The 430,113-nt window shown below is 41.8% G+C and overlaps 4 protein-coding genes, 4 long non-coding RNA genes and 1 other non-coding gene across 19 annotated transcripts; 5 read left to right on the top strand and 4 right to left on the bottom strand.

The window, feature by feature from the left end:
- The first annotated feature begins 12,264 nt into the window (after positions 1–12,264).
- On the top strand, positions 12,265–70,819 carry LOC411175 (protein groucho). Of its 2 annotated transcripts, none has more exons than XM_394649.6 (12): positions 12,265–12,808; positions 35,714–35,811; positions 38,075–38,138; positions 44,853–44,897; positions 47,298–47,435; positions 53,763–54,039; positions 56,083–56,108; positions 63,673–63,816; positions 64,847–65,391; positions 67,095–67,370; positions 68,970–69,573; positions 69,875–70,819. In XM_394649.6, exons 1-12 carry the CDS (start codon positions 12,743–12,745, stop codon positions 69,980–69,982), a joined length of 2,391 nt encoding a protein of 796 aa, XP_394649.3. In that variant the 5' UTR covers positions 12,265–12,742; the 3' UTR covers positions 69,983–70,819. The 2 variants fall into 2 exon arrangements, with proteins under 2 accessions (XP_394649.3, XP_016768041.1); XM_016912552.2 differs by lacking the exon at positions 12,265–12,808 and adding an exon at positions 29,723–29,746.
- A 13,772-nt stretch (positions 70,820–84,591) lies between these two features.
- Positions 84,592–171,155, bottom strand: LOC100578777. Of its 4 annotated transcripts, none has more exons than XR_003304812.1 (5): positions 169,655–171,155; positions 169,390–169,465; positions 101,894–103,065; positions 86,864–87,014; positions 84,592–86,274 (listed from the first exon to the last, which is right to left on the bottom strand). It is a non-coding gene; the product is annotated as an uncharacterized LOC100578777 (long non-coding RNA). The 4 variants fall into 4 exon arrangements; XR_003304811.1 differs by lacking the exon at positions 101,894–103,065 and having other exon boundaries at positions 169,655–169,979; positions 170,911–171,135; XR_120251.4 differs by lacking the exon at positions 101,894–103,065 and having other exon boundaries at positions 84,592–86,066; positions 86,132–86,274; positions 169,655–170,616.
- Positions 171,156–181,352: 10,197 nt separating this feature from the next.
- Positions 181,353–197,580, bottom strand: LOC100578830. Its single transcript, XR_001703257.2, has 5 exons — positions 197,492–197,580; positions 188,660–191,377; positions 182,373–183,628; positions 181,595–182,034; positions 181,353–181,366 (listed from the first exon to the last, which is right to left on the bottom strand). It is a non-coding gene; the product is annotated as an uncharacterized LOC100578830 (long non-coding RNA).
- Positions 197,581–208,858: 11,278 nt separating this feature from the next.
- LOC113218826 lies at positions 208,859–214,591 on the bottom strand. Its single transcript, XR_003304813.1, has 2 exons — positions 211,662–214,591; positions 208,859–211,358 (listed from the first exon to the last, which is right to left on the bottom strand). It is a non-coding gene; the product is annotated as an uncharacterized LOC113218826 (long non-coding RNA).
- Positions 214,592–214,787: 196 nt separating this feature from the next.
- Positions 214,788–336,171, top strand: LOC408890 (protein groucho). 3 transcript variants are annotated; one of them, XM_006565410.3, is made up of 13 exons: positions 214,788–215,685; positions 247,077–247,174; positions 254,693–254,756; positions 265,755–265,799; positions 293,440–293,577; positions 299,554–299,830; positions 308,466–308,491; positions 329,697–329,819; positions 329,918–330,182; positions 330,641–330,896; positions 331,152–331,427; positions 332,312–332,915; positions 333,131–336,171. In XM_006565410.3, the coding sequence occupies exons 1-13, from the start codon at positions 215,623–215,625 to the stop codon at positions 333,236–333,238; spliced, it is 2,343 nt and encodes a 780-aa protein (XP_006565473.1). In that variant the 5' UTR covers positions 214,788–215,622; the 3' UTR covers positions 333,239–336,171. The 3 variants fall into 3 exon arrangements, with proteins under 3 accessions (XP_006565473.1, XP_392421.3, XP_006565474.1); XM_392421.7 differs by having other exon boundaries at positions 329,900–330,182; XM_006565411.3 differs by lacking the exons at positions 214,788–215,685; positions 247,077–247,174 and adding an exon at positions 251,071–251,265 and having other exon boundaries at positions 329,900–330,182.
- Positions 336,172–337,639: 1,468 nt separating this feature from the next.
- On the top strand, positions 337,640–339,948 carry LOC408891 (methyl-CpG-binding domain protein 2). Of its 4 annotated transcripts, none has more exons than XM_006565412.3 (5): positions 337,640–338,030; positions 338,226–338,367; positions 338,720–338,773; positions 339,252–339,464; positions 339,734–339,948. In XM_006565412.3, the coding sequence occupies exons 1-5, from the start codon at positions 337,900–337,902 to the stop codon at positions 339,830–339,832; spliced, it is 639 nt and encodes a 212-aa protein (XP_006565475.1). In that variant the 5' UTR covers positions 337,640–337,899; the 3' UTR covers positions 339,833–339,948. The 4 variants fall into 4 exon arrangements, with proteins under 4 accessions (XP_006565475.1, XP_392422.2, XP_003250634.1 ...); XM_392422.7 differs by having other exon boundaries at positions 339,252–339,497; XM_003250586.4 differs by lacking the exon at positions 338,720–338,773.
- A 13,692-nt stretch (positions 339,949–353,640) lies between these two features.
- Mir9884 (microRNA 9884) lies at positions 353,641–353,725 on the top strand. Its single transcript, NR_127365.1, has one exon. It is a non-coding gene; the product is annotated as a microRNA 9884 (primary transcript).
- A 37,765-nt stretch (positions 353,726–391,490) lies between these two features.
- On the bottom strand, positions 391,491–395,098 carry LOC102654122. 2 transcript variants are annotated; one of them, XR_003304908.1, is made up of 3 exons: positions 393,143–395,098; positions 392,200–392,431; positions 391,491–391,790 (listed from the first exon to the last, which is right to left on the bottom strand). XR_003304908.1 is itself a non-coding variant. In XM_006565413.3 (3 exons), the coding sequence occupies exons 1-3, from the start codon at positions 393,241–393,243 to the stop codon at positions 391,779–391,781; spliced, it is 345 nt and encodes a 114-aa protein (XP_006565476.1). In that variant the 5' UTR covers positions 393,244–393,430; the 3' UTR covers positions 391,491–391,778. The 2 variants fall into 2 exon arrangements, 1 of the variants encoding a protein (XP_006565476.1); XM_006565413.3 differs by having other exon boundaries at positions 393,143–393,430.
- On the top strand, positions 394,965–395,775 carry LOC102654088. Its single transcript, XR_410274.3, has 2 exons — positions 394,965–395,100; positions 395,453–395,775. It is a non-coding gene; the product is annotated as an uncharacterized LOC102654088 (long non-coding RNA).
- The last annotated feature ends 34,338 nt before the right edge of the window (positions 395,776–430,113 follow it).

The following is a 430,113-nucleotide window of genomic DNA, read 5'->3' as shown; positions in this document are numbered from 1 at the left end:
TAAAAAAGAATCATTAATTACAAATAGATTTACATAAAAAAATAACTGACAATTTTTACAAAAAATAATTTATTATTTTATAACAATTGAAAATCCTAATAAAATTTTTCCTCATAAATGAAATTTCATAATAAAAGCCTTTTATCATCTTGATAGTGTCATCTATGATATCCTAATTTATATTGTAAATTCAGTTTTATGATTTAACAATTTTTCAATTGTTTGAAATCCAACTATATGTATTTATATATATATTTTTCTAGTTACTTTTGCACATTCTCATTTTTTAGAATATTTACAAAATAATGTATGAACCAACCATAAACTTGGTTTTTATTTTATTTTATTTTATTTTATTTTATTTTATTTTATTTTATTTTATTTTATTTTATTTTATTTTATTCGATCATATACGTAAAAACATTAACAAAATAAGTTTTTCGTATTTAGTGAGTAAAGAACAAGATCATGTTGATTGGTTAAAATACATTTGAAAACATTACTTGACGGCCAATAAATTGCTGTGACTGATTTCATGCAAACGGATTTTTTAATATACGTCACGTGTGTTATTTTGATAAAGTCGTAAAAATAGTTTTTACTACTTAATAACAAAATGATTTTAATCACTTTTATTTTCTAAATTTCATAGACGAATGCATCATCGGTATGTATAGAGCAAATATTCAATACTATCGCGTTATCATCAATGTACAAAATGTTTGTATGGAATTTATGTAAAACGCTCTGAAAATATTTTTCAAACAAATCAACCATAAATTTGATTGAACACAATAAGGCAATTGCTAATTTCCAGAATTTCTAAACATGAAGATAATCCAATCGAGTTTCAACTGAGCATTCGAAACATTATGTCGAACTTTATCAACGATTTAAAACGTTTATTGCCGAAACAACGGTTTAAATTGTTTGGCGATAATTATTGTTTATTCATGATAATTGCCTCAATGTAAACGTTCAATGCATTAAGACGCGATAAATTACTTATCGTCTATAGATAAATGAAGATAACAAACTGTAAGCTTCCTCGTTATATTATGAAATTGAAGAAACTAGAATTTTTCTTTTCTTGTTCAATAACATGAATTTGAATAATTTTAATTATATTAAAATTCATATTTTATTAAATAAAATATAGTATAATATAATAATAAAAAAATAAATTGTGAAGAGAATAAATTTGAAAATGTTCTTGTAAAAAGAAATGTAAAAGAGGTTAAATGATCTAACGAAAGTGTGTGATTTATATCAATCTTTTTATATTTAAGGAAACAAAAAGTAATAGAAGAAAAAAATGAATTTCTTTTCCATTATCATTCATTAATAAGTGCTCGTTAATATTGTGAGTATCAATGTTTGAATATTGAGAAAAGGTTTTTACTTTCCTTTCTTTTTTTTTAATATTTCACGATCCTAACCCCATCTTGTACTTCCATGATTCTTGTTCGGTCTCGTTTTCGTGAACGCGGCGGATAGTTTCTTTTTTTCGTTTACCGTAATGCGAATATTCGTCGGATTAAGGCATAATGAAATTATGAGAATCACGTCATCATTTTATAAAACGATCGTTAAACATCGAGAGTGTTCGTTTATCGTAGCTCTTGTCGAAATGACACCGCATTGAAAACGATCGATCGAAATCTCTGGCGAAAGAACTTGGAACGATGGAATGACAGACTGAAGAGGAAAAAAGGGAACGAAAGAGGAAAAGAAACGAAAAGTGAAGAGAGAATTTCTGTAGAGAAAATGAAGAGAGAGAGAAAAAGAGTGGGATAAGTAGAATTTTATGTACAACAGAAGCACACTAATAAATCAGACCCGATTGTAAAATCGATTATTAATTTAATCTGAACATTTTGACGAAATACATTGGAATTCCCTAAAATATCAGGGCCGAAACAATGTGCATTGACATAGGTTGTTATGGACGCTTCGTCATAAGCGCACACGGAATTTTATGAACACACGCGCCTGTTAACATTCCATGTGCCAAAATTCATTATAATTTATTGATACGTCAAATATATCCGCCACTCTCGACCGTTCGTTGCTCTTCATAATAACGAGAGAGCCACCGCGTATTATATATGTATATGTTGGCGAGTGTGTTTCAGTTTTTCCTTTCGTTTTATTTTCAATCGTTCATATATGTATATGCCATTTTGCGCATCGTGGCCGACTGTGTCGATTTTTCGCGATTCTGTCAATGAGCGTGAGAGGTCGCCAAAATAGGACGTCCGCATGTCGCCGCATTCGTAAATACACTCATAACGATATAATTGGCGTCGGTAACATGTATTTATTACATGTATCTGTATGTACGTATTTGACGGCATCGGAATTATTCTCAAAGCTTTATGAATATTATTTTTTAATATTATCGAAAAAATATCCAAAATAAGCTTTTATATTTATATTTTTTTCTACTTTCTTAGATAATTTCAACTTTCATTATAAATAAAAATATATATAATAAAATTATTATTTATCTTTCATTATAAATTGAGATAATTTATTTTTTCTTCTTTCAAAAAAATAATATATTCTAATTAGTTTATCAATATATAAATGAATTGTCTAATATTTTTATTTTTTAAGATCGTAAATATATATATTATGTCGAAGTCTATGATGTTAATGAAAATAAATTTTAATCTTTAATTTTAGACGTCAATTCATATCAAAGTAATATTATTATATAATTTATATCTTTAAATACAGTTTAATATTTGCTGGAATATATATGTGTACTTATATGTAAAGAATTTTGAAAAAATATTTTTTATATTATTCAAGTAAAATATTTAAATAGCATATTTCACACGAAAGGCAATTATATATCCTATATAAAATGTTTGACTAGAATTAACCAATAGATTTTGTAGTTTTTTAATATACAATTTCATGAAATACATATAATTTTATATATATATATCTACAATTTAAAAATAATTTTAATAAATTTTTTCATTTACTTTTCTTTGTATATCTAATTATATTTAGAAAAAAGTTATAAACATACTATGCAATATATTTTTATAATATAATAAGATCGATAACTACGATTACTATCGACTTAAATAAATCTGTGGTATTTTAACAGAAAGCAATCCAGAGATATATATATATATATACATATACATATGTAGAGCAGTGACGTCCAGTAATTCGACGAAACTTTTTCACGGAGGGATAACACCTTCGTTGCACTTGTCAACGAAACGGTTGGGCTACCAGGAACGATATCGTCGAATGGACCTCCGGCTGCTCGTTGTCGCGGCTAGGAACAAGAGGATTTTTCGGAGTCTGGGAGCGAAAGGCGTTGGTATTAATTGGCTGGACTAGTCCGTGTGGAGTGAGCCGACTATGCGAATGGCACACCACTACTAGTATCGCAACTATCACTACTACCACTACCTCTATCGCCGAGCAACGCTATTCTCTGCATTCGAACGTTTTTCGTGGTCCGTGCCACGGAAATGTTCGTTCATTTGGTGACCGTCCTGCCTCCTCTTTCTTCTTTCTTCCACGACCCCTGGGGTTGTACCCTCTTCCTTCTTCGACCCCTACCCATAGTGCGGAACTCGAGGAGACCAGCGAGAGTATAGGGTGTGCTCGGTGTAGCCGTGTCTATACACACGTAGACTAGCGCGTAGAAAGGCATAATAAAGGTCGGGGAAACAGTCCGCGCGGACTTAACGAACGGCTGTCAACGCGTTCCATATGGAAGCCAGTTGGTTGGAGTTACTGCGCTCTTCCGGCAGGATTGGCCTTTTTCGTTCTCGATTACGCCTCTTTATTCGCCCACTGGGCGTCGCCTCGGATTTTTCTGCACACAGGTTGGCTGCCATGATGGGCTCGCGTCTCTTATAGGCCGACGCGGTACTTTTTCATCGGGCAAACGTAGAGAATCCGCGCGGACGAGCCGAGGCCGAGGTTAAGACGCCTTGGCAATCAAGTAGAACCTCGGGCAAGCAGGGGCGGTTATGGGTGGTTATCGGAAGGGGGTGCACCAAGCCGCACCGGTATAGAGAAAGAGAGGATGTACGAAGGCAGCCATATTTAGAGAAGGAAATCAGTGAAGAGCATTTCGCGCCGTGTACCATGTTCGGCCGTCTATCCCTGTTTCGCAGACAGTACGCTCATCCTCTTTTCCTTCTCTTTCGTTCTCATCGCTCGACTATCCATGTCCCTCGTTCCTTCTTTACGCGTCTCAACATACCGCTGTATCTGCGTCCGTTGAATTTTGACGGATGAAAAGTAACCGAAGTCGTTAGAAGCGGCCGAGGTTTCTTCTCGCCAATGGGGAATTATGGTTTTGCGGCAGCGAAGGCGTCTCGACGATCATCGGCACGCTAAAAGACGAATCGAAACGTTGTTCCTTGCCGCGAGAGAAGCTGCGCACTCTCAATCTCACTCTTTCTTTCTCTTTTTCTCTTTCTCTTTCATCGAGACGTCCTTTTAGCACGCGCGTTACCCTTGATACTTTACGCACTCCAAAGAACTCATCGCTTCGTATCTCTCGTCTCAACGATCAGTTTTTATGGAAGAGAGAGAGAATAATTCAAGGTGTTTGTTATTAACCAGTGTATAGAAACATAGTAAGAATGAAAGAACTTATCGTTTTAAATAGAGCGATGCATCAGAAAATTAGTGTCATCTATTTGATTCAATAGTGAGACAGAAGCATACTTCGTGATTTTCGATAGATTATAGATATATTTCAATGATTTTCCAATAATATTGTTACGTGTTTAACTTTATATGTAGACACACACATATATATATATATATTCATACAAAACTTGGAAAGATTATTTTAACGTATTTTAAAATATATGTATATACAGCAAGTATTCAACGGCGTAAAAAAAATTGGCCATGATATTTCGTCAAATTAAAGGTAACGGCTACATTAGAATTGTATTTATCAAGACTCGCTCGATTAACTTTATACGAATTTGTATCTTTAATTCGATAGAAAACATTCGATCGTATCGTATCAAATTTCGTATCGAATTTTCTCGTATAAAATCTTACCCATATATAAATAAATTTTATCGCAATAGATCTTCAACGATCATTATTAATATACAAATAATCATATTACAATTGACGATATTGCCAATATGATAAATATTAATTCCGCACTATTGTCTTTTAAGTTCGCGTAGTTAGTAGAAAAGAAACGAGCCACTTCTAAACGCGTAAACGCTCGCTGCACGCGTCAATGGTACGCGTATAATCGCGTACCTCGGATCCGGGCGATCATTCGAGCTAGGCAGTCGGAGCTTTTCAAGCAGTTTTTTGCAGTCGTCGACGACGGCGTTGCTATGTAGTCGGCAGTTGGTGTCGTCGACGGGCGCGAAGCGTTGCTCGAAGCTCAAGAGCTTTTTCTGCATCGCGCCTTCACGGTATGTAATGTCATTTCTCCTCGCCTCGGTGCCGTGACGAAAACACTCCTCCTGATTTCTCCCGCCGCGTTCCATTCCCCTTCTCTACCTTTTTTTTTTCTTTTTTTTTTTTTAATATCGTACCAGGCCTTTTTTATTTTGCACTTACCGCAATGTCGGAGCGACTCTCTGTTAAGAGGTTATACCTTGTGAAAGAACGCGGTTTTTTCGATTTTACCGCGTACCATCTGACCGTGTGCGTATCGTATATATGAAACACGGTTTCGCGATTATCGTTGTCGCAGCGATGCGACAAAGGATATATAATTAAAACATAATATAAAAAAACGTACGATAATATATTAAAAAGTTATATGTATATTCCTCGTTCTTGTTGCCGCATCCACTTTTTCCACTTTTCGTTTTCCTTTGTCCTGTTCACAGGAACGAGAACGTGGAAGGTGAAGCGTGCGCGATAAAAAGCATTTTCTACGAATCAAAGGAACATTCTTTTTCCTCTCTTTTCTCTCTCTCTCTCTCTCTCTCTCCTCGCTTTCCCGCACTATGTATATACACGTTATCGACTCGCGGCAGAATTATTTTTTGCCCCGGTTTTATCGACCGAGTTTTGTTCCGTATGAACGACTTCAGATAGGATTCTAATGACTTTTCATATATCAAATCGGCCAAGCCGAGTCCAAAGATCCCGGGATGATCGTGAAACTTTTCCGTTTAACAGTGGCGTGCTCGGTCTAACCCGTGCGGTTGCGCCGGGTGATAAAACTTTCCGCTTGATCTATTGCCGCTTCGGCAATTAATTCTCGCGCTCGCGGCCAGCTGATATCAGTATGCCCGTGTGTCGGTTATCAGAAAGCGTGGAAATAGTGACGGCCACTGGAAACATCGGATCGCGGCCGTTATAGGTGTTTTCGCGGAAAATCATTTTTTGATCGTTTTCCAAACACACGCCGCACCTATTCCCAATGTATACGTATAAATTCCAAAACTGACCGATCTTCGTTAAAGTTTTTATCCGAACCGCGTATATATACGCGAGCTTTCAAAACAGATGAAAAAAAAAAAAAAGACTATAGATTAATATAATAAAACTGTGAATCAACATTTGAAATCAGGATCTTATTATAAAATTCGATCCCTTCGCTATTTATGGACGAGATATTTTTTCATTATTGTTCATGGATTTATATTATTAACTTGATTGTTAAGTATTCGTTCTTAAAATTAAAAAATTAACATTTCCTTCTATCCTATCATTCCTCTAACTTTTTAGAATATAAATTTATATAGAAACGTACCACAAAACAATAGTAATATAAAAAAGTTTAAATTTTATCTTAGATGCAGCAATATCCTAATTAAAAAAAAGAAAAGTCTTCTTTGCTCTTCAAATAGACATAAAAAATCGAAATCTCTATTTCTCGATTTCACGTTTTTTAAAATTTATTCTTGAAAAGTCTTTATTATTTTATTATCTTTAATATCTCTTCCAAGATGCAAATATCATTTCTTCGATCTCTCGTCATTCAAAACAATATCCAGTTGGCCGCTAATCAAATTTATTTAACCGTCCAAATTACACCGTCCGATCACTCGGCGTCGTCAATTAGTCAAATTGGTCGAATAAATATCATTTCGATTAAAGTTTACCGTGGAGGCCGGGGCCGATGCCAAAATTGGCCCGTTTCATAAACCGACGCTGACAATGATCGGTTTATTCGTCCGCTGATAATTATCCGAGCAACAAAACAGCATCGATTACGAGAGATCGGCCCATCTCTTATCCGCGTTTACTTCGAAAAAGAAGATGATTCGTTAAGAATATTCCATCGATCAACATATATATATATATACGTATATATACGGTTACATATACGATGCAGAGTGACGTAGAACGAAATGCTTTCGGCCGGATATCGAGCGGACATGTAGCGGGCGCGTAGCGATTGATGGTCGAGCCAATTGGCAGTCGGGCACTTGGCAAGAATGATGCAATTAACCAATAAACACGTTTTCCAACCGGCCAACTGCACGTACAAGCGTACCTACATAGCAGGACAACTCTGGCCAGGACACAAGCGTAGCAGCCGTCGTGGACGTAGCCGTAGCAGCCGTCGTCGTCGTCGTCGTCGTCGTTGTCAAGAGTCACGTTCCGTGTCTCTACGTCAGACATTCCGCTATTATCTGCCTTCCGTGATCGCATTCCCGCTTTGTCTTCGATCCTGTCGCGATAATTCGACCGAAGTACGATTCCCTGAAATCGAACGCTGCGCCTTCCGAATCTAAATAAACCGGTTTGCGTTCACTACTTCCCGTATGTAAGTATCGTGGGTAAGCGTGCTAAGAGAGTTGATCGAAGCGAGACTTTTTATCCTGTTTTTTTTTTTAAATTCAGAAGTTAAAATCCTCTAAGCTGAATATAATATAATATTGAACGTTGTGATATCGTAGATAATAATGAAAATTCTGACAGGGAAAAATAAATACTCTTTTACGATTGTTGAAAATTTTTTGGATTCTTCGAAATAATTTTTTATCGATTTATAAAATTCATCGAGAGAGTAAATATGTAAAATATATATATGTGTGTGTGTGTTTTTCTTTTTTCTTTCAACGAATCGATAGATTCGCATGCACGTTGCTGCGTGTTGCGCCGGTAATCGCGTAATCTTTCGATCGTGTTAGAAATTATTACGTATGTACCGTGTAATCGATTCGACGTAACGCCGATCAATTTCGCCCCCGACGAACCGACGGAACAATAGACCGATGTAAATAAATACACCGCGTGAACGGAGGAATTCTGTCGGCATTAATAAACCATGCGTTGACAAACATTCGCGTTAAACAAACTATAAACATCGATGATCCTAAATATTCGTCATTCTCATTGATAAACGCGAATCGGCTGCGTGACTGTTTAAATAGGGGCGCACGACGAACGAAATACGGAAATCGATTGGTTTCGAGATCGGCAGCCGTAGCTGAAAAAGGCGAGTTTTGAATTTTACAATGTAAATTGATCGTGATCACGACTTGAAATAATAATGTTAATAATTGCAGACGATATTGGTTGTTGGAATACAAAGATGAAAGAGTACTTTTTAGGATATTTTTCGACGATATAAAAAAATTACGCCGAATGAAATAATATTTACAGTTATTTCTTTAAAAGGAAAGAAAAGGGTATTCTGAATTGACCTGATCTTTTGAATGAAAAATTTATGACAGTGAGCCTCTCATAGAAAAATTTTCTTGCACAGTGGAAATTTGTTCAGGGAGAGAATTAATTGTAAGAAGTTTAACAATAAATATTCTAACAATGAAATTTTTACCTCGAATTACACTAATAAATTGATAATGTATAATAATAAATAATTGATAAATTGATTATACAATAAATATATTAATTTACAAATTGATTGATGGTTAGGAAATTTTGTGAAATATAATAAATGTTTGATTTCAATAAAATTTCTTGCAATTTAAATATATATATACTTATCCATTAAAATTTTTTGTAAATTTTATTATACCTTAAAATTAATACTGTAATCAATCGTTCTTTGGAAATATATTTCGATTTTTGAAGTTTAGATATAAAATTTAATCCTTCGATATATTTTCAAATATCTAGTTTCGAGTTATATAATTAAAAATTCGAAAAATATTCTGTTGAGAATATAATAAAAGATTTAAATGAACTGTCACAAAGTTAATATTGAATAATTTTTTTTTTCTATATTTTAAATCTAAATTTAAATTTTAACTATAAATTAAACACATTGTATATAAAAATTTTTAATTCGTCGTTTTATATTACTTTTATAAAACGTGAGTTACAAAATACGACATTTATTTTCAAAGTGTTAATATATCTTAATTATTAAAACGGACAAAAATGTGTATTAAACGAAATACGTTCTAACAGATTTCTAAGGAAGATGGAGGGAAAGAAGGATCAAGAGAAAAAACAAATCAGATAGAAGAAGAAATAGAATAGAAATTCGTATATCGTAACTATGAGTGTTCATCGCGTAGATTCTAGGAAATAAATGCAAGAATGGAAGGAAAAAAAGGAATGAAAAAAGTGGTAGTCGTTAAAATGTTTGGTAAATACGATGAAATGGGAAATGTTTGAGAAAACGTCATCCATTCGTCAAAACCGACATCGTAAAATGCAGCGTTAACTCGGTTTTGTTTGCGAGAGGAGGCAACCGGTTTTTACTTGCAATCTGTCACGGGCCGTGTTACGTTCGAACATTGAAAACAAGAAAGCGAATAAGAGGTTGAGGAAAAGTGGGAAAAAAAGTGGATCTGCCGGTAATGCAAGGGTGTGATATTCGGACGAAAATATTTTTATCTCAGACTTATCTATTTAAATAACGTCGTCGATACGTCGAAGAAGATACGGCGGAGCTAAAGGAATTTTTCGTATCGAGCGCTCCACTTCGATGACAGGCGATGACAAATATCTCTTTCTCACTGATTCCATTCTGATTTTTAATTGATTACTTTTATTTCCTTTTAGAAATTCTTTTATATCATAATTTGAATCATTGAATCAACCAATCGTCGTGTAACAGAATTTTTAAGAAGAATTCGTCCGATTAACACTATTGCTATTTCTCGATGATCAATCGAGAATTGGCGCTTTGAGGACGAAAGAAAAAGGATAAAAAAAAACAAAAAATTTTAAAGAAAAACGATTCTGCGATTTTTAACATCGAATCGTGAGATACAAATTTTTGTATCTCGCACAGACGAACAATCACGATGCTTTACATATGCGATTTCGCGATCATGAATATTAACGAATTAAAGCAAGATGCGGTTAAATTAATTCCGTAATTACACATTTATTTAATGCGCGTTTTTATAATTTTTCATTATGGAAATCGACGTTTAAAGAAATTCTTTTTTTTGCACCGATTGCGAGAAAAGATTGATGAAATTTGATAGAAATATATATAATTACAATATCCATAATATCGATTAATTCGTTCTAATTTTACCGATTTTTAATTCATTAGCTATGAAATGCCGAAATAAAAAAAAAAATTCTGTAACGTTAATAAAGAATTTCACGTATCGAATGTAAAAAAAAAAAAAGAAAAAAGTAAAATATGAAGAACGAAGGAGATCTTGTTCGGTCGATCTTTTCAAACCCCCGTATATATTCGAAGCAACGAACAGTAATATATTTTACGATTAAAACCGTTGAACGATATTCAATGCGACGAGGCAGCATTCTCGCGCGAAACATTGGCACAGAAACGGTGTACAAAAAAACGGCACCCCCTTGCCCGCACGCCCGTCGCGTAACGATTAGCTCGAATTACAGTCGCTAAAGCACGTTGCTCGGCGCACATTATCCGGCCACGGTGTCATTAGCGGGCCCCGGTAATTTCTTCTTCCATTTGCTCTGGTGTACGTGAAATTTTCGTGACGAACGCGGCTCGCGTGTCACCGCTCGTTAAAAGTATTCGCTCTTCTCGTCTTCCAGCCGAGAAGTCTCCTTTTCTCCCCCTCTCCCCCCTTGTATTTCTTTCTCCTGTTAAATAACGATAAGATTAAGCGTCACCAGGCTGAGTGCAGAAAGGGTAAAGTGATAATAATTGTTTGTAGGGAGTTGAAGCGGAAAGGTCGTCGATGGTTACCACCCTATCCAAAAGGGATGAACGTTGAAGCTTGTAACGGAGTGTGCACGAATGTATACACACACACACGCACACACGTATATACGCGTTGACTGTAGACACATACTCGAGATGGAGTCACTGGGACGAAAAGAGGCTGGAAGGATGGGAAAGGGCATCGTCGTGGTTGAGGGGTAGGATGCGAGGAAGACAAGGTGCACAATAAGTAAGAGGTTGAGAATGAAAGGGTCTGGTGGTGGTGAGATAGCGAGGACGAAAATGAGAGAAACTAAACGAGCGTGACGAGGATGACGGATGAAGCAAGAGCAGGCTAAACTTCAATCCGAGAGATCCGCTGCAGAATGTAAACTAACCGAAAACTGCGGGTCCAAATGGTTGAAGATTTTTAACGATTATAAACGAAACAAGATCGAAGACAAAGGATTCTAAGAGCAAAATAACGTTTATGTTTTTTAACGATGATCTCTTGTTATTTAACTTTTCGTTTATGTTATTGGAGTCGGTAAGAAGTAGAGAAATCATTACGATCGCGTAATTTGATCGCGATCACACTCCAATTTAATTCCTTTCCGATAATTTCACATTAAATTGAGAATTTTCACGCGCGTCCAGACAGAAGGATAATTGTTTGAAAATGATTCGAAGCTTGCAGGTAATTTAATTTAATAAATGCATCGAAGGAATCGTAGTAGCGGCATTCGTTATGAAGCGATCAAATTTGCATGTAATAAAGAGGAAGGTTAACATGGGTTTTCCGGCGCGCGTTAGCGATGTTCATCGTGTCTGGAGTAATAATTTAATACTCGCTCGGCGTAATGCAGCTACAAACTCACCGCAAGATTCACCGCGTGCAAATCTCGTTTTTGTGTAAGTAAAAATGCAAAGCGGATCGCGACGAACGGATTCCCCGTCTAGCTGAAACGTAGCAGAGAGCCGTTCGTGCCGCGCGCGCAACCGACCAGACCGGACGGAAAAGAGACGAACGAGCTAAGAGGCTGATTGTCGGAGGCACAAGTGTGGGAAAGAGAGGAAACAAACGCGTAGTCGGGCGAGAACGAGTGAGACGGAAAAGACGAGCAAAGGGGAGACCACGTGGTGTCGCGGTAAGCAGTGGGAGGGCGTAGCGGGCGACGGTGCGGGAGAAGGAGAGGGAAGAGCTTCCCCTCGACTCTGCGGTTGATTAGTTGATACCCGTCCGTCGTCGAGGGTAGATCGTTCGAAAGTACAAGTCTTACGTGTGCGTGCTATCGTGCTATTCGTATCGTACACGTTAAACGTATATCGTCCATACATATTTTCTATTTTAATCGTACGTGTATATTGTACGTCACTTTTTCTTTCGGTGTATATTTATTGTGAAACAGAAATATCAAGTGAGTGGCTACTACGGAAAAAGAACTCGAAGAAAAAGTGACAGTGCTTAGTGTGTGTTCTCGCTTCGACTCTATTTTTTTTTTTATCTTGTGCCTTTTCCCAGTTTCGTTGTTTCTTTTTTCGTTACTGACCAGTGAATAATAGTGCATACTGGCTATGACCTGGGATACCGCCGGATATACCTGAGGATAACGGAGACATATCCATTACTCCTGACAGGACTTCGTCGTGACGGGAGGAAGCAACATAACCTCTTCGAGGGCCTCTGACGATAAGATGTACCCTAGTGCCAGTATAAACGCTGCGGCAGCTGTGGCTGTGGCAGCTGCGGCACGGCACCCGGTAAGTGGTTTTATTCCTTTTTCTTGCTTGTCGACCTTTTTTTTTTTTTTTTCCCTTCTTCTCCTCTTACGTACACGCTCGATAGGAATGACTGGCACGACCATCGCGATAAAAATAAAACGGTAAAGGATTTGAAGTATCGAGACATCTCGTATCGAGCTCACGAGTCGATCGTTTGGATTTTCGTGTTTAGTCGCGCTGAATCGTGTGATTCGATCCGACGCTACCGACACAACGACGAATTTGACGTACACGTGTGAAATCGTATTTCTTATGTGAAAAACTAAGTTCAAACAAAATTAATATGTAAATATAAACCAAGTTTACGTGTCGTTTACATAATGATTAATTCTCGCATTTCTAATTGCTACTTGTGCATATATTGAACGATCGTTTTTCCGCGAATCGTCAACGTAGCTATATTTTTTTTTTTTTTTTTTTCTTCACTCCAATCGTTTATCGTATACATCTACGTTTCTATTTATCATAGTTTCTATTTATCGGGAAATTATACATAGAGTGACCGGAGGCGATTAACTTGAAACAGTGACCTCGTTACATCTCGCTGTCGATAGTTGGTGATTACTAGCATAAAATAACCGTAAAAATATTTAGATCTATAATCAAATACGATTAACATTCTACCATGTAGTCGTATTTCCGTCGACATTATCACCTATGCACTGTGGATGTATCATTGACATCTCAGACATTTTTAATGAAAATAATGGAATTAAATTTAATTTTCTTAATTAGAATAAAAATTTAGCAATTTAAATGTCGCAAAGAATAAAATTATGAAAATTTTAGTAGATCCATTGTTTTTTCCATTTTTTTTTCTTTTTTTTGATTTTATCAGTTCTTTACGTTATCCCTCTCACAATTCATCGTCTTCTGTTTCGCCGCAGATATCGAACAATCATCGCGTGCCGTATTCTTGCCCATTTGAAAATCCTTTCAATTGTATACGCGCACTTTCGATAAGTATCGAGCTTCTACCTATGCTAATTCGAGATACCGATATATCGACCGGTATATGGATACACCGGGGCCATAGACTTTCTCTACTGTCAGATGGATTCATAGTCCACGGCCCTACCCCACACTATTCCTCTCTGCACTAGCGTTACTCAAACGGAATAAAAAAGGCAGACCTGGAAAGTACTGTCAGGACGTTTTTTTTTTTTCTTTTTTTCTTTTTTTTTTTACAGCCGGACGAACGGTTGCGACGGCAGGCGACTCGCGCGCGCGCGAATACCCGCTCCGCCAGACGGACTCTTTCGGATCGTTAGTCGAATGAATCCGGTCCCGTATTTATTTTCTCTCGATAGTTTACCCACGTTCTGCACCCATCACCCTCTCCACTCTCGCTCCATCCCTCCATCCGCTACCTCCATCACTCTCTTCCTGCAAAGTACACACGCAGCAGAAACTCCGACGCGCGCGCGAGACAGAGTTTGCTCACGCGTCTGTGCGCTAAATACCTGTACGCTCTCTTGTGTATAAATACGTGTCCGATGAAATTGACACGGACCTAATTTTTTTTCCTTCCCCTCTCCCCGCCCCCAGTTTTTTCGGAGTTTTAGTCGGGCTCGCTCCGAATTTACCGTGTGTGCAGGGGCGTGCGCGCTCGTTCACTCGTTCACGAGGCTTCGTGCCTTTGCGTGTGTTTGCGTTTCGCAGCATGGACGCGCGAGCGTACAGACGGACAGTGGCGCAGAAACGGTCGAAAAACGAACGAACGAACGAACGAGCGGAATAGTGGGGGAAAAGAGATCGTGAACGAGAGGGGTCGCCGACGGAATAATATTTGGCCGGCGTGCAAATTTCCATTCGGCCGTAAACAGGCCGCGAGCCGAGGCGGAAAAGCTCGTCGGGGGAACACGACGAAAATAAATGTGTGTATCGTGACCGCCGCCGGCCAATATCCGCAATTACATTATGCTTGCTATATACCGTGCTACCGACGTATCGACAATTACCGACCGAGTAAACGGCGGGAGAGAAAGAAAGAGAGAAAGAGAAAAAGGAAGGAAGTAAATCCCGGATAAGAAGGGACGCCTGTGTCGCGCGGAATCATTTGAAATTGCTGGAACATTTCCAATATGGTATATCGAAAGTAGAGCAGATTTGCTCGCTTTAAAAGGCTGGTTTAGACGATCCATTTTTATTCGATGTCGTGTAGTGCACACAATCGATGTTTCATTGTTCCGAACGTGTTTTCCTCCATCGTTTCTATTAATGATAAATGACACGTTCGATGTAGTCATTTTGAATTAAATAAAAATAATCGAATTCTATGTATATATAATTCTATATAGTTAATAATAAGAAGCAGAGTAATATTAGAAACAGATAAGGAATTTTTTTTGTACATTTCGTTTTTAAAAATCATAATTCCTGTATGAAATTCACGACAAACAGTATATAAATATTACATAGTGAAATAGTATATGATAAATAATGGATCGGATTATATCGCAAATTATACGGCGGTGCGAATGATCTGCGGATGTGGTGTTGATGACTAGTGCTCGAGGGCGAAAGCATCGGATGTTTCTGTTAGGATATCGGTTGCGATTGAGAAACGATTCTAAGAATTCATGTGGAAATTGGAATGCATGAAGCCATGTGAAGATTGAATGCACGATGAGTCGTGATGTCGTGTGTCGTGCATGAAATCTTTAAGAAAGCGATATGATTGAAGAGAGAGAGACGGAAAGAGAGAATCATCGATTAGAATCGTAGAATCGTTTCGAGTATTGAACGTCACAAGAATCTAATAAAAAAAATATATATATAATCATTTTTAAATTTAAAAAGATTTAAAATTTGAAATATTCAACGTATTTTTCTCTTAATTCTTACAATTAAAATTTATACAACAACATATATATATATACTATCACATAAATAACGTTACACGAATGCCAAATAATTTGTGTATCACCCCGTGTACACCGTAAAAACCTGTTCCCTATTATCCGATCGTAAACGATTCTGCGTTTAACCGTACTTACCTACGATCGGTAAGTCGATGGAAAATCGGTTATTCCCGTTTTATCGCCGTTTCCGTAATCGATACCGAGTCCCTTTTTACAAAGATCTGCCTCGAGGTAAGCGCCAATGTACATTATTACATTCCGTATCCCGAAGACGTTTCATTGTCCGTTTCGCCGTGTCGATCGACCGTGTCTTAGCATTTCACATTTTAATCCGGTAATCCTATTAACATCGTAGGATCGTAAAATTTCACCTCCGTTCCCCCGCCACACGGCGGGGGTTATAATTTACAAAGAGGACGGGTTGATTGTTGACAAGTGCCTGCAATGTAAACACAGGTGCAGATCTTGAAAGAGAAGAAGAGAGCTTCGGGGGGGGAGAAAGGGGCGGAGAGAAGAGAGGGGAAAAAAAAAATGGTTACCTGAGTCGCGATCGGCATCGACACGGGCGATGTTTGCCTACCATTGTCGGCTTCGATTGTTTGACTGATTCGTTATCGGAGTTCCTTCTACTTTTATCGATCATTCACAGTTTCGAAAAATATTTTCTTTCTTTCTTTCTTTTTTTTTTTTTCTCGATAAATGCGATTCGTTTTAGCGTTTCGCAAAATTCATTCCTTTTCGAAAGAAAAATTTGAATCTAGGAGATGATTGATTTGAAACGTAAAATTTGGTTGCAATCGATTTTCGAATGATCAATAATTTTGTTATTTGCGATTCTTCTAGAGGAATTACAGAATAGAGAAATTCTTCTTCAATAAGATATTAAGTTGAAATTGAACTTATCAAATTTATTCAAATTCTAAATTGTATTATACATCCGGATCTCATTCCACGCTAATCTTCACTTAAACGAAGATCCAAATTCCATATTTTTTTTCTTATTCTCCCCGGAACACGTCCGCTCAAATTGCTTCGTAATCTCGCATCGATGAATTTAGCAAAGCTCGAAATTGCTCCGTCCATTCGTCGATCCCCGCCGCGTGAAAACCTATCGCCTTATCAACCGATTAAAAAAAAAAGAAAAAAAAGAAAGAAAGAGAATACGCGAAAGAACAAGTTTCTCGTTTCGATCGAAACTACATTTAAAAAACGCGGATCAAATTAAATCCCGCGCGATAATGGAATCGCGGAAGCTTTCCCTTTTCTTATAATTATTATATGGCGATATACGTGAGAACAATTGGTCGCGTCGCGTAATTGTCGTCTGGCGTCGTGTGGAGAGAGAGAAAAAAAAGAAAGAAAAAGGAAAAAGGAAAAAGAAAAAAAAAGGGGGAAAAGCACGCGCGGATGTGTAAGCGCGGAAGCGGGGGGAGGGGAGAGGCGCGAAGAGGGCAGAGGAGAGCGAGGGCGGGAAGGGAAGGGGATATATATTCAGCGGGATCAGGGCGAAATTGAAATCGAGACGAGCGGAACGACGATGGCGGTGGAGATACGCTGGAGAGGGGAGGCGAGGCGGGGAATGAAGGGATTCGAAGTTGCGATTGCACGAAATTCGCGGTTCGCACGGTTGCGAGCTTCCGCAGAGACCGCAATATGCATTGGTAATTACACGGGATGAATTACACCGCGGAATGAGCGAAGCGTGTTACGTGTAATTGGCGCGCATTATAAATCTCGCGACGAGCGAGAATAGCTCGCCACCTTCATTTCGTGCGGGGATCCACGACGGGGTGATATCGCGTTGTCACGTTGTTTTTTTTTTTTTGATAGGGGAGGGCGGTGTCGATTTTTGCCCGCGAGAATCCTTTCGACGATAATTTATCGTCACGTTAGTCGCGTTATATTGCAGCGGATATGGGAGCGAGGAGGGAGGTGGATTTAATAATTTAGGGCCACGCTCAGAGGCCGGTGTTCGGACGATTTCTCACACGATTTTCGAATGTTGGCGAAGAAAATTAGACAGGATGATTTGTTTCGTAAAATTGATCACGATCCCCCTCCCTCGAGTGGCCCGGTATATAAGTGTAATTTAATTTGTTTTAAATCACGGGAACGATTTAATCCTCGATAATGGATTTGAAGCGTTGACGTACGATTCGAGCGTTATCGTTATAAATGTTTCGATTAGCGTCGAAAAGTGTTTAAGAAAGAGATAAAAGGACCGTAAGTGCCGTTTCCTTTTGATGGTTTTATATATATATATATATATATATATATATATATAAAGATACACGGTTCGAGAGAATCGTCGTAGACGTGCTAACTAACGTCTTTTCGGGAATTTATGTAAATACGCGTAAATATTTTTTCAATTTATCTTCTAGCTAGAATGAAGCGTGTAAACGTAACTATTAACACGATTCATGAACTATCATTCATACCACGTAATGCGGCGTTGCGGAATAATTTAGCAAATTAACGATTTCCCGGATATTCGAATATTTCTATTCATCCGTATACACCAGATAAAATCTACCTACAAATCTCCTATTTATTAAATTATTCGCATTCCCCGATATTTTTTTCTCTACCCTTTATCCCAAAATTCGCGAGAATTTTATTATATTTTCGTCGAACCGTCGAGATTTCCGTTCCTTCAGGATCCTCCAAGGGTGAATCCTCCTCATCCCCCGGTTTCCCCGATACTTAAACGCGACGTATTCAAACAAGCTCGGCGGGCTCGAAGGCGCTAAAAGCCTTTCGTGAATTACTAATTTGCATGGAACGTAAACGACCGAACGGAATCTCGCGTCGTTAGTCAACGTAGCGAGTTTATCGCGGTCGTGAAAGCAAAGGCTGAAACATAGGGCGGTAGAGAGAGAGAGAGAGAGGGAGATATACCGTATATATACCGTTGGCCTGCTCTTTGGACACTGCCCTGACTCTTTCTCGAAGCCGAAGAGTTACACCTTTCTTCTGGCACTCGCATCGTGACTCATTTGAGCGGCCTGGTACTTGACCGAGTTGACACAGGCGGTGTTATTGGCACTCTGGAGGGCCGCCAGGGTTGTTTACGTACAAGCTGTACAAATATTATTTCCGGACAAACTGGCTCGCCGATCATTACGAAACTCCAGGCGGAAAGTTTTAACAGCCGAGCGTACCTCCCTCCCTCCACCTCCTCCTCCTTCGTCTCCGCACCCCTCCCTCTCTGCGCACCGCCGTCGTTCCGTTCTCCAGACGATACTTTAAACTTCTAGACGGGGATCGATCGTTAAGATCCTGCCCCCCTCCTCCTTCCCTTCCTTCCCCTCCTTAGTGTTTCCGGGACGACTAATACTTGAACCCTTGCCACTCGAGAATTTCGAGCCGCGGCGACGGCCGAGAAAACGTTTGCGGTTGGCCAATCGGCGGGGACCACGGATTTCTCTATTTTTTTCCGCCTTCGATCGTGTAAAATTGAGGAGGGAGAACGAGTCCATTTGTAATTTGCAACTTGTAGAGAGAATTTGGGAAAAAAGAAGAAAGGAAAGAAAAGTAAAATCGTTGCTTTGATTCGAAGAGAGAGAGAGAAATATTAATTCTATAATTGGCTTCTATTATTTTTGTCGAAATTGCCTTCGATATATTCGTAAGAGGGACAGATGGGGATCAGATGTTTTTATCGCACGTATTCGTATCTGTACGTAATGAACAAAGATGAAAATAAATAGATGATATTGTGCCCGAGAAGAAGTAAGAAGGAATAATTTGAGACGCGTTAAAATCGAACGATCAGAGTAAATAAATAATAAATGTGTTGCACGCGAAACAATTAGATAATCCCTGTACAAACAATTTTATCTATTTAACGAGAAATTCTTTAATTACCCCGCAAGACAAATAATTAATATAAATATTATTACGTTAAACAAGATAAATCTTTCGTCCTTGACACTTGGCTAAATATTAGAAGCTTAAATTTTTGAACCGAGACTCCTATCCTGTTGTATCGTTTTTATCGCGAACCGTATCTTATTTGATTGCAGATAACAAATTAACACGAATCAAGAATACCCTTATTAAACCTTTCTGGCCGAGGCAAACGATCGATCGACGTATTATAGAATTTCAATTCGAAAAAAGGGAAGAAAAAAATATCACGTGTCGTCAAAAATCTCGAAACCAATTTTTCTTTCAAATATTCAAAACTAAAACCTCTCCCCCATTTTTCAACTTACAGTCGCTCGCGTCTTACGTAAGTCACCGAGTTTCCACGTAACCGAAAAGAGAGAGAGAGAGAGAGATGATATTTCGGTTGAAATATCACCGAGAATCTGTGTGTCGTTCTCTCCCGATATTGTCCCGAATAAATCAAATCCGGGCCGGAAATGTCTTTATCGAAGCGATGCGTCGTAAACGCGAAGGAACACATATATACACGAAAATATATCGTATATACACACACACACACATGCGATATCTGGTGCGGATTTGTCTAAAAATTTCCAGAGAAATGACGCAGATCCTCGGTGAAACTCGGCCACGGAAATATCTTAAAGGAGGGGGAAGGGAGTTGAAAAGGCGCGTCTCGAATCGTGAATCGCGGGAACAGTGAGTTCGAATATTCGATGGGGAGGGGAAAAAATCGAGCGAGAGCAATTGCGCGTTTATCACGCGATATCTCGACGCGAATTCGTTCCTCGAATAACTCGTGTCGCGCGCCTGTTTTAAGATTCCGTGTGGACGGACGGTTTATTACATATCCGCGAATATCTCGAGTAGGCAAACACTTTTCGTAAGTTTTCTCGGGGAGGGGGAGGAGAAAGTATATCGATTACGAATTATCGCGTTACTTGCTCGATATACGTATGTGATATCATCATTTCTTACGATCTTTAAATGTAAATGAACTTGAATAAAATATCGAGATTCTTTCTTTCTTCTTTCCTGATTTTAACCTATCGATCCGCAATATTTTTTAAAATATTATGCGGCGAGTCTTTGGTAAAAAAAAAATAATATTTGTTCACCGTGATAGAATAAATATTAATATTATCCGGATAAATAAATGTTAATATTATTCGGCGAAAAAATATTAATAATCGAATTTGAGCTTCTCCCAATTTATTTAATTTCTATAGAAAAAAAAAACTTCTGAATTACTTAAATTTTTTTTAAAGATATCTAATAAAATTATTCATTAGATAGTTTAAAAAAATCTTCTAGATTTCCGGAATTTGGGAATTAAATGCGAGCACGGATATTATTATATCCGATTGCTTCGTTAAAGAAAAGAAATATTGATCTTTGGTCTCGATGAATCATCGTAAAAAAAAAAAAAGAAAAAAAGAAAAGAAAAGAATGATTCATCGTTATGATAAATGTTTGACTTGGACTTATATCGCGCCTCTTCTTCCCCTCTAATTAAATTCGTTAGCGAGTTTTAATTAAATTTATTTTGCGCTAAGCGTAATGCGACGGGCTGAACCGGCGGCGGCGGCGGCACGATTCAAAAATTCATTGTTAATCGGTGGTTGCGGTGCCACGTTCACGGTAGACAGGTCCACCGAGAAATCGGGCAGCGTGCAAATCCCTTGGCTGTAATTGTTGCAAAATATACAAACAGGCCGCGTTATCCCGTTGCAGAATGGTTGCATTATCATACCAATTCCGCACGGTAGCATCCGTATCCCGATAAAAAAGGGGCAACGTTTTATCTCTCCATTGTCCACGATACGAATTTAATCGATTAAGGGGATATATTCCGGCCTGGTAACCAGAACTAATTTTAGTTTTTCGAAAATTTTCAAAAAGAAAGATAAATAAGAAGATAAATATTTGTACACATTATTTAATTTTCTCTCCGTGTTATCTTCTCTGTTGAAAAATTTGAATAATTATTGGAATAAGATTTTAAAATTCCTTTTTCCAAACTCTAAATAATATTGTAGAGCATCTACGTAATCTTGAAAGTTTTTTTCTTCGAAGGATACACAGTGCATATACATAGTGTAGACGATACACGTGTCCCCCCTTAATGCGTTCAATAACAGCCCTGTTGAAAAGCGAGACCGATGTGCAGTTCTTTTTTTCTTTTCTTTTTTTTTTCTTTTTTTTTTACGCCAATTAATCGTATCGTTGGAACAGCCATTCGCAACGCAATCGTCGGCCGAAGCTGCTTCGCGCAAATCGGTATATTAAGAGCGTGAATCGGAAAATAACGTAACCGAGTCACGGTAAATTACGCCGTGGCGCGCAATCTTAGGGTCAGTCATTAGTTTATTGCGGTGCACGTTCGCTGAGGTTACCGCGATTAAGGCGACGATTTAATCAATTCCCCTCGACGACCCCTCGACCCGGTTCGCTCCGTCGAAGAAATCGTTGTCGGAGCGATGTTTCCACGGGTTGGGAAAAATTATGCAACTATGTGTGCAATGCCTCTGTAATTTTTCATCGTCACGATAGAATGAAATGAAATTTCCATTGCGCGAAAAGAAATTAAAGAAAACCTCTTTCGTATCACTGTATCTATTAAAAAAAATTGTTTAAACAAAATATTTCTCTTCAAATTATTATTTCAAATTTCGACGAATCGGGTATCTATTTTTTCCATCAATTTTGGTGAAAAATATTTACAAGATCTCGTGAGATCCCCGTTCTTTATTTTCTTCCATTCGAATCGAAGATGTTTTGCTACACTTTCGAACATCGTCCACGGTCTGTGCTGTGCCAGAAAACGGAGAAGAAACCGCATTGTTGGCGCGATAATACGGGCTAATTTGTAAGGGGCAGCGAAACGTTGGAAATCAAGGAGGACCATTGTCACCGGAGTCCTTGGTCGAACATGTCGAACAAAGCCTCCTCCGACCGGAGGAGTCCTTAAGATCGCCTCATTGTTCATAGACCGTGAGTCCTCTTCCACGCTTCCATGGAAGCGGCCGTTTAGTTAGAAATTGCCGATATTATGCGCCCGACACTTCTTCCTTTTGCGAGGTCGCCAACAAGGGTTGGCAAAAAGGGAAAAAAAAAAAAAAAAAAGAAAAGATGTTGGCTCGTTGTTTGCCGGCCACTGTATCAAATATTTGTCAAGCTTTATGGAACGATCGACGAACGAACCTCGATCGAATTAATTGCCGGCTAACCGAACCGGCTCGCCTCGAAATTGGGTGTCGCCGATAATTTCTTTAATTATCTTATCTCCCCGTTTCGTTCGAGGCGCATACGTGCGATCTCCTATTTTAAGGAATCTCTTGTAAGGAACCTCTTTTAGAAGAGAGTATCGAGTTTTAAGTATTTATAATTGGGGGATTACATAAGGCGATAATTGAGAAATTTGAGTAAAAAATTGTGTATGTAATATAAGTGTTCGTTTTTTTTTTTTTTTTTTAGAGAGATAAAAGATAGAAGTAGATGCGTGTTTATACACTTTTTATTGAGCCGATATCAATGATTATACGACAAATATATACGTGTAATAGGCTAATGCGTTTACATAGTTTGATCTTATTTTAAGATACGATTTCTTTGTTTTAATTTACACGTATCGTATCGTTCTCACGCATAGTCGATATATTAATTGCTCGAGTATGTACAGATATTTAATTGGAATTTAATAGGAATGCACGTTTGAACCACGTGATGTGTATAACGTTCCTCTAAAAATTTTCCTCGGCGAAATAAGAATTCGTATATATAGTTAAATTCGTGGAAATAGTAATAATCTCGGGAGATAAATTTTTTTTTAATTCCATGAATTTGTTGAATACGCGTTGAACAACTATCTCTTGTTATTATAATCGATTCTAGAAAAATATGAAATTATTTCGTTCTTATTATCGTCGTAAAGTGACACAAATATGTGTATATATTGTGAAACTTACTTCAATGAAACGAATATTATCTTTTTATCAATATTTTTTATTTTTTTAAAATGCTCGAAAAATTGAGATAAAAATATTTTAAGAGAAATTTATTCACATTCGTATCGGGGGGGAAAAAAATAAATAAATAAATAAATAAAATAGATAAGATACATTTGTAAGTTTTCTATTATGTTATTTGCAATACATGTCAAAGATTCTGTTTCCGATAATTTCTCATCTCGGAACATTGTTGTTTCGCTTTCATGCCTTGTCACGCAACCGTTTTTACATTTTGTGGCTAACTGTGTATAATCGTTCCACAATTATCGCTGTTCACACTCATCCTCTCATTTATCATTTGCGTATCCCACGCGCGCCCATTCGCGATGTTTATTTTAAACTCTAACACGCGTAGAAAGAAAGATATATAAATTCATTGATTTTTCAAACTTGGATTTCTTCACTTCGAAAACTTGTATTTCGAAATTTGAATTTTTTACCTCTTAGATAATTTCTAATTTTTCTATTTCAAAAACCTCCTCTCATCTTATTTTAATCCGAATAAGAATAATGGAAAAGGAAAATTAAAAAGGAAACAACTGAGCTGAAATTTCGAGAAACGATTTTTTTCATGTTACTTTTATACGTAATCTCATCAAGGAAAATTATTCTAATCAAATATAGTTTATATAAACTATAATTTATCCGTGTAATTGGTGCCTCGATACAAACTATAAATTATATCAATAAAAAAATAATCGTCGTGAATTAGTCACGTGTAAAATGTAGTCATAATCAACGTAATTGTCATTCATATCATCAACCGATTGCTATTATCCCCTCTACTCTACATTTTTGTTAAGCAAAAAAATACTCATTCCCACGATAAAAAAAATATAAAAGAAAAAAATACAAAATATACACAACCAGTTCTGTAATCGCGTGTAAAAATAACGATGAAATTCCCTTCGTCGTGGTCTATCGAATCAGAAATCGAGACCCGGGTTCTGTTCATGGTATAATTAAGGAAGAAACTGGAAGTTTTAAGCAAGCCGGTGAGTAGGTGAGAACAACAGGGTTGCTCCGTGAATAACTGCTCTCCCCTCCCCCGTCGAATTTCCTGCACCAGCCGGTGTGGATTATTGCGAGGGGACGGAATCGACTACGAAATTGAAGGGCTCCGGGCAATTTGGGACGGTCCGCCCTAAAACTGCCGTCAATTTCCGCGTTAATGGCCGAATTCGGGAAATGGTACTTGGACCCTCGTCATCATTAAAATGCCTTCATACGGGTTTCATGCTCGGCCCCTGCGCACTCTTGGACGTGGCCAGGCCGGAAAGACAGCCGCGGGTCTGTTACAAGACTACGGCCTCGGCTCTCTTCGAACGCGTATCGATTATTTATTTCGAACCTCGAGTCCTGATTACAAATTAAAATCGTGGCTGGCATTTAACACGAGGACCGTGCGGCAAATACTTCGTAAAGCGTGGCCTTTCTAAACGGCACTCCGCGACGATACGTGTTCGAACTTTTAAAAAGTCGAGAAGTGGTTAATCGTGAATACATTGCTATACGCGATCGTCATACGCCGTCGTTATACGTTATTTTTCATCCGATTGTTCGCTTCTATTAAAAACGTGTACGCGTACGTGTGTATGTACATGAGAGAGAACGTGTATACGCGTGGAAAAAAAATCGACGCAAATCGATGATCGCGTTTCACGCGTCGTCGAATCCTTTTTCTTAATGCAATTCTCATACTACTCTGGTGCGCGTTGATTCGCGGTTTTATGCTCTCGCTGGGCTAAACGAGCGCAATCGAAGCCAACGAGAACACTCGAGCCTCTGTGTGCAATCAGCAGTACGAGGGGGTGGAGGAACGTTTTCACTGGGTCGCGAAAAAAATTCGATTGCGCCTCGATGTATATATATATATATGTACATGTACACACCGATTTGCGTTGCTTGTCACGTGTAACGTTTCATGCTCGCGTATATATATACGTATATACGTATATGATACACATTTATATATAAAGATAGATAATATATATATATACTTACGTATTATGTACATATACATATATGTGCACATATAGGGAAACGCAATCGTGAGACAATTTTAGTCACATGGGCTGTATGCGCGCGCATACGTTGGCATACGCGAGAGCGCGGAAACGCACGCACGCACGCGCTATGCCCTGTGTACATTGTTCGCAATAATGAGGAGTTTGCACAGACCGGGATCCCGACGTTCTTCAAACAAGGAGAGCAAGAACAAACAGCCCTATATGGACGGATGGACAAACACACTCAGCCACGAATCACACACCGCGCCAGCAGGCTGGGCGACATGCGTATTGCGTGCTTATGTACGAGAGCTAAGCCTGTGAGCCGCGTCGCGTATATACACGCGCGCACCCGTTCACGGAACGCTCACGAACGAAGCCTCTTCACCGCTCCCACCACGGAAACTATCGACCATCACCCTCGCTCAACAAGCACCATAAGCGATATGGTGGCTAATATTTGCCGGGCTAAGCACACAAATACAATACAGTACTGTTTACCTACTGCCAGTGGTGCTCAACCGTTTTGATCGATGCTGCGATACCGACAGGTCCCGTTTGTAATTGCGGCTCTCTCCGTTTCACGCTCGCCAGTTCGAATTCTCACTTTGCCGTGGACGTGTGTAATGTTGCACCATGCTGATGGTACGTCGGTTTCAAATGGGAAGCGCGCGTTTCATTGTGAATCGATCGAACCTCTACACCACGTAGGTTGGTACGACTGGTTTGTCACGTTTCGTCACGCCGAATCATCTTGATTTTGAAAGATAAAGATTACGTTCAATATTGGTTCTTTTATGTTTTTTATTTGATATTAAAGATAGGACAAAGTTTGAAGTATGATTAATATATAGATTCGATTTTGAGAAGATAAATTAAAACATCGTTGAAATTGTGTACATGTTTAGTGAGGTTAGGAGTGCATCGTGTAATTTAGAATTTTGTTACATTTGTGTAAAATAAACTAAATTTAGTGATTTTGATTAATAGATATTTGTGAATTATTACATTTATATGAAAAAGTTTTTAATCAGATTCATTAATTACATCAATAATTACATTTTCATGGTTTTTTAGATACAAGCAGTGGCATTAAATTTACATGAAATAAAAGATTTTGTTTATTACAAATATTTAATATTTTTAATTTTTTTTATACTTTTTTTACTCTTAAAGTTATCAGAGTGATTGTGAAATACTAAATCATGTAATAATCATAATTTGTATTACCTATTTCTTCTAAGTGTACGGTTAAAAATTGTTCTTCTCTTATCGATACAGTAATCCAAAGGATGTACTCGAGATAAGCGTTAAACGATCAAGATCGATTTGTGGTGTTTGTAGAACAATTTTTATCGCAATATCGATTACTGGATAAAATATTTTCCGGATATGATTTTCGATGCTTTGATAACGCAGTGATACTTTCGATAACTCGATAAATTTAATACGTGCCGATAATGTTGAACATGGTTTATCGATAACGTTAAATTTATATTGAATCTCAAGTAAGATTTGTGATTTCTAATATTTGTTTATAAAAAAGTGTAAAAACAATTGATTCTTACTGTTTATAATTCGTGATTAATATTTTATTTCGATATTGTAATCTGTAAAATAATCAATTATTACGTTACATTGACGTTATTTTCTCAAGCCAACAATCAAAAACAATTATCGTACCATATATTTCCTACCTATTCTTCGTTACGAAGAAATATTTGCAATAATAGCACAAGAACCGATTCCTCGAATACTTTTTACCGAGATGTTTTTTTCCTATCGACGACTTGGTAACGTAAGCAAGCCTAGCTGGTCGATTCGTTTCGAAGAAATGTTTCTGCAAATGACTGATTTTACGCGATCCGTTGGTAAATTTTTTTTCTATTCCATGGACCGCAGGCAGCTCGCTATCGAAACGAGCTTCTCGCATTTACCGCTTCCTTTTGAACTGCGAAATTCTCCCAGGAGTCGCGGGCCCGCCAGCATCCTGGCGTGACGGTTAGGTCAGCTGGTCGGTGGTTTGCGAACTATCTCAATTTGCCTAAGCCGCAACCGCGGCGACCACGGTAACCGCAACTTCCCTCATCCGTGGCCACCTTTGCCCCTCTTTCTCCACAATTTCAGCCGTACTCTATCCCACCCACACGATCCTCTTTCTCTGTCCATCTTTTGCCGCTCTCGCCGAATATTTCCCTCCTGCTTCTCTTTCTCTCTCTCTCGTGGCTTTGCCATCTCGAGAATTTAGCAACTACCGTAGTCTCCATTGGCGTAACCTCTGACCGCAGACCCTCGCGTCGAGAGGGCGACACCATCGTGTACTTTGCTACGTAGAAGCTCGAGCAATTTTAATGATACTACGACGAGGGAAAGAGGAGGAGAGGGAACGAGAGATACGAAGAGGATGAAGATGAGAATACCGGAGATTCCACGGCCAGGATTACGCGATTTCGAAGCGAGAAAGGAAAAGTCTCGATCCGTGCTCCTTTGGTCTTTGCATGTCGCTGCTAGACAAGAGATTGAATTCTTCTGCGATTGCTCGGTGTATCGAGCGTCGAGACCTGCGGTTTTCTCGTGTCTTGATGGCTAATTTCGAAGTACGATGGAGAAATGATTAACGTATGTCGTAATGTGCGTGAGGTGTATTGTGTTAAAAGATGTTATTTTAGATTGGATTGTATTGTGTGAAGTGATGAGTAACTGGGACAGGTTATGTCTCTTGTTCTATCATGGAGAGAAAATATGGCGGATGAGAAAGTTGAACGTGACAGGTTCGATGATGCGTCTACAAATATGTAAGTAAATTCTTCCTCTGTTCTTCCTCGAAAATGGATTTTTGAGTTTATTTGTTTATTTTACGTTTAAAAAATGTTAAGACAACTGAAAATATAGTAATTTATATATTTATTTAACTATACTTTATTCAGATTTTGTAGATTAATTTTATCAATGTTTCTTTTAACATTGTTTTATATGATTTATAAAGGTATTAATTATTATCTGGAAAAATATCCATTTCTTAATTACTCAGACATATTTATCTGAAAAAGAAAAAAAATAATAAAATTTTATGAAACATACCTTTCAGGTGTATATTATTAGAAAGATAAATCTTATTATAACATTTACTTTTATCAAGTTAGAGATATGACTTATTTCTATTGTATATTACTGATTTCCTTTATCGTGGAAAAGTTTTAAATATTTCGATCTCAAGTTTTATAAACATATCTAATTTTGTATATTTTTCCATATCATAGATTTTAACAGAAAATATCTTGAACATTTATAAATATAAACATCGGATATTTGATAGCAAATGAACATTAAAATGTTGCTACTATGTACTTTGAAACAAAATATTTACGTAATATATATATCCGTAAAATAGGAAAATTTCCTTTTATACTCGTAACTTTTATTTATTAAATATATGTATCATCGTGAAAGATATTTGGATTAAAGTGATATTAGACAATTACAATAGACATGTAATTTTAATTAATTACGTATTTTTAAGATAGAAAAAAAAAGTGAATGTATTGTACATAACAGAATTGTGACGAAAATTTAAATTCTTGATTCGTCAAGATCTCGTCAGAGGTCCTCACGATCAGCATTGTCGTCCATGTTTGTATCGTGTCTTAAGATTGACAATATCGAAGTTTCTTTAAAACCAGTGTTTTGTGTCTTGTCAGTGTTGATCAGGTTATTCGGTTTCATCCAGTTTCACGCGATAAAACGATTCGATAAAATCATCTCTCGCGTGTCATTGGAAGTAGTTTGGACTAAAATGTGGAAAGATTTACCGTTCCTTTCAACAAGATCGGAATCTGTGAAAATAAATAGGCTGTGACATCATTATTATTCGCGTCAAACACTATTTATCGCGTTTTATCTAGCGCGATAAGTTTCATGCGCTTGACAGTTGAGTATACCGGGGAAAAATATGATTCGTGGCGTCCTTGCGCGGCATGTTTCACATTTTACGCGATATATTTCATCCGGGCAGACATAGATAGGATAGGATAAAGAGTTACATCTTTTAAAATTTCTACGATAGCCACTCGGGGGAACTCGTGGTATAAGAGATACGTTTTCGTCGCCGATGATTTCACGAAGAACGAAAGAACGTAGATGGTAAGTAAGATTTACGACGTATCGATCGAGCACGACAAACGCTATTTTATACAATTGAAATATACGAATTAGAAAAAAATGAATTAACGAAGGAATTTTTTTAAATTGTTACAAGAAATGACGAAATAAAACAAATATAAGAGAAATTTATTGAGAATTCTGAAAAATAAAATTAAATATAATATTGATATTGTTTCTCGTGTATAATAAAAGTATACCAGATAGATTTATTGAATGAGATTATACGTAGAAAAATTTTTATCCCATTAGAGAACTTTGGTTAAGTGTTTAACTCTCTCGTTTATTGTTGATCCAGCTATTGTGCTTCTAGGATTAAATCTTTTATAGTGAGTTTATTAACATATTCCAGTAGATTGACGAATAATTTGACATTTCTGTTTACTTATAAGTATAAAAAAAAAATGAAAAGTGAAATTTTCAATCAAGTAAATATTTTACTTACCTAATATAATATTCAGAATCGAATTAAAAATCGAAAAGACAAATAAAGTTAAAATAAAAAAATTTATCGAATCATTTTTTGCAAGTATCTCGACAGTTATATGTACGGAAAAAGTTGCATAAAAGAAAAAAATTTACAAAAGAATTCCATTCGCAAAAATAATTTCGCTACCTTTTTCTTAATTTTACTCGCGTGTAATTTTACTCTATCTATTCGCGGTGAGATAATTTTCACGCGTTGTAAGCTTATACCGCAATGCTTGCCTTGGAAATTCCGACGACAAATTTGCTTCCGAATAGCGAAAATCTCCGGCGTCGGTAACTATACGTTATTTCCACTAGAGCGGGTGTGGAGTGAATGCACGGTGCTGGCCCGTTTGCATTGCGGTGCACAGCGTAACGAAGTGCATTTTAGCGCATTAGCCGAAACGCTCTAAAAGCCGCAAAGTGCCCGCTTGCGTTAAGAACCGTTTAAACTGCTGCAACAAGCTGCGTAGACGTGTATACGGCGTAGATATACGTGTGTGTGTGTAGATATATGCACTTGGTATCGGAGATGTAAGTGTTTGACAAAGACAAATCAAGAAGAGAATTTTCTGCGAATTAATTAAACACCGCATCGTTTGCAAGATCGGCATAATTATGATCTAAGGATTCACAAAAATAAAACGAACGAAATGCATAAAGGAATTCAATGAAGTTTTTTGTCGGAATGGGTTAGTGATGGTTCTTGAATTGCGTTAAGTATTATGCAGCTCGAACTTGTGAATTTGTTCAATATCTATAAATTTAATATCGTTCGCGGATAATATGGGATATTTGAAACTTTCTGTCAGATTAAATCTGTCTTTTGGAATGTTCATTTTCTATTATCTTTCTCTTAAATCTAATAAATAATATAATATATTCACGATTCCATGCCCGTATTATTATTATATTTTTCGTTAAGAAAATCCAATTCGAGAAAGATTTAAGTTCTATTTTCATCCCTTCTTTTATACATAATTTCTATAAACGGTTTCACGATTTCGGAAGAGAGAGAGAGAGAGAGAAATTTGCTTTCTCCCCTCGTTTATCACTTCCCTATTCTTACAACCTTGATTTCACGGTTCGAATTCGATATTTCACCGAAAGTAGACGATCGAGTTTCTTTTCCGAGGGGAATAAAAGGAGCGGACGGGGAGGAAGCGGCGGAGAGGTTAGGTACCGCAAGAATCTTACTTAGCACAAAGAGAGACTCGACGGATTCCGCGATCGATTCAGTTGGTCGACAGCTGAACCGAACAAGGAGAGAGGGACCATGCTCCTCTCGGTTCATTCGATTACAACGGCTCGATTGTGATCGAGGTCAGGAGGTACCCGATGCACTTCTAGCTTAACCCGAGATAACTCCTCCTCGGGTAAGGCTAGCCTTCTTCCTCCTCCTCCTTCTCTCTTCTTGTTCCATCGATGATGCTCCTTGAACGGTTCACGGAGCATCTCGAGAATACGTGCTTCAGTTGAAGAACTTACGCGGTGCCGTGATGCAGACGCTGATTAATCAGCAACCTTTTTGTTTTTCTTCTCTTTCGAGGGAGAAGTAATCGACCGGGGGAGGGAGAAGGAAGGAAGGAGGAGGAGGAGGAGGAGGAGGGTTTCGCAAATTATCAGGCAAATGCGAACGATCGCTCGATTCAAGACTGGAACGTTCCGCAAAGATTGATGAATCGTACGATGCTGTATACGTGGAATAATTGATGCGATTAAGGAGAGAGTTCGTTTCGCGTTTTGCTTTTCAAAGGGGGAGCGGCGACCGCTCTCGCGGTAATCTGATTCGCGTTTGTTACGCACGTTAACCGATGGAAACGAAAGGTGGAGGTAACATGGAGGTATTTTCTTGAACGTCGGATAATGGGTTGTTATCTTTGTTACGGGTGAATTGAAATTATTTCAGGATGTTTTCTTTAAGCGTGCTCGCTTTGATCAGGGAATGTATTCATAATTTATTCTGGTCGTTGTAATGCACGATTTTTTTTTTCTCTCTTTCTCTCTCAATATGTTAGTCGATCGAATAGCGAAACGAAGGCACGAAGTAAGTACTTATTGCCGAGTATAGATGCATTATTTGCTATATTAATGACATAAAGAAAATTTATATTTTTTTTATCACATTTCAAGTATCTATTTTTATTTTTCAATCAGATATTCGAATATTTATCCATCGAATGATATACATTTTCATCGGAGAATTAAGAATCAACTTTATATATATAATCTCACACTATTTAATCTAAAATCAATCCATCGTTAAAACACAGTATTAAAAACATACCTTCATAAATTCTTCTTCCTTTTTTAAATATAAATTTCTCCAAATATTTTTCATACGATTTATACGATTCTCAATAAACATATTCGCGAAACCTATTTTCCCATTTTTCTTTCCCTTTTCACCTAATTTTAATATCTTCCATAATATATTTCTACGTATATAATCATCCACATCTATGACTCTCAATCCGAATGCGTGTTCATTGGTGGAAGCCGTCTTTCGAACGAAGCGGTGTCGCCGATTCGATCGATTTTCACGAGTTCAACAGAGACAGTGTTCGCCGGTTAACGTGATTCTGGTTGTAGGGGAGCGTATCCGACACGATCTACAGGTCGGTCGAAGGACGACGCTTGCGTAGGCAGGGCGGGATACGCGAATGTATTTAACAGGGCACCCTCACTCTTGGCCTCCACACGTGCACTCGGATGGGCGCCTCCCACGTGCACTTGCACGCACACGTACACACGTGTGCCGGTGCTCGCAAGTTCATAGTTTCGGTTGTAGCGTGTAATCCTCGTGGACACCGCAAACATGTAATTAACACTTGCTCTCTCTCTACGAGCCGCTGCAGTCAGTCGAGATCGTGTTGACTGTGCGCCCGTGTAATCGTGTGCGCATGCAAACCGATGTAACGAATAAGACTCTAACGTTATACAGGGTGTCCTCGAAGGAAGCGCAAATGTTTTCGCGCTTTAATTTCGATTCGTGCAGGAACAAGGATTTTTTTCAATTTTAGTTTAACTTCTCTCTCTCTCTCTTTCTTTTTTTGTTTTGTAATAGTTATAGTTTTAATTAGAGTTGCATTTTTAAATTTATTAGAACGAAAGATTTTAGGGTATATTTAAGATCGAAAAGGATCAAATAAAATTATATTTCAAGCTTTTAGTGATGCATTAAAATTATTATCTAAAGTAAGAGTAATATAAGTAGAAAGGTTTTTTTTTATCATTGTCTATCGAAGATCATCGAGGAATATGTATTGCTTTGTACATTTTCTTCGATTTTCATATATTAATTAGTTAATTAATAACCGTGTTTAACAATATCCTTTGTTAAAATTGAGTTAAGAAAATTTTGTGAACGGAAATAAAATTCTTTGACTAAATTCTAAAGTTACAATAAAATTACACATTAATCTTCCTGTAGAACAAAGTATTCCTATAGAGTTTCATCGTGAATTTTATAATAACGTTCAAGAAAGAACGTGCTACGCATACACCAAGATCGGGACGAAACTTAAAACCTATGATTTGCAGTATCCATCGATGCATGAAACAGGTACGAGCCATCTATCCAACTTCGATCGATCGAGCCGGCCAACTTTACATATTGCTCTCGTATGAAACACATTTCTCCTTTCATATTATCCGAAACATATCTTTTGCCATCCTCAATAACGTCCCGAAATCACGTCCGCAGAGCACCCGTGTCAACCGTATCTCCGGAGAATCCGTACCAAAACTTTCCATATTTTTCCCTGCCTCCCTGCCTCGAATAAAACTCGAATTAGTCGCCTTTTACAGAATTGAGATCATTAAACAATCTCAAATTCAAACTCTAACCAAATATGATATGATATTTTCGTTTCTCTGTATCGACTCTTAGGAGACACGCGGTACATAAACACGCGTGGAAAGGGACGGCGGTCTTTCGAAACGCGCTCGGAATTCGCCCGAGCGAATCGTTTTGGAATCGCCATATCATTCCCGAGAGAGAGATCTATCCGCCGCCGGTGGAATCTTGTTATCGGGTTGCATTAACGTTACAACGTTGCGGGGGCCGTCGACGCGCGTGCGCGATTGCCGATGGCGTTTAGATGTCTCTCGGTGTTTACGGCAAACCGGTGCGCGCCATCGCCTTCGCCTCTTCGCTACGCCTGTCTGATTCTCCCCCTTTCCTTCGCGGGGCCGCGAATCGGCTAACGCATTACTTCCTGCATCCATTCCGCTCCTTCACGGTGAACAGCTGTGCGAAATTAATTATTCACCGCCGGCATTGACGCTTATTCACGTCGCGCGCACCGCTCGGCTTCCGTCGCCTTCTCCCCCTCTCTCTCATTTTTATTATCCCTGTTATTCCTCTCTCTCTCTTCTTTTTTCTCTTTGCCCGTTTTCTTCTTTTTTTTTTATTTCGAGCGTATCGAATTCTTTTCTCTCGGGAAGAAACTCGGAGAAGAATCGGAGTCTTGATGAATGTTGATGGGATTTAACGAGTGGAGGAGGAGAGGGAGTATTGGAGAGGTGGAAACGTGGTTCTCTCGGAGAGATTTTCGAGTGGAAAAAGGAATTTTTATTTTGACACGAATTTTTTAAGAGAGCGTTTGATATTGCGATCAATTGGGATTAATTTATTTCTTAGAAGAAAGCAAAGTTATATAGGATTGTAAAATATGGTTAAACTTTTTGATCGTTTGATATACAAGTTATTTTTTTAATTCGTAATATTCATCTGTTGCAATAATACGAAAGTGTGTTAAAAATTATGCGAAGAAGAATTTGAAAGTAAATCGTTGGATTGTGTAATGAATGTAGTTGTTACAGTGATATTTTATTATTGTTTTTTTTTTTTTATCGATGTAACGTATCACGACAATAAAGGTTTTAAATTAAGAAACGAAACTTGTACGAATAGCATCCAGAACGGATAGAACAGTTTTTAATTTTCGATACACGATTCTCGTGTATCGAGTAAAAAGATAATGATATGCAATCTTGATTTTCGCGTAACATGTACGCCACGAATAGAAGCAAACTTTAGACTGCAAAGTTTGTTCGTGTTTTACATGTTGTTGCGTTATAATGCAGTAGTATCATACACGATGTTTAGTTTAGATATTCTAACCGCTATATTTCCCAGCTTTCGCGAATTAAACCATAGTTTATTACCGCGAAATCCGATATTTTTTGGCGTATCGTTAAGAACGAAACGATGATATTTTGTTTCGTTATGAAATTAAATTTTATATTTTTTTTAAATTCGCAAAACTATTGCGAATTTTAAACATTTATCCGTGGAAAATATTTGAAAAAGATAATTATTGAGAATTATCAAGTAAGGGAGAAAACGATCGTTCGTTGTCGATTCAATAACTCGAGAAACATCTGTTAACCGGCTTAAGAAATCGAGCAAAGAAATAACAAGATCGTTAATTTAATTGCTGGATTATTAACGTTTTCTTTATACATTTATTGCAGGGTCCGCCGCAACCCGGCCAACAAATTAAATTCACAGTCGGAGAATCCTGTGATAGGATCAAAGAGGAATTTAACTTTTTGCAGAATCAATGTCATGCGTAAGTAAGAAAGATCTTGTATATCATAATCGCCCTGCATTATCTCCCCTGTTTTTAACACGTTATCGTCATAACACGAGAAAAGTTATATTTACATCATATATTGTAATTATTTATAATATTTATTGTAATATATAATACATAATCTACAAACGTTACAAATATAAAATATCACGTGCACAATTACTTATATGATGTATCGTATAACTTTACATAGACACAATTCTTGCACACAATTTCAAAAATATAAAAGATACAATAATTCCATTGCCAAAATAAAATACTCGACACTTAAGGATCGAATCACAATTGAAAAAAAAATCTCGCCGAGAATTAAAAAATTAATTTTTCGAGCGGCGAGAGAGAAAAAAAAAAAGCAAAAACGAACTTCAATTATAAACGAGCTTAACCGGAATACAAAAAACGATCATCGGAAGAAATTCGGCTCCGGAGATCTTTATATCATTTGCAAGTCACCTTATTAAACTTCCCTCCCCCTTTCTTCTTTTTTCTCCTCCACTCATTCACGGAGACCGGAGGGGAATTAATATTAAAAAAGACCGGGCGGCCAGAGAGAGTTAATCCGAAAAAGGTCTTCCGGCCCGAATAAGTTTATTAAATCTTGTATAACCAAAAAAAAAAAAATAAAAAAAGAGAGGGATGAAAAGGGGGTGAAAAAAGAAGAGGAGGAAAAAAAAGAAAAAAAGTACGGTTAAGCGGTACGGTAAAACGATTGAAATTGAAGAGTGGCACCTGCTCATCAGCCCTTTCAGCCTCTCTCCTCCTCGGTTCTCCTCTTTTGTCTCGAAGTTGCATACGTAGCCACCGCGCGCCTCTCACCTAACCCAACCTCCGCCGACCATCGTTGCGGATCGTGGAAAGAGCCTGGGAATTCGCGCAGCTGCTTCCTTGGCTTTGCACGCGATATACACAAAAGCCATAAGTGATTTACGACAACGTGGCTATTGGCAGACACGTAATGACACCCGTAGCCACCGCGAATACGAAATTAAGGAAGCATCGGTCGCGTCCCGCTGCCGATGCATTTTTCAACGTTTCGCGGATCGAAACTTTCATTGTTCGTTGTACAACCTGCGCAACTTCCCAGCCCAGGAAGTTTTTCGAGTTCTTCTCTTCGTCTTCTTTCTTTCTTTTTTTTTTTTTTTTTTTATATTCGCTTTGAAGTTGCGCGCATACACACACGTTGTTGGCATTGTTCGATCCGATCCGATGATGCGGGTCGTAAGAAAAAGAGATGATAAGGCTGGAACGATATTTCAAACGTCGTCGTCTCGAACATACGCGTGCACGCGAGAACATTGGACGGTATAACGGTAGAGCGATTCTGTGATCAAAGATGAAAAGGTGAAAATTTGTCGATCACGAGAAAGTTCGAGTTTGGAGATTTCTGAAATCCGAGGCTTCGAATTATTCGAAATTTTTTCCAACGAACGAAAGTATATCATTTAATATTTTTCAATCTAAGAAAAATGCAATCGGTATTAAATGTTATCTTTCTTTTTCTTTTTTTTTCTATCCATGTACGATTAACGGTTTATTGAAAATTTTATAGAATTCATATAGATTTGCACCTGTGCAAAGAACCTTTAAGCTTAATTTTTTCCAAATACGAAACTTGTATCATCGCATTATCTTATCTATATCTTTTATTCCTTTTTTTTCTTTTTTTCGTGTAGACTCGCTTATATTCTCGGTTCTACTTATTATTTATTCGAGGACGCATTGGTGATTCTTGAAAAAAAGAAGTTGATTAGGGTAGAGAATGGGGCGCGTGTACGTTACGTATGCATAATCGACGACAATTAATATCAACGTTAATATTAATGTCATGCAAACCTGATGGGCATTAAGATCACAAGGTTGCTCGAATTTAACCCTTTGATCTATAACCATGAGCAGGTGTGAAACGTAAAACGTGCTCGCGTAAAATATTTATATTATAAATACTTGGAATTTTAAAATTTATAATTGATATTATCATTGTTTATTTGATTCTTCGAAATTCAACGAATATTGCAACAATATGCATGATATTTATAGTTTGTTGTTGTCAAATCTCAAAACAGAATCGAGCATTAAAGGCTTAACGTGATTTGACCGCCACTCGACACACAATACACCCTCGCACACTAACACACTCCATCCTTCGTAGTATAAGATAAGAGGAACATACGATCGTACTAAAATCATTTAATCTCTTCTCTCCACTCTCTTCACTCTCTCTCTCTCTGTCTGTTCACAGCTTGAAGCTCGAGTGCGAGAAATTGGCCACGGAGAAGATCGAGATTCAGCGACATTACGTGATGGTAAGGAATTACCATTCCGTAGCACTAATTCCGGTTAAGTCTGTGCTTCCTTTCCACCTATCTCTCTCTCTGTCTGTCTCTATCTCTCCACACCTATACCCCTGGTAAAGTTTCTCTCGGATATCTGTCTCCCTCTTACTCCCGATATCACAGTCTCTCTCTCTCTCACGCTCCCCCATTTTCCGTATCCAGGATAATCATGCTTGCTCGACCGCTAAACCACCTCGGCTTCTTAGCATTAATTGCATCCTCGCCGCACCGACTTTACATTGGCCTGTTACACCGCGCGCATCTCCCCTGTTCAGGTATATACACAGAGACATGGACGGGCAAAGACGGGCCACGTGTTCGCTCGTGTATCTGTATATTTATCTTGCGCACCTACTGTGCATAGCTAATGATCGTAAGAGAGCAGAGGTTCTCATCGATTTCTCAACGAGACGGAAGGAATATCATCACCTGGAAGGGAACAGAAATTGTTGAAAAAATGAAAAAATAACCGAGTTGAAAATTTGAGAATGTTTAAATAATATTTATTCGTTATTATAATATCGATTATGATCTTACGATTATTCGATCGACGTTCGTGTATATATCATTTCTTTCGTTTCTTCTATGAAAATAATTTTTCCGATCATTCTTATCGATTTGTAAACAACCGTGATATTTTCAACGTTTCTGAAAAATTAAAAACAAAGTTAAAAAGAATTTTTACCATCCTCGCGGTTTCATCGATTTTCTTTTCTCGAATGCTTGCTTTTCTATTGATCCCTCTTCATCGACGATTCAATATAAAAACCACGTAAAAGCGCGATATATACTTAAAGGACAGTATATATATATATATATATACCGGTTATACCGACGAGAGGCATACAACGACCCGTCTTCGGACACCTAATGACAAAGTAATACGAGAGCGGTATAACGGCGCGCGAGCAATGCTGAAGGATAATGTAGTTGCCCTGGTTGGCTTGTATAACCGAATGCTTTCCAACGATCGACCGCCGTAAACCAGTCTAATTATACCGATCCGCGTGTCCCGCGAGGAAATCCGAGCCGCGCTCGCCCGCCGCACGCAAGATGGGATTTATTGCCGGGCGTTTTCATGGTAAATGCCCCGCAGTTAACCCTCGCAAAATTGGACTGCGTGCGTGTATAGGGAGGGAGCTGGTTTACGGAGTGGTGGGAGTTTATCGTTGTCCCGGTGACATAATTAATCGACGTTGATATCGTATCGCTTATTTCGGACGTTTTGGGAAAGAATCGGTCGTGTTAATTCGAGATATTTCGCTTCTCGAAAGTTAGAAAATAGCTTTTGCATAGTGTCGGCAAGAGTTTTTTTCCTATATCCTTTTTTTTATGAGATCTTCCATTTTTTTATAACGTTGTAAATTAATTCACGTTGGGTTGTTCGCGGAAAAATATTCGGTTTCGATTATTTTTGCCGCGTTCGAAATGTTTCGAAGTGTTTCGTCCCTTCGGAAGTAAGAAGGATAAGAAGTCGATGTTAGAAAATTTTGGAAACGCGTTTTGAATGAGTTTTTAAAAATTTTTTTACGTCCTAAATTAATTTATTTTAAGTTATTTGGAACGTTGGAGGGAAAAATTCGATTTCGATATTTCTTTCCGCGTTAATTCGAAATATTTCGGTACTCGGAAGTAAGAAGGATAAGAAGTCGATGTTAGAAAATTTTGGAAACGCGTTTTGAATGAGTTTTTAAAAATTTTTTTACGTCGTAAATTAATTTATTTTAGGTTATTTGGAACGTTGGAGGGGAAAAATTGATTTCGATTATTTTTGCCGCGTCAATATTCGAAATGTTTCGTCTCGTCGGAAGTAAGAAGGATAAGAAATGAATGTTAAGTTTTGGAAACGTGTTTTATAATTTTTTTTATATTATAAACTAATTTATTTTAGATTATGTGGAACGTTGGTTGAAAAATTCGATTTTGATATTTTTTCCGTGTTAATTCGATATATTTCGGTTCTCGGAAATAAAAAGAATAAGAAGTCGATATTAAACAATTTTGGAAACGCGTTTTGAATGAGTTTTTAAAAATTTTTTTACATCGCAAACTAATTTATTTTAAATTATTTGGAACGTTGGAGGGAAAAATTCGATTTCGATATTTCTTTCCGTGTTAATTCGAAATATTTCGATACTCGAAAGTAAAAAAGATAAATAGTCGATGTTAGAAAATTTTGGAAACGCGTTTTGAATGAGTTTTTAAAAATTTTTTTACGTCGCAAACTAATTTATTTTAGGTTATTTGGAACGTTGGGGGAGAAAAATCTATTTCGATTATTTTTGCCGCGTCAATATTCGAAATGTTTCGTCTCGTCGGAAGTGAGAAAAGATGGTTGAAAGGTTTCTACAAGGTTTCCTTTTAATAGATCGTATGCTTTGGTCAAGTTTCCTTTCTTTCTAATTTTTTTTTTTTTTCCCCCACATTGTAAACCAATTTATTTCAGTTTGTACTTTAGATAGAAACTTTAGATTTAGAACATTTACATGCAGCCGGAGTTCATGTTGGCAAGTTTACGAGTAAGAAAACAACTATAACGCGTTCCTCTATTAATTCCGTGGTATTATACGTGTACGTGTATAATATAGACAAACCGCATGCCTCTCGCGTTTTTTTTATTCCATCCATTTCCAAGAGATTGTTACGTTTTGTTATTTATGTTTCCTCGTAATTTTCTGCTGCATGTTAAGATCAAGACTATTCGGTAGCAAGTTCGAACTTGTTTCAAATCGTTTCTCTCGGCTAATAAAATTATGTTTTTCCGTCCATCTCGATTAGTTTTAGTACAGTAGATTCTTCCATATAATATTAATCATCGATATAAAGGCGCACGTATCTTACAATACTTTCAATCTTCCTCCAAAAAATTCCTCTCCTTCGTATTCATAAAAATTCACTTCCTTATTCGCTTTCTAACGATATTTTCACTCGTGTCCAGCCTTTAAACGTCACATATATATATATATATATATATACTCGACGAATTACAAGAATATAATACTCGTCTTGTTCGAGATAGGTGTATATTGGCCCTATATACTAATTTATCGTAGTCCCTTGCTCTTGGCCCGATATGGTGTTCCTCCTCGGGTCCTGTTTTTCCCTCGGACACTCGGATAAGAGGGAGTGTCTCCCCTTTCTTGCCTCTGTTGCACGGCCCGTTGTACAGACTTAATTGGCGCGGAGGCGACTAGTTTAAACACGATTAATCAAGCGAACGAGCCAACACGGGCGTGGAGGAAAGAGGGAGAGGGAGAGGGAGAGAGAGAGAACTCCACGGAGATTTATCGACACGAGCCAGCCACGTTTGTTCCTCGGCGAGGTATACCAAGACACGTTCTGCCTCATAATTTCTGTTACCGTGGAATGTAGATTTCGTTGCCCCCGGGACGTTATTATTGCGTGTAACATGCGCTAAACGCATTGTTCCACGCTAACGAATACCGGCTTCTATGAACGTCCTCGTAAATATTTCCAGCCAAGTGTTGGTTTCATCGTCGTCGCGCTGCACGATAACTGTACAGGTATTAGCACCGTGAAATTTCTCTTTTTATCGCCCGTTTCATTTCGTTTCGCCGTAACGGAGAACGTTTTCTGAATTTCGAGGTTTATGTTTGACGGTTTTATAGTCGATGTTATTATATTGACCTCTTTAGTTAAAATTTCCTGTCTAGCGTTTCGAAACGCAAGTGAAAACTGACGCTTTTATCGTTATGTTTTTGCGCCGTCCTTGCGTGTTGCGAGAGAAAAACAAAAAGGGGGAAAAAATGAAATGGACGCGGTGAGCACGTCCACAGTTTCGCTTAAAAGAAAAAAAAAAAAAGAAAAATTAGAAATAAATAATCATTCATAAATTTTTCCATCTATGATAATATATCATAGATTCTCGTGTAATTTTCACGATTTGTTGAACGCTTCATCTCTCGAGGATCGTTCGATTTCCATTTCCGACTTCGATGAAAAAAATCTGTCGATCCGAATCTCACCTCCCTCTTAGACCCTCTCCTCAACAAGATCACTCTCTCTCTCTCTCTCTCTTGCTCACAGAGGAGCGATAATACCGGAGGCAGTGAAGAAAAGAAAGAAAAATAAAAAGAAGGGCCAGGCCTCCGACAAAAGATCGCTTGTTAACTCGCTTAAACGACAGTGTACAGTCTCGGTGGGGTGTCGGTGGTGGCAAGGCGGAGCCACCGACGACAGAGATGGGGAGGAAGAGATTAGAAAGAGAGGAGGACTGGAGGAGGAGAAGATAAGGAAAGAAGGGAGGGGGTCGAATCGGGGGAGAGATCGCGTGCTTTTTTCTCGTTCTCTTTGTCGAGTTCATTAACAAGCGCCACGTTAAGGACGGCTGGTGTACGCCAGGGGTCGAGGCCCGTCACGTTAATTTGTTGTGCAAGCCATAATGAGTCGCGGAAGTTGGTCCAGAGAGCGCGCTACCACTCCAAGGGCTGGGATGGCTGGTGTGCTGATCGTCGTCGCTGCCGGTTCCCGCTGCAGTTGATCTTAACAACCTCTGCCGCTCCTCCTCCTTCTCTCCGCGTGTCCTCTCTTCCTCTCTCTCTCCGCCTCTTCTCAACCCTCTATTACCCGTTCCTTCCTTTCCATCGGTGGCTCGCTTCAACCCCCTTCTCCCTCGGGTGGAATAACTTACTTACGACGCAATTAATTCGCCCGTGTAATTACGAGGCTAATGGCCCGTAAAATTAAGAACCTGTACCTGGCTCTCGAGCGTGTTGTACGCGTTCTGCCACCCCCTTCGTTCCTCCTCCTTCTCTTGTCTCTCCCTTTCTCTCCTGTCTTATTCTAACTAACTCTCTCTCTCTCACACTCCAATTCGCTCCCTCGCGCAAAATCGCATATACACACAACCGGTCCTCCCTCTCTCTGGAGTGTACTCGGCTAGACTCGATTAAGTTTATCGCGATTAACGATAATTAATAACGCGTTACCGCGGAAAGTGCAGAGCCGCAGCATACCGGTGAGGAGAGGAGTGGAGGGAGATGTAGTTCAACGTAGCCGTGCTCGTTCTCGAGATTAATGGTAGCCGGGGATGTTAATGACGCAAGGAGGGAAGAGGAGGAGGCGCGGTGGTGATGAGGGACAGGTGGTGGCCAACCGTGATGCTTCTCTCTCTTCGATCGGGAGGAAGAGGAGAGAAAGAAAAATAGGAGGGAAAAGAAGTAACAACGAAAGGACGAATCTGGCAAATGATGTTAAATTGCCGGCACTGAAGAGACGATGCGGCCACCGTATGGGCACGATGCTAAATGACCGCGCGCCGGTGAGAGAGACTTGGGAGAGTTGACTGTTAAGTAATGACGCTACAAAACGGTCTCTTCGGTAAAATGCTCGTTTACCGTAATTATGACCGCCGCCTCATCGCGGATCCGCTAACGACCGGCGTTGATAGCCGATGAAAGACACCTCGGCATCGCCGATTCTACGAGTTCTTCTTCCCCCTCGATGTGTCGTAACGGAGACTACGCGATATTATTATTTTTTTCGTCGAGCCTTCGTTTCCGAGTTTTAAAGAACGAAACATCGGGGGGGGGAGAAAAAGGGGAGAGGAAGCTCGTGAATTTCTTTCATTCTCTCTTTTTTTTTATCTTCTCGAGACTAAAGGGGAGATCAATTTTTATTATTCAAATTTTTGAATATCCATTGTTCTCGATTCCTGTTTCTAATTGTCTATTGAACTTTTAGTTTTCTTTTTCCTTTTTTTTTTCTTTTTGGCAGTAATTTTGACGATGTAGTAGAAAACTTAACGTTTTGCAATTCTGTGAAAGATTCTTGTATATTCTTTCTTATTTCAGTAATATCACAATTGTGTGTATATAATCGTGGATATTATGTGAAAGTTAATTATTGTCATCGCTTCGAAAAAGTAATTATAAACGAAGAAAATGAGAGAATATTATGCGGACGTTAAAGCGGTTGAATATTTTTTTTTTCTTTCTTTTTTTTTTTTTTCTTTTTTTTTTTTTTTTCTTTTTTTTTTTTTATCTTCCTTCTTTCGTGTTTTGATGCGTTTCTGCAATATTATGAATTTTCCTTTATCATCGGGAAAACATCGGCGGGGACGTTATGCAACCTATTACCGCCTGTTATTTCTACTAAAAGCATCAAAATGACGAAACGACTGTATAATGACATTGTACGTAATGAAAGTGCATATTTTTGAAATAACGGACCCCCGTCTAACACATGACGCTTAATTTACATTAAATCCATCTCGTAACTGTCGGAAATAAATCTTGAAAAACTCTTTTTTTCTTCACTTTATCTCCATTACCTTACCACTTTTCTCCTCAAACCCATTCTCGAGACAGATTTCGAGAGAGATCGTTAGAAAATAATTAATTAATCCTGCAAGATTTAGGTTATTAAATTTTACCATATTTTCAAAATACACGCATTGTGCGCGTATCTAAATTTGGATTATCGTAATTACCAATTTGACATAATCTTATGGACAGAAAAATTCGAAGAGATATAATAATACGTTATCTAAAAAGCTGGAATTTTAAAAAATTAAAACCAAATTTCCTCTAATTTATTCAACTCACTTTTCTTCTCGTTTCCTCTTCCACCCTCATGGTTAAAAAATGTTGCACGACTTTTCCTACTTTCCCTATTTTTATTCATTTACGCCGATCAACTGACTCGCATTTCTCTCTGTTGCAGTACTACGAGATGTCGTACGGGCTGAACGTGGAGATGCACAAACAGGTAAATTTCTGCTCTCTTTTTGCAAACTTTCGTAGCCGCCGTCTCTCTGTCAACGCGCGACAACATTGTCTCGCCACGGGAGATTAACGCGCGAACCGTTCGCGTATTCTTTTTCCTTCTCTGTTTGGCGATAAGCCTTTGCCATCCGTTCGAGGCTCCGCGTCGGTTAACGTCGCGTGTTTGCCCGAGTCATTAAAGAGGGATATAAGTTTGTCCCACGTCGAATAAACATTTGCCTCGCGACGATACCAGTGCACTCGCCATTTTCGATTCGCTTCGTCAATGATCGTTTCAGGAGAGGAGGGGACATTTTCGATTCATCCAACTTGAGTGTTTTTCTTTTTTTTGTATATAAATTTTTTCCATTTGAATATGAAAGCGAATTTTTAACGCTTCGAACGTGATTATAAGCTCGATCGTGATGGGCTGAACGAAGAGGAGAAGGAGAGACTTCTTGGATGAGAAATTTTTAATTGGAGGGAAAATACGTTTTTGTTAATTAAGTAACGAATCGTTTAACTGGATCGAGATTTATTAGAAATATGTGTATATGAAAAATATTTGTGTCGCACAAGAGATTAAGATACAAGGTTTGATAATTAACGAGGCTTACGAGAGATCTATCTATGCAAGCAGATAAATTATTTTTTCCTTTACACTTCTTAATAACCTTAATTTAATTCGTTATCGTTAATATTATCGGCTTATGCGAATTTATCATTTTACTCAAGTTATCGAGTCAAGTTCGAAAGTCTTAAGATACATTGTATCAAAATTCGAGATACGAAATCTGATGATCGAGATTCAAAATAAATAAGACAGATGGATTTAACGATAAAAACTCTTTGGAAAAAGATAACACGTATTTTATTAATCACACAATTATACCTCAATAATGACGATCAATCTTCTAAAAATAGAAACTTTTCTATCCTCGACACGTATTAACAAGATTATACATCATTAATATTACAATATTAATCTTATTAATATTAGAAGTTCGTTCGAAAAAAATTCGTTCCTCGACTTTTGCAAATTTATAAATATAACCAAAAAAAAAAAAAAATCTACAACGCCATTCATCCAACATTTCGCCTTAAGATTGGCCCTTTCCTATGCAAAAAGTGGAGGAGGAGCGGAAATCGCGTCGAGACGCGAACCTTTTACACGCGTCTCGTCGTTAATCATCCACCTTGTCTGGTCGCTTATTTCCGCGGTAGCCTTTTTGCGAGCTTCCCTCGACGAAAATAGAGGCAGGCCCTCTTTCGCGCTCTAGAAATACGAGCGCGAGTTCGACGGGTAATCGCAAGTACGCATTCCGCGCCGGTTGACACGTTCGAGGGGAAAGGGTGGAAGGGAGACGGTTGACGTTGACGGTTTTGAAAATATCGCTTTTCGGAATCGTCGTTGACGCGTCGACGAGAAACGGATTCCGATGGATTCGAATTTTCGTGAACAACACGCGGCGGGGGACGATGCACACTTTCGTCTCTCGACAAATTTATTACGCGCACGCAATGGAATATTGAAAGACGCGAGAATCGAGGAGAGAGACGCGTTGAAGGAATGAAACGAGCGGCACGGGTAATAACAATATAATAATAATAATAATATAATAATAATAATAATATACGTTGGAAATTTTTGACGAATCGTTTCGCTCTTTCTTTTTTCCTTTTTTTCTTTCTTTCTTTTTTTTTTTTTTTTCAGTCGAGGAAAAAACGCTATCGGCGAAACGCATCGTTAATAGAAATAAATGAAATTTATTCGGGACTAAAATTAATAGGAATTAATTTAAATTCAAATAAATAGAAATTAATTACGTACGTAGGAATAAACGATCGGTCACGAAAATATGAAAATACATTCAAATTATAGGCAGCTTTCGAAAGTAGCTTATCGAGTATCAACCAGTCGATATAAAATATCCAGTATTGCTTAACCGCAAGGATTAATGACCCAGCCGACTAAATAAAACTATTCATATAAATCTCGGACGTGATTTTACCTGGGAATTAACCAAGTATTTATCAAACTTTCCACGCGCAACTTCGATACTCGCTCCTTCTAATACTCTTCTCTTCCTTCTTCATTCCAAGTTTCCCAAGAAGTCTCCCCTTCTCCCCTTCGTTCAGCCTGGAAAAAAAAGTTTAAAAAAAGAAGAAATCCTTTCAGGAGCAAATCGAAAAAATTCTCAAAATTTCCCTCCGTTGAATAAAATAAATTGTCCACCATTGGATGATTTAAAAGTGGTCGAATAGACTTGGTTCATCATCGTCAAACATTTTTCTTCCTTCGTGCATTTCGTTACGTTTTCGATCCATTGCGCCAAGTAAAAAAAAGAAACGTTGGAAATTTAGATGTCCATCGTTCATTCAAAACTAACTTTCTGTTGTGCAGGCCGAAATATCGAAGAGACTGAACGCGATCATCGGACAGATCCTGCCCTTTCTGTCTCAGGAGCATCAGCAGCAAGTGGCGACCGCTGTTGATAGGGCGAAACAGGTCACGATGACGGAGCTGAACTCCATAATTGGGGTAAGTGCGCATCATGCCCCGTAATTGACTAATTTTCCGGAGGAACGAGAGCTGGTTGCTCGATTGCTGCGTTACACGTCGGAATATTCGCAACAGGTGCATCGTGAAATTACGCGTCTCCGCCGTGGAAAAGGTTATGGGAATCGTTCGAAACCGCCATTTCTGGAATGTAAAACTATAGAAGAATTTTATCAACGTGGCGCTCGATTTTTTTTTACCTGTAAAATCATCGGGAAAAATCACTTTCCTTTCGCGGGGATGAAGATTTTTTTTCGAATATAATTTGAATAAAATTTTGAATAATATCCTTCGTTATTGCGAAGGAAATTATTCAAAATTTCAATTTTATTCATATTATTCAATTGTTCTAAATAATTGTTATCTCGTCATATTTATACGGATAAATTATTAGAAAATTTTAATTCTAATTAGGATTCTATTCTTTTTCCATTTATTACGCGTGAAATTCCAATCGATCGGTGTTGATCACAAGGGTGAAGCTCCTCTCTTCGAATTACATGCACTTTACCCGAAATGACACATTTTACTTCGTTCAACACACGGTTGATTATATACATTATGTATCTGCAGGATCGTTGGCCCGGTAAAAAAGCGGTATTAAACTGATATAAATTCACCTGTTCGCCGCACATCTTCATCCCAACGACGGAGTTAATAACCTTTAATCTATGCATACGAAATATGGCCATTTCAACCGGACCTCTCCTTTTTTTTTCTTTTTTCCCACCCTTCCTCCACTTATGTGTACTTTCCTCACCTTCGAGGCGAGGTATCGCATGTTCCACACTTAGAATTTCCGTTATACGTTTCGGTGGCTGGGGAGGGGAAGGGGAAGGGGTGTGCGCACGCAAAAACCTAATACAAAATACAGGACACGCGACCGGCCGTTTATTCGGCGAGCAGGTAATTTAAGGTCGTTAAGTCGGGTGAATCATTTTTATGTGTCCATTATCTTGGGGCCAGCTTTTACTTAAAAAAAAAAAAAAGGAAAACTTTTTCTCCTCGACATCAGCATCCCTTCTTTGATCTCGATTTAATTTACATAATAATCTAAAATCGGGCGCGTGTAATGTTACTTATAATCGGTCAGAAAAATCTTTATACACGTTTTTACGTATCGAGTGAATATCGAGTGTAAAGTTGCGTTATTAAATTCAATAACAATTCTGTTTTATTACATATATATATAAAACTTTCTTGATTGTATCGTTTTGAAGAAGCGGATGGAAAAGAGATACATAAAATAACAAGAAGCATGGAAAAACAATATCGAGATCCGTGAAATCAAATTTTGACACGAAGAAATAATAGAACCGAGATAATACATTGATCGAGATGAATTACAAATTGTTCACAATCTTAACTCAGTCAAAAACTTTTTTCTTCTCCTCATAATTTACAAAATTGACGAGAAACGATCTTCTCCGAACGCAGCAATTAATTTTATTATTCGAAAAGCCTATCGTGTTTATCCGACCAATTAAGATTAAGATTACACCACTTGTATCTAAGATTAGTGGTTCTAAAAAAAGAAAATTAAAATTCCCCAAGTACATCCCTTATAAAACACACCGAGTATACGCAAGTATGCAGGAGGAGGGAGTGGCCGCGTCCTTTAATCGCGGGGAGCGACTCGTGTACGACAGACTTCCGGTGGGAAACGTTTTTCTCATACACGGCGGCGCGTACACGATGATAGCGAGCGGGGTCGACGAATGCGAAATTGGCATTCGGCCGCCGCGGCACGTATAATTGAGTTCCGACTCGGTTCTCGCGTGCACGACTAGAATAATTCCGATGGCCTAAACGAATGCACGGCCCTCGTCGCCGTCACCTCCCCTCCTCTCCTCTGGCCACGCTTGAATTATTCTTTCCGCACGCGCGCCGCGTGTTGAAAAGCACGGGAGTCGAAAATTCTGAAACGCGTGGTAATTTATGCGCGATGGCTTGCATTAGACAAATTTGAAAACGGGGGGGATTGTGGTTGTGATTTCTCTTTTTTTTTCTCTTCGTTCCGTGAATTATATCGGATGAAACGAGTTAATTGAACTTTGTCGTTCTGTAGATTCGTCTCGAAATAATCGACAAAGTTGTTTGTTCTACTTGTTTCTCGTGTTACGAATCGGTGGATCGTAAAATTTTTATCATTTACAAGGCAAAAAATTACAACGAATTTGATGTTTGAATATTTCATTTCGGCCTGTTCTGAAATTCGATCGAAAAGAAGAGAAAAAGAATATATATATATATATAAAAAAAAAAAGAAAAATCGGTTCGAATCGTTGGGAACACAAAATCAGTGTTCTGGCCCGTCCTCGATTTAACGAGCGCACATGCCCGACCGCTACAAATCGTCTGATCGAGGTCATGACACAAACCGCAATCTGCAGTTGCGTAATACGCGTCACTGGCATGCGGGGACGTAATCAGCGCGTGCACTGAGCGCCGGCTAGTGGCTAGTACAAGGTGAAGCCGGCAGCGTTTACACGTGCGCATGCACTCCTCGTTCGAAACATACGTTTGGTGCATGCTGATACGTACGAAGGAAGGAAGGAAAGCAGGGGGAGGGGGGCGCGTTTCTCGAGATTCTCCTCGTAGGATTGAAACGAAGAAGAAGGGGGAAACGAAGTGGTGATGGACGAAGAGAGAGAGAGAAACCGCGATATAAATCGAGGAGAGGAAGAAGAAGAAGGGAGAAAGAGAGAGAGGAAAGCGATGAACGCAGTTGGTAGGGCAGGAGGGGTACGTAGATAGTATGGATGAGACGGCAGCAGTAGGGGCTAAAGGCTGAAGGGACGACAGAGGCAAATAGACATAAGCGCCAACCCCCATGAATATGTATTACTCGGTAAACAGGGGTTGAATCAATATTTCGTTTAATAACACTGCACGTTGGAACGCAATTCTCCTCTCTCTCCCTCTCTCTCCATCCTCCCGATTGGGCCTCTCTCTTTCGCCCTATCGCGTCCTATCTGTCCCTTCCTCCTCCTCCTCCTCTTCTTTCCACCACACGCTTTCGTGCACGCACGAAGAGAGAGGGAGATAGCCTCTATCCTCCACCCTAGCCGCCAGACCAAGGGGTGCATTTGTACAGGCGCACAGGATATTCCCTGACACGTATTTAAACGCACAGGTATGGACGAGTCGCACCTCGGGCAACGCGCTATGGTGCCGATCCACCCCTCGGCCCAGCCAACCCCTGCGGCCCACCCTCCCTTTCCGCGTATTATTCACGCCGCGTTAAACCTCGTTTAGGACTATTACGTTTCGTTTGCCGCCGACCTGCTCCTCCTCCTCCTCCTCCGTTGCTTATACCGAATACCGAATTGAATACCGTCGATGGGAGGGGAGGGGCACGATTTTCTCTGTGTATCCGCGTATTTATCGCGGACAAGCTATGCTTTTTTTTTTCCTCTCTTCTTTTTTCGTTATTCTGCATGCAACGAAGGTACGGAATAATTGCTTCGGCGAAAATGCGATTTCCGATGGAAATAACCTTCGATGCGTTTTTCGACCCACCCTTCGCACCGCTTTCAACATCGCCCGATTATTGCTCGTTCGATGACCACGACTACGCTTTTCTCTCTCTCTCTCTTTCTCGCCCGTTTTTCATTCTTTTCCCGTGGAGAAGGGGAGGGAGAGAGTGGCACAAATGGCGTTTTATTCGTGTTTGGCGGGTGACACGGTGTTGTGTCACGATCGTCGATCGATGAGGTGTCGAAATGTAATCGATACGTTTTGTCATGTATGAAGCGGAGGAATGATTATATATACGATGCGGCGCGTAATGGTGATGGTGCGATGCACCAGGCGTTGCTATAGGCGTTTGAGGTAAAAAAAAAAAAAAATGGTAATTTATGCAAATCGTATTCTTGGATCGGGCGAGCGTTATATTACGTGGACAAGTTGTACGGTGATTCAGTGGCTGTGAATCCTCTCCGCCAATACGCGGCAAATGAGCGAGTTAATGAAAACCAGTCGATTATTCGCGACCAACCGCGTCATCGTTACGCTATATTTTTGATAGATTATATATATGTATATATGTATATAATATAAGTAATGTGTAAGTGTATTTCTGTTTTTCGAATTCCCCTTCCCCGAATTAAATTTAGATAAAGCGAGAGGTTATCTTTGAAACCTTTCGATAATATTATTTAGCGATCTTTCTTTCAAAAAATAACGTTCCTTGTTTCTCCTCCTCCTCGTTAAAAATATTGGTTTAAATATTGGTGTCGAGAAACGCGTTTGTGAGATATTTCGTAATTGACTCTTGATTAACATAATTCTAAAACGAGATTGGAAAAATTAGAAAAATTCGATATTTCATTATTTTGTTCTTGCACTTTATTTGTTACAGAGATACTTTTTAATTTTGTAATTCGAGAAACACGATAAATGATGCGCGGTATGAAAGAAGATGCACGAAAATGTACGATGGTTTATTAAAAAAATTGATAGGAAAGATGTGAAACAACGGACGGATTTTCGATAATATTCACATTAATTTCGTTTCCGAGTGTATTTGTCATAAATACAGAATTTGCATTTACGAAAAAATTAAATTTGCTTAATCTATACGATTTTTGTATCAATTCCTATTTCGTGATAATATTTTTCCTCTTACATTTTCACCGAAGAAACAAATATTTTTTTTTTTTTTTTTTTATGATTTGTATATAGCAACACTCGTTGAACTCGTTCAAACTTTCCATCGAATCAAAAATTAATCCATTGTTATTTCGTATTTTCGTAAATACGATCGTATTATTCGTTTGGAAAGAAACTTTTTCAATCTCTGTTCAACTCGCGCAAAATTAATTCATCCTGAAACATGTTTACACACACACATATATATATATTTAAACTAAAAAAAAAAAAAAAAAAAAAAAAAAAGAGAAAAACCAAATTTCTATTCAACCCCATATTTTTACATATTCAAACGTATTAAATATTTTAACATTTCTATCACAGATATTTTTATCCCCCTTCATATTAAAAATACGAGAAGGAAACAAACCTAACCAGCTTATTTATCCAAAAATTCTCCAAAAATCCTATTTCAAAAAGGAAGAAAAGTATCGAGATCGTTCCCCATTTCCCCATCGCCTCGATGAAAACTCGACCGCGAAAAGAGTTCCGTTCCGTTCCCCTCCAAAAAATCGATACGTCCCTGAAAAATGAACGTCGACGAGTAGCGATGGTTCCCCCCTCTCTCCCTCCTCCTCCTTTCAACCATCTCGCGCGATCCCTCCATCGCCCCCTTTTCGTTCGTCGAACGGGCCTCGGCCATAGAGAAAGTATAGTAGGGGTAGGGAAGAGAAGGAGGGAAAAAAAAAAAGTTGTTGCGCGCGTCAAAAGCCCCTCGCCGGAAGTCGAGTGGCCGCAAGGCAAATTGCGAGCTACATCCGTGGAGTAGGTACACGTGCACAGGGCGGCGCAAATACGTCCCCGGGGGGTAAACCGTGGTGCGGGAAGAGGCCGTACACGAGCTGTATACACACGGCAAAGCCGCGACCCCTCGTCTCCCTCCCTCTCTCTCTCTCTTGGCCCATTCAGCGACAGTCCAGGAAAATAACTATCGTACACAATCGGCGCGTAGCCCGAGAGGGGTTATTTCGCATAATCCACCCTCGTCGGCGCGGCCACGACCCCACGTTCCACCGTGTGTTATTTCCCCTCCCCTTTCACCGTCTCTCTCGCTCGCTCTACCGATCCTAAATACCTAAGTGAAATCCACGATAAGCATGATTCGCGCACGTAACGAGTTTACCGGCCTCTGTTATCCCCTCTTGATCTTACCCTGGATTTCTCTCCCCTTGCACAGCCTCTGTCCTGCTTTCGTTGGATTCTATCCTCCGTCTCCTTCGCGCTACTTTGTCCGTCCCTCGCGTCGATTCTCTCTGTTTCTCGTTCGCTTCTTATGGAGTAGCTCTTGGGACCCCTCCGATCGCCGCCACTGGTCGGCCCGCAAGGGCACTCGAGCACGGATTCGTTTTCACCCTTGCTACGTATGACGTCAGGATGGGGATGACATTTCATCCTGATTAGGTGGAAACCGCGCGAGGAAATATATATATAGGAGATAAAGATTGACATAAATTCGAGCTTGCCTTATTATATTATTTTTATTCGAATTTGTTTGTTACGTTCGAAGAATGCAATTTGAACAAAGCTTTGTATATAGCGATCGTAAAAATGATAATTTTGATCGTAATCTGCGTGCAATTGTCGACTCGATAATCAACAACGATTGGATTGGAAGGATAAAAAAAGGTAGAATTACGGTTTTCTCGTGGGTTACAGCAACAGAGACCCGATATATCAAGATTACTGCAACAAATGCATGCTCAACAACTGCCACCGGGGACGGCGCTAGGCGCTCATCCGGGGCTACCCGGACTTCCGGGACTAGGACCAGCTGCTGGACTTCCGGTGCCAACTTCCGCCTCCGCCGCGCTTCTTAGCCTTGGCTTGACGCCGGGGGCCGCCACTGCACCCGGCACAACAGCGGCTCACCCGCTATCGATGTTGAGTAAACCGGAATTGCATCGTCAGCCCGACGATTTAAAGAGCAACGGTGGTGAGTATATTTTGGATTTTTCTTTTTTCTTTTTTTTTTTTTCTGTGCCTTAATTTTCCCACTCCGAAAAAAATCGTAGATTTCGATTAACCGTGAACGATTAATTAATAATCTTATCGTTTCATTTTTAACCCTTTGACCCTTTTAGAAAATAATTTTTCTTTTCTTTTTTTCTTTTCTTTTCTCCTTTTATTTTTATTCGTCACGATATCTGGTTTTGTAGTTTCATTCAGTGAAATTCAAGATCGAGAGCGTTACAACGAGCCTCGTTTATATATTCCTTTAACGAGATATACATTTTTTTTATATAAATGTTGTTATAATATCTCATCGAGACGGAAATCGGGATAATGAAGACAGCGGGACGAGATCTACTCGATATTTGCACAAAGGCTCGTTCATTTTGCTAGAAAAGTCAACAAAGACGATAATAAAGATGATGATATTGTTTGACTGTAGTACGTTACCGCGTTAAAATATGCTTCCGATGAAACGGAATCGTTAAACAAACCACACCGCCTATTTCCAACAAGCGCGAACACCGCACGCGAGTGAATCATACCAACTTTCAACGCACAAACAAGTCGAAGGGTTAATTATGACGTAAAACGGACGCTCTCAGAATCGTGCTCGATCAAAATCAAACACCTGGTCTTCCACGCGAAATTACGCGAAAATTTCTTCATCCCTGATCTCAAGATTCCAAACATCTACGACTCCTTCGAGAATCGATCCTTTTCCTCCTCCTCTTCCATTCAAGAATTAACGCCAGTTAATTCCCACCTTCCACGGCGCATTATCCCTCCCTCTCTCCCCAATTCCAAAAAACCGCAGAAGACCACCGCGTGACACGCCACCCCCTTTCGCCCCGATCGAATTCCTCCTTCCCTCTCCCCCCCACAGGAGAATCGTAAAACCCCGGGATACTCGTTATACGCATACCTTCCGCCCTTTCACACGATTTTAATTGCCACCTCTGCGGGCAGCGCGGCGGGAAAAGAAATTAACGAAATTCCGGCCTTTGGTCACGTTCGAGTGGCGTTGCGATATAACACGCATACACACACATATACGCATACATACACACACACAACGAATCGCGTCTGCGCTCGCGCCAACGCTCGCTTCGAGTTCAACGCTGTGCAAATCGTCCAGACTCGTCGTCGACGAGCGAGCGAGGGGGGAGGAGAGAGGATAGAATTTTTCTCTTTTTGTCACCATCATCCGTTTGATCCCGCTTTTGCCGATATCCTCTCCCTCCCTCCCTCTGGAGAAAAAAGAGAGAGCGCGCCAGTCGATCGGCCGGTCTCGCCATCGAAAGGGATGGATGCGCCACTCTGGACGGGCAGCGAGGGAAGAGGGTGGAATGTGGAGAGAGAGAGGGGAAAAAAAAAAAATATGTAGCCGACGTGACGCGAGCGTGCGGCTCGGCTCGGCTCGGCTCCGCTCGGCTCGCTCGACTGGAAATTTTCAAAGCGCTTTTCGGGTATCCGCTTTCGAGGAAGGGGGACGAGGGAGGGAGGGAGGGAGGGATGAGCGTGTTTGCGTCACCCTGTTAGCGGACACCGGCGGTTTTGAGCGAAAAGCGCATAAATATGCATGAAGATCATTTATACGGGCGCCGCTCGCGCTTCCACGCCACACGCCTGTGCCACACGCGCCCTATACAGTCGCGTGCGCGCATACACACATATGTACATACACACACACGCACACGTAGAACGTTGCAGCCTATCCCTTCGTCCTCCCATCCCCCCCTACTGTCTCTCTTTTATGGGCACGTTATTAACATTTTATCGACGCGCGGTGGCCAGAATTTCGACAGTTTTTTTTTCTTCTTTTCTGTTTCGTTCTCTCTGTCTCTCTTTCTCTGTCCATCGGTTCATCCACCCTTCCATCATTCGCCCGTTAAACATCCTCCCGTCTCGCCTGTCCCGAAGTCATGCATGAAAATGATTTTTTTTTTTCCCCTACCCTCCTACGTTTAGAAACGTTTCGCACGGCTTTTTTGACTGACGACTGTTTGCATTTGTCTCGTTACAGGTCTCAGCTCGACCGAGGAGAGACACGTGAGTAGAAAATATTTCGTTCTATTTTTTTTTTTTTTTTGTTTTTTATTCTCTAGCTCTCTTGCGTTTCATCTTTGCGTCCCATCTCTCTTTCTCTTTCTCATTCCCTTTTTCGCAATTATTATTATTATTATTATTATTATTATTTCTTTTTGTTTTTGAAATAACGCCACAACGAATCAACCGCGGAATTTTTTCCTTTTTTTTTTTTAAGTTACGAAACGAACTGGGGAGGAATTAAAGGATTCGCATTTTTGGAGACACTCGTAGTTTAACAGTTTACCTCCCTTTCTCCCCATTTATGTATGTATGTATGTTTTCATTTTTTGCACCCCCTGTTTTCCCCTCCCTCTCTCTCTCTCTCTCTCTCTCTTCCTCCCCTCCCCCGTTATGCTATATTTAGCTTCCTTCTCGCCGCTTTTAACGAGTAATTTACGGAACGGTTGACACGCTTAGCGACGCAAAAAATCACGCGCAACAATAACGTCGGTCGTTCCGAATTAAATTATTAATGGACGTTGAAGTGGCGGCGACGTGGCGCTCTTTGTTAAAATTTTCGAGCATCGGAGAGATCGGGAGAGCGAGAGGGAGAGGGATGGACACGTGGTCGACGGACAGAGATATCGCACGGGGCGGAGAGAAAGGGACGAGGTCTCGCGCGCGCGGACGGGCGGGCGAGCTTTATTTTTCACGTGTCGTAATTAAGGTTTACTACGCAAATGAAATTATGTCAGCGCCGCTGTTTTATCGCGGATGAAACAATAATATGCGCCGAGATTTACGGGCCCATATTTTCGCCCCGGTAAATATTTCTCCGCTGAAAACGCAGACAAATCATTTATCGAAATGTCGAGTTAACAATCGGATTATCCATCCAACTTCTACCTACCTGATCTATCGCATAAATAAATAAATACGCGAGCGGATGGGGCATATTTTTTACCGCTTATCCGTCCCTCTCTCCCTCCCCCTCCATCCCGTCCCCGTTTCCGCCTGAAATTTTCGAAAGGATTTAATGACGTGGATAAATAAATCCAATTGGAGCGAATCGAACGGAACGGAGAGACAAAAGTCGTCTCTGGTATTTTCACCAGATTAAAATCGCTTCGCGATATCCGCGTTGTTTTTCTTTCTTTCTTTTTTTTTGGATTTATCGTATACGTATGTCGTATATGCACGACGTAGGAGAAGGAAAGAAATTTCCTCGAAAAATACGATGATAAATATGATACGATGAAACGTTACGAAATAGGAGAGAGTGAGAGAGAGAGATCATAAACATGGCGTTTAATAACGTTTAGGTTGTTCGGATATACGAATTATGATAAATCATAGTTTCGAGAAGCTTTAACAAGTTTGAGAAGCTTTGCACGGCCGGCAAATATTGAATTCTTGGCCTGTCTATGCATTATACATTATATTTTAAAATAGTTATATTATGAATAGTGATATTATTGCGCGAATTGTTATTTAATTTAGCCTAGAGAAGAATATGATGAATGAGAATGAACTTGTGCGAGTTTTTTTTTTTTTTTTATTATTATTTAATCTTTGGAATCGAAGTTATTCATATAACGTTATACATTGTATGCATTTAGTATAAAATATCGCGTTTCGATTGCGCGAGGAAAAAAAATAACTATGAATATTTTTAAATATGTATATATATATATATATTTTCGATGTATTTTCGTATTCTTCGTGCATATTGATAGAAAATTATTATTATTTTTCTTTTTTTTGTTTTATTACAAATAATAAATTCTCTTTACCGTGTTAATTACTATGATAATGCGATGAAAAAAAAGAAAGAAATCATAAATACACGCATTTGATAAACATTTGGAAAATTTTTTTTTTTTTTCCTCCGTTCCAAATATTCTGTAGCTAAACTACAGAATTGATGATAACTGCTATTTCATCATTACTCTTTATCTCAAAAATTAAATTTTTTAACTAATCCTTCCTTAGATACAATTTCTATCTCGCAGGTGGTAAATTAAATCTGATAAAGACGCAGAATGATAAAAATTAAATAATCGTTAATGATTTATTGACTGGCGCGAAAAAATGTATTCATTTCTTTTTTTTTTTTTATATATATCGATATATGCAACATGCTATTACGTATTAAATCACATTCATTATCATTATTTGTAATTCATACATATCGTACAACGTAAAAATAAGATAAACATTTTTTTACGATCATTTGCGTCACGTTACTTAATAAAACGATTATTTTACTTTATTTTTCACCCGTGCGATACACTTTCGAAATCAAAAAAAATTATAAAACACGAACTTTTTCTCACATATTACAAACGAAACGATTAGTAATAACGCATACTATTTTTCAATATACCAACAATAATATAAACGAATCGCAATGAAATACCAAGCGTATCTCTATCCATAATTTCTTTCTTTTTTTTTTTTTTTTTTTAAATCATATTTCAAATATTTACGTTTAAACATACCTAATATTACCAAATATAATAACAATAACAACCGATGCAACAACAACAAACCGCAATAAAATACGAAATATTACCATATAACTTCTCTCTCTCTCTATTTCCTTTCTTTCATATTTCAAAATATTTAACACACGTTTAAAAAAAAAATAACGCAATTTGCTCGCGCTTCGCAGCCTTCATCATCTTCATTCCCATTCAACGCCACCATCAAGATCCATCAATCACGGATGGATCGTTAATGATTCTGCACAACCTTCGATTTCCGTCGAAGAAAATTACGTAGAAAAAAAAAGAAAAATTCTTCTTCGAGTCGAAAATTTTCCTTCCTCGATTCTTTGCGACGCGTTGCAAAACGTATACGCGCTCGCAGAGCACACAGAGACAACACGCATCACTGCACACTGCATAATTCCTAATCCCCGATTGCAGCGTGAACACGAGGCGCGTATAAGCGCGCGTACAACGTACTCGAGCGACGTGACCTCTCCTCTCCCTCTCTCTCTCTCTCGCCCTCCTCCCCTTCGCCGCCCAACGTGTATTACAGCTACATTACACGCGTGTAACTTTTCGTGCGCGTGAAGGGTACAACGAGTGGTTCGGCGTACTTCGCTCACGAGCACCCACTGCACGCGCAATTATGTTTTCGACGAACGCGCGAGTGGTATAAAGTGGCGGGTAGGAAAAGAGGCCGACACGAAAAATACGGCGGCTACCGCCGTAAGGAACGAGAGCCGTGGCTCTCTTTGCCTTTCGACTTCTCGTTTCCCTGGTTTTTTTTCTTTTTTTTTCTTCTTTTCGTTGCACTTCGGTTTCCGGGTTCAACGAGGCGAATTTAAGTCTCTCTTTTTTTTACTTGGCGCGTACGAAGTTTTCGTATATTTGTCTATACGTATATCTTTCTTCCTTTCATTCTTTTCTTTCCTTGAGAATTCAAAATAATGTATCGGTTGTAGCATTGTTTCGGATCCCTTTTCTGTGCATGGTTTACTTTTTCTTTTTTCCAGTTCTCCGTGTTTTAAAATTCCTTTTATAAAATTTAGACACCGATTGTAAATTAGAGACGTCAAATTCTTTACGATACGATTTTTGCAGAAAGGCTTTAAAGTTGCTTCTCGATATCTGTAATGGGAAATTATAGAAAGGATTTTGACAAAAGGTTTAATAATAACGGAGAAAAAAAATCTACTTCTTCTAAATTTCAAGTTACGAACGTGTTACGTTACTGTTGTAATCATTATACACGCCATATTACCATATATCTCACTGTAAATAAGTATGGCACACATTTATGTTTACGTATGCAGATATCATCTAACACTTAAATGACTTCTTTCGACGGGTTCGCTTTTAGCCTAACGCTAGCGTCGATAACGCTCTTCAAATGCTCTTTCAAGCACTTTCGTTCAAGATAATTTTAAATAATATTATTCAAACAGTACATCGGTATATGTATTCAACCTTTTCAACTCGGTTTAGAATATATACATATATACATTGAATATATTTTGACACAAATAGGCGGACTTAGCACTTGGAACTAATGTGTTCACTGTCGAGTCAGATGTCCATCGATAGATCTCTCGATTCCTTCCCGATTTATTGCAAATGGAAATGGAAGAATTTCTAATAATGAAATTCTAATGAAATATATGCAGCTGATCCAAGCATTATTTTGACGGCGCAATAAATATTACTTAATCCATTCACTGTGAAGCGTACATTCTCAAATATTGAATAATCATTTGTTAAACTTACCTATATAACCTAAACTTACGCGTATATCGTTAGAATTAATTTTATTTCAATCCATATACACTTACGTTTACATTACTCATAAAATGAAGACAAATTTTAAATTTAAGATACATCTCAAATAATTGTACTTGTCGAATGCGTCTAACTATGCATCTCAGATCGATTTTTTTAAAAAAAAAGAAAAAATTAAATTCTTCTTCCCTCCAACTTTTATTCTTCTAAAGATATAGACAAACTTCAGCAAAACGATTAACAGGATACGAAACTTGTCCAATCTTCCATCTTTAAAAATCCGCCATTTTATATGCCCCTAACCTAAAAAATCGAAACGATGTAATATTGCAATATCGAAGAGAGAAAAAAGAACGAAGGATATCACGATGTTTTAAAGAAGAATCCGTCGAAACAAAAGAGCGGGCCGGATGTAAATCGATGGAGGAGCGGATCCATGCGCGGGAACGCAGCGAAAGATAAGCAGGCGGCCGAGCCGGCATTAAACTTACAAAAGTAATTACAGACGGAATACTAGTTCTCTCGATTGTATCGAGCTTAGGGGATAAAGTCCGCGTGTGGCAGGCCTGCCCACGATCTCTCTCTCTCTTTTTCTTCTAGAAACTTTTCTTTCTCCGACCAATGGGCGTAGCCTTAGAGGAAGGAAGGCACGGTTCGTCCGTAGAAAATGCAAGTAACGATCTTCTTCTTGCGAACGGTCCCGAATCAGGCCCAACGCTGTTGGCTTAGAGAGAGAAGGAACGAAGATGGACTAAGGGAGAGAGATAGAGAGAGAGTGACGCGTCGAAGAAAAGGAGGGCGGAGAGAGAAAAAAGGGAGATAAAAAAGAAATGATGGAAAGAGCGGAGCGCCCATAAAGAAGGGGAGGGGGAGGAGGGAGATAGCGAGCGTGTAGTATAGGTTTGCCGAGCCTGTAATCATCGCGGGACCGCGAAACGCCCATCGACGCCCTCTCATTCTGCCTCTCTCGCCATTCTATTTTCCTCTCTCCTTATTCGACCCATCCTCTCGGCCACTTTTCTCCGCTTCTCTTCTCGACCGTCCTTGCCCAACACGCTCTCTAATATATGTGTGTGTGTGCGTGTCTCCTTCCCTCCACGGATCGTGCCGACTCTATAATCATTATCAACCTCTTCCCAAACCATTTTCTTCTTTCCCCTCCCTTCCCCTTTTCTTTTTCTTTTTTGCTCTCTTGTAGCCATCGCGCTTCCTTTATAAATCCTCCTCCTCCTTCTTCCCTCGCGCGCGTGATTCTTCGCGACTGGTCTCTTCTCCTGTCCCCTATCGTGTCTCTCCTGTTCCTTTTTTTGGAGGGGGGAGGTTGGTAGATTCTTCGTTGGCTTTGAATATTCTATACGAGTTTGTCTCATGAAACGTTGATACGTTCGGGGTACGTAATCTGGTGGACGACCCGTCGCGTGCCGGGAAGCGTTGGATATTTCTGTGAGAAAAAAAAGAGAAGAAGAAGAAATTCTTAAGTGAGGGAATCTCTTAGGATTAATTAATAATCGGGGCGAAGATTTGAATGAAAAATTGTTGGGGCGTGATTGGAGGCGAAGTTTCTCAAATTTCGATTCGAAAGGAAAAAAATGAAGATTTACGAATTGGTATTATTTTAAGAATAGCTATTAATAGAGCTTTTTATCGAAAATAATCGATAAATTTCTTTTTTTCAATACAAATCAACAAGAATATATGATATCGCGATGGAGGGATTTAATGGAGACGTGTCCTTCTATAGTTCAATTCGAAAAGAAAAAATAAAGATTTACAAATATGAAGCTTCTTATCGAGAATAATTGACAAATTTCTTTTTTTCAATACAAATCAACAAGAATATATGATATCGCGATAGAGGAAGGAAGAAAAAGACGAAGAAAAAGACGTGTCCTTCTATAATTCAATTCGAAAAGAAAAAAATAAAGATTTACAAATATGGAGCTTCTTATCGAGAATAATCGACAAATTTCTTTTTTTTAATACAAATCAACAAGAGTATATCCCTTGATGGAGGGATTTAATGGAGGAAGAAAGAGACGAAGAAAAAGACGTGTCCTTCTATAATTCAATTCGAAAAGAAAAAAATAAAGATTTACAAATATGGAGCTTCTTATCGAGAATAATTGACAAATTTCTTTTTTTCAATACAAATCAACAAGAATATATGATATCGCGATGGAGGAAGGAAGAAAGAGACGAAGAAAAAGACGTGTCTTTCTACAATTCAATTCGAAAAGAAAAAATAAAGATTTACAAATTGGTATTATTTTAAGAATAGCTATTTCGTATGGAGCTTCTTATCGAGAATAATCGGCAAATTTCTTTTTTTTAATACAAATCAACAAGAATATGTGATATCGCGATGGAGGGATTTAATGGAAGAAAGAGACGAAGAAAGAGACGTGTCCTACCGTTCGACAAATTGACGGAGAGAAACTGATGAAACTCGCGTGGATAGAATCGGGACGATCATTAAATTATATTGCGCGTATCAAAATCATGGAAAATCTCTGGGACGTAATTCCGTATCGCGGATATATATAGAGAGATTTTATTCACCGTAACGTAAACCCGGGCCCGAAATCTACGTATCGAAACTCGCCGTTCGGCTGTCACGGATGGAAAGTCGAAATCGATTATCGCGAACGGTCGCGTGACAATTGATAATAACCGTCGACGCGGGTAATTACGGTTTTGTCACGTTGATCGAACCGCAGGAAACACGTGGGTAATCCGTTGTTTCAGTCTATGCCGATTGTCTGTTATTTAACCAGAGATTAACGGCTCTGTAAACGTATACTTGTGTTCGTCATAGAGAAAATGGTATTCCTCGTGTATTCTTCGTGTAATTCTGTGGTTAAGTAGCCAATTTTTCGTCGCTTGTACACAAACCTGTCCCTATAAAATAAATCGAAGTTTTATATATGAGAGGGGAAAAATAAAAAGTATTTATTACGATACAATGAACTTCTTCTAAACTTTTGTCTTAGGAGTTTTAATAAAATTGTTGTTTTTGATCGTCTCGAATTTTTTCTTCTTATTTATCGTCTGTTAATAAAAGTGTAAAGATGAATGGATGGCGTTCGATGCATTCGAAATTTTCCAAATATCTTTCGTATTGTAAAATTCTTATCTACCTAAAATTTTTTTTATTTATTGTATCGTATAACACGTTGCGTGTGTTCGATTCTTTTGAAAACATTGAAATTTTTATCCGAGAAATTTCTGTTTTTCATACCTAATCGGTTAATAATATCGTTTCTTAAACGTGGATACACGGATCGGGAAAATCGTAATTTTCGTCGTTTCCGTTGCAGAGGAGCTCGATATCGCCCGGTGATAAATATAGTCGCCCGCGTACACCGCAGGAGACGCATCATTCCCATCATTCTCAGAATCACCATGACCATCCCATGCACATCAAGAAGATGAAGAAAGAGCAGGACAAGGACATCGGTCATGTAAGTGTTTGCACTCGATTATTATCTGGGGATTTTGTTGATTTTATTAATCTTTGATTTTATCTAGATCTTTGTGCGTTTCGACCTAATTTCTCATTCTCTTTTTTCAATCGTGTATTTTTACCAAATTATATCTAGGAACGTGCAATTATTAGTTTAATTAAAGTTTGAGACAAGTTTTTATCCGATACTTACGTGAGATTTTTATCTATTTCGATCAAGTTGCATTGTCATCCGATAATTCGATTGAATTTAAAAAAGTTTTTTTTGGACAGAAAGGAAGGAATCTTTTATGTTTTTATTTTAAAAAGGATATTTTGAATCTTGATACGAAGAGATCGTGAAAAATTCGCGAAAAATACACGTCGAGGATAATGTTCAAAATTTTTTATATTTTTTTTTGTAAGAAAAACCGGTTGTATTTTTATTTCGATTCATCGAGTTATTAAATAATCGTAAGAATCTAATTATTAATTATTAACTCGAAATTGAGATGCCTTTAACAAGGCACAAAGGAAACCGTGATTGAAACTTCAAATAAGATAAGACTGATTGGGCTCGCCAATATGTAACTTAGATAGGCAGAGACCGTGCAACTTCAAACAACAGTACACTTCAGGATAAGCAACAAACTTTTAACGAATTCTTCGTTGGATGAAATGAAGAAACAGCTTCGTCAACTTCCTGCCAGATGTCACGCATATCACCGAAAATTTTGAATCGTATCAAAATTTCTATTTCTGAAAAGAAAGAAAAAAAAGTACAAACAGAAACAAATTCATCAACTCTTTTTCTCTCGTGAATAATAATTTTTTATAAGAATCGCTTGAAATACTTGAACTTTTTTTCACAATGACAAAAATTATTATACACAGGAAATACAGAAATAAATTGTATAATTATCATCGCATAAAAATTAAAATAAAAGTACTTTTTAAATTTTGACCAAAACCAACGAAAACTCGAGGATTCTATTCAACGCGTTAAAAAATCATCGGCTTACAAAACAACTTTCATTTCCTTTCCGCAGAGTGACGGGGAGAAGAGCGACCAGGACCTCGTTGTGGACGACGCGAGCGAGGGTCCGACGAGTCCCGTGGTGAACGGCACAACGTCGCCAAGAGAGAACGGGCTGGACAAGGTGGCGCCGATAGGCGCCGGGGTGCAGACGAAGAAGGACGTGCCGCCCCATTCGCCGCGAAGCGGGACGAGCAGCAACGCGAGCACACCCTCGGCCAAGAAGATGGAGGAACGGGAGAAACCGACCACGCCGATCTCGAAACCCCTGACCCCGACCTCCGGCTCCGCGATCGGTGGCGGTTTGAAGCCGTCCGGCTCGGCCAAGCTGCTCCAGGGACCACCGCCCCCCGGCGTGCCCAGCGCTTATCCGCCGCACTACGCCCCGGGTCCACCCCCTCACCATCTGGCACCAGCTGGCCAGCATCCTCACGTCGACATGATGGGTTACAACGGCTACGTGGCGCCCAGGGCGCCACCTTCCCTCCAACAGCTCTACGACCCCCACGTGGCCATGAGGGCCCCCATGGGATCCGTAGGAGTGCCCGGAGGCAAACCGTAAGTGGATGAGCAGCGCGACTCGACTCGTCGCATCCTAAAATTGAATCGAATCAGATTTGAATTAGATATTCCGTCGATTCAAAGATTATCCCTCCTTTTTTCTTTTTATAATAGAAATAGATTGGACGGGGATTAATAATAATTATAATTAATTGGCACTGCCTGTAGGTGAAAAATTTGGAATTCTCGATCGATCTTTCGATTAGGAATTAAGAAAAACAAAATTTCTTTAACTTTTAACTCGTCAACTCCCTTTGCAAAATTGCAAGAATTACAATAGGTTTAGTAGTAGGGGAAAAGAAAGATTTGTGTTTAAGGAAGGAATATTTGTTATAGGGTAGGATTTGTAAGTTTAAGAATTTTTTTTTTTTTTGGAATAATTTTTGTTTAAAAAAGTCTGAATTGTGAATTGGTTAGATAGAGAGAGAGTTAGTGAAAATATTAAATGATCGATCAATCACGTTTATCTCCTCGTTGATTACATTGTACAAGATGATAAGTAATAAATTTATTGATACAGGATGATGTAACAAGCTTAAACATATTTTTTTCTTTTTTTTGGAAACGAATCTAAAGTGGATGAAGGCTAAGCGAAATACTGTTTCACGTATATTGTTGAAAACTAGGTGTTTCGCGATAAGATAATCGAATTACATTGTTCTCGAGTATTTGATCGGGGATATTAAAGGGAGAAAAAAGTATACATTTGACGCAATTATGCCTTGTTCCAATGGTATATATTAACCGTTTGAGCGGCAAATTTAATTTTTATATAGTTTCCATTTGATATCTCTAAGTAACTTAAGCTTTCAAACGCTTAATTTTTCGTACGTTTAAATTTTCACCATATCGAACGTATCAAATATATCTTGGTCCGATAATTTTAAGACCAATTCAACGCATGATTTGATACAACATTTGTACAGAAAGAGAGAGAGAGAGAGGTATCAGCGATTTACTGGAAAGCAATAAAAATATACTATATTTCATATTTTAACGAAAGATCGAACCCCCCGATATAATATGCTTTTTGTTTTAACATTGTTTGATATTCGGTCTGCTTGCCGGGGCTCGTTATCTACGGTTTTGTTTACTATGAAAATTCACCCAATCCCCTTGTTTATCGTAGCCGCGAACGGTTAAAATACGTTATCGATATTTTTATTTGAGAACAGATCTCGGTTACCGGCAGATTAAACGCTCAAGATAGAGACTAATGGGGAATATTAAGATAATAAATCGTGTCTTCCCCGTGATATTCACAACATTTCCCTTGGAAAAGAAAAATCTACTCCGCGTATCAATAACGTATCGATAAAAATCGTCTCCCTTAAAAATTATTTCATTTTCTTCCCATTTTTCGAATCCCTCCAAAAATCCTTTTTCCAATTTATCTCTTCAAAATTTCTTCCCAACCTCGAGATCGCACACCTTTTGAAAATCGATCGCACCGGTTTTAATTCCACTCGGCGGAAAGATATCGATTTTCCGCGAGAGAGAAAAAAAGAAAGAAAGAAAGAGACGAAAAGTGAAAGCCACCAAAAATCGCCTGTCCCTCGGTTTAACTTTTTCCAGTTTCGTTCGGGCGTGTCGTTGCGGGTCGATGGAACGGGAGACACCGGGAGACATATACAACACCGGATCGGATAGTTGGCAGACGCGTGTTCACCACACGGGGCGAATTTTTCTCTATGTTTCAGCGCGTACAGTTTCCACGTGTCGAGCGAGGGCCAGATGCAGCCGGTGCCCTTCCCACCGGATGCGCTCAGCGGACAAGGGATACCGCGCCATGCGCGGCAAATTAATACCCTCAGCCACGGGGAGGTCGTGTGCGCTGTCACGATCTCGAATCCGACCAAATATGTGTACACCGGCGGCAAGGGATGCGTCAAGGTTTGGGATATAGGGCAAGGTGGCACGGGCAGCACCAAGTCCGTGTCCCAGCTCGACTGCCTCCAACCTGACAATTACATCAGGTCAGTGCTCTTTTATTCTATACCCTTCCAGCTGCTTTATCTTCAATTAAATTTTATCATACGATTTTCTTTTCCACGATGTTCGAATTAAAAAATCGAAAAAGACACTTTGAATCTTAGATTAGAATCTGAAAATTTTCTAAAATTTAAACTTTACACTTTCTCTTTATTAGATTATTATAGAATTATTTTTTTAATTTTGACGATCTATATCTATATTTATCAAATAATCTAAACCAGAGTCCATAAACAAACGGTGAAACAAATACTGTCCAAATTGTATTACTATTTTCTGGAAGGAAAAAAAGGGAAAAAAAACAATTACGATATTCCACCATCGCGTGGGGGAATACAATTAATTTTACCAGAGAGAACACACCTCTGGAAACATTCTTACAATAACACGAAGCGATCGTTGAAACGATATTATGTAAACCCCTCCCTCCCCCCCTCCAATAGGATTTTATTTCACAAACGGGTCACCAGCAATCGAGCCGATCGAACCGAAACAAAAACCTACCGTTTTGCACCGTTAAAAACGAAAGAGCGAGAGAAAGGATCCGCCGTGGGGCGAAACGGAGGAGGAGGACGCATCGTATAATGAGATTCAATGTATTCCATGCACGCTCGAAAAATCGCGGCAATGTGTCGGCCGTGTAGAACAAACGGGGGGGGCCGGGCGGGGTGTTCGACGTTTTCACGATACATTTCGCGCTGGATGTGCACGTTTTAACGATATGCCCCCCGGTATAATATCCCCTCCACGTATGACTGTTAATGCCAGCGATACGCGGCGGTAATTGAAGCCGGTCGCACTTTTTCTCTTTCTTCCTTTTTTTTTCCCCTCCCTGTTTTTTTTTTCGAAAGCGCTCTCTCCGCACCGAGCGAGCAAATTTAATAAAATTCCACTCCTGGTAATGCATACGCGGGTCACACGCGTACGTGCCCATCCTCTGCATTAAAGGGTACTTTATGATCAATCGGTCACAGTTGCTAATCACGGCACCGCTGCTCCGATTTCGCCACGCTTGACCGCGTAAAAATGATTACCACTTTTAAAACCCGCTGTCAAACCGGGCGAAACGGGTTGGCGGCCCCCGAGAACAAATGAGAGGAGCCAATGAGAGAACCGTTTTCATTTATCGAGAGAGCGTACGGTGTTTCGCCGATCGACCGAAACCGGGTTACCACGGGTTTTTACCACTTGTGTGCATCGATGCTTCATTGTGCTCGAGATATCGTGTTGGTATTTTTTTTTTCCTTTTTTCGATGTTTTTTCCCCCTGCCTGTTTTTCGAGTTGCGGTCACCAGTTTTGTAATATTCGAAAAAAAAAATAAAAAAATAAAAACGTATAACTTACGATCGACGAGCGCGTTGTCGAATTCTCTTTTCGCCTTTTCGGAAAAACCGCTTTCATACTTCTCCAAATATATTCCATAAAATCCGAAGAATCTACTATAACAATAATAATAATAATAATAATTGTTTCTCAATTACATTTCACGCGTATATACAAAGTAAATAGCGAAAGGATCGATTCAAGCTTAAAAGAAAGTTGGTTTCGCTAAAACGAAACGAATTGTGGATCCATTGTCCAGGTCGGTGAAGCTGTTGCCGGACGGCAGAACGCTGATAGTCGGGGGCGAGGCCAGCCGACTTAGTATCTGGGATCTGGCGAGTCCAACGCCGAGGATCAAGGCCGAATTAATCTCGGCCGCCCCCGCCTGTTACGCCCTGGCCATCTCCCCGGACTCGAAGGTTTGCTTCAGCTGCTGCAGCGATGGCAGCATCGCCGTCTGGGATCTTCAGAATCAGTCCCTGGTGAGACAGTTCCAAGGCCACACGGACGGCGCCTCGTGCATCGACATATCGGCGGACGGGTCGAAATTGTGGACCGGCGGATTGGACAACACGGTCCGCTCGTGGGATCTGAGGGAGGGTAGACAGCTGAAACAGCACGACTTCACGTCCCAGATATTCTCGCTCGGCTACTGTCCAACGGGGGAATGGTTGGCCGTGGGCATGGAGAACTCGAACGTCGAGGTGTTGCACGCCTCGAACCCGGACAAGTATCAGCTACACCTGCACGAGTCTTGCGTGTTATCGTTGAGATTCGCCTCCTGCGGCAAGTGGTTCGTCTCGACCGGCAAGGATAATTTGCTGAACGCGTGGCGCACGCCTTACGGGGCCTCGATATTCCAGGTAAGAGAATAAATTTCAACATTAGATTATGTATAACAACGGTTTCTAGTAGGATCGTTTAACTTTTAATTTTTCGAATCTCTATTTCTTTTATCTCTTACACTTTTGCTTCGTACAAATTATGAAGCGTATATATTGTGAAATTATATGAATTCCAATTAAATCGAATCGTATATTTTATATTTGTTGTTGGGAGAAAAAAAAATAAGAAAGAATAATCGAGACATAAATCTTCATTCTTGCACGATTTCTTCGGCCTCGCCAGTTGCCTCACGAACGACACGTCTTGTGCTGTTTTCAGTCCAAGGAATCGTCATCCGTGCTCAGCTGCGATATATCAGCCGACGACAGGTACATCGTTACCGGTTCAGGTGACAAGAAAGCGACCGTCTACGAGGTCATGTATTGAAACCGCAACGAAACCGAACCGTACCAACCAGCCAAACGTATTCATCAGACCCCGAGCAACTCTCCACAGCGTGGGTGTACATAATTCTTATACGATATTAACACGAGAGACGTTTGTTGCCCTTGTTCTTGTTATTGTTGTTATTGTTACTCTCGGTGAAGAAGAAAGGGTCCGTGCAAGAAAGAGAACGAGCCGAACGAACCGGAGTAAAAAAAAAAGAAAAGAAAAGAAAAGAAAAAAAAAAGGATTAAGATCGAATCGAGCGCGGTAACTCGTTCGAGAGATTTCTTTTTGTAAAACATCGACGTCGAGTTTTTAAGATTTTTCGGATATAGAGAGAGAGAGATTTAAAATATTATTCATGACATAGGCGGCGAATAGATTGATAATTTCGTTTCAATGCCCGGATCGTTCTTCTTATTTCGATCGATAATCGCTCGTTAAATGGAAATGAACGTTTTTCATCGAAATCGGACAGTTCGTTCCGCTCGTTGCGCGTACGACCGCCATTTTGGGCTGGGTCGCGCTTAAATTTGAATAACGCTGACATTAACGCGTTTTTTCCTGTATATTTTGTATATACATATACATAATATTATATATATATATACATACGTCAGTCTTTAAGCATACCATGATATTTTTCTACGTCCCCTAAAAGTGAGACGGAAAGCGAGTAATGAAAAAAAAAAAGCACACACGTACACACGCAACACTCATACACACACACATACACGTATGGAGAACTAAAAATTTGTAAATATTGTCTGGCTTAGAGAATATAACAGAATCGTGATGAGAGAAACGATTAAATAAAAAGTGATACTCGATAACGAACTCGGTGATCCGATTCATTCTACCCTCCCCCCTAGCTTTGCAACCCTATGAACCGTCATCGAAAAACGAAAAGCAAAAAAAAAGAGAGGGGGGAAAAAACCAGAATATTTACAGGAAAAAAAGTTCTAAAAAAAAAAAGGGAGACAGAGAGAGGCAAGAATCAACGAGGAGAAATAGAGTTTCAACTGGGGTGGGAAAAAAAAAAATAACCTCATATCCGGGGCGAGTGGGGTTATCGCCCCGGTGTAGGAGGGTAGGTATGAAATAAAAATCGCGGGCAAATATTATCTCGCCACGCTTGTAATATAAAAACCGATGAACGCGTGGGTGAGACCACTTCGCGCCGCAAACATTCGAAAGCGGTCGAACGGACTAACGAACGCGTGCCGGCACCCGTCACCGAAAATATAAAACAAGAGCCGTCACGCGGCCGGCAGCCCCGGTCCCCCCGGAGCTTCCGCGCCCATAAACGTGTCAACGTTGGCCAGCGTGGAATCGCTACGACACGCGATAGAGAGGTGCGCGCAAACGGGGGGGAAAGAGAGCGCACGTTGGCGTCAACAATATTTAGTCACAACAGTGGCGTATCGTGTCGCGAAAATTACGATACCGTTTCGTCGATGCAAAAAAAAAAAGAAAAAGAGAGAGAGAGGAAAAAATAAAAATAAAAAAAAAAAAAAAACCGGAACCGCATACGTGTCGGACGCCGCGCTGTTTCGTTTCTCGCGTTTCACGCGATTTCCACGGGAAACGAATTGCGGCGTATATCCGCGAAACGAATATGAAAAAAAAAAAGAGAGAGGATCATCGATGATCACCGATGACGCGAAGGAAGAACGAGGGGGGAGGAAAGGGCGCGTGGCAAAATCGTGATCGGTCGAGCCCCGTGCGAATCACGCCACCCGGTAGATAATTAGCGATGCAATCCTCCGATCGCGGAGCGCATATTCAATGGAAGGTTCATCGGCGTAATGTTATTATAATAGTGGCACGTTTTGCATATGTGACTGGGTAGCTGGTGCAAAGTGGGAACCGGAGTGGACGCTGCGTGGGAGGAGGGACGAGTGGGAGAGAGGGTGACGCCGTACGAGGGACGAGGGACGGATAGTGGGATGGATGAAGCGAAGCGCGAGGAAAAGGGGTTGAGCGATTTTACACGGGCTTTGCCGCACGCCAAGCGTATTTGCATGGTAATGATATGCGGCGCGGCAGGACGGATGGAGTTCCGCCGGTGGCGCTGTTAAAAGTGGTGGGGGAGGGCCAGTCGAGCCCCGCGTGGAGGGGATGTAGCGGCGTTGGAGTGGGGGTAGCCGATGGTATTTCGCGCACAAGTTTTGAATGTCGCGGCTAAATGCATCGGTTATTACGGTTAATTCGGTAAACGGGGAAGCGAACAGCCGGTCGCAGCTTTATTTATTCCCGCGCGCGCGCCCGCTCTCTCTCTCGTTCCTGGCCGTTTTATTAGGAAATATAGGAAGGCTGTTGTGGCGCTACTCAACGCCTCTGACTGGTTTCCTCTCCTTTGCGTCATCGCTTTAATCGTTTACAGAGTTTGTTCTGCGGTAAGAGGATTAACGAGTGCGGAGAGTCTGTGCCCGTTCGATCGTGTCAAACGCGGCGTAACGACTTAATCGACCGGCGCCCGTTCGATCGGTCCGTGAGAGGAGGGCCTACCTACGATCGTTTTATTTCGTTAGAGACGCCATTTTCCGCGTGGAACGGCAACCGTCCACTGCTAACCGTCCGCGTGCCCGTCAAGCGGACCGTATTGCATCGCGTGTTACCAGAAACGGATACACAGCGGCGCGACGACTTGATCGATCGTGATCGTGCCTGGACACCGTGTAATCTCCATTTTACGCGTAAAAACGGATGGGCAACGGCGTAATAAGCGGACCGCTATCATTCGGGATCGTTAGCGGTAACTTGAGCTTATCCGTGCCGCGAGCCACTGCTCTGTTACGCTGCCACGTCGATGTTCAATTTCGCGGAAACCCGTCTACCTTTTACGCTCGTGTACCGTGTCGTCACGCCTTCCATCACTCGATTCCCCGCCTCGGTCTCGAATCAGGCGGCCGACCGTCACCGTAAAATCGAGGGAAACTCGTTTCCAGGTTTTTCACGTTCCACGGTTCAGGTATCTTCACGCTTTGTCGAACGTTTCTCGTTTCGAGACCACCGGCAACGTTTCGAAAATTTTTCCACGCTTAGGAACCAGTTTTGCGAAGCGAGGATTCGGTGGAGATTCACGGTTTGTTCGATTACGTTAGGAACGCGATACAAAATCTTTATCCACGAGTAAAATTCTAAGGAATTCCGTTGTTGTTTTTTATTCGAGATTTTTTTAACGTTTATTCAAAGTCAATTTTATACATTCAAAGAGATTTTTATCGTTATTTTATTCATCGCTCCATATAATGTGATACCATATGAATAACACGTATGAATATTCATGTTGTGCTGTAAAGTGCAATGTACGAGTTGCGCGTTTACTTTTATCAGAATTTTAAAATTGTAAATTTAAAAAAAAAAAAAAAACAAGCTATTCCTTGCTCGTGCACAAATACAATAAAAATACGATAAAAAAAAATCGATATTTACCGAAGGTTTTCTCTACGATACGAAAAAAAAATAAACGATCAAGACGGATAGAAATTTCGTACGTTCTCGAGAAACCTCGTTAAGTTAAATATATTACAGAAGAAGAGACAGCTCCAAAAAAAAAAAAAAAGTTGGAAAACACTAGCTTAGCGGCGTTTTCGTCGTTGGTAGCTCACAAAAAAAAAATAAATGCAAGAAATAAAAGGAGGGGGAAAAAAAAAATAGCAGGCGTCGAATGTCGGCCGATTTTTATCCAACGTATACCGCAGGGGACCACCCAAGCGTTGTGGTACCTATACGCGAGCCGACGCGCACGTACACCAGCCGCGACACGGGGAAGCCCCAATGTCCGAGCTGGCAGGCGGTCAGGCACCCACACTCAAAGCGCTAATTTTCTCTCTGTCCATCGGCGTGGCTCGGCTGTGCGTGCCGCGGCACGGCATGGTGCTCACACAAACGTGGCAAATTAACAGGCACGCAAATGAGCGAGTTCACGCGCTCGCTTTCGTGTTACCCTCTCTCCCTCTCTCTCTCTCTCTCTCTCTCTCTCCTTTCACAATTGGACACTAATAAACGCGCCAACGTGTCTCTTCCTCCTTCCATCTCTCCACAACCCTCTTCGTCCCGCGCACCGTTCATCCCTTATACCTTCGCTATTCCATCCACCTCTCTCATCGCTTTGTATATCCATCCCTCTCCCTCGACCGCTAACGAACTAGCACTAGTCCCCCCCCCCTAGTTCCGCCGCTTTTCTCCTTTCCCACCACCCACTTCATAACCCACTCGAGCTTTATCCTACTCCTCCTTTTGCATGCCACTCCTCCTCCCCTTGTTACACTCTCGTTGTTACTCTCTCGCGTTACTTGTTTCACCTACAACGACGCACCCTTTTCGACGGTGTTTCTCTGTCCAACTCTGTTTGTTACCATCTTCCTTCTTCCTCGTCCCCCTTGACGGCCGCAATCTCACCAGGACAGGGGCTCTGTGATATCTGCAAACACGAGAGAGAGAGAGAGTGGCGGGAATATGCGCGCGCCTCCGCGTGAAAAGCTTGATGCGGGAGAAAATTACCGGTCTCCGGTGTTGCGGAATCGAGACACGCGTCGAAACATCAAGTGAATTCTCCCGTTCGAAGTCCGTGGAAATTTTGTCTATCTCGGTGTGATTACGTGTATATGTGTGTATATATACGTGTGTACGTATACGTTCGCTTCGTTTCCAATCTTTTCATCTCCTTTTTTCTCGCGCTCTTTCAGTTCTTCTTCTCTCTCCTTTTTCCCCTCCCTCCTTCTTTCCTTCCTGTTTTATAGCACTTGGTCGAACCGATTGGCGAGGAAAATCGTTTCTTGGAAAATGCCGCGCGAAGAGGCGAGTGATATGTAATCTCGCGCGGCGCCAGAGAAAGCTCGAAGATCTTGGGATTCACGGTGATTTGCATGCATTAGAGATCGTCGGGGATTCGAGCCGAGCCGAGTCGAGTCGAGTCGAGTCGAGAGGTCGAGCGGAGGAAAAAAGAGAGAAAGAAACGGTTTTCTACGAACCGATCACGAAGCGGTCCCGAGGAAGTCAAAGACACTGCCTCTTTCTCTCCCTCTCTTTTTTTTTCTTTTTCGTACGATCTGAGCGAGTTGACCTTTTAAGGATCGCCTTCCATCGTGGAATCGATTAACCCGCTGCACCGCCAGGATTTCTTTTCAACTTTCGTTTCCAATCTTTGTTTCGTGCGTGATAAATTATTTCCGAATCGGATTTAATTCTTACCTTCTTAATTCTACGCCTTCAGGGCGTATTATGCACCTTGGGATAATTATATAACGTTTTGATTAAATTCATTATTGAAGAATAATCGATCGTTATTTTTTTAAATTTCCCTTTTTTACATATTTCTAGCTTTTGTATTCTAACCGATATCAAATACACTTTGTATCTAGATACATAGGTAACGGGATGTAAAAGACATATTGGCTCATCGTACTCAAACGTGTGTCTAAAAGTAAAAACTTATCGCGTCAAATTTATCCACGTATACGAACGCGTCCTTTTTGTCCGTTATACGCGTAAAATACAAATGACAAAGAAAGGGAAACGGGTGTACACACACGTATCTATGCGCCGAATCGTTAGAAAAAGAGTCGCAACATGAAAAAAACAGAGATTACACAATCCATACCCGTGGATCTACACGCGTATACCGGTGTTTCAGCGGTTTTCTAGCTTGCGTCAGTTTAAAAGTTTCCAAGTAATCTCTCGATTTTTCGGTTACAGAAATCAAATATCGCCGGTTGATCGAGCCCGTTCACACGCGTGTTGAACGACGCGTGCACAAACACGCGCGCGCGCGCGCGCACTTGCCCAGAGCAGCGTGTAAACCGCGAAAAGCTGAGGTGACACACACGCCCATGGAAACGTAGCCGAGCCCGTCGATGGCGGTTGTTTTTCCACCGTGTTAATGCAACGACAAAAATTGCTGCACCCACGAAACCGTGCGCGCGCGCGCGCGCGTGTCGGAACAACGCGCACGAGCACACCCCGATATTGCGATCCTTGCGTGTCCATAACGCTGAAATTTCGTTTCCCTTCGTTTACCACCCGCCAGGGCACAATGGATTTTCGACTTCCGCTTTTTTACGTTTTCAATACCAACGACGACGAATCGTTTAACGAGCAATGCACACGGCGCACACACGAAACGAGATAATTTTCTACGCGCCATTTTACATTTCGTGCAACTCGTTTCCAACTTTGTTTCTCGATTCTTGGATCGTTTTCGAAAATAAAATGTAACGAATTATATTTTCGATGCAATTACGGCGCGAGTAATAATTACACAACACGTCATCGTATAAATCGTAAATTATATATATATATATTGTAGTTATTTTATTGCTCAATTACATCTAATAATATCTTGTGAATATTGTAAAATAATAGCCATTATATCGACGTTGAAACGCCCAATATTCATCGTCATTATACAGTCGGTGTTTTTTTTATCATTAACTCGTTTCCATTTTATAAATAAAAGATAAAGAAATAATTGCACAAAAGTCATACCTACAACGAACAACAACAATGATATATACTCGAGCAAAATCTAAAATGAGCAGTCCTCTTGACTGTATCAATTAGAGGTTAGGTTCGGAGATTAAAATCGGCAAAGGAAAGCAGTTTTACTTACAGCTCGCAAACACGCGCTCGAAAAGACGAGGAAACGATCTGGGGATTCACGTAAAACGGCAGCTGGCTCGAAGAATCGTAAACGCAACTAAACATGTGTACCGACATAAAACGTCGCTACACTCTCCCTCTGTGCGCCGCATAAATATACAGGCGCCCCTTTAGCCGATGAGCCGTAGTGCGCTTAAATTTCTCGGTAGCCGGGCCGTAAACGAAACGAGACAGAGAAAAAAGAAATAAGAACGGAGAAAGAGAGAGAGAGAGAGAGAGAGAGCACAGAAAGAAAGGCGAAGAAGGAGGAATTTATCGTGCAGGTTTGCCGCGGTGCAGCTGAGTGAATCGGTGCAATTACATGCCAAGGTAATTGCACACGGCGACCGGAGATTTTTATCCTCGCGCCTTACACAAAGAAACCACCTCCCCACCCGGGACTATTCAATTTATTCGTTCTCTTCTCGTGTCTACGATCGCCGCCCAGCCGCAAAAAACTCGCCAACCACTGCCGCTGCTGCTGCCACCACGCTGCTTTTTTCGTTCCAGTTGAAAAATTGCGACACCGTCGCGTACACCGCGGTTTCCCAAAGGCGTTCTCTCGCGTGAAATCAAAAGCAGCCTTAAAGCGAATACGAAGGATGACTTGTGGAACGCTACGGAGTCGTGGTGTGTATATGTAATGTAGGTATCTGGAACTCGCCGGATGGTGGCGTTTTAAGGATAGGATGTGGACTGTCGATAAGGATCGATGATTAACTCTGGTCAATTAAGGTGTATATCGAGCTCTTCTTGTCGGGTTAAACAGAATCGTGATTTACGTAATAGATCGAAGTGAGAATTGTGTAACGATTTCTTGTTCGACGACACGCTTCGTTGTCGCGGATTATTTTTGTGACGCTCGATAGATCGAGCGACAGAGTTTGAGATTGGAGGTTATGTTCGTTGTTGTTTTAATTAAAGTGAAACGAAGGTTATTTTTTTTCTGTTTGGTTCCTGATTTTAAAAATTATCACAGTTTTTTCAACGAGATTAATATAAATATAATTTAAAAGTGTTTTATTATTTTTATAAATTATTTTTCTATCGTTCTATTGTGCACGGTTTCAATGTAATTTCAATGTGAATAATACTTCGTTCTAATTGAATTAAGTGCAGAAAAGATTCTACGAAAAATAAATATTCGCTGAATAATAAAATTATCTTCGTGTGTTATTAAACCATTCACTATTAACACCTATATTTTTCTAAAAAAGAAACAATCCATTTTCGAATGTGTGTATAATGATCATCTCTCTTGTACGTACTATATCGTCAACAAATATAAAATAACATTGCGATACAAAACGAATCCCTTTCGTTCTCACTTTCGTCACATCTTTAAAAAGCTTTTCAATTCTCGAAAGCTTCGGCACGAAGTAATTACCGCGCCACCCAAGAAGATCGTTAACGCTCCACGTATCAACTCCTCGAACATCCCGTTCACACGGACACGAGTGAATATTTTCTTGTCTCGCGCGACCAAAGCTACCTCTTTTCTCTACCCTGTTCCAACAACGAAATACATCCAAAAGAAAAAGGAGAAGAAACAAAACAAAAACCACTCGGTGCACACGCGCAGCGGTAAAAAACAGAGGGAAAGAAAAAGAGAAAATGAAAAAGAGGATGAAAGAAGCGGGGGGAGAGGAAAAAGGAAGAGGAGACTAAAGCACAGGCGCGACAGCTCGTTAACGCGTTCTTACGAGCGTTTCGATGATCGATCGGCACGAAATTAGCGAGATAAGCGAGTATAACGTCGACGAGTATCGTCGATTCGACGATGAGGGTCCAGTGGTGCAACGGGAAGGGGGAGGATTGTCTTTGTCTCTTTCGCTCGCTCTCCTCTCTCTATCTCTCTCTCATTTCGGAGGTGTGCACGAGGCGAACGCGGAGGCGGAGGGCATCGGCGGCGGCGGTGGTTATCCAGATAGCAGATAGCCAGGACGGTGGTCTCGTTTGCGGTTTGACCACCCTTGTGGTGCACTGCCCTAACCGCCCCTAACCACCATACCGCACCATCCGCAGCCGCGCGGTGTGTGCAACCGGCGATAATGTCGCCCTTGCTGCGGCCGATGCATGTCGTTGCACTGGCCACGCTCGAGGCACAAAGTATCCTATACTCCATCTTTCTCGTTCTTTCCCACACCTTCCTCCTTTCCTTTACTTTTTTATTCGATTCACCGTAGGCTACTTGCTCCTACGTCTCCCCTCTCCCTTTTTTCCCCACTCTCGTTTCGTTCCAGAGTCTTTTATTAATTTGTTCGCTTTTTACTCTGAAGATGTCTGTATTGATTATTTCCTTTTTCTGTACGATGGTAAAGAAGAATATATATGGCGGATCATAGAAATAGAATTTCAAGAGATTTGAATTTATGAAATGATTCGTTGTCGTACGAGCTAGAAATCAAAATAGTTACAACGAGTGGTTTTTAAAAATTTATTTCTGTTTTATAAATTTAAAATCGGTTAAAATAATTGAAAAATTATTTTAGATAGAGGACTGTGTTAGAAAGAAATAATGATACAATTGGTTCAAAAAATTTTCCAATTAATATATTTAATCTCGATATCTCACGTATCGCAATCACATGTTTCTTCTCATAAAAATGACGAAAAAAAAAATATGAGTTCGCGATACAGGATGATACCGATTAAAAGTGACCAACATACCGACTAACCGTCTTACCGGATTATCTGGCCAGTACGACACAAGACAGGTTCATTGGCGGCCATGTTTGACAGGCAGTTTTACGCGAACGGTGATACGGACCGATCGGATAAATAAGAGACGAGTTAATTATACCGGTCGTCGTGATTCGATATTAATGCGATTCCAGTGGACCATTTACTCGGTGAGTCTAAATACCATTGGTGATCTTAACGAGGTCCTTCCACGAGGCTTGTGCGGTTACGACAACCTAACCTATAAGAGGCAACATAACGTATAACAGGCTCCACGATAAATGAAAGTGTATCGGTCACTTGTAATGTGAGAAAATATCAAGAGGCAGAAGGGTTCCACGTAACGAGCTATTCGTGTTTTAAGATCCATTTTTCGAGATTACTCGCCACTGGAATTGAGTTTCGAGCGTGCATGCGGGTACGTATTATAAATCGTTTTTATCGACTTATATTTTAACCGAAGAATTTGATGGTTTTAATAATTTATTACTTATTAATTAATAGCTTAAATTATTTGAAAAATTTTGTTCGTGCAATTTCTTAAACATTAAAAATTATTTTACGTTTGATCGTTTTACGACTTAACCTCAATTTTTTAAGAATATCTAATCTAAATTGTTTAGATGAAATTGATCAAAAGTTTTGATTTGAAAATATCTTATTAAATAAGATTTAAATAAAAATTTTTGTTTAAAATTAACGCATTCCTTTGTATGAATTCAATATATATTCTAAGAGAATCGTGTTTGGATGAAGTATTAATTTCGTGATAAAACAGTACGAAGATTCTCGATTTATTTCGTCAAGATTTAAAGACGAAGTTGGTCAGACGATTTCAAATTTTCAATGTTTAAAAGTTGTACCTTTTTTTTCTTTTTTCTCTCTCTCTTTTTTTTATATATATATATATATAAAAGAAAAGGAATCGACGTAATTGTGGCTAGTACTCTACTGCTTTTTAAGCTCAGTTTCTTCTGAAAGCGCTGAATTCGCTCTTGATTATCCTTTGTCAGCGCTCCTTTTCTTAACTTGTTAACTAGGTCGTCTTTTAGACAGAAACTCTTTTTAACACGGAATGAAAAATTAACAAAGACGGATTAATTTTAGTTAAATCGACCCCTTATTCTTTGCAAAAAAAAAAAGAGATATGAAAAAAGTATAAATGTAAATATAAAAATTATTTTCAGTTAAGTAATTTCTTCAATTTTTGCAAAGATAAGTATAGAAATAAATATAAATATAATATACCGCGTAATATACATATATCCAGTGAAAATATAACGATGCATTAAAAACAAAGAATCCCTGGAAAATAAATTATTAAGTTTAAAATAATAGCAAGTCGAGTAAGGAGTTAACTTGCCTTTAACAGTTAACAGGTTAAGTTTGTGTACCAGTCGAACAACTTTATACTTACGTTCGAGATTTCCGTTATACAAGGAAGGAAAGGATGGTACAAGCCACAACCACATAACGTGATTCTTTGTACAGAAATATATATTATAAAAAAATATATTATTATTGAATAAATTGTATCATTAAAAATTTTAAATAATTTAAAAAAGAAATAAATCAGTAAATGTCATCGTTACAATTGTTGTGACTTATTGTGAGTTATGTATTATTTCAAGAAAAGTATTTTCCTTACCTTATGGCATTCCTTCGGATTTCTATCCATAAATACAAAATGGTTTTATTTCTAATGCTTATATTTGTCGTGAATTTTTTTCGATAACGAATGTTACAGATTTATTCATGAATAATTTCCTGAATAAAATTCACGATTCATTACGTACGAATGAATTTTAAAACTTTATTCGAAATAAATTTGACTAACTTTGTCTCACAATCAAAAAGTAATCCTTTTTTGAACGAACATGATGACAGACCAAATCCCAAGATCTTCCGCATTTATAGTGATATTAGGTGAAGTTGGGATGAGTAGGTAATTTAAATTCAACTTGTTTTTCTAGATGAAATGAATCCTCTTATAAAATATATCAATCTCCACTTGTATAATAATTTATATACTGATAAATAACATTGATCATAATTTACAAGTTTCAAATTGTAGATAGACTATATACATATTTACAATAGATATTCAAAACTAAAATATTAATTATCAACCCAAATTTTGATACTTACTAGAGAGGATCGTGAAAATATTTCCAAGATTTATGTAATAAAGAAAAATGGAAAATAAGAAATAAATACGCAATAATTCACGGGCATATTCAGTAAACGTGTTAAGAATACCTACAGCAATAAACATGAATGCATGGTAACCATGTGCCAACTAACTATGCGAGATTTCCGTTTCCCTTCGATTCACTTAGATATACAGTCCAAAAAGAAGTGGGGATTCATCCAAGAAAGGAAAACAAGTGGGAACTTGATTCAGGCTTACGGGCTCGATTCACTATTTCCGTTCGAATGATCGGCCGGTCGTTTACGAGGTGGCTAGCCAACGAGAGGAAATGCTTCTACGATGCGAATCATCGGCAACCGATGGCCAGATCTCTGTGTGAATTCGCACGTGTGCGTATATATGCTCATGATATATATACATATATATATACATACACACATACATACATATATCCATACGAGTATACATATACACACGATTGAATACGTGTATACGCACAGACGGAGAGCGAGGCGTAGTGTAACCGCACGTGTGTACACTTTACATATGTATATCTTGCACACGACGTATGTACACTGCGTAACGCCTATACGACAGCGGGCCGCGCCTAACGAACCGAAATGAATACCTACCAGTAGTCGTTGCGTGTGTGTATACGTACATATACATATCTATCTGTGTAGACACGCGGCGAAGACAGTAGTATCGCACGTTTACATGCGAACACGTGTCTCCGTAGAGAATGAGAAGAGAGCAGCTCGCTTAATGCACAGGCATTAACGCTAATTGATGGATTGTTTTTAATATTTAACGCTTCGTTTCTCCTCCTTTTCCCTCTTCCTTCTGCTGACGTTTTTTATTTGCTATTTCTTTTTCTTCATATTTTACTATCTCTCTCTTGCTTACGTCACATATGGAGCAAACAGTTCAGTCCCACTCCGTATCTTCTCCATTGACCACGTCCTACGCGTAGCTTCGAATATCATGTACAATGCACACACATTGCGCCGGTCCAAACGTATATATATATTCGTAGTAGATATATACGCGTGTATTGCACAAAGCAGCACGTCGGCGACCGAAGAGAGCTTGACGACGATGACGACGACGACGCCGACGACGATAGCAGCGGCGGCGAAGACAACGGAGACGACGACGACGACGACGACGACTACGACGGAGACGAGTACGACGACGTCGGAACAACACGATCATTCGCGTATATAGCGAGAGAAGATCGAAGGAGAGTGAGAAAGAGAGGGGGGAGGGGAAAAAAGGAGAAAGATGGAAGAGAAGCCTGTGAGATAGCCGTGCAGCCGACACATACGGTAGTCGCAGATCGGCGAGGCAGACAAGGGACTCGAGCAAGCAAAATGGAGGGCAGGCGAGCGTGGAATATAAAAGGAGGAACGTGAATTCATATCTCGTCCGGGGGATCTCGCTGCTTTGCTGCTGAGAGACTGTTTTCGTGGGACGGAGAGAGAGAAATCAGCGAGCGCGAGCGATGAAGGGAGACGGGATGGGAGAGAAAGGGTGAGAAGGATGAAAGAGAAAGAAGGATTGAAGAGCCGAGAGGCAAGGAAAGACTGCGAGAAGGAGAATGAGAGACTCGAGAACAGCCGGCCGTGGTTGCTATCGTATCTGTCACGAGTGCGACGATGACGTTCAAATATCTCAACGATAGAGAAACAAGGAAGGAATAAGGTTGCGGTATAAGCGGAACGGAAACGGCAATCTGTTCGTGATAAGTAGGACGAGGACAGACGATTCAGTCCGCGTGGAGTTGGTGTCGAAAGGGCGCAAGAACGGACCAATCGGCGTGCTCCACCGACCAATCAAATCGCGAGTTACGAATCCACGTTTGACTACTATATACGTAGTCTCATCTCTCACCCGGGCCAGTCGTTCCCGAACCACGCAAGGAGGTAGTCTCTTTTGTCTCGCGGAGCTGTGAATACACGATGCGTATACACAATGGTCCCTGCTAAGGGTACCGCCGTGTACTCTGCCGTGTAGGCAGGTGAGAAAGTACGGAGAAAGAGGAAGGGAGGGAGAGGAGGGATAGTAAGAGAGCCGGGTACAAAATTCCCCGAGTATTCACCGGTATTACCATATAACGTGTGGTTTTTCGACTAGGTTTTTAGAGAGCGTTCCACGCCACGATGATAAAACCGTGCACAGATTAGTTCCGATTCTCTGGCATAGCGCGGCTGTTTGTAGCGAGTGTAAAATTATTCGTTGACCACTCCATCCGGAGTTGCCTTTTATTTTTCGAAACACTTCGTTAATATTTTATTTCTAATTTAAATTTTTCGATTTTTAATTTATTCATTTTTTCCTTTTTTCTTTCTTTCTTTCTTTCTTTCTTTTTTTTTTTAATCTAAGATTAAACGGGATTATTTTTTCGATCGATAGATTTCTTGTAAAACAAGCATTTATAATAATCGACATTCATATTCTATAGTAATGCATGTTTATAATTGATCCAACAATGGTGAATTGTAATTTTATCGGTCTTATACGATTGCTCTTTGTGTTAACAACCATATTCTCGAATGACGAATGTAGTATCCATTAGTGCAGTTGCGTTCTAAAAATGTAAAACTGGTGAAAAAAAAATTTATTCACAGTTTATTGAGGTTACCGTTAATTGAAACACATGTCTTTTTTTTTCTTTTTTTTTTTTTTTCGTCAACGTATATTTCGGAACATGATATTTGGCTAGTCCATGTTGTTCCCACAAATGATCGTTTTGTTACATATTGCGGATATCTTTGGGAAACATACGATATAACGTGAAATCACGTACCTGTTTGAACATTAAAGATTAAATTCTTTAACTTATTAGTCATTATTTAACGAGCACTTTTCTCGTCATGCCAACAAAAATTAACAATTCTTTATTACACATTTTTGTTTATTTTATCACATTGTTGTTGCCAAGTTTTGCTAATGATAATGCACTCTTCTGCAAATAAATGTTTCGCATTTCTTCCTCGCATGCTCGATAAATCCGATTAATTACAACCTATTTCCATTATCTTACGTTCATTTCCTTATCTTCGAATCAATTTCCCGAACGAATTTTCCCTTCCACGTAAAATTATTTTCAAAAAAAAAAACAAGATAATTACACACACGCGCAAGATTTATTTACCATTCAAAAGAGAAGATCTCTCTGCAAATTATCAAGGTTACAACTACACGTCGATCGTGACGATAACGTGTATCCAACGCTTCCCGTATATTAAACACGTACGACGGCTCTTAAATACACTACTCCCAAACCATATCCTGCCCCAAAACCGACCATAACGAGCCCCTTCCCTCCCTCCTAATATCACCCCTCTGATGCAGTACACACATATATATACCTGCAGACACACAAACGCGAAATCCTTCGTCCCTACGATATCATTAGCCGCAGTTGGACCTGCAGTGATGCCAGTAATAGCAGTAGTGGTATTCACGCGAGGCCGATTGATACGGACGATCCGATTAAACACACGCGAGCGAGCGGCCGATTCGTCCCGTTCGTTCCCTTAACGACGAAACCGCCGCGTTTCTATCCGCGTTGCGTTGTCGAAACGGAAGACGCTCGTGTTAAACGCGGCTATAATCGGGTATTAGAATCGCGCGTTCGAACCGCCGCTTCCCCCACCACCACCGCCGCCAGCACTGTGCTCGCGCAAACGTTACGCGCATCACCCGGTTTGAAACGGTCCGTTTTTCTTTCCGATACTTTCGATTCTCACGTGTTCTCGCGGGATATCTCGAGGTGAAACACGGCACGCAGGTATACCGGCCGCTTACAAGGCAAGCCTAACGAGCGTTTCCTCCTAAGAGGCTTGGTCTGGGGAGATGTTTTCCCGAGGTGGAGGAGAATTAGCGTAGTTTAAACCGTTTACGGGCAGATTACAGGTGACTACCGGGCGACTACGTTCCAGGGCGAAAGCCTTTCCCTTCGCTTTACGATCGAATCGTGGGTATTAGCCACGGTTTTCTTCTCCGTCTTGTTTACCGTTTTCGCTCGAAAGTTTCTCCGCTACCTGACTTATTCCACCTATTTATTCCTCGTACTTAAAATTTTACATTATTTATCGAGTATTATACAAGAGTTATTCGAGTACGGGAGGTACAAGGATTTAGAAATAGTTATAGATAGAATTAGTTTCTGGAAAATTGACAAGGTGGTAAATTTTTTCCGAAATTTCACTTACCTTCTACTCTTTCGATAATTCTTTATTCGTTTCGTAGAATTATCGTGTCTTCTTTCCAAAGCCAAATTATCATACCCTTCATTCATTTCGTGGAATTATGGATATTCGTATATACAATATTCGTAAAGATTCGTATTTACTTAAGTTTAAGAAACGCCAAGGGATTATGATAAATTTCGTTTCGCAAGGAACGGGAGAAATCTACTTATGTACAAAGGGTTAAAAGAATCCTCTTTGAAGATTAAAAGCAGTTTCTTCTTCTTCTTCTTCTTGTTCGAAAGATGGGGGGAGGAGTAAGCGCAGTGTGGTAAGCTTGATGGCTGCAATGTTATCACCGTAATGGACGGCCGCTGGCCCACAAAAGTTTAACATCACCGGAACGCCACTAAGAGAAAAGACTTTCGTTTGTAATCTACAAAGATCACGGCTGCATAATATGAGCGTACTGACCGCAAACTGCAACTTGAGTACTCCATTTGCGAATATTCTTCTTCGGCCTCTTTAAAAGTTTCCCAGGCGGAGGAGGACCCCGACCTAAGTATAGTGGCAGGCGGTGGCAAAGCTTATCGTTAAAAATGTTTCTTCTTCTCGTCCTAAATTCGGATTTAAAAGATTAGAAGAAGAGCACGGGAAGGGAAACGATTAAATATATAATAGAGAAGATTTATGGATTCGTGGTATAGATACACAGGTCTGTGCAGATCCTTTTGGGCTAATTTCCAAATTAGCGCATTTATTTTTTTTAATTTCGAACAATTATTTTTTATCGTCGCTACTACCTCAATTTTTAAATAAAAATCGCGCGCGATTTTTTTTTTTTCTTGTAAACCGATACGAAATAAAAGAAAAGTTTATTTGTTTTAATTTCTAATTATTTTTATTGTTTATTTTATTTTTTTAATGAAAACTGCGCAATTTTTGTAAATCGATATCTATGAAATAAAATAAAACGAATTTATTTATTCCAATCTCCAATTATCTTTATTATTGCTATTTTATTTTTTTTTTTTTTTTAAATAAAAATCGTACAATTTTTTTTTTTTTTTTTTTTTTTTTAATTTTTTTATTTTATTTTTACAACCTCTAGTAAAGAACGAAAGGTAACAAATTTAATAACCCATTCATTCATTACAGCCTGTCTGGAAAAAAAAAATTGTTTGTAATAGCAATTTAAATGCAAACCTTTTTCCCATGTCTCGTTTCGTAACTGTGAAATCAACTTAATTGACGTGTTTGCGTCTTCGAGCACATTATTTTGGAGGCTGGTATTGTTACAAGTTGTCTAGCTCTTCCTTATGACTCCTCTAAACGCGTCATCGATGACTACGAGAAACTGAAACAGCGAAAGAGAAAACGATCTTGAGCAACGTATGTGAAATCGTCGAATTTATTTAAACTCACGAATCTCCTCAAATCTCTCCGTTATTCTCATTCTCATCTCCTTGTGAATGTGACAAATTGCAAATATGCTCTTGGATCGGAGCCACCGCGTTAAAAGTACATCCACGCTTCTTGCAAAACGCGTGTTCCTCGTCACGATCGATGATACGTACGTTATACAACAACAACAACAAATTCGGATCGAATCGAAGCAAGATCGAGAGAAAGCTGCTCTTTTTTATTTTTTTTTTTCGCACTTGATCCATTTCGTTTTCAGTTTCGATTTTCAATCGAGCGTAAAAAGAAATATTGATTATAATTTTTACGTGAGAATTATTTTTGTTTAAAACAGGAGGAAAAATATATATTTGGTATTTTAATATAAATCCATATCTGGATTAAATCCGTTGGAAAATAAAAACATTTATACTGCGTGTGTTTTAAAAAATTTTTCGGGGGGGGAAAAAAAAAAAAAAAAAAAGGAAAAAAAGAGATTGGTATTAATGGGTTAATCAAATTGTATCGTGAAATATTTAAATTGAACGATATTTACATCATGTTTCTTTAATGTATAATTTTAGAGAAATTTTACTGGATTTATATTATTTATATTAAACTCGTCTGGAAATAAATTATAATACAATCACAGGTTTTGAATTATTAATAGTCTGAAATTTATTTACGCCGCGTTGTTACAAAATTTCACTTCATTGTTTCACGTGTCGTTTTAAATCGTGGATGTATATAATATTCAGTAGTTCGGAATCGGGCAAATCGAGCTCTTGCTTTCCACCAAGAAAAGGAAAGGACGTTTATAAGATATTTTCGTACGAATTTAAATAACCAAGAGCAAATAACAAATAACATTTATAGGGAGGGATATTTGCAATTATCGATGTACGATTCTAATAAATTTCAACCTCTTTTTACGATATAAATTTTAATATTAAAAAAAAAAAAAACATTAGAAATATTACAACGCGCTATCAATCGCATTAATTGCACGCACCAGCGGATAATTTGACAGAAGAGTTATTCCCGAGTACTTGGACTCGATTCAAAATTACAAAACTCGAATATACTGTTTAACCAAGATACTATGAATATCATTGACCAAAGCGTTTATCAAGAACCGGCGAACCAATGACTCATCCTCTAATGGTAGCCAATAAATTTCCTCTTCCGTTCTCGTTCTTCACGTTACTTGTTAAATATAATTATTTACGCTCTCGCGCTTCGCCAATTCGCTTCGCCGCGATGCATCACTATTTCCACGATTATAAAATTTTATAAAACAAAAAATAGAATTTATATTTATACATTCATCCTTACTTTTATATTATAATCTAAGAAGAAAATTTCAAAATATTCTACTCCGAAATTCTCGTCGAAAAGGATCAAATATTCCTTTCAACTCGTTCGTCAAATTTTTCCTCTTCCCTGCACGGACAAACTTCCCGCCTAAACTCTCTCTCTCTCTTCCCTGCGCGCGTGCGCTCGTGCTTGTAAATTATCAGCGCGCGGGTATCGCGGCAACAAGCGCGTATTATCTCGAGGCGGACACTGGTCCGGAGGCTCCTCTCTCCGGCCCCGCGTTTCCATCGACGCGGTCCGGTTTTATCAATCGTGCCGACCACGACCACGACGACATCAAATTATTCTGTTTATCGAGCGAAAACGCTCTCTCAACAGGCGTGCTCGATACGCCGTTTATCTGCTGCTCCGCCTCGTCGTATTTCTACCCCCCTCCTATCCCTCTCCATTCCTCTTCCAAACTTCTACCGCTTTTACAACACGTTCCTTTCTCTCTCTGTCTCCTTTCTTCTCTTCTCTCGGAACCGATTCTCGGTCGCGATTTTCGGCGTTGACAAAATGCCGGGACGGGTAAGCAACCGATTGGCTCGAGAGAAGGGTACGTGGATGGAAGGGGAGGAGGGGACGTGACAGAATGACACGAGCCGTCCTCCTCCTCTCAGATACGTCCGAGCGATCGCGCGACCCGCCCCGGACAAATTATTAATCCCCGAGTCTTGACCCCTTTCGCCTCTTAATCCGGATAAAGAGAGATATCTCGCGCCTTCGGGGACAAAAGGAGCGGTTCCAAGTGGTCTCGACGACGACGGCGGCGGCGGCGGCGACCGGCCCCCTTCTTCTCCCCTCGCTATTCTCGTTTTCTTTTTACCTTCCTGTCTCTACTCCCTCCTACCTGGTCACCAACTCGACTTTTCGTCTTTCTTTTTTCTCCTTGTCGCTGGTGTCCTCCTCTTAGACACGGAAAAAAAAAAGATTTCTCTCGTTCTTTTTTTTCCTTTCCTTTTCTTTTCTTTTTTTTTCTCCCTTCGACCGTGACGACGAGATAGCGTTTATCCACCGCGACTTATATTAGCTTTTTAGATATCTCCTCCCTGGAATCCGAAATACGAGGGAATTCTTGTTTCGCCGTTCCCAGATTTTTCTGTTTTTCCCCGTCGTTGTTCGTCGTCGGGAAGAAGGAACGCTGCGAAATTGCGGTCGGAAACGAAAATCCGGCAAGACGCGCTTCTCAACGGTGATCTAAAAATCTATAAATTCTCGGGAGTATTGTAGGTTTACGCGGCGGCGTAAGAAAATTTATTCTCGAGCAATTACTCTTCGCGCGGCGTGTCCATTATACCGGAAAAAAGAGAAGAAAAGAGAGAGAAGCGAAAGAGAGCTTTCGAGTTGATCGAATCGATTATTGGAATATTTCCACGGGACGAAAAACGTGTAACGTTTCTCTTTTTAAATTGTATTTGCAAAAAAATTTCTTTTCACCTTGCAGAGAAAATATTCGAATTTATATTATAAAATTTTTTATTCAAATTTCCTCCCTTGCAAACAATTTCAAACAATATTAGAAACTAATCGCATCACGCGTCGAAACTCCCCTCCTGTCGGAAAGATAAACCGCACGTCTCATCATCTAAATGAAACAACTCGCCGAACAATCAAAACGACCGAGCAAACTTCCCTCTCTCTTTCTATCGATCGATCCCCGAGTCCATCAAATCTGCCGCAAACAGCTCGCAACATCTGCAAACGCGAGACACCGAATCAACTGAAACTATCTGGCGCAAAAAGGGATGGGGGAGACACAAGATTGTAAGGAAACAGCTGGCGAGAGTAAACACGGTAAACGGAGGAAATCGGGGCAAAAATCGAGCGAAAAGACTCTCTATATATATATATACACGTACAAACACACACATATATAAAAGAAAAATACAGAAAGGAGAGAGAAAGAATAGCGAGAGACTCGGCTCTTAATTAAGGCTTTCCTCTCGGTTTCCACGAGTCCAGTTGCGAGTCGCCTTTATCCGGTACAAACTCGAACCGGCTACTACTACCTGGATTCGCCGCCTGAATCTAATCGTCAAGATACATCGGGAAGCTACGTGTAGTGGCTTGTTCACAGATTGTTTCGTTCCACGGCTCTCCCCGTGGGATAGAGGATAGACGCGTCGCCGCGCCTGTATACACGGGGAATTCCCCGTGAACGAAACGAAGGCGGAGCGGCGTTCGTTTGTTTGGTTGGGAAACATCTCGTGGAAGGGGAGGGGCGAAGGGGAAGGGAAGAGACACGATCCGCTGATTAGAGGGGAGCATCGGGCGATTAGAACGAGCGGAGAGAGGAGAGATAGAAAAATCTTCCTTTAATTAAGCTCGTTTCTTAAGCTCCTTTCTCCTCGCTGCTTTTGCGGCGTATGTAGCCGTGTAAACCTTCCCTCTGATCGATGAATAATTATTAATCGAGCGTATATCTTCGAATCGATATCGAGAAATCTAAAATGTGATTCGATTATATATGAATTTGTAGATATTCGTACGTGTAATTGGTCGCGCGAATAAATAATAATTGAGAACGCCGCGAGACGTCAATTCCCGCGTATACGCACACACACACACACCGCGCACTTTGTCCGTGGTGTTCGCTCCACCACGACTCGTGGATCGGGCTCGTGTTAATTGCTGAAACGCCAACCGATCGTTAATCGCCTCGTCTCCTCGCGCGCCATCCCCATTCCATCCCGCCGAGAGAGATAATTGAGCGTTTTGAGGAACGAACGAGCCGATCCGAAGATCCGGAACGAGGCGAGAATCGAGTTATATCGAAGCGCGTGCATTGGAAACCGGCTGCCGCTCGTTTAAACCATTCCTTCCCCCTCCTTTCTTCTTTTTAATACTTTTTTTTAAACATCAAGAAATCAGTCAGCGAACGACGACGACGACGAAGAGCAGCGGCAGGTCGATGAACGACAACGCGACGAGCAATTTCGATCTTCTTTCTTCACAAACCTGCTCCTCTCTCTCTCCCTCTCCCTCCCCGTGTTATAAAACAGCGTCCTCGAAACGAGAGAAGTCTGATGGCCGCCCGATTAAACTCGTAAGCGTCGCGGAATTAATCGAGCGCGCGTCAATTTTCGAGCCACCTTGAATCCCCCCCTTCTTATTATTACTCCTCCCTTTTATCGGTGTGTAAAACACTCTCTTTTCCACGGCGATCGAACGCCGGCCAACCTCGAACGACGACTCGGATAAGATCCGACGCGTTTCGGTGATTAACTACACCGAGTTCATCGTGTTAATACCCACGATCGTACGAGGATCATTACACGGTGAGAGGTCCGAGCGACGCGTACAGGCCGATCTACTACCACCACTACTATCACCACCACCACCACTATTAGATTCTTGGCGCACGAGTATGGGTGTAGGAGAGAGCGCCATTCCTCCGCACTTGACACGCGGAACGACGTCATTATATTAGCCGATCCCGCCGTCGTTTCAAAGAGCCGCGTTGCACGGGACGATCTCGTGCGATGACTGTCGGATTCATAAATCGGACGTGAACCCGATCTTGGCCTTTCTATGCCGGTTTCCCCTTCTCCGTTCCCCCGCTTCGTTTCGTTAAGATTCATTTTACACCGCCTCTTTTTTCCCCTTCCCTTTTTTTTTTTATAGAGTTACGCCTCTTCTAATCTTTTTTGCATTGCGATTTTCTCGCGTCGATCATCCTCTTCGATTCTCATCGTTGGTTTTTTTTTTTTTAAAAGAAAGTTTCACGAGAGATGGAACGGTGAGAGGAATATTAGGCCTTCGATAATGAAAATTTTTGTTTTTTGATTGATCGAGCGAAGGAGATGTTACAATTGATATTACTTGGAGAAAGGATTTTTTTTTAAAGTCGCCCCTTGAGCTTTTAAAAAAATCGAATTTGAATATCCATCTAGCACTTGGCTAGCTTCCAATCGAATAAACATGGAAGATTATTCTACAAACAAAAATAAGTAAAAAATGTAGAATAAAATTTTTTCATTCGAGACTTCGAAAAAAAAGAAATCGAATTTGAAACGAAAGACCTCTGCAGCCACTTTGAAACGCGTTTGATCGAGAATTGGTTGAGTGCACGAGTTTCCCAGGCCAAATTTTCAAAACTCGATTTTCTTCGGAAACGAAAAAAATTGTATTCCTTTTCTCCTCCCTTATTTTTCTTTTCTTGCTCGGCGCAAAATCGCGTAAATCGTTTATTATCGCATCTACGGTTAGATTTAGAAAACGAGAAAATGAGAAAGAAAAGGAAAGAAAAAAAAAGGATAGAAACGATAACGCGTGGAAAATTATTATTTTTTTTTAAAAGAAATATTTCATAAATAATTCGCGTATGTACTTTTAACAATCATCGAACCATTAAATATTCTTTCAATAATTATTTGACAACTGTTTATAAAATTTTCAATTGGAAGACACTAACCTTTATACGTATAAAATTTAATGTTAATCGATCAATATATATTATTTTCTGAACAGGTTTCTTGGCCGGTAAGTGGTACTTAGATAAGTAAAAGTTTCGTACCGAGTAATCGTATTCGATACGCATTTCTCCGTATGACTTTTCTATTCAAATAATTCTCGTTCCTACGAGTTTCATGGTTATTATCGTATATTGCCTCGTTCAATTTTTAAGAAATATTTTTACATACGCTTACATCATACTCGCTAATATTTCCATGTCCTAAAAACGGAATAGGCGAAACGAATCGACTGTTGAAGCTAATTGTGAGAGGCATTCTTCTCGATATATTGAAATTTTCATTGAAGGAGTTTGCATTTTTTAGTTTCACTTCGTGAGAATCGAATGTTTGAGCTTATATATATATATATATATAAAATATATAAAATATATATACATATATATATACATAAAATATATGTATATATATATAAAATATATATTTTCATATATATTATATATATATATGTATGAATAATGAACTGACAAGTTGTTAGACGAGACTGAAATAGAGACGTGAACTTTGAAATACGTTCCTTAAAATTAATCTTAAAATACTTTTACAATAGCGTATCAAATGCATTACGTATTTATAATTAAACATAATTTATTACCCACTTATTCTTTAGTCAGTGAAAATTTAATTAACCAATGAGAATTTAAGCAATTACACCGTTGACGACGCAACACGTCACATTTTCTCTCCTCTTCGAATATATTTTTATTTCAACCAATTTGATTCGACGAACAGTCGCATAATTTATCACAGGCACGTTCGATACGCGTGTCAAAATATTTTCACATTCTTTAAAATGTCCATAAACGAAGCGAAATAATTCTTCTCTTCTACCTCGAACGACTCGAGGAAACGAAAAGAGAGAGGAGGGGAAAAAAAAAAAAAAAAAAAATTAACGCATTCAAAAAATTCAAGCAACACACCCTCCTCCTCCCTCCTCCCAACGAGCTTTCACTTCCATTCGATCGCTCTCGAAATTAGATCACCTTCAAAAGCAAACCACCCATTCAATCGTTCAATCGCCCCAACAACGACAAACCCTCCCAAATTTCGCCCAAAATCCACGCACCAACAACGCGTCCGTACCTTTCCAAGGAAGATTACAATTATTTAACGGTACCGTTTAAACATATCACCGATCCCCAACAATCTGTTCATAATCCGGCCATTTTCCCTAGGCTTCTTCGATTAGCAGAAACCCTCCCTCCTCTTCCTCCTCCCCTTTGTATACCATCGGGATCCAAACCAATCCGAGCGACACAGAGCGTGTTGCCGAGCCAGCTTCCCGAGAGACGATTTCAATATCGGCGCTAATAGCGGCCAGATACGATAATCTCGGCCCAGTGGCCGTACTTAACGCTGACTTAACGCTAATCCCGGGTCCCATCCCGATCCCGCAAACCTACGTATACCTGGCGTTATGTACGCGTGTATCACGCCGAATAAGTGGATACCGAACGCGCGCAACAGAGAGAAACAGAGTGAAACGAAGGGAGGAAAACGCTCGTGCTATATATATATACACAGGGCGTATTTATACATTTTAATCTGTCCGGGAGAAAATGTCAAACGATAGACGCGAAAGGACGAAACGATCGTTTTCGTTCTCTTTCTGAATACGACAACAAATGTTGCCTTCCTTTTCTCTCGCAAGAGGAAAAAAAAACGAATAAAAAAGGTACTTATATCCTCAACTAAAGATACCAAGATATAACAAGAGAGGAGCGGGGAAAGGGACGGGACGCAACATCGAGTCGAGCACGTGGGATAGGGAGGAGGAGGGAAGAGGACGAAGAAGGAACGAGCCATTTGGCCGTTTCGAGTTTAGCGACTGTTGCTAGCAGTAACGGTGGCGGTTGTACATCGTTGCAGCCAGAAGCACGGAGAGCAATACGTGTGTATATATATATATATATAGCAGCGGCGTAGCAACGGTACCCGTGTTGTTGCTGGTCGCGTAGCTGGCGCGCAATCGAGACGATCTCGACGGTCAGCTAACTTTCCGTCGGTCGCTAATAAACGCCACCTTCGTGGCTTCGGTTACTATGAATCTAGGCTTTCTCCCTCCCCCTCACTTACACGCAGGGGCGTATCAAGCGTCGTTTCGGTCCCCGGTCGAGCAAGGGGAGACTGGAATCTGGGAATTTATGACGGGGCTCGAGGCGAAAACGATTAGAAAAGGGAATTGGACGTCGATGCGACGAACGGGCAATCTCTTAAAGAGTGAGAGAGATTAAAGAGGCATTAAAAGGGGGATCTTGGCGGATCTTGCTTGTTTGAGCGAGCTGCGATTCTTGTTTTATGGAATTTGTTTTGGAATTAAGGATATTAGATAAAGGTTTACGGTCGCGTCTTCGCGATCTCGCCCGATAACCATTAACCCGGTTTATACTTGGAATAATAAGAAGTATATCCGTTCCATTTAGATCGAAATTATACGAGAGAGAGAGAGAGAGATCCACTCCCTTTAAACACGGTTTAATCAGCTCGTAACATTGTTGTGCCGCGATTCGGAACAATGTTGAATTTAGAAATATCCTCGTATTTGACCGGCGAATCGTTACGACTCGAACGAATTAATAATCCGTTACGCATCGCGTGAAATAAATGGCGCCCAAGCGTATTATGTAAAGCGCGACACGGTTTCCGGTGAGACTTCTGTTTGCACTTTATTACATCCATTCCTAATGTGATGTAACGATGATACGCGGAACGGAGCGTAAAGCACGGCTCGTGTCGTTTCGAGCGCTCCTATTCCGCTAGTTGGTCCCGCTAGATATACACACACGCACACACGTGCGCACGCACGTACACGCGCACTTACGTACGGTATCCTGTCCCGCACGAAAAGTCGTATATATATATATATCTTAACCGCGACAAACGATCGGTCGACGTCCGTGTCGCGGTCGTGTCTCTACAATTCGCACGGAACACCGAGGGGATTTATCGTATCACGAGAGCGACTTTCGCCCGGCTCTCTCGCGATCTCTCGTGATCTCGCGTTCGTTTCATTCAGGGCCGTGCTGCAACCACGAGTAACAAAAAAAAAAAAAAAGGAAAAGAAAAGAAGAAAAAAAAATTCCTCGGGCTCTCGACCTCGTGTTACCAGCCTCCTGCCTGGTGGGGAACCTGGGGTTAACGCGTGAAATTGATATTGCATAGTGGCGAGGAGAAGGAATGGAAAGGAGGGGGAAGAGAGAAGGGAGAGGAAGTTTCGGTGGAAATCGGAGCGGGGTCTGGAAGTTGGGCTAATTTTTTCTTGGCTGATCGAAGGGGACGAGCACACCCCCCGGCGTGGCGATGATTTAGGGCCACTCCTCTGTCCTCTGAAAAGAAGGAAGCCCAGGAGGGAAACGGCGGTGGCGGCCCCCCTTCGCTCGCCTTATTTACGACCGGCTCTCGACAGACGTTTCCAGCCAGGACCCAGGACGGAGAGTCTCACGGCGGAGGTCGGAAAGCCGAGCAACAGACGGCGGCTCCTCCTCGACGGAGGAGGACCTTGGCGCATCTCCCCTCCCTCCCCTCACACGGCTCCCGATGGAAACGCAAACACTTTCCTTCGGTACCACCCGACTAATTTTAGTTTCATGATCGTCGTTTCTCGAACGGCGCGCTCCGTTCCGCTCGACACCGCTCGTAAATCTTCCCCCGTTGAGTGTGACCGTTAAACGCCACCTCCGACGTAATCTGTGGAAAGATGTAATTTGTCGCGGGGAGGAGGGGGATGCTCCGGTAAACGTAGTCCGGGCGAATTCCGGAGAAAATAGAAATTTGTAAAAGGATCCGGGAGAGGGGACGTGCGTCAGAATTTTCGCACAGACAGGAGAGCGTAATAAATTCTAATCGCGCTCCCCTCACCCATCCTCCTCTTCCTTCTTTTTCTTTCCAGTACCCAACTTGGAATATATCGGCTCGTGGACTGAAATTCTAAGGGATCAATCAAGGGTTGAGCGGCCAACTGACGCTCGATCCTTTCGAGAGAGAGAAAAAGAAAGAAAGAAAGAAAGAATCCGCTCGATATAAACGCGTAGGAATATCTAATACGTCGGTTGACGACGATCGACTGAAAGAGATATATATATATTCCCTTTGGAAGGAAAAGATGTCTCGAAAAGGTACGGGGCTTTCGTACGATAGCTACGGCCCTGGCTATAAGCCATTACCGCGAGGCACAGACACTCGCCGCCTCTCCTTCCTCGACCTCGTCTCCGTTCCACCGCAGTCTCGCTCACTCCCTGCCTCTCTCTGTCTCTCAACCTCTCCTCCTTCTCATCAGGCGGGGTGGCAGATAACATTGCTGCATGACACCATCGGCTCTTGGTAGAACTACTCGAGAGTGGTAGATACCTACAGGCGGCGGGCACACAACGAAGCTTCTCTCGTCTCGCATGCCGTCCTCTCTCACACGGGCTATCTCTCTCTCTCTCTGCTTCTCTACTTTGTGTGCGTACGTATACGTGTAGGAGCGTGTCCGTGTCGCAGCGGAGCGGCACAGACGCGCGAGGGCTCGCTTGGAACAACTCCGCAACGGGGAACGTCCATAACCGTGCGGTGTGGAGCAGCGCGCGGCGGCGGTGCACAGTGCATTAGGACTGGGTTACGACAGTAAATTTTCACTACCGTGCGGAGTTCTAATGGCCGGGAATGCAGCTGGTTTCAGTGGCCTCCAGTTGCCGTCTTCGTCTTCCATCTTCCCCACCTCTGATTCCTCCTCTTGCTCTCGCATCTCTCGCTCTATCACGGATGGCCCTGCGTGTGTACATATATATATATATATACACACACACGCTTATATACGTATTCGCCGCATTGGTTTCTACGGTGAAACGCGGAAACGGGGGGAGAGGAGATGGAAGGAGTAAGAGGGTGAAAAGGTGGAAAGAGAGGAAGGGAGGGAGAAGCGTTGGGGGGAAAGGGATGGAAAGACGGCGAGGAGTAAGTTGTTCGCGGTTCCTCCGTGCAGGAAATGTTCGGCGAGATCCCTTTAATATCGTCGAAACAGCTCGCGACGTGTGCATCCAGAGCAAAGGGTGAGCGTGGTACACACACGTTCGTGCGCGTTCGTGCATAGGTGCACCACGGCGAAAGGGAAGAGCAATCAGACTGTCCGTTCTCTCGTCTTCCACAACCACCCCTCGTTCTCCTTTCGGTGAGCATCACGTGTCTCCCTCACGTTTTTTTCCCCCCGTTTCTTTGTTTCTTTCTTTCTTTTTTTTTTATTCCTCGCTCACCGTGGTTCCAGCGAATCAAGTTTAAACGCGACAACAAGTAGTATCGCCATTCCGACGATTAATTTGCCAGAGCCTCGTTTGGGTCCCTTTGTGGAAAATTCCCTCTTGCGAGCTCACGAATGGGAAGCATAAAGCATATTCTGTTTTAAGGAGATTAATTTTTGAATCTGTTCAATGAGTAGAGATATTTTCGAAAAACATTTGTTTACCAAATATTTTGTTGGAAATTGGAAAAATTTATTCTATTTCCGTGGAAAGCTTTGATTATTTTTTTTTTTCTCGTTGTTATTATAAAGCAACAATTTCTTTGATTAACGTAATTCGTTTAACGTAATGTTTCCCCCCCGTGAAATTTTTATATCGATATTTTTCTACGATTCCCCTACTCCTTTTTAACACAAGTGAAATATAATTTGACTCGTACGTTTCAAATGATTTAAACTCGTGATACGAGATTATCGTTCGAGAAAAATCTTCCGACAAACAATAACATTTCTCGATATATAAACGACAAATATATACACTATCAATAATAATTTTTTTTAATAATTCGGGTCATCGTTTATAATAAATATTATTCACGACAGAAGGTTTGAATGGCCAAAAAATATCAAAGTCACTCGACCGATCGATTTCGAAATAATATTTTCTGATAATAAAATTCTAAATTTAGAGCACAAGTCAGATAACAAATGCGCTAAATAACAAGGTCCGATCCACTCGGACTTGCCTGTCTGAACGAAAATTTTTAAACTTCGTCCGCGGGGGGGAATAATTTATCGGGAATAGTATTTGCATAGATTTTCTTTCAAATTTTTGTCCCTGAATAAAAAAAAAAAAAAAAAATGAAACGGTCGTAAATAATATATATCCCCTCTCGAAGGAGACACCGATAGTTTAATGCTTCTGGTTAACAGTTAATACTTGGCATGCGTGCGCGTTTGACTGGCGACCTTGTTTACTAATCGAATCTGCGCGGCGGTGTATCGCGAAACCCGTTTACCGGTAAATTAACGAAGAGCGCGTTTTAGTGTGACATGTCGCATCGGTGGAAAGTCGTTAAGCGACATTAAGCCTCGAAACTAGCATGCGAAATGAAATGCTTAGGGGGAGAGTCTTGCGTTATATGTACGCGTTTCGTCTCTCGCGATGTGGAACGCGCGTCGCAGTTTGTCAGCAACATTTCGCGAAGCGACATTTAACTCAAAGTCGTAACGATGAAAACGACTTTTCGTTTTTTTCCCTCTCCTTCCTTCTTCCTCTCTCTCTTTTTCTCCCTCCCCCCCCTTTTTTTTTTGTTCCAACACGACTGTTCGCTTCCAATTCCACTTACACGCTGGCGCGAGAAAAAAACGACGATTATCCGCGGTCGGTTAGACGCGAAAATATCGTCCACCACCGGCCGATGTGGATCGCGCGCACCATGTATATTTTCATTATATCGCTTGTCGAGAAATCGATCGGCAATGATATTTGCGATAGCCGAGGCTTCGTGGAGTGCCTCTCTTTCTCTACAAGTAGTTTCTTGCCGCGAGATTGAAACGCGGTCCTTGAAAGTTTGCGCGGAAAATCCGGTTGTTCGAAAGGCGATCGTTATCGTCGCGATATCCCCCCATCGTTGACCGGTATATCCTTGTCCCGTCGTCTCTTAACATGGCACGATACGTGATGACTGTGATCACGACGACGATGAATTTTAAGAACGCGCCGAATAATGAGTTTCTCGCCGAAAAAGGGGGAGAGGAGGAGGAGGAGAAAAAAAGGTGGAATAATTACGGGTTAATGCGCGTCGTCAACGGTGATTAATGACTTCATAAACCGTGCGGCGCATGAAGTTAGGTTATACGTGGCGCATGGTGTTTCCCGTAATTACCGGATCGTTCCAACGTCGACACGGGTCACCGTAGAAAACGATTAGAGGAGATGTAATCGGCCCGAGCATCGTCAAGGAGAAATCTGAAATTCGCGAAATCAGGGTCGATAGTCGTGTGAGCGTGTCTTACGTTGTCTGCATCACCCTCGTGACACGACCCAAATTCGCCGAGGGTCGCTCCTACCACTCCGACACCAGTCTCCCCCACCAGTTATCCACTCATCCGCTGTCCTCGATAAGTTTTGACAGCGTTCCTCTAATCGGTTCGTACGGAAAGAACGACGTACATGTACATACATATATATATATAAATATAAAAATATGTATATATATGTGTATATATGTATACATATGTATATATATGTAGGTATGTATGGTACGCCAACTCCCCTTGTTAAAAAAGTGGCTGGAGAACAATGGCGACGCACCTTGCCTCCCCCGTTATGCTAGCGCACGACTTCTAACGTATCACAGACGCACTCGATTTCAGCGCAGAAGAGGCCGATTGTGCGCAGGATAGGAGGGAAGGAAGGAAGGGGGGAGGCGAAAGGCTGCTGGTTCGGCGGTATATTGACGTACGATCCGATATACGCGACACGACCGGACTTTGTTATGCCGTAATAGCGCACCCCTAGGGAGGACAGAAGTCTGGAAGGACTCTCCGTTTGTCCATCCGCCCCTGTCGAGCGAAAAAAGCTCAGCGAAGAGAGCCTGACGAGTGGGGCCCCTCTCCGCGCTCGCTCCCTTTCCTTCTCCCCCTCTTCCCCTCTATCCATCTCTGTCTCCCTTAAACCCTGTTTTTCTCTCCCTCGAGGTACCAGAGACAGGATAAGAGAGCGCGAGAGAGAGAGCGAACGAGCGAGCGAGCGAGCAAGGCAGGCGTGGGTGGCCAATAGTTTTGCCCCCTACTCGACCGCCGCAGAGCGGCCTACCACCACCTTTTCACAGTGCTCCGACTACTCCGCGTGGATTCAACGAGCGGACGTCAATTGCGACGTACGGAAGGTACGAAGCGCGCGGGCCTTGGCGCGCGGCGCTGATTGGTCCGAGCCGCCGTCTCATTGGCTGTTTTTAAAAGCTGGCTAGCGGCGTGTAGAAAGAGGGGTTCTTTGCTTAAGAACAAGCAGCGGCTATTGGATAAGTCGGGGCGAGGTGTGTCGGGATTGGCCGACGGATCCGCGCGGACTGCAAGCAGGAGATGCAAGGGGGACTTATAGTCGGGCCACCCCGATGGTAAGGTCGTCCGGGTGGAAAACGCTCAAATGGGGTGGTTTAACGCGAACCTCGGTGCCAGAAGGACCCGCCACCGTGAGGGCTCTACGCCCCTCTCCAGACCCGGGGGGCTCCGGCTCGTCGAAACAACGTAACGACCAGCGAAATTAGGTAATTCGGCCTCGTAATAATGCGCCGCCACCGTCCTACCCCCCCTCTCATTCTCTTCTCGCTCCTACCGTCTCTCGTCCCACCACCGCCGCCGCCACCACCTCCTCCTCCTCCTCCTCCTCCTGCTCGGTTCTCTTTCTCCACCTCGTCACCCTCCTCCCCCGCGTAGTCGGTAATGAATCGGGTACGATGGAAATTAGGGGCTCACTGGACGCCACCCATCCTCTTCTCTCATCTTCGCCCAACACCGTGTTGCCTTCTTCTATACGATGCTTACCGATCCGCGATGTTTGTTAAACGTATCGTCCGTGGTTAATTCCAACCGTGAAATCGTGGTGGCAGAAAGAATTTGTATTTAGACTCGTAACCGATCGATCCCGCTTTTTCGTTCTACGTACGTATATACATCATGGACGCGCTCGGTATCGAATCGGTTCCGGTACCGGTCGGTTATTCCCCGCTCGCTAACTATTCTAATCACGGGCCATTCAAAATACGAAATAACCGTTCCACTTACTTGGCGATCGGTGATTCAATGGATTCGCTCGGTTACCCCAAAAGTGACTATTATCGGAGCTGAAAATCCCAATCTCTCCCCCTCTGCCTGCTTTCCTGGTAACGGAGAACAACGTTTTGTAAAATGTTTTCCCCCTTTTTTTTTTTTCGCCCCGCTGTTCTTTTTTCCACCATAAGGGCCTTTGGTGGCCCTTACTCGCGAAAAACGCACTACGGTAAGTAAAAAGACGCAACGTTAGCGCGAAATCTGATATTTCAGTTTCGTTGTCATGCATCTGGTCAGCGACTGGTCCCTCCTCCACCCACCGTCCTTCGCCAGGACACTTCTGAAAATGTGTAATGAACCGAGGACAATAGACTTTCAAGCCCAGGGGCTAACCGGCGGCGAGCAGCACCGCAACATTTTTTTTTTTACACTACGTTTCTTTCTCTCGATTTGCAGCACTTGCGTGTCTTGTTTCTTTCACGCGTCTTTTATTCCGACCTCTTACACCGTATCCTTTTTTTTTCTTTTTCTTTTGCCTCAGTCGTATAGGTGAAAAACAACTATCGTGCTCGTAAGTTTTTACGCCCTTTTTTACTCCGTGTCGTCAAAGCCTTCTCCAAACGCTTCTTGTACTTCTCTCTTTCTTTCTTTCTTTTTTTCCCTTTCTTCTCTCTTCCTTTTTCCTTCTTTTTTTTCTTTTTTCTTTTTTTTATTTTTATCCACGTCGATGCACAGGCTATATTATATACACTCGGGCTTCTCGAAACGATCGAATTACATGAATGGAAGTTAAACCGCAACGCGCGACGTCGCTCATAAAGGGACATCCGCAGATAACGTCGAATTACTGGTTCCATGAAAAGGGGCAGTATCTCGGGGAAAGCTCGCGTCACAACGCTCTGCCCCGCCATTATTTACACTCTAAGGCGACTGATCCTGTTTGCGCGCAAAATTCAATTCAGTTCTTTACGCCGTTGGCTTTATCGTCAACGTTGGGAATATCGTGGCGGTGGCTCGCGCTGCGAGCGTGTAAATATTAGAAGCCCAAGGACGTTAGCCGGGAACGGCCGATTCACGGAACGGAGGCAACGTTGACGTTAGTAAGGTGCTGTTCACCGGTCGCGGTACCATACTTTTTGTACTTCGTGTAAGGGCCGTTCGGGGAGCAACGAAGGAACAGTCTGGAACTATAAAAGCAGAAACGGTATGCGTTACACGGTGACGATAAAGAAACATGTGGTGTATAAGTATATATATGTATACGGTGTATCCTTCTAAAATGATATTCTCTCTCACCCGTGTTTTTACCCTGACGCTTTACTCGAGAGATCGTAGATTTTAATTTGACACGGACGCAATTTTAACGATTGTTCATCCCTCGACCGATATTTTCAATCACGATAATAAAACGATAATTTCCTTTACCCGGTTATCTAATTTCGTTCTCGCGCACGGAACGCGTTTAGGAACGTGATTTCCTAATTGTTCCGTGCCCCATAATTCATCCACGCGATTTATCCGTAAACTTACTACAACGAAATATTTCCCTTAAATTAAATTAGCTTAACAAATGCGCCCCTTCCCGAAGATCAGATCTTACCATTACGCGATCGCTGCGAAAGTGGCTCGTTAATATTCATTTCCGTCCAAGGAACAGAGGGAACAACGGTCGCGCGTAAGAGGATGAGTGGCGCGAGTAGTAGCGCTCGTGAAAAGGAAATAAACTCGAGGAAGGGGAAGGAGGGGTGGGGAAGAAGAAAAAAAAAGAAGAAGAAGAAACGTATATACACACGCGGGAGGAGCGTAGAAGGAGAAACAAGAAAGAATCGAGGCGAGCCGCCGTCGTATCGATAATTACCCAGCGCGGTTTATTAAAAAACACGATATACAAGCGGAAAGGTGCACGCACGATTGAGCGCCACTGGGAGAACCCTCGGCGAAAGATTAATTGTTCACCCTCTCCTTATCCTCTCTTTTTCTCTCCATTTCCACGCCCACCCTCCGTCTGTTCCGCCGTGCTCAACGAAAACTCCCGTCCGCGGGTTCCGCAGGCGTAGAATATCGCGACTCCCCTTTTTTCGAGACCGTGTCCAAACTTTTCCACCGTGTGCGTGCACGTACGCGCGCGCGTGGTTTGCCGTGGCGGCAGCGGCGGCGGCGGCGGCGCGGACCAGCCGAAAAAAAGTTTATCGCAAAATGGCTGCCGGTATTTACGCGATTCGGGGGCGGAGGCTTTTTCCAACCCTCCTTCACCTAGCTGTATCCCGCCGCCGCCGCCACCACCGCCGCCGCCTCCGACTCGATGCTGGTGCAACGGCGCGGAGCCAGAACGACCCAACTGCCGAGAAAGCTTTTGCATAATAAAACAGCCTGTACTTCCTCTACCCCTGCCTCCACCCCTCCAAACTCTCACTTGCCGCCTCCCCACCACCCCGTCCCATCCCGTCGCAACCGCAGCCATACCTTCCTACTTCCGCCTCGCTTTTTTCCACCTTTTCTTTCTCCCTTCCACCCTCGCCTCCTCTCACCGCCCGCCGCCGCCGCCTCCTCCTCTTTTTCGCCTCTTCCCCCATCTTCGTCGGTTTTCTGGTCGTACCCTTTAACCATCCACCGCCACCTCCCCTACCCACCTCCTCCTCCTCCTCCCTTTTCATCCCGCTTTTCCTCTCTTTTTCCGACATCGGCGGGAGAGAAAGAGTATTGGGTACGGTGGTGTACACCTGTGTGCACGGGTGACGGGATCGTAAAAAAGAAGGGTGGAAACGTCGATTCGCGGTGTGGAGAGACGCGGTGGCTGAAAGTCGAAAAAGAGAGGAGAGAGAGAGAAAAAAGAAAAAGAAGGGGAAAAAAGAAAAAACGCCGCCATCTTGGAACACGCTCGTCGTTGCCTGCACACTTTTGTGCACAATGAAAGAGGGTGGATGGAAGAACGTTTTCTCAACGTGACCCCGTTTTGCGTGTTGTTTGCGATTAGAATGTGGTGATGTGGTGTGGTTGAGTTTCAAGAATTGTAGGGTAGCGGAATGAAGTGGTTACACCTCGATGTACTTTTAGCCAATCTCCAAGTTGCGTTGGTTGGGTTACGACGGCCTTTTGAGAGGCCGGTTGTAGTTGTGCGCGTTACAATTACTGCCATTCAATTTGGAGTAGCAGATATGTATACAGAAGTTTGTTAACAATGTGATCGAATACGTGGAATTTTCTTGGAATATTCGAAAGTGTTTGCCAAAAAGAATGCCACGCGTTAAAAACCGTATATAATAAATCCGTATTAGCGAAATAATATCGTTTGTCGCAAGATTATTCCGTTATAGGACGACGCTTGTATCAATCCTTTCCTTCAAAACTTTTTATCGAGTAATTTAAAATTTTTCGAAATCAATTAAAATTTTATCCACAATAACGAACTAACTATAGTTTTAAACAATTTCCAAATGACATCGTAATAAACGATGCAATTAGTATTAAAGTAATGGCAGTGTAATGCTTGAAAACTGCAATATATGATTAAATGTTCTCTCGACTACGTAGTTAATGCTTTTTTAATGATTTAACCTCGCACCCTAATAGAGAGTTAATCACGAAGCGAGGACAAAATTTTTCTACCGCTCTCAAACACATTTTCGCTGAAATTTTATCATATTTTTATTACTATAAATTCCATCAAGTATTTTTATTTCACGCGCGAGGCAACAAGAAGTAAAAAAAAGATCTTTAATCCAAAGATACACACGCGTGATACGCAACACTTTGAAAAATATTAAACAGAGATCTATATATCTCTGGTATAGCGTATCTATGAAATCGTTGAAATTTAGAACAGATATAATACCGATATCGCATCTGCGTCTGGTAATCTGCATCGAGCAATTCGAATCGGTAATCCGAATAAACTAATCCGCGTGATCGAGTTCACACGTGTCTCACTTTCTCACTTTAAAACTCTTCAATCATCCTTTGCGCGGTTCTTCGTATTCTTCCGTCGTATCAAAACCCTTTCTTTTTTTTAATCTAACGATTTTCTTTACACTAAAATTCTCCACGCTATTCCAAAATGTATATTTCTTCTCCAAATTCTTCATCCCCATCTCCTTTCGATGCAAACAAAACGTAATATACGTATGGTAAATTTCTTTAAACGTTCGTTGATCTCGATTCCTCCTCCTCCTTTTTTTTTCTTCCCTCACGAATTCTCTTAAATAAAATAAAGCGAGAAAAATTTCGCCTTCCTGGCAATTACACGCTCGCGGCCAATCCCAAACTTGTAACGAATAAATATGCACAGCAAGAAGGCTTCTTGTATCCACGGTGTATCGTGTTACGCGCGGAGGAAACGGTTGCTCCGCGCCAGATAGCCCTCGCTCGCGAATTATTCGTCGGTAACCGGGTGAAACGAGTCGATTGCTCGTTTACATTTACGCCTCGTTTCGCGCGCCGGAAACTCCTCGCCGTTCGTCCATTCGTTTTCCACCAAGTCGTTGGAGCGATCGCAAGCCGAGCGGAGAACTACGGCGTAAAACTTGGCTAAAACTCGCCGACGAACTTCGACCAGGCCAATAAAAATCTCGAATCGTTTCCTTCGGGGCAGGGGTAAAACGCGTCTGCGAATTCTTTTCTTTTCCCCTCTTTTTCTCTTTTCTTTTCCTTTTTTTTACATTCCTTCTTCTCCCCTTCCTTCCAACCGGTCCGCTTAGAAATCGCGCCCGAGTTCCTCTTTTCCCTCCAACGATCTACTTTTATCATTTCATTTTCCCGCGTTTAGAGGGAAACGCGTCGCTCGATGAAGAGATTATAATGCGGATAATTTCGGTTTCCGGGTGATTCGATCGGTCAAGCAAGTGAGCTAGCTTCGATCAGATACTTTTTCGACTAAGAAGTCCAGGCTTGTTCTTCTCCTCCTCTCGTAGCGGATGTTGCTTTTTCTTTTTTTTGTAACTCGCATCGCTGGAAATTCTAATTTTATCGTATCGATTCTCGGAACCAATACGAGATTCTTTCTTTCCTCTTATTTTTCAGGCATATCTAACAAGGTTATCCTGATGATTACAGCTTAATAATCCTTTATTACTAATACAGCAATTTCGCGACCGAGAATCGAACAACATCGAACAAACCGCACATTTGAAATATTAAACACCATTTACCTATGCGTGGTATTACGTGTATCTTCCTTCCTTGTCGTTCATAACCTCGAATAAACATAACCTCAAATTTCTTCGATCGACTCTGTCGATTAAGAACAATCTCACTGCGCAAAAAGCAGCTTACATATACATCGATATATATATATATATATATATATATATATATGTTGCATCATTGCAATCTTTATAACGTTCCCCTGCAATTTCTTGTCCAAGGAATGAAACGATGATTTGAAAAGAAAAAAAAAATAAATAATAAATAAACGAACGAAGAATATAAAACGAGAAAGAAACGACGATACAAAGTTTCGACTAATAGGCAACCGATCGGAGCATCTTTTTTCCACTCGATCGATGCTCCCCAAGGAGAGGAACACCGATCCTTAAAACGATGGCGGCCGATCGAGAAAAACGGTATACCTTTGTCAACGGAGAGGAGGATTCGGTCGATGAAAATTACTTTCCGATAATCCCCCAGTTTTTGATCCCGGTAAATATGGATTAACCCAATTCGATTATTCATTCGAACCGTGGACTCCACCTCCTCCTCCTCCTCCCTCCGCGAAGGACGGCGCCGCGGAAATAGAGCAATAATCCTGATTAAAAGCGCGGCGATCGGAGCGCGTTTTTGTCGCGATAAAAGGTCGAAAACGGCGCGCGTTAATACGCGCGTCATTATATCGGGATTAAAAAGCTTTTTGTTACCCCTCCCGATAACATTATTATTAATTTCAAAGCGCCGCGCGTCTGTCCATCTCACTACCCCCCCTCTCTCTCTCTTTCTCTTTCTCTCTCTCTCGCCATTTCATTATTATACCGTGTAACTCACCGCTACACCCGGGGCTGAGTTATCGTTCCGTTCCGCGTTCGACCGTTTTATTTACCTTTCCCATTTAACCGCGCGCTCTCCTCGATCCCTCGCGTATCGAAATTATCGTCGCCGCGTATCGACCGGCCGACGTGTCCGATCGTGCGCCGTCGAAACAACGGACGAAATCTGTAAGCGGTGCGTGGCGAAATGTTGAGATTGCCAACGAATTGACAATTCTCCCGTGTTTTTTCAAGTAAATTAAATTCTTAGAAGGATAGATTTTTCGGATTAAAGATATTTCTAGAGTAGAGTAGAGTCCATATGTATTCCAAATAAGGAATTAATCGTTGTTTGAAAAGTTTTCAAACAACGGTGATCCACTCGACGAGAGGGAGGCTCGCATTAAAATTTATTATTCTTCTTCCCTCTTTTTCAATTTATCTTTGCACATGCTTGAACTATATATATACATACGCATAATTGAATATTTATGCGCTCGCCCGATCTATTCTTACAAGAGCGCTCTCGCTAATATTGCACTTTGGCCAACAATTTCTTCGTCATTTTCGCGATTCTTCTCTCTCGATTTTAATACACCGGAAGAACCAGCAGTCGAATATATACTTGGACGATTCCTTTCCAATTACGAATCTTCGAATTTTATACATATATATATACACACAAATACAGTCGAACGATAAGACTAGTTATCGAAGAACGTTGGATATCGAGCGGATCGATCGGTCGCGACGACTGGCCAACGACTGGTTGCTTCCACCACGGTTGACGGATTTTTGCCCGGAGACGTCTTATTACCGCGAATCGAATCCAGATATCGCGGCAATCTCGGCCCCGCTCGATCGACTCGCTTCGTCTCGCAGATAATTCGCCGTGTCTCCGATCGGATTAGCCGCCAGACTTGCGTCCGGTAAGTCGAGAGTGAGTTGTAAAGTTTTCGACCGAGATAGGAGGCTGCTGGATTTTCGATCCATCGAAAACGACTTCCCTCGGTTACACGCAAGTGTGAACTAGCTGGCCATTTTTAATAAACGATCGACAATTTCTTTCGACATTTTCTTCCCTCCACTCCAGAATCGAATATTTCTATCGTGTAGATTTCGTTGTGTATTTATTTAGACTTGATATTTGTAAAAGAGAATTTTGTCAATTGGATAATAATTACATCGTTGCAGGCTATGTAGTATAACAATATTAAATTAATTTGATTGATATCCCTTAAATAATTCAAGGCTATGTTTTGCATTTAAAAGAAGCTGCTGGATTTTCGATCCATCGAAAACGACTTCCCTCGGTTACACGCAAGTGTGAACTAGCTGGCCATTTTTAATAAACGATCGACAATTTCTTTCGACATTTTCTTCCCTCCATTCCAGAATCGAATATTTCTATCGTGTAGATTTCGTTGTGTATTTATTTAAATACTTAATATTTGTAAAAGAGAATTTTGTTAATTGGATAATAATTACATCGTTGCAGGCTATGTAGTATAACAATATTAAATTAATTTGATTGATATCCCTTAAATAATTCAAGGCTATGTTTTGCATTTAAAAGAAAACAAGACGATACAACGATACAAAGAGGGTTAGGAGAAATCGGTTATCTTCGATCAAGATGTTTCACTCTTTGATTTCGATTTTTCGCCACGGGTTACATAGATCTTTCCCCGTGTGATGTATTCGACGATTGTCGAAGCGAACGACATCGGGGCGAGGTTTTGCGTTCACGCCTACGCGTGAAATCTTTTGGCCGGCTCGTATTTCAATAATGCACGGCGCCGCTCAAACTGCACGATAAACCGCCTATCGATCGCGCGCCACTATTACTGTCGTTTCAACAACTGTTGCTGCCGGATTAGCGGTGGCGTGCCGGGCCACGCAATCCGCGGTAAATAACGATAATTACGTAGCTTCAACGTGTGCACGTCATTTTTGCACTGCTCGCTCGCTCGCTTTCGTTATAACTTCCATGCGATTCGATTAATCCTTCTTTTTTTTCCCCTCCTTCCCACGAATGAATTAAGGTAACAACGTGGTTTCACGTTTTGCTCTTTCTTCTTTTTTTCTTTGTTCGTTAATGGAGAGAAAGTTTCTCTTTCTCTCTTTCCTGAGAATTTATTTTATTTTCGTACACGTGTTTCGTTAATGGCCAAGAACGATTAGCACGGAAAATTGATCGTTCTTATTATTTAGTTCTTACAATAGAAATGTTACACGTATTAACTGTCGTTTTGTTCCACATCTTGATTCGTTTCGCTCGAATATCAATATCGACGAAATATATATAATTTTTTCTTTTTTCTTAAAAGAAATACCGTTTCACTTTCTTCACACTAATTCACTTGAAGGCATGTGTTAAAAAGTTAACGTTCTCTTAAATTACTTATTAAGCAAACTTAAATCCAATCTGTAAGTAATTCTTAAAAGAAAGAAAGAAAAAGAAAAAAGAACTCATTACCTTTCTACCGGCAAGAAAACCGTAATACCGTAATAAAAATTAAGTATTGTCGACTCGAGACAGACACGTTTCTACGATTCAATCGGTCCGACCGCTAAATACACAAGAACGTACAAGAAATAGATTCAGAATATCCGTTTAACGTATCCCGACACGTAATACAAATTAATTTCACCGCATCGTGACGCGGCGTAAGAACCGTGGAGGGGCGGCGCACACACCGATCATTTACGCCGAACGGTGGAAACAAAACAGCCGGGGTGTGCAGAAACGCCAATGAGCCCGAAAGAGGCGGCGTAACGTAACGCGGAAACGAAAGAGAAAGAGAAAGAGAGAGAGAGAGAGGGAGAGACAATGACCGGCAGGAGAAGCGCGGGGGAGGGGAGGCAGCGTGATGATATACGTATACACGAGCGAGGTGTAACGCTAACTCATCGTTATCACGAAACGGTTGGCCATTATTTTCCCCCGATGATGGGCCGCGACTCTCGTAATATCTTGTACGTGCGGACCGTGGCGCGGTTCGGCGTTGTTTGGCGGCGCGCGCATGCGCGTCGCGGGCTCGCGTCGCGATCGAAGGGTGGGGGAAGCCGGCGCGCACAAACACACGCGCGACCGGATACGTATGTACGCGCGCCACTTCCGAGAGACCGGGAGCGACGTGTGCGCGTACACCACGGTGGTTAATTTCCAGTCAAATTTCATTACTTGACTGCGGCGCGGCTAGATGGTCCATGCCAGCCACCCCGTCCCCCCACCCCTTTCTTCCGTCCCTCTCTGTCACCCTCCCCTCCCCTGCCGCCGATTCGAGCAGCTTTCTCTCTCGCCAATTCATCGCCTCTCCTCTGTCGCGCTCGTTTCGATAGATTCGTCGCGTCTCTGTCGCGCCTGGCCTCTCTGGAACGGAACGATGCGGCCGCCCGCGCCGCCACCGCACGCCGACGTCCCTCGTGGTCATACACGGGGAGCCCGGAACATTATTGTTACACAGTTGTCCATTGTCAGCGGCGTAAAATGGAGACGCGAGCCACGGATATTATTAATGATCGTCGTCCCCGCCCTCCGAAATCTAAACCGTACCGGCCTTGATTCCTCTCTGACCCTTTGTTTCTCCGTCTTCTTCTTTTTCGTCTTTTCTCTCTCTCTCTCGATATTTTGTATTTTTTTTTTTTTTTCTTTTTTTCGTTTTTATGGCGGCAAACGAGAATGGAAATTAGTCGAGCAAGAATCTTGTAACTTGAATATCAGACGAAGATTAACTTGTTAGGAAAGTTGAATTTTAGTAGGATGGAATGTGTAAATATATAGCTTGAAATTCGACGAAGATACGACGAAAGTTGGCTTGGGTCGAGTCGTAGAGAAATATTCGTCGAATTGCTTAATTGACGTTTAAATTTAGATATCTTACTTAGTAACTTGGTAACTAATTAAGTTGTCTATACTCATTAAAAACATCCTTCGGTAATCCTTTTGTAAATTCGATAAATTAATCGTAAATATTTGAAATTAATGCTTAGAAGGGAAACAGATTTTGTAAATGCTAATTTTTGCGTGTTTACCAATAAAATATAAATGGAATTAGCATAAAAATTTCAATCATATCGTACGAGAAAGAGATACGAGTACAAGATACCACCTATAGAATGAATGAAAGATTAAATATTTTCTAAAATATTTCTTAAATACGATTCGAATAAATTTACGATACGATCGAAAAAAAGTACAAGCACAATTATTCGACATAAAAACAAATTAGAAATGTAATTCGTCATTGAATTAATTTTTTTTTTCTTTTTTTTATATTTATCAAAAAAAATAGAATTCAGAAAGATCGTAGAAACATGTGAAATAAAGAAACGACTTCCAACAGTTGTTTGCTCAAAGTCAAAGTCATTTCTTCGAGAATCTTCGAAATTATCTTTAAATTTTCGATCCGAGTTGTAGCCGCCTCGCTCAAACATGTTACATTGGACGGAATTTTTACTGTTGGCTACCTGAAAAGAAAATCCTCTTTGTAAATTTTAAAGTAAAGAATTGTATTCGCCGGTCGTAAATGATGGTCGATGGGTCATTGTAATCATCCGTACCGCACGAACGACCGCACATAATAAAAGTAATCGACTACTTTGCCTGAATGGTGGTAAGGTTTACCTGAACGCGAGAGAAGGAAAAATTTTCTTGGAAAATACCTCAAGGGGCAAAACATTGACTTAAGATTCGTTTTTATGCCACTAAAATATAACTGCATCGAATATCTACATTAAAGGAAAGAGAATTTCCTTTTTATTACATCTTCTTTCTTTCTTTCTTTCTTTTTTTCTTTTTTTTTTCTTTTTACGCGATATTTACAAGCTAAAAGCTATGTAATCTGTTACGAGATAAAACGCGTTACGAATCGTAATTTTTAAAAATAAAATAAAACTTGTTGAAACAAAAAAGAAAAAAGAAAGAGAAACTCGTCAGAGCTCGTTTTATCAATTTGTATTATTATTAATTTGATAAAAAGAGCCCCGATAATATTTCGGGATAATATTTGAAAAGGAGATTAATCCTTTTTTAAAATGAAAATTTCCGACTTACTTTTAATATTTTCTTGAAAAATATATTACGCAATCGACAAAGTCTCTAAGCCTTGTAGATAATTGCAATAATATCTACTGGCAATATCGTCGGAGTGCATTCGTTTAATTGTCGGTGTGTATTTAACTATTCAATGCCGATAACAGAAATTATCAAGCAATTATGATTACTCGATAACTTCCAACAAGATATAAGAAAATGAATATTTCATATTCGTTTCAGGAAACGGCAATTACAACGGCGATATGTAGTAAGGCCGGCCAAGGCTAGCCCCCTCCCCCCTCCCTCAACATTCCCGCAAAATTATCCATTCTCGCATCACGATAAATTTATTAAAATATATATCTCTCTCAGTTTAATTTAAATATATCGCCCAACACGGAATATATATATATATATATAAATAAATTATGCGATAAATTTAAAAAAATTCGTTCGATTAAAATTTAAAATAACATCGTAGATATTGCGCAGTTTTTAAATATATATAACGCGTGTATACACAAAATGCAATAGAAGAACAAGAAATATCGAAAGATTGATAAGGAACGAACACGAATTTTTCAATACGTTCGCGGCGTCGTTATATCGAATATCACATTCGAGCGACGAACTTCGCAGTGTATTCCAAAAAAAAAAAGAAAGAAAATAAAAAAAAAGAGAGAGACAGCTCAATTCACGGGAGATTTCGACGTAAACTAATTTCGTGTTTGAGAACAATAACACGAAACGCGTTCATGTGTATGTTCTCACCGGAGGACTTGGCAAACTGGTGCAATATTTTTAATGGAACACAGACACAGAGAGGACGGCGGTGGGGGTGGTCCTCCTCCTGCTACAGAGAGAGCCCTGCACGCTAATGACTTTTAAATATAGTTTTCCCTATAGAAGTCCCGGACAAATTGCTCCTGTAAAACTGTTTCGAGCGGTGCTCGTTCATTCGGTCAACTGGCGTTTCCGGTTTTTTCTTCCCTGCGATTTGTACACACGTTTCGCGGATTAAATCCGCGGTGGCGAACATGCGAACCGGGCCGAGGAGGGAGAGGGCCGAGCGAGAGGGAGATATGCGCGAAATTTCCAATTACCAGCACACACGTTCGAACCGAACGTGTTAAAAGAGCGAGCCAACTCTGCTCTCATAGCTAGAGAGAGAGAACGAGAGAGAGAGAGAGAGAGCTTTCGAAATGGAAATGAAAGGAAAACACGAAGAGAGAGAGAGAGAGAAAAAAGGGAGATGGACAAGAACTGACGAGTAATTGGCCGATCCATTTCGGAAAGCGCGCAGTGTTTCCCCTTTAGTTCGCCCATTCCTGATGCCAATTATTATCTCTTGACGTTTCCATACGATCGTGAACGTTATTAACGCGCACCCGATATCCCTCGATAAATGGAAGAAAAATATTAGAAGCACAAATGAGGCGTGGTTATTCGCCACGTAGATTGAAATTGTAAATTCATCACACTTGATTTTAATATATGTATATTTCTTCACGAGATGGGCGAGAAAAAACGATTCTTACATTTCATGTACGATGTAACAAATCTCGTTACGACGTTTGCAATAACACGGTATTTCGAATATTTTACAAAACACGTCTCTTTGAGAGATGCGATAATATTCGATTGTTTGAACAGGATTCGAAGGAACACGAATTTATAGAATCTTAAATATTCACGTTATATACCTACCCTTTATATTGCATTAAAATTCTACGAATTCTACGAATTTTGCCGGTGTGAAAACTCGAGCCGAGAATTTTAAAACCGTTCGATAATCGTTCCTTCCTCCTTTTTAAATACTTGGAATTTTATAAAACTTCATTGGCAACGTATCAATCAATCAATCAATCAATCGATCAATCGAAAAACGACGTGTTCGCGATTGAAAAAGTCGAGGAACGATCGTGGAGCAACGTGGAGTTACCGACCGCGAAATGTCGGCCGTCCTGCAATAATTTAAACCGTTAGTCGAATTAGAAGCGGGGATGGTAGCAACGGACGAGCCGACGAGTCCACAAATATCCGTATAAACTGAACTGCGTTGTTGTACACGAGGCCATTCCGATCTTTCGCTACGTTCCGCAGCCCGTTTGTATCCCGTTCATTACGATTGTAATCGATCGGGCGCGCAACCGCGCTGCGGCGGGGCCCGCGATTCCGTTTAATAAATGTCAGTTTCGTTTTAAAGGCCATTCCGTAAGTGAGCCCCGACAGTAATTATCGATAATGCACGGCAATAATATTTCCTTCCCGTATGAAACCGTTTTGTTGGCCGCGCGATAAGCGAAAAGCACCACGTTCGTTCGGCCGGATCGTATTTCGCGAATTCGTTTCTCCTCGCTTTTATTCGGGGAGAATATCCCGGCCGATTTTCGCCGATAAATGCTGTGACCGATCGATAATGTCGGCGCTTTCAAAAAAGGCGCTCTTTTTTTTTATCGACGGAGAGAAAGTCGCGAGGAAGGAACGAGAGAGAAAAAAGAAAAAGATGGTTGTATAATTGTATACAGGTGTATAGAAACTTATTTGGAGTAGTAGGCCGTGTAAGGGAATTTTTATGGGACGAGACATCGAATAAATATGGAAAGTATTTGTGTGTTCCGTTACGGCAATAACAAATTAATCTCCTCCTCCTCTTTCTTTACCTAAAAGGTAAACATCCGTGAACGCACAATTACTGAAAAAAAAAAAAAAAAGACAAGTATTATTCGCATAAAAGTTTCAAGTTACAATAATTCCTTTTTCGCCGATTCCCGATAAGTGAATTATCGATTCGCTATCCGAATACGAATTAATCAAATTAAAAGGTATTTATATTAAACGAGTGTAATGCTCGATAAAAAATTCTATAATATAAAATAAATTCACGGATATTTGATTTATTCCGCAAACTCTACTCTTCCAATCTTTTAATGTGATTATTTTATTATTATTAAATTTCCATCCCCTCCCCTTCCTCCACGTAGAAAATTTCTCGTTAAAACGATACGATTCTTTTTTTATTTATCGTAATCTTTTCGAAAAATTTTCCTTTTTTTTTTCGACCAACCCTTCTCCTCTTGTATTACGTTCATAGACAATCGAATTCCTGCGAGAAGGCCAGCCCTTAATAAGTCAATAAGCTCCTTCTTAGGGGAGGGGAGATGATCACGCCGCAAGCATTGACCGACGTCACCAAGTTAATTGATTCGAAACACGACCACCAGTCTGCCCGCTTTCCTATCCCAAAAGGAAGAAGGGCGTAGTAACAATAGGGGAGAGATAAATCATTGCTCGGAAGCGACGAGAATAATTGGAGCGTGCGACGATAATGGAATTCGAAAAGAATTCGTTATAACGCCACCCTTCGAATCCCTTTTTCTTCTCCGCCCTTATCCTTCTCCTCCTCGACAAATCCTTACACCCTCCTCCTTCCATCCCTTTCCACGAACGGATCCCCCCCACTCGAAATCGGTAATGCGTGCTCGTCCAACATTTGTGGGAAATGGGTGTTTAAAGCAAGGGAATATATGTATGTGTGTGTGTGTGTATATGCGCGCGCGAAAAATGAATCCGCAGGTATGTGTTGTATATTTAATATCACTTTGAATGGGAGGTTTGAGGGGAAGATTCATATCTGGAAAGAAATTTAAGCGTAAAGTATTGTGAACGTGGAGGGAGAATTTGGGGGAAATAGGGATGTATTGAGACGTGGAAACGGTATATACGGATCAGTCAAATATATATATCTCTGATTGTTGGAAATATTTCGAGCTAGATTGATGAAATATTACAGCAGGGATTCGTAAAGGAGAATATTTTTTTAAAAATAATCCGTCCATTTAATCAAAGTTATCGAAAGATATTGGTTATATATATTGTGATTGTTGGAGAATAAAATGAAATAAAAAAGTGTTGATTTTGAGCGTAACAAAAAAAAGGAAAAGAAAGATAGAGAAATGAGGAACGATAATTTGCAATCATCATAATTCCGCTGATCTGTTCAATTAAAATCTCATTTTCATCATCCTTTTTTTCTTCTTTTCGCAACGTATGCGTGCAATGCAACGATCAAATGTAATGCGAAACAAAATTGCAAAGAGACGCAACAAACCGAGGAATAATTTTCCCCTCCTTCTCTCTCTCTCTTTCATAATCAAGATACTTGTCTAATTACATCCAAACAATACAGAAAAAAAAAAAAAGAAGAAAGACTCGTCTCGTACAGGGAACACAACAAAGGATACGAATTCTCGGAATCGAAATCTTAATCGGTGCCTTAACCTCTTATTCCCCGAAATAAATTCCGACAAACGTAAAATCCTCCGTCGCCGAGATTTCACACGGGTAGCTCTCGAAATCCGGCACGCGGGAAAGAATTCATTTACGCGATTAGCGACGTAATTATGTCCCGAGTGCCGTCTCCAGGTAAACGTCGACGAGCGAGATTCTAAGGTCTCTCTCTCTCCTTCTTTTTTTCCTTTCCTTTTTCTTCTCCGCCTCTCCCTTTCCGCGAAACTCCTTTCGTGAACACTCCTCTCGAATTAAGTGAAATCGGCCTGCAGGAAGAATGGTCGTTTCGAGTTCTAAGTCGCGGAGGAGGGGAGGGAAGGAAGGAAGGAAAAGAGAGGGACAAGATGTTTGCGAGAAGGAGGAAGCGAGTAAAGAAAGAAAGAGGGAAGGAGACGGAGGAAGGTAACTTTTCGACGTTTCCGATCGACTTCATTCTCCACTCTCCCCCCGACCCGTTCCGCGTCTCTTTACCAACCCTCCAGCATTTTCTCACGCGAAAACGTTTCATCCTAGTTGTACAGGACGATTCATAAGTGAATTCTTCCATACCTTGAAGAAACAATATAAAGTAAGCGAAATTGCTATGATAATAATTAAATCCTTTTTAAATTCTGAATAATTAAATTCTTTATTAGGAATAATATGGTCGTCACCATGGTGAAATCTCTTGGATTTTTATTTCTTTTTGTTTCTATAAATTTCGTGTCTTTTACATTTTTTTTACAAAATATAATGTATCGATGAAAAACGAGTCTATCCTATCTTCACACTGGATGCAATGTATTAAAAAATGTATTAGGAAACAATTAAATTATTCCTTGCGTGATTACTCATCGTTGCATCGTCGACATTTTAAATGGAATATTTTTTTTTTAAATAAATTCGTTTCCTTTGGAAAAAAACATATTCATGAATCGTCCTGTATACAACGGATAAGAGAGTAAGGGGGAAGGAGGAGAAGGAAAAACAGTTGGAACGTGTGCAACATGGCATCGGGAGGTAAAAAAAAAAAAAGACATGGTGCGGTTTGCTTGCTTCTTATTTACCGGGGCGCGCACAGCTTGTTCCGATATTACGGGCTTTCCACTTCATTTTCCACGTGTACCGACTGTGACTTACACTCCTCCTCCTCCTCCTCCCCGGCTAACCAGTTTAACGATTTCGCAAGACCGCCCTCCCCGTCTCGAACACGGAATTTCGAAATCTCAAAGGAAAGCGCGAACGATCGTGAAAACGTAAGAATGAGGAAAGGAAGAATTATTTTCTATCCCAATATTTCGTTGCGCGAATGTAACTGCTTTCTTCCTTCCAAACTAAAAATATTAATCGTATTCGTTAGATAAAATATTTACGTATGTTGATACGAAACATCTTTATTCATCGAAATAACAAATTACCAAGAAGAGACGAGACACGGATTCTTCCAAGATCTGCGCTCTATTCGACAAGCAAATTTTTAAAAAACATTATTCCTGAAACGATTAGCAATTTTTTTTCTCCAATACAGAAAAAAGGATCAAATACCTTCCAACCCCCCTAATTCTCCCTTCTTCCTCGAAACCAAACCCCTCCTCCAATCCCTGTACCATATATATACATATAAAACCTATACCATACTCATTTTCTCACAGGTTTACCAAAGTTCCCGGTAAAACGCACGGGTTGAAAAAAAAAGAGCCCATCTCGCGGCCTCCGATAAAACCGATCTTCGGGGGCCTCGAAAATGTATTCCCTGTACGCGTTGCGTGCGGGAACCCGTGGAATTCGAACAGGGAATCGCTGTTAAAGGTAGTCGGCCCGATTCCCTCCCTTCCCCCCGGGAATCGTCACGAGAAGTCGTATTAATTAAAGAGTCCCGTCGTCGTCCTCCTTACATAATTCACCAGAGGCGGCCATCGACAGCCGAGCTTTTGCATAACCCCCCTCCGGCTGTTCGGGCCGACTACCATTCCTCCTCCTCCTCCTCAGGCCAGCACCGTTTTTCGCACGCACGTTACTCACGCCACGCATCGCACGCGATTACTCGTGCACGCGAGCCTCCTCTTCGTGTCCTCGTTCCATCGATTGTTGAGCGCGATCGAGACGGGCCACCGAACAACGCTTGGAGTCGAAATAAATAAAAGCTCTTTGTGAACTTAATCTAAAGAAGAGATTTTGAAAGGAGATTTTTCACGCGACGAGGATCGAATAAATAAATTGTTGAATAATTAACACGTGAATAGATTAATTAATGCATCAGAGGAAATTAATCTAGAATAAATGGAGAATTTTTGGATTCTTCTATATTCCAGTTTCGAAGTGTTGGTCCTTTTGGAATTCGTCAGATTCGATTCCATTTCCCAACTCTATTTACCACTTTTTGACTATTTTTTTCTCGAGAAGCGCTCGTAGAAAGTGGAATCTATCACGTTCTTGGATTATATAATCCAAGTTGGATCATCCTCCTCAAAGAAAAGAAGGATTCTGGAAGAGCGTTTTGCGACGAGTTCTCTTCTCTTCTTTTTATTACGAGCTTATACGGGATTGACGATGGCCGTGTAACGAAACGTATGCGGCCGGGCTCGATAATGGCGATGCTCGGTGTAATGAAATGTATGCGCGTTTCGGGCTGATAATTGTGATGGTGGAACGATGAATTATGGCGCATGGAAATGTGGAATTATGGAAAATTGTGTTATTACCGGATTGCGATGCGTAATCTTGGTACGCGATACGCACGTAGTAATTTCAACGATAGAGCTTGATTTCTGGGATTTAAGGGATTCTCGTTTGTCGTGATGCTCGAATTTGAACATTTCCGAGGGAAAAGTATATCATTCTTCTAACGTTATCACGTACAGGAGGAAACTAAATTCTCATTCGTTTATAGCGACCATTTTTTCACCCGACTCGAGCAATGACTTTTCGCAATGATCCTCGTATGTGACGAGGGATACTTGGAGGATGACACGATTTTCCTGATATAATAATAATAATAATAACGATAAAGAGGAATCTTATCGATTGGAGATCTCGAACGAAAAGAGGAATACTTTCCCTTACATCTTTCTACGTAATTCTCCAATTACCCTGATCCTCTAAAGCAATCGGTTGGAAAAACAAGATTTACCAATCACCGTTGTTACCCCTCGAAATACGATTATCCAGAGAGAGAGAGTTTCGTTAACCCTCCTTTCATCCTGTAAGATATATTTTTTTATACCCGAAAGGTAGGTGACAGGTGAAGCGAGCGTGGCAATTCATCAACCGGTTGATTCGCGCGTCGAGGCGTCTTATAAATAATCTCGCGAGCCAATTCCAGGGATTAATCTTAATTCGATCGTGAAGGAAACGAGAAAGGGAGGGAGAACACCCTTCTCCCTCCTCCTTCCCCCTCGGTATTCGTGCCACGTAAACCGGGGCCGCATTATCGAAGAACAAGCAACCCCTCTTGGGATATCTCCGATCTTGGCCTTCGACTTGGCCGAGTTGGCCGCCTATTCCCTCGCGCTGCGGTGTAATCAACGTCAACGGGGACGACGTTTCACTCGGAACGTGGTGGTTCGTGGCCAGGAATGGAGGGGAGAAATAATTATCGGTAATTTCTGCCAGATAAATCACCTTAGTCGCCCGTGATCCGTGATACCGAGAGGAGAGAGGCCCGGTGTCGGTGGAAACAGCTGCGCGTTTAAAAGCCTGTCCTCTTCTTTTTCTTCTTTTCCTCTCACACACGGGATTAGAAGCGTGTCCAATTATTTCTAGCTTCTGTTCTGCTCGCCTTACGCGTACAAACTTGCGAATCCTCGATTTAAATAAATATTTAAATTGATCTTTTCCTGAATATCCTTCATACGTAATTCTCCAATTATCCTGATCCTCTAAAGAAAGAAGCAATCCGAGAGAGAGTTATTTTAATTGATAACGAGAGAATAATTCTGATTCTTCTTCTCACGTTTCACATTTTAAAAATTCTTCTCGTCGATCCTCCCCCTTCAAATTCACGCAATAAAATAATGTGTCCAATCCAACCAACCGACTAGAAGCTCGTCCAATTATTTCTAGCTTCTGTCCAATCGAATAACTCGAAGTATACGGAGTTAAGAGCAGCCTGTTCGTCGAACAGGAAAGAAAGAAAGAGAGAGAAGAAAAAAGGGAAGCGTTTTACGTAGCATTAACGCAACAACGCCCACGCGTTGCGAGCCCCTCCGAGCGAGGAATAACGCGAGCGAGCGAGCGAGCGAGAGCCGGCTACGGTATTGTCTGTCACCCCGCATTGCCGAGATAATCGATGAATGATTATCCAATCGCGGCTAATGCGGAAACTATCCGTTTAATTACGTTTAGTGCCTCGAACCGAGGAGGAGGCCTCGACGAGGTAGCGCTCGCTCGCTGTTCCAACCCGAATGGACCGATTACCGACTCGTGTCAGAGCTACTGACCGGCGTTGTACCGATCGTGCGCCATTATGTATTACCGCTGGATATAACCTCCTCACAGGTGGAATACATCACGCTTGTGTGCGCGCACGAGGTGTTGATACGTTCCCCGCACCGATCTTTGAACCTCGATCCTCTCTGAAAGATATTCGTAATCTCCTTTCTCGATAATTTATCCTTTTCATCGCACAATTTTTACAATCCTGTCGTTGACATTGCAACAGTAGAGCAGAGGAACAATTGAACAAATTCTTTTCAGGGAATTATTATTATTATCTCCTCTTCTTCTTTTTTCCTTTTTATCTTCGTCCCGGTGGAAAGATCAAGCTGCTTCAACACGGTGTACACAGCGTGGGACAGGAAACAACGGGGGTGTCACGTTGGCTTTGGAGGAGTGGTGTGGTGGGGAGGGAACAGAGACGGTCACGGACAAAGGGTGTGGGCCGGGTAGTTTCGGAAAGGGGGTTGGTTAGCTCGTAGCCGGAATTGAGCCGCGACCGCTTAACTGACGTAATCAAGTGTTGGACAGTGACGCTCAAACCTGTGACCACCACCTGTCTTTTGGCCGTGTATTTGTCCCTCCCTCCTCCACCAATTTACCCTATTTCGATTTGTCGTTCTCGAGGAAGAGAGAGGAGTAATCCGTAGATTGGCCGCGCGTGAAATCGGCAGCCTAGCCGGATCGGTCGATTTTGCCACGAGAGGTTTTCGAATTTTGAAAAGAGGGGGATTGCTTCGATTGTAATTGGCCTGGAGCATTTGTGTATTTGCAAGCAAACGGCGCGAAAGAACGATCGAAACTGGGTTCGTTTGTTTTCGAAAACGGAATTGATCGAAGTCGAGGCATGGAAGTCTTGGCTTGAATGGATCTGATTTTTCTTTTTTATTCCAATTCGTGGATTTTACGTGAGTCGAATAAAAGTGTATCGATATCTGGTGTTGGTTGATTAAGGGGTCGTTGAGTTTTGAAAACAAAACGAGGCGTTGAATTCTTAAATGATTTCACCGGTTTCCCCCTCCCCCTTTGTTTATCAGCGAATCGATACGATTTCCCGCTGATTTTATACAGATTGATATCGGGAAATCGGGCGAGCGAATTAACGGATTGCAAAGATTTTATCGAAATATAAGTTGGAATATAATTATATCTTGTAAAGAAACGTAATCAAATAAAATTCAAATTAAATATATCGCGTAATATAATTGAATTATAAACGGAAACTTTGCGCGATAGAGGGATTTTGGATGTAATGCAATTTATCTCGAAATTTATACGTTTGTATATATATATATATTTTGAATTTAATTTTATTCGATCGTTCTATCTCCATCTCCGTTCCAATTGCAGACAGTTATTATTCGTTTCTCGAGAAAGGAAAAAAAAAAAGAATTTGCATCACCTTTCGAACACGTTTCCAACAATCGTGTCAACGAATAAATTAGACGCGGTCTAATCGTCTCAAGTCGATTACACGGAACTCGCAAACTCGATAGGCTGTTTGCGAAAAGCAAATCGAGGGATCGGATGTATAAGTCAGAGACAAAAGTTTAGATAAAACGAGTTAACGGACGTTAGATCAGCACGGTTGTTCGCGGTAGCCATTCCATTACCGAGAATTCATCGAGCTTCTGGATTCGGATCTTGTTTTCGGACGCGATTGCACGCGGCGTGCATGCGCAAAAGAAGGATTCGCTCGGCGAGTAGAGCGGCCTTGATTCGTCTGCGATTCAGAAATTAACTTTATTGATAAAAAAAAAGAAAAATATATATAAACGTAATGTAAATGTAAATTAATCAAGAGATTTGATCGTTCGATGATCGAATCCGTATTTTCGTTGTCAATTAAACGCGAGCGTGTTAATTAATAATAGCAGAAATCGTAATAATATCTTTTCTAATTATACGTGCTAAAAAAAGGGAAGAAAAACGCGCCTGGCAATGATGCCTATCTAATATAATATATATATATTATAAGAAATTCATTAAAATAATCCGCTTCTTTTTTTTTTCCTGCAGATATATTTTTAAATACATGATATCATTTCCTTTTTTCCTTCTTCCTCCTTTAATTTAAACTCAATTAGACGAACGTCTTCTCCTTTTTTTTTTTTCGTAAATAATTTTTTTCTCCTCGGCTTAACACATTCGATCGTAAAACGTGTTACGAGAGATGTAATTAAATCGAAATTGAAAGAACGATTTATCTTCGATAAGAGATAAATTCACGCGAAGGAAGAGAAGAAATAATTGGACGGTTGCATAAGCGGTTAATTTTTTTCTCCTTCTTCTTTTTTTCACCTATTCATCCTTTCAACATCGTTTAATACTCAGGAGGAGGAAGAGGAGCAAATTTCATGGATATCCTTTTCCAATCTTCCTAAGATTTCTAAAAAAAAAACCGTTCTCTTAAGATATGCGTCGAAATGGAGAGAGAGAGAGAGAAAAAAAAAAAGGAGGACAAATGATTTACGACAACGATGTTCATGATTCGAAGAAACGACGATGTCCAATCGTTATCCTACATCGTTTCGGGCTGAAACGCGATTAAAAAAAAAGAGAGAGAGAGAAGAAAACAAAATTCCCCTATCGCGAGAAAAAAAAAAAGGAGGGTAAAAGCAAATCTCATTAATTTCACCTGCGAGCAACATCAGCGTGTACCCATGCCGGCTTGTTCGACCGCAAACAGCATTAATTTCGCGCGCGACCGCAAAATGCTTTTACCGTCGGGGAGCCTCCTCCTCCTCCTCCACCCCTCTAAAATCGACGATCCTTACGCAACAGCCGGCTTATTCCGATAATTCCGCGCGCCGATCGTATCGGAAGCGGCTCTTACGTTGCGAAAGTCGATAGATGGCGCAAAAACGAATCGACAAGGTAATTAACGAGATTGCATACCCGTCGATCGAACGGTATATATCCGTGTGCCCGTGCGTGTATGTACGACGGTCCTGCTTTGTTGCGGCCGCTTGTGTGTCGATACGTATCTACAGTCGGTCGCAAAAGTCTTGGTGCAACACACCTTACCTACGATTTTAATTCAATTAGTCGACCGTTTCTTAATTATTATATCAAGCAAATCGAGTAAATATCTCGAAATAAATAGACGAAGGTGCTTAACTCGGCCTAGATTCATCGAACAAAAGATTGGACGTGTTATTGTTAATCTTTTTTAACAAAAATATTTATTCGAATTGTTCATAAATAATTAAGTCAACCTGATTGACCTGATGTTCCTTCGAGATCACAATTACAATAATTTCCAGTACTTCCAGTTTCTTAAAAATGTTTCAAGATGTCCACCATTCCGTAATTTTTTCTTTTTTTTTCCCTTTCTCCAAAAAAAAAGAGATCCCTCGATGCTCCAAGTTTGGTTAAAATTAAAATTAATTTGAGAACATCCCTCGTTAAGAAGGTCGGGTTTCGCAAACACTTTTGCGTCCGACTGTATAGGTGATTGTACGTTGTGTACAGGGACGAGCCGCGATCCGTTACGTGGACGTTGAGGTTGGGGTCGGGGGGTGAACGGATTAGCAGTTATTAATTAAGCTTAATTGTTTCTGTTGGGTCGACGCCGACCGGGTTTACAAGGTGTACGCGTGTCTACCATCGCCGACAACGTGCCGAGGAACACGTGCGTCCGCGGACAGGCTGTCTGCCACGCCACGTGGACCACGCTATTACGGCGTGTAGTAGTGGCGCACCTACCACGCGGCGTCGTTGCTGCATCGTCCCCCCATCGTGCGCGCGTGGTGTTCGGAAGGTGTATCGACGCCCACGCGCGTGCACACACACGCGTCCCCCGTGTTAACGCGTAGGGTCACTCGATCGCGGCTCTCGCTCGCGTGTAAACGATTATTCGATGCCCCGGTGTCGGGCGCAACGTGTACGGGCCTATGAGGAGACGTGTTCATTCTCACCTGACAATCACCTTGCGGTTTCTCCATTGCGCTCGCTTTACACTTACCACGTGTCCAGATATAGCGCGTGGTTCAGCTAGTTTTCCTCTTTTATTTCTCTTTCGTCGATAAATCTTGGAAATATTGGGATCGAATCGTTCTCGTTAGGCGAAACGATATTTCGAAGAAAGATTTCGACTGGTGAAATATAATCGAGTATTAATCGTTATTATCGAAGAAAAAAATTTGTATCGGCCTCGTTTAAAAGGATATAAATTGCGCGTAATAAGTACAGATCGACAAACTCGGACAGCGTATAATTCAATTTATGCAAGAATAATTAACAAGAAATTGCACGTGTGTATATATATATCCTTTCCTAATTCGGTTCGTTTAATCGGTCAGAAATGTCCGGGACACGCGAAAACGAGACCTTTATCGCCTTTCCGCGAGGGAAACGGCCGTTTAACGCCGCACGAATGACATTCCCCTCGCGCGTCGCGTGCACATTATGGTTTATGGAGGTGAAAGAGGGCCGCGGTTGGCGCAGCTCAGATCGGGAGATAGGAATTTTTAGGGCGAGGCGCGCGGCAAGAAAGCGGCGGCGATACGCGAGGCTCGGAAAAGGGGCAACGTTCATTACCGTTATTATACGAACGTTGGCGGTGGTCGTAAAGAGTCGCATGCGCGATCCTCGTCGCGACCTTTCTCGTTCCAAAGCCTCGAGAAACATCCGCTACAACGGAATAAATCGTTCGGGTAATAAGATGGTTATCGCGATAGTTGTAACCGGCTATTTAGCGAGTGCGGCTGAATATTATTACCGTTACGTACGGGGAAAACGTGTAAAGCGGGGAAGAGGAAAAAAAAAGGAGGAGGAAAGAGAGAAAAAGGCGGGAAGAAGGTAAAAAGGCGACGATCGTGATCGCGTAATGGCTCGTGCACGAAACCTAACCTAAGCCAACACGCGTGGCGCGTTCACGTAACGCGAATTTCATTGAAATTCTGCCGCTTCTCAGCTTTCGCGGCGATAATGATATTCGCGGCGCGCGAATTATGCAACGATATCCCAAGCGGAAGATTGCGGTGTCGATAAACGCGGTGACGCAGCGCGGTGAGGCAACCGATTATACCGACCGTTATACAACGGTTGGAGAAGAAACTCCAAGAGGGGGAGGAGCGAAAAAAAGAAAAGGAGCATCGCATCGCGGTCGGTTAACAACAATAACAATAACAACAGCCCTTCCCGCAGCGCGGTGGAACAAGTTTATACTGTTTTTAATGGCGCGAATTACCGCTTAAATTGCGGGTTCCGTTTAACGGAAAACAAGAATCTCCTACCGAGAAGGAGGAGAGGAAGAAATTGGCCAACGTTTTAATTATTTCGCACGCTTTATCAACCGCGCTGTTAGATTCGAAGATTGGCGTGTCATCGAGGAATAAAATTGCAGCTTTTTCGTGATCCGGTTCGTGTTTGCTTCTACAATTATACGAGAGAGTTTTGTTGAATTAATTCTTGGGAGGAAATTATCGACTACTTATCAAGAAACATTAATATATATACAAATAGAAAATCTTTTAGATTAGAATTTTTGCAAAATCATTTCACGAATAATCTTGCGTTAATCCTTTCAGAGAATTTCGCACAAGTAAAAGAAAGAAAAAGAAAAAAAAAACCAACTCGTATCGTGTTCGAATCGATATCCTTCGTTCGTGATAACGATATCCGATCGATGCGTCGTTGTACCGCAGAATATCAAATCTAGAGCTTCTTCTCGCTTTTTGCGGTGTGCACCGTTATTCCCAAAAGAAAAAGGTACGATTCCCGGGATTCGCGGGAACCAACACCGCCGCCGTATCGTCGAAAGAACGACAGAGACTGAGAGAGTTGTCCCGATGCTTATCGATGTTGTCGTCGTGGTCTGGACGGTTCTCAAGAAAGCCTCGAGAGTGGATATATCACTTGGATATAAATGGACTCGGTATGTGGACACCGTGCAACGCGTTTCTTTCCCTCGGACCGAGGCGTTTCTATACACGCCATCCAGATATACCAAGTTATCTCTACCTCTAACCGTGTGCATCCGCATGTGATACACGCAAAACGTGCAATCCAAACGGTCAATATATACACGCCGTATATACAGTCAGTCGCAAAAATTCGCATACACGTATATCCATCCATCAAAAATTTCAAATTTTTCAACCCCTTCCTTTTAACATAGCTTCGCCTGAGAATATTTATCAACAAATTAACACCGCGTATATTTAAATATTTGCCCATCATCCTCTCCTTTAACTTTCCCCGAAAAAGAAATATTCTTCCTTTTGAAACATACATATATATTTAATTCGATCAATTCTTGATAAATACCTAAAAAAAAAAAAAAAACCAATCATTCCTGCGATAAAACGCGCGCAGCAAGATTTTTGCGACCGACTGTATATACCCGTCCTGTTCTATTCCCGTGCACAAAAACATAGAGAAGACCGTGTGCAGACCGCGAAAGCGTGTATGTGCGCCCGTCTCTCCCTTCACCTTGTGCACACAGCGAACCCCTCCCTCCCCCCTCCCCCTGTCAAGCCCATCGGTCATGGGTATTGAAATAAACAAACAGGCATCGGGAGCAATATCCCGCTCGGTCAATATTTACCTGACGGTTAGTCGACTCGAGTTCCCCGCCAGTGGCGTCGTGATCCGCCACCTCCGCCTCAACCTTCGCTCCTGACTCCATCGCCGTACCTTCGTTTCTCCTCCCGCGGCCGCCGTCCCTACGCGCCACCTTCTCTTCTCTTCGCGCTTCGTCTCCGCCGTTGCTGTATATTCGACACGGAGGGAGGGAGGGAGGGGAGGGAGGTCGAGTCGTCTCCGCTCTTCCTTCCTTTGGGCCTCTTCTTCTCCTCCTCCGCCATCCCCTCGTTCCGTCTATCCTAGGAAACCGTGGTGCGGTTGTCGTCGAGGAGGTTCCTCGGCCCGAGGAGGAGGGGAGGGAAGCAGAGGGGGTGAAAAGTAAACGAGAATGTAAACGCGGCGTTTACATTTACGTGTTTGCCAAGCAACTCAAATATTTCGTGCTGTGCCCGGCCGGGAGAGAGTGTCCGCGTCTGTGCGAGACCACGTCACTCTCTGCGGCGGTGTGTGCAAGCACGTAAACCGCACGTGTGTGCTTTGCGTCACTGGATTCGATTGTGTGCCTTTCTCTCCTATGTGCGAATATGTCCGTGTATGTGTGTATATATGTATATACGTAGGTTCATACGAACAGGGCATCGCGGCGACGACAGTTCAAGCTACACGCAATGTTTATCGAGCTCGAAACCCTTCTTTCTTTATTTTCTTTCCACCACGTTCCTTCTTCTTCTTCTTCTTTTTCTTCTTTTTCTTCTTCGTGGTTGTTGCTTCTCGTTGCTTCTCGCTTCCGACGATACCAAAGGAAATTCTTTCCGGACCACCCCCGTACAAGCTTCCTGTCTTTGGAGCAGGTACAGGGGATGGAGAATCGTTGTATCGGTTTTTCGAGAAAAGGTTCCGTTTGCAATATTCAATTCGACGATCGCGAGAGCGCGGAACGCCGCCTCTACACGCCTCGATACCAGACGATACTGTTTGCGGAAACCTTCACCCCCCGCTGCCACTTTTATTCCGAGGATAGTGGCGAACCTTCTTCGAGGAAATTTAATAAACGAACTACGTTTGTTCGTTCGTCGATTCCCTCGCTCTCGAGTCGGGATTCCGAAATGATCCTCTAGTGCATTTTTTATAATGTACGTGAAAGAAGAAAGAAAGAATACAAATTATCTTACCGATCCTCCGACAAGTGACAGTTCTGATACAATTCGTGTATCAAAAATTTCCATATTAGATTCTTCCCTCCCAATTATTAGCGAACCGTTATCAGTTTCCTCTTTCTCGAGCGTATTAACACCGAAGGCAACGGCGGAATTCCGAATCAGGCCATTATATATACGACACCGGCTGTAAAACGAAAGCGGCCCTCGATCGTCGGACAAACTCGGCATTGTAACGGCGGACGCGCGTCGTTCGCCATGAAAATCGGGCTCTAATCTCGACAACACCTCTCTCCCTTCCCTCTGTTACCCGGCCAGCCACACGAAATTGAAATTCACCTCGCGCCCCACGCGTATGGAGTCATCGGAAACCGAAGAGGTTGAGGGAGGGGAGAGGGTTCACACAGGAGAATCCTAATTTGTTCCTAACTATCCTCCGCTTCTAGATCTACAAGGAGAGAGAGAGGGGTGACTGTGAAAATAATCCTGTATAGCCGTGGAGAGTACAGCCGTGCAAAAGAGATGAGAGGAGGGAGTCGTTTCGTCGACACGGCACCGGGCGCAAAAAGAAAGGGACGAAGGTTAGCTAAACGAGAGAGGGAGAGAGAGAGCCGTAATTCCTTCATGGAAAATTCAAGGTTTTTCATTAGCGTCCCTCGTTTCCTCCCCTACGGGTGGGTAGCTCGCCACTCGAGCCTCGGCTTCACACCCCTTGTACCTCGGCCAAGGGAGGGAGAGGGAAGAAAGTTTGGGACGTACGGCGGAAAAGCTCGACGCGGCGCATATTTCATATATTATTTTGCGCGACGTCGAGCTTGGAGAACGCTTGGCGGAATGGGGGAGGAAGGAAGGAGGAAGATAGGGTCGAGCCAACAGGGTGGTTTGCCAACAGAGCTGAACGTCACTGCTCCAGGCTGTTTGCGCGGCCCTCTTTCACGCTACACACACACACATACAACACACACACCCTCTCTCCTTCTGTCGAGACCCTCCATCGCCGTGGAACAAAGAACCCCTGCACCCCTAGCTCGCGCGGACCGCCCCCGGCGTTAATATTTTAAGCACACTTTTCTACCACCGCCGAGGAGAGATCCACGCGGCCTTTTTTTCCCTCCTCTTCCTCCTCCTTCTCTTACGTCGAAACCTTTTCTCCGCTCTCCTGCTCGCCCCTTTCGCCGTCCCGTCCTTTCGTCCCCCTTCTTCAGAACGCGCTTCTTCGTTCCCTGCCACCCCACCTGCCATCTTTTCCGACGAGTCGGAAAACAGAGACGGAGGGAAGAAGGGAAGAGGAGATCGAGAAGAGAGATCGTGGAAGAATCGGAGAACGGGGGACGAGGATGGAGGGGAAGGGGAAAAAGAGGGACTGAATTTTGCAAGGCAAATTAAGTGTGCGGTTTCACGACAGTGGCTTTCACACCGTCCCAAGAATCTCGACGGGGGTTCTGAAAGGGGGATGTTTTTTAAGGACACCCAGCCCTACCTCCTCGAGGAAGATCCTACCCCTTCTCTCTCTCTCTCTCTCGAGCTACGTGTAACGTGTCTCGAGATACTTTCTATCCCTTCTTAATCTTGCCGAGGATCTCCCCCTTTTCCCCTGGTGCGCGGAATTTTTCGGGGAAAAATACGATTTGAATATCGGAACCCGATAAAAGGGGAGGCACGGAACCGGTAAACAAAGGGGGGACCAGGATTGGTCGTTCGTAGATCAAAGGCGTATTTTTTCTTTCTTTCTTTCTTTCTTTCTTTTTTCACGGGTAAACAAGAATATTACACTCGACGAATTTCGAAAGGATAAATCTCGGATTATCGATGATTATCCGATCTTGTCGAGTTATTATATCGTCTTGCCCCGTTATACATATTTCATCATCACGGATCGACCAGAAAACGAAACGTACGGCCGAATTTCAGAGGCAGATCCCAGACACGTCATCCTCAAGTTTCCAAAGATGATATAACTTTTTAATCTGGCCCGCGGTTAAATCGGTCGAACCAAACGGTCCCCCCACCCCCCTTTGTCCTCGAATCCGGTATTAATGGCGCGACAAAAATGTCTGGACGATCGATAAGGAAAGGAAGAAAAAAACTATCCCTTCCCCTTCCACATTACCATCAAATATTTCGCAGCAAAGTTTTCGCATGGACTCGTCGTCGTGAGGGAGGAGGAACCCCGGTATATGCACCTCCGCTTACACGTCTGCGCCGCGGCCATGCCTATGAATAAATCGCGACCGTTGTTAAGAAGTCATGGAGAACCGGAGTCACTTTTCATTCAAACTTTTATGACTTTTCCACACGACAGGATCTCGCCCTCGCCCTCCCCCTCGGCCGTCCATTTATTCCACCAACGTGTCTTCCCCGCTTCTTCTCTCACCCCCCTTCCCCCTATTTCGCTCCTTTATCGAACGATTCGCCCGGCTCTATCCACTCTATCCATCCCTCTCCCTATATCGTTCCGTTCGAAGAATCTTCCGAGCTTTATCGAGCGATCACGTGCTCGAGAGTGTACTCGAGTTACCTCGTCGCGAGGGAGAGGGAGAAAAAAGTATAACGCAGTTGCAGAGTGTTGCGTTAAGGGCGCTCCAGGGCGATGACAAAGCGGGGTTGGAAATGCGGTATCGCGTTCTACGCCCTACTGTTGCTCGTTAACGGTTTACACCCGCAAGCAAATTGCTAATTTTCGCGGGTAACAGTAGCCGGGATGGATATATAAAAGGACGACGAGATAAAAAGAAGAAAAAAAGAAGAAATCCGTGTAAGACGATATCGCGTTTCGACGGCGTGCCACAAACATCCTCGCTTGAGGTATCTTGAGGTAGAGGGGAGTAAGGGACGAGGTAGAAGGGAGTCGCTTGACCTTATCGTCGGTGGGCCAAGGTCGTTCCAAGTTAAGCTCTCGAGCTTACCAAACTTTCTATCCCCGTAGTGTCTTCGTTATCGTGCTATATATATATATACACAGCAATGCTGGCTAATCCCGCGTTCTACGAGGTGAATATCATTCCTTCCTCCTCTTCTGTTTCACATAATTTCGTTATTTTTTTAGGAACAAGAGAAGAAGAATTACCTTATACGGAGGAGATTAATGCGAGAGATTGTATTTGAAAAAAAAAAAAAGAAGATGCAAGCTATATATAAGCGCATTGAGAAATATCAAGATCTAAAAATCTAGCAATAATTTCCAACTCTATTAATGAATTCGTAACAGAGCGTCAAACGAGAGGTGAAACAACTGCAAGGTTCACGCAGCTGTTTTCTTCTCCGATCTACACACCGCAGGTGTGTATATATATATATATATGTATACACACGCACGCGCCTGTTATGCATTATCCATAATAGCCCCGGAGGGTTGTTGAACCTGCACAACCCTGGTGGCAGCCAGGGATTCGAGTTCGAGCCTAAGCCCTGGTGTCTGTTGCCGGCCGCCGGGTATATAACGTTGCTCGGCCGTTTAAAAGTTTTCCGACGTGGCTCATTAAACTATCAGAAGTTCTGTCTGAAAGCGCAGCTGCGCCGCGCTATAATTGCCGACACGGCACGGGGTCGGCCGCGACCCGTGACATTCCCGCCCCGAATCGGCCGCCAGCGTTCGCGTTCACGGGTTAAGTGATAAACTTTTCTTCCCTCCCCCCACTTTTTTTCCACCGGCCACCGCTTTTTACGAGGCTACGCCAACTCTCTACGCCGGAATTACGTTGCTTTCCTGCAACCCTCTCGCGTAATAATTCCAACGAGTGTAATAATAATATCAGGGAATCGCAAATTCAAAGTCTTTCTTCTTACATTTTCTTTTTCACGGTCCTTCGTTAATTAAATAATTATCGTTAAATTCTTATGAATGATTAGTTATGAGTATTTTAACGTAGTAAAAATTGTTACTAACAATTTTAAATTTTCGACGATATAAAAACCATTCTTTCTTCACTTTCTGCATTCATTCAATGGTGGAACGTTAATGATTACACAAATCTGTTAAGCATGCATTACCAATAATTGTAACGAGCAGCTTGTTTTAACTCTCCATATCGATACCTTCTTATCTTCATCGCTCCTCCTTTTCGCAAACCTTTTTCGTTTAAAGAGTTACATTTCCGTCGATTAAAAGAAAAAAATCTCCTTCCCCCCGTGGTTGCCAAATTCACACGCATTCGAATCCAGATGTCTGTCTCTCTTTTCGAAGTCGTGCACGCTCGGTTTCAGACGGGATCGCGTGCAATCGAGGCGTGACTCATTCCGTTGATTCGCGATGGCAATGCGAACGACGCCTCGCGCCACATTTCGCCTCGGGGAACAATGGAAACGTAAGAGCCGGAGGAAATTATTTCACGCTATATTACGCGTGACACGCACCAATTCGCCGTTTATTCGCGCAATCGTTCGGACGCACGCGCCACGCATTTCTCTGTGAATGGATAGATTCGCAAGTGATAAGTGTCACGTTCCGATGATTCTCTGTGCGCTGCACAATTTTTCCTGGTATTCTCTTTTTCCTTTTTTCTCTTTAAAATATTGTATATATATATATCTTTACATCGGTCAGGTAATCTTTCCATCTTGTTCGAAGAAAAATAGTTGGAATATTTCGTAGCTCGAATAAGAGAGAGGTAATGAGAAGTATTTGAAGAATATTTCTTGATTTTCAACTCGTGGAATTCGATGTTTGGACTTTGAATAAATTTATTTCCTTTCGAGCGCGATGTTAAGTGTTGATAGTGAACGATTGCCGATTCACGATCCCTACTCGTTCCGTGTCAAGTGAAATTTGACAACCGCAGGCTAATGCTCGACAAGGTTCAACATCCAAGGATTGATGTCGGTTCGAGTCCCATAATCCGAATACATGTTAGCCCATGATCCTACGATTTCGATATGTGTCCAATGTCGGATATCGCGTTGCGCCCACAGACAAACAAAATTGTCATGTACTTCTTGCACACACGTGTCCACGAATACGTACGAAGAAATCGAATAAATATATAAAAAGAAGATACAAGAAAGAATCTCTCCATCCATTTTCTCTCAATCTGTCTTATTAAAAATAAAAATTTTAATGGACAATTTGTATTTCCTTTCACTATCCACCCCTCGATGCGTATCCTCCCCTGCACTCCATCAAGTCCCCGCGATGATTCCAGATCGAGAAACAAGGTCGTTACGCAGATTGATGCCCTCGATATCGTTGAAAAAGGTTTTGTCATCGATCGAACCGGAACAACCGTTTGTCCCATAGCGCGTCCCCTCTGTTTCAATTTTCACGGAAATTTCTGCGGCTTCTGCCACGATCCAATCGCCCCCGTTAATCGATGTCGTTACATAAAAAACACGTCGCTCGTTTCCACCGTCCCCCCATACTCATCAGAGGAGGGAGGAAGGGGGGGTTATAAAACAGTATTCAAATTCCGTTTGCGTAATACGCCATCAACGAGGCGCGCGCGTAACAACGCTTAAAATCGTCGTATCCGAAAACAATTTTCGAATAACGAGCCGCGCCTCGCCCACGCCACGATTACAACTATCTTCGTCGTGGCCGGCCTTCGTCAGTCGCCCGATAGACATAATTGCCGACCAATTACCGCCAATCGCAACGTTTTCGCGTCTGGTATCGCGTTTCGACGAATCGAGGGGAAGAAGAGGAGGAGGAGAAGGAAGAGGAAAGGCAGGCGTTAACCATTTGTCGATTCTTTCTAGCATTATGTACGATTGTTTGGTCGAAATTGTATGTAATAAATATATATTTATACGTGGATAGAATAATCGTAGTGTTTTGAATAAATGATTTTTCTTCGTATCGCGATTTACTGCGTTTAAGATTTATTCGTGTATTTTAATAACATCTGTGGAAATTGAAATCGGTATTATATCGGAGAGATTGGAACGAGTATTACGTTCTTATTATGGATGTATATACTACCAGAGACGTGACGGTACGACGTTTTGTCGTATTAAATGGTATCAATTTTTCATAATTCTATCTAAAACGGTAAATAAGATGTATTGGCCGATATCCATCACTCGACGTATTAGCGAAACTCTCTCTCTTTCTCGAGTTATTTTTCGCATTAAAGCGAGGATCGAGAGTAATAAATTTCACTCTCGTATCGAATGGTTTAAACACGAGTCTCTGACAATAAATTTCGCTCTAAAGGACAGGTTAGTTCACGAATCTCGGATAGATCTCGGGAAAAATTAGGAAACCAATTGCAAAAATAAACTGTCCAACGAAACGATGAATTTTGATTCGAGTTGACGAAAGAAGGAGATCATTTTTCACGAGATCGAATAATAATTTTCGATACAGTGTTTCTCGCTCTTCTAAAAAAAAATCGGGACACGTTTAACGCCGGCTTATTCGTCGCTTGCTCTTTCGCCGCTTTGGGTGTCGTATCGCCTTCCCCATTGTCCGTAAAAAGAGAAGTCTCGCGTGAGCCGAGAACGAAGTTCCTTTCAAAGGAGTAGACACCGGTAATATTTCACCCGTGTATTTCTGCCGTGGAAAAAGGACGACCGGAGAGAAAGAGAGAGATTTGTAGCCCGGGCAAAAAGATGCGCATTAGGTGTGTATTCCGTGACTCTTATGTATATATATATATATATATATATACTACGCGTCAAAGGAAACGAAAACGAGTCGCTACTGATTTTTTTCTTTTCTTCTCTTTTTTGCGCAGGACTTAAACGGGATCCCAGAGAACGACAAGTGGATATTCGTTATTAACCCGTTCTCAACCCCGTTAACTCCGTTCCTCTGTTAAAATCGAAGAGGGGAAAAAGTGGCTTACTTACAATTAACGCGAGATAAATAAAACAACATTTTCTTTAAACGATTCGATCATGTAATAAAAAACTTTCCATTTTCATCGATATCCACAATCATTTTGAATGTTTCTGCCTGATGCTTTGAAAACATAATTCAAGATACTCGTACTTTCCTAATCCTCTAACGATTTCCTCCCTTTTCTTTAATAAACGCGTCCGTTTGAACGAAACGGCGCAATTCGATCGGAATTTTTTTCCAATTTTTTTCCGATTCAGTGGCTCGAATTGCCGCCGATTAGCCCGTAGCTGGCCCTCCCCTTTTTCTTCCTTTCTTTCTTTCTTTCTTTTTTTTTTTCCCATCGTACACACGGAGAGCTTTTGTGCCAGCCGTTCGGAAGCGGCGCTTCATTTGCACGCGCGCTTCTGCGCACACGTCGCGCGCGTCCGCACATCCACGTCAACCGGATGTCTGCCGTATTGAAGTCATTTCCATCGGGGGAAACGGACGTTATCTAACGCACCTCGTGGCCGATAGACGAGAAAGATAAATGCGCCCAATGCCAAACGGGTTTTTTTTGCGCTCCCTCTTTTTCAATTTCGCGTCACGCTCGAGTTGCGAGAGAGAGAGAGAGAGAAAAAGCCATTTTTGCTTTTTCGATTCTCCAAGAACATTGATTAGTTTCTCTCTCGTACTTTGCTTTGAATCTAGTTCGCCCATCTCTTTCATTCGAGTAATTATTTATTTCGAGTAATGTCGCAAGCATCGATCCCTTTTCTTTTTGGTCTTTGTTCTTCAACAGTCGCGTTTATATCGATTGATTCACCAGAACGGTGATTCACGGTAATATTCCACGTATTGGGATATCGTGTTCCGTCTTTTGATTTCTCGTTACTGTTTCAAATCCGAATTATTGTAATTATTTCTCGAGATTATTGTCGAATATACGATAACTATTTGAAAATTCGACTTGAGATTATTCTACAAATATTATTTCTATCAGTAAAAGTAATAAGAATAAGATAGAAATTTTATGTATCGGTGCGTTAAAAGCGATACGCAATAATTAAAAACTAAGAAATTAATGGCCCGATATGGAAAATCCCTCCTTTCGAAATTTCGTTAACATCTCGTGCCGATCGTCGTGCACAATTAGAGACGAATTAAATATTCATGGGGAATAGTGTAAATCGCAAGCTCGTTTGTGCGCTCTCTCCGAGCACAAACTTCTCATTAATTCTCGTAAGTAAATAAATCGTACGTGTTTGCAGTTATCGAGTGTTTTGCAATTACCGAGTTCGTTCCGATGAAAATTCTCATCATCAATTTTCTATTGAAAGCATTTTAAAACAAACAACTGTATATACATATATACATATACACGCTGTACGTCCGTTTTTCATTACCCTGATTACAATCGGTTCGTTGTATCGATATTTAAAAATTCACGAATCTTGACCCCTCCCCACGGGGTCGTCATAAATTAATTTTAACCATCGGTCCCTACACGCGTTATTAATTAATAATGCGTCATAATTATAAATAGAACGAAATTTAATTTCGAAAAATAATAACGATAATAATAATAATATCAATTATTTTAATTAAATTGCAACTGTTTGCAAATTTTTTGAATTTATTCTACGAAAAAGATAAATTTATTTTTGCGCGCGTATTTCATTTTTCCCCTATAGATATGTATATACACATATATATTAATGATAAAATTTATTTATTCATCTTTTTTTTTTTCATTCCACGTAAAATATTTTCATTCGTCATACGAAATCAATTTCTCCTTACTCGCACAATCGCCCACCTATTTTTTTTACAACGCACGAATAAATTTTCCATTAGAATTCGTGAAAAGAAAAAAAAAAAAAACAACAACACGCAATCATCGTTACACAACCCGCATAAAGGAGGGTTGATAAGAAACACCAGCCATGCGCGCTCTCTTATTCCACGTGTACATATATCTATATACATATATATATACGCAACTGCAACACGTTAATAACTGTATTTTACTCTGCCAGCCCGCTATACTTTTTCTCCTTCAAAGTTGCCCGCGGAATAAAAGTTAGACCCGTACAAAAGGCCTATCATCCACGATTGCACCGGGTCGTTCGTGCCACGTCCACCGCGAATATTATACAGATAGAAATAGCGCAGAGGATGGAGGGGAGGGGGGAGGGGGAATAGGCGGCAGACGGCTATCTCCCCGCGCGCATTCCCCGCTATAGAACCGCAAACCGTTTTAACACGTGCGCCTTGCAACATTTAACCGATAATACAACTCGAAATTACTCCACCTTTATCTTCCTCCGTGTCGCGTATTAAACATTCACGCGGCTATGAACCCGCCTTCTCTCCTCCCTTTAAATTTTTCATAGGGGCACACCGATAGACTCGGCGTCGGCTCTATCGAGCTCTTCGTTCTTCGTGGTATGCGCGCGAAAAAAAGGGAAACGCGACAACTCTTCCTCGCCTCCAACTTTTAATTATATATCGCGTGTAATAATAAAGACGTTTAATTCGTGGTCGAACCGTGTGTTTTCTTCCACTCTTTTTCCTTTAACAGGGCGAGAAAAGGAAAAAATCTTCCTTCTTCGAAACCTCTCTGCTTTCTCGTAAAGGAAATGGGGCACAAAGTTGTACACGCGACGCAATCAATTAATAAATCCAATAATCCATTCTATTTACCTCGTCCGTTGAATTTTCGTTAATTTCACGATCGTTTTCCATTAATCGCCACCCCCCTCTCCGAATCTATCCAACAGGCATCCTCGAGAGGAGGGTGGCAGGAGTCGAGCTAACCACAGTTTTGACAGGGCGCAGAACTTTTTGTCCAGCTCTCCTTTACTTCGAAACCCCTTTCTCGAATGGGGACGCGCATCTCGCAACTTTGTTCCTCTCCACGGTTTACAAAAAAGAAAGAAAGAAAGGAAAAATCAACTATTCACCCACCGCTCGTTTGATCTTCCGAACGAAGGACGGATTTTAGGACCTCCTCTTTCTCTCTCCATCCAATTATCTATTCTTCGCATCCCCCGTACACACGAAACGTGCGTATCCACAACCATCATCGTCCTCGTCGCTGGTATCAGGGCGTTGGAGCTCGCTTCTCCTCCGCCACGGGTCGTCGGTGTACACACCGAGGTGTGTACCTTGCGGAGAGCGTCGGAGCTGTGACACTTTCGTGACACTTTACGCCCCGAGGAGCCCTCGAGAGAGCGCTCGTCGGGACTTTCGGGATTAATGTAATGGCACCCTCTCGGCCCTCGCCCCTCTTTACCTCGCCACTATGCCCCATCTCCACACGCTCCGTCAACCCTTGGCTAACGCCAGTCATCGGCCTCGTTCTCGTTGTTGTCGCGCAGAGAAGAGAGAGAGAGAGAGGGGAAGGGAAGAGGAGATGAATTTGCGACACGGCGCCCGAAGAGGCTTTTTCGCACTCGGAACGAATGTGGAGGCGCGTTAGAGAGCCTGGAATCGCGTCGTTAACGGTTAAGAGGCGAAGGTCTAAGAAAAATTGGAGCATTTTTCGAAAAGATTTCGAAGTTGGATTAATAATAATATCACATCCATCCAACGAACTTATTAAAGCTGTTAATCGACTCGAGGGATCAAAGTTGGAAAAAAGAAAAAAACTCGTCGATATCCGATGGAATTAAAAGGTTAAAGGGTGTTTTTTTTTTTCCCTTCCCGAGTTTTTGGAAACTCGCGCGATCTCGTGATGTTGTTTCTGGGGAGATTTATCGAGCGTCGGGTTGTTATCCGTTTGTTGGTTTTTGTTAACAATTCAACGTGCATGTCGTTCGGTCGTTAAGCGAGCCGCGCTTTCACTGTATTTAATCGGTACGCCCGCGCGCTATACGTTAACGTTATCTGTAATTGAAAGTAATTATGGTGAAAAATGGGTGGCGAGCATTGAGCGTGGTTATCGTGTGACGAAAATGGTGAAATTGATGAGGGAAGGGCTGCAAGGATCGATGCATCGACCGAGGGGGAGGGGGAAAAAAAAAAAAAGGGGCGAGAGGGTGCATGACGTTTCAATGGAAAGTAAGTAGGTTAATTCGGTTCGTGTGAATAATAACGGTTTTTACGAGTTAGCTTGATTACGATTAATGATTATTGTTATACCGTTATTTGCATATACAAGTTCATTGTTTTTGTATAATTTATTCTCTCTCTCTCTCTCTCTTTTTTTTTACACGTGAACGCAACGAAATTTATTTTTCCAAGACATTATTTTTTTCCGCGGGATTATTTCCACTCGATTACCACGGAAAATCGGTGTTCATTGGAATACTCTCTGACAGGCTTCATGTACAATTTAATAAAAAAAATATATATATATATTTTTTTTAGCGTAATAAATGATGCGCGAAGGATAGAAGGATAGAAAACAAATTATATTATTGAACGTCATCTAGAATAAATATGTGTATACCGATATTCGGATTGCATTTATGTCATGTTGATATTATAAATATGATATAATATATTCGTTTTATCACAATTTAATCGAATCAATTCTACGTATCAATATCATTCTTTTTGTTTCTTAATTTATCATTATCAGTAATAGGTGAATAAACAAGTTGCGAATTTTATTAAACTCCTCCATTGATAATTTCGATAATTCCTTCTTCCTTGAAACCCTCCCTTGAACTCGTCCAAAAATCACACATTACGAGATTTATCGTGTCTAAATTACGAATCACGATTGAAATCGACCAAGCACCTTCTCGTTGCGCCCTTCGATCCTTCCAAAGATACAACACCATTGCACATTTCGTTCCCCTCGTCTCCCTTCGATCCACTCCCAATAATACCACGGCATTTGACTACTTTTTCTTAATTCAACGCCACAACGATAGCGAAATCCTCCTCCCAAAATTTATTTTATGCACTCGAAACGCTTTTAAAATCCTAAAATCGGCCGTTTTCATCGTCATCATCATCATCATCATCCTCGTCGTCGACGTGTGGGGTGGGGCGGCGGCGGTCAAGGGGGCCGAGCGTAATGAACGCGCGGCCGAAATCAACAGCTATGCCATTCAGATAAAAATGTCAATATTCAGGCGCGGCTAATTTGCTTTACACCGTTGCCGCGCCGCCCCGTGTTGATTGTACAAAGTAATTTGGTTGGTTTAACCGAACGCGTAAATCAACAGTGTTTTTTTTTTCCCCTCCCTCCTCTCCTTTTCTTTCTCCCCCTTTTCAAACTCACTCCCTCCCTCGACTCCCTCTGCCAACTCTCTTGGAGCGTGGACAAACGGGCGACGGGACCGCGGCGCGGTATCAGATTGCGCCATTACGATTCAACCGCCACCAGAGAGCTCGACGGGTTGGCTAATTAATTGTCGACGATCAATACCGCTTTAATATTAAGAGCGGCGCGATTTGTACGTGGCGCGCGCGACCGTTTCAATTCCACAGGCCGGAAACTACCACGCAATCGAAAGATTAATCCTTGCCGCGGCGATCGAGCATCTCCTCACTCTATGTACACAACACGGCGTGTTAACGCTATATTTGCGGACGCTCGTATCATCTCTCCAATGATACGTGTACAGGGGGGAGTTAATATATCCGTGGGATATCTTTAGCGAAAATTCGAAAGTGAATCGATTGATTTAATTGTTGCTCTCCGAGGTGTCGTCGATTTATCGCTTTCGACGAAGATAAATATGGTTTCCTTTAATATGGAAAGAGAATTTTGTTAGATTTGTCGAAATGAATATTAATATTTGAAATTGTACTCTCGTTTCTTGGAAAATTCTCTTTTTAACAGCAGACAATTTGTCGTTATTGTATTGCCACGATTTTAAAAACGTTGAAATGAGGATTTGAGATATAGATTGAGTACACTAGTTAAGCAAATTAAAACAATTTAAGTTTGAAGAACATTAGATGAAATATCTAGATATTGCTTTAGTCTATGTAATCTAGATCCTTTAAAGGTATGCCACGAATATTAATTATACAAAGATTTTTTGTTTGAACATCAAAGGTTTAAACCTAAATAATACTTTTCAGAGAATCAGAGAAAGATTTGAGTCTGATGAATTTGAGATTGATCGAATACAAGTCGCTTACCATTCAGAAGATGAAAGTAAGAAACAGTTGTGGAGATGATAAATCTCGTTTCGATTATATAATTTTCGCGTTAGTATCAATGATAAATTGGTTGTACGTGATAATTGTTAAAATGGATGGATATTAATCTCTTACATTATTATATTTTTTTAATATCTTTTTATGCTTTCAAGCCAATTTACGATACAACAAATAGTGCAGGAGAAATAAAAAATAAAAATTTAAAATTCCTGTATCGCGAATAATATTCGAGATTTGTACATTTCCAAGCAACAAATAAAACTTACAATTGAACAACAATATTGGATACTAGTCGTTTAATCTCGAAAATTTTTACCAAGATTAACCCACTTCTTCTCAAGCATACACATCTGTACCACCACATTTCCGAAAGCGCACTCCCCACTTCCCCCCGTTTATACAAATCGGGCCGCACAAAAGCGTATCATTAGCACCATTACCGCGAAAGGAGGCGTCCTTCGGCCAAATGCGCACCCTCCACGCGGTCCGTGGAGGAACGTCGAATCAATTTAAACCTTCGACCCCTACACTCCCCTCCCCCTGGCAGGGTCGCCACGGCCGCCCACTTGTCGAAGGGCGCAAAATATTTAGTCCCGATTGTAAGTGCCGACCCTCTTACCCCTCTTCTCCCATTTACCCAGGAGAGGGCACGGCCCTAACAACCCTTGTTTACGTTTATGGCTTTGGGTTTGACGATCGCGTGCGCACGTGTAATATCGCGCACGTTCGTACGTCGAAAAACCAGTATGTGTAGCGATGGTGATGGTGGTAGTTGTGGTGGTGAGTTGCGTCCCCCAAAACACTCGGAAAAACCGAGCACACGCATATGGTGTGCTATACTGGATGAATAGGGGACGGATGACAGGGGGGAATGATACGTTCCATCGTGGGTGTACCATAGATACCAATCTCTGTTGAGCAGGGGTTGAAATCGGCTACGGTAACCTAACCCCATAAACTCTCCACGAAACCCTCCTCCCTCCTCCAACTTAATTCGTCGAGAGTTGACACGCCGGAGTGGGAAGAGCGAGGGGGATAAAGGAAAAGGGGAGAAATAAAAAAGAAAGGAAGAATATATATATAGAGCCTCGAACGAGGATAGCACGAAACGAGATACGAAAGGATAAGCGAAGAAGAATGGGAGGTGAAGAAAGACGGAGATAGGGAGAAACGAGAGAGAGAGACAGGATATCGAGGGTGAAAAAGGAAGAAAGATGGGGTAGGATCGCGTTTATAGGGTGAGCTCCGCGCGATGGCCATCGCCATTTATTGCCAATTTGCTAAATGAAACGTGCCGCGCGTACATCGTACGATTATTAGTGCCCTATCCCCTATCGGGATATCCTCCCCTTCGAAACCGGGTCCCACCCTCCTCCCTCCATCCTCTCCCCTCCCCTCCTTCTTCTCCCGTTCCACAGCGTGTTGCGTTGGAGCGACGGCCGGTCAAGCAGCGTGGCAAGTGCGAGGCCGATGGAACACGGGGTTTAATGGTATTAAAACGATGATCGTGACGCCACCGTCGCCCCATACATCGTCGCCCCGTCGTGGTTCCGGAGGAAAGCGGAGGAGGAGGGTGGCTTCCTGGAATTCGCCGCCAGCGACCGCGTCTCCGACCGTTCAATTTCAATTATTATAATATATTACAAATATATATATATATATTTATATATTTATATAACGATGGCGCGGGAATGATTCGCGAATATCTGAAAATAATTTTCAGAGACGGTCATAATGATCTCGCCGCCCGTTTTATATAGCTGGAACGGCTCGTTACGGAATAATTTAGTTAGGAAAGAGCAACCGTTGGAGAGCAACTTCATGAATTTATATTTTCGACCCTCGCTTCGTTTTTCACCATACCTTCCACCGTACCTACACTTTCCAACGCACTTTCTCCCCTCCCCCCTCCTCTCGACCCTTGAACGATTTCGCCTAGAACGAAGCAATTTGAACCAGGCAACGTTGTGTTTATTTATTTGCGTTTGTTTCATTTGTTGTTGTTGTTGTGTTGTTGTTGTTATTGTTTCTATTTTTTCCTTTCCTCTTTTTTTTTTCCCCGTTACTCCTCCCTCCCTCTCTCCCTCCTCGCTTGTTTTATTTTAAATAAAACGCGCGCGGTGTTTCCGCGCCACTCGTAATTAAACGGAGAATTATTTCCGGGGGAGTGCATTGTTCCCTCGCTCTTAAAGCCGCGATTGAAAAATAAATTGATTTGAAACGCAACAGATTTAAATTGTGAATTATTAAAAAAAAAAAAAAAAAAAAAAAAAAAAAAAAGAGGAGGAGAGAAATAGGAAAAAATAATAAATATTTATTTATTATAGAACGGAGGGGGAGGAAGAATATCGAGGCAAGGAGTGGAGAGGGGATGGAAAAACCCCTCGTTCGTTTCATCGTTCGAGCTCGAATACGACGAAGGCAGAGAGAGAGAGAGAGAGAGAAAGAGAGAGAGAGAGAGAGAGAGAGAGAGAGAGAGAGAGAGAGAGAGAGAGAGAGTGTATTATATATCGCGGAAAGAGTTCAATTTGATGTTTCTTTTCAAAGCCGCAATCGCGTTTCCATACCGTCTCTATCGGTATTTTCGTGTCGCCTCGCATTTAGAACTTCTCCACCCCTCCGCCGATCCAACCCCGATCCCTAAATCCAAATCTCCAACGATTGAATTTCCTTCCGAGGTATTTCTCCTCTTCGCGTGCCGCTCGCTTTCGAAACTTTTCCCGGGGATATTTTCGGGGGAGGGAAGAACGAATTCTCGGTCGAACGCGTAAACTTGCGACGCGAGCGATTCAGGATCGTGTCATTTTTTTTCTCTTCTTTCCTTTCTTTCTAATATTTGAAATCGACACGCGTATCTTGGCGCGAATGTGATATTTCGAAAGCGGGAGGAGCTCGGAAATGTGCGGTTACGTAAGGTACATCGGATAAAAATCGATTTTTCGCTTCGTTTTTTCCCGTGTTTTTATATTTAACGTCAATTTGAAAAGCAACATATGTATATTTTATGGAATACGCGGAATTTATTTTTAATATTGAAGTACGTTTTATTTGTTCCTGTATATCCGACACAGTGGTGTAATTTTCGCAAAAAAAAAAAAAAAAAAAAAAAAAGGAAAAAAATGGGGAAAAAAAAAAAATTCAATTTTATTATACGATCAGTTTTAATCGATGAAATGTGTTCTGAAAATATCCGGTGGGGATAGTTTTTCATCCCGGGATACATTTGCGTTGGCAAATATCGCTTGATTTTCTCAGGTTTAATTCCAACAATTTTTCCGCATAAATTCACGATTCGTACCGTTTGAAGGCGGTGTGAAAAATGTTTTTCAATTGACGAAAGAGCAATGTTTTTATCGATCAAGACTCGATTAGAACGGGAATAAGATTGTTAAAAACAGAAGTCGAAAGTTAATTCGAAATATTTTCATACGATGCAAATTCAGAATTAAAAAAGGATCGACAAGATGAGGCGATAAACTCCGGAATAAATCGAGCTTGGAAGATATTCTAATTCCAATTTTAACGCGATACTTTATCCATTTTCGAAGCGTTTGTATCGAATAAAATTTATTTCTTTTATTCGATTAAACTTGATCGAATGGGATTGATTCTTTTCGTTCCTCCTATTAAAAAATAAAAAAAAAAAAAATGACTCTTTCGAAATCGCGATGAAACAAAAATGAAATAAATATTAGCACGAAAATTGGACCATTAAAAATGATCGAATGAAACGTATTGTATGCGTATCGATGATTTATAGAAATAAATATTTATTCCACTCGACGTGTGATCAAATATTTCTGACCGAATATTATAAATAGGAAGAACGGCGGATAAATTAATCCGGAAAATTCATTTGACAAACACGCGTCTCTCTCATTATTTGCACCCCCGACTCTTTTTTTTTTCTTTTCTTCCTTTTTCAACGTTTTCATTCAAACAACAAGATCATTATCTTTCCATTAACCAAATTTCACGCGTTCACAAGATGTTGAACGATATCATATAGGTATCATTCGCACGGAAATAAGCGCATAATCATTACGGCAAAGGTGTAACAGCATTTCATATTGGACAGTGCCCACCAAATATCCATGTACACAGCGTTGTGCACGCGTGTGTGCTCGCGCTACTATGCGAATATTAACGCCGTTGGATATTCATAATATGGTTACCCGCGTATCGGCAAATATCCGAATTGGCGGATGTCCATGTCATCGCAGATATTCGTATTACCTAAATACGATTTACGATTTATCGCGTCATCCGATATATATATGTATATATGTATGTACATATATATATATATATATATATATATATATATATATATATATATATATATATATCGGAGCAATGATAAATCAAAAATATAAGTCTTCGAATAATCTCGCCATTCTACGTTCATTCTCGAGCTGAAAATGAAAATTAACCCCAATGCAATGTCCAAGTTACAATATTGGCCAATCTCGAGTACAAAATCTATTCGATATCGGTTTACAATATCCTCGTCCATCCTTCGATGAACCTTCGACGACAAGTGGAAAACAAAAATGGAATAAAAATTCGGCTCTTTCCTAACGACGTGTTCTTCTCGTTAGCCGGATTCAGAGGAACGAGAGCGAGAAAGTCGAGGAGTATTTCTTGCGGTCGCTCGAGGGTTGGCGCGAAGAGGAAAGGACAACGGGGCGTGCAAAATGCGCGAGACAACGAGAAAGAGGAAGAGGAGGAAGAGGAAAGGGAGAAAGAAGGGAGAGGAGGAGGAGGTTATCGTTGAAGGGAGCATGAAAGGAGCAAGACAAGCCGAGAGGAGGGGGTGGGAGAGGGTAACGCGCGAGAGAAAAGGGGAACGAGAGACGTGTGAACGAGCCTTAGGCGGAATGGTTGGGTTAGGCTCGAACAGACACGGGTACGGGGCATAATAAGAAGATTTATTCGCCTTTTATCCCGGAGTTATTCAGCTCTTTTTATCCGGCCCGGTGAGCCCGCGTTTTTTCTTCCTCCTAGGTACCTACTCTACCCGCCTCTCCCTCTCTCTCCCTCTTCACGAGCGAAGAGCAATTCGACAAAGGGAGATGAGATGGAGATAAAGAAAAGAGAAAGAGAGAGAGAGAGAGTTTAGGGGATGGTGTGGAGCCAGAGGGTCCTGATTAAAATATACGAGCGAGCCTCGCGGATTTCTTCTTATATCCCCTCCATCCTTACGTCTCTCCCCCCAATACCACTCTCTCTCTCTCTCTGCCCTTTTCAATCTCCCTCCCATTTCTGTGGAGGAGGAGTAGCAGGCAACCACCTCTCACCACGCGAGAACTTCTCCTTTCTTTCGTTCCCCCTTTTCGAATGCCACCGTGCGCGTATTCGGGGAATTCGGAATGAGCTGGCATCACGTGAATTCACGCGGCACGGAATTGGACCGAGCGTATATTTTACGCTCGGATCCTCCGCGCTGCCGCCAATATTAGGGGGCTGCGGTTTCAACCGTCGATCGCGTTAAATCCGATTCCCTAAAACTTATATACCTCGTAACGTATATCTCGATCGCTGGCATACGCGTCAACCCACACCCGTTCTTTCATCGTTTCGACGCGTTAACGTGGAAATGGATATGTGTGTGTGTGTATTTTTTTTCGGTATTGTTCTTATCGGACTGTGTTCGATGAAATTTAAAGATTGGAGTGTTATGCAAGCGCGTGTGATATGGGATGTGATAGGCGAATTATGGAAAAGTATTTACGTAGAAATTTGGATAAAGTATTTCAATGAGAGAATTCTTACTTTTTAAAGGGATTTTCATCATCTTCCTAGCAAAAAGAAAGAAGGGTTGAAAATTTCAACCCTAAGTTACACATACAATTTTTTATCTCCAGTGAATTCTTTCGTCTCGATACTTCGAATATATATATATATATTTATTTTAATTTTACTGATCTGTATGTATATATATATATATATATATATCGTGGCTGGAATTGTACCGTGCTCGGCTCTCCGGTCAGAATGGCGCACGTTTGACAGGATCGGACGTTAGGGCGTAGTTTCGCGAAACTGGTTTGCCGATACTTTTTCAAAGGACGTTTCAACGTTGATGAGAAGCGGCGAGAGAGCAACCCGAGTGAAAAGTTTTGTCTCTATATAAAAAAAAAAAAAAAAGAAAAAATCTGAAAGCAGTCCCGGCTAGGGTGGGACGGTGTTACAGTTTCGATGTTCCGTTGATAGAGCAAAGCGACTCGTTCCTTCAAAGCATTGTGCCTGATCGCGCTTTGATTCTTGTTTGTTGAAATTTGTCGAAATTTGATCCGGGAAAGAAAAACGGATTATGGGATTTTAACCGGGAAGAAATTAATCCGCGAGTCATTTTTCGATCTTCTTTCTTCAACGCGAACATCTCGTTAACATTTGATATTATTTAGAGTCGAAAGAAAAATTTGCGAAACAACGCGGCAAAGAATTTATCGCGATTTAATAAAGCAGAGAATTAAAAAAGATTTATCGCGATGCAATTTTTCCGCGTTCGAGGATAAATGTGTGGAGAAAGAAACGGGCAATGATTGACGGCAAAAAATAAAAAGAATGATAAAAAAATAAAAATTCAACAAAAATAACATGGAAACAATTCCTTTGATTTTGTTCATTCGTTTTGCTAGAGAGATTTATGCTTGTATCTGTTTAAATATTAACTAGAATTATCATCCCGTATGTAAAGCGATAAAATTATTACGATAAACGATAAATCTTTAACAATCGTAATAAAATTTTTAACATTAAAAAACTATCCTATTATCGAATCGTTTCCGTCCTCTATTTTTTTTTTTACCTCCTCTTTCTCCGTTTTGCACAAATCTTTACTTCATAAAGAATAGAGGGGAGGGGGGAAAAATAGTGAATTTAATTAAAACGTAGAAACAAAAAAATGCACATGAAAAATCCATTATTCCAGAATGAAATTCCATGAATCTCTTAATGAGTTCCATAATTCATTCGAGAGAAATGAAAAAAAAAAAAAGCAACCCCCTTCAAAATTTCGATGCGCGTTTAAACGAAAGATAACCACGTTACGTTTCTTTAGAATTTCCTCCCCCTCTCTCTCTCCATGGGGGGATAGATACGCGAAAAATTTTCAATTCCTCCCCCTCGCTTCGAATTAAACCGCGCTAATTCGCTAATTCGCACACCAACGTGAGCTCTCGAAGTCTAAATTCAAACGAAATTGTCCAATTATTAAATCCTGCCTGTTATTTCGCGCGCGATAATGAAACCGAGTGAAAGTAATGAAAAAAAGCGCGCGAAAATTGGTATGCCGCGTTTCGATCATTTCCAAGATTTTCTAAACTTTTCACAAATTTTTCCCTCGCTTGCAAACGAGGATAGATTGAAGAAAAATAAGGGAAAGAGAAGAGAGGAGGGAATGAATAGTTTGCATAATCGCGGATTTTCAAATTTTGTCGTTCGAAATTATCTTTTCTATCCATTGCTTGAGAAAAAAAAAGAAGATTAAAAGAAAAATATAAGAAAATTTCCTACTATCAACCATCCTTTCAGAGAATTAAAAGAGTACAATTGGAACAACATTGATATGATAACAGTTAAATTGCATCGATGCGAATTTTCGAGCTTTCTTCAAACTTTCCTTTAAAAAGGAGGAAAGAAAAAAAAGGAAAGAACGATCAAACAAGAGCAGACTTTCGAATCTTTGAAAAGAAAAAGAAAAAAGAAAAACGAAGCATTATCTCTCGAATAATCGCGAATTCTCAAACTCGCCCCAACACTTTCCCTTTTCCAAAGAAAATAAAAACGAAAGAAGAAACGAGCACGATCCTATCCTATCCTCCCCAACATTCGGATCCAAGGATCCAACACGAGCGTAAACAAGCGCGTAGCTTGCTCGAAACACAAATTTCCAGAAAGCGATCCTCCCTCCCGCGAGGGTGGAGGAGGGATGGATGGAAGAGGAACGCCGGATGGAAATAACCTCGAAGCCGTTTCAACGCTCAAAGGCTCGCATCGCGACAAATTCTACCTTGGTGCAACCTTTCATCCTCGGTGGCGGCGCCTCCCTTTCTCAGAGCAGAGCCAGCCAGCCCAGCCAGCCAGCCTTGTTTATCACCGGCGTCATATCGCTGGGGGACGGGTGGTTGGCGAGACTCTCTCTCTCTCGAAAGAGAAAGAGGAAGAGAGAGAGAGACTCCTCGGCGTCGCGGCCGTAACGCAATTACGGCCGCACTTAATTTGTTTGAAGTACACTGCGCCACCGGCGGAGGTGTTAATGGCAACGCGACCTCATCCACTTCTCTCTCTCTCTCCTCCCTTCTCGTTCTTCTTCCCGCCGCTCTTCCCCCTTTCGCGCGCCCCCTTCGAGCCGAGGACCGCCACAATGCCACGGGGGAGGGAATGAGGGGCTGGCTCGAGAATAATCGACGCGCGGATCTTTTTCCTCTTTTTTTTCTTTCCACGGAAGAGGGGAGGAGAAAGAGCGCTGATTGCGGCGAATAGTCGGCGGTAATTTGGTAATTACCGGGGTTGCACGGATTTTTCGGAAGGGAGTGATTAAATTAGGCAAGGAAATATATATCTGGCCGACAGTTTCTCGATAATATGTGTAAGCGTGGGTTGGTTAATAATTGGAAGGCGAATGTGTAAAAATTACACAGAGAATTGCACGTTAAAAGTCTCGTTGAAAGATGTTGGTCAGTCGGTCGGTTATGTCGTTATCATTACACGAATATGTATCGCTCCGTTGAAAAGCGAATCGATACGTGAGTTATATCGAACATTTGCTTTGATGCGAAACAGTGTTCGGAACACGCATGATCCGGGAACAATAAAAATTGATACGCGTGTATTCCTTTCATAACGGAACTGACGATTATTCCATCACCTCTCGCCGCTTGTAGTAGCCGGTTACAGTTTGCAAACTTTTGTTCGGCCGTCGCCACGTGGTGCAAAAAATATTTCGAATTCTGCTAATGGAAATTTTATATTTGCACGGAACGATGGTGATCGAATAATTTTGCGCGGAAAAAAGGGAGAGAGAGAAAAGAAGTTTCGCTTTCGATCGTTCAACTCGAACAAACGTTTCCGTCGAAGCGAGAGGATTAATCGCGGGTGTTAATTTTCCAAGCGATCGTTTCGATATTTACGGTTTTAATAAGGATTGTAATCCGTGTCTGGTCGCGCGGCGCGGATTATCGCGTAGACGATCATTGAAATTTAATATCGGGGATGAAATCGATCTCGGCAGTAACGCGAGATAGTTGGCCGCGAAATTGCAAAATCGCGAGGACGTTTTCCGGCCGCGCGAAAAAAAAACGGACGAACGTTCATTTTCAACGCGTGGCGGTTGAAAAGTCGATGCGCTCTATCGAGGCGGAACGAGCTCGTCGAAGCGAAAAATCGTCGTTCCATCGATCGCCGTTTCATCGACGATCATCTCTCTATCTCCCCCTCGAATGCGTTGTATGCATTGTAACCAGTGATCTATATCTACAAAGTTTAGATCAACGAAAGGATCAGTCTCGATTTACCGTTGATAAAATTCAAAAGAAAAATTAATCGATAAAATTCGATAAATTCGAAAGAATAATCCGCTACATGCACTGTAAAATAATAGACGAAAACGATCCTCGATCTCGAATCGTTCGAGATCGTGTAAGACGTTAATAATCGAAGAACTCTCTCCACTTTCTTGTAAAATATCCTTTACATGTATCGTATATACATATACGCACAGGATATTTATATATATAGGTTGGTTAAATTTATGCGATCGTAATTGCGATCAAATATATAGACGCGCGAGACCGTGGTCGGATAATTGCGACCGCTATATCGCTAAAATTGTTAGATAATTGCATTATCACTTACGTAATTCCATCGGGGTTAAAATCGTCAAAGACTTCCGCGGTAATAACTGTTTGCAACAGTGTTTTGCATTTCAATGGGAACAATTTAATTAACAACGCGAAACTGTACGCAATTACGTTATTTACAGTGATAACACTATTACATCGACGACCGCACGTCGCGTTACATATTTATAGCGTTATCGCGGGCCAAAGCGTGTAGCCGACATGGCGGGTAATCGATCCATCGCTCCTCTCGAAACCAGCGATTCGGAAACTGGCCACGGAATTTCGCGGTGGGAACGAACGATCGCGTGCCGTGTCCACTTCTCGATCTTGTAAGGATTCGTAAGCGAAACTCGGGGAGCATTGCCCCCTCTTCTCTGACCACGATGTAAAGATACTCATCGTGATGATATATCAAAATTAAGATTAAACAACATTTCGTTGATTAATTTTCACGAGAGAACCAAATATTAAATCCCTTCGAAATCAAAAAAATCCAAATATAAATCTAAATCTTGTTCGAATCTAAATCGGATTCGAATTAAAATCGTGGCGTCGAGCACACATCATCCCGTGAAAATCGCTTAGTTGCACTTTACCCTCCCCCCTAAACAACTCGCTGTCACCCGACTCGCTCGAGAACGCGGAGAGCAACGCGTTCTGTATACACGGTGCTGTACATCGAGGGTAGTTGTAGCGTACGAGCATCGTTGGCGAATCCGCTGGTTGGATTACGAGTGGCCCGAGTCACTCGAGCCAACGTTGTTGCGTTAACGCGCGCAAAGTCGAAGGGTCGAAGAGCGAGCGAGCCAGAGAGAGAGAGAGAGAGAGAGAACCAGTGGGACAAAGAGGAGAGGAGACCGAGAATCGCGACGGATGTACAACGGAGGGAGGGGGGATGGTTGATGGTAACGCGTTCAAACGTGTACACACGGTTACACAGACGGCGCAGAGGGAGAAAGAGAGACGGAAACAGAAGAGGGAGAGAGAGAGAGTATCGCATAGCAGTAATAGCGTGGGGCGGTTGCTCGAAAGCCGCATCGTCGGGCAAACACGAGGGCGAGAGAGGGGTGGTTAGGTCGGTTGGTTGGTTGGTTGGTTGGTTGGTTGTCGTTCACGCGGCTCCGTAGTATGGAATAGTAGGCGAGGAAGATATGAGGGAAAGGTGGGGTCAAAGAGAGCCGGAGGGGCCGCCGCCCGAGCGAGTCTGTTAATTGGACTAATTACAGTAATTACTGAAAGTTTCAGCAGGGCTGGGAGCGAGTAAGACGGGGGACAGGGTGGTGTGTGCGGCGTAATACGGCGCACGACCACACCGCAGCCACCCCCGATGTCGATGGTCTCGCAGTTTGCATCGTCGCCACCAACACCCGGCCCACGACACCGACACCTCCTCCTCCTCCGCGTCCGCGCCTCTCTCGCGGCGCCCATCCAAGCGCGCCTCGTGACACCGAGCTGGGTATTAACGATCTCGCATGCGCTTACGTACGTACGCGCGCGTCGAGGAGCACCCTCGACGCGCTCTTGTTTTCGTATATTCGTATCTCCCTGTCTTCGTACCGATTTAGGGGAGAGGAGGAGGTGGAGGAGGAGGATGAACCGCGACGCGACGTTGGGGGATCGGTTCTCGATCGAATTAGCGATTATGAGGGATTATTTTAAGGAGGAGGGTGGTGTTGATCAATTTTTGGTTTCATATTGTATTTGAGAGGGGACAATTTGATTTCGTTCTTCTTGGAAAGATCTCTCGATTCATCTTGCAAGTACCAAAATAAAACTCGAGAATCTTAGCTTGGGTAATTCTCTTTCCGAGAATCTGAAACATCGTCAACAACATTTCGGATATTTCTAACTTGGGATTTCTCGGTAGAGATAAAGGTGAGAGCGATTCCTTTTCCAGTTCCACGAAAGGTATTAATCATAAGAGGGAATTATTTCGATGGTAATTGATGACGAGCTCTCGATGGAATAATAAATCTGACAATAAATCTATTTATACGAGGAGAAATATTATCGTCACAAGGAAAAATAATCGATGACTATTTACGCAAAATAATCGTAAGAAAGAAGAACCTGAATAAATTGTATCTTGAATCGATGTATTCAAAAATTAAATAGATCTCCTCTGAAAAATTAAATAGATCCCAATATCTCTCTATCAGAATTTCTCCTTTCCAAACGTCTCGTTACGCTTGAAAAGAAAAACTTGCAAAAGATCAATTTCATCCATATATATATATATATATATATATATATATATATATATATATATATATACACTATATCCGCTCCATTAATCCATCCACTTCTACGAAAGAAAAAAAGAAACCATCCCTCCAAGGGGATTTCACGCCTTGTCAAAGGAAATCTACCGAGATCTACGAAAATACAACAACCCTCCTTTCCCTTCATTGCTCCGTCCACGGACAATAACATTCATCTTCGAATCAAATCGAATCGTGCGTAGCCCGGCGTGGCATCCCCGATTACAACAAGAAAAAAACGAACCGTGCCGATACAAAGGGAGAAACAGGGGAAAGCAGACGTGCTACAAACAAACCCTCTATCCGTCGAAAAAATACGAGCCTAGGAGAAAGAGGAGGAGGAGAGCGTTCCTCCATCCTCCCGGAATTTCGATAAGCGCGTCGATTCGACGTTTGTAACACTCCCCCCTCGATACCTCCCCCCAACAATTTCATCCTGTAATATACACGGGAGGGCTGGCTACGCTTGTTATATTTCTCTCTCTGGAGGAGGATCTCCTGGAGAGAGAAAGAAAAAGAAAGAAAGAGGGGAAGGGAAGAGATGTCGCGAAAGAAGCACGCGACGCAATCTCGTAATATTCTCGCGGCGGGGGAGGAGGCGCGATCTCTGAAATCCCGGGAGATTTCAGGGAAATAAAGGTCAGCTCGGCAAAGGGACGGGCGGAATGGTGATGAAGCCGAGGAACAACGCACGGTTATACATATATATACATATATATACATATATATATATATTCGCGGCTGCTGCGCGTATACGCGCGACGACCGCTGTTTCGACACGATTATACGCACGAGAGTACAACACGCTACACACGTTTGAAGAGAGGAGCGAAAAAGAGAGAGAGAGAGGACACAGTGTGTGCCTGCGAAAGTTGTCGGAGCGGGATCAGAAGGTACACCGGAATCGGGAGGGGGGAAGGAGCGACGAAATGGTGTGAGATTAAAAAAAGAAGAAAAAAGAGAGAAGAAGAAAAGAGCAAGCGAGATGAAAAAAAGAAGGTGGAAAGAAAGAAAGAAGGAAGGAAGGAGAGAGAGAGAACGAGAAGGGAGAAAAGAAAATAAAGAAACGGAGGAGGAGGGAAGAGGTTGGTTTGGAGAGGAGCGAAAGAGCGAGCAAACGAGGCCGGTTGGAGGGGATTTGCGGAATGGCCGAGGTTGCTGGTGCCGTCGTGATAAAAAGTAAATGAGGAACAAAGGTCCCGCCTTTAGCGGGGCCGGGGGAGGAGGAGGGGTTGGAAAAATATATAGGGGCGGGAGAAGGGGAGAAGGAAAGTGGCGGTGAGAAGGAAGATTGAAGAGGGAGGGAGAAAGGGGACGGGAGGGTGGAGGAGGAAGAAGGAAACGGGAGTGGTCCCCCTCCCCCGCCCCCAGCCCCGACCGTCGGCAGACGTGCCGGGAATAATGCCGACGGAATTACACGGGTGGTGGCAGAGGGTGGGTAGAGAGGCGTGGGGGGAGGGAGGGGCGGTAGCTGCGTTAGCGGATCGACGAGGGCGGAAGAAGGGCAGGAAAATCGAGGAAAATTAATTGATAGAGCCTACACAGGTAATTAAGTTTTCAGAACGCCTTGCCTGCTGCCTCTTTTACTCGCCGCGCCACGTTTCTACTTTCGAATCGAACGCGCGCCACTCGTCATCCTCTTTTCTCGATCGTTTCTCACCCTCCCCTTCTCTCTCTCTCATCGTCTCCAGACGTTTCTCGTTCGACTCTTTACTCTCCAGCCCGGATACTTTCCCCATACTCCTCCTCTCTTCTTTTTCTCCCCTCTTTTCTTTCCTTTCCTCTCTTTCTTTCCCTCCCTCCTCTTCGTCGCCTAGCGATAAATCACGGGGCCGTTCATGAACGGTGCTCTCGATCGAACCGCTCTCTCTCTCTCTCTCTCTTTCACTCCCCTCGATTTTTATTGCTTCCCGTAGTCGCGATTTATTTCACTTCGTTACGCCGATATCGAAAGTTGTTTGCCGCCCTCGCCTCGACCGGCGGACATCCGAGGGGGATAGGGTCGGCGGATCATCCGAGAGGGGAGAGAGAGATAGGGAGAGAGAGATAGGGAGAGTAAAAATTTCGCGCGTTCCACGCCCACGCGACTATGGTATCTCCGGCCCGATGGTAATCTACGGCCCACGTAGGGAAGGGAGAAAGAAACGCTACTCGAACGAGCACGCGAGCTCCAACCGATACATCTTATCTTCATCTTCCTCCTCGGCCTTCTCTCCTCGTGCCCGCCTTTCGACCTCTGCCCACGGATCGGGGGCCGACCCAGCCACCCTGTCGATAACACTTTCCCCCCGACCGCTCGTCGACGATGTTCCATTTCCGCTTCGCGTGGTGCGCGAGTTTGCGCGCGCCCCCCTGCGTTCTGCCCGCGTCGGCATAATCGTTTGCGGCCAACCCCCTGTGCGCGAGTTGTGTACAGGTCGCGTCAAAAGTCGGGGACGGAAGGAAGGGTAACGAAGGATCCAGTTTCCGAATTTCGTATTATCGATGGACGCGACGGGATACTCTCAAATGGAAATAATCGTCGCTGTTCACATACAGATACAGATTTGTCGGATAGCTATATAAAACACATGATTTTAAATTGGCTATATATACTACCGGTTTTATGATTTTTAATTTTAGGAGCTTCCTTAATTTTATCGCCCCTGTTATCTTGAAAACTCGAATGATATCGTAAACTTGATTTTCAAATTTTTAAACGATTACTAGTATGATCCAGGTGGCGAGCTTCTCTTAAAATTATCATTATCGTCGCTCGAGAAGAGATATTAAACTCAGATTTCCAAATTTCCTTATCAAAGATCATATTAAAAAAAAAGATGTATCCTAAATAAATCTAAATAAATCCTAGAACGAATAGTAACATTTAATATCTTTCTTCCTTATCAAAACCCAAGCGTTAAAATCGGATCAAAAATCGACTTACCCCATCTTCGTTCTGATCATCGCGTCTGAAACGCGTTGTACGTGACGCGGACGGGCCGAAGAGGCGCGCATACGTTGCACGGTCCGCAAACGAGTTATACCAATTTGCCAATAATTGTTGCAGTTATGTTAATTCTCAATCAGTGGCGCCGCTCGCTTCGCATTCTCGCGTGCGTGTCATGCAAATTCGCCCTATACAATCTCGATTCTCTACGAGCGAGAAAAGCTAGGGAGGGAACGAGAGAAAATCATCGCGCTGTTGAAACGAGACGGGGATGTAGGCAAGAGAGAGAGAGAGACGAGAACAGAAGGGGAAAGAGAGAGACGAGAATATCGAACAATCGTGTATCAACGATTAAAGCAAACCCACCGGCGACGTTGATTATGGTCTGCCGGATTGATTTATCGCGTTCGCCGGCCCAGACCGCGCGTCCCAATGCCATCCTACCCGTTTCCGCTCCGAGCTTCGAGGCGAGCATCATCCTCCGCGAGAATTGATACCCGTGAAAAGCCTTGTACGGAGGAGGAGGAGGAGGAGGCTTTACAGCCGTTTTACGGCCCCGATTTCGCCTCTCGCGCCAAACACGTGCTACCTCGAGGCCGATAATATTCGACGTGGTGGAAAATTCGAGCGGGGAAAGGAAGGGTGAAGTTTACGAGGGGATAGTCGAAACGTCCCACGCGTTTTCTCGGCGATTCTCGTTCACGGAATTGGGGATTAAGAAAGGGTTCGATGGTATTTAAAATTTTAATGCCACGTGATTCTTTGTATTATTCGAGAGAAAGGAATTTTGTATTAATGAAAAAAAATTTTCCCAGATTTTTGGATTGAAGATCCGTTGTGGATGGGAGATCGGTTTGCTCTTCGAAGACAAAAGTATCTCGGCCCTATCTTCAACGTTTTCACGAAATTTCGTTCGTCTTCGGTCGATTGATCGCGGCCACAGGGAATCGTCCGACTCGTTTCACGATGGAATCCGGGTTATATTCCCCAAGCCGTATCGGGGAAAATCGGATTGCTGCGAAGGCAAGATTCGGGGAAGATGGTTGTTGGTCGTGTGTCGGCAATATCGAGAGACGTTTTGTAATCGCCAAGTTTGTTTTCTTGTCGGTGTGTAATGGGGATTGCGTGAGGATAGAACGATGTAGCGGGAACACGAAACCGATGATAAACCGATTGCTTTTGTTTCTTAGTTTCTTAGTATTATTGGCGTGTAATTTGTAAGAAAAATTCGTAGAAGAATAATTTTATTGCGAAAGATTAAATGAGCTATAAAAATCTATTAGAATTAGAAAAGTGGTATATTTTTTTTCCAGAAATAAACCTTAAGAAAAGACTCGTATTTATTATTAAAATATTTTGTTACAAATTTTCAAATTTTTTATAAATATGTATATACATAGAAACGAATTTTAATGTTTCGCAATATATTGAAATAAAAAAATTTTGTCGCGCGATACACTTTTCCTCTTTGATACAGTCATTGGAAAAAAAAAAAAAAGAAATATGAGCATTTTTGAACAAATTTAAAAATTAAAACGAATTAGTGACGAATTAAAAAAAATAAATAAACGAAAGCTTCCTTTTACGAAGAGATCTTCTAAATCGAATTTATCGTAGAAAGGGGAACGAATTGAATTGAAATGGAAATAGAAAAAATTGAACGCCTCGTTTATATGCGACAAGAATCAAAATAATGACACGATTGTGAAAACAGAGATTATTATTGACGCGATCGTATGCATATAAAGCATTTATCGTCTCGTCAAAAATTCACGTTTGACGGAGGAATTTGCCCATAAAATCCTATTGCTCTCTATTGAACGAAATCTTTTATAGCAATTATTACAATTAACGTATAATTTACGGATATCGATCAACCCGAATAATTCCTTTGAGATTAACTTAATTTTAATCGTAGCAGCTAGACTCTAAATTCCATCCATCTAATCACAATGATAATTGATATTAATCTTCTCGTTATATCATTTATCCATCGTTTCGTATGCTTTCGAACGCGTCAATTCAATTTTTTTCAACGGCATTTCCACTAATCTTTCACGAGTTCGCGACGAGCCATGCAGAAAACCTGCATGATTACATGCGACGGTAACCATATCTGTTCAGCAGCCGCAAGGGGAGCAAGTACAAATAACCTAACCCCTATTGAATTTACCCTCTTCGTTTGCTCCACCTGATTGCGATCTGCAACGATGACAAATCACTCCATGGTAAACATGATATTCGAAATTTTGACGCTTCGAGCATTGTCCATGGTATTTTCTAATTTTTTTTACAGGAGGGAGATGTCAATTCGTTGACCGATTCGATGAAAGATTAATTATCAATTAATATGCAACAACGATAGATAGAAAACAAGTACGGGTGAATTTTTTTGAAATTTTTGCACAATCGTATGGAATTGAAAAGAAAATCCCATTTTAACAATCCAAAAAAAAAAAGAAACAAAATATACAATCACAGGATTAAAATTATCATCTCCTTCTTATTCCATATTTTCCCCTCTCTTTCTATACTTTCTATTTCCAATTCATATCATCCCCCTTTACCTATTATCCAACTATTGACAGATATAATAAAAAAAATAACGAATAAAAATCGATTTATCGATTATTCTTCCTAATTTCCATTATTACGAAACGAAAAACGTGCGAAAAAAAGAAAAGGAGAGGACAAATCTCGAAAAAATTCTTACAACCGCATTAACGATAAAGAATTCTCAGGGAAGATCGATAAGACGAACCCCTTGTTTCTCGAAGGTCGCATCAATTCCCCGAGATATCGTGACAGAACAGAGAGAGAAGGAGGGTGAAGGAAGAAGGAGAAGGAGAAGAAAAAGACTTGGAAACGAGAAGTCTCGCGATGCTCGTTGCTTTCGCGATTTCCCATCTCACCCCAACCTAGTCGACGATCCGCACGGCACGAGGGATAGAGAAAGAGAAAGAGAGAGAGAGAGAAAGCTTCGAATATCCAGGTTTACTCCCCCATAAAAGTTTCATAGCCCCGTTGGCATATTCCACGTCCACACGTCGTTAATTTTAGAGAGCGCGGGGCGACACGCTTTATTTTTATCGACTGACCTCAACACGATCGTTAACCCCTCCCTCGCCCTCCGAGCGAGCCCGTTTTTCCAACTTCTATCGCTTTCGTGACGAGGGGGGACACGAGCGTCGTTCGACGATGACTATGACGGAACGTGACCGGGATGGGCTTCATTCTCTCCCTCTCTTTCCGCTCGACGCGTCGAAAATGCCAGCCCCGGATCTCCGACTGTTTCCGCTTTGACGGCCTCGTTAATGCGAGGATATTATCTCGCAAATTAAATTACTCGCGATCGGGTGGTCGCATTATTTAACGAGAATTTATCAAACGCGGACGCGGAGGGGCGCACGCGCCGCTAAAAGACGCGCTTCTCTCTCTCTTTCTCTCTTTCTCTCTCTGTTTCTCTCCGCGGCGAGAAGCGAAATAAATTATTAAACCCGGGTGTGTTCTCCACCGGCTTATTCGAGGCGGCTCCCCCTCCCCCCTGCTCGAATCAGACGAAACAATCGCGCGCGGCCGTTCCGTTCGTCTATTTGCATAATTATTGCGCGCCGCCCGTAGGAACGAACCGTAGGCTCGAATCCCGCGCCCAAATTAATGGCCGTGCACAACAGCCAACACACCGTCCGGAAATTCATTTTCGAAGAAGCTCGGCGCCGCGATAAACAGAGGACCTCGGATCACGATAATTACCGAAGCGACCCACCACCACCGCCAACTATCCGCGTTCCATCGTGTGGCGTACACGTATTTATTTGTCGCGCGGGATCGAGCAATTAAACGTTAAAATGATAACCGAGCAGCCCGCTCGTCGCTTGTAATTACGACCATTTGCATAGGGACAGGAGGGGGAGGGGAGGGACTTATCGTCGCATCGCGCGGTGTCGTTAACGATCCTATCTTCCCTTCCACCTGTGAAATCCTCTCCTCCTCCTCCTCCTCTGCTTGGTTCCGCTTGGCCGGGAAAAAAAACGATAGCCCGAAGACGGTACGATAAAAAAAGAGAGAAAGGAAATACGCGCGTACGTTTTTTTAAAATATATATTTTCCGGGAAGGGGAATAAAAAAATGACGAAAAAGCGGAGGGGGAAGGGGATGGGGGAAAGGAAAATAAAAAAGAGGAATGAAAATAGCAAACGACACGGGATAAGGGGGAAGGGGGAGGGGGAATTTTTGTTTACCGTTCGAAAGCTCATAACACGACAGCGGAAACCGCCGCTGTAACCGACGGACACGATCAAAGGGCGGACGGGCGCGGACGGGCAATGACGACGACGAGGTCGACGACAACAACAACGAGCAGGACAACGAGGACGACGACGAGCAGGATGGATCGCCGACAGGGGATGATCGCGATTCACTCGGTTGACGTGGACGTCGATGGTGGGCGTGTCGGCCGTGGGATGGCAACGTGTCAATTTCGAGGAAACAGGTGCTCGACGCCTCTGTGACAGCATGTTCGAGTTCTACGCGCGCGGAAGGGGGGAGGGGAGGGCAGGCGGGTGATCCAGTATCTCGCGCGCGCGAAAGAGAGAGGGAGAGAGAAAGTACCGACGCGGCCTGCCACTGTATACCACACCACTCACTCACTCACCCCCACTGTGCATTTCCGTCTGTGCCTCGTCTGTTATCCCATTCCACGTGTATATACATCTCTCTCTCCCTCTCTCTTTCTCTTTCCTCCATCGCTCTTCCTCCTTCACGCGTGTACGTCCATGCTGCGACGCTTGTATATCTATATATGTGTGTATGTGTATACGTGTGTAAGTCCAGGGATGGGAGTAGGGAGTGACACGAGATCGCGTGTTGAACATACACACAGTTAACGCCGCGCTCAGGCGCGGGCTTGGACGGAGAGGGGGGGTAATGTCGGCTTGCCGGATGTTGGCAAGGGTTGGTAATAGGCCACCGCGCCAACCCTACTCGGCTTCCACGCTTACGGTTTCTCGTTGCTACGAGAGGAGAGGAGAGTAGAGCAACTCTATCTATCTCTATCTATCTCTCTTCTCTCTTATTCTCTCCCCGGCTGCGCCCGCGTGATTGTATCAACAGCCTCATCAGGCTCATCCCCTCCCTCTCCAGAACCCCTTGTTCTAACCCCTACCCCGCTAGTCCAACTCGTGCTACACCCGCTCTCTCTCTCTCTCTCTTTCTCTTTCTCTGTCTGCGCAACTAGCGCGACTCTCGACCGCCACCTTACCTTCTCCGCCTCACCCTCTAACCCCCGGAATTTAACCTCGGTGAACACCGACAGTCAGCCAACCAGCAAACCAACCACGTCGCGCGACGATTATTAATTACTGTCAAGCTGGCCGCCTTCGTGGCAAGGATCACTGGTTCTCTCCACTCCCTCCCCTCCCTCAGTGACAGTGGATAATGAACTTCGCCCTCGTTTCCAAGATCCACCCTCGAACGGGACCGGGCGAGAAGAAGATGGGTTATCCGTATCCGAGATGCTTTTCGCGCGTGCGAGCTTCTTTTAAATCTTTAGCATTTTTTGTTCTTCTGTTTCTCACGTGTATTTTGTATCTTTTTCTTTCTCTCTCTCTCTCTCTCTCTCTGTCTCTCGATCGATAGACATTCGTTTCTCGAAATCGATGTGTTTGTTTTTTAAATCGAACAATACAATTATAAAGATCGATACGACAAAGAAATCGAATTTTGTTCAAAAAAACTGATCCGAAAAATAAAATCAATTCTTCCTAAAGAAAAAAAGGCCAAGAAAAATCACTTTTTTTTCTGGAAGGGAAAAAATTTACGATAAGCCCGTTGCAAATCCCGAGAACAACGAGATCCAAAGTCGCGAGGCGGATCACCGCCTCGAGGAGGGAGAGAAAAAAAAAAAAAAAGAATTCAAACTGCCTGGGCTCTGGATATATACACGAGGGGCTCAAGGATGATGATCCACGATAGGCGGCCGATAGCCCCTCTCTCTCTCTCTCTCTTTCTCTCATTCTCTAAAGCCGATCCGCCGATAAAGGTCGGAATTAAAAATTCATTGGAACACGCGAGGCGCGATTTCGATCGCGGAAAGTGCACGGCGAGTATGGTGTGCGCCTACGGCTTTACGTGGCGTCACTATGGAATTAAGAAAACATGACTCGACGACCACCCCTCTCGTTCCGTTTAATGCGATTGGCCGCCGAGGGGAGAGCGCGCATCGAGGGTGTGCACACGGGGAGTGGAAAAGGGCCACGTGTTTGCGGATGCGGCAAACTGGGGAGGGAGGGGCCGAGGAAGGTAATGGATACGTGAACTGGTCGCGCTATACATTTGATTTTCAAGGGGTTTCCTCCTCCTCCCTCTGGCTGGCAGGGGACGTCCAAGGGATGGAGATTCACTTTCTATTTTGTCACGGTGACTTCTCTCCCGGAAACTGCACCCTCGTAGCGTTTGCTCTTTCCTATCCTTTTCCTTCGAAGAGAGGAGCAATTGGACACAAGTGTTTCTCGAGGGTGATCCATGAGTATAGATGTATTTATGTATAGTGGTGGATCCCGAAAAAGTGTTACGTAAAATCGAAACATTCGACACGTAAGTAATCGAAACACTTGTGTATCGTAAAATTACTTTATAAGATAACTTAATAATACACAATTGCAATTTCCCCGATAAGGATATATGTTTGAAATTTTAAAAATCTCTACCGATTATTGTAACGTTTGTGTTCTAATCCAAACATCTCTTCGTTTGTTGTTTCGTTTCGTTAAAATTCTATCATATCCACACAAACTAACTATATATGTATATATATATATACATACGCACGAATTTAATCTAATTCCAACGAATCCACGTTCGACCCGATATCAGCAGATTTACGAAAAATCAATTTAAAAGAATCCCCGGGCGCAAAAACTGATACCTGTTATATAACACGGCACCGCGTGGCCCCTCATTAACGGCGCGATCCATTAAAATAATTAATTAAAATAACGCAACGAATCGGGCGTTTCGAACGATTCGGCAAACATCGGGCAAATTAATATCAAATGTAAACATTACAACGCGAGCCGGGGTCGATGCGCACCCTCGAGCACGTACACCACTCTCGAGTCGTAGCAGCACCCCACCACCCACAATCGCAACGCGATCCCCTGAATTTTATCGCACCCTCCTCCCCCTACACGCTCCTTCTCTCCGCGCCCAGATATGTATCCGACCGAACCGCGACCATGCACGAGGGGATGGGAGGGAGAACCTCTCCCCTCCCCATCTGAAAAGCGGAAATGGCCGCAGCGCGACAAATTGCCCGACGATTGGCGCCCCCCTCCCTCTCCCCCGCCTCTCTCCGTCGAACGAGCGAGGGTTCGAGAGCGGGACAAGCTTTCGAGCTTCCGTTCGTGCCTCGACTCATTAATTTCCACGCCAGGCATAACCGAAGAGGCCTCCCTCCTCCTTCTCCTCCCTCGAAAGCGAAAGAAAATACGTGGCTATGCGAAAAGGAAGGGAAGGAAAGGAGAGGGAGGAAGGAGCGAGAATCGCCCCCTCGGAAAACGGCACGAGCGCGAATGATAATTAACGGTAAATTACTTTCCTGAACAGGGAAGGAAGGGAGGGAGAGGAAGGGGTACATTAGGCAACGGGTCGTTGTTGATCCGTGCCGGCGTCGATGGTGGGTGGGTCTGGTTATAATAATAAACCGAAGAGACGCGAACTTTAATTAAAAAGTAAACTGGGAACTGGCTGGCTGCGGGGAGAGGGGTGTATCGCGATAATTCCTTTCGATCCCGATCTTTTGAGCGCGATTTTCCACAACGCGACGATGTTGGAAAATTTTAAGATTATTCTCGATTCTTTCAAGAAAGATGCGGTAAGATGATCTGGGATAATTAATCGACGTGCGATATTGTGAAGGGATATTTATCTAAGTTACGAAATATATTTTCGTGTATAATTTTACTCGATTGGAAAAATTTATCCGTAGCATGGTATTATTCATTCGATTCGAAAGGAAACGATTGGACGTACGGTGGATTGGATCGAAACGAAGGAAAAATCGAAGGGAAATTCTGGGGGATTATTCCGTTTCGACGGGATAGAGATCGAGCTTTTTAGACAATAATTTACCTCGTTGATTCGGTGGATATCGGGAGGAGGGGTCGCGGCTCGTAGCACCGTGAAAAAAAAAAAAAAAAAAAAAGGAAAAATACGAAAGGATACGAGAGGAAATCGAGTATATATATAGGGCGGAACTCGATAAACCTGGCCAATGGATCGCCTCGAACGACGATTTAACGACGTCTCTCGGTTCGTGCACGTGTGTCTACGCGTACATATTTTCCCTAACGCTCCCCCTCCCTTCTTTTTATTACTCGAATCCGCGTTTATCGGCGCGTATACCCGGCTCGAGAGTGTATTATTGCACCGCCTCTTCCGATAGGAACGATCCATACCCGACAATATTGACTAATTCACCCGTTTCGAGTCGTGTCCTTAAATTTTACGAGATCGCGCGCCCGCGTTCGCATTAAATTGAAATCGGCCGACTGAATTAATTCGATCGATTCGAGTGGATTCCGGCCAACGCTTGTCGCGTCGATAACGGCGGAAAAACGAGCTCGTCGAACGTAAAAGGCTCTCGTTAATGAACGTTCACGGGGGACGCAATAAAACGCGGGGATATTTGATGAAAAGGAACGAGAGAGAAAAAGAGAAATAGAGAGAGAGAGAGAGAGAAAAAGGAATAAGGAAGAAAAGAGAGAGATGATTTTTGGAAGAAGAGATTAAAGTGTTATATCGCGGCAAAGGATGGAATTTTTTTCGTCATGTTGTTTTCGCGAGAAGAAAATCGGGAAAACAACCGCAATCCAGAGGCGATATTTCGCCACGAAATTCCGAAATGCGCTCGGTCGTTGCATGCAACTTCCGCCCGCCTCGTTCGTCCGTTTCCTATTTACTTTTACAATAGCTGGCGGCTAGCTAGCGCGTGTTTTATCGCGGAGGGTATCCGTCGCCGTGCGCGACATTCCGATCGGCCGATATATATACCATATCGAACGAAAATTCTTCTGAATAATTCACCGTCCGTATCAGGATTCCTCGCCCTCGCCGCGTCGCTCGATTGTCTCCCCGTAAATGCATCGAATCGAAGCAGAATTCCGTGAAGAACGAAAAGAAAAAGAACGAGGGAAGAGAAGAGCGTAGAAAGAGAGAGAGAAAGGAGAGGAGGGGAAGGAAAGAGAAGAAAGCCGAGATTCAGTCGCGGTCGATGCGATTTATTTTCCACCTAGACTGTACCTCTCCCTCGTCCTCCCAGCCCTCACTTTGCCACTATGGTGCACGAGGTAATGAAGTGGCAACACGGCGTTTCCAGGGATCGAGAACGGGGGTGAGATTGATACCTCCAGTCACGTCGAGCGGCGAGGAGGGGATGAGGTGTCGAGAAACCGGATCGACGACGTAGGGGAGCGAAGTGGAAGGAGGGAGGAACTGGAAGAGGTAGAGCCGTCGGGGGCGAGAGAGAGAGAGAGAGAGAGACGCGAGAAAGGAGGGGTGAGGGTGATATGAACGTCGAGGCGAGGGTGGGGCTAGAGATGGATCGCAAGAAAGGCTCGAGAGTGGCTTTGCTCTCGTCTCGAGGGTTGAAAACGTTTCGCTCGGTTAGATACGCCGTATCTTAGCGTGGCTGCCACGACTTCCGCGCACTAATTAAAGAAATTAGGGAAGGAGGGATAAATTTTTGCACCCCTTTCGGATCTCGGCCCGCGCCGTGGAGACACCGTGGAAAGAGAGACGGCTTCTTTCTTTTATTACCGTTAACCTAATTGAAACGAGTGGCGCCGCGAGAAACGAGTGGAGCCGAATCGGTTCCAAGATCCAATCGCGACCGGAATGCACGAAGAGGTCTCCGTGTTTTTATCCGTTTTATCTTATTTCTCGCTTTTTTTCAACATTTTTCTCCCCCCTTCTCTTCCTATTTCCTCTCTTTTCTTTTCTCTCCCCTCCCCTTTGCCCATCTTCTTTTCATTTCGACGACGATCTCGCTCGATCTCCAATTATGACGAACGACGTCGAGGATATAATTAGTCGTAATGACCCGGTTTTCGTGCTAATTGCCCCGTGTTATCTATCCTTGGGAAAGGGTCGTGAAAGAGCGTAAAGAGACGATAAAGAAAGAAACGTCTGGATCGGAGCCGTGATCACGAGAGAAAGATCGGGATATATCTTTCTGTTCCGCGCGAAACCGTGCCTCGATGTCTGGTCGGACTGTACACGGATCTGCACAGATTTAAGATACCTAATTAGTTTATCTGGGAATAATCTTGTACAGTTAACGCGGCGCCAACAGAGACGCCAAGAGAGGGGAAAGATAGGGGCGAGAGTGGAACGAGAACCACCCTCTCGTCTAACTAAATTCTAATTAAGCGAACCTCCTCTGGAGAAACTGCTCGCCCCTTTCCCCCTTGTACACGCCTTTGCTTACGTGTTATGTCTGCCAAGTGTATCCGCTATCTACAGTCTACGATGTAATCCATGCGCCGGGTATAAACTGAATAACAGATGAACGAACTTGTACCTAATCGTTGGGGGAGGAAAAGTTTCTCAATTATAGGAAACGACGAGATTTATTCTACCTTGGCCGGGGCCAGGGGAGGGGGGGGGGTTCAAATATGCATGCCGGCAAGCAAACTATTAGGCGTTTTAACTCTCTTTGAAAACTTCTTTTTGAGAACGCTTATAAGCCTTTGGGGGATGCTACGCTCGATAAGATCTTCTTTTCGAACGAATATTTTTCCCTACGTACAAACTGCACCAAACTTTTCCGCCCAACTTTCACGTAGTTACGTATTTTTCAAACAATTTCTTCTCTTCGGGGAAGAAGTAAAAATATTCTTAATAAAAAAACCCGTGATTATTTTTCATTTACAAAAATTTCGGTTGAAAAAAACGTTACTACGTTATCCGTTTTATAACAACAATTTTATTTTCGCGAATAAGAGGAGAACGAAGATCGTGATTTTATCGATTATTCCTTTTTACATTTCGCAAACAAAAACGTGTAATAAAAAAAAAAAATCCTAAGCCGAGGGAAGCGAGAGGGGAGAAGAGAAATTTTTGCAAAAACACGAAGCCTAAAATTAACGTCGAATGGAAAAGCCTACGAATAATAAAACGAATCAACCGTTTATTTTAAAAACGATTAAAGAATCATTCCCTGGGAAGGCAAGACGTATTTTCGCGGCGAATTCCGTTGTTCGTTACTTTGTCTTTCTCTCTCTATCTCTATCTCTTTTTTTTTTTATTAATATTTCAAGCACATCAGCCGACGTCGCTGAGCCGCATTTAGGCGGGAGTGCTCGAACTTGACGAGTTCGAAGCTTGAAAACTTGTGGAGGGTTGGGAGTCGAGGGCGGAAGCGCGGACGAGAGGGGGGGGCCACGGCCGCAAATGAATTTTTTCCGAGCAAACGAATCCTCGAGTGCACTCGACGCGGCTGCCTACACATAATGCCAAGCACCCTTCCGCTCTGAAGAGGATGTTAAAGGACTCTAGAACGTGACAATGGCAGCCGCGGTGATTCGCAGTAGCGGCAATCATTGCTTCCTAACGTGTATCGCATCGAGTGGCTGCGATCCGCTCGAAACCGTATCGGTTCTGCGTTTCCTTCCTACGCTTCCCCCCTCCCTTCCCTTTAATTCTCATTCCCGATTTTTGATTTGTAACGAACGAGGGAACTTATTCACGTTTATTAAAAAAAATATATATATATCAACAACAAGAGTAAATAATTGAAATATTGCAAAATGATCATTAGGAGGTTTGATCGTTAAAGAATGTTTTTGAAAAAATAAAAAAAAATAGTATTCAAGATTTATTTGAGACTATTTGATTCTGAAATTTGCCTCTTTTCTTGCACATAATATTTAATACCATTTTACTATCTTTATATTTCAAATTATTAATTTACTGTAAAATAAGAAGTGAGATATGAAAGGGATTTTTGTTAATATTTAATCAGAAATTTTATGTGCAAGAAAAGATTTAATAAAAATATTCATAGGTATAAGAAACGTCTATCTTCACATTCTTTAAGAATCATTATGTTCTACATGTTACAACCAGTCATCTAAATCGATTCGGATTTTCCATCTTATATGATTGAATGACTGGAAGAATAAAAATATATGTGTGACTCACCATTAGATGCGAAGGACATCGTCATGCTGCTAGAAGAAATCAAGATGTAAACACAGGTGAAGAGATTGGGAAATATCTGTAACAAAACATGAAACATTATAATTTAACAATATTAATTTAAAAATTTTTATTTAAGAATTTGAAATTCTATTAATAATGATAATAATTATAACTCGAATATAAAAATTTAAATATAAAAGATTGAAAATCTAATCATTTTGACGTAAGAATAACTAAAAACTAGCATAACGCAAAAGATAATTACCTTTTCGAGCAGACGATCGCTTCATTTTCTTGAAACACTGATTCTAATATGTATCGAAAACGAATATTTAAGAAAAAATAAAAAACTATCGACACAATTGTTCAAGTTATATCTAATCGACGAACACTGACTCGAATTTTACAAAAAACGTATAATTAATTTTAATTATAGAACAATTATACATTAAAAACGTTTTAAAAAATACTGTTACGAAGCAAACACTGACTCTACTAATCGCATTGCACGCGATCACAAAAATTTTTAAAAGTAAATTATCTGATTGACCGTTGTGGCGTCCATATTGATAAGTTATTTCATTAATTAGCTATTAATTTTCGCGAAAAATAATGAAATAAATATATAGAATATATTTAAACATAAAATTAGAACCGAATGTGTTAAAGCGAAAAAATAATTACGCAAAAATTTCAGTTTAGAAACTCATGATACGAACTACGAACAATTCTAACCTAAAAAAACGTAAAATAAATCGATGAAGAAAAAATTAAATATTCCACAAAATATATTCGATAAAATTATTCAATAAACGCGTATTAATTAAATAATAATATATTTAGAAAAAGTAAAAAATATCTATAGATTAAAATAATACGTAATACGCAATAGATTACTCATGTATCGAAAGTAGTCCGAACGCTACGAGTTTCAACGATAAAGTGACGCCTCGTACAACGATTTCACCTTAGCGATTACAAATTCAAAACAAAATTTGTCGACGGCTTAATCGTCGTATGTCGAATGTATACAAACGAATTTCTAATTTCTTAGTAAGAATTATTCTAAGAAATATTATCGACTCGAGTGTGTCATCAAAACAAATACGGAATATATTGAACATTCGAATAAAACAGACGCAATAGAGAACACGTGTAAGTATATATATTTAAAATAAAATATTATAAAAATCTATTCTTTATTATAATTATCACTGATTTTATAATTATATTTTTTGTTAAAATAAATAAAATCTTACGATATTTTTAACAAAATTATGGATTATTTCGCAATTATCATGCATAATCATGCATAATCATGCATAACCATACATAACCATGCATAACCATGCATAACCTATTACGTCTTGGAAGTCATTCGAATGATCAAACGATAATTTACACAAATAAAAATTAAAACTGTGAAAGAAATGTATAAAATTAAAAGAATATTAAAATAAAACAACAATTGAATTAAATTTGGACACACAATTTGTATATAAATTATCTATAGCTACGTACATCAAATTGAAGAGCAACGTGAAACGATAAAAGAGTTCAAAAACTATTCAATTTTGATATATTTCTACTTAATAAATGATTAAACACACGCACATTAATCGAATAATTGCACTCGAAATAGATAAAGTATAAATTTTAATATTAATTTCACGTAATTATGCACAGATTTCGGTGTAACGCGTATTTCACCGCGATTTTCGACAATAGACTGACGCCATATTTTCCGATTCGTTTTCGCTAGACTCTAGCGACGTTCTAATTGGTTGAAACAATATGGTTCCTTATTGACTTAAACCGCGCGAAAATTAAAGTGTTATATAATACTTCAATTAGAATCCTGAATAATATTGAAATATTAATAAATAATTATTAAATAATTATTATTCAATTTTATTATTAAATAATTATTATTCAATAAATAATTATTAAATAATTATTTATTGAATAATTTGCATAATATATAATTATATATATATAATTTTATTATATATAATTATATATAATGTATAATTAATCGTAAAAAAAAAATCGTAAAAAATACGTGTTTTTTCTTTACAGCAATTGGCTTTTTATAAAATTATAAATTATTTACTATGAAGGATAAATCATTCAATCGAAATTGAAAAAAGTTTACAGCAATTCTTAATGCTGTAGGAGTCATTTTGAAGATACATTACAGATTTGAGATTAAACGCAATGGAGGAACGGAACTTCCTTTCCTCTCTTGATCTTTCTTTCCAACGTTCCGTCGAATTTGCGGTTTTTGCCAAGAATTTACCCAAGAACCGTCTCGAAATTTCTTTCCCCGTTTATTTCCTTATTCCGTAACGTTTCGTTTCATTTTCCTTGTGATTTTAATCGACACGGGATTCGATGTAACGAACCGGTAAGACGCGATAAAATGCATCGGCAAATTTCTCGTAGAAATCGTGCGGCGCGACGGCAACTCACGTATTTGAGGAGGAAAATTAAAAACAAACAACGTAGGCAACACGGGTTTGTGTGTACTTGCACATCAATTTCGAGCTGATTCGGCCGCGCACTGCGCAATAACTCTCTGGGTAGATACAAATTGCTATCGAACGCGTATCAGTTCGCCGCCCTCGATCATTTGACTAACAATAAACCACCGGCACGAAGTGTCCGCGATATTTGATCTTTTTCTCGCGCGCCGTTCAAACCAACGCGAAATAAATAACAGCTGTTTTGTTGCCAGACCGATGCAATATTCCGATCTTATCAAAAATTATCGAATTTAAACAAAAAATAAATATAAAAAAAAAATATCAAGAAATAAACGATATTTGGTGGGGAAAAACAGGGTTTCTTTATTTATAAACTTTATTTATAGATTATTTTATAGTATATATGTAATTATAATATGTACATAAAATATGAAAGAAATTGTAAAAATTATTATTTCCTGATTCATAATCGAATTTTGTTTTTTTTTGTATAATATAATTATGAAATTCGAAAATAATTTAATAATGAAGAAAATGTTTTCTTTGTGATATATGAATACATTTTTAAAATATAAATTTAATAAATTCTTAATGAATTTTTTTAATAAACATTATTAATACTAAATTATAATATTGAAAATATTAAATGTTTTAAAAATTTAATTTGAAGTAAGGATAATAGGAAAATATAAGGTAAAATCTCTTTTCAACCTATTCCAACCGTTCATGCATTAATTATCCTATATCTACTGTAACATCATTATCTATCCATATTAGAATTAACATCTCCAAATTAAAATTATTTTTTTTGATAGAGAAGAAAGTGATAATATAGATATCTAGAATCTTATTCTGTTTTTAAAACAATTTTTACAATAAAATATTTAAATCAAGGCAAGATTTATATATAAAGATACAAAAACCTTTTATATATCAAAAATATTTATAATATTTTATAAATCATACTATTATTAATTAAATTGCACTGCATAACAATAAGAACTTTGCTAATAAAATAAAATATTTTACAAGAAAATTTACAAAACATTAAGTAATGTGATCATAAAATTATCAAGAAGAAATCTACCTAACCTATACCTCGTTAATTCACAAATATCGTTCACAAATATTAATTGGTAAATTATTATGCAACAGGGATTCAATATTATCACTATTTCCTCTAATATTCTGACCACAGCAACGCGTACATAACCTATATTACAATTCTACCGCAAAACGCATATAAGCTTTGTCCCTTTCTCACCTAAAAGATTGTTAAACGTCAACGAATCGGAAATGCGCGAGAATTATCGCCTCTTCGTCGGTCTCGGGATGTCTTTACGAATTCCGTGGATTCTGACGCGCGCAACGCGTGCCGCGTAGCTCAACGATTTTCGCATATTACTCGTCGCTCGAAATCCATCGAGTTTCGACGAACCGCAAAAATCCCGAGCTCCCCAAGTCGAATCTAACCCCGTCCCGAGGATAGATTCCCCACATCGTTCATTCGTATACACAATACTCTCATGTCAACCGGTGATCTGACGAGCGACAAAAACGATTTCATCGAGTGTTACAAACATGAAAAGATCGATAAGCTTGAAAACTTCCATAACCTCTCCGGAGATCGATTTCACGCCATACCACACGAATCTTTGCCTCGATCGCTTTTCATTCTCTCTCTTCTCTGTCTTCTTTTTGTCTATCAATCTCCTCTTTGTTTGCGGTACATTGCACTACAGTTTCAAGGTTCACTGAATTTCACGGGGAATTGAAATATTCATACACATGGGTTTGAAACTCGCGATTCTTCGACGAAGATTCGTCAAGAGGTACGAGCGCCCTCTAATACGGTCGACCATGCGCATACACGTGTGCGCAGCTACGAGATAAAGGCGAATGCATATGCAACCCCGGTCTATAACCACGGTTATACGTGTCGGTCGGATTTGCATATTATTTCGAAATCCGTGAATACGGGACATGGCAGTGATTTTCATTCCCGTATGGCCCTCTCGCGGATTCGTTGCTTGTGCAGATACCATATACGAGGATCCTGACTCGAGGAAACTGTTAATGAGAACGGAACCGAACGTGGAGATTCCATACCTTCGCTGAATCTTTGAGAGATGCCAGAAAAGGATGCCGCGTTCTACGAAGCCGTTGGATGACATAAATAATTCGACGGTTACTTAACACTTTATTAGCGAAAGTTGCGTATGCGTACAACGTATTATACAACGTGCATTTTTTGTAAAATATGGTTGATGTAGAAATTTATATATATATATATATATATATATATATATATATATTAATAAGATAGCATTCCTTTTTTTATACTGTATTGATGATATATACAATAATAATTTGTGACATTAATAGCTTTATTTTTAAAAAATCGAATTTTATGATATATTGTAAGTATATTGTAAGTACTTATAAGATAAAACAAGAAAAATATTTTGAAGTTTTTACAACAACAAATAATTATAATAACAAATTGTTATTGTTATTAATCAATTTTTAATAAAAAATAGTGAATAGAAATGTTGCTAAAAATTTTATATTTGGAATAGTATTATACGTATAATTTATTCAAATTTATTAATTTTACAATGCTAAAAGTATCCAAAAATTATAATAATAAAAGTGTAATTATATTTTTAACCTGTCCTTTTTATTAATTTTGTTGGTACAAACAATTTTAACTTAAAATATATCTATCATTATTTCAAAAGGATGATTGCAATTTTAGTTCGAAATTTCTGGCAACATTGTTTATCATACATCGTATTGTTCAAATTGAAAACACTGTTTATAATATTTTGAAAGTTGTTAATTATTCGAAACATCGTATATTGTATAATACTTTGTACAGCTGCTGTAAAAAACTTTTATTCGTTGTAAAACAACGAAGTTATAAACATTATAATTAAGGAAGCGTGAATTATTTAACATAAATTTTTTATTTTTACATCCTTTTACAAACTTTTATATATTTCGAAGAGTTGACACTATATGCCGTGTATGCAGTATCCACCTCCTTAAATTACCGTGCTAGGTAGCGCATTACGCAAGCAAGACCGAGCAAATAACGAGCCTTACGATCAAGCGATCGGATAAGGGGCGAGAGAGAATTCGAGGCGGGCATTTTAATCATCGCTATAAACGATGTAACGCCTGCGAATTACACGTTTCGCTTTGCAATACGGGGAAACGCGTTTCGCGCTCAAAATTACGGACACGCTTGGACGAAAATGAATTCACCCGCGTTACGTAACGATCGACGATTGAATGAGTACCTTGTACTTTCACGCGCGCGCTTGTCATTATCGTTCCCGCAAATATTAACCTCTGTCTCTCTCTCTCTCTGCTTTTCCCTTTTTCTTTTCGTTTTGTCCCGATAACGTTTACCAGCCACGTATTACGGTCTTAAATAAGCAAGATTAGAGGCGAACACTCCTAGCTATTCCCATTTGGAAAAGTATCGTAAAAAGAATGGAAAAGAGAAAGAAAGGAAATATCGGTAAAGATCGTGTTGGTTTACGATCTGGATACACGGAATTTCGCCTGTCCGCGGTTCTAATAAACAGACTTGATTGCGTGTAAGCGATAAAAATCGTACAACGGGGAACGAGATGATTTTTCTTTTTTTTTTTCGTGTGAAAAAATAAATTGGAAATGCGGAGAACTCTTTTATACAATTATTTATTTTCGCGAAAATTGATTAAGAAATTTGCGGTGTTGGTGTGCAGTTCTAACTATTAACTGGATTTCATGCTGTTCCATGTATGTACACAAATATGAATTGGTGTGTTCCTATTTGATTTACGATTTATAAACATTGCGTCGGTGGTATTAATGGCAAGGTATGTAGAAACGCATAGCATGTTCAAACGCTTTGTTGTTTGTTGATTCTATTACTAACTGCGTAGAAGAAATATTTTTCTGCTTTTGATACTTCCCCGTGAAAAATCATCTCAATTCGCGAACTCGACGAACAGAGTTAATCTAACTCGCTCATTTTTAGATGAACACGTCATAATTACAAACGCGAACGTTGCAACGTCATCTCTTCCCAAGGATTCGAAGCGTATATACACGTTCCGGTAAATTTGGATTAATGCGCGTGGTGAACTCGAGTTTGTCAGCACCGTGATGTACACCTATGGAAAAGATTTTCCGCGACCTGTAACGCATTGGCCGCGAACACGGACGAAGACCATAACGGTACAGCGATAATGAGTCATTAATGTGCGAGATACTTGCACACGGCCGGGAGGCTTCGTCCTGTGGAATGCAAGCGCGCGGATTGATTATCTCGAGCTGTTACAGTCACCTGCAGGCGTACACGATGTTTATAACTTGTACGTGACTGGCATACGTGTAAGCATTACGCCAAAGGTAATTAGGGATGTCGGAATGAGGAATTATCCAAGACAAATATTTATGTCGTCGATAAAATTCGCGGGATCACGTTCATCTAACGATTGACGCGCGATTCGCTAACTGATGATAAATAGAGAGAACGGAAAAATATTCACCATATTCTATCAAGTCAAGTTTAGATATTTTTGCCCGATTCATTTCTAGTTACGCATTTTTTAAAATTATACACATTGCACAAGTTTAAAGTTTCTCACTTTACCGCATTTCTCGCGAAACATCGCAACACGCCATATTGCCGTAATTCGATTTTAACCAAACATAACCTTCTTGATCATTAACCTCTCGGTTTTTCTTACATTCCAATACATCAACAGTTGTACACGGTATTTTATACCTTCTTTAGCTTTATATATTTCCACAATCTTCCATCGTATCTTCCACCTACGCGATCATCTCACAAACTCGCAATTACACGTACACACACACATCAACTCTCAGCATGCAATCAGTAAATTCATTGCACAGATATTCCCATTCCGTCTAACAATCCAGAAACTAATGCGCGTTTTCTCGCTTCGAGACTAACGATCCCGCGATCGTGCAAAAACCACTTCAAGCCTCTTTTACCTCGTACCACCTCGCCTAACCTCCATACTAGTGTTCGTTAATTTCGATCGACTGGCGAGAAGTTGGTTCACGGTCGATAAAGTACATCGAAAGGAAAGAAACATGGCGGAGGCAGCTCAAACGGGCGGGAAAAACGAAAAAGAAAAGTAAGTAAAGTTAGCTTTCGAAATTTATGCGATGCGTTGACTCATTATCGGCATGTGAACAAATGAAAATCATCGCCATTTATCGTAATGCGAAGGTGGGATTTCCTATAAGCGTATCCAATATATTTATATCGATAAATACAATGCAAAAATATATACGTATACTATATATACTGTTTCGATACTATATTCTCATTACATTATTTTCTTTTATTTCCATACTATTTAATCTTCGCAATTTTTAGGTTAAGATGAAATCTTAAAAAAAAAAAAAAACATTTTAACGCGATTTATTTTTAAAAAATTTTTGCAAAAATATTCACTTTCACGTTTATATTATTCATTTTTCATTCTTTGTCGAATCGAATACCCATTGTTTTTCACGCGTTAGAAAAATCTTTAACAAAGAAAACATTTCCATTAACGGAAGTGGCGGTGAAGAAGCCGAATCCTCTCGTGGTGGAAGGGCGCGAACACGCGTCACGATTTCAAACAGCGCAAAATTACAAAGCGGCCACGTCCGTGACGGGCGAAATTAAAAATTGAATTCCTGAGTCGGAGCAGGGGGAGGACGCTTTAACACGAGAACGCGTCCCGACGGCCGCGTTTCCGGTGCGGTGCGGTGTGCTTCCTCTGAGCGAGAGACCACGTCGCTTGCGCGGTTTTAATTAACCAAATTTTCCCCTACGTTTTTGCGACCGCGACTGTAGGCAATAAACATGTGGAAGTCGCGTAACATCGCGCAACAGGAAGCCCGGCCGTGCGCGCTTCGCGAATTTATGCGCGCGCCGCTGCAAAGGAAATGCGGTCTAATTCGTCGTTAACGAGCGCGAATTTCAAAAAGAGAAAGTTCAAGTTCATTCTAACGCGATACGCTAAATGTCGTAAAAATATTATCTCCTCAACGGATAATAAATTATTTATCTTATATCAGGAAATTTTTAAAAGAAATAATTTTGAAAATGTATTCAATTACGAAAGAATCCAATATTCAATATTATAATATATGTTAATAACATGTAAATTTATATATATTTTTATGTACAGAAGAAAATTATTTCTTGAACGTAAAGTAAAATAATGGATGGAAGGAACAAAAAATCCAAGAATAAACATGGAATATCATAATCAGTCTGCGTTAGCAAAAAAATTGCCTAGAATCCAGTTCGATCGTGTTGCGGAAATTTCATCGTTCTGCTCGAATTGCTCGCTGTATTAAAACATCGGCAAAAACGTTATCACGCTGCATTGCTATATACAATATTCTCCCCATTATAATTCCCTCAACTGTATAACTACTCGTTTTTATCAATGTTGTAAAGAAAAAAAAAAAAGAAACGAAAGGAAAAAAAATAAAGAAGAAAAAGAAATTGCAACGACGAGTAAGAGGCTAGCGTTAGATCAAGATCCCTCGGATTCGACGGATCGAGAGGATTACAATCTCGAGTACGTGGTTAAAGTATTTTTTTTATAGGCACACAGGCTCGTTACGGGCGTGTTGGTAATTCGACGGGTAAATTGTCCCGGCGAAACAGACTTAAACTGCGTCTAATAGAGAGTCGCCATTACGAACGAATTGCGAGTCCGTCGTTACGGTTAAGAGTGCAAGAGAGCAGTTTCGGTGGCCGAGGGGCGATAATTCGCAAATAGCCCGGTCACAATGAAACGTGCTCGTCCATCCATGAACCAAACCACTCGTACGCCACTCTAGAATCGAGTGCGGTCAATTCGAAGACGAGCTCGAGCGTTTCGACCGGTGACCCGGAGCGATCGCGCACATTTTCCTTCCACGTGTATTTTATTACACTTAAGTGCATACGCATTTCGAAAATCCTCTAAAAAAATCTAAAAAAAAAAAAATTTGTAGACACGTCAAACACCACATTTTAAGAAAATATACGTAATTGTCTTGTAAATATCGCGTATAAAATAAAACTTACGTATATCGAAATTTCATTTTCGATCTAATACACGTAATAATTCGAGTTCATAACTATGCTACGAACAATGACTCGTATCTTTTAAGCCGCGAGATTAAATTCCTTTGACAGGGCACAAATTCCCCACCCATAAAACGCAATTAACATACCAAACAATCAGCCACCATTAACGAACCTAAGCCAACCGATTAAAACGATCCGTTACTCGAGCTCATTGCTCGAGAAACGAGAGAGACTGATCGCAGCGGATCGAAAAGTGCGCTAGGCAAACAACTTCTCCGCGAGTCGAATTCCTCGAAACTTTCCACCTTCAATTTGAAAATAATTACCGGCCAATTACGTTCGCGCCTGCGTCTGCCTGTAACCCTTAAAACGCTTTCGCGCTTTGTCCAAGCGTTAAATGGCAACTACCCGTGGCAAGGATGACATACAGGATCGGTTCGGAATAAAGACACCTGCCCTCGATCCCGTTTAAAACGACGACGAGGGGGGTATAAAAGCGGCCGGGGGGACGCGTATATACGCGTCGTCATTGTAACGGGGCGCGTAGCCGTGCACAAGCCTCGAGGAGGCAGGGAATTATTTTCACAAGTTCCGGGCAGCCCTTTGTGGGCCCCTCGCGCAGGTGCTCGATCGGTCGTGGATGAATTCTCTTTACGGGCTACCAACCTTCCATTACAGAAAAACGTCTCTATTCAAGAGGCGCGTTTAATCCAGACGCCGGTTTTTTATCGCGGCTGGAAGCGGCGGATCATTTGTTTTTGCGCGGCGTACCGCTCTTCGGGGACGGGGCGGAAGGGGAGGGCGAGGGGGTAGGTATTCGCGTCGAAAAGCACCGGGCAAAAGTCGATTTCAACAATTTTTACCGTAAGCCGTGAAATCTAGGTTATCTTTAAATAGCACGGTTCGTTCTAAAGAAAAAAAAAAGAAAAAGATTCCTATTCTAAAAATTTGGAAAATGAAATAGATTAACGATCGAGTGAAATATTATAATCGTTGTGTGTTAACAAATACGGGATTCAATTTGAGATTTAATTACCAACCCCGATTAGATCAATGTGAGAACAAAATTATTCTTTTTCCGCGACCAGAGATAGAGATACTTTCCCGAGATAATAATGAAATTACGATAATTTTAAACCCACTTCTCCGCGAGAGAGTTCTAGTTGGCTCTATTGGAAAACAGGTCGACACGATCGGCGAGATCCGTTAATCGGCGCGATTAAAGCACATTAGACGAGAGAAACACACATAACTCGTGTCTATTAAACATTTTTACCTCTGGCCGGCCGAGTGAAATCGTTCGTTCCGCACGATCGATACACACAACGGGCCATTCCCCGCTAATAGCACAGCCAGAGCGAAAGGCCGGCGTTAATAAAATTATCTTAATCTCCGAACTTCTCGACAGCTACCAGTATTTCTGGCGGAACGATCTCCGGTGAAAATGTAGTCCCGCCGCATTTGCCGTCCATTTACGCCGCTAATTTGTTTCATTTAGGAAACTGATCTTCCAGCAATTCCTCGCTGTTTCGTAATTGTGAAACTGATATACACCAGTTTACTGGAAAGCAGACCGATTTGCATACGTGTGCGCGTGTATAACCGTGTATCCGCACGCTTATATAGCATGAATTGAACCGTAACCTTGTTTAACGCGTTTCAACTTCGCTTGGATCATCGATGGCCAAAGACGTTTATCGAATTGATAATTTTCATTACATAGAACGTTCCTTTAATTTTGCCGTGAAGTCGAAGAAAACGGAAAGAAAAATAAAAGAAATTGATACATCGGTGTTGTACATCTTGATAATAATTTACAAGTAAATTTAAAATAGAATGAAATTGATAATAAAAATTTTAACGAATCTCCAATCTATTTCTATTTTTATGAACACAAAGTCAATATTTATATTATGCTGATCAAAAAACAAGATGAAGCGATCAGTTTGATGTAGATTGAGAAAAGAATTTTTTAAAGAATATTTATATATTTGAATACAAACATATGTAACTGAAAGCACGCATGTTTTTTTTCTTTTTTTTTTTGTTTCTATAATCTTAAGAACACGTATCTCAGAAACGGGAAGTGCTTTCAAGTGTTCACACTTTCGTATACCAGGAATAGACGATCTGTCAAGACCCTATCGTTTACGCATAAACTCCACTTCACAGAGTGAAACCATGGAAGGGATCTAAACATTCCCCAGACTAAACACCTACACCACCCACGCGACAACCATGTGTAACTAGTAACAAATGTTTTGAATTATCTTGTAACGTAATCTTCAACAAAAAACGATATTCCATAGATTTTTGATGAGGAAAAAGAAACGACCTCGTATCTCTTCGCTATTTCTTCCCATTCTTTCTGGATTTTGATAACCTGCAAATCAAACAAGAACCTGTTAACACCTTTCAAGTAAGAGAATAAAAAAAAGTAAAAATGATTTATAATAAAGAATTATCTTTCCTTTTTACAATCCAATATCTTGTTATTGTTATAATAATTGAAAATTACATACATTGAAATGATAGGAAAGCTCCAGAGCTTCCAAATCACAGAGAAAATCGGACGTTAGATATAATACTTTAATACTTTTTCTTTACGTACCGCGTTTCCTTCCCCTGTTTTCGACCATCTAAGATCTCGAAGCGCTCGAGCACGCCACGATACGCTTATAAAGCATATTCCCGTCGACGCTGGGCGGGCGCGAGCTTAATACAAATCTAACCGAGCGTAGCCTCGGCTGAGCCAACATAATCAAACTTCTTAGGTTGGCAACTGTCGCGATTTATCTTCTTTTCCACCAGTTCCTCTCTCTCCTCTGGCTCTCTCCAGTTTCCGCCGTGTTTCCCGTTCCTTCCCTCCACCCGTTCCACCACCGCTCACGCTCCCGGCCTGATCCCGGCTCCCTCACTCCCCTTATTCACCGGGAATAAAAAACAGCGGCTAAGCAGAACGGTGCCCGAGGTGGAACGGTCGGATAATAAATCGCTCGACGATGTGGCGGCAGGCGATGCCGACAGATGGAGGGGGCGGAAGAGAGATAGCTGGAAAACAGAAGAAAAGGACGTTAAAGCGTGACAAAGAGAAAGGACCGTGCTGGCTACCCGGGTAAGGAAGGTTGGAAAGGGGAGAGGGAAACGATAGGACGGAGAGCGATGTATACGGGAGATCGCGTAAGAAACGAGCGGAGAAAAAAGGATGCTCGAGGAAGGTGGAAGAGAACAGCTCGGTCTCGGAGGAGCGACAAAGATCGGCGACACGGGAGTAAGTCAGAACGGGGGAGAAAAAAAGGGAGAAGAGGCGAGAGAAGAGGAAGAAAAATCGTGCGCGATAGGATGGAGAAGAAAGAGAGAGAGAGAGAGCAAAAAAAAATCCGAAGTACCTGTATCCTGTTTGTTACAAGGCTCCCAGAGGCACGAAACGAAGGGGACTCCTCCGGCGAGGAAGGAGCAACGGAGGTAGGTTTAGGCAGCTTTCACACTAAAGCCCGAATTTACGACAAAGGAGACCCATTAACCCCGTGGCATCTCGCCTCGAAATTGACTTTGCTCCCTACCCGAGTCCTGCGACGACGCGTGTTCCCGTCCCCCTGGCGGACGGGGATAAAACTACGATGGGAAGGGGAGGGGATACGGACTCTAGGGGCCAGGAAGGGTGAGGGAAGAAGGGTCCCGTCGAGTCGGCGACAAGCGCGATGTAAGCGTAAAACGAGACGATTAGCGACGTTCAACGAGAGCGAGTGGATTCTTCGATTTCGAAAAGGGAACAAAAGAGTCGAACGCGTGTCAACCTATCGTCCTAGCGTAATTTATTCGCAGGGAAGAGGAAACGCGCGAAAGGTTTATCGCGGCCGAGAGCAAATCACGCATAATACTTGCGTATCTCGATCTTGGTTGTATCGAGAGCCTCTCGATGTGTACCCTCGATGTGTATACGGCCGCGTGCGTGGATTATATACACGCAGCGGTGTACGACGAACGAGAAGCGTTTCTAATTGCCCCCGTGCGCCGTGTTTGTTGGGACATAGGTATAGAGTCGTTCAGATTATGCTAACAGCTCTTTAATCCACGACGGGCCGTCGTATACAAATTCTATGCCCGGCTTATCGTATTTCATTATTGGCGTTTCTATATTATCGCGGTTATCTGGCGAACGCGCGTCTACGAGTCACGCCGCGCGTAAATACACGGCTCGATAAACGGATCGACACGCTCGCCGCGCCGCTATCTGCTCTGCCCTGTCCTTACACGTGCAGATACCGGTCGGGAAACGCGAAAAAGGGACCGGAGCCGGATCGTTCGATGCATTCCCTTTCGCCGACGACGGACGAAACCCTGGACCTCGAGGAACTCGAGGTCTTCTATCTCTCGGACGGTACACGATGTGTACCGACGATAAACGAGGCGCCGGGATTGCAAAACAAATTCGACGATCGACTCGCGAGACGAAGAGATAGCCGCGAGTGTCTTGCCCACCGGAAATGACGAACGGCTTCGAATCGTGGAACGATGAAGACGTCCCGACGACTTGCCTCTCGCGACACCAGTTCTTGCCTTCTTCCTTTTTCCCTCCTCCTTCATTGTACCCTTTATTTTGGTTCGTTCTCCTCTCCTCTTCGGCTCTCTGCGTTTATCTTTTCTGAAATTCAGTTAGAGATTACGTTGACGATTAAATTGTCGCTCCACAAGTTGTTTAATTCGCGTCCTTCCTCAATCAGAAACGTTTTTTTTAGGAATGTAAAAAATTGATATATTAATTGGATCTGCTAATCTGTATCTGATGATGTATTCTGAATAAACATATAGATAATGATTTATGAATAATAATAACGTTGACAAAAATAAGTTAATTGGTCTTTTCCTCGTGAATAATAATTAGTTATAATAATTACGCGCGAAGATTAAATATATAATAGTTTGATTCTCATAATTATCCAGATCTATCCACGTGATTTAATATTAATCGAAATACGTTTAAAATTACTCGCGGTTGCGCAATTTTAAAAATATCGGACATATCGAAATTATCGAAGATAACCGTACACCGCATCCTAGTTTTCCTTTCATCCGGCGCGGATATTTTCGAAAAACTCGTTTAAATATAGAAATACGAGGTGTCGATTTCAATGCATAATACATAAAAGTATACCATTATTTCCGCGGGCTTCGAAATTGGAAACGGGGTTAACGAGTTATTCTTACTTTATCTTTCCATTCTGCGTGAAATATCGTATATCTTACGATATTGCATTTTTATCCGCTGATCGGGCGAAAAAAGCTGCGCGCCCGAAAAAAATTTGTTCCTCCTCCTCCCCCTTCCCTTCCCTTCCATCGGGGAAACAGCGATCTTAATTTAGGTGCTTTAAGTAAATTGGCGGATCCCGATATTGCGCTGTGCCACCGAGGGAAATGTCAATTATCGTCCAATTGAAAATGGACGAAACACGATATCGTACTATCGCCATTTCCCCCTTCACGGAGCCCTATACTTTCCCGGATAAATTACGAGGTTTCGGCCAGATTGGCCTTGCGGTCGGATTCCATCGTGAAATAAAAAGGGTCGCGCAGATCGTTCCTACGTGATTCCCTCCTCCGCAAAACCTCATCCACTGTAACCCCTCCCTCCCTCCCTCCCTCCATGCGCTCCGTCGTATTTTCCTTTATTCGTTCCGACGGATCGTTCGACGCGTCGATGTATTAATATCGATTCGACGACTAGTTTTCAACCGAGTCAGCCATTTCGGGGACGCGCGAGGACACATTATTTCCAATCTTTCTTTCCCTTCCTCTTTCTCGCGTTAATCACCGCTCGTCCAATTTCAACGAATGCCGGGTAAACCGATATCCTTCCTCTCCATGACGAAATTGGGGAAGGAGGAGGGAGAAAAAAAAGAGAAAGCTTACAAAAATGAAGCGAAGCGAAGAGGAGGGAGGGAATGAGGTTGATGAAGAAAGGCTGGCTGATTTTCCGCGAAAATACCAAGTCAGCCGACTTGAGTATCGCGGCGCAAGAGGAAGCAGGAAGAGGGGGATAAAAAGTCCCTGACAAGGGCGTACATTGAAAAGCGTACAACGGCTCTTGGAATTGGCGATTTATGCGATTCGCGAGAAAAACAAAAGGATATACTTTTTTCGCGATACGAGACGAGACGAGACGAGAGCTCGTCGCCTGGACAACGAGGGCGGAGGAGGGAGGGGGATTCGCGGGGGGAGCTATAATCGGAACGAAGCAGCGGGGATTACGGATAAAAGACGCCACTGTCAGCAATAAAGAAGCAGCTGTATAATCCCGCGCGGACCGAAGGTATAATGTACTTACAATTAGGTATCCCGTCCCGTTGTATTTGCCCCGGGTCTCTTCATCGCCCCGCACGGCCCATCCCCCTCGGCCGAACAAATTTCTTTTCCCCTCACTTTTGCCAGGGGCTCGCCCGCCACTGTATATATACGTATATGTATATATACACACACATATATATATATATATACATATATATCCCTCCGCCTTTTATGCCTTTTATGCCTTAATCAGCAGCGGAGGCCCGGGGTTGAAGGGTCCTCCCCGGCGCAATGGGCTGCCCACGAGGAACTTCCATCGCTTCCCTTATATACATACGACAAAGGAGCAGGACGCGAGCTGAAAGTAGACGAGGGAGAAGAGAGAGAGAAAGAGAGAGAGAAAAGAAGTGCGGGTGGCGGAGGGGGCTCTTCTCGGCCCAAGATGGGGGAAGGATATCGTCGGGTAAGAAGAAGTTTCTTGCCTCTCGTTAGGAAGCAACTCGACAGAGTAAGTTGAGAGAGAGAGAGAGGAAAAAAAGCAGAAAGGCCTAGAAGATGGTAGAAAGACGAGCGTGGAATGAGAGAAGATAGAGGAAGAGGGTGGAAAAGAATTCCTTCTTCTTCTTCTCTCTCCTCTCTCACCGGTGGTGCAGAGTCTACGTGGCAAGGGGGTTTCGAACGAGGCGCGTCTGGGAAATCTGTTATTTTCTTCCCTCTTTACCACCGCCGCCCCTCTCGCTCTCCAAACACGCCGATTCTCTCTACCGTCTATATGAGGGTGCCATCCCGAGCCGCAGGGGGTGAACGAACGAGGGGCGAAAGCCCTTTCGATTTAGGAACTCATTGAGAAGTCTGCCGCTGTTGCCACCCCGAAACGTCAACGTAACTTCCCTCCCCGACGCTATCCCCATTTAACCGGCTTGTTCCGCGCCCGCGTCCTTTTATAGGGACCGGCACGCACGCCTCCCGCCCCTCCCCACCGACACCCACATTTTCGTTCTTTGCTAATAATACGCCGACATCGGATTCGAACGACGCTGACGCATCGGTCCGCCGGTATAAACCGTTTTTCGACGCTTCGTTAACGCGATTCCGTCGGGGAAAAGGCGCACCGACCGGAAGCGAAAGCCTCGTTCGATGCGGCGGCGGTGACGACTTCGTTGACCTCCTCCTCCTCCCCCTCTGTCACGATGGACAAACGTTGGAATAAAATGTGGGGGAAGAGGAGGAGGAGGATCGATGACAGCGCGGCCAAAAACAGCGCGTGCTCGCCCGACCGGACGCTTGTTGCACGTTCGAATCGAAATCACGGTGTGTGTAGTCAAGTGGCCAAGAGGATTTGTCGTGGGAAAATGTATAAATTAATCGTACATTGGAATACAATTCGTATTATCTTCGATTTCTTCTCGTTTGTATTATCGTTTTTCCTTTTTGCCTACCTCTATACTCTCGTATAAATCTCCGTTAAAATTAATATCGATAACGACACGTTGCCCCGCGGCAACAAACTATTGTCTACAATAGAGACATCTAATAAAACAATCGTGTCATTTATCTATCTAAAAAAAGATAACCAAATTTTCTCTTGAGAACGGACGCTGACAGGAGTACGGTGGAAAAGCAATTGGTCGAGCGATCTATTTAACATCGTGGCCAATTATACGTGCAGCGGAGCGGATCGGGTCGGGTCGATCTCTCGAGGATCGGCCGTGTAAATACGATCCCGAACGAGGCCGTATAAAAAGCGGACCACGAGCGATGCGCATCTGGCCCTTACCGACACGTCGGCCTCGCCTCTATCTGAAAGGATGGATTACGATCGCGTGATTGCTGGTGCGCCGAGTGGCGCCCATATAATTACCCCCTTTTCTATGCTCCATCGGTCTTGGTCCCCTCTCCCCGCCCGTCCCTATTCACCCGTGGTGTTCCAATAAAATAAACAATGAGGGCTCTCCTTGGGGGAGGGGATAGGTTCATATTCTTCTCGGTGCCGATTCACCGTGTCTACAATGCGCTCACCGCAGGTCACGCTCCGTTCGGTTCCTCTCGACGGTGCACGCTCGACGGCATAATAAATCATTTCGCGGAACCGCTCGACCGGAAACGGATTTTGTACGCTCCGTTCGTCCCCTGTCATCGGCGGCAACGATCGCGGGAGACGTCGATGAACGGGTTCGATTGCGTGACTGAATGGCGTGGGCTCTAAACTCGAGTTTTGGCCAGAGTTCGAAAACGTATATTAGCGATAAAGTTTGTACGTGTGTTGCGTGCCAGATAAGGTTCTCGAACGTGTATATATAAGTGTAATCTCTCTAATGAGTGTATAATTGGAATCGTTAAAAAAGAAAAGATATCGTATATTTTTGAAAATTTTGTTCGAATTTTTTAAAAAATTTGATATTATATAGAAAGTTCGTAGAAACGAGCATTGCGCGATTTCATTCTTCGTAATTGTGATAATAATAAAGAAATAAAATCAATCTATCTGTGATCTAATCTAACGATCTCGTGAGTTTTCATGATCTTTAAATATGTTACAGAGGATACGATTTTAAACAAATTTTTCCCGACGATGATTTATATTCGCCGAAAATCGATTTGAAATTATAATTATTCGTAAATACTTCTATATATAAATATGGTATATATTTAAAAAAAAAAAAAAAAGAAAGAAAAGTAACATATTTATCGATGTTTTTCGAAAGAACGTGTTAAATTTAGCTTTTCGTGCTAATTGTTGATTTAGGACTATTTAATCACTAATTAACGATAAACGATACTTTGTTAAGGTAATTAGTGAAATACTAAGAGGTTAGATATTAGAGCTTCAACTTTAGAAGTTTGATATTGAAGAATTAGAAATGGTATTATCCAAGATAGATAAATAGCATTAGTCAAATGACGCTAAAATGTAAGTATCTCGCGATACAATGCTAATCACGAAATGCGAGTATTCCGTATACAGAAACGTTTATGCAATTCGCGAGTTTACTTCGCATAGGAAAAACAACTGTGTTACGTGACCGAAACAATTATTCTTGAAATACATAACGAGTCATTGATGTTGGTTTACGTCGATCGTAATATAAACTTTATAATATTTGTTTAAAAATATAATTTAATGTACTTCGTAACGATATTTTTATATTTTCGATACTATGATGCTTCTAATTCTTTCTAAATATTTTCTTTTTAAACATTTTATAAAATTTCACAAAGCACAATTTATTATCAAAAATAACGCTCGATCTTTTAATAATAAAAATATTTATAACATATTTTTAACGTAAAAATTAATTCTGATTTTGATTAACTTTCATTTCAAAGATTATACCATTTGTTGTATCGAATACTATATATTTGCAACATAACCTAAATATATATTACATACCTGGTACGTAAAGAAAAGCAATTTTAATCAAATTTTCTTCAAAATCTTCACTTTTCACAAATTTTCTTCGCTTAGTATCCATCCAACAAGTATTGAACAATGCAAAGCAATCGGAAATTCTGTTTTCGATAACACAACAGTTGAAAATCTCATGATTCTTTCGAACAGACTCGTAGAACTTTCCGGAAAGATCGAGTTTCCGCAGCGACCTCTTTAGTGGTACAAAACGGTTGGTAGCGCATACACGAACTCTGTGATGCGTCGTCGTTAAATTCGTCTAGGAAATACCGTGAGTGAACTTGGACGATTTCACGGAGTCGACGAGACCGTGTGTGGATTACGTGATGCTTTTCGAATGAAAATCTCGACCTCTCCTTCTCTTTGAAACCACTCTTCTCAGATTAGGAAGACTCGTTTCGAAATAGGACAAGCTCTATGAACATGGAGGAACTATCGTTGGCGTCGCTCGCAGCGCCCTCACGCTCGAGATTCACAGCTGACGCATTCGAAAAGCTGAGATATTCGAAAGTCATTTACCCCTTTGTCGTGGCAACTTTCTTCCCGATAAATCTTACTCACAGAGAAGAAGGTGCGAAAGTTTATTCTCAGTGTATGTGCACGCGTTTTGTGTATATGTGTACGTGTGTATGTGTGTGTGGTAAGCGCTATGTGTATGCGTATATGTGAATTTGCACGAACGTGGCCAACCAACCGAAGAAGGATCTTACGGAGCATCTTTTATCCAGCGTGGAAAAGATACGGTGAACGAGAGAGGAGAATAAAATATTCGAGACGGTGGCAGCCAAAAGTAGCGAGGAAGCTAAACTGAAGAACCCCTCGCCACGAAAGCGGGGCGTTCGATCGTAAAACTCTTCGACGATGCTTTGATTTCCCTTTTGTCGTGTCCGCGCCATTGGAGGCCTTTTGGAAAGGTTTTAGAGGCCGCGATTCTATCCATCGGAAGGCAATTGCCTGTTGGATAACGTGATGCAGTCAAAAAACGGTCAGATGAATTTTTGACGGGAAAATAGTGCATACGAATTCACGAGTCGACGTGTACGCTCAGAGAGGACCAGAACACAACATTTTCTAATAATAATAGCGTGCGTTCCCATGTTTCGTTTCGACGTGTGCCGCGCAGATACCGAAAAGAAAGGAAAAAAGCAAAATATTCTTGTCATCGAGGAAAGAAAAAAGAAAGTGGGAAAAGATAAAATCGTGTAGGTAAATATACTCTATACTGTTGCAAGTATACACGTATATACGCATACATATGCATCAAAGACACCTTGACACAAGACGTCTGGCAGCGAAGAAAACGAGAACAAGGGTTGCCTTTAATGACCGATGCCGATCGATGGTTTAGTTTTACAAATATAACGCGGTTTCGTTATGAGTAGGGATAGATTGAACAGACGGCGGTGGTGGTGGCGGTGGCGGAGGCGGTGTCGTCGTCCATGGTAAAACCGACCGAGCGATTAAAACAGCGATGGATACCGGCGGTCCGAGAGCGTCCCGAGGGTTAATTAAAACCTCTCTAATTATTTATAAACAGTCATTTCTTTTTCCCGCGTGATAATAAACGTGTAATGCTCGCAGCGCCAACGGATTGGTCGGCTGGCCAGAACGCTGGTCCCTGATTGGTCGAGTCACCGGCACCCGTTCGAGTCCGCGCGGACTCGATAGCTCCGTTTTCGTCGCACTCATCGCGCCGAATGGTCCTTGACTCCCTCTCCGTGTCATTCCTTTATACCATCCTTCTCGCTCGTGCCGATTCTCGCGTTCTCTCCCTTGCTCGTTCGCGCGTCGCCACTCTCGATAGGTTTCTCTCTCGGTCGCACTCAGGAGCTCGGTCTACCAGCGCGTAATCTGTAAATCCTCGACCGTGGAGAGAACGTAGAAGTCCGGTAAGTTGCTCGAACGGAATCCTCGTCCTCTTACTTCTCCCTTTCTCCGCCGAGTTCCTCCTTCCATGGGCTCTTCAGTTCTCCTCATACCCTTCGTGCTTATCCTTCGTCTCCATCGTCGCTCCCCTCTTCATCTTTCGTGTCTCTTTCCGTCACTCTCCATTCTGTCTCTTTTTTCCATCTCCGTCCCCCGAACTACTCTGCTATATACGCGTATCTCTCTATCCATACTCTCGTTCCGTCTCCTTCGTTTTTCCTTGCCCGGTTCTCTACCACTGGTTTCCATTCCAAGTCGGTGCCCACTCGAAGAAGGAAGCGAGGGGATTTCTTTCAGCGCCGATAAAAGCCTCGCCTCGCTGCCCAATATTGATTCGCGCTCTAATCTGCGGAGAGATCCTTCGCCCTCCCTTCCATCCGTTCCTCTTCCACTCTCTCACTCTTTCGCTTGGCTCGTCTCTTTCACTCTTTGCACCGCTACTACTCTCTTTTCGTCGTTCCTTTTGCTCACCTCAGCCGCCGACGTCTCTTACGTCGTCGACAAAATAAACCGCCGATACCCTCGTGGTATAAGTAATAACTCCGGTCAAAGGGAAGACGATATCGGGAAGACGGCATCTGGCGAAAGGACGTGTGCAAAGCCAGTTCCGGAGAAATACAACGCCGTAATTCCACGCTTATGGATACCGTTCGATAGCGGTCGAAGCGGCGTCCGATATAAACGACGAATCCGCCGATTACCCAGTCGAGGTATTTCAATTAGCGAGTTGTCGCCCCTGTATTTCTCTCGTTCAAACGACCAACGTCTTTTAATCTGAAAATAAAGGAAAAGAGGCGCGCTATTGCTATTGCGTACGCTAAAAGCGATTTTTCTCTTCGCCTTGAACACCATACCCGACTGTTTACCTGAGTTTTTCGTTCGACAATACTCGTTGACCGCATTTTTCCCCGCGGTTATATTTTTTTCTCGTATTGTACGCGAGACTGCGTGTCCTTTTAGCGCGACTCGAATAACTTCCTTTGAAGCACGAGCACCGGCGGCGGAACGTAACCGCCGACGGGAAAACGTTTGTATTCTCGTTCTCCGCTCGATGTTTATCGAATCTAACGTTACTTTCCTGCCCCATAAAGGTTGCACACCGATTCCACGCGTTTTCCGCTGGACTTAGCACAATACCTGGCAAACACGCGCTCCTTTCTCTCTCTCTCTCTCTCTCTCTCTCTATACCTTTACCTCGAAAGCCGACGACCGCGATATTGAGAAAGGGAGGCGACCAAACCAGCGAAACAAATTGCGCGGTCCGATTGAATAATCCACGAGGATCGTGTTCTTCAGCGGCAGCTTCGTTCTTCGTAATTCACCCGGTAATACAAGTTTAAGGATACGGTTGAGCAGGACTTCTCAATGAAGTCTACGGAAAGCGCAAAGAGGAGGAGGATGGATGAAAAGAGTAAGAAGCAAGCGAGGAAGGAAGGAAGGAAGGAAGGAAGGAAGGAAGGATGGAAAGGAGAAAGAAACGAGGGGAAAATGGGGAAAGATCGTGCTTGCGAGCAATGAAAAATAATGGGGCGGCACCACCCCCGTCGTTTCCTCTTATACTTCATGAAGTAGAAAAAGGAGAAGCTCGCGCTGCCGCCCTTTAATCTTCGCTTTAAGCCACCAACCGTTTCGCGAGTTTAGCGCGAAATGAAAAATTCATTTCCATCGAGGCGACAAGACTTTCCGCTGTTCGCCCGTCCCTCTCCCCTCTCCTCTCGTACCATCATCCCCTTTCGCGTTTAGCATTCCAGCACTCGCGACCGTTTTTCCGACCGTTTCTTAACGTCCCGCCACCAGAGGAATTCATTACGGGAGTGTCTGTGCGTCGCGCATCCGATTGCAGAAATGACGTATGCGAGAGAACGCGTTTGTAACGAGGTTTAACGCGATTGACGAGCCGATTTCTCTTTATCAACCCTTTAATCGAGATATCCAAGATTTTCGTTGTACTATTTTTCGTTCGATCCGAAATTTTATCAATTTTTCCATTAAAGAGTTTACTCGTGTAATCGTGGCAGTGGCAATATTTATTTCTATTCGATATATCGTGTTTTGAATTTACGCGAGAGTTTGATGAAATGAAAATTAGCGAAAATTAATGGAGTTGGAATTTATATATAAACGGTTCGTTAGTGAAAGAATTTATCACAATTATATAAAACGTGTGTATATAAATTGGGAAAAAACGATTTTGATATATCTATAAAAAATATATATATATATATATTTTTTTTTTATTATTTTAAATCGGTAATTATTGTTTTTCAACAATAATTCTATAAATATCAATTTTCTCTCTTTCAACGGAAAAATTAGATGCACGTGTTTATACAGATTCAGTAATAAATATAATTATTAATTGTTAAGTACTTACGAATTTTATTATTAATTTATTAAAAATTCCTAATTTCATTCGAGCAATAATTGAATAAATGTTGGCTCACGGGCTTGACATAGTTTGCAGCGATTGAAAACATATAAATTAATAATTCAAAATATGAATCGTGAGTGTAATTGAGCGAAACATGATTTGTTGATTTTTATGTTTCAGTCAATGAAATACACGTTTCCCCATTTCTTTATAAATATCCGTAAATATATGCGAGTTAACGAGTCTTTGAAACAGCAGGTTTATTTGCACGCGCACACATTCGAACACATTTTTCCACAAAAAGCAACCATTTTCAATTATATCGTCACTCTCAGATTATAATAAAACGCAAATAGTTATTCGAATAGTTATTATTATTTAATTTTTATAATCTTGAACGAATATGATGCAAGGGCTCAAGAGTTTGAGGTATCCATATTAATCTTTTCTAGGAAAACAGGGAAATTCGCCGCTCTTTTAATTGCTTCAACTTTAAAAAATTCGAACGTAATTGAAAACGAAGGAATGACGCGCCACGATTAACATAATTCGTTGGCGAAAAAAAAAAAAAAAGAAAAAAAAACAGAAACACTCGATGATATACCGCACAACGTATGTAAGCACGTAACGACACCGCTCCATCATCTTCCACTCCATCTCTTGGCAAAAAATGAGGAAAAGAAGGAGAACGAAACGGAACAAACACCGGTTGATTGCATCGTTTTTCCAGGATCCGGGACAGAGGAGTTTCAAGACGCCCGTTCAGAGGCAGAGGGAGGCGACGCGTTAATTCGTATCTCATCCCGCATCTTTCCACGCGGACACGCGGCGTTTACGCGTGTTGCCGCTCCAGACCTATTAATTTCGCGTCCTCCTTTTTTCTTCCTTCCTTTTTTTTTCCCGGACTCCGACTTTTCCGCTCGAATTTGCCCGTAACTTAAGCGGCGGCATTAATTATTTCCTCCTTCCTGCCTATGCATCCGCCCCCCACGCTCACCCCTATCCACGTCCACCGGTCACCCTCCAGCGATTACAGCGTTGCCTTCGTGGCGCAATTTATCAGGTGGCACGGTGGATTACTATATTTTCCTGTGCGATGAGTGCCACCGCCTCGTATCCTGGGCGCAATTCTCTCGATGCACACATTGCGATTTGCATGCGAACCGGCGGCGTTATGCGCCAGATAACGAGCCTGCTGCACCGCCGAGCCGCGAGCATACGCAAGCATTAATACTAGCCGCGATACCGTGCGTGTAAACCGATTCGTGTCGACTTTTGCACGGAGGAAAGTTTAACACGTAGGTGGTCTCGTCCGTGCGCGCACGTACACACACGTACGTACGTCCTTCTCTCTTTCTTTCTCCGTTTATCGCGTTCCAAGCCTTCGCCTCTATCTTTCTATCTCCTCGTCGCGCTCGCCTCTCGCTCGCTCCCGTGGCCGCTTGATCTCTCGCGTGCACGTTCACGGCACGTCGGTGTAACATCGTTAATTCGATCGAACCGTCCACTCTTATCGGCCGATCTCGTTAATAACCTTCTTTCTCTTCCCTTAATTACCGCCGCGCCACGGGGGAAGGAGTAACGCGAGAGCACGCGAGCGAAAACGAGCCAGCCTCTCCCCCCCTCCTTCCTCTACTCCTTCTCCTCCCGTGGCGGTTGGACGCGTTTCTCACGATATCGCGGTCCAACTGTCCGAGACGCTGCTAACGATTATCGGATGGGATATCGATCGTATCGATGATTATCGAACGATTCATCGATAACGTTGCGTTCAAAGGATGCGGGCAGGTCGATAAGGAGAGGGATACTCGGTGAAATCGGACGTAATGAGCTCTCGGCTCTCGGTGGTTAAAGGTTTCTTCTCGCAGTTGGTTATTATAATGGACGTGCATTTGGATTAGGCTCGTGTATATAGGCTTGATTTATCAATGTCCGTTACGTTTTATTCGAAGATATGAGATTTATCGGGCGCGAAAAATTATAGGAGTAATAAGAGTGGGAGATGAATCATTTTAGAAAGCGTTGATATTAACCAATCGTACGTGTTACTGGTGATATCGCGTTTTTACGATATTGGTCCTTATCTTTATAAGGAATTTTATTACGGATGTTTGTATAAATAATACAAACACACATACGTGTATATATATATATGTATGTACATAGATGGATTTGAATTTAATCGTCAATTATGCAATACTTTGTATACGCAATAAGAATTAACGGAGATAAGCGATGATAGATACGATGCAACTTTACATGCGATTAGATAAATAAAAAAAGTAAATCGGCTCTTTCCCCTCCCCTTCGTTGCTATTTATTTAATAAATTCTCTGATCGGTGCAATAATTTCCTATACAGTGTTCACTTATCTAGCCGTTATATCGCTTACATTACTCTTTCAATTCAACATATCAAGAGCGTTCTCGTTATCAATCCCCTTACTCAAGTGGAAAAACGAGCGGCTCGAGTACGATCGTCGACAAGCGTCCCCCTCCCCCAAGCGCTAATGAAAGAACCATAATATGCGTGCGAAACCATCCATCCATCCCCATCGTTCAGCTTCGAAATCCAAAAGCTGGTCGATACGATGGGAATAAGGATTTCGATTCCTTCCTTTTTTTCTTTTTTCTCTCTTCACGATTCTGATTGATGAACTTCGAACAAACAGATCGTATGCAGAAACGTATCCACCGGTTCTCCGATGGGTCGTAGATCGTTATCAATTACGAAAGATTAATAGCCCGGCGAAGTGTTGCACGGGTTTTAACGAGTTCCTGATAAAAAGTCGAGCGAGAGGAGAAGAGAAAGGGAGAGGAAAGGAGAGGCTGGTCTAGCGGCTCCCGATTCGCGGCAAGAAAATCGATCGATGCCCAACGAAATCTCCCCCTCCACCCTTCGCCGCGCCTCGTGTGTGCAGTTAACATAAGAAACTCTTAACGAGCGTGTAAAAAACGCGAAATAATTAGTACCGGTTTCAACGGTTTCCCTCCTTTCTCTTCTCCTGTCGGTCAATTTCTTCTCTACTCCTCCCCCTCTTCCTCCTCTTTCTCCTGCCCTCGTCCTCTCGTGTTGCCTTTCTTACTCGTGTTGCCTTATGCAGATGCGAATGGAACGTATTAACATCAGGTAATACGTACAAACGCTGCCCTCGCCATCGGTACCTTCGCACGTGCATATGGCTTTAATGGATGTACTACATAACCGCAGAAGCGAGGAGGAGTGGGGAGAGGAGAGTATCGATGCTCGCGCGGTAGCCGTATATCGCTTATTTCCTCATCTCTCCTTCGTCTCCCCGCTCCTCCCATACGCTCTTTCGCAAGCTATTAGATAACTCTCGAATAGATACATCATGTAAAGTAACTTTTTCGTCGTTGTCGCGGCGCGAGAGAAGAGGAGGCGACGCGATCATCAAAACGTTTATCCTTTTTTTTTCTTGTCGTTGATGAAATTCGATCGATAAATTATAATTCAGACGACTCTCTGCAACGGACGATTACATTGTTATTAGGATGGACAACTCGCGTTCGGCTACCGTTGGAATATCGAGAAGTTGGATCTGTTATATAGCCTGGTGGAAGGAAAGGGTAATTGGCGATGAAATAAACTGGGTGTAATTCGAGTGATTCCAGTTTAAGTAGCGAGGGCCCGCGAGGTGGAAAATAGATCGCTCTAGGCGTGGGTTTAAAGCCCCTACCCTCGATCTGCTCCCGTAATCGATGCACGGATAATTGGGAAACGAGAGGAAGTCCTTATCGGGCGAGCTTGAGGAATTAGATTTTGCCCTTCGTGGCGACCGCGCTGTCGTTTCCTTCGGGTTTATAAACGGCGATGTTAATGGCTAATGGGATTATATTCACGGAGAAAATTGTATTATAATTCCGGGCGTATAATTTGTGATCCACGACCACGATTGGTAGCGAGCTCGTAATCGTACACCTTCTTGACGACGAGATTGCGCTTCGACACGTGACATTTAATCATTTTTTTTCTTCAAGCTCGCGCGGGTACAATTTGATAGTTGAAAATTCTAGGAATTCTTTTTACGTAACGAAACGAAATTTTATCCCGATTTATTTCTCGGAAACGAGTCCAAGTATCGGAACGATCTTCCACTAATATTCTTATATAAACTATCGAATCAAGTTAAACTAGTTTTTACAATCGTTAAAAATTCGTATTTTTAGAAAAATTAACATTAACTCTCTCAGTTCAGACGGAAATATTTTCACAACGACAAGACTTTAATTGATAATTCTCTACTTTTTTTTTTTTTTTAGATCTTTTGGAGATTTACAAATTTAAGAAGATAATGGAGCCTCGATTTACCACGCATCACAACTGAATCTTTTCTGATCACGTATATTTTTAAAGCGCAGGAGCAAACAGGCGCCAAGATAGGAAGTTACTCGAACAAACATTAGTCGAATGCCAGACCTCAATCACGTACTCGCGTATATACGAATCCCCTAAGGGAGGGAGCGAGCAATTTCGATTCTCGCGCTACAAAGACCTACCTCTCTCTCTCCCTCTCCTCCTTCGCACGAAAAGGGCCTCGTTGTTGGTAAAATACGTGCTTCCTGTTTGTTCGATTCTCCTGTGATCCGTCGCCGTTCCACGCATCCACGAGGAACGTAGGAGTGGCGAGATTCGCTGTGGAAACTCGAGAGGAGTCCGTTATCCCTCTTGGCTTGCTGTCGAGTTTAACCCTGTTCCTTCTTCCAGCACGGCCTGAAAACAGCCTCTAAACACGAGGGCGTGTGTGTGTGTGTGTGTGTGTGTGTATGTATATATACGGTCAGGCATCGAATTTCGATTCCGATGGTCGATTGCGTATACGCTCGAGCACTCGAACACGGTGGTTCGAGTTTCTCTCGAGGACCTCTCGTTATTTACTGTCATCCGATTCGGCTACTCCCCGGAGCTGTTCTCGTGCTGCGAGGAAGGGACAGGAAAGAAGGAAACGGGCAAGGAAAAAGGAGAGGACCGTCCCACGGAAAAGCTCTTTGACCAGGTATCCGTGGATGGAAAATTAAATCAGATCGGGTTGGACAAAGCGACTCGAATCCGTGAGTATATGAACCATGCTTTGCTTTCTTTTCCCCTGTTTTTTTTTTTTTTCTCGTCTCCAAGGTTTATCTTACTCTAAGGTTCGACGATTATTTCGATATTATTTTCATTTCGACGACACGTTTAAGAATGAGCGATAAAAATTCCGTCCAGGACAAAGCGAGTTCGAGTACGTATAATTACGCGAATTTCGTAATTTATTTAAATGTAATCTGATTTTTTATTTTTCCAAATTGTGTATTTGGATTATAAATAAAAGCAATTTAATTTGTATTTGTTACACATCGGGATATTTGAGTAATACCTGAATAGTATATATTATTGAAATAAATGAAATTAAATTAAATCGAATTAATCAAATTTATCAAATTTAATAGTGTGCAAATAATCGAATTTTGGAAATTAATTTCTGGATTATATTATTTTCCTACAGTTACAGTTTCTCGAAAAAAACTTCGCAGGTTAACCTTTCGCGCGATCTTTTTAACAAATACGTTGTTATTTGATTTACAATCGTTAAAATAAGGGAACAGAAAAAAAAAAAAACACCGATACTTGAAAGCATATTTAAATACGCTATACATTTTATATTATCTCTGAATACTTAATAATCTAAAGAATATGCGACGAGTTATCGGCCAAATGACTTGCAATTTTATTTAAACGAGCATCGTTACTTAAATAAAACTTCGTGGAATAACATCAATAATGTATTTTTTTTTTCTCATTTTTCGCAGGAACTTAAACTTGCGCATTTCATCGCATCGTTCGAAACGGAACATCGCCTAAACGATTCTCCTCGTGCACTAACGCAACAGATACCAATCCCTCCGCAACAAACGTAAAACATACCTCGAAACCAGACGCGTAGAATCGAAATCGTTTGAACCGTGAATAACATCGCGGGAAGGAAGGAAGGAAGGAAACGGTGGTAGTCCGTGTTCCCTTAAGATTCAATCGGCGTGCGCGCGTCGAACAAAATAATCATATCCCGGTTGGCCGGATTTCAATGCGTTTATCCCCACTGTTCGGTCGGTAAAAGGAGCACCTCTCTTATCCCCTGTCACCGGTAGAGGCGAAGAGGCATTACTCGCGTAATAGCGATCTGAAAAGCGAGTACACTCGTTCCCGGTTTACCAGGTTTCCTAACAGTAATTTATCGGCTCCCATAGCGGCGCGTGATGTACGAGCAGGACCAACTCTTTCCTTCCTCCGCCAGATCGAAGATAAACGGCGTATTGTCTCGGTGCTCGGCGGACTAGGAGAATCGCTGGCCACGTTGCTGCTCGTTCAAGGAGGCAACGATCTACGTTCTTACGGGCGCACCCCATATGCAGATATCGAACGTAGGTGTGTTGAGGCCATTATGCTCGCTCGAAAGACTTCCATCCGAGGGAAGTACATGCGCGTGTACGTATAGGCGCGCTGCGCGTGTATGCCGTAACACACACAACCGTTCTGCACACAATCCCGGGGAGCTCCGTTATTATTCCGCTGCCGCCGCCATGTAGGGGGACAGGGACGGAGCGAGAGGGATACGATAAGTTGGAAGAAGAAAAACGCGACGAAAAGAGATGGTGGCCGGAGGGGGTGGCCATTGTCGCGACGAGAACGGAAATTTTACGATCGTTATCGGATCCTCCCGTGCTCGCAACTTTCGAAACTGAGTAGTCACCGTTCCGTCGTGCTCGATAAAGCGTTAAGTAGTTAGCGTTATACCGTGTGTAGCGGTAGACAAGCGCGAACCCGACCCGTTGCGTTGCCGGCCTTCGTTCCACCGATATATATACACTATCTATCGCATCGTGACGGCGAACTAAAAAAGTAACTAGCCGAGTTTTATAACCTCTATTATCTGCAACTGGACTCTGACACGCGTCCTTCTTTACACACGCTTGCTTCTTTTTTTTCTCTTTGTCGTTTATTCCATCGATTATTGCCTCCTTTTTTTCTTTTCCACGATTTCTTCTTTCCATCCGTATGAATATTGATGGAAAAGAACGTTAACCTGTCAGACTTGACATCGATAGACCTTACAGACCTCATAAATTTTTCACTCGTAAATTTGCATCTATATCCGTGTATATATTATATTACATTATAGGATGTTAATATTCAAATATTACATTAAATGGAAATTGCATTTCCTTTTGAGCGTCCAATTTATTAATACCGGAAGAAGATGACTATTTTTTTTTTCTTTTCTTTTTTCTTAAAGAAAATTATGTATGTATATATATATATATATATATATATATATATATATATATATATATATATAGGTTACGTTTAATTATTCATGGAACATTATCGCGTGTTCGAGAATATTTATACTTTGCAACGTTCGATTCGTACCTTTCGATATCATTTTTTTCTTTTTGCATTAAAGAAAATTTTCGAACACACATACACACGCATAGATACACACGTGTACGAACACCTTTATCGAGTTATTTAATATTAGCTACCTCGACAGAGGCAAAGTGCACTTTGATTGGTAATTATTGGACGTCAGTTTTCTTCTTCTTCGAGAGAAAAAAAATTCTCGCGTTGACATCTATTTTTTTACACCCTTTTTCCCCCTCCTCTCTCTCTCTCTCTCGATCCTTGTTTCGCAATTTTTCACCTCTCGTATCTCTCGTCGACCAATCGTCATTACTCTGAAATTTATCATCGGGGGGGCGGCGTAAACAGGCTCGAAAGGGATCAATCGTGAGACCAGGAGAATCCACCCTTCGGTCGGCACGCGGGCACCGAAACGACGGGGGAACGACGGGATATTCTCCACGGGATCGCGTAAATCCGATTACGAGGAAAGCAGCAGCAGCAGCAGCCGCGTTATAAATTCCCGACGAAAGTCGACGTTAGGGAAAATACCGACCCTTCTACCGCGTGTTATCCTCCTCCTCGGAAGATCGACGGTCGGAATCGTTACCACCGTCGCGATCCTCACCGCCAGAAATTTATTTATTTGCTTAACGCGCCTTTTATGAACCGGTAGCGGGTGGTGGTGGTGGCGGCGCGTTCGACCGGTCTGTGAATGAAAAACGAGACGAGAAGGGGGAGGAGGAAGATGAGGATAAAAGATGAGAAGCGTGGAAAGAGGGTGGAAGGAGAGGCGATGATCGTATTCGAGGGAGATGGATAGCGGTGAGAGATAATGGGAGGGGAGGGGAAAGGAGGCGAGTTGAACAATGAGAGAAAGGAGGGGTGGTGGAGAAAAAGGACGATAAATTAGTGGGCTTACACGGTTGGCAGCTTCCATTAGGCTAACGTAGCGAAGTATTATTAAGTCACCGGCCGTCTTCGATAGTTACGGACGACCTCCTGCGCCCGTGGATAATAATAACACCGTCGACCCGAGGCTGCGACTCGGCCCGGGATAATAATAACACAATAGACCGTACCGATGGGAAACCGAGGAAAAAAAGCAAGGGAGAATATAGGCCCGTGGGGGATGATAGCCGTGACTGGAAAGAAGGCTCGAGTCAAGGGAAGGAGGAGGAGGAAGAAGAGGAAAGTCGGGACTCGATCGAGCTTGTTTGCCAATTAAACGTCATCGATACAGGCGCCGTCGAAAAATCGAAGAAGAGGGGAAGGAAGGAAGGAGGGAGAAGTGATTTCTTGCCGGAAATCGTCGTTCGTTTCCGCGCTTTTGATCGGACTTTGCTTCCCTTTCCTCATTCTAATCTATGTATACATTCCTCTTTAATATTCATATAAGGTATTTATTTATAAGATACAGATATGTTTTTGTTTTAACGTATAACATTGTATGTATATAAAAAGTTTCGGGTTTTGTCAAAGGTTGGGCAAAGAAATATGCGTGTAATTTGTATCGTGTTTTTCGCGTTGTCGTTCACGCGAAAGAAAGAAAGGAAAAAACGAAGAGAAAAAAGTAAGGTAAACGAGAAACAATAGGAGAGAGGTCAATTTCTTCTTTACTTTTTTCTTTTCTTTTCTTTTTTTCCCCCTCCTCTCTCAAATGTAAATATTATACATTTGGAGAACGTCTTCAGTGACATAAAACACCATGCGGTCCGCCTTAAAACACAGTGACATTGTTCTCGCCACTTTCACCATGATGAATGTCATCCTGGCCACCCTGCTAGTGCCAGCGTGAGGTCGGCTCTTAATAGAGCCAATAAACAAAACTGTTCCCCGCCACTCCGGCCCGCTGCTTGTCACCACACATTCTTCCCACACGTACACGCGTGTATAACTCACATCTTCAATTTTGAGATCCATGACCACCCCGTTACGACGCGCCTCGCCTCGCCTCGCCTCGCCTCGCCTCGCGTTTTCTTCTCCTCGGCTTTATACACGCGGGATGCATCAATGCGAATCCACGTGAAGGTGTTCCACGAAACAAGTCGTTGTTTTCCTATCTTTGTTTCCACCGCGTCCTACCGCGGTGGCCATTACAATTTTACGAGTGTTAATTACCGTGCTCGCTCATTTACCACGAAATGAATTTCGTCGAGGCCTCGAAGGAAGATGGTCGCTAAGAAATCCTTAGATATTTTCCCTTCGCGGCGGATACTTGTTTCGCAGATGCGGAGGATATTTGTCGAGTGGAAATTTTTCGTCGATGAAATGACGATTTACGACGAGTCAAGAAGGTACGAAGGATTTCTTTCTTTTTTTTTTTTTCTCTCTTTTTTCCTTCATAAACAATCCTGAACATTAGTAGAAATGAATATTCTATAAATATTTTACGTGGACGTGTATTTATTAAAAATTCCAATCTTTTTTTCCTCTCTCTCTCTCTCTTTTAAACGAAACGACTTATTTCACGGACGTGCCGCAACTATTTAACTATTTTTTACGATTCGTTCTATCAGATTCTAACCATAACTTCTATACCTACAATTGTACCAAGTATTCGAATATATATATATATATATATATATATATATATATATATATATATATATATATTCCAAAAAAAAAGGAGAGATCAGATACAAGATCGGTATCGACCGATCGATCGTTCGAAAAAACCGGTGGATAAATTTTTCGCTCGATATCACGCGACATTTTTCAATTCATCCGTTATTCGCTCGTTCGAATAACGTCAGGATGCTCACGAACCCTCGAGCGACACGCGAGTCTCGTGACGTCCCAAAGGGGGAGGGAGAGAGAGAGGGTCGCGATGCCTGGCGGTCAATTTTCACCCGCCGCAATCTCGCGAAGCATCCTCGGCAGGTTGATCGAATGCGATTCGTGTGCACGATCATGTGGTGACTCGTGGAAAACGTGGCCACCTTCGCCGTGTCTAAATTCTGCAAAAACCTGCGTCATTCCTTCTCACCATATCCTTCTCACGGCTCGAATCCTCGTAACGGGGACGCAACGATTCGTACGGGCGCTCGTGGAACTTATTATACGCGCTCGCCTAATGATACACCGGATAACCGAAGAGCGTTGTCGGGGTATACGCGAGCTGTGTAATTGGCAAGGAATGCTTTCCACGGCGTATTCGAATAGTCGTAAATGTACGAGGGGAACGCAACGGAGATAAGGCCGCGTTACGTTTCCTTCGGAAAACCCGTGTGGCCGTCGGCCACGGTAATTCCGACGATTTTGAACGAGCGGCAGGTGTAATCGGCACCGGGGCAAATTACCGTCGTGTCACCGAAATTAAAGCGAGCCATCGAACCGACCCGCGGCTATATACCCATTAACATAATACAAGCGCGATGATTCAGCAGGGGCGTAAACGCCGACAAGGAGAAGAGAGTGGACCGATAGTTTTTTTCTTTCTCCTTTTACTGCGCTCGCCATCGCGTCGCCATTTCGCGGCGAGCGCAAAAAAAGAAGTAAAAAAGAAACGAAAGATAAAAACAACGGATAGATGGGGGGGAGGGAACAGGAAAGGAATCCGATTACGTTCCCTCGCTAATTTCTGTTTTCTTTTTCTCTCTCTCTCTCTCTCTCTCCCCTCCCCATTTATTCGCCATTCCCAACACGCTTTCAACTCGGCGGGTATGATCGCTTCGCCCGGCGGCCGATCGACGTCGCGGTCCGCGGCCCGTCGCCGCTCGGCATACAAAAAGCCGCGGTGGGTGGATGGGTTGGTCGGTCGATCGGGTGGGAGCCACGGTCCGCTACGAATTTTTAATTATGCATGCATGCGCGTCTGCGCGCAGCCATGCGTTATAATACAAAATCGCGGTGGAGGGGAGGGGGAGGAGTGAGCGGGGGCAATTTAACGAGAGGATCGATAAACGATCGTCGGGGATCCGATGCACGCTTCGAGATTTTCGTGTCGTAATACGGTGAGGAAAGGAAGGGAGGGGAGGGGTGAACGGGTTGGTACAACGCGCCGCGGCCGCTGCAAATGAGTAATTATTCGGCACGCACGCTCGAGCGCGTTAATCATGCCCGCTCCGCTTATACCGCCCGCGGCCTCGTGGCTTATAATCTTTCGCGCTTCTACATATCTATATATGTATATGTACGTATAATGATTCGAGAAGTATTTATACCGATGGCACAATAGCGGCGGGCCGGATCGAAAAGGAAAAGCGGATTACCATCTCGCGGCGATGAAGTCCGCCTCGTTTACCGAGAGATAGGCTGATCCGGGAGGTGGTACAGAGGGGCCGACAAGCCAGTTCGAACTCGTACTCCCCCGGTTCCAGGCATTCGGATAAGAGTAATAATGCACACGCCCGCGCGCACCGTGTAATAACCGCGAATATTGTTCCTGGAAGCATCGAACGATTCGGGGAACAATTATAACGCTGTTGGCCGATGCGGTTGCCGATTCGATAGAATTTCTATGTTTGTATGTTAATAGGGATGTGTATTATGGAATGAAAGATATACATATATATACATACATACATATACGTGTAAGAAGATTGAGAAGAGATTGTCGAGAGATGCGCTGCTATTCGGGCCAAGGAAACGCGATTTCTTCGAAAACGTTCTACGGATTGCTTGGAATTATTAAGGTATTAAGAGGGATTAGAAATTGTCGAATGAATTCTACTCTGATAAGTTTCGTTTCGCATTAAAAAAGAAAAACACGATTCTTATATATATATATATATATATATATATATATATATATATATATATATATATATACGCAATCTCATCCCGTATTTTCCCATAATTTAAATCCGACGAGGTGACGAGGAACTCGGACGAACTCGGCAGCCGTTTAACCGAGGGCGTAAGGGGAGCCGAGCAAAAACACGCAACCGGACGCCGCGGATCGCGGCGAAGTTGGCCACCGGTTGTGCAAGGTAGATAATAGCGAGTCACTGTTCCGAGGGCCGGCCCATTAAGACGGTCATAAAACAATCGGGCAACTATACGGGGGTTGAAATGTAACAGCTAGCCAACACCCGAGCCAGGATCCTCCGCGTTTCTCAGATTTTACACGCCGCCCATCGACTTTAATGCACTTCTCCCCTTATATAGCCCGAGGCACGTAGCTGGCCGGACGGAGACCGTCGCCCGGCCCCGTTCCCCGAACAGAGACAGACGAACACACACACATATACGTATACAGGGATGCGGCTTTGGAGAAACGAGCAAAGAGACGAGGGCATTTACGGTCCGTATACGCGGCGATTGCGCGAGGTGCAACACGTGGCGGATGCGAGAGAGAGAGAGAGAGAGGAAGAGGTGAGGGGAGAGAAACGCAGAAAATAACGCCGACCGAAGAGGAAGCGAGATATCTGGCCCGTGTGCGCGCCAAGAACGGCACGGTGTCGCGGGTATACGGCAACTGCGTCTAATTAGCCGGTCGGCCGCGCGCGGAATTGAATTTCAATCGTCGTAATTCGCCGATTCGCCTCGTGCGTGCCGATCCGGCGAGGCAACGAACGGACGAACGGACGAACGTACGAACGTACGCAGCGAGGAGGGTTGGCCCGAGCGACGGCCAACAAGAGGAGCGAGAAAGGAAGGGGAGGGATGGATATCTCTCCGAGAGCGCGAGAGGAAGCCGCGGACGGAGAAGAAGCGATTTCTCGTCCCGGCCGCTGGTATCTCCGGCCTTTTACGGTCCTCGGGCATGGATCGTTACAGTCGCAATTGCGCTTCGAGGCCTGTTGCGCGATGCGGCGCGCTCGTAATCGCGGGCCCCGGCTAATTAAACGTCGACGAGCGATCGTTAACGATACGCCGCGCCTCGTCGTAAAAGATCGTGGAATCTCGAAACGTGTCACGGCTGTTACGCCGCCGAGATCGATCGATCGAAACAGGCTTCGAGGGAGGGGGCAGAGGGGGAGGTACACGCACGCACGCACGCAAGCACGCGCGTGCTATATAAAGCGCGTTTGACGACGCGTCGACGTTGATTCGATACCCGCTGAAATATGACGGTTGTCGGCGTTTTTTTCGTTTTTCCTTTCTTTCTTTTTTTTTTTTTTTTTTTTTTTACAATCGAGCGCGATCCCTCGTCGACGACACGCCACGAGTTCCATCGTTGTTCGGTAATCGAGCCGCTTGTAAAAAGATCGAGCGCTATCTCGATTAAATTCCTCGTAGTCCCCCGTGGATAAGCCAGGCGTTGGACGAGCTCGGATGTTTCGGCTCGCACGCGTTGGCTTAGGGCAGACTTTGTTCGTTGTTAGTAATAACTTAAGTGGACGCTTAGATGGATCAGGGATCCCCATCGATTCGTCTTCGATTTCAAATTATTTCAACTCGTTCTTTTTATCGCATTTTTTAAAAAGAGGGAGTGAAAAGCTCGTTCCATTAAAAGAACGATTTAAAAAGAAAGGCGATAGAGTGGAGTACGGGATTCGTATACGGATTACAAACGTAACCTTATTAATCGATATTACATTCCTAATTTCACGAGCGCAGATTGGAGAAAGGGGGCCGCATATAGCCTCGATGTAATATCAGAATAAGCTTGCAACATCGATCAACGTCGGCCCGTTAAACGAATATCGTATCAAATAACTCGATGCTACTGCTTGTACACCTTTGAGCACCGATCTCGCGATAAGCGTTATTGATTTTATTGCGATTCTCTATTTCGCTGGCAAATATCGTAAACGTTAAGTACACAGTACACGAACACCGTTCGATCTCCATCCAGTGAGAAGAAAAACGAGGGGGGAGAAAAAAAGAGAAAAAGAAAAATAAGAGAGAACTGGTTCGCAAGGGACAAACGTATATTGCAATTAAACGAGTATGTATAGCGATTAAATTAACCGATATCCGACCGTACACCCGTTATAAATCCATCTCCTGTCTCGCCCACAATCCGCATTATTACCCTCGCCGTCGTTATACCCACCCAATGTATCGTTTCGCACTCTTGGATCATCTTCTTTTCCAGGGCCACCAACGATCGACCAAGCCAAGGGATCGTAGTGGAATCTACCCTTCGCGCGTACACATGTGTACATGTACACAGATAGGAAGGAAGGGAGAAACGGGAAGAGGATCCCTCGTAACAAAGATCAGGGGCCTAATCTGGCTTGCGAGGAGCGGGCAAAGGCAACGGGAAGCGAGCGCGAGGGGTGGTTTCACCGAGACGGTGGATGGATTTATTTAAGGGCGTGTATTCAGCACGAGAGATACAATGGCGAAACGACGTGGTGGCAAGGGTGAGAGAGGAGGTTTGTCCCCGTACCGGGAGGTTTATGGCCGACATCTGCGGCCAGTTTTGACCCCCTGGCGTGACGAAACAACGAATACCAGATAGGACAGGGCCGAGCGGCCGAGTGGGGTGGTTTAAGGACGCTAACTGGCCGAAGGGTGAGGCCTCGTTCTAAATGTCCCTTTTGCTATGCGACTGCTCTCGTGGTGACGGGGCGAGCGAGAGGAGTGTGCAGGATTGGAGTGTGCTAGTGGTGGTGGTGGTGGTGGTGGTGGTGGAGTGTCGGGCGGTAAATCGACCGTTAAAAATCTTCCACGGCCCCCGAGTGTAATTCTGTTAGCCGTTTCCTCGCGCGAACCGTGACGGCCGTGACGAAATTCCCTTCGTCGACAAGGCCGTGCCTCTCCACTACCGTGGTATCGCAGCCAACCGTCGCCGTCCTCGCCGTCTTCGTCGTGGTTGCGCAGCCCGTGACGCCCGCTTCCCTTTTCCTTTACGTACAAACGCCATGACCTGCCCATTCGTTTTCCTGCCCGAGCACCCCGACTTCCGTTCCACGTGTGAAAGGAGTGTTTTCCGCAAGGGGAGCCGCTTGGAAAGGAATTTTCTAGGCACGCCCGTGGATTTTACGCTTGTCGCGGATCCCGCTTTTTCTCTCTCCCTCTTTCTCTCTCTCTTTCTTTTTATTTCGCTTCTCCCTTCTTTTCTTTCGTCGGTCGAGAGAAAAAAGAAAGAAAGAACGTTCGTGTGCAAGCGTCGTACGTATACACACGAACGGAAGTATTGCACGCGGATAGGAATTAGTTTTAAAAAAAATCTTCTCTTCGCCCTCCTCCCCTCCCTTCCTTCCTTCCTCCTCGACAACGAAACCGTAAAATTACAAAAGACGATACACCGCGAATCGTAGCGGGGAGCTTTTATTTCGCGTATACCTTTTCCACGACCATGGATAATAACGAGTAATAAGCTAAGTGAGCCGTGCAAAATTTTCGCTGCCATTCCCGCCGGAATAATGAACCCCTTCCCCCACGTGTCGTTCTTAATAACACCGCGTCTTACTCCACCATTTATACTGTAATTTCTCTTTCTCCGTATTGTTGAAACTGAAATTGCGGCGTAATTTCTCCCTCTCTCACCCCCTACGCCTGTTCCTCTTCTCGCGAATATTCTTCTCTCTCTCTTTCCTCCCTCCTTTTTCTCCGCCCCACTCCTCTCTTCTCTTCTCTTTTCCCTTTTTTTTTTTTTGTTTCCGCTCTTTTTGTTAATCCACAACGAGACGACCAAGGATACACTTTATTTCCCCGACAAAAGGTTTCAATTAAGGCACCGGTGAAAAATACCTGGCCGCCTGTGTTAAGCCCGTGTAACTTTACAAATGTGCATTATACGGCACTCCGAGAGCGCAACTCGGCGAACGCACTGTTGCACACCGAGAACACTATATTCGAGCACGCGTTACACGCCGTGACTACACGTGTATCACGTCCCGTGCGGCGCGGATATGGGCCAATGGCGTGGAGCGCAGGGGTGATGGTTATTTGATTACCGTATCCCCGTAACAATAATTCTTCGACGTACAGAGAAACTACCACGACGACGATAACAACGAGGACCAGACGAAACTTCTGGACAGGACGTTTTTTTTCCCTCCCCCCTTTCTTTTTTTCTCTCTCTTTTTAAGCCAGCTAAGAATTATTATTTGCCAACCGAAATGAACGACGAAAGTACAAATAAGTTATACTCCGTGCCTTATATATATATATATATATATATATATATAAAAACCGTAAACCGCTTTCGATCGTTTCGAGCAAAAAAAGCTGCGATACGTGAGAAAGAAGTTTCGCGAAGGTAATAAGAAAAAGAAAAAAGAAAAAAAAAAGATCACACTTTCTTTATCTTCTTCTTCGCACAGTTTGGAACTGTGAAAAGAAAGAAGAGGAAAAAGAGAGGGGGGAGAAGGAGGTATGCGGACAGGCAGCGTGGTGATTTAATGGGAAAGTTATTACCAAATACGTTGCCTCGAGACCGGATCGTTACATCAAATAAAAGCGGATTTTGCGATAATTAACGAAATTGAAATTGCCAGGGACATTCCCACGCCAGTGCACGCGGTTCGAAGGCCACGTACCGGCTCTGTAAAGCGGGTAATGCTTGGATCAGACTCATTAATTAATCCTCCTTCGTGGAGAGAAAAAGAGAGAGAGAGAAAAAAAGACCATTGGTCGACCGAGCGCTCTTGGTCAGAGAGGGAAACGCGAAAAGAATAGGGGAGAATGGAGGAGGGGGGAGAGGGAAGAAGCAAAACTCTGGCAAGGGTCTTTCTCGGGTTACCTGGCCGGGGCCGGATCCATAAATACACTTCGCCGTGTTAATTCCGTGTGGCGAGCAAGGGGCCGAGCCACTACCGGTATTAACGAAGTCCACGACGCGCGGTTACACCATGGCCGGGTATATGGTGGGGATAATTTCGAGCCAACCCATCCCAAGTCGGGAGCAATTTGTCTCCGGGCGTTGGATAAAACGTCGACGGCGGTGTGTTATTTGTAATTTGGATAACGGTACGCCGCTGCCAGAACCGCGGAAGACATTTGTCAGCCGTGAGTGTGCCTGCTAGATTCGTTTCGTGGCAACGTGATATTTTGCCAAAAGACCGAGCATCGTCCTTTATCGGCTTCTTTCCATTCGTTCCTTCTTTTGCTTTTCGTTTCTTTTTTTTTTTCTCCTTTCTTTTTGGCTTTTTTCTCTCTCTCTATGCTCTCCGTTTTTTTTTCTCCCCCTTCTTTTGTTCTTTTGTTCGAGGGCGAATTTCCCGAATTTTACTCTGCTGCGACTAGTTTTGGCTATTTTTAATTTTGATCTTTTTAAATACACTCGGCTAATTGCATAGTTAGCAAAATTAGCGCAGCGTTGGCTGCAATTACGAGCGTAATCGACCGTTTCCGAGAGTTTTTAGGACGTTTTTTTTTTTCCTTTCTTTCCAACCAAATATTGGCCCATTGTTAAATACTTCTCGGAAACGATTCTCGGTTGGGAGAGGTGATTCTAACCTCTTCGTGTTTCGTTTAGACATTCGATCCATGGGTATTGTAGATCGAGTTGGACAACATGTGGAAGAAAGCGGAGAACGTTATTCTTCTTTTTTTCCTATTCCAAGAACCTTAATTTTTGAATATACAGGTTGTACATCGAAGCATGTTGTGTCATGTTACTCGATCGATAACATCGATTTCGTTCATTGATTTCGATTTACACGAATCGACAGGCCCGTGTACACGTGGAGGGAAATAAAATTAAAAAGTATAACTTGATGCTCTCAATCCTTCAATTTCCTCCATAATTAATAAATGTGATTAATATTTTTGTCTCGTCGGGGCTACTCGGGTTGATCGATGTTTGCCCGATATACAAATTGCACGTTATTAGCGGCCATTCGACGTTCAATTATTTCGAAGATCCGTTTGAAACGGTATGCCTCTTTCAAATATATTTAATGGCCAGCCCGCAGCGCTCGATCATCCTCGCAAATCCTCTTCAACCTGGCGAGACGTACGTACTCTCATTCAAGCAGAAGTCGAGCTCTTAGATCTCTCCCTCTCCCGTGGCGGCGGATGAAGTGGACGTTGGTCAGAGAAGAGGCGGTTGCCCAATGCACTCAGCCAATTATAATTAATTAAACCAGCTCCTCGAGTTTTCCCCGGCGATTTTCCGAGCAGGAAATTCTCGCGTACCGACGGCTACAAATAGAAGTAGCGGCCAAAGTAATATTTACATTGCGGCGAACGACTGCTTTCACAAGGGATACAATGATCATGATTATAGATTATGAAGTAGTTGTCCGTTTCTTATTTGTACACGAATTACCACCACCATTCATTAGTCGATGTAATCTGACGAATAAATATATTATATACCGATCGAAAATTTACGCGAGAAACGATAAATATGCGTTATACATTAAAAAAAGAAAAATCGACTTTTCTTAATTTTAAGAAATAAATATAATTTGAGTAAATCAGATTAAAGAAATAAGCTAGCACCTTCCGAGTTGGCAATAGAGCTTGGTAGCATCGTGGAAGAGAGACAGTATTCTTCGTGCGGTTACCGAGGTCGCCGTGGGTTGAGAGCACCGGCGCGGTTAACCGCGACGACCGCAGCGACTGGTTCTGCCGCCTGCTGCCGTCTCCCTCACCCTCGCATTTCGTCGTATACGTCCGTCTCGCTCCCGTTCATTGCCTTCATCTCTTTCCTTTCTTCACCCTTTCTCCCTCGATCTCTCCTCTTTACTCTCCGTAGCTGAGCGCGTCCATGGTCGTTCGGTGAGCACCGAGCCGCACCGAGGACACGTATCCACCGAGCGAACACGGGCGAACACGCAAACCGGCTGCGGCAGGCGGCAGGCAAGGCGGCTCCGCATAAACCGCAGCCGACCAAGCGCGACCGACAGCTTCGCCAACACTCCACAGCACTGCCTTATATTCCTTCTTCGCCCCGTGGAACAAGATAAAGAGCGAGCGAACCAGACGGAACAGAGTTAAAACGAGACGGAAGAAGGAAGGAAAACGGTAAAACGAGAGTAGTCGAGCTAGAGGTGGAAGGGAGGGGAGGGGAGGGGAGGGGGGTTGAGCGTTTCTGTGCATCGTGCAAAAAGTTCATGGTTGGCGATAAACAGAACTACCATCGTATCGTCACTAGCACGGCACGTCACGTATTTATTTCATTAGGAGGGTCCTGCACCACCGCCTCCGTTGTGTGCAAAGCGAAAGGCGGAGTGGAGAAGCAGGGGGAAGGGAGAAATTGTGCGGAGTGCTATTCTGTACATATGTATGTATATATCCCATCCCGCGTTCCGCGAAGCATGACAATGGGGTTTTCTAATCCTCCTTTGGATTAAGGGTCGAAAGCAGGGCTCGGTGCACGGTGGCGGCAGGGCGAGAGAGCTCCAGGTAATGGGATCGACGTTTCGTTATGTTACTTTTCCATTCTCATCCTCGGCCTCTATCCTCGACATCCCTCCTTCTTGGCTGCCCCACACAACCACGACTGCGCCAGCCTTTGGTGTCTCGGTTCGTAGGATCCATCCCACAGAGCCCTCCTCCTTCCTACCCGGTCCGTGTTTTTCCTCATGTAGCCCCCTATTTTTCATGTTTCGCTGCGGCTTCGCGTAGCACCTTCATTCCGTATAGGAACATCCGTGGGGCTCGAGCAACAATCCGCGCGGATCTAACGTACGAGCGTCAACTCAAAAAGTTTCGTTCTCATTGGCCGAGGTCGCGCTTTCATTCGACTCTTTGCGGCAGCCGAGTCGCGCGGTGGGGCTGGCTGTCTGTCGATTGGCGAAGTAGCGGCTAGACGCGTTCTGGTTGGTCGAGGCGTCACAGACAGTCCGCGTGGAGCAGTTCCTTTACGAAGCGAGCGGACGATAGCGGCAATCAAGTAGGAAACTGCTTGGGACTGTGTGCTGCGCGATATTCACATAGGGGCACCCCCTTGCCACACGCATAGGATCGTACTCGCTACACACGGATACTCGGACACAATCGCATTGGTTCAGCGTGTATGTACTCTATACCTCGCGATCTCTCTCTCTCTCTCTCTCACGCTCTCTTTCCCTCTTTCTCCGTTGCTCTCACTTTATAGAGGCACGTTGTAGGGGTTGGGAAAACGGGTGGAGGCGCCATATTTGTGGTGGTGTGGGAAGTGAGGGAAATCACGAGTGGCGAGAGAGGCAGCCAGTCGGCGGCCAGTTGAGAGAGCACGGGAAAAGAGAGAAGGGTGGGAGAAAGAGAGAGGGGGGGAAGTGAAAGAGAGAGAGAGAGAGAGAAAGAGAGAGTTTATGCGGACATCCGTGTCAGCCTGGTGACGGCCATTTTGCGAAAAACTTTCGATTTGTTTGCACACGCTGAGTGAACTGAGAGAAGCAACTAATACCTACGCGTATGCATGGCACGCCGTGTACCGCGCCCTGTCCTCTCGTTTATTCGACCGTATCTGCGGGACCGAAAACTTTCGAGGCTTCCAGTCTTCGTGCTTCAACTTGCAAAAATCGTCGGACCCGTACACCAACGGAATACACGATTCGAGTATACGATATCGCCCACGGGCTAACGATGTATCTTTCTCAATTGTATCTGTTAGACCGAAGCACCGGTCGGTAAAGATAATGGAGGAGCAGAAACAGCAGCAGCAGCAGCAGCAGCAGTAATACGAAAAAAGTATTCCGAGAATTGTGCGTTCCCTTAGTCATTGCGTTCATGAGATTGATACTCTGAATTGTCTAGATTCCAAAGGTGGTTGAATGATGTAGTCGACAAATATTATTTGCACGCACTCGTTAACTGCGGTATCAGCGATAATAGCATTGGTGGAATGGAAAAAAACGAACGTAATCAACATTGATAAATGAGCACGTTGAATCATTTTTCATTAATACAGAAATAGTAGACGCTGGCATAAAATTTCACAACGTCGACATAATGTGAAAAAAATGCTGTCATTAAAATAATTCATAGATAGATAGATAGAGCGAGAAAAGTTTAAAGAGGAGCAGCAAAGAGAGAGAGAGAGAGAGAGAGAGAGAATGGAGAGGGACAGAACAAACATATCACGTTGTCATGTACATAATAGAATCGATGTATATTGTTCGATTGCGCCGTGCTTAACGCGAATATAACTGTTCATTTGAAACCCGATTAATTACGGTCAACTAAAACGGCCCTAAAGCTATAGTCGGATCACTCATCGCGTCAGCAGTGCGCCGAAATCACGATGGACGTATCTGTGCCTCGTCGTTGGCCGATAAAACAGATTAAGTATACGATAGGGACGACAGGTGCTATGAAATAGAGAGTGGCAGAAAACAAAAAGCGAGAAAGAGAGAAGAGAAAAAGAGAGAGAGAGAGAGAGAGAGAGAGAGAAAGAAGGAGGACGTACCGACGTTTTAACGAGCCGTGATTTTCGTGCTCGCCTTTTCGAGACCCTTACGTAACGCGACTTAATTGTGAAGGAGCTATCGCGCCGGTTAATACGAGCGTCGAGAACGAGGAGAGACATTCGAGGGGGTGCTTGGCGGGTTTAACTGTGGAGTAACGGCCTGCCAGAGTGGGGGAAGGGAAAGATTGCTTCGGAGGGGATACCATCCCCACCACTTACTCGTCCATCAGTCGCTCTGAGGCCGTTGTGGAGAGAGGATTGTTCTTGTTACGTCTGTGCGTTTAACGTTTCGTGTTTGCTTTCACGTTGCGTACGTCAGTTTCGTTCAATTTTCTTTTTGTTCTTTCGGCTTTTTAATTGCCAGACGTGCTCTATCGGTGTCAAAAAGTTTTCTCGCGTATCAACGGAAAGACGTGTGCGTGCTAGTGTTGGTAAACTTAACCTCAAAGTGGCGGCGAGTTACTGTTTAGGTCGTAAACAACCGAGTGCAGTGTCTTTGTGTGAAGATGGTGTTCCCACATTGAGGATGTGAAGTCGTGGATAGGAAGAAAGGAAAGATAGTTTTTCTTCTTTCGTTTAATCCGATGGAAAAAGAAGCTTTCTCCGATTATTCTTAACCCGTTTCTCGCTCTGTTTTACCGACCGTATAAAGGGCACGCCACGCTCTCCGTGCGGGATTCTTCGTGGCGTCGGCGACACGTTTAACCTCGATGAACGTAGAAGGCGGTCGAAATAAATGGTGACACGACGAGTAATTATCGTTCGATATCGCGAAGTTACAAATTACCAATGAGAATGCGGTAGTGGCAAATACACCGATGGATCATCGTCGTGTATCCGAGGCGGGGACCTTCTTAATTGAATCACATCGACAGAATCACCAACAGAATCGTCCTAAAGGTCGCTTGTCCTCGTAGCCCACGCGGGCGATTTGAATCGTGGTGTTTTTTTCAGTTTATCGTTGTTGCTGTTATTTGTTATCATTGGTGTTCCGCGTGACATGAAGCATACGTGATCCGAGGACACGGTGTTTGTATTTTTTACTGTTTTGAAACCAGAGAGAAAAAAATGTATCCTAGTGCTGGAATCAACGCTGCTGCTGTAGCTGCCGCCGCTGCTGCCAGGCATCCGGTGAGTAATCTATTCTTTTCCAATTTTATATCTCCTTCTTATTTCGTTTATTTCTTAAATTTTTCACTTTTCATCGCGTTCTATGCTATTGAAATTTCACAAATGGAGTAACATGGTATAGTTCGTTATCGTTATCGTTTCTCAAAAATCATTTCCCAAGGCGCGAGTTTCGATGCTTTACGCCTTTATTACACGCGGTTTGAACGATGTCTACCTCTCGTAAGGCAAGAACTCGTCGTGCTACTTGAAACTCGAGTTTCACGTGTACGGCGTTGCGCGTACTGCGCGCGATTCCTATCACGTTCAGCGGCGTGGAAACCAGTGTAACACCTTTCGACGATCGTCTTCGATCCGATTACTAATTCTAACCGTTCGAATTTTTACGAACGCGTACCAATTATGGAACGAGACCCAGTTGCTACACCAGTATTATATTAGAGGGACACGATTGACTCGCGTCAAAACATTTTCCCGAACGAAATGGAAAGAGAGTAATCTTGGTCGAACACGGGGCGATAATATCCCGATCCTAACCGCGGTTTCTTCGCGCGCCTCGTTCATCGCCGTTGATGCGGTCACGTGCGTCCCGGTATACACATTTATCATGGTTCCGCGCCTACGTTACATGCATACGTTGTATATATGTCAGATACACGTGCCTTTGGGAGTGCGCGCATACATATACGCGTGTGCAACCTCCCCGACTCGTTCCGAGATTTCGAGATATCGCAAGAGCGTGTTTGCGCGCGCGGCCGCAAACCCCGTCACGAATTCGAGGTTAACCGTGGACCGTGTAAAAACCGCTTCGATAGGTTGAAGCCTATTGATCCGTGAATCGAAGACGAAGATCCACGAATCGATTGCTACACGCGAGAATATTTTTCTTTTCTTATTATAAATTTCTGAACGTTTCGTCTCTTTAATATCCGTTGAACCGTCTCGCTTTTCGTACGGTAACCGCAACGATGCACGAGATCGGTCGAGATGTGTATGTGTACATTCGCATCGTGGAAGCGCACAGTTTCACGGCGAGTTTAGTCAGTGAAATTCTCGCCGGTCGATGAACAGGATGTTATAAACGGTTGGAAGAGGATGAAAACACAGCGTGACGAAAACGTACGGGATATATTTGTTGCATTTATTCCGACGATTCGTCCACAGGCGAACGTGGACGTCATCGTTCAACGCGATTAAACGCATGCGTAGTTAGTTAGAGGAGGCAGCACCGGCAGGACGCGATATTTTCGCGTTTAGGGTTGACGCGCGGCAACGTGTGTGCTCGGCCAGGGAAAAATTACATCATTCACCGTTGCCATTATATATCTGCCCTCGTCCCCGATAATCATAATAATTAGAGGCGAAAGCAAAAAATCACCCATTACTTTGTATTATAACGGTGTGTTGTCGGATCGGAAAGGGAGACCCTCTTGGATAGAATAATGAAAGCTTCATCTGGCCCATCCCTAATAACAGGCGTTACACCGGATGCGGCCCGGCGATATTGTAGCACGTGGTGAGCAGCGGGAGGGGAGGAGAGGAAGGCGAGAAACGCGGCGGATAGACAGAGATGGAGCGGAACGGGAACGAACAAAGAGGGGAAAAAAGAAGGGGGAGGAGGTGGGGAGAGGAAGGGAGAGGAAACAGCTCCGGCAAAAGAGTCGAGGCTGTCCCTCGAAAGGCGGTGACAATGTTGGTGGAAAAAAAGGTGGCTCTGTGTCGAGTGCCGTGAAGAAGGGGGAGGGATAGAGATGGTTGAAGAAAGACGTAGTTGCCTCTTCTTCGAGGAAAAAAAAAAAGGGGGAGTTGGCGATGAAACACTCGCGTATTACACTGTATTATATAGGTGAACATAACCTTCTGTAAACCGTGGTACGCGCTCGCGACAGGCCCTGATTCGGTAAATATTGATGCGTTTAATCGGCCCGTTTGCCTCGACGCTTCTGTAAACGCGGTTCGATGCGTGCACAGCTGAAAAAACTTTTGAAAACTCGATGAAATCGAATACGCGATATCATCGAATGTTTTCTCTTTTCTCTCTCTTTTTTGTTATCATTTATTTTTATTTCGCTTCTTTCGTTCTTTTTTTTTTCTCTCTCTCTCCTCCTTCTTTTTATCGTTATACGAAAAATAGACGCAAACCACGCGCTCGAATTTCACGAAGCAAACAAAGACATTCGAGTCGGAGGAGGGGAGGGAAAACGTTTTGTAAGCAGCGTGGAATGATAATCAGGCCGATTTTAAGCTTCGAAGCCGTTCGACGCCACGCTGCACATGGTAATGCGTTGTTCGAGGCACGCCGTTGCGGGACATGCGAGCCGAGGCGAATCGAGTTGCGCTGTCGAGTTGCACGGAAATATGGAATCACGGTGATATCTTGAGCGTCACGTCGTCCATTATGCTGATGCGCCCGGTAAATTTCACGCATTATACTCCCATTATACGTTTCCTGGCCGAGTGGAATCGCGATCTCGCGGTAATTACACGCTGCTGCTTCTTGTTTACCACGGTGAAAGAGGAGAGGAACCGATTGTTTTAATTTCCACGTTTTGCCTGGCATTATTGCTCTTTATATTCTTTTTTAAATTTGTTTCTTTATTCTCTCTCTCTCTCTTTTGTCGGCCTCGTTTTTTTTTTTTTACACGTCGGCTATCCTATCCTCCCGATTGTACAAGCCCGATTGAAACGTTGACTCCACGACTACACATCTGTGCGTTTGCCCGTTGATACAATTACACGAACGCGACGACCGGAAAAATCGTTTCGCGCGACCTACTGTACCGACGAAAGACCGGCCGACCAAACTCCATGTAGTACGGCCAAATTGTATCCTCCTATAACAGTTTATTCGGCACCTGGGACGCGTGTATTGGACGCTCTCCCTATGCGTTCGCGACATATTGTCCGTTCCATTGCTCCCCGAACCGAGGCCCTCGAGATTCACTCGCTCCCGTTGTTATCACTACTTTACTACGCGATGGTGTACGTGACGGCCGTAAAAATCTTGTCGATAAAAAGGGAACGGTTGGCGTATCGGGAAGGCGTTGGTATCGAAGTGTCGTAAAAAAAGAAAGAAAAAACAAAAAAGAGGAAAGAGGAAGGGAAAGGGGGAGGAAAAGAGATAGAGTAACGGAGGGCGGGCTGATTCCGATAAAAAACTTTTTGGAGAACGTTAAAGAGAAGAAGAAGAAGAAGAAGAAGAAGAAAGAAAAAAAACGATACTGTGTTAAGGTTCATGGAACGGATACCGATAAAACGATTTGATTCGCCCGTGCACGCTCGCCTAGTTTCCTCTTCAATAAGACTCAGATAATTAAATGGACGAACGCTCTTTATCGCCGGCTTCCCGTTTATAATTGCTATTTGTAAGAGTTTTTAATGGGTCTCTCGATCGTCGACTGGATTCGGGGGAGAGAGAGAGAGAGAGAGAGAGAGAGAGAGAAAGAGAGAGAGAGATACAGAGGTCTGAACTCTGTGAAGCGAAGTAGCTTATTACGTTAAATGGTTTTCTTTCCGATATCAGAGGCGAATTAATCGGCGAAGATAGCCTCGGCTGGATCTTTCTCGGTTTCTTTTTCCAACTTTTTTTTCCTCTCTCTCACTTTGGAAGAGAGAAAGAAAAGGGGAGGAGAAAAAAGTGAGATCGGACGGGACAGTTTAGCTCGGATGCAGGTGCTCGAGGGAACGTATAATCTGGGGAAGGGAGGGGAGGGGAGAGGGGACGAAGGGACAGGAGGTAGGTAACCGAGGGAAACGACTGCAACTGGGAAAGCATCCCTCGTCCTTGCCGAAATAATCCCCTGACTGGCACAACAATGGCCAGGAACGAACCCCCAAGCGTGAAGCGTAATACCCGAGTCCTCGGGGTGCCGTAAATTGGTCCACGGGGAGAGCAAAGGAGACGAGTAGGAGAAAGAGAGAGAGAGAGTGCTGTGTATAGAGTGCTTTATCCGTGGACCCCTCGTGGTTACTTTGCCACCCTTCTGGTTCCGTCTTCTGTTTCAACAAGGAACATCCTACTCGAGAAATCTCACAATAAGAAGTCGTTCCTTCCGTATTGCTTTACAATCATTTTCTTACGCGTGATTCCCTTGCGAGGAGGGGTATCCATTACAGAGGAAGGCTCCGACGTTTCGAGTATCGTCCTTTTTCCTTTTTTCTTTTTTTTTTCTATAATTTATGAATTCACAGAGAAGAACCCTCCTCTTATAAATGCCATTCTAGCAACGAGGGGGGCTAGAAATCGTTCCCATTGATTAATTCGTGAAATCCCCCCTCCCTATATCGAATCAACGATATAATAGAATACGAATATTTCCGGTAGAACGATGATCGAGCTTTTATTTTTTTTTTTTTTTCCCTCCCCTTTAATTTTAAAATATCGTCGCAGAAATAACGCGATATCCTCCTCCTCCAATAAACATTTCTTATCGAGTAAATTTGTTTTGCGGTGTGTCGCGGTGGTTAACTTAACTCTCGCGGTATGGGGCCAACCACCATATGCCTCTTTTCTTTCGTCGTTCGTTCGTTCCTTCCTTCGTTCGAGACATCGCGTAGTCCCTTTGTCCGTTTGTCTTCCGGCAACGCTTTTCAGGCAAAATTATTTATCTTTCGACCGTGCCCTCCATAGATAGCCCTGCACGAGGGATGGAGAGAAGAGAGAGAGAGAGAGCTCGGTCCCGTCTTCCCTGCACTTTCTCAGACGCATTGGCCCGTTCTCGAAAACGAACGACCAACGAACGCTGGTACGAGGGTTCCTCGAGTGTTCAGAACATAATCCATTGTGCCGGGGCGATTGTGTTTACGTCTGCATGCGTTTCCAAGCGGAATGGAACGCTCCGCAGAAGGACCCCCTCCCCCACCTGCCTACCTACCTCTCTCCTCCGTTGTTCGACGGTCGTTTAAATAACTCTCGAATTACCTCCACCACATCTTTCCTTCTAACTCTTTCGAAAGGAGAGCGAGCCTCCTCTCCCGTTCCTTGGCTCTCTCAATCCACCAGTTTATTCTCTCGTTTCACCCCGTGGGGTTAATCGTCCAAGCCTCGAATCGATTCCGCCGTTTAACCGCTCGCGATTGAGCGGTCGTCCGATTCCTTTCCTCGGCGAGCGACAATCGAAGGGAGTCGTTTCCGATCCGGGGCTACCAGGAAGGAAGAAGATAGATATACGCGCCCACCCCTTTTTTGATAAATCAAGGTAATCACACCTTTCGTTCGAGATCGTAAAACGTTTTCCATCCGACGACGCCTTTTATCCATTATCGCGCGCAACGTTGGATCTTAATTATTCATAATATTTATGGTTACGATAATCGATGGTACGGTAGATTACACGTGCAATTAACCGGATTCGCGTCACTAATAATTTCCTTGCTTGGCAAAAGAGGACGAGAGAGAGAGAGAGCGTGCATTCGATACGGAGGACCGCTCGCGATTTTCACGACTCGTTAGTCACGGCTTTATAAATCGAACCCCCTATCCCTTGGAGAAGAGAAGGGGGGGAAGGGAACGAATTCTCGTGTGTCGCGCATATATATATATATATTATTACGCGTGTATATATCTGTAGACGCGAAGGTCGCATGCGTATGCGATCTCTCGAGCGGAATGCGCGCGAGTACATGAGTATTTCGTGCACGTTCGCCTCGAATAATGCGTGCAGGCACTTGGCAAGGAGCTATGGATACCGTGGCGTAAAGGACGCACACGTAGAACGGCGTACACGTATATATATATATATATGCCTCCTCGCGTTCTCTGTGTACACGTTGCGAATGTATATAAGCGCGATAAATACGCCTAACCGCTTTGTAAACCTCGGGCGGTGGAAGGTGGGAATGGAGAGAGGGGGGGGTAAAGAAAGTCCGAGGAAGCCTCTTCAAGTCCCCTCGGACCTCTGCTCGTACAGGAGAATGGCACTAATTGGCATTAGGCTTGGCAGTTTGTCGTGTTCCCCCCTCTTTAGGCCTGTGCGCGCTGCTCCTGTGTTGGGCACTGCTACGTCGCGGCAACGGGGCATTTCGCGTTTCCATGACTCCTCTTCCGTGACTGCGGACATTTCTCTCCTCGCCTCTTCCTTCCCTCCCCTCCTCATCTTTTCATCCTTGTAAAATTGCCTCTCCCTCTCTTTCTATCTATCTATCTATCTCAATTTCCATCTCTCTCCAAACCCTGCAATCGGCTCCACGGTATTACTTATCGTTGCTCGAGCGAGGCACGCACACCATTCCCGCTCATGCACGCGCGGATCTGCAATACCGAACGAATGGTATAATCCACGATCGCTGTACGATTCGACCCTTTCTCTTTTTCTCTCCCTCCCTCCCTCTCTCTCTCTTTCTTTCTCGTCCTCTGATTTTTTTGTCCTTTAATCCTGGCGCTTTGGGACTCTGTAATTTCTCACCGCGGGGGGTTATTATCCACTCGAGGCATCGACGCCGCGAAAAAATGCCACGGCCTCCTATCGCCGATTCGGAAACACGATTCCAAAGAAGGTCGAACGGAATTGCTCGCGGTGACTCATTCATCGTTGTTCAACAGCACGTTGTACATATAATACCCGATGTAACGTGTTATTTTCTTTTTTTCTTTCTCGTTATTGTCTTTATTACGCTGTAAAACGGGGACGGGAAGGATGGGAGCGCGTATCCGGAGGCGAATTTTTAAGGGATCGAATTAAATCAGATTCGAGGGACGAATTTTCGGGAGGAGGAGAGGTGTTTTAATTCTTCACGATTCTTTTCTCTAATTATTGATTTGTTATTTTTTTTTTGGTTATTAATTCTAATCTTACGAGAGATGCGATTATAATTTGCGATCTCGAATCGAATTTCGATCGGCCACGTGCGATAAAACGTCGCGAGGTAATTGATAAATCCGACGGGAAATTTTTCCGATCATTAAATCGCGAGGATTTTAAATTTACTGTTATGGTTTTAATAAAATGCCGTTTTATGGGTATGCTTCGAAGAGAATTTAAAGTACTGAATAACATAAGATAGTAATCAACCGTTTATGAGATACTACCACTAACATTGGCGATAAATATATCACATTTTTTTTTCTTTTTTTTTTTTTTTTTTCTTAGCACACAATGCTCGTTCTCGACTATTATTCGATGACGTATTAGAATTGCGAATTGTTATTTCGAGTTAAAGTAGCGGTTAATTTATTCCCGACGTTTTATGACAATGCTTTTGAGAATTTTAAAACGTTATTTTAGATATCGTGGTTATTGTAATGCAATTCTTATGTTGATATATATTTAACCAGTAATAAAATTTATCCTCAAACTGTCAAGTTATTAAATATATATAAGGCGTTTGAAGAAGAAGAAGAAGAAGAAGAAAAAAAAAATGAAAAACTTTATACGAAAACAAATTTAATAAGTAATATTTATCGTAAAAAAAAAAAAAAAAAAAACAATTATTTTAATCGAAATTTTAATTGTTTTACAATACAATTAATGCGGTTTTCTTACGGCTGTGTGTTTGAGTTGTGACAACATCTGACAAATTCTGTTATTAAAATATATTACGCGCGCGTGTATACGTACGTGCATTTTTTAATGTTCCTTCGTAAAGCGTATTAAATTTTGTTTAACCTCGTCAACTAGCTTTCCCTCTTCAAATTGTTCGACGCAACAAATAATTTTGCATATATATCCATATATATACACGTATATGCCGTTTACACTAACATAGGCATCGCGTCAAAAATAAATGATTGCGAGGAAACGTTTACCGGCACGTGTTGTCGATAGTTAAATAAATTCAGCACACTGTTCACTGAAACGGATTTTCATCCGTAACATTCCCCCTCCCCTAATACTCGCCGAGTGGAAATCTTTTTACGGTCAACGATTTCCTCGAGGCGAAATATCCCAGGGATTTTCTTCCTGCCTGCCTGCCTGCCTGCATCCTCCCCCCATTTCAAGATCTTTAACGACGAAGAGAATACCGGTCCTCGACATCTTTTTTTTTTTTTTTTTTTACAGATATCTCGATACTCTCACGATTTTTCAATTACCTCTCCGTTGTCTACACTAGAGAGGAAAATTCACTAGAGTAAACTCTCTCATAATCTACATTCCTCATTCTTAACCGTGGGACGGATTACGTTATTGTGATATAATAAAAAGATCGATATCTCTGTTTCTCTCTCTCTTAAGAATTAATAGTCGCGCGTTAACGATTGCAATTTCGCCCGCTTTATACATCCTCGTTTCATTATTTCGTTCTTAAAGGGGACCCGGCCTTTTTTCGGATCACCTTATACGCGCCCTTGTACAGAGATATTCTTTTCCGAATACGTCCATCCATCCGGTCGGCGGCACACTGGTTTTCCGCAAACCCGCGCCGCGCTAAGCAAATATTTGCCGGACGTTCGTCGGGCCTGGTGCACACTTCGTCTCTGTTCCTCCGTCTCCTTCCCGTCCCCCACCCCTATCCTCCCCCTCCCGCGTCATCTCTTAGGCCGCGTCGTCATGGATACCGGTCTACAGAAACGGTCGTGAAACGAAGGAAAAGAGAAACGTCCAAATATTTGCCGTTCGACTAGCGTACCACGGACACACTAATCAGTTTCTTTTCGGGCCAGGACAGTGACACTGGCCGGTCTCGAACTGATCCTTCTTCTGCCTTCCGCCCCTCCTCTCTCAGTTTTTCAACGAGAGAGTTGCGAATCGTAGGAAAAAAATAGGCCTCGTTCTCAGTCGAGTTGCTGCCTTTTTTTTTTGAGAATTTTTTTCTGTAGGACGATGTATATTTAGAAAAATATATTGGATTCTCTGGATGTTTTAAAAGAGTTGTTAAATTTCGTGAATTGCAGTGGAATGTTTGATGATTATCGAGCGATGATTCGAGGATGAAATGGATAGTTTGAAATAGCAGTTTGTGAAAACGTTTGATACGTAATATCAGTCTCTCCTTTCGTGGAACCAATTTATTTCGAGGATGAGACAGGCGGGTGTAACGCGAGCAGTGTTAGGAGAATAACCAAGAGAAAGAAGAGTTTGTTATCTGGAATAGGTTCGCTAAGCCACAAGGTTTTGGAGCAGGTGTGCCAGTTTTCTTGCAAGATAGCGTTTTTCTCTCTTCGTGACCAGGTTCCTCGAAGCAGTAGTAGTAGTAGTAGTAGTACGTCCAATCTTGAAACGAACGCGATTCTTCTCTTCTTTCTTTATCCCCTTACAACATTTACAACTTCTCTGAACAATCTACCTGTTCCCTTTTTACCTGTTATTTTTCACATAGCCCCTGTAATCCTCGAACAAATGAAACGAAATCGCTCGGAATCATCGGTACCGTTTATACGGAGGATAATATTTTAATAAAATATATTCTGCCAATTTTATATTTACTTATGCAAAATTACCAGTGTTTACCTGGATCCTGATAGGAGGAAAAAAATTCACGTGTGTTTGTTCGCAATTCTTTCGTCGATATATAACGAATGAAACGAAAAACTGTACATGTTGTGCGACGATTTTCTAAAAAATTCGACGCGAGATCAATTTTTAATTGGGATGGATAATCCATCTAGAAAAAATTATTCCAGTTGGATAGATTCTTCCAGAAAATTGAAACTCGTAAATTATAAGAACGAGAGGATCGAAATACGCTAGTCATCACACTTTACAATTCTTTTTTTGTCGAAGAAAATTGAATAAATTTTAATAGTTTTTATATCCAATACGGGTTTTAATTTAAGTTTATTTTAAGTAAAGCTATTATACAACTTTAAATATCATACCTGACATTATATTAAAAGTTAATTTCTTAACAGCCTAATAATAATATAAAATTACAATTGTCGTAAAATTTTACGATAATTCGAAGGATCCTCATTTTCTATACCGTTTTCTGCAAGCATTCCGAAAATTTCTCAGGCCAGATATATGTCTCCTCCGAGAAATAATAATCCTTTTAAGCAACAAGAAGTCAGGTCGTGTAAGCCGTAAGGTTCACCGTTAGACCGGATTAAATTTTCCAAACGGTGTCCATTTCAAGGTAATAGAACAAATAGCCTAACAGCCGCTTTACGATCTTTTGTCTACCAGAAAATAAAGAAACTCGTCGAGGTATATATATATATATATGTATAGGAAAAGAAGTTGCTATCCAAGGATGTTTGGTGCCATTGTCCTCGACTAACCGTCTTACGAGATTTATGCGAAAATATCCAAAATTTATTGCCAACAATTAATCGTATTAATAAAATAATATTGGAGAAATTAGTTACGCTAATATTTTATCTTTAAAGGAAAAAGCGTTACATTTTTATTTTCTTCCCGCGTACAATTTATTTCGCTTCAATCTTTCGATATTACATCGAATATATTGCTCCCCCCTCCTCCTTCTTTCGTTTTGTCTTTGTCTCCTTTTTTCTCTATTTATTTATCGCTCCCGCCTTTTACCAGCCGATCGAATATCGATTAAGTCTTGCGCCGCTTTCCGCGGCATAATTGAATCGTATTCGTGTTAATTCGTCGTTACATCGACCCGTTGAAAATATATTGTCACGTTCCAGTTCGATGGCTGTCGACTTTCTACCACTAATCTGCACAGCACGTGTTGTTCCTCGCGATGTAGAAAAATTCGGTGAAACGGTGGACACGCACGCGAAGCGCGTTGTGGAACAAAGGAAAAACGTACTCGCCGATATATCTATCCGATAAGGAGTGTGTAAAAGCGTGGAACTAGGTTTTAAAGTGACATTACGTATATATTTACCATATCGCGAAACTCTTACGACATCTCAGTGCGAGCGACTTCATTTAACTCCTCGAGATCGATCGATATTAACATCGAAAATGTAACGAGGATTTAGCACCAACTTAAAATTAAAAGGATAAAAAAGTGATATTAAATACATATATAAAAGAAAAAGAAAAAACGTGTTAACCAGATCCAATCAGCCCGATCGAATTTATCTGTTCCCCGTAGGCTGACGCTATCGGATTATCAAATTCCTGTTTACGATCGTCGTGTCAAGTCGCACGTAAAAGCCGTGGGCCGGGCTAATCCAGTCCCCGTATATACCACTCATCAACTATTCCAACGACAATCGGTCGGCAGCCCCAACCGGTAAGCGACCCTCGCTGCGCAATCTCCCCTTCCAACAACACGTATACACATACACGCGAAAGGATCCCTATTATTTTCCACGGGGTCGTCCGTGACCACCTCGGGGGTCCCTGTTCGTGATCGGTCGTAATTTTTGGAAGCGAGCCCGCGACCCTCGAGAGGCCTTTGGGGCGTTAAGCCGAATTAACATAAGAGCGTGTGTGCAAACAGAATGTGCTCGGGGACAGCGTGTCCGAAAGCGAGACAGCGTGACGAACGAGACACCGTGTCGGGTAGAGACGGAGAAAGCGGCAGGACGTGGCTCGATGGTGGGGGCAGAGAAAGAGAGAGGGAGAGGGAGTGAGAGAGAGAAAGAGGTCGAAGTGGGGGAGCATGGTGGGAACACGTGTCCCACACGGAAATAGTTAATTACTCGTTTGTGCACGCTCGCTACCAGCAGGCAGGACAACTGAGACGGAAAATCGGTGAATGTCGGCCGAGGGAGAAGGACGGGATCGTTCGAGAATGAGAGCAGTCGAGCGAAGGGAGCGAAGGCTGTGGAGCGAGGAGGATGGAAGCGAGAGAGAGAGAGAGGGAAGGTCGTAAGGAAGACAGAGACATGGAGCTCGTGCGTGACGAGCGTGGGAGCGAGACGGGACATTCCTGTTTCGTCGGACCTGTGCGCTCGCCACCACGGAGGTGGAGAGAGAAGAAGGTGGCAGGCGATGGAACAGGCTATATACGAGAAGGAGGCGAAAAACGAGGATGAGGTTAATGATATACATGGGGGCTACCGTATACTACCGGCTCGATCCCATCTGCGGCTACCTTGTCTCCTTCTCTCGCTTCTTCGCCCTCCTCCCCCCCTCCTCCTTATTCGTTCTCGAGTCGTTCTCTGTCCCGCTCGATCCAATACGTTTCCTTTTCGGAAGCACCTCCGCGCTTCTTTCGATCCTCACGAGCGAACAACGTATATACGTGTGTATATATTACCCGTAGCACTGCTCTCGACGTGTTTAGGTATATACTGCTAGGATACAGGTTCTTACGTGTTAAACACGTATTCGATAATGTATTGAGTCCGATCTTTGCACTTGATGTATCGCTTTTGATTAATCCGGAAAGCCGTGTAAAAGGATCGCGTTTGTCAAGATTAGATAAAGGCGTAGCACGTGTTCCAATATTATACGTAGGCTGCACGGATTTATCGACTGTTTAAATATCTTAAGAGTTTATCGTTTATTCCAAGATGTAGAAAAAAATTTGTGAGATTCCAAAAACCGAACGTGATCGTGTTATATTTCGTTCGAAATATATCTCTGTTTCGAGATTTCTCGTTTAAAAAGAAAGAAAAAAAAAAAAAGAGGGAAATTAAAAATGATAGAATAGAATTTATTCGCTTAAATCCCTCGTTTTCGAGCAAATCAAATTTAAAGACATTTAGTCTAAAATTAAATGTAATACTCATTAAATCTGCAAATTTCATTCTCTCAAAAACCAGGCTTCGAACGAAATTTCACTCTACATTTTCGACTTATTTTTTTGTCCAATTATCCACTCGTGTTCAGTCGGAAATTAAACAAATTCTCGCGTATTTAATTCAAACTCGATATTCCCTCTAAAATCTTTATTCCTCGTTTTCATATTTATCATTCCTTTGTCAATCGTGCTACCAGAACACCCGGTACACAAAGTAGCATTTCTTTGAGCGCACGTACCACGATTCGCGCAAAGCGATTCCCAACGCATACGCAGTGACCGAGTCAGGGAAGATTGTGCAAGCGCGTGCACAACACGATTCCATAGCCAGTTTCGTATTCACTCGAGCGAATATTGGTATTCGCTACCAGCGTTACAAGACTGGTGCGCACGCTCCGCTGATTTTTCAAACCGTGGCGCGCTCTCCGTGGGGAATCCCGGTCGTAAACAGGGTCGTGGAGGGAACAGAAATGCAAGTACATGCATCAACGAAGTCGAGCGAGACTGCTGCGAACGAATCCTCCCTGTTGTGCACGTCCTCCTATCCGCGTAGATATTTGTACTGCAATCATTGAAAAAAAAAAAAAAAAGATTCTTCTCTGTTTCGACTTGGTCGATGGAATTTTGTTGACTCGAATAACTGTTGCGGTTTTGCAACACGATTCAACGGTATTGGAAACGATGACTCGTTGAAAATAATATAAATGAACTGTTTACCTTTACGAAGAAAGAATTCGATCGTAAAAGGGGGAAATGAAATCTCTCTCGAAAGTAAATTTTCGAACGATAAAATTTTAAATTTGATATATTAATCGACGGGATTTTAAGAAATGAAAAGAGATCCAATTGGGATTTCGATCAAAGAAAGAAAGTAAGCAAAAAATGAGCAATGGAAACATGGCATGATTATATCGCATATACGATTTCTTCTTCCCTCTAAGTGAAGTTAACCTCTTCGTCCCTTGTTGACCACACCACGTAACAACATGTATCTTGTATCTCCTCCACTTCTTTCTTCGGCACTTCACGTTGCCTCGAGCGACTACGAAGTCAACTTCGAGATAATAATAAAAAAGACAAACGAAGCGAAGGGAGGAAAAAGAAAGGGGGGAGAGAGAGAGAGAGAAAGGGAAAAAAAGAAAGAGGTAGTTGGGTCGCCGAGACCTCGTCGCGTAGCTACATTAGCTGAAGCTTGTTCGCAGATAAAGGCAGCCACGCTCTTAAAAACCCTCGGTCGACCGTTGTCGGGAGATAGCTCCGATAATGGCTCGACATCCAAGAGACACGAAAGTCTTTTCTCCCTATCTTCCTTGTCACGCTTACACATTTATCTGGTTCCGTTCAACCCATACCAATCATAGCCCTGAGAAAACAGGTTAACGACTGGTCTGGACATAGAAAAACAATTAGAGGCGGTTCACCTCGTCCCATCGACAAGAATGGAAACTTACATAATTTCGTTTTAGTTTCTTTTCTTTTTTCATTTTCCTTCCCTCTCCTTTTTTTTTTATAGAAAATATCTTTTTTCAAAAATCACTTCTGATAATCTCCAGGGATGATTCCGCAAAATCGTTAGCGTCGTCGTGTAAATTCGATTTGAAGTTTTTTTCTACAATTATAACTGGTTTTTGGTTCGTTCCAATTTTTTATCGTAATTTCGCGCTACGCGGTATGCTTACTTTTTTTCTTTTTTCAACCAAACGTCTCGATAATTCCGTGTATAATTTTATACCACGTATATAGATATATATATATATATGAAATTCTCAGGAAGATTCCATCAACAGGTTTGCGCGCACTTAACATTCACCGTCATTATCGTTTTTATGATTCTGCAAACGCGTCGATCATCGAGCAAATTCCATCCGTATCTCTTCGTGCGCAACAACTGTGGTTGTTGTAAAAAAAAAAAAAAAAAAAAAAACGAAAATCACGATTGAGACGTCAAAAGTACAACTGCTGGAAGCAGTTACATCCCCGCGGTCCATCATTCTTTTAACGAACCGTTAAAACGTCTCGCGAAACGCCTGAGGAAAGGGAAACCACGTCAGGAGTCGGAAACCACGGGAACCGTGTTTAAACTTTGTGCACGACTCTCAACGCTCCAACGACTCCGCGAAAACAGTTGTTTTGCAATTCTCTCGTTACCCTGCCGACAACAAATAGCGGTGATTCACATAAATCCCGCATTTACGGCCACGTCGAAACGCGATCGTTGAGCGCACACATGCACACACGCACACGTACACGCACGCACGCACACTCCCACAAATCCATTCCCCGATTAGAATCGCAATTTAGACGCCACGGAACGATTCTCCTCGAATTTCATTGGCCGTGCGCTCCTCTCGACTCCTCGTTGGGGGTTGATCGAGAAATAAAGGGAGAGAGTGGCCACCCTATAATGTTGGATAACGAGATTATCGTGAACCGAGTAAGAAAGTGGCGGTTGAGTGCCGCGTGGCGCGGCTCATCCCGCTCGAGAAATTTCATTTCGACGTGACTCTTTCTCTCTCTCTCCTCTCCTCTCCGGAAAAAAGAAAGAAAGAGAAAGAGAGGGGAGGGAGAAAAAAGTGGCAAGGGGGATCGAGGGGAAACGCTATCATCGATCTCGGGAGAGGAAGGGTGACATTGTGCGTAAGTGTCGAGGATCGAAGAACCCCCTCTTTGCCTTTTCAAACTCCCCTCTCGCTCGTTCGGTTTGCCAGTAATTGTAACATATTCACCCCTGGCGCGCAGTCAACCCTTATGCAAAGTTGCCCGCGGAACATTGTGTCTCGGCTCTTAAAGGTTGCCGAGATGGAAACGGGCGGATGTCGATGTCTGTTCGGGGTTATGGGAAGAAGGAAGAGTCAAGGAGCGGGAGCGGGAATTGCAGAGCGGGTTGTTGGTGCCGGTCTCGCTCGAATGGCTTCATGGGCAATATTCGCCGCGTAATACGTCGCAGTTGAGCAAAGATTTCTGCGCGTTGAACACGTTTGCACGTTTGGATTTTCAATCGTCTCGGTATTTTCTATTGATTAGGATCAAGGAAAAAGTATTTTTATTTAATCCCTGAATTCATCATTTTTCATAATAAATTTTTCTTGCATAAGTAAGTAATACATGATTCGAAAAATTATTTAATTCATAGTATTGCGAGTACGAAGCAGTTATAAAACGGTTTACAAAACATATGCGGGGGGGTATCGAGTTTAAAGGATGCAGGAAGAATAATCTGCTCGTTAAAGGGGGATGATTGGCAGCATACAGGCGAGCGTGGATGCAATCTCGGGAAAAATTCGACTTCATGGAACGATAATAGCGTACGTGTATACACAGGGGCGGCGGATGGTTGTATAGGTGGTTATACCGTGCCGTATCACGGGGATGGGTTTTGGGTGCTCGTAAAGGGGAGACGGCGATGGAGGGGCAAAAATGGGGTTTATGACTGTAACAGATTAGGTGGCCGAACTACCAGGGTGGTTCTTGCCGTGCTTCCTATTATCGTAGAGCTTTTGTACCGACGTGCTTTTGTCGAAACGTCGTGTCTCTCTCTCTCTTTCTCCCTTTCTCTCTCCATCGTTTCAGGCAAGAAAAGGTATGAAACGGACAGTGAAAGAGAGAGGTCGTTCCTGGGGGTTGGGGTTGCCACCAGGCTACGACAGTTGGCCGATATTTGAGCTTCCTTTGTGTCGCTAAAGTACCGCGCCCCATTGGCGTAGAACTCGGCGGAGTTTTCTCGTCGCGCTTTTATCTCGTGCTGCTTTTTCGCGGCAACTCTCCACGGGTTGGAAGGGTGGAAATGGAGACGGGGGGGTGGATCTGGAAAAGATAGGCGTCAGAGGTGGGGAAAGACAGAGGAGATTCGACCAGTAATTACCTGGTCCACTCGGAGTAGACGAACCGTTGCTTTTGGTCCTTTGTTCCGCTCTCTCTCTTTCTCTCTTCGGTTTCTGTTCATTTAATCTTCGTTCCGCTTCCACGTGTTTTTTCAACCTTCTCTTTTCTCCGCTCTCTCTCTCTCGTTGTTATCTTTTACCTAACGGTCACCACGGACCGGGGATATATATTCATCTTCTTCTTTCTCTTTCTTTCTTTTTTTCTCCTTTTTCCTTTTCTTTGAACCCTCTGCTCCTTTCCTTTCGTTATCCGACAAACTGTTAACCCCGCTAATTTCGTTCGTTTCCCCTTTGTACGTATGTAACGGATTGCGAAATTTGTAAAAGGAGATGTCGAGATGTAGGAAGGAAATTAAATTCGTATAGCGATATTTCAATATTTTGAATGAATTTGAACGAAGTGAAATTATGCGTAACACTTTTATAGATTTTGATTAAATAATATTAATCGAATGAAAGCAATGTTATTTCGAATACATTCAAACTTCATAAAATTGCTTCTTAAAATCGCATCTTCAAAACTGAACTACGCAAGATGTGCCTCAATGCTGATAATTCAGAGAAAACTTAATAGATTCAAAAAAATTCCATTTCTTTTCCCACTTACTTGTATCTAAAAAATAAAAAAAGAAAAATGAAAAAGGATGATCCGAAAATAGCACGGATCGAGCGATTCGTTCGAGAATAATGGAGGGGAGTCTCGGTTGCATTTGTCAATCTTTCCGTGTATCGGTCACGGAACAATCAATGAAAGGGGGAGCAGAGATTTACAAGCCCCCAACGATACTTAACCGTTTCCGAGCCAATCAAGCCTGTCTCACGCGTACACGCAACGCGTGGGCCGCGCAAAAAAAAGAAAAAGAAAAACGTTTCCGACCGGTTGTAATTCGTGTTTAACTTTAATTAGCCGGGGGAGGAAGGGGAAAAAAGGACCTTACAAGCGGTTTCTACGATGCATTCGCTTGGGCTCTCTGTACACTCTCTAGTACACGTCACGGTTGCACGGTGTTATTAAGTTAAATCGGTGATGATGCTACAACATCAGCCAGTTCCCCGCAGAAGAGTTCGCGACGCGGTTGTCACGGTGCTCTCGTGATCGTCGCACGTGAAAATTCCACGTGCAAAGCGTGCGTGCATCACGCACAAGCTTATACACGTAAGATATATACGCGAGACTCGAAGCGTAATAGATAAAGGGCGAGCAGAGAAAGCGTGTATTATATACGCGACAGAGAGAGAGAGAAAGAGAGAGAGGCATAGAATCGAAAAGAAGAGAGAAAGAGAAAGAGCACTTATCCAGCTCTCTCTCTACAGTGTGACGTTATTTCACGAAGAGCAGCGATCGTATCGCCTTAATTGCTCGGCGGGTTAAACTGCCGCGGCCGCCTCTTATCGACGGATCTGCACGAGTGCTCGCCGAAACGTAACGAGCGCGAGCGAGATGCGTGCAGCGAGAAGGGAGAAGGATGGAAGGAGAGCGCGCGTGTGTGTGAGCGAGTGCGTGCGTGTCCCTTCGAGTGTGTCAGGTGTTTTCAGCTCGAAAACGGGGTGTGCGCGCGCGCCAACGGAGAGAATAAAAAAGAAATTTACCGTATGGATATGTCGGGGTCGAACGTGTGTCCCGGGCTTCTGGCGTGTTTCCCTTTGATTTTTGAAACGAGCGCTTCTTTGCCGTCGATCGAAACGTGCGCGCTATTGGCACAAACGGGGGCAGGGAGGGGGAGGGGGGGATGAAAGCAACGATAAGATTGCTTTTTTCGCGAACGAAAGTTGTGTGAAAGGGAGATACGGGGACAATGGTTTCCGTGGTTTGATTTCACTCAGCGTTTGAGAAAACGTCAAACGAGAAAATTGGAGGAATGATGGTTGTTCGGTTTTCATCAGTTATTTCTTTTTTTCCGTGCCTTGGAATTGAATTTTTTTCTTTATATCTAGAATCTTCTATGTTTCCATTTTCGTAATACGAAATTGATAAATTTCGTAAAAGAGAGAAAGAAGGAAAAAGTGCTTGCTCCGTGATAAAAAAAAATATTGCGCGAAACTATTTTTTTTTTGTTATCATCATGTAACGCGCGAAAGATGAGAGATAAAGCCATAAAGAATATAAACGTAGAAACGTAGCCGGTGCATTTATTCCTCGATGGCCTTGAACGGTCAATTGATTTTGAACAGGCTATAAAGTCAAACGAATTAACGATCAAATCTGCCCGCTCTTTACGAGTATATAACTCGGATACACTCTTGCATTACGGTGTATATATATGTATATATATACACGCTTCTGGGAGCAATAATCTAGAACCCCTCCCCTCCCCGCCCAGTTTCACTTCTCTCTTAATACCCCATTATACCCCTGCAAAACAGATTTTCCAAGAGGTGTGCGGTTTAATGGAATTCTGTTATCGAGCACCGTCGCAAATCCGAATAATACGCTCTAATAAAATCTCCATAAGAAGACAATCAAACGCGGTGTTATCGCGGAAACGTTTCCCTCATCGTATCCCTCATCGTACATCAACGTGTATAATTAACACGTTAACTTAACCGACCGAGTGTACGTTTGTTTTACGATGTAGCGAAATTTCTCGACATCCCATCAAACGACAAAACTTCATTCGAATTTAGAGCGCTTTACGATATATTACACAAGTTTTACACAAGTTTCTTTATTATTATTATTCCCTTTTCGAGGAGCATCCGATCCTTTTTTTAACACCAAATATTTCCGGATTGAACGAAACACGCTTGTCGAGGATATCGATAACAAAATCTCGTATAAGGAGAATACGAAATGGCGCGCGTTACCATGTTAAAACGCGTCGAGTAAGAAAAAGAAAAAAGTCTCTCGCATACCGAAGAATTATGAGCGCGAGAATCGTTCCGCAATAGAGAGAGACACGCGGAAGGGAGAAAAGAGAGGGGCGGTTGCGATCATCGCGCCATACATTATTTATGTCATCCCGTGTTCCGCTCACAATGTGGGTCTACGAAATCAAAATGCATTGCTTATGCAAATGCCGGTCGCGCATCCGTAGCGCGGTGTCTGTAGGGGTGAATTCACAGTCTGCTTCGGGGAATAATCATAATGATCAATAAGATACACCAACGTCGACGAGGCGTGCATTGTTTCCTTGTCCCTCCGCCTCCAACTGCTCCCTTTCTCTCTCTCTCTCTCCTCCCGTCCCTAAATCCTCTCCCATTCGTCTTTCTCACTTCCCCATCGACTTGATCGTCGTCGTCGTCGCTTTCTGCTCCCTTCGTCTTCTCTCCTCCGTGCTCCTCTTCCTCTTCATGCAAATCTTGAGGCGCATTGTCTGACGATATTGAGGGGAGGGGAGAGGAGAACTGTTATCGCGTTGCATAATTTCCGTGTTCACCGGTTCTCGCGGCCTCGCCGAGCCCAGCGAGACTGGTAATCCGTTTGTATTCGAGCATCGAGGCGGACGTCCTGCTCCTCTTCCTTCGAGAGTATTTTCCAGAGGCGGGAGAAACGGGGCGTGGAAACTTGTGCTAATCGCGCGGAGGAAGGTCGTGTCGTCTCGACTCGATGGTTGCTTTCTTGTTTTTTTTTTTTCTTTTCGAAAAATTGCAACGATCGAACTTTCGATTTCACGGAAAGGAAGGAAGGAAGGAATTAATGCGATCGGCCTTGTTCGTGGTAACGAAAAAGATAGTACTATGGTGTGGTGTTGAGCGGCGATTAAACGGGCTCGATCGATTACGGAGCGGTACTGATTAAATCGGGGAGACGGGATGGAATTATATCGGCTCGCTTTCTTATTTGCGAAATTATTACTTTGTACGCGAACGTAATTTATTTATCGTTTTAATCTTAAGGTTAATATTGCTTCATTACAACCGAGTTTTAACGCTTTCGAAAACGAGGAGCCTTTCGTTATCTTATTTCTTTTCTTTTCTTTTTTTCTTTTTATGGTAAACGGAGGGGAATCATTTAACGTGATTATATAGATTGCCACGGGACACGTCTCGTTACGATCTGGAAAAGGAGTGGATGGAGAACGAGTCCATTTCTTTTTTATTTCCCTTTCATTTTTGATAAATGGATATATCTGAGCGAAGTGAGATATCTGTGCCGTTTAAACAGGATGGATATATTCAAATTATAAAATCGGCCAATTTAAATTCTACGTTTAATTACAATCCTCAAGGATCGATCCCCCTTTAATAACGGTGATAATAAATTTCATTGCGTTTTTTCTCGATCGATATTTAAGACGTTGGAAACTTTTTAACACGTTTTCTTCCATTTCATTTTTCATACTTTTACGTTGCATATAAAATCACTTTAAATTGGTGGAAGAAGGAAAGAGGCGACGCGTGTAACAAGACGTGGACGAATCGTGGAAAGCTCGAAAAGTTTCTCGCGTGCTCCCGTTTCATCCCCAAATCCACGTTCGAGCCTAAAAGACCTTGACCAGTGGCGGGCTTTTCGAACTACGGGGGTGTAAGTCGGTCCGGTTATAGGGCGAATGCGGTCGGCTCTGGTCGTCGGGCGGTTTCGGAATCCGCGCCACGTGTTGGCGGTTTTGCGGTGCGAGGAAAACCGCCGGCTCTCGAACCTCTTCTCTCCGTTCATCCCCCCCCTGTCTTTCCAATGCCATCTTCTCCTCCCTGTTCAGCTCCTCCCGATTTTCTCGTAAACTTTCCACCCGAATCGAATTCGAGAAAGAGATTCTTCGACGAGGGACGAGTTATGCGGAGAAATCTTGGAGATTAATTATCGACTCACGCGTCTCCATTCGTTCGTTGTAATTGCCTTTAAGACGTTGAAATTTGGGATATATATATATATTGGTAAGGTATCTCCTTTGTTTGGATTCTATTTAATTTTTTTTTACAACTCGGATGATTAATTTTTTCCATCTCAAATTTCGTCGTAACGGGTTTTCAACGGGCGGGGAGGGGAAGGAAATTGAGGATATAACGTCGACGTATTCTTCGCTCGATTGTTCCGTGAGATTTCAAAAATTTAATTGTTGTTAAGGAAAAAAGAAGAAGAAAAACTTTGGTTAATGAAACACGGATAATTCTTCGATCAACTTATTACACCGTTACACGGTGAAATTTAATTGAAATTTCTCTCTCGGTAAGTTGGATAATCTCTTTCAATTATCCACGTGAGATTCCCCATTAAATTAATGACTCGGAATCATCCTTCGTATCGTAGGATCCAAGATGCGGTGCGCGCGCGGCCCATTCGTGGTTTTCTCTCGATTTTTTCCATTTTTTTTTTTCCCCTTCCCTAATTCTATTCTGAAATATCTTCATATAAAACTCCTTTGCATATTAAGCGGGTAAACCACTCGGCACCATTCCTCCTCTCTCGCGCTCTTATCGGCCATGAATCAAGCATATACACATTTAACGCGAGATACCGAGCGAATCGGACATTTACCCAACGGCCACCGGGTAATTGCCCGGGCCCCTCGCCTTTTTGTTTAATTATTACTCGCCAATTATGGTAATTAAATCGGGCGACGATGCTTTCTCTCTACCTCATCCCCCGTCCACCGCGTTAATATGTATAAACCCCCGCTCGGCTGGCCATAGAGAGAGAGAAAGAGAGAGAGGGAGAGAGAGATTTATCCGGAATCGATTCGCGAAATGATTAATGTATCTTTAGCGGTTTGACGCGCGTGTTTCGCTTTCACGGAAGAGGCGAAGCCGGGGACACGGGTATAGAAGGGCCCTTAACTCGGCCGATAATGCATGCTGATAATCGGGTCTTTAGTGGACAGGCAGGATCGATGGAACTAACGTAATTAGGCGCGCTGATATGCGCCACTTAAGCGTACTTGAGTGGCTGCAAACGCAACTGATTGGTTCTGTTGCCACTATCCGCCCTAATGCGCACCACGACACGCTCACCTAATCTCCTCTCTCGCGCTCTCCCTTTACCTTGCTCTCTCTCTCTATCTATCTATCTATCTGTCTATCCGTCTATCTCTTTGACGGTTGTCGGTCCGTCTATCCACGCTGTCCGTCCGTCCGTCCGTCTGTTCGCGATTATCGAGTAATAAGGAGCAATACGGAGAAAATTGTGTTCGATCGGCGCGTATTTTTTTTTTTTTTTTTTCCTCGACGCGAGTCCAGACACGTGGGAAACGTTTGATGCGATGGTTGCGTTATTTCCAACGTTGTAAATCCCAGTTTGCACGCGTTTCGCGCGATGTATATCGATGATAGCGAGGCGGAAATCAATAGGAAAGCATGTGTAGCCATCGGGCTAATCCGAGTATCGTGAGATATTCAGTGTCAGCTTATTAACTTAAGGTACGTAGAAAGCGGAACGATAAAGGATCGTATGACTTGAAAGAAGTTTTCGAAAGTTTTCGAGCAGAGTTAGAGGAATGATAGAATGGAACACGATCGATCTCTTTCTCTCTTAAATCAATTAATTCCATCGCGATTTCGAGAACACCGAGACTTCTCTCATTTCACGATAACGATTGATGTAACCATAATGCAGTTCGAGTTATTAAAGCCGCCGACGAAACATCGGACGAGAAAATAGCCAGCTCCTCTCCTCCCTCCTTCTTCCTTCTCGTGGAATTCGTTCCATTAAACGTCTTCCCGACCTTTGACATGCTCGCCTCCGAGAAATCGCAGCCGCTTTGAGAATAAACGGAGCATCGAGACGAAAGAATAAACGAGATAGAGAGAGAGAGAGAGAGACGGTTTTATACGGTCCGATAGATCTTGCCCGTGAAGAAATCAACGTTGTGTCGTTGTGTATCTCGTCTCGATGCCTCGCCATTGTTCCCCCTCCCTCGACACCGTTTCCCTTTTTACCGACCGAGCATCGAATACCGGGCTCCATAGAACGGAACGGGAAAGGGGACACCGGCCCCCGGGGATAATGAAATCGTCGAAAGTACGAACAATGACTTTTTGCCAAATCGCTCGGCTATTTCCGATCCCTCGATCCCCTCCTCCGCCCCGATAACTCTCGATATTAATCCTTTTTTTACCGCACGATCAGCGATCGCGTTTCTTTCCCCGCCAATCCCCTTCGGAACAAAAACCTGTGCATCTCGCGTTTACACATCTATACATCTATATATATATACATACACGTGTATAATCCAAGCGTTGATTGTCACGAGCTGAGCGTCCGGATACCAGATTCGATCCCCTCCCCCTCCCCCTCAATTTAAAGCACCGCAGGACGCTATGTTTCGATATCACTGCACGATTCTTTTTCCACCGCGATCCGATCCGATCCGATCCCCGATGGTCGACAATTTCCCGAAACGGGAACGTTATCTCTCTCTCGATCGAGGGGCGGAGGAGAAAGAGGGAGGAAGGTGTGGCGCGAAAGGACGTGGAAGGATGCGAAAGGGTATTTTTGGGGGATGTTGCGTATAATTGAATACAGGGGTGCGGACGCCTAGCAGAGGACACCTGATTGACGGCAGCTTCCCCTTCTCATTATTATTCGTCGAGAACGATATAATTCGCGTTTCGCTTTTCGACGGAAGTTCGACCGCATTTCCCCCCCTCTCCCCCTTTCGAACGTGTGCAGTCGGATACGCGTGTATACGCGTGTGCAAAAACCCGCTTCTCTCTCCTCCCCCTGTCCTCGTTTCATTCGATGTAAAACGATGAATATTTTAAACCGCGGCGAAAAATGGATTTTACCCGCGGCGCGCATCCGACCAATTTTTCCCGTGAAAAATCAGAGACGAGAGCGCGTTGCACGGCATTTCGTTGAGTATGTACACGGGGAACGTGCTCGCTTTATTATTGATACAGCCGTGCGCGAGCGTGGCAAACAATGTTTCCCGGGGAAAATTCCCTCTCTCTTTCTCTCTGTCTCTCTCTTTTTACTCTCGCGTTTTAACTTGATTTCACAGGGACGACACGTATTTATTACGCCTTTATTTGATCGCGCCAATCGTCGCTCCGGTTGATATTGAATCCTCGTATCCTCGCGCGTTAAACTAATAACATTAAAATGGAAAAAATCTCGATTTTAATCTTTTTCGTTCTTCTGTCTCTCGCCCCATTTCCAATCGGCGTCCATCGTCGATTTTTCGCTCGTGAAAAGGTCGCCAGCGGATCTTGGAATCTCTTGGAAATTATTTTTAGCGTAGAAAAATTTGAATATTAATATCAATCACGCGAAGTGTGCGGAAGCGGGATTTTTATCGATATTTAAATATTTTATTTCTACGTCGAGAAAGAGAAAAAAAGTAGAGAAAGAAAAAAAAAGGAGTGGAATCGCTGCGAGGTTAGAAATCTTCTCTTCCCGTGCGTGTATATTTTAGCAACCATTTTTTATGCAGTTTACAATCGACCGTTTGAATTTCCCGTGGACACGAGATCTCTTCAAACTTGCGTCTCGCGTGTTTTCGAAAATATATTTTTATCATTACGTGCAACGAAACGAAAAATATATAAATATATACGAGTCCGTGAATTAAAAACGTTGAAGAAAAAAAAAAAAGAAGAAGAAACGATCGACGAAAAATCCTCGAGAGACCTTTCTCCCTTCCAAATCGATCAATTTGATTAATCCTCGAAGGTGTAATTCAATGTTACGGTTAAGTTAGCGCATCGTTTATTCAGATTGTTCGGATGTTTGCGCAGAAATGTTTCTCTCTCGCGAAGACGAAACACGATGCACTTCGGAAAAAAAAAGAAGAAAAAGAAAAAGAAAAAAAAACACGACGAATATCTTTATATGGAAACATTCCCGGCAGTCTGGTTTCGCGCATAAAATGGCAATTATAACGCGAGGGCCGGCGTTATAGTAGGAGAAAATAATAAAGAACTGTGGAATTCTAAAAGGGAGGGAGGGGAAAAAACCACTTAGCAGATGGAAACATATTTCGCGAAACCGGTATTAACGTTGGCTGGGAGAGAAAAAAAAAAAAAAAAAAAAAAAATTGAACGAGCTTGATATTTCGTTGAAACATATATAACCCATTTTTAGATAGGTAGAAAGTTTTTATTAAAATATTGTTTATATATGTATGTATATATACATATATATATATACGGTCGTGAAAACGTAAGCTTTAAACGTTAAACTATAATTCCCTGTGTACGGGGATTTTAAAGGTTTCACGGATGGAAATTCACTTTTACCTTAGCTTAGGAGGTAATATAACGCTTAACATCATCGGACATGAAATCTTAATTAAACTTGTGCGATACCTGGGTATGCGGTAGCAATTTGAATGTAAAAAATTCGAATTATGAAAGTATCGTTTTACGTTGCATCCACGGAATATAGAAACGCAAGAAATTTGTTTGATCGTAAAGAGAAATTTCCTTTCGAATCGAGCTCGTCAAATTCCCCCTCCATCGTATTTACATTTACTTTTTTAAAATATATATATGTATATATAGCGATTACAGGGTGGTGGATCTTCGTTCCGTGCTTCAGGAATAATTGATCAACGCGAAATCAGATGATCGTTAAAATTCTTCTCGTGAACGATAATCAATGTTTAACGGGAGCCATTAAGAATTTTCATCTCGCGAAAAGGGAACGTATTTTCATCCTCCTTCTATTTTAATTCATCTGGAAATACTCGTTACTCTCTCTCCCCCTTTCCTTTTTTCTCTTCGCTCAATTTCACGTATATGATTGAAGAACGCGTGCACATTCCTTTATCGATCGTATTTCAAACACCTTCTCGAAATATTCCTATATTTTAATATTTCCATCCGATCTCTTCGTAAACGAATATAAACGTAAATAAATAAATATCGTCTCCTATCACCTCTCTCTCTCTCTCTCTCTCTCCTTCAGAATTATAAACATTCCCATAACTTATAGAATCATTTTCTCAAACCTTGAGAAAAAAAAAAGAGAACGAATCTATTTAACGAAACCGACATTATTAACGTAGCCGTCATTATTCGTCAAAGGTGATCCAAAATATATCCATCCTCCTCCCTTCAACCTAGGCGAATTAACTCGCCTTACATCACTCCGCGCGATCTTACGCGAAGCGGAGGGTGTTCGTAATCGCTCGAGAATCCTCCGCGTGCGCATTATCACCGATGCCCGACTATGGAAGCTCGTGCCGTTAAGTATTATATGGTGGAAGCGCGGAAGCGAAAGGGTACGGGTGCTCTCCGCGACGAAAGCCAATAAATTAATTGGATTGACCGCGGCCGGCTTTGCGCGGACAAATGGGATCAACGATTCTGCCGATCAGCAGCAGCCCCCCTCCTTTCTTCCTCGGTCTCCTTCTCGCGTTTAAACGAGACTGGGTCCTTTCGACAGCCGGAAAAGACGGTTCGTGTATTGAAAAATGTATAGTCTCGTGTATGCACGATGTATAACACAACGCGTATGGGCTTCTTCGTTAGACGCTTTGGTCGAGTTCTGGCTTGAGAATAGTTTCGAGCGAAATAAGATATGGGGTGTGACGGGTTACACGGTGGCAAATATTACGTTAACCTGATAAGCTGATCGATTCGAGCAAAGTCGCTCTCGGGGTAGTTCTCGTGTGATATACGGTGATTGGTGGTGGTGGATTTTATCGAGCGTGGTCGTGAAATGGGGGCCATTCGATGGGCGAGTTGGGAAAAGTTTGCTCGATGGTTTTTCGGTTATTATTTACATTCGGTTGATATACATTTTTTTTTTTTCCAGTCCATCAAGGTTATGGAATTTTTTTAAATTTATAAATACGCGTTCGATGGGTCGTAATAAGGTGGGATGGGGATAGGATTGGTTGAAAAATATGACGATGTTGTATTTATAAATTTTGTAGAGTTTAAGAAAGTAGAAATAAATGGAATAATTTATGTATGGTAAAGTTTAGATTTTAAGGTAATAATTTTTGTTGGGTAAAAGAAAGGAAATTTTGGAGACGTTTCATTCAGAGAAGAAAACGTTATTAGAGATAATATTGTTGCGGGGTGAGCATCGATTTAGGGAAAATCCGTGGAGATAAGTCGATTTTCGAATCGAGGAAAGTTAAATTTCTTATATCTTCCAATTACGTATTTCACAAGTTGAAGAAAATCTCTTCTTTCTTGCAGATGGATTCTTTCCTTTTATCATTTTTATCGAAACGCTCGCTAGATATACAAGCTTGTGAAGCTTGCACAGAAATAACACCTACGTGTAAATGGTATTCAGTTGTTCAGACAGATCGAGAAAGGATAAAAATCGAAGAGAAAGAGCGACGAGGTAGAAAATTCAAGAAATTGATTCTGAAAAATATCGAAATATAACGTGTTACATATTTATCGAATTACAATAAAAATTTACCGGTTGCAAAAATTCAAATCCCATCTATCTCTTACATTTTATAAATTTCTCACGTTCGTTTTTACATTTACGCATCGTTCTAATTATACACGAACAATTCGACCAACATTTGAAACTGCTCGCAACTTAATAATAAATAATCCTCGACCCACATCTTCTCCCGCTTCAATTACACACGTATTAATCTCTCGGATCGCTCTACAAATTTTCTACTCACTTCATTCGAAAACCCTGTATATATATATATGTATGTACACACATATATATATATATATAGATGGAGTGTCGGCGCGGCAAAGTGGGTGAGCAGGAGGGAGCAGCGGGCGGCGGAGGCGGAGGAACTATTTCAGCTTTTACGAGGCCGTCGTGGCGTATCCGTTTTGCGGGGTACGACGTGCAAAACGATCGATAACACGCTCGTAACGTTATTACCGACAGGTATACGGAGGTGGGTAGCGGTACTACCGGTAATAATGTGGCTTTTACGGTCGTGGGCGCTGGTACAGCTGCCGCCAAAGTCGGTAAGCGTGGGTTTCCATCGGGCTTTCAAATGCCGGAGCAGCAACCGAATTTGCGCCACTATTTCCGCCGTTCCTTGACACGATCTTTCTCTCTCTCTCTCTCTCTCTTTCTATATATATATATATACACACACATACATCTTTCTCCCTTCCCTTGCGTCCGTTGTTTCAACGCGAATAAAAGCAGGCGGAGGATATCGTGGTGGATCTTTTATCGATCCACGAACAATTTCGCGACACAAGCGGGATATCTTTGGACGTTGCGGGAAATCTTAAAGTGACGCGACCGAAATATCCTTTGACGCCTCGAAATGTCTCTCTCTTCCCTTCGTAAGAAACGGGTCCACCGATTTATAATGTAAATTTCGGAATACGAGAAACGTATTTCTCTCTGGATATTCGCGGTTCAGTATATCGTGTATCGTATTATCGGATCTCCGCGACTTAAAAATATCCTTTACAACTTTAATCCCTCTTCGGAAAGATCTCGAAGCAGTGTTTTATATTTTAGCCTAAAAATTTATTCTCGAAAAGAAGAATGAACTTTCCTGTTGCATAATTCGAATTAACTCGTCCTTCCTTCTTTCAAAATTTCTAAAAAAAAGTCTCTCGAAATCTGACATAATAAAATATTAAGTTTCGTAGAAGCTTTTTATTTCACTCCGCGATTTAAAAATTCCAAATTTTTTCCCCTCCAAGGTTTTTGCTAAGGTTAAGATCCTTACAAACTCTCGCAAACATTGCGAAAAGAAGAAGAAGAAGAAAAAGTTCCCGATTATCTCCCCCCTTCTTTTCTTCCCCTTTTTATTCCCCCTTTTCTATCGAAAGCCGGATAATTATTAATGGACTTGGACGATGCCGCTAATTAACGACAATTACCGGCCGATTATACATCCCGAGTCGATTATCCCCGGAAAGGTATAGCGGTAGTTGGCCGCGTCTTTACACTCGAGGAGGCAATATTCCGCCGGAGTGTTACGCGTTTACGAGAAACTTCGTTCCTCCACGAATATTCCCCCGGCTAGGAAACAATGTTTCTCGCGGTCGACGTGAACCGATTTCCATCTAAAGTGTTTCCGGAATCTTTTTTTCCTACCGCTCCTCCCTCTCTCTCTCGTAGACCGAGCTTTTATTACGAGTTGAAATTGTCGGTTCGAAGAAGGAGAGAGAGAAACAGATATATATATATGCGCACGATGTGCAAGTAGCACGTCTACCGCTCGGGATATATACGCGCAGGTTTAAACTGTAGGCGTAATCAGCGAACGGAAGCCAAAGCAGCGGCACGATTTCCGCCGCTTATGCCGGTTGCATCCGTGTGTGCATGCCTCGAGGCGGCTGCTTACGTGGGCCGTGACAAGTGCATCCGGCACATCGAAGGATTACCGTTCGTTCCGACGCAATCGCTATGTTCGATTACGCTTGGAAAAGCGTTCACGAATCACGTGACGCTTTCGAGGATAAAAATTGGATGAACAGGAGCTGTATTTATTAGCCCATTATTATCGGCCAGAGAGGATTTCTATCGTACTTATCGTGGTTTAAATGGTTAAATTCTTCTCTAGGAAGAAGTCTGATAAGTGAAGAACAATTATGTAACGATTGGGAAAGAAGTGGAGGGATTTGTTCGAAATTTAAAAATCTCTGAGATTTTGAAAATTTTGTTTCTGTTCCATTTTGTTGTAAGGAGAGGAGAGTGAAATAAATATATAAAGTTTTATGATGTGTATATATATATATTAGAGACATTTACCAAATGATGGATTATCGAATTGTTCGACTTTTTTCCTCTTCTTCCTTTTCGTGCCGTCGTAAAAATTCGGACCTTGTTCGCCAGAGATTGTCGATGCGAGATTTTTTCTTTTTTTTCTTTTTACTTCAAATGTAAACACGCACCGACTCCGACAGAATTATCGAGCATTTTATGATCCTTTTTACGAGCTTAATATTTTTTCCTCACTTGTCTGCGGTGCGGTTAAAGAAGTGGACCGAAATAACATTGTTCACGGATACGTTTACACGAGGATTTCTTTTTTTTTTTTTTATTCCTCTCTCCTGTCTTTTTTTTTCCCGCAATACGAAAAATACGACACAAGGGACGCAGAGGAAAAAGGGAAACGATTTATCGATTTATTCTTCGATTGTATTCTTCTCTCTTTTTTTTTTTAATATTTGCGCGTATCGAAGTGGATCGAGAGAGTTTTGATCTCGAGCAACAAGGTTGCTGTTTCGCGCAACCTGTTCTTCCGTCCCTCGAAATGGAAATTCGAGTCACGAGGAAATATTTTCCCGCCTCTCGTCCCGGGCCACGCTCGGTTGCAAACAAGATCAAGCAGAGTCGTTTAAGGGTAACCTTTTAGTCGCCTGCCGCTTTCAGGGCTTCCTTTTTCATCGTCGACGAGATACCTCGCATGAGAAAGTACATTATACGTCAGACGTTCGAGATGTCTGTGTACTCTGATGGTGGGTTAAAAATCAATTGCTACCAGGGAATTTTATAAAGCGCGCCCCCCGTTACTTAGATAATGCTCCCCCATAATTTTCATCGTATTTAACGCAAAAATAATACCCTATCTACAAATTTTCTCCCCCTCTTTTTCCAATCAAGTTTAAATTCGACGGCCTAAAAGATCGTACAGAAATAATTAAAACTATTATCAAAGGCTATCGCGTTTTTGATTCGAGTTTCTTTAAAAGCTAAATATTAAAAGAAACATAAGCAACATAGAACTTTTTTCAATTATATTCATTTAGAAATTTAAATTGTATTCGCTTAAGGATTTTTTAATTTCGTCCCCTAATTTACCATTCTTTCGTGCGCGCAAGAGAGCGTAAAAATACATATATATATATATTTTCAACGTGCAAAGAAAACTTTATTTCCCCGGTTAACGATAAAATGTAAATGAAGTAAGCGCGGCTAAATGCTCACCTTTCACGATTACCTCGAAAACCGTAGCATTGTTGCGGATAGTGAAGAGAAATGGCACTTCGCTTCGTCCGGATACGGTTTAAACGATAATTTCCCCGCCAATGAAAACGCGTAACAATGGTATCGTTATTTGCGCCACGCATTTTTTACGGCGAGAGAGGAAGATGATTCGTTTCATCGTTGTCGGGTATTAAAATATTTTTTCCCCACCGAAACCGAGCAGCCGATCCTCAAGTTTTTGTTCGATGTTTCAGGGTCCGCCGCAACCAGGCCAACAATATAAATTCTCGATCGGCGAGTTGTGCGATCGTATCAAGGAGGATTTCAACTTTCTTCAGACGCAATATCACAGGTAAATTCCTTATTTCCATTTTGGTTGTAAATCAACGAATCCCCTTCTTTCATCATCCTCCTTTTTTTTTTTCTCGATTCGAGAAAACGCGTGTAACGCGTTTTTATTTTCTTCTTCTCCAAGGAACGATCCTCGTTGAAATATTGTACGCGTCACGTGTTTTATGTAAGATACGATCCAAGAATTAAATATCCGTTATTTACCACTCTCTTTGATCGAACGTTACGAGGAGATGGATGGATGGATGGATGGATGGATAGGTAGGTAGGTATCGTTTGTAATCATTCAAACAATTATACGCTGTCGGTGAAAGTAGGAATTATGTTCTCGCGCCGCGACACACGGTTGTCAGGCGTGAATCAAGTGAAAATGAATCGTAGCGAAACGTAATAGTAGTAGCTGTATGAGAATTATTTCTCTTGGCGCGAAGGTAGACGCTTCGATTAATCTCCAATGGAATTCAATTCTTTTTTTTTTTTTTCCATAATGCGACGAAAGTGAGAATAAAGAGAGAATCGAGAAAAGAAGATTGAAATTCCATTCAAATGTACTCTTGTTATTTACTTTATTATTATCTTTGCAATTTTCTTAGTTTCTCTATTTTTTCTTCTTCCTTTTCTCGCGGTAGAACAAAGTGGTATTTTATATCCCGCGATAATTAATCGAGAGACCAAGAGTCAATTCTTCGGGCATACGTCCGATCTTATCTTGGGAAATGTTTGCGCAAACGTCGTGTCGAGGCGCGTAGGCGAAGCGGGCAGACCGACAGTTGTAGGCAGAGAATTGTTTGTCCGAGCGGAAGCTATGCACACTCGAGCTGTGCACACACAGACATATACACGGAGGACGAGCCTCCTCTCGGTTTCGATTCTGTGCACGCGTGTTACGCGTCTACCAGCCCATTCAGTTTCCTTGTGAATACGTCTTGTAACATATTTTCTTTCGACACGGCTGCCACTCGATCTCTCTTCGACTCGAATGACCCCTCTCCAACCATTCCAACTCCCCTATTGTACTTTGCCGCGATAAACGCGCTTTATGGCTCTTCAAGTTTCGATATTGGAGTCTATCCTTTGTTGGGTGAATGGCTTGTTTCGGTAAATAGTAATTCGAGAAGTTAATCCTCCAGGTAAATAAAGGAATAATCGACGCGAGAGAAGAAGTGAAAGTTTCTTGGATTTTAGAATTTCTCCCCTCCTTTTTTTTTTTTTTTTAATCGCTTCACTTAACAATCTCGTTCGTCACGACTTTTCAACGCGCATAATTCCTCTACCTCTCCTGTCTCAAATTTCTTCGGTTAACTAATAGAGAATATTAATATCGATTAAAATAAAAATACCAATTGTTACTACAAACGAGAAACAGATTAAAAACACGTTCCTTCCTTTCTTCCTTTCTTCCTTTCTTCCTTTGACTCGACTGAGTCTAAAAAACCTAAAGAAAGAAAAAAGAAAAAGAATCCAACCGATCTCTTCGAATTCCTGTTCACGTCACCACGTTGGAAATAAGAACGGCGGAGTGAAAAAAACGAGTAACAAGTATAGAAGCGCGCGGTGGTTGTGTGTAATCGGTCGGGGAGATACGATCGCGCCGTTACACGCGAGCCTTGCACAAGCGAGAGGAGAAAAGTTAAGGCCGATAAGAGGGAAGAAGGAGGATTTTCTTCCGTTTTCGCCCCGATCCTACGATCCTTATCGGGGGCCCGGCTTGACACGTTAATTTATGTGCCGACCCTTTAACGTGTTAATTCGCGACGTCACGTGCCGCACGATTTCCACCGACGACGGAAACTTAAATTGCTGTTTCGTGTCGCAACGTGGACCGAGGGAGGAGAGGAGAGAACAGAGAGAGAGAGAGAGTCCCCCAGGGGCCCGGTGTGCATACATGCATAAATATGTACGAGAATGGTACGTGAGCGGAGTACGACATTTCGTACGCGCGTTCCATGCGACCTACGTTACAGGACGATTCGGAAAGATTCGCTGCAATTTCGCAGCCGCGTGCGCGCCAACTCTTCCGGAGAGTGCTCGATTTTTCCTCTTCCTTCTCGAACCGTGGCATGATTCAAAAGCGACGTCTTTCGAAAACGAAAAAATAAAAAGAGAAGAATTTTATCGTTAGACGGTTGTCGATCGTGGATCAATATTATTGAGATTGGAACGGCGGATTCATTAAACTCGAATTCTCGATAATTTTCGATAATCTATGGACGCGCAAGCCGAAAGGAAGGTAAAATAATCGTTAAACGAGGAAAATATATTTCTCCCTTCTCGGTCGATGATTTATATCCGACAGTCTCGATCGTAACGCAACCAGGTACAGTATTGAGAAGGGAGAGGAAACGAAAGATTGCATAAAGCCGTGGCGCAGGATTTTTCCCGATCGGTGCAAACAGCGCCGATCGTATGGAATAATTCATTTTATGTGTGTATTATACGCTCGATGATGCGGAAAGTGGCGTTAGTTTTATTTATCCAGCTACGCTACGGATAAATGCTTTCTCGCGCGGTCCCGATCCCGCGCGAGTTACGAGAATTGTACGGACGAGGAGGGAAGGGAAGGGAAGGGGGAGGAACGGGTGGGCTATAAATTTGCTGTTTACAAATTGAGAGAGGCCGAACCACGACGGGGAATTTCGCGACGGTTGTACACCTCTCGCGACGAGGAACAGGTGCGCGGGTTTTCGCTTTTAGTTATTTATATGCCGTTGGAAACGTTCACGGAGGCGAGGAGAGAAGCGGACGGCCGATAAGACGGGCTTGTAAATTGTTGTGCCGCGCCAATCCGAGATAATTAATGGGCCTGGCCTGGGCCCCGCAACCAGAATTATCGTCCGATCGATCGTTAATATCGTGCTAATTTATCGTGACGTAACCGTTCCTTTTCCCGCTCTCGATTCCTCCTTACATGGCCACTGGAATCGAGGGGTTGGGGGGTTTCAAGTTTCGAGGCAGGATCGAATCGTTCGGAAATAACTACCATACCTTTCTTATTTTTACCTCGGTATCTCTTCCATTCCTTTTTCTAACGCGATAAATATGGTATATTGCTTTCCTTTTCGAGAAATTTAATTTCTATTATTATTTTATTTTGCTATTAGAAGGAGGTTAGGTTAGGAAACGGATCGTATCTTATTTCGAGAAATTATTTCGACTTATTTAAAATCACTCTCCCTTCGTCATTGGGAAAGATAAAGTCGAATTCGTAAATTTCGCATAACCTAATTTTGCTCGAAAAGCTAGAGAAATACGGGATTTTAAATATCTTAACTTTACCTTGAAAACTGAAAAACTTGCAGATGGATAGGTATTTCAAGTGAAAGGAAGAAGTACGATTTATAAAAGAGAAGGAAAAAAAAACTTGGACGAAGAGCGTTTTAAACCAATCGAACTAATATCTCTTAAGTATCTTTGCGCCGCGAGATTGGAAAATGCCGTGCGTAGGAAAAACGCGTCCAACCGGAATACCTTTGCCGAACAAGGCTCTCGACGAACGTCTAATTTGCAGCGCGCCAAACCGAGCAGAACTCCCTCTATTGAATAATTCAACCGTTCCTTTTAAAGCTGTTCGCCAATGCGCGTAAAAACGAGCGTACGGTCTCTCGTTACGCTTACTATCGGGCGTGCAGATCGCGTTCAGCAACCGGAAGGGCTATTTCACGCGGCCACGACGACTGTCCCGTGTGCACGCGCGATACAACATTGTCCGTCGATCACAGGTCGTGCCGCGGCACCACAGACTGACATTCACGGCTGAAAAAGCAAAGGTCGAGATATGCAGCTGTGCCAGTGTCGATTTGCGCTTCGAGAATCGAGAACGGAACGATAATCGAATCTCGATTCGCCTATCGATGGCCGCCATATTGGCGTGGTGGCGCTGCAGTGCGTCGTTCGCTTACGTGCGTGAAATTTGTGATAATTTTTTTTCCCGTCAATTTCGTTCTGTTTAACGAGTGTTAATTGTTAATTGTGCGTTAACGAATGAAAAATTGAATCTTGAAACGTTTGTGCGATCGATAGATCGATAGAGATTTCTTCGTCGTGACGAGAATACGAAGAGATTAGTGAACGAGCGAGAGACACGAGATTGAGGTTAGATATAAATAAAATTCTTTTTTTCCATGCAGAATTAATAATTATACAACTATTTTTCTTCTCCACGTTTCGATTATTCGGATATGTTCGCAATTTGATATAATTCTTCGTCTTTCTCTCTACTTGAAATCGTTGTATATCGTGAAAGAATACGTTTTACGAGAACACGTTAAACGATGTTAAATGATCGAGTTATTATCCTTTCTTTCGACGAATGAGAAACGAATGATGTTCTTATTCCGTTTATGTTCGAATTAGCCGGTCTGTCTTCTTTCATCCCTTTGTTTCCCCACCTCGGTTGTTAACAATTTTTCTCCTTAGTTTTATTGTCATCGCGGAAACGTGAACGCGTGCGTTTTAATTTAATGCCAGAATTATAACGACGGCCAACGCGAACGAACAGGCAAACAAAGGCAAATTCTGCGTTCACGAGAGTTGGTGGATATTAATACCTTGTTCTTGTTCCCTTTATGCGGCCTTAAATTGGAGTGCGAGAAACTGGCCGGCGAAAAAACAGAGATACAGAGGTATTACGGGATGGTAAACCGGGAGGTGGAAAGAATGGTGGAAAACAGGGAGTGGGGGGAAGAGAGGATGTGTTTACACACCGGTGTACCATCCACCCGCGTTGTTCCAAGATTATAGAAGACGTATTCCTAGCTTTTTCTGTCCCGTTCTGAATTCGTTAAACCAATCCCATACAATTAATTCGTTATTCGCGGAATATTTAACCTACAATAATCATAATATACATCGTAATATACAATATATATCCATCCATCAGTCATCTGGTTTCCGCTTCATAATACAATTAAAAACGTTGCTAGTTACGTGATAATACATCGTTTTCCGTTCGTGGCAACAACGGAATCCTATTACTCGCTCGCTATATAGACTCGATAAATACAAAATAGAAAGATTAAGTTAAACGGATCGACGATAAGCCTATCCAATTCCGCCTTTTTAATATCACCCACCAAAATACGTGCTTGCATTCACGCGATTCCATTTAAAAAATTCGAAAACGATCGTATTGCATTTATCCAATGATTTCCAACCAGTAAAACTCTTACTTAGTAGACTATCAAACTTTCGCAAGCCAATACGAAGAGCAAGAAAACGAACAATCGTTTGAAAATATCGTAAAGCATATCGTCGCCGTCTAATTGGTGTTGTAACGCGGGAATTATCTCGCGAGATATCGAGTTTGAAACGCGGTTGCAAACGCGTAGAGCAATCGTTACACCGGGTACTCGTGGAAGGTTTTTCCACGCGGGTTACGTACGCAGCTCGACCATTACGAGCGCGTATTTATTATACGGAATTGGCGTGCGTCGATGCAATTTCGCAGGAACGCCGGCTCTCTATTTCGCTGTCGACGCGGTAAACAAAAATATGACGCGCGTTCTCGTTAAAAAATTACTTCCGCCGTGGAAAAGGAGGAGGGGGAAGGAGGAGCTTATACGCGGTTTACACTCGTTTCACGCCCCCCCCCCCCCTCCATCGATGGAAATTAATTTTCCATTTAACGCCCTATTATTTTGCCGGAGAGCCGATAACCGCGCGTCGGTTATCGAAAGATCGGCCGATGAAAAAATCAACCATCGTTTGCGGGATTGGGTTTGACGGCGGGTTTGCTCACCTTTTCGATCGGCATATTTTTCTGCTCGATTTTTTTCGTACCGTCAAATTGTAAATAATAAAAATGTAGGGAACGCGTGTATCGAAGAATTATTATCTTAAGCTTCTTTTTTTTTTCCCCGATCGTGTGTATATATATGTATGTATGTCTCGTTGGTTATGCAAATTATGTAAAACGTGTAATACAAAAAGCGCGCATTTGCATAAAAATTTGCGCAGTTTACAGTTATTTGCGACTCGATATCGTGAATTTTATCTACTTTGTTATTCGACTTCTTTATATATATATCTCTATCTGGCAAGTTGATTTATCGATTTATCTTCCATTCTAATAGAAAGACACGTGAAACGAACGAATTGATTCGTTTAACTTTAATTAATTTTGATTATTATGAGCAAAGTTGCGAAAGTAATTTTCTTTTATCCTTTCGTTCGAAAATATGTAAAAATGTTTCTCTCTCATTTTTTTTTTTTTTTTAATTTTACAGTATGCTTGAAATACAGATTACAGATTATGTATAATATTCCGTGACATAATTAAACGGTTAATACAATTAGATTAAATTATTTTATCACAACAAAATACTAAATGCCACTTGTTATTGCTCAATCGATCTGTAAATTTAATTACGAAATTGTTGAAAATTATCCATCTCTTGGTGTAAATATTTCATCCGTATTCGTATATAGTTTTCAAACTCACGAAAATAGTGTCTTCAACACGTTTTTGTTATTCTTCATTTTCATATTAATTGAAATTAATATAAAATTATGATCTCATGATGATGATGATGATATGATTATAAATTTTAATTTTATATAACGTTTCCCTTTTTTATCCATTCATTACGAAGATAAACAATATCTGTTTCACGATTATATTAAAAGGAAATATTATAAAAAGTTAGTAAGAAACATAAATCAACGTATGATTGATCGAACAAAAAAATTTTACATCTTAGTTGGGGAATAAGATTTTCGATTAATTTTACCTTCGTTCAATATTACGATTATATAAATCTCTTTTAAAAGGATACGCATGAAATCCATATCCGTTATTTCATCATTCGAATAAGAAGCCGACCTTGTTAAATTTATCGAACTACATAATCGATTAGTCAGTGACCAGTGAAGCGAATCATTAATAAATATCTATAATGAAGCGAGTTTATTACTTTGTCTACAAGCTATATAAATACTATTATTATCATTATTATATTTTAAAACGCATCATTTTTTTTCTTTTATATCATCCTTTTCTCGAAAATTGTTCAAATCTTTCTCGAGATCCGGTTTCGCTCAAATCCAATAAATTCCTCCATAGAATTCATTCCATGAATTATTCACGCAATTGCAACTCCTTCCCATAGTTTTGATTTTTATTTTACTCTTTTAAAGATACCGATCACGGGAAAAGAAAGAGAAGATAAACTTCTGTCAATAAGACGGCTAATTTTTTTATATTCTGTCGTAAAAACATTTCGAATGAAAAAGTATATCGATAATTATACTATGAATAAAAAATTATAAAAATTACTTACATTCAAACAAACAAGCTTATTCTTGTTCTTCTAAATTTCTATTTCGATTCGATCTTCTGCGAATATATTTCAAAATAAAAGACTCTCGAGTCAGCAATTTCAGAATCTTTATCCGATGCAATTAGTGAAAAATAACTTGCAAAAATTTTTATTTGTATAAATATATTCTTATATCATAAGATTTTCAATGTATTTATAAATCTTTTGCTTATATCTTGTGTTTTCTTGTTTGTTTCATCCAGTATTAAATTGGAGTTAGAGAAACTCGCCCAGGAGAAGACTGAGATGCAGCGTCACTACGTTATGGTGAGTCTATGAGTTATATAATTTGTGCATTTTTTGATTAGATATATATATATTTTTTTGAACCGAGTAAATAAGATATATTGCGCTGCTTTTCGTTTTGCCAAATCCACCAATCACTTTACCACGTAGAATTTCAATTTAAGAATGAAATTCTCGCTCATCTGGATCTGTTCGAATTTGTCTTAACATTGAAATTACATTGTTTGTTGATGTTGGTAATTATTCGAATATGTTTCACGAAACTCGGCCGCAATGTTTTATCAACAATAGTTTGGATTGGATAATACAGTTTACATGATAAACGATGGTATAACGTGTTGGATATTGTCGTAGAAACAAACGAACTTCGTAGAATTATAGCTCATCAAAAGTTGCAAACTTAATTTGTCTACTGTTATTATTACATTTCTGAATATTAAATCTAATGGAACCTCCAACTGAAATGTTATTTTATCGTTACGATTATTGAATTTCTACAAAGAAAACTCATATATATATATATATATATATATATATATATATATATATATATGTACGATTTATCAAAATAAACAAAATTAAATAAATAACGTATTGTATGCAAGAAAGAGGATAATTAAAAATTTGAAACAATTCGTGGAATAGTAATCTTTTCTTGAAAGAGAGAAAAAAATAAAACATATAATTGCGAATTTCTATTATTTGGGATTTTTGTTTGCTTATTGTTGGAGGATATAAATCATTTTACGATGCCATTTGTTAATGTCCGCAGCAATAACGCACCTTCTCTATCCGAATTTAACGAGCAACTTACCCGCTTAATTCTCCTCGTTTTCTTGAAAATTACACGAGAGGTTTCATAAATAACCACTTCTTTTAAATCCAGTAGCTCCCTCTCTCCCGGTTAATCATACCAATCTCCAGAATATTTAACTTCTTCGCTACGGTATTACCCGGTTGGAAATTGCTCCTACTTTTCTGGTTGGAAAGACTTTAATAACACGTACTCTCGTGCTTTATTGCTTGTACTTTTCTCCTCTTCCCCTTCTTCTTCTTCTTCTTCTTCTTCTTCTCCTCCTTCTTCTTCTAAAAGAATTCCATTAATAAAAAGAAACGATCGCGGGATAATCTTCGAAAACGAGCACCGTGTCATTCACGCTCGAAAAATATTTTACAATCAATAAAAAGATTCATTATCCTATCAGAATTATAAAAAAAATGAATAATCTTCGTTTCGATTATTTTCAAAAATTTCCTTCTATTCTTCCTCCTCGTTTTATTTATTCAAAATTATCAAAAATGGACGGACAGTTTGTAATTTAGACCAGGTACAATTTCATTAAATCCATTTGTATTAGATCTAACGTTACGAAACACAAGATACGCGAAGCGTTGAATAAATGGCAGTAATAATACGAAAAGAAACGTGTGCCCTATCAGAATTATAAAAAGAATCAATAACTTTCGTTTCGATTATTCTCAAAAATTTCCTTCTATTCTTCCTCCCCGTTTTATCTATTCAAAATTATCAAAAATGGACGGACAGTTTATAATTTAGACCAGGTACAACAATTAAATCCATTTTATTGTATTAGATCTAACGTTACGAAACACAAGATACGCGAAGCGTTGAATAATAAACGGCAATAACAATCTCCACAATTTCTCCATTAAACGCGTGGAAAAAGGACGGGAATATGAAGCAAAATATCAGCCCGCGAAAATAAGAATGCGCGTATATCACTACCCTTGCCCCCTCCGTGTACAACAAACTCCATCAATAAGCGACAACAACCCTTTTAACAGCGGGAGTGTTAAAACGCCCCACTACCGAGAACAATCCATAAATCTGACTCGTTTTATACCGACAAGTGAAAAGGAACAAGTCGATCTCTACGTGTGCACGTTCTAATGAAACCAACCGACACGACCGACCAACCACTGCTGACCCTTACACCATCGGCCATTCAGACGGGCGACCCGTTCAACGGCTTCTTCCCGCGTATTTCTTCCCTCCAGCCGGGGCTGTGGCACCTTCTCCTTTTCGGTCGACTGCACACGCCAGGTGTTCGCACAGTTTTATATATATATATATATCTATACACATGTGTGTGTATACGGGATTTACTTTCGCCTGTAGATCTTCATTATTGCGGCGGCGACGTCACACGCGCGGTGTGTACGCGTCTTCATTAGCGCGCGAATACAACGGCCGTCGGAGACGGAGACCGCCTCCTACGGAGAAGGTCGCGTTGGGTCGCGGAGGAACGCCTTTCGAATTTACGCGCCACGCGGATCATGCGCGGCCGTCCGCGCAATCGATGCGCGGGCTTTACGATCCTGGATATATCTTTCATTCTCCTTCCATTGTGTTTAATACCCTTTTTGTAGGTAGTTGATGGGAATCGTTCTTCGAATCGTGTTTTGTTAAAATCGTGAAAGGAGACGTGATTTTATAAGGTAATAAATCTTTTTCTTTTTTTTTTTTTTTTTGAGGAAAATTTTAAGCTGGGGAAGTTGTAAATTTTTTTTTAATTATTTTCTTTTTCTTCTTCCTCTTCTTCTTCTTCTTCTTCTTCTTCTTCTTTTGTTCCTCGCGCCAAAGTTCGGAAAAGAAGAGAAATATCGAGTCGAGTTTTATAAATAAAACGATTACGATCGTAGTAAAATGATTATTCGATCGATTTGAAAGAAAGAAAATTTCGGATTGATCGAGCGTAGATAAATAAACGATATCTGGACGATACCGCAACAGAAGCCACTATTTGCATAATCCTTTCGCGAAACAGAGCGTTCAAAGACCGCGAGCTCTGTTAAACATCAATGGGCGGTCATGTGTTAATTCACCTGCACACGAACGGTCGGTCGTGCATGCGATTGATTCCTGCTCCGTGTGGAGTGTGGCAATTAGATCGTAGTCGTGCAAAATAAGCGTGCAAAGTAAGGGAGAGAAAAGAGAGAGAGAGAGAGAGAGAGAGCGGTAAGGAGGACAAAGAACAGAAGCATTCGTGTCGTTGCAGTTTATTGTCTTTTTTCCGTTCGGCGTTGCGGTTATCACGGACACGCGGTAATTTATAGGCCACACTTCGTGGTCGCGTTCGATGCAAATGACTTCATATAAAATGCACGCTGGCCGCTTGCGTGGACGTGGCACTTCCGCCGATTCACGCAACACGAAGATTAATCGCGCGACGACTTGCGACGAACGATGTCGTGTCTCGGCACGTCGATCCAACTATCGATCTTCCTTCCTCCAAAGGCCATCGCTTTTTTTCTTCCAATTTATAAGAGAAGAGAATATTTACACGAGATCGACGAAATTTTGAATCTCGAAATAATCTTCTTAATTGTGAGGGAAGAAATTTTTAGAAATCCAAGATTTCTTTGTCAATTAGTCCCTGCTTCTTTCGAACCGAATTGTTCGCATGAATACAAACGAAGTGTAATCTACGTGTCATAAATTTCCCTTAAATTTACCATTTCAGGTATCTCAGAATAGTCAATATGAAAAGCTGCAACATTTTAAACTGTTTTACGAGGGGCCCAAAGGTTACCTCTAAGGCAATAAACTTTGCGAGGACCGACTTTTGAAAAAGCGGAGAATTGAGAAACTTGTTTTCGCATTGCCACGATCGATAAATATCGTAAAAATCGATCTCGTTCCAAGCTCTCCCTGTGTCATCTGTCCTCTCCACGATAACATAGTGAAGTCGTCGTCGGTTGTCGTTCGTTCTAAAAACGAGGAGCATCGGGCTCCGTTTGTCAAATGCGAGCATCTCGATTGAATCGCGGGAAAAAAAATACAAAATACTCGACGTGTACAGCGTTATATAGTTATCGGGGCGAGTTACCACGATCGAATCGTTCGTAGCCGCGGTCATTTATTATTAGCCGCGGCGGTCGGTATCATATTACACCGTTTTGTCATTCGTGATTAATCATTGACGCAACAAGAATTTATTGTATTGGCGTGGTGCACGCGCGCGCGTTAGCTAGCAACAGGTACAACAACATGTCGGACATACGCCGTACTGACGTATCGAGTGACTCGTAAACACGCTAACGCGCGAGAGTGACCGCTCTCTCTCTGTTTCTCTCGTTTTCGCTCTCGTTCTCTCTCTCTCTCGCTCGCTCGCTCTCTCCTAATGAATTGGTGGCGGTTTGTACGCTCGAGCGTAATTGGAATGATTCAGCCGGAACGTCGAACCTATTCATTATCGTCTCGTGTATGTATATCTGGTTGGATTTCTACAGGGTGTCTCGAAACGAGCGTTTCAATGGAGAAACGACGAAAAATGAACAGTTGCGCTAGATCACTTTCTTAAATTTATTTCTTTAAGTTCATTTTATTTATTCGAATTTCATAATTGTGGGAGAGAGACTTATATAAAGAAGAGATATTTCTCTCTCTCTCTCTCCGCTCGAAGCAGGTGTTTTATTTCCTCAATGCCAATCGAAATACATGTCCATGATTCGTGTCCCGCCGATGTCTAATGAGAAGAGACAGACTACCACGCTCGAGTAGACATCGTGTTCGCCTCGTCGTGTAATCTTAATTAACTTCTGAACGGGGAATCGATACCTCGATACCACCGTGACAGCGCAAGAAAAAGTAGAGAGAGAGAGAGGGAAAAAAGAAGAGAAAGGGGGAAAAATTCGAGAGATCCTTAGAGCGAAACATTTTGCTTAATTTAGCAGTTGAATATCATCTGGAATATCTCCCCTCCCACGATCCCCACCGTCTGCTCTCCTCTTTTTACAGCCGGGGAATTACCTTCTTTTTTCCACTCGGTGCCGTCCGCAGCCGAGTTTTAAAGGCTTTCGTGTTCATGCACTGCGAGCAAGTGGCCGAGATGTTTTATATTCCGGGAGTATATAAACGCTGGTTTCGTATTTCCGGCGCCCACTGACTTTTCCACGTGGAAAAACCACTATAACCGCCACGGCTCGTTTGCCAACACTCGCTTTTTTCCCGTCCCGGTCGCAGTTTCTCTCCATTTTGTTCCTTTTTCCTTTTCTTCTTCTCTTCCCCTTTCGTTTCTTTTCCTTCTCTTTCTCTTATTCGCCAGAAATCGAGTCGATTTCTCGCTCGCGGGAATTTGTTTCCGATGCGACACGGACGACGCGGGGAGACTCCGCGTATTGGTCGCGGAGGATGCTCGTATACGGCGTCGTTTATACGATGGTAGAGAACTCTGGCCACGGGGCATTACGCTTTTACGACTCTTTCATGTAATTGTCGAGCTCGTGAACTTTTACGAGCGTGAACCGCCGCGGAATAGATCGCCTTGAAGCTTACCGGATGGCGTAGTTTCAGTAACGCGGCGCATTGACTTTAGCGGCAAACTTTACCGCGATTTCCGCTTCTTCCTTTCTTTCTTTTTCGCGATCAACAACTCTAATTCTCTGTCTTTTATCTTCGCCTCGATTCTCGAAACGGTTAAAGAAAGATTCGATGCTTTGTCATCGAGAATTTTAAATTTAAATAAAATATCTAGATATATATTATATCGAATTTCGAGAAGAAATATACTTCCTGCAATATCTAACTAAATAATAATTGATGGAGGAAAGAAATATACGTCATTCAATCAGAGTTTATAAAAGATCGAAGCAAATAAATCTCACGTTTGAATTTCAAAGATCAAAGAGTCGCTGCAATATCAAATTTCAAACCTTCCTTCTCTTTTCTTCTTCGATCATTCGACGAAAGAAGAGATTCTTAATTTCCAGTTCGGCAAACAATCGGAAAGGAAACGATCTATTTGGTGGTAGAAATCGTTGGATATCCTCCTCGTAAAACTCGGAGCGGCGGTTGTTTCCTCGGAGGCGAGCGGTTTCACGGCCCTGTCGAAAGTGTGCCGTTAAATTCCGAAGGATGGCGATTTGAACGGTTCCCCCAGGCGTGTCAGGGATTGCCGCCTGTTTCCGTGGCTGGGATGACGACGACCGTTTAATAGAATCGTGCCGGCGCGAACGACCACCGAGCTCGGGTCGTTAACACCGATCCACCACGCAGCCACGAATTTATGCAATCGTTGTAACACGCGAGCGTGCACCTTCCGGCCACCTCCTCCCTTCCCCCCCCAATTGGCGAGTTTCGGACCCCTTTGCTCGAGCTCTCCACGGTTTCAAAGTCCGCGTGACGCGTTGAACAGAGAGAATTTAATTTTCGTACGATCATCGCCTTGGACGAAATGGTTTCTGGAGTATTTGATTGTATGCAGAGAAGTAGAGTATATTTATATCGATGGAGTTTGGATCGGTTTAGTCGGATAGTCCTATCTAAAAAATTTAGAATTTGTGTATCAAGAGGATAATAGGAAGTGTAAGGTGTTTATACTTAATAGGGAATAATTAAATTTTTTTAATAATCTTTCTATTACAAGTTATTATCGTCTTTTTTTTACATTCGATTATTAACGCTGTTTCATCTAATAATTCCATTATTTGTTTTATGCCAACATATGTCTCGTGCAATTTATCACCGTCGGTGTAAATTACGAGACAGGAAATATTCACTACTTCTACTTATATAACACGTTTTATTAAACGTGTCCAGTTAGAGAGACTCGAATTAACTTTCTTTATCTAACATCCTTTCTTCTTCTTATCCATAATAATCCACCGTTCCCACGATATCGAACAATTTCGAAGAATCTCCCCTCACGAATCCCCTCAAACAATCATCCAAACCGTGCCACGTCTCGCAATCGTGACTTAGAATCGAAGATTCGAAAGCGATACTCGATGCGATCATCGTGTCCAATGTGTGCGTGTATCGAGCGTTTCGAGTGTTTTCCTTGATTAAATCGAAGAGAGAGAGAGAGAGAGATCGAATCGAGGGCAAAATTTGCAAGTCGGGACAATGACGAACAGGTAAAGGTGAAAGAGCAGAGGGAGAGAGAGAGAGAAAGGGGCAGCGAAGAAGAGCGGCGGATGCTTTGTTGCGAGTGGGGTGGGTGAGTCGTCCAACAGGGGCCACGATCTTCCATCGGAAGGGAGGATGGGAGATAAAAAGGGGGATAAGGGTTCGTGAAAGGGACGGGACAACAGGGTGTGCGGCGGAGAGAAAGCCGAGGGTCCATTAGTCTTGCGTATCTCGTCACAGCGGAGATATCGATCGCGATCGATATCGGTCGTTTATTCGAGAATGAAAGCGTCATGACTCGTTTCCACGGGAGTTTCCAAAGGGATTATGCGACGATTCGAGGGGTTTTCATCTCTATCCAGGACCCTATATATATATAGTTTTCTCGGTTCGTTTCTCCCTGTATATCTTTTTTCTCCCCTCCCCCCTTTTTTCCCTCTTTAAATAAAGGATACGCGCGAAACACGAATCCCTCCTCTCCTCTTCTCTTCTCTCCCATTCCCCGAAATCGAATAATATCCCCTTTTCCACGTCCCCTTTCCACGAGGCGCGAGTTTCGACCGCTGTTTCGGCGACTCGGTTGCAAATTCCGCCCGTCGCGGAGATCGTCGCAGATTGAATTTCCCGGACGGGCTTAACTCGATAATGTGGACACGATGATGCGGCATAAAACTGTGGGATAGCGGCGTAAAGCCGGTTCAATTTGAAAATGCAAACGAACGGTCGGCGAGTGGATAGAATGGGAGTGGAGAGAAGGGGGTGGCGCGATCGTGGAAATAGGAAGGGTATGCGTGCGTGTGTGTGGGTGGGCGCCGCGAGCACCGCCGAATTCGGGCGAGTTTAATGGCTGAACGACGTTTATTGCCGCGCCACCGTTTTATCATCTCGAATCGAGTCGACACACCCTCCCGGAACAACAACAGCAACAACCATCACCCTTCCTCGCCCTGTGTACGTGTTAAACGCGAGTTACGTTTCCAGCCTCGGGATAATTAAGATATCCTGACCTCCGAGAACGTTTCTCAACGGGGACAAGTCTATTAATTAAAGGGTAATTGCTCCGTCGAGAAAATCGCCACGAGAGACGATCTTCCGTGGCGCGGTTTCTTTTCTCTCTTTCTCTCTCTTTCTCTTTTCCATCTCGTAATTTTTAATTCGAATGGAGCGTTTTCTTTATTCCACAATTTTCTCGTTTATTTCTCTTCTGTTTTTGAAACCGGTGTTCAATTTTATATTTTATATAGGAGGATCGAAATTGTCGAAATCGGGATACGAAGATTAAATTTTGGGTTAAGAGTTATATATATGGATGAATAAAAATTATATAATTCAACGTCATTTTATCAAAAGAATCATCTTTTAATTCTTTTATATATATATATATATAAGTTTGAATACTCTTAGATATCGGATTTTATTGTTATTATTATTGTCTCTTTAAAACGGTACTGTTTCTTTCTTTCATTCCCTTTGTCCATCGAATTCTCTCCAAAATTGTCACTGATGTGAAACGAAATTTCTTTTTGTTCGCCACGCACGTCCCATTGACGTTCTTCCGCCGGTACGATGACTCAGAAACGCGAGTCGTAAGATGAGTCATAATTGAGGGGATGGAAGACCGAGTGGTCCGCTAAATAGAGAGTTCGAGGATGGACAAATATATACGTGCTGTATGCAACTTTGTCACGTTTCAATCCTTTCGTAAAATGGCGTCCCTCGATCTTTTATAACGAATATTCTTTCTCGTTGATCGACACACAAGTGTCCATTAATTTGATCGAAAATTTAAATCGTTTCATCGAATCATTTTCCTTTCTTTCTTTCTTTCTTTCTTCTTCAACGCTCGCTCAGAGTTTCGACAATTTCAACAATCGGTTGTACATGAATAATACGTTTCAGGGATTCGAGAGAAGAAGCCTCGTGTAGGGAATTTTTCGAACGGTTGGCCAAACTGTAGGAACGTATTCTGATTACCGTGGGGAGAGAAAAATGTGGATCCCAAAGTGGTGCTTTCCTGCCGTGTAACCGTTCAAAGATGCATATCGAGGGAAACGATGTTCGAAGCTGTTTACTTCTGTATACGGATATTTTCACGGATTCTCGGGCTTTCAAACTTTTCTACCTTTTCTCCCCAAAGCGGCCACTTTTATACAGATATTAGCCGGCGAAATAAAAAAAATCTCCGCGGTTGAAGAAAGAAAAAGAATATCGCGTACGAAAGAGAAACATACCACCACTTTATCATTCCAATTTTTAACTTTTTAAAAGGAAACCTCGATTTCCAACCAATTGAAACTTTCAACAAACTAGAATCCAAAACTATTAAAATTCGATTCGATTCGTTCTCAATAAACGAGACTATCGTTTCCGGGACACAATTCTTTTTATTTGTTATATTCAACGCGTGAAGATTAAAAGGAAAAACGCAAAGAGACGCACACCTTTCTCTTGCTTCGATTTAAAAAACAATTTTTTTTCTCTCCAATCTATCGAATTACACAGGAACGGAGAACCACTGTCCGGTAGGTGAATTAGTTAAAGCATACCCGAGCCGGGATCTTGTACACACGATGTAGATACGATGTTACGAGAAACCGGTCTTGGACGGTCGCGTACACGCACGGGACACGCGTGCACACGCGATTATACGCGTACACACGCTCACAATCGTTTAGCCGACTATATATATATATATATATATATAGAGTAAGAAACGATTCCACGGTCGTTTTTCTCATTTTCTCCACGCGGTTTATCCTCCAGGTTCCTGGCCAAGATCTCGCATTACGGCTCAATTTGGCCCGCTTTTCGTAATCTCGTTCGATCGATGTAATCTCGGCTCTCGGCAGCCGTGTACCTCCTCCCCTCCTTCCTTCCCCCTCTCCCTAAAGACCCTCTTCCAAAGGTTCTTTTAGACGTTATTACGAATTCGAGCAGCATCTCGGTTTAGGTAACTCGATAATTCGATTAGCCCTTGGGAATCCTTCCGCTCGGCTTAACGTCCAACTCTCCTTCTCCTCGATTCCTCTCTCCTCCCCCCTCTCTTTTCTCGACTTTCCCTTTCGCGATATTTCAACGTGGGGATCCTAGTGGACGTCCATCTCTCTCGGCTCCCGACCGATGGAATTTTCGAATATCAAAAGAGGGAGGGGAGAGGATAGTAGTAGTTATATAAGGGGCCGCGTTTAATACAAAGTGGAGGTTCCATTAGCTCGGAGGAAGATCGATCGTCGAGATCGGATCGTGGCGGCGGCTCTACTCGTCGTCCGGTGGATCGTGCAATTGAATCACGCGTTGCATAATAAGTTGAAGCAGCTGAATATATATTCGATCGGAGGAGGAGACCAGAATGCCTTCTCGACCACTTTTTTTTTTTTTTCCTCTTCCTTTCTTTTCCCCTCCCATTTTTTTTCCGTTCGGGTCGCTGGTGCACGCCAGCGAAATTATTTATCGGCGGACTTCTGGCACAAATTCCCTTTATCTCGATCGGCTTGGATCGGGATCACGAGGTTTTTTCTTCTTCTTCTTTTTTTTCTTTCCTTCGATATATATCACGTATTACGTAGGAACGAGCTTTGAGCGTGTTTTTCGGCGGATCGATGCGTCTGTGTCGCATTTTAAATTTTCACGATTGCGATCTTTCGCATTTGTATTCTAGATTCGATGGTTCTCCTTCTAGAAATCGATAATTTGTTTCTTTTCGTCCTTGCCTAAGAGTTGTTCAAAAATAAGAAAAGAAAAGAAATAAGACAGGAATAATTCATTTTTTCGTGGTCAAAGTGGATTGGTCTTGGAAAAAGCAGCGAAAGAGAAACAAAAGACAACGCGTTTTGTTACAATTAATATTCATCCGAGAGATTAAAAATGAAGAAAAATTAAATACGATCCGTTTAATTGAATGATAAGATGAGCGTGAAGCAAGAAGTTGTCAATTTTTTATTTTTCTTGCGATTGATAACTATCATCATTCACGTGGATCGTAAGGCGTGCGCGTGGACGAGAGACAAGATTACGGGAAACGATTTCACGCGCGGCCTGTTTAACGCTTGTATCTCCTTCCTCTCGATATATCGGCTCGCCCGCGCACGCCTCTTCACACTTCTCTCTCACGTCCAAATACATCTTTTCCTTTTCTTTTATTCTTTCAGTATTACGAGATGTCCTACGGGCTGAACGTGGAAATGCATAAACAGGTAAGCCCTTCCCATCGTCTTCATTTGAATTTCAAATCAGTATCATCGAACCGCGTGGATGGATACCGCCAATCGTGCATTCACGCGCGTCTACACGCTGTTTCACGCGCGGCAGGCCCACAATTTTTCCATTCTCCCGTCATAATTAATTCTTCTTAAACTTCTTCGACTCTCTCATAAACGAGTCAAAGTAATAAAGATCGATGTTCGAAACGTATCAAATCCTCCTCAACATCGAGGATTTTAATACCTGTGTAAATATATATATAATATAAAAAATAATTTTTAATTGAATAATTTATTTTTTGATCAAAATGGTAAACGATTATTGGAAATTAAAAAAATTGTGGAAAAATTGCATCGAACGGATACGTTTCAGAAGGTTATACGTTACTGAAACACCCTGTACCCTCTCGAATATACTCACACGCGTGCACGAGTCGTCCCCTGCTCACCTGCGTTGAGATTACGCTCGCGTGCACCTGTTTTACACGCACGTGCACCGATAGCACCGGGTATAGTAATTACTTCGTTGACTTAACGCGCGATAGAGCCCGGCCGTGCCTTCGTCGAAATTTATGTTTTCATTCATGGCGCGAGCGCTTACGACGTACGTACGTACGAAGGAACGGCCAATATCCGTGCCCCGACTTACTAATCGCTCGCCTCGGTGGTTTCGCGCGTGACCCTTAATCCGAAATTAAAGGGAGGGATTGGGGACGATCTCTCTCCCCCCCTGGGGGGATCCTGCCCTATTGAATAAATATGTAAACAAGGTAATAACATGCAAATTGCACGAGGGAAAGGGACGGCGGTTTCTTTCTTTGGACGAAGAAAAAGCGAAGAGGGGGAAGGGTGGTGGAGGAGCACCGGTCGAGCCCTTTATTACGAATTATTGAGCGCGTTTGCCGCGCCCCTCCGAAGAGTGGATGCGCTTCTTCTGTATTGCGCGAACGAATGGATAGATTCGATTAATCCGGTGAGATTGATTTAACCCTTCGTGGAACCCTATATTTCTTTTTTATATATTGGAATATAGTATGAGGATATATTTGGAGGCTTTTTTGAAGAATACAATATAATAGAATGTTGTTTGATAAAGGTTTTTCGATGATAATTTAAATAACCAGGATATCGATGATTAATTTTGATCAATTTATGTTGCAATTATGTATGACGTTTATTTGAACGTGTTTCAAATATCTTGGATCTTTGTTCGAGCACAATTCTTCGAAATTCTTCAAAAACAACCCCGATCTGTCAACCGGAGTCATCTGGGTCGTTCCACAAATTTTTTTTCCCTCTCTAATACTCGAAATAGTCCGATATCGGAGTACTATGAGTTCGCGGTTATATCGCCGTCCCATCATCGCCCGTTTCTTCGCGTCACATTTCACTGTTTGCACGGAAAAATTACATTTCTCACGAGTCCCTTTGACAGTGCTCACAGATTACGTCACTTCTTTGACCGTATCTTAACGGGATTTATCGTAAGAGCGGAAAGAAAAATGGCGCAAGGTTGCCGCGGAGGATATCTCTCTCTCTTTCCCTCTCGCATAATACTTTCCCGGGTGCCTGTTAATGGCCCCAGACCGATCTGTTTGCCGTGTAAACAGACAGGAATAGGATTGGAAGTGGTTCGTTTGATATCGAGAATTAACCCGGAGCTGAAGAGGGGAGGAAAGAGAGGTCTCCTCCTCCCATTCCTCTTTCCCCTCCCCCGTTCAATGCGATGCACCCCCGTCGAAAAAAACACATTCTCGATATTAATAAAGAAAAAGTACTGTCGCGGGATTTGCATCACAAAGATCTCTCCCCGCCGTGTTTTTCTTGCCCCCTCCTCCCCCATCCCAGCCGACATCCATATTCATCGCGGCGATCGGCCGATTTGAATTTCCCGTTTTCTCGTAGCTCGATCGTGACCGCCATTGTAAATATCCCGATTTTTCTCTCCTTCCAGCACAACCTCTCCCCTCCTTTCCTCGTCTCGCCTCTCCTCCTCCTCTTTCTCCTCTTCGAAGGAAAAAACGATTCGAGCGTTAGTGGACCAAAAGCGGAACGCCGCTTCGTTTTCGTGCTCGCTTTTGCGGCGTTCCCTGACGTTAATGTGGTCGATTGATGTTGTCCGTCGTTTTTATATATATATATATATATATATATAGACGATTCGTTTACGGAGGAGCGGCCATGAAAATTTATCGAGTCGAAAATCGAGGATCGTGTTCACGAAAATAGTGTAATGGAGGGGTGGAGAGTAATCTGCGACGATCACGTGTTCAGGAGAGAGATGCTTTCATCGTAGCAACTTAATTGATTACGGTGATATTAGTTGAGACGACAAATAGAGTTACAGGATTAATAATGTATATATATATATATATATAAAATACGTGTATTTTTATTTTAAATCTCTGTTCGATGGTATTTTTGTAAACGCGAGAAAGGAAAGGGAAAAGAGTTTCTTCCAGCTTCATTGAAGAATCTCGATTTTCACGAGAGGATAAATAACTCCTCTTCCATCCGAGTTTCTTCCGAGACCACCTTTAAACCCATTCGCCCGCTCGCCCGCATTGCTCGCGATTTTTCTCGCGTTACCTCTTCACTCTCCACTCTTCCGTGGAACCAGCTTTCGCGTCGACGTGCCAGGAATAATGCTCGCGTTTATTGAATATTTAGCAGCCTGCCTCCCCGCTTATTTCCTCCGCTTCCGGCGCTCTTCTTTCTCTTTCCCTTTCCGTGCCCCTTCAACCGGATGCAACCCCCTTGGAATTCGCGTCGGTTGGGGAAAAACGTACGGAAAGATGAGGAACAACCGTGAAAATTCGAGATTATCAATCTATCTATCTATCTATCAATCTATTTAGACAGGGAAGAATATTGATCGAATGAAACTGTATGTAATTATGTGTATAAAATCTTGTTTTTACATCTTTCGAGCACAATTACTATTTAAATTCATAGCTTTTACTCACTCACGTTTCTTATAAAATTTCGGTTATTCTAATTGTACATAAAAAAAATAAAGATACGTATTCTTCGAATCTCTTAATAACGCGAACGAGGAGAAAAAGAAGCTTCAAGTTTTATAGCGAGAGGGATACACGACTCCCGTGGAAAGACAAGTGGGCAGGATTTTTTTTCTTTCCCTTCCCGTCGCCGATAAATTCCTGCGAGAGATTTACGCTCGAGCTTTATTTCGGCCAGGCAAAGTGGAACAAGGCCGTGAGGAATCGCTCATGTCCGTCTTCTCGATTCGTCCCGGCCGTGATGAATCGGGTCGAACGATCGAATTTCCACTCTCGACATTCGACGAAGCAGAGTAGGAGGAGAGAGGGCCCCGTGGATTCGGCTCGTATCCGCCGCGAAATCGAACGTTTTCACAGCGCTGCGAACCGGTTACATCGGAATTATCCCCGCCGATATTCATTGTAAAACGTTGGACGGCCGTCAGATGCTGTTTACACGATCGTATTTCTACGCCACAATTTCACGCTCGATCGCGTTTGTAAAATCAAAACCGACCCTTTCACCATGGATTCCCTATATATATATATATATACACACACACACGTTCGATCGAGAAATGATTAATCGTCCGCGTTTGTGACGAGACTTCGACCGAATGAAAAACTCGTGAAAAGGAGAGAGAGAGAGGAGTGAATGCAAAAAGGAAGGAAAAGGGGAATGAAAAGTATATATAAAGGGGTCGAAGGACATAGAGATGAGTAACAACTCTGACGACGCGAGAGGGTAAAATATCTGGACGGGATACGCGGTGACGTTTCGAATCGAATTTATCGGGCGTGTATTAACGCGGTCGGCCGGTCGGTCAGTCTGGCAAGTGTCTGCGAATGGCGGTGTAAACGCGCTCGATTTCGCCCTGGATGTAATTAACGTCGGGTAATTCCCGACAATTACCGTCATCATCATCATCCATCAGACCGCAGTCGACCTGTTACGTTTTCCTGTTATATACCTGTACGATAATTGTCGTCTCGAATCACTGGTTTCGCATCGATGCCGCACGATGGATGGATTACTACGCGCCCGCTTCCCTCGTTAAAAGGGAATGCGCACGGCCGTGAACGAGATGTTGCGCGTGAAACTGTCGTTTCGCGTCTTAATAAGCTTGGCGCACGAATTATTTTGACAATCGAATTTCTAGATGGAAAGTCGAAAACGAATTTAATCGTTAAATTGATCGATCCAGGCAGAGCAAAATCACGCGATGTTAAATCAATTATAATTAGATCGAATATTTATGCATTTACGTACAAAAATTTACAGAGTGTACGGAATATGCGTATTATTCGCGATTAATATATTTATTTCGTGAACAGTTGCATTCTGGCTCCAAGCCTGGCGAATTTGTAGAAAAATCGATCGAATAATATTCGAATAGATCGCGATCGTTTGCCACTCGCATCATTAATATCGTCAAATTACAACACGTGAGCAGCAATTGGGATACAACAACAACAACCGACGACAATATTCCATCGCTCGATAGACCATATTCGGATCACCCCGCTCGAATTTTCGCTCGAATTTTCGCTCGATCATATCCCACTTTTTCCCACCCACCCCCTTTCCTCCGTTTGTTGTTTTTTCCTTTCCCCCATTTATCCAACGCCGCTGTTACGTCGGGTTCGTCGTCGTTCTTGTTGTTGTTGTTGTTGTTGTTGTTGTTGTTGGCGTTGTACGCGCGGCGCGTATTATCGCCGCTAAACGATCACCGCGTTTTTATTCGCGGCAAGCGACGCGTATTGTAAATGTTTTCGGGCATTACTCTCGATTCTGCTAAAGCTATTACCGGCGATTCCGCAGCTGCAATACGTGTCGAGCAGTCGGAAAATTCACGCATGAAAAGTACCGGCGGCCACCGAGAGTGATTCGATTTCGTTGTTTTGCGTTCGACTCGTTGCGCCCGCCGCCGCCGCCCCCGCCCATCTTTTTCATCCCACCCCGCCTACCGGCTCGCGTCGTGTTCAACCCCGTATAGTCTGCTCATTATTCATTTATCGGTTTAACGAGTACATCCGCGAAAAAGCGTTGCAAAATACTCGTCGAACCGGTCGATACGAACGTGGCCCCTGCCCGCCCTCACCCACCCTCCGCGCTCGTATTTTCTCTACTAATTTCCTTCCTGCGCGGATTTCACGCGTTGCGCCGCGATCTCGTGTATCGCGATTTTTCCCCGATTTAATGCTACCCTCCCAATCCCGCGCGGAATTGGCGCGCTCGAAATTTGCCGCCGTTCGTTTATTTAAAATCGAAGGCTTATCGAACGGAACGATTTATTCGTAACGATTTTCGGTATTCGAATAGGAGGATCCTTTTTTCATATAACGAGATTACAAAGCCTTCACTAGGTAGGTTCTAGGTAAATCTAGGATTCCTTTGTCCCTCCTCCGTGCTGCTGGTAGCGAAGAGAAAGAGGGAGAGAAAAAAAAGGAATCGCGGTCGTGGAATCTCGTCAGGTGCTTCATGAATAACTCCTCTGAAAACCGTGGACCGGCGCGATCCTTCTGTCCCGCTTACCGTAAGGGTAACCTAATACACGCTCGCACACTGCCTCTTTCCCTTCACGTCCGTCCGCGTGTACGTTGGCCATCGCTTTTTCCACGTTTTTATTGTGTCTGCAGCGGCACCACCGGTTTGGTCGCCTGGGCCCGCTCGCCTACCACGCGCGCTGTATATTATACAGCGCGGAGGAGACGGAGGCGAGCGGACGGAGATCGAGAGAGAACGTTGTTACGGGGAGGAGGAGGGAAAAGAGGAAGGGGGAAAGAGGTGGTTGAAAGAGTGCGGGGGCGGAGGAATGAATGGTACGCCGGGGAAAACGTGGTGCGCGTCGCCGACGGGAGATAGGGTGAATCGGTGATGAGAGGGTGCGCGTGGGACAGAGAAAGAGAAAGAAGGGGGAGGAAAAACGAAGAGCAAAATTCGCTATCGGAAAAATCGAGCCTCTCTGTGCCACCGCGCCGACCTCTCCACGCACACACATGTTTTGTCCCCCCTCCCTTCGTGTTGCTACTCTCATTTCTATTCCCTGCCCACCCGTTCTTCTCCTCCCCCGCGTCTTCTTCTTCCTCCTCCTCGCCGCATCCGTGTGTAACTTCGATCCCATGTATCTCCGCGTCTCTCCGTTCCACGGTTCGTGTAAAAAGGGGGGCGTAGATACGTGTGCGTTGTGCGGCTTGAAGAACGAGTCGCAATATGTGCACGATAAAATATATATATATATGTGTGTACGCAGAAATGTCGTACCCCTTCTACCGTTTGTACGTCTCTACATCCTTTTTCTCCGTCCCGTTTCGAGAGGGAAGAGCGAGAGAGGAGAGGAGAGGAGGGTATTATGGCCATTCCTATGCGGCGCCCCCGGTGCGCCTTCGAGGCTGTACGTTGTGGCCTCTTTCAGCGCAGGGATCTGCAATACCGATGGGGGCTCCGATGTACCCGATACAACGTCCTCCTCCTCCTCCTCCTCCATGCTCGCGATCTCTCAACACGATAAGTCCTTTCAACCGGCACCGGCTTCGATCCCGTTTCTCTTCTCTTCTCTTCTCTTCCCTTCCCTTTGCCCCCGTGTGTATACGTGTACCAACCTCGTGTCCTCTCTCCCCTATCTATCCCAGTCGCTGCTCCTCCTCCTTTTTTTTTTTCCTTTTTTCTTTTGCTCGCGGGGATAGGAAGGATGGTTACTCGGAGACGACGCGACCGAGGAGGAGGAAGAAGGTTTTATCCGGAGCAACTCGAGTTTGCCTGACTGGAAATACCGCACGAATTGAGTCTCGACTTTCTTCGCCTTCCTCTCCCTCCCCCCCCTTCAGCCTCGTTCGTTCTTCCGCAAATGGCTGGCTGCCTCTGTCGTGCATCTACCCTCCCCTCTGCCGATCTCTTTTGAATAGGATGCCATTACCAATTCTGTTTTCGAGTGAAAAGAGAGTTCCTTTCCTCCTCTTCTTCCGCGCCACGACACTTGTCTCGGGGATGTTATATTATTGCGGATTTTTGGCCATTATTTGATAAGATATCGTTCCTTTATTATCCTCTTCGTTCTATTCTGAATGATATATAATGTATAATTGTTTACACAATTTCTTTTAGGTGTATTTTCTTTTCTCAAGTTCAATTGTAGGCTGGTTTCTCGTGCGAAAAAGCGTGTTGCTTTTCGCGGCGACCCATCGCGTATTCACCGGCCCTAAGCAAACACGGCCCCCGGCGGTCTCGAACAGACTATAATTAAGAACAACGAGTTGGCACTTTTCCACGAGGGTAACGTACTCGAGAGCCTACACCTCGAGTGCGGGTGAAAAAGGGAGAAAAAAGGGTGGCGGAGGGAAGGAAAGAGAGAAAGAGAATTACGCGGATGAGTTAACGCTGTAACAACTCCTCTCCTCTTCCACTCCGCTGGAATTACCCTTTCCTCGGGGTCATTAACACGCCAATATCGAAAGATCGTCTGGGGAGAGAGAGAGAGAGATAATAACTCGAACGGGCCATGAATTTTTATCAGGCATTATTTCCTCCCCTCCTCCTTTAAGGAGAGCCACCACCACCATCAACCTTTCAGACGCTTCGACTCTCGCCGCGAAGAAAGAGCCGCTCGTGGAGAACGGCCACTTAAATTTCGCGCGCTAAAACCCACACCCCCTTAAGGAGCGGTCGTTAACCGGTCCAAGAGACTCGCCACACTCTCCCTTTCTCTCACCCCTCCACTATTATCGTGGATTTAAGCACTCCCGTTGATACTTGCCGTGGTTTCACGAACTCCCGTTGTCGGAGCAACATTTGCGGGACTAGCTTTTATCAGCCGTACCACTTTTACGACTCGTTTTCCACCCCCTCCTTTATATTCTCCTCTTCCCTCTTGTCGCGACTGCTCCTCCTTACTTCCTGCGAGAAGAGAAGAGAAGAGGCACTCCACTCCGGGAGGAAACTATAAAACTATTACGCGTGTCGCGTCCCGTTTAGCGCGTCGTGCCAAGTTGGCGTGCAGATGCCAAGAGTAAGGAAGAGGAGCGCATGGAAACACGCTCATGTTCGACGTTTTCCATCTCTTATGAACCCTTCTCTAGGGGGAGGATTCTCCTTGGGAATTTAACTTCGGGGGAAAGGGAGAGGGTGTCGAGGGTATCGATCGAGGCAATTTGTTGGCGGCTCCGCGTCTTTGAACGCTCGTTTTTATATGATCTCTCGCCGCGTATTCTGAATCATGAGCGATAAGCCGGGGTTTAGGGTATTTACATTTAATTAATCTCGGGGGAGCGCGGCTCCCGAGACATCCCAGGGGAGGGAGGAGGGCGTATTTATGTAAGGGGGAGCTTTTTATGCGCGACGTTTCGCACTTTTATCGGTGTTAGCATTATGCCCGCTATCAACGAGGGAGGGTGGAAAGAACACCTCTGGGAATCGTTGAGAGGTTCACCCCTTTCTTTCTTTTCCTCCCCCTTGATTCGTTTCTTCTTTTCTCAGCGCGTCTTTCCTCCAAATTCGTTTCTCTTCTGACGGTGGGGAAAAATGGATCTGAAGAAATGTTGCAGTTGTGTTGAAGAATGTATATAAAAGCTTACTTTTGGATGATCGATCGTTCAGAATTTTCTTCCGTTTCAACAAGTTTGAATATTCGAACGCATGATCCGTAGTCGTGAGATTTTTCCCTCGACGGAGAATATTTTTCTAAAATCGGATGAATTTTGTTTTGCGTGGCGTACGATTTAATCTACGTGGGGTAAAAAAAAAAAAAGAGAAGAAGGGAAAAGTATTATTGAAACGCGAGGAGCGTTAACGAACTCGGATCGAAAAATGATGGAAACAACCCCTCCGCTTGCACGTCGTTTGAGAAACGCCTTTGGCAAGCGGATCGTGGAAATTTCTGTACTCTCTTTCCGGATCGGTGAAATCTCGTTGGTGATCTGAAAGTTTCTCCTTTCTGAAATTACAGGCTATATTAAGGCGAGACCTAAGTGGTTCGAATTAATGATTACCGTCTACTATCCAACTTTAATCGCGCGGATTTGCGGTTGAATGTCGGCGGATCTCTTTAATCACATCATTCACGTTTCTTTTACTTACCTTTTTTCTCTCTCTACTAGCTGTTTACACACGCTAGTTTCGCGAAATTAACCGTGCCGTCTTGGAAACTGAGAGGGATACACTTTTACCAGCAATAATTTGTAATTTTATTACATCTATATTTTTCTTTCCAAACCCGTTTTTATCTATTCTTGATCCATTTAAAATTACTCTTCGCTTCGAATATTCCAACTTTATCCTATATCATCAAATCCCAATCAAAAATACAGAATTGGCAAATATTATATAAGAGAAAGAAGGAGACAGGATATAAAAGAAATTGATAGAATCACACGTTTTCGTATCGACAAGTGGCTTACCCTCCCCACCCCTGTTGATCTTGCATCGCATAATCAGCGTCGGAGTTAATTGTATCCGCTATCAGCAGGGCGCGAAGGTCTTGTTTTCCTCAATGTTCATCCCGGAATTACGAGGGTCCGCCGACAACGATAATTCCTCCTGGTGTTTCGCCCCCGTCTGTGTGTCTGCCGCGTGTACCATAAACGGGCCGGCCGTAAAGTCCCGTTCACACAATGCCTCGGATTCCTCGTCGTGTCTGCGCCCCCTCGTCGCCATTGCGAAAATACGCCCCCGGGGCGGCCCTCTCGAGAACCATCAACGACACGGCGGAAGAAATAGGCGCAAGCAACGGAAGGGGATGCTTGGTGACGCGCGCCAGGGATGGATCGAGCGAAAGAAGAAAGGGAGAACGAGTCTTATCGATCTCGAGAGTCCTATCGTTCCTCGTTCTTCGTTGTTAATTATCCCAGATATGGTGTATTCACAGAAGAATGGAAAAAAAATTATATTTTTAATTTAGATACAATTGCATGGATATTATGGAAAATTGGCAATTGAAATGATCGATCGGTTGGATTGTGGAAAAGGAATGTTTTTTTTTTTATTTTTCGAAGTGTTTCAAGAAGGAGAGGAATTTTTCGTTACGAAAAATACGTAAGTAACACGCGTGGATCGATTGTTGAAATTTTATTAACTTGACTGGACGCGTAGGGAGGGGAGGAACGGGAGGAGGGGTAGGTGGAGGGAATAAAAATGAATCGACGCCCGATGCTATTACGCGCTATTAATCCCGGCCGTCCCCCTCGCCGAATACAATATTCATACCAATGAAGAATTCAATTTACAACCGATACCGATTTTCTATTTTACGAAATGTAGCGGATGGTAATTGAATCGGCATTAATTTGTATGAATCATCTGTTCAACAATCCCCGTAAATAAATTAACCAATTCGAATTTTCAACGATCCCAAACTATATATATATATATATATATATATATATATATATCCCGAAATATCAAGCCATTTATACTACTTTATCATTTCGCCGATTAAATTTGAAAGAGTATTAAAAAGATTTGAAACGAATCGTGAATAACGAGAGGCTCGAATATAAATCGATTGATCGTTCGATTAAATTTTCGATTCGACGCGTCTAATCACAATCGATCGAACATTTAACCGAGAATTATACTTGCCAATAACACCATCGATCCGCGTGATAAAAGATGGTTGGAATCGCGGCAAGTAAATTCGCTTGCAAACACGATTCGCGAAACCGAGTAACACGCGGATGTGTTCCAAGATTCCCTCTTCTGGAAACTGGAGGGATGGAGAGGAGGAGGGTGGAAATCCCATCGCTGGAACCTATTCCACGGCTAACGTACATGCCAGCCCAATAATCGTGGCCGGCTACACTAGAATACCACCACGAATCTCGACTCGAAATCGAGAGAGAACGGTCTCTCTCTCTCTCTTTGTCTATCTCGTGCTCCGTTTCCCCTATCCAAAGGGAAGAATAGCGAGAGAGAGAGAGAGAGAGGGAGGATAGGAGGTCAGCTTCAGCGGCCAGGCCGTTAATGTTTAGCGCAATCAGCGATAATGGCGGTCTATGGCGCGTTTAATCAAGGCAGTAGCCCGTTGCGGCTTGCGGTTCGAAAGCGGCCTGCCCCACGGTGCAAAGGAAAGGGTCAGTCTCTGTGTACACGCTTCTCGCGTGTGTGTGTGTGTGTGCGTCCGTCTATATCGTGTTCGCCACGTGTCTCTCTCTCTCTGCGCGTAGGCGAGGGACGAGAGGTGGTGGGGCGAGAGCGGACACGAAGGGTTGGCGAACAAGAGGGTTGAACATATCAGGTGTGCTTAGCGGTCTTTGCTGGCTCGGCATCGCCTCGACCAGAGAGCGACCACTGCACACACGTACGACGGGATATATAATACATCGTGCCGACCTGAAAACGACGCGTCTCTCTTTCTCGTTCTTCTTCCACGTGTATTCTATCGCGATATTTCTCATACTGTTCTTCCTTTCTTCCACATGTACGGAATCGTTGTTACGGTAATGGAAAGGGAAGCAACTTTCCCTCTTTTCAACGGTTTGTTCTTCAGTTTATTCGTTTGGAAATATTCGTGGAGATATGAAATTTTGCTTTCCCAATCGTGACTTTGCACCATGATTCTTCGTTTGAAAATTTGCGAAAATTTTCTCAGAGACGGACATATATTATTCTTCAAGAGAGAAAAGAAGAAACTCGTGTCCCGATTTATTCGAGCGAATTATGCGAAAACACAGCGTGAAAGCTCCGAGGGATATCCTCCTATTGGGACCTGTGCGGTATCAGTGATTCGAAATCGCATCTTATCGGCTCGAAAGCCACCGTTGTCGTAATTGAATAGCCCTCCTATCGAGATTCATTTGTCACGATCCATCAGCCGGAGGATAAGAGGAGGAGAAGGAGGATAGATCCTCCGCCAAATTAGATCCTCCGCGCGGATAAGTCTTTCCGCTTCTTTCTCGAGGCGGAAGAGCAACGGGATCAGAGAGATTCACCGGTTTGATCGAGCCTCGACGAGGTCAGAATTTATCGTCGACGCTATATCATCGTCACGACGGGCATTAAGGGAGGAGGGAGGAGGGGCTCCCTCCCCGGAAACGTGTACGCGCGATCGATTATTTACGACAAATTGCAGCCTAGTAATTTATTAGGAGGTATATCCCGGGCCGCGATAACGCGATTTTCTCATCGAGAACCTATTTGGAGGCGGCAATCTCTCCTGGCAACCAGTTTCCTCTCCGATACCTGCCACGCCGCGTCCCTCTTAATAGCCTCGCCAGCCAAGCCTCGCCGTTGTTATTGACTGCTACCGCCACTTTCGTGGTTACGTGTGGAGGAGACCTCTCTCTCTCTCTCTCTCTCTGTCTCTCTTCCTGCTCGTGTCTAATATCCTGAGTGCCGCTAATTTGCCCGGCCGTAACCTACTGACACGCTGATCGATCATTCCGCGCCTCGATCGAGAACCTCGCTGGACCGAAACATCGTCGAGCAAGATGGGGAAATATCGCGAGTTCACAGAACATTTAGAGACCAATGATAATTAAGTCGGGTTTAAAGAAACGATTTTTTCAACTCGTGAGACCTGTAATTTTAATTTTCTATGAATGTATTCGTTGGATAGTGTAGGTGTCCAATTACCTTAGTCTTTTTCAAGATTTGTTAATATTTTTAGGTATTGTTAATATTTTTAAGAAAATAGAGGATAAAAGAAATCTTAATATATATTCGGATATTTCTTCATTGAATATCGATCATTGAAGGATGTGTAATTTTGTTGGATTTTGTTTTTTTAGAATATTAATTCTGTATTAACGATGATTTCTCTTTTCTATTTTCTTTTTCATGTATGAATATTTATTCATTGCAATTGAAAAAGTGGAAAAGTACTTACCTCTGAGGTCTCGAAGCGAAGACTAAGAACATTGGCGAAGAAGATCAATGATCGATGCGCGCTCACAGCGTGGATCTCTCTCTTTTTTTTTATCATGTATAACGATACACTATACGTCGATTACTCATAGTTGGACACAGTTGGGAAGAATATTCCTCTTCTTCTTCTTCTCTTTATCTTTAGCTGCTGTCATAGAATGGTCGAGTAATATACAAGTGCTCCGTTCGATCGAGTTTTTCCTTCCCGACTATCTTATCGGCCCGCTTTTCCTTATTCGACGAGAGCGAGATTGGATTCTTTCCGGGGGATTCGTCGAACGAAATCGTTTCTTAACAATCCGTTTAATTTAATCGTTCCTCGAAATCTAGAATAAATTTTATATAATATTCGTATATGATTATAATTCGAAAGGAAAAGGTGTTATAAATATTTGCAATGCGATGATGATGATTCTTCGAGTCCAAAAAAAAAAAAGAAAGAGATGCAGAATGTCTCATTACTTAACCACTAAGAATTTGTGTTTTAATTTCTAGTAGTTGGCAGATCATACACGGTGAAGGATTATGATCCATTAGCCGAGAGGTAGTTAGTTAATAGCTCTTGTTTACCCTATTCAACCAGAATCACGCTGGTTAAGTGGCCATATCTATCTGACACCAAATTGAGGAGAGGGGTGAATGAAATGAGCTCCTGCCGTGATCTGCTTTCGGAAAACCGACAATAATCGCGAGTAATAATTTTTTTCCCAAGTAGATAATAACAATAATCGATCTTGACTAAAAATATTTTCATTAAGATCCACTAAGATACTTTTTTAACGATATTTAAATCGAAACATTTCGTTTCAAACGCGTCTTCAAAAGAATTCGTCGATCGAATTCTTCAAATTGATTCAAAAGAAACAAGAGGATGTACGTATAATATTTATAATCAAAATTTTCCAACAATATTTCAACAAAGTCTCTACTTTCATCACATGGAAGCTTATCCATACAGGTTAGCAGCGACATCAGATCGCTCGCCGCTTAATCAAAGTTAAGTAACTATGGACACCCGTTGTATCGCGGTACAACGTTGGGGGTCGGCCACTCGAGAAGCGGAGAAAGAGAGGAGGGGAGAGGGGAGAGGGAAGCTCGAGTGCTGCCTCAGCACTCTGACGTTCAAACATCCAAACATCCCGATCTTTCGCCGTCTGTCAGATTCTCTCCTCCGCCCCTATTGGAGCTCGAGTACCACTTATTCTCCTCCGTCGTCTCTTTCTCCATCTCCTTCTATGATCTCGTAGCAAGTCCACTTTACCTCCTCCTCCACCGTGTCTCTCCCTCCTCTCCCTTTGCACAGACGATACCAAAGCGCCTATGTCGCCGACTGATGCCAATGCTGGCTTGTGCAGGTAACAATGACCTCCCTTCCTCTCTTTCTCTCCCCTTATCTATCTCTATCTATTCCTCTCTCTCTCTCTCTCTCTATTTCCGTGTATATCTTGCTTTCTGGTCGGATCCCTTGGATTCAGATGTATATACAAAGACACACGGATGGGGGAGAGAAAGAGATAGAGATAGAGGGAGGAAGGGAGGGAGGGAGAGGAGAGAGACGTGCAGGAGCATTCTGTGCGCAGCGACCACTCGAAGTCATCCCTCTCCTCGACGAGCAGCCACGATGAACCCCTGAATTGATTGCAGCCTGTTTACCCTCGAACATTCACACATAATGGTCGGCCCTCCTCTCGACGTTGTCGATTACCCTCTGTCTTCAAAGCTTAACCTCTCAGACTGTTCTCAAGCTGTACGCATGATCAGTCATCGATCCCACTCTCATCGATGGTTTTATTTTCGATCGAGGTTGCACGATCGAGGAGGTTTTTTTTTTTTTTTTCTCCGTATTTTCGTGATAGAGGCGGAAAGAGGATGTCTATTCGTGTGCAAAAGCGATAGAATTTTTCTTTTTCTTTTTTCTTTTTTCTAGAATAGAGATTGGACGAATCCTTTGAAGGGGTCGAATAGTTATCGAACCCCAATTACGGAATATATTTATATCGTTCGAAAATCTTGGATCATCATCCTTCTCTCATCCAATTTCTTTCAAACACGTTCTAAAAAAAAAAAAATATCATAGTTAACTCACGATTCCACGATGGATCAACAATTATTTTCGCGCCCATCTCGCGTCATCGGCCTACACGGTATCCATTTTCCCGGCTCCCAGACCTCCTGTACGCGTAACAGCTGTAACTTTTGTCTCGATAACTCGTTTACCAGCCCGACATTATTCGTGGCCGTAGTCCATGTTACACGAATCGTTTGCTCTGTTGTTATTTTTTTTTTTTCCCCCTCCACCAGTTCTCCATTCTCAAACGCGTGTGCATTTGTCGGTGTTGGCCGATCGTGTATCGTCGAAGTAACGCGTAAGGGTGAACCAGAGGGGGGAGGAGAGGAGAGGAAGGGTGCAGCGAAAATGCGGTCGAACGCCACGTGTGCGCGCAGCGTCGAAAACGCGGAGCGCATAAAATTCCATCGAGGCAAGGGAAGGGATATCTGTGTTTTTCCCTTCGTCCACCCCCTCTCACCCCTTCCGTGTTTCGCCGCCACGAGCAAAACCGTACCCGTCCTCCTTTCTGACGCGGGTACAACCAACACCGCGGAAAATTAACCGAATGACAATGGCGAGCTCTAATATTTATACGAGCAATTTTCGGCGCGACTAGCCAGCCCCCTCCCCCCCGCTTTCCACCTTCATCGCCCGCGCTACTCTCTGCCCGCAATTCTCTCCATAAATCGCGGACAACGTATATTCGTCACGCGTGACAGCGTTGCCGAAACGGCTGCTTTTTTTTCGGGGGGATGGAGAGGATGGTTCTGTTTTTATTTTGTATATCCGTTTTTTTATTCCTTTTTTTCCCTCTTCCTTTCGTCCCCCTTTCTCTCCTTTTTCGTTTAATTTATATCGGTCGATGATCCGAGGGTGGAAAAAAAAATAGGAAATTGAATTAAATCGAGAATAAAAGTGTTCGTAACATTATCTTTTCACGTTAGAGTTTTTTCGCGCAGAATGTGACAAGTTGGAAAGGGAGGAAATCACGGCATATTGAAATCAACTTCTCGATAATATATGGAAGCTGTGATATTCTTCCGCCTCTCTCCATAATGAAATTTTTATTCCAGAAATAAAATTAAAGTTTGGAATGGGTCGAGAGTATAAGCGAGTATTAGTTAAGAAATTATCTTTTTATTTACGCAAGGATATCTCGCGAATTAGAAGATTGTATCGAGATAAATGAAAAAAATATCAAAGGACAAGCTTCCACCTTTCTAATCGTTTTAATTCGTTTTCCCAAAATCATTATCGAAGTTCAAATATTTTCAAAAATTTTTGACTCAGTTTAATCGAGGTTTCAAAGGTAAATTTTATTTTTTATGTTCATAGGAAGATTGTTAATAATAATATCGATGAATATTAATCGAATATCGTGATCGATATCATTAAAATCTTTCCTTCGAGTAAAATTACGTAAAACACACATTTAAATGATTAATACATTAACAAGATACAGAGATTCCATAAATTACCATATTTACCACATCGTGTAAAAAAAAAAGAAAAACAGAAACATTAGTTTTTTCTTTTCCTTACCCAAAGGATTAATTGAACATTGATGGCCGTGAGATCTCGCATGACTCTCAATTCCCAGATGGAAATTCGATTCTTGGGAAAACACTAATTTTCTTGAGCCGGATAATTGATCGTTGAGCGAGAATAATACCGGCCGGTTACGAATAATATGAAGTTTCTTCATGTAAAGTAAGCGTGGGAATTGTTCCGCGTTTAAATTGTCTGTCTCGTTATGCGGTATCAGCGCTTTCCGAACAGATCGATGAAGGTTTAATCGCGGCCGATGGATTCGCGTTCGCCCCAACCCCGGCCCGGAGAGATCGAAAAGTGAAATTTCTAAATGCTCGCGTTCAATTATCCTCTTCCCTCTTCCCTCCTCCACTTTTCAACGCCTTTCGGATCTCTTAACGCAATCGATCATCGGTGTGCAACTTTCTATGCACCAAGGATCTCTCCTCAACCTGCGTTAAGCTAAGCTAAGTCTAGATAAGCTAGATAAAGCATTAATCATTTCGCATCGCGATGCAACCGGTTATTATTTTTCTCGACAAAAAAAAAAAAAAGAAAAAAATAGAAGAGAGAATAAAGCGATTACAGCGAGCTGATTAAGTCCAGTCTGAAACGTCACGAACTATGAGTAATCGGTATCGCGCCAACAATTGACGCGATCACTATATTTATATCACGATTTTTCTTCCCCGAGTATTACGCTCAGTTTTTGTAAATTTATTTCGTAGCGAATAAATAATAATAACAAGATTCAAAGGATATTAGAGCGGTTGAGAGTGAAGATGTTCGATTCAATATTTTCCCTAAGAGACACGTTCCCTAATTTTTTTCCATTTTTTATTCCAAGAGAGAGAGAGGGGGAGAGAGAGAGTCAAACAGAATTTCCGCATTGTACCAACAATTCATTTGTCCTTTCCGTAACGTGAGCGCGCGCTGTTGGCGTAGAAGTTTGCAGCAGCAGAACGAGGATTGGTTACAGAAAGCTAAATTGATTAAACCTAACTTTCGGTGCGGCGGACGAGCACAATGGCCGATGAGTTTTCAACGGTTCCTCCTGTATATCCTCCTCCTCCTCCCTCTCCCTCCCGTTTTATCGTAAACCCGTTGCACAACTGCAATGCATCCGCGCAGCACACCCTTGTCCGGGCTATTCACTTTATCATTTCGATACCAATTTAAAATTTTTTTCGAAATAAAAAAAAAAAAGAGGAGAGAAGAGAAGACTCGTCCGTTGTGTTATAACGAAGCCACGTGCACCACGTGCGTGGAATCGTTGTGGAAAAAAAACTTGAAACGATAATATTTACGCGGAATGGGGAGGACGGGGAGGAGAACAACGCGAGTGTGTTGTTGAAGTAGTCTTCTCGCGCGTTTATTATGGATGATTAATAGAATTCGGTTGGAGGGTGCGGAGGAATAACGAGGCTTTGTCCTAAATTAACTTCGTTTCAAATTTGGAACGTTTCAATTTTCAACGAGGAGGGGGAGTATATATTATTCGAGTCGGTCTCGTTTCGGTTTCGCTATGCATTTGATTAGCCACGTTTTGATTCGACCATCCTTCAACCATTCTGCATCCCTCCACCCCCAATTGATCAACCTCCCTCAACCGATTTGACTACGATCCAAACTGACAACGTTCCAAATCTGCCAAACATCGATTTCACTACCGCTTCTCCCCGATTTGATAACCGGCCAACTTCGCTCCATTCGAAATCTCTCTTTCCCGCCCCGAGTTTCAGTTTAGAATCTCTGATCGATAATAATTATCCATTACACCCTTCTCACACACCCTATCCATAAACCCTATCTCCTTTCATCGTGAAATCTAAAAACAGAAGAAACAATTATCAAAAACAGCCCACTCTCGATTTATAATCCCAATTAATAATCCCCTTGCTCATCTCTGCGGCGCAAACTCTCCGCTTTCGCGTGCTCGACTCGATTAAATTCAACTTCCGCCACCCCCCTTCGTATACGAACGTATGTAACGGACAACGAAATTTTCGCCGCTTGTTGTGCGGATCGTGGTTGTCGAGGGTTTGCCTTAACGTAGGCGAAGCGACGACGTCGGGGAGGGGATACACGGTCGCGCGGCGGATACATCCGGCGGCGGCTCCACAAGCCGCGGAATATTGCAATCACGCGGACGTTAGCCGGGCTTTACAGCGGAGTGGAGCCGGTGTATAGGGGGCTTACCAGAAACCAGGGAGTTAGCCGAACACGCCGGTTTATTTGCTCGTGTAGCATAATACCGGGGAAAGTCCGACGAGCAACTGCTGGTTTACTCGTTAGTGCCGAGTAACGGGCCGTTTTACCACCCTCCTCTCTCTCTCTCTCGTCCCCTTCCTCTCCTATATATCGAGCCAAACGCCGCACACCCCGCAAACTTTCCGCCCAAGCTTATAACCAGCCCGCTCTCTCCCGTCGCCTGCTGACTCTTCAATTAAACGTGTCCCGAATGCGTCGTGGCAGACGCGTAAGTAAGTAAGCGAGTGGGGAAGGAGGGGGAGGGAAATCGAATAAAGTTCGAGGATGGGAAATAATACGTGATAGGGGTGTGTTTTGATGGTAGAAGGTTACGATTTAAAATGTGCGATGAAATATCGTGTGAAAAGGGATTGTGCACGAGTAAAATTTTAAATAAAAATAAATCTGGAAAGGAATGGTAAAAGGATAAATTCTAAGGGGAAGAAAATTTGATCGTTTTATAAAGCTGTAAATAATAATTCGAGATGTCGATAGAAAGTTAGTTAGTTTATATTTTGTATTGTGATAATATTTCTACTTTGAAAATTAAATTCTATTTTTTTTTCGGTATTCGGGGCAAATTAGTTGCTAATGATTGTAACAAAAAAGTGGTCGTTAACAGCGGAAAGCTTTTCTCGCGCAGAAAAATGTGTAGCGTACTGTGTGTATTATTTTTCAAATAATTTCTTCCTTTCTTGCCTCACGTTTCGCAACCATCTCGTTACGTGTTACCGGTTTGAAAAAAAATGTAGATTCTCTTTTTTTCTTTCAGGCAGCTTTGAACTTTGGTAAGTTTATTTTTCGAGAGAGAGAGAGAGAGTTTATTTCACGGCGCGCGAGGTTGAATTTACACGACCATTTTCTTTGTGTGTTTACGTAAAATTTAAAATGTAATCCCGGCAAAGGTGGAAATATTTTACTCGAGTGTATCCATGGGAATAACGAATTTCGTTAAGCGTAAACATTTGAGCAAGCGATTCCGATTTTAATAACTATTTTATTTTATAATTATTTTAGAACAGATACAAGAGCATTAGATTGATCAATAGTTTAGTCCAAATTAAAATTTATTTATATCGTATACAAACGCGAGTCAAATTATTCTTCTTCTTCCTTTAAACAATTATATTTCTGTTATTTATTACCAAAAATCTTTAGATTAGGATTGTAATAATTTTATACACATCGAGGAAATAATCGCGTTTTATTAAAAGACGAGCAGAGAGTATTCAAATAAATTTATACGCAGGCAACTATTATTTCTGAACGTGGTTTACGAAGTTCGACGTTACACGTCGGCTGATTCCAACGCAAACAATTGTATACCGCCTTAGATTTTTGTTATCATCACCTTTGTAGCAACGTCCACGCGTGTTTGTTTTACGAAAGCGATAACAAACAATGGTTCATCGCGGAACGAAACTTTGCCCGAGCTCGGGCGAAAAGAACATGGGCCAAACAAAATATCAAGGTGTATGTATTGTATATATATATGTACATAGTATATATTCCATGTCACACAATGTCTCGTTTGATTATTTTTCCACGGGAAACGTTTTGATAATTTAATAATACTTTTGATACAACTGCTTTCGGACCTCAAATATTTCACTCGAAATATTAATAAATATTGGTGTATGCTTATCCGTTGGATATCTTTGATGGAATCGATTCGAAAATAAACTCGTTTCTACTTATATTTAACAAATTGTAAGTGTTGTAATTTTAGTGGCGAAAATTAGAGTTGTCCAATATGCAAGGATAAATTATTTATAATCTCTAACGAATATAAGATCGAATACAATTTCTTTTATATTTATTTTGACAACTAGAAGAATCCCTCGCGAATGTATTAACATTTTGTTCCTCTTGGTTTTGCGAAAAGAACGGTTAAAAGTTAAAAGTTCTTTATGGAAACGTCACAGTTTAATTCGAAACATTGGAGAATAAAGGATCCTATTTATAATCCACGCGGCTGCTTTCACGTGGGCTATAATGAGGCGCAATTTCGAGGCGTGGGAGGTCGTAAAGAACACGCTAGTTACGGATAAACTGTTTATCCGAAGACAATAATAGAGCACTTTTCGATGATAAAAAGCCGTAGGAAACGCGAGGAGAAGCTTTTGATACAAAATAATAATAAAGTACACGAGTAAAGTTTTGCCCTCGCGATTTATCAGATGGTTCCCTCGATGAGGTAACTTTAACTCTAATTTTATACTTGGAAAAGTTCTCGATATTATGCTAGAATCATTGGATATTTCTTTCATTTTGTTGTGTGTTAAATCATAGTTTGTTGAAATATTTAAATTGATGAAAATAACGTAAAAAGAAAACGGGATAATAAATTTTGATGGATATTCCATCATATAATTATATTCATTTAATTTCCTTTTTCTCAAACACGTTATGATATTATTACCCATTCGTGTGTACATAAGTCCTCCGTTAAATTAAAAGTATTTTGAAACATTAAACGCAAAATTTAATAACAGTAAACTTCACGATTAATTAATCTACCTTTCCATAATAAATTCAAACATACATCATAGATTGTCCTATCGGCTAATTTAAAATCGAATTAATCCACGATATGTGATATCATCATCATCTTAATATCTATCTATAAATCACCTTCTAACATCATCCTTTATCAAACAATCGTGCCAAAAATCGAGCCAAACTCAACGAACAAAAATATCCAATTTTTCTTCATCCCTCGAATCCATCTTTCCTTTCTTCGATTTCCGATTCATTGCACCATCTTCTCACCTATGACAAATGATCGAAAATTAAACGACTCATCCCTTTCGAAACTTCTCGTTCTCAAAACCTAAAATCAGGATATCGCTCGATATCATCGCAGATCCAGATCCGTCTTTTTATCATCGAGATTATTCGTGGGTATCGGATTATCGGCTCGGTATATCGAGATATATCGGTTGTGTAGGCGGGATGCAAGTCTGGGAAGAAGGAGGGGCGTATTCGGTTCACGTCACCGTTTTACCGGCGAAGAATTTTATCGGCGGCACTTTGTCGCTTTGCGTTTTCATGCCGTGAATGTTGCTGCCAGTAGACGGGTGTTTGCGCGTGTGTGTACGGATTCCAAGAAACGCTTATTTCACGTGGCGCACGACGGAGATCCGTGTCGACGCGGAAATGCGGAGTATAGATGCGAAGTGCAGCCACTTTTCTCAAAGCTTCTTCTTGCGGGTTTCGCGATATTACGAGCACCCTCTTTCTTGTCTCCGCGCGCCTCAGCTACACCGAATTTGTTATTCAACCGATGACGAAATAAATATTTTATATCCTGTATATTATATATCAAGGGGGAAGAAATTTTTCCTCGATCCATTGTTTATTGATTAGTAATATTGTGAAGTATTTCACTTTTTTTTTTTGGTTTTTATTTTTGTACAATATGGAAATGTGTACTTAATGTCGTTAGATTAAAAATAGGTCGCAAGATTAAAATGGTGTTTAAAGAATAATCTTGAGAAATTAATAATCGATAGAGACGGGAAGGACGAAATGATAATTCCGAATATTTAATTTCTACAATCTTTTTCAACATTTTTAATTTAAAATTCTCTATTAATATGTATTATAAATACTTTTTTTTACGAATCTACGAAATAATCAAAAATATCTGAAAACCGGCTCGAAAGAAATTTGACTTTTCGTCGAGCGTGCTCTAGCAGCATCCACGAGAGGAGAGGAGTGTTGGTTGGTTGGTGGCAATCTCTCGAGCGGAAGCGGATAGAGTGTCTTTTGCAGCGGGAAAAAAAGGGGGACACGTAGCCAGTCAGAGACTGGCAATCTTCTTGGTCCAATTTGGCCTCGGCAGGGAGGGAAAAAAAATTCATTCCGGACAAGGTTTTCATCTCTCCCGTGTGAAATCCGGGACAATGGTAGCGCCGCTACCAGCGCCAAAACTCTCCACCCCTCCTCCTCCTCCTCCTCCACTCCCTTCAGACCAACCCTCTATTTCCACCTTTTATTCCTTTTCACCCTTTTCTTCGCGCGCTGACTAAAGCATCCGAGCCATTCATTATTTCCTTGGTTACCTCTTCAACCGGAGAAAACTTCTTGGCAACGCAATTACGTCTTGTACGTCTCCCTCCATCTTGTCTCGCCTCTCGCGCGATTTTTCCATTCCTTTCCTTCTCGCGAGGGAGGAGGAGGAGGAGGAGGAGGAGGATTCTTTCAAGCTCCCCGCGGCTTGATTATGCGCCGTGAAATTGTATCAACGCGGTCGAAATTAACGCGAAACTTCTCGTTGCGCCTTCTTTGTGAACCCACCATCCCCGCACAGCGAGGATTTAAAAGGCGAATTTTGCGCGCCGCCAACTCGGCAGAACAATACAATTTGAGAAGAAGCTTTCGCGGAAAGGTATTCTTGGTATTCTTTGCTTTATTGTTCGTGCAAAGTGATTTTCAATAGGCACGGAGATAACGATTGGGGATAAATGAAAGATTGGGTGGTGCTTTGCGATGCTCGAAGAAAGTTTATGCAAATTATTTTATCTTGGAATTGTTGAGCCAAATTCATTATTGAATGAAGAAGAAACGAGAGGAGTGGAATCATTTATATATCTCTTGTGGTGAATGAATTTTATGTGAAGGAAACGTGAGTGGAAAATTTGATAAGATTGGATTTTTGTTTCTTTTTTTTGTTTATTGTTTTATTGTTTTATAGTAATGCAAGTGCTTTGATGTTAGGAGGAATAAACGAAAAGGAGGTTGTAAGTTTTTCTCTAAGTAAATTTATGGGGAGGGGAAAAATTGGTAACGTGGATTTTTTTAGTTTTATATATATATATTTTAAAATTAAAAAAAAGAAAAAATTAAAATAGAATGATTCAAAGTTCGATTTTAAAGTTAATTTTTATGTAAAAATTAAAACGTGCAAATCTTATATAACGTTTAAATCAAAATCTACGAATAATATTTCAGTTTTATATAACTGTTTTTTTTATTATTATTCTTTTTTATTAGATCATTATGGAAGATATTAGTCGTGTTTATCTTCAAATAATGGATTATGAGAATTAATTAAATTTTCATGAGATTAAATATTAATTCGCTTTAAAAATATCTGATTTTATAGGAAAAAAAAAACTTGGATACAAGGCTACGAATAGCTTTTAACTGATTAACATTGCAACTTGCAAACAGCTAGCTGAAATCCACATTTGCATGACTAAAAATAAATTTTAGAACGATAAGAGGAACAAGTTTTTTTTACATAATTCATTTTAAGCAAGAAAAAAAAAATAAAATAACGCAATTCCTTAAACATTTTAATTTTATAATATATATATACACAAATCTTAAAAAGAAACTAATGTTTCATTGACGTGATGGGTAACGATATTTGAAAAAAGATTATATCGTCTCTTTAATTCCTACGCGCAATTACATGCAATATTTCACATAATAAACATAAAAGGAAATTGCTTTCAATCTTCATTTAAAAACAAAGTGGATATAAAAAAAACTCGCCCATTTTATCCGTCTCTAATAATTTTTCTCTAATAATGATATCTTGTTCAAACAACTTCTCATGACTCGTTCAACGAGAAATTTCTCCCTCTTCTACCCACTTTCAAAATCCGTCCAACAGATTTTCGATTCACATATGCAATAATAAAAACATTCAACTTTCATCACTCCCCATACATAAGTATCCAAAGGTGTTAAAGAGGAATTATTTCCCTCTCTCCTTAAAAAAAAAAGAAATAAAACAATGGAAATCGCAACATCGTGTTTCCGCAGCTCGTTCCCCTCCCCCTCATCACACGTTATAATTAGCGGCACTAATGACTAGCGTTGAGAAGGGCGACGAAGGGTAATTAAAACGGCTCCCGCTTCCTCCTTCTTTCCGCTCGTTCGTCAACTCCCCTCCTCTCCCCTCGAAAGAGAGGAAGAGAGAGGGAGAGGGAAACTTGCCAAGAATTTTAGTGGCCGCGCGATATTTCAATTAGCATCCGAGGCTCGTTTAAAGGGCGGTGAAAACGGGTGCTGGCAGCCATCCGCGATCCCCGCTGCTGCTTGACACTCAGGGGGTGCGTGGGAGGGAGCGTGAAATGGAGGAGATGAGAGGAGGAAGAGGAAGGGTGTTTACAGAGACGGGTTTATACAGTCGTCTCGTGTCCAAAGTCGGTGGACAACCAAGCTTCCTGTTGCGCGATCCGTTCAAACGCACGCACGAGAAAACATGGGCGAAGCTCGAGGAAGAAGAGGATTGTCGAGATATTTATTTTTCAATCATGTTTGGCCAAGCGAGTAATTTTATATTTTCAATTTTATTCGATTATGTATATATATTTCTTCTTGGTTTTATTATTTAGGGAAGTGGCTGTTTTGGGAATCGAGGATTGGTCAGGGTTGTAAAGATTGTGAAGAATTTAAGAGAAGAATTCTTGTGAAATATATTATTACTGATGTTTGATGTTAATACTCGTTGTCGTTTATTCATTCTGTGACGATTTTAATGGAAAGATAATTGTTGAATAATGAAGTTGAAACGCAGGGACAGAATGTAAGAAATTCTTTGTTGTTGTTATCGATTGGTGTTTTACTTTATGCGATATTATTATAACGGTTTATTAGAATTTCTTTGGAATGCAGGCATGTATTGTACGGTATTATTAATTCGAATCTTTGATGTTTCAAAAAGGTGGATTATAAAGAATATTCTTTTATCAGTTTAATCTTTATATATACGGTAATGATACGATTCTTTTTATTGTTATTTCTATGTGTCGCATAATTCTTTATTACTTTATGGATGCAATTATTGTACACGTTATTTTATTATGTTATATCATATATCATACATCGAGAGATAACGATTGATCGGCATAGAACTCTCCAAAGTTCTATAATTCAACGATCGTAAACTCGTTTTAAATTTCCCGCTTCTCAATTAACATCTTCGCGATCGATTAAAATCGATTTACGCCGCGTCCTCGAAATTGCGATCCCTTTACAAATGTTGGCGATTAAATACATGCGCTAATCGAATTATTATTCCCAATTATGCGGCGGCTTCGTTGAAATTCTCAATTAAAATTCGAGTCTGATGAAATGCAATCTCCTCCGTGCGAAATTTAAATTCAGCGTTCAACAATAGCGAAGAAACAATCTCGAGTTAGAAACTTTACTATAAAAAAAAATCCTATTGCACATACTTACTTAATCTTCAAGCATAATTTTCATATATTTTCGCATTTATATTTTAATGAACGTTCGTCTTTTGAAAAATATACAATCCTTCTCTTTTCCTTCATAACATTACATAAAAAAAAATACATTTCTGACAAATCTTTCGTAAACTTGTTAACTCTTACGAAAACATCCATGTATTACTTTATCCACACTTACAATCGAGTCACCCGATATATACACAAACTTCTCCTCCGTTGGTCACCCTGTATCTAATTGATCCTATTACCAACACGCGATATAAACGATCTTCACGATCAAGGATCAAGAAGGGCCTCGCCAGTTTTGCCCGGAACACTTGACGGTTTTCCGGTGTACCGCCGCGACACATGACTTTTCCAGCTCGTCGACCGACCTTAATTTCCGGCCAAAGTGATGGCAGATACAGGTAATGCCCGTCGGCATCGGTCGAGACGAAAATTGAGCCAGGAAGAGGGTGAGAGAGAGAGAGAGAGAGAGAGAGAGAGAGAGAGAGAGAGAGAGAGAGAGAGAGGAAGCTACCGCCGATTCAGCGTGGATTTAATTTAATCCCCATCAGTCTGTTCTGGCCTCAGGGTGTCGTAAACACCCTCGACCAGATATGGCACACCTGCACCTACTTCCACTCGTTCTTCCCTCGTAAAGGGAAGGGTGGCGCGTTAAGCCAACCCTTGCCTTACTTAACAGTGAGCCACCCTTTGTCATAATAGTATATCATAATTTTACAAAATCGTTCTTCCATCAATTCTTTTACCATTTTTTATCATAATATTGCGAAGAAATATATATATATATATTTATTTCAAACGTGACGGGAATATACGGGTGGGTATTTTATAAATATCAGGATATCCATTTATACACGTTTTATTTGTCGTAAATTATTCATTTGTATTGGAATATTCAGTATTATCGTTGTAATATTATCATTCATTATTATTATTTGTATTATTCAATAATATTTACTGCATTATTCATTTATCGTAATTTTGTAGCGTGCCGTTTAAATTTCGAGGGTATCTCTCGTAATTATGAAACATTTATTAAACGGAACGATGAATGCAAATCCCCTTTCCCAAAACCGACCGATCTATCCGAAATTATATCTGCAAAGAAACGACGAAATTGACGCTGAAAAAAGAGAGAGGGAAAAAAAGGGGAGAAAAAAAGGAGAATTTCGCGAGAATTACAGAGAATCGCGAATTGTTCCGTTGCGCGTACGCGTCCGACGAAATAGGAATTTCCAGAATCTATATTTAATTCCCCATCCCATCCCCTCCCCTCCCCTCCCCATCCCTCGAATATATTCCCCCTGAATACACGCTGTCACGCGAACGAGAGATAATAACAGTCAATTACCTATACGCGTGTCGCTGGATTGACGCGTGAACCGCGATATAAATCACGCGCGCACAGGCCGACGATTCGAGCTAAACGATCAATCGAGAAAGCCTCTGGACTCAATAAAACTCGAATTAAGTAATGCACGCTGCCACGATCACGAGCCACGAAGGAGGGGAGGGGGAGGGGGAGGGGAAGTGTCACGGGTTGATGATTGATACCCCGATTCTCGCGGAACACAGAGCGTAGAAAAGAAAAGGAGAGGGAGAGAAGGAGTGTGAGGGGAAAGGACAATCGTTATCCTCCCGTAGTTCAATTAAGGAGCGCACGGTTCGCCGATCAACCGCCGTTGAAAACGGTCTACCCTTTAATAAGGATCGTTCTCCTTTCTGCTTTCAGACAGAGATAGCGAAGAGGTTAAACGCCATAATTGCTCAGATCCTGCCATTTCTCTCGCAGGAACACCAACAACAAGTCGCTACTGCTGTTGACAGAGCCAAACAAGTGACCATGACCGAGCTCAACGCCATTATCGGGGTGAGTGCACGCCAATGGAAGATAAATTACCCGCTGTGATGAACGCGCGCTCGCGCGTACGCTTGTGCGTGTGCGTGTGGATGGCGAGTGGATGCACACGTGCGTGCACACTCGTCGTTTATATGGAGTTTAATCGGACACGCGAAAATTTCAGGAGAGAGAGAGAGAGGAGGGAGAGAGACGTGGGAATTTCGAATGAGACCGATGAAGGGGTGTTTATTGCTGGGACCAATAATGAGATCTGTTTATTAATATTGCAGGCGTGTTTGATGATTTTGTGAAAAACTCGCCGTTTTGTTAATTTTTATTTTTTAAATGGATTGAGCATGATACATACAGATCGTTAATTCGTTCGCAATTTAATATTACTTTGATTTTCAAAATTACGTACGTCGAGAATCAATCGCGTCGAGAGTAATAAAATTGTAAAGAGCAGGTTCGAAAATTGTGACTATTTAATCAGAAGATTGTCAAACTTTTTTTGAAACGCACGATCTCTCGATTTTCGTCTCGACCTCGGTCGCGTATTTTTCCTTTCGAGTCGATAGAAACGGTACGCGTAAAGGTGTAAATAATTAAATAGAAGATTAAATACTCGATTAATTGCATTATGATAATTGCGCGTAACGATCGATGTTGGAAGAGGGGAGGGAGAGAGGGAGGGAGGGAGCAATTCGTGCGACGCATATGAAAATACAAAGCGCGGGCGCCGAGAGCCGAATCATTTTCATGTTTCCCATCCGATACCGATTAAACTTACAAACAGTTCGGCGTTCGCACACACGACTCGTGTAACTCGCCCGTTTGTATTTACCGGCTGGAAACTATCCACCGACATTACTATATCGAGCAGCAGTTGATAGCCGCAAATTAAATATTAAACGTAGCCGATGACACGAAAAACAAACATCATCGGAACAATCGAAATTTCTCGCGGCCGATCGAGATTGAAACGATCCCGTCGCTTTTCTAATGCGAGAATCAATTTCCGCGCTGCCGCATCAACCCGCCAATCGATACTACACACCACCATTGGATTTGTGGATACGCGCATAGAGTGTTATTTATTTATTTTATTTATTTATTTATTTATTTTTTGGTACCTTTTATTTGGATTTTTTTTTTGACGCTATATATATACAGGCTTCGTTCGTTACTTTCATGGACGGATAAAAATTTCTAAATTAAAAAACGATCGAAATTTGTCACGAGCGAGACAATTATCGCGTCGTGTCGTGCCAAAGGGTATCGAGCGCCGGTTTATGATCCCGTGTCCAAACGTCACTTTCAATTCAGCTTCCATCATAATAGCCACCGAATAATAACGATGGTTCGATTTCTAATTTTAAACATTAACCAATAACACCAATTTTGTGTTTCCAATTATCTTAAAAAAAACTTCACCCTATGAATCGATCTCTCATCCAGATTAATTTCTTCCGAGGGATAATTCTCGAAAACACGTTGGCCCGTTGCACGGACACCTCTCGTGCGAGTAAAAGTTGGGCGGAAGGCCGCAAATCCGCTCGGGGGTTAAATTTACGCGAACTCGTTTCCGCCAGGGGCTCGTATCGTCGCCGTGGAATGCGGATACGAGGAGGAGAAGGAGGAGAAGGAGGAGGGTGATTCGGTCGGCGAATGAGAACCCCTGGGCCGCGCGCCGGCGATGGGAGGAGGAGGAAGCCGAGGTGCACGCTCGAGGAATCCGAAAGCGGACGGATGGATACGATCCTGGCGAATCCCGAATCCTCCTCAATATTGCTCGAGCACTCAATTTCCTCCCTATTAAGCCGCCGGCTTCTCCCTCCCACGTTCTGCCCCACGTCTTTCCCTCCCCGTTTCACCACCCGTCCCCGTCCAGATAGATAGATAGATAGATAGATAGATAGATAGATAAGACGCGGCAACAACCCCTTTTCTCTTCCTCTCTTCGCTCGTCTTCCACAACCCTTCTCGCCCCCTCGAATCTTATCCCCGAGTCTTCCTCGCCGGATAGGTTATAGTGTTACGGCGCACGAGCACCGACTAATCAGCATTCCTGCTACCCAACCGCCTTCCAACCACCCCTTCGTCGATTTTCCTTCCCCCCCCCCTCTCTCTCTCATTTAAGTTCGACCATAGAAATTTCCACGGATCCGCGGCGTTGTCGGGCTACGTGCGGCAAATCCTTGGCAAAATCCTTCGGATTCTGCGCACTTTAAATCCTTCCTTCTCGCTTCTACCTCTTCTTTGTTCTTGATTAGATTCTCTTTGGATAGATTGGTAGATTGGTATTTTTTTTTTTTTGTTTGCGTCACTTTTTTTCATCGAATCTTTTTTCGGGGGATAGATATTTAGGTGTTGTTTTCGTAAACATTGATCCGTGAGATTATATTTGGAGCGATAATTGGACTTATCGTCGAAGTTAAAAGAAATATTTGGAAATGTACTGTGCATCGTTATATACATCAAGTTTATCTTCGTTTTTTCTTTTCGTTCTTACGATGAATTGTATATGTATATATATGTATATATGGCAAATACTTGTTTCCTGCTTTGATAATAAGTTGCGTTTCACAGCTCGAGTGATTTATCAATCTTTATCCAAATCATATCATATTTGTTCGAAGCGAGGAGATGCTTATCGACGTTCTATGACTTTTATCAACTACAAAATGTAATCGCCTCTTCATCGAATCAACACTTGTCCGTTATCTCGACATTGTATTTACAGATGAAAATGTTGTGGAAACGTTCGATATCGTGAACGATTTCAATTACCCTCTATCGATCGATATGTATATATTTTTTAAATATCTTCGTTATTAACGGAAAATCAATCGCGACGGTTTTTTCGCCCAGAATCCTATACAATTTATTCTTTTTCTATATATAACACTCTTATCCCGAAAGAAATAGTTTCTTGAAAAAATTGTTTTTTGTAAACAACAAGATAGCACGCATACACGTATATAAATATTGATTTTATACTTCGATCACAGATAACGAAAATATCTTATATACACATAATATAGTTTCCTTCAGAATTTTATTAAGTATTTTTCAAAGAAAAAAGTAGAATGATTTTAATTCGCTTTTCGAGAGATCGGTTTAAAGATCGATATCAGAAGAGAGAGAAAATGATCTGTTTATAAAGTTAGAAGGGGGCAGACGATGCTTGCTGCTGACGTTCATAATCCCGTGAAGGAAGGAACCGGGCCAAAAAGATGCTTTTCAAGCGTCAACGATGTGTGATACAGAAAGAAGAAGAAAAAGAAGAAGAAGGTTAAGACGATCCCTTTGGATCTTTTAACGGCGCTATCTTCACGGGTGGTTGAGTCAGCAAGCATCAACGACACCGGTGAAAACTGCTGAGAACAAGGCTTGGTGCGGCTTGGTGGATGCAGGTGCCGCAAGAAGGCTCGCGCGAAGATGAAGGGGTTCGTAATGACTTCCTCTTTTGCCGCCACTCACAAAAGAAGACCCACCGCGTTCGGCGCGCAAAAATTCCAGATTGAAATAACTCCGCTTTGCCGGCTTTAACTCTTTCGCCGAGGTAAATTGACTTCGGGACGAAAGAAGGAGTGGTAAACCGGCAATAATTTTTCGTTTAAACGTTTCCATGAACCCGAGGGTTGGGCCCTGTTCCGCGACTGCAGCGCGAAAGCGTTAACAAAACGGGAATAATGTAATTTGTCGAACGTGATTAAAAGTTTTCCCCAGCTTTTGTGCTTTTTATAAAATACTTGATGATAAAAAAAATAATAATGCCTCCAAATTGTGTAATAATTATAAAATTTTACAACCGAGATTACAAAGAAAAATTTCTAAACTCAAACTCGCAGGAATTGGCGAATTTCATTTATTATTTTATTATCGTACCGCCATTTCGAATCGAAAACAAAGTTGAAAATCGAGTTTTAATCTCGATAATAACTAGATTTCGTATCGATAAGAGTTATTAACCCTTCAAAAAAATACACACACGTCTAAAGTTTTCAACAAACTTCACCCTTTCCACGTGCAAACAGGAAACGTGTTTGCAACGAAAATCCGTTGCTCCAAGCGAAAGTTGGTCGCGATCATTAGGCGGAATCCATGCCGCAAATGATCTTCTGAATGGGGCCAGGACGCGACAGCCTCCGGGGTCAGGATTATCGTCTTATTTACCGGTGGCCAGGGGTGGAGGGATGAAGAGCTCGGAAACGTTTACGTTCGCCTTTCTTTCCACCCTCTCTTTCTTTCGTGTTTCGCGGGCTGGCTCAGACAGCCTCTCTCTCTTATTATATCGTTAAACCATTTAATTATCTCGGCAAACTACTCCCCAGGAATATTCGGCCCTGCCTTAACGAGTGTACACGGTTTGCCAGAGGGGTGGTGGATGGCGCGCTTTTCCTACTTTCGAGTCTCCTTTCCCTCCCTCCTTCCTTCCTTCCTTCCTTCCTTTCCTCCTCCTTCTTCTTCTTCCATCCACCATTCCCTCTTCGATCCTTACCTCTTAAGCGTTAAAACGGCGCGGCGTGGCCTCTACAATTTGTCTGAAACTCAACCGACACCCCCTCCCTCCGACTAACGAGGAAACTACCGGCGCGAGGGGGGTACGTTTATGGCCGTTTCGTCGAAACTTTTCCCCTGCCACCGCTTCTCTACTATTCCCTTTCTTCCTCTTCGTGGTTTGGCGGAAAGGCCGCAAATAAAGTCGCCGCCCGCCACTTGTTTCGTACTTTCGGGATTTACCAGTCTGCCTCTCTCTCTCTCTCCTCCGCTTCTCCTCCTCGTGGAGGGGGAAATCCGAGGGTTATTTAAACGGGACCCGCGGATGGAAGTTTGCCACCGTGATTTGTGCATCCCCCCCTCTCTCTCTGCCCCCGTGGAAAGTTGTGTGTCCCTCGGCACGGTAACGAGAGGGCTGCTGAATAACCGGGGAAAATTAAATTACGATCGATGACTGCAACGTTTTTTCTCTCTCTCTCTTTCTCTCTCTCCTTTCTTTCTTCCATAGCCTTCGAAGGGGTGGTGGGATGAGAAGGGGTTTAGATCGATTTGTCGGGCGATTTCGAACTTGGGAGAATTATGGTATGGAAGGAAATGTTTAATTTCGGATCTCGTTTCTTTTTCACCCTCTTTCTCTTTCGGTTTCTCTTCCTATCTCGGACGGCGATACGAAACGATATATTTGTTCGAGGATTTTACGTTTTTTCCACGATAAAGTGACATAGTGAACGGAGGAGAGTTTCATCGGTGTTCGATGATGCCATCGATTCGAATCTAATCTCGGGGCCACTCGGGCCGGGATCGGCGTGTCATCGGTTGTTGTCGTTCAAAGATTAGATTTCTTGGATTGGGGACGTTTTATCCGGGAGAAATCTCGATACACTTGTCAATTATATCGATTTAATCACCTGCTGAAACGTGAAAAAAAAAACTTTGTACAACGGTTAATCATTGGCGATTTTACAAACTTGTCGTAAATATTTTCTGCGAATTGAGAAGAGTGATTGATCGATTTTACATTTTATTTTTATTTTTCTCTCTTTTTCTTTCTTTCTTTTTTTTTTTTTTCCTTTCAACTTTTTCAACAAATAAGACGATAAAAACCTCTCACGAAATTATTAATAAATACTCGTCAGATGATTATACATTTCTATTACACGCACTCTCACAATCTTATCTCGTATCATTTTAATTTTATCTCTCTCTCGAACGATAAATAATTTTAATTAGCTCACCTTGGAATATCCATTTTATCCTCCCCATGATAAAAAAGTAAAATCGATTTTGTTCGCAATTACCAACTTATTAATCCGTGCTTTTACATTAATTTCAATAAAATTATCATTTTCAACGACTGTTCGATACTATGAAAAAAAGCATTTCGCGAAGAGAGAGAGAGAAGAAAAATGTCCTGTTCATTTTTTTTTTTTTTTTTTATCTCTAAGAAGGAAACGATGCTCTTTCGAGGTGATAAAAGTCGAAAACTTTGCTGATCCGTTACAGCAACAAAGGCCAGACCTGCCAAGGCTTCTTCAGCAGGTGCACGCCCAACAACTACCACCTGGCGCCGCGATGGGCCCGCATCCAGGCATACCTGGCCTTCCTGGGCTCGGCCCTGGCGCTGGTCTTCCCGTTCCTACGTCAGCCTCCGCAGCACTTCTCGGATTAGGTATTCCACCGGGTGCCGCAGCAACCGCTGGTGGCACAGCTGCTCATCCCCTTTCGATGTTGACCAAGCCGGACATCCATCGTCAAGCGGACGATTTAAAGCACAACGGAGGTAAGCGTCTCGTTCGAATTTCTCTTCAAAAATTAGTCGCGTATCGTCGGGGATTAATGATAAAGTCCATGGAAATATCTTGGTATGAGACTCGAAGAAATTTTAAAAAAGAGGAGTAAAAAGATTAGTATAGATTTTTTTTTTAATTTTACACACTTTTGTTCAAATATACAAAATTGATAAAGGAGGGAGATCGAGGTTTGTACACTTGATAGGACGAGTGTTCGTTCGTACCGTGGAATAAAATTTTATCCAAATTTTCGAAATTGGATAAATAATTGCTTTCGGTAATAATGGTAATCTATATAATGTAATTATATAAATTATATAAATTCTCGTAAACCGTAAAACGTGTTTTTGATTTAACCGTGTAATTAGTATGATACATGGTTTACATTCCATTCGAAGCAGGAAATAATAGAGTAAAAAGTCAGAAGATCAATGTTTTTGCACGTTGTTGCACCATCATGCTTCACAAGTGATAGATGTATCCTTAATTAAGCGTATACCTCATTAAGACCCGTGAAATTGCAATTGCTTTTTTATATCGTTTAGCCGTACGTAGCCGGTGTGGATAATTATAAGCGTTTTGAGCAACGCGAGAGAAGGAAAAGGATAAGAAATTAATCGAGGTGTGTTATTGTACACCAAACGAAACCAATCGGTCGATAAATCTAACTCCTATTTATTATACATTTCCACTAAACTCCTCTCGCTACGGAATTACATAATGTCCCCCCGAGATCGAAGGTATTTAATAACTCGAGTCCATCTGAAAGTCTAATCCGTTCAGATTGAACAGATAGATAGACTCGGTATTATTCCATTCGTTCTGCGTACGCTCGAAAACGAAGAAAAAAAAAAAGGAAAAAAAGAAGGATAAATAATTCTCCAGATTGCATGACCTATCCCATAAAACTGTTTCGCAACGGTTACGAAGAACAATCAACTCCCTGACAAATAATCAGCCGTTAGTCAAGTTTTCTTCGTCAGCTTCTCCACCGCTACACCCGGTTGAATTTTTCTCCTCGCCACGCGACTATTACGCGAGAAACAAACAGAGATCGATAATGAATGTTTTCCTTAAGATGATACATTATCAACTATAATTTATTACTTTTTAACCGCGGTTAAAAATGAAAAAAGAAAAACAAAATTATTCGCAATAAGATTCCCACGAGATAAATTATAATATTTTTTTTTTTTTAATTTTCTCTCCCTTGTAAATCTATCCGTATCTTAAAACTAACATTACCAATTCTCGATTTATTTTTCGACTCGAAGAAACCATTCCGTTCGAAGTATAAAAAAAAAAAAAATGCCACCTGTTCGCCAAGACTCTCTCGACCAGAAGAAAACCGAGCACGATCGGGTAAATGGAAGGAAGGGGGGATTCGATTTACAAAAGCCGCTGACCCGAGGTGTCTCGCTCTCGTTTTCGCGCGGTCAGCATCTTTTGTCCCCCGACGAATATTTTGCGTATCGAACGCAAAGTTTGCAACCGACAATTTCGAAGAAGTAACGCCCGTTCGGTCGATCGTGTTTCTTTTGCAATCCGGCTCCTTGTTTTTCTACCTTGTTCCCCTTATCTCCGGCTTCTTATGGGAAGCGTTTGCAACCGGATCCTCATGAGACGATTCTCGCTTTGCATTCCGTTCGATTACCACGAGGCGGCCAAACGAAGCTGTTTTCCAAGTTGTAAGAAGGGGGGGAGCAAAGTTTCGAAACCGCTTGTGCCAATAATCAAAATTCTCTCGGCGGGACGTTGTTCAATAATCTCCGATTATTTTTTTCTAAAAATAAAATTCCAATTCGGAATATAAATCTTTTTTAAATTTTAAATTTTAATACCGAGCGAGAAAGTAAATAATTAATAGGATTAACATTTTTTGAAGAAAGATATACCATTTTGTAATTAATATATGTTTCGTAATTGTTTCTTTTTTCTTTCTTGATGAAAGAATTTTAACGTTGAAACATTTTAAACTTCGAAACTATATATGTATACATCGTTCAGGTTATTGAATCGGTGACCCACCTTTGTCCGGTCAATAACTTCGTCCCGTGACATTTATTTTCCAAAGTATTATTCATCAAGTGTGTTCACTTCCTATCTCCAACGTGTAAATTCATACGGCTGACTCGGCAAGCAAAAGGCTAAACTTGTTTAACATACATATTTAACTTAACCGCGCGATATACCAACCACATTGCACAATGTAACTTTTACACACCTCTCATTGTTTATCGAAATACGATGAATTCTATCTACTTAAAGAGAGAGTTATCAATCTCCGATACCAAACGAATTAACAACTCGTCGAAATTCGATCGTTCGCCATTTCGAAAGCGTTTTGTCAAGAAAATTGATAGCTGTAAGGGTGTGAAACACAAGGTAGTCGCATAAAAGAGAGGTAAGAGGGGGGTGAGAGATGATGACAATGGAAATGCGGCGCGAGAATGGCGGCGCCTTATGCACCGGCGTGTGACACATAGGAGAAGAAGGAGGAGGAGGAGGAGGAGGAGAAGAGGATATTTCAAGCGGGCCGCAATAGAACGGTGACGCAAACGATCGTGCTTAAGCCTGAAACTCGCGGAACCCTCGATCTTGACCTCGAAGATCCACTTGTGCAGGCGGCGCGTCCTCGTCTCTCTCTCCTTGGGACGACACACGAGTGCAAGAACGTTCGCACTTAGGACCCATGTAGCGCTGACAAAGTCGCGAGGGTTTCAAGTGACTCTCCTATCTCGCTCGCGCACACTCTCGTAAACACGCCACCAACACGCGTGCGACGCACACGTGCTCGCTTGCTCGTACGTGCAAAGCATACTCTCCTTCCCATCCCTTATGTTTCGTCGAACCTCCTCTTTCTCTGTGTGTGTGTGTATATATATATCTCTCTCTCTTGCTCGCGCGTTGTGCATGGTCGTCTCTCAGAAGAGCACTCAGAATCTCCTCTTGACACGAGAGTACTTCCGACTCTTCCCCTCTTTCGTTCCATCCACCTTTAGATGGCTCTTCTAAACCTTCGCGCCCCTCAGTCTGTTCCTCTCATCTCCTCCCAACCCCTTTCCCTTCCTGCTCACTCTATTTCTCTTTCTCTTCCCCCTCATACTCCTCTCCTCTTCCCGAGTAGTTGCCGTGCTCGCGCAATATCTCCAGCTACACTCTCGCCTAACTATGTTACCGAGTATAACCCTCTCCCTCCTCCTTTTCCTCTTCCTCCTCCCGGCCAGTTGTTCCACGTTGTTGTTTCGCGTTTTCTTGAGCGTTGGTCGGGTAATGAAATACCGGCCGATCCCTTCGCTACCGCGATCTTCTTTCACGATCCACGGCGGAGGAAAGGCAAGTAGAAGCCAATCCCCTCGATGCCTCTTTGAAAATTGATCGACGCGGCACAGTGATCGACCTGTTCCCCCGCCATATAATCGTCGCAACGTGTAGCGTAACGACGTCTTCGTTTAATTTCCGGACCCGTCTCAAGCTCTCCATCTTCTTCCTCTTCTTCTTTTTTGGTACTTTTTTTCAGTGCGTGGTTGCGTTGGAACTCGACCGGAAACGGTGCACGCTTAATGGAGTCGCAGTTTGCTCGCCAACCGTGAAAATGGAGAAGTTCTTTGGCTCGAAAGATTTTCTGTTTAGGGAAACGAAGGGTAACGGTCTTGAGAACATTTTTATTCCACCCTGGTGGAACTTGGAAGACCTTTTTTTTTCCCTTCCAATCGTCGAAAGATCCTCTCCATTCTTCCCGATCCAAGAAAATGAAACGAGACGTCCGTCGAGGATCGTTCCACCACGCGTGGAAGAACTTTGTTAACTCGTATCCTTCGATACGACTGTTACAAACCGCGACATTTGAAATCACCGTCGCGCCTTTTCCATCCCCTCCCCCCCATCTCATCGACACCCTTTTGAAACGTGACGAGAGCGGGAGAGGGCAAGGAACCGTAATGGGCCACTATTTCTGTCGCGGCAACTGAAACTTCTTCCCTCCTTTCCGGAACATTGCCCCCGAGCGAATTGTTTCCAGCAGGGCCGTTATCGTTTCATCCTCCCTCCCCCACCTTCCGTCCATTCTCTCGCTCCTACCTCATCTTTCCCATCCTTCCACCGTCTTTCCACGGAGTTGCCCCGATTCTCCTCTCCCCCGACTAGTGGCAATAGTAATAGTGGTGGTAGTGATATCTGCCCATTCATCCGATTCTTCTTGCCCGCTCGCTCGCGAAACGATTTACCAGAACGCGGGTGGAAGACCTCTTTCACAGACGATTAGAAACCGGTATCGCTCGCATTACCATTTCATCGCGGAGATACTTGGGCGAGTAATGGTCCCCCAGAGAGAGAGAGAGAGATCGTGAAGCCTTTTCCCTTCGTGTACGTAATTCATCTTCTCGTAATTCGTATCCGGATATCGTCCTCCTCTCTGTCGTTTCTTTTCCTCTTTCCTTCGCGATTGTCCAAACGAAGAAGTTTAAATTTAAGAGAGATCGGATCGTTAAAATCGATTCATTATAATGTTAATACAGGTTATTCCTTCGGAAGAATTCGAAGTCGAGTCGAGCCAAAGATTCGAAATTTGCATGCCGATCGTCCATTCTATAAATAAATAAATTCCTCGAGAGAGTTAGAAACGGAAACCGATCGAATCGAATTTCCGATCCCCTTGCCAACTTCTCAATAATACACGCCCCTTCTTACCCTTTTCCAACCAGACTTCCCCCTCTACCCCACTGCAATTTTCCCGCTTTCTTCCGAAAGTGGACGCGCGCGCCATCTCGGGGACGCCTCCTCGAAGATCCGCGCGTTTCCCGCGCGCGCGCCTCGTTCGTTTGCTGTTTTCCGCGTCCGGCTTTACGTGGCCAAGAAACGGGGAGGAGGGGAGAAGAAAAGGGTGAAAGAGGCGGCGAGGCCGTTCCGTCGAGTGTCCTCTCTCGCCTCGAAAACCCGGGCGGAGTGGAACAGGAGGACGAAGGGAGGAGGAGGAGGGCACGCAGCAGCGACAGTTTGCGACTGTGAGAGCGTCGTTGTCGAAAATGCTCTTTCGTTTTTGCTCTCGGAAGAGAGGGATCAGAAGAGAAAGAAAGAGAGAGAGCCAAGTTGGATGCGGTCCACGGGCCAGAAAATTCACGACCCCTTTTCCGTTCGCGCTCCGCCACCCCCGACACAACTGTGGTAATGGCCACGAGGGGTGGATCCTTTTGCAAACGGCTTCTCCTTAATTTGCCCGACCATAAAACACACGACGGAGTCTCGACCCTCGCGGATACGTTTTATCGGCGTGCAAGAACGAGTGACGTCTTGCTCTCTCGACTCGGAGAGAGAGAGGGAGGGATTACTTTATCCGTACAAGTGGGTTCGCCTCCCTCCGGAAACTTTATGGCGTCGGGTTTTTCCGTTTCCCTGCTCCTCGTCCCTCCTCGTTTCTCCGTTTCTCCTTTGTCGGGAGGAAGGGAGAATGGTCGTATATCCAGTCGCGGGGTTATTTCTTGTCGCTCTCGCGCGACGATACCGCCGGCCGTTTCAAGACCGGCGGCTGTATATAACGTTAATTCGTTCTTTGTCCGTGTTTTGTCGCCCCGCGGATGTCTTGTCCCACGCACTAGGTGTTTTCGTGAATTTGTCGCGCCTTTTAACCACGGCTGCTCGCGCCAGCGGACGTGTTATATTTTGCGAGAAATGAAATCCTCCCTCGGACGATTAATTTTAACGTTTGATTCCTCGCGCGTGGATAAAAGAGAGGAGGAGGGATTTTGAGAGTAATTTTGATTTGGGAGAATGATAACGATCATCGATTACATTTGGGAAATTAATAGATCGTTGAAATTTCTTTGCACTCGAATTCAATTTTCTCGTCGATTGAAAAATACCAGAAATTGTTCAATGAACCGTTTAATCTTAGAAATCATATCGAAGAAAGTTGGATATATTTCTAGATAGACTTTGACTGCAACGCTGTTGGATGAAGCGAGAACGATCGAACGAATATGGCGCGAGCAGTTAATTTAGCAGGTAGAAAGCGCGGTTGCAACGCAAGAAAAATAAAGGCATAACTGATGTAAGCGTCTTAATGGTAAAAGTCTCGCAGAAAAAGCCAACGAACGTGTTGTTACATACGTAGTTTTAGACGTTTGAAGGATTGACCGGATCGATTAGACGGATTAGATAGCAAAGTTGGCGAAACAGGAATTAATGATCGGTGTTTGTGCGCGAAAATAGAAAACGCTATCCGAGTAGAGATTTCTGCAATCAATGCGTGTGAAGTAACATCAAATTTATATTCCTCAAAATTACAATTACAAAGAGTTCGATAAGAAAGTGGAATACAAACTGGCTTATTTCAAGTTTTTAACTATTATCATTGACCGAATAGAATCACCGTAATCATCCAACAGCTCGATGTATCATTAGTGTGATGAGTATAGAAACAACAAATGTTTAAAAAAAGAAAGTTTCCTCTTTATACTCTTTCGTATAGTATTTTTAGATACATTTAACGAGAGAAATCTTCTTTGCGAATAATTTACATTATTACAAAAATATATTTTTGATAATTGACTAGAAACAATTCTGAATAAATTAGAAATGAGCTCAACGTACAAGGATCTTAAGTTTTTTCTATCTAAAATTCTATAAATGTATCAAAATTTTAATTCTACTTCGAAAATGCTTCTCGAGTCATCAAATCTCGTTCAAAATTCCATTCGTTACATCGTTCAATGCTTGGCACATTTTTTCTCTTTTTTATTTTATCATCGACATCTATTATCCTCTACCAACGCATCGATAAAAAATAAAGAAAGGAGAACTTAGGATCGTGGTTAACCGTGGTTCGAGAAATCGAGAAACGGCTCGTCGCGCGATGTGCAATTCTTGTCGAAGGATGGGTATAACAACAGGCGAAGAATAGTATCGTTAAGGTATTTCCCGACGAGACAAAGTGTACCCACGAAAAGTATAAAGAGACGAGAAAAGATGAAGAGTAGGATGGAAGGAAGGTTTGAGGGGGAAGAAATCGAGCGAGGGCAAACTATGAAGAAGCCGGGCTTCTCGAGGACAAAGCCTCTCCCTTTCTTTCTCTCTCTTCTACCGGATCGACCTCTTCTTCCTCCTCCTCCTCCTCCTCCTCCTCTTCTTCTTCCTCCTCATCCTCGACATCCCTTCTCGGAAATTCTCGAGGAGAGGAGCCTACCTTCTCTCTTTCGTTCTGCCACCTTTTTTCTTTTATCTCGCGGGAAAAGATTCTACCGGCATACCGCCGAGTTGGTTCCGCAATAATCATGGAAAAACATGGCGAAGGTTCAATTTTCCGGGAAATACGACGGTCTTGAACGGGCAGAGAGAACGACGCTTGGAGTGTCTTCTCGAGGAGAGGAGCAGTGTGGGATCGGAACGGATGTTCTCTTGAGAAACATTCTCAAGTACGCGATAATTAATTTTTAAAAGCTGTTTCAGATCTGTTAAATGTCCGACTAAGAGTTATTAAATATATTTGGAAAATCGAAAAGAACGATACTTAATGTTATATTTTTAAAACAATTTGTTAACGACGATTATTTAGCGAATTGTTTACGCGTTTGTGGTTCGTATCTAGAAATCTTATCGAGTTTTCTTTAAGTTTAAAGAAAATTACGAAGAATTACAAGGATCGTTACTTGGAATCGCGTGAAAAATAGAAAATCGGTAAAAATGTATTTATTCGAGTTTTTCATTCCGCGGTCCTCAATTATGTAAAATATCACGCGTCGTTTCAAGCGTAAAATGGATATTTTATATCGGAGAAAAATGTGAAATGATTGCCACTATTCGGAAAAAATCATTTCTCGTAATTAATGTTTCTCTCGATAATTGGCCAATTTTGCGCGATCGAATGCAGGCTAATAATATGGTTTAACGGCATTATTTTTAACGATTATTAAAAGCTTATATTATGGTTATTTTCTTTTTTTTTTTTTTTCATTTTCTATCTTTAATACGAGGATAATATTTATCGTTGTTCCGAGATGGCAAGGAGGCGAGACTAAATATGATATCTGTGCGTTAAATGAGTTGTTCAGCTTGGAGAGGAAATAGTAGTATGAGACGATGCTTGCTCGACACGTTCTTGATTAAATGCTTCGTGACGCTGTTCACTGCGTTTAATATGGATTCCTCGAACAGCTTCTTCTCGGGGGAATAGTTAAGGCGCACCATATTTCATGATAAAATGTTTATTCGCTCGACGGTTATTTCTTAAGTCTCGTGTTTCGATGAAGTTTAACGCAAACTTTGTAAACTATATATAACATTTTATCGATGTATAGGAAATGCTCTTTAAATTTCCTAATTATTAGTCGGGATCAAAAGTATTGCGGATAAATTGCTAAAAATATCTTCGTGGTGGAAAAAATATTCTTCGAATTTTTTGAACGTTCGTAAAATTTTAAAAACATTCATTAATGAATCAATTCAATATTTAATAGATTAGGATCAAATTAAATTAGACTATAAAAAGTATTCAATAATTATTAATCAAAACTTAGTTATAGTTTCTCCTTGTTTGAATAAATCACATCGGTAAAGATCGAATCGAAAAAAGAATTGAGAATAAATCATTGGCCCAGTATTAACTGTGTGTATCCTTTTCGTGTGTTGCAGGTCTTAATCCAGCCGAGGAGAGGCATGTGAGTATCAAACAATTTAGTCGATAGAGAAACGGTGCAATCGCGGTTCAGCCAATGGGCAATCGATAACAGTCTATTAACAACGAATATGGTTATTCGCCCCGGCGTTCCATCGTAAATAGCAATATCGTTGCACGGGTTGTCGAGATTCCCAGCGATCCGCCTCTCTCGAACACGACGAATTTCGATTCCGACCGAGACGGTAATCCTATCGAGAAGGCGATGAACTTCTCCTCGCGACAGATTCACCCTTTCCAAGAAGCGAATGCAGCCAACACGTGCACCGATAAGCGTTTAATCCCTTACATACCCACTATACAGCTACCTCTGCATTTCCGTCTCGCGTTTTCCGCTTAAACGCCACGCGCGCGATTGATGTTCGCGTTTCGCCACATGCGAAAAATTGTGCAAAGAGAGAAGGAGCTTCTGTAAAAATTTTTCCAAATCGCAAAATTTTATTCCAACTGGAATAATCTTTTTTCTTTCTTTTGTTTTATACAAATTTGAAGATGATTACGAAGAGAATTGGAATTAAATGTTGGAGAAAAATGGAGTAGATTCCACAACTTTGGAGAACGTAAATAAAAAAATGTACGAAAGAAAATTATTAGATTTTGCAACGTTTCAAGTTGAAAACTTGAACAGCTATGAAGCTTTTTACCGGTCAATTAATTCTTCCGAAACTTTCAATTTCAAATTTTATACGGATTATTTCACCTCGATCTCGATCCGGCTATAAACTAAATGGAACGAAATTATTTACGTATCCATCGATCACTATTACCATGTTAAAAGTTTTTCCAAATAACAAAAATCCAACGACCAGCCATCGCAATTATTTTAGCCCATCGTATCAGGGAAATAATACAGGCTCCGATCCAATTAATTTCAAAAATTCAACTCTCGGCAAAAAATTCGATATATACATATATATATATGTGTATATATGTATACGGTATAACTTTTCCCTCCCAAAATCAACCACACGTTTACCATTAACCGATACAACTTCTAATTCATGACCAATTTACCCAGCGTTGCGTATACACGCGTATACGCGTATACCCACACACACGCACCGTGGCAAATAAACTCGTTCTATTTCCATCGAATCCCACCATTTTCCACCCTCTCCCGGTTTCGTTCGTTAAAACAAACGAATCTATGAATTTATTTCCAACCGAGGTCCGATAGGGGATCGGGGAATTAAACAGATTCGCAATTACAATCTGCGAATGAACGACGCTCGATCGAATTTCGAGAGGCGGGGTGGAGGGGCGCGTATCGGTTCGTTTTACCCTCGTTTCCCCTCGATGAGGAGGGGAAAACGGATACGTTTCATCGTAAAATCCGACCGTTTCCCGGCTTTTATGGGTCGCGTGGCCTCTGTTCTCGAAAAAAAAAAAAGAAAAAAAAAGTATCGCGCCCCGTTGATCGCGTGTGTATATGTGTGTGTGTGTGTACGTACGTATCCTCTCCCCTCCCTTCCGATCCATGGAAGGGGAACGGAAGTGGAAGATTTTCGTGAGGGTGGGGAAGAAGTGGACTAGTAGAACCGCGTCGAATTTCATCTCGTAAAAAAAATTAGAGCATCGTCGTGGACGTACATTTGATCGTGCGCGTAAGCAAGCAAGCAAGCAAGCAGCAAACGAGCGAGCAGTTGAAAGGGAATACCTGGGGAACAAATAAAATCAGGGGCAGGCCGAGACGAAGGAAGAAACTGGCCGAACACAGAAGGGAGATGAGGTGAACAAATGGGGTGAAAGAGATAGACAAGAGGGGGTTTAGAGGGGGAGAGAAGAGGTGAATAAAAGGTGGAAAGAAGAAAGAGAAGGTTGCGGATCAGCCTGTGGAAGAGGAGAAGGAGGAGGAGGAGGAGGAAACCTGAAATGGACGTAAAAGCCCTGAACACAGGGCTGTAAAAAGCTCGTCGTCAAATGCATCCCCGTTCTTCTCTCCGCCGTTATCCACTCTCCCCTCTCTTTCTTTCTTCTCTCTGCCCTTTTTACCCCCTTTCACTCCTCCACGCACGCCCTTTACCCCACCTTTGATAGCATAAAGCGACTAGTGGGCGCGGCGCGCGTTTATTAAAAGCGCTCCGGGCTGGCAAAAAAGAGAGAGAAAGAGAGAAGAAGACCGCTTAGGGAGCCAGCGTGTTCTCTCTTCCTCCTTCTCCTCTTCCTCCTCCCACCCGCGTTCCACTTCCGATCTCTCGAGGATCGTTTCGCGGTCGATCGCAAAAAAAGTCCCCCGATGATGAAATGATCTTTGAAAAAGAAGTAGTAATCGTATCTTTTTTTTCCGGCTGAAAATCGGAACGCGAAACGTCATCAAAATTTTATTCGAAAAGGATTGAAAAGAATTCCTATTCCGCAGACGTAGTAAGGTAAATCGCTTTTTAAAAATTTTAAAACGCTTGGTCAAAACCTACCAACACCTTCGGTTTAAAAATATCGTATAAATTAAATCTCACACAATAAAAATATCCTCCTGATCAACACCGCGAAATCACAATTTCGAAAGAATTTCATCGCCGAAAAATTATTTATCGCGACGCATTAATCGTTGGAAAGGGCGGGAAGTAGGAGGGGGCGCTTAACGCGATTGCACAAGGATATCGCGCTCGTTCAACGCGCGGGAATCGGTCAATAACGATCGTTAATTAATACATGAAAGCGTTTTATAAAACACCCCTCCCTCCCTCCTACCCTCCCTCTCTCTCCCTCTCTCTCTCCTCTCTCCTCCTCTCTCCTCCCTCCCCGTGGCAAATGACTCAAATGCACGTTGGATAGGCGGGGGCCAATCCGCGTTATATTATTCGGTGACCGAGTGATTTCCAGCGTAATTATCTTTTCGGCGTGGCTCTTTTCCGCGGCCGTCATTACGGGAGGGAGGGAGGGAGGGAGGAGGGGGAGGCCGTGTTTTAACAGCGTACACACCCAGCATAACTTGCGCAATTTGCCGGCCGATGCCTGTGGCCCATGGCCCGCGGCCGGCCCGATAATTAGCGTCCGTTTAATATGCACAATTATTACGGATTGATAATTGGGGCTGCGCATCCATTACACCGGCATTGAGATAGATGGTAATAGGTTTCCATCGGTATTAACTCTCTCTCCCTCCTCGTGTATTTCTCCTCACTCTCTTTCTCTCTCTCTCTTTCTCTCTCTCTTTCCGTTTCTCGCTCTTACTCTTTCTCTCCCTGTTGTTTGGAGGGAAGGGAGAGGGAGGGGGTCTCTGAGGGGTCGCGCGTAATCTCGCCACGCTTTCATAATGTGTACGAACTCTACGGGGGCTCTAGCGATGGGACTAATTCGTTTATATCGTTCCGGAAATTTTCAATCAAGCGCCCGATCTTCGGCCAGAGATACTCGGATATTCTCGATTATATGTAATTGCGAAATTTTTGTTTCTTTCGTTTTTTTCGTAATATTCTTTGGATATTAAATGCGTGATGGCGAATTTGAATTTTTATTAAATTTTAAAAATCTTAGATATAGATACTTTCCATCATTTGGAATACGATGATAGTTTCTTTCTAAAAGAATTTTTACTTTTCACGCTTCGAATCATTGTTCCGCAATAATTCATTTGTTCAAATAACGCGAGCGGATCGTTCCCATCGCTACCTCAGTTTCATCTCTCTCTCTCTTTCTCTCTCTTTCCATCCCTTTCATCGTCGCCGTTCACACGTCTCTACCCCTCTCATCGCCCCTCTCCGATTTCTCTCTCTCTTTCTCCCTTCCGCTAATCCTCTTTCGCTACCTGTCCCCCATCCCTCCCCTTCGCCATTTCCTTTTCACGCTCCCCCTTCCATCGAACTTGTATTTATCTCCGTTGCACACCCCGCCCGCGCCCCTCCCAGCCTCGCAGGATCCCGTACAACCACCAGCCCGAGGGCTATGAAATTGAAATATGAATGCTAATGGGGTGGTTGGCTCGTGTCGCGTCGTATAATGTTACTGATTGCCAGTACGCCGGTCCTTTTACCCTTCCCTCCCTCTCTCTCTCTTTCTCTCTTTCTACTCCTCTCTCTCTTTCTCTCTCTCTCTCTCTCTCCACCCCCAACTCATCCCTATCGCTTTGGATGCCGGGGAACGGAATACGTGACGCGTGCACCTCCGTGTCTTTCCTGCTCGCTCGCGTGTCGCGTAATTGGAACTCCAAATAATGCGTAGTTTTCGACCCGGTTCATCCCGTGGCGAGGAGGGGAAGGAGGGAGAGGATCAAAATGCGCGCGTTTAAACGCGGGGGGAGAGGGAGAGGAGGGAGCGAGATGGATATATCGCGGTTGTTTGGCTTTCCACGTTTCCACGTGAGAGAAGACTGGCGAGAGAATCGGAGCGGGGAGTGAGGGAGAGTGAGGGAGGGGGGAAGAGGAGAGACGTATAGAAATTTATATTTGTTTGTTTATCCACGGTGAATTCCCTCTACCGTACCGGTGCGCGAGCAAACGTTTGCTCTCGAGCCTCGTAGACGACGAGACGGGAGCCGGGATTACGAGCAGCGCGAGGCGCAATTTAAAATTAACCCCTGGGAACCGGGAGCAACGGGAGCCAACCAAGATGCTCTCCGCGGGATCGGTGTGCAAACACCGGGAGAACGCGACGCGGAAGAGCGCTTTAAAAAAAAAAAAAAGTCTCGATCCCCACCCCCTCTCCTTCCACGGCTTCGGGGGAGGGTTGGGGGCGTGTCGTTTTTGTTACTCGCTCGGGATGAAATTGAAAGGAAGAGAAAAAGTTCGCGCGATATCGATATTGTTTGTTTCGGGTTTCCTTTCTCGGATTGGTGTGGATTTTTAATTTAGATTAATATTATTTAACGATCAATTCGATTTTTCATTTCGAAAGGAAGGTTTAATTGTTTAAACTCTTAAGGAACTCGTTTAATTGAATAATGCAAAAATATAATAATTAATGAGGATAGTGAGGAAAATTGTTTCACAACAATTTTTAACTTGGCTGAGTAGAAAGTGACGATATATTATATTGAAAAAAGTAAAAGAAAGGACGATAAATTAAGAGATAAATAATGTTTCGATTCATTTGTCCAAATTTCGGAGAATAAAAAAAATTAAATTGCAGAATCAATTGTTCGCGCTCCTCTTTGCATATCTGAAATTCTTCGAATCGACATCCCGCCAAGGCGTACACTCACGCACGCGGCCCTTGTCGTTGAAAGGATAAGAAAAACAGTCTTTGTTTTCCATCGATCCACTTTGTCACGTCGGCTCGGATTTATATACCTGCTCGCTCGCGTGTCATACGATAAAACTGCCATTCCGCTCGCCAACCAGTTACCTGGCTGCGCCCTCGTGCCCCTCCAATTCCGTCTTTCCGAACCCTCTTTTTGTCGCCACCCCTACACTTACCCTCTGCGATCCGATCCGACCGAATCTAGCGAGAGGAGATGCAACATCGTCGTTCTTCCACGTCGTTCTTCGTCTACGTCGTCTGGTGGAATCATCGCGGGAAGAAATAAGGAAAAGCTGGAAAGCGGAATACCGGGGGAGAGAGAGGAGAAAAATAAGAGGGTTGAGAAGAAAAGAAAAGCTCGTATCTCGAATCGAGAAACTGACGACGAGAGAATGCGAGTCGTTATTATTCGGTAAGCTCTGTCTTCCCGTTTTCCCGGAAGAAGCTTTTCTTCTTCCACGCCCTCTGACACGCTACTCTTTCCCCTCTCTCTCTCTTTCTCTCTCCTTCTTCCCTCTCGCAATCCCGGAAAAATATTTCTCCTCGCGAACCTTTTCGAGAGTGTACGCGATCCCGAGAAGCATGAGGGGGATGGGTGAAGAAGAAGAAGGGAAAGAGATATCGGCGGAGAGAAGATCTCGAGTGAAGAGAGCGGGAAGAGCACGAAACGTCTGTTTCTTTTTCTCGTGTCTGAGCCGGCCGCCTCTCTCGGCCAAGCTCTCGGTCGAGGTGTCGGCTCATAACCAATTCATGGAACACCGAGAGGCGACTGTTCTCGCGCGCGCGAGAGAGAGAAAGAGAGAGAGGATGGAAGGAGGATGATGAAAGGAAAGTGTAGAGAGGGTGAGAAAAACGACTGAGGAACGACCGAGGAATATTTATTTATCGTTTCTTTTTTCCCTTCCTCTCCCCAAACGAGAGAAGGACTCCGAGAGAACCGACGTTCGAAAGAAGAGGGGGAGGGGAGAAGAAGAAGCTCCCTCGAGCTGCACAAGCACGAACTTAATTGAATTTCACGATACTTACGACCGATCCTGGTAGCTCGCGGCAAATTGTCGCGAAAGCGAGTGGGTCCTCGATGCCAATGAGAAAAGTGCTCGAGAGAAACGGCGCCGCATTAATTCGTTCGCGTATAGCGAGCTGACAGCGAGACGGCGAATATTCTTCGTGGAGGAAGAGGAAAGTCGCGCGAGTTTTTTTTTTTTTTCCCTCCTCGCCGATCGAAATTCTCCTCCGCTCGCGAATTCTTTCCCTTTATCGTCGCGTTTCGTCGAACGACGCCCGGATAATTCTCGGATAATTCAATCGTTTCTCGATCTTCTTCGGGAAACAGAAGAGAATATTTTCAACGTTAATTGGCGGAACAAGGGTGGAAGTCGAGTATCGATTTTTCGTTTCGAAAAGCTTCTATTCTATCGGTAGATCGAAAGCTTAACGAGCTTTTCCTCCTCTTATTCTTCGACTTGGAATATTTCCAATTTTTCGCGGGTATTCGAAAAATTATATTTAGGAAATGGGGGGCAGGGAGGAGTAGTCGGTCTATCGATTTTCCCCCCTTCGTACATCGATCCTCTGTGAATATTTTCTTTGACGCGATCGTTCTTTCTGCCAGTTTGTTCGCGCCACGACTTCACTCACCCTCGCTGTTGACCCTCGCCCTCTCCGCTCCTCCTCTTTCTCCCGCTGATTTTCCATTTTTTTTTCTTTTTTTCTTTTTTTTTTTTTTTTTTTTAATCCCATCACAGAGTCGAGCGCACACCAACGAGGCTGTCGACCGGAGGTCGGTAAATTAAATCTCGAATAAAGTGCAAATAAACGAGAGCGGGGATGAAAGAGCGGGGGGGATGGTTACCTAGCCAGTAGTGTCTCGCTATCTGGTGGTCGAAAGTGCGGTGCAAAAAAAGCGGCGGAACGAGGGTGAGGAAAAAGGAAAAAACGACCGCACGTGAGGGTTATGGGGGAGGGGAAGAAGGGATGTGACGGATAAAAGAGCGAACTGACGAGCGAGAGTGTAATTTATTTTAATTAGAGTGGCTGCATTATGTAAGCGGGTGAAGTGCCGATGAAAGGGTTTGAAAGGGTCGAGAGATCCTGACATTGAGTTTCGACATTGCCTCCAACTATCGCGCACCCTATTTTCTTTCTTGTCTCCCTCTCTCCCTCCCTTTCTCTCGTTCTTTGGTGATCTTTGCATCTCCTCTTCCGTTTAGGATCCATTTCTAATTGAAATAATAATCAATTAGTGAACAGGAGTATAGATATTTTTCAAGGGGAGGAAGGATGCGGCGAACCCAGTCTTGAGAATGAGAAAAGTTTTCTCTCCCTCTCTGTTTCCTTCCTCTTTCCTCCTCCATCTTTTTTCTCGTCTCGAAAGGAATTTCGCAGAAAATTTTTTTCCGCTAAAAGTTTAAACGATCGTCTCGGTCGACAATCGAGTCTCGGGGCAGGCAGGGAGGGAGGGATGGATCGTGCATAACACTCGAGGTGAAGAATTTATCCAGCAAACACGGTGCAAGTGTAAAGAGAAACACGTGTTTGATGTTTACCGATGCGAAAGAACAGAGAAGTGGTTCTTCTCTGGTACGACGGTACCTACTCACGGAGGCTGAGATGACTCGGCGCTCATCCCCGAGAACAGAAACATCGAAGGGGGGGTGGTTGTTCTTCCTCTCGGCGGACAGGGTAGTTCCCTGCCGATCCCAGCAGCTGCCTTACCGACACCTCTGATCTCGTTAGGGACGCATTAATTAATTTACAAGATGGCGGCCGTGGCAACACGATGACGACGACGACGAGTATAAGAGAGGCAGCCAGCCAGCCAGCCAGCCAGCCAGCCAGCCACTGTGTAAAGTCGAGATAGGAGGGTTAGAGGTAGCAGCACAGCACGTTTTAATTACTAATTGAAACGTTCCCCGTACCAACGGTCTCCCCCTCCGTAACCACCCCTCCCCCTCCCTTGCTTCCTGCCGCGTTTCAATCCCATAAACTCTGCTTCCTTTCTGCCACCGTCTACGTCGTCGTTGCCCTGTCTACCATCTACCACCCTCTCTTATTCTCTCTCTCTTCTGATTCTACTCTTCTGTCTTAATATCCGTCTCCGTCGGGGGTACTTAGTATTTTTAAATACTTTGCAACACACCTTCCTTCCCTTGTTCTTTTTTTTTTTCCTTTAACGTTTCCCTTATATATATATATATTGTCCCTCGTGGAGGAGCACGGTTCTGGATCCAACCCTCGTTCTCGCGACCAAAGCGTCACGCTGGAAATTTACTGGAGAAGCTGCCGCGAATTAATTAATTAAAAACATCGCGCTACTTTAACGACATTCATTCGCCTCGCTCGTTTCACTTCTCCCTCGATTCATTCTTCCTCTTTCTTCGTTAAATTCCCTATTCACGTTGATCACGCTGTCATCGTCTACGTTCCGCGCGAACATTTGTTATGGAAATCACTGTAACACCACCACCACCACCATCTACGCGAGAAGACCGCGCCTCGTAGCCACTAATAGCCACTTTTCTCGTTAACCGAAGAAATGGAAGTAACTGCGGTTTTTACGAGATATACTCTTAGGAGGAAGGAGGGGCGTTGTTATCTTCGTATAAATTATCTCCTAAAGAGTTCACGATTTGGCTATATACAGTATCTTGGAATTCGTAACGAACAGCTGAGTTTAATTTACGGATATTACATTGATTCTTGTGTGAAAAATTGAAATAAAATTTTGTGAGAAATATATTGGAAGAGAGAAGATATAAATTTTTGTAAACGATTCTTATATTATTTTGTTTCTTTTCGATGATGATAGTTTCTTTGATCTTGCTTATATTTTTCAATATAAGAAGCTTGAAACTTGTAACAATAATAATTCACGTCGAGTATTAATTGAAAGCTGTTAAATAAAATTAACTCTCACACTGAAAATGATTTATAACAGTCTTAACTCGGGGAACGCGTTTAAATTTCTATCCCTATAAATTATATTCAATTTTCATTCGCTTTTTTGCAGGTAGTAATGAACTCGTATAATTAATATACATATAATTCAATAGTAAAAAAAAAAGAAAAAAAAAAAGAAAAACTAAAAGTATACCGATGTTTAAAAATGTAACGCAGAACCTTTCTATTTTTTTCTTTTTTTAATTAATTAAATTTTAAATCCTGAATTAAATGCATAAATTCACACGATTAAAAATCTCGCGGAGCGAAACGAGACCACTTTTTTAAAATCAATTTTGTAACAAAATAACAAAAAAAGATCCAAGTTTATTTTAATCCCAGTTTAATTGAAATCACTTTCCCCCTACCGGTTATACTATTATTAACCTCATAGGTTAACGAATCCTCCTTTGTTTCTCAAACAAGGCTGATCTCATTTACAAATTACCAATCTCGTAAGTTAGAAAATATTTATAGAAACATAACTATAACTCGCCAGCACTTAAATCTCCTACTTCGTCCAAACACAAAACCTGTGTGTGTGTGTGTGTGTATATACGAGCGCGTTAATATCCGTGCACGGGAAAGTGAGCCGGAAACAATAGCGGTAATAATAGAATTCAAATTGATTCAGCGTGGCGAGAAGGGTGTATCTTTGAGCGGCGCGAAAGTAGAAGGGCCGGCGGCTTGTCTGCAAGCGTTCGGAGGCGCGGTCGAGGGGTAATTTCAACAGTGCCCTGCGACAGCAAATCGCTTCGTTTCGCTCTTTTACGATCGATTCGTTCGGCCAACCTTTCGTTCCGCTCCGTGCGCGCCGATATTTACGCGCGAACACCATTCATCGTCCACCGCGCATGCGCGACCGCGCGTTAATTTAATTCCAAAGCAAGAAACTTCTCTCTCTCTTTCTCTTTCTTCTCTCCACTTTCTCTCCCCTTCCTCCCCCCGCACAGCGCCATCTCGCGGCGCAAAAGACTGGAAACCGCGTGTGTGCATATAATACGCCGCGGGCGGCGTGGATAATCCGAACGATTCGTCTCGCGTCTCGAAACGATCGCGTTTCGAGGCCTCGCGTCGAACAACTGGAACGCGATTCGCAATCCCGGCGGGACACCGTGTCGAAGACGATTTTCTCGAATTCCCGCCGTTGAATAAACTCCCTCGAACCGGAGCTTTCCAAGTGATCCGCGACGCGGTGATCATGCGGGCGTAGAAATTGCCCCACCTCGGCAAATGGAGAAACTTTATATTGTACTTTGGCGTGTTAAGGGGATGGGGATGTTTCGAAGGAAAGCGGCAGGTTATCGATCCGGATGGGGGGGGGGTCGGTTTCCGTTCCGTTTTTCAATCGCTTCCTCGACGAGAGTAGGTAAATTTCTTCTCTCCCCTTCGAGTCTTCGTTTCAAAAGGTTTTGTTTATCGTATGGAAACGAGAATTTGAGTGTTTGAAATATGTTGTGTAAACAGGTGGCTAGGCTGTTATGTTTTCGAATTTTTTTTCGTTCTTTCGAAGAATATCCATATCGTTACGACAAATGTTATTTCCATGTATTATTATGCAGATATTATTCATATACGTCGATATATCGAAAGCCATAAATCTTATCATATTTTAAAAAAAACATTCGTTCGTAATCGCCACTCTACTCGTCACCAATAAATATCCCGTTCGGTGTAAACAATTTTCATTCTCAAGCATCGAATTCTCCCCAAAAAAAACTTCTTACTTTATCAATGTTATCCCCCGTTTCAACGTTATCGATCGAGTCGAGAATGAGGGGGAAGGAGGGAGGACTTCCCCCGAATTCCACGGCTCGAGAAGTTGGAGAACATCGGTTTGGAGAAAATTAATTTTTCCCATTGGCGAGGAGTTAAGGGATAGGCAGAAGGGGCCTCTCGAGCCGGATGGTAGGCTATCAAGCCTCGAGGGTGGCGCACACGCACGCACTTACACGCGCTCCACCACTGTGCCAGCCACTCTTTTACGACTCCGCGGCACGTTTAACGGCCGACTAAGCTTTTTAATAATTCGCCGACCGGTAATTAGTTCGTAATTTAATGAGGCGGCCGTAAAACCCCGCCCAGGGCCACCCGAGCTCTCCGACCGCCCCGTAATTACATCTCCGTATATATTTCACAATATAATCGTCCCCGCGAGCCGGACGTCGAGAGGAGGCCGTGTTTTCTATATCTTCCCCGGTGGTGCAACCGGAAGTGATAAAACGAAGATCTCCGTTCCGGCCGAGTTGTCGAAAGTGCAGGAAGCAGGAAACGAGATTAAATTAAGTATTCATCTATCTTTTAAAAAAACCTTCGAGTTAATTATTAATATTTTCTATTCCTTTTTCTTTTCATCTTTCATTTAATCAAATTCCTGAGCATTATAAAAATAATGCTTAATTGTGGAGGGAAACTAATAAGCCTGATTATTAACAATTTAATCGCTACTGTATATTCTTACGTTTCCACGTTTTAAGAAATGTCTAATACAGAATCGCATATTTTGTTAATTGTTTCCATCGAACTCGATTCCATCATCCCCACCATCGTCCTCTTTCACGTGGTGTCTAATATTAATCCGCTGGAAGAAGAGGGCAGACTATTATACACCTAATTCGATCGAGTCGAGCCGTGGAGTGCACAACTTCAAGGTTGTTGTAGACCCGGTGTTCATAGCACGGGCCGCGTCGCCTCGATTATCAATACGCTCACCGTATTACACGACGTACTACCCTCCTCCTCCTCCTCCTCCGTTGCTCTCCGATATTCATCCACCACGCGCTGTATCGCTGTACATCGGGTTGAGAACTAGCCGTGTAGGAACGAAAATAGGGTATTTTCGCCGGGACGATAATTCAGGTATTATCGATAGCCGGCCACGGCTACACACCGGCAACACGTGTAAGATCGAAAGTAGACAGGATCATAGGTCTGGCTCCGCTCGGTTAACAAGATTCCTACACGCAATCTCGCCGTTGGCAGAGGCCGTTTCGGTAAAGGGGTTAACCGTACGTGTCCCGCAAGGGTACGCCGTTTAACAGCTCGCGATACCAACGTTCTCTCTCTCTCTCTATCCTATCTCCCTTCTCATACAACCGCCATAAATCAATGGTTCGATCGGCAACCAGTCGATCCTCTTCTTTCTCTTCCCCTTCCTTTTTTTCTATTATCCTTCTTTCGCCTGATGTTCCTGCTGATGCCACGCCACCAGGACGTCCATTAACTCGCTTTTTTTGCAATGTGTAATGACCTGAAAGAGCGGCCACGATTTACAGGGTTGCATTTGAGGCGGGCAAGTGCTCGCGCGAGCATTGTTGCGTACGATCTTTTTCTTCTTTCTACGTTTTTTTCTTTCTATGTAGTGTACATTCTTTCCTCTCACGTTCTTCTTGTACCAAAGAAGACAGAAGTAAGGGAGGAACGCGTGAAGAAAAGGGGCGAGATAATAGGGAAGAAATAAAGCGACGATCATAATCCACCACGGCCTTTTCAATTATTATACTCTCTTTCCTCCTTCTGCTCGTTCGTTCCCTCTTCTGCACCCCTCTATCTCAGCCATAGATATTCGTTTGACGGAGCGATAAAAATGTTTCCCCCATCTTTCTCGTGGCATAACGGCGAAGCCACTTTACGGCAATCCATCCTTCTTGTTCGCTCCTTATTCCTCTCTTTCCAGTCATCGCCACCGATTTTTTTTTTTTCTTTTTTTTGATCAACGAGCACAACGAGCATCCGCTCTCCGACATGGCTTTTCCTCGTGAAGGAATAAGCGGCGTCTCGTGAAGTGGCCACTCAGCGTCGCGCCGTCGAAAATCGGCGAAAAATCTGGCGTTTCATCCCCTTCCTCGAGTTCGATGTCTCGCAGAGATGGAGGAGGGGGCTATTCTTCGCGATACACATCGCGACCGTCTGACAATCTCGTTTTCTCTCGGCTCGAGTTTCGGGTGACGTGGAGTAAATACGAGGATCTCAGCGATATGTGGAATTGCGATTTATTGGAATCTGTACACGGAATCCAATACGATTTTGATGCGATTTTCGTTAAAGACGAGTGTTGGGCAAGGGATTATTACTTGTGTTCGATTTTTTTTTTTTTTTTGGAATTCTTGGATTTCTTTTTCTCAGTCGAGTATGAAATTTTTCAATCCTGAAAATTCGATTTTCTTCAATATTAACACGTATTATTTCTACACCGAGTAAAGATAAATAAATTAAATAAGTAATTTTCTTGAGAAATTCAAAATTAATTTTTCCTTAATCGAAATTTTTACAATCGAAACTTCGTTATTACGACGAGACAAATTCAATCTCCGAAAAATACACCAACTTCTCCGTTAACCCTTCCCTTGATTACGAGAGTTCGCCCATCCATCTATCGTCGGTTAAGCTCAATTTCCGTTGCCGTTCCATAGAATTTCTCTCCCATAGTTCCTGTCTAATGGAAAAAAAGGAAGGCAATCGTCGCGGTTTCTGTATTCAATAAAGCACCCTCTCCCCCTCGTGTATATCCATGCACGTGCACGATCGAAAACGAAACGAGAGAAAGAGAAAGAGAGAGAGAGAAAGAAAGGAAGAAAAAGGAGGGAGGAAAATTGGAAAAACGGTGGGATGGTCGGTGGCCGCGAACGAAGAAAACGAGCGGAAACGAAAAACCAGGGACGAACGAACCGATTCCATGCATATTGCGTTTTCTCGATACCGATACCGATACCACCACCTCCTCCTCCTCCCCCTTCTCCCCCGCCGGGGAGGTAAAACCGTCGGTGTCGTGGTCAGAAGTAATTGGCCGCAACGGTAACGTGAATGGGAAACGGAGGCAGCCGCGCTTCCAACTCGCTTTCGAACGATAACGATAACAATAATATCGATCACCCGGGGGACGGTTTTGCGGACAAGGGCAAGAGGAGGGAGGTGTGCAACGGGGGAGAGAAAAGAGGGAGAAGGGGTTGGTGAACGGGCAGAGGCGGAGGGAGAGAGGGAGAGAGAGGGAGGCAGGCGTGTGTCGGGGCGGCACTCGGGGCGCGTTGTTGCATAAAATTGTAAAGCCCGGACCCGCCGACGGTGGCGGCGCCGCGCCGAGATAGCTGCAAACAGAGGCAAGTTAATTTAAAAATGCAAATTCCGCCGCGGGGTTTCCCGGCTCGGCCGATGAGGGACGGTTAGAGCGAGAAAAAGGGGGTGAGAGAGGGAGAGGGAGAGAATGGAGAGCGAAAGGAAGGTACATACTGTTACTGCTGCATGCGGTCGGGAGAGAAGGGAGAACTCGCGTTATTTACGTTGTATCTATAAATCATCCTGTCGTGAATTTTTGTACGATTCGCGACACCGTATTCCCCCCACGTGTAACCGACATGGAGGAGGAGATGTAAGATAAAGATTCTGCTAAACGATGGAGGGAATTTGGATGGTGGGCTTTGATCTCAAAAGATCGTTATTTTGTCGTCAAGTAGATGTGGAATAATTTATCGATTAATAACGAACGGATAAGTTTTATTTTATTCGCAGGTGTGAGATGATTTTGAACAGCAATGGGATGATATGCGTGTATCCTTTAATCGTGTTTAGAAATTGTTAATCTCGAAAGAAGAATTTGGGAATATAAATTGGGAACCGATAACGTGTCCGCCACTCCTATATTTCAATAAACAGAATGTTGGAAAGAAGGGAATAGTTTCGTACGATTAATTTCACGCTGCAAGCGAACCGTAGTTCAAGCATACCGCTGGTCAAACAACGGCTGTCCGACTAATAAATGTTCGCAACTACTTCGGTGCACCGCGCAATTTTGAATCCTCTTAAATGTGGACTTTTACCTCGATCGGCTTTCGAAAGCTTACAAAAACGCTTTGCAACTAATTTCAGCCTCGAATTTCGTATCACGAGTAATAATAAATTTAATCCAATAAAAAAAAAAGTATCTTTTACACATTTCATTCATAACTTCTAGAAAAAAAAAAAAAAAATTCTAAGTAAAAAAAATCTTATAACGTTCTCTTTTATTTCCTCTATTTTTTTGCAATTTCAAGCTCAAAACAATATGATCTTGAATGAAAAATTTTACGTAGTAAGAAAGAATGAAAGAAAAAAGAAAAAAAAGTCGAGTACATTTTTCCTTCCCGCAAGCGAAAGCGAAAGAGTTTAACCACCAAATCTTGAATAATAAATTTAACGTGATAAAAGAAATCTAACGTTTCATCTCTTATACTTTATTCGATCCCCGGGGAAAAAGGAAGGGGGGGAGGGAGTGGAAAGAAAAGATCGTAATTTCCTTCCCGTGTAAAAGCGAAAGAGTGTAACCGCTCGCGTAATAATTCGCCGGGCCGCCATATTTCTAACGGCGCAATCACAGCCTCGAAATGGAATTTCTCAAACCGTCGTCGACCCGCGATTCTTTCGCTTCAACAAAGTGGAAAACGATCGCGCGGCTCGCTTCTCATTTTCCCTCCTATCAGCTGCACGATTCTCACGGTCGTTGGGAACGTTCCCCCCCTGGAAAAAAGGAAAGAAAAGGCGAGAACGAAGGGGTGAACGCGGAGAGAAGAAAAAGGAGGAGGAAGAAACGAGGATTCGTGGCGAAACGAGAGAGAGAAAGAGGGAGAGAGGGAGGAGGGATGATGAGAAGCGGCAGCGCAAGCGGAAATAAAAGTGCGCGTTCACTAATTGCCGCGATGATGGATGCACGAGGTGACCCAGTGACACGTAGTTGATTCCAGAAATCGGTTCCTGGTATCCCCGGCGGGGCCATTAAAAATTCCATGCATCCTCGAGTGAGGTCGTCGCCCAATGTAATCACGGAAACTGGCGAAATTACGCCTGCGCGTCAACTTCCCGATGAATCTTCCTTTTCCACCTGTATTTTGATAAGTAAATTAATGAACGTTAGCCGGGGAAAAAACGTTAGCTCCGTGGTGAATGGATTTTTCGAACGATCGAAGTTATAAATCCGATGGCTTCTTTTTCTTTTTTAGAATTTATTTCTGATCCATTTCTTTTTTTCCTTGTTATAAACTATTTTCGATCAGCAACAAAGATACACGATTCACAATTTAATTGATGATTTGTTTTTAATATCTATCTTCGTAATCTATTATAATATATAATTTTTAAGAATCTGAAATCTCTTCCAAATTTAATTCGTGTCCAATAAACATCTCTTTGATTCCTCCTTTGAAAAGCAATTTAATAAAAAATCGCACGCGTCGACGACATTTCGAATCATCTTTTTTTTCTTCTTTTTTTTCTTTCTCTTTTTCGTTGAACGTTTCGGGCCGGGTTGAGAACCTCTGAGTGCAATCTTGTACCAACTGGGGTTTGCGGGGTCTTGGGAGACGCGACTCCGGTTCGTAACCTCCTCTCTCGGGGTCTTGGCTACGACGAGGGTGGAGTGAGGAATAGGGAAACAGGCGGCGTGGGTTGGTTGAGGTGGAATACCGGTAGGGTGAGTAGTAAGGAGACTACTTGGCGAGTTGAGGGAGGGAGAAAGGAGAGGAGGAAGGAAGTGCAGGAGGCCGAGGGAGGATGAGGCGGTAGTCGGTGGCTTGGGATATATCCGTAAGGTCGGGGTCTGGGTGGTGTGGGTGACGGTAGTTGGGCTGAGAGACGAGGCGCCGTGGTGAAGGAGTCGCTCACTCACTTACCACCCTCATGGCTCCGACCACCAACCCCAATACCGCGCACACACCACCACGACACACTCCTCCCCTCTCTCTCCGTTCTCCTCTTCCTTCTCCATCTCCCTCCTCCACTTTCACCAACTGCCACCACATCGTCTCTTTCTCTCCTCCTCTCTCTTTCTCTCAGGTTACACCACCTTCTCTCGATGCCTGGCTGGCTCGCTGGCTGCTTCTGCCGCTTGCCAAGTTGCCTGCCGGCGGACCAAGTCGTCCCTAACACTACAAAGTCTATATATCCACGGTGTACCCAACCTCCTCCTATTCCTCCCTCCCCCTCCCCGTCTTTCTCACTCTCCTTTTCAACCCACCCGTTTGAGAGGTACGCGGACCCCCATATTGATCGTGGCGCGAACCCTCTTTGCCGGAAAGGCTGGTGCCGGCGGTACGATCCCGACGGGGCTAGGTGTAAGTAAACTTACGTGAACGAACATTGGTCCGCTCGTGTACACTCCTTTCAATACGCGTACCACACCGCACCGCTCCCTTTTAGCTTGCGCCCGATATCGAGTAGGCACAAGTGAGAAACGAGGGGATGGGGAGAAGAGGAGGAGGAGGAGGAAGAAGAAGAAGAAGCTCTCTCCTCTTCCTCCTCCTCCTTCTCGCGAGAGGAGGAGCGTCGAGTGCTTTCGGTATTTCAACGGCGAGAAGGGAAACGATGCGTTCGCGCCACGACGGGGGTAGATAAGGGTGTTGAATACACGGGCGGCGAATCGAACGTATTGTTCCCGGCGGGGAAAAACCTGGGAACGTGTCTGATAAAGGAAAACACGCGTGATAAAATATAAATAACCGAAGGTGTTTGGGACAATCGACGATCGAAACCGACCCGCTGAAAGATAAAACTGAATTTGGCTTTCCCAAGGACGGAGAGGGAATGGAGGGGAGGTGGCAGAAATCGAGATATATATAAAAATTCTACGACACGTCGAAACTTTGGTAACGACGATTCGTATATCGATGGGCTTCCCTTTATCCCCGAGCTAACCATCTTCGTTCCTACGTAAATCCGAGATCTCTTCGAGATTTCTCGCATTTTTATGATAATGCCTCGCCTTTCTCTCTCTCTCTCTCTCTATGTATCTTCTTTTTCGTGTTTTGCTGTTATTTCTTCCGTTTTTCTTTCTTGGAGGAATCGTTCTTGGAAATATCGAAGTCCTCTCTCCTCCCTCCGTCCCGTATGTTTTCTTTCACGAGTCGATTTATTCGGAAAAAGGAAGAGTATATATATATATATATATATACACATATATATAATACATGGTCTCGACGAGGGAACTTTCCTTTCCAGGAACACGACAGTTGTAACCAGAACCGATTCTCGTGGCTGCTGGCCGGATAAATAGTGACTGGCCATTACCAGGTAACGAGGAGACGGCACACCGGTATTCTCGTTTTGCCCCCGCGAGAGTGGAAACGGATCCCTCCTCTCGTTCTAGAAAAGTCGAGCGAGATATCCACATAATACTGCTCCTCGGGGGATTCCTTCTGTTTGAGAAGTCGTTCCACGATGACCGTGTTTTCTTGCATCTTTCCGAGGAATTCTCCTTCCCTCCTCCAGCTTTTTTTATCGCGTCAACCGACGACTGGCTTGTAGTCTTGGCCGCGTCGAAACGAAATTTTTCGATCTCCAAACTGTCTTTCTTTTATTATTATTTGAAACTTCGCCTGTCAAAATTTTTATCTTTCTCTTGTCGTACATGTAACAAATCTGTAATTTCGAGTAATAAAATATTCGTTTAGTTCTTTAATCAACTTACAAACTATTATTATTTCTTCTAATTATATCACATATTCTTAATAAACAATATAATCTTTAACAAGTCATCTTTCAATTAATAATAAAACAAAATGAAAGGGATATAATTACAACAGATGACAAATTACAAAATTTAGAAAGTTCAAAGTGGGGAATAATTCGCATCAGAATAATAATAATAATCCTTCGAACCTAATTTCACCCTCCCTCCATACGAGGATATCATCTCCTACCCGTATAATTACCCGCAAATTCCTCGAGAAGAGGACACAACGCTGGTGTCCCCTAAATCACGTGGCGTAATAGTAGTAGTAGTAGTAGTAGTAGTCGTCTCACTACTATTTCATTTCCTTTCGGCCTCGACGCACGGTCCTCGAGACGCGAAAGGGGGATGATACGGGGGTAATGGACCGAGGTGGCAGTGGATGAGAGGCGAAGGGTAATTGAGAAGAGGAGATTTACTTTCAGGGTCGAGAGAGGGTAGTTTACGGGTTGGGGGACAGGGAAGTTATCGGGGACAGGGAAAAGGCTCACGGCCGCTTCACGTGGGTGGAGGGTGAAGGGGAGGGAAGAGATACGTCGACCGTGTCGACGACAAAACTGTCGCTCGTAAAACTTCCTGCCGATAATATCTTCCACGCCTTTCGGGACCTTTTTCGGTTATCTGTCTATTGGTCGTATTGAGAACTCCGTTCTCGAGTGACGTTTTGGGGCGGCGTTGACGTGGAGAGGAAAGGGAGGAGGATAGCGATATATGTGTGGGGCCGATAGTTGCGATAGGAGAATGAAATTTATTTAAATCGTCCACACTTTGCTCGACCGCGAAAATGGGGGTTGAAAAAGAGGGAAGGGTGAAATTATTTCGACGATTGTTTTGATAATTGTAATATTGTTTGAACGTAATGAGGGTAGATATTGTAAAGAGGAGGATTCTGTTTAACAGATGTTACGTTATTAATAGAACTATGACTATTGTTTCTCGTCATCGTTATTGTTGAATAATAATTAATAAATTTCTCGTTAATTCAATGTTATTACAACGATTCGCTGTATCGTTTTCTATCGCGTAGTAAATACGCACAATTTCAATCATTCATTAAGGTTCTGGATTTCTATTTTTAACATTGTCCACCCTCGAATCCACGTCAAAACGTTGGTTGATTAAAATTTAATTGATACTCAATTAATCAATTAACTCCGAATTATTCCCCGTGAAAAAGAAAACAAATATCCGTCGGAAGATTTATTGGCCATCGAGATGGTTATATCGATCCTCTCATTTATAAATTTATTATCAATCGGAAATTTTCTCAACGTTCCTTTTTCCTTTTTCCTTTTTTTTTTCTCGTCGGGCGAAAGACTTATCCCATCTCTCCAAGCGAATAAAGAAAAGAAATCTTTATCGTCTAAATTTTTATTATCTCTCGACCGAGTCCACGATTTCTCGCCATTATTATTTGCTCTTCCTTCGCTTTTCCACGCGGTAAAAAAAAAAAAAAGAAAGAAACGGAAGATAGGATTGGTCGGAGAGGGCACGGTAATTCAATTGCTCCTCCTCCTCTTCCTCCTCCGGTGGTACATCGACGGGCAAATATTTTATTTAATCGTGAGACACTGTTTAAACGGTTCGACGTTTCGTGATTCGTTTTTCGACGAAACGAAGAATCTCTCTCGCCCGTATTGGAAAGCTTGGACGGAATTGATGAGATCGCATTAACCGAGAGCGGATTGTATACAATCCTGGAACGACTTTTCCCATATAGATAGATCTCGTCGTCGCTCGTTTTACGGCTTTTTCCTCCCCATCTTTTCCTTCCCTCCTCGAACGAGCATCCACCTTGGCTTGGATAGTCCAACGTATTACGACTCTCGTGTCTTTCGTGCCGCGTCGTATGTATAACTGATAACCGATTGACGACACGGGAAAAGAAAAAATTGTTTTGGCACGAAACGAGACGACAGATGGGAAATATTTACCTTCGCTACTATTCGGTTACGCGGATGGATCTTCTTCTCCCCGTTATTTATTTATTACAGACATTACTCGAATGGAAATGCGAATAAGCGGCGTTTCGTGATACGGCGAGCGTACGAACGAGTATCTCGTCTAACGCCGATTTAAAACTTTAATCCAATCCTTAGAAAATTGTTGCCAGGTTATTGAGGTTATAAAATTGATGGCCACGGTCATGAGAGAGGATCATCATTTAGATCATTGGCATTGGTTCGGTCAATGTTATTCGAAGATTACACGAGGCCATCGAGATCGTGACATTAACAGTTAAGGTCGCTTAAGTGATGGGGTCATCGAGATCACGTTGAATGCCACTTGAGGTCATTTAAAGATCTCAAGGGGGAAGGGGAGAGGGGAAGGGGCGGCGATGGTTTAACTCGTGTCTTCGATTCGTGATCGCGAGTACAAGAGTTCGTTTTAAATTATTACAAACTTTTTTCAAGTTTAAAAGATTAGGAAATAAAAGGAGAAAAATCGAACGCTTCGAGATAACGAAATATTTTTTTGATCTTTTCGATCAAAAGGAACATGGATACTTTCGAGAATAGAATTAAGAAAGAACTTAAATATATAATATTTCTCGTTTCTTTCGTTCCTTCAACCATCATTCCTTTCTTTCTCGTTACAGAGAAGTTCGATATCACCCGCGGAACGCGAAAAGTATAGCAGGCCGCGATCAACCGACCCCCAACACCACGATCACCTCCCACTCAAGAAGATGAAGAAGGAGCAGGACAAGGATATAGGCCATGTAGGTATCCCAGGATGGTTCTCCATGCCCCGCCGCCGATGGTATACCTTTAATAAAGCCGTGCACGTTTTCCCCGATAGCAAAGCGATGGTGAAAAGAGCGACCAGGATTTGGTGGTTGACGACGCGAGCGAGGGGCCGACGAGCCCCACGGCGAATGGCACAGCGTCGCCAAGGGAGAACGGGCTCGACAAACTCGGCCCGTCCTCGGTGCCTTTGAGCAGCCAGGTGAAGAAAGAAGTCCCGCCACCGTCGCCGAGAAGCGGCACGAGCAGCAACGCGAGCACACCCTCGGCTAAGAAGATGGAAGAAAGAGAAAAACCGACTACGCCTATCTCGAAACCCGTCACGCCCACGTCAGCTGGTATGCCCTCTCTTTTCCTTTATTTATCCTCGAGTTTGCAATATATATTCGAAGAGAGAGAATCTATATTTCTTGAAAATAGAAAAAAATATTCAGTCGAATCGGTATAAATATCCTTGAAACATTGTTCCACTCGTTCATCATAACTAATTTTTAAATGAAACTTTAATAGGAGTAACGGCGCGAGAATTTATTCCCATATTGTTAATGAGAAACAGAAATCTTAGGCGTTCAAATATTAGCACAAGTCAAATATTAGACGGCAATTAGCGATATTACTCACTCGCTTACTTACTTCGCTTGTATTAAAAAATTCAGAAGGTAAACGTGTTCTGGTGGGATGGATTCCGTTCTCCTTTGAAGAACGTAGAGCGCCTCGTATATAATAATACATTTCCGTATCAATTACGATGATGGAAAATAGGGCGAGGATCTGAGGATGAATGTATGGTCGACAGGTGGTAGCAGCTCCGGGTCCGGTGGTCTGAAACCATCGAGTTCCAGCAAACCACTGGTCTCGGCTTCGGCGGTCGGCCCTTATCCGCCGCACTATCCGCCGCCACATCATCCACCCGCAGGACCTCATGTGGACGTGCTGGGTTATCCCCCAGCCCTGAATGGATATCCCGCAAGACCGCCTCTTCAGCAACTCTACGATCCTCACGGAAGCATGAGGGCTCCTCTTGGACCTCTCGGTGTACCCGGTGGAAAACCGTAAGCGCTTTTCTCGCCAATCCCTTCCTATTCGCGCGTTTCAATAACCGAACGTAAAATTCGATAAAACTTCAAAATTGATTTGAACGTTGATCTCGTCTGGAATCTAGAGAACCTTGGAAAGAATACAATCTTTATTTCTAGAATGTTTAAACTGAGGAATATATTACCCTCCTTCTTTTCCATTCACGAAGATCTAATGAATTCGATTAAGAAAGAAAGAAAGAGAATATATGAAATTGTTTTGTCTTGCAGCGCGTACAGTTTCCACGTGTCGAGCGAGGGCCAGATGCAGCCTGTTCCATTCCCTCACGACGCTCTAATTGGACAAGGAATACCGCGTCATGCACGCCAGATAAATACCCTGACGCACGGGGAGGTGGTGTGCGCGGTGACGATCTCGAATCCGACTAAATACGTTTACACGGGTGGCAAAGGATGCGTCAAGGTCTGGGACATCAATCAGGGCGGGAGCGGTAGCGCGAAACACGTTTCGCAGCTTGATTGCTTGCAACGAGACAACTACATCAGGTTGGTTAAACGTTACGTTTCGCGCTGCGTCGCATTAACTTTACACGCCGTCTGGCAAACGCGGCAGATCCGCCGCTGAATAAATTCCGATTAGGCAACGCCATTGCGGTCTCGTTTACTTACCAACCGTTGATACGTGTAATTTCGAGGGAGGGGAGGGGGGTGGCGGGTCTAGTTAAGCGCGGTGGATACAAGGTAGTTTGAAACGGTGTCAGTGAAACCCTTATCTCGGCTTTGAGAGCCGTTGATTGCTTCAAAATTGAACTGTATCGGGGGAACTTGAACGAGTTTAACCGCCATGTTAGACATTCGGTGATCGATATCGGTGTCGGGTATTGAAAACACTGCTATATATATATAACGGTTAATATCCGGATCTTACTTTCCATATCTACTTTCGCCTCTCGAAACTATTCGAACTATTTGAAACCGACGTTGGCTCGGTTTCGACGTTTTAACGATACATGGAACTTTAACAGATTTTCAAAACGGTTTCGGTGTTTGCATTTGCGCGCGAAAGCTAATATTAAATTTCTAATCTTGGGCAGACCGTGGTGGTGGGTTAACTTGCCTCTCTCCTCCCCCTATCTATCCATCCATATTTCGAACGCACTTAAACTATTAACACATCCTATAACCGCATCGCTTTCCATCGCGATATTTCATTCAAAGCTGCGTGATGGCATCGATCGTCGTCCGCCCCCCATCATTTATTTTATATCCTCGGGAAAACGTTAACAGCTTGCAATTGAAAATTCGTTATCACGATCCACGTAGCAATTGATACCTCGAACGAGTCAAATCTAACTCTCTGAAAAGAGAAGATGAATAAACAAATAAATAAAAACGTTAACACTAATATTATGATTCTTTGTTGAAAACAGATCGGTGAAATTATTACCAGATGGGAGAACATTAATCGTAGGCGGCGAAGCGAGCAACCTCAGTATCTGGGACTTGGCGAGCCCAACGCCAAGGATCAAAGCGGAATTGACCTCGAACGCGCCAGCTTGTTACGCTTTGGCTATCTCCCCCGACTCGAAAGTCTGCTTCAGTTGTTGCAGCGACGGGAACATCGCCGTCTGGGATATACAGAATCAATCTCTGCTCAGACAATTCCAAGGTCACACGGACGGCGCCTCCTGCATCGACATATCGGCGGACGGGTCGAAATTGTGGACCGGCGGACTGGACAACACTGTCCGCTCATGGGACCTAAGGGAAGGAAGGCAATTGCAACAGCACGACTTCACCTCCCAGATATTCTCGCTCGGCTATTGCCCTACCGGCGAGTGGCTCGCGGTGGGAATGGAAAACTCGAACGTCGAGGTGTTACATGCCACGAAACCGGACAAATATCAGCTCCATTTGCACGAGTCTTGTGTACTTTCGTTACGTTTCGCTACCTGCGGTAAATGGTTCGTTTCGACGGGCAAGGATAATCTCCTCAACGCGTGGCGCACACCTTACGGGGCCTCGATATTCCAGGTGAAGTTTCAACTCATCCTGCTTTCGATGATATGGGTTGTATAAAGAAGTTTCTTTTATAGAGTGACAAATATTATTATTTTATTATATTAAGAAAAAATTTTTGTATCTTATCGACTTCATTCGTTAATAATAGATATAATATTCAAGATGTGTAAATATTCGAGAGAATATTATGTGACGATATCTAACAAAATAATTTCATGTTGTTACAGTCGAAGGAATCTTCGTCGGTGCTCAGTTGCGATATTTCTACAGACGACAAGTATATCGTGACTGGATCAGGTGATAAGAAAGCTACAGTGTACGAAGTGATATACTGAACAGTTACATGATCGATGCGACATTGAGACACTGGATGGAACACATCGTCGAGTGTACTACGCTTTTACATTAGTTCGTATGAGAGACAAAGAGGGTTCTGTTCCAAGAATACGCATCAAAGATTAAATTGAAACTCTGACAAAGTATGTTGTGGAGGGAGAACTTTTGTGAAACGAGTAATATATATATATATATGTATATGTATATGTATATGTGTATGTATTATATATATATATACGTTAGCGTGTGTTATATTTGTTAAATTTGAATCACGCGCAAACGGTTCTCGTATTGCACACACGAGGAGGAAAAGGAACAGAGATATGAGAGAGAAGCTGCGAACTGAAGTTATATTATATGAATATGTATATATATATATATGTATATATACATATATATATACATATATATATGTGTATACATATATAAGGTGGCAGAACATTTTAGTTATTTAAGATTGTATAAAACATATGGTTATAAATAGGCCAAGAAGATGATTATGAATGAGACTATACGTGATAAAACGTATATATATATATATATATATATATATACATTCGCACGGATAATTATGTGATCCGCGATTGTGTTCGACTTCTTTGACATGAAGTCGCTTGTGTAATATGTTACTAATGTAATATAGAGTTTTACGACAAAAACTATTCATTACGTGCGATTGTGAGAGAGAGATGCAAGGCGAAATATTATTTTCTCCGCGCGTGATGCCCTCGTGCTTTACTATATGATCGACGAAAGAACGAATTGAGATGTTTGAGAGAGAGAGAGAGAGAGAGAAAGAGAGATTGTATGTACGTATACACGATCTAACATGTAGACCTGTCGAAGTAGAAATGTGTGTTGCAAAATTCTACGTAATGTAATCGGACACACAACGCATAGAAGCAAGAACGATTTTAATTCGAGGATAGAGAAAAACGTAGGTCTATATCGAACCGATGTAATTTTTTGATCGTGCTAAGATTGTGTAAAGGAAAATGAGGTTTTTTTTTTCGTGTGAGCCTCGAACATTTCCATTGCGAGAAAGAGTATGAGAGAGAGAGAGAGAGAAAGAGAGAGAAAAGATAAAAAAAAAAGAAAAAAAAAGTAAACTCATATTCCGAAAATTTGTACTCGTATAGAAGTTTCAGTTACGAATATTTTTCTCGTTTTTTCGTTGCTATTCTGTATATCGGTACTGCAGCTACCACTCGTAACTATATGTTCTGCGGTAACTGTGAGAAATTGTGAAAGGCACGAAAAAGAAGGCTGAGGTGGGAGAACAATAGGATATGGATATGATGATGATGATGATAATGATGATGATCTCTCGAGTAATTTTTTTTGTAGCAAAAGAAAACAGAGCGCTTAGAGCGGACGAAAAAAGATTTTTAAAGATTTTTCTTTTTCTGACGCAACGTAATTGGTATCGCCAAAAGAAAAATATTCTTTACGAGGCACAAGTACATCGTATCTTGTTCGTGGCCGATGCCAAACGAAGATCGTTATGTGTATATTTAACGAAGATGAATCAATCTATTTATATTTTACAATTGAAAATTTTATTATACGAATATGAATCGAAATGAAATGGAATCATTGTGCATATGTTCGACCGACGAACTAAATACTAAATATGAGATGTATTTATGATGATCTATTTTTATCTTATTATTATTATTATTATTGATTTACGATGAATTTGAATCTCTGATCTGACAATGTTGCGGACTATATGCGATGTACTTTTTACGTATTGTACCATTCGCGAGGAAACGCTAGTTTCACATGTATTCCACCAACACGTGACGAAATTAAAATTCTATCCAATGGGGAAATCGATCCAAGTATTGAAACCTGAATTGTAGAGAAGCTTACGATTGCGTTACCGTTAACTGCCACATCAACGAGGCATCAACGCTATTCTTTTATTCCACGAATAGAAAACACACGGGCCCATTCACCGTTCCCAAGCACGTTTATTCCGCGAGATATTCGTGCGAAAAATATTTTTGTGACGATCCCTTAGGTTTAATTTCTTAGCGACTTGATCGATGCGAGACACACGTACCTTGCGATTCAATTTATATATCTTGAACAAAAAGATAAATTTGCGCCAAGTACACGCGGTTAACGATTTCTTCGATGCCTGCCAGGCATTTGAAATTAATAGGGTATATATAGGTTATTATTCGCGTTATTATTCGGATTTTAAAATGGTAAAAGCAGGGGATGCATAATGGAGATTTATATTTTGTTACAGAAATACAACCACACGTTTTACATTTGCTGTGATCGTCGTAGAATCGACGCTGTATACTGCCGAATCAATGTAGAAAAAAGAAAAAAAAGTATAAAAAAGAAAAAAAAATATTTAAAAAAAAAAAAGGAATAAGAAAACTAATACGAATTACGTGTCGCGATAGAGGGATAAAATAGAGAATAGAAAAATAAAGATGGAAGAAAATGTGCGAGAAAACAGATAGATTTTCGACGAGCACAGCTCCGATGATAGACCAATAGAAACAACGATACCTCAAGAAGACTCAATAGTTAATTATCTCTTTAACGATTAACTTGTACAGAATCGATATTCTTTTACAGTAAATAATTACGCATACCCGCATACAATTGCATACACACAGATGCAGGTTAGGAAGAACAGAGCGAAATTGTGATTCAAACATTCGCTAATATAAAGTAAAAAAAAAAACAAATTTTCTGTCCCACGTTTCATTGAATTGTGTCTCCGCGCTCGCAATTTGCACTCCGTGTGTACGAAAGCGATTAGAAATATGCGTTTCCAGCCAGAACAAGAAGTGAAAAAAGAAAAAGCAAAAGACAAGTGTTAATCCTTTCCAAGCACAGTTCATGTTGTTCCTATAGCTACGCGAAAATTGTTTCTTTCGACAATTAAATCATCTATATCTATATATTTATAAAGTTTTATTGATCACCATTGACACATCCACTTTCCTTCAATCGTAAAATTCACTTTCGAAGATAAGAAATTCACTTTTATCACAAATATATCGAAAAAACTTGCAAAGAAATTAAATGACGTCGATTCAAATATCACCAATATGGCTGCGACGCATTTAAATAAAATAAATATGGCGAAATAGAACATGTGGCGCCATCTCTCGAGCATTAAAAGCATATTTTTAAAGACCGAACTAAGAAAAGTGAACGGTGGCGCCATCTCTCGAGTATTAAAAGCATCTCTCTAAAGACCGAATAAAGTAAGAAAAGTGAATGGTGGCGCCATCTCTCGAGTATTTAAAGCATCTCTCGAAGACCGAATAAAGTAACAAATGTGAATGGTGGCGCCATCTTTTGAGTATTAAAAACATCTGTCTAAAGCATAATAAAGTAAGAAAAGTGAATGGTGGCGCCATCTCTTGAGTATTAAAAGTATCTCTCTAAAGACCGAACAAAGTAAGAAAAACGAACGGTGGCGCCATCTCTTGATTAAATTTTTAAACAGATTCTTTAATACTCAAAAGATGGCGCCACCATTCACTTTTCTTACTTTGTTCGGTCTTTGAGAGATGCTTTTAATACTCGAAAGATGGCGCCACCATTCACTTTTCTTACTTTATTCGGTCTTTAGAGAGATGCTTTTAATACTCGAGAGATGACGCCACCGTTCACTTTTCTTCGTTCGGTCTTTAAAAATATGCTTTTAATGCTCGAGAGATGGCGCCACCGTTCACTTTTCTTCGTTCGGTCTTTAAAAATATGCTTTTAATGCTCGAGAGATGGCGCCACCGTTCACTTTTCTTCGTTCGGTCTTTAAAAATATGCTTTTAATGCTCGAGAGATGGCGCCACCGTTCACTTTTCTTCGTTCGGTCTTTAAAAATATGCTTTTAATGCTCGAGAGATGGCGCCACATGTTCTATTTCTCCATATTTGTTTTACGATATATTCTATCCTTTTCCTACTATCTTCTATCCTTCCTTTTTGTGTTTCATTTGTGGCATTCTGGAGATGACGTTGATTTTAATTCTATCTCTATCCTTCTTCCACTCATTTGCTTTTGTCTATATAGTCTGCAAAATTTATAATGCTTAAAGAAATCAGTATATAATGTGATTCAATACTTAATTAATTTTATTTATTGATTAAAGAACCTTAATTTAAGAATTTATTCTATTTAATTTTTATATAGATGTAAAAAAAAATTCTAAGCATAAAACAAAAAATTTATTGAACGTTAGGAAAATTTATTAGTTTTATTTATTCATCGCTAGATGGCTCGTCGATGTCCATTAATCGTATAATTTAAAATTACTTATTACCATACTCACCGCTAGGTGGTTATAGCAGGAAAAAAATATTTGTATAATTTAATTTTTTCTTATTCATGAATAACGTTATATTAATGAAAAAAAATATAGCATAAATCGTATTTTTTAATTTACATATAATATAAATTATCACACTAGTCTTAATAAATATTGTAAATGATGGTTCAATAACAGTGTGTAGATACTACCGCCACCATGTAGATAATTATTCGAACTGATGTGCACTAACCTACTCGAATTTAGCGGAACGCATCAATATGGCCACCGGTAGCTGGCTCATGTTCCCGGTCGTTAATTATTTAAATAGTTTCAAAGAACGTGCGAATATATTGAAATAAACACTTCTGCAAAATGAATATGTCAGTGGAAAAAAAGAAATATCCATCGGCACTGCCAACAAATTGGCCGTCCAGAGAAGAGGCTTCGAGAAAAAGCCAAAATCAATTGTCATCTACTGGAAAAGTTGACGTTTATTATTACAGGTACGTTCCATATTTCAAATATTTATTTAAAAGATATTACAATAATATATAAATACTGTATATAGTATATGTATAGTATATAAGAATTGACAAAAACTTATATATATTTTATGTCGATTATAATCATGTTCGAACATTTACTATTGCTTATTCTAACCTTATATAGATTTACGATATCTTGTATCTATTTTTTAGTCGCGGAGTCAGAAATGATGCATCGTTAGTACCACCGATAAGACAAACAGCATCTATATTTAAGCAACCAGTAACTATTTATAAGACGCAGGAAGGAAAAGTAAAAGATATTAAGCATGGAAATCAAGAAAAACCCAAACAAGTTAGTATTTATTACTTATTTCTATTATTACTTATTTTTCTTATGTATATATACGTATTAAATAGTCAAAGTATTACGCCATGTTTTTTTTCCCGACATTCTTCAACCGTAATATTTTTTTTATTAAAAAGAGAAAAATTTGTCAATTTTAAGATTTTATGTCTTATTTATTATACCATTCAATGTTCACAATGTATATAAAATTCATTTGTAATATATCATATCCCTTTAAACATAAATGTAATGCCCCAAGATCTTTAACTGTATGATCAAGTTATAATTTGTAATTTTATTATGGTATTTAATGTTCTCCCTAAATTCTTGTGGTTCAATCATCAAATCATTCGTTTAGGAAGGAGCCGATAAAATTGATGGCAAATATGGCTCCCAAGATAAGCCTAAACAGGTAATATATTGTTCGATGTGCTTGTGGAATCAATAATTATTGTATGTTTCTTTCTATCTATTCGAATACAATATATTTATAAATAGATACTCATAATTGTCAATTTCTTTACAAACAGTTGCATAGTGCATGTATTTTTAGAAAATTTTTTGTTATCTGTGAATGTTTCATAGAAATCAGATTCATAAGGCACATTTTTTAAATGTATTATATGAATTATTATTTAATTCTCTACTCTACATATTTTTCATCTTTTATTGGCCAAAATATAATAGTGCAGGCAATTCAAAAATATAATTTTCTTTATTTCATATATTTCAGCGAATATATTTTGCTTTTGTGATTAAAGTATTTTTCTTTATTAGATTTTTTTATGTGTGTCAATTTATTATTTCATTATTTCGCTGTCTATATAAGATAATACACATTATGTACAAATATGATCAATTATATATAAGTATTCTTTTCAATTTTACAGTTATTTTGGGAAAAACGTTTGGAAGGTTTAAGAGCATGTGATCCAGACGGATTTGAATTCGATGGAATGGATTTACCAAAAAGTTTGAAGCCAGTTGGTCCGTATATTACGGAAGAAACTTTGCTTCAAAGCGTTGCAACTGCATTACACGTTTCGTCTCAACCAGTCACGGGACAAACGGGTTCGAAGACAGCTTTAGAGAAAAATCCCGGGGTATTTCTTAATCCCGATCAACCCCTCGTACAGGTAGAATAGATATTTAGATACCAAATAGGGTGCTTATATTAAACTCAACTTGCGTTACGTGTTACATACACTTAACCAAACATCCTGATCAAACACCCTATTACGGAATGTAAATAATTATGTACTGGAGGTTTGAAAGGGTATATCGACGAAAACAATAGAGAATTTTTAAATCAAACATTTAGCATAACTATCGTCGAAATATAATCTATAAATTAATTTCCTTTTTGTTTCAGGCCGTCTCGATAGCTGACGAAGACATAAAGAGGCAAGAGGATCGAGTTGCTCTAGCAAGGAAAAAGCTACAAGACGCTTTACGATCTATTCCTATATAAATTGTACAATTCTTTTAGATATTTATATTAATTCCCTCACCCTAGTCCTAAGTTCGTTATAAATTATACATCATCCTGATTTTTATAATAAATGTTTTATAAAGAAAGAAAAATAATTCACCACAACATATTTAAGCAATACAATTAAAATAATTTACTTTAATATTTTACTTTGGTTATAATAGTAATAGTTAGAAGTACAATAATGAATAATTTTCAAAACAAATAACAATCATTGCTCTCTCGGTTGCCCGTAATTCCAAGAAAACAAATTCAAAACAGCGACAAAACTTTTTGTTTAACGATTAAGAGAAGAGTTCAGCGAATGAATCAGCCTAGTGTTGTTATTAAATTTTCGTTACGAGCCGATGATAATATTTATGAACGGTTCGAGTATCACGGTCATTCGCCATCTGGTCGGATTTTCGGCGTAGTCGGAAAATTGAGAAGGGCCTGGCCGCGAGAATTCATCGATTCCTCGGAATGTGTGTTCGACATTGTTGACGGGAATGAAACTGCATCTGGCTTAGCACGGACCGGAAACGAGGACGCATGAAATGATCCTTGAAGCGAGCGGTTTCGCGCGAGAAAAAGTAGGAAACACGCGTGTAACCGAGCCATATGTTCTCTTAATGCATCAATCGTGTCCATTAGCCAGACATCAAATTATACAAGCACGCGACATTTTTACCCCGTATAAAACTTCTTTCCGCTCTGCATCACCATGATACGCGTACAAAAAAAAAAAGAAAAGGAAAAAAAAAAGGAAAAACCAAGACTATTTTCAACTCTAACATTGTCGACTATTGCTTGTATCAAATCAGTGGACTGGTCGAACTTGAATTCGAGGAAAGCCGCGCGAAGAATAGAACGGTTCAATCATTATGTTACCAATGACCTTAACTCGAAAGTGGACGTCACAGGACGGGAAAGTCAGTGACATCGACGGTGCAAGAACAAGCACCTTGATACGCATGCACGATATCAAGGACATCCTCTAGCTATATTCTCGAAACGTCTTTCTCAGCGACACGACAGTAGCTTGGTGTAGTTTTGTAGGATGTCGTCTGGGAATGGGTGCGTGCCCCGGGCCCCGCACAAAAGAATGCCCGGGCAGGTATACGGTTTTCAGGTAAGCACAAGCCAGGTAAGCCAGGTGGTAACCTCTTTTTTCACTCTGTCTGCCCTCTCCTCCTGTCTGCCGTCATTCTCCGAATCCCGGCCTCCGTCCTTTTCTCATCATCGCTCAACAGCTGTTTCCCTCAAGGGTCGTTCTCCCTTATTCCCAGTTGGACGAAAGGAGAAGGAGGAGGAATAGGTATAGGATACGTATATAGGCACATGTCCCACTTTAAATCGTTATAATTCGTCGAACACGTTTGTAGATCCTGTCTAATCGGCCTTACATGCTCTCCTCTTCGGTCTCGCGCGTGTGCGTGTGTTTCAACCGGCGAAGGAAGTCTGATCGAGGATGTGACCCGAATATTCAGCGCGCATTGTCAAGGATACGCTCGTTTCATCCGACTTTTTAACGCGAGGCCGATCCAAGTCGAAAAACTCGATCAGCCTGTATTATCCATGTAGAAATATTCTCCGAGGAATTGTTAATTAGGAAATCTTGTGAAAAAATGATTTAATCGGAATTTATCGCGTTTACATCGGCTTGTAAATATCCCGGTAGCATTCGGTTTTTGTAATTGGATATTTTGCATCGATGGTTCTTATCGCTTATCTGAGAGTATTATCGGTTCGCAGCAGCAATTTCTGCGGACACTTCTCGTTCCACTGTCTAGATTACATTCGGATTTATAAGCAAACGTTTCTTACGCTCTTACATTGCTGTATTTCTATTTTATTTAAACAATATCGTGAAAATTACGTCGCATTCGTGTCGCACAATTTTTATATTATATCGCATTTTATTTTTCTCGTAATATCCTTTAAATAATACATATAATAGTCTTTTCACATTTATTATCTTTTTTCTTTCCAAGTAAATGGAATTACATTTATATAACGCAACAATTTCCGATTTTAATTTTCCTTTTAATCGGTAAAAATTGACGTGAACAATTGTCGTTAAATTTCAATGTTTATCATCAACGATATAGGGAAAGAGGAATACGAGGATATGAAAAATACTGGTAGTATGGAAATAATTGGTCGACAGTTGGCGTTGATATATCAACGATCGGCCAATTTTCTAATTCTTTTACACTTGGCACCGACCGAATGCATCCGTAGAAACTTGTTTGCTCCCATTTTATCAAGCCCCATTAAGCAATTATTAAGCCGGCCACGAATGCCCCGATACACCTTAATGCGAATTAACTGCATATTTCATACATAATCGTTAAAAATCGGTATGGAATCGGTTTCGCTTTCGTACACCGTAATTCGCAAAGTGTATATACGTACAATAAACCAGATAACAGGGCGAGAACAATCGAACGCATTAAACTGTATTCATTTCACGTATCCCGTGGCCGGTGTACCACCGATAAAACTTAATCCCTGCTTAAACGCCGTTGCGGTTGATAGAATATGCGCGTTCGCGGTTAAACTCGTCACCGGACTTGTAACACGAAACGAAAGGATCCGCGTTTTGCTCCCCATTTGTTTCGAATCTCTCTCTCCTCTCTCTTTCTCTCTGGTAAAATTCCACGTGGTGGAAATAATTATCCACGGACTCCAGGTGTCTCCTCCACTCGCCTCTCCAAGCCTCGATCGAATTTAGATTAGATTTTGTTGTTTTCGCGACGTGACGCGCGTAAACACACGCGACAGCCACTGATTAGAGAATCGGGTCTCGTTAAAGTAGCCGCGTGTTCGATTTTCGTCTTGATTTTGATCCGTTCGGACTTTATCCTTGTTTATGAGAAATATCGAATCGGTGTTTCGTTTGGATATAATAATTTACATTTGTGATTTAAGCGAAATGAAGGAAATTCGTGGAATTTCTTTTTTTTTTTTTTTTGTACGAATAAGAGATACACGAAATGGTAGAAATTGTTTGAAATGCGATTATCGGATGAATAATGAAACTTTTATGAGGAACTCTTTGAGGGGAGAAAATATTTTATAAAAGATAGATGACGCTATGTAAAAGCTTTTAATGAATTTATAGGAAATTAGATTTTTAAAGGAATAAAACGGGTTGAAATATGACGGGAAAGCTGTATTATAAATTGTAATGGTTTTTATTTTTGATTAAATAAATTCGTTTTTAGTATGGCCACACGACTTTACACATTATGCCCTTTAAAAGCCGCAATTAAGGGCATAACCGTAAATTAAGTACTGTTTTTTTTTTCTTTTCTTTTCTTTTTTTTTTTTTTCGACGAAAAAGTACAGTTTTGTGAAAGATAATTATATTTTTCATACTCTTCATACACACAACATTTTTACGTTATGTACGAAGATAAAGTGAGAGAAACTTTTCTCAAGCTCGAGAACCTGGCTTGAATGGTGTTATAAGAAAGAAAATTGAATTTGAGCAAACTAGTGCACTCAGTGGATAAAGTACCTTGGTACACGAGCTTATAAAAGGCAATAAAATTTATATTTTCATTTTTCACATCTATATTTCCTTTTTATAAACGTATATTAACAAATTGCAATATTTTGCAGCAACAGTGGCAAAATGAAAATAAAAATTGAAAATTATTTTATCATTTAAAATATTTAAACTCCTTGAAATTAAAGAAATTTACTTGCGGACAAATGTTTATATCACTCAAATTTCATTATTGCGCTTGATACGAGGAAGAAATGTTGGGAATCAACAGATGGTGAAAAATTTATTCCTATCGCATTTCTTATTTTTAAAATAACGAGAGCGAGTTTTAATTTGTAAAATTAATCATGAGTCTCTGACTATTAACTTTCGAATTCCAGCGATCCATGGACAATCCGCACACTTTAAGAATGATCCCTGGCATGAAATATTCTTGACACCATTGAACGAGTTCATCGTATTATTATTATTATATACGGGAATCCCGAAATTTTCGTCTCGGTTCATCCTAAGTAATTTTAAGAATTTATATTTTTCTTCGCGCGATGAGCTTTATCGACCGATTCTTCGAGCTTTCATGTATATCGTAATTCCTCGCAGTTCGACGAACTAAAATTGGATGGGAAGATTCTATCTGGCACGTATCGCGGATTGTATCTCTGGTTATGTCGAACCGCACTCCCATATAAATAGAAACGCCACTATGTCCTGTTATCGATCTTTTCAGCTCCGCTTCGACCAAGGATGACCGTGCATACGACAAAATGATATCATAGAGCGGAAAATATTCCTAGAAATTCTTAGGAAAAAAAATCACGAATATTGAACATATGCCAAACATATGGCAAATTATTTGGCGATCAATGGTCAGCTGAGTTATAAAAGGGGAATTAACTCAGCTCAGGTAACGAAAGGTAACGGAAAACAGAATATAAGGTTCCCACAAGGAGACACAATGGAACAATAGAGAAGAAAGAATTTATATCGAAGACCTTTTGTTTCGATGAAAATTTGTATTAAATTTAAAAAAAAACGGTAAAACGTTAAAACCTGAATTTATTATGATTTATTACGGCTGACCCTTATAAATAACTAAATTTCTTTCTTCTCGTTTTTTTGTCGTCAAATATTTTATTTTATTTTCTTTCTTTCCTTTTTTTTTTTTTTTTTTTTTTTTTTTTGCAGTTCGAGAGGAAACAATCAATTTCAACGAGATGCAACGGATAAACATCATCAACTTGCAAGAGGTCTTTTGAAGAAGGCGTTGGTTCCTCCATCGTTCTCGACGGAAGAACAGCTGGGGACCTTCGACTCCCAACTGTTATACGTAATCGATGTCGACTGACTTTCTCTCTCGTGGGCCCGCCAGACGAGAGCGATGGATAGGAGAGAACTGGTCGCTTTACCAATCTCGTATTTCCAGGCATACGTTAAAGAAAAGAAAAAAAAAAATCTTTCATAATCGCCCAACCGCTAAATTTAAATGCCAATTAAGAAATCGTCATTGGAGTGTAATTATATAGACGAGTTCGATTGAACGGTCCCGCGTTATCCTTCCATTTCGCCACGAACCTTTCGTAACGACGAGGCCATGCCTCCACAAAATTTCTTTTTTTAACGTGATCAATCGACAAAGCGCGAGCGAGACGCGAGCAGCTCCAGCTGATCCTGATTTCCACCGACACTCCAAGTCATTAAACTTCCGTTCTCGTTCTAGACCGATCCAGATGTACAATACACACACATACACACACGCACACACACACACACATATGCCCTACATGCCCTATCCCTTATATGCGTATACATACACGTGCACGTGGAAACGTACACACGGGAGGCCATCAAGCTTGGCTCATGGTTTCCGTCTGGCCCATTGTTCGTTTCGTTTCAGAGGCCAGAAAAAAGTCGCTCAGATCGAAATCTATTGAACCGTCTGAAAAGCGAGCTCTTTTCTTCTCCTTTGCCGCGTGCTCCCTTTTCTGCGTCCTCCTTCGTCGTCTCGCTCCCTCCTCCTTTCAATTTGCACGTTCTCTGTCCTCTTCTCTGATCACCCTTCGTTTCTTCGTCATTCTCTCTCTCTGTCTCTCTTTCTCTTCCCTTCCGCCAGCCCTAGTGGCCCATCCTTCTCGTCTCGTACACGAGACTTTAAATTCGTCGGGGGGTGTCGCAAGATTCATAGGGAATCGAGGCTAACGTCTCCGGGGGATCAGCGAAATGTCAAAAGCGTACGCACGAAATTTCATCGACGATTCGTTTCTCTTGGAACGGGTTTCAAGGCGAGAGAAATTTCTGTCGATAAAGTGAAGAAGTTCGTACTGTATACCGTGAAGTACGCAGCAAGTATCGGTCGGTATGTTGCAAACTTCACGTTTCTTCTCGTGGTTCGTTCGTCGTAGAAAAATGTTTGCTCGGTTTGAAGGAGACTGAGTAATTAAAAATCCCGTTAGGTTTCTTAAGGAATCGGGGAATTAGTAACCTCGTGAAACTATTAAAATGGAATATACTATGTGGAGAATGGAAATAATATATTTTAATGGATTGTTTGTTTATTATTAGCTATTTACTATAGGGTAATAGGGAAAAATCTATATTACTAAATCTATATTTACTAAATAGAAATTTAATGATACAATGTTACTTTTGTGTAAAAATAAAATTCACTTGTAAATTTTAGAAATTTTTTATTGAGATATTTTATTACTGTTATATTCTCTAGTCTACTTGTATTATTAAATTCTCATGAATAATTGTACAATGAAATTCAAATAATCAACGAGATTTAAATTATATTACGTCAAAATAATATTTGTCAAAATAATAACACGTGATAAATATTAATTTTAACTTTTTCTCTAAATTTGCCCCCGTATATCTACACCATTGTCCAAGGTACTTCGAATTCTCTTTGCAAACGCATCCTAGAAACTGATCGTGAATCGTTTTCTGTTTCTTGTTCGCTCGAAAGTGCCGACTATAAACACAAAGGGTATTGGTAATCACGTGAATGTTAGGTGTAAATAAATCTTCTATCGAATTTATAGCTAATTTGTGGCTCCACGCTGTCTTAACGAACCATTCCTAATCGCTGTAAAATTTCCATATGAAATATACTAACCTGTATTCCAATAAGGCACAGAATCACGAAGATCTTGAATCGAGGTTATGTAGAGATTTTCGTCTTTGAAGTAAATTTTTTCACATTTAACTATTATCTTCTTACACTACATTTCCAATTTAATATATTTATTATTTTAATCAAGAACGTTTTAAACCACGTAATAATTTAACCACAAAGAATCTCACATCAAAGATTCGAAAGTGTTTAAATCTTGCTGACATACGTGTTCCTCAATTAATCCTTATTTTTCACGGTTCCCAACCTTGAGTATTCACCGCTCGAATTTTCGAACTCTCAATGCACGCCATCCTATAGGCCAACTGAAGCTCGGTTTACAACGTATACAACACATATGAATGCTTCTTTACAATCGATAGAAATAGCGATAGAAGTCTAAATTTATCAGAAAACAAATTCTTATATAATATCGAGGAACAGGAAAAATCTAGTAAAATACTATTTCGACTTTATTTAAAATTTCTCAAAAATAGAGAAAAGTAAGTTTGAAGTGATTGGCAGTTCGATTACATCGAAGCAAGAATCGAATTGTAACAGGATACGGATTCGTGTAATATTCCCGACTTCTTAACTAGTAAAAACAGAGATCAAGGAAAGGTGAGAGCAGGAAAGGTGACAAGTGTTATAGACTGCGGTCAGAAGCACATTCCGCGAATGGACCGAGCACGGTATATTTAGAAAGGAGGCAGTTTATCCGCGCTATCATCGTTTACCATGCTATTTATGCGTTTTCGCCGTTGTGCAACGGCCTTACGGCCGCTGCCTATGCTGACCCCGCTCGATGGACGTCGTTGCGTGGGTGGCCGCCGAATTTCGTGGTTAACCAGATATTGGGATAGATAGTCGATCAATATTGTCAGCACCGACCGGTTCTCTGGTTTCCTACTCGTGAATCACAGCGAGATTTAGCTAAGTAATCGCTCAATCGTTATCTAACCTTTTTTTCAACCGACTATTATCCTCGATAGATTCATTCCGAGATATCCGTCAATTTTCTACACCGTTTCCATCAAAATAACAAATAAACTCGCGATACCCAACAATCAACTAGCATCGAGGACGACAAAATTCGCCGAAAAAGTGGAATTCAAAAGTATGACAAGGATACACCTTGACATGGCGTCTAACTCTTATTTACCCTCGGCTGGCTCGGTGGCCAAGCGTGATCGTATTAAAATTCACACCTCGTTCACCCCGATGGCACGCGAAACGGATCGCACACGCTCGAGGCGGTATCGTATGGGTGCTAGCCGCGAGCAATACGGCCCTGCCCTTCAGACACGCCGTTCGGCGACAAGACGTGCGTCGGCTCCACCACCGCCGCCACCATCGTCGTCGTCGTCGTTGTCGTCCTAGCAGTCTTGGTCGACTCACAGGCCAGCAATGCGGTTCTCCCCCGTTACACCCCGTCGATCGAAATCGAACGAAATATTCCCCTCTCCTCTCTCTCTCTCTCTCTCTCTCTCTCTCTCTCTCTCTCTCTCTCTCTCTCTCTCTCTCTCTCTCTCTCTCTCTCTCTCTCTCTCTTCTCTTCTCTTCTCTCCATCCTCGCAGCGCCGCGTATACCTTGCTCGCACATACACGATCTCCGGTCCGTATATAGGCGCACGCGAACTCGCTCGATCTGGTATTCGAGCGCGCGTGCGAACGCAAAACGCGAGCCGGTGTGCGCGCAGAAAAATTACCAAGGTGTATTCTGCGAACGCGGCCGCGCGACACTCAGACGCATGCGCGCGCGTGTCTGTGCAGGTGGCGGACGTATGTACGATATACGATATATGTAGGCACGCCGATCTCGCGAGGACACGCCGCCCCGCAGGAGTTGGTGCAGTTTTGCAAAGCGACGACAATGATCGCGCCGTGCAAGGCAACCGGTTGCATGCGCTAAAAATACGGCCGAGCATGCCGAACGTCGAAGAGGAGTTAGCTAATGCGCCAGCCGGCCAGAAACTGTTCCGTTCGTTATTAAGTTAAACACGAGCCGGTTGGCGCCACATCCTGAAACGTGGTTATGAGCGCGTGCCGCTAACCAGCGACTCCCTCGTGTCCGTCTTTAAGGGTCCTTTACATTTAGGGGGACCCCTTAAAGATGTACGTTTTCCGGGGAGTACGTTTCCCTATTTTAGATTTCTTTTTTCGTTCTCTCTTTCTTTTTCTTTCTTTCTTGCTGGATGGAACGAATACCGTTTCTCAACATCCGTCGGGGTGCTGTTGTTCGTAATTACGGAGAGACGCAGATGGAAATCTGTTGAAACGATAGCGTTCGATGGCGTTGATAGGATTCGAGAGGATTGGAGATTGGAGCGCGGGGCTCGACTTTCCGCCGCATAAAGAAACACGTTTTTAAAAGTATGATATTATGGGGCGCGTGATGCATAACGTCGGGTCTGATAAGATATAAATGTAGCATACAGTAGATCGTTATTGCTCGTAATAAGCCGCGACATTAAGAGCCACGCACGATGTGGCTGGTGTTCGGTCACGGCCCGAACAGTATCGTGTTGCAACATCTCCTCTCGGGGCTGCGCTTTCTTCGATCGTTCGCTGCAGAACAGCCGGTAGAGGCTTGTGAAAATGGTAGCCACGAAAACGCGAGGCAACGTGGGCAGAATCGGAGGAGGATTGAGCAGCTGATCCAATTCGCTATTTCTCCGGTCGCTTTTTAAAATTTTAAATTACTACCAACAGATTGCAGTAATTTAGCTTCTATCGTGAATTGTGGATACTTCGATTCGGTTTTCAAGCGATGGAACACGATATTAACCGATTCATCTCGTTGAAATTTTCTAAGCTGTGATCGAAATCTAATTATTTCGCGTCCGTTTTAAACGATTTTGTAAATAACTCGAGAGTAGTATATAGTTACCGAGATTAAGGAAGTTAATAATACATCTGCTCTTTGATGTGAGTAAAAAGTAATAATTGCGTAATATCCATTCGTAATACGAATGCTTGAAATTAGTTAAATTTAAATTTTTCTAAAATTCTCATTTTATTATTTCAGAATCACACGATTTTATTCCAATTCACTCTCTCGTTAAATCAACAATCAAATATGCAGTAGGAGCGGAACGAGCAGAATCCGTTAGAAATAATTCAATTTACCCACATCTCTTCCAATTACGAGACAATGCACAACCGGTGCATTACGTATATTACATTCCTCATACACCTCTTGACTATCTGCATTTAATTTCACTCAGGACTGCAAACCCTTCGCTCGTCTTCCCGCGCCAATTCCAACCTACATACCTCATCGTCAATACGTCGTGTTCAATTCTTGCAGCATCCTGGAAGAGGATAAGCGCGAGCGATGGATAACGTTTTCCATCCCTCCGGGCCCACAATTACATCAAAATTATATCCATCGTCAATTACTCCGACTGATTATGCGGCGATCACTAAATTAATTCGACGAACGGGCACGTGCACGATACTTTCACGCTCGTGTTTCGTGTACAGAAGGCGCGCACATGTCGGGAGAAACCACCCCTTCGGGGTATGACGGGTAAATCGCCGCTCGTTGGTCGATCAGCTCGTCCCCCTTGTAGTCGTTTGGCCGTGATAAAAATGAGCGAATGCGAGCAAAAGTTTCGGAAAACAACGTTTACAGGACAAGTTGCAAGTATTTACGGGCGAGCACGGGAGAGCACGAGCTCGGCAGAAGTCGGCAGGTGCTCATGGCAAAAGGTGGCGTCCCGAAACAGCCTTGAGAGAGAGCAACGGTCGTTGCTTTCGGCAAACAATGAGAAACAAAATTAGTCGCTTTTGCCGAAGGATTAGTAAGAAAGTTAACGGTAAAGAAAAATTTCTTTTTCTCTTTTCCCTTTTCACCATTAATGGTAAAAATTTGAACGATTGGCGACCATTTTGAAAAACCTTGGGATTTTGTCTAAGATATCCTTGTACTTTTTTTTTAAGTAAGTATTTTAAGTAATATATATAATTTTATTTAAGTTTCAACGAATAAGGATAATGGTTTGGTTTGATTGGTATCTAAGCAATTGTGTGCGGATTTTTTCTGTTTCTTTTTCTTTTTTTTCCTTTTTTTTTTTTTTCTTTTTTTGCTTTGAGCAAATAGAAAAGGAAAGTATAAAAAGGAAAGGTTTATTGTCCAAAGATTTTGCTGACACTTGTCGTTTAATCTGCGTTTTATTGGGCATTATTGTTGAATCACGTAGACTTTTAATAAAAGAAATAATATTTTTTTTTTATTTTCCGTGCAATATTTATGCATTCGTGATTATACGAATCCACACTTTTTGTACTTTTATTTAATTTACAATCTTGTAACTTGCTACTTTATAGTAATAATAAAAGAGTTACATACATGGGGCATGCCAATAAAATGCAGCCAACTTTCTCGTATGTTACGTTATAATCCTTTCTTAACATCGTATAGGTAATATCATTTAAAACTATTATTTATTATTAATTTCAACGAAGCAAAAAAATTTTAAGAATAGATATTATCAATACGATATATCAATTTTTTATCTTCTCTTTCATTACTTGTGAAACTGTAATACACGTAAATATTTCTACAACAACGCAAAAGAAACGATTAAATTTTTATCTGAAATTCTTCCTCGTAAATATTATCAACATTTTATTCTTTATAATAATCGAGTATCAATTAATATCAAAAAATAACCAATAAAATTTAAGCTAATGAAAGTTTTCAATATTCTGGAATTATTCTAGCGCGCATCGTCGTCTGTCCTCGACGAGACGGAGGACATGGTCCCGATCGTGTGTGCAGGCCCGACTAAAAATCGAGCAATCGGTCGGTCTGGGGAGAGGACGAAGGGTCGTCGGCAGAGAACAATGGAACACGGTTGCACCTTGGTTCAAGGTCCAAACGGGTGCATTTAGAAATCAGTTTAGATCGAATCCCCCGTTTCGTCGTTAGCAAATATATACATAGGATCGTGCAGGTGGCAATTGCGCGATTCGCGGATTAAGAGATTGAAGATATCGGAAGAAGCGATTACTCGTCCTCCTCGTATCGGATTGACAATTAGTAGAAAGGAGGTGGACAGCTTCTTACATCGTCCGTTTTTATATTACGCGGCGAACTGGTTCCTCTTGAAAATTTATCTTTAAAAAGTATCAAAACTGTTGTTCTTTCATTAGGGTGTGCACTTCATCGCGCTTAATAATTATTTTTTTTCTTTTTTTTTTAACTCGAGAGAAGAATTTTAATAAGTTTTTTTTAGTAGAGTAATTAATGATCACTTTTTCTATTTTTTTTTTTTGCGATTTATCTCTTCTTTCTTTCTTTTTTTACGAGATTTAAGCTTCAATTAATTACAAATTGCATTGAAAATTGTAGCGTTGATCTGCGAACCCCACATTAAGAACGAATTCCTGCATAGTCTGTGGGATCATTGGCGTTGGAGTTCAAGGACGATAGATCGGCGGAACTTAACCTAGCTTAACCGATTCAGAGTGTAGATATTCTTGATACCTCGATTACGGAAAGTTAACCATTCCACGGTGTAATGCGCAGACTATAGCGCAGTGCACTGTGCACGAACGTTGTGCTAAGACATTTCAACAGAAACTTGTTTGGCGGTGTGCTCGTGGAATATCGATCGCAATAAAAAACTCTGTTTTTCTCGTTTCATCGCCGATACTGTATAAATTTATTATATCGCGAGATTCGATCGTATTATAAAACGGATAAAAACAGAAGTTTTGCATCTTTTCTCGAATCGGACGTGGTCGAAATATTTTAATGGACATTTGATCCTGTAAGGCATAATTTATCATATTTAATTTTAATATACGCGTTTTGATTTGATCGATGATCATCGATAAGATGAGTGAAAATTGATGGAACAAATAACAAGTGTAAAATTCGTGAAATTATAAAAATAGGTAATTAAATCATATAAAATGGTGACTTTTTAAGGAGAATCTCACTTTTATATCGGTACCTAGGAGTAGCTGAGATTTCCTTTGAACTACTCTTGACGTCGTATCTAATTTACGGCGTGATAGGAGTCTCAAACGATCCAACTACGGTTTACGACTCGAACGATACCTTGCTATTATTTCTCGAGAGTCGTAAATTTCCTTCCTGTTGCATTTCCTTTCGCCGATGTGCTGCAGTGACTACACGCACCACGAAAAAGAGTACCGACGAATGCGTTTGTTAGGCACCCTATATGCAGACAGAGGTCGTTGACGGGACTGCGGATAGGAAAGGGTGTTGCATCGCGAGGTTAACCGTGAACGGTACGATGCATACAACGAATATTCCTAGAAAATACACTGTTACCACTATAATGGTTTAAAACGAGCCGTTGTATCGAAACACACGTATTTTTCGTTCGTATTTGTTAAAGTTTTCCCTAAATTATAAATTTTATCGATGTATTTTCTAATTAAAAGTGGAAAGGGGAAAAAAGGAAAAGAGAAATGAACGAACGTCAAACTGAGTAGTTTAAATAAAAAATAGAGCTGTAAAAGAAACCTTTTTATTATCGTTAATTAAAATTGCAATCAAACAACAAAACTGAAGGTAGAAATATTGACGGTGAGTAATTAAATTAAGTGAAATTGCATCGACGGAATGAAAGTGCATCCCCTGATCGTGACATTTCGTGTTATCGCGAAGAGATGGAGCTACAATCCCAGGCAGCCCCGGGCTCGCAATCAGCGTTGTTGAAAATCGGTGGTGCAGCCGGTGCTCTAACGTGGATCCATAGGGAAACTTCGCGAAGAGGCAAGAGCACGAGCGGTAACACGGAGGGGGTTGCAAGCCGGTAGGGACGAGTGCACGCGCCCGTATCCGGAGGCGAACGAAGTGTGGCGCTCTCAGCTGGTAGGTGCGCTCGTACTTCGTGCGCCGGTGACGAATAGTAGTGGGGAGGGGTGGTACGGTGCCACGTGACCGTCATGACCAATCACCGAGACGCATAGCCGGCGTCCGGCACATGGCGGCGCACCGGCTTTAGCACCCGCAGTCGCAGTACGTCGCAGTCAGTCGCAGTGGTAACACGAGCGAGAGGGTAGTTGCACGCGCTTGCCTTCGAAAGGAAAGATCGTGGTGAGGGGGAGAGAGCGAGAAAGAGAGAGAACGCAAGTGAGCGTGCAAGATAAAGAGAGAAAGAAGGAACGAAAGAGAGAGCGCGGCGCCCCTTGCCTCCGTTTTCAGTGCTTCAGTCGCGCGACGACGCTCTCGGACGCTTTAGTCAGTCGGTCGGTGACGAAGCTCCCAAACGTGATACACGCGTCGTTACGTTACGTTACGTTACGCCGTTCCGCCGAAGGGGAGAACGAGAGCGAACGAAACAGAGAGAAACAGAAGAGAAGACGAACGAACGAAATTGTATCGGTTGAAACAGATACACGAACAAAGAAAAAAGAAGAAATACGAACATCGCGACGACTTTGACGGTTACAAGTCGTGTTCATAAAAACACGAATCTCTACGAACAGTTCCAACCAGTGCGAATATCGAGAAGGCCATTTTCATAGCACGGCTTTACACGCGGTGAAAGAAAGCGCGCGAGTGAGAGACTGATCGACGAGAAAAGGACGTGCGATTGTGGACACGAGATTACGACGAGTAGTAGCCCACACGTTTTCAGTGTACGAACAACACTCACGTCGTGCGTTCCTCGTACACACGCGCGCACAGAGGACTGGACGAAAAAGGAAGAAGACAGAAACGATCACCGGCGAAGCGACGATTTTATTTTTGTACGGTGCATCGTTGTTTTTCCTACATACATTTCCCCGTGACCGCGCACGAGAAGAGTAGATCGCTCGGTCTCTTGGTGTAGCGGCACTGTAGTTCTCGTCCTAAATAATCTAGTGTGTGTGGTGTGCACCCGCGCGCGCGTGTGTTTCGTTGTTTTCCGATCGTTCGAGTTAGACTTTATCGTGAGAAACACCTCTCTGTTCGATACGGTTTAACCTTTGATTATCGACAAGTCATTCTAGAACAACGTACGTAAGCAAAAGAAAAAAAAAGACACGGGCTGTGAAGAAAGACTATTATTATCGAAGGAAAAATAGTGAAAATCGGTGAATAAAGATACTGTGATTTACTATCTGTGCAAACGTATTCACATATATACAGTTGCGACACAGTTGCCGGTGCGACACAACGCGATATTTAGTCGAGCGATATGCCGACGAGTTTGTTCAGCGAAATGGATCGCGGAGCTAATGGCGGTGGAACTGCTTCCCTCGAAGACCAGAGAGCCCTACAGTTGGCATTAGAATTATCTATGCTTGGTCTCGAAGGTACTCCCGGATGTCCGGGCACTGGTACAGGAACCGGCACCGGAACGGCCAACGATCCGGATCCTTTGCAAACGACACCGGCAGGCGTTTTCGAGGAAGCACGTTCTAAGAAGAGCCAGAATATGACCGAGTGCGTGCCGGTGCCTAGCAGCGAGCACGTGGCAGAGATCGTCGGCCGACAAGGTAAGCGCGAACATAACCTCGACTTCTTATGTATTCGCGGATTTACTTCTCACGGTCATCTAACCTTCTTTCCCGTATAGAATCATCGATACGTTTTAAATGTGAAACATTCTCGAAAATTGATAATCATTTATCGGCAGATGATAAATTTTATAGTCGTAAAGTAAACTTCGTGCCTTGATAAATCGTGTACAACTTAACCTAAGGGCTTCGAAATTATTCGAACGAATTATTCTGCGCGTCAACAAAAATATTTCTCATATATCTTTCGTCGATGTAAATCTTATAAATATTGAAATATCAATACAAATAATTTATACGTGATAAACGTAAAATATTTTTCAAAACCCGTTCGACAAATATCAACACATTAATTGAAAATATCATGGAAATATATTCTAATAACAATATATCGCTACATTTACATAAGTTGAATTTACGTAGCACATTATTTTGCATTCCTTGTTACCGGAATCTGTCGTGTATAGCACCACTGACAGTTCATTGGCACGAGCGTGAGCGTGGCGCGAGAAACGTGGTATCAAGTAATGGTGCAATTAAACCAATCTAACTTCGAAAAGCAAATTTGTTTGGAAGCTCGTGGAACATCGTGCAGTGAACCCTGTCGTAGGTCGTGGTCGTTCGTTGATTACCTTTATGATCAGTTTACACCTTGTGTCTGTCTCGACTCGTAATATGCATTAAAAAATAAAATGATAAAGAAAATTTTATCACATTCATAACGATATATAGGTCTCATAAATAAAAAGAATATTTATGCATCTCGTTCAATGTTCAAAACTGATGACATTTTCATAACCTTCGCTAGCACGAAGGCGTTCCTTGAAACAACAAAATCGAGCTTGTTCTTTTATTCCCATCGCAACTAGTGTATCATATTCTTATTTTTCTATACTCAAGTTTTCAAGAAAGTATCAAAAATAGTCATAATTTGTCAGGACACGATGATATATTTACAAATTTATATACATTGATGAGTATATTAGAATAGATAACAAATAAATGTTTAAAATAGTTTATTCATATCAATCATTATTTATATATAAAAGAATTATTTATACATTAATTATTTATATTCAATCTTACATATCTTACTTGGATTAGATATGTAATTTATTAAATATAAATTAAATAGTAATTATTGTTATTTTGTAATGTCGCGATTTAATAATATTTACGATAATTGAAGACTAACCGCACACCAGAGGACACAAAACGTCGACGACCGTTAAACTTAGGAAATTTCAAACAAAACATTAGGGTGGAAGTTTTTACGAACACTTTTCTCACTTCCAAATGTCAAAGCACAGTTGGTTACAAATAAAAATAACATACATGTACGTGACACGGACGATACACACCTACTTCCGACCTTTTTGTATTCAATATCCAGCGGTAAGTCATGGTCAATAACTTGCGTCTTTCGTTTCGGCCATTCTAAGCGACGTGAAATGACATTTTTCGTTTTTTATAATCCTCGTTTCATTGAGCACGCGAGACGTAAAGAGATCTTTTTAGCGTGGAAAAGAGTTATATCTAACGAACGCGTTTGTATTCTTTCTACAAACGTGCATCGTGAAAAGATAATCTTTCCATTGAATAGCAAAACAGTTGCTTCTATTAAACGATCCAAACCATACTATCAGAACATAATACAATACACGGCGATACGTACGTTTATTCCATGGCATGTTTCGAAATTGAGAAAACCTGGAATGGCCGCTGTGTGGCGCCACGTGGCTTGCCATTTAAATCTTAACGTCTGTGATCGTGCACGTGATAAATAATCGCGTAACTTCGATTGCAATCATACGATGCCTCTGGGCTATCTTTTATCTATCGTTCGTAAGATTCATATTTTTATCAAGATCAAAATAATTTTTTTTTTTGTCTTTCAATCATATCCATTTGTAAATTCTTCTTTGAATATTATATTCGGAAAGATGAGAAGGAAAAAGATAAAAATACATTATATATTTTTTATTCATGGATAATATTTTGAACTGCAAATTTGATAAAATACAAAACTGTTGTAAATATACGCGGAAGAAGCACATCTACTGATAGCACGTGCCATAGATCGATCATTTATACCTCGCTCTCGGCTACCGCATCTGTCGTCACGTACAAACATGCGCGCGCAATATACTTCGAGTGATATATTTTCGTAAATTCATAATTGGATATTTGCCAGATCCTGGCTTTATTTATTATATATATATATATATATATATATATATATATATATATTCATTGAATTTTTAAATTTTATGTGATAAAAAAATAAATATTTCGATTTTTCTACACGGTATATTTCTGTTTATATTAATATCGCATAATATCGTCGATTATGATTATAGGAATCGATAAATTAGACGAAGCCCAGCGTCCGTATTCTCTTTATTTTTCAGTCGAGTTCAACGTCTCGTTTATACGGACATTATTTTGTTATAATTCGAGAGAAGAATCGTTTAATCCCGATATTTGGTCGATAATGTTTTATTATATCTGAATATAACGTACCTGGCAACGGCGTCGTTCCAGCGATGCCTAAAGCATTCCCCGATAGGAGGGAAAACGATGGCGTGTAAAAGGAAGCCGTGTGGTGCTTGTCGGTCATCATACATTGAGGCGCGCTAATATTGACCGTCCAATAACATTAGACTCGGACACTTAGAACGGTGTCAAGACTGTTCGTGTTTTAAATTCAGAACCCGCTACAGATTTCCGTACGTGCTTATCGTCTCTTCCGTTTGGTCAGGCTTCCTCGCATCCTCTTTCCATACCGCAATCTGTCGGTTTGAGAACCACTGATGTGTCGTGCGACCGAAACGCATGCTTGTACTCAATGCTTCTGCGTAGTAATACTTAACATAACAGATTCATCGGCCGATTACTGTACTTCCTTTAAATCGATTTTCACTCATTGTACGAGTTCGATATTTTTACGATGTGAAATTAATTGTTGATATTTTTTTTAAATTAACTAACACTTAGCAGCAATCGATTAGAAGCAAAATTATATCTACAATAAAATACAAAGTACCGTTTATTTGAAACTTATTGTGGATATTTTATCATAGAGAAAATTATCTCGTAAAATATGATATATGAGATGAAGAAATTTTAATGCGATTTTGCATTCGTAACATTTTCGATTATTTTCCTCAAACAGGTTTGATTTAATAGTTGTGAATTATCATTTTCTTTCCTTATACAAAATCTGTTCGCTTCCTGCTTTCCAACTCCACTTCACCCTTCGCCGACAGCGGGGCCGTCAGGGTTGTGGATTTACTTACATATGCCTATAGAGCCCGTTTTCTCTCTAACGTTGCATTGTGTCTCGTAGATCGGGCCTCGATTCTTTTTTTCCAGTGGCTGCAACCCGTCTCGGAACCAGTTTAACATACCTGGCATGAATCATTGCTATAACCCGACTGGGTTCCCGTATTCTCGAACGCCTAAATCTCTCGGCGTGCGCAGCATGATCGTAGCGTGCTCATATACACCGATTTCTCGATGTCACGCGTACGTGTCGCGATCGTGTCCCGCCTGAATCGATCATTCGGTTTTAACGGGAAGATCCGATTCTTTCTGTAGAACGTAATCGTGTCGATTCAATAACGACGTCTAATGAGTTTGATACGCCGTTCTATTATGAGGATGTGGCTATTTGTTGAGCATTTTCGCTCGATTCTCGTTCCTTCTCTCTCTTCCTCTCTCTCTTCCCCCTCCGTTCATCTTCCTCGTGCTCACGCTCTCTGTTTCATTCCCTCGGTCCGTCGTACTGCTGATTCTCTTCTCCCCACCATGATACTTGGCGATCTCTGTCTCCTCGCCTTCTCTCTCTCTCTCTCTCTTTCACCGGCTGCTCTCTTTCTGGCTCGCTCTCTTGGACCGGAAGTTGTAATGAGCAACTCCGTCGCCAGACTCGTCGCCTCGTGTCGCATCGCGGCGAATGATGACGTTACTTTGGAAACATCACGGTTGGTTATCCAGGTCGTTAGCTGCAGCGTCGCGTAACCGACGACGCGAACTGGCGCGCGCAATGCTATGTTGCTCTCCTCCTGTCCATCGCGATGGGAAGGAAGAAGCGTTTCGCCATTAGTCGTCCCCCGATTCTGTTAACCGTGACACGCACACGAACGCGCTTACTCCGTAGATGCACACAGGAACGGAACACACCGGTACACACATATACACGATTCAGCCTGCAAATAGGACTCGAAGCGCGAAACTTTCTCCGCCTTTGCTGGAGAAGCGAGGCGACGCGTGCCAGCTGCCAGGGGACAGTTTTGTTTATTTAGCGAAATAGGCGAATGCAGTTATCGTGGCTGGTTTATTTGTAGCCGGCACGCGAGATAGAAGCTCAAACTGTGTGTAGTTGTTATTCGTCTGCACGTAACTGTAACCGAAGAAAATGTTGCTGTAGTATGTGTGAATGTGCCACGAGTACAGAACGATTCCGTGTTTTCCTTCCTTCTGTGGAATGCTTAACGTTGTATCGTTTCTCGATGATTGCACAGGATGATATAAGTTATAAGTTAGTTAGGGGATTCGAATGTTACATATTGAGACGTCTTCCTTTTTTTTTTTTTTTATTGTGCATCAGCACGTGCCTGTTGCTACCGCCAGCTTACTTTTTCCATTGAAATGAAAGATTTGTGTCGACGATGAAACCGTGTTAATAGACCCGTACCGCTGTTCACGTGTCTTCGTAAAAAGCTGCCCACGAGACTGGGAGAATCTTTTCCCAGTATTTTACGACTTGCTCTCTCGGTGTGGTCAAACGCCTTTGAGTTTTAGATACTGGGAGAAAGAGTGAGGAGAATGTTAGCGTATATAGAATTTTTATTTGTTCTTCACGAATTTACAACAGCAAACAGTTCGTGCTGTTCTCTCTCTCTCTCTCTCTTTCTAAAGATTTTTTTCGAAAGGAATCTTTCGTAGCCGTTCATGGTAAAAATGAGGCCATCCCTATTGCTTTTACTTTTATTGCACGTTTAATTTATTATAATGATTTCTTAAGTGGATCGAGTGGTCGTTTGACCGCAACCAAGGAAATCAACTATCTCTCTTTTCAAATGTAAAACGTGTAACATTCGTTTCTGCGGTTCCACGTTATATATTCATAATGATTCCAGCGTAACACGATGACAGTGATACGTCCAGGAAGAGGAAAGAAGCAATTATCTCAAAAATTATTTCGAGCTCGGACATAGGATTTCAGGTTCGATTCTCACACGTGAGGCCTTGGCCATGATCGTTTTCGAAAGTTTCGTCTCTTTTTCGTCGGCCGCAGAATCGGCTACAAAATTAAGAATTTCCGCCGACAAGAATTTCAAAGTGCATATATATATATGAGAGAGAGAAAGAGAGAGAGAACGACTCCTCTTTAAATGCACCATCGTCGTCGTCGTCGAATTTCTTTCTTTCGTCGTTAACGACATACTTTGTCACGCACGGTGATTGTGGTGCCCCGACATTCATCTCCTCCCGTTCTCTCGAGGCCGTGGAATCGGTTGCCCGTTCTTCGGTTCAATTTGCGGCCAACGATGTCGAAACTTCCCGCGCTTTCTCCGTCCGACGAAACCTTGAGCTTCGTCACCGGGAACGAAGAAGGATGCACGAGATCTCAGATTCTTGAACAGTGGTCATTCGATCTCTCGAATACTCAAACGTATGAACGAAGTTCGAACGTTAGAACTCTAAAAATCTTCTTCGTAGAAAAAAAAAAGGAAAATACGAGAAAAATGAGATAGTAAAATATGGGAACGATAGTAGCGGTAGTAATATAGCAATGATTCGTCGCGTCGAGAACGGTGGTTGTAGCCTTTGTTGGCCTCCGAAGCAGCTGCCGACCCACACCGGGTCTCTTTCCGTTCTCATACTCGAAACTCGATCGACACTTAAGCCCTTAAGGAAACGAGGGGAGGGGGAGGAGAAACGTGGAATAGAATACAGAAGGTACGTCGACGATGAATAATATCCTCGAGGAGAAAGAAAAAGAAGGGAAGAGAGAGAATTGAAACGAAGTGGGAGATTGTCGACGATGATAGATTTCGACGAAGGAGCGTATCTCCGCCGGTTGAGAACCACTTACGGACCAACGTGCCCCCGCCTAGCAGATGTTTACAGCGCGTTGGCTGAAATGAACGGTTTTTCTCTTTTTTTATTTATTCTGTCTGCCATGTGCACCGACTGACTACCCTCGACCAGAGGTCGCTCGCCTCCCGAACCGCCCTTTTCTATCTCGAAAAGAACCTTGTTTCTTCTTTTAAGAGGTATTTGAGAACTTGGCCCTCGCGTTCTGTCCCCCCCCCTGTTTCAAAATTCCTTCGAAAAATTTCCAAATGCGTTCATTTCCTTCGTTCCATCGATCCTCGCAATTTACAGCCCACGAATTTTTCGACTTAGCATAATTTCATCACGACTATATAATTCGTGTTGCGCCTAACGCGTGACGGGGATACGCTGGCTAATATAATATGGTGATGAGCGTTTGATAAGGGGAAGCGAGAGAAGGCAGAGAGAGAGAGGGACAGGGAACAGGCCCGAGATCAGAAGGTTGGAATAGCGGCAAAGACGCAAATTTCATTGAGCGCAATTATGCATACCACATAATTTAACTCGCACGTCGGCCGGCCGGCCGGCAGCCGGTGAATTCTTTCGGAATCGAGGCCCCCGTCACGAGTTGCTGCTCGGCCACGAAATATTATTCCTCGATAAAAAACGCGGCGACGCGCATGTATAATTATAATACGAGGAGCGCGCTCTGCGCACGCTTGGTCCCCCGGTAATTGCGTTCTTCTGCATCTGCTCGAAAGCGAGTATGCACGACCTTGAATTAAATTATGCTGCACGCGACTTTTATTACATTCCCATTCAAATGACATCCGCTAATAGGGACGTTAAACCTCATCGTAGGTCAGGCGACCACGCGTTTCGTCGTATCTAGTGACTTTTATCGGAAAACCGGTCATCCGTTCTCTGTTTCTCGATTTTCGAATCGTGTCGTCTACGGCCCGTGTAACTTGTTAATATTTTCCAATACGCGAGGAGGTTTGCACGATTTATTAATCGAGATCGATCATCCGATTTATCATGGCCCTCTCTGGGGTCCTTCGAGCCGGGGCTTGTCCCGATCCCGAGAGACAGGATAAGATAGAATTTCGTTCCCCGTAGGAAGGTTCGAGTGGCTCTCGCAACCCATCGGAAGTGGAAAATGTCTTTGTTTATTGCACACTAGCAGGGTCGGGGCCAATACTCGAGGATACACAGGGGATATCGAATATCCAGTGAACGACGTGCATACGAGCGGACGACAAGGGTTCACCTAACCTCGTGCTCGTCGCCGCTTTTCTCTCCTTTCCTCGACCGCCGGCCTTCCTCCTCCCTCATCGCCACCGCCTCCTCCTCCTTCTCCTTCTCCTCCTCTTCCTTTGTCAGACCTTTGTCCCGTCTTCTTTCTTTTCCTCTCTTTATCACGGGACGGTGTAGTAGCCAGCCAGCCGGTTGAGCGCGGCCATATCCATCGGTTGTTCGCTCTCGACGTAGTCGGGCTTGGCGAAATTCCACCAGGTAGAGAGTGTCACGCGTCGTATGCAACGATTATTCCTCTGTAAACTGAGCAATTCCGTTGCAAAACGTTTCTACGTGATACGGTTTCGAAAATACTACGACGTAGTAGTAGCAGGGCGAATCCAGGGTAGAGCCGATCTTTCTTTCCGCTCTTGTAAACGCCACTTGTTCGATTCGTTCGTTATCGAAGCTTCCTTATATACATGGCGTGCTTCCATTTCCTTTTTCGTTGCTGCACACGCACGGAAATACGACATGCGTTCGACGGTGGGGCGTTTCTGTACCGTTAATCGTCGAAACGTCGCGCGGAAGATCGCGATTCCACGCCGCGCGTATTATCGAGTTTCCACGCCACGCATTATTTCATGCGTAAAACCGACTGCCGGCTCTATACGAAAAGAGTACAAAGAAGTGTTATTCGAGCAACACTTTGGTTCTTTTTTTTTCCCTCTCTCCCTCTTTTCCTTCTTTTTTTTTTTCCCCCTCCCTCTCCTTTATTTTTTTCGTTGCTGTTCTCTCTGACCGAACGTACAACGGTGTACATCCTTTCTCCGATGCAGCACGCACGAGTATCCGATTATTCGAAGACCGCACACGTCCCGGGAGGAAGTGGTTCGCAACCGACCCACCTACACTCTCTTTCTCCTCCTTCTCTTTCTCTTTCCCTCCGTGTGTACGCTCGCGGGACGGTAAGGCGTGTATAAGCATATGCACGAACACAGAGAGGCTCAAGAGAGTCTCTCTCTCTCTCTCTCTCTCTTTCTCTCTCGCTCCATTTGGCCAATCCGCGTCCCGTACACACTCGGCTCGCAACAATGCACCCGACGTGGCACTTCCGTCCGGACGAGGAAAGCGTCGCCGTTGTCAGTCGATGTTCGCTCCCTCCGATCCGACACCGTGGAATTCGATCGCGGAAACCTTGAGACACAAAGGATTCCTTTTTGGTTTAACCTTTGCTCTCGTATCTGTCGTGCTTCGTGATTTCGTAAATATATATTATCTTGCTTATTTTAATTCGTTTTTATATACTTATATACTTGAACGGATAAATATTTTTATTCGTTAATATTTTGAATTCGTATAATAATGTTGTTTGCACGATACGAGCAAATTTTTATTCGTAAATATTTATATATATTTGATATAATTGGAATATGATAGGAGGTTCTTAATTAATTGATATTTCTGGTTCGCAACATCCGGGCAGCTTGTTTTTTTTTTTTCTTTTTTTTCTCGCAGTTGAATTAAGTTTTTGCGATGAAATTCCATGCGTGTGGTTGCAATCAAAGTGGGATGAAAAGTATTTGGAATAAAAATAATCGAATCGTAAATAACGATATAAATAAATGTATTGAAATAATTTTTAATGAAAAAGGAAAATCATATCGACTGTTATGATTGCTTTATCGGATATCGTTATTAACTGGAAAAAAAAAACGTTATTAATTATAAAAACATGTAATCGATTTCTCTTAAAATTTATAGATAAACTTATCGATTATTAATTAAGCGGTTCAATTAACCATTCTATTTTTATCTTTGTTAATGATTTAAAATACCGTGGAATCTGCAGTATATTTGTTTTTACTAATTCTTTCAATATTAATCAAAATCTCTTTCATTCGGATCAAGGAACAATATATATCGGCATAATTATTCGCAAGGTATTCGAGTATTTCTCTTCATTTACATACAAATGCGCAATTACAGGGAAATAAAGGAAACCCGTAATCGTCAATCAATCGCAACGAGGCAATCGGATAAAAAGGAACACCTACGAGCTTAAACGATCGTAATTAACCGATCGACGAGCGAAAACGAGAAATGGTAACAAAACCGTGTCTAGGATGATCCTAGCTTTCCTGTCGTGCGCTCGACGCGAAAAAAGAGCAGGCAGAAAGCCCGAGTAGAGTATACAGGTAGACCTCACGCGGTGATTTCCGGCGAAGCTGCGCGAATGAATTTTCTCGCCGCTCAAGGAAAAACCTCGACCTCGCTCCTCGCTCGACCTTTCCATCCTGGGCGTACCGTGTGAATGTCGAGTGTGTGGTGGTGGCGGCGGCAAGCGCTGCGTACGAATACACGTACGCGTCGTACACCAAGAGACACGAGCGTGCGAGGAAGAGGGAAATACCGAGTGCGCTCAGCCTTTCGTAGTACGTCGAACTGTGACGTAGTCGGCGATGCGTGTCCTAGGTCAAGATTCAAGACTGTGTCTACTGCTCTGCTCGAACTGTTTCTTTCTAGCCCAGGCTCGCCTTCATCCTTTCGCCTTCGTTCACGTGTGTATGCGTGTGCAGCAAGCAACTGGTCTGCCGCGGCGCGGCCCTCGCGCTCCTCGTACAAGAGCTGCCGTAATATCTGTACACGGGGAATTCGCGCGTGTATTACGCGCGCCGTAAACGTGTGAGCGTGACGGTGACTCGCGAGCCACCGACGGTACTTTGCTCTCTCTCTCTCTCTCTCTCGCTCCTTCGCAAGTTTCGATCTTCTCTTTTTCTCTCTCTCTCCTCTCCCTTCCTTCTTTATTCCGCTCTTTATCCACCCGTGTGAAGCTCGTCAATCCACTCTCGATCTCGAAGAGGCAAATCGTGTCCCAAAGTTTTTTGCTCGACTTTAATGAAATTATACGGACCAGGGGAACGGCAATTCGTCCGTCTTTCTCGACTCCTCCGCGTCGAAGGTGGAGGCTCTCCTCCTCTGGAGGAGAGCGCGCTGTTCCGTGTTGGCCGGCTTTTTAAAACATCGCCGTGAAGAGTTTTATGCGCGTCCGTGTTATACAACCGCGCGCACGCACGCACGCACGCACGTACGCGCCTTCTTTTTGGTAGTGTGTCATCGGGGCGCGCGGGACCTGTCTCTCTTTCGGCGTTTTTGATTGCCCCACGATCAGCTCCAGGCCGTTCGAGGTTGTAATCGAGATTTCGCGTTCTTTGCCCCCTTTCGCGGTTTCGATTTTCGCTGTTGCAAAATTCTCGATGGACCTCTGCTCTTTGTCGTGTTTTTTCTCTCTCTCTCTCTGCTTATCGCTGCTGATCGTTCGACGATATGAAGTGAACGATGTTGAAAAAATTTCTTCGAATCTGAATTATGTGTTATTTTAAGATTATCGGGATCCAATAGAGAGAGAGAGAGAGATCTTATCCTTCGAAACTTTTTTAAATCTCTTTCGATCGGTTCGGTTGTTTATAGGGTTCGAACGATTTCATAAAAACAAGAGTTTTTTTTTTTTTGGAATGTTTGAGAAACTCCAATGGATGGATCGTTATATTATATGGAAATCTTTATCTTTTTTTTCTTTTTCTTTTTCTTTTCGTAGAAAGTTTATTTCGAATTATATTCATTTCGATACAACAAAATAAGAAAATGATTTGACATTTAACAACATTCTTGCTTACACCGGGAATTAATAATAACTATTAATATTAGCATTAGAAACTTGGAACAGAGTTTAAACATATATTAACATAATTTTATAATTAATTAGATATATTCAAGCCCCAGCGTCACCGAAATGGCATTTCCTCTTGCGAAATCGCGCCTTTCCAATCGTCAACTTCTCCTTTCTTTCTTACGCGACAAATCTCCAAAATTTTTCGAATCTATCGACCGAGCCGTGTGTATCGATTCTAAGAAAGAAAAGAAAAAAGAAAATAATGCTCTCCTACGCGTGTTGAAACACGTGTCGTACAACGTATTAAGTATCTCTCTCTCTCTCTGTTATGCAATGGCAAAAGTCGCGGAAAGGGAAAGCAGTGACAGCGGATTCCGGTCTGTCTAACGAGACGCGGTGAGCTAATTCGAAGGATACGCGAAGGGAAGGGAAGACGAATCGCACACACGGCACTGACCTACTTCCGTCTGCCTAACACCGATCCCTTCTGCTCGCGAGAGAAACGTGCGAACCACCTTTTGTTCGCGCCGTGCTGTAATTAACACGCGGGTGACAGGGTTGAATTACACTGAGATCCTTCAACGGAAGGAGGGGCGAGGGAAAAAAAAAAGGAAAAGAAATTTCGATTCACGCTTTTTGTACCCGTTCGTGACGTTCCACACGATTTCCTTCGTGTTACGCAATCGTCGCGCGTTATCTCCTCATGTTTCCTCGAAAATGGGAGGTGTTATCTGCGGTATTTTCTTGCGTGATTTATATCGATTATTTTACCCTGTGTCGATAAAAAAGGCTGTTAACATTTCTCCACGATTACGAGGAGGAACACTTTAGAGCGGAACTTTAAAGTCAAAGGATTAGAACATTCGATTGAGACGTTACGAGATTTTTCCTCGAAAGAATGCTTTTAATATTAAAATTGATATTCTTGTATTTAATATAACGGGTAATCAATTTAGAATTCTTCGATATACCTGATTAAACTAATTTTGTTTCGATAATAAATTGAGAATCACGTTTCTTTTTACCTAATGAAATTTTCGTCTCCGATATAATATTCACTCGTTGGATGGGAACGAATTATTTGGCAAAGGAATTCCACTCTGGGCGACATGTTATTGGGACATGTAACGCGATCGGTATTAAGTTTGCACGAATGTAACGCACTGCCTTTTTCTTTACGATCGTGCTCGCGCACAAAAATAAAATTCAGAGGCTCCTTTCGGTCTTCTCTTCGACGAACGTTCTCGTAATTTATTCCACCGGTATTGCAATCTCTCTCTCTCTCTTTCTTTTTTGCCGCCAAAACATCTTAAAAAAAAAAAAAAACGAGCAAAACTGAGGTTCGGAGACGACCGACTCGTTTCGTGGCCTTTCGTCGAATAAATTCCGACTTTATATTCGATTCGAAATCAGATTATGGTAAATGTCTCTCCTAACGACGTTGTCTACATCGCGTAACCCGGCTAACGAGGCTGCAACAGTCGCGAGGAGGATAAAAGGAGGCGGCGTAGCCTCGATTCATCGTTAATTGTTAGCGGGACACTAACTACGTTAAAGTTCGCGCCATTCGCGTTGTACCGATATCTACTCGAGACGCTTGTACGTACTTACACGTCAGTAGAAATTTTTCGTATGGAGAAATTGTTACAGACGTGTCGTTTAAAGGAAGGAAAATTCGTCGGAAACAATTTCCAAGCGTGAAATTTTCCTTTATCCAAAATTTAGAACGAATCGGATAACGGGTAAAATTAAAATTCGAAAACGAGGCGCAATTTACAGAGTAAGTAAAGAGTAAGTAAGTAAGAACGAAACGTTTGCGTTTAAAAGGATTTTGCTCGAGCACGCACCGTGGAGGAGAGAACCCTTAAGAACCATCCGAGGTATAACCACGGTTCCTTCCAAATTCCACAATTAACGCACAAAAATGACCCGTGTTCCGGGTACTCGTTTCTGCTTCCCGGAACGTCGGTCGATTTATGAAACGCCGAAGCGTGGAAGGTTCAAGAATCTTTCTCCGGACGCGTATAAATCATGGGACATCGTCTCGGTCGGTGTTCGGCGCCGAAAAGAAGGAAGACAAGAGGGACGACGAAAGACGATGGCCGCCCCGTCCGTGTCCAAAATTTCACGCGCCTCTTCTTCTCTTTTTTCCCCTATGGATGCGTGCGCGTGTTACGGGCACCACGCTGCGCTCTCCTCCCCCTCCTCCTCCTCTCTGGACGAGGTGAAATGATAACGACTCCTAATAGGCTGCGAGGAGAGAGAGAGGATCCTGGACGGGCGCGTGTGTATCCGAGGGATCGGAGCGTGTTGCGCGCGTAGACAAAGAGGTCGCGGACGAGTGAAAGGGGTTCTCAAACTGGTCGCGAAACGGCGCTCGTTTCTGGTCCCCGGTTCTCGCGTCCGTTTCGTCGTTCCTTTGTCCGATCTTTTTGAAGAGCCGCCACGAAGAAGGAGAGCAGCTCGCCTTGAGACAAAGCGTCTCGTGTGCCTCTCTCACCCTCTCGTTCCTCTCCTCCTCTCTTCCACCCATTCCGCTGCTCTCCCACTCTGTCCCTCCCTCCCCTCGTTCGCCATCCCACCCCGTCACGCTCTTTCTCTTTCTCTATTATTATGTTTTTGCAATCTATTTGTGTCTGCATCCTCCGCCTTTTTATTCTCTTCTTCTTCTTCTGTTTCTTCTCCTTCTCTTCTTCTTCTTCTTCTTCTTCTTCGTTCCTCTGTAAGACGGTGCTGGTTCGTGCGAGAGTCGTCGGCCTCCTACCGAACCTCCCTCGCACACACACCGGCCTGCAGGTGCATCTCTCTCTGCCGGTGCTGCTCCGTACTTCGGGACCCCTGAGCGGTTGGTGCGCACCTGCGACACGCGATTTTTCCCCGTCTTTTGTCAACGTCAAGCTCGGATAAATCCGCGAGAAAGAGAGAATCGCAACAATAACGAGATAATATATGAATCTTAATATATATATATATGATTAAATTAAATTTATGGCGATAAAAGGAGAGGAGACTTTTCTTGACAGGTGTCGAGGATAATTAAGTCGATTCGAATTGATCTTATCTCGGTCAGCTCGTATTTTCTTTTTCGAAACGGTTTGCGTCATAATGTATTCGAGGCTGGTGTGGACAGCTCGGTGTATGCGTACGCTCGAGGATGGGCGCTGCTCGTTCGGTTTGATTCGATCGATTGGTGGATCGGCACGATCTCTCGTCTCGAGGGTACACACACACATATATGCAAATATGTATATATACACACAGGTATCGGATGGTTAGGAAACGTAGAAAGCGACAAATCGTAGAGATGGAAGAAGGTCAGGCCGCCGAGACTGTTCCTTTCGTTCGTGTAACGTTTGGTCAGGTCGGTTCGGCAGGACGAGAGTTTATGGGATTATTCCATGACGAGGGTACTCGAAGATGGCCCGTGCCTTGCGGATCCGACCTCATCTTGCCGATCCCTCGGGAGGATACACGAGGATATACCTGTATCTCACGTTTGTGCATGGAACTGGCCCGAAGTCTTCTCCATTCCAAACTGGAAATATTCTTCCGGCCTGCGAAACGCAACTTGTCTTCGAGCGACTTATGAAATACGGCAGCCATCGTGAAAAATTCACGTTAGTTCGTCTTATAACTCCGAGGCACGATAATATACGTTCAATCGAAGAAAAAAGGGAATTCAAATATTATTCTTTTTATTTCTCTTTTCTTCTAGCAGAATCGAAGGTGTAAGATTCGTTAATGAAGGGAAAAAAAATTCTACGTACGTATCTGCACGCTTCCATACACGAAACCAAAAATTGAATATAAAGTAGTTGGCGGCGGCCGGCGACGCGTGTCGTTCGCACGTTTCGCGAAGGCTCTCGCGGGCGCGCGCGTATCAGATATTGGTGGCGAGGCGGCGGCAATAGCGCCAATAGCGCGGCGTTCCGTGGAAACAGAATTCTTCGGCGGCAAAGAACACGTAGGCGCGCGTGCACCGCGGCCGGGGTAAAATCCTCTTTGGCCTCGTGGAACGGCGTGTCGTTGCGGCTTATACGCGCGTGTATATATATATATATGTATATATATAAATATATGCCCACTTCCTGCCCGATGACTGAAAGGCTTAGTTAGAAAGCGAGAAAAAAATTAGGTGGCGTATTTGCCATGAGGGCCGGTCATTGGCTGCGCGGAGAGAGAGACGGGATGATGGCAGGACGAAGGAACGGAAGGTGTCCGGGTCGTGCGTTGAATTCGAAAGCTCGTTGTGGCACTTGCTTCTCTCTCTCTCTCTTCCTCTTTTTCGCTTTTTCTAAGCCTCTTTCTATATTTCTCTCTTTCTCTCCGGTTCGCGGTATTAGTTGCTGCGTCGTTGGTTGGGCTCCGGTTTCTGAGAAGCTCGGGCCGATTTACAAGGAGTCAGTACATTTCAGCGTGGCTCACTTATCCGGTCACTTAACAACGCGTTAATCTAAACCCGTTCCAGCGACGGAACGGCTCTCGCTCTCTCTCTCTCTCTCTCTCTCGCTCGCTCGTTCGTTCGGCCAGCCGATGGCGACGAGATGTTTCGATAGATCTACAGAGAGGTGTGCATGCAGTGCACAATTGACCTTTGAACAACTTGGACATTCTCTGTGTGTATAAGACTTCTCTTTCTCGAGAATTTTACTTCTCCAAATGGACCAATCAGCTCGCGTCTATTTTCGCGGCAATTTGTAAAGTTTTTGTAAAATTGGTAGTAGTGGGTGACATCTATCGGGAAAAATACAAAGTTGGATAGATAAAAATATTTTCAATTCCATTCAATATATATATATATATATAAAATATATACGAAACGTATACGCCTTTCTTCTTCCATTGTAATCTAACTAATCGAGTTTCTAAAAAATTATGAACGAATCGGGAAGAAGTAGTCGTTCCTAACCTCAAAACGATTGTTAAAAAAGGTTAATCGTACGCGGTATATTCGTTCGAACTCATTTCGAATGACACTGATATTCGTTCAAATTTGTTCCAACGTTTGATTTAACAAATTTTTCACCAGCATCGTTTTAAGCCGAGTTTTCTTACACTCGGCGAGTATTATTAGAAAATATCCGAGCCCCCTCCGCGTTTCGGTCCGCGGATCGGCGCGCGCGTTGCACACGTGCTTTCTCGGCTCCTCTTCTCCTTTGCGCAGACACTGTTGTCGGCGCAACAAACCGTGCGAAAAACGAAACCGAAGGAAGACCGTAGGCTGCGCGCACCACCTTTCCAAGCTGAAATTATGATTCCTATCTGCTCGTGTAGTACCCTCGCTCTCTTTTCTCGTTTGGCGAGCGTAGGTGGTACGAAATGGTCGGGACTTGAAAAGAAAGCAAAGGCAAAAATCCGGACTTAGCCGGCGCTTTATACGAGGGGGCCTTATCTTCTCGCAACAATCCCGCTATCAGAGAGCCCTTTCCATTTCCTGTGCTATCACTTGGCCACGCACAGGCTCTGTTGTTCTTCCCTCCCTTCTTTTTCCACTTCTTTTTCTTCTTCTTCTTCTTTTTTCTTCCTTTTCTCGTTCATTATCGCGTGTAAACCGTGGAACTTAAGCGTGGCGGGCTTGAGAGAAGGACGGAGGTCGGTTGAGCACCACTGGGCTCGTCGAATCGTTGAACCACGGAGTGGTTCAGTGGCTCCAAGGCCGGCGGAAACCACGGGTGGGATGTGCGGGGCAGAACGGCCCTTCTTCGGCTGGAATCCTCTCTCCTGTGCAACACACGCCTTCCGTCGTCCTCTTCTTCGTAGTTGTACGCCTCGAAGAATAAGACGATACCGACGATCACGACGATGGCGGCGGAACCGAACGACATACGATAACACGTTTACACACAGAGAGAGAGAGAGAGAGAGAGAGAGAGAGAGAGAGAGAGAGAGCCGTAGCTTTGGCCTCTACAAATGAAACATGTTATTTCTTCCTTTTTCTTGTTAATCTTTTTTTTCCTTTTTCTTCTTTTTTTTTCTTGGATCGCTCATTTGGATCGATCGATACACTTGGTTTCTTGGATTTGAGAAGCGTTCGTCGTCGTGTCTTTGATCGGTCACGGTACGGTCGAGGTAATTGCGATTGCAGAACGAGAATAAGAAAAGAATAAGAAGAAGTTGTTCACTGCAATGTGGCCTGCCTTGAGATCACGGCTCGTCCAATCGTGTACGCGATTATTATGGATTCGTAGTTCGGGGGCAAATTTAAAGAAAAAAGAAAAGAAACTTAATCCACCAGAAGATGATAAGCGGTTCGTATTACTAGAAACTAGTCACGACGTTCAATAGCAAATGTTCGTCGAATCTTTTCAAGATTTAACCTTTGGAAATTAGTAAAAATTATTTTCTCTCTTAAAATCAATCATTTTCCAACATTCGCAATATTTATTCCCTCAGGAACCGAATTCGAATAAAAAGTCGGGTTCGAATCGAAATACTCTCTCGCCTCCCGGCGGATACGTCGCCGCGTGTGTCGCGCGGTATGGGTCTCTCGTTCTCGTTTCTCCGCGGCGTCGTCGCCCCCATCGCGGCGATAAACCGATATTCGTGTGCGTGTGCACGCGTCCACGCGTGGCTGTGTGGCTGTGTGGGGAACGTCTTCGGATTCCAGCGTGCACGCCTCGGTCGACGCCACGCGGCCGCTCTTTTTCCGCACGAGGAGGACGGAGCCTTCCCGCTCGCTGCCTTTGTTCTTCTTCCCTCCGTGGATGGACCCATTTTAGGAATGAAATTTGCGAGATTATCGCCCTTCCCCTCCCGCCGCGGAATCCGTGGAATCCTCCACCCGGAATTTCGGCTACCGAGATCAACGTTTAAAACTACTAATGCCGGTGCTTTCCTCCGCCAGCTTTTTGCCAACAGCTGTTTCGAGATTCACTTTGATATTCGATTCGTATTCGCTGAATAACCAAGGATTAATGAAATCGAAAGGATGGGAAAATCGTGTAGAATTGTTACGATAGAGAAGTTGGTCTCATTTCTTTCCAAAATTCAATTTCTTTCCATATAGATTTGTATTCGAAAAATGTTTTTTTCACATCGAGTAATTAACTCGTCGTTTGACTAAAAGTTCTTTCTTGGCATTATTAGTTTCGGGTATCATCGAGTCGTTGTGCCAGTTTTGGTTGGCCGGAACAACGTATTAACCCATTTCCGTGGATACATTTTCGCGGCGTTATTACTTTCGAATTGGCCTGCCTTGCGTCTGCGCAAAATCGTTTCGAAATTGTTCTAAAATCGTGGGATTAATAAATATCCAATATTAGTTAACGTCTCTAATATATTTCGAAATATATCGGAAATAATTTTTGGCGATTATCCGGTAAATTACGCTGTTTGGATCGGCGTGTCAAAGGGGAAACACGAGAGCGATATATACGTAAATAAATAGCAGGGAACTTTGAATAATAGAATTGGTCGGCCGCTGACGCGACCTAGTCTCCATTCACGACCGTCAATCGATATCCCAGAACCGTGTCAGAACGAATACACGATTTATTACATCACGAATACACGAATGAATGAAATTTCAGTATGTAGTTGCGTGTAACACCGATTGTATCGCAAAACTTGTGTGTATATGCGGCCGTGTGTCGTGGATAGATGTATCATAGGTGTCATTGTTCAATGAAATCGACACGATTTATCCAAGATTCGCGTCATTATTGCGAGAACGCTATGACGATTCAACCCACAACGATTCAATCGTAAAAATTTTACGAGTTAAAAAAAAAAATCGTCCGTGGTTCTTCGAAATATCCGCGATAATGATGAATCTGAAGGAAGAGGAAGAGGAAAACGCGAAAAACGCGCTCACAGTTTCGATATTCTTGGACGATGCGTGCACGCTCGCTTCCATCTTGTTGTTAGTCTTCTCGCACTCCAGGAGGCGTCGACTTCTTTGTCAAACCATTCCCTGCGGTGGTCCGTTCAAAGAATTCACCAAGATCGATGTTTCTATTCAACCGAACCACACCCTTTATCACCTGTTTCAATCTCGAATTTTGCAGGGGTGTCGTTGAATAATTTTCTGAAAAAACTCGATGATAATCGAGTGGCCGCAAGAACCGCAAACTTTTGTTCGAAAATTTTAAAATTGAATTCACCGATTATGCAGATATAATCCAAATCGTCCTACAGATTTTATATATTATAAAATTATCAAATAAAACTCGATAATCTGATGACGAATTCTACACATCTTAAAATAATCATATCTTTCGTAGAATTTGCTAATAAATCTGTATGTCAAAAATTGGCACGAAATTGAACTCCATTCAGAAGTTTCAAGTTATTTCTCAATATTCTTATCCATTTCTTATCCAACAACAGATTGAACAAATTGGGCAAAAAATTTCAAGGATCTATCAAAATTCGAGTCAACACTTCTTATTACATATATCATACATCATTTCGTCGCACCTAATCGCGACGATCCATCGATCTGTCGCCTTTTACGCGAACGCATCGTGTCGCGGGCATTGAATCGATAGTCGCGACATATAAATACAGCGGCGCTGATACGTCGAAGAAGAAGAAGAAGAAGAAGAAGAAGAAGAAGGTATTTTCACGCGTGACGCGATGCGCCACGGCCGCATGCGTGGAGCCGTTGTTCCAGGCGTGGTTTTCGTGCACGAAGAACCGGGTAATTTGTCTCCCGACCCCTTGGCGAGCCACGTCGGTTCGATGCCGGTGAATACGACGCGAGCCACGGGCATTCGCGTGCACGGGTGTTTACGCCGGTCAAAACCGTGGCACCGCGACCGACTGTTTCGCAAGGAATTCAAGGATAAACGCGTTCAAGGCTTTTCGAGGCTGCGTGCCGGGACTGTTACCCGATTTCTCGAGATCTATTCGATCGATCGGGTCTTCTTTGCCATCGCGCGCCTCGTTTTTTCGAGTCCTCGCGTTTAACGAGGGGTGACCGCGATGAAATGTCGATCAATTCGATTCGACTTCGATTCTTTCTCCTTTGTTTTTCCCAGAGAAAATAAAGGATCTATTTTTTTTTTTGATTTGTCTCGTTTTTTTAGGAACACGTTCTGAAAATTTCTTACGCGATTGAGATTTCCCTTATTTGTTTAAATTCTTTGGATCGGTTAAGGAAACAAGAAGCGCGCTTTAGACGATGTAGGAAGAATTGTGGGAAGAAATAAATATACGTACAGTCGGTTAGTTTAAATTTATTTATTTTAGGAAAGGATATAACTCGTAGGGAAATAAAGATACCGGATGTTCGGAGAGTTTTCGGAATCTTAATAGAGTTACGCAATATATATATATATATATATATATATATGTTTTCAATTGGATAATTTTTAAAATTCAGAGAATTATATTCAGACTATCTTACAACAATTGTAGATAAATAAAATTTATACTTTTCGAGGGAAAATTAAAAAATTTGAAGATACTTTGAGAAACGGAAACAGTAAGTTGATACCCAAAATACAAAGTGGAACGTAATAACTTTAATAACTTGCAACTCCCTCGAATAATCTCCATTATGTTCCAAGCTATAAATAAATTTTACTAACAAAAATTATATATACCAAGAATAATATGACAACAATCTTTTTATAGAGCAATATTGCCACACTTTTCCCCGAAATACGTATTTACTTGAATCGATCCCTCAAACGACATTAACAACATTAATCGAGGAACAAATTCCATCAAGTTTAATCCCCTCGTACGTATTTTAATCCCTAATTCGAGTAGAATTCGCGACTCGAGTTTTTGTCGAGCGAGTCGCGTGGCGCGAGCGAGCGTGTCAGAGGAAATCGTTGAAGCTAACCGTCATCGCCAAAACATCCGGTGCAGTCCGCAGCTGCAATTGAGAGAGAGAGTGCTGCCTGCCTGCCTGCCTGCTTGCCTGCTTGCTTGCCTGCCTGCCTGCTTGCTTGCTATCCGCTTTTGCCTGCCCTGTCGCGCCGTCCGAAAAATCGACGCGAGGAGATGCGCCGCGAATTCCAGCCGAATTTTTAATTTAGCACGGGCGAAAGAAAAAGCGAGAGTTTGCGAAAAGCACGCACGGTGCAACGGACTTATCGTGTTATATCGTCCCCTTTAATTTTAGACAAAGGACACGACGAGGCGGGAAAACGCCTCTCTCTTCTTGAGAAAAATTCGTCCAGAATTCGTGCAGAAGCAAGGACGCTTTTTTAAAGGCGATGGATTGTATTACGACGACGATGAGCGAAGGAAGGAATGCGTGAGATTTGTTCAACAAATGGGAAGCTTGTTGTGCAACAGCTTTTTGCCCGCGCAAGAAAAAGCCAGGATATGTACGGATCGAACCGGAACTCCATTGTTTTTTGAAAACGGTTTGGATTTGTCTAGTATGCAGTTGCAGCTGTAGCCTACCTGTCGTCATCATTTTGCATTGGTTCATCGATTAAAAGTGATGGTGATGCGAGCACGTGTGTGTCTATGCGTGTGTGTGTATGTGTGTTTATACGAGGTTGAGAGATTTTTTTTTTCTATTTTTGCTACGATGTGGTTTGATTTTTTTTTTTTTTCTTTTTTCTTTTTTAACCATTCGAACACTTTACAGATACAAATGATAGATATTTATCGGTGGATTATTAATAGTTAAAAATTTATTTTCGTATTGCTCGGGAATGTGTAATTTGTTTTCTTTTTTTTCTTTTCTTTTTGTAGAATCGAGGAAACGAGAAGAGAGACTTTTGTCTCAAGTAGATCGCTTCGATCGATTTGTTCAATTATACACGCGAAATTTTCTCCATTAATTCGCACCAAGCTTCTCTATTAATACAAGACGATTTACTACAAAATTCAATTAAGTCGAGTTTATTTACGGATATCCTCCTTATTGCGTCTTAACTTTCTATAAATCTTTCTGGATTGGTGCGATTAGCGAGCGAAAACAGATAGATTCTACGATTATTATTTATGATATATTAAATTAAACGCGCACACGTTCTTTTATACTAAGAATGAAATTTTCGTAATGATGAAATATCAAAAAATAGATTTCAAAATCTATACGTATATAAATATTAATAAGATCTATTCATATCTGAAAGTATCTTTGCAACAGGAAGGAGGAGAAGAAGAAAAAAAAAATGAATTTCTCTCTTTCTCTCTCTTTATCTCTCTCTCTTTCTCTCTCTCTTCTCTCTCTCTCTCTCTCTCTTCGGCGAGAGAAAATTTATTCAAGCGTTTTTCCAGGATTGGAACCGGTGCTGCTCCAAGTAATTCGTGACGAATCCCTCTTTGTGTACCGGATAGGTATACAGATTCAATTGTGCCCGGTTGACAGACGAAATTGGCCAACCTGAGATCTCCTCCGGATCCGGTGCGCTCTCTCTTTTCAGGTATTTATCCTTGCTCCCGGCACGGTGCCTGCCTTTAGAAAAATTCCTGGACAAAGAGGGGCTCCCTCTCCCCCGGCTGCGCGAGCAAGCAACGGTATAACGCTTTTGTACGGGCCTGTACAATTGGCCACGATGCTTTCAAACGTGCAGCTTGCCAAAACAAAATTATCAGAATGCGAGAGAGAGAGAGAGAGAGAGAAAGAGAGCGAAAGAGAGAGAGAGATTCTTCGACATGGAAGTCGGGGAGACACGGTTCGATACGAGAAGATGAGAGGAAGCTTCTTGGTTCGGTTTCATCATCTCGAAGCTTTGAAAGCCTCCGGCCAAACTTTAAATCCGTTTGTAGTGGGCACAATGGTGGTTAACGGGAAATCCGTTAATCCGCTACCATTATATATATTATTGGTGGATTGTCGGTGGATTTTGTCCGTTGTTAATCGTTCAACCCCCGCTGGTATTTTGGAAAATCATACCGGCTTACGAGTATTTATTGTTACCTGGTTTAATAACGTGGAATCAATTTGAGAATAGGTTGGAATAACCGTGGGTGTGTGTGTGTGTGTGTTTGCTTCCTCGTTCGCGCAATGTTTTCCAATGGTATTGCGTTTTCGATTTGTGTGTAACCGATTAATACGGTTAATTCGGTTTGAACGGATACCGTAAATCGTTCGTTTAATCTCGGTAATCTTCGTCTCGAATAAAAGGAGATTTTCTCTCCTTTTTGACAAATCTTTGGGAAAATAATATAATTTATATTGGATGATAAAGTTGTTATGCAGATTTATATTTAAACGAGAATTGAGGCAATGTGGTACAAGTTTGCTTGCAAAGAACGAAGAAAGTTTTCCTTGCGTTTTCAAACTTGGCCAGAAATATTCTCGAAATTTATCTACCAATTCTCTCCACGGGTCAAGATCCTGTGTTGAGCGGCCTCTAACTACCGCCGCCCACGTTCGAATTTTCCCTAGTTCCCTAGTTCCCACTCTCGCTTTCGGCTAGTTACTTGCGATTCAACGAAAGAGAAGGAGCAAACTTTCGATGAATCGTTCCCATGGTAACGATGCCCGAGGGGAGGGCACGCTAAGCTCATGGTATTCGCTAATCTTTTGCGGAGCCCATGGTACGAGCATGCACCGAGCACGTCTCGAATATCGATCGAGACACGTTGCTCGAAGGGTAAGGAAAGAAAGGGCCGAGCGAAGAAGACCGATGACTGTGGAAAGCCCCCTACGATCCTCGTGTCGTAGAAAATGTCGAGGTTGCCGCACTCGCACGAAATCGTGCACTCGAAGGGGTCCACCTTCGCGAAGGTCTTGCAGAATACCGATTCGAAATGTCTCGACGAGTGATATAAATGATCGAAGATTCCGTGATTGATATCTAATACCTTATTGATTTATAAGACCACGCTTAAGGGAAGTTTCTTCTGTGTGAAACTGGATTTAGACGTTGTATATTTCCATAATCCATTTCTTCTTTTGCTTTGTAATTAATTAAATCATGGAAATATATACGAGAATGGTATACGATATATATTTTGAATTTTGGAAACATCGAGACAAATAGCGCGGTCGATGTAAATAAACTGAGAATTCTAATAACTTCTTCACTCGCGTAGAAGAGTGAAAAAATAAACTATGCTATCAAATATCTCAATTACAATATTTAATCAACGAAAGATAACGACGTTATCCAAGTGTGCGCTCGTTCGTTTAATGAAAGGATATATATTTCTGTTGTATAGATCGATACGACACGGGTTCACGTGTGTGATGGAACACGTATATATATATATACACGCAAGTGGCGTGGCCATTATCAATCAAACGTTTCTAAAAATAACTGAAAAATTAAGAAGCACGCCGCTGGTTCGACGACAACGACGGATGAACTTTTGATTCGACGTTTGCCCTCGATGTCCGGCGGGCGGCTGCACGATCGGCCGCGACTTCCACTCCTCCTCCTCCTCCTCCTCCACCTCCTCTCTCTCTCGTATAATGGATCGGGTGAATGGAAAGAACAATGAAAACACCAGCACGTCACACGGCTTATCGTACGCTCGAGAGATATACGCGACGTATATCCGTGCGAAGAGCGGCGCGCGATTTCACGGCGGTCGTTACGTCCTGCACAAACAATCGTCAATTAATTATCGGCCGTGAGCAGACGTTTCGAATGTTAATCATCGAGACGTAATTACGAAACAACCGTGTATCAATTGCAATTTCGATTGCATCTGCCCCATTACTCTCCTCGTTATAGCGCGTAAATAATGCTAGTCCCATTTGTTTTCAAACCGATTCTCTCTTTTTTTTTTTGCGTATAAATTTCTCTTCTCGCGAATTTAAATAATTTAAATAATAGTAATAAAAAAAAGAATAGAAATATTATACGGGATCGTTTAATTTGTGTATATAATGAATTGAATTTTTTTTTTATTTTAAATTTCGTTCGAAAGGTTGTTTACACAATTGTAATAATTTTATGAAAATGTGTATTGTAATAAATAATTTGTTATTTTACAGTAACAGTTAGTTGACAACAACATATCTTTGTGAGTAATATATACGATTTGAAAATGAATGAATTATTGTGATAAGAAACCGCTTTGTTCCGTCTATTTGATTAAATTTATCTGAGCAAAATTGATTTTCCTCTCCTCTCGCAAAATAATAATTGTTTCGCACTTGTGTTGCGTTGCGTTATTTTTCTGTAATTAAAAGGGAAAATGATATTTTATTTTCCTTCCATGGAATATCGCGTACGATATTTTTTTCATCGAACACACAAGATTAGATTAGATTTAGCTTTTACTCCTGTTTATATTATTTCCCTCTTCCCCTTCTTCCCCCTTCTTCCCTCCTCCTCGCCTCTCCCTCCCCTCCCCCCGTCGAGTTTTATTATAACTGTGAACTTGAGTGACGCGACGTAAAGAAAATGCGGCGGTGCATTTCTGCCACGTTCTGTTTTTATTGCGGTTTAGATTATACGTGCATATTGTTTATTTTACGAGGTATAAAGCGACTACTATGCATATTCATTTTACGACGAGTCTGCACTTTTTCCCATTTTAGTCGTAGGTGTTGAAAATGTGTACAAAACAGTGGTGGTTAATTTGCATTAACCTTAATAGAGAAGAGAAGAAGAAGAAGAAGAAGAACGAAAGGATTTTTCCCCCTCGACAGATGGAATACAATCATTCTTTTTTACCTACTTTCGTTTGAAACAGGGTACAACTTGTGATATATATTTTTTCTTTTATCGAAACCAAAGATCGGGATTAAAATTACTTATCGTGCAGATCTTCCCACGAACTGAAATCTCTGAAGTTATCAAATGCAAATGAATTGCACTTACGTTTATAATCGAATTAATAGCGATTTTCACGCGATGTGTTCGCATCTCCTCGACTAACCAGAGCCACAGCTTCTTCCCCCTTTTTGAAACTAGTTTTCTTCGAAATTCCCCCCCTCGTGGTTCTCATGGAACGGATCCACGAGATCTTCTCTCATTCATATCGATCCACGATTCTCCCCTGCAGGCGATCCTCGTCCTCTCTCCCTCCTCCCCTCCTTTATTCCAAGACGAGATCCTCTCAGCTGTTCGCCGCAAGCCGAGCACGAAAAACGGTCGCGACTGGACGACTATTGTATAATAATCGTGATGTATAGTCACCGGATGATTCACTGTTAGGTCAATATCTCGGACTGGAAACACCGGTCGCCGGTTGTTTCACGAGGGTTCTCGTTTCTGCGAGTGATCGATAAGCCACGCGTGTCCCCTCTCTCTCTCCCTCTCTCTCTCTTTCTCCCTCGAGTGTGCGTGTTTCCACGAGGGATCGTCAGTTGGGTTGACGACAACGAGGGTTGGGCCTTTGAAACGTTTCAACCCACCTCGACCCCTGTACACGAATTAATTCGATTTTTCGAACGTCTCGTCGTTGCTATAAACAGCGTCGTTGCCTCGCTTTCGCCGACTTCCTTCAATAATTATCCTCCCAAAGAGAATTTCTTGCCGATTTTTCGTGATAATTTTCATTCCCCTCTTAATTTCTTCTCGATAATCACCTCCCCTTGATAGTTTGGAAAAAAATCCCTCGAAATTATAGTGAATACAGATATTGTTGAAATTTCTTGATAATAATAAGATAATTCTTATTATTCAGTGGAGAAGTTTGGTTACGAGACGATTGACATGTCGAAGAAAATATGAATATTTAATGTTGTTGCTTCGAAGATGGATAGAATTGTACGGACGAGAGGAGGATCTTTTACCAATTTTTCGTGATAATTTTCATTCCCCTCTTAATTTCTTCTCGATAATCACCTCCCCTTGACAGTTTGAAAAAAAATCGAATCCCTCGAAATTATAGTGAATAGATATTGTTGAAATCTCTTGATAATAACAAGATAATTCTTATTATTCAGTGGAGAAGTTTGGTTTCGAGACGATTGACATGTCGAAGAAAATATGAATATTTAATGTTGTTGCTTCGAAGATGGATAGAATTGTACGGACGAGAGGAAGATCTCTCAATTTTTCGTGATAATTTTCATTATCCTCTTAATTCCTCCTCGATAATCACCTTCCCTTGACAGTTTGGAAAAAATCGAATACCTCGAAATTATAATGAATACAGATATTATTGAAATCTCTTGATAAGATTTATAATAAGATAATTCTTATTATTCAGTGGAGAAGTTTGGTTATGAGACGATTGACACGTCGAAGAAAATATGAATATTTATCGTTGTTGCTTCGAAGATGGATAGAATTGTATTGAAATTCGAAATCATTACCGCCAATTTCGTTCCCGATACTTACTTAGCAGCGTTATCGCAGCGAGAATTATCGCATCCTCCACGAGCAACGATAAACGTGGCAGTTTGAAAGAAAAAAAAAAAAAAAGAAAAAAAAGAAAAAAGGAATAATATCGAAATAGCGTATCGGTCTAACAATGGTGAGACGGTTCTTTTGTCGCGCGTTGTTTCGAACGTTCCGATAGGGAAACGTTTGTCAAATGTTTTGGCAACTTGTTCAGAAATACACGTATCAGTACGTACATTGTTATTCCATTCATGCTTTGGAAACATGCTTCGAAGTTCACGCGTTATTAATTAATTTCAAAAGTAAGCACGATTATTATTCTTTTCTTCGAAAAAATTATACTCGTAATTTTCGCAAATTTTTTTCCCCACCATTATTTCCCTAAACAACGAATCCGATCCGTTCAATCTGTTTATCTCAATTGTTCTTAAAAAAACATCGTAGATATTTGCCCAATCATCGTAAATCTGCCCCTCCAATTATCTTAATATTCATCAGGGCGAAATAAAATCGAGGATCACGAATTGTAAACGCACGGGTGAAATGTACGGGTTGCAATAAAGGCGCGAACGACGGCGCGGAGCATTCCGCTTAGTGGATGCAATTTATTGAAAATGGGGGAACGACGACAGAAATCGCCGGAGGAAATCGCTTTATCCGCGGGATAGAAAAATCACCGCTGCTCGTCTCGTTCGATCACGAACGCAGGGGTTCCGATAATACAACAGGCGTGAACGATGGCGAAGCTCGGGGCTAGGCGAACGTGTTTGTGTGTCCGGTTCCCCGAGATTTCCCTCCGGCTCGTTCGCGGATCGATCGATCCGCCGCGGGAAAACTAGTTTCTTTTCCAGTCTGCCGTTTCTTCGAGCGTGTGCGATGCACCGCCACTCGGACTTTTCTGGATGAGTCACGATGATAGTTGGCTTGGAAAAAGAAAGAAAAGAAAAGGAAAGGAAAAAGAGAGAGAAAAAAGAGGGACGATCGCGAGAAAAGAAGAAGAAGAAGCCTTCCTCGAACGCTTATGCGGCTCTCGGCGCATGCGCGCTCCTCCTAGGGATCCCTATAATATTTCTAGGTATCACCGCCGATAACACCGTGTTCCATGGGACGTTCCAATGGCGAGCCATGCGTACGCGCAAGAGGAAAACGAGCCCTAGTGTCAGGTGTATAAGCGATAAGCCGGTGAAATTTTCGTGGAATTCTGTTTAACTTGAGCAAACGACGCGTGAAACGAAGGGAAACGAAGTTAGTGTTTGGGAGACGAGACGTTACGTTGTTGGAGAATTTCGTTTCCCATGTTTTTTCCTCGATTTTATGTCATCTAATTGGAATTCTTCGATTTTCTTCTTACTTTGGAAAAATTATTAATTCTCATATGCGATTTTCTACGTCCACTTTTATTCCACATCGTTTCTCCTCGAAAATTAATGAACTACGTCATATTTGCTTAATGATATATTCTTGAAATATAATATTCGTACAAGAGACATTTATATTAACGCGGGAATTAAGTAGTTTGAATTTTCTCAAGGATCGGCCGCGAATTTAAATTTATTTTTTGAAAAAGGAAAAAAAAATGCTTACCGTCCAAAGAGAGATAAATACGGGAGAGAAGAAGAAGTGCACAAGTATTTATACCCGAATGTACAGTATCCTTACACCGCGCTGCTGCGTATTCTCGGTGAAACAATTTCCTTTTATTAAAAAGAGAGCTTGCTGCGAGAGCAAGCAAGCCGGGGTTACAGTTTTTTTAAACGCGGAATCGAGTTTTACGGGTGACCCACATTTCAGTAAGGTTTTTGTGGAGGAAAGTAAAAGGTACGGTTTATTTAGATGAACCTTTCACCTCGCGGTGCTTTGGCATTTTAAGGTTCGCCCCGCTTTTTTTTTTTTTTTTTCCCCCTTCCTTTTCACTCCCTCCCTTCCTTCCTTTTTTTTTTTTTTTTATGTGTGCTCCCCGAATGAATGGACCTACATCGTATAACTTAAGACGAGCGACTCCTCCTCGTCGCTGAACGGCGGCGCCGGTGAAGTTTCATTCGGAACACCCGGCGTGGGATTCGACTCACCCACGCGACCACTTTCTACGTATTGCCGTATTTTCCCCTAGAATTGCTCCTAGAACTCGCTCGGCTCGCTATCTCGCGCCGGACGCGTTTGATAATCGGGCGGGTCAACGATACTTTCTTCGTCCGTCGCGAGAAATCAAGAGGCGCCAAGATTTCGATTCCTCTTCTGAAACTTGGATGTGCGAATGTGTAATTTGGATCGAGTTTTTTCTTCCTCGAATAATTGTAGAGATCTTCTAATCTATAGATTTTAACATCAATGGATGAAAAAAGATTTGGAATAGAATTGGAACGGAATTTAAAGTTACATTCTTCTCGAGAAACGGATCAAGACGGACCGTTGAAATAATGTTGAAAAGACGATGGCGTGGAAGATGATATACGATGCGTGTTGGGGAATGAAATTTTGTAGACCCGAAATCTTTTGTTATTCGTTAGGGATGTAAAATTTGGACGCAAGGGGACAAAGATTTGTTGGAAATTCCCAACGGTGCCCATGTGTTTCGCATAAAATGAAGAATAGTCGTCGAGCATTCCAACTTGGCGTCCATTTACAGTTCCATGTTTTATAATAATCGAGTGCTAGCTTAACAGTTAGCATCCTCCCAGGATTTGTTTATGCCTTCTATGCAGCCAGAAAAGACAAACGAGAAGAAAGATCGTTTAATCCAAACGTTGCTTTAAAAATCAATTATCATCTTATCATACATACGTCTTCGAATAATACACGAAATAATGATAAAACGCCCCCATTATACAATATTATTTATTATCGGTACCATTAGCGACCGCTTATATCACTGCGAATTCAATTTCCCAGTCAATCATCTGTACGGATAATTACCTAATAATTTCATGCTCCATTGACATTAGATGATTCACGCCCCACATAAATCCATATATATTCCTCCCGCGAATAACGCCAAGGTACTTAATATCGGCTGTTGCAAACGAATAACAACCTCGCTTATAAAATAGCACGTATACTGTATCCAGTCACGCTTCGAACCTCGATCGATGGATCGATCGAGAGATCGTCGCATGCATCGACGCCCGGCTGGAATCGAGAACACACCGGCCCACTCCGCTCAGGAAGAGAGGAGAGGAGGAGAGAGAGAGAGAGAGAAAGAGAGAGAGAAAAAGAAAAAGGAGAGATGGCGAGGAGGCAGGCACGCTTAAGACGAAAAGTTATTTGGAGCGCGAGGAATTGAAGCGTTCTGCTCGGTAACGACGTTCCAGTTTTCGTAACGAGGGCCGACATGTAAAGCACACCGCACTCGGCCTCCGCTGGTGAAAATCTCCATTATCGTGGCCGTAAACTTCGGCAGGTGCGATTTCGTTCGATGCTCTTTCGAAGTTTCGAAGACTAATTGAAAGAAGTGGTGGAATGGTCTTGTTACAATGTATATATATATATATATATATATATATATATATATATATATATATATATATATATATTTTTTGCAGGCGAAGATTTCAGGTCAGATTTGGCCACAACTTGTATTCACTGAATATTGCAGAGAGGAAAAATCGTGTTTTATACAAACGAATTATTCTTCTTTTTTTTTTTTTTTATATGTCTATGTTTATTTTTATCATAATGGCTTCAATATCAGGCTGCATTTATTTTTTTCTTTTTTCTTTTTTTTAATAAGAAGATATCTCTCTTTCTCATTATTCGAAAAGTTTTCAATTTGCTTTCAGTAAGTTGATTAAAATTATCAGGATTATATAAAACTGGTCATTTAGAACAATAAAAAGATTGGGATTATAATGTAAAACTTTTTTTACATTAGAGAACAAGGTTAATCTCCCATATTTTATAATATATTTTTCAATTTGCTAAAAGTAAAGTGATTAAAATTACCAAGATTACATAAAACTAATCGTCCGGAACGGATAAAATTGCGTCTTATAACGTAAACGTATTTTTCAGTTGCACAACAATTTTGTTAGGTTAGGGAAAACCTAACCTGTTCGTATTTTAATAAAAAAAAAAAAAAAAAAATTACCAAACGTCTCTGATAATAATCTTTAAACCTTTCGATTATACGGTTTTAGATTAATTAATTAATAATCTGAAAATATTGCGGTTTTTTATTAAACGCGGGCTATCAACGAAGCGAGGATAATATTCGACGTGTTCTCGTGAAACTGAATGAACAACGAACGTAATCTCCGCTGTTAACGCTGGCCGACGACGCGTAGTGTATAGTGGCGTGCTTTTACGATAGTAAATTCGTTCAAAGCCCACGGAGTTTCGTTCCACCGGCTGCGTTCGTTCATCTTCTCCGCTTTCGTTCGTTTCGCGTTGCCTCTTGCTCGTCACCTCCCCTCCCCCTCCCACCGTGCACCACTGATAACCGCTATCGTGCCGCGTTGTTGCACGCCTCATTCATATATACCGGGCGATCGTTAAAGTAATAAGTCACATTGTTGCGCCACGGCCTTGTCGTCGACCTTCCTTCCTTCGATCTTTTTTAGGGTAAAAATAAAAATGATAAAAAAAGAAGGAGGAGGAGGAGGAGGAGGAGGAGGGGAGGAAAAAATGAAAAAAGAAATGAGTTTCGTGTTACATAATTATGCCCGTGGCCTTATTCCACGAATAAAGAACTCGCTGCTACTTCGGCAAAAGATCGAAATCTCGTTTACGTGGGTTACCGTTTCGTCTCGGATACGATTACTTTCGAAACTGCCATTGGTTTTAAAATACGTTTTTTGACACAACACGTTGATAACAAGGTTGATACCGATAGAAAACTTGATAATTTAATTCAATCTTTTCGATATTATTCATGATGCCTGAATAAATTTTATTTCGCAGAGATTCGTCGTTCCAGTTTAAGAAATGTTACGAGAGAGAGATATTATTCCGATGTTTCTTTATCACAACAGAATAAGAAGCTTTCTTTTCTCGTCCAGGACAGATAATAGATGATAATGATGACCGTAAAAAAGATGAAGTTTAAATTAAAAATTCAATCAATTTTAAATTTTCGTCGAGTAAAATGTAAATGGAATATATAATTGAAATCTTGGGTTGGAAACATTTTTTTTTTCGTTATTTATCAGGTTTTCCTGATGTAACAACAAGTATTAATTTGACACACGCGATTAAAGCCTGTTCCGATCAGGTAGTTGCGTACCTGATTACCGATTCTGCGGCGTACCTACAAGCTTAAGGGTGATTTCCAAGTAAAATAAGACGCGTATCGCGTTCTACATCATTAGGTCACGAACAGCGTCGCTGGATTCCGAGAATACGGACGATTTGCGAGGCGAGGAGATTTTTGCAAAAATCGTCGCGAAGTAGGCGAATCCAAATACCGATCGCGATCTTCGATCCCATTGTTGACGCGTGCGTACGATTTTCGCAATCATTGCACGAACTTTATGCATTATTTATATAGCGAATTTTGCGGTTTTTTTTCAAAGATACGAAGAACCATGTACAGGCAATGCATTCTCGATGTTTATTTGATGAATATGAATTATTCGATATTATTATTTCATCGTTGTTTTTTTTTTTTCCTTTTACTCTTCCTTTGTCTAATTGCGCAAAGAACGAATTAAAAATTATTATTTATGTATAATTATGTTTGTGATATGAAACACGTGAATTAATTTTCCACGATAATGATAGTTAATTAATAATTATTTGTACGTTTGTGTTTGTATTTTTTTTTTTTCTGTTCCAGTATACGGATTAATTACACATCTGTTTTAGAAATCTTAATTAACATTAATTTTCGCCAATTGATCATATACATGCATAATACGATGAAATATATGTAGATACATAATGTTATAATTATCATCATTTGCCAACGATCTATGCGACCAGTTCTTCAGATTTAACACGAACCTGTTAAGAAGAACTAGTTCCATTACCTGCCCTATTAATTTCACCACTTCGTTTACACAATGTATTAAAATGCACATCGATTAATCCATTTAATCAAACTATTTGATATTAACTGGAATATTTGAACATCGTGTTTTAATCGTTTCTAATTTATTATATATTTATATCCACAATAACGTAACAACAAAATTTCGAAGAATTTTCTTTTTCAGTATTAAAAAAAAAAAAAAAGGAATAATAGAAAGACTTTATATTAATAAAGCGAATGGTAAAAGTATCAAAATTTGATTAACTTTAAAGGATATTAAAAATTTTTATCCCAACTTGTGTGTTTTACTTAAATTCTCAACAACGTTACAATTTCGCTTTATCTCTCCCATCGACAGTCTACAGTTCATCTCATATTTTCAGTAGCAAAGACTATATCGAAAACTGTTTCCCTGTGTTGATAAAACGGCAAAAAGCAAATGACACGGGGTCTAACGAGGGGATAAAAATTTAGCAACGAATCAGCCGTTAGTTACCGAACGACCCTCGTATTTTACTGTCCACCCTTCTTCGATACAAATTATCTTTGGCGCCCATACCCTCCCCCAGATTTATTAGCGCAATGTTTCGAGGGCATAAATAACGAGCGCAGCCGCGGCCTAGAGAAAGAAACAGAGAGAGAGAAAGAGAGCCGCGAAAGTAATTAGTTATACCCATCGGTGGTTAAGGGGTCGAAACAGGAAATGCTAGTCGCGCGAGCGAAGGCGCCCCTCGGATTGAATTTTTTTTCGCACGATTATTTATGCGCCGAGTCGACTCCACTCCATATACTTGGCTTGTGGGGAGGGGGGGGGGGAGAGTCGGGTCGAGGGACAAAGCGAGTCGCGCTGAGTCAACCGCGTCGTGACGAACGTGTCTACCTATGTTCGTTGTCAGTCTATTTCTTCTGCCCGTCATCTCCATTTTCACACGTGATCTCGTCAATTGGCCGTGTAATGACAGGAATCCCTCGACGCGAAGTTTCGAGCGAGTTTCAGCCTTGACTCGCGGGAAATTCTCGTGACCCATGCAAGGTGCCGTCCGACTGTTTTTTTTCTTTTTAACTCGAAATATCCCTGTCGCGTTGATATCGGTATTCCGTAATCGCGATATCTGACATTCAAGCATCGGGTAAATGACAGAGGTGGTTTCGCGACGGGAACATTGTTGTAAATTGCAGCAGACCTGTCACGAGGAATCGTCATCATCTGCCGATTCGCAGGAATGTTTCTCTCGAGGTTCAATCGAGGCCTCCTGCGTCTCTCGAAATCTCGCAGGAAATTAATTTTCGTTACCTCGAGTATTTTTGCCACCGGTGGAGGGAAAGTTGCGTCAGCATACAGCCAGTAACTTTTGTTCGTGTCGTATAAATTTCTATATACCGTTGTATAGGCGTGTCTGGCGTGGTCGGACTTATATGGTATAACGCAATATAAGTATAGTTTAGTCGCAAGATATCGTGGTTGTATATTATGGTTTCAATCGATAATACGATGTTGATGTCTTGATGATACTTTTTATGTCGAGAAATTTTCGATTTTTCGCGTTTGAAAATTTTCCCAAAGTTTTTGATATAGTCAATTTTGTGGAACAATATTGAATTTTTTATATGCAATATTTTGACAAGTAATTTTTGTCAATCAAGAATTCATTATTTTATTCACGGTTTGTCACAAATTATAAAAAATATCTCCATAGATGTAAATTTTTTAGGTTATGTAAAGTAAAGTAAGATACGTCGATACTGTAGTTATAGGCCTTATCGATCGATATACAGTAAATTTCGTAAATACATAATAGTATAATAAAAAAAAAAATTTACAAATTCGTAATCTTTTAAATAACTAAAAAAAAAAAAAAAAAAAAAAAAATTTCCCGCGCATTCCCCACTTCGGTTAACTATCCACCTAATTCCAAGCTGTGAAATATGCCACCTTAGTGTTCACGCCGAACGAATGACGCGTCGAGTAGTAATCGAAACAGGGAATTCATCGAAGGATACACGTTGGCGGGTGTTAGTAACGTGGGTAGCCAGGCAAAACCAACGATTAATCCCAACGTTGGCAGAATAACCCCGCCGCGTAAATTACGCGGCACTTTTTATCGCGTTTCAACGTAAACTTGGCGTATACAAATTACGCGCAGCTCCTCACGGTTTTTGCGCATGCTCGCCTCTCAGGAAATCGCGTGCGTACGTTTTACGTGCGCCGTATACCGGCTGGACTTCCCTTCGTTCAGGTTACGCGCAGTTTTCTCTAGCCGAAGCATGCGATCAGGGAACGCATCTAAAATCCACCGCGCTCGTGGCCTCTTCGCCTCCTTCTCGAGCGTAATTTCTGCTCGACGAACGGACGAATGAATACGCGTACATGTTTTCTTGCTTCGTGTCCCAACCGTTTGCGTGGAATCGCTCCGTACTCGATTTATATCCGTAATTTCTATGTTTGTCGATCGCGTATAAGTCGCACGCGCTTTTTACCGGCGACACGTATACGCGGCGCGCATATCAACGCGTTGTCCGAGGCGCACGTTAGGCGCATTACGCTTAACGCGAACTTCTCGCGCATTGGAAAAGTTGTTTACTTTAAACGAGTCCATCAAATGTTGGTTACTATCATTTGGGTGGATTGATTTGTCAAGGTAGTAAAGTTGTATAGGGGATTAATTGTTGATTAATTAAGAGGATCGAAGAAGGAATTTTAGGAATTTAAATAAAGACAAATTGTTTTTGTTATTAGAAAATCAGAATTTAATTGATCGAGATAAGAGAGGATAGTAATGAAATTTTGAAGTTAAAAAATAAAAAATTAGAACTATCGGTGAATTAAGAAATTAGAATTCAAAGAATTTATGAAATTAAAATTCAAAGAATATCGTGAAATTAATGAAAGATTAGTTAGTTAGATTCGAAATTGGAAATTAGGTAAAGATTAGAAAATCGGCAGATGGTTAACTAGAAATGAAAATAGCAATTAAGAAAAATTTCTATTTTCAATTTTTTTTTTGTGATTTTTATTTGCGATTTTTAAAACGCAATATTAAATCTTATTTTATGTCGTCAGAATTATTAAAAAAATGAATGATCAAATGGTAAAACTTAGATCATGGAGAAATTAAAATTGAATGAATCATTCGTCTCTTAATATTATCTACCGGTTTCGGAATATTTAATAGTTTTATTAGTTACATTCACTGAAGATTGACGTAATAATACGTGCATTATGAAAGCTATCCGACTAAGTTGCTCAAATAATTTGAAAGTCATCCAATCGAATTACTTTATGACTCGATGTCAATCAGGTATCCAATATCTTAAAAGCTCTCTAACACATTATATAAGTTAGATATTCAGCAACCATTCGGTAAAATATCTTATCTATGCATCGATGCTTCCTTCTTTTTGACGTATTCAATTGAAAAGAATATTCTTTCAATTGTCTTTGCATAAACACAATTTTATTCTTTAAAATCATAACTTTGTATCGCATACAAAGTTGTAAGTATCCTCATTGATAATATTTTCAATTTCAATCAACCATTCATATGTACATTACATTTAGCATTTCATGAAAAAATAAATTAAACAAATATTATTCGAATCGTACGTTCCTCGTCAATCTTCCTTGAATATGTATCTGTTCTATTCACCGATGCATTACCTTTGATGGATTTGCGTTCCCAGAGGGTTGAACATCTCGTCAGATGTACTGCATGTGCACCCCTTATTCATCAACCTGTGTACATAAAAATTACTTAGAATAGGTTCGAGTAACAAAGCGAGAAGGGATAAAAACGAAACAGCAGGTCGCGTCACATAAAGAAAAGGCATCTCATTTTCGATGGGAACGTCGTTTCACAGCGTTGAATTTCATCGGTTTCTTCAAGACAGATCCAATGAAAATAGGGGTACATTGTCAGATAGATGGGTATGAGATATCGGGATAAAAAGTCCAGGACGAAGAAATTTTACGATATAGATCGAAAAATAAGGGAAAAAGCACTAAGCGTTGACTACTGTTTAAACCAAAAGAGTGGATGACTTGTCTCCCGCCATTTTATTTGCTCCCTCGAGAACGAATCTCATCTGCAGAGAGAAAATGGCGAGAGAGAGAAAAAAAAAAAAACGAGAGAGCAGAGACTAACCTTTGATCGATACACGCTCGAACCACGGTTCTCGCCCCTTGACGACGTGCTTTTTTGCATTCGAAGTGGCCTACAGCTGGAGGCACAGCTGATGGGATATACCCATGAGTTTGGGGATCGAGCACATTTCCCACCCTTCTTCCAGGTCAGGGGATAGTTTCGTCGACGTTCGGTTGTAATCGATTTATTCCCGGCTTTGCGACGATCGTGTCCTAACCTAACATCGTACATGCTGAAAGAAACGTATTGAAATTCAGAAAGATGTAATCAATCGATGCAATTAGAATATTAATATGGTTTTGTTTTGCGAAAAAATGATATAAATATTCTTTTTTATAAAATTTTGTTCAAAATATGATTAGAAATGTATCTGGTTTGTCACTTTTTTTGTCACAATAATTCGTGGAAAATTTATATTTTTAACATACTTATTTAACATGCTTTTAAATGTATATATACGTTAAAATTGTTTGAAATTAATATTTGCTCGAATTCTCACGATATTTCGAAAAATACGTCCAATAACGAAGTAACTAAATCATTCCGCAAACACGAAACGTGTGTATTTGTCGGTCAATAAATACTTCGCGACAAGTTAAATACACATATACAATCATCGTTGTCCTTAGTTTCGTATTTCAATGAAAACGTATACAAGGTAATCTACTCAACGCCTTCTCGATTTGTTCGATTTGTTCGTGAACAAAAATATCGTACGCGATTGTGCGCAGTTATGTCCGTGACAAACAACAGAGAAGAGTTGGAAGATAGGTGGCGGAACGAGCAAAAGCACGAAGGAGAAAATCTAATATGGCCGCGTTGGGCGCGTAATGAAGCTACCTGTTTTCTCGAAGACAGAGAAAGGGAAAGAGACGGAGAAGCACATGTCTCCGCTCGTCCGGTTGAGAAAGGTTTGAGGTAGGTCGATCGACGAATGACTCACCCTTTGGTTTCTCTCGAGAACGATCGAGAGAGCCACTCGTTGGGCGGAGTGGTCGACTTCCACGGTGGGCAGCACGTCCCATTATATCCGCTGTGGCTCATTAATATCGTGATATCCAATATCGTGTAATTATAACTGAACCGTGCTGTCCGCGTAAGTCCCGTAGACCATATACATGACACTTATCCGTGAACTAATAATGAATCATCGGCCATGGGTTAAGCGTGCCTCGTTATTTTGCAACATTCTTCCATATTAGTTTCAGCTTTAACTGTTGCCCAGCGTAGTACGATAATTGGCCGCCAACAATGGTGCGCACTGCGGTCGAGAAGCGAGAAAACGAATTTGACCATGAGTAGGGAAGAAGCCATTTTGTGTAAAGTTTACGAAAAGGAATATTCAAGTTTTATTTCGTATTTTTCAAGCTATAAGTGTCCTTTGATGGCGATGAAAGTAGATATTCATAGGTGTTATAAACGGGCTAAACGATTATAAAAGTGGATCGTTCGTATCTTTTCGATATAACGCATTAAATAGTGATCGAATCGTATTGACGAAAAACGTTCAAATTCAAGATAAAGAAACCGTTGTGAATTTTTCTGTGCAAAGTGTAGTGATAAATAGGAAGAAAGAATTAAATACGATTTTTCTAAGTGGTTTTTATTGGAAGTGGCTTTTATTTGATTTCCATATCGTCTTTATTACTCGTGCATATTCGCGAATCCTTCGTCGTCGAATAAATACCGCGTCCTTCATCGTAACATGACCGAGAGCTTGGCCATTTCTTTCGTATTCTTTTCGACGACACGTAACACGTTCCCGCGGTCTAGAAAATCAACGGTCTTTCGTAATCTGATTTTTCTATCGCGAGACTTGAGACGGCGCACAATGTATTCCACAATATGTATATATGTGTGTTCAGAATGTTCTCTATGGAACACGAAACACACACCGATCGTCGCGTATCAAGCCGGATAGCGGACGTATCGAGTAGAGTGAAGAGAGAAAGAGAATAAAGGAGAAAGAAGCATCGGGCATAGAGAAAGAGAAAAAGTGGAAGAGAGATAAGCTGAACGTGTGCGGACGGAAAGAAAGGGAGAAGAAAGAAAGACTGGTGACGGAACAGAAAGAGAGAGAGAGGGAGAGAGAGAAAGAGAAAGAAGAAAGAGTAGGAGGAGAATGAACGCAGTTGGGCGGCCGTGTCAGTGGAGTTCAATCTTAATATAGTGTGACCCCCACTGCCATTCGAGACACTGTCGGATGCAACTGCAGTTGCAGCGCTTGTGTAAGAGAAAGAGAAAAAGAGTCGGTATCGGTAGACGGAGAAAGAGGCAAACGTGACAGAAAGAGAGACATTAGCGGTGGGAGGGTAGGAGAGAAAGCGAGAAAGAGAGGCCACAGTGAACGGGTGCGTGCATTGCACCTTATTCCCCTGTCCGACGAGTGTGCCTCGCTCGGTTATTTCAGAGACATCGGCCCCGAGAGTGTATATATATGTTATATTCACACACATGGATACCATGTATATGTATATATAGATACATCTATAGATCGTGTACGGATACATATGAAGTGAATAGATACGGACGTAAGTGCGTGTGCGCGAATCACACATACGCGGTGAAGCGACGCGTGCATACGCGCGAGATTGTCGGACGAGTGTCATCGATCTATTTCGAGAAGAGGTTGGAATTTCTGGCCTTCGAGAGAGGTCAGAGAGGGAGATAAAGGAAAACGTATAAGAGACAGAGAAAGAAAGAAAGGCGAAAGGGAAGACAGGAAAATAGAAGGAAGAATGTGCACATGCACCTGTATAATGCATCCGCACGACTCGGTGGTCGGCGTACGAGTGACCACGACTCGTTTCTACCTAGCTCGCGAGCCAATGCTCACTTTCAAAGGGCTTCTATGATTGGCGCTGCGTCCGGCCAATCGGTGACTGGTTTTCCTGGAAGCTAGTGAGTATCACCATGACCGTACATTCGAACACGTTGCACATCGATCACTATGAAGCTTCGTACACTTGTTTCTCCGATTAAAAAATTTTTCTAATTTATTTGTATTTACATATAACCGCGTTTTTTAATCCATTTTACTAATTTTTCAAAATAATCTGCGACTTTGATTCTATTTTCGTTATGAAATCTATAATTAGTTCTAAATATAAAAGAAAAAGATTGGAAGAAGTAAATAAAAGTCCGCCAATACGATTGACGTAGCTTTGCTCGTTTTTTTGCTTCGTCTCCGTCGCGGACAGTTAACTACTCATAGAGTTTATCGATGTTATTGGAGTTTCCTCGGATGTTCCAGCGACTTGGTCACTATGTGGGGGGAAGGGGGAGACCGTGAGGCGATGCGACAAGGAAGGGACGATATGGCGCGGAAAGGGAAGAGAGAATAAAGTGGTTGAGGATCGGACGATGGTGGGGCAAGCGGTGGTACTCGGCCGTTGCATTGTGGGGGTGTTGGCCTTCAACTTGACGGCGCAGTTTCACTGACCTGCCTGAGAAACTCGTGATATCCGCGCGGCTCGTGCCCCACGAGCGGACGTACCGACGCACGAATGTCCAGAGATGCCAGAGGGTACCGCTACTTAAGGGCCCACGAATCCTAAATAAACTTACCACGATGTAGCGATCGTTCTTTTTCTACCTGAACATTGTTTCACATTCATTCCCTATAATCAACGCCATGGTAATCGAAGTTTTTCTATGTAATGGAATGCTCGTTTTCCGGTTTGGAATAGATTATCGATATATTGAACAATTCTGACATATTACAGGGTCTTGTCCATTCATTAATGGAATGTTTTACATTTATTTCTTTTTTTTTTATCGAAAGAACTCGGTAAAATTTTTTTGTAGTAATATAATAGAGTTTTTAAACATCCAAATTTAATTAGCTATACAATATTATAAGAAATATAGATTTTGAAATATTTGTGAAGAAATATTATAAATAATATTATACTTGTTCGAATTATTGGTTACGTTTGCACGTTTTATAGGATATTTGAAGAGAATCTTCCAGCATTTTGCTCCACCAACTTTCGCAGCTATGTTTAAACGAACGATTCCAATTCCTCGTCGTTCTTTTCGGGTCGACTTGTGTCGATATCGCCCACGGTCGTCGGCGAGTCGCCGAGGAAACGACGAGTGCCTCTCGGGCGAGGCATTTGGTGGCTGTAATTAAAGCAAAAGACGAGCAGATGGCTCCCCGAGTTCCTGTCCCTCTCGTACGATTCTTTTTCCCTTCTCCTCCGTCCGTTCGAAAAATGCAACCTCGCGCGTTTCCAAGAAATACGATAGTTTTGTAGAAGAATTTTCCGCCAGGAGGATAAATATTCTCTCTTCTGAAAGTCAAATATATTTGATAATCATCATCAACGTACATCTCATTCGTGGGAATTTGAACAATTTGTAGGAAGTTGGAACGAAACGAAGGATGTTGAGAACAGCTTCGCGAACTACAAAGGATTTTTGATACCGCGTAATCCCTGCATAATGGTAATTGTATCGAAGTAACGAGCTTGACAACTTCATCATGTAATAGATATCGCAAATCTGTCGATAACGTTGTACGTGAACCATACGCTATGACCACTAGTTTCTGAAGCAGCGTGTATAATGCAGCTGCCGGTTATAGAGGCGAGTAACTATTGATCCTGCAGCCTCTAGAGGGAAAGAGACGTGCCGCCGCCGCTGCTGCTGCTGCTGCTGCTACTAACGGCTGCCGCAGATTTCAGCAACGTCATTCGAGAGAAGGAGAGAAAGAGAGTGACGTATCGTGGGAATAGAAGGTCCAAACTCTCCTCTCCGGAGAGAGGGCTTTGCTCGCCATTGTACTCGAACGGAGAACAGGCCACGTGCTTCACTACGTGCATCGGCTACGTGAATGGCACCTTGAATGAATAAGAAAGAAATCAACGGAATAACGAACCCGGTTTTGCGATCCATCGTAATGTTATCGCGGGCGTGCACGCTAAGCAACGCGGTCGATCACGCTTTTCGCTTGCTTATCCCATTTTTAACGCGCTTTTCACAACTATCTTCTCTCGAATCCCTTCGTTGCGTGACGGAGGATTAAATCGAAACGCTGATGAGCATCCGGACGATTCGTATCACAATTCATCCAAAGTCGAACCTATTACTTCCCTTTCGTCCTTTGCGATTTCGCGATGCGTGCAAAAAGGAAAGGAAAGAAAAGGAGGCGAAGAAAAAGACGGAGAAGAAGAATTCGACGACGAGGAAGAAAGGATCCTCTCTTTCGTCCCTTCGATAGAGGCAGACAAAGGCAAAAGGCGCCTTGCGTTCTCCTCGATGCACTCTCTTTCACTCTTCTTTCTCTTTCATTCACTTTTCTCTCCGTCTCACCTCACCTTGGCCGCGGCCCTTCAACTGTCTGCGACCCACGCCCCACCTTCTCTTCCTCCATCCAGAACCACTACACAACCATTGGTACCAGCATCGAGTTAGCAGCCACCTTCTTCAGACCACGAGGGGCAACCTTCTACTTCTTCTTCTTCGTCTTCTTCTTCTTCTTCTTCTTCTTCTTCGTCGTCTTCGACTTGGTCCTCGGATCGTCGTCGACGACGATCTTGCTTCCTTCTCTTTCAACAACTGTGTCTTTCTCCCATTCTTCCTCCTTTTCTCCCTTCTTCCTCTCCTTCTCCCATTCCCTCCCGGCTGTTCTCCAACTACACGCGAGTACCAGTTTTATCGGTGTGCGTGTACCTATCCACCTGCCTTCTCCGAGTTATTTAGCCAATGGAACCGCCCAGGCTTCGCCCTAGGCGAATTTCCGGAACAAGAGGGAACCTTGAATAAACGGAAATTCGCCGACCTGTCCGTTCTGATGAGAAAGAAAAAAAGAAGAAGAACGATCGATCGTGGTTTAACTCTCGAAACATCATCTACCTAAAGAGTAGAGGATCCTCCTCTACTTTCCCCGAGAAACTGTTACGTCGTACGTAATAGGATTTGCCCTTCAAACTTGGAAAGGAAACTCGAGCCATCGATCCATCGAAAAGTTGGAAAGATTCGATGTCGAGGAATCTTTGGAAGAGTATACTTGAGAGTCTGTTGCTCGAGCCATGATAGTTAAGCGACTTGGAAAAAAAAAAAAAAAAAAAGTGTAATTAAACGTAGGCATGGACGTTCATTCTATTTTTAAACTTTGTTCCTACGACTTTCATCCGTCTGTATTAAACGAAGTTTTCAAAGTTTGTCGCTCTCTAATTTGAATTGTATTGAGAAAGTTGAGGAGTTTCGTGTGTCCGATGGCTAATGAATTTTACGAGAAGCCGATAATAAAAAATGAGAATGCACAGAAGAGTGGTATCATTGATATCTAATTGAATTTTATAATGCAATATTTCCGAATGATCAACTTTCATGATCCATTCCATCTTGTTGATGCAATATATTTGCAAGATCATCGTTTGTAATACTCGTTAATTATCAAGAAGAGATAACAAAGAAAATATACATTCTTCCAAAAGAAATAAATAATATTTTTAATTTTGTTTATACATCTTTAACAAAGTATGTATTTCATAATAATTTTTCTAGAGAGATTGCTTCAATTTTCGTAGAAACTTTGGCAGAAATATCTTGTTGAAACTTAGATCTTATTCTATATATCGAAACTCTTCTTCAACAGTGCAATTATTTAACGATACCTAATAAAAACTAGTTCTCGTTTCAATCAAGATTCCACCAATCCAACGCTGTTTCCATAGCTTTCACGGGACATCGATATGGTTGTTCACAGGCCAGCCAGCCAGCCCTCTAATTTTTATTCCCCTCGATTTCTACGTCTTTCTTCTCGTCTACGGCAGGCCCAAGGCATCTCTCGCCGTTGTATCCTTGGGCAAATTTATGCCTCTTCAGATTACGGATAATAATGGTTACCCTTGTGCCGTGGCGAGCTCGTCTTAACAATTTGCCAGCTAGAATTACGACCGACTTTCCCCCGCAGCGTTTTATCGCTACTATAACCGATGCACCTAGTCATTGGCATGCACGATTTCGAGTTCGATCCGAAAATTTCCGTCCCTCTTCTTCTTCTTCCTCCCTCTTTTCTCGTCTTTCGATATGCCACGATCGATCGTCTCGAATTTAACTTTAAATCCAATTCTCTGAAAATGCTCAGCTCAAAAAATCTTTCTATTCTCGCTCGATCGAATCGTTGAACGAAGTATCGTCTTGGATCGAATTTTACGATAAAGAGATTAAGTTCGGATAAGTTTGCTTTGACTTTCCAATTTTGAGGAAGAAGAGTTTTTGCTTCCCTTCGTTCACCGTGATATTGATCGATCAGTTTCGAGTTATTGGTTGCACGTTCGATTATTCGTTTGGATTTATACGTGTATCGAACGGAAGAAAAACGCGAGAAAATGTTAACTAACCTATGAATATTAAGATATAAGTTGTAATATATAACTGATCACAATTGTTAATTAAAATTTTGATGGACGACTATAATAATCTTTAATATACAACGGACGTGTTCAATGTTAGGGGACCGCAGTCACCTTCAGGTAACGAAAGGGTAAACCCCTCGCCTTATGATTTTCTTAGTAGCTACTTAAGCTGAGCGTTAGCTATTCACCGCCGCAACTCACGTCGGATGCAAAATACTGAAATATCGTATATGGATAATTTGTATTTAACAACTCTTACTACTTCACAGCATTCTTCACGTTTATTCGAGAAACTTTGGGAAAAAATGTTGTTGTCTCGAATATTATCGGAGAAACATTCCGATATTTTTGAAAAAAAATTCTCGGCAATTTTTTTCCTTTTCTTTTTCTTTTTTTTTTTTTACGACGGAGAGAACGAGTTGAGAATACAGAACTAATCCGAAAAAATAAAGACTACGAGTTTTGAGATTTCTCGTAAGCTAAACTCTGTCGCAAACACAATCTTCCTTTGTCGAACTCGAACCATAATCCGAACAAAACTCGATAGCCAAAGGAATCGTAACCTTGTTTAGCCTTCCAGAAACGACGAGACACTTTCATACTTTTGGCAAACCCATCGGACCTCGAATGAGATACGCGCTGGCGACGCGATATTATATCCTTGGACGAGGATTTACAACGTTAATAAAGTGGAACGAGAGCTTGGGATTTTTGGTTTCGCATCGATCTGCGAAAGGAATAATAATAATGATGATAATAAAAAAAATCCAGTTTTCATCCGTTCCAATTTTTCTCAGAACGGAGATTAAATTGATCCCAACGTAACGAGACGAGAGAAGTTTCTCAGATTTCTTCTCGTCGAGAAGAGGATACTTTTTATTCATTTCTTCAAGGATCCTCGAAAGTCGTAGCAAACTTATCCAAGTAATTTTATCCAATTCTCCGGATCCTCCCGCGCACGATGATTTCTCATGCGATTCAGGGAAAAACAGAAAAAGGGGTGGAAAGGTGCGTAACCGTTGAATGAACATAATCGTCGAAGGTAAACCGGTTGGAAGGAAGAAACGGTTGGAGAAGGTTGGGTGGCGGCGCAATAATGGTGGTTCCGAAAATAAAGCGGTGATCGATGAAACTGAGAAACAGGATTTACCTTACCCCGTGGCGGATCATTTCCCGCTTCCTTTTCCCGTCGTTCACGAAATCAATTTTTCATAAGTCACACACAAGTTGACCTTTATGCCTCGCAACCGTGGTCCCATTGGGATTAGCATGCGCGCGTGTAATCTACGACGAGAGAGAAAGAGAGAGAGAGAAATCGATTTCGAACGCGAGCAATGCCCTGATTATAATATATGCTTCGCCAACTGTCGCGGAATTATCCCGGACGATTCGCGGAATTGCATAGATGGAGCAGGCATCCGCGTTATCTCGGACACGCGATAGGTTTTTATCTTGGCTGGCAACGAGGGAGTTCGTAAGAAAAATTAAAATTATACTTTCTTTTTACGAATTACATATCGATCGAATCGTCGATGTCGAACGAAAATATAAAAAAGGAAAATTTTAACAACAATTGATATTATTATCTATTATTCTAATTATTAATGGAGACGCAAAGTATTTAAGGTTACTGGTTAATAAAGAGTGCAGTGTTTTTCCACGAGAAAATTCGCTGAATTGATCGGACTTCCGCGAATAAAGGAGGCTCTCTCCGGCTGGTTATAGGCGCAATTACGCCTCGCGCCCCCGAGACGACCTCGCGTCGCGGCTCTCGTGTCCCTTTCCTCTCTCTCGCGTTTAAACGCCTCGAATCGCGTTGTGGCGTGCAGTTAAGGCCGTATCGATGTCAAGATTGTGCCGCAGCGGCTGTCCCTGAAGAGCCATGGACGTGACATTGTCGCGTCGCGCAAGGACTACGTACCCGACCAAGGGAAACGTTTAAACCTCGCACAGAGAATGTTCTCGACCGACCTCTGTGCAGCAATGGGCGGAAATCTCGTCTCATTTCGATCGATCGATACTTTTTTCCAATCGGTGGCTGGTTTTTTTTGAGAGTAGAAAAGATCGAAAAAGGAATAATAAATGATTCTTATCAATTTTAATTAAATTCTTCTCCGCCAATCGAGTCGTGAAATTATTAGATTTTGTTACGATATTTATGCATCTTGGGATACGGATAATTATATGACGTATCGTTGCACGCGAATTTCAATGCACACTTTTTTTTGAAATAAACGCATTCCATTCCACATTCCAAGGATCAAACTCCCCTTGGTCAACGACACGCGAAGACCACGAGCCATCCTCGACCGTGCCTCCTCCTCCGCTCTCGATCGGAGGGGAAAAACCATGGCCGACCACTTTCCTATCTGAATCAACTTCAAAATCGCCGCGTGATTTACGATCGCGGCCCGGCTTTTCGATAGATTCGATCGAAAAAAAAAAGGAAGAAGAAAAAAAGAAAGACTCTCCCTAATGAACGCGAAATCGCGCTGGAAATGCTGGGGGAAAGAGAGAGGGACAAAGAGAGAGATTCGAATGGTATGCGAGGGAGAGAGCAGTCGCGTGTGTCGTTGCTTCGCCGAAGGAGAGAGTGAACTGAATGAAAGGGAGGTTGGTGAAAGAGAGAGAAAGAGGAGGAGGAGGAGGAGGATGAAGACCGCGAAGGATAGCCGCGGGATGGAGAAAGGTGGACGCCTGAGGACGGAGACGGACGGAAGAAGGCGATCGGGCGTTGAAGAAGGAAAGGTAGAGGAGTGGTTCACCTGCATTGCTAGCATTGCGCCGGCTCAAGGCCAGGGAGTCTGCGAGACCGAGGACCAGACCGGGTCGGGACCTCCTTCCTTCCAGTTTCCTGCACCCTGTCCTCTCTCTCTCTCTCTCTACTCACGTCTTCTTCTTCTTCCATCCCAACCTCTTCCAGCTTCTCTCCTTTTTCGTAGCGCGGCGTGTGGATCTCGCGTTGCGTCATGACAAAACTCTCTCTCTCTCTGTCACTCTTCGACTGAGATCGTGGATTTGTTGGAGAGTTGGATGGATACGGTTGGGAGGATATTATAGGTTTTCGGATGTCCGTGGTTGGAGGAGATTTCATTTATTTAGATACGAAGGAACGTATATATATGTGTTTAAGGAGAATTGGAGAAGTGGTCGAGTGATCGTTCACATTGATAAAGTTAATGCACTTGCTTTACATCCTTTTCATCCGATATCTTGATCTCATTCTTGTTACCACGTATTAACGCAGCGTGTCAGCACCTGAAACGTATTTTAACCGACGTGTTATTACGATACTTTATACGTATATATTTTTATTATAGAGGCATTAAAACAGGCCCTGTTCGCAACAGAATGGACTCTTTAAACCGTGTTATACGCGTTAAATTTATATTACAACGTACGGTTAATACGGTTAAATCATAAATCCCCTTCATCTCCGAGGAAAAGTAACGCGATTGCTCCCCTGAGTGAGATCGTATCGATTCCCTTCGAAAAAGAAGGAGGGGAAAAAAAAAATATATATAAAACGGCCCTGATATTGATACGCACATCGAAACGTTGTTTTTTAGCGCGCATTCCTAGCCGTGACGCAACTGGAGGGTAGCGTTTGTTTCTATCCCACGGTTTGCAGGAACATTGGATCTAAACGATCGTTTCCCCGTTTTGATTGCAGGTTGTAAGATCAAAGCGCTCCGAGCGAAGACCAACACCTACATCAAGACGCCGGTGCGCGGCGAGGAGCCGGTGTTCGTGGTGACCGGGCGCAAGGAGGACGTGGCCCGCGCGAAGCGCGAGATACTGTCGGCCGCCGAGCATTTCTCGCAGATCCGTGCCTCCCGCAAGAGCTCGTTGGGCGCCCTGTTGGGCGCGCCCCCCGGCCCGCCAGCCTCCGTTCCGGGCCACGTGACGATTCAGGTACGAGTCCCGTACAGAGTAGTCGGGCTTGTGGTAGGACCGAAGGGCGCGACCATCAAGAGAATCCAGCACCAGACCCACACCTACATAGTGACGCCGAGCCGCGACAAGGAGCCGGTGTTCGAGGTGACGGGGCTACCCGAAAGCGTGGAGGCTGCGAGGCGCGAGATCGAGGCACACATAGCGCTTAGAACCGGCACAGGAACCACCCTCGACGATTCGGAACTGCTAAGCGTGCTCTGTCGCGGTGGCCTGGGCTCGATCCTCGGTTGCCTCGACCCACCCGGCTCGAACGGCTCGAACGGATCCAGCGGAGCGTTCTCCAGCAGCGGCAGTTGCAGCAGCTCGTCCAGCAGTTCCGGCGCGCCCGGGCTCAACGATCTCGTCGCGATTTGGGGCGCCGGCATGGAGAGGGACGAGGGCCTGGGGGAGTCGCCCTCCTTCGAGTCCCAAACGGCGTCCGCCTCCTCGATCTGGTCGTTCCCAGGCGTCGCGCTACCCTCGAGGCCATCCCCGCCGGCGTCAGCGAGCCCGACGTCGCCCACGGACTCGCTGCTGGGCGGTGGACGGCGGGAATGCGTGGTGTGCGGCGACAAGGAGGTCACCGCCGCCCTCGTCCCCTGCGGACACAATCACTTCTGCCTGGACTGCGGCAACCGGGTCTGCGAGAGTTCCGACCCGAGCTGCCCCGTGTGCTCCAGGCCCGTCTTACAGGCGCTCCGCATCTTCTCTTAAGCACCGGGACAGGAGCCGGCGGGACACATCCCCCCTCCTCCCCCAGGCTCCCAACTGCGTCGCGCCCGCAACCTGGTACAGCGGTTCTATAAGGATTCTCACCATCGATCGGTCGTGAATATCGCCTGCTCTCCGACTTTTGGCGGCTCGTCCAGGAACGACGGCGCTGGAGAACGCCCATCCCGAATTTTCCGTATATAAGAGGGAAAAAAAAAAGAAGGAAAAAGAAAAAAAAAACAAAAGAAAAGAAAAAGAAAAAAAAATATTATTATCGCTCGCGTCCCCACGCACGTCTCGCGAAGAAAACGGTGCGCGAAAATCCCGTTGCGACGTCGGGGGACCGGACGCGCACAATGTCTCAATTCCACTGCTGCCAATAACCTCTTCTACGCGCCGGGAATGCCCCGATATAAATGCTATTTGTCGCGTCGTTCCCGCCGACCGAATACAACGAAGTCAGCTTTTAAGTTCTACGAGAAATATATAGAACGAGAGAGTGGGAGAGAAAGGGGAAGAGAAAGAGTGAGAGATAGAGAGAGAAAGAGAAGAAGGGAGGGAGGAAGGAAAGGAGGGAAGGAGGGAGGGAAAGAAAGAAAGAAAGAGAAAGGTAATGTGTGTTTGCGCGAGAGAGAGAGAGAGAGAGAGAGAGAGAAAGAGAGATAGAGAGCGCGAAAGAGAGGGAGAGAAAGGGATGAAATAACATACTCGCTCATTCATTGTCATCGTTTTCATACTTTTAACCCTCGATATAATATAACATACGTAGCTTATAGTATCTCGGCTCGCAGGTTTTACGTGTTATACGTAAAGAATTAGGAAAGAAGGACAAAGTGGATCGACGCGTAACGGAGAGCAATGAGACTGGGCGCAGATCGTTTTATCTTATCGTGAACGAGGCGAACCTGTGTAACAGTGGAAGAAGGATACGTATTTGGCTTTGCCGTATTTTATGAGATTGCCTTCGAAATATCGGAAAATGTTTGACACGCACGCGGGTTTTTTATTACCTTCATCAGTAGCGAAGAACCTTGTTGACCATCGAGAGACGCTACTTATTCAGAATCGGACGAATTATGCTCGAAGGTAGTGCGTTTCGATATTGCAATAAAACATTCCATTCGCTGATCGTCATATTCATCGTCATATTCGTATTTTTCTACAAATTCTTTTTCTTGTATCGAAGGCAGTCTATGGATAATGGAATCGATCGAATTTAATCGAATCAATCGAGTTTTTATCGACGTATAATACACTTTTAATTAACATAGACGTTATTATTTTTATATAATTGACAATCCACGGTGGAGGATCGGTGTTCTTATATATATATATATATATTCGTATATATGTATATACATATATATATACATATACGTATGGGAACGAGATTCGAATAGTTTTTAAATATTTTTCTATGTTGTCCTTCTTCCACCATATCGCGCGTGAAATATCGAAGCCGTAATTTCTATCGCGTTATTATATCCGCGAAATATTGTAAAACGCTATATCAAAGGTGCTTGCAAACACTGATGTATAAAATTTTTACGAGCTCTATATTTTTATTTAGAAAACCGTTCATGGTAAACGTCCTATTTATCGTTCTCAACGTTATATATATATATATATGGGAATTACGAGCTTCGATTTTCACGAATAAAGACATGCTTTTGAAAGCGCAGTTGCAGCAGAGGTCATTCGCTCTCTCGATCGTTACGCTCTTCGTGTCTCCTACGATCACGTGACCAATAATTCAAAGATGGCGGCGGACGAGCAGCTGATCGTGTCGTCTTAAAAAGAAAAAAAAAAACGAAAAGACTTGAAAATGCAAATACAATGACGCATAAGAAATCGTAAATAATTCTTCTTCCTTGTAAGAAAATGTAAGAATCTCAGAAAATGTTTGAATAATGTTTTCGTATCTTTTATAAACTCTCTAAAGCTAGAATAAGAAGGGATAGGTTAGGTCACGTGATCGTAAGGAGAGTGTTTGATGTGTTAATCAAACGGAGTATATAAATCGGAGTATATAAAAAAGAGAATAGATGACGAAGGAAGGTCGTACATCCTCCGATAGTTAATTTTTTGAAATTTTTCCCACATATTACTTTATTTAATATATTAATCAAAATAATTAATCCCGTTAAATCGTTTCTCGAACTAGCGAATAAGATAATCTTGGGATATATCATTGAGATATTTATTCTTCTCTGATCACTCTTTTCATCTCATGACAAGTGAAAAAACTCTTTTCATTCTTCACTATTGCGACAGACACTATCGGCAGATGCATCGACGTAATTTGAACTTCCGGGGCCTGCGAGCTTATCGTACATAATCGCAGCGAACGATTACCGAACAAATTGCCCAAATACTTGACGTAAATTGTACCCCATACACTATCACCCATACCCTATACATAAATACACACGTACTACACATATTACAAACAGCCGATCTCATATATATATATATATATATATGTATATGTATATGTATATGTATATGTATATATATATATATATATATATATATATATATATATATATATATATATATATATACAGGCACACATCGCACGAAAAGAAAAAAGATTAAAAAGGAGAAAGGAAAGAAGAAAAAACACAGGGTGAGTGGTCACGTGTCCCTCGATTTGCCGCGAAATTACTTATAGATGATAGTATTATTAAAACGGCGTGCCCGTTCCACCCAGCCTCCCTCGCTACTAGAGTATTATCTTATCTTTATATAAGCGACATAGCAATTGAAATAATAATAATAATAATAATAATATTAATAATAATATAAATAATAATATTAATAATAATAATATATATTATATATATAAACATAAATAAATATATTATATATATTATATATATATATATATATATGGTGTCAGGAAAAAAAAGTCTGACGACAGTAAGATGGATGATATTTTATCGAGGAGATTTAGATTTTGTATTTTTCGCGCGTTTCGTCGACGGGACGACGGGTGGTCAGGGACAGTTGCACACGCCGGTTACAAAGGGAAATTATTATTAAGAGTTCTATAAGGGGAATATAATAGACCGGCGAAAAAGAGGGGGGGGGGAAAGAAGGGGAAAAATGAGGAAGAAGAAAAAGAAAAGGCGCTTAAGGGAAACGAAAAAAAGAAGAAAAGAAAAAAAATGTTTTAAGGTTTAATACGGGGCGCATCGCGGGTACGCGTGAACCGGCTTCTCCCTGATCGCTAAAAGAACGAGAACAAGGAAGAAAGAAAGGAGAAGAAGAAGAAGGAGAGAGAGAGAGAGAAAAAAAAGAAAAAGAAACGGTCGATCCCCACGGGGTGCGGTCGACTTTATTCCTCCCCTCTAAATGTATTCTTCGAGCCCTAAATAATAATCCGAGTAATAACTCGCTCTTTCGAAAGGAAATATTAAACCTAAATGTATCTTTCACCGTAGGGATCGACGACCATTTAGCTTTTCTTTCTCGACAGTCGTAATTATATTATTATATTATATTTCATATATACATATATATATAGAAACATTAGTATGCGTCACCGTGTCTCTCCTCTCGTTAAGAAAGTTACGAATACGTATATTTTTCTCCCCCAATTTAGCGTTATCCTTTTTCTCGTTCCATCTATTCGCATACTGTCCTTGGATACGTCTTGCGATTTCGATAGTACGATAAAAGTCATAACCCGCGCCATCAGCGTAAAGGGGGATAAGAAATTGCGATGTTCGCCCTTCGCTAGGAAACGAGAGGATGGACCGGTACGTGTCTTTATGTTCCAATTCACTTTCTTCCTTTTTTTTTTTTCTTTTTCTTTTTCCTTCTTTCATCGAGAAACATTGTTCGTTCATGTAATCGCGTTTCGGAAGGGAAAAAAAGCTGGACAAACGATCCTTATCGCTCAAGAGCAAGACGAACGTTGGCCCACTTTTTTTTTTTTTTGGAGAGGAAAAAGCCGAGGAACGAAACTATTACGTTAAGGGAGGAGCCAAAGGATCAAGCCATGATCCACGTGGCCCTTTTTTCTATTGCTTTCTTTTTTATATATATATATGTATATCTTTTTGTATTTTATATTTATTTCAAACTCGATTTGAAAACCTACCTTCTTCTTTCCTCCGCTTTTTTTCGCTCGTCGCGTGATCCTTCTTCGTTATTTAGTATTCTATTACTAACCACTCTTTTATTATTATATATATTCTGTGCGAAGCTGTTTATTTTCCCTTCGTATTTTCTTTTCTCGTTTTTTCCTTTTATATCGTCGAAAACTTCTTGTCAATCGTTGCCATTTTTAAACGAAGATATGCTCAAGTCGCAGCTCCGAACAAGTCGAGGTATATTATTAATACATATTACATATATAAAGTATATATCATCGCGTCATCCAATGTTGGGTATAACGGATGATTGAATATAAAGAGGATATTTTTTTCGGATCGTTCGAGCCGCAGCTCTGTATAGCGGGTGTCTCGGTAGTTTTTCAGCCAGACTCATCCCCTTCGTTTTTTATTTTTTAATATTATTCTTTATTTTGTATCCCTTTTTTTTTATACATATATATACATATATATATATACACACATATATATATATATATATATTGGATCGTTCAGCAGGTGTCTTGTTAGACGTATATTGTTTCGTTTCGAACAAATCTATCAAACTCTTCCTCCCAAATTATCATCGTGTGTTATACTTTTTATACGAGAAGAAAAGAAAAGCGAGAGAAATTCTTCCTTCTTGTCAAAAGTGCATTCTCTTCGTGAGCTATTTATCGAGACGGATACAAGTGTATAAGTACATACGCATACACACAATTTTTCACACAGTTTCATCACGCAATACCCCTACATCTGTATCCCAGCTTTCGTATAGAGACGCGATAAATCTTAGCGCCAGTATATATATATGTATATGTGTGTATATATATATATACGTATACATATATATGTATATATGATATTATTTGTTGCTCCACAGGACATCACTCATCCTGTCAAACACAAAATCACACTTAGATGCAAGGAATTCTTCTAAAACATACGCTTACACACATATGTACATACACGTTCAAACGACAGACACATGCGAACGAAATCTAATATGCACGACACGTAACATACATACATACTTACATACACAGACTTACGCGCACATACAGTAACACATTATGAAAAATTAAAAAAAAAAAAGTCGTATATTTATATATATACATATATGTACGGATTATATATGTATACATATATATATCATAATTGACGTTCGAGAGAGAGAGAGAGAGAGAGAGAAGAAAGAGAGAAAAGAGAGAGAGAGAGAGAGAGATTTATTATATTTAAGTTTTTTTCGAGGCAAAGTAAATTCTATATTTTTTCTATGTTAAGTATAAATTAGAAAGATTGAGAGGGAGTGATTGAATAGTGAATGAATGAAAGGGAAGATGCGTAAAAGGTATGATGATGATATAAACATATATTATATTATTATATTATATTATATATATATTATTATTATATTATATTATATATTATTATATTATATTCTATATATATATACATATAACTATATTTATAGGTATTCTCTTTAGCATCTACGTTCCGATATACGAGGACGCCGCCGCGCAGAGTATAATATAAAGATAAAAAAAAGAAAAAGACGGTCGGCGTGCTTGTACATGTGCATATGTAGATCATGCCAGGTAATAATCATTAATATTGCTGCATAAAGTCTGATCTGATTCTCGCAGCTCGAGATCAGGGGATAAGGGTGAGAGTGGGTGAATTGGAAGGTGAAAGTACAGGAAGAGATAGAAAGTAAAAAAAAAAAAACAAAAACAAAAATAATAAAAAAAAAATAAAAAATAAAAAGAAAAAAACAAAAACAAAAAAAGAGAAAAAAGAAAAAGTAATTCGAGAAAGAGTGACGGGCGCGAGTTTTCGCTCTTCTTGCGTTTTTTCTTGCTTCTTCTTTGGCGGGAACTTCGAACGTCGCGCCGCAATCCGTGTCGCGCGTGCGCGCTTCAGTGAAGAATAAGACACGGGGTTCACAGACGTAAGTGAACGGGTTCTCGACGATCACGCGGACGAGAGACAGACGGGCGAGAAAACGGTGCGATCTTTACACTTTATCGCGGAAAGGAAGGGGAGAAGTAACGAAGGATAAAGGAAAGATAAAGGAAAAGAAATCTTTATGATGGAAGAGAAAGGGAGAAGAGGTTAAAAGAGGAAGAGAATGAAAGAGATAGTTGCCAGAACTCGGATCTCGCATCTCGTTGTGCTCGCGAAACAAATCTCGATACATATTCGTCAGAACGAAGCAATTTACATTTATCAATGATCATCTGTGCAGTCAGCAGCTCCCTTTGGAACACGTTCGACGCTCGATAATGCCGTCGATGCATAGCAGAACTCCGGGTCCTCATCGAGGTTGTCTTCCGAATTTACCATGAACGATCTACGTGGTGGGAAAATCGCGATTCGAAATTGCATTAATTTGCGAAGGTTTAGCCTTTTCGATCGCGCAGTGAGTCACGCAGTCTTCCCCTCCCACGACAAGCAATATCGGAAGACGATGGCTATCGATGTATACCGAGTTCCGCGAGGCGAGGCTGTCACACCGCGAAGAAACGAGCACACACACATACACGCAATGTTTGTCGGGAACCTCCGCTAGACTTTGGGACGACTACTGCTAGATAACACTTAACCGACGCGTCAGGCAGCCTTCACTTTGGCCGAGGTTCCGACATATCGCGGCAAAGTCGGCGTCATCGTTCCTCACGATCGTCATCTTCGTCGTCGGGTCATCGCACGATCGTGTACAATGCGCGTATCCGTCGCGCACGTTTCTGCGCATGCGTGCACGTTCGTGTGCCGCTTCGACTCTCTATTTATTACCCACCGATAACGTCGTCGTGATCGTCGCTTTTTTCGATCGTTTCAACGGAATCGCGTCCATCGTTATCTTAAACGCATCGATAACGTTCTTCGATTCGGTTCAAAGTTGGGATAATGGAATGGCGATTATGACGATTAGATTCGTTCTTCCGTTGCGTCGAACCGCGTGCCGGGGTTGACGATTGTCGTTATGTTGCTTTCGAGGATTCGATTCTTCGCTCTTTACCATCGACAATAAATAGAATAGAGCGGAAAACTGGTGAGATTTGCAGTGCCATACGTGAATCAAAAAAATCATTCGTAATGCTCTTTTATCGATTAATCTTGATTTTTATTAGCTGTTACGTCGTTGTGTTACGTCTATCGTAGTGATAGTTAACCAAAAAAAGATTTATTTTTATTTTCGGGCATTTTCTCATCGTTCATCGTGCGATTCGATCGTTTCTCGTGACGCGTTTACCGAGGAGATTGCCCGATTTCCGCATTGATCGGAATGAAACGGAATTTGGAAATAAAACGAGTGAAATGATCGGTACATATTGTCTTCTATCAATATGTTCTCTTTCGCGAGGCGCGAATCACCGACGTTACTTGATCTTCAACTTCCTTCTCCATTTAATATTGTATCGTTCCCAGTGATAGTGGTCAACGATACGTCAGGCAGAAAGAGCAGAGCGTACGCTTGAGGCGGTAATTTATATTTCCCCCTATTGTTCGTCTTTCGAATATTCTCGAATATTATTACTCTGTCCCTTTTTATGTTGTTTATGCGCTTTCGAAAGAGTCATTTATAATAAATTATGTAAATGATATACAAATATATATATATATACATATACATATATATTTTTATAAATATAAAGTAATAATAATATTATATTGTTATTTAATCTATTTTTCGTTGTTTTATATGGACGTGTATAAGTTTATTTTTTATCGAGTAAAAAAAAAAAAAGAGAGAAAAAAAAAGAAAAGAAAAAAAAAAGAAAAAAGAGAGAAGAGAAAAGTATTTAATTATTGTTTTTATTAATCGTATTTCAAAACTTTTTTCGCACATGTTTCTTCTTCCCCGCGCGCGTCGTATTATTGGTGTCGTTGTTCGATCGCGGGATTGGCAAAATTCAGATTCAGCCAATTCCAACGATTCGTTTATCGCTGCATCCTCGTATCTTATAATGCAGCCTTGTAATTTCCTCGCAATCCGTTCACGGACGGATATTTTACGACCATCCTGGAGCCTTTACCTCCTTCTATGCAAGGGGAGGGAATTATCAGATCGATAAAACGCGAACACAATTCGTCTGACACATTTCGTCGTTTCAAGACTAGAGCCAAAAACTTGGCGAGGGAGAAAATACGGGGAGAAACGTCGGTGGATCGTTCTCGACGAATAGAATTTCTTTCTAAATTCGATCGTATCGACGATCATTTCACGAGATCAAACGATCTTTATCTTTTTTTTTTTTTTCTTTCTTCATGAATCAATGAACGGAAATCAGATTTTTCATCCTCGAAAGCAACGAACGACAATGTGTGTTCAACAACCCTCGTGGCGACTTCGCCGTGGCAAAAAAGACAGAGAGAAAGAGGGAGAGAAAGAGACAGTGCGTGCAAGAGAGAGAGAGAAAGAGAGAGAGAGCATGCTGTGTATATCTTCGTAGCGCGCTCTTTGCGTAGGAGGGATTTACCGCGTTTTAACGTAACGAGTAATAAAAACGTCGTCTAAGGTTAACTAATATCGTAATAATCGTATTAAAGCGTAACGTATAATGATTATTGATATAGCCATTGGCTGTGACCGATAACTGCCATTTTCGTAAAAAAAAAAAATGAAAAAAAAGAAACAAAGACGAGAGAATACAAGACGCAATGTTTGTTCTCAAGGCGGGTCCGCGATCGCACATATATACACACAGCACACATACACACACACGTCATGTCGTAAAAATAATCGGTGCTTGCATCGTACACGAGAACACACACACACACACACATATAACACACGCAAACTCAGATATACATCGGCCACGAACACGAAAACGATAAAAACAGATACGTATATATATATATATATATATATATATGGTTGGTGGGTCGCCATCGCGCGGGGCAAACGCGGGAATTTCGATTTCGAGGAACGAGACGACGAGAGGAAGAAACGGTTTCGGTGACGCGATATAACAACACCCATATAATAATACGATCTGACGATCTGGTGAAAAGAGAGAAAGCTAGGGAGGAGGATTTTCGAGCGATTGAGTTGTTTTTTGTCGGGAGGACTGGAGAGGGGAGGAGAGGGGGTTAACGATAATCGAGGAAGAGGTAAGATAAAGTGGTTTGGGAGAGGGGAGGAGAACGCGAAGGCAACGCTCTTTTTAGAAGGGGTTGAAGGGGAGAGAAGGGAGTTTTTGGATTGACGCGAGAGGGTGAAACGGTATGCGCGGGTATCGAGCAATTTGCGAGAGAGGACACGTACACCCACACGACGATACATATCTCAAAGAATAATAACTAAACGTAAGGGAGATTAAGTAGAAGTTATAGTAGATGACAGAGTAATAAAGTGAATCTAGTGAGCGAAGATTAAGGGAAAAGAAAAAAAAATCAATGAAAAATAGGTTAATGCAGATGATAAATTAATATTTACAGGTATATCGAAACGTATATATATATATATATAAATATATAAATATATATATTATAGAAATCAGAAATAAGAGAGAGAGGGAGAGAGAGAAAGAGAGAGAGAGAGAGAGAGAGAGAGAATAATAGATGATCGTTGTTGCTTAATTTGTCACTATTTTACTATATAATTATATTCTATTAAATAGCTATATTCGATTATTAATTATATTATTATTATTATTATTATTATTATTATTGGTTTATATATAATATATATGCATATATTTCGCGTCTATTTTTGTGCTTGCGCATAGCAGTTCGCTGGATCAATATGAAGCTTCGTGCGATGTTCTTTTTTTTTCTTTTTTTTTTTTTCTTCTATTTAAATTATCCTTATTCTCGTTAGATTTAACTCTTAATCAATTTGCTGACTAATAACTGAGAGTAACACGAACACTTTTAGTTTTTCTCTTTTTTAAGTTTTATATTTCAAATTTTCGATTTTTTTTTGAAATACTGATTCTCTAGCGTACGTGACGAGTTGCCAAACACTCGGATCGCATCGCGTCCGCATTCGAGGAAAATTATCATTATCCTCGAAAAATCACACGCACGCATTGACGCACACGCACACCCCTATTGCCTATAATAATAAAAAAAAAAAAAAAAAAACGCATTCTCACCTCGTTGCAGAAAGAAAGGAAAGCATCTAACGGTGGAAACAGCGTATCCTTGTCTTTTCGCGAACACTGAACCCGCGTTCATTGCCCTTAAAAGTAAATTTAAATAATTTATTTAAAAAAAAAAAAACGGAAAGAATGGTTAATTGATCGGCGATGAAGAGAATGGGAAGGTAGATAAAGGAGAACTAAAATTAAAAAACTCGAAACTCGTATATAGGAACAAAAAGTGAACAAAAATAAAAGTCGAAAGGAACGAGGATCGATGTGCGCGAGAGCTCGACGATCCATCGATAAATACATTTCGAGAATTCACAACAATTTTTCACCTTTCCTTTTTTTTCTTTTTTTTTCTTTTTTTCTCTTTTTTTCTCTTGTGTGTATATGTGTGCATGTGTGTGTATGTGTGTGTATGTGTGTGTGTTTTCTCAGTGGAAACATCATATACTGGCTCAATCCCTCTCGATATTTACTCGCGATCATCCTCGTTTGAATTTCCCGCGTAAACTCGAATCTGTTCAAGTACTGTTCGATTGATCTTTCTTAGCTGATCTTCTCTTAATTGAAAAACGATCGCAAAATTAATTTACCGGGTTAATTTCAATGTTCAATAATAATAATTACTATTCTATTCGTTTTTTTTTTTTTCCTTTTTCTTCGATTTATTCGAATGTCTTCGTTCACATTCCAATTATACTTATTATTATTATTCATCAATTTTTTATTTCTACAAAAATGCATATAATCCTCTATATAATAATTCATTCACGATATAACATTCTACTCTCTTTAACTTCGTTTTTTTCGTAAATCGGCGGCGATAAAATCCACGGAGATTATAAAATATTTTATTTTATTATTATTATTATTCTTTTTTTTTCCTTTTCAACTTTCTCCTCCCCCCCTACTATATATCGTAATAAATACAAAAATAATAACAAAAATAAATTTATATTTGTATAATTAAAACGCACGCAAACAGATTCGATCGAAACAACATAAGATCGAACGAACGAACGGTCGATAATTAAAATGTGGGGGAAAAAAAAAAAAAATGGCGGCGTGCGATCGAGCGACGATCGCAATATATCCGCTGCGTGATATCTCGACGGATCGACGATGATGCGCGCGTGCAACGATTGCGAACGCAGAAAACTGAGCGTTGAACCACAGCTACGCTTTCGTTCTGTCCTTTACGACAATTAAGTAGACGGGTAAGTAGTTCGAGTAAGTAATTGTGCGGTGGCACGTTCGAGAGCCGTTCGTGCGGGATTCGATTCCGATCGACACAATTTGCCGCGCGGATTAATAAACCGTAGAATAGAATAATACATATACACAATGTGAGCTGCGCGTCGCCGTGCCCTCGAACGTGCGCCTTTCATTCCTTCGTCTTTCTCCCTCGCGGCAATACAAAAACGCGCGCGCATAATATATATATATATATTTAATAATATTTATAATATATAATAATATATATATAATATATATATATAATATATTAGATATATTCGAAAAAAATCTCACTCATATCCAATCACTATCCATCGTCGATCGACAGCTTGCACAGCTTGAAACTCGTTTCGAAAAATGTGAAGGATAAATTAAGACGAGATTAATAAAATATTATAATTATAATCGGGGAACGGGGAAATATCAGAATAAGAGAGAGATCGTTTCATCTATGTATGTATTATGTTGTGTATTATGTGCGTGCCTATTCGAATGTACTGTTATACTCTGTACTGTTAATAATTGATTACGTTGCAATCATACGTCCTTTCCTCCAACTCCGTGTGTCGGTCTCCGTATATTTACTCTCTTCTTTAGGCCTTTAAGATCGGTTTCGTATCGTGAGAAAATCGTGTCGTCGCATGCTCCGTCGATCTTCGAATGACTTTTCTTTTCTTTTCTTTTTTTTTCTTCCTTCGAAATAACTAAACTTCGTTCTTACTCGTTCGATTTAATACTCGAGATTGGAAACTGTATATACACGTCGTGAAAAATATCGAAATGGCGAAAATTAAAGAGAGGGAGAAAAAAAGGAAGTCTCGCAGAAAATTATCGCGTCTCGTTACAAGATCCGTCGAGTGGGCGGTCTCGAAATGAAAGGAATTTAGATGTATCGACGGAATACTTAAAAAATTCGAAATTAATGGGGACACTCGGCGGGAACGGTGACTCGTTAAAGTCATCCTTTCTCTCGACGTGAGTGGAGGGGTACGTTGAACTTCGCGGTAGCAAAGAAAGAAAAAAAAAAAAAAAAAAAAAGAGAGAGAGAAGGTTTCACCGTCTTAATGGCGTGACTGGTGGAAATGATACGGTAGCAGAAATAATAGCATTAAATTCTTTGCGTGGCGTATTACGAGGGTGAAACTAGAATCCTCTTTATAGTTCTTTGCAGCCAGAGAGTTTAGAGAGATTTTCAAGCTCGGTCAATTAATTCCAAATCCTGGAGAATCCTTTGGGTCGGGGTATTTCGCCCAAATTGACAAATTGTTCCAAACGCGATGGAAATTCTCGACGAATCGACGAAAATGAATCAAACGATACTTTTTTTTTTTTTTTGGGTTCTTTTTCATTAAGCAAATTTTTAACCGCTCGATGCTTCGATTTTACGATTTTCGATAAGTAAAAATTAATCCAAGATCGACTTGAGAAAATTATCCTCTGATTTGAAATTACACAAACAATGTCTCGTAAATAAAAAATTATTAATCGAAAATCGATCTGACACGAATCATATAAACTAGATATCAAATATTACAATTTAAAGAGATTTGTTCAAATCGTTCTCCAATCAAATTTCTTCTTATCGACAAAATATTCTCGAAAATATAATCCAAATAGTTCCCTCTGGTTTACTATAGAATCAGAAATCGTGACGATTAAGCCGGCAATTAATAACTGAGCTCTCGATGTCGATCATTAAAACAGCGAAACTAATTGGAGCCGGTCGAACGGGCAGGCAGTCAATCCATGCGTATGGAAATTCCAGTCTCCGGATGAAAATCGTGGAAAACACGTGTGTGTTGGCAATAATTGATAGATAAACTAGAGAATCCTTTCGGGATATTATTTTGGAAATTGGAAAACACCTATTTAAACCGTTTGCATTATATCCTTTCTTCTTTCCAACGTGTCGTTTGCTGTTTAATCGCTCGTTAACGCGTTCTATTCTGTAAACTGTACAGAATATAAATTAGAAATTGCGCGTTGTAAATGGATATCCGTCCAGGCAATAGATTAAATCGATTTTTAAATTTTCGGTGGATGTTTAAATCGATAATATGTGCGTGTATCATTCATTGTTATGTTCTTCCTTCTTTTTTTCTTTTTTCTTTTTTTTTTTTTATTAGAAAAATATACTATATATATCATACATATATATATTATATATTAGTCACTTGAACGACATTAGAGGCGTGAAATTAATCACCATTAATCGTTGAGCCGAAATATTCGAATACGGAAAAATCGGCTTTACGCGTAGCTTCGGTCCATCGATTTTTTTCTTTTTTTTTTTCGAGTACATCGAGATCCCTTACGAATTAAATTGCATATAATATTGCATTTGACGAATTTTTTTTTTATACTACGAACAATCTGAATTCTACCGATAAAACTACCCGATAGTAGAAGTTTTTATTTATACTCCTCGATATATCATTATTAATCATATAGAATATATTTATAAAATGGTTTCGTAATACTTTGGAGAGAAACGAAAGAGATTTATTAGGTAAAAATTCTAAATTCGTTTCATATTTCTCTTCTATTCTAAAAAAATCTAAATCTTTCGAAAAAAAAACTTCTATTATACGCGAATAAATGAAAATCCGTTAAGATTCTTCCCTTGCGAAGTGGGGGGCGAGAGGATTACACATTACTCTCCTACGTTTCTATTTTTAAAACTTCGCTACTCGGTTTAAAATACTCGACCACTCGAAAAATCAATACATAGCCCTTACTTAGCCCGAAGCCTCGCGTAAACTTTGTCCGCTTTCCTGCAAACACACCTTCTTCCCAGGAATTCGTTTACGCGCCGATTAATCCGCGGGTAAACAAGCAAGGATCTCGATCCACGTAGCACGCTCGCGACGACGAAGCGGAAAAAAAGACGAGGCGCGGAGCCGGCCGACACACGGAGGACCCAAACCTTAAGGGGATGAAAACGTGTACTTGTTTGCGCTCCACTCGAAACGCGTATGTACGAGTGCTGTGTACTCTCCCTATTCTCTCGCTCTTTCCATCTCCCTTTCTTTTGTCTCTCTCTCTCTCTCTCGCGTTTCCCAACTCTTTTCGCGGTATACGTGGTGTGTGTATACGTAGGGTGGAACGAAAAAATAAAAATTGCGAGATTAAATAATATAGAACTCGTATCTATCTCGTAGATTTTTGAGGCGAGCTGATTCCATTTTTTTTTAAATATTCCTTTCCTTAATGTTATATCGTAGATTTAATTTTTAATATTCGTAAATATTCGTAATTAATATATATATATATATATATTTGTAGAAGCGTTAGAGTTAGAATAGAATTTCTTCATCGAAAATTATTTTTATATATTAATTGATTCACTATGTTTAAGCTATTCTTTTTTTTAATTATCATATAGAAATGATGGAAGGTAACAAATCTTTTTTCCCCCTAACGTTTCGTTCCGCCCTAGTGTACTCGGTGTCGTCATATCGTCCCTTCAAAGTGTACGTTTTATCGTTACGGTAATCAGTCGAAAAGCTATGCGCGTATAATATCGTAATAATCGTGTACTGTATATATACCATATGTAAATAAATATATATATACAAGATAACGTTAAATATATATATATATATACTATGTATTTATACGTGTATATCACCTTATATATATATATCTGCGCGAAATCGATCGTTACGTTTAGCCATTACGTTCATTAGGTAGTCGAGTGCGAAAATGAGTGAGCGAGCGAACGATCCGGGAATACGTGGGATACCTCTGCAATTCTACGTGTAAATCACCACGATATTAATTCGGTGTGTCGTCCGTGTGATCGATCGAAAGATATCCCGGTTTCGAGATTCATCACCGTTTCAAATCGTACGCCAATCCTTCAATTTATCGTTCCTTATTCCTTGTATACCAACCACCCTGTACACAGTATTTCCTTTTCCTAATATATTCATTCATTCTTCTTTACCTCTTCGATACTCTACAATTGGCCATTCTTCGTCCACTTATTTTTTCTTATTTCTTTTCTTTTTTTTTTCCTCATTTCATAGCCTACTACCTCCTCTACTATCTTCGTCCCCTTTTTCTTTCTTTTTTTTTTCTCACCCCCTTCCCCCAAGCACCGAGGGTAGGTCGACGCGCGTTCACGACGAGACGTTCATCGCGCTGCCCTACTTTTTCTCCTCTCACCGCGTTCTCACCCTTCTTGTCCCTTTACATACTCGATTTAGCAAATACGAAATACGAACGGATCCGTCAACGGCCTCCCGTTCTTCTTCGTAGCTACGCGTTCTTCTCGCTTAAGTAACTAGGCTATAGGAGCAGTTGGACAGTTACAGTTGGCAATATTTCTCTCTAACACATTTCTCTATGTCTGTCTGTCTCTCCTCGTCGTCGTCTTTCTTCTCCTTCTCTTCTCTTCCTTTTTATTTATCCATTTATTCTTTTTTCTCTCTCCGTTTAATTGGATTATCGAGCAGCCAGGGGATCGTTCCGTTCCATAGCAGCATCTTGCGTCCCTTTTTTTTCTTTTTTCCTTTTTTCTCTCCGCCGATTATATACTACGCCCACTCCTCCTCCTCCTCCTCCTCCTCTTCCGGATCCTCCGTTGTTGCGGGACAAACGTTCGATCCGCGGGGAGATAGCACGTCACTGAAATCGAGTCGAGTGGCGGAAAAATGTACGCCGGATGCCGACGAGGATGCTCCGGTTTGTTGGCCACTCGGCCGTCATCCAGTTCTGGCAACAACGAACGGATTTATCGGTAAACGAATTCCTCCCGTTCCGGCCTCGTTCCGCGATCCAATCCCCCCTTCCCCCGTTCCCTCGTCGAGGGCCGCCCGCTCGTTTCACGGCTGACTTCGCTCGTTGTGCACCGAAACCGGCCACGACCCGGTAATCGACCGTCCTTTCGACTGACGACGACGACGATGACGACTCGATTCCCCTTGGATTGGGGGAAAAGGGGGAGGGGGGAGGGAATTTTTGAAATTTGAACGATTTTTCTCCTCCCCCTTTTTTACGAAAAGCTCAGCTCGCGATTCTGGAGAGAATTTATAGCGAGTATGTAAGTTTGGATTTGTTTAAATATTTTTTTGATTGCTTTGTATATAAATTTTTGGAACGTCGAGAACGAATTTTCGAAGCAAATTGAAATTACGGGATTCCAGATAAATTTGGATTTTTTGGATGAATGTACGAAACATTGGATGATTGTTTGCGTGGAAATTTGGAGCTATTTTTTTGGAGGGGAATGTTGATTGAAAAATGTTAATTTGGAATGACAGATGATGATGATGATGGTCTTTCACATGGTGTGCTCTGTTGAACACCAGAACTACCAAGAAAAGATTTGTCTTCTTCTTCTTCTTCTTGTTTGCATTAAAAATATGCAAGCGGTTTATTTATTTATTATTTTTTCTTCTTTTTTTTTTCTGGCAAAGTTAATGTTGACTTTTTATTGAAACAGAAACATGAATACATTATATACTACTTTAATCTTAACTCTTTCAACTTTATAAATTATGTACGTATGATTGCTATTGGTATTTAAGGAAAATAATCTAGGATGATTTCGAAAATTCATTTGAACCTTAAGAACTATGATTTACATATCCACGCATGACAAAGTTAAAACCTGGACACAGTTCTGGATTTAATTACAAAATCCAAAATTGTACGTTTAAATATTTAATAAACCCTACATATATATTTATATATGTATATATAGATTTCGAAAAATAGTCCACCAAACGCTGTGGACATATCTTTCTATCTATGTGTCCGCCTACAATCGTCCGATACCTTCTACAATAAATCTATATCTACGTTATCTTTAAGTTAAAAATACCGACAAATCACATTTTCCATTTAAATAAATAAGCCACGTATACTTGGGGCTGAAAGAGCTAAACATTATACATTTACGAGTCGGTAGTTCTAATGTCGAAACGTTCAAATTTGATGAAATTACGAATTGGATAAGTAAATAAGAAGAGTGAAGCGTGTAGGTGTCCATGTTGGAAGTGAAGATGTTGCGAAATCGTAGGTTTCTAAAAATAATATCTAAAAGCTTAGTAAAAAAAGAAAAAAGAAAAGAAACTAGACACTGATATATTAAAAAATATACGCGTCTATATATATGTATATATACATATGAATTAAAATTAAAAATCGTCGAGCTGAGAGCCGATTAATCGAATTAAACAAAATTTGGATAAATCTAAAAATGAAAACAAATATCTTCCCTGACACGGATCGAACAGATTCGATTCGATACTTTTCTTCTTTAAGAAAAACGTTCAACGTTATTGCTACTGATGACCGACACAAGACTGAGAGAACGTGCCCCCCTCCCTCCCTCCCCCTTCTCTCCCAATAATAGTCTTTTATCGTTAATTTTTTAAAAACCTATGATGTCTCACTATACGCGTCTTTCTCTTAAAAGATTAACCACGCTACATCGATATAAATATATATGTATATGTTTATATGTATATATATATATATATATATGTATGTATATATATATACATAATATAGATGTATATATATTATGTATAATATGGTATTTTTTTTTTTTGTTTTCGTTTTACAGCAACTAGGATCCTTTAATTCTACTAGGTTCTATATAATTTTTCTTTTCGTTCTCGTTTACTTCTTCTTCTTTTTTTTTTTTTTTCTTATTTTTTTCCATCATTTTTTATTCGTCGGGAATGTTACACGAGCGGGTCGATGTCTCTTACGAACTTATTCATTTACAGGGGGTTTATTACGAATCGATAAAGGGATAGGTAGACTTGTCTTATTTAGGGATATAGAGTGGGGAGGGGTGGTTATTTAGCGGGGCACGTGTTTCCTTTTACGTGGGGAACGTTACGTGTTCTTTTTTTCTTTTTTTTTGGTTTTTCAGTTTTTTTTTTCTTCTTCTTCTTTTCCCTTTTCTTCTTAATATCAATCTGTTCACGGCAATTCGTACCGTGTATTAATAATAATAATAATAATAATTACGGTGCAGTCCTGGATAATCAACTTTTAATCATCCGTTGTTGTTGTTGTTGTTGTTGTTCATTCTTCTTGTTTCTTTTTTTTTTCTTTTTTTCTTTTTATTATTATCATTACAATAATTTAATAATCATAATCATAATAATAATAATAATAATAATAATAATAATAGTAATAATAATCATATATATATTTATATATATCATACACAGAGCGTAAGTATATATAATATTTATCGTCATATATATTTAGATTTAAATATTACTTTTAAACTTTTATAACGTTTCATAGATCGAAAAATAAATATAAAAATAAACCGGGCATTTAGGTATTAATATTTTTTGTATTAATAATTTCTCTCTCTCTCTCTCGCTCTTTCTTTCTCTTTCTCTTTTTTCCTCCTTCTTTTTCTTTTTTTTTCTCATCTTCTATTTACCGTATCATTCCCGTTTCTTCCTTCTTCTATTTCTCCTCTCCTCTTTCCTTCGACTTTCTTTCTTCTCCTCCTCACTCGCCTTTATTCATCTCGGAATCACCGGTGCACCGATAGGAATGATTCGACGAATCAGTCTTTTATCGTGTCTTCTCTTTTTTTTTTTTTTTCTTTCTTTGTCAAAATCATCGCACGCTTTTTAAACTCGAATATCATTATCGTACGTCGTTTACACCTCAAGATATTCTTTTGTGCGTGTATATATCGAGTCGACGGATCGAGATCGATAATCACGATAATCTTCTCTCTCGTCTTTTTTTTTTTTTTTTTTGATTTATAATAATCTCTCGCAAGCAATTTCGTTAATTTCACTACGTTATAAATTTTAAGTTTCCTCTCATTGCTTTATTTATACACGTTCATTAACTTTATTATAATACGCGTAATTCGTCGAATACGCTCCTCGAGCACACCGACGATCCGTGACCGATCGATTTGAGCCCAACGCGAATCACGTGTCTCTAACCTCAAAATGAGCAACACGCGCTAGTTCATTAATTACGATAGATAAGATCTCGCTTCTTTTTTCATTCTTTTTTTTTTTCCTTTTTTTTTTTTTCATTTTTGTCATTTTGTTCGTTTTGTTTTATTTTGTTTGAGCATTTCGCAATGTCCACAACACACGCACAGAGACACGCACTCACTCATTCACACAGACACACACACATACACATATACCAGAAAGTATAAAATTAATTAATTACCCTTTTAATCACGTGCTCGATGTCTCTCATTCTCTCTTTCTCTCCCTCTCTTTCTCGCGTTAATATTTTATCCGCTCTTTCTTTTTTAAATGATTCTCGTACTTTCTCTCATTCCTACGATTCTCTCTTGATTTCTTTTTCCCTTTAACGCTTCCTTCCTGTCGCCCTTTCTTTTCTCGAGCCAAGCTATTCGAATTTGTTCGATTAATATCCTGTCTCTCTCTCTCTCTCTCTCCCTCTTCTCTGCTTAAATATCTTTATTCTTTTCTCTTTAAAGTCGTTCTTTCCTCTTCTTTTCTTTTCTTTTTTTTTTTTTCTTCAACGCCTCTTTCTCTCTCCTCGAACGACTTTGAATATTTACGCCGTTATTGTGTTACATATAATATATATATATGTAATATGTATACATAGATACACCATTTTTCTTTCGAATCGATACATTTTACACATAAACGTGAATGCGCTGTGTCCTCTCGACCGTGTGTATCCCCGTCCCTGTGTGTATGCGTGTGCGTCTCTCTGTATGTAGTATGTGTATATGTAGTATGTGTGTGTATCCTTTCCTCGTGCACGATTATAAGCGTCTCATCGCCTACACGCTCGTGTTCGTGTGTCCCATCTCGTTTTAATTACTCCGACAAATACAATTATTTTAATGTTTATATGTTTATATATAATATGCGTACGTTCCTCACTTATTCTTCTTCCTCATCTTATTCTTTCTCTCACACGCGCGCACACACTCTCACTCTTTCTCTCTCGGCTTTCTCGAAAAAACGCGTCGCATAGACAAAAGTGTGTTTTTATCTTCTATATATTTATATATATATATATCGTCTAGGATCGTTATCATAATAAAATAGAAAAAACCTCGTTTTCACCCGAGGTCACGGCTCTATACTATAATAATAATAATAATAATCATGATGTAATAATAATATATATATATATATATATATAATATATAATATATATAAATATCTATGTAATACGCGCCTTATAATTTACATACATAATATGTAATTTTTTTTTTTTAATATATATATATATATATTTGCTTCATATATATTTTATATTTATATATTCATATTTTTTTTTTTTTTAATATATATATATATTCATGTATCTCCTTAATATTAAATTTATTCTTCCGTCTCTCTCTTTTCTTTTCTTTTTCTTCTTCGCACCTTTTTTTCTCAGATATCTCTGGCGAAAATCACCTCCCTGCCAGCTACGTCTTTTTCTTTTTTTTTTTTTTCTTTTTACGAATTTTTTTTTTTTTTTCGCTTCTCCCTTTCTCAACTCGTTTCCCCCTCCCCCCTTTTCTTGAACCCACGTGCGATTCTTTTTAATCCTACGCAATTAAAAACGGTATTCGGGGATGCTAACTAATATACCACTAGTAATGCTCGTGAATGTTTAAATTAAACAATTCGAGATCGATCGAGATTGGATCGTCGAGAGATCCGATCGCGATCCCTATCGATCCATCGTTCGATCGAGTCGTTTATATAATACCTTTTTCTATATCATCTCTCTTTCCCTTTTATATATATACTCTTCTTCTCTTTCTATTTCTCTTAAATCTTTTTTCACCTTCTCTTTGCCACGGAATTTTGGACAATCACGCAGTCAGACAGAGAGTGCAGACAGACGAATTGGAATTGGATAGCCTCGTTGGCCGCGGGAAATTCGAAACGGTGTCGAAGGAAAAATATAACAATTCTTCAAACTTCAATTAATTAAAAAATAAGCAACGTATTTGTTAAACGAACGTGAACGCGTTCAAAGGAGAAGAAAGAAAGGAACTGCGGTATTTATTTTCGAATCGTTTCATCGACGCTCACCGTGTTGCAACACGAAGATTAATTATGGCAAACCAGAAAAAAAAAAAAAAAAGCATCGATTTATCTTCGGTAGGGCGGACCCGAACGGGGGTGGGCAACCCTCTTTCCGTTCGTTCAACGTTCGTTCACTAACACCTGTGCTAAAAAAAGGAAAAAAAATCGCTCGGTCGTTTGCTTCGTAAACATTGCACATCGTTAAACAGTTAGAGAACCGTAAATACTGCGAGTTGCGAAACTAGCGTTTCACGATCGATTTGGGAAAACGAGGAGAGCAAAAAAAATTAACGAGAGAAATATCGATAATGGAGTATAAAAATATTTGCAACGATATTTTTCTATCTCTCGTGAAACAGAAACACCCGCCCCATTTTTCAAACGCACAACTTATTTCCTTCTTCCTCTTTTATTTTTTTCTCTTTCGTGGATTAATTAGAAAAAAAAAAAGAAACGAGTTAAAAATAATTTACTGAATTTATTATGTAAATAGATGGATTGAAAGCAATTATCAGTTTTCGCATTATCACGATTATCCATGGATGATGATGAGAACCACCGCGGGCGACGAGTCTCAGACTCTAATAAATGCACCCCAGACATCGATACGTTTTACAAACGTTTCCCATTAAAACGCTCTCTTCCGAGACATCCTCCAAACAACCTACGACAATTTGAAATGTCCTTCTCGCAAACCTCCCTCCCATGAAGAAACTCAGAGCTTCTTAATTATTAAGAAAACGAACGTAATAATAAATTTGAAATATTGACAAGTATGAGAGAATTTCTTCAAGAAAGAAGAATCATTATGAGAATTGATTTAAAAATTAGATCGATCTTTGAAGAATTATCGACACGAAATGATCGACGATTATTAAAAAAAAGAATTAATAAAAAATTATCCGTAGAGGAAAATTATAAATATATAGATTGAGTTAGGTTGATTCGTTCGAAACGTCAATTTGATCGGGATTGAGAACCGCTGGGAAGTTGTAAGAGGGTGGTTGGGCAGGGCGTCGCCGCGTCTCCACGACCCCCACGAGCTATCGACCGAAAGAGAAGCGAGAAAGAGAATCGACGGGCGGAATGAGAGGAAGAGAGATAGAGAGAGAGAGAGAGGAGCGAGGGACAACGAGAGAAGGAAAGAGGGACGAAGGGTGAAAGGAAAGGGAGAAATAACTCGTGGCTCGTGCAGAAACGAGTAGGGAATAAGCAGCGTTTACTATAGTCCCGCAAAACAGTTATATACACAGGATGTATGTGTACATATGTCGGCCTCCATCCCCCCTCCATCCCCCCAATCGTCGAAGAGCATTTCCACACCCTTGAAGGAGAGCGTAGAGTATTCGATAGATGGGAGAGGGAGGGGGAAGAAAGAAAAATGAAGGACGTGTCAAAATTTTCGAACGAATCGATTCGAAAATTTCTGATCGAGGAAGAGAAAGAGTTTCGTGATTTGAATGCGGGACGAAATTTATAGGGTGGGAGGAGATAGATGCAGCTAGCCGTTACGTAAGAGAACGATATACGATATCTGTAATCTCAAAGGAAGAAATCGTTTTGGAAGCGTGAAGGCAAATGATAAAAAATGAGACAGAGAAAAGTTTACACGGTTCAAATTAAAAAGCTCGGATGAAAGAACAATTATCCACAACATTTGACAATGTTCGTTCGACGCAATGATAAGCAACGAGAGAAACAGAAAAACCTGCCATTCTCCTCTAATTGCCCCGTCACGAATTTCCAAACCATCACTTTTTTACCATCCCCGTATTATCCCAACTGTTCGACCACGAAATTCTCCGATCGTTTCCAGAGAGAGGGAGAAAAAAAGAGATAGAGAGAGAGAGAACGGGATAAAAACAGTAAAACCGAGGTAAACCGAACGACCGAGGAGAAAAGAAAAAAATGGAGGGAAAGGTGTGCGTATCGCGATTGAAAAAAAAAAAATAAGTAAATAAACGAGAGGGGAAAAACGGGGCGAGAGGATCGAGAACCAATCATCGGGATGCCCCGCGTAATGAAAATAGATTCTGCCGATAAAGCAACGGATGGTTACAAGTGTGTCCAGGCTGTAAGGTATCGCGACACGATTACTGGTTTCGCTGGAACGAGGGAGGGGGAGAGAAAAACCCCCCGTTTTAAGGCTTCATCGTCGTCGCGCGATCCAGATCAACGCTCATGGAAGGAGCGAGGCGTCGTGGCCGACGGTGACCCGACCTTGAAAACCAAGCTAAAAAAACTCCCGTAACGCGTCTGCATTCTAACGAGGTCCCCGTGTCCCGATGATGGAAAAGATTCGTTCAGGTGAGGAGGGGAGGGGGGGGAGGAAGGAATGGTTGACACGGATACGGAGAGGTCGAAGGATCTTTAGCCTGCCCCATGACCCTCGTAGGCCGACGACCGGCGTAAAAATCGAGGCCCAAATCTTTTCTTCTTCGTGGGACAAGATTTATTCGGATTGTTTCGGAATGTTCGCTCGTGACGATCTTTCTGACCGATCGTTTCCACGAAAAATTTCGAATTAAATAATTTTTCGAACAAATTCCTGATTGAATTTTTGATAATTTCCGATCCGATAGAAAGAAAGCTTATTAACTTATCTCGATTTTTATATATATATCTTATTAAAAAGGAAAGCAGATTCATCGGAGGTAATGAAAAAATTAGTTTGGGAAGCTAATTTATAATAGAAGGTAGAAAGGCATCGAAATTCAATAAAATGCTAATTCCATGAAAATACATTGTCTTTCAATTTTTTCCTCGCTTTATGAACGCTCTATCAACTTTCCGATAACTCAATTCCTTCTACAATCATGATCTTCTGTAACATGTAAATTTTTGATTCCATTTCTTCTTGCTTAATACTAGCCATTTAATGTACTTTTTTAAAGGGGATGTTTCAAGGAAATATCGTTGCACATCAACTTATCGACGAAGCTAAGAAAAAAAAAGCGAGGAATATCATCCATTTCGTGATACTTTCTATCCAAACTAAGATTCTAACGCGAATATATAATTTCCTCTCTCTTTCTTACGTAACGAGATCATTACGCATACACCCCAACCCCTTTTCTCTCACGGCCTCGAAAGAGATTTATTTACCTGCGACTCGAATTCAACGATACTCAGAATTTCGAGAGAAGAGAAAAAAAAAAAAAAGAAAGAAAGAAAGAGAGGAAAAAAAAAAAAGAAATATCTTGCTTGGGCACGAGGAATAGGCATCTACAGTCCTGAGAGCATGGCCTCGAGATGCTAGAACCGTGTATCTTTCTTTCCCTTCCCGGCCTTCTCTATCTGCATCTCTTTTCCTTTCAACCCCTGCCACCGTTCTCTGCGATTTTCCGCCAACGTGTGCCGGCTTCTACATATATCAGTGCTAGAGCGAGAGCACGGTTCCCGTTATCGATTTACTGCGGAGCAACGGAGGCTGGCCAGAGAGAGAGAGAGAGAGAGAGAGAGAAACGGAGCGAGAGAAAAAGAGGGTACAAAGTCGAAGCTCGGGGGTGGTAAAGCGAGGAGAAAGGGAGAAAAAGCTAACCCGAAGGGGGTGAGCCGCCGCGTCGAGTTCGCCGGAAGAGTGCAGCCACCGTCGAGTTCGACTCACCCTATGAATCGGGTCTATTTTTGCGGCCAGCTCTTTCTCTGCGGTCTCGTCGGCTATTCGTCGAGCCACGCTCACGGCCCTGAGCTAGGACAATGGCGCGGCCATCACAGGGAACCTCCGACTCTGTTGTTGTCTCTTTTCTCTTTCTCTCTTTCTTTTTTCTTTCTTCTTTTTTTTTCCTTTTTCTTTTTCCTTTCTTACTTTTTTTTTACGTCAAACAAACTCGACCTAAGAGAATGAACTGTGAACTGGCATGTATGCGTGTGGCGTGTTTCGAAAAAGGGTTACTGCTAAAGGACAAAGGGAGAGAGAGAAATCGTAGAGGAGAAAAGCTAGCAGCAACAGATTGAACCAGAGACAGATTGGATCGATCGAGTTGGGTGAAGAGAAAAAGGCAAAAATGGGGAGATCGGCCGATCGAATGAACCGGCCCACAGATTCCACCAGAGGAAAAAAAAAATATATGAATTATTACAGGTGACAAATAGAGTGGCGGCCTAAGTCTCCTTGGCATCGTTTCAGAGTGTAAGCTACCTACTTTCGAACTCGACGAGGTCAAATACATCGCTTCGAGACATGGTTATTAATAACTCTCGATTTCGACGGTTTATCCTGATTGTTCCGTTCCTTTAAAGCTACCTGCCCCTCTGGCCTGTCCCGTTACGATACAGGATGCAAGATGAAAGAGAAAAAAAGAAGAGGAAAAAAAAAAGGAACGAGGAAACGATCGAGACGAATAGCTTTTGTGAGAAAGATACTGTGAAAAAGAGAGAGAGAGAAAGGGAGAGAGGAAGAGAAAAGAAAAAAGGCAGCAAACGTGGCGAGGAACGGCAACCT

The sequence above is a fragment of the Apis mellifera genome, linkage group LG6, assembly GCF_003254395.2.
Source record: "Apis mellifera strain DH4 linkage group LG6, Amel_HAv3.1, whole genome shotgun sequence".
NCBI classification, from domain to species: Eukaryota; Metazoa; Arthropoda; class Insecta; order Hymenoptera; family Apidae; genus Apis; species Apis mellifera.
Note: the sequence above shows the minus strand (reverse complement) of the source record. Positions and strands in the feature narration are given on the sequence as shown.

Excerpts from the sequence above, each read along its gene's own strand:
- LOC102654122 (XM_006565413.3), bottom strand. The coding sequence starts at position 393,243 with ATGAGCCACAGCGGATATAATGGGACGTGCTGCCCACCGTGGAAGTCG. Across the intron at positions 392,432-393,142 it reads TTCTCGAGAGAAACCAAAGG|CATGTACGATGTTAGGTTAG; the intron begins GTGAGTCATTCG and ends CGTTTCTTTCAG.
- LOC411175 (XM_394649.6), top strand. The coding sequence starts at position 12,743 with ATGTACCCTAGTGCCAGTATAAACGCTGCGGCAGCTGTGGCTGTGGCA. Across the intron at positions 35,812-38,074 it reads TTGCAGAATCAATGTCATGC|CTTGAAGCTCGAGTGCGAGA; the intron begins GTAAGTAAGAAA and ends GTCTGTTCACAG. Across the intron at positions 67,371-68,969 it reads CAACCTGACAATTACATCAG|GTCGGTGAAGCTGTTGCCGG; the intron begins GTCAGTGCTCTT and ends TCCATTGTCCAG.
- LOC408890 (XM_392421.7), top strand. The coding sequence starts at position 215,623 with ATGTATCCTAGTGCTGGAATCAACGCTGCTGCTGTAGCTGCCGCCGCT. Across the intron at positions 254,757-265,754 it reads TGCAGCGTCACTACGTTATG|TATTACGAGATGTCCTACGG; the intron begins GTGAGTCTATGA and ends TTATTCTTTCAG. Across the intron at positions 330,897-331,151 it reads GGTGTACCCGGTGGAAAACC|CGCGTACAGTTTCCACGTGT; the intron begins GTAAGCGCTTTT and ends TTTGTCTTGCAG.
- LOC408891 (XM_392422.7), top strand. The coding sequence starts at position 337,900 with ATGAATATGTCAGTGGAAAAAAAGAAATATCCATCGGCACTGCCAACA. Across the intron at positions 338,031-338,225 it reads GTTGACGTTTATTATTACAG|TCGCGGAGTCAGAAATGATG; the intron begins GTACGTTCCATA and ends TCTATTTTTTAG. Across the intron at positions 339,498-339,733 it reads CCGATCAACCCCTCGTACAG|GCCGTCTCGATAGCTGACGA; the intron begins GTAGAATAGATA and ends TTTTTGTTTCAG.